This window comes from Ursus arctos, unplaced genomic scaffold, assembly GCF_023065955.2.
Source record: "Ursus arctos isolate Adak ecotype North America unplaced genomic scaffold, UrsArc2.0 scaffold_30, whole genome shotgun sequence".
NCBI lineage: Eukaryota > Metazoa > Chordata > Mammalia > Carnivora > Ursidae > Ursus > Ursus arctos.
The window spans coordinates 20,101,457-20,639,597 of NW_026622986.1; the positions used below are offsets into that span (position 1 = coordinate 20,101,457).

Genomic DNA, 538,141 nt, shown 5'->3' on the forward strand with positions numbered 1-538,141 from the left:
TCCTCTAAGGAACTCAGCTGCCTCCATGTTAATACTTTGCTAAGGGCAAGAGGCAATCTTGGCCCAACCTCGAGAATACTGTTAGTCTACTTTAACATCTAAAAATTCCTTTGGAAACTTCCTTTATCTCTAAACTCCAAGATACATGTTGGCCATCATCCCCCAAGCATATGACCCACTGATACACATTTGAAGAGTCTCATGACTGAGTTTTTACTAAACAGGAATAAAGGACCTTTTCCTAAGGATAGCTAGTTCCCTCAGGGTCCAAAATACCTTGGAGGCTTGCTATCCTAGCCCCCTCCCAACTTGCTGGTCCTCATGACCCCCACGCAACTCTTTCTGCCCATGGGTCCTGTTCCTGTGCTTTAATAAAACCACCTTTTTCCACCAAAGACATCGCAAGAATTATCTTGGCCGTTGGCTTCGAACCCTAACATCTTTTCTTACATCACTGTTGTTCCTCTTTATCTCAAACTCCGTCTTGGTGTTCTATTTTGACTCCAAAGCAGAGGTCGGTTTTTGATAACATAACCAAGAACCGAACGATGATCTGATTTCTTATTTCTACAAAGATGAAACTATAGGAGCTATCTGATTTAGACATTATCTGCCATGTGGACCGCCCAGGAAACAAGTGAAAAAGAGATGGGTAAGAGAAAGGGCTTTCCGGTTTCTCCTCAGTATCCCTGAGTCTGGGTCGCTGGTCCTAGCCTATTCCAAAAACCCAGCTGTATCCCTGATTTCCTTGGGTTCCATGAGCACCCACAACATGACCTTACTCTCTTAGTAAATTCCCATCACTTTGTTAGCTTAGGTATCACTTGGAACAGATTGTTAGAACAGATTTTTATCTTTAAAGGAAACCACTGGGTTCATGTCATATTGGAAAAGTAATTATTTATTATGACAAAAATAAAACTGTTGACTGAAAACAAATGAATGTTACACTGTATTGCACCATGATTGCAAATGAGCCAAAACCTGTCTAAAAGATGAACATTCCAGAGCAAACAGCATCCTTTTTACTTGGGTGAGTAGGCATGCAAGCAACTCATTATAACATAATTGCAGAAATAAAATCCGTGAGTACCAGCAACCTAAACTTAACATACAAAAGCATTTTATGACAGTAATGAAGCTATTAAAAAATTTAAAACATGTCTTTGAACAGCCCCACCATTAGAACATGCTTTGAACCATTTTCATGAAGTGATGATGTAAATGCACTAATTGGTTTGCTCTTTTAATTTTATTAATGCTATATATTAGACCAATAGCACACATTTCAGTTGCTTGGTTGGGGTTAAGAAGTACAATCTGTGGCATGAGAGACATTCTTGTTTTCCCTTCTATGCAATACCAAGGGACCCACGGAGAGATCCAATTCCTAATTTTGCCCGTATTAACACCATCTATTTTGACCGAGCTGATGAGCTAAGATGATTGTTACACCTTCATAGAAAGCCCGAAGCCTGATGGATAACAACAGTTTGTATTTAAACCTTAAGAAATGAACATAAATATAAATACACTTTAAAGTAGTTTTACATTCTGAGGCAAGAAGTATATTTTACAGGGCCTGCTGTTTCCTCTTTAATGCTCTAAAGCACCAATTTCTGTAAAGATGGCAATGTGTGAGTATAATCATTATATCCTGATTAGGAGAAATCCAGGGACGAGGCTGTAATTGCTTCTAGTTTTTGTTTCTTTTCTCTTTAAAAACCATGCTCTGTGCAACAGAAATAGGGTAAAATTTAAAACTATTACATAATCGGCAAAAAATCATAACCATCATTTTATAATTCACACTTTTAACTTATATAGCAGCTAAATTTTTTTTTAATCGAAATTAAGAATTTCATAACTACACTGAACAGTTTACTCCAAGAGAATAAAAGAGGGACTTGTGGAGTCCCTGAACTTCCTGAGGGAAACTATAAGAGGATTAAAATAATAGTCTCTTACGAATAGGGCCAAAATATGCAAATAAATTGTGCACAACCAAGATCAAATGATCGTCACTTGGTATCTTCCCAACACGGAATGAAATATAGTCACAGTAGAATATAATCGATCAAATTTTAGAGTTTTTCCTTGCCCTTATTTGATTTTTAATGAAATAAACTAAGTATTGACTGAGCACTTGCCTGTGTGCTTTAATGAAGACGGTACGTAAATCTGCTATACCGTGTTAGCTCTGCCAGCGGTAAACAAGAATAAAACGAAACGGAATCTCCAAGGAATGCCATCCCTTAGCTGTGAATTTTGCATATTTCAAATACAGTTTGGGTGAAGGTGGTTTTTATGGGTGTAACATCCCACAAGCTTGAGCAAAGCACCTTATGGACTGAGAAATGAGGTAACTTTTTAATTGAAATTTTACAAGTTGTGCAAGAGAACATTTCCATTCTTCTAGAAGTCTGTTACCTATTCCAAAAGATATGTACGGCACGTTTTATTATAGCTCCATTTCTAGGAGACAACGTAGATTACCAGTTTAAGAAAAAAATAAAAAAGATATGACTGACAACACTAACAAATTCTAAAAACCTGATCAGTCTTTGGTCCTCTGGCCACTTTAAAAGTAAGATATCTAGGTCTACAGTAAAAGACTGTACTTTATAGTAATTTTAAGTGCCTTAAATGCGGGAAATTCACTGTTTTCATTCATATTTTCTATTAATATCCTTTTGAAGATTTTTCTACGTCATGTTTATCTTTACTATCAACTATTTCGACATTTGTTTCTAGGTATGACTTTATACTCCCAAATTAACCTTTCCCAAACATCTTACCAAATCATATACATTTAAAACTGATTTTGGATCTGTTGAATACAATATCTTTTCTACTTTAAAAAGGAGAATTTTTTTTTTTAATTGACCTTCTGTATTTAATTTTGGCCACCTGGAACTCTTAAAAAAATACTTTTTGGGAACCTTGGATTTCAGGCTTCGCAGTAATCCTAAATGAGTAAGGATGAGACATTACTGAGGGAACTAACCTTGAATGTAAACTACTCTCAGATTTACACAGATGTCTGTAAAATATTGACAGCCTGACTGCACTATCATTTCACTACTGAAAAGTCAAACAGAATTGGGAGTTTGGGGTAGCAGCTAAAGCCAATAAACTCTGAACAAACTGACCACTTCTAATTAGTAAAAGCCAGAAGAAGAAGCAAGATATTCTCTAGAAGAGAGTATTTTAAACACAACACTGGTGTTTTACCAGCAGCTTAAAATAATTTTCTGAACAATATGGCTTATTTTCTCTTCTGCATTGTCATTAGCTCTGAGCTCAACTTAAGCTGAGTAGCAGTTACTAGTTGATACTTTGTTTTGATTGTATTTATAAACTAAACAAAATGATAATGAGGTGGGAATCAAAGAATAGATAAAAGTGAATTTAATTTCATATTACATGTCCTTTCCTAGTATTTTTAGTTTCTTGACTTTAGTGTATAAGGATTCAAGACTTTAAAACCAAAAGATACGGAGTTCTAGTTCGCTTAAGTTCCTTTGTATGGGGAAAAAACAGAAAGGCTGTGTTGAACAGTAACAGTCTAAGGTCAACTAGACAATTAATGGCCAAACTAAGACTCAAATCCACTTCTTTAGACAGCCAGCACAATATTCTACTAGATACAAGTTACCAGCCTACATCTTGAAGTGACTGTATCCCAACAAAATGTAAAAGGTCCTTTAGAATTAAATGGGATATGACATATTTTGGATCCAAAGCCACAGAGAAAAGTTTAGACTCATAAAGTTGGTCTTCAGATATAAATGTCAATGGAATTTACCCATCCATAGGCATAACACCACTACATTTTTCTACTGATAGTTTTACATAGCTAAGAATCAAATGAGGGCTAGTCACAAACAACTCCATTTCTAATTTGTCCTAAGATACTACACCAAAAAGATTTTTAAAAAATATAAAGATTTATTGTTTTCTTTAAAATTTTCTTTGCCTTGTTGACTCCCCATAGCTCTTCAGAGAATATTGTTTACAGCACTGCATGTATCACTCACTGTTTCCATAGGAAAATAATTATTTTCTCTTTTAGCTATAGAAAATAAGTTAATTTATGCTTAAACAAAATGACTTTGGCTATAAGGGTAAGTGCCCATTCAAAAATTATTTTTAACAATAAAACTTGAATTTATTATCTTTCCTCTAATGAATATAGAATAAAATAATACCTTTAAGCACACCTAACACAGAATCTAAAAGCAAAAATTATGTATTTAACCATGAGTTTTCCAATAGATTATATATATATTATTTCAGATTTTAAGGAATTAAATTATACTAATACAAATTATGTAGTATATTCCCAAAGAAAAGGGCCTGTTAATTCTAAGAGTTCCCAAATGCGCTACAATAAGAACGGTGGGTTTAAGTATGAAGAATGTAACATGTTCAAAATGAAGAAAAATGCCATATATTTGGGTGGCAGTTACATTTCAGTTCTAATAAAATATTGAAAAGATTTGTTAAACTTTCATTTCTTCATCCTCAAAATAAAAATAAAATCTAGAATAATCTCCCAAAAGTAATGTGGGTGGGTCCCTTACTTTCCACTACTTACAAGCAACTGAAGGGTTGGTGGGGAGGGTGAATCTCGAATTATTTCAGTGTCAAGTTAATCAGCTGTTAATCTGACTTCTAAAGAACAAGTATACAAAATTGAGAACTCATCTCAAAATGTGAAGAAAGGCACTAATTACAAATTTACATTTTTCATCACACAGTATCTTACAGTTGATTGACAATGAATGTCAGAATCAATGTTTTAGTATTAACATACCTGCTTGGGTCAAACAAAACATTCTCTTGGAGTAAAGGATAATCAGTTTTCTTATCACTGTAACAGGACATCTCTAAAGAGAACCTATAAAACAGCTTTAAAAAGTCTTACATGAATCTCCTATTTGAACTTTTCCCAATCATTGCCACAAAAACTAGTGGGATGTTGATTTCATTTTCAACACAGCTAACTAACATAAACCATTTCTAATCCCAAACTAACAATGCTTTTTTAAAAAATTTAGAAAATAAATTGTATTTAAAAAAATTAAATAGCAAACTTGAATCTATACTAGTAGTTGTCTGACAAAATACAATCAACTATTAAAAACACTTTCAATATAATGCTGATGTGGTAATATAAAAAAATAACCATATAATTTGATAGAAGAAAACTGAACCATTCAATCTTATTAGATCTAAGAAGATAAATTTCATAAGAAGAATGGATACAGGGGTATTAAATATGTTTTCTCAGGATGGAGCTAAGAGAATTATCCTCAGTATTTATGACTAAACTCTATAACCAAGATAGAAATTCTGGCCAAGTGTGCTTTTAGGTAAATGTTATCTTCATAATTCCTCCTCCCCCTGCCCCAAACACATACCATAAAGCATCCATATTGATTTATGTTTGCTTTTCTTTCATATTCTAGATAATGGATTTTATTAAAAACAAAATTTGCCCTTTACCTGGTATAGAATCACTAAGGAAAAGGTTCAAAACAAGGTTAATAAACCACTAGAGTTCCCAAGTCCAGAAAGCTTTCCTCTGGCCATTTTTCAGTTCTAGGGTGTGCTACCACTAAACAGAAAGAAAATGTTACCACATTCAACTAAATTAGACTAAATATAATAAATCAAGTTTACCTGAAAACAGAGCAAAAGTAAAACCAATTTACAATAAAAAATATTAAAATTAAAATAAACCACCTTTGAACAGGTATTTTGATATTCTTATGAACACTGAATCCTATTTTTGACCCAAATGAAAAAAATACTGCAAAAATGAAGTATTATTCTCTAAGTATGCATTTTAACCCTTTCATTATAGCAAAATCACACATTTGAAATAGAGGATCAAAATTACAATACTTCTCCTCCCTCTTAAGTATGCACTATTTATATTACTGTTCATATTAGACAACTGCCTTGAAAACTTTTGAATGATATGTAAACTTTTGATAGATTATGACTTTTTCTTCCTATTTTTTAATTTATAAGATGTTAGTGTTGACTTTCAGTCTCCTAGTAATACTTTAAAAGCTAGGATTAAATTCAGCAGTTTCCTGTAACCCAGCAAAAGACTTCAGAACGTCATGTTCTATAAAGATGGCAACTGTTTTAAGCCTATTACACTATAACCTCAGATAGATTGAAGGAAAAGTCATATGATTTTCTAAGTAATATACTGCTGGTGGTAGAAACACTATTCAAATTCACACACAATTTCAAATTTTTAAGAAACGAAATGTTTATACTTCTGCTTTAGTTACTGTCCAAAGCAGATGTGCTCTCCCTTGCAAATGGAATAGTTGACCTTGTTGCTGATAATAAAAGTTGCTTATAATTGATAGCAAAATATATTCCAAGTGTCTTGTTTTGATAGTAGTGCTGGTATGCTTTAATAATTTCCAATAATTAATGTGCGTGTTGAATAATACATTTTTAAAATATCAGATTTATCCAAAATATTTACTATCAAAGTTGGGCTTTCAAATATGTTTCCTTGATTAGTTTTTAGTCAAAACTAATCTGTTGGAGGCAGAAAAGGGAGTTTAATTCTTTTAAACAGCCTACTTAATTTCCATGCTAATAGTAACTTAAAATTATTCCATGACTTGTAATAATGTGGGAGAAATTAACTTAAAGGCAGTTCTCATGATGGTTAGTCTTCCTTGTACATATATCTGTCTTCTAGGCAGATTTCTTTCTCTGTAAGTTCTGTCCAAAAGATAAGTGGTTGGAAGAGGGAGCAAATACTTAGTGCTGGTTAAGTCTGCAAGCAGTACCTGATGATTTCCACTACTACTTTGTCAAACCAGTAATTATCTGGTAGGGAAAGGGGGTGGTCAAGAAATGAAAGAAACTGGTCATTAAAGTTATTACAATACTTCAGAAAACATTAAACAGATGACCAACATTTCTTACAAGGCAGTCATTGAATTAGAATCAGCAGTCAGAAGAATTAGGTTGCTGAAGACATAGTTACACGTCACGTTCATCCAACTGAAGATTTAGTGCATTAAAAAAAAGTTAAGAAAAAATCTTTTATGTTCCAGTTCAGCTGCACTTGATTCAAGTGTTGCTCATAGAGGTTTGTGTTGTTATAAATTAAACATGCTGCTGCCTTAGCAGCCGAAGTACTAGGAAAATGTTCATGTCACAGAATAAATAGAGCAGTCTCTTTCCAAGCAAGAAGTTATCTCACACCGATCCGGGACGTCATCCACTCTAGACCTTGGCATAACCTGAAACAAAAGATAGAAGTATTTTCAAAATGGAAATACTTGTAAGTGAAAGCATACTTCTTATTTTTAAGTCTTACCCAAATGTTGACACTGTGATAATGATTTATACACGTAAGTGAAATATGTAGGTAACACCATAAGAAGTGCAATTTTTTTTTTTTAAAAGATTTTATTTATTTATTCGACAGAGACAGAGACAGCCAGCGAGAGAGGGAACACAAGCAGGGGGAGTGGGAGAGGAAGAAGCAGGCTCACAGCAGAAGAGCCTGATGTGGGGCTCGATCCCACAACGCCGGGATCATGCCCTGAGCCGAAGGCAGACGCTTAACCGCTGTGCCACCCAGGCGCCCCAAGAAGTGCAATTTTTAAGTAAAAGATTCACTTAATCAAAATGATGGTAATCAGATTATAGTTGAATAATTGGGAAATGGTTTCAGTCTCATCCTGGAGATAACCGCTTTGGCAGTTTTACCATCAGGATTGCAAATACTCCTCTCCCTCTTTTAAGATGAAAACGGAAACCACTACAGAAAGGCAAAAGGAACTCTGCCCTATAATGCTAAGTGAAATAAGTCAAGCAGAGAAAGACAACTATCATATGATTTCTCTCATCTATGGAACATAAGAACTAGGATGATCAGTAGGGGAAGAAAGGGATAAAGAAAGGGGGGGTAATCAGAAGGGGGAATGAAACATGAGAGACTATGGACTATGAGAAACAAACTGAGGGCCTCAGAGGGGAGTGGGGTGGGGGAATGGGATAGACCGGTGATGGGTAGTAAGGAGGGCACATATTGCATGGTGCACTGGGTGTTATACACAACTAATGAATCATCGAGCCTTACATCGGAAACCGGGGATGTACTGTATGGTGACTAACATAATATAATAAAAAATCATTAAAAAAAAAAAAAAAAAAAGGAACTCTGCCCTACCCTCCTAAATTCTGAAGAATGGAATGCTTATAGTCTAGTCTTAGAAGGATAGGTCAAAGAAGTCCAGATCGAGCTACTGTATTACAAGCTATTTCTACTATGAGCATAACTAAGAAGGACAGGTTGATTAGAGGATAAAGAGCTCCTGGAAATCAACTGGATAAGTCATGTCTAACACCTTGGTTCTCTTTGGCCTACTCTATCCAAACTCAAGTTTTTAGGAAAGAAGAATACACTACAAGAAGCATGTATCTCAAACGTTTCCTGTCTTGAAGTATGCCCCATGAACAACTCCTGATTAGAAAGATGTACTCTTGTGGAAAGCTGAGAGCTCATGCTTAATTAAGCCTTTACAGAAAATGTGAAATTTCTCTGAAGCTTCCTCTTTAATTCAGGCAACATTACGATTGTCCCCCCCACCCCCCCCCCCCGCCGCTAGTCAATGATATAAGCAAGAAATGAACAGCAACTAAAAATCTGGATTGTGACAACTTAATCCAAATGTTTGCTACTGACTTTTTATAGTAAAACATTTTGTTTATATTAAAAGTTACCAAAAATGTGTTAATAACTCTGCTAAACTGTAACTTAACAACAGTACCGGACTAAAATTATTTCCACCTTATAAAATTGAAATACAATACAAAAACTATCTTTTAAGAACAAAAAAGGGAACAGGATCAAAGAAGAAAAGTTGATATCATTTAGCACTCACAGCACTCACCCTTCTCCTGTTAGAGCACAGCAGGACTGAATGTGCCATGGATGATCCTTAATTGAACTAAGGGTGAGGTATTTAGAGATTTCAGCTGCTGTCATGCATCCTTTCATATCCTGTTTATTTGCAAAGATAAGGACTGCAGCCTTCCGTAAATCCTGCAATGAATATGAAATATTTAATACATGAAATACCATAATTCAAATTAAACTAATGCATCAGGAAGGTCAGATATGCCCAAGTGGACAGTTATAATGAAATCCTTCTACTTTAAAATGATTAGGCCGTAATATTTAATTTAAAAAATTTTATTGAGAGGAGCCTGGCTGGCTCAGTTGGTAGAACACACAACTCTTGATCTTGGGGTTGTGAGTTCAAGCCCCATGTTGGGCCTAGAGCTTACTTAAAATATAAAAACTCAAAAATAAATAAATAAATAAATAAAAGTTGTATTGAAATGAAAATAAATTTTCTCAAATAAGTGATTTAATGATTGATTCTAACAAAGATAGGCTTATTAACATAAGCTAGATAATCAAAGGCTATTTTATATTGTTGGACCAAAGGGGTCAAACTAAAAGTAAAATAAACACGCGTCTTAAACACTGATTTAAAATTCTATAAGCAATACTCTAATGGGCAAATATGGTAATACATTACCAAATACTACAGAATTTCTCCAAATTTAAAGAAGAGGACTGAGGGTAAGGGCTGGGTAATACTTATTTTACTTATCAGTATTGGTATAGACTAACTGCATTCATTAATGTTCACTGTTGAATTGTTCACAGTACCAAAATTTAGAAATAACCTAAATGTTCATTAATAGAAGCACAGATCAAAAAAAAAAAAAAAAGAATAGATCAACTGTGGTTTAATCATACTCTAGAACTGTATATAGCTGTCAAAAAGAATGAACTAAAGCTCTATGTTCTGACATGGATAGTCACAATATTGTGCAAAAAAACCCCCAAAACTGAGTTAGGGGGAAAAAAAAATCTTTATCATTATATGAGCTTATGAACAACAAAATATAATATTTTGTACTACTGACAAATAAAAATGTAGGGAAAGTATAAAAATATACATGGGACTGGTAATCGCTACTTTTAGGATAACATAATTCTTACAGAATTCTTTGAGAGAAAGGAAGAAAATGAGATTGGGGGGTCGCCTAAGCTGTTTCATATCTTACACTGAATGGGTGGTGGACAAATGTGTTTATTATCTAAGTCTTTTGTAGATCTGAAATAGAATTAAGTGATCTCAAACTATTCACTGAAGAATTTTCAGTTAATATAAACTCTTGGGAAAAAAAAACACTTAAGTCTTCCTCTTTCTTGCTTTAATTTATCAGACTCTTTAAGGCATGAATAAGTGGTCTAAACTTTGAAAAATCTTGTCAATAACAGTAATAGTCTACAAATTAATGTATTGAGCTTTTTCAAGTTTGAAAATGTAATGAAACTTTCTGACTTTAAGACTCATCAAAATATAAAATTCTGTTAACGAAGAAATAACCAACAGCAAAGTCCATAATCTTTGTAAAAAAGCACAACCGGTATACAGATATCTTTACTCCATGGTTTGTTTGCTTTTAAAATTTACCTCATGAGCCAGCATTCTGTATAATTCTTCTTTTGTAATGGCTAGTCGTTCCCTGTCAATGCTATCAACAACAAGAATGATGAACTAGAAGACAATTAGAAAGAAAATTGAATGAAATCTTGAAGTCTTCTGCAAAACCACTCTCAAGTGAGAGTACTTTCTTCACATGACATCATCATTACCATAAATGGTCTACTGCTTTTTCATCATAAAGCGTTTATATTATACTGTAAAATCCAAATGTTAATAACACATAATTTCAACAAATAACAACTATGCCCAAAGTTTATTTTAAAAAGGTGATGTCTTAATACATAATACTCTCTAACACTAAGATTTATTTTTAAATGCAGGTAATAAAAAATAATTTTCAGAGAGAAAGTCACAGTAATTTTAATAACTTTTACTAAAACTTGAAAGTACTCTATAATCGCTCATTTAAGCAATCGGCAATTATTTAATGTTTCAGACAGTCTCCTGCCTATTAGAAAGGAGCACACAAGTTTGAAAGGAAGAGAGAAACAAATTAAAAAAAACAACTAATGAACAAGACAGTTCAACATAACAAGATCAACAATAAAAGCCCCAGAAAACCTGTGCTAAATAGAAACACACCTACTTAGCGGTTAACACGCTAGAGGGGATGCAGGTGTTGAATTAAGAGCAAGCAAAGAGGACTGGAGAAAGCTGCCGCTAAAGGTGCCTATGAAAAAAGGTGGGTCTTGTACATTAAAAATAGAAAGATCTTTGGTAAGAAAAATAAGAAGATATAATGCAAAGGGCCCCTAACTGAATATTTAAGAAGAAAAAATTACAAAGTGAGATTAAGCGATGCCAAAGGTTGGAATAGAGGAGTGACGCAGAATAAACGGAGAGAGAGGGAGGGTGACACCAGATAGTTCAGAAGACCTTAAAATTCAGCAAAGAGACAACCAGAGTGATCTGCATATAAAATGCGAAGGGCTTCAAAGGGGATAAAAGGGAAGAGACTAGAGGGAAGAAATATAAGAAACATGGCAGAATGAGCAGGGACTGAATATGGGGAAGTGACTCTAATGAAAGGAGTGTGTCAGGAATCTGCCAACAGCTGAACTCCTTGCATTGTGACGGAGACCTTCGGCTTTTTGGGGGCTCGTCAAGGTAAGGAACTTAAAAGCTGACGAGGGTGAACAAAGCCATCAGGGAAACACCACACAGACAGGATCCCTACCCGGCATCTGAGATGGCAAATGCTAGCTGCTGTGCTGGGTGTTGCAGTAGAGGACAGGGGTCTTTGTGTAGCAATTTTGAAATTCTTATAGAAAGAGTTTATTAAACAACCATTCCATGCAAATGTATGTTGGACCCATGCTAAGTCTTCTAGAGTTTCTGCGACTTCAGAAACTACCCTTTTGTAACACTACAAATACACACGGATCAGTTAGAAGCAGCCCTAACCTACTCATCACATCTGACGGCTCCTCCCTCTCGCCTGCAGGTAGCTGTGAGCTTCGCACAGGCGCGGAGGGCTGTGCTCTTACATACAAGTGCACGGCATGGGTCTGAACTGAGCAGATCCCCGTAAATGTGGTTTTTTAACTGTGTAGTCAGTGCTGTAAACGCATTTTCTCCTATGATCTTCTTAATAACATTTTTTTCTGTAGCTTACTTCATTGTCAGAATACAGTATGTAATCCGTACAACATATGAAATATGTGCTAATCCACTCTTTATGTTATCGGTAAGGCTTCTGGTCAACAGCAGGCCATCAGTCAAGTTTTTGGGAAGTCAAGTTATACGTGGGTTTTGGACTGTGCAAGTGGGTCAGTGTCCCTAACCCCTGCATTGTCCAAGGGGCAACTGCAGTCATGCTAAAAGGTTGTTTTTCTTTTACTTTCCAACATGTTTCAGTTTCGGAATGTTATTTTATGATAGAAGTATGTATTAAGCTAACCTGTAATTGTATGTGCTTACCATCCTATCTTCCCCTGCAAATAAAAAGAATTAAGCGCTACCACCACTGTTAAAGATCTGTGATAGGCCACTTCGTTCTGACAGTCACAAACTGTACTGGAATATAGATACTCATGCTATTGCAATATAAATCTCGAGGATTTACCTTAAAAAGAAACTTAGTCACCAAAACTTCTTTGCAACTCCCCACCTCCTCTGCACACTCCCTTCAAAACCCCACTCGATTTTTTTTTTTTAAAGATTTTATTTTTATTTACTTGAAGAGAGAGAGAGACAGCCTTCGAGAGAGGGAACACAAGCAGGGGGAGTGGGAGAGGAAGAAGCAGGCTCCCAGCGGAAGAACCCGACATGGGGCTCGATCCCAGAACGCCGGGATCACGCCCTGAGCCGAAGGCAGACACTCAATGACTCGCCACCCAGGCGCCCCCCCACTCGATTTTTAATAGGCTTCATTTTAGAAAAAAATAATTGGTTAGAGGTACCTGTTTGTAAGGAGAAATTATGGATGCAATTGTACATTAATATACTCAAGGATAAATCTCTCAATAGCACTGCATTGGTTTAAAAATATCTGCCTCTAACAAGAAATAAAAACAGAAATAGAAGCTGGTCCAGACTGTTTCCCAGGTTGGCTCTGAAGCAGTAAAACAATGAAACAATTGAGAATCTGGGGGGAGGGGGGACTGTAAATCCACTTTTATAAAAACTAAAATATAAGCTCACCCAAAATTCGAATATTTTGGAAATCTTGTATTCAATTATGCTTAAAATATTTTATTCCTCCCCAACCCGAGCCTCATAAAGTTGTGAGATCTTGGGACAGGTTACCTGACTGATCCCAGTCTCCACCTTCTCCAACAGTAGAGATGTGCCAGGATTACTGTGAACATGAACTTGGGGACTGCGCCAGGGTAAACCCACAATAAACAGTGCGCGTTACTCTTTCTACCTGCCTTTTCTCTTCCATTTGAAAACCTCAAATTCCTTACAGAAAACGATCTTATTGAGAAGCAAGTGTGGGTATGTCTTCATGTGCAGCCCACCTATTTTCTGGGTTGACTCTTTGGTTCTTTTTATTAAAATTCAGAAGGAAGCTTACTATACCTCTGTGTTTGAGTAATACGTGTTCCAGGATGAGCGCAGTGATTCCTGACCACCGATATCCCACATGAGAAAATGAGTGTTCTTCACAACTATTTCTTCAACGTTGCTTCCTATGGTTGGAGATGTATGAACCACTTCATTCATTAAGCTGTTGAAAGACACCATAAAAATCTTTTGTAAATCTTGAGAATCTGAAGGAAGTTTTCACTCTATGTTTTTAGTACCAATCACCCTTCCTTGTTTGCACCGATGATGGTAATCATTAGCATCAAAACTAGAACCTTTGAGAACATTTGTGGAAAAAAATTTCTAGACAAAGAACAACTCCTGAAGGAAGACCTTTTTTTTCCCCCTTCTTCTAGTGGAATAAACTAAAGGCTTGATCTGGAAAGAAAGAAACACTGTGTTGTGAGTTTGTATTTCTGTGGCCAAAATTCCAATACCACCATGCCCTGTTATCAGAGCAGAACCAGTGCCCCTTCCTGGAAGAGTGCATTTCCTGGTGACTGTGACATCAACACTTGCAAAGTAGCAACCACTGAACAGTACGCTATGTGTAATTTTGAAGACTGTCTAGGTGAGAAAATGGAGACTCAGGCCTGTTAACCTAAACTACAGCCTTAAAAAGATAAGGCTATACGCAAATGACAATTTTAATTAAAATAACTATAAATATATTTAGGACACCAGTACTCATACCATATATATTATCATAATTATTGGCTAAGATACATGAATTCATTCAACAAATACGTATTTGCCTAGAGTAAGTTGGTACTGTGTTGGAAGAAGCCTACAACTGTACGGTCTCTTGGGTTTTATGTATATTTTTGAAGCTATGTGGAAAATTATTTCAATAACTGACAGGTTTCTGAAATGTTTATATCTGACGTTTACAGGCGAAGTCATATTAAAATACATAATGGCCAATGGATGAATGTTTTAAAGTAAAACAAGCAGTTATTTGCCTCTAAACCAACAAGCCACAGGTTAGGAGCCTTTTAGCAAAGTAGCTGAAAAATACATTAGCCATTGCGTAAGTGAGGTATTTCTGGAGAGCTGTCAGCTGATACATTTAAGATGAGGTGGAAAGAGATAAGAGTCATACAACGGTGTACTGTATCTAATAACTATTTGTTAAAATGCTTGGGACACAGATCCATTTCCACTGCTTAACGTGCATCGTTTCATGAACACTGAAAGGATAACGGGAGCTACTTTGACAAGCAGATTGATGGGCTGTAAAACTTCCCGCAAGTATTAATGTATTTCTCTGGAAGTCTCAAGCCTTTCCCTGCTGCAAGCTAGAAAAGCAGTACTTTCAGGGGTGATCTTCATTTCTTTTGATTTGACAAGTCTGGCCACGTTCAACAATTCAGAGCTATTAGTCAGGAGAGTAGCAATAAGCTTTCTAGAGATACCCATCTATTCACATGAACTGCAGTGCGGGAAGAATTAAGTGAAACGCACTTTATCACTTCACTCCAGCACTATCACATGTGCTTTATTTCAGTTTAATATTAATTCTTCCAAGGCCAGAAAAAGACAAGGGTTTGTGAAGGCTTTAGCAAACATACAGCAGTTTTATTCACTTTTTAAACACATTTTGTGTTTGGTAAAATACAAAACTGTATGTTGGAGCTTTTCCGTTATATTACAATGGTACCTTATTAATCACATAAAACTAGTTCTAATAACTAAAATAATGAAAACTGTTTAAGTAAATAACTATACTTACAATTGGTAAAGAATGGTGGTTTTCCCTGCATTATCCAGTCCCACTATAATTACTTTGTGTTCTACAAAAAGAAAACAAACCATAAACATTTAACACTACTGCATACTACAATTACGTGCTTTCAACAATGATTATTAGTTAGCTTTCTAATGAGAATCATTCACTGGATACTTATTACTGGATTCTTAAAATACAGAGTAAAGAGAACTTCATGGTGTCAAGGTCACCTGCATTAAGTGAGGCAATCTGGTATGAAGTCCTCCACCTGGCTGTCTTGTACGAGACTGAGATAATGGACAGGAGGGGAGTACAAGAGAACCTGCTTACTTATATAATACTGAGCTTGGGAGGAAAAACACAAATTCTGGTCCTGACAAGGCATTATGACTTAAAATGTAAGTTTAAAAAAACAATTGTTTTGGGGCGCCTGGGTGGCTCAGTGTGTTAAGCGTCAAGAGTCACTCTTGACTTCGGCTCCGGTCCTGATCTCAGGGTCCTTAGATCCAGCCCCGCATTGGGCTCTGCACTCATTGGGGAGTCTGCTTGTCCCTTCCCCTCTGCTCCTGTGCACCCCCTCGCCCTCAAATAAATAAACAAAATCTTTAAAAAAATTGTTTTACACACGTACTTGTCATCTCTGCTAATCAAATTAACTTTTTATCAAGTTGTTTTTACACCTGGAAATTCTCCCACATATATATAACCAAGATTTTTTTCTTCCTTTCATGAAGAAATCCAATTTAAAAAATAAAATTGAGGGGCGCCTGGGTGGCATAGCGGTTAAGCGTCTGCCTTCGGCTCAGGGTGTGATCCCAGCGTTATGGGATCGAGCCCCATGTCAAGCTCCTCTGCTGTGAGCCTGCTTCTTCCTCTCCCACTCCCCCTGCTTGTGTTCCCTCTCTCGCTGGCTGTCTCTATCTCTGTCGAATAAATTAATAAAATCTTAAAAAATAAAAAAAATAAAAAAAAAAATTGAAAAGGTTTCCCTGTCACTAACAAGACACACAACATACTCTCAATCAGTTTCTTATTCCTTCCATTAATTTACAGATAAATAAGCAATTAGTCCACAATGATTTTTCAATCTGGATTTTACAACTTTTTTTTTAAAAAAGATTTTATTCATTTTGAGAGAGAGAGCATGCACAATGGGGGGGGGGCAGAGGGAGAAGCAGACTCCCCGCTAAGCAGGGAGCCCAACGTAGGGCTGGATCCCAGGACCCCGGGATCATGACCTGAGCCGAAGGCACATGCTTAACTGACTGAGCCACCCAGGCACCCCTGGATTTTACAACTCTTTTGAGCAGATACTATTCCTGCTCTTCATGCGACAGAAACGTCTTCCAACTTCTTCTGGAGCCATGCACACAGACAGTCACCCGTTTCACAGATTTTAAAGCCCATCTAATTATCCTGTTAAGTGGTACAATTCTGAAACCTCCCCTGAACACAGAGGCGAAAACACTCTAGAATCCTCTTTTCTAGATTTTACCCTTTACAGAAGATACCTCTCTTCCCCAGGGCAGAATGCTTAAAGAGCTACTGAAGAACCTCTGTAGGAGCCACAACATGATCGATTTATTTTTAGCCAATGATCTGATATATCAGAACCCTGCTCCTCTTGTTAACCTGTGATGAATGTCAAAATTCTGATTATACATCTAATCGAATTATCATATCGTATTCCTACTCTGAAGTGTTACTTTGACTGTATCAGTCAAAAAGAGGGACCACGATTCACAGACAAGTTCTTAGGTGACAAATCATGTTTGTGCCTTCTAACGACCTGAACGCTGTCAGTACTGCCAATCACACTGCAGGACAAATGACATGGTCTTCTGGAGGGGCTTTTTTCACTATGGCAGAAGCTGCTCTGCCAAAAACAAAACAGAACAAAACTTGTTTGCTTCTTATAACTCACTACAATTCTCCTTTTTTGACTCTTTTGGTGCATATTCCCTAATTTCTAACAGAGCCAATCTTTAAGTGTCGCCCTCTCTTTCTCCCTTCCGGTACAAGAATGAGAACCCTTTTATTAGTGGAAGAACAAACATTCTAAATTTTGGTGACAGCTGGAAACCACCTGCCTGGCATCTGGAGACCACGGGGTCCCTGCAGGAGTTAAGGAGGAAGCCACCAGTCTGGACGTAGGCTAAACTCGGGGGGAAGATACTTCTGCCGGGAGAGGGGAACAGAAGTAGTATCAGGTGGTTGGTTCACTGTTGAGGCAAGTGAAGGGAACCAACACCCAGGGCCACTTTCGAAGAGTCCTGCCCTCTGCTTCACATTCTGTATTATGATGATGATCACAGTACCGAAGGCACGTGATGGCAAAACTCATAATATATCATTTTGAAAGAATGGTGCCCAATTTGATCTAAGTCAGGGGTGACAAACTCTGAAGGGCGATAGAGTATGAGTTCTGTTAGTTTCAACTGCATGATTAACTTAAGGTCTTTTTCAGATTCCTTTTTCCCCACCCAGTAACAGGTAATTCTAGCAATTAAGACAAAACACACAATTTCAACTCTTACAATGAAGGTATTAACATTAATCCTTCAGTTAAACCGAGGCCTATCTTCTGATATTATCATCAACAACCTGAGTCTATATAACAAAACATCATCAACAGAAAAGAGCTAAATGTCTTTTAAAAGCATGAAGTAACAGAGTTTATTTTAAATCTTTTCTTTGAAGGAAAAAAAAAATCTCTTTAACGTCATCCGTATGGTAAGAGGGAAATCAAGTTCAAAGGGCATTTACTAAAAAGCCAAGTACAAAATAAGAGTTGTTTGTACTCTGTGGCATAACTGTAATTCCTCCGTCTTCCTTCAAATGCCTCCGTCGTCCTTCGCTGCTACTCGAGTACGCCAATGACGGAAGCCTTTAGTTCCCAAATGCTAGTTAGTAAAGTTTTTACTTATTCAAGGGACAATGACAAAAACGCGGACATTGACACATACTCTTGTTGTAAGCAGAAAAGGAAATTAATGTGTTACTTTAACTGTCCACCAGTGGTGTCCAGATTAATAAGGTATAAATCATGTGGCCGTACAGGATACTGCTTGATATTAAAAACATGACTTAAGGTGCTTGCTCTGTATCGCTGTCTTTTTGGCTGGGCAAAATCAACGGGCCACTACAAATCTTATTTTATGCACTGAAACAGAAAAATATCAACTAAACTAGGTTAGTGACTTCCTCTGGTCATGATAAAAGTTTCCTTCACCTGTCATAGTTAACAAAAGCAGATATAAAGAGATGCTTGTAAATTTGTACTATTTATATCACCCAGCAATAATTTTTATTATTTGTTTACCTACTAGGTTAAAAAAAAACTTTCAAAATATATCATTATAGTTCAACTCAGTCTCGGTTAAGGTGAGAAAGAATCTATCCTAACGGTCAGATGTTTGAACTGCTGCCAATCGGACGAGCATCAGCCATTTAACATCACTTTTACTTACAGACCCACTGAAATGTCTCAAGTTGCGAGGAGAAAACTATTCAACTGTATATTTTTACAACTTCAACCGGTCCTCAACCTTCATACATAAGCTGTAGATTCTTCTAACTCCTCCGATTACTCTCCACAAAAATGAAATATTTAGTTGATTGAGACAGTCGATTGTTGTATAATCTTAAATAGGGAAAACTGTGAACGTGGATACTACAAAATTCACTATTTAGAATGAATTTTGCAAATGTAATTATAGAAGTTTACCTTCCTTACTGGTTTTTTTGTTTGTTTGTTTGTTTCAGTAGCATTATTAAAATCAGTATGTGGTCAGAGTAGAAGCTGCCCCTGTTGGAGGCCAGAAATGTGTATGTTGGGGGGCGCCTGGGTGGCACAGCGGTTAAGCGTCTGCCTTCGGCTCAGGGCGTGATCCTGGCGTTCTGGGATCGAGCCCCACATCAGGCTCCTCCGCTATGAGCCTGCTTCTTCCTCTCCCACTCCCCCTGCTTGTGTTCCCTCTCTCGCTGGCTCTCTCTATCTCTGTCAAATAAATAAATAAAATCTTTAAAAAAAAAAAAAAAAGAAATGTGTATGTTGGGGACAGAGGGTATACAACTTAAAACTTTCGTGGATAACCAAGTAAGGTTTGGGTTAAGACACTACCATAAGTATCAGAGTTACAATGAATCCAAATGGTTTGTCCGTTTAAAGATTTTATTTTTAAGTAATCCCTACACCCAACCTAGGGCTTAAACTCACAACCCGAGGTCAAGAGCTGAACGCTCCACCGACTGGGCCAGCCAGGCAGCCCAAATCCGAATGTTCGTAAACTGTGCCCGCACACCATGAGACAGTCACCTTGCCATCATATTTCACCGGAAATCTCTTCCAGGAGACCAAGCGGCACCTCTTCCCACAACAGAGGTCTGAGAGAAGAGCACTTCTGTGTTACTAATCCATGAATCTCCAGAGTCAACACAGAGCACATTTATTTATACTAAATGAAGGTCCAAGTGCAGAGCTTTTGTTTAATTTTGATCAAGTGATTACACAAAAGTTTCCCTGCACGCTTGGCTACAGTGTTTGTTCTCTTGGATGTCCTTAAAAGTTGGCTCATACTATTTTGTAAGCAGGGCATAAAGACATAAAGCCTATACAGAAGGAGCCTTCAAAAGAAAATTAGTAAGAGCACTTGCTTGAGGACAAACACAGGCAAAGATGGCTAAAAAGAAAAATGATGGAAAAAGGAACTTCAAAAAAATAAATGGAAGAAAAATCAAAGAAAATCTTTTACCTTACCAAATGAAAAAAAATTATTAAATTCTATTTCTAGCTTTAGTATAGATACTAAGTGAAAAAAAAATTGTAGTTTTTATATAGAAAACCAAATAATTCAAATAGACAAACACAAGAGAAGAAAAATATGAGAAGCACTAAATATCAGCAGTGCTAATAAAGCGGAAAGTGTGTTAACATTTATCATGTGAAAACTGGATATTGTCAAAATGTGATAAAATGATCAACTTTTAATTTTAAAATATAAGAAAGCCCAAAGAACAGCAATGAAATAGGGATCGCTACCTTCTAGATACATGACGAGAGCCTTATATGAACACAGAGTATGTAAACAACTTTGTAACTAAACATAAAAATGCCCTTTGCCAAATTTGGGATTTCACATATAAAGAAAATGAGTTTGAATTGTTGCAAGGGGTAGGTAGTAAAAAGAAGACAGGATGTCACAATCTGAGACCTGAAGGCTGGCCTGCGCAGCAATGAGGAGCACCCAAGGAAGTCTGGCTCTTGAAAAAAATGGAAAATCAATAAAAAAACAAACTGTATCTTATACTGATTATAAAATCATAAAACTTTATAGCTTGGAACAGACTGTGGAACTTGAGATCTATTCCTTTTCTCCCACCTCTTCACCTACAAAGGACCCACCCGCAAAGGCATTTCTGAGGAACCAAGGTCTCCAAAAACACAACTACCAACCTGGGTCTTTTCTTGTTTATGTTATAGACAGGAAATTAAGGTCCTATGAAGTTATTTGTTCTAGTAAACGCTGGTAAGAGCGGCATTTGTTTTCCTGCTTTTTTTGCTATAAAGTTATTATCTCCCCTTCCAAATTCTTCAGTCTCCTCCCACTCCGACCACAGTTCCCATATTCCTAGATACCTAAATTTTGCTAAGAGCAGCTATGTAAATCGATGACTCAACAATTAACATTTATTGAGTTCATTTTATGCCTGACTTTAACATTTGTGATTAGGACGAACAAGGCAAGCTCTCTCTACCCTCAACAATCTTAAAGGCTGGTACATAAATAAGCACTTAGAGTACAGCGTTATTAGTGCAAAGCAAAAGATATGGAGGTATCATATGGGAACATTCTCAAGGATAACTGAAACGTAGAATCCAGTTCTCTGATAAGGAGATAAATGTCAAGGGTAAAAAAGAGTACCACAGAATTTCGGGCTGAGTAATTTGTGTGCACTGTGCCAGTTAATCCTCACAATCATCCCACGAGAAAGTGGTGATACTCCTCATGTTACTGAGGAGGAAATGGAGTCTTACGTTAAATAACACACTGGGAAGTCTGGCTAATGGTCTCCCAGTGTGATGCCTCCCCATCTTTATGACAAAACGAAGTCTTAGTATCTTACAATAATAAATAAGAATAGCTTATTGGATAGAACAAAAACACTTTTCTGGTAGATAAGGGATAAAATACAGATTTAGAAAAAAAGAAGAAGGAGCAAGAGGAGGAAGAAGATTAAAGAATCTAAGCAGGTAGAACACTAAGGTCCCAGGACAGAGTAAAGCGAAGACCAAAGACTCCCCCCATCCCCAACTCACTGAACAAAGGCAATGACCAGAAAGGCTTCAACAGGAAATACTGAAACTGATTTAACTCATACAGTTCTCTAGAGAATTCGAATGTTGCCCAGGGGAAGGTTACAATGGGAAGCAAATGCTAAGGGGCAGAGAGAATGCATGGTTTTCACACTTGTTGTACCATGACCGTGTTATATATATACACTATAAATATATTTTGCAATTATAAATATATTTCGCATAATGGTACCTTTACTAACTGAGATATACTGTAATAGTTTCAATTTTAGAATGTTTATTCCTTGTTTTAATGCTGGTCCTCACTAAATTGACTTTATAACTTACTAATGGGTTATATTAGGCAATTTGGGGAAAAAATTGTATTTGAGAAATACAAGTGAACTGGGTGAGTGCAAAAATGTATAAAATTTTCAAATACAAGAAACTCAGCAAACTCCGAACAGGATAAATTAAAAAAAAAAAGCAAAGCTAGGTATGTCATGGCCAATCTGCTGAAGACCAAAGATAAAGGGAAAATCTTGAAGGCAGCAAGAAAAAAATGTCAGGCTACATAAGGAGAAGTAAAGATATGAATGTTGGTTGACTTTTCACAGGAAAAAAAATGGATGCCTGAGGACCATGGAATGACAAAGTTAAAGCACTAAGTAGAAAAAAAATTGACCTAAGATTCTATATTCAGCAAAAGTATACTTCAAGAATGAAGGCAAAATAAAGACCCTTTCAGATAAAAGAAAACTAAGAGAATTCATCACCAACAGGGCTACACTACAAAAATGCTACAATTCTTTGGCTCGAAGGGAAATTATACTAGATGGAAACTTAAAACATCAAAAACAGTAATATGTGTAAATTTAAGAGAAAATTTTACTCTTGCTTAAAATACTCAGGAACATGTGATCCTTTATAGCAAAAACTATAACATTGTATCGTACAGTTTGTAACTAATATAGATACAATTCTTTTTTTAAAAAAATATTTTATTTATTTGTCAGAGAGAGAGAGAGCACGTGCACAAGCAGGGGGAGGGGCAGGCAGAGGGAGAAGCAGGCTCCCTGCTGAACAAGGAGCCCCTTGAGATGTGGGACTCGTTCCCAGGGTCCTGAGCTGAAGGCAGACGCTTAATCAACGGAGTCATCCAGGCGTTCCTATACATACAGTTCTATGGCACAATAACCTGCATGGTTATAAAGGACTTGGGGAGGGGTGGGATTACTATACAGTTTCAAGGTTCTTCCACGTTACAAGTGTTACATTACTAACTCTTAAGTAGATTGAGGAAAGGTAATGATGTATGTTGCAATCCCTAAGGACCATAAAAATTATGGAAAAAGGATCACTAAAAAAACCAGTAAATAAAATAAAGTGTAATTCTGAGAAAACAAACAAAAAACAATCCAAAGCAAAGTAGGAAAGGAGGAATAGAGAACAAAACAAATACAGATGGGGCAAATAGGAAATAATAAAATAGCATACCTTAATATGTGACTGTATCATAAATCGAACCACATCAATAAATTTGACTAAACATTACAATTAAAAGAATTTCACACTAAATTAACAAAACACAAGATCACATTGTATGCTCTCTAGCAGAGATACACATTAAGATACAGAATATCTCAACAACACTAACAACCGCCTTAACCTAGAGAGTTTAGAGGATTGCACATAATTGCAGATTACACATTTTTTCCAAGCACAAAAGGTACATGCACCAAGCAGACCATTTGGATGGAGTACAAAAAAGCCTCAATAAATCTGACCAAAGGATGGAAATCTTAGAGTATATTTCTGACCACAATGGAATTAAATTAGGAACCAATAATAAGCTATGTAGAAAAATAAATATTTGAAAACTAAACACTTATAAATGATCCATAGGTCAAAAGAAATTAAAAAAATTAAAATATTTCCAACTGAATGACAAACAACAAATCAAAATTTGTGGAATGAAGCTAACACAATTCCTATGAGGGACACTTACAGCTTTAAAATGCTACATATGAATGAAATAAGAGACAGAAACAATGACATACACCCCACCCTTAAGCAGATGGGAGAGGGGGATGTAAAGTAAACCCAAAGTACTAGATGGAAGGAAATAAACAGCAGGAATTAGTAAAATAAAAAGCAGAACACAGAGAACACTAAAATTTTTTGAAAAGATTAGCAGACATGTTGGAAGACTGACACTATTAGACTTCAAAATTTACCACGAAGTAGTACAATAATCAAGATAGTGTAGTACAGTATTGGGATGGACATACAGATCAAGGCAAGAGAAAGGTCCAGATGAGACTAAGTCTTTCAACAAAGGCTCTAAAGCAATCCATTGCGAACGGAAAGTCATCAGTAAATTATGCTAGAACAAGCAGATGTCCATGTGAAACAATAATAATAATAATGAATCCCAACCACTTACTCACATCATAATCGCAAAATAATTTGAGAAGGCTCATAGACCTAAGTATAAAAGCCAAATCTTGTAGGTGAAAAGAATAGGACACAAAAAACAACAGCCATTAAAAAAAGAAAAGTTGAAAAATCAGACTTCACCAAAACTTAAAATTTCCATTCAGCATAATCTCCATTAAGAAAATGAATAAGGAAGCCACAGACTGGGGGAAAATATTCACAAAACATATATCTGACAAAAGACTCAATTCCAGTAGACAAAAAAATAATTTAATGGGAAAAGGATATGAGCACTCTGCAAAAGAAATACAAATGGCCAGTCAGCATGTGAAAAAGTGCTTAACACCCAAAAGTCTTTAGAAAAATGCAAATTAAAACCAAAATGAGATATTGCTACTCATCTAACCAAATAACTGAAATTAAAAAGACTGGCGACATCAACTGTTGGGAGGATGTTAAAAGTAGAAGTCTCAAGGGCGCCTGGGTGGCTCGGTTGGTTAAGCAGCCTTAGCTTTAAGCAGCCGGATCTTGGTTTCTGCTCAGGTCACGATCTCATTGGTCATGGGATTGAGCCCTGTGCTGGGTTCCACACTCAGTGGGGAGTCTGCTTCTCTCCCTCTGTCCACCCTCCACCTCCCCCCGCAAATGTGTGTGTGCCCATGCTCTCTGTGAGGCAAAAGGTAAAAAAATAAATCTTTAAAAAAAAGTAGATGATTCAAACACCACTGGTGAGAGTACGAGAATGGTATAATACTCTGGAAAACAACCTAATAGTTTCTTATTAAACGAATCATATATCCAGTCTATGATCTAAAAATTGCACTTCTAGATAGTCATCTACGAGAAATGAAAACGTGTCTACAAAAAGTCTTAAAGAGTATTCACATATTACAACTCGTCATGATGCAAATGAATAAACCGTGGCATAAATATGACAGCGGAATCAAAATATTCAATAGGAAGATTAGAAGACAAAGGAAATACCCCAGAACTTAGAACTGAGGAAAAAAGACAGTAAAATGAAAAACAAATACTAGATAATCAAGTAGCACAATACAACCAATAAGATTTCCAGGAAAGTAGAGGAAAACATCCAAAGAGAAATTTAATTAAAAAAATTCTTAGAATCGAAAAACATCCAAGTTTATGTTGAAAAGGTCCATAGGGCCTAGCACAATGAAATAAAAAAGACATATTACAAGGCACACATCCTGCAAATTTAAAAATACCAGGTATAAATGTAAAATTCTAAAATCTACTAGAAAGAGAAACACTCAAGAGCAAGAATGATACTGGTCTTTTTAACAACACTGGAAGCTAGAGGACCATGACAATACCTTCAAAAGCCTGCTGAAAGAAATGTTTTCCAACTCAGAATTTTATATTCAGCCCGATAATAAATCAAAAGTAAACAGAAGAAAACAATACATTTTCAGGCATTCGGAATCGCAAAAAAATTACTGCTCTGGACACCTTTGCAGGAAATTTCTGTAGCGTGTGCTTAAAAAAAAAAAAGAGTAAAGGAATAAAGACATAAGTTCTAATAAAACAGAAAAGCAAAGGAAATTCCTGGAATGACTGCAAAGACAAGTCCGGCACAGCTGTGGAGCAGGGAGAAGGAAGCAAGCACCGTTTGGAGCAGAAGGGAATACTGAGGGAGTTGGGAGGAGGGATAAATCATCTGATTAAGTGTGATGTGGGGAAACTTTGTACAGAGTTTTGGGACAGAATGAAATGACTCAGTCAAACATACAAAGAAAACTAAGGCAATGAGATGTTGTAATTATTTACTCTAGGGGGAAAAAGTTGTAGGAAAAAGGGGAACATAATTATAGCACACTCTGGCTCAGGAGTAACTAAATTTTACAGTCACAATAATGAAAAGACAGTGTGTGTTAAACCAAAACGCTACATTGGGATGCTAAGGGATAAGGGCATAAAAGTACTAATTTCTCTTCTACCATAAGACAAATGATTAGTACACCTGAAACTAATATGTTCTGTCAATTATATCTCATAAAAGACAAATGATAATGTTTAAAATTTCCACATACGCATACTATTAAAAATATGGAAGTATGTGCTATTAACAGATACATTCATAAGGTTGTAAAGATAATCAGCTTTGAAATTATTTCCTTCATTGATAACTGCATCAAGTAATGTCTTCTAGCTTATAATTAAGCAATACAAAACTGCTGAGACTGTGTACTTTGTCATAGTTTTACTCAGACAAGCACGCTTTCGCATACTTATTCCCAGAAAGGTATCAAATTTATGAGAAGATGCTTTGTGCTGTAAAATGCTTCAGGACAAAGAGACGAGAGGCAAATACTGAAAAACAGATAAGGGAAAGGAGTTTTTAAAGTGAGACACGTAGTTTGGCTGCAAATCTGAATCATCTAGGCAGTGACACCCAGGCCACCCTGCCCCATTCTGATCTAATTGGTCTGAGATGGGGCCATGGGCTTATTATTCTAATATGTAACAAAGATTGAGTGATCTGAGTATCTCTGGATTAGCTGCATTATAGTGGTGAAAATGGAAAATGCTGAGATTGTCAGTTAATTTTGTTGATCTAGAAAGTAAAAAATACAGAACTAAAGGATCAGTCTGATGACATTATTCCCCAGCTTAAAAAAATAACATACAATGAGCAATCTCTTCAACGGGTCTGTACAGTTTAATGTCTTAGTCGGTTGACACACAAGGCCCTCTGTGATCGCGTTCCAGGGGCTACCTCTCCAACCTCAACCCCTCTAACTCCCCCCACAGGCCAACTAAGATACAGCCAAACTAAACTATTTTCAGCTTCCTTCAATGTACCCAAGTATTTGATTCCTCTTCCATTTGCATATTATTAGTCCTTCAGCCTAAAATAATATGCCCCTTTTACTCAGTCTCCTTCGCATGCCCAGTAAACTCCCACTTACAGTAAAGTACAAGTATACCTTTTTCGGTAAAGTCTTCCAGGAACCACGTGAGAAAAATTAATCACTTGCTTCTTGGTGATCATCACCACACTTTCCTACCTGTTAAAAAATTTACCATCCTGCATTTTTCCCCACCCTTCTCATTTGCTGATCTTTGAGTACTTTGGGAGTAACTATGTTACATTTTGTTTGCTTTTCATCTTTGTATCTCCTATGCCTAACTGAAGACTGGTGATGGCCTTTGATTAAATGTTAGTTGCATGAATGAGGATAAAATGATCGGATAACCACTGGCTCTAAATTTTCAACAGGAAAGTTAAAGGAAAAGAAAAATTCTAAATAGTAGGGGCGATTCAGGAGGCCTGAGCAATTATGGGACTTTAAGCAGCCCGTGAATGTTTTTCTTCATCTCCTACACCCTCTGTTCCCTTGTAGTCTGATTAAGGAAATTAAGAAAGGCTTAATAATAATAATAAAAAGAAAAAGAAGAAAATAAAACAACAGTAATAAAACTAGAGAAAAGAGGAGTTGGATAGGTAACACAAGGACAAAGACTTTGGTAATGTTTTGTTTCTTAAACTATGGGAAAAGATAAGCAGATGATAATTGTGTTAATCTTTATACTTTTTAACGTGTTAAAATACTGCTCTACATATAGTAGTGAACTCATGTAACAAGGACTAGAAAATAAAAACTGCTGAAAAAGCATGTATTAAATGTATACATATCCTCAAGAACTTAAACTGACCACTCTGAAATCACCTGACGTGTGGTATTTATGGTAATTGCATATATACATATGATTACATATACACACATATTTGTATATGTGTATACATACATCTGTATTTATAACTTTGGAAAAGACTATTTTAGCGTTCTTATCTACAGAACAAATGAACTAAAGCCATTTCATTTTCTTCACGGCTTCTCAAATCCAGGGGAAAAAATACCACACTGGCAGTTAACAATTGGTAGCATCATAAAACACTGGTTTATATTACGTCGGGTATTAAATGGAAAACGAAACTGAATTTAAAATGTAGACCTAATTACTAAGAAAGCATTCTGTTCAAAGAATGCCTAAAACTTTATCTATTGCCAGGCCCTTTTTCGTCTGTGTATTTTCTCTCTTCAGAAGACATCACATCGCATTCTCTGACTCAGAACAGGTTTTACAACTTCTTGGCCCTTTGGACTTCCAACTTCCAAATGTCTCATAACCTGTTCTAGACTAATTAAGGACACGCAATCTCCTATAGAGAACCAAAAGCATTCAGTTCTCTAATACCTAAGAAAGGAATAAAGGGTTTAGGATGCAGATTTCCGGAAACTCGTGCATCTCACAGGACAACTCATTCCCGAGTCTGAGGGAGCCGGCGAAATCAGAGAGAACGTGAAGGCGCACTGGCTTAAAGAACAGCGTAGAAAAAAAGCAGCACTAGTAATAATAATTTCAAAAAAAAAAAGTTGATAGGTTTCTGGGCGGACACTTATCTTGGGGCAAGCCACAGGATGCTTAATTAGAGACAGACCCTCAAAATACCTCCAGGTATCACTAGGTGCTTTCCGCTTTGCTTCGCTAAAATCCAAAAATTCTTAGTTTGGACTCTGGGATCCCAAATGCCTCCTCTTTCCACTCCTCGTTTCTCCCACACATCCAGTCTCTCCTGCACCTTCTCCCAGCCTAAAATACTGAGTTTCTACCCGCCCCCTCGAGAAAATCACTTCTCTGCGTCTCAGAACATTTGTGTCCACCGACAGTCCTGCCTCCGGCTGTCCGCTAAGGCAACCGGACCCTCCTCCTTGGAGTCGAGCCGTTGCGCAGCTCCATCCTTCTCACCTTGGTTACAGAAGAGGCTCCACAGTTTAGCGAAGATCAGCCCCATCATGAGCACCTGGGCGGGCCGCGGGATTCCTCAGCAGCAGGTGCCGCTGTGCCGGGCCCCCCACCACGGCGCTGGCTGTAGGGAACCGAGGAGAAGCCTACTGAGACCGCGCCGCGAGGGCTCTAGCTGGCCGAGAAGCCTCGATCGGCCGCTCAGCTACCAGTCAGAAGACACCGCGCCGAGTCCCTACCGGAGAGTCCTTTGTTTCGAGCCAACTGAGCCCAACGCCGACCCGTAGTCCCCTCGGTCTGAACCCACCTACCCACCAGCGCTTCATCCAGCCCCAAGCCCCGCCTCCGCTCCGCCTCCCCTCCCGAGTCCCGACCACCCATCGCCGGAAGGACGGGGCCTGACGTCGGCACGCTTACGTTAACCCACGCTTTCGACGTGGCGTTTCCTCCGGCTTCACTTCCGGTGGGCGGGCTCCAAATTGCTCCGCTGAGTGGGAGGTTTTGGGTACGTGGGAGTCGGGGAGTTTCCCTCCGTTAGAGTTTGTACTGGTCGCTGTTTGCAAGCGTTTGCCAGGTTCCGGTTCTCGAGTCTCTGTTGTTGGGCAGGTGCGCACCTGTCCTCTTAACGTAGGGGCAACTGCAGTTCCTCCCACCGAATAGCGGCCGTTTGCTACCCTGTTACTGCACGGAAGTAAGCGGTGTTTCTCTCTCACTACTGTCACCCCTGTCCAGGCAGGCGTGGGGTTCTGCGGTGATTCGAGATAGAATTGATCGGGAGACGATCCATGGAATGCTGGTGGCCACAGAGTTCAGTTATGTGATTAATTTAAAGCCCCCCAGTTTTGCCATGCATTTGGAATTGTCATGGAGCCCAAGTACACGAAACAAAATAACTTCCTTTAACTGAAATGGAATCCCAGTAATCTCTCCAGTTCAACAAAGTAGAGGGGAAAGCGTGCTGTACGTAGAGCAAAGAAACTGAAATTGCAAGGAAAAAGGTCGGATTAGGGAACTTTAAAAAATACGTATCTAATATTCCTTAGAAGGAACTGTTGTGAACTAAGATAATACCTGTAAGAACTGGCTGCGGCTGGAATTGATTCATTACTCAGTTAACCTTTTAAATCAAAAAGCCAATCCCCTACCTGTTTCCGTTCAACTTTATAATTTTTTAATTTTTTTGAGGATAGTTGACACAATGTTACATTGGTTTCAGGTATACAACATAGTGAGTCAACATCTCTATCTTATGCCATGCTCCCCATAAGTGTAGCTACCATCTGTCGTGGTACAATGCTATTACACAATTCCACTTTGTTCTTCATGTTAGGTTCCAACAAATTGAAAAGTTTCACAGCCTGAGATGAAGCCTAATTCCCAGTTAAGGAGAAAACTTAATTAAAAAGCTATGGACTTTGGTCAGGTGGTAGATTTTAACCCAGGTGGAGGGGACTTTTAACATGCCAAACTATTTCGTTACCTATGCAAAGAGAAGTGAAGTGTATGACTTATGAAGTACTCCCAGTATTAAGATTCAAAGACCCTTTAAGACTTCTATATGGTATAATGTGCTCCAACTTTCTGACATTAAAGAGAAGTTATAACCTCCCACATAGAGGAAAAGGTATGAACTGAGCCTATGTAAAGTAGTTTCAGGACCATGAATTGGCTCAAATATTGATGATTTTGTGTTTGTGTAAACAGAGGCTTGAAGGGACATTTCTAGTCCTAGTTTCATTATTAATAAAAAGTTATTCCATAAATAGTTATGGAATCTAAAGTTTCCATAACTTAGATTCAACTGTTAGACATATATATAAACCACATTCTACTTTTTCTGGCTTTCAGATTTCCAATGAACAGTTTCTGAAAGAAAGCAGTTTTTTACAGAGTTTTGAAGCCAAAAAATTACATATTTCTTGAATATTTTTATGATGGTGTAATGATACTTTAGAAAGTAAATTTGAAGTATTTTCCCTTTTAATTAAGTGGCATGAATATATTTGAGCAGGACTGTTTATATTTCTATTGATTCTACTCTTTCAAAATATCCAAAACATTTTTTTTTTTGAAAAAATTAATCTCTATACCCAACGTTGGGCTCTAACTCACAACTCTGATATCAAGAGTTGCATGCTCTGCCAACTGAGCTAGCCGGGTGCCCCAAAGTGTTTGAAACTTTTATGTTGAAGAATTGTTCTAATTTTTATCATCTTTTCTGTAATTTACCTGACAACGGGACTGCTGTAATATTTTTAAAATATTTTTTCACATTAGAAAGTGTTGTTTGTAGATTTAGGAATTTGAAATTTTTACTAACTGGAAGGAAAGAAAACTAGTCACAACTAAAAAAAAAGATTAACAAAATATAGTTGTGAATTACCTAAAAAGAAATCATACTAATATACCATAATTATCTCTTAGAAAAGATACACTTTAGTTCATTTTGTACATTTGTATTACACATAGTAGGAACACTTGTCAATTTAATCAAATTAGAGAATTTTGAGTAATATACTTTTTAAATATAGCACTTAAAACATAACACCTTTATTGATTTTTTTCTGAAAACCTCCCTTTAAAATTTTTTTAAAACTAATTTCAAAAGATCCAAAGAAGGAAACACTGTTCTATGAAACGTTACTATTTGAATATAAATTATTTCGAATTCGTGAAATAAGAAAAAAAGTCATAGAAAAGGTATGTAATACTGTTGTTAGGATTAGAACTTATTTTCTGAAGTATTAATTGGAAATAACTTCAATTAAAACAGAATGCTGGTAGTCTTTCTCTCCAACAAATTTTAAGACAAAGATAAAAGTACTGTACTTAGAGCAAAACAAAGAAATTAAAATTTCAAGGAAAAATGAAACATTGAACAACTAGGAAATTAAAAACAAACTATATTCTTTAGAAGGAATTCATTATGAACTAACTTCAGATAATACTTAGAAGAATTGGCAGGAATTGAATTCAGTTTACTACTCTGTTAGCTAAGATAAATTGCATGCATGGCTTGAACCAAGAGTCCAGGAGTCCAGGGATAGTATGTTCTGCCAACTAGGAATGAAATTTACTCTTTAAAAACAACTCTCCTACACACTTAAGCTTATGTCCGATTTGACTTTAGTCTCCAGATGAGCAGAGAATGATAGATTCCCAGATTTCCTAGACTTTTTTCCCTGATCCCCTCATACCTTCTTCATGAAAGTAAATATTTTGGAATATGTTTGTTTTTTGATAAGGTTAAGCTTTGGAGAACCACAGACTTAAAATTGTAAGATTAAAAAAAAACATTATAAGATTATATCTAAGATTTTTTTGCTCCCCCACATTGGGGGCCATATCACCCCACTGAGAAAATACAACCTGAATGACCCTTACATGGATGTATTCCTATAGGAATCTTTCTTTGCTTAGACAATATGCACTATGCCAACTTCAGATTCATAATATGCTTTTCTTGGACCCAACCCAGGAACACCAAGAAGCATCTTCGTCAACATAACTGTCACTACAATAGTGTCTAGACAAGAATAGTCTAATTGTGCTCAGCACTCTTCACGTGTGCTTAACTAGTGAACTAATTTCCAGCAAATACATGTTTTATCAGCATTTTCTTTCTCTAGTTCACATAGATGCCCATCCATCTATCTATCTAGTCATTTAACGTTTAAGTGCCTATTACTTGTTAAGGCAATGGGTGTTCAGTGATGAGATGAAGTCTATTCTCATGGAATTTACAATCTAGTCCAACTTGTTCCTTCTTCTCCCTTATCTCCTAAATACAGATTCCAACCATCATTGGTGCCATGGTCACAATGTTGAGGCTGCAAAAATTCCTTTGGAAATGCCTGATGTAGGCATTTTCCTAATCACTTTTATTTTTTTTTAAGATTTATCTATTTATTTGAGAGTGGGAGGGAGAGAGCCTGTGCACATGCAGAGTGGGGAGGAGCAGGGGGATAGGGAAAGGAAGTCTAAGACAGACTCTGGACTGAGGGCAGAGCCCAATGCAGGGCTCAATCTGGTCGCTGAGATGAGGACCTGAGCAGAAAGCAAGAGTCGGAGGTTTAATGGACCACGCCACCTAGGTCCCCCTGGACATTTTCTTAATCACTTTTAGATGATTTAGCTATGGAAGCATCCTATCAACTTACTGAAGAAGTAAGCTACGATGTAAAGAGTTGGTATTTAGAAGGCAGGGGCTGTGGTCTTTATTCTCACTTTCTAACGAACTATGAGGCCACAGAGTTATTTCAGCTCTGGGAGTCTTGTTTTACTCTTTCATAAAAGGGAACCACATTACAGGGTTGTTATGTGGCTGTAAGTTAAAATATCTTAAACAGAACCTGTTTGGCGTATCATAGAAAGTAATTATTACACATTTTAAACATTTCTGTGTGAGACTTAGAAAAAGACTTTAAAAATCTTTAACTATAGTTATGTGTAAATGGCCACAGCTGCAAAAACAAACAAAAATATAAGGCAAGGAGGCAATTCTTTGTAGTTTCCTATTCAATCATAAAATGTCCGACTTTCATTAGGCATCTTGTCCTTTTGAATCTTTTCCTTCATCTGTAACATATAAATTATGCCAAAGGTCTCAGAGCCTTAAAGTATAACTCAGCTGTGTTACAGGTAACCGCTAGCCTCGTTTAACTAATTATAAATACTATACGTGGGTTTTTAAGTTTTAACTGATAATTCATGGATATTAACACACCATTAACCCAGCTTTCAAAACTCTGAATAATGGCGTTCATTCACAGCTGAAGTCTGATCAGTACGCCTCCGAGAGATAAAATAATTCTGAAGTCAAAGGGTGGCTTATAGCTTCAAATAAACTCTGGCTTCCTTCTTTTGTTGGAGGACAACTAGCAGGTAACTAATTGGATCTCCAATTTATTCAGACCAGCAAAGCCTTCGATTTCACCCACACCGTTTCCTCATTTCCCCAGGCACCCACCCCAGGCGCTGGATCAGGAGGATCACCCAGGCCGCCGCCCCTTCCTCCTGAGAGGCCCAGAAAACCACCTGCACGTGGAGGAGCCGCCAAAAGAGCTCGGAAACTCCGAAGACCTGACGTACGACAATTTGCGGTTGCGGATTGGGGAACCGGGGAGGGTGGGACGCGTCGCCGGAAGTGACGCAAGCCGGAAGCGGCTTTCTGCAGAGAAATAGGGGGCGCGGTTTTGAAATGAGGTCTGAAGGCTGAATGTGAGTGAACGGAAGCCGGTCTCTTTTCCAGGCCAGTTCGCAACGGATTAGCTTGTCTTTTTTTTCCCCCCTGTATATTCTCTGCAACGTGAGGGACATGGCCTCACAGTAATTTCCGTGAGCGTCTCTAAAGGACCAAGGACGTGTGTGGTGGAGGCGAGGAAGCCGCTCTAAACTGGCCACGCTCGAGAAAGCGTGGATGTACCTCCGCAATCCCGAATATAACTTGGAAAGAGCGGCGCGTTTTTCCTGGCCATCTGGTGGTCCCGGCACGCGTGGGTGGCTGCTCATTGCCAAGACGCTGCTCACTGTTAATTCGGAAAGAGAAAAAAAGCCACCGTTTTCCAGCATTTTTCTTGAGGAGAACCAACACAGTAGGAAAAATGTCTGTTTTCCCTAAAATATCTTTGAGACTTGAGGTTGAAAAGTATCTTAAAGAGGGTTTTATGAATAAGGAGGTAGGTCAAATAAACCTGTTAGAGGATATTTGCAAAAATTCAGATGTTTACACACGCTGGAAAAATAGGGGGAAAAAAGCCTACAGCGAGACCCAATCTTTACACCGTTGTTTCTTCTCGTTTTTTCGAAAGTAAAAACTGCCAGTATCTTCCCGCGGGTATTTAATGTTTCGAGATAAGAGGTGAATGAGGTCTACGTTTCAACACTTAGGAATGTAAAAGAAGGGAAGGGAAAAGAGAGGTTATGTGCGTGGCAGTAGGCATGGCACGGAAGGGGTTACAAGAATGAATGGAAAAAGATAACCTGTTCTCGAGAATTTAAGTCCAGACACCCGCGTTCTTAGAGCGCTTGCTGTGGCATCAGGTGAAAAGGATACTATAATGCGTTAATGCCTCTTAAATGCCGTTAGTTGTGCTGGGTGATTTGCAAACCTTTACACCTTAATATTAGCAGTCTCTCTCTCTCTCTCTCTCTCTCTCTCTCTTTTTTTTTTTTTTGGTAGAGATTTCTTTTCCATTTTAATAGGTGAGAGAACTGAGGGTCCAAAAGCTGACCCAAATTGACTATCAAGTAATAGGACTGAAATCTGAAGCTGAGGAGCTCAGGTACAATGAAAAAAAAAAAAAAAAAAACAGAATTGGAGTGCCAGGTCCTTGATTTGTGTCCCTGTGCTTTGAGTAAATTATTTCATACCGTTTAACCTTAATTTCCTTTTCTGTGAAAACTGAGGATGTTAAAAATATTTACAAGGTTGCTTTAAAATATTAATCATAAGTGCAAGCAACTGGCATCGTTCTGGCACGCAAGTCCTCAACCAATATTCATTCCATGTGCTATTGGCAGCGCCTAACACAGAACTCCTCAGTGACTGTTGTCTTTGATTGCCAAGCTCGTGCTCTTTACATTTTACTGTCCTGCCTCTAGGTAACTTTGTATTTTCTAAATCTTTGCTTTTCTATTCAAAGTAAAGCCTAGGACTTAATTGTTGTTCATGAATGAGGATATTACTGAAGCTATGACTTTTTAGATTTTATTTCTGCATTTCATTTTCAAAGATTATATTAAGGGATTAGAGAGTATGGAAAGAGAAAATACCTTCTCTTGATTTCAAAGAATTAAAAATATAAGGAGCATATTAAGAGAAATAGAGGCATTCAGCAATTTTCCCCACAATTTTTAAAATGGTAAATATTGTGTTATAAAAGAAGATCCAAATGTCTGTCTTTGACACCATTTCTGCCTCAAACTCACTAAACGATTTTACAAAAAAAAAAAAAAAATAGCCATTCCTTTGTAACAGTACTGGAAGCAAAGGTATATTCAGTTTTAATAAAAACAAACCAAACTTGAGAAAGTACTAAAACTTTGAGGCTGGTGGATTACTAGGCTGGCAGGTGGTTTATGAAGATGCTGTGAGGCAGGGTACAAAGATGACAAAAATGGGAAAATATGTGTCTCATAAAGCTTCAGCTAATCACAGGGGGACTTGGTTTTTTGTCTTTAAACCTCCATTTCTGACAGGTTATCTTTGCTGCCTTTTTGGATGATATTTGTTACATTTAAAAATACCGTATTAAAAAGATGTGGATATTCTTTGGATGACAGTATCAATATTACTTATTCAAATACAGGTGTTTTAAAAGGCTGCTAATGAATTTGTTGACATGAGGCTAGCAAGTAAATAGCTCTACAAAATCACGTATTTGATACATTATAAGTAGAATAAAATCATGAATTTATATGAATAAGCATCGCAAACATTAATATGTTCAAAATGTTAATGATGCTTTGAAGTTGAGGCAATGTTTTTTTTTTTTTCAAGCCCTTTATGTTGGGCATTTTGTTAGGTGTTTATTACCACAATTAAACCCCAAAACCCTGTGAAGTATTACATTCTGCTAGTGTTATTAATAAACAATACAGCAAAATGAAATGGAACTGAACAGTTGCTGAAAGATGTTTCATTAGTCAGAACAAATGTGTGTACATAATCTGCTTAATATTTTTAGTTAGTTCTCATAGTGACATTGGAACATTAACTTGTTTTTCTCTTTTCAGATTGTATCTGCTTTTGGGAAACAAGCAGCAGAAAGGAAATTTGAAACTCTGTTAAATCACTTGTCACATCCTCCATCATTCACAACTGTCAGGGTAAATACACATCTAGCCTCAGTGCAACATGTGAAAGATCTGTTGTTTGATGAACTTCAGAAGGTATGTACAAATTTTCTATGTCACTATGTCCATAATTGCATTTCTACAATCTGTGTCATGTTGCTCCCCACTAAAATCCCATGAACTTAAAATAGTATTCCAATTTTACATATAAGGAAATAGAAGATCATGAATATTAAGTTGTTCAAGTGGTAATGGTAGAAGTAATGTTAGAACTTGAACCTAGGGGCTCCTGGGTGGCTCAGTTGTTAAGCGTCTGCCTTCGGCTCAGGGCGTGATCCCAGAGTTCTGGGATCGAGCCCCACATTGGGCTCCCTGCTCCGCTGGGAGCCTGCTTCCTCCTCTCCCACTCCCCCTGCTTGTGTTCCCTCTCTCGCTGGCTGTCTCTCTCTCTCTCTGTCAAATAAATAAAATCTTAAAAAAAAAAATTAGTAATTTAAAATTTCATCTAGCTGGTGAGGATGGGGAGAAACTGGAACCTTTATACATTACAGGTGGGAATGTCAATGGTTTGGCTTTGGAAGACAGTTTAGCAGTCTCATGGGGTACCTGGGTGGCTCAGTCATTAAGCGTCTGCCTTCGGCTCAGGGTGTGATCCCGGAGTTCTGGGATCAAGCCCCACATCAGGCTCCTCTGCTGGGAGCCTGCTTCTTCCTTTCCCACTCCCCCTGCTTGTGTTCCCTGTCTCGCTGGCTGTCTCTCTCTGTCAAATAAATAAATAAAATCTTAAAAAAAAAAAAAAAAAAAGACAGTTTGGCAGTCTCTTAAAAAGTTAAACATAAACTTATTGTACAACTCAGAAATTCCACTCCTAGGTATATACCCAAGAGAAGTGAAAACATATGTCCTTACAAATGCTTGAACATGAGTGTTCGTAGCCGCATAGTTTATAGTAGCCAAGAGAGAGATGCTGTTCCAATGTCAACTGGTGAATAGAAAAATAAAATGTATATTCATAGAGTGGAATACTGTTCAGCAATAAAAGTAATGAACTGATACATGCTGCAACATTGGTGAACCTCAAAAACACTATTATAGTAAATGAAAGAAACCAGACACGAAACACTATATATTGTATGATTCCATTTGTCTGAAGTATCTGGAAAAGGCAAATTGATAAAGAAAGGTTGCCTGGGGTTGGAGCTGGGAACAGGGATCGATTGCAGATGGACATGAGCAATCTGTGTGTGGTGCTGAAAATGGTCGAAAACTGGGTCGTGGCGATGGTTGCACAATTTCTTTAGACTTACTAGAAATCATAGAATTGTGCATTTAAAATGGGTGCATTTTATGGTATGAAAATTAAACCTCAATAAGGCAGTTTTAAACAAGGCATGGGGCAGAAACAATAAGCAGGTGATGTGGTTAATTTTTTAAACTAAAAAAGTTGCATTTTATGAAAGTTATGCATGTGGATGGTTTTATGAAAGTTTTAATTCAGTATCATTTTAACATCTAATAGAAAAGGAGAGAAGGAAACCTTGGCTTGAGAAGGATTGATCTCTGTGTAAAATATTTCTGTAGTGTAAAGGAAATAGTACCAATAAAACAAAACAAAAACAAAAGACAGAATTCATTATCCTTCTTTTGGAAGGATCAGTTTGCCACAGCCTGGATGCTGTAAGGCCATCAAACAGTGTGGGAAAGAGAAGTAAACAAGGAGTTTACACTTCAGATTTTTTTTTTTTTTTGGAAGAAAGGTCCAGCCCTTCAGTGCAGTGGGGCCACATTGCACTTTAGCTTTTCTTTTTCTTTTCTTTTCTATTTTTTTTTTTAAAGATTTTATTTATTTGAGAGAGAGAGAGCGTGCACACATGAGCAGGGTGGAGGGGCAGAGGGAGAAGGAGAAGCAGGCTCCCTGCTGAGCAGAGAACCTGATGTGGGGCTTGATCCCAGGACCCTGGGATCATGACCTGAGCCGAAGGCAGCCGCTTAACTGAGCCACCCAGGCACCCCTACATTTCGGATTTCTTAGTAGCCATCTATTAGGTAAGGTTGGTCTGAAATCTCCTTTGCCTGGAAGAAGCAAAAGTTAGGAGAGCTGTTGACTTGGTAGAAATATAGATTGCTAAAATACAAATTTTTTCTCTTATCAACTGGAAATAAATTGATTTTAAGAGTTTTTCTAGGTAGTGTGTGGATACCACAGGGCAATGGAAATACCTATTATTGTTACTATTCTTTCATGTAGTATGTGAAAATTCATGATTTAAAATCCCTAGCCTACATGGCAGAGACTTGTTCTGAAATACTTGCATGTTGCTCTCTCTCAGACTATAGTATCTTTGCTATCCATTCCACTGTTCTGCTTTTTATTCTGATGAGTGCATTGCCCAGTTATTTTCTGCCTGCAACAGTGGTGTGCTGGTACATTATCGAAAATCCCACTTTCTGGGAAAAACAACCCTTTGTAGCATTTGCTGATTTCAGTGGTGTAAATATTCCCACTGTGGTCAATTTCAGGCTAGCAGTGTGACACTGAAATTGGGCAGAGATGCGCATAATTGGTTCTTCTGAGACTGTGTGAGCTGGCCTTGCACCTATACTCCTGATTATGCACCCATTTCCAGTGTGAAAACCAAGTATGATAGAGGATACTGAAAATCCTGAACTTTTGCCAAAAAGCATTTATTTCCCTCAGAAAAACTGACAGGGCATTCAGTACTGGTGGTGTATAATAAATAGTATTTAGTAATCTCAATCCTTAATGTCCTATTCAGAACGTTTCCTTAAAAGAGTGTTATATGCAATTCTATATTAGATACATGTTTTCAAAATAAGTCACCTAAGGTAAATATGGATTGTCTTTATAAAGCCAAACTGTAAACAAAATTGAACCTTATAAAGAAATTGAGATACTTCAGGATAAAATACAGACAAAACATAGTTGTTTTGAAATCTTTGTTTTTTTATAGTATTATGTGGAATAAAGTGAGAATATCCTAAACCAAACCTCATGCTCTGCTAGGTAATGACAATGAAAAGACCTGTAAATTGAAATTTATCTGTTATATTGATGGCTTCATAATTCTGTTTATTTTTAACAGCAGTTTAATGGATTAAATGTTCCTATTCTTCAACATCCAGACCTTCAGGATGTCTTACTTATTCCTGTTATTGGACCTAGGTTTGTAACTATTATATTTTCAAATTAAATTCTTCTAAAAATTTGTCACAGGTTTTTTCTTACTATTTGGTGATAATACTAAGTTTCTCTGTTATTAGCAACTTCATATAGACAGGCAATTCACAAATTCATAAATGCAACTGCATATTCTATCATGGAAGATATTACAAAAGACTAGGAATGGGCCCAGATACCTTGAAAATAATGCATTTTAGGTCCATTGGTGCAGTGATTGGTGGCTTTTCCTCCTACTTAGTAAGAAACTTCATATGGTTACTTATATGTATTAAGAGATTCCATGGCTAATTTAAAACTTTTTTTGTGCTGCCACAAAAATATAAAACAGCATATTTCCTACTTTCATAGTTGATGTGTTTGTAAAATTTTATTCATTAATTCAGTTATTTTAAATTACTATGTATGTTCTATGAGTGTAACAGGCATTGTTCTCATTTGTGTATTTGGAAGGCATATGTTTGAAAATTGGGGGGAAAAGCTTTCATATTTAATGGGAGTTCAATTCCCAAGGAATATTTTTAAATCCCTAATTATGGTTTAATTTTTTTTATGCTGCGAAGAATTATAATAAATACAAAAATGCTCATTTTGCTAAAGCTTGAAAGTAATTTAGTGGTCATTAGTAAAGCAGTGGTTCAGTAAATTATGGTTTATTGTGCAGTGAAATATTATATGGGCTTTAATGGGAGAGAATTATATGTACCAATAAGAGAAGATAGTCACAATTAAGTATCGAAAGGAAACTGCCAGATATAGGATAATTACACTTTTTTTTGCAATTACAAAAAATACACATTTATGTATATTTACTTATATATAGAAAAAGTTCAAAGGCTATAACATACCCAACTATTAATAGAGATTAATTTTGAGTGGTTAACTCTGAAGAGGTTGGATTGGGAGAAAAGGGGTAAGAGATTTTCATTTGTAACATTTCTATGTTATTTTTACTATAAGCTTGTATTACTTTTGCAATTAAAAAAAAGATTTTGCGAGTTCCTTATTTTGTTTCTTAAGATGAAATTTGTAGACAGTGAAATGGAAAGATCTTAAGTGTACCATTTGCTGAGTTTCCTCAAATTTGTACAACTGTGTCGCCAAGACTCACCCCAATCAAGGTAGAAAGATGTCCATAATTCTCCCTGATTCTGTATAATGTATTTCATTCTTTTTATTTTGTTTGTTTGTTTATTTATTAAAAGATTTTTATTTGAGAGAGAGAGCACACGATTGGGGCGTGGGGCAGAGGGAGAGGAAGAAGCAGGCTCCCCACTGAGCCGGGAGCCAGGCTCTGGACTCAATCCCAGGCCCCTGGGATCATGACCTGAACCAAAGGCAGACACTTAACCGAATGAGCCTCCCAGGCACCCCTATTTCATTCTTTTAGATATCTGCATACTTTTAACACATTTTTTCATCCCTCTATTGATGGACATTTAATTTTTTCCTGTTTTTCATTATTACCAACAGTGAATATTCTAAGGATGTTTCTTTGTGGACCTGCGTAAACCTGTCTACAGGATGAACTGGTACAACATGGAATCATTGGTTCATTGGTCTGTGCATATTTTAGTTTGAGACATATTGCATTCTAAAAAGTTTTACCAGCTAATGTTTCTAGCAATATATGAGAGATTCTCAATCTTTCATTCTTGCTAATATTGGCCATGCTACCTCTTTTAAAGTATTTAGGTGATTTAACTTTAATTATTTTCTGAATTTAGTACCCTTTCATCCTATTCTTTGTAGTGATCTTAGACACTCATTAGAATGTTAGTGAACTATAAAACACAAATAATGGGTTATGACAGGAAGGTATTCAAAAATCATTTAGGATTATAGATTCACATACCTACCTCTCATTTCTAAAAGGAGCAAATCAATTCTTGTTTTTAAAACTCATTATCACTATTATTTTATGACTTTCCACTATGAAAAATGAGGAAGTTCTTACACTTAAATTTTATCCCGTAAAACCTCCGCCAGCCAATTTTTATTTACTGTGTTAGTTCTTTAAGCATTGCACAGGCTTATAACGTTGTTATTCTAGAAGCTTATAACGTTGTTATTCAAAAATTCAAATGGATGCTGTGCTTACTTTGAGTCCTAATGGTTCATTCCTGAGTTCTTTGTCTCGATTACTCTCTTGGTTGGTGAGTATAGTCATTTATCAGGTCTGCAGCACCTGTTTCCCCATCTCCAAAGTAAGTGTTCTCATCTCCAAACTGTTTACTTTCTTGCTTAAGAATTGCCTGTTGCCTTTATATTTAAACAATAGATTGGCTGATTATAGTACTTTCAGGTCCCATGTTATTTCCCTTAGCACTTTGTAGACATTGCTTTCACAATGTCATGGCATCAAGTGTTGTTGTGAAAAAAATCAGAGGCCAAAAATCAGAGGCCCCTGCCAGCAGCATCTTAGTTTTCGCTTGGAGATCTACAAATCCTCCATCACTGAACTTTAGAAACTGGGCTAGGATAGATCTTGATAGATAGAAAACTGGGCTAGGATAGATCTTTTTACCCTTCTCTCTTGCTTTTTAATGAAACAGTGGAACTTGTTATTTACAAGTCAGCCAATAGTTCTGTGAATATTTTCCTGTATTCTCTATAAGAACACTAGGGGGCGCCTGGGTGGCTCAGTTGGTTAAGTGTCTGCCTCCAGCTCAAGTCTGGGTTCAAGCCAGGTGAGCCCCCTGTTGGATTCCCTGCTCAGCGGGCAGTCTGCTTCTTCTCCCTTTGCTCTTCCCCCTGCTCCTGCACTCACGTGCGCTCTCTCTCTTTCTCTCTCAAATGAATAAATAAAATCTTAAAAAAATACCCCACTAGGACTATAGGTTGGATTGGTGATTGACTAGATGGACTCAAAGGACTCATCATGTAGTTGTGCTCGTGGTGAAGATTTATTACAGGAAAGGACACAAAAACAAAATCTACAAAGGGAAGGGTGCTTGGGGCAAAATCTGGAGGAAGCCAGGCACAAGCTTCCAAGGGACCTCTCCCCCACGGAGTTACTAGGACGTGCTTAATTCCTCTGGCAACGAATTGTGACAAGAGTAAAATAGTTGCCTAGGAGGGAAGCTCTTCAGAGACACAGTGGCCAAGTTTTCTATCAGATCCTGGTCATGTCGGCACCCTCTGCCCGGCATGTACCAAAATTTCAGGCTCCCAAAAGGAAAACAGGTGCTCAGAACAAAGCACATTGCTTGTACAAACATTTAGAAACAATAATCTACTCTTCTCATTACGGAAGGTTTTCAATCAGTGCTGGGAACTGTTTCCCAGTCACGTTTGCAGATGCCAGCCAAGGGCTGACCTTGCAAGCAGGCCTTTCTAAAAATAGCAGTCTCAAGCCTGTTGTGTTCTCTCTTACCTCCGAGGCTTTCTTATCGTTTATTTCCCAGTTTGCTACTTTCTGTTTTTAATCTAGTTTTTGTTATACCCCATGTTTGAGTTTTTCCTTTTTAGTTATTTTTGAAAATACAAAAACCTATTTGAAATTTTTTTCCTTGAGTTTTTGTTCGGTTGTTTTTTTTTTTGTTGTTGTTGTTTGTTTTTTGTTTTGCTACTACCTATGTAGGTCCCATGTTGAGCTAATCCTTTCTGCTTCTATAATTCACTGAATGGAAACTGTTGCATTCACATAGCTTCTTCTAGTCTGCCGTTTGCTCAAAAGTGACATAGAATGGGGTAAAGTGTGTCCCTAGACAACTAAACAGATGTGTTTTTCAAAAATGCTTTCAACAAGTTTTCCCTAATGGCACATTTCTAGTCCTGGTGAGCAGAGCTGATAAAGACTGAGGCTCTCTGAAGGGTTCCAGCTCTTAGCTCTTTTTTTGCATGGGGCTTTAATTATTATTTCTGCTTAGTTAAGTCTGGTGAGGAACACCAAACGTGGTTGCTATTTCCCTCCCCTTAGCTACCCCTAGTAAGTTTATCCAGATTTATCAGGGAAAGCGTAGATGCCTGCTTCGCCACTGCTGACAGTCCTGTTCCTCTTTCAGCTTTCTCTGCTGTGAATGGGACACTAACAAGACCTTCTCAGATTCTCATTTCTCAACCTGAACCCCCAGTCTGGGTTCTAAGTAATATTTGATTAGGCCTCCGGGAGCTTTTGCTTTTCAGAGACATTCATACCCTGTTGAAGAACTAGGTTGGATCCATATTTCTCTGTGTGAGACAATTCTTTCTCCTCAGTGGGAATATAGAGGTTTCTTAGTTTTATTATAAATGGCATGTCCTTCTCAGATCATTGTTTCTTTCTTCATTTCTGCAGACTTCAGAAAAAGAAATACACTCTTAGTCTTTTACTTATCTTTTACTGGAAACCCAATATCATATAATTATTTAAAATATCAAAATATAGGTTAAACTGAATTTGTAGATAATGAACAATTTTAAAAGTAATTTCTCACCATAAATTCTGGTTCCCTCAGTTTACTTAATATGATACTTAATATACTGATTAAATATATTTTAATGTTTAAGGTTTTATCCTTGGTAATATAATGAGATTGAACATAAGGTTGTAGTGTTGAATTTGATGGTATCAATGTCAACTGTATTGAAAAACTTAGGAGAAAATTGAGTGCCAGGCTTCTCTTGTTATGAGTGTTTTTTAACATTCTACCCAAGCGTCATTTTCTAAAGACTGAATTTACATTAGTAGAATTTTTTAGGTCAACATTCAGTTCATAATTTTTAAGGATCTCTACATTTTTTTTTTTTTTGTTAGCACACCTCCCTTTTTGGCAAAAATCTCAAAAAAATATTTTTAACAGGTCAGAAAATTTTCTTTTTTTCCTTCACAATGAATAACTAATCCAGTAGCATAACTCTTGAGATCCAAATAAGGCTGGATTCGCCTCTCTCGCCCTGCTTGATTTCCATCTTTCATAGTTGTCTTGTTAGTATCAGCACTTTAATATTTCAATTGCCGTTTGTGTATATGAAATAATATGGTAAATGCAATAGAATATTCAAGTAATTGCACAAAAATGGATGATTAAGTACAGATGGCAATCCTGAAAAAGAAATATTTGTTGGTATGCAATAATATACAACATCTTAAAATTATAATCATTATCTCCTATTTGGTATAGAGTTGGTAATATGTGCAGTTAAATGCCAAATGGAGGGGTCCCTGGGTGGTTCAGTCAGTTATGCATCTGCCTTTGGCTGGGGTCATGATCCCAGGGTTCTGAGATTGAGCTCCTTATCAGGTTCCCTGCTCAGCAGGGAGTCTGCTTCTCCCTCTCCCTCTGTCCTGCCCCTGCTTGTGCTCTCTCTCTCACGCTGTTTCAAATAAATAAATAAAATCTTGTAAACTTATCCATTTGTTTTTTTTATTTATATATATATTTTAGTGGGACATTCTCATAATCTCACTCTTTAATTCATAGACACCTGACTTTTAAACCTATTTTACTAATTTTTTCTTAATCTGAGTACCTTCATACTATTTTCCCTCCTATCTGTATTACTCTACTATCAGAAAATCCTTTCTTTAATGTTGTTGATTCACTTCTTTATTTATAAATATTGCAATAAAAAATTAAGGTTTTAGCATGTTTTGTGGCCCTGCATCAACTCTTACATTTCCTTTCATCTTCGCTGCTTCCAACTTTCCCCTTCAGCGAAGCTGAATTACACCTTGATACTTGCATATATGGCATCTTATGTTTTTATACAATTAGTCCTAGTGTTGAGGGATCCCCAAGACCACTCCCTGGCTTGATGACTCTAGGATGACTCATAGGATTCAGCATATAGTAGTACTTGTAACTATGATTTATTACAGTGAAGTGATCTGAAGCAGAATCAGCAAAGGGAGGGGGCACATGGGAAAAAGTACAGGGAAAACCAGTTGAAAGCTTACAGAATTCTCTTCCAATGGAGTCACACAGGAAACACTTAATTCCCTCAGGAACAGGTTTGACAACATGTAAGATGTTGCCAACCAGGGAAATTCTTTAGCGACTCGGTGTCCAGGATTTTTATTAGGGTCTGGTCATGTAGGCACTCCCTGCCTGGTACATGCCCACATTCTGGCCTCTCAGAAGGAAAGTCATTGTTGGCCATAAGCCATACTATTTGTACAGATGATTTAAGCATAGTGAGCTATTCTAATCAGTTAATAGTGGGTGTCCTTCTGAAATCTAAGTTCCCACATGGCAGCCAAGGACCAACCTTACAACCATGCTGTCCAAAGAAAGGATAGTAATTCAAAATTGGTATGTTAACTCTTTAGTCTGTCTTTCTGTCCTCTCCATGAAATGGTTATTCCCATAAAAACAGTCTGTTTAAAACTACAAGGTTCCATTTGCCAAGACATTTTTTGAATTGGTGCTATGTCTAAGACCCAAGGGTGTCACAAAGGTGAATGAAATGCAGTTGATTCATTTAAAAACGCGAAACCTTTGTATGAGTCAGACTGTTAGAAGTGCTACGGTGAAGGTATCAATGAAGTACCATCAGGGCACAGAATAGGAAGGACTCAGTGAAAGGAAGTTGGTAAAGATTTTCTTCAAGTAGATACTATTTCCGTTGAGCCTTGAAGGTGATTAGACATTAGGCTGCTGGGATAAAATGGTCAAGGTATGTGAGTGGAGAGAAAGCAAAAGTATGGGGGCATGAAAATGTAAGGTGGCTCGTGTCAAAGTGATCAAGTTTGGCTGCTTAGTCGCTTTTTCAGAGAAGGTGGTGAAACGTGAGGTTGAAGAAGTTGGGAGAGGCCAGCTGTGAAATGTAAGGTTTTTTTGGTTTGTTTTCTGATTTTGTTTGTTTGTTTGTTTTTTTAACTAAGAAATGTTTAATTTCTTGCTTAGAATATAGGAGCCAAAGAATACTGATAGTAGCATAAAGCTATTTTTCCAACCGTTGGCGATCATGATCCATTAGTAGGTTGTAAAATCAATTTAATGAGTCTTTTCTTTCAGCATTTTTTAAAAAGATGGGATATTTCATAATGTGTCATATTGCAGTGCACATACTGAGGGTGTTTCTTGAAACATTTGATATAAGGGTATAAATGTATGTGTATATACACATACATACATACATACATACAAACGTTTCCTGAGTTGTGATATTAAGTGCATTTCTGTGGGTTACAGTCAAAGTTTGAAAAAAAATTTAAAAGATAAATTATAAGACTGGAAACAAATTAGGAAATCATTTCAGAGTGTCTTATTTCCAACAATATGGTAACCTAGATACCTGAAAATGTTTCTGCTACATACACCTAGGAATACTAAATAAAAAATAAGGTAGGCCATAAAATGCACAACTGAGTAATTGAGAATGTAAGTGAGATATTCAGGGGTTAGAATGAAGAGTAACTGAAAACAGAGCAGTAATCATGTGAGCTGATATTTGAGGGTTGGGAGATGTGGGAGAGGAGGTGGTTGGTCTTCTAAATGTAGGGGTTTTCCTTTTAATGTAGGAAATAACAGGTTATGAACACTAGGAGGTGAGAAATATCCAGCAGTCAGTGCAAGACAATAATTAAGGAGTTGGATCTCTCATCTTTTTAAAAAATTTTATTTATTTACTAGAGAGAGATGGCATGCACAGTTGGGTGGGGGGCAGAGTCAGAGGGAGAAGCAGGCTCCCCGCTGAGCAGGGAGCCCGATGCGGGACTTGGTCCCAGGACCCCGAGAACATGACCTGAGCTGAAGGCAGCCACTTAACCCACTGAGCCATCCAGGCACCCTTGGATCTTCTTGTCTTACTCAGGGTCTGGGTTGAGGAAACAAATCTGTGAATGTGGAACTGTGGTTCCATACCTCATAAAGTTTTGGAATCTAAATTCATGCTACCCAAGTGGTCTTGAAACCTGCAATCTGGGAAATTAATATAAAAATTTGATCCCAAGCCAATTCCTGAGGTGCTTGGCAAAAGCCAGGCAAAACCACTTTTGAGAGGCACACATTCAATCCAGGCCATTCTCTTGGTTGAAAGCTGCAGGAGAATTCAAACCACCATGAGTGAGAACAGCATAGGCCACAAATTGAAGGATCAAATTTCCCCCCACACTTCAGCAGATTAGAGCTGTCTGGTAGAGACTTTAAAATCAATGTTATTAAAGTGATTAAAAACAAAAGCAGAATCTAAAGCATGAAGATCCTAAGAGGAAAAGAGTAGAATTGAAAGAATGTCTAGAAATAAAAACACCATCCTTAAAATAAAAAAAAAAAACCATTCAATGAGCTAAATTGTAAATCAGACCCAACTGATGGAGAATTATTGAAGTAAAAGGCCCATAGGAAATTATCTGGAATGCAGCAGAGATTGATAAAGAAATAAAAATGTGAGGTTGAGTCCAGTCAAAAATAGAATGAAAAGATACTTCATATTTCTAATGAGTTGCAAATGTAGAGAATAGAAATAATGAGAGACAATATTCAGAAGTGTAATGACTAAGAATTTTCCAGAATTGATGACAGATTTAAGAAGTACAGTGAGTCTGGGGGCACCTACTTGGCACAGTCCATTGAGCATCCGACTTTTGTTTTCAGCTCAGGTTGTGGTCTCGGGGTTGTGGGATCAAGCCCCGCATTGGGCTCCAAGCTCAGCACCGAGTCTGCTTGGGACTCACCCCCCCTCCTCGTGCCCCCCCCCAAATAAATAAAATCTTTTAAAAAAAGAAGTACAATGAGTCTAAAGCCAAAGGTAAAAATAATTCCATGTCTACTTCAGAATGAAACTGCGGAACACCAAAACAGTTGAAGGTAAAAAAGGCAAGAAGCTATTTCAGTAATCAAGTTAGGAGCTGATATATGCCTGATGTTGGAGGATGGGTCCAGAAGACCTGTTAGAGAATTAGAGGTGGCATGATTTGGTAACACTACGAGTGTTGAATTTGAGGGTTTAGGAGGAAGCGATGTAAAATGATGTTGAGGCTTCCAGTTTACATTATTGAGGCAGTTGACAACAGAAAGTTGTCAAGTTTACATTATTGAGGCAGATGACAACAGAAAGTTGTCAAGTTTGGCAACAGAAAGATGGAAAGATTTGGGATGTGCCAAGGATGGAGGATCAGGGAAGAGTAACATTGTTTAAGACTTGTTGAGTTTGAAGTAACCACAAGAAACCTACACACCGCTACGTGCAGGTGATTAGAAATACCAATTCAGAGTCTGGAAGGGCCGAACATGAGAATACATGGGTCATTTTTATAAGTCGTTACTGAAAGCCTGAGATTGATTGCCAAGAGTAGAATGCAAGGTGAGAAGAGATGCAGCATGTTTTGGAACATGGGGGAATGGACCTCTTTAAGAGTAGATAGGTAATGAGCGGTGAGAACCTGGGAAGCAAAGGAGTGGTATAAAACTGAGAGGCTCAGTGAGATTTGACCGTCTGGAGATTGTGGAAGAAAAAGAGGATATATTCCGTTCCCGCAGCAAGGAGTTGTGACAACACATGTGGGAGGTTGCCAACACGGACATGCATGAGAGACTCAGTGCTTAAGGTCTTTATTCAGGACTGATCACGGAGGCAACCCCTGACTTTTGAAAAAGTCTTTTCTGTGTATTAGAAGTGATATCCACATGTTAGTGGTCTGAGGAATGAACGGAAGGTGAGAAATTGGAAAACACTCACAAAAAGTTGGATAGTAAAGGAAGAGGAAAAGACATCTTCTTCTGGTTTAAAATATGAATAGTTGACCACGCAGCAATATACCATTTTAGAAACGCTTCTGAATTCCTTGTGTATTGTCTGTTTTAGTCTTTGAAGATAAGGACTTTATTTTTCTTCCCTTCTAATGCTGTTATGGAAACAGCAGTGCTCTTTAAATGATTAAGCAGTTTTTGGTGCTACTTTATTGCCTTCTACCAAATAGACCTCTTTCTTTTCTTTTCTCGAGTGTGCCCCATCTCTCTCTCTAAACTACTTCCTCTATATTTATCCTTCTTTTTTTCAGCTTGCTTTTTCTTATTTACTCATTCGTGGCATTATCTTGGAACAGTCAGGGATAGAGGTTATTTAGATCGAAACATTAAAAAGTTTGGTAGGGGTTGGAAGTGTATTACTCTGTTAAAATTGCTCATCTTACATCCCTAGGAAGAATATAAAAAAACAACATTGTGAAGCAATTGTTGGAGCACAATGTGGCCATGCAGTGTTAAGAGGAGCCCACGTCTATGTTCCAGGAATTGTGTCCGCTTCAAAGTGTAAGTATAATGTTTCAGCCTCTCTGTACAAGAAAAGATTCTTTAAAATCTGTATACATTATCAAGTGGAAAATGTATTAAGCTATCATTCAGATGTATTTCAAATTTACTTTTATCAGATATTTTCCAAGTTTTACATTTGGGATAGCCAGAAAGAGATTTATCTGATATGGTTTAACAAACTGGGCATCCAAATATGGTTTTTTGCCAGTTTTTTTCTTTCCGTAAAAGAGCGTGTTAGATGATGTTTATAGGATCATTACTGATTAATAGAGTGTAAGATGTCAGTGAAATTTTATTTTGTATTCTTAACTCCATTGCCCTCAGACTTCTGTTGTCATTTGTGAGGTAACCGTCAGAACTTGGGGTCTTAATATTGGAATAAAAGCCAATATTCTTAATTTACTCACTCAGTTGATGACATATGCTTAATAAGTTAGTCACTGTGGTTCAGTCTTAATTTATTGGGCTTGAAATCAAGACACATGGGTTTTGATCTATTGGGAGGTTGTTCAGTCTGGACTTCAGTTATGTTATCTGTGAAATAAATAATTTGACCTACATCAGGGTGTGCTGAACTACTGCCCACTGGCCAGGTCTGGCCCATGTCTGTTTTTGCGTGGCTCACAGCTGAAAATCGTTTTTCCATTTTTAAAAGGTTGTTTAAAAAAAAAATACAAAGAAGAATATGCCAAGAGACTTTGTGTGGCTCATGAAGCCTAAGGAATTCACTTGCCCTTTATAGGAACAGTTCATTGACCTCTGATCTATGTGATTTGAACAGTCCTTCTAGCTCTAGTTGATAGACTGCTCATTACTGCTATCAAGTTAATGGGCTAGAAAAATTTATGACAGGCTAGTCTAAGAACATGAAAGTGGAATCGAGTCACCCAATTATTAAAGTCGCTGGGATTGGTTACTGAAAATAATTTAATGAAATGGCTACAAAACCTAGATTTAATCAGCCATAAGAATCAACTTCATATGCTGTATAGTTACAAGGTGTTCTGAGTATATACATATATATACATAGGTACATCTATATATGTATACAAACATTCATGTATATACACACATGCACACACGTGTATATGAATGAATGTACTTATCATTAAAATCTCTGTCTTAATTGCTATAATAGGAAACCAAAGAAATAAAAACAGCGTTATGTGATTTAGAAACATTTCTTTGAGGGATTTTAGTGTACATTTTTGATGAATCTTTTTAAAGGATTCTTAGAACTTTGAGGATTGAGCCAAAGATACCAAAATTTATATGAAGTTGTTTAGGGAATGTTAGGTTTGGAAAAAATAATTTAAATAGTAGATAGCCTTCATTTTCTGCTTAGCTAAAGAGTTCCAGCTTGGATAGGATGTTTTGAAGACTTGTATTTTTTTTTCTCCTAGAAAAAAAAAGTCTCCAGTTAGATATATTGTTATGGAACATTTAAAAGTAAAACGTTGTATTTTCTGTAAGGGGATATTTTGAGGTAATGAATCAGTTTAGACCTCTTTATGCCCACTATTGATGCCGTTAAATGTCCCTAGTCTAGCTTAAAGAATTTTCACTGTTCTTCTGCCAAAATATAGTCTAATTAGTATAATCTGAATTTTCTTCTTTCTTAGTTATGAAAGCTGGAGATCTTATTTCTGTATACTCAGATATTAAAGGCAAATGTAAGAAAGGAGCCAAAGAATTTGATGGAACAAAAGTATTTCTTGGAAATGGGATTTCTGAACTAAGCCGCAAAGAAATCTTCAGTGGGCTACCTGAACTGAAGTATGTCATCAGGTGTTTTGGGGAAATATGCATTCTTTTTGGTGGTTCAAGGAAAATAAAAACAATGTAAAAAAATATATCTGGTTACATTATAAAAATTTTTTTTGGTATAAATTTGACTGAAAAATAATTGTTCAATGCATATTTCCATGTTTTTTTGAAAAATTGCTTTTGGGTAAAAGAGTAAATGCTTAGATTAAAGGGCCCACCTACATAAGTGGGTAGTCATGTTGTAATTGTCCGTTTCAGTTTTCCTTTTGAATTTTATTGATTTGAAAATTTTTGCATCTTTTGGGGAACAGTACTCATCTTGATAAAGGATGAATTATGTGACCTATCCAGAACTCTTTAAACAGTCTAATTTTGTGAAACGAAAAGCTTATGATTTTAACATAAATTAAAAAGAAAAGTTTTTATTAAAAAAAAATTTACCAGAAAGCCAGCAATCACGTGGCTACTCGTGGTCAAGAATTAATACTTGGATCTGGGGTGCCTGGGTAGCTCAGTCGGTTGAGTGTCCAACTCTTGATTTCAGCTCAGATGGTGATCTCATGGTCGTGGAATCGGTCCGATTCCACAAGCGCTCTCTCTCAAATAAATCTTAAAAAAAAAAAAAAAAAGAATTAGCATTTGGATTTACTCAAACCAAATTTAAAAAGTTTTAAATCATCTTGGGTTGCTACTGACTCTAACTAAATTAAATGAGTGGGCAAGCCAGAGTCATTTTGCTTCATATTTTCAGCCTGTTTAAGGAGTTCTGTGGACAGCTCCATTACTCCACAGTTGACAGCTGATGTAGACATGCCGAAAACTGAATTTATCAGTGCAGAGCTGGACTACCTACCTGATTCCTGGAACAGTTTTCATGTCTCAGCAATCTGGGTTTATAGTTGAAATCAATTCTTCTGAAGAAAAAGATTATTGGATTAACTCTAGATAGCAGTACTTTCCAAATGGCCAAGAGCAAGGATTTTATTCTCCTTAGAAGACTTTATAAAGATAAAGCATATATATGTTGTGTTTATCTTTGGGTCTCTAATAGAAAATTGACATTTTGATTTCCTCCTTTCGGTCTATTATTAGTGATACACTTTTCATCCTCTCTTTTTTGTGTGACTGGCTTAATTTTTTTTTTTTTTTTACTGAATTATAATTGATGTATTTCAGGTATACAACACAGTGATTCAATATTCATATGCATTAGAAAATGGTCACCACAATAAGGCATTACCATCTGTGGTTATACAGAGTTGTTACAATATTATTAACTATATTCCCTGTAGTGTACCTTACATCCCCGTGTTTTATTGATAACTTATTTCATCTAGTTTTTAACTTATTTAATCCCCATAACTGAATCCCCGTAACTCATTTATAACTGGAAAGTTAATCTTTTTCACCTTCTTCATTACCCTTACCCCCTTCTCTGGCAACCATCAGATCTCTGTGTCTATGTTTCTGTTGTTTGTTCATTTGTTTTTTAGATTCCACATACAAGTGAAATCATACAGTATTTGTCTTTATCTGTCTGACTTATTTCACTTAGCATAATACCCTCTGGGGCTATGTTGTCATGAATGGCAAGATTTCATTCTTTTTTTATGACTGAGTAATAATCCCCTGGGGGTGTGTGTGTGTGTGTGTGTGTGCACGCGCACGCATGTGTACAATATTTTTTTGTAGCTCTATACTTTCAGTCTGTGTTTGTCTTTGGATCTGAAGTGAATCTCTTGTAGTCAGCTTATAGATGGGTCTTGTTTTTTATTCATTCATTCATGCTATGTGTTTTGCTTGGATCGTTTAGTCCACTTTCATGTAAAGTAATTATTGATACGTGTGTACTTATTGCCATTTTGTTATTTGTTTTCTGATTGTTTTTGTAATTCTTTGTTCTTTTCTTAGGATTTGATTATTTTAGTGTTATGCTTGGATTACTTCCTCTTTATTTTTTATGTACCTATTATAGGTTTTCAGTTTGTGGTAACCATGAGATCTGTCTATAGATACCTATGTATGTAACAGTCTATTTCACGGTGGTAGTTGCTTAAATTTGAACACATTCCAAAACATTGCTCCCCTCCCTGTAGCATTTTATGTTCATGCCATCATATTTTACATGTTTTTATTTTCTGTATTCCTTAACTAATTATTATAGAGTTGATTTGACTACTTCTATCTTTTAACCTTCCGACTACCTTTGTAAGTGGTTGATACCTTTTTTATATACCTTTACTATATATTTGCCTTTACCAGTGAGATTTTTATCTTTCATATATTTTATTTCCAGTTATGGCCTTTTCCTTTTTGCTTATAGAAGTCTGTTTAATAGTACAAAGCTAGTTCAGGAGTGATGAACTCCATTAACTTTTGCTTCTCTGGGAAACTCTTTATCTCCCCCTTCAATTGTGAATGATAACCTTGCTGAGTATTCTGGATTGTAAGCACTCTGAACGTATCGTGCCATTCATTCTCTTCTGGCCTGCAAAGTTTGTGCTAAGAAATCAGCAGATAGCCTTATGGGGGTTCCCTTAAATGTAACTAATTTTTATTTCTGCTGTTTTTAAGAGTTTGTTTTTAATTTCTGACATTTTGATTATGATGTATCTTGGTGTGGGTCTCTTTGGGTTCATCGTTTTGGGGATTCTCTTTTTCTTTGATCTGGGCATCTGTTTCCTTTGCCAAATGAGGGAAGTTTTCATTTATTATTTCTCAGATTTTCTGCCTCGTTCTCTCTCTTTTTTCTTTCCTTCTTTCTTTCTTTTCTCTCTCTCTTTTTCCCCCCGTTGGGGACTCCTGTAAAGGGGATGTTAGTGCACCTGATGTTAGCTTACAGGTCCCCTAAACTATCCTCATTTTTAAAATTCCTTTTTCCTTTTGTTGTTCAGTTTGGGTGATTTTTACTGCCTTGTTTTCCAGATCACTGCCCTGTTCTTCTGTATTACTAATCTGCTGTTTATTCCCTGGAGTGTATTTTTATTTCTCTTATTCTTCAGCTCTGATTGGAACTTTTTTGTATTTTCTTTTTGTTGAAGTTCTCACTGTGTTTATCCATTTTTCTCCCGAGTTTGATGAGCAATGTTACGGCTATTACTTTGGACTTTTTATTGGATAAACTGTTTATTTCCATTTTGTTTAGTTCTTTTTCTGATGTTTTGTGTTCTTCTTTTGTTTGGAACGTATTCTTCTGTTTCCTTATTATGCCTGACTCTGTGTTTCTGTGTATTAGGTAGTTCATCTACATCTCCTGGTGTTGAAGGAGTGGCTTTACGTAAGACATGACCTGTAGGGCCCCGTAGTGCAATTCTGTTACCCTGGTACCCAGACACAGGTTCCTCAGGGGTGTTCCCTGAGTGGGCTATGTGTGTCCTCCTCTTGTGGCAGCCCCTTGACAGCTGCAGGTGCACTCTTGGTGAGGCTGGCTTCCCTCTCCTCCTGGTTGGCTGGAGGCCTATTCCTGATGACTACAGGTGTGCTGGTGGGTGGAGGCCTATAGACTGCAAGGCTCTGCTGAGGGGCAGGATTGTATGGGGCTCTCAGTGGGGTGTGCACCCTGGCATTAGCATTTTGGAGAGAGGATTTCAAAATGGTGTCTGTCAGCTCCAGCATCAGCAGGGCAGAACAAGATAGCAAAAATGGCTATCACCAGTGTCTTACTCCTCAGGAAGAGCCCCCCCCCCTTCAGCAGGTGCTCCAAGATTAGTAAGTAGGCCTACTTCACCTATGGTCTGTGTGCTTTTTGATCTGGCTTTTGATCTTTTTTGATCTTTTTGATGTGGTTTTTGATCTGATTTGAAACCATTTGTACTGGTTTCTGGGTTGAGTTTGTGTGCAAACCCTTTGTGAGTGGGGTTTCCATTCCTTCCAGTTTTGTAGTTTTCCTGGACATACTCCCTGTTGGTTTTTAAGGCCAGATGTTTTGGAAGCTCATCTCTTCAGGCATTATCTAACGGTTGTTGGATGTGGAGTTTGAGTCTCTTCTCAAGGAGGTAACATTCCTTTGAGGTCTGTTCTGACAGTGGAATGATGCTCCAAGGGTGTGGTTTTGTCCTTAGCAAGACTGTATCTTTGCCTCTTCTACTCGTCTTGGTGCTATCCCTTGTTGTGAGGACTCTGTTCATCCCGTTTCTAGGTCCCATTCAGTTTGTTGTTTGTGGGAGGAGGTGATCTCAGGATCTTATTATTCTGCCATCTTGAACCCTCTTCCACTCATCATTCTCTTATATTATTCAGTGTAGTAGTTCTAGTAACTTTGCTGACAGACTTTTCTGAGTAATGTTTGTTGGTAGGAGTAGCAGGCAGCCATCTTTCAGAAAACTGTTGATTTTTTTTTAACTCAGCTTTTAAACTCAGCGTTCAGTTAATGCTGCTATAATTTCTTTCTCTGCCTATGGGAGGAAAACCATGCTTCCGTAACAAATGCTATACATATATCATGTATGTTTCTTACTATAAAATTTTAGAACTGTGTCTACTAGTGGTACTTTGTTATTCAGCTAGTAAATTTGCACCCTTTGTTTTCTTGAATTACAGTGTAGTTTAGTCATAGACTTCATAGAAATAGATTAATTTATTAACCAGCCTGTTTATCTTATGAGATCTGGTTCTTTGCATTATTATATGGAGATACATATTACAAAAACAGTTTTATTTTTTATTTTTTTAAAGATTTTATTTATTTATTTATAGAGAGCACAAGCACGAGCAGGGGTAGTGGCCGGCAGAGGGAGAGGGAGAAGCAGACTCCCTGCTTAGCAGAGAGCCTGATGCAGAACTTGATCCCAGGACCCTAGGATCATGACCTGAGCTGAAGGGAGATGCTTAACTGACTACCCAGATGCCCCTACATGTTTCTTTTAAAACTGTTTTTGTGGGGTGCCTGGGTGACTTAGTCGGTCAAGTGTCAGCCTTTGGCTCAAGTCATGATCCCGGGGTCCTGGGATAGAGCCCTGCATCGGGCTCCTTGCTCAGTGGGAAGTCTGCTTCTCCCTCTCCCTCCACCTCTCCCCCTGCTCATGCTCTCTCTCAAATAAATAAAAATAAAATCTTTAAAGATAAATAAATAAAATAAAATTTGCCTAATTAAAAAAAAGTAGTCAGAAAGAAAGAAATGTAATCCCATACTGGAACATTAATTGGTTTAAATTATTCTTTGTCGAGTTGTTTTAAGTTAAATACTGTAAAGATGGACTAATTGTGCTGTGGTCAGAAGGAGACAGTCAAAGAAATAGCAGAACTTGAAGCACTAGGTAGGAACCAGATTAGAAAGGCAGGCATATAATTGTTAACATTTGAGTATTTTTCAGAGGACTATTGTCCTGCAAGTCAGAAAGTCATTTAAGTTATGAAAGAGTGAGCAGGTCATGGAATTCAAGGTGTCCAATAATGGGTCCAGACTGGGCAGGGGGTGACGTGTTGATCAAGGTCAGTGCGCCAATTGTCTCAACAAATGACTGATTTTGAGGCTGTGACTTTTCAGAAGGTTTCTTTGTATTTTTTCTGTTTGGGCAGGAACTATGTGGTAAATGGTTAGATTTGATCCTGGCTGGAGCAAGGACCAAAGACTAACTAATTAACTAACTCTGATTTAACTCTGATTAAAAGTACAGATTCAGACATATCAAGTGGTAAACAAACGAGTGAGGATAAAAGGGATGGGAGGAGGGAGACAGGAGTTAATGTTTGTTGTATGACAAAGGGTGTTAGAACCAAGTGGACACTGTAGTCATAACCACTGTGGTTGCAGTCCGCGAATATCTACAGAAATTATTTCACTCTAAAGAGCAGCGTAAACTTATCCTGTTGTGGCATAATAATAATTTGGTCTTTGGGTTTCTGGCACACAGCTCCCCAAATCCTTGGAATCTCTGCAGTGATGAGTGTCTTTTGTATGCTAATGAGGTGACTGGTAGCTGGGGGTCCTTAGATAGCTTCTAGAAGGCACTTGCCAGAGGAACCAACCTTGTAGTTAGAAGGGTGGAACTTGCAGCTCTATCCCTGGGCCTCCAGGGAGAGGAGAGGCCCTGGAAATTCAGTTCCTATCCAGTGGTCAGTGATTTAATCAATCATGCCTATGTACTGAAACCTCCGTAAAGACCCCTAGGTGGTGGGGTTCAGAGAGCTTCCTGGTTGGTGAACACATCTAGGTGCGGGGAGGGTGGTGATCCATACACCTCTCCCTTCTCCTGTGCATCTCTTCCCTTTGGCCATTTCTGAGTTGTATCCTCCATAGTAAACCAGTACTAGTTAGTGTTGTTCTGGGTTCTGTGAGTTATTCTAGTGAATTTTCAAACCTGAGGAGGGAGAGCAGTGTGGAAACCCTCAAATTTATAGCCCGTTGGTCAGAAGTACAGATGGCAACCTGGGATGTGTAGCTGGCGTCTGGAGCGACACCGGTCTTGTTGGAACCAACTGTTGAGCCTGTGGCATCTCATAATAACCCCCAGCAGGTCATGCCGGGACTGAACTGGAGTGAGGGACACCCAGCTGGTGCAAGAGAAAACCCCACCCGTTGGTGTCAGGAGTATTGTGGGTAAAATGAGCCCACCTACCTACATCAAGCCGAGTACAAACCATCCACATAGATGCTTCCCTGCCAACATGGGCTCAGCAGCTCTGAGCTTGTCTAGCTAGTGGACCTGAGGAGTGTGTTCTCGTTCTCCCTGCTTAGACTCTAGTCCTTGTACTCCTGTACCTGGTTTAAATCCAGATTCTTAATCTTGCCTTTATTATTAGAGTGCACTTTTTCTGTGCCCGTCTAATCCCTGGGACATGCTGTTGGTTTCCCTTTGTCTTGCTCTCTGTGGTGTGGCCTGATACACCAGGCCATGTTTGGCTTTCTCCAACAGTATTTGTGTGCTTTCTCTTGCCTCTGATGGCCTCTTGACAGCTTCTCTCAGAAGGCGATGTTTGTCCTGATGAATCATCGTCCACCATGTTCTCTCCTGCGGCCTGGCCCTTCCTGCTCTGATCAGTTCCACTGCCGTTTATAGCATGAGATAAAGGTAGAAAAGCTCACCTTGAGTGTTGTGTCAGTACTGGGCCATTATTCTCTAAAGAGTTGAGTGAGTTGTGTGGCAACTCTGTGGTTGCTTAGCATCAGCATGATGCTGAAGTATATTTTTATTTTTCATACAAGTACCTACCATAGTGCCTTGCAAACTGAAGCATTCAGAAAATGTTTATTGAATTAAAAGCTGTTAACAATGATCATGAATCTGTTACCAGAAAGATTAGAATGAATCAACAAAGACTCAGATGTGAGTCAGAGAAAGAGAACTACCATATGATCTCATATGTGGAATTTAAGAAACAAAACAAATGGACGAAGGAAAAAAAAGACAAACCAAAAACCAGACTCTTAACTATAGAGAATAAACAGATGGTTCCCAGAGGGGAGGTGGGTAGGGGATAGGTGAAATAAGTGAAGGGGAGTAAGAGTACGCTTATCCTGGGGCGCCTACGTAGTGTGGTCCATTAAGCATCTGACTCTTGGTTTTAGCTCAGGTTGTGATCTCAGGGTCATGAGACTGAGCCCCATATCAGGCTCCGCACTCAGTGCTGAGTCTGCTTGTGATTCTCTCCCTTTCCCTCTGACCCACCCTCTCTCATGCATGCATGCTCTCTCTCTCTAAAATAAATAAATCTTTAAACAAAAAAAGAGTGCACTTATCCTGATGAGCCCTGAGTAATAGATAGAAATATTGAATCACGATATTGTACGCCTGAAATTAATAGAACACTGTATATAAAAAACAAAACACTGCATTAAAAGTAAGAATGAATGCATTATGCTAACATAAATAGCATTTTTAATTAAATAGCTATGTTAAAAAAAAAGACTCATGTTCTTTGCCTTTCTCAGTTTGTTCAAATCTCTGAAGAAACTCCTTTGTGCAAATGAAAAATTTATGTAACTATGCTTTTTAGTTTTCCTGATGACCTTCTGCTATAAGGAGTAAGCATAGACAATTCACAGGAATATCCTAAGTATTGTGGTATTGAGTAAAAGAGGTTTTAAAAAGGCAGAACATCTTATATTTGTTATGCTATGTGGGTATGTTCCTGGAAATGGAGTCTGTATGGACTGTGGCATTTATACAGACTAATGTTAAATTTTTCTGCTTTTCAGAGGTATAGGCATAAGAATGACAGAACCGGTATATCTCAGCCCCTCATTTGACAATGTACTGCCCAGCTACTTATTTTTACAGGCAAGTGTTTGTCAGAGTAAAATATTTAATGATATTGAAACATAACTTCAATGAGTCATTTCAAATCTAAGGTTTCTATTACCATATTTTTTTGTGATTTATTTTTCTGATCTACCTTTTGTTAAGCAGTAAAGACCAAAAAACAAAAAAACCCCCCCAAAAAACAAAAAAACCACTTTGTACATATTCTCTTCTTTTTCTCAACTGATTTTAAAGTTTTTTTAAACCTTCTGTTGCCCAAAAATGGTTTAATTGCTTATTAGCCTCTACTGTTTTTTCTTGAAAAATAGTTTAGAAAATATATTACTTTAAAAAAATGCATTACTGGGGCACCTGGGTGGCTCAGTCAGTTAAGCATCTGCCACTGGCTCAGGTCGTGATTCTGGGGTCCTGGAATCAAGCCCCATGTCAGGCTCCCTGCTCTGTGGGGAGTCCGCTTCTCCCTCTTCCCCCACCTTGTGTGTGCTCTCTCTTTCTCACACATACACAAATAAATAAAGTCTTTTAAAAAAATGCTTTACTCTGGGATATTATTCTATCTTACTTAAGGCAAACTGTTATTCTAGAGTAGCAGACCTTGTATCATCAAAACTAATAACGACTTGATGGTATAATATAACTTATTGCAGTCTAACTTATTGCTGTAGATATTTGAATTGTCCAATCTCATATTTCTAGGTGCCAATCAGAAATAGTAAGATTGTTTTACATTTTACTTTTCTCCTACAGAAATGGGATAGTGGCAGGGAGATAGGAAGCCCATATGTCTTTGAGTGGCATTAGCAGCATAAAACTAGAATTCTTAAGTGGGTGTTAAATGGTGAGGCACCTGAAATTGCAAAATTTTGTACATTTTCTTAGAAAAAAATCCAAGACTTTGTTATATTTCTAAAAGGGCTTTCACCTTCAAAATATTGAGAACCACTGAATTGAGGGGGAAAAAATGTGCTTTTTTTTTTTTTTTTTTTTTTTTTTACTAAATTGAAGGGGAGATGCATTGTGCATGTGCATGTGTGTGTCTCGTGTGTGAACGCCCTATGAGATCATAGGCTACTCTAGAAAACTGTGAATTTCCTGACACTAGTATGTTTACAGAAAACCTGTTCTTGGCAAAGGATGCTATACTGGATTACGTCCAAAAATTTCTTTATGTTCTCTGATTCTGAATTTTAAAAGGATTTAGAATCATTGATAATTGATTTTTTTTTCTTTATAGAATTTGCCATCTGCTGTAGTAACTCATGTTCTGAATCCTCAACCTGGAGAGAAGATTCTAGATTTGTGTGCAGCACCTGGAGGCAAAACAACACACATTGCAGCATTAATGCGTGATCAGGTGAGACTGTCTTCACAGCAAAAACTCCTGTCAACAAATTACATGTTTCAGTGTTGAAGGTGGAACTACACATAACTTATGAAACATTATATAGACATTTATAATCTGAATTATTTCAGATTCAGCCAAAGTGAAGACTGCTCAATGATGGCATTGATCACATGTTGAGTTCAGTAGATAATTATCATTTGTGAGGACTATCTGAAGATCTTCTTGAATCCCAGATTTATTGATACATTTGTGGAGTAGAAGTCTTCTTCATAAAATTACATTTAAATACAACATTTAAGGTTTTTTGTATTCTTAATTGTAAGACTCAACACTTTTTAAACTATAAATTCTGCCACTAAAACTTAATTTAACAGCACATTACTGAAGTATCAATATATACATTGATACATATATGTACATTATGATACATATACATCAAACACATTTTCTTGAGAGTCATAAAAACCTTATAATCTGGCTTAATTATAATGCCTGTCTCATTGTCACAAAATATAGTAAGTCTTGGATAACTTTATTTCAGATTTTACTGCTTTTTCCTGCATATATGTATTTGACAATATATTTCCTTTCATTGTGGGTTAATCTGTGTTCAAAACTCAGTGTGACCTTGTAACCGTTCTGTACTGAGCCTGAGATTCTTCAGCTCAAGAAGAATAGGGCCAGTTGATGATATCTTTCTTCTTATTTCAAATTCCATAAAATTACATGGTTCCTGAAATGCTTAGACATACTAGTATCTTCACCTACTTTACTCTGGAGGCAGATTTTAACTGGTTGGTTGATTAAGCAGACAGTTAGTGCTTACATATGCCAAGTACTGGGGATGCAGCAATAAACCACTGGGACCAAAAATGTCTTCGTCATGTAGCTTCCCTTCTAGTTAAGAGGAGACAGATAATAAACTAAATGAATACAAGTTACGGCATGTAGGATTGTGGTAAGGGTGGTGGTGAGCAAGAGAGGAAAGGAAGGGGCAATCGGGGGTATTGAGGGGTGTGAGTCTGCAGTTTTAGGAGGGTGGTGAGACATGCACCCTCTGAAGGTGGTTTTTGAGGAAAGTCTTGGAGGTGATGAGCAGCATGGAAGTCTCTGGAGTGCATGTTTTCACTAGAGAAAAAGCAAGTGTGGGTGCTCTGAGGCTGGAGGGCACCTGCCCCGTTTGAGGAACCTCTGCCGTTTGCTGAGAGAGATGGAGTGAGGAGGGCAGGAGGAGGAAGAGAAACCAGAGAGAGGGAGGCCCCAGGGGAGGGTGTTTAGGTCGAGCTGTTGGCAGGGTCTGACAGGATGTTAGCTAGCTGTGCTTGAGTGATGGGAAGTCACAGAAGAGTGACATAAGCCTCTATACTATTTCAAGTATCCTTTTGGCTGCTGCCTTGAGAACAGGCTGGAAGAGGGCAAGGGTGACTGGTTTAAATTCAGGGAAGCATCGTGGAGGTGGCAGGGAGTTCTGGAGATGTGTTTAAGGTGGAGTTGTAAGGAGTTGCCAATGCACTGGATGTGGGCTATGGATATGGGAGAGTAATCCAGGGTGACTCCTACAGATTTTGGGTAGGGGTGACTGTGGGAGGAGCAAGTTCTGCAGGGAAAGGTCAGAAAGTTAGTTTTGGAGATAGTAACTGAAGTGCCCATTAGACTTGCAAAGGGTGATGTTGAGCAGGCAATTGGATATTGGAGCCTAGAGTTCAGGACAGAGGTATAGACTGGAAATAAAAATATGGATCGGAAGTGTAAATATATATAAAATAGAAATTTGCAAGTGATCAGCATATAGATAATACTTAAAGCTACAGAACTGGCGTGGGTGGCAATAGAGAGTAGAAGAGGCCGGAAAACTGAGCCGCACGGGTACTGTGTGCCAACATTCAGAGGTTGGGGAAAGGAGAAGGAATGGCCAGCGATGTCAGCGGAAAACCAGAGGAGTAGTATGACACCCCGGAAACAATGCAACGAAAGGGATTGAAAGACAGCGGAGAGATCAGATGTGTCAGATGTTCTTGGCGGTCCACGTAAAGTGAGGACTGAGAACTTCCAGTGCACTTAGCACCAGGTTGGTGATGGGCAGCCTTACCATAAACAGTTTTGGTGAGTGGAAATGCTTGCTTGCATTGAGAATGAGAGGAATCCAAGAAAGTGAATCAAGACAGCTCCTTTGGTGGTGGGAGGGGGAGGTATTTGTACAGGAATGCAGTGAAATGGGGCAGTAGTTGGAGGTGAACTCAGGGAGCACTTTATTTTAAGATGAGAGGAGTGATCATGTTTGTGTGCTAATGAGAGATCCATTAAAAGGGGAAATTGCTAACACCAGAGGGAGCAGGGAAGATTGCTGGAACAGTGTCTTTGAGGAGGTGAGATATGATACAGTTGGATGCACAAGTGGCTTTAGATGGTAGCGTGCGGCAGTTTATCCATGGAAATCGGAGGGGAGGGGGAGTACACGGGTGCAGATATTGGTGGGCTGGTCAATGTGGTAAGAGACAGGAAGTTCTCTTCTGGTTGAGTTTTCTCAGTGAAACAGGAAGCAACGCCATCCTATGAGAATGGGGATTGATTGGGAAGGAGGTGGTAAGAGCTAGGAGGTACGAAACGTTAATCTAGGAAAATGGAAGTGAGAATGGGCTATGGACACATCCTGGGAATTTCAGTTTGCACTATGGGCTCCATGAATACAATGGTCATGAGTTTAAGGTAAGATTTATTGGGATAGTGATGGGCTTTTTTTAGCTGCCTGGGGGTAGATGTGAAGTTGACGGAGAATTGGATTTAACCACAGCAACATTTTTGTCGTGCTTATATCTGAGACACAGAAGCATGTGTATAAGAGAGTAATGTGATGGAACATGGAATCTCAACTGGGTGAAGAGCGTAGCAAGGACAGTGAAAGACTGAGGGCAGTGGATCCATTCTTATTTTTCTAAGTTAGCTCAGATTTATACAGTAGTAGGAATTCTTAGGCACTTAGGAAACTCGGCAGTTGTTTTCATGGTACTCATTTATAGATGAGGAAAAATTGCCTACTTGAAGTGTAAGACTTTCTGGTGTAGAAATACACTTCTGTGAGGCTTAACAGAGCCCTTCTGCTCTGATTCACTTGATAGAAGATGTAATATCTGTGTGCTCACTCCCCAGAGTGCCAGATGTTGGACTTTACCAGATAATCGATCATTTTTTATCTATATTTGATGGTTTTTAGGATGGTCAAGTGATTTATAAGCAATCTTGGACAGAAAATAATACATTTACTGTGTCAAGGTGAAATTGTAGCTTTTCCCTTTCATTAGTGCAAATCATTTTATCCAAAGACTTCTGATGAAAATTCACATTACTTGCATATTAGTATTTGATGCTATTACAGTTTCTGAAATATTCACTATGTCACAAGCAGGGGGATAACGCGCGTGCACACAAACACATGTAAATAAATAAATAAATTTATATTTTCAATAAATATATTAAAGGGTTAAAACCTATCTCTGCACTATATGTGTATCTACATACACTATAAATAGGCAATGTATATATGTTCTGTGTGTGTGCATGTATATATGCACCCTGTATATATGCACCCTACACACACACACACATATGCACACGCACACACACACACACACACACACACACTTGTGGTAGCACTCAGTGAGTGGCTTTAAAGTAACAAAGGAAGGAAAAGATATTTGTTGTTAAGGTTTTGGGGTATTATACTCTTGGTTCATTACAGGAGATGTACTTTCCTGTTTACTTATACTCTTCTTTGTCCCAAAGGAATTTAAGGTGGTAACAGCAAAAACTGTAAGGAAAAATGCATTAAATACCACCAGTGCATAAAGCGGCAGAACACGAAATAGAAGGATTCATTTTATGAAGGTGTGGTGTTTAATGCAAGTCAGTTTTCAGTTTACCTGAAATCCTTAATTGTAAAGATTATGGTGTGCTTTGAAGAAGTGATAATAATCTGCCCTTAATTTAAGGTATATGATATTTATTGTGTTTGCTTAGAAGTATCCAGACATATTTTATTCTCTCCAGTAAGAAATCTTTCCAAAGAGAGTCTGGATATTTTAGGTGTGTCCATGTTCTGTTGTTCGGTTTCATAGTGCTGTACAAAGATGACCACAGAAAGCGTAGCAGCATTGTAATCTATGCGGGTGATGCATTTGTCATACAAGGATGGTGTCATACAGGGATGTCATACAAGGATGGTGATGTATATAAAAGAAACAAAAGCAAGAAAAGACACTGAAGAGTTAATCTCACCATCTCTGCAATATCATTTCACAGTATATTTAAAAAATCACATGAATGTCACAATGCATTCGTAAAAGAGTGGCCTCATCTTCATTGACTTTAACTTAACCAAAGAGTTGCCATATAAAATTATTTTTGAACTACTTTTTATACCAGTCTATAGCATTTTGCTGTAATATACAGGTCAATATTTTTATGTTATGCTTGTCAGAATTGGCATGAATTTTGTTTGCATATACAACTCAGAAAATATTGAGATGAGGATTGATTTTATGGGTAACAGTCATCTGTATCCCAAAGCACTAGAAAGCACACATATCTCAGAACATTAGTTCATATTCTTCCAGGTGTGAACAAAGCACATCAGTTGGTGATTTTTTTTTTTTTTAATATTTACCTCCAATAGATATTTTCAGGTTTCTTAGATGGCAAACACTATGGTTTTGAGTTTTGTTAATTAAAAATAGCTGTGTACTATAAGAAAATTAACCTGGCAAGAATGTACTTTTCTATTTTGTATTTACTTATTTTTAAAATTTTTATTTGAATTCCAGTTAGGTAACATCCAGTGTAGTAGCACTACAATTTAGTCTTCCATACATCACTCGGAGAGAGATGTATGGAAGTGCCCTCCTTAATCCCCATCACCTATTTCACCCATCCCCTCACCCTCCTCCCCTCTGGTAACCAGCAATTTGTTCTCTGTAGTGAGGAGTCTGTTTCTTGGTTTGTCTCTAAGAATTTTTTTTTTTTCAAAAGGCTGAGACTTTAAGTATTTTAGTCTAAATTTGATACACATTTGATTAATGAATTCAGCTTTAAAACTAGGGATAGGAAAGTAGGGAAGACTGTAATTTTTCATCAGTTTTCCTCATTATTAATAGTTTTTATGACTGCTTTGGAAAGTTTACACTTTATGTGTGTTTTGTTTGTTTTTTAGGGAGAAGTAATAGCACTGGATAAAATACCCAACAAAGTAGAAAAAATAAAACAGAATGCTTTATTGTTAGGGCTGAATTCCATCAAGGCGTTTTGTTTTGACGGAACAAAGGCTCTTCAACTCGATATGGTTAAGGATGCTGAAGGTGAGTTAAATTTTATCTTTACAGGCTTCTGTAATTGGCTCTTGGAAACAGATTTTGCTGTCATTGTTCTAGCCCTAAAATATCCATAAGACCTTGAAACTGGCATGGATCTGAGATATTTTGCCATAATAGATACCATTTTGCTTTTCATCTTATCCCAGAACATATATATAGTACCTATATATAGTTATGTCAGATTTTAATAACATCAAATCAAACCCCAAGACTTGGTCAGACTCTTTAGTCTTAATGTATTTGTCTTAATTTCATATTAAATCTCAGAAAGCTTATTAGCCTTTCAAGTTTATGATTCTTGAGCTAATTTTTTTTTCTTCATTTTTCTTGAGAGAATGGGGCTATGGAGCTGGGAAGGAAGGGAAAACTGCCACATATCTTGTTTTGGAGTAAAATGTTGCATTTATTAAGTCCTCTGTTGCTATCTTTGTGTAGATATGGTTTCATGAAATACTCAAGAAACTTGCATATTTTAATGAATTAATTGCCATTAGTTTCCCCAAAATGTTTATTGATTAAAGATGCTACTTGAAAAAAGATGATTTTAAAAAGGTGAGGACATGGTTTTGACTTCCCACCCTTTACAGACCATCTAGTTTTCACATATGTAAGGTCTTATTCATAAGAATGACTGGTAGCAGTGGACAGCTCAATATAATCCATTACTGTCACTTTACTGAAATTGTTGGTAGGTCACCAAGTTATATATATCATTGAATTAAGTGATCATCCTCAAAAGCATATTAGGCTGAGATTGGGGTGAGAACAATCAAGCTGTGAAGGTAGCCATCTTAGAGTTTGGTCTTCAGTGCTATAGGGAGACATTCATTAATTAACTTGGGATATTCGATCACTGATTTTTCACTCATCCATATCACTTTATTAGCTGATGGTTGTAGGTTGTCATCTTTAGCTCTTTTTTTCATTAAGACCTGTTTCATCACAGATACTTTATGGTACTTTGATTTGGAGTATTAAACCTAGAGTGTCTGGCAGTAGACCCAATCTGTTTGATGGAAAATGCATCAGTAGTAATGTCAACATCAACATATCTTTGGGACTCCTGGAAAGTGAGAAGTTATTTTGTGACACCTGCCTGATGTGTAATAAACCACATGGGAATAAACAAATAAATGAAACACATGGAAGGCTTCTTAGAAAAATATGGATTGTTCTCAGGAGCAAGTTCTGGACTATTATGTATCTTCCTATAGAGGTGGGAATAGGTCAGGTGTAATTGCCTGATTACGTGAGAACAGCACTTCATAGTCAGTTGATTGTTAACCCAGAAGAGTTAGCCAGGACTTCGCAGGAGATTTATAGTAGCGTATCAGCTAATGGGCTGTATCCGAGAGACCCAAAATACAGTGGTTTAGGAAAGATAGAAGCGTTTTTTGTTTCTTTGTTTGTTTTTGTTTATTTTGGTCCCACCTGACAGAAGTGGGCCTCCAACATGGTAGTTTCATCTCTGGGTCCAAGGCAGATGTGCCAGTTCTTTCAAGGGGAAGGAAAAGGGTATCAGAATCCTTATGAGTTCACATGCCACTGGCCAGGTTAGTCATTGATCAATTTAACTGCAAGGGGGGCTGGAAAATGTTGTCATTAGATGTGTAGCCATGTGCCCAGTTCGAAACATGACTTTAGAAAAAGACGATAATGGGTATTAAAGAACAACTAGCAGTCTGACAAAGACTTTGTATTACTGAAAGTGATGATGGTGATTGTTAAAATTTACAAGATACTTTAAATTTCTATTATTTTAGGGTAGTTGACAGTGTTATTAGTTTCAAGTGTACAGCATAACAATTCTTAAGTTCTGTATATACTCAGTGCTCACCACAGTCACCCTCTGTCACCATAAAATGTTACTATATTATTGAGTATATGCCCTCGCTGTGCTTTTTATCTCTGTGACTTACTCATTGTATAGCTAGAAGTTTGTATCTCTTAATTTCCTTCACATATTTTGCCCATCCCCTTACCTACCTCCCCTCTGGCAACCACCAGTTTGTTGTCTGTATTTATGAGTCTGTTTCTGTTTGTTTGTTCACTTATTTTGACATTTGGAGTCCACATATAAGTGAAATTCTATGGTATTTGTCTGTGTCTGACTTATTTTACTTAGCATAATACCCTCTAGGTCCATCCATGTTGTCATGAATGGCAAGATGCCATTCATTTTTGTAGCTGACTAATACTGTGTGTGTCTGTGTATGTGTTTGTGTATACATACCACATCTTCTTTATCCCATCTATCAGTAGACACTTGGGAGTGCTTCAGTATATTGGCTACTGAAAGGGGCACCTGGCTGATTCAGTCTGTAGCGTATGCAGATCTTGATCTCGGGGTTGTAAGTTTGAGCTCCACGTTAGATGATATAAAAAAAAAAAGTACTGCCTACTGAAATAATACGGCAATAGGGTTGCATATATCTTTTTTGAATTAATGTTTTCATTTTCTTTGAGTAATTATCTGGTTGTAGAATTACCAGATCATATAGTATTTTTATTTTTAATTTTTTGAGGAATCTCAAACAGATAATACCTCCAGCTTTGTTCTTCTTTTTCAAGATTGCTTTGACTGTTTGGGGTCTTTTGTGGTTTAATATAAATTTTAATACTCTTTGTTCTAGTTCTATGAAAAGCACTGTTGTTTTTTTTGGTAGTGATTGCGTTAAATCTTTAAATTGCTTGGGTAGTATGGGCATTTTAATGGTATTCTTCCCATCCATGAGCATGGTGTATCTTTCCATATGTTTGTATTGTCTTCAGTTTCTTTCCTTAATGTCTTAGAATTTTCAGAGTATAGGTCTTCCCCTCGTTTAAATTTATTCCTTTGCATTTTTTCTTTTTGGTGCATTTATAAATGGGATTGTTTTCTTAATTTCTCTTCTACTTCATTATTAGTGTACAGAAACACAACAGATTTCTGTATATTAATTTTACATTTTATAACTTTACTGAATTCACTAATTTTAATAGGTTTTTTAACGGTCTTTGGGGTTTTCTATATATAGTATCAAGTCATCTGTAAAGAGTAACAGTTTTATTTCCTCCACCAGTTTGGATGCCTTTTATTTCTTGTCTGATTGCTGTGCCTAGACTTCCAGTACTGTGTTGAATAAAAGTGGTGAGAGTGGACATCTTTGTCTTATTCCTCATCTTAGAGGAAAAGCTTTCAATTTTTCACTATTGAGTATGATATTGGTTGTGCATTGTTTCATATACGTCCTTTATTATGTCGAGGTATGTTTCTCCTAAACCCACTTTGTTGAGAGTTTTTATCATGAGTGGGTATTGTATTTTGTCAGATGGTTTTTCTGCATGTATTGAGATAATCATATGGTTTTCATCATTCTTGTTAATGCGATGTATCACATTGGTATGTGAATTTTGAACCATCCTTGCATCTGTGGAATAAATTCCACTTGTTTGTGCTGAATGTTCCTTTCATATATTGTTGAATTTGGTTTGCTAATGTTTTGTTGAGGATTTTTGCATCTGTCTATCAGGGGTAGTGGCCTGCAGTTTTCTTTTCCTGTAGTGTCTGTCTGGTTTTGTTAACAGGCTAATGCTGGCCTCTTAGAATGAATTTGGAAGTTTTTCTTCCCCTTTTATTTTTTGAAACAGTTTGAGAAGAATAGGTATTAACTCTTCTTTCAATATTTGGTAGAATTCACCTTTGAAGCCATCAGGCCCTGGACTTTTGTTTGTTGGGAGTTTTTTGATTACTGATTTAATTTCATTACTAGTAATAAGTCTGTTCAAATATTCTGTTTCTTCCCGATTCAGTTTTGAAAGATTGTACGTTTCTAGGAATTTATCCATTTCTTTTAGGTTGTCCAATTTGTTTCCATGTAATTTTTTTGTAGTGTTCTTATAATCCTTTGTATTTCTGTGCTGTTGGTTATTTCTGTTCTTTCATTTCTGATTTTATTTTTTGAGTTCTCTCTTGATAAGTCTGGCTAAAGGTTTATCAATGTTGTTCATCCTTTCAAAGAACCAGCTCTTGGTTTCATTGATCTTTTCTTTTGTTGTTTTTTTAGTCTCAATTTATTTCCACTCTAATCTTTTTATTAACTTCCTTCTACTAACTTTGGGCTTTGTTCTTTTTTCTCATTCCTTTAGGTGTAAGGTCTGATTGTTTGAGATTTTTCTTATTTCTTAAGGTAGGTCTGTATCACCATAAACTTCTGTCTTAGAACTGTTTTTGCTGTGTTCCCAAAATTTTGGACTGTTGTGTTTCCATTTTCATTTGTCTCCAGGTATTACTTGATTTCCTCTTTGATTTCATCATCGACCCATTTTTGTTTAGTTCCATGTTATATAGCTACCGGGTGTTTGTCTTTTTACCAGGTTTTTTTTTTTTTTAAATTCTAGTTTCACATTGTGGTGGTTGGAAAAGATGCTTGATATGATTTTGGTGTTCTTAAATTTGATACTTGTTTTGTGGCCTCACATGTGATCTCTCTTGGAGAATGTGCCACGTGCACTAGAAAAGAAAGTGTGTTTTGCTCGTTTTGGATGGAATGTTCGGTATCTTTTAGGTTTATTTGGTCTATGTGTCATTCAAAGTGACTGTTTCCTTGTTGATTTTCTGTCTGGATAATCTATCAGTTGATGTAATTGAAATTGAGGTGTTAAAGTCCACTACTATTGTATATCCTCCTGTTGGATTGATCCCTTTATTATTATGTAATGCCTTTATTTGTCTCTTATTAGAACTTTGTTTTTAAGTCTGTTTTGTTTGATAGAAGTGTTTCTGCCTGGCTTTGCTTTCTTGTTTGTTTTTGTTTTGTTTTTTTTGGGTTTTTTTGTTGTTGTTGATGTTGTTTTTTTTGCTTCTGTTTGCATGGAATTTCTTTCCATTCCTTCATTTTCAGTCTCTGTGTCTTTAAGTCTGAAGTGAGTCTTCTATGGACAGCATATAGGTGGGTCTTGATTTTTTATTCATGTCTTTTAAATGAAGCATTTATTTAAACTTGAAGTAATTGTTGGGGTGCCTGGGTGGCTCAGTCAGTTAAGCATCTGCCTTCACCTTAGGTCATGATGCCGGGGTCCTGTGTTGGGCTCCCTATTTGGGGAAGGGAGTCTGCTTCTCCCTCTGCCCCTCCCCCTGCTCATGCTCGCTCTCTCTTTCTCTCTCTCTGATAAATAAATATGTACTTACTGCCATTTTGTTAATTGCTTTCTGGTTATTTTTGTAGTTCTCTGTTCCTTTCTTTTTTTCTTGCTCACTTCCCTTGTGGTTTGGTTGGTTCTTTTAGTGTTATGCTTGGATTCTTTTCTCTTTTTTGTGTGTGTATCTGTTATAGGTCTTTTATTTGTGGTTATCATGGTGTTCATTTATAACATCCTCTTGTGTATAGCAGTCTGTATTAAGTTGGTGGTTGACTTAAGTTCGAACACTGAAAGCACTAAATTTTTACTCCCCTTCATTTCATGTATACGATGTCATATTTTACATCTTTTTATTTTGTGTATTCCTTAAGTTTTGCAGATATACTTGATTTCACAACCATAGTGTTTTAACCTTCATATTGGTTTTAGGAGAAATTAATCTCTATTCACTGTGTGTTTGCTTTTACCAGTGAAGTTTTTTTCTGTCGTGATTTTCTTCTAGTTATAGTCTTTTCTTTCCTCTGAAAAAATTCCCTTTAAACAGTTCTTGTAAGGTGGGTTTAGTGGTGATAAATTCCTTTAACTTTTTTTTTGTCCAGGAAACTCTATTTCTCCTTCATTTCTCCTTCAAGATAGCCTTGCTGTTGAAGGGCATCTTGGTTCCTTCCACAGTTTGGCTATTGTGGACAATGCTGCTATGAACATTGGGGTGCATATGGCCCTTCTCTTCACTACGTCTGTATCTCTGGGGTAAATACCCAGTAGTGCAATGGCTGGTCATAGGGTAGCTCTATTTTTAACTTTTTGAGGGACCTCCACACTGTTTTCCAAAGTGTTATATGCAAACAATGAATCATGGAGCACTACATCAATAACTAATGATGTACTGTATGGTGACTAACATATCATAATAAAAAAAAAAAGGAAAAAAAAAGATAGCCTTGCTGGGTAGAGTATTCTTGGTTGTACGTTTTTCCTTTCAGCACTTTGGGTGGGTTGTTTTTTTTTTGTTGTTGTTTTTTTGTTTTTTTGGTTTTGTCTTTTTTAAAAGATTTTATTTATTTGACAGAGAGAGCGAGAGAGCAGAATCAGGGAACAGCAGAGGGAGAGGGAGCCCGATGTGGGGTTCAATCCCAGGACCTGGGATCATGACCTGAGCCACAGGTAGTCCCGTAACCAACTGAGCCACCCAGGCGCCCCCCCCACCTTTCAGCACTTTGGATGTATCATTGCCACATTCCTCTGGCCTGCAAAGTTTCTGTTGAAAAATCAACTGATAGCTTAATTGTCAGAGCTCCCAGTGTTAGGCTCTGCTGATTTTCAAAGCCAGGTATCATGAGACTCATCTTCACAGTTTAAGTCCCCAGGGCTCTGGTTGCCAGCTGTGGGATCTGATCCCCTCCTTCATCTTTCCTCTTGTGCTTAGTCTTATCGGGGGTTTAGTCATTGACCTTATCTCTACCCCTCTTACCCTTTTTGATGTGTCCTTCTCTTTATGACTAGGTGTGGAAGATCTGTCAGTCTTCAGATTTTCAGAATGAGTTGTAGAAGTTGTGGTTGTTGGTTTAGTGTCTGTGGGATAAGGTGAACTCAAGATCCTTCTACTCTGCCATTTCCCCCCTCATGTTTTCTAAATTTATTCCTTTTAGTTAATAAATTGCTTCTTTCCTTTTTAAGTTGGAAGGGTTTAAAGTCCTCTGAGTGGATAAATGAGGTGTTTAGTATAAGGTGGTAAGGAGTTGATTCAGTGACTTGGTCACTGTGCACTAATGTCAAGTTGCAGGGTAGTTTTGATTTTTAAACAATTTGTTCTGGGTATGGACTGCTGTTATAACAAAGCAGCCCATCACTCAGTGACTTAAAACAACAATAAGTTTATTATTATTTCTCACAATTTTAGGGATCAGCTGGCAACTCAAGTGGTTTTTACTTTCAGTGGCTTATGCAACAGCAGTCACATGGTACCTGAAGGAAGCTTTGTCTACCACATACCTATCTGGAGGTTAATGGTGGCTCTCAGGTGGCACCTATACATGGCCTCTCCGTGTACTAGATTTTCTCAGACCATGTTGGCTGGGTTCTGAAAACAAGTGTCCCAAGAGCCCCAGGCAGAAACTGTATCACCTTTTATGACCGCATCCAAAAGTCGTGTAGCAGCAAGTCTGCTTTTGTCAAGAATAAAGGAGAAGGAACATTAGACCCTATCTGCTGTGGGAAAAGAGTCAGTGTCAAATTGAAGGGCAAGTGGGGTGGGAGGTATTGTCATAGCCATCTTTGGAAAAAAGTATAATTTTTTTCACAGTTTTAAATTATTCGTGTGCTTAGCTATAAATTTTTAACTTATATGCACAATAGATTGTTAGCTGGACACAGAAAGAATAAGTACTGACTTGGAAAATGAAAGAGCACAAAAACAATAATTCTCCCAATTTACTTCAGGGTGATTTTCACCTGTTCTGTAAATTCAGTTAATATGATAAAAAGTTTTACATAGCTTGGCAAGGTGATTTTAATACCAAAAAAACAAAAACAAACCCTAAAAAGAGAAAATATTGTTTGAATATTCAGTTTGAACTCTTTATAAAGAGTTATATTTAGTTTGACTTTCATTTATTGGGAATAAAGATTATCCATACTTTTAATGTTGTGGTTACCTATAAGGAGTAACCCAAATCCAATCTTTTCCCTCATAAATACAATTTATAAAAAGAAACCAGTTGTTTTTTAATATATTACTAGGTAAGTACTAAAAATCATTCCTGAGAGCAGTTTTTATTCTTGATGCCAAAGGAAACATTTTATGTCATATTAGAGATTTTTTGAAAGATTACCCTTTTTCTTACCTAATTTTAAATTATATCCACTGTAGTATTTGTTAAATGGGAAAGAATAGTGGTTTTTCTTCATATAGGATCAATAGTAAAGATTGCTTTAGAATGGAAATTTGTAATCTTTAATAATCTGACCTCACTTGTTCTTTTTAACATCTTTGTTGTGTATCAGTATATATTTCATGTACCACACAATTCACACATTTAAAGTATACAGTTCACTTGTTTTTTTATTCAGTTATGCAGCCATCATCACAATCTAATTTTTGAACAATTTCATTACCTTGAAAAGAAACCTCATACATTTTAAAAAATTTTTTTCTTATGTTAGTCACCATACAGTACATCATTAGCTTTTGATGTAGTGTTCCATGATTCATTGTTTGAGTACAACACCCAGTGCTCCATGCAATACGTGCCCTCCTTAATACCCATCACCAGCCTAGCCCATCCCCCCACTCCCCCTCCCCTCTGAAACCCTCAGTTTCTTTCCCAGAGTCCATAGTCTCTCGTAGTTCATTCCCCCTTCTGTTTACCCCCCTTCATTATTCCCTTCCTTCTCCTACCGATCTCCCTGCTATTCCTTATGCTCCACAAATGAGTGAAACCATATAATTGTCTTTCTCTGCTTGACTTATTTCACTTAGCATAATCTCCAGTCCCTTCCATGTTGCTGCAAATGTTGGGTAATCGTTCTTTCTGATGGCTGAGTAATATTCCATTGTATATATGGACCACATCTTCTTAATCCAGTCATCTGTTGAAGGGCATCTCGGCTCCTTCCACAGGAACCTCATACTCTTTAACATTCAACTCCTTATTGCCTTACACTTCCACCCCCCAGGCTTAGTCAACTCTTAATCTGCTTTCTGTCTCTGCAGATTGGGCTGTTCTGGATATTTCATATAAAGGAAATCCTGCAGGATGTGAGCTTTTGTGACTGGTTTCTTTCATTTACTGTACTCTTATTATGGTTTATCTATGTTATGGTATGTCTCTGTACTTCATTCCTTTTCGTGGATGGACAGTATTCCACTGCACAGATTATTATTTATCCAGTCATCATTTGGTGGACATTTGGGTTGTTTACCCTTTTTTGGCTCTTATGAATAATGTTGCTGTAAACATTTGTGTACAAGTTTCTGTGTGGACATAGATTTCATTTCTCTTGAGCATATACCTGCAAGTCGCATTTCTGGATCATATGGTAACTTGACATTTACCTTTCTGTAGAACCGCCAGTCTGTTTTACAAAGCAGCTGGATCATTTTACATTTTCAGCAGCAGTATATGAAGGTTTCAGTTTCTTCACATCCTCACCAGCATCTGTCCTTTGATTAAAGCCAGCTTAGTAGGTATGGAATTATTTTCCTGGTTTTGATTTGAGTTTCTCTGTTGCAGGTTTCCCTGATGACTAATAATGTTGAGCATGTTTTCATGTTCTCGTTGGACATGTTATATCTCCTTGTCTAGTCAGATCCTTTGCCTGTTTTTAAAATGGGTTGTCTTTTTATGTTTTGAGTTTTAAGAGTTCTTTATATATTCCAGGTACAAGTCTTTTATTAGACATAGGATTTATAAATATTTTCTCCCATTCTGTGATTTGTCCATTCACTTTTTTGATGATGTTCTCTGAAACTCAAAAGTTTTTAATTTGTTGTCCCCTTTACCTATTTTTTCTTTTGTTATTTGTTTTGGGGTGTCTATAAGAATTTTATAATTTTAGTTCTTATATCTAGGTCTAGAATCCATTGTGAAATAATTTTTGTTTATGGTGTGATGAAAGAATCAAACTTGATTTTGATTCTTCTTCCCATAGATACTCAGTTGCCCCAGCACCTTTTGCTGAAAGACTGTTTTGCTTTGTTGAATTGTCTTGGTACCCTTGTTGACCATAAATGTAAGGGTTTATTTCTGGACTCTCAGTTCTCTTCCATTGATTGATATTTTTATCTGTAAGTTAGTAAGGATTGTCTGGATTACTATAGCTTTTTAGTAAATTTTGAAATCAGGAAGTGGGTTGTCTTCCAGCTTTGTTCATCTACAAATAAAGATAGGTCTACTGTTTTCTTTCTAATTTGGATGCATTTTGTTTCATTTCTTACCTAGTTGTCCTGCTAGAACCTCTAGTACAATGTTTAAGCGGAAGTGGTAACAGAGGGCATCCATATCTTATTGCTGATCAGTCTTTCAAGTGGTTTAAAACCAGCTAAAGGTTTCTCATAGATAACCTTTATCAGGCTGAGGAATTTCCTGTTATTTCTGTTTTACTGGGTGTTTTTAATCATAAAATAGTGTTGGATTTTGTCAAATGCTTCCTCTGTGTCTATTGAGATGATCTTGTGGTGTTTGACCTTTATTTGAGTTTCAGATGCTAAACAACCTTGGATTCCTGGGATAAATCCTACTTGGTCATAGTGTGTAATTTTTTTCACATGTTGCTAGATCGGGTTTGTTTGTATTTGTGTCCATATTCATAAGAGACACTGGTCTGTAGTTTTCTTTCCTGTGCTGTGTTTGTCGGGTTTTGGTATTAGGGTAATTATGGCTTCATAGGATGAGTTGGGAAGTATTCTTTTTCCTTCTGTTTTTGAAAGAATTTATCAAGAATTATTAATTCTTTTTTAAATGTTTGATAGACTGATCAGTGAAAACATCTGGTTGGGACTTTTCTTTGTGGAAATTTTAAAAATTATTAATTTAGTCTCTTTACTTACTACAGATTTATTCAGATTTTCTTTCTTCTTAAATCATTTTCAGTAGTTTGTGTTTTGCTGGTAATTTATCCATGTCATCTAAATTATCTGTACAGCTATTCGTAGTATTCCTTTTTAATTATTTTTCTTTCTGTCAGGTCAGTAGTAATGTCCCCTTTTTAATCCCTGATATTAATATTTTGAGTCTTTTCTCTTTTTTTCTTGGTCAGTCTAGCTTAAGTTTTGTTCATTTTGTTGCTCCTTTCAGAGAATTAACTTTTGGTTTTTGTTGATCCTTTCTCTCTTTTTTTTTAATTCTCTGTTTCATTAATTTCTGCTGTAACCTTTATTATTTTCTTCTCTATTTTTTCGTTTGCTTTTCTTTTTCCATTGTCTTAAGATGGAAGGCTGGGTTGTTGATTTGAGATCTTTTTTAGAAACATAGCTGTTTACAGCTGTAATTTTCCCTCTAAGCAGTATCTCACTGTTTCCCATAAGTTTTGGTGTGTTGTGTTTTTATTCATGTCAAATCATTTTATGATTTACCTGTGATTTCTTTGACCCATGGTTATTTTGGGGCATGTTTTTTAACTTCCACATATTTGTGAATTTCCCAAATTTCCTTGTATTCCTAACATATTTTCATTCCATTTTGGTGAAGAACAAATGAATGAGTTCAGCCTTTTTAAAATTTACTGATCTGTGTTTTGTGGCCTCACTTATGTTCTCTCTTAGAGAATGATTCATGTGCACTGGAAAAGAATGTGTGTTCTACCATTGTTGAGTGGAATGTTCTATAGGTAATCTGTTAGGTCTCCTTTATGTTGAAATGTTCTATTTCCTTTTTGATCCTGTGCCTGGTTATTCTTTTTATTATGAAAGTTAGGTATGGAAGTCTCCAACTCATTGCTGAATGGTGTATTTCTCCCTTTAGTTCTCCCAGTTTTTGCTTTTTATATTTGGAGGTTCTTTTGTTAAGTTGGGGCAAGAACAGTTGGGGCTTTGGTATTCTCAGCCTGCTGTGCCTGGGCTAGAGCTGTCCATGTATGAGTGCGGGCTGGGTGGAGGAAGGCAGCCCCAGAGTGTTTTCAGCTGCTCTTAACCTGGAATCGAGCCTTTGCAACATGGGACTTGAGGGGATTAGAAATGCTGGCAGGCCTCTGACTTCCAGTGAATTAACCGTATTTCTTGCCTGGGAGGGTAGGGAGAGAGGCAGCCATGTGTTCCTGGCTGCACTCACGTGAAGTGGATCACTTTTCCCTCTGAGCCTCAGGGAAGAGGCTTTTGGGGCAAAGGAAGGAACAGACTGTGGCTCAGATACCACAGATACTCACATTTCTTATATTTTCTTTAATAAGTGTTTCTTCATTTGATGTATATCCTAGACATTTTCTAGAGACTTTAAATGGTTGTTTTTGTTTGTGTTGTAATTTTTACCAGTTCTTTCAGTGGGGAGAAGTTCTGCATGCCTTCATTCCAAAAGTTGTCTCAGTCTCGTTATTTGTATCATAAAATTGCTCCTAAATTCTACAACACCCCAAACTAACGTAGTTTTAGAAGTCACTAAAGGTAGTTGTAAGATTATATAGTAAAAGGTTTGCATAAGTAAAAAGTTGGGTACCTTATACAATGTATAAGCTTTAAATGTTCTTTCCATGGCTTTCTTGTTTCGAACAAGAGAAATTTCTCTTGGACCAGGTACATTTGGGGGTCATTTGGTGATCTTGGTCTGATTTTTGACATGTCTAGAAGATTTTGATAATTTCTCAATTTCTGTATAATTATCCACTACCTTTTATGAAAATGGTACTTATGAAGAACAGTGAGTTCAGTGATGAGGCATTATTGTCCCTACTCCGTCAGGGCCATGGCATATAGTTATGCTCTGTCCAAGGGCACCTGGCTGAGGGATATGTTGAGGGGCTGAGTTCCAACCTGTGCTCTGTTTATCATGGTGCAGGACTATGTTAATCCCGAGGTGCAGATACCTTAATCCTAGCTCACACAAAGGTATCTTGCGGGCTGGCAGATATTTTTAAGGAATTTTCAGTGCCTGGGGGGGAATTAAGACATGAACCCTAGGGCACGTGGGTGGCACAGTCATTTAAGTGTCCGACTCTTGTTTTCTGCTCAGCTCATGATCTCAGGATCGGGAGATGGAGCCCCACACTGGGCTCCATGCTCAGCATGAAATCTGCTGGAGATTCTCTCTACCTCTCCTCTTGCCCCTCCCTGCCACGTGCTCGTGCTCTCTCTCTCAAATTAATTAATTAAAAAAAATACCATACGTCCAAAAGCTACCAAGTGCTATGGGAACTCGGAAGGATTACTTCTTAGAGGGACAATGGAAAAAGCATTTAGGTGAGGAGGTGGTATTTGTTAGGCGTTGAAAGGGTAGATAGCAGTTGGACAAATGGAAGTGAGTGCAGGGGGCTTCTCAGGTGAATAGAATTAGTAGAAGCATGGAAATAGGAAAGTTCATGACATTTTTGGGTAACAAAGTGGTGATGTGGACTTGTTTGTTTTCAACATTGGTGAATATGGGGGAGTACTGAGAAATGTAGCTGGAGAACAATCTGGATGAGGCCCGATTGTTCATTGTTAATGGTCTGTATTTGTTAGTCTCAGGAGTTTATTCCAGAGATTTAGGAGCTGTGGGAATAGTTTTTGGTTTTGTTTTACTTTGTCAGGGAAATGAATAACTTGTTGAGAGCTGTGTTTTGGGAGAATTTGCCCACAGGATTAAAAAAAAGTATACAAGGTATTGCAACAGAAACAATTCATTACAAATTTGTACTAAAGAGAGACAATTTAGTATAAATAAGTAGTGTAAGGAATCTGTTAAATAGATGTTGAAGAGCTGGAAAAGCAAAAAGAGATCACTGAGGCATCCTAGATCTAATCACTACAGAGAGCATCTACTACCCTTGTAGCTCTTCTAATAAGTAAGAGAAAGGTAACAGGGGCGCCTGGTGGCTCAGTCAGTTAAGCGTCTGCCTTCGGCCCAGGTCATGATCTCTGGGTCCTGGAATCGAGCCCCTCGTCAGGGGCTCCCTACTCAGTGGGCAGTCTGTTCTCCTTCCGTCTCTCCCCCTGTCGTGCATTCTCTTTCTCTCTCAAATAAATACAATCTTTTAAAAAAGAGAGATAAAGACAACAGTCTTAGTAGGAAAAGGACAAAACAAAGAATGTGACTATATCAAGAAAAAATACAAATGGCCAATAAAAATAACCATAAAAATAATAATACTTGGATGAAGATTTTGGGAGAATAAGTAAAATCATAATGGAAATGTAAATTGGGATAGTCTTTATAGAGCATTTTTTCAGTATGTATCAAAAACCTTAAAAATAATTGTTTACTTTGAAAAGATATTCTGAGACAGCAGGTAAGAAAGCAAGGATGGTTTTGGATGGAGATGAGTTAAATTGATAAGCGCTCCTGTCTGACAGTTTTGCAATCAGAGAAATGTGGGTTATCTTGGTGTGATATTCAGAACATTGCTGTGGTTACTGTAGACAATCAAATGGGTTCCTATGAAAGCAGCAGCAGTGTCTCGCTTGCAGTTAGATAGCGTAATACATAAGCAGACTGTTCAGTTTCATGACTTTCTCCAGTAACACTTAAATTGGCTCAGAAGTTAGTGGGAAGTTATTCAAGTGAATGCAAAGGGAAACCTGTGGAAGATTGGATGCAAGGAGATACTGACTTACTCCGGAGCATAGCCTTGCTGATGGCCCAGAAGCAAGGAGAGTGAGGAACCTCAGAACCAGTGGATTTGACTAGAACCTAACAGGTACTCTTCCTTTCTGGGGCTGTCTGCAGTAGGGATTGCCAAGAGAAGTGTCAGCTCTCAGGATGGCTAGAATTAATTCCAGGGCCTAGCTCTAATAAACTGTGGCTCCTGACATTGGGGATTCAGCGTCTCATTTGATTAGGCCTTGATTTGCTCTGTGTCAACAGAATAACCCTCAATTATAATAATCACATTTTTAAACATTTTGCATATGTCGGAATTAGTTTTATCAGCTACTTGAAAGGAGAGGTGGTTTTCCTTTGTAGTCTAGATTATGATTTTAAATTCCTGATAATTGCTTCTATCTTAGGAGTTTTCTATTCCAGACCAGTAGGCAGATGGCAAATATGTTTATAATTCTCTTCATAGGAAAACCTCCATTCTTACCAGAATCTTTTGACCGAGTTCTTCTTGATGCACCATGCAGTGGGATGGGACAGAGACCAAACATGGCTTGTTCTTGGACTTTGAAAGAAGTGACATCATATCAGCCTTTACAGAGAAAACTCTTCACTGTGGTATGTGATGATACTTTGATGTGAACGAAAATTGACCTTCGTTGTTTGATGTTTCAAAGACCGAGAGTAGTGTTCATAGTAGCATTTTTCACAATAACCAAAGTGTGAAAACAGCCCATCAAGAGGTCCATCAGGAGGTGAAAGGATAAGCAAAATGTGGTGTGTACACAGAATGGAATATTATACAGCCTTACACAGGAATGAAATTCTACAACACGAATGAACTTTGGAAACATTCTGCCAAGTGATAGAAGCCAGACACAGAAAGACAAATATTGTCTGTTTCCATTTATATAATGGAACTAGAATAGGAACATTCATAGAGACAGAAAGTAGAATAGAGGTTACCAGGGCTGGAGGGACAGGAGAATGGGGAATTAGTGATAATGGGTACAGAGTTTGAGTTTGGGAAGATGAACAGTTCTAGTGATGAGTCGTAGTGGTGGTTGCATGATAGTGTGAAAGTACTTAATGCCACTGAACTGTACGCTTACAAATGGTTATAATGGCAAATTTTATATTATGTTTATTTTATCACACAAAAAAGGACAGAGAAACCTAGTTTTTAAATACAAGAAGCTTTCATTTATGTTGATCACTCTTTCATTTAAAGGCAGTAGCAGAATTTCCTCACTGAGACATTTAGTGACTTTCCCGCATTGTGCTATATCTTAAAGAAGTCACCGAGCTGTTAACATCATAGTTAAGAGCTGATGTGTAAGGAAGGGGATATAAAATAAATTACTCTTTTTTTATAGGGTTCCTGGATCGTCTTAGCATATGAGAAGTAGGAAGTCCAGGGGAGGGAAACACACTGATAAAAAAGAGAAGGGACTATTCGGTGTAGGATATAGAAGAGCCGTAAAAACTTTGCCAACTTAACTGGCGTCTAGCACGTTTCAGGAGAAGCCCGAATAGAACATTTGAGGATTTCTTTCAGGCTTGCAGAAATGATTCCGTGGATTTCACAGAATGTAGACAGCATTTGACCAAAGATGACTTCTTCATTTCCCCTCGGCCTTGTAATTATAAGTACATAAACTACAGCAATAACGGACGCACTGGAATTATTCAGTCTCCAAAGTTGTCTTTGAGTACATTTCTGCTCATCTGTCTAGTATCTCCTTTTATACACAAAGGATGCGCTGGCAGTAGATTATTTAACTTTTTCTTCTGTACAGTCTTCAAAGAACACATCCTGGAAGCAAACAGGAAAGAAAGGGAGCTTTACTTATAGCTGAAACCCACTTTGACTTGAAAGTAAAATGAGGACACTGTTTTAAGATTTATTTATTTATTTTTTTAGAGAGAGACTGAGAGATCGGGGAGCAGGGGGGAGGGGTGGAGGCAGAAGGAGAAAGAAACTCAAGCAGACTCCATGCTGAGCACAGAGTCCAGTATGGTGCTCGATTTCACAACCCTGAGAGCACAACCTGAGCTGAAACCGAGGGTTAAGATGCTTAACCAACTGCACCAGCCAGGCGCCCCAGGACAGTGTTTTAGAAGACTGGGCTTTTTGGGACACCTGGGTGACTCAGTCAGTTAAGTATCTGCCTTCGGCTCAGGTCATGATCTCAGGGTGCTGGGATCAAGTCCTGCAGGGACTCTTTGCTCAGCAGAGAGCCTGCTTCTCCCTCTGCCTGCCGCCCCCCACTGCTTGTGCTCATGCCCTCTCTCTCTCTCTCTCAAATAAATAAAATCTTTTTAAAAAATTTAAAAAGAGTGGGCTTTTCTATTTAGGTCCTAGGAGAAAGAAAATTTTAAAAGGCTACTTAGTAGTAGTTGCAGTGATGGCAACGAAGAGGAACAGCTGACTGTGTACGAGAGAGAATTTAGAATATAGCAGGTTTACCATTTAGCATTGAGAGGTGTTAATTGAGAATGTGGGCTTTATAATCAGACACATCTTGTTTGGAGCTGTGCTTTTTCCAATAAGTGACTTTAGGTACATTGGTTTCCATATATGAGAAATGGGGATTATAAGTCTACCTAATAGGTTCACCTCATTGGCATTAGTAACCATACCTCATGGTTATAAGTAAATTGAGAAAATCCATGTAAAATGCTTAAAACAATAACTGGCACACAGTAACAGTTTAAATTTAATCAGCCTACTCTAGTGAAGAAAGCACAAATGTTTACTGTATATAATAAAAATATACTGTATGTAGTAGATATGGTATACTATATATTATATAGTTTATTCCATACTTCTATATACTGTATAGCATATAGTATATATATGTGTGTCTGTATATATGTATGTGTGTATATATGTACATAGTGTGTAATAGTATACTATGTATAGTATATATTTTAAAGATTTTCTTTAAAATGTTTTTAAATATCTGGGAGTTTGAAAAGATAAACTCTTAGTTATTTGGGAAAAATTCATTTTCTTATAATACCTATTTCCTGATTCATTTATTTACTGGACAAATATTCATTGAGCACCTAACCATAATGTAATATATGCTATTCTGGGTGCTGTCAATATAATAGTGAAAAAAATAATCCCTGCCTTACTCATGGAGGGTCTGTTCTAATTGGGGAGAGAAATAAGCAAATAGATGAATAAGTTATTACATATAGTAACAGAGCAGTAATCCCATGGAGCAGACTAAAGAAGGGAGGATAGGAGTGCTGGATTTGAATGGCTGCAGTGTTACCTGGGACAGTCAGGTGCTGGAAAGGTGGCAGAGACACAACGATAAGAAGACTGTGAAGAAGCAGTGTGGAGAATTAGAGTTTCCAAGCTTGTGTGCTGCTCCTGAAGTGGGAGTGTGCCGTGTGGGTTCTGGAACAGCAGAGACCAGTGTTGCTGAAGCAGAGTGAGCAAGATGTGTGAGGTAAGGTCAGAGGGGAAGCCAGAGGCCTGCTCTGGGTAAGGCTTGGAAAGCCACTGTAAGGACTTGGGCTTTGACTCCGAGTTATAAGTCAGGGCATTTGAAGGATTTTGAGCAGAGAAGTGACAAGTTTTTAAAACACCGCTCGGGCAGCTGTATGGAGAAGAGAGGTTATGGGAGGGCAGACAAGGACGCAGAGGGATGAAGAAGGAGGCTGCAGTAATCCAGGCTAAAGACAGTGGGGCTTGGACCTGGATGATAGCAGTGGAAGGAGCCAAATTCTGGATAGATTTTAAAGGTAGAGCCAATGGAATGTGCTAATGGATGGGGAGTGTGTGTGAGAGAGAGAGGCATAAAAGATAATATCAGGCTCGGGGCCTGAAAATAGCACATCTCTAATAGGTTTCAGAGGGAAGATAGGCATTCACTTTGGGACATGTTGAATTTGATAGCAGACGTATGGAGAAGGCAAGTGAATATGGGAGTACAGAGTTCAGAAAGGAGTATGGCTTAAAAAGTGTACATGTGTGAGTTCGGGGCATAAAAAGTGGTATCTAAAGCAGTGAAACTGAATGATTATATTTAGGAAAGTCTCGGTTTAAATGGACTATAACAGCTCCAAGATAGCGAAATGCACCTTGTCTGGAACTCTCTCATTAGAGAACGAGTCTTGGTCATACAGAACATTTATCCCCAACACTTGAAAGGTATCCTGTCGATTTAAGATCCCGTCACATGTTGGTTTTGCCTTGTGGTACACAGTCTGCTCGTGTTTCTGTAGGCAGTTGAGCTGCTGAGGCCGGGGGGCGTGCTGGTGTATAGCACGTGCACCATCACGCTGGCAGAAAACGAAGAACAGGTTGCCTGGGCCCTCAGAACATTTCCTTACCTTCAGCTTCAGCCCCAGGTAAGAATAATTTCCTGTTTTCTCTGTGTAATCTGACAAATTACAGAAACTCTAGTGTGGGGATAAACACAAGGTTGTTATAGGAAGAAATATGTCAAGCAAAACTTCTGAAACAAATACTGCAGTAAACAAGAATGCTTCTCTAATGAGATCCATTGCAGACTGCCCATAGAGAATATCCACATCCTAACAAAGTTTGACCCTGTTTTGGTTCCTTGCCGTTGTGTTTAAATGCCACAGAGCTCAGGGGACTCGGGTTAACATGCTTCTTTCTCTTGTGGCTCTTATGTTACTCAGAACTTTTTCTCCTAAAAAGTTTCTTTTCCCCTCCTACTCCTAGATTTTGCTGGTATGGAGTATGTTGAGCATTTTTTCTCAAGTTGCATCAAGGCTGGGATATAAGCAAACTAGCCGGGGGGGGGGGGGGGCAAATGGTTCAGGAATATTGCTTCTTTATGGTTTCTGACATAAACTACGTAACATTTAGAAAGCTTTCTTACACTTTTTTTCACCTGTCTTGGTTTTTATCAAAAGTATATTATGACTATATTTTTAATCCATGCTGTTTGAGACGAAGTTTAAATCTGTAATAATGCTCACATTCAGTTAGATACATTGAACATCTCACTTCAGTACCCTCCTGTACAGAATTCTAGCCAAGTAATTGGAATATGTGGATAAAAAGCAATCCAGAGATGGTTTCTAGGCTCAGAAAGTAAGGTAATTGCATTGTGGAGGAAAGAAAGACTTCAGAATTCACTTGAGTTTTGTGTGTGTGTGTGTGTGTGTGTGTGTGTGTGTACATATGCATATACACTCAATATATACCAAAAAGAGATGGAAATTCCCCCTCCCATAGATTAATAAACAGTAGGTTTTTAAAGAATAAGCATTAAACATGACATTTATGCAGTGGTGACTTGATTTAGGATTATGGATCTTGTGCAGTCGTGGTTCACACATATTACTCAATTTCTTGATTCTGTATTCTAAACTGATTGACACAGCCTTAATGTATCTCTTTCTAACATTTGTTCTAATACCAATCAGATGATAAAAGATTTCTATTGTTGTTTTTGAATGTATGCATCAGAGAAAGGCACCTTTAGGTGCTGAAGGAACTCCCGTCAGCTTTGGGGAGTGTGATAAAAAAACTGAATTTTCTTTTCTTGCTGTTATTGATAATAATCCACTTACTGAGTGACCACCATATGCCAGGCAGACTGCTACCTTATTAAATAAAGTCTTAGCACTGAGTATTTTATCTGTTTTGTAGCTGAGAAAACAGAGGTGAAGTTGCTTGCTTAAAATCACACAGCGGAAACGTGGCAAAGCGGCGGTACTTGATGAGTGTGTGGGTCGTAAGAGATAGTCATCAGGTGACCACATATTACTACCCAGAAAAACTGCCTGTCCATTCCACAAAGCTATCATTTGTCTGTTTTTGGAATTGGTGGTACTTATACCTCAGTTTTGTCTTTTAACTTAAGTTGTATGCAGGCACACTTACCAACGAGAGGATGTTCACGTTTTCTCATTTTCTCCAAACAGGAACCACAGATTGGAGGAGAAGGAATGATGGGAGCTGGCCTAGCATTTGAACAATTGAAACAGCTGCAGCGATTTGATCCATCTGTTGTGCCGTTACGGGACACTGACATTGATTCTCTCAGAGATGCCAGAGTAGAAGACATGATTTGGCTGGCAAATAAGGATTGTATAGGTTTTTTTATTGCAAAATTCATAAAATGCAAAAGCACATAGAAGGATCCTTAGAAATGAAAATTCTAAACGTTCACTGTATGGTTTTCTTCTTCTTTTTTTTTTTTAACCCAACTGTTGTCAGGTCTGGTAAATGATGGCATAGTTGTTAAGGAAACAGAAAAGGCTGTCAGTGGTTGCACCAGGGACCAAGAGATTTGATCAAGAGACTCTTATTTCATGGAGGAAGTAGTTAGGGGTGGTATGAGATTATATTTTGTGTTTTTAAATAAATTTTTTCTTAAGGATTTAGCATAGTATAAAGAAAAGGAGATGCCTATAGCTATCTGGAGTGTATTTTCATTTGGGGTTTTGTGTTTTAATGTGTAAAGAATGTAAGTCATTTTTAATGTTAAAATTTGTGATTGTAAGAAATAAAATGAGCAATATTTAATTTGGTAAAAAAAAAAGTTATTTGTCCTTGAGTCATAAAGTAGTTCCCTAAGAATACAGGGTATGAGAACTATAATGTTTTCCGTGTACCCATAACCAAGCTGAGCATTTTATCAGAGTTTTTCTGTTTACTATTTGATAAATCAACTTTTTTTTTCTTTTAAGATTTATTTGAGAGAGAGAGAGACCACGGGAGGGGCAGAGGGAGAATCTCAAGCAGACTCCTTGGTGAGCGCAGAGCCGGACACTGGGCTTGATCTCACCACCCTGAGGGCACGACCTGAGCCGAAACCAAGAGTTGGATGCTTAACCAACTGGGCCACTCAAGCGCCCCTGAATCAACTCTTTCAAATGAAGTCTAGACCGTGTTTACTTTTTTTTCCATGCTTTTAAACTAAAACCTAAAACAAATATTTTCTTTACTCTGTACATGAAAATTGTGAGAATATTCCACAATTTGGGTACCTTTCATCATCCCTCAGAACACCTATTATACCAGTTAATGTGATATGACTGGGGAGACAGAAAAAACCAGCTTCTGGTAGCTGGGAACTGGCTTGGCACTTACAGCTATACCTTGGTGTTCTCCTCTTGAACATAAACAAATTCACTGAACACCAACATCAGACAAAGCAATTGTGAATATGGAGATCAAGACAAAAAAAGACCACTTCATAATCAAGTCTGGAATCCGACAAAAACACAAACATTCCCTTAACTGCAAAGGTGACCAAACATCCCACTGTTAACAGCCAATAGTGACTACTTTTATTAAAAATTAATTATAACCTTAGGCTTGCTTCATCCTGCTGCTTTTTAGATAAGACATATTAAAATACTCAATACCTAGCCCAGTTTAAAGGCTGTCTCATACAGTGTTAAATAAATTTAAATGTTTTAACTTCCATTCGGATCACCCCAGAGTTTCTCAGCCTTAGATATATAAGGTGGACAATTGGGAACATTTGCCCTAATAGTTTCTTTCTTTTCCCTCCTAGGTTTGTGTTCGGAATTTCTTCTGTTGTGTCCATCAAGATGGCAAGGTCTCTTGGATCAGGTAAGATCTTCAGCAGGCCTCTTCTTTGAAGAAGGCTTTCTTGAACATCCTTCTCTGAGGTTGGCTTAGGCATTTCTGTCTTTCCATACACCCCTAGGACCCACTTGTGCCCTCCTGGCACTTAACACACTCATTCTTAGTTTAATAGGCATGTTCCTTTCCCCTCCGTCCCCCCAGGCTTGGGAAAGTTTTGGAGGCAGGAACCCTGTCTTTTCTCCCACTGCTTTAGAGCAGATCATCAATACATGCTTATTGAATGAGGGGCAAGATATTTCAACTATGTGACTGACTTCTTCATATCCCTCATTCTGCCTTTTATCCAGTAGATGTCATTGGACTAAAGAGAAGCACTGTTTACCTGTGTAATTCCATTTCTAGGGCTCTGCACATTTCTCCAAACTTTAAGTATGTTTTAAAAAATCCATGTCTTCTCATGCTCTCCGCCAAGCCTTATGTGCTCAGCTGGGACGAAGATTGGAGACAGGGAGACCAGCAGTAGACACGTATGTAAACTGTTAATACTGACAAATAGCAAAATACAAGCAATGCAGGCAAAACAAAAGAAAAATATTTGCATATTAACAGGAGGACAAAGAATATCGTTAAAAATGTTGGCTTTGACAAAGACCTTTTCAGTGGGTTTCTTTCCTTCAAAAAATAGGGCAAATTGGAAAATAAAACACATTCAATCTTAAGGGACACAAAGTTAAAAAGTAGAATAAAAAAGGGAGAAAATCTGGGAAGCGTGGAGAAGAATATTTTAGGGTTAACTTAGATATTTCTGAGAAACAAAAAAAAATTTTTTAATTTAATAGTGAGTACATTTTACTTCAAAATCCTGTGCCACATTTTAAATAGTAAGATGAAGTACAAATACAGCCAGATTTCACTAACTGGCCAGAGTCATCTAGTTACCTATTTTCCCTGACCGTGTGACTCTTGACATACTATTATAAGAGTTTCCAAGACTAGCAGCAGTATCACTGAGCAAAGGGGGGATAAGGGTAAAGATTTAAATTTGTCATCAAGATGGATCTTCATTTTAAAAATGAAGAATTAAAAAATCTGAATCAAGAATTGCCACACATGAGAATTAAGGTGGGAGAAAGACTGTTCCTATTTAAAAGATCTTTACCTTATGTAAATGAGCATTTTATCAGACATAACGGGAACCTCACTAAAGTAACCTCAGGAATTAGCATTGCCCTTAAGAAAGATGCTCCACTGTGGGAAGCGTTGTTGAAAATTTGACTGACATATTCTCAACTATAAGAATCATTCCTAAAATGGCAATTAATACTACTAATAAACAGTGCAGAAAGCCAGCTCTTTATTTGTTTTATATGAATGACTTTAAACCATATTTGTTGAACAGTTCAGTGTAGCTGACAGTGAATGTTTAACAGGAATGCATAGCAGACCATGTTAAAAATGTGGCATTGTCCCAAAGTACAATATGACTAAGACATCCTACATTTAGCAGCACCTTTTTGTAACAGTAACTTAAAGGAGCAGTAGAGAAAGAGCATAGGAAAAACTGAAATGGGTTTGACAATAAAACACAGAACTATTAAGAACATTTCCATTTCCAGCATTTTCTAGATTGACTACAAAGATCATGATTCTACAACTGAGTAGGTTAAGGTTAAGCCTTTGCTGAGTGAAAAGACTAATTTTACATTCCACAAGTCAGTAAAATCTCCCATGGCCCGTGGGATTATGTCTTCATTTACAAATTTAGTACACACTGTTCACACACATGCCTGCTATACAGTGTTCACGTACAGGTGCTCAGTGTCAAATCCTGCAGTATAGTTTTTTGAGGAATACTCTGATTTGGACTGGTATGTTTCACAGTAAAGTGAAAAATGAAGAATCCAGGTACAAAATTTTAAAACTGGAATCTGTTAGCATGACTCTTTGAAAGGGATTAGTGGTAGCAGCAAGTAAGATAAATACCAGTTATACCTCAAGAGTTTTAAATATCCCAAAGTCATTAGTTGGGATGAAAGTTTCAGAAATATTTTATACAAGTAACTTTAACTGGAATATGGTTTCCCAATGATATGAATATTTTACATCAAAAACGTATATATTATGACTACTGTTTTTATATTCAATAAATAAATTTGTCAACAGTACAGAGCTAATTAACAAAAATTAATTCTGAGGAAAATGTTCCTTATATTAGCTGATAAAACCCTTCAAATGTAACTCATTTTAAAAACTGAGTTTCTTGCAGGGGAAGGGAAATAAGGAGTTAAACGTGAAACAGTTTTACTTAGAAAGGTCCCTGAATATTTGGCAAGAACCTGGGATAATCAAAGAAGCAAAACAAAAATAGATGAACTTATTTAACAAAATAATAATTTCATCATGTACAGATCTGAAGTTAGGCAATTATAGCTAGGCATTTTCCAGGGACAAACTTCAGGTGCTAGGTACTTGCACACTAATACTGTCTTACCTGTCCAGTCGTAACTGGACAAAAGGTACACATAAGCGACACGGAGAAGGTTGTCTTAGCCTTAGCGTGACCACACTGTGAACTGCTTACAGCTGTATCACTGAGGCATGGAGAATAGTATCTTCTGGGTTCCCCTTCAGAGTAGATGTCTAATGGAGGAAGATTTTCTTAACGTTTTGTTCACTTCAAGTCAGTCACCTCATTTTGCCCTGATTACTTCTGAAGAGCAGAAACTTTGGTTATAAGAAGCACTTCTAGGTTTTGACGGACAGCGAAACTATTGGAGCTGGTGGCGGGGAATGGAACGAAGGGGGAAACTGAAGGGAGAGAAACAACAGGAACGATAGGCAAGGTTAGAAAAGGAGGTGGGAGAAGTTAGAAAAATTTATTTTCCCACGAAATAATTCTACAAGCTGTGTAAACATTTCTTACTAAAACAAATACTCAAACACACAAAGATTGTACATTTCCAGTGAAACACTCACAGTTAAAAATTGCCTGTATTTTTACTCTCTAGGAGCAAAAACAAGGAGCCAGCAGATGAATGCCTTCCTAGTCACCTTTGGCAGCAAGCTTCCTCACATTCCCTGACTGCTCAATGGATTCTTAAAGCAACACGTCGCACAATTAAATACAAAGCCAGGTGGGTAGAATTCTAGGTATCGGTCTCGAGTCTTCAGCACTCAGCTCCATCTCAGTCACTCTTACACACTCGTACACACAGACACACTTGCATACAGAGGTCCGGCTCGTATACTCCAGTGCAGTGACATAAGACACTAGCTACTAAGAATGTGTTTGTCACGATCAGTGTGAACTGCATGGATTAGAACAACCTTTGGAGTTTGGTTATATTTACCATAATTTATGGTCAAAATTATAAACTTACAAGGATGGTAAAACATTCAGAAATCAAACCTTTTCAAGTCAGGCAATCACACGTATTTACAGTATGTACAGACTTTCTACTAGAATGGGGATAGGTGTCTAGACGATATTACAAATTTCCTGAAGGTGGGCATTTCTAGTCCCTGTAATTCATAAAGCAAATCTGCTGACTTGGCATTAAGACTCTAAAATAGTGTGATCAAACTGATATATATATATATGTATATATATATTATATATAATTATAAGAAGGTGTTTGCAGAAATAACATTTACAAACTATACAGTACACAGTACTAGTACATAGAAAATAGATTCTAACTTTATGATCCCCTTTGTGTAAGGCAAGACTGAATCTGTCCCCAAATTTAGTCAGCCAGAGGTACAAGCAAGAAACAGTGGTCCATGGTTAAATGAATATGCAAATCAGGTGCCTATGTATTAAAAATCTCGAGAATCAAGAAATTCCACTTTTTATCTGGGCCAGTTCTGGCTTGCTGGATACATTAACTACATTTTTGAAAACATCAACTATGTTTCTTAAAATACTAATGCCACCTGGATGGCAACAGATTTTGTTCAAGTGGCAGCGATCCCAACAAACAGTTTTTGAAAAGTCCAGTATACAACCGGAGGACTGCAGCCATACCAGGCGAATTTATAGAGCACTTACAAAAGAAAAAAAAAAAAAGTATATTAATACTCTCTATCAATCATGCTATTGCTATTCAAGCAACAGCAATACAAAGGATACAAGACAGATCACGTATGACTGCAATGTAGACCCCCAAGACTGAGTCTGAAGGTGGTGGTATACAAGACTTAAAAAAAAGAAACACAAAAGGGCAAAAGTCACTGGCGGATGTAAACATCCCTGTTCCACTCCCCAGCCTCGTTCCGTTTTTTGGAGATGCCTTCTCCGTCCTTGTCACAATAGCGATCCTTGGATTTATGCCGGCTCCGTTGTTTGTTGCACTCGTTGTGGTCCTGCTCTCGGTCCAGGTCCCGGGAACGGTGCCGAGACTCCCTGTGCCTGTGCTCACTGCTCCCGTGGGGCTCATCTCGGTGGTTATGGTCACGGTGGGGGGCATAGTGGTCCACGTGTTCGTGGGAGTAATCTTCCTTCGGCTCCACGTAGGCAGAGTCTCGACTCTCCTGGGTTTCCGAGTCAAATGTCTCCTGCCTGGAGAGGCCTCGACTCGTCCCGCTGCGATGGCTGTGGTGCTGGGCGGAGGAGGAGGACCGGTGCTGGGACTTCTTGATGGGTTCGGGGCAGGCTGCTTCTTCAGCTTGGGAGGCAGACCGGGCAGGAGCGGAGCGTTCAGTCCTCTGATCCCCTTGAGAACCCTGGCGGGGAAGGGAGCAAACACAGGGTGTGTAAAGAACTAACATGTCATGAAAGCAAGGCTGCCCTTTCAAGGGTTTATTCCCTTGGAAGTTTCTAAAATGAAATCTAATCTTGCTTAGTTACTTCTTTTGGATAACATCTGGTGGCGTTTACAAGGTTTGTACTATAGTATATCAGACTTTTTTTTTCCCCCTTAATGAATAAATGAAGGGGGGAGGGCATCCTTTTATATGTATGTTCTTCTGGGGTTCAAGCCAGATACAGGTCCCTAAGAGGTCTCCACACACAAGTGTACATTTCACTACCTCTACTTGAATACTGGTGGGAACATTAAAAATGCTTATGATGTTGACTTTGGCTTACGGATGAAGGGGAAGAAATAAAATGTCAGATGCTTACATAGTACTTGGTATGAGGGAAGTCCTATCCTAAGACAGTCTTCTGTATTATTTCAATAATGCAGCAGCCCTATTGCCATTAGTCTTCCTGAGGCAAGGGGCAGGTAAGCAACTTCTCAAACCTTAGATGCCTAGTAAAAGGTAGAGCTGGAACTTGAACCCAGGCAGTCTGATTCCATGGTTGTGCTGCTGACAGTGTAGAAAAATGCTGTCCTTGTCTTACAGGACATGTAGTTAGGGAGTTTATAGTATGATTGTTTACACAGTTTTTCTTATGGGTACACAACTCATGACTCAATGTTTGTCTCAGTTTGGACAGAACTGCTCTTCTGGAACAGGCGCTGTGCTGGGTAATGGCTTGGATCCCAGCCAGGTGGCCGAAGGCAGCCTAGTTTCTAGAGCTTAAGAGCGAGCGCCTCTTACCTGTGAATTAGAGGCTTGAGTGGGGCTACTGGGCAGAGTCGAAGTGGCTAAAGTGCGGCTAAGGAGAGGGTTGGGGAGACGGCTGCTGGGAGGGTGGGTGGCCTTCCAGTAGGCCTCCAGATAGTCGGCAAGGTGCTCGCAAGCATCCTCGAGCTGGTTCTCGTCCAGGATCACATCAAACAGCTCCTGCAGAGGCAAACATTTCCGATGACACACCTACACCAGCCCAGCACTGAGTGCGTTTCACCCACACTCAGAAAAAGGGACTCATGAGCTGCCCACTTTGTATTTGCTCCTGTGCTCCTGCTTTCTCCTTTTCAAACTGGCTGCATGTCCTGTTGAGTCAGATTGTGTCTGTCTACCCAGATCATTGCTGACAACCCTGGATGCTTAACCAAGAGCAATGAGCAGAAAATGAAAGGTGTAATGGTAATTGTTTAGGACATACTAGAAAAGAGAGGTAGAAAAAAGTATAATCTGAATAGTACAGGAAGAGGCCTGGTTTTGACACAGAGACTATGAAAAAAGTCTTGGAAATTACTGAGGCAAGATGAGGACATGAAATTTGGCAGAAAAAAAGCTGAAACCACTAATGATGTGACAGGGTCCAAACTTCAAAATATGCCAAGTGATAAAAAATATTGTAATTCTTACAGCTTCTGATATACCTACCTATGAAAACAAAAACCTAGCGGTTATCTACAGTCCCAGAGTGTGATATGTGGAGGAGGAATGTGTTCAGGTTTCAGAAGTGAGGTAACTGATGGTGTAGATTTTTTTCTTTTTTTACCATGGTCTCAAGTCAATTTCTCAGTTATTAAGAACCAATAACTATTAGGAGCAAATAATAAATCCCAAACAGATCCATTTTATAAACCAAATTTTTGAAACCATAATTCTGTTTCATTTAGGATACTAATTAGATATTAACAAAGCGAGGTCACCACTGAACGCCCTGGAACTTTTTGTAACCCGTGATCTAGACAAGTGCCCATGGGAAGAGGTAGTACAGGTCACTTCTTGGGAATGAAGACCATGGCTCAATGGGGAGAATTCTCTCCCCTGACACCCGTTTACCTGTCTGGTTTTTGTTTGTTTGCTTTCTAAATATAATGCCAGGTCTGATGTCTTCGGGCGGATTATACTGTACATACAGATGACTTACCGGGGGACACTGAGCCAGTTTATCAGCTGCTACCATCTGGACATTGAGGTGTTTAGCTTGAGATTTCCCTCGAGATTTTATTAACCTTTGTAAAACCTGTGAAAGATAAGATTTAACAGAAGAATATCTGCACTCAGGTGAGGAACAAGGTTTGTTATTCATTCTAGGGCCTTTTTACATATAGCACAAATGGTTTATAATAGATTAAGCTATAAAATATATAAGATTATCTGCAAAATTAACATGTTAACATAAATCTCAGTTGCAAGCTTTAAAAAAGACTTTCAAAAAAGATAACTAGCATGGAGCTTATTCTGACTCTTACCTTTTTTTTACCAAACTTGTCTCATGACTCCTTTATGTTTAAAAAAATTGAGAGCCAGAGCTTTTGTTTATGTGAAGTACAATGTTTACCATAGTAGAAACTACAACTGAAAAAATTAAATATTCATTTAAAAAAGAATGACAAACCTGTTACATTTTATTTTTGTTAAAGAATCTGCATTTTTTACAAATTTCTCTAATATGCTTGGCTTCATAAACAAAGTCTCCTAGCTACATTTACATTTAAACTGCTACAGTGTCTTGTTTTGGTTGAAATAATGTGAAGAAATCCATCCTTCTACAGATAGGTAATTCAGAAGAGGAATATTTTAGTAGCCTTTTCAGGAACTGTAGATATATTGTTCTTTGATATTACACTAAACTCAACAAGTGGTAGTTTCTTAAAGACTAGTTGCCATGTGAAAGCTTAAACCCTATTAATGAACTTTTCTTACTGCTAAATTACATTGCATTGGTTTGTCTTGAAATTTGAATGGATCTTTTATTATGCATGCTTTGTAACGTCATTCATTGATCATCTGGAAAATAATGGTTCGTTGCCACACTTCTTATGCAATATTAAAACAACATTTGCTGTTACCATTGATCTCATCAGAAAAGGCTATCTGAGAAGCTTTTAAGCTCTTAGGTGGACACAAATTTTCTGAAATTTTAATTTTTGTTTGAAAGCTTGAATTTTATCACTGGTGACAAATGAGACAATATCTGTCAAATAACCAAGTCTTAATAAACATGTCAGTTTTTCTTTCAAATAAAAATGGTATTCTGTGAAAAAAGAGGCTACTTGAGTTTATAACTTGAATAGTCACTGTGCGTCCTCAAGATGATAACTGGTAAAAATAAGTGCTTCAATTATTCAAGTTTCATTACACAGAATATTGAAAGGCTTGTATTTAAGAGTCAAAATTTAGTAACATTAATAAATGATACTACTTTGGACATGCTTCATTGAAACCAGATGGTAGTGGTGTTAACTGTGAGCACTGTCTGTTACCACAGTCTCGATTCATGGACACTAGCAGTTTTACCCACCATTGCTTTTGCACCCTCAGTGCAAATGTCAAAACAGTGAAAAAGGAGAATAACGTCTTAGTATTATTATGGAAATAATGTTGACCTCATGGACTGACTCTCTAGAAATCTCTCAGAACCTTCCCCCAGGAAACCATGGACCACACTTTGGGAATCGCTGTTCTAAGACATGAAACTAATAATCACACTTTGCTTACTTGAATCTTAAAGACTCTTGACTACTCTGTCTCTTCAAACTCTTTATGATGATAGAGATGTAGCTTGTTTTAATACATAAACAATTGTAGTGAAGTTTGATTAGAGAGCAAACAGTAACAACCCTACTTACCTTAGGAGAGGAAATCTTTACATAGACTATAATAGGGGCCAAAGAAGTTTTACTGAGTTGAGCTGGATGATTAATAGTATCCGCATCAAGGACTACCAGTTGCAGTGTTCTTGCAAGTTCAAAAATCCTTTCGATTTCACTCTGAACTTCCGCTGTAAAAGGTTAAGCAGAGTTCAATTACTTAAAGTATTTTTAAACTAAATTGAAATAAAAATGGTACAGTGTTTCTTCAACAGGAAGGGAAGTAGGGCAGCCAATAGGTCAATGTTTACAGGCAATCGAGGTGATAAAAGGTATCCTTTGGGAAGAGCTATTTCTCCACAGAACCTTAGAATTGAGGGAATTCTCTCAACCAGCTATAAAATTTGCTTCCAGTATAACACTCTTTGTGCTATAAAACTTCACTCTGTGAAATCATTTCATAAAGATGTGTAAAATAGAAAATTTAAGACTATCTTTAACATGTGTGTTTCTGACCATGCTACCATTGCAACTATCACCCCGTTTCTTTTCACTGCATCAGCTTAATCTGTGTTTATACTGTCACCTATTGGTATGCTTTCTGGATATGATAATCTAGATATACTTATTAGCAAGCTGAAATCCAACATAAAATAGGAGGGACGTTAATAGTATCTGTAACAAACTTGTCCAAAACCACACTTCCCATAGTTTCTGCCAAGAGGACGATGGTCCTGCAGTATTCATTTTTTAAAAGGGTAGTTATACATTAGAGGCAGCACTACAGAAATCCAAACTGTAAGAGTCATAGAAAACTTAACTAAAAATATGCTTGAACACCAAGAAAATTTCAGTCTATCCACTCCATGATCCCTCTAGAATCTAAAACAGGACTGTCCAATAGAATGTTCTGTGATGATGGAAACAGTCTGTATCAGTGCCGTCCAGTACGATAGCTGTGAGGCACAGCTGGGTCCAAGTACCTGAACTGTAGTTAGTGTGAGTGAGCAGCTCAATTTTTAAGCTGAAATAAAAGTTTTAAATAGCCAAAAGCTACTGTACTAGGCAGCACAGGTCTATAAAGGCCTAACACGTAGCTTGTGGCGTCCTCTACCATCATGAAGGGCAGACTCCATGAGACTCCTAGACCTAGAGAAGGACTTTTAATTCCTCTTATGCATTTAGACCCATGCAGAAAATTGCTGGAGATAATTTCAACTAGTATATTACTGCAGAAAAGACAAGTCACTAATCCTCTGCCTCACAATATGTTATGACTAGAGTCCTTTCAGTTACCGAGATGTCTTTAAAATCTGGGCTGGTAGCTTTAATATAATTATTTGGTTACATGCCGCTCATGACAGTCTTGCAGAAAGAAAAACCAAAAACAAGCTGATTAAGTTTCTGGATCTACCAGTTGAACAGACAAATACATAAACTATACCAGTATAATGCAGTTAGAAAACTTCAGACTATGGAAACCCTATGGATAAGTAACCCAGTCTCTTCAAGCAAGAAATCATAATGGGGGAAAAAAAAGACATATGGAAAACTACAGATTAAGAAATTTACAGACCTATGAACCAATCATTATGGACTTTGCATCCTGATTCAAAAAATATTAATTTATGTATACTTATAATACATAAACGAGTAAAATGATGTATATATAAAATTATATATGACAGTTGGGAAGTGATGCATGGCTGAAGAGACATCTAATGATACTAGAGATGTATTGTTAATATATGATAATGGCATTGCAGTTTAAATAGAGTCCCTAATCTTTAAAAATACATAGTGAAATATTTACAGATAAAATCATGGGATGTCTGGGATTTGCTTCAAAATAATCCAGGGACAGCTGGGGGAGAAGGGTGGGGGTGCTGAAATGAAATAAGACTGGCCACGAATGTTGAAAGTGGGTGGTGAATAGCTGAGGTTATACTTTTTACTTCCCTATATATTTGAATTTCCTTTAAACACACTTCTAAAAATAAAAATAGTATATTCTGATTTTTTCATAATAGTGTTCTAAACATTACGAATATTATTTAGATAGTCTCTGTTGATCTTTAAATTTTTATTTCAATTATCGCCTTGTGTGGCTTTGTTCCCTACTAATGCCTTCATGGCCACTGACCCCCAGCAATCAAGTTCCAATCTAAATATTATTGTAAGCATTATGAAATTAGATCAGCCCACAGCTAACATCCTACTTAATGGTGAGGCTGAAAGCTTTTTCTTGGAGATCAGAAACAAGACAAAGATACCCACTCTTGCCACTTCTATCCAACATATTATTGGAAGTCGTAGCCGGAGCAATTAGGCAAAAAACAAAAGGCGTCCAAATTGGAAAGGAAGAGGTAAAACTGCCACTATTTGCAGATGACATTATTGTAAACCCTAAAGACTCCACCCAAAACTGTTAGAATAAATAAATCCAGTAAAGTTGCAAGACAAAAAATCAGTATATAAACATACATTATTGTATTTCTACATACTAAAAATAAACTATCAGAATGAGTAAGAAAACAATCCCATTTACAACTGCACCAAAAAGAAGAACATACTGAGGATTAAATGTAACCAAGGGGGTAAAAGACCTTCACGCTGAAAACCCCAAGACAGTGATGAAAGTAACTGAAGCAAATACAAATAAATGGAGAGAGATTCCATGCTTATGGACTTGAATACTGTTAAAATTCCCCTACTACCCAAAGCAATCTAGATTCAGTGCAATCCCTGTCAAAATCCAAATGGCTTTTCCACGGAAACAGAACAATCCTAAAATTTGTGTGGAACTACAAAAGACCCTGACAAGCCAGCTTAAATCTTAAGAGAAAACAACAAAGCCGGAAGCATCATGCTTCCTGATTTCAAACTATATCAGGATACTGTAGTAAAACTGTGTGGTATTGGCATAAAAACACACACATAAATCAATGGAACAGAATAGAGAGCCCAGAAATAAACTGGTCAATTTAGGACCGGGGAGCCAAGAACTTACAGTGGGGAAAGTATAGTCTGTTGGGAAAACTAGACAGCTACGTGCAAAAGAATGAAATGGGACCACTATCTTACACCATATACAAAAATCAACTCAAAATGCGTTAAAGACTTACATGTCAGACCTGAAACCATAAAACTCCTAGAAGAAAACATAAGTGGTAAGCTACTTGACATCAATTTTGTTGATGGTTTTTTTGGATTTGACACCAAAAGCAAACACAACTAAAGCCAAAATTAACAAATGAGAGTACCTTAAACTAAAAGCTTCTGCACAGCAAAAGAGACTATCAACGAAATGAAAAGGCAGCCTACCAAATAGGAGAAAATATTTGTGAATCATATGTCTGATGTTCAAAATACAGAACTCATCAAACTGAACAGAGAAAACCGTCTGATTTAAAAAATGGGCAGAAGGTCTAAATAGACATTTTCCCAAAGAAAACATACAGGTACCCAACAGACACATGAAGAGAGAGTCAACATCAATAATCATCAGAGAAATGCAAAGGCACAATGACCTATCACTTCATACTTGTTAGAAAAGCTAGTATCGAAAAGACAAGAAATGGAGAAAAAGGAATCATTGTGTACTGTTGGTGGGAATGCACACGGGTGCAGCCTTTGTAGAGGGCAGTATGGATTTTTCCTCAAAAAATTAAAAATAAAATTTTTATTTTTGTGATCCAGTAATTCCACTACTGGGTATTTGCCCAAAGAAAACAAAAACACTAACTTGGAAAGATATATGCATCTCTGTGTTTCCTGCAGCATTATTTATGATAGCCGTAATATGGAAGCAACCCGAGTGTCCAATGACATGAATGGATAACAAAGATGTCATATATATATATGTATAGATATATAGATATATATCTATAGATATATATATATATATAGTGGACTATATAATATGGAACCAACCCGAGTGTCCAATGACATGAATGGATAACAAAGATGTCATATATATATATATATATAGATATATATATATAGATATATATATATATATATAGTGGACTATTACTCAGCCATAAAAAATGAGATCTTGCCATTTGCAACAACATGGATGGACCTAGAGGGTATAACACTAAGTAGAATAAGCAGGGAAACACAATTAACATGATTTCTTATGTGGAATTTAAGAAACAGAGGAGCAAAGAAAGAGACCCCCCCTCCCCCAAAGACTTATAAATACACAGAACAAACTGGTGGTTGCAGGGTGGGGGGGCAGGAAAGTGTGAAACAGATAAAGGGGATTAAGAGTACTGAGAAACGTACAGAACTCCTGAGTCACTATACTGTACACCCGAAACCAGTATAACCCTGTATGTTATACGTCAATAAAAAAAGGGAGAGAGGTGAGAAATATATCTGTACTAGAGATTTTCCTTTGACAGAGTCCATCATGCTCAGAATTTCTTTCAAAAAACAAATGCCAAAGACTTCCTTGGCATTCTTTCCTGAAAGTGAAAAGTGGTCTTAAAGTCAGTTTGGTCCATCAGAGTCGTCCTACCCAGTGAAAGGATGCACACTCCGCATCTTGAAGATGGGCAGGCCTTACTCGTCTGTCCACATCCTACAGTCTCCTGACCACGGAGTTAAAACGGGCACCGGTAAAATGAATAACATTTTTGTCAGTGCTTTATATCTGGTAGCTAAAAGCAATACTCAGGAACAATCATGTTTTCTCCAAGACAAGAAAGAAGAGAAAGTTAGAAGTTTCTGTAGTTAGTGTAGAAGTTTCTGTAATTGAACAATACTTGTAAAAGCAGAGTGAGGAGATTACTTTCGTTGTGTTATAGGACATCTAAGTGGCCAGTTAATAAAATTGTGATATTGTTCTAGTATCAGTTATTGAATGATAACTGCAGTACCATTTTCAGAATCACTAAGCACGAAACTCTAATTCTGACAAGTGCCTTATTTGTCCCCAAAAAGGAAATCTCTAAAGCCTTCTCTAAGCACCTTCTCCTTTCCCCAAGCCCAGTAAGTTCTGCCTCTGTGCTCCCGACTCCGTGGCACCAAACTGGCTTGGGGCAGAAATAGTCTTCATCACTTCATAGAGCTATGTGACCCTTGGGTAACATGCTTAACTTCTTAGAGCCTAAGTATTCTTTTCTGGAAAATGGAAATAAGAATTAAATGAACCAACACGCAACCATCTATTACAGTGTCTGGCCCGTGGTAAGTAATACATGTCAAGTACTGTTGACCCTGGAGCAACATGGGTTTGGACTGTGCTGGTCCCTCATACGCAGATCTTTTCCATAAGTACAGTACAGCACTGTCGCTGTATTTTCTCTAGCTCACTTTATTCTAAGAATACAGTACATAGTGTATCTAACATCCGAAATCTGCTAATCCACTGTTCATGTTATCAGTAAGGCTTAGGGTCAGCAGTAGGCTATTCATAGGTCAGTTTTTGGGGAGTTGAAAGTTATACCTGGATTTTCAGTGTGGAGGTTGGTGCCTCTAACCCCCGTCATTCAGGGGTCAACTGTATTGCTTTGTACCAACTTCTATTAACAATTATCCCACTGAATTTCAATGACAGGATCGAAAATGTTCCCAACAGGCAGTGAACCGACAGAACAATACATAATTGGTTCTATTCCTTCCCTCACCATACAGTGCCTGGTACATAGGTGGCACTCAAATTCTGTTGAAAGAATGAGTTAATTAAATAACGAACTTATCACCAAAATATATGTAGACAAAGTGAACTACCCCCTTTGGGTAGAGAGATTGCTAGAGCTGGGCCATCAGTTAAATGTTGTGGAACAAAGAGTGTGCTAATTTCTCGAGACAGCTACACCGGTAATAGGTCAAAAGGAGGAAAGAAATTAGATTCAACAGATCAACTAGTCCCATAAATTCCACGTTCATCTGCAAGGCTAATTTTATAGCCTTCTATCATCAGCCCTTCACTCTCCATTCTTCCCAAGAGAAGGCAGATGGTCAAGTAAATGCAATCAGCATCACTGCCAGATGGCACTGCCCAATGGAAAAAAAATCTGGACTGCTAGTCAAGACCCCCAGCGTCCAGTCCTCGTTTTATACCTTAGTATAAAGCTTAACTACACAGAGCTGTTCATTTCCTGTGGTTCTCAGATTTTTTTTTAAAGATTTTATTTTTTTATTTATTTGAGAGAACGCACACACACACAAACAAGGGAAGAGAGGGAGAAGCAGACTCCCCGCTTGCTCAGCCTGACATAGGCCTCGATCCTAGGACCCTGGGATCCTGACCTGAGCCGAAGGCAGCCGCTTACCTGACTGAGCCACCCAGGTGCCCCTGGTCCTCAGATTCTTTACTGTACAGTGATGGGCTTGAACAAGGTTGGTAGTCCTCACATTTTAGCATACGGCAGAATCACCCGGCGGGCTCGTTAAACTATAGGGCCCCACCTCTAGAGTTTCTGATTCAGTAGGACAGGCGGGGGTCTAAGAACTGTCATTCCTGACTAATGTCGCATGATGCTGACGCTGTTGCTTTGGAGAACACACTTCAAGAACCACTGAACTGAATGCTCTCAGGTGTGTCATCCGGTTCTAAAGTCCATGGTGCTATGACGTAAGTGATGAACTTTGCATAGTTGAAACTTTTATTGAGATAATTATAAATTCACACGCAGTCGTAAGAAGAACACAGAGATCCCTTGTACCATTTACCCAGTTTTCCCCAATGGAAACATCCTGCAAAACTACCGTGCAATAGCACAACCAAAATATTGCTATGATCCACCAATCCCATTCGGATTTCTCCAGTTTTCCTGTACTCCCAGCATGTAGGTCTATTTAGCCGTTCAGAATTTTATCCTATGTGTTGGTTCATGTATGCAGCACTACCGTTAAGAGAAGGAACAGTTCCAGCACAGGAGTAAGTGGCAAAATACATGATCCAAGCTAGCTCTTCGATTGGGTTAAAAATACTCACCAGGTTGGAAACACTGTTATCTATCCGCCCGTGTTGCTAATACACAAAGTAAAAGCCCTTCCTTACTCCCTGCTTGCCAGCAGCAGCAACGGTCGCCATGTGCACAGCTAAATCTACGTTTGCTTCCTTAACTCTCCTGTATTTGCTCAATATTTTCCCACCTTCAGCACACAGTTTTCACTCTCGTGGGGTACACACAGACATTACACTCACATACCTGTGTACAAATGTATGCAAAGATGTCCCATATTTCCCTAAATTGATTGGTCTCTGGGAACGTGGTTGGGGTAAAACCGAACCATACTTTTGAAGAAGTTGGGCAGTTTGAAGAAACCCCAAGGTGACTCCTCTTAGCAGAATATCATTATCTAAATATATTACTTTTAAAAGTTTGGACTTGGAATTGGCAAATAACTGGGTACCCACACCCATAACTATTTACATTCAAGTAATATTTTTATTTCTAAGAGTGTAATGTTATTTACATTCCCTACGTTTTTTTTTTTTTTTTAAGATTTTACTTATTTATTCAACAGAGATAGAGACAGCCAGTGAGAGAGGGAACACAAGCAGGGGGAGTGGGAGAGGAAGAAGCAGGCTCATAGCGGAGGAGCCTGATGTGGGGCTCGATCCCATAACGCCGGGATCATGCCCTGAGCCGAAGGCAGACGCTTAACCACTGTGCCACCCGGGCGCCCCTACATTCCCTACGTTTGAATAGCTCATTTGGATAATCTTAAATTGTGATGCTTGACCAGTATTACAATGGAGACATAAGGTTAGAACTTTTATGAGTCTTACGAGTACAAATAAAGCCACGTATCTGTGCAGAGAAGTCCTGTTCCACCAAAAACAGCACAGAAGATGTCGTTAAAGCTTCAAATTTTTCAGGGTATTCTTTTCCTTCCTATCATACAGCGGTCCATCAGCATAACGAACTCCAAAGGCAACATACTATACTTTTGCTTATATAACAAAGGTTTTCTAAAGCAAAGTTTTACCTATCAAATTATATCTTTACTGTACTGGACCATTCATCCTTTTGTAAAAGAAACAAATGCTGAAATTGATCTCATCTATTAGATTTGAGGTAGATCTTCTGAAATTTCACCTCTACTAAATACAGAAGAATCTTAAGGTATAGCAAATACACATATACTCTCATACCTGGAGTGTTCAAGTACTGTTAGACCAAAAACATGTTTCCTATACAACAGAGTCCACAGAACACGCATAACTTGTTACTCAACACGTTGTACTGACACAGAAGGGGCATCACCTGACCACTGTCCTGTCTGTTGTCATGGCCTGTTTCCTAGTGCTGCCATAAAAAATAAAAATCTTCCGGGGCGCCTGGGTGGCACAGTCGTTAAGCGTCTGCCTTCAGCTTAGGGCGTGATCCCAACGTTCTGGGATCGAGTCCCACATCGGGCTCCTCCGCTGGGAGCCTGCTTCTTCCTCTCCCACTCCCCTGCTCTGTTTCCTCTCTCGCTGGCTGTCTCTCTGTCACATAAATAAATAAAATCTTAAATAAATAAATAAATAAATAAATAAATAAAATAAAATAAAATAAAATAAAATAAAAATCTTCCTCCTTACAGAGGAAACTATCCCTGTCTTTCCCTGGGAGCAGACTCCATATTTGCTAGTTCAGTGTTCACGGAGACTTTAGAGAACGTAAGTGAATACTGAGAACTGACTGCATCTTAGCCCTGTCCTCTGTGCCAAGTTCCAGGGCTGTCCGTACAAGTGATTGCCTGCGGGGTATCTCGATGCGCCGTTAACACTGCAGATTCACTGCGTGCACAAATGTGACTGCCATCTTCCTTCTCCCCCTACCCTGCCCACTCCCTCCAGCTCCTCATCCTGAACCCCTTCTCCCCAGAATAACACCATCAGTGACCCAGTCCCTGAAAGCAAAACCTGAGAGAGCATGCTGGAGTTGGCTGCTTCACGTTCCACAGATTGCCAATACCTGACTCTCTCATCTCTGGCTGACTTTCATCCTCCTCATTCCCTGTGCCACTGTCTTGTTTCAGTCCTCTCTTAACCTCTACCTTCAATGATGGCAACAGCCTATGAAATGACCTCCCTGCCCAATTCTTGCCCCATCTCCACCCCACGGCTATAGGGTTTCTCCTACAGGCACCAGTTTTATTCATTTCTGCACAGAGTACAATATTTCTCCCTGAATCTGCTTCAACACAGTCTGAATTTTTCCCTGACTTGTTGGCTCTTGCCCCTTTCCATTCTCTTCTCCACAATGCTGTCAGCGATCCTCCTAAAACACAAGTCCTGTCGTGTCATATTCCTGCTTTCCTCCACCTTTCCACCACATCCACAATAAAAGCCCAATGAAGTCCTACGTGATCAGGCACAGTCTCTCTCCCCTCCTGGTCATTCCACATCGGTTACACTGGCTTCCCCGCTAGCCCTTAAACATATCATGCACATTCCTGCCACAGGGCCCTTGCACCTTCAGTTCCCTCTGCCCAAAACAGTCTTTTCACAGGTAGCTGTAAGGCTGAAGAATTCATAACAAATCATTCCGCTAAAATGTCCTGTCCTCAAAGGCTCCCATCTTCTCCATGTAAAATCACACTCTTCTCAGTTTACTCTCTACCCCTTGGCCCGCTTTTTCTTCCCAGACTCCTCATCCACTGACGCCTACATCTATTAGCTTTTGTCCATGTGTTCCCTATGAAACAAAAACTAGGAGAGAGAGGACTTTTGTGTCCATGTCCCCAGCACTTAGACAATGCCTAGCATATGGTTGGTACTCAAGTATTTGTTAAGTGGATGAATAAATGCCTAAAATCTATACATGGTTCTATAATGCCTTAAGGATAAGCCCCAAATTCCTTAGCCTCTCTCCTCTGTTTCTTTGGTGTCATCTCCCTTTACCCTCTGTTTCAGACCATACACTCACAGCTAAGGTAAAGAACCTGTTTTTTCCAGAAGCCTCTTGTTACTCAGTTTTAAGTCCCTAACACCCTCTTCACCTCTTTTCCCTTTTGTCTGGCCTAAACCCTATTGTGCTTCAAGACTCAGCTCAGGCTTAGCTCCTTGGAAGAGTCTTTCTCGGTGGCCTACACCCTCCTGCAGCGCTAGGTCTCTGGCAACCAGTTCAGTGCACGCCCACTGAGCTCACCACCTTCTATTTCAATGGGTTGTTAACTCCTCGGTCTTAGGCTACACCCAGCTGCTCGTGGGCAGTGCCTTCATCTCATTCATCTTTTTATTCCCGGGCTTCAGCAGGACACTCAGTGTCTCGTAGAGGCTCAATAAAATATATGAAGTGGAACAGTCATTTAAAAATAATATAGAGCTGGTAGTTACAAAAAGCCTTGGCCGTCTAAACAAATTAATATGCTACCGATGTAACTTACGAGTCTAAACAATCGACACTGTTGATGAGGTGAATCAATGAAATGAACATTTTGTAACAGTTTCTGTGAACCCATATAGAAGGGTCACAGATGATAAGAATAAGAAAAGAAATTATCAGCAAAATACTCAGTGAGGCTTTGCTGGGTGAGGGAAAAAACTGAGTTTTATAAGGTATTCTACACATTACTAACAGATTAAAGTTTAATTTTAAAAGTTTCTCTATGATTTATATAATATGCTCCAGAGTAAACGAAAAACTTTTATGTTAAAGACCAGTCTCCCAAAGGACTTATCTATTTAACATACAAATGGGAAAAAAAAATGAACTAAGATCAAAGATCTCGAACAACTCTCAAAAAAATTATAACAGAAACCTAACAACCCAGTAAGTTATTCTGTAACCTAAAACTCCAAGCACATGCCCCCGAGAAGGAAGAGCTGCCAAAGGGTGTCATTTGAACCAATCAATACATGTTAATAACCAGTATCCAAACACGACCCTGTAAACATGGTAACTAAAGCCTCTATATTGTTTTGACAAATAAAACAGAAATGTTGGTATCAATTAAAAATGACCAGGAATTGACTTCATTTTTTTATCTCAACACCCCCCGCCCCTTACCCACACTATCCTGAGTATGACATAATCACTGGATACAATTCTGTTCCTGAGGGTCTTTGGATAATAGCCATCCTTGATGGACAACATGCGGTGTTTAATCCTTACAATAATTCTACAGGGAAGTTACTATTATGGCTCTCTTTTGTTGTTGCTTAGATGAGGAAACGAGGCACTACAGAGGTCAGTGAGCTTGCTCCTGGTAACACCGATGCAAAGCCAGGAGTTTTTAGAGTCTGTACGCAGCAAAGCTCGCACTAATGAGAAGAAAATAACAACAACAAAACACCACAACCAGAACATTAATGCTGACAGCCAGTGGCATATTTCACTTGAAACTATCATAACAAATCTTTCCATAGCATGAAATTACAAAGACAGGAGCACCAGCCCCTGGCAGCCTGGGTCCATTTCGTCTCTGCTCCGTGACACATGGAATTACCATCTAGTGAGATCTCATGGGCAGCCTCGGGAGAGAAAGGCTTAAATAGCCTACGCCCAGGTCTACTGCACAGACTTACCTAAGCTCGACCGCGTGTTGGATCTTTCTATGATTGCATGCTTGCTGGGATTGTTTAACACTGAGCGCTTGGCGAGCGAGATGTCAGCCGTGACCCTCGTGATGGATATCCTGTTGGGGAAAAAGTAACAGAAGACCCTGAGGTTATTAGTTGAATACAAGGGGCCAGAAGTACATTCCTCAAACTCACCTAAGTTTGAAATAAATAGTGAACAGTATTTTCAAATGAAAAATATTAGGACACTGAAATCATTCATTTTTGCTTATCCCGCACCTCCTTACTTGGCATATATCGTTTGCTTACCAAGCACTAAGCATTGTAGCTGGATTATCTCAGTAAATTATCCCCAAAACTCTGGCAGAGAGGCTTCTTATAATCCTACTTTTGCTGATGAAGAAAAGGAGCCCAAGTAGGTTATTTATCCAAGGCTATAGATGTCTAAAAGGTGGAGCTGGGGCTTGAACCCAGACGCCCGAAAACCTGTATTCTTAGCCCCTGCACTGGAAGTGTGGTACTGTGACAGGCACAAAGAATGAGTAAGAACAAGACAAACATGGTCTTCCCTCAGAGAGAGAAGAGTCTAGTGGAAGAGATGGGCAATAAATAGAATTAACTGGTAAGATAACAAGCTCAAGACGGCTGTTGTGGAGAAGACAGGGTGTTGTGTCAGGTAGTAAGGAGTCAGGGGGGTCATTTTAGGTACGGCAGACATGAGAGCACCACAATTTGGAAGCTGGAAACCGTAAAATGACTTAGACCAGAGATAGCCAAATATCCAAGTAACAGGAAAAGCTGTGGGGTAAAACAGGCCTCACAATACCTTTGAAGACGGCAAAAGGGAGACCAAAAACAGGTTCGGCGAAAAGTGTTTCAGAGTTAGAGCCCTCCACCTCCCCTCTACTATATGAAGTTGGCAGGCGATGCTCCTTTCCAGGCTGATAGAAGATTGCGGGTTTATTCTCGACCATAACATGCAGGGCCTAGGACCAGGGGACCCTCGGCAGAGTGAGGACAGGGACACGAGACGGAAAAGAAAGGATTCTAAATGGTGAGCCCCCAGCCTCTTCCCCGTCTTAGAATTTTGACAGCCAGGCTTACGTCCTCCAGGGATCAGAATGGAAGCCCCTACCCTGGGACACCTGACTGCCAAAGGCAAAAAGACTCCAAAACAGTAACACCGGTGGTTTCCTAGGACGTGGTCCAGTGAGGCTGTCCTATAGGAAAGCACAAAGCTGACAAGCTCCACCTATAAGCGCAGCGTTTCCAAGCGGTTATGAGATGCCCCATTCTTAAATTAGAGCATCACCGTGTTCACTGAGCATCTCAGGAAAACCTCTGATGTGAGAGCCCAAAAATCAGAAGAGTCAACAAATCAATAATACGGCTCACTCCCGCACAACGTGGGGGTTAGAGGCACCGACGTCCTGTGTAGTCAAAAACCCACACAGAGCTTCTGGCTTATCTACAGTAGCTACTGCTGACTGGAAGCCCCGCCAATCACCTAAACAGCCTATTAACCCATGTCCTGTATGTTACATATATTATGTACTGTATTCTTACAATAATACCGAAGTTTCTCGTAATTTTTCCAGTATTTCTAGGTGGTTCACCGGCAAGACTTTTCAAATGGTCATAGTCCTCCCCCAAATTTTCTATCCTATTTATTGAAAAAAATCCTTCTAGAAAAGGAGCCGCACAGTTCAAAGCCCTGTTCAAGGGTCAGCTGTGTTCAAAGTTGAAAGCTAAGACATTATTATATCCGTGAAACCGTAACAAATTTCTATTTAGAAACTCAGAATGAGTTTTTGGGAATTAAAAAGGACAGTAGAAAGAAAAATTCAAAAGAAGAGAGCTGGGATATAGAGTTAAGAAACTCTAAAGGGTAAAACAAAAAGAGAGAAAGCAGAAGGAAAAGTATACTTCCAAATAACAAGAACTCCAAAAACAAAGAGAGTAAAGAAAAAACAAACAAACAAAAAAAACAAATAAACAAAAAAAGTCCAGAATTAAGAGTCTTTGATTTTCTGAATCGACAAAGTCCGGCACAGAGGTCAAGAGTTTTTGCCAGGACGTAGTCTTACAAATTTCATGACACAGGAGAAAAAACAAAAAGACAGGTCCCACGCCGAGGGTCAGAAATGGAAGTGTTCTGTACTTCTCAACATTGGAAGCCAGAAGAGAATGGGGCAGAAAGTTTCCAAAATCCTAAGGGGGAAGTTATTTCAGTCAGAACTTACAGCCATTTTAACTCTCAATGCAGTGGGAGGGTTGATGAAAGACACTTTTAGACATTCAGGGCCTCAAATAGTTACGTACTTTTCTAAGGGAAACTATGGAGGATGCCGTGAACGGAACTGATGGTAAAATCCTAGATCAACGGGTCTATGGAAAGGGGATCGGACCCCAGAGGAAGGCGAAAGGAATCCCCAGAATCATGGTGCAGTATGTCCCAGAATGACAAATGTGCACCCATCAAAGAGAGAAACCGTCCAGACCGGGGGTGGCCGGAACGCTCCCCAAGGTTCCAGAAGACAAAGGTGAGTGACGACAGGACGCGTGTCAGTATACCGTGAGGAGGTTCAGACAGCTGGGCAGTTCAGGGCTGAATTCGTGCCAAACACACAGGAAGTTAAACAAGCGGAAAAAGTCAGATGACCTCATGGAAGACACAGAAGACCAAGCCATGACAGTGGATAGCATGGCTCCCTTGAATATTAACCACAGAGTCATAGTACATACTAAGAAATGGAGCGGCTGAAATTAGGATGTAACTGTTGGGAGACTGGAGGCTGAGATGGGTACGGGATGGGAGAGACAGGAAGAGTATGCATAAGAGCTAACTATTCTGCGAGGTGGGAAGTCAACAGGTAAGGCCTAACACCGAAAACTCATGTCGCGAATCAAGATGTGCGTTAGAGGCAAGGAGTAAATAACCAAAGATACAGCTCAAACAGTTCAGAGCGCTTGCCGTCTGAAGAGCAGGGCATTTGGTAACGTGTGAGAAGGGACCCTGGCTTTTGCAAAGAAATCTGTTTATCTATATTCCTTAGAATTCATTCTTTCTGGGGTAGAGTTCCATGAATTCGGACCAATTCATAGAATTCTCTATCTGTAACCACAGTCATGGTAGAAAATAGTTGCATTCTCTCCCCCCTCCCCCCCGAATGCCCTTGGGCTGCCCCCTTTGTTGTCAGTCCTCCCCTCTTCCCTACCCCTGGCACCCACAGAGCTGCTTTTTGTCCCTTAAGCTTTCCCTTTTCCAGAATATTACTGCAGCCTTTTGAATGGAGCTGCTGTCACTTTTCATAATGGATTTGAGATTCATCCATATTGTTGTACAAACGTTTCCATGTCTTCTGATTGCTAGTGGGGCTGCTGCTTTTAAAAAATAAACATATGATTTTTGAGCTTTTTGTACTTGGATGAAAATTTTATTTAACACGTTAAAAGCAATAACCAGAAAAGAGACACTAAAACATCCATTTAAGTACAGTTTCATTATTATTTCAAAATGCACTGACAAGTGAAATCAGGCTTATAGGTGAAACGCCCAATGCTTGGTAATTAAGATGTTTTTCTTTAGGGGCGCCTGGGGGGCTCGGTTGGTTAAGCATCTGACTCTTGGTTTCTGCTCAGGTTGACATCTCAGAGTCCTGAGATCAAGCCCCATGTGGGGCCCCATGATCTGCACGGAGACCGCTTGGGTCTCTCTCCTTCCCTCTCCCTCTGCCCCCCGCACCCCCAAAATAAATAAATAAATATTTTAAAAAAATGTTTGTATTTATTTGGGGGTGGGCTTAGTCGCTAGGGTGGTACAGTCTGGTGGTACCACCAGCTTTAAAGGAGGTAACAGTATTGCCCTCACGTGGAACATCCGTACGACCACAGAGGGAGTCATTCATTCCACACAGATTTCTCGAGTGCCTACTAGGTGCCAGTCACTGGGGGTATTATTACAGAACTCAGATTCTTGTGGGAGAGAGGGAGAGTGGAAGGAAGCAGATAGATAGATATCTGAGGTCAGGTCGTAATAAACACCATTAAAAAATAATGCAGCGTACTGAGGACACAGAGGGAGTGCGGTGGAGGGTACATGTCTGGTGTTCAGGGAAGACCTTGCAGAAAAGTTGACCTTTGGTCAGAGGCGTGAAGGAAGTGAGGGAATGAGCCATACGGGCAGTGCTAGAGGGTGTTCCAGGCAGAGCTCACTAGAAGAGTGAGCGTCTCAGGTGCTGGGCGTTACACTGGTACAGCTAGTGGGGCCCACGTACTGCTGATGCCCCTTGGCTCTTGCTGGGAGGCAAGCTGCCCTGTGATGGGGACCATCCTGGGGAGACAATGGTGACCAGACAGACAAGACAGCAGCGTCACACAGTCAGCCCGTGGGGAACGGATTCAGCAGCAGGACAGGATTTTCTATAATAATACATCCTCCTCCCTCACACGCGTGGACCTTTCTGCACATGGTACTGCTTAGCTGGGAATGCACTGCCCTGCTTCTGGGGTTAGCTCCGAAGGTTGTGTGAAGCTGGGTCACTACTCCAACTCCTACAGTTATGCTTTCCGAATGGTCACTACTTGGGGTTCCGCCAAAAAGGAGACCCTGAAAATCCTCAGGGTGAAACTCTGAGGACAATTCAGTTTAGAGCAGTGGTTCTTAACCCTCATGGTGTATCAAGATTGCCAGATAAGCTCTTACAGGGACAGGTGGTCCTACCTTCGAGATCTGGCTTCAGCTGCCCACAGGTGGAACACAAGCCCTTGTGGTTGGGTTGCTGTTTTATTTTTAAAGTGCAGGTGATTCTAATATGCAGCCAGGCTAGATAACCAGCAGTTTAGAAGAAGTTGTCTCACTTCTAAGCAAATTACACGATGGAATAAAGCGATATAATGTTGCCCAGGATTATTGATTTCCAGTAAGATTCCCTTGCGGAAGATTCAACTGTGTACCTAGGCCTACAGTGCCGTTCCCATTCCAGACACTTGAGTGCAGACAGCTGACATTTTCAAAGTCGCTGGGGATGAAAACCAAATTCGTCACTGGTGATAGCTTTCCTTCGTGTCCTCAATTTCCTTGTTAATTTACCTGTCAGTGTCCTACAAGGTGAATCGGAAGACTGCTCTGTTTACATGACACAGTGGGTTAGGATAGATCTGATTTTATTTATTTTTAAAGATTTTATTTACTTATTTGACAGAGATAGAGACAGCCAGCAAGAGAGGGAACACAAGCAGGGGGAGTGGGAGAGGAAGAAGCAGGCTCATAGCGGAGGAGCCTGACGTGGGGCTCGATCCCATAACGCTGGGATCACACCCTGAGCCGAAGGCAGACGTGTAACCGCTGTGCCACCGAGGCGCCCCGGGATAGATCTGATTTTAAACGGGCTACTCCACTGCACACAACAGAGACAGGATAATGATTTATCATCTAGTCTTTGGCCTGACACACTTAACGCTATTGAACAGTCAGGATCACGGTTCTGACAACTCTCCAGGGCTTCAACAAATGAACTTAACTAGGTTTAAGAACAGAAAAGAGTTCCTATCAAGAATCGTTTCATCGCCAACACTTCCTTTCATTTTTTCTTCCCCTTGGGCTTCCAATTTTTAAAAATAAATTTAGTTTATTTAATAGATAATGAAAGAGTAATTCATTTTTCCCTTTTAAAATTACATGTATGTAGAAGTACCTATACTTTTGATCAGTTTCCTCCCCCTACTGCTGCCAAAAGCAAAGACATTTAATGATTTAGGTACTCTGGAGGTCTTGCCATGGGTTAAAAAATTTTTGCATGGATTTTTTAAGTCTATCTTATGGACCCTATTAATTCCTTTGAGGATCTTTAACTGGTGATCCCAAGCCTAGAATGCTGAACTTGAGCTCTATGAGTCAAATGAGCCAAGGCAGGTCCATTAATAAAGCCATGTGGAAATTACTTCCGGCCAGAAAGAGCAGCCTGACAACATTCAGATATTTTGTTCATTTGTTTCTTAAATGAAATCAATCTGGACAGGCTAATACTTTAGAACACGGGTCCAAGATATGCCCTATGGCCAGAATCTGCCTTCCATATTCAGAACTTCCTCCGTTTAAACAGTAAGGAAATGCCATCTCATTTCTCCATCTTTGGCATTTTGGAAAGGGCAGTGGGTTAACTCAGGGAAAGCAGTGTTTGTCTAGCAATTTTCTGGGTGCACATGCTCAAGGAGACAACCCCAGATTAGGATAAATGACAGAGCCAAGCGTAAAGAACTGAAAGATAATTGAGCTTGATCAGGGCTATGCCTTTTTTACTTGGCCAGTGCCAGAGAGCCTTGGACCAAGCCGAACGCCGTGTTTTCCTGGCACAAACGAAAAAATACTTCAGAAAGTTATGGAAAAAAAACAAATTAGCAACATGTGATTAGGTGGACCTTGATTATAAAGTCTTTTTTATACCTGGAAACATAGTATCTGCTTTCCTTTTCTGTCTCTTTTAGTCCTTTGCTTGTCCTGCTGTGGGTTTCCCTGTGAGTCCCTGCCTCCCCTGCTGAAAGTGGGTACAAATGACGAACGGCTGTAGGAGCAGGTGCGGTCAAGGAAGAAAGCAGTATACTAAGAAATGTAAAAGACACTGAAACGCACAGATGGTAGCTGTGACACTTGTATTGTTAGGATGTAAGCAGCACAGGGATGTAGAGCAGAGGCACCAAATCTGTCTTGTTAAAAATACAGACATACACGGCCGCCTGAGTGGCTCAGCGGGTTAAGCGTCTGCCTTTGGCTCAGGTCATGATCTCGGGGCCCTGCGATGGAGGCCTTGCCTTGGGCTCCCCGCCCAGTGGGGAGCCTGCCTGTGCCTCTCCTTCCCCTCTATGCCTCCCCCTGCTCGTGTGCGCACTCTCTCTCAAATAAATATAATCTTTAAAAAAAAATACAGAAATATAAACTACCCTGTATGTTCCCAGGTCCCCTAAAATCTACTCTTTGTTTAAATTTCAAAGTTTCCATTTCAGACTCCTATGATAGCTTTGATGCTTCAGGAACTGGCTTAACTTTGACCACAGTGTCCCCGGATTCTTTGACTCAAGGCTTCCTTCCAATCAGCTAGAAGCAGGCTCCGTGAAGCCCAGGCCCTTGTCTGACTCTGTTCCTCACAATGCCCGGCACACAGACGACGCTCAGTAAAATCTGTGGAGGCAAGCGGAGGGGGGAGGGGAAGAGAGGAAAAGGATTCCGTCCAAGCAGATTAACATGGCACACTAGATTCCGCCCTGACTCTGTCACCAGCGGCTCCTCGTCCAGAGAGGTGACTTGAAGACCTCCAAGGAACCTGTCCTCTGCATGACGCTGTGTCACACCCTGATTCCTTCACCCACTTAACACCCTCTGCTGGACAGGCCTTTCTCTTTCTAATTCGAGTGGTGAAATCTTAGCTACCGTTTAAAAGCCTTTCCTAGATGTTGACACTCCTGTCAGTGTCAGTCCCTCCTCCCCTTATGCCCGTGTACGTCAGACACGCAGGTGCTGAGCTGCCTGCTCTTTTACTCTGGAGTTTACTGCTCGAGGCTTCCATTTATGGTTGACACCTGCCATCCACAAAGACAGTGAGTGGCTTCCCCAGCTCTGCATTTCTTTAGCAGGGCATACACGGGAGACATTCATTCAACACTCACCCACGTGTTGTTCACACTGAGCACAGTTCCAGGCATTGAGAACGCAATGGTTTGCAGAATAGATTGGAAAAAAACAAAAACCAAAGCAAAAAACCTGCCCTCTTGGAGTTTATATTCTAACTGTGGGAGAATGACAACACACAAAATTAATAAATTAAATATATAAAAGAGTTAGGGAAAAAGTCAAGGAAGAGAGAGAGAGAGAGAGAGTATTTATGTGTGTATAGTGTGCATATACCAAGGACAGTATCTGAGGGGAGCATCTTCCTAGTGCAGGGAACTGCATGTGCAAAGGCCCTGAGGCGGGCATGTATCTGGCTGTCTGAACAACATGGAAGTCAGTGTGGCAGGAGCAGAATGAGCAAGTGGGAGAGTGTAAGGGATGAAGTCAAAAGTAAGGAGAGGGGCGGGAGTGTGGATGGTCAGACTGGAAATGGTCTTAAAGGCCGCTCTAGGGACTTCAAGTTTTACACTGAGTAAAAGAGAAGTCACTGGATGGATCTGAACAAAGCAGGGATGAGATCCACTCGCAGTTTAAGAGAGTTGTCCAGGCTGCTGAATTGAGAAGAGACGTCAAGGAAGCAATGACAGAAGCAAAGATACAAGTTAGGAGGCTATCCATGATGCTACTCCAGGGAAGAGGCGCCGGTGTCTTCGGCCAAAAGGAAAGCAGAAGATGTGTGAGAAGTGGTTTGATTCTCGACATGTTTTGAAGATACCACAGCATTTGGATGTGGGATATAAGAAAAAAAAGAACAGTCAAGAATGACTCAGTGATTTGGAGTGGATGGGTCTTAGGTCCAGAAGACGAAGCACGTGTACTTGAGGCACGGACTACTAGGAGAGGAGCAGGGTTTGGGGGGAGCTGGGAGGGCCAGTCTGAGAAGTCCACTCAACATCTCAGTGGTGGTCCTGAATAGGCAGTTGGATATATGAATCTGGAATTCAGAGGACAGACCAGCGAAGGCATGCTGTTTACAAGTCAAACATCAAACGAAATCACTTATAGAATGAATGTAACTAGAAGAGAGAAGACCAAAGGACTTAGCCTTGGGCGCTCCAAGATGTCTAGTCGATGAGGAAGAACCAGCCAAAGAGAAAAAGGAGACAAAGGAAGATAAAAGAAAAACCAGGAAAGTGTGCTTGCTCTGAGCAAGCACAGAAAGTATTTAAAAGAGGATGGAGCACTGCAACGTGTCAAGTAAGAGGAGCACTGAGGATTCAGCCCTGGATTTAGCAATGTGAAGGTCACTGATGATCGGACATGACTAGTTTTGGTTGAGTGAGGGATGCGTAACCAGAGTACTTTCAGTATAAGTGGAGAACAAGTATGTACTACGTGTTGAAGGAGTTTTGCTGTAAAGAAAAGGAGAAAAGTGGCATAGTTAGAGGGGAATATGGTTCAAACTTTCATCGAAGGGAGAAATAACTACATTTTTAGATGCTGATGGAGTTTCCGTTAGAATGAGAAGTAGTGATGAGAAAGGAAAGGATTCTGCAGCTGTGTGGGGATGGGGGATGGGATCTAGTGCCCAAGTGAGTGGGCTGGCCATTGCTAGGAACTCAGTGAAAGGAAAAAAAGCAGAGCATTCAGGCAAACACGCAAGTTGCGCTCGGTGTGGTGGTGGAAACTCTCAGAAGTTCTCCTCTGTTTCCTTGCCTCTATCATCTCAGTGAAGGAGGAAGCAAGTTCATTGGGGAGAGAGATGAGAAGGGGTTTGGGGAGCTGGTGAGAGAGGAGATGGTACAGAAGTCTTGAAGAGTTAGAAAAGTGAATAGAAGAGGGATATTGAGTATTATTTCTGGGGAGCCTTAAGAGCCAGTTGATCATGAATTTAGGGTGATACAGATCAACAGGGATGTGGCCAAGTTCAGCTTACAGATGCAGGTGCAGGAACAGACAGCTGGCTTATCCAGGGCTGACGATGTGCTGAGTAAATATGACAAATATTTACTGAATCTGACACTGAACTGGATGAAACTCATTGCCCATCGCCATATAGACATCAGAGGGTAGTTTTCTCTTATGATCACATGCTTTGTCCCACCCCGGTTTTGTCATCCTCAAGGAGAAATCCACAAAATCCAGGATTCTGAAGTACTCACCGCCCTTCAAATCTGTGTTTTAAAAAATCAAACAATGCTTTTTGCATCATGTCCGTGACCTGCAATTGAGCAAGCAATAAATTAGGATACAATAAAAATATTACTAATTACGACAAAACAATTTTATTCCCAAGACTGCTTAAAGATGGAGGCTTCCCATTTGGAAAGAGTAGCATGTGTGAGATTGCCACATTTTCTGGTTGCTGAATTCTGATACAATGACTGTTAAAAAGGCAAAGCTCCCCAAATTTATCCTGATGTTTTAGTGACAACACATGACGTCTCAAGTGGTTTCAGGCGCTCTGCACTTGATACTGTTTCCCCAGACTGAGTAAACTGAAGCTAGCAAAGCCTCCAGAGCAACAGCCATAAAAATGAAACAGAACAAATCAGGAAGCAATATATAACATAATAAAAAAAAAATAAAGCTACCTAGAAAATTGCAGGGAAAAAAAAGGAAGCAATATATACCACAGCTTGGAAAACAACATGCTTTGCTGCTGCAAGCTCTTTAAGCTCTAAAATCAAGAGGGAGGTGGAGTCCCAAAGCAGTTCAGCCTGTGAAGGTCAAGTGTAGTGTGCTTGAGGGCAGCCACCTACCTCGTACCCCTTCAGAGAAGGGCCCACCAAGACCACTGGTCGCATAGAAGGTACCACGTCATAAGGAGGAGTGTGCTCTGTCTGCAGAGAGAGAGGAGAGGACTTCAGATGCTTAACAGGTGGGGGAACCTGAAATAGCCTAAGTATAAATTATTCTTTCTGAACTGTGTAATAGGAGGCACCGGCTTTCCAGAACTTTCTTTTTTTTTTTACTTGCCCCTTTCCTCAAGAAACCGAATCAAAGCTTGGTGGGCTTATTTTCCTAAAGTTCTCAAGTTACTGAATTGTCTATGGTTTTCTTGCTCTCCTCAAGAAAGACCACTGACATATTAGTCCCTAAAGCAGGAAGTGCTGCCTTTTGAAAAACTAGTTGGAAGGACAGAAAACATGCCTCATGCAGAGTGGGTGCTTTAGGCTTGCCGGGGAGTTAATACTGCTTTTCAAATGCATTTGAGAGTTTTCTGAAGGCTTGACCGATCAGGCTTAATGTGGTTAATTACGGAGAAAAGAAAGGTCTTCCTAGGTTTGCATCTGAGATGTTTGTCTTACCTGGACAAACCTAACTCCCAAACATTCCAAGGTTCATTACCAAATACTTGAAAATCCCTGCTTTACTGTGAGAGTTGAAGTTTACAAGGCATGCTTGTCCCAGCAAGCAGTAATCAGGATCATGATCACAGGTTAGTGATGAATGGTTTGGATTTCTGATTTCTAGATGTTGGAACTTGAAAACTTTAAATGTAAGGTGTGTGTGTGTCTTGGAAGGAAGGCGGCTAACGTGGGATAACATACTCAAGCATGCTGCAGGGGCCTCAAAAGCTTGGTTATCAACTTGCACATCTAATATGCTTTTCAAGAGTGGTTTAGGTATTGTCTCTGTTATAGAACTAATTCATGCCTTTCCAGGATAACTTCTTTTTTGGAAGAGCAGGGGGAGGAGCTAAATTCTGGAGCAATTTCTAAGACTTTGCAAAATTTTCAGCCTTGCTGCTTCACATAAAATGACCAAAATAAAAATTTTCCAAAAAAATACCCCTCAGGTAACAGCTAATCGGTCTGAGTACATTAAAACTGGCTATTTCTGGCCGGCAGAAAATGCTACATGGACCCAAAATGATTTTTTTTTTTAATGCAGAATAGAGAGATAAGGCCTTAAAACAAGGGGGTAAGCAAATCGCTGTCATCTGAATCTTTCTGCATTCAGGAGTGTCTAAAAAAATATATTTTCAGAATCACAGAGACAAAAAAAAGGTTTTTTTTAAACTATTTTAAGAATTTGAAAAACTAACATGTGAATGTAATTTCTGCATCAGCCTGTTGCCTGAGAACATTTCATTGTTGCTTCAAATTGCCCATTACAGGGGCACCTGGCTGGCTCCGTGGGTTGAGCATCTGACTCTAGGTTTCAGCTCAGGTCATGATCTCAAGGGTTGTGAGTTCAAGCCTTGCGTGGGGCTCCGTGCTCAGTATAAATCCGGCTGAGATTCTCTCTCCCTCTGCCCCCTCTCCCCCCTTATGCTCTCTCTCTCTCAAATAAATGAATCTTTTTAAATGAATCTTTTAAAAAAAAATCGTCCATTACACACTTTCTGACTTTGATAGAATTTAACTTGCTTCCGGTGGGGGGGGGGGTGTGGAGTTAAAAAGCATTTCAGTTTCAACAACTTCCATCTGAGATTTCATCCAGGGCAGCAGACAAATAATATTTCCAGGGGGTGAAAATAATGCTGTGACTGCGCTATCAAATTTTAGTCCTTCAGTTTTACCCAGTGTTCAAAATTAATTTTAATAGACACAAGAAAGGTAGAATACATTTTCAAACAGGGAAAAAAAAAAAACAAGACAAACATAATACAATAACAGCACAAAGGCCACAAGCACCACTCTAAAAGCAACCTAAAACATGGAAAACAGTCTCATCCGTGAATCTCAGGTTGTCTCTTTGTTTTTGAGCTCTACATTCAAGGTCACCACATAATCAATAACAGAAGAATGAATACCAGTGCCGAAGGCATCATAAGCATATTTGTCATGACATCGATACCACCTGGGATCTTACTGACAATGTCTAGAAGCCAAGTCCTTAGAGCTATTCAGTAGAAGAATACCTTTTCCATTGTTGGAATTAAGAATATAAATTGCACAGCTACCAAGAATTTTTATTTCGAGTCTGTAAGTATTACGTGGCCCCGTATTTTAGAGGTCTTTGGTTCCTTCGATCTCTGGCTGCCAGCTAGCGAAGCATTACCCATGCTGGCCATCAATCAGCTTCTCATTCAATAGCGTAGCTACAGAAATTACCTTATTTGATGGAATATTGGTACTTTACGCCCTATGGATACCGACACCATCATTTTTATCTACTCTTTCGCGCTAGCCTTATTGTGTTCCAATTCTTTAGCTGAAAAATTGTAATAAACATTTTTAAAGGTTGGGAATTTAAGAGTAAGCAAACTTCCAAAAAACATGGTTTTAGTTCATGTCGTCGCTCTGGGAAATCCAGAGCATCTGAGTGATGATTTTGTAGGCATCGGCGCTATAAACTCAGTAGCTTGGCTGCAAGGTTTCGCTGCGCCGAGAAGATAGGACCAGAGAGAGGGGCCCACGGGTGCGGGTGTGCCTCAAGCTGGGGCTGTCTGTGTTAACACAAAAAAATCCAGGTCTTAATTTTTGGAGCACCGAGGTCTTGCATTATAAAAGTAACCATCATTCGTTTAAAAAACAAAAAACAAACTTCCCAGTTCAGTCTCTGACACCTCGTGGATCATTTTAGAGTTCCTCCATGTGGCAAAATGCTTGTGTGCAGGGGAAGAGAGCCAAGGACACGGAGTTTGGGGCACAGGAGGCTTTCCTCCACACCGTGTCACGGTGTCCCCATGGTTGTGTGGGGACACGGCGACAGGAGGAAGTCGGATTCCAAGACAGCACAGCTGGTGCAAAAAAGAAAGGAAGGAATGGAGATGGTGTGTGGGGGGAGGGCGAGGGGGGATGTCCTTCAAAAATAATGCTTTCAAGCTACAAAATGTGGGAAAGGAAACAGACTTGGTCTGGGGTCAGGCGAGCTCAGGAATACCCTTGGTGTCCAGTCAGGGGACGGGGAGCATCACTGTGTGGCACCTTGGCTGGCCAGTGGCAAAGGCTCTACGCGCGGCCACCGCCCCGTTATCCGACAGGTGAGATCCTGCAACCTGACTGTGATGGAGGAGGCAAGAACACCGGGAGAGTATTTAGAGATGACAATAGGAAAAACTCACAGTAAACCGCCAAAACAAGCCTGCAGTTTTCCACTGGTCTTGTTCATCTGCAGATTTTGCACCTAGTGGATTAGAAGTTTAAATACTGACTAAATTAAAAATTGAATACTTTTCTTTTTTTTTTTAGTACAAGCTATGTATCTGGATATCATAAATCAGAATCGAATAAGGGTTTTAATATGCTTGACAGAAGTTAAATTTCCGGAAAAAAGAAAGAGACAAAGACAGACAGAATAAGCATGCACAATAGAGGTGCATCATACGAGGCTGTCAGTGTTCGACATCTGGGGATGTTTAAACGAAGTCCCTCGGTGGTAGATATTATTCCATCAAAAAGGATAAGTACTGTAATAGTGCTTTAACAGGTCACTCACTGAATTTAGTCGGTTTGAAATGCACGGACTCAATTAGCTGTTTGATAGGTTCTTTTCTTAGGACAGAACTGACTGCGTTTCCTAGAACTGCGGGATTGAATGCTAATGATGCCAGTGGCAGGATACACACAGCTTATGTCAACGTCAACTTACCGATTTCTGCTTCTGCTTAGCTACAGCAGCATGGAAAAGAAACAAAGAATAACACAGCATGCACGTTATTGGCTTATCCAAGGACGCAGACAGTCAACAGGACTAGAAATGTGGCGCAGTGCAGTTGAGCAGGTGACAGATGGGAGCTTGGAAGTTAATGTTACCTTCTTAAAGAAGGGCATTCTTTTCTCTTTGGAGTGGGGTGACGTTACACTGTTTGCACTGGGTTTAGGGGAGCGGTGGTTGGCTGGAATATCATTTTCTTCTGCATCTAAGCCAGTGGCATCTATGTCTATAGCTATATACAGACAAACAATTCAAAAATCATCAGGTAGACAGGAGAGGAAAAACAGGTTATAAAAAAAAAATAAAATGAAAGCAAACAAAACGAACCACAGTAAAAGATCTATCATGAGTGCTCAGCGTAGTCAACAAATTTAAAGGTAAGGCACGTTACGAATGCAATGCAATCAAACCTAACAAAACCGAAAAGATCCCCTCGTGATACCTGTTCGCCTGAACATGTGAGTTTTAGGCTAGATCTCTTGAATAACATTTTTAGAGCAACATTTTTAATTTGGAGTTTCAAATACAGTACTGACAGTTTTCCACGTCGACTGTATTAAGTATGGCACAGAACATACGGCTTCACGTCTTATAGTATCTTCAGTCAGCTTTTCGGTAATAAGCAACTACACTGGAAACCCTCATCACAATGTGCCTCAGAGTCCTTCTTTTGCTTGGTTTTGTGTGGGGAAAAAAAAGGGGGCCATGTGGAAAGTGTCACTAAAAATGCAGTAGGCATCTGAGGGAAAGCGAGAATAGAAAAATCCCCAATTCAGGCAACACAAAGGAGTCCTACACGAGGCAAATGATACAGGGATGCTTCCTGGATGGGCAGGATCAAAACGATTTCTAGATGCTATGGACCCCCTCGGGCAGGCTGACTGAAAGCTAGTTATAAAACGCTGGACCCCACGATCTCCAAATGAAAGGAGTCAAATAAAATGACATAATAAGGGGACTGCCGCTGATGGATAGGAAGCCCTTATAGAAATGCATTAAACACGAGAGAGTAGAAAGGCATGAAGACCCCCAGAAAACATGGCATGGGTCTCCCCGTCTGGAGAACGAGAGGGTTAGGTCTGTGGTTTGACATGATTTCACTTTTAAACTCTTTTGCCTTGAAAACTGCAGCGATTAACGATTAAGTGTTAAGGGCGAGGGGGAAGACCCGTAATCTCATTTTGAGGTTTATAATAAAAATGCTTCCACCTGCAGTTCCTACAGAGTTTTATCTGCTACGGAATCAGAGCTGGAAAGTATTTTGAAGATCACTTTCAACCCTCTTGTTTTTAAGATCGAAATGATAATTCAAGGGTTTAAGGGACTCGTTCTTGGCAGAAAAAACTCCGCAGAGCCAGGACTCAGAAGCTGGGCTCCGCATCTGCGAGCCCCCACCCCATCCCTGCACCTGCAGGTGAGCACTCCCCCTCCAGGCGCCCTTCCTCCCCCAGCCCCTTGTGCTTGCCAAGGCGGGGTGGCGTCCTCACTGCCAGGATTCAGGAAGGGACCGTAGACTGGAGCCCAGGAGAAAATGATGCTATGGTTTAGTGGAGGTCACGGAAAAGAAAATCTACTCAATCTAACAAAAACCACAGTACATTCAGATCAGGAGCAAATTACCATCTGGAAATAACCGCTTGGTGTCGCAAAGCAGCTCCCATGCCTGCGACCCACAAGGAACACACCGGGTTCACACTCGGGCGTCCGCTGCTAACCTCTTCGATACGATGGCAGATCACCTGACAGCCATCACATTATTTTTCAATTTTGAGGTTATTATGCGTATGAGGTGACTCAACCTTTTGAAAACTAAGATCTCTGGCTTAATTGTTCCTTTGATTCATCTGAGGTCGAAGATGTGTGATGGAGTGATTCCCCGGCACTGTTTGCACAACGTTGCACGTACCAACGACTGCTTGCAGAAAGAGCGCGCAGGATTCTCTCTCCAGTGAAAGTACTAACAGACTGAGTTAATTCCAGCTATTTAGTTAGACTTACCTAGTAAATAAGTCTTTCTCTTTGCATCACCCACACACATCGATGCACTGAAAGGTTCACCATACAGTGTGGAGCAGAAACACAAGAAATCAATGCTGACTTTTATCCAACCCTATGATGCTCTTCCTGTTGAACCCTAACCTAGGAAGCATGTTGTGAGTGTCTTCCTGGTTACGACAGAGAGGATCTGGGCCAGTGTTTCACTATCTCTGAGACAGACTTACACCAACATCAGGTAAGTTTCCCTTCTGGTAAATTCCCATCTCCTTTTCCCTTTCTCATCTTTTCCTGGGCTTATAGAGGCCACCTTCCAGGGACAGTTCTTTCCGAGAGCGTTTCTGAAACTGAGGACACCTACACCCATGTCCCGAGTTGACAGGACACTGGCAAAGTTCATGCGTTAGATTTTACAGTTTGGCCCTTCGATCTGGTCTGCTGTGATCAGTGGGTGGATTTTTTAAAAAAAATTTTTATAGTAAGAGTGGAAATGCATAAAAAGTTTAGCTGTAATAGTGCCCAGATGTTTGGCGACCCACACATAGCCTTGGAGCCTCAGTCAGGTTTGAAATTTACCTATATTTGGACACAGGGGCTCAAAATCCCAAATTGAGAACTCTCCAATTTATTAGTTCTGACTTTTGGTTAACTTAAATTTAAAAGCACCTGGGTTTGTTCCAAAACACAGAGAATTCTAAAACATTTGGCCACTTTCAAAGCACATTAAAGAAATTTACTAAGACAGTTAAGAAGCATGTTCAACTCTTTTCATAGCTCCATATACTTTATTAGACTCAGATGGTTACCCCTTTTTTGTTTCATACTTGTATCTGCAGACCTTGGCAAACATTAGTATTTACTTGGGAAAAACTACTTCCATAAATATGAAAATAGTTTCTTTTATTGGTCCTCAATAGAATCTTTTTTTTGGTTTTTTTTTTTTTTTTTGGTGGAGAGCCTTGACAACATTTTTTGAAATCTGAATTGTAACTTCATCTTAGACATTTGGGTCCAGCTGAGTGGCACGCTGGGGTGATCCGTGTGGGCACGCACACGTAGGTATGGCGTATGTGCTATGTAACTGGCTATCACCCCATTACCCAGATGAGAAGTGGAAATTTTTCCTTTTCCACATTCTTGAGAAACTCCAAGTATATTTACTTTAGGCAAATGGTTGTATCCTTTGGTTTAGCAAAGGGTGAGGTGAATCGTAGACAGGGCCTCTGGGAGATACAGGTCAAGGTTCCAACTATAGGCCAACCCCCAGGGAGTTGGTTAGGCAGTTTACCCTGGAGGTGGGGTGGGGGGATCTTTTCTGTAGAAATTCCCTGAAATTTTCTTTTAGAAGCTGTGGGATTGATATGAAAATTATAGCAGGTCCCTTAGGCACCGACTATAAATTCAAGCTTGGCAAATGTCTCCAGTCCATTAAGCCACGAGTGTTTTCTGTTCTCTGTATTCAGAAACATTATGCCGATGTCCTGTGTCTGTATAAAACTTGCATCAAGTTTTAAATCATCTTTGCTTTATTGTAGTAAATTAAACTTTCGTTTTAGTAGTGACAAACACCTGTCTACAAAAGTGGAATGTTATTTTACAAACACACTCACTTATTCTTCGAAATGCCCATGGCCTGTTCTTATATTTCCAAAACCGTGAGAAGGCTAGAGTATGGTTTAAGGAAACGGAAGAATTTTCCTGGTCTCCAGGGGTGGCGCTGACCTCTGACCTCTGCGGATGGGGCTGCAGTTGTATTCACTATATGATGTAACATTTCCCCATTTCAGGAGCTTGGTGACAGTCCTCTGGAGTCTCGGAGATAGGTTTTAAGATCTATACAAAGGGTACAGCTTTCTGTCATCATCTCTAATTTTACATGTTTGAGAAGGAGCGGAGCTAAGCCTCTTTGCCCTGTGCCTTCAGTAAACAACCCCTCCACCGGTGGAGGGAAGATACAAGCCTCACATCATCCCTAAAAAGGTTTCAATTTTCATTTCAAACTTACTGTTTTACTTGATTTTGGGCAACTCGGAATTACTGCACGTTGTACGTACCTGGTATTTGAAATCAATATGCATCCTAAAACGATTTCTTATTTAAGTGCTCAGATTTTGCCCTTAAAAGGTTCTATCATTTTTATGAAGAAGGCTTTGGTTGGTCTCCAAAAGGCACCACCACTCAGGAACGAGGCGTGATCAGGAGTAAGAGGGGAATCCTGATTGTAAGACACGCCAGTCACAGTGCAGTCACTTCCCTAACTTGTCCATTGATGTACACACTTCCCACTTCCAGTTTCCTCGAAATCACACAAGGAATCATTTCGCTCAAAATACTGCGCTTGGTGAGTCCTTGCAATCTTACTCTGACTCAACTGCATCTCTTAGCAAACAAAGATTCTGATGATATGGGCTTTTTGCAATGCTACCAATTAGTCTCCAATGTATATACAACTCCAAGTTCTACCCAGAACGGTAGAGTTGCCAGATTTAACAAAGAAAACTACAGTCAAATTTCAATTTCAGACAATTTTTTTTTTGTTACTGTAAGTATTTCTCTTACAATACTTACATGAAAGAAATTATTCATTCATCTGAAATTCAAATTTAATGTGGTACCCTTCTCCACTGCCTTGGAAAGAAAACAGAAGCTACTCTTCCTACAAGTATTTCTGACTTTTTGCAATATTTCTACTCATCTCCTACATCTTTCACAGAGCCTTTGGGGTAAAACTCACGTGAGGTCCACCACTCCATCACCACTTTATTCTCCTTTCCTTGCCTTTTGAAAGCTTTTACTCTTCTTCTTCCTTTATTGAACATTGAGGCCAAGAACACACATGCACTGTGGCTGGTGGTGGGCATTCACCCATTTCCTGCCCATGACGATGTGCTGGGCACCACGGTGGGGGGTGTGTAGGGAGAAAAAAATTAAATACATTCATCACTTTGGTCCTCTAAACAACTTACAGTGAGCACATGGACAAATTTCCTTTTTTCAAAGCCCTGAAGAAAATTTCCCCATATTATTTCTTACTCCATGTATGCATTCTGATTTCTGATCGCTTTCAGCCCTCCCCGGGTTCACACAGGGACTCTGCATGTAGAGTCACACAGCTAGGGGAGATCGAGGAAAGCGTGAAATGCAGAATGTACCGAGCTGCACTCGTTGCCTACTTACCGGATGACGGTGGTGTAGATTTTCTGGAACTAGGTACTATGTCACCCAAACTGGATGATGAATTTCCTCCTGATTTACTGGAGTAAAGCAAAAATGTATATTACACCTGACACTTATTTCAGATATTACAACATTTGTATTGCTCAATAAACATGATTAGTCATTGTGTTTCTACTGAACTTTAAATCTGTCTTTCCTACAAGGAGGCAAATAGTAATTTCCCAGGGGAGATGCCCGGAGTGCTTGAAACAGCCATGTAATCGTCTTGGTTTCAAATTCCAGGTTTAATTTTAAAAGGCCCTGAGAGACTGGAAGAGAATAGGGTAATTTCTGCAGCCCTCAAATTCCCCGCCAGCAATCACAGAGAGAGAGCAGCAGAGCTTTCCTTTGCTTCTTAGGTTGGAGACCCTCTGAAGCAGTGAACAGAACTTTAAGGTTAACACCAAGACTTTTGGTTTTCTTCTCGTTTGGTTCGCTTCGTTGGCTTGGCTTGGTTACTCTTAGTGCATTAAGACAGAGTACTCAAGCCTTCCTGAGCAACCTATAAAAGAAAAACACTGCAATACCGAACTTGCTAACCTTTGCGAGACACACAAAGGAACAGGACAAACAGGGGTGGCACCATTTAACCCTCCGATAGCAGTCAGCATTTGGAACGTGTCTCACGCGTGACTAACGCCGAGGATTCGACCTGGGTTCACGGAGGCACGAATTGAAGAGCATGTACCGTGGAACCATCACATTCTAAAATTCGATACGTGATATGCCAGTGTCTTAGAAACTTTAGACTTAACATCGGAACGAGAGCATTTATGTTTTTTACCGGCATTCCAGCACGCCAAATACCCTGTTACTAAAAGACCCCCTTCACAGATGAAGACAGGAAGGAGTAGCGAGGGACAGGCAATTTTGGCAAGATGGTCTTACTGCCTAACATTTATTATCAGAGCCAACCCTGGGTCTAGTTGAAAGAATCCGCTACAATGTCTGTGCACCACAGGGCAGTGTTTAAGTTACATAAATATTAATACGAACATATAAATTCCACTAAAACGCCAGGAAGCAGGCTGAATTGTATCACTTTTATGCATTTTAATGCGTAAAACAGACCAACATCAAAAACTTAACGCAGCTAGCAGGAGCCTCTGTATCTTTCTGAGGTTCTTAAGAGACACGCCAGGACATTTAACAAGGATACCAGACAGGATGTACAATTAATAAAAAGTGGTATTTACAGAAGCAATTTCTGGTCGTTTTACAAGAATATACCCTTACACCAGGACCAAAACATTTTCTTCCAGAAGTTTTTTGTGTGTTTGGTTTTTGTTTTTACTTTCTTTAAAGTCCCAAGTCTAATTTCAGTTTAAGGATGGGTCTGATTTACATTCTCTTTGAATTTTAATAAAAGTCAAAGCATTATTTGGATTGTGTAAAATTTCGACAAACACCGCAAATAGTCAAAATGTTCAAAATGCAAATTTGCCCTTAACTTTTCATTCTAGACAAATGCCACATTCTTGAGCTCTGCCCCAATTTACTGCCTTTCATTTCTGTCGATTTTCATAATTTAAAAATCAGAGCTCTTACATACTTCTGAATTCTGGTTATGTCCTCAAAATAAAACTATATTTCGGATGTTAGAAGACAAATGTAAAAATCTCTAAAAGCAAGTAAAAATACCTTCCCAGACCAAGGCAAAAGCTTAGGTAAATAGACAGGACAAAAGATATTCAGTTATAGGAAAGGTAACTTAGCTCCCTAGAATAAGTTGTGGGATGTTACTCCCCAAATGTCAATTATAGTCTTTTAAGAGAAAAAAATGGAATAGCAAAACAGTGTATCTAATAGAGTAAATACTAACAGATGGCAATATTAATGATGATCTGTCTGTCCTTGCTACGCGATGCGTGGTGTAGCAGGGTAATCTGTCTGAGGTCAGGCTACAGTCAGATCGATCCAGTTTTCATCCTGATTCTACCGCTTACTAGTTGTGCCAACTTGGTCAAGTCCCTACCTTCTCTTTGCCTGCTGCCCCGTCTGGGAAGTGGAGGCTTTAATACCTATTGTTTCCCAAGTTCTAAAGCAGAGCTGATGGTTCACATCAGACCAGGGATGACCATGTGGGAGACAGAGGAAACTCTGCTTCCTTAACAATTTTGGCCAAAGTTTCTCCCTTCCTACGCTTTAGGAAGTAGTTTTCCTTTCTCGGTTTGTACATGAATAAGCAGAGAAAAATCCATCCCAAATTTTTCATAACGCATTCTACAAAACACTATTCCAAAGACATGAACCAAGAAAAATTTAAGATAATTTTAGTAAATACATGAAAAATATCCCCATCCCACTACCCAGATTCACAGTACATGCTGATGTAATAAAGGCTCAGAAAGCGGGTGCCTGGGTGGCTCAATCGGTTAAGCATCTGCCTGCGGCTCAGGTCATGATCCCAGGGTCCTGGGGTTGAGCCCCACATTGAGCTCCCTGCTCAGCGGGGAGCCCGCTTCTCCCTCTCCCTCGGCCTCTGTCTCTACGCCCTCCGTGTGCTCTCTCTCTATATATATCTCAAATAAATAAATAAAATCTAAAAAAAAAAAAAAAATCAGGAGTGCCTGGGTGGCTCAGTCGGTTAAGCATCTGCCTTCAGCTCAGGCCATGATCCCAGGGTCCTGGGATCGAGTCTCCCTCTGCTCTTCCTGTTTGTGCTCCCACACTCTCTCTCTGTCAAAGAAATAAAATCTTAAAAAATAAATAAGGCTCAGGAAAGTCCTTAAAATAATTTCCTACTACCTAGTACCACCCTAAACTTGACCAGGAACACTCTAAAAATGCTGAATGGTCCCTAACAAATCAAGCCAAAACAAGCATCCCTGTCTGAGATAACGTCAAACCTCAACGACCTATTTACCACCAAATTGAAAACAGCAATATCCATACCCTATGAAAGAAAAAAAATGTCCACATTACGAGATTTTATTAGCTAGTATTAAGATACCAGTATCAATACAGAGAATGGAAGAGTACCCAATAAAGCCAGGAGAGCACTGGAAATTGTATGCATAGAATGCCATCTTCAACATCCTACCAGTCCGATGCGCAGGCTTGGTTGATCTGCACGTGTCTACTTTTTTTTTTTTAATAAACTTTTTTAAAAAGATTTTATTTATTCGACAGAGATAGAGACAGCCAGTGAGAGAGGGAACACAAGCAGGGGGAGTGGGAGAGGAAGAAGCAGGCTCCCAGCAGAGGAGCCTGATGTGGGGCTCGATCCCATAACGCCGGGATCACGCCCTGAGCCGAAGGCAGACGCTTAACCGCTGTGCCACCCAGGCGCCCCTGCATGCGTCTACTTCTATATGACGACACGCATCTCACAGTCTGAGAGCCCCCAGTAACCCCGGGATTAATGAAAGCCAGATATGGGGTAGAGGTCTCCAAAAAGGGATGAAGTGCATTTGAACTAAAAGGACCTGACAATTACAAAATACTAAAGAAGATGGACGTTCCAAACCAAAAAGAATCTTCCATTGTACTTGTTTGCAGATGCTTGACCAAAAAAAAAAAAAAAATTCCTGCTAATGCTAAAGTATTACCATTGAATACAAAGGATTTTGCAGCATTACAGAAACAAATAAAATCTAAGCTAGAGAAAATAGAAGCCTAGTTCTTTACATCAGCGAAAAGATCTGCCCAAATCACATCCCTTCCCACAGGGAGAAGCAGGCAAGGTTCTCAGACGTGTCTGCATAGGGTTCAATTTCAAATTCACTCCAGGTCTGAGTAGCTCTTTCCAGTGATTCTTTTACGGAAGGGCACACAACTTCAAGAATCCTAGGAAGGATTACTCAGCCCCAGCGTATTACATAACTCATTTAATTGCTATCTGCAAATGCAGTTTTAACTGGTTTCATACTGGGTTTCCCTTCAAGTCCTTAGCAGTGGGTAGAACTGAAAACTGAGTTTCCCAAGTGGGGATGAAATGAACAGATCACAAAAACTGCTCTTCGCCAGTGATGTCTAAGACCGTCATGCCTAAAACGCCTCCCCACCCGGCCAGGCAGCTAGCGACCCCGGGATTAGTCACCAAGGCTGCTCAGGGCGACAGTGTTTTCAGGAAGAGATTAGGACGTGAGAACGTCCTCTGCACTGAAGCCCCAATTTAATACTCGATGGCTTTATTATTAATGAGAACAATTAATTTGATTCTGTCCCAAATACGATGAAAGTCAAACGCTGGGATGCCATCACTACACCATAGCGCCAGTCTGCTTTCAACACGTAATAAAGACCACGGGACGCAGAGAACGAGAACACGCGAATGACCGTGTAATGTGGACTTTTACACAAACGCTGTTTTTCTCATACCTGGAGTAGAATTTCCCTTGCTTGGCTCTCTGTTCATGCTGCAGCCTCATATTTTCTAGTTTCACCGGGCTTGGAATGAATCCGATTTCACAGCCTTCTTTCACCAATCGCCCTATCCACCAGTCATTGTTAAATTTCTAAACACAAAAGCAAATTTGTTTGCCATCAGTGCACAGAAGTTCACGCCTTCAGATTGTTTTTCTTCTACGCGAACGATTTTCGGTGGAGAGGCATATTATGGCAATTACAGTAAACTATGCCTCAACATCACAACTGGAGAAACTCGGAGGGCTTCATGGTCGAGCATGTATGAATCAAGTATTGTCAATGAGCCCAGCAATCCACTGGCGCTTGCCTCTTCCTCCTAGTTCCTGCTATTGCTTTGAGACTAACCTGAATTCCAACGCAGCTCCTGCAGGATCACCTCCCCTGGTTCAAAGACGAACAGCCCATCCTATCAAGAGACCATTAGAACTAGGGAGCATGACAGAGGCCTCTTCTATAATCAGATTACTTAAAAATATTAAGAGTGGGAGAGAAACACTGAAATCTACCTGAAATATCTTGTGTCAGAGCAAAATGTCCCTCTGTGCAAACAGGTTTCTAATTACCATGGTACGGTGTTCTCAGAGGGTTTTTCTCCACTTGTGTGGATGTTGACGATTTCTCTCTTGCAGACAGACTGTTTACTCTAAATCTATGATTTGGTTTTACTTCTCTCAATTGGATGGTATCTTTCCAGTCTGTTCTTGAACATTTCAAAGACTAGCTACTCTGTGTTTGTTTTTTTCCCTTCCATGGTAGAAAAGAGACCCCTCTTTAAGCAGCAGCCATCGGGAGGGGACCCTGGATTAACCGAACTCCCTGTTGTAAAGTCAGATTCCAGGCATGACATTGTTTGTGACCACTTTTTCCATCTTTCCTTCCCAGGCAGTATTTATATCTCTTTCTAAAAGTTAGTGAAACGGTAGGCTCTGAATTCTCTAGGCCTGGGCACCTGGGTGGCTCAGTCAGTTAAGGGTCTGCCTTCAGCCCAGGGTGTGATCCCAGGGTCCTGGGATCGAGCTCCACATCGGGCTCCCTGTTCAGTGGGAAGTCTGCTTCTCCCTCTGCCTCTGCCCTTCCTCCCTCCCCACTGCTGGTGCGTGCTCCCTCTCTCTCTCAAATAAATAAATAAAATCTTAAAAAAAAAATTCTCTAGGCGGTTTTATTTCTTACATATACAAAAACATTGGAGTCAGGGCTAAAACTGTGCCTCTCTACCTCTTTACTAAACAGATTTTTAGAGTACGGATTTTTTAATACATTTTTGTTATCTGAGTCTAGTCTAAGCTCTTCTAATTGGCTGTCATCACCTCCTTTAGTTATAGATTGTATCACAGGGAGTATGAAATTTACATATGTTCCTCATGACATATCACCCCTCAGATGCAAGTCGCTCCAATTCTCATTCCTGCAGCTCCAAGGAAACCTCATATTCACACCCTGAGAACATCATTCAGGGAGAATTTCTGCTCCTTTCATACCCTGTTCTGCACAGCAGGCATTTGATAAATGTTGACTCAAAATAAACCTTAATTAAGGGTGCGTTTTTCCAACGTACGGGTATGAGTCATTGCTAACTGGCAGGTGGAGACTTTGGCGTGGAGAAAAAGGGAGTGTCCTGCTCTCTGCTCCTTGCCTCCGTGGCTCCAATTCCCACCACGCTCCCTTCCACTGCCGACATTAACCACCCGAGAAGGGTCCAGGGCATCAGTGGTCTGCATTTGGGCATCGTCAGCAGAGAGGAGAGATTGTGAATTCTAGGCGTTATTATTACCCCTCCCCAGATGGCTAAACTTGCAACGTGAGGGGAAAACGACACACAGCCAAGGTTAAAAATTAAAAGAAAAAGTACAGGTGACGCATAAAAAAGGATCATCTACTCCAGTAATTCCCACTTTCTGGGTCACAGAGCCCAGGGGAGCCCTGAAGTTAGTGCAAGACTCCTGTGACTTCCTTCTTCTTTCAAAAGGTTATATTGATATCAGGAAAGGTTGAGCGGCATTGCATCCGCGCGTGGTATTCAAGTCCAGCTACACGCGACACTATGTCACGGCAGTAAGAGAGAGGAAGTGATGTCTCGAGGTGAAAAGTCATGCGGGCAGAAATTCAAATCCTTTTCCTTACTTCCTTAACATGCAGAAAATCTTTTGCTTCGAAGGAGATGGCCATGCCTGGCACTGGAACATCATCTTCGTGGGCTGCACTATAGCTGACATTTGTCCGAACAGCAAACGCAACGGGCTTTGTCTAAAGCGGGAAAAGAAAGGGAGAAGAAAGTTAAAAAGAAGCAACCGCGTTCCTCCTTTTTCTCCCTGTGATATCAACATACGCCGACTATCTGTTGTCGTTGTTGGTTTCTTCCACCTGGTTCTTTATCACAAAACAGATTATTGGTACTCACGGCACGGGGAGTCTCTGCCCTCTGCGATGCAACCCACCTGAACTAGGAAAAGGCCATTGTTCTCTTCGAAAGCACTACAAGTAATGAAGGTAAAGATGAAGTCTGGAAACATATGTTTACAACATAACAGCTTGTAGCAAATAGAAATCAGGAGACACACACAGAGCAATGAAATGCCCTTTCTTCTTCCTTCTCAGTGAAGAAGACTGAGTACCAGCCACTCCCACCCTAAAGAGCTACTTTAATAAATAATTAATGACCTAATTCTTGGAAGCACAGTGTGAAAAAAAAAAAACCAGAGAAGATATCTAATTCATGGCTGCAGGGAATTATGAAATCAATGACCTTTAATTCTTTTTTTTTTTTTAAGATTTATTTATTTAGAGAGAGAGAGAGTGCACAGTGGGGAGGGGCACAGGGAGAGGAGACAGTCTCAAGCAGACTCCTCACTGAGCACAGAGCCTGATGGCAAGGCTGGATCTCATCACCCTGAAATCATGACCTGAGCCGAAACCAAGAGTTGGATACCTAATTGGCTGAGCCACCCAGGCACCCATCAGTGACCTTTAATTCTATTCTTTTCCCTCTTGAGTTCGGTCAGCCGCTGAAGACAGTAACATGAATTAAGCCATCCTTCATTATTTGATGCTTTGCAAATTTATAGGTTAAGCATCTGTCCTCTGGGCAATTCCTATGTATCTACAAGGTGAAAAAACAGATAAGTGCAGAAATGGTGAAAAGAGGTATTGTCTTAACTGGCACTGCATTTCTTCACATTGTGGACACGTGGATTTTTTCTGAGAAGTTTCTCCCTACCGAAGGAGCTCTTCTTTGACCTGGCTTGTCAGGGAGGAAAACTGGGGATTGGGAATAAGAGACCATCTTTATTTCCAAATTTTCCACACTTGTTCTGTTCTATGGGATTGTTGTCTGGGTTGAGGACCAAGCTAAGAGCCACAAAGTCACTCAGATCCATCCACAATATGCAGACTAAGAAAGGCTACCACATTCTGGATAAGGGCACAGTAGACATAAAGTGGACGTAAGCATAGGAAAACCGATTCTTGGTATCCACTACGATCTTTAATGACATAAAAGATACTCTTCCTCAAATGGAAATAGGGACTTTAAAAAAAAAAGAAAGAAAAGTTGCCCATAATTCTACCACTGAAACACAATCTTTTTTAAAATTTTAGTTATTTTTTAAAATTTAAATTCAATTAATTAACATATAGTGTATTATTAGTTTCAGAGGTAGAGTTCAGCACTTCATCAGTCTTAATATGTTGTGTTAATTACATCACGTGCCCTCCTTAATGTCCATCACCCAGTTACCCCAACTCCCCCCCACTTCCCCTCCAGGAATCCTCAGTTTGTTTCCTATGATTCAGAGTCTTTTATGGTTTGTCTCTCTGATTTCGCCTTGTTTTATGTTTCCCTCCATTCCCCTATGATCCTCTGTTTCATCTCTTAAATTGCACGTGAGTGAGATCGTAAAATTTTCTTTCTCTGATTGACTTTTTTCGCTTAGCATAATGCCCTTTAGTTCCATCCACGTCGTTGCAAATGGCAAAGATTTCATTTTTGTTGATGGCTGAGTAGTATCTCTCCATTCATCTGTTAATGGCATCTGGGCTCTTTCCATAGTTGGGCTATTGTGGACATTGCTGCTATGAACATTGGAGTGCAGGTGCCCCTTCGGATCACTACGTTTGCATCTTTGGGGTGAATACCCAGTAGGTCAATTGCTGGGTCATACGGTAGTTCTATTTTCAGATTTTTGAGGAACCTCCATACTGTTTTCCAGAGTGGCTGCACCCGCTTGCATTCCCACCAACAGTGTAGGAGGGTTCCCCTTTCTCCACATCCTTGCCAACATCTGTTGTTTCCTGACTTGTTCATTTAGCCATTCTGACCAGTGTGAGGTGGTATCTCATTGTGGTTTTGATTTGTGTTTCCCTGATGCCGAGTGCTGTTGAGCATTTTTTTTTCATGTGTCTATTGGCCATTTGTTATGTCTTCTTTGGAGAAATGTCTATTCATGTCTTCTGACCATTTCTTGATTGTATTATTTGTTCTTTGGGTGTTGAGTTTGATAAGTTCTTTATAGATTTTGGATACTAGTCCTTTATCTGATAAGACATTTGCAAATATATCCATCCATTCTGTTAGTTGTCTTTTGGTTTTGTTGACTGTTTCCTTTGCTGTGCAAAAGCTTTTTATCTTGATGAAGTCCCAATAGTTCATTTTTGCCTTTGTTTCCCTTGCCTTTGGAGACGTGTCTAGCAAGAATTGCTGCAGCTAAAGTCAAAGAAGTTGCTGCCTGTGTCCTCCTCTAGGATTTTGATGGATTCCTGTCTCACATTTAGGTCTTTCATCCATTTTGAGCCTATTTCTGTGAAACACAATCCTTGAAAAGTGATGGTGCTTCCATTTTTTCTTGAAATTTCTTTAAATATAATAGATTTTACTCCCACAGCTACAATCATATTTCATTTTTATCCAATTTTTAAAGTAATATACTATGTCTTCATGTGATATGATGCTTTTTAAATCTACCACTTAAAAAATTATCCCAACCATTCACCTTTTTTGCTATGTAGGTTTATAATTATTTTTTCACTACGATAAATATTCTTCTTTGAAAAATCTTCATACAAAAAGTCTCTTTCTATTTAGAATTCTTTCCTTGGGACAGATTCCCAGAGGTAGCATGAGTAAGCCATGAGTTATCAAGACCTTCTTCAATTCTCTTCCAAACTACCATCCAACTGGGCTACACCATTTTAAACCGCAACCAGCAGTATAAGATGGAGCCCTTTAAAAGAAGACATAGTCTTCATCAGACTTGGTTATACTGCTAGAAATAGGATTTTCTTGAATCGATTTTTTCCATCATTCAGGAGAGTTTCTGATCACAAAAACGTAGGTCCAAGATTTTCTTTTTTTTTTAAATGTTAGCATGATTTCTCATTTCCCCCAAGGTCTTTTATTCCTTGGAGGATACAGAGTTTAAGCATTGCATATGTGTTTTCATCACTGGAAGACATAAATTTTAAATGTACAACTCCACAGAGGATCCTATGAAAAATCTCATGTCTTTTATGCATTAACTTTTCAAAGACTGGAGTCCCAGGAAGAGGAAACACCAAAAGACAGAAAAACTGAAGGTGTGGTGAAGGCTAGCATACAGTAACAGGGGCCACAGATCATCATTTTATGTTCTGACAGTCTAAGACATCAATACGGAATGTTCCTCCTTCCTCGGCTCATGTAACCAGTAATGCTAGTGTTAGAGATGGAGCTGTGTATGGGCGTCAGCTGTATATAACCTACAAGGAGGAAAGAACAGCAGAATCTTGTCCCTCGGTGTCTCTACTCCAAGAACTACATTTCTAGGAGAGGGGGGGAGGGGACTGGGCTAGGCCGGGGATGGGTACTAAGGAGGTCGCGTATTGCATGGAGCACTGGGTGTTATACGCAAATAATGAATCATGGAACATTGCATCAAAAACTAAGGATATACTGTATGGTGACTAACATAACATAATAAAAAATTATTATATAAAAAAAGAACTACATTTCTAAAATTAGAATGGACAACAGTGAAAGTGAAGAGGAGGAAAAAGGCTTTTATCAAAATAAGAGAAAAAAAAAAAACCCCAGAATGCAAACCAAAGGGGCCGAATGACGGTGTCACCTTTGGTTCCCTGAACTCACTTCAGCTCTAACTCAAGCAGCACGCCTACTACATGGAAGATATTTTCCACATCAATTCCGTGCGTAATGGGTTCAAGAACAGGGCATTTTAAATGCGCCTGGATTTGAATTCTGATTCTGCCACTGCCCAGGTGAGCAGCTGGGCATATTTCTTACCCTCACTGAGCAATGTTTCCTCATGGCTCAAATGAGAGGAATAACACCAATATGGCAGCGTGATTATGAGATTTCAGAAAATGCGTGTCACGAGTTATGGGAAGTCCTGCCATTTGCAACGACCTGCATGGACCCCAAAGGCATTATGCTAAGTGAAATGAGTTAGACAGACAAAGGCAAATCTTGTATGATCTCACTTATACGTGGAGTCTAACCACCACCACCACCCTACCTCCCTGCAAAAACCCAAACTCATAAAAACCGCATGCATAAGGCAGGCTAGTGTTCGGAATAGACACTGCTCAATAAAGTGGTATTTGCAGGGCGCGTGGGTGGCTCCATCAGTTAAGCATCTGACTCTTGGATTTGACTCCGGTCATGATCTCAGGGTCATGGGATTGAGCCCCATGTCAGGCTCTGGGCTCAGAAGGACTCTGCTTAAGATTCTTTCCCCCTCCCTCTCCCTCCCCCCCTGCTCGTCCCCCTATCCACCCACCCTCTCTCTCAAATACATAAAATAAAAGCTAAAAAAAAAGGGGGCACTGGCCATACACCATAATAAATGCCGTACCCAACTAAATGTCTGCCCATATTCACCCATCTTTTAAGGCGCTACATAAACGGCTTCCTCTGTGCTCTTCCACTGCGATGCTCCTTAGACCAAACTAGTTAAGACAGTTGAGGACCGGCCATATGCCGCGGTGCTAAATGACGATTACACTCAAGATTCTCCAGTGTGCGTTCCTTCGTACTGTCTCGGACGTGAGAAAATGGTACAGTTTCCCCGTATCTGTTTGCTTCCACTGTTCTAGCTCTTGAATTCTGATTTTCTTTGACAGTTCTCAGTCACAGAGGCTTTTATTTTTTTAACCAACTTGAAGTCCCAAGGGAACGTGGCTTAAGGAATCTTTGAATGTTTATCCCATGAAACCATTTTTTTTAAATCGAACATACCCAGCTTTCAGTGGACACCCGCATTTCTGGCCTGCTGGCTGTAGGGTCCTCCCAGGACTTCCTCCTTTCCTCATTTGGGCCTCTCGGCCTTGTTCCTGCTCACACACACGCTCTCAGCCCAGAAGGAAGCCTGCTGTGTTTTTATGGTTTTCCAGTGTCTCTTCTCTCATCAGGGCCTAGGGACGTGCTTCAGTGGCTCCCCTTCACACTCATGCGACCAGTGATAAGACTCTATGGCTACAACGGAATGTTGGGGTATTTATGTGTGGAGGTCAGCCGCTGTTTACTTTCTCTTTTTTATGCTCTCTTCCTAAGGTAAGACAAAGTCCTGAAAAGCAAGAGCGAACAGATGCCAGGAAGCCCTGGCCCTATGGAGGCCTCCTCGGAACACCAGGACAGAGGGAATGGTGGGGACACATGGAGCCAGAGCTGTCACACATGCTGGGCCCCCTCCCTGTCCTGGGCCTTGAGGGAAGCAAGGCTGGGCCAGGCCTCTCGGCCAAAAGTAATGGTGCGCTCTGAGGAGCGGGCTTTGCCCCCAGGTCGCAGGCTCCCCTTCAAGTTGTTCTTCACCCACTCTCTAACTCCAGGGCCTTATAAGATCTGCCTGAAAGACTTGGTCATGGCTGGAGGGGAAGGAGGGAAGCAAGGCAGGAAACACACATGTAAAGGTGGCCCACCGCCCTAGGTAGGGTCCTAGCAGGACTGGTGTGGAACTTAAATCCCAACTGAAACTGAGACTTGGAATCACCCTCCTCCTCAGAATCATTGGGATAATAAATTGGTTGGGAGACCACGTGATCCTTAATTCCACTTTCTTTCGACCTCAGTAATATCCTGAGAGCTTTCTTTCTCAGGCCAGTGCCATAGCTGGAGCTCAGCGTCGCTGTTTCCTTCTACCTGGATTCCTGGCTCACCTGTGTGGCTGTGGACGCCATACGAGGTGGGGGGCATACGGTCCTACCAGTCTCTGCTCCTCACTCCCGTGCCCACGTAACGGGACCTTCTGCTGGCATATGCTCCACAGTGTAAGGTGGTTGGTAGACCCCTCTCATTTTGTGGTCACCTTTTGGCACAAAGAATTAAAAGTCTGCTGCACGTCAGCTTGTGAACTAAGCTGTCTTCACTCAGTAAGCACTGATCTGTAGAAGAGGAGAGCATCTCATCATCCAGAGTGTTATGCAAAAGTGCTTTCCAAAGGCTGCGTCACCTCACCACGGTATCTCTCTCTGGGCTGTTTTCAGATATGTTTGAAAAGGGAGATGAATAAATAATACAGAGGTAAAGCAATTCTTTTCTTCTCTTCCACGTCCTTCCTCATCTTGTGCACGGCATGACTTACAATCGAATTATAAGAGCTACGACTCTGGGCTGAGCGGTGTGCTGCGTGTTATGCAGAGACTGGCGCGTTTCATTACATCTCAGCAACAACTGGTTTTCCCAGATGAGGGAAATGAGGCTCAAAAGAGTTCTCCTAGGCCACAAATAATGGAGGGGATATTCAAACCCAACGATCTCATTCTAAAGCCTGAGCTCTCTGCAGCCTTTCCTGCGGCCTTTCATCCACAGGGGCACGTGGATGGCCATTTTACAGCACTTGAATGTCTGTGTGATATTCTGAACACTTGAAAATTATATTTTACAAAACGCTCAAAAATTGGGACAGAAAGAGGTAAAAAAAAAAAAAAAAATCAGGCCCAAGTCTGCCTTATAGTGTCGTTTAGCCCATTTTTTTAAAAAACAGGTAACACTGAGCAATTTCATGTGTTAGAACTATGGGCATTCGGGGCACCTGGGTGGCTCAGTTGGTTGAGCGTCTGACTTCAGCTCAGGTCATGATCTCAGGGTCCTGGGATCGAGCCCCCCATGGGGTTCCCTGCTCGGCAGGGAGTCTGCGTCTCCCTGTCCCTCTGCCCCTCCCCTGCTTGTACTCCCTCCCTCTGTCTCTCAAATAGATAAAATCTTGAAAAAAACAAAACAGCACTATGGGCATTTATTGTAAAGGTCATGTATTTCTGCCTCTTGGCACTTGAACTGATTTGTGGTCTAATAAATCAGTAACAATGTCAAATCATGATTTTTGTTCATTTGTATACAACTTCTCTCTCTTCTCTTTTCCACAACATATAAAGCTCTATTTCATGCAAAGAGAACTGAGATATCAAAACATGTGGTTTTGTGGCTTCTAAAAGTGCCCCCAAGGAGGCTGCACGGGGAGAACTGAACAACCACAGCTACTATATTATAGTATAATATACTGTATATATGAGGAATATACTATAAAGAATGTATCCATTAAGGAATTTATAATATATATACTGTCTCTGAAAAGGGTAAGAAAAAGTCATGCCAAGTTCCTTATGAGAAAATGTTTCCTGGACCAACTTTCAGGATTTTCACTGGCCTGGCTGTCATTCTGGGAGCACTCTAACTTTGTTTTGTAAGTTTATCACTTTTGGAAAGATTCCTTTTCTAGGTCCCTTTCCCGTGGCAGCTGCTGTATCACCAAGGATTCTTTGGCTTCGATGGTGGAAGCCTGGGGAGTTTTTGTCAGTTGGTCTCAGGGTGGAATCTTCTGAGGGACGACTACACGGAGCTATGAGTACAGCTGAATGCTGAAGACCCAAACCCCCTGGTTTCACCACCACCTGCCCCAGGCCCAATCCAGCCCCAGGACAGTCCGGCCTGTTGTCCCAGAAGGATGGCCCAGCAACATCTCAGCCCTCCCAAATGTTCCGCCTCCTTTTCCTCCTCCTCCTCTGACTCACGCCCTCCCTCGAGCCTCCCTTCAGGTCGTTCATCATGCCGCCATATGCTCTACTGTGCTGAGAGATGGATGCCGGAAGCTGGTTATGCGCGGGCATGGACGGAACCCCAACTAGCAGGTGCAGGGGGGTGTTCTCACAGCTCTGGGGCCACGGGACCTGCTTTCTCACATAACCAAAGGAAGGTGTGTTAGTGCCCCAGAGGCTGGGGCCAGTGAGAGCCCACAGGTTCTTGTTAGAGATACATTTGAGGTTTACAGCAGGAGCAAATTTTTACATTTTCACAACCTTCTGGAATCACTAGACCTAAGGCTATCAGGACACAATGACTGTAGTAGGAGATAATGAACTTTAAAAATCTTTAAAAAAAATGAAAATCTTCAACTTTATTTGATTCCCTATACATACAGGCAAAAGATTCTACAGCATGTTGTTAAAAATCTTGCCTTGAGTCTTACCAATCATCGAACTTTAAAAAATATTTCCTTAATTTATTATAAACTACCAAGGAGAGTCTAGGAATTTTTTTTTTTTAAGATTTTATTTACCTATTTGAGAGAGGGAGAGAGCATGTGGGTGTGCACTAGTTGGGGGAGGGGCAGAGGGAGAAGCAGATTCCCCACTGAGCAGGGAGCTGGAAGCAGGGCTGGATCCCAGGACCCTGAGATCATGACCTGAGCGGAAGGCAGATACTTAACTGACTGAGCCACCCAGGCGCCCGTGGGAATTCTTTAGTAGCCAAATATATCAAGCCACAGTGATAAAAAGAATGTAACTAATTATGTATTCTGACCATTGAACATTGACTGAATAAGCAAATCATCAGATTTGTCACAAGACAAAATTTACATATGCAGTTAATGGATTTGAGAAATTTCAAGGTTTTTCTCTAGAACTGATTCCCTTAATGAATATTTATAAGAACATGTTTATTACCTTGAGTCCCTGCCCCCACATAGCTTAATTTGTATTCCGGTTAGAGGGGATATCCAATAACAAAGTAGAAAAAAAAAGTTATATGAATAGAGAGTAACCATGGGGGTGAAGGGTGAACAGGCAACATGAAATGGGATAGTTAGGGGAAACCTCTTTAGAGTTCTCATCCATTCATTATTTGTGTGTCAAGCACTGTTTTGGACAGTGAACAATACAAACTAAGATTCTCATGCCCTCTGGGAGCTTACATTCCAGGGCGGGAGAAACAAAGCATAAGTAACAGACAACACAAGGCAAAGTATATGTTCGAAGGAATGTTGTAGAAAAAGAAAAATCAAAACAAGGTAAGCAAAGCCCGGGTGCAAGGGGACAGGGCAGGTGGCATTTGAACAAAAGCATGAAGGAGGTCAGTGAATGCAGATAATGCGAACTCCAGGCAGAGGAAAGTGCCACGGCAGAGGCCTGACCGTGGAAGCAGGCCAGACGTGTCCAAGGAAGACCAGGTCTGGCTGGGTGGAGGGAACCAGGGAAAAGAACAAAAGAGGAGGTCAGAGCTCGCAGGTTTTATGGGGCTTTTCAGGTCACAATCAAGATGTTCAGCTTTTGCTCTAAATGAGATAAGTCACTAGAGGATTTTTCAGCCGCAGAGTGATGCGGTCTGATGTGTTAACAGTACTATGGTGGCTGTTAATTGAAAAGAGATTTTGGGAGCCAGAACAATTAGGCAAGAAAAAGAAATAAAAGGCATCCAAATTAGAAAGGAAGAAGTAAAACTGTCACTGTTTGCAGATGACATATTATATAGAGAGAACCCTAAAGACTCCACCAAAAAAACTGTTAGAACTGATAAATTCAGGGGCGCCTGGGTGGCACAGCGGTTAAGCGTCTGCCTTCGGCTCAGGGCGTGATCCCGGCGTTATGGGATCGAGCCCCACATCAGGCTCCTCCACTATGAGCCTGCTTCTTCCTCTCCCACTCCCCCTGCTTGTGTTCCCTCTCTCGCTGGCTGTCTCTATCTCTGTCGAATAAATAAATAAAATCTTAAAAAAAAAAAAAAAGAACTGATAAATTCAGTAAAGTTGCAGGATACAAAATCAATATACAAAAGTCTGTGGTGGGTCTATATGCTAATAACAAACTATCAGAAAGAGAAATTAACAATCCCATTTACAATTGCAGCAAAAAGAATAAAATACCTAGGAATAAATTTAACCAAGGAGGTAAAAGACCTGTATACTGAAAACTACAAGACACTGATGAAAGAAATTGAGGAAGACACAAATAAATGGAAAGATCTTCCATGCTCATGCAGTGGAAGGATACTGTTAAAATGTCCATACTACCCAAAGCAATCTAAGATTCAATGCAATCCCTATTAAAATTCCAATGGCATTTTTCACAATAGAAATGTGATTTAGATTTACATATCTAATCTATGAATTAGATTTGTAAATCTTAAAATTTATATGAAACCAAAGAAGACATCAATTAGCCAAAGCAATCTTGGTAAAGAACAAAGCTGGAGGCATTACGTTCCCCACTTTTAAACTATATTACAAAACTATAGTAATCAAAGAGTACGTACGATATTGGCATAAAAACATACACAGAAATCAATGGAATACAACAGTCCAGAGATAAACCCATGTATATATGGTCAATTAATTTATGATAAAGGAGCCAAGAATATACAATGGGGAGAGGACATTCTCTTCGGTAAATGGTGCTGGGAAAACTGGACACCCACATGCAAAAGAAAAAGACCACTGTCTTACACCATATACAAAACTTAAGTCAAGATGGATTAAATACTTGAATGTAAGACCTGAAACCATAACACTTCTAGAAGAAAACATAAGTGATCACCTCCTTGACACAGGTGTTGCCACTGATTTTTTGAATCTGACACCAAAAGTAGCAAAAGCAAAAATAAGTAAGTGGTTCTACACCAAACTTGAAAAGGTTCTGCACCACAGAGGAAAACATCAATGAAATAAAAAGGCAACCTACTAAAGGGGAAAATATTTGAAAAATCATATATCTGAAAAGGGGTTAATAGCCAAAATTTATAAAGAACTCATACAACTCAAGACCAATAAAATAAAATAAAAACTGTCCAATTAAAAAACAGGCAGAACACCTGAACAGACATTTTTCCAAAGCAGACATCCAGATGGCCAAGAGACACACGAAAAGATGTTCAACATCACTCATTATCAGGGAAATGCAAATCAAAACTACTATGAGATATCACCTCACCCCTGTCAGTATCAAAAAGACAAGACTATTCATCTCTTTGAAGAGAACTAGGCTGAGAACGGACTATGCGTCGGTTTTCTGCTCAGTCATGATCCCGGGGTCCTCGGACTGAGCTCCATTTCGGACTCCCTGCTCAGCGGGGAGTCCGATTCTCCCTCTCCCTCTGCCCTTCCTCCCGATTGTGCTCTCTCTCTCAAATAAATAAATAAAATCTTAAAAAAGAGAAAATAACAAGTATCGGAAAAGACTGTGGAGAAAAGGGAACCCTCATGCACTGTTGGTGGGAATGCAAACTGGTATAGCCACGGTGGAAAACAGTATGAAAGTTCCTCAAAAACTTAAAAATAGAACTACGCTATGATCCAGCAGTTACACTCCTGGGCCTCCAAGCATTTCCCATAGCAGCAGGTATACATAAATAACTGTTAAAGGACTTGATTAAGGGATTGATTTTTTTTTTTTTTTTTTTTTTTACAGAAATCAATTATCAGGTGCTTACGCTTTACCTACTCAATGCAAGGTTCGGCTACCACAGAGCTCAGGGCCTGTCAAACCCAGATGGCTAAATCATTATGGGAGCAAGGTTGGTCTGATCAGGATTTTGTTTTATATGATTAATATGCATGTGTGCACACACATACACATACAGAGAAATGCGGCACACGTCTTTCTTTCTGCGTGTCAAGAATTTGATGACTTTGGATCCGAGGTCTCCAACTAACGCATGTAAAAGATTAGCAAACACCCATGGAGAGATTTATCGAGTAAGAAATCCCACATGAAGAACAGAGACCGTATCAGCAATTTCAGTGAATTCCACTGTCATCTATGGAACGTATTCTCCTTCAAAAAGAACATACTGGCTTCTTTTCCCTAGTGAGGCTGTCTCTCCCTAGAGCAGAATCTTCAGAAGGCATAACGACTCCTCCAAGTGGGGCTAGAAGCCAACACGAGGAGAATGTGCTCGATTTTATTTATTCTGGGTTGGGAAATGTGGGTCTTGTCACCTTAGAAGGGAGATGACTTAGAAGTAATTTTCGGCTAAGCCAGTCTCTTAAGAAGAAAAAAGTGTTTATATTTAATTTTACTACTGGTTAGTTTTACCAAGCATAACAGTATTTCTCAAGTTATTTGGAAGTTAATGGTATAATTCAGAAACCATTTTTACTTTACGCTCGCCGCTTAAAAACAACAACCTGAAAAACTTGTCTTTTCTTCAGTTGTTAGGGACTGAATGTTTGTGTACCCCCCTCCACCATCCCCCCCCCCCAATTCAGATATTGAAGCCCTGGCCTCCAGTGTAACTGTACTGGGAGATAGGGTCTTTATAGAAGTTCAGTGAAATGAGGTCATAAAGGTAGGGCTCTAATCCACCGGGATTGGTGTCCTGGTAAGACAGGGAGGAGACAGCAGGCAACTCTCCTTCAAGGCTCACACAGAGGAAAGAAAGGCCAAGGGAGAACACAGCAGGAAGGGGGCCCTCTACAAGCCAAGGAGAGCATCCCTCCAGAAACAGACCTCGCCAGACCATGACTGAAGACCTTCAGCCCCCAGAACGGTGAGAACATTCATTTCTGTCGTTCAAGCCACACGGTGTATGGTATTTTGTTATGGGAGCCAAAGCAGACTCGCACGGTTGCTTGAACCAAATCTATATCATAGTTCACACTTCTAGTAAAAAGCACAACTTTAATCTACATTATTTTGACATAAACATCATTCAGAACCAAAGAGAGTTTCTTTACCCAAAATCCAGAGAAAATCAGGGAAATGTCAAGTCAAAACACAGAGATGGACAGACAGACACACGCACACTTCAACACACCTTTACTTAACATCTTTGTTTAAAATCTAGCACTGAGTGGGTCAAAAGACAGGCTGGAGCAGGATTCAGGGTCTCCTTCCTCAAGTCTGTAGAGACCCCAGCTGGGGAGCTTGGCGCCTGCACCAGACCCAAGCACGTTAGCAAGGGCAGCTGAAAAGTCTGGATTCCTGGGGGGAGGGGGCGTGTTCAAACACACTTGCTCACTTTCCCCTGCTGTTGGTCGGCTGCGCCTTTCGTGTGTGTAGTTACTGTTCCAACACCTGAATAACTACTTTCTGTTTCCACTTTCCGTTTGCTCACAGGCTACAGCGAACCTACCTAGCGGTCCCATGTCTTAGCCGGTTTTCTCCAAATTACATCATCTCCATTTTTCTTGAAATGAAAAAATTTAAACACACACACACAAAATAAAAAGTGTGGTGAGGTAGGGTCATATCAACAGGGACCAAGGCCCATCATCCTCTGAAGGGCCTCAGTCCACAAAGTGCAGCCTAGAAACATCCAGAACCCGTCACACAAGTGGTTTGACATGTTGCCATCCAGCTTCTCCTAAGTACTTTTCTTCCACTGCAAGGTCAGGAACGAAAGAATGAAGACAAACCGGCAGTCGTATCCCTTCTAAAGCACCGCTTTGCATTTAAGCCATTATGAAAAGGCCTGTCCGTACTTAGAAAATTACACACTACAAGGAATTTCCCGAGGAGCGTTCTCAACAAATTCGAGGGGAGCCTTGACAAAGTGCAGGCTGACAAACAGGGGGAGACAGAGTATTTGTTTTGTTTTCATTCTGTACACTTCCTGCTCCCACAGCCGCAGTCTTGGCTAACCAAGTCCCTCGGATCCAGCGAGCGCAAGTGACGCAAGCTTGCGTGTGTTTTGTTATTGTTTAGTTCGCACTGCGTGCTTTGTTCTTCCTAAACAGAAAACATGGAGCAAACGATCTCCGTGACCAAAACCAAATGTTTTGGCAGTGCATACATCAGTGCGGAGCGCTGTGGGCGGCAAGCTCCAGACAGGAGGCCCTGTCTGATCCTTCATGGCTGTACCACCAGCCAAAGGAACCTTCTGTGACCGCCTAGCACTGTGCTGGAGAGGGCAGGACAGGGTGCGAAGGAGGAAAGCAGAAATCGGCTCTGATGTGTGAAGAATTTTGTCATAACGACGGATGCTGAATACTGACTGGGTTGTATTTTTAGATTTTTAGGTGTGACGTTACTATTTGCACATCTACAACTAAACGCTGAGCATAACTTGTGTTAAAAGATAAACTCAGGTGTATTACAACGTTCGAGAACGTGTCTGACCAAACACGAGTCAAACCAGGCAGCACGGAACCACAAGGGTTTGGGAACCCTCCACCGACAGGAGCTGGGAGAAAGGCTTTTCTAGAGAAGACACGGAAGCCAAGGAAATGCACTGGCTACAGGTTAAGCAGTTGCCTTCTCTGCGAAAGCCTAGTTGGCTATTACCGATGGGTTTGTTTCCTGGGATACGAATGCATTTATAGGAATCGGCTCTGGCTTGGTTTCGGGGTGTTTTCATAGGTTTCCAAGACATTAGAGTCACCCCAGTCAAATGGTCTTTTGTTTAATTACTTTAACACTTGTAATGACTCTAAAGAGCTTTACTAAAGGCAACTCAAGTATCTGCTCAAACATCTTCAGTCAAGTCGGGGGCTCTTTCCCACTTCCTCATGGCCTTCTGTGAGTCAAGATTTCAGAGGAAGCGGTTGGCTACTGAGTGGGAACGTAAGGAGGAGCACTGTTGACTTACTTGGGCATGTCTGTGGTAACAGAAAGATATCTTTCCATGTCACTTTTAATGGTTGTACGTATCTATACCCACTGACTAAATAATATGTCTCACTTAACCAATTAGATAACCTCTCAGTTCCCCCAGAAAGCAGAAGCTGAGGCAGTGTTTACAGAGGAGTAAATCCAGGGAACAGAAGTGAGAGACAGTAAAGCAGAGAAGGAGAGAAGGAAACTATGAGGGCTCATTATTGACTTGGCGGCCACTCGGTATTGCTTAGTCCTTCCGGATGATTCTCTGAGAAGCCCCATAAGCCATGTCTGGGGACAGTCTACCAGGAGGAGTGTGTTACTTAACCTCTGCACTGGTCAAGGGTGTTCTGGCTTTGGTGTGACTCTCCTGTGCGTCCACGTACTCTGTGATAAGCACGGTCCTGCGCGAGAACGTCTCATGTCAACAGGGAAGACCCGAGGGGAGTGAGGTGAATAGGAAGTGAGGTGCACAAAAGAGCCCACGCAGATGGACTGCCTCAGAGATGGGTCGGACAAGAGACAGGGAAGGCTGGGACCATCTGTGGGGCTGCATCAGAAGATCGACTTTTCTTTTTCTATTTAAAATATACATTGTCTAGGTCAGTTCAGGCTGCTATACAAAGTACCATGAACTGAGTGGTTTATAAACAACAGAAATTTCTCTCTTCCTGTACTGGAAGCTGGGAGTCTGAGAGGACAGTACCAGCATGGTCAGTCTGGTGAGAGCCCCCTTCCAGTGGCGGACGGCCATCTTAGATGTTCTCATTGTATCCTTGTGTGGTAGAAAAGAGGGTGAGAGAGCTTCTGGGGTCTCTTCTATAAGGACCCTAATCCCACTCCTAAGGGCTTCATTCTCATGTCCTAATCACCTCCCAAAGGCCCTTCCCTCCTAATAACCTCATGTTGGGGGGTTAGGATTTCAACATATGAATTCTAGGGGGGACACATTCAGTTCACTGCACACATCTACAACGTGTTATCCTTAATTATTTCCTTCGGTAAATTCTCAGATCAAAAGGTGTTTCTATCCAAAAAGGTGTGATATAGATCACCAAATCTCCCTCTGGAAGGATGTGCTAATTCTCTTGCCTACTGACACAGGGGAAAAAATACCTATGTTCTCTTAGCCCGGACTATAAATCCCAAGTCTCAAGATAGGTTGGAGAAAAGCTTTGAATTCTGCTTCCTACAGCTTAACCACTTACACTTGGTAGAATTAGCTCAGTAATCAAATAATTTCCTCTTTAATTCATCAAGTATTTGTTCAGTTCCTCTGTGTGCAAGGTTCTCTCTTCAAGGGAACACAGATCAACAAGAAAAAATACGGTTTTGCTCTGGGAGATGGATATCCTAGCGGGAGAGAAATACTGACATAACAACATTATTCACTGCAGTTGTGGTAAGTTTTACAAAGGGGATGCATTGATGTGATGGTACTTACCATAACGCTTAAGTAGAGGGACGTGCCTTATTTTAGAGGTCAAGGAGAACCAGTCTTTTGGTAACCAAAGAGAAAGAAACCCCACACCTCTAATATTTTAAAGACAAATTAAAAATAAATTATGATTCTCAGATAATCTGAGTATAATTTTTAAAAATCAAGCATATGTAAACTTGTCCAAGTTAGCGTTGGCCCCTTCAAGAAGGTATTCTTGGGAAAAAAAATGCACATGTATTCCAGAGTTGTTACCATTGTTTGAAAATTATTTAAAGTTCATTTTCTGAAAGTGTCAAACAAAATTAAAAATATGATATTTTTGAATGCCCTTTATATCGATAACCCATTTCCTCTGAGGTCAAGTTAGTTTTTCTGAAACAGCCCAGAGTCATTCAAAGCCAAGTTTAATGGATAATGGTCAATCTGGGACATAAATTTTTTGCATTACAAACATTGCTTGACTGTAAAAGTAATGAGCTGTCTTCTTTCTGTACTTCATACATTGCCTCAGAGAACAGTCCTAGCAATTTGTCAACACGTTTTGAAAGAAAGTTAGTCCCTACCATGGTTCCCCAAAGTTTTCTTAATTTTTTATGCTTCCTATAAGCCATCTTCTTGGAATTTTTATTAAGAACTTCAAGTATGCCTGCAGAAATTTCTTAGCACAGGCCTGTCAGGAGACTGGATCATAAGCTCTGTGGTTATTTCTGTTTACTTGTGGCAGAAAAAAATCAAAGGGTTTCAGTAATAATTCATATGCGTTTCTATCGACCCCCACAAAATCAAGGATTTCTACTTTCGAAAAGAAGTGCTAAATACTAACCACAATTTTGAACACCCAAATAGTCACAATTTATAGGATTCCCCCTCCCCCCCCAGTGTACAACAGAAGAATTGGGAGAAGTAGTAACAAAGAAATGATCTACTTTTTTACTTCTTTCCTTTGGAGCATCTTGTTCATTCTATTTCAATTCCGGTATGCTAAGTTTTCTAGAATTGTTTCTATGCTAAGTTACTTGTAGTGTACCCGGGGAAGGAAAAGCTTTGAAGAGAGTTGTTTTTGCTCTTGTTTTCTAAATGGCTCTTTTTTTCCTCTCCAGCTTTACTGAGGTATAAATGACAAATCGAGTTGTAAGACGTTTAAAGTATACTACATGATCACACACACACACACACACACACACACACACAGTGAAAGGATCTCCCCCAAGTTAATTAACAGATCTGTAACTGCCCCCCATATTTACTTTTTTGAGAACATTTAAGTTCCACTTTCTTAGCAAATGTCAATTACACCATATTGTGTTATCAACTGTCGTCACCACGTTATACATTAGACCCTCAGACCCTACTCATCTTGTAACTGAAAGTCTGTATCCTTTTACCAACTTCTCCCCATTTCTCTCCACCCCCCAATGGCTGCCCCTAATGCGCAGGCCCTCTCTGAGCTCCAGACAGCTACAGATAGTCCAGAGGGAACTTTTAATCTGGAACTTTCTATAGACAACACAATAATTAAGAAAAACAAAACACACCCCACCCCCCCTATAGAATGAAAAATGTGCCCCAAGTGGCTTGATTACATATAAGTACATTATTAATGGAATGCGGCAGTGTTATATTAATTGCCTTCTGTTCCTTCTAAGGTTGGGCGGCTCAGAAATCCTCTCACCTGATCGAGTACAGCGCTTCCTAAGCTCACATGTCAGGGCTCCACTGGTATCTCCCAGCCCAGGATGGTGGCGTTTGTCTGTTAGGTCCCTTATTACTAATAGCAGCCTGTCTGCAGTCGCCTGAACTGGACCCTGAATGCACACTTCAGCAGATTTATACACAAAAAGGTGTTTCTTTCCTGTGTTCTCTCACAAACAAAAGAAAACAGAACAAAACAAAACAACCTCCCTGCAAATTCTCCTGACGTCAATTACTCAGAAATCGGAGAATGTCTTTCCTCTCTATCGTGTGGCCCTTCAGCTCTTTGCCTCCTGCTCTGTGCTCTTCCTGTGTTCCAGGCTCTGCCTCAAGCTTAAGAACAGCCAGATTTGCATCCATACTCTGGTGGAAAGACACGCTTCCCCACCAGGTCATACGTGGATAAAAACACGAATACCGCTATCGGCTGGGCTCCCAACTGACATCCTCCCCTGTGTTTTAACAGCCTCGGGAAGTTGACTGCTTATGCGTTTCATGCTCAGAATCCAATGGCTACACCAACGTGCCACATATTTTTCACTGTATACATTTTAAATCTAACTAGTCCTAGAGAACATCACCATTGGCCACGGTTTGGAAAAGAAAATTAAAATTGCAAAAGTCAGAAGGATCCTGAGCTCAGTAAATAGAAGTCAGTGGGTTTCCCCAGGGGCTCTGGGAGAAAGCAGAACACGGTGCAGTCGCTGAATTATTGAGAAGGCCTGGGGAGACCAGCCTTGGCCATGAACTGATTGTGCGACCCAGCGCACGTAAGCCTTTCTAAGCCTGGTTCCCATATCTTAAAGAGGTTTTTGTGAATCGTAAGTGAGCGGGAACGATACGTCGCGGTCGGCACAGAGGCACAGGGACCATCAAAACAGGAAGTGACAGAGGCCCCTTCCTAACCAGTCTTGAGTTCTGCCAGTCTGATACTCGTGGATAAACAGTAAGATCTGCTTATGGGGTGGGCACGGGGGTGGTCAGGGAGAGGATCAGTAAGGCACCTCTTGATCCAGAGAGCAATAATGACAGCCATACTCTTAGGACGTGGTCCATGGACGAGCACGCCCCCCACATTTAGCAGGCATCACCAGGCTTGTGAAGCCAACATGCAGTCTGATCTTGCAAAAGGCAAGCTGGGTGCTTCCCTGAGCTTCACGGCTACATGCTCATCTACCCGGGCCGCCTCCCCAGGGACCGTGAGCTGGTGCTGCGGAGGAGCGCATGAACGAGGCACACGGGTGGTGAGTGGACATCCTCACGTTCATGCAGCCTAGCCATCCGCACGGACTGACTCACGGCACCTCAGTTCGTGAGCTTGACTAAGCACCTGGCTTGCTGCCAGACCCTGACTCCAGAACCAGAGTCCACAGCCCGGAAAGTCACCCTGCCCCACTGTGCCTCGCTTCGTTGTATGTGAGATGACACGTCTGCGGGCCCTTGAGCGCTCACATGCTCTCCTCCTATGGGCTGACGCCAAGCTGAGATGTGCAATGCTCCCCCACCCCACCATGACAGCTCCTTCTTACCAGAAGTCTCATTATATGGTTTTAAAAGGCTCTTTTTTCTATGTGAGCAATTTCGGGGAGATATCTGGAAGCATACCGTTTCATCGTCTTGACGTTTAGAGCTCAAAGAGCCCTTCACCAGGGAATCCAGCCTTCTCATTTTAAAAATGAAAAGACACAGCCCGGCAATTCTGGGTCTCATTCAAGGTCACAGATAGTAGCGTGGCAGGGAGCCGCACCTGGGGCCCTGGGTTCCGCGTCCAGTGACACCCTGGCTCTGGTTCAGATACACGGAAAACACAATTGAAACCTCGAGAAATGATTTTCAACTTTACATGGCAGTTTTCAATTGCTATTTTACAGCCAGGAATAGAGAAGTATTTTTAAGCAGCAAGAACAACCGAAAAGTCAATCTCTCTCTCCACATCAGCTATTTAAAGCACGTTACGTTAATTCTCTGTGTGACCGTGTAACAGATAGGAGAAGGCGCCCATTGCTGGCCTGGCTTCCTCGCACACCAGGGCACCAGATGAGTACTGACTGATGGCTTCAGACACTAATAAGTCCAGAGTCTGTTCCTAGGAAAATGCTTTGCATGAGTCATTAAGGCTATTTTAGGGCTTGCTGTCTTGAATATAAACTAGCACTGGTGATTCTGAATTTCAATGTGGTTTCATTGAAGGAAGGAGAAAGCAGTGCATATCTTGTTTTCAAGGCTTGGGTAGAGGCAATATGTTTTTAAAAAAGGACTGATGGTAAATCTATAGACTTGCATTACTTTTATAAATTCTTTGAATAACAACCCCAATATTGAGTTTATGTTGAGTAACATACTAACTTAAATCAAAATACTACTACCCGAAGCATGCATTTACTTCCACTGTGGATGTATCATGTCATCGTAAGCCAAACAGAATCACCTGTGATCTTTAAAAATAAATAAATAAATAAAGGTGCTGAGCCCCACCTGCAAAGTCTTGCACTGAACTGCCAGTGGGTAGAGCCAAAACATGACTATTTTTTACCGATGGCCTTTAAAACTAGCACCACCATGGCTGACTCGCAAGCATGTCTTCGACGAGGAACACTTGACAGCACAGAACAGCAATGCAAATTCTGCCGCTGCTTTCACACCTCCCCATGTTCTTGGAGAATGGAAATCTCCATTTGAAGAGCGAATGTATTCTAGAACAGTGATGCTCAAACTTTGTTTTGCATCATAGTCAAACACTGGGGGTGGAGCCTGTTAAAAATATAAATGGCAAGTCTCACCCCCAACCTAGAACACTGCATTTTTAACAAAGCTATAAAGAATATTCAGAAGCACACAGAGTTTGAAGACTAAAACTTTCTGGAAGATTTCCCAAAAGGCTACTTGTTTTCTAAAAATTGAACTGAAAAGAGTAAACCAAGAAGTTTATTAAAGAGACGTCACTGTGTCAGACCCAACTTTAAGCCAGACCTAATTTGAATGAAGGTCCCTGCTCTTCTATCAACTCCCCACACCCTCACTCTTGGTGTTAACGTTAGGTTAAGGAGGTGGCTTACATCATGGAACCACAGAAGGCAGGGAGAGTGGAAGGATGAGTGGAATTTGAATAAATTGCAACTCCTTATCCAAAAATGGTTCAGCCGGTCAATCGTGGGGTTTAAGATGATTGAAAAGGAAGGTATGTTCCACTGATAAAAAATGGAATAAACCTAAATCTCAAAGGTGCATCTGAGATCCAAGAGCAGATGTAGGAGGCATGATGGTCGTGAAGGAGACAGAGAGGAACAACTAGTTTGGCAGAGAGATTCCGGAGTTGAACAGGTCTGGGGTGGGACATATTTGTTATTTTATATGTAGGTACCCTAGAAGCAGTTCAGCAGAAAAACAAATATGTGGTGATGTCATGGTGTTAGATGATTGGTACATGAGGTCTGTACAGGGACTTATAATTCATAAGACATACTGACCGACATTTCATCATTAACTACATACGTCCTTATACCTAGTCATCGTGTCTCCATCTCAACTGCAAACTGAAAATGTCAAGATTTCTTCTGAGTCAAACGTCAAATGCTTTCAGTAGACAAATTAAGTATTATTACTCCCATTTGCATATGAGGAAAATCAGGTGGCAGGCTCCAAACCACATGGTTATATGTGGTGGAGACTGGTCTCTAACCTGTAATTCCAACTCCACTACACCATAATTTCTCCTCCAATTTTAGGCTTTCACTAACAAGTGCTCCAGAGGAAGTGGAAAATCCAAAGGCTTATAAGGGCAGTTTAACAAGACAAGTGGCAGCGGGTTCATGAGTTCCTGTCTTGGAGAACATAGCAGTCACCGGAATGAATCATTAAAAATGTTAAAATAAATAGTTTAGTAACACGTTGTAAGGAAAAGGTAGCTCATCTTTTAATCATAAATTATAATTCCTTCATTTTAAGGACTTGCAGGAATATTCATTTGACAAATTTTCCAATGCTGACATTCCATACCTTACATTTGGTCACGCTCCATATGTGGGACTTGAAGCGTTGTCCAGCATGCCCCCAAAACTGTGTGGAGCCAGAAGAAGGGACTCTCTCATGCTTGCCTCACACATTCCTCCCCTTTCTGTCCTGCATGCCTGTCTTCTCGACCAGATTTAAGGGCAGAGGGCATTCCCTTCATCTCACTGTTCTGCCAGCACCAGCCTCCGCACGCCGGTACGCCTGTGACCCAGACGCTGATGACACCAAGCTAGACGCTTGTAAAAGTCAGTCTAAAGGAGTGAAGAGCCACAGTGCCACAGAATCAGCTGAACTATAAAATTGGGGTAAATAAACTGAAGCAGACCCGGAGAAGGAGAAAAGCCAAAGAATTTTTATCTTATCTTTTATTTTTATATATTATATTTTTATATCTTATATTTTATCTTATAATATATATATATAATATATATAATATAATAACCATATTATTGTAGCACAGCCTTGGCCATATTTGACAAGTTTGTATTAGTGGATGAAACACATACATGTAAACACACGTACATACATAATATACACAAAGAGGCAGGGATGGAGACATTTTTAAGCACATGAAACAAAAGTACTGAGCACTTATTTTTAAAAACCCAGTAAGAACTACATTCACAGCATTACTTGGCTCCTTCAGTATATCGCTGGCATTTTATCCCCAAAAGATGCTATCTTTCCCTGAAAACCTTAAGCTGCATTTTGCATTTATGTTAAGGCCATTCATAAAATTCTGAAGTTTTTCTCCTGCATACTCTTAAAAAAAAAAAAACAACCCAAAACCTGAATTCTTTTGCCTAGTACAAGCATCTGGCTTCCTTGAATAGAATGCATTTCAAACACATACTTCCAGGTAGCAATTCCTAAGTTAAAAACTTTATGTAAAATGGTCATTTATTCACATACATTCTTGATTAAAAAATGGATTTACAGCATGAGAAGGCAAAAAGAAAGAAAGAAAGAAAGAAAGAAAGAAAGAAAGAAAGAAAGAAGGAAAGAAAGAAAGAAGGAAAGAAAGAAAGAAGGAAAGAAGGAAAGAAAGAAAGAAAGAAAGAAAGAGAGAGAGAGAAAGAAAAAGAAAGAAAGAAAAAGAACAGTGAAACTATTCCATGTTTAAGTTGTGGGTTACATACAGAAATGAATAGAACCAGGTTCCTTAACCTCTACGTACTTGTGATTTGTCAGGATGGAAAAGACTGAATATAATTAAGTACACATGTGATTAAATAGGTTTTAAAATAAAGCACGGGGGAATTTAGAGAAACTGTACCAACCATTAAATTTATTCTTATCAGGAGCCAGATATTTTTGCCATGGATATAGTTCAGATTTTTTAGTGATTTCTGGCTCAAATCATGCAAATTCTATTGAACCTGGCTTGTTTGTTTATATTTTAGAGAGTGAGATTGTGGAGGGGGGATGAGTTGGGGGGTAGGGCGAGGGGCAGAGGGAGGGAGGGAGACAGAATCTCGAGCAGACCCCATGTTCAGCATGGAGCCTCTTGTGGGGCTTGATCTCATGACCCGAGCCAAAATCAAGAGTTGGACACTTAACCAATTGAGCCACTCGGGTGCCCCTGAGCCTGGTTTATTAACAATAAGTCCCCAGCTGGGAAAGTCATTAAATCTCTAGGCCTCAGTCTGCCTGAATGTAAAATAAGGGGGTTAGAACCAAACTATCTGCAATTCTTCTAAAGTAATTCTACGAATACCCCACTTAGAGGCCAGACTTCTGGGGTCACGTATGTTTTGGAAATTTGCCCGAAGTAAACAAAAGGGTACCCTGGGGCACCTTAAATAGCTTTTAATAAAGTTCCTCAAGTCCATGAGCTTCATTTTCATTCAAAATACAGTTGCTAACAAGTAGGGCTGTTGTCCTAGCCAATGGCATATTAAAAGCAACAGGTCAATGGCAAGAGAGGTAGAAATACCAGCAACAGATCAGCGGTGCCAGCAGATGGAGTAACTCATGGACTTGAAGGAAGGACAAGGATCCAATGGTGATGTCTCTGGTGCTCAGCACGAGCTCCCAAAAGCAATACCAAACTCCGCATGGTGCTTTTTGTCTAAGGAGGCAGGAGAGAGGGAGGCACCTGGGTGGCTCAGTTGGTTAAGCATCTGCCTTCAGCTCAGTTCATGGTCCCACGGTCCTGGGATTGAGCCCTGCGTCGGGCTCCCTGCTCAGTGGGGAGTCAGCCTCTCACTCTGTGTGCTCTCTCTCCCTCTCAAATAAGTAAATAAAATCTAGAAGAAGAAGAAGAAGGAGAAGGAGAAGGAGAAGGAGAAGAAGAAGAAGAAGAAGAAAGGAGAAAATTTTACATACATTTCCATCAAATTTATAATATTTGCTTGTTCACAGCAGTCAGGGCCCCATTATCTAGAAAAACAATATGGAACACCTCATTCCCCAAAATGTCAACTACACGAGATTTTAAATGATTTTCCACCTTGGCGGTATAGATCACCTACGTACGGAGCTTTTAAAAAATTCAGATGTTACTAAGCCTGAGGTGGGGGTTCAGATTATCTGCATATTTAACAGTCTTAAGTAACTCCAACACATTGACATTTTAAAACCCCTATTTATTTAATTTTATTTCTGATCATCATGTGCCTGGGTAAAGGCCTTTGTTTTTGATTTAGAAAATGTGAAGTTGCAAACTTCTCCTTCGGGGCCAACTCGCATCTTGTGAATTCATTCAATTCTTTATTCACGCAGGTAAGAACACTGTTTTGAGCGGCACTAACAACGGTCTCGGTACAAGGTTAGGCAGGTACGCAGTAGAGATGGAAAGAGGGACAAGACAAATCTACAGTCTCGAGATCTGAATCTCAAATATAAACAGACCTGCCAACAACTGCCAAGGCAACTCAGACATTTCAGTGAAGTGGAGAACAAAGGGCGGAAGTAGAGAACAAAGGGCGGAAGTGTCAGGGTCCCAGAAAAGGGACGGACCCACTGTGCCTGGGATGGGTTTCAGAAAAGCTGCACAGGGCAAAGCCCTTTGAGTTGCGTTGGAAAGTCAAAGACATTGGGATCCCAGGTTCCTGGCCACTGCTGCTACAGAGACAGCAGTAAATTATTCTCCCGTCCCTCTAGGGCGGCCCATGAGACTCTTCCCCGCCCCCAGACATCCGGTAGTATTTAATGTGTATCTACTCCATTGGCACCTGACATCCACCACTCTGTACTGCTCTGTATCTTTTATGCAGGTCTTGTCTAGCTAGACCGTAAATTCACCGAACCGTAAGCTTGTCGAGGTAGGAACTACCTCTTATTCATCACCGTTTTCCCAGGGCCTGGAAAACACTGGGCACTCAAAAAGCATTTCTTGATCTCAACATTCCCCAAGAATACAGATGGGTATTCAAGTGTGAAGCATCTCACGGTGAAGTTTGAACTCGAGGGCTAACCATGTCATCAGTGAATGTTTGATGTTTGCGACAAAAGGAGATTGTGATGTCAATTTATCATTTTGATGGAATGACTTTAGAATAGATAGTTTCATGCTCTTCAAAAAAATCAGAATGCCTTTCTGTCTCATCCCAGTCCACTTAAAACATTACTTCATTATCTGGATGTTATTTAAATTCCACACTTTGTTTAGAATTGTTTCAATCTAAGGTCCAGTTTGTTAAGCCATGTTCCTAATAGTTGTTGGTCTAGAACTTGTCCTATGACCAGGAAGCCAGGATTTTTAGATGAAGACTGAGAAATCCCATGTATGTGAGAGTCTCTGATCCTTGCTAGGACCCATAACAGATGATCAAATGAAGTGACCACAAAGGAATCTCATTTTCTTCCTTCTGCCAAAATACAAGGACAGAAACTTCCATGGAGGGTTCTCATACAATTCAAAATGAAGAGCCACGGTCAGAAGACCAAGCTCATTAGAAGTATAGGTAAAAGAGACGAAAACAGACTCCAGTTTCAGGGCCTAGATGTTCTAGTTACTTTAAGGACTAAAAGGTTTTGTTTGCTGCTTTGAGATTCTTGGCTTCCTGCACCATCACTGGAATGTCAGATAATCCATCCCTGGTAGGGAGGGTGTGACTGTACTTGTTTGTCAAGTGTTGTCACTCTCCTGCTTGGTCTAGATAATTAAGATTATTTAGTGCCAAAAACTTTATAAAGAAAGTGGGCGTATGTGCTTATCTTTGTGAATAACAAGACTGAAAGGTTCATGGGACACTGTGCTTCACTCTGCATGTATCCCAGGAAGGGAATAAGCAGGGGTAAATGTAGGTGATGTGTGGCCATGAAGATAGGAGAAGAAACAGAAGGGAGATGTAAGTACGAAGTCAACAGGAGGCTGAGAAGCAGGACTGGGACTCTCATTTACTCACCTATACAGTTTTCCCAAGTGATTACAAACACTTCCATGGCTTCAGGTATAACCTAAAATGGTTGGTTCCTAGGTCTATATATTTAGCCCCTAAGGCTTGCTTCTATATCCAACTGCCTTCAAGAATATCCAACAGACAATCCACAGCTCAACACTTCCAAGGATTAAGTCATCTAGTCAAAACGTTCATATTTTCCCCATTTTCTTTAATAGCACCTAAGCCTGGACTCCTGCCTCTTAGCTCTTTCCCATTTCCCACTGGCTCATGATAGTCTGTTCTACTTGCTAAATATATGTAGTTTTTCAATGTATCCTCTCCTTTCCCATTTCTACTTGCCCCAGGTTTAAATTTGCATGGTGTCAATTTTCTCTAATTTTACTTAACAAGTTGGAAAGGAGGAAGAGAAGAAGCAGAGCCCAGATGAGAGATGATGGTGGCTTGGACTACTCTTGTCCTGGTAAAGCTGGATACATTTTGGAGCTGGAAACATTCTGGAGATGGTCTGAATGAACACGTAAGTGGAGATGCTATATAGGCTATAAATATAAACTGAAATTCAGGGTGGAGAGTCGAGAGAAAAGAAAAGATGAGAGCTGACAGCCATGTTCTGAGTGCTGAAGAATCCTAACTTTGAGAGGTTAAGTATGGAGGAAGGAGCCTGCTTCTCCCCACCAAGGGAGGGAGGGAGGAAGGGACGAAGGAAGGAAGAGAAGGAAGAGAAGGAAGGGAAGGAAGGGAAGGAAGGGAAGGAAGGAAGGGGAAGGGAAGGGAAGGGAAGGAAGAGTAGGAAGAGGAAGGGGAGGGAAGGAGGGAAAGGAAGAGAAGGAAGGGGGAAGGAAGGAAGAAAAGGAGGGAGGGAAAGAAGGTAGGAAAGGAGAGGAGAAGGAGGGGAGGGAAGGAGGGAAAGGAAGAGAAGGAAGGAAGGAAGGAAGGGAAGGAAGGAAGGAAGGAAGGAAGGAAGAGAAGGAAGGAAGGGAGGAAAGGGGAGGGAAGGAGGGAAAGGAAGAGAAGGAAGGAAGGAAAGGAAAGGAAGAGAAGGAAGGAAGGGAAGGAAGGAAGGAAGAGAAGGAAGGGAAGGGAAGGGAAGGGAAGGGAAGGGAAGGGAAGGGAAGGGAAGGGAAGGGAAGGGAAGGAAGGAAGGAAGGAAGGAAGGAAGGAAGAGAAGGAAGAGAAGGAAGAGAAGGAAGAGAAGGAAGAGAAGGAAGAGAAGGAAGAGAAGGAAGAGAAGGAAGGAAGGAAGGGAGGGAAGGGAAGGAAGGAAGGAATTAGCAAGGGATGGCCAAAGAACATGGTATCACAGAAGCCAAGAGAAGACAACATTTCAAGCTGGAAAGAGTGGTCAACCATTCTGAATGCTGACAGCTTGAGCAAGACAAAAAAAAAAAAAAAAACAACAAAGCTTTTGACTTATTTGACAGCACAGATTGCTTCCCTTGCTCAGAACAATTTGTTGGGAGATGTTGGAATTGAGGGGATAGAGTTTGGACTGGAGAGAGGAGAGGGGAGAAGTGCAGCAACCATTCAACTGAGCAAGTCTGGCTTGGAAGGTAAGTAGAGAGAGGCAGCTGTCGCTGAAGGAGCTGGGATAGAAGGCTCTTAGGATGGGCAGCTCCACAGTATGTCATGCTGATGGAATGATCCAGTAGGGAGAGAAAGACTGGATGCTGTAGGAAAGAGAAGACGGATGAAGGCAGGAAGTACTGGGGAGGTGAGAAATAGAACAAGAGGAATCTGGCAGCAGGGGAAATGCTTCCTCTGTTCGAGGAGGAGGGAAGGAGGAAACACAGAGCACAGACGAAGACAGGTTTACAGACCGGGGGCTACATGACAGCGTTGCCATCCACAAACTTTTGTTTTCTCAGTATGAAGTGGAAAAAAAAAAAAAACTTAAAAAAACCCAAACCTAAAAGTGAAAGAATAATTAGGTTGAGGAGAGAGAAGGTAGGAAAACCATCTTGGATTAAATGAAAATGAACACTATCTATGGTTACTTAATAAATAGCTTTTGTTTGCTGTCTTATGGGCAGTGTGAGAAACTATGTCTATTTTTATACATTTTCATAAATTTTTGTGACTCTTCTGTCCCAGGATATCTGGACATTTTGCAGGGTTCTAGAGAAAGACTACACAGTCAAGGCTGCTGGGGATCTCGTGTTACTAGTTTCTGCTGGGCAAGTGGCCAAGATCGGAGCACCCACTCCCCAGAACTGAATCCACTGTCGACTGTGACGGTGGAGAGGTATCTGGTTTTGGAATAAGTGAATATCCAAAAGGCGAAAAAAATGACACCTCAGCTCCCTCTCTAGAAAGATTTCAACATTCTGAGGAAGCTGTGTCTTACCAGCTAGTAGATGAACTCCCTCCTGGGACGACAGAGTCCAAATTGGGGGCCACTGGCATTTCCCAACCATACGGAGGAGGTCCAGACTTGGGTAGAAGTACAATGGCCAAAAAATAGATTTTATCAAAATGCTAAAGACAATGGACATATCATCTGAAAACATTAATTTATGTAAATAGAATCAAGGGGAAAAATCATGGACACTGGATTCAAAGAGAACTAGAGGGGGGAGAGTGTACCAATCAAGAAAGTGAAACCACAGCGGGGTCACTCCAGACGGGAATAGGTCTATAACGACAGAATTACTCTGGACAAAAGTCAGAAGACATGGCTGGACCAGCTGAGCCCCCTGACAGTGCTGTCTAGGAGTGAGAGTAACTGAAGAAGGAACACTGGGATAGAGAAGCAGACAATAAGGAAAGTCCCCCTTTTTTTAGGAGAGGGTTCCAAACATATTGTTATCTGCTAAAAAGAAAAGTCTCCCTGGAACAACTAATGAACACAACCTCCACATCTGTATATATCAGAACTCCTACAGGGAAAAAAAAGGGTGAATAATTTGAAATATTCCTACACACATAAAAAAAATCAGATGTAAAAAAAAAATCCTACTTAAACAGCAGAGCCATGACTGCATACATCCTGCAAAGGAATGAATTCGGGAAGCCGTCCATCAGAACTTAGCCCTACTCAACCTTCGAGAGCTCACCAGTGACAGAAAGATTATAAATGTGGAAGCAAATGTCCAACATATGGGGCTCGAAGACTAGCTCTAATCTGCTTCTATGTTCATCCAACAAAAACCACAAATGGGGAGGTAAAATATGCATTAAAACACCCTAATTTCTTCCATGTCCTTCTTTCGTGTCTTATTACGGATTTCCATTATTTCATTTGTCATTTGAAAAGACGTCTCTGTGTGTGTGTATGTTTGTGTGTATACACACACATAAAAAACAATAAAATATGATTTTCTTTTAAAAAAAAATATATTTCTTTAAGTAATCTCCACACCCAGTGTGGGGCTTGAACTCACAACCCCGAGATCAAAAGACACCTGCTCCTCCGACTGAGCCAGTCAGGTGCCCCTAAAATATGATTTTCTTAAAAGAAACCCCAAATATGTCAGCACTCTACCTTCACAAAATGGTGGTAGGAACTGTCTAATTGATTACACAGTCTCTCGAATATTATGAATATTTTAAATTAGCAACCATAATACGGATAACAATATAAACGGGAGAAAAGATTATTTGCTATGCTTGGTGAATTTCTTTTCAGCATTGGTCACGCCATAGACCACCGCTCAAGTGAAAAATGTTTAGTTCCTGACTGGGCGCGCCATCGCACGGCTCTCTGCAGCCTGAAGGATTTCATTCGCCCCGCACAGACGTGATCTATGACCGGACATGCCACCATGGAGCTCTACTGGGACGGTCATAGCCCAGAAAAGTGCATGTCCAGTTGGATGGTCTTGGCCACCGCCTTCCTCCAGAGCTGTCCCAAAGGACAGTGACATTTCTGCAGAACAAACACAGCAAAGGTGGCTGGGAGGCTCAAAGGACAATGGGCCCAAGGCTCCTGGTGCCATCGGCGTATGACATGATAGCATTCACAACGACAAGTGTGAATTTAAGGCAGCAATTAGATTTCTTTTGATATACATTTTTTCTTTTATTACTTCTTTAGATTTTTTAGAAAAACTCAAACTATGTGTTTGTTTTTTTTTTTTTTTTAAAACTATACCTCAGAAAGTGAATCAATGTTGAGTTACTATCAAGGGCAAAAATTTTAGAAACGCTTTGTAAAAGTTCACCTTCTTTACTTCCTTCATACTAGCTTGCATAGGCCTTGGATTAGTTGGTCATTAAAATTAGAATAATAAATTGTGGAAAAAAAACTCGACTTTATTGATACTTTTAGGTGCTTTGCGGTTTTTTGGGAGGGGAGGGTCTATTTTCAGTCTATTAATGTCACTTTAAACCAGGAAGGAATCTACAGAGGACTTTCCAAATGATACTGTTGTAATCATTCATTTATATGCTTTCAATATCTCATGACTTCCTACTGTTTGCAATAAACAAAACAGATAAAATCCCCATCTTCATGGCGTGTACAAAAACACTTAGAATCAATACAAGTAGAAATTCACCACACACAAATCAATAGTGAAACATGGAAGTGAATTAGGATAATATTTTCACATTTTCTAGACTTACATAATATTTGATTTGCCAAATTTGTTTTCCAACTAGGACCTCTACATTTTTATGTTGAGTTGCTGCTGCATAGGAGGATAAAAATTCACCTGCAACCAAACCCTGAATAGATATCGTATATTTTTCAAACTTCAATGTTTGCATAGCTTACAACACTTGTAGTCCAAGATTGGTAATTATCTATAACAATTAGCCATGCTGAGAACAAATATATGCTACTACAAATAAGTTGATTCTTATATTTAGTTCTCCAAGCATTTTTTTCCCAATTTTCTATAAAAAGAGGTTGCTGAAAAAGATCACTATTCGACCAGGGGGAGATGGTACATATTTAAACCTAAAAGTACTATCGCCCAGCAGCATTTTTAAAACGAGGGGCTATATGGTGTAGGAGGAACTCAAGTTATGCCATATAGTCTAAGGGAACAGCATAAATTGTCTGAACATCACAGTTTCCTTTGAAAGTTCTTGGGAGGTCTATCTGTACACCCAGGTTCGCGGCAGCATTACTCACAATAGCCCAAAGCTGGAAACAACCCACGAGGCCACTGATGCATGAATGTCTAAACAAGATGTGGTGTATACATGCAATAGAATACTAGACAGCTTTTTATTTTTTTAAAGATTTATTTATTTATTTATTTATTTGGGAGAGAGTGTCAGGGCATGAGCTGGGGGGAGGCGCAGAGAGGGAGAAGCAGACTCCCTGCCGAGCAGGGAGCCCGAAGTGGGGCTCAATCCCAGGACCCTGAGATCAGGACCTGAGCCAAAGACAGGTGCTTAACTGACTGAGCCCCCCAGGCCCTCCGAGGATTACGCAGCTTTAAAAAGGAAAGGAATCGGATACGTGCTACAGGGAGGATGAACCTTGAAGACATCACGCTAAGTGAAATCAGTCGGTCACAAAAGGATGATGGGCGTATGATCCCACTTCCGTGAGGTCGTACTACTCCTACAGCAGTCAAATTCATAGAGCGAGAAAGTAGAACGGTAACTGCCAGGAGCTGGGGAGAGGGGGGTGGGCAATGAGTGTTTAATGGATCAGAGTTTTAGTTGGAGAACCTGAAGTTTTGGAGATGGACAGTTGTGATGGTTGCTCAGCAGTGTGAATGAATACCCTTAATGGCACTGAACTGGAGACTTCAAAATGATCAATTTTATGTATATTTTATCACAACAATTGGACCAAAATCCCTATATTGTGTAAAAATGAAAAAAAAAATTCTTAGAGGTCAATATCATAGTAATAATCTATGAACTTGTACACAAGGGGAAAACTTGCCTATAGGGCAAAATCTGACTATCCACTCGTCCAAACGACAGTAATCCAGTATCCTTTCTCATTTGTGAAGGGCTCAAATAACAAAATTCATGGAATGTTCACTTATTTAGTGCAACCACCAGTCCATATATACAGCATGTCAAATTACACGGTAGTAGGCCACCTGCAGGGCTGGAAGACACTGGTGGGGTGAAAAGACACAGGAGGTCTTAAATGAATTCACAAGATGAGCTTATATAATATCAAAGGAAGAGTGAACTGGGGTGATGACCACGGATCCAAACAGCGCTAGAACTCAGGAGGCGAGCACTTCGTTTCGAAGTTAGTAGGAAAGGTGCCATCATGGATAGAAGCTGTGATCTGTGCCTATCTTGTCCCCAGTAACAGAAGGCAGAAGTTAGGGGCGCTACAAGAAAGAACAGAAGGCAGGCTGTAAGCCTGAGGAGGCAGAGGATTTGAGAGGCAGCTGAAGGAAAAGAAACAGATTAAACCTTGGAGCCTTAGAAAGAATGGTGGAAAAAGAAGAGCGGTGTGGGTTCACCAGCGAATAAAGCTCAGCAACCCACGGGCGGTCCGGACTGGCAGGAAGTTTCTTAAAGGAGATGCATTAAGAAAGTGATGATTTACATTCCTCTGTCAAGAAAGTAAAAGATTACATTAAATAGATGAGAAAGAATAATAATCGGCAACAAGGAGGCTGGTTAAGTGGGAAATGAAATCAAAGGATGTAACTGTCCATAAAACTAGGAAATATCTTGTCTCTTGTGTTACTGCAAAAACTATCCTTGGTATAAATAGAAACATCAGCTTCAAAGGAACTAAATGTCACCCTCCCCGAGCATCCTTCATGGACCATCAAGCTAAGTCACGCCTCATTTCACTGCACAGCAGCAAAGCTCAATTCTACTTGGCTAATGAAAACAAATTCTGCTAAGAATACAGAATTAGAAGCCCACCATTTTCTGGGTGATGCCCTTCTTAGTTGAACAATGACGCGAGTCCATGTGTGGGGGCCAAATAACCGCGAGAAGATAAACGGAGCCTACAGAGTTAAGCCATTTCACCGACTTAGTGCTTTAACCTTCTTAAAATTCCTGAAAGATAAGCAAGTGGAACGTGTGGAGTGAGACATGATTTGCCCTCAGGCTACCTTTCTCTCGGATTAAAACTCTACCAGCATTCCCCGCACCAACTCTGCGCACTCCAGGTCCAAGGAAGAGCCACTTGGTATCCACCTGTGTTAAAGAATCTATTCCAAACAGCACTCCCCTCCAGCAACGGTGACAGCTGCGTGCACGGCAGCCGGATAACGGGCTCTTTCTGAAAATGTTTTCTTCCCTCCATGAACCTTCGACCCAGCCCTCCCAGCCCTCATTTTCTTCCAGGTAACTTTATCAGCACTCACTTTCCTAATCACTTCATTGCCCTTTCTCAACCACCTCTGAGGCAAAGCGGCCTGCCTAGGTCAGCTGCCTTTAAGACACCATCAAGTACTCAGATTCAACCAGCCCCCACATGTTCCTTCCGGAACTGTGCAATGATTTCTGTGCATTTGTCTGTCACCTTTTTTCCCCTGAAAATATAAGTTCCTCTAATGTATCTTTTCATGTTCCTCATGGAGGCAGGTGCCCATCCCATATGGGCAGACATCATTGTGCGGGAATCTCACTGCGGTTCTGATGGGGACTTTTCACTTCACTGAGCAAGTATATCACATTTAAAAAAAAGAACAATTTCATCTCTTTCTCCCTCCACGGAAACAAAGAAAAACCATTTTTTTAAAAAAAATAATACACAGTCCACTTGACATTCAAAGAGCAAGTACTACAAAGGCATATCGACTGCATTTTCTTCAAAACTTGGTCCCATGATCTATATTAAATGCTTTCATACAGGACATTTTTTTTTTTTTTTAAGAAACAGCCAGCGAGAGAGGGAACACAAGCAGGGGGAGTGGGAGAGGAAGAAGCAGGCTCCCAGCGGAGGAGCCCGATGTGGGGCTCGATCCCAGGACTCCGGGATCACGCCCTGAGCCGAAGGCAGATGCCTAACAACTGAGCCACCCAGGCACCCCACTGAGCCACCCAGATGCCCCTCATACAAGACTTTTCAACGAGAGCAACTGTACCCCCAAGGAGGCAAAAATTTGCTCTTAGAAGGTGAAAAAAACCCTTTTTCTCTTAATAAAGCATATGTCCACACAGAGTACATAACCAGATGTACAGTATAACTGTGGTGTACAATGAATGTCACTGGGAGGAGGGGATGTGATTAGGAAAAAACTGTCTAGAAAAGGATCCTCCTTAAGGAGGTGATAACAAAAAAAAAAAAGATTGAAAAATACTGCTTTGGTGTCAAAATAGTACGACATTAAATGTTTAAATGTTAATACTGTAATCTCCAATATAGTTATTTATTAGAGATCCTTGAACTCTCTAGAGCTCATTTTCTCTGGATGCTTTCTCTTATTCCCAAGTATTTGGTAATCCTAGATGCCCCTAAGGGATGACTCCTTCCCCTACCTTTGCCATCACGCTACATTATAAATGGTCATCGGATTTAATCCCTTCACTATACTGCTTACTTCAAGAGAAGACTTTTCTTCGTTCAACATTTGTTTCTCTTGAGAAAGGCATTGGGGCCAGCCCTGGAAGTCCAGTGAAAAGACAAATGAGAACGTGGGGCTCCGGGCACTTGCCTCCTACTTGTGACAAAAAAAGCTAAGAAATAGGTAAACACATGCATGACACAATCTATAAAGTAGAGGTAAGAAGAGATTCCAATGGATAGAGGAGATCCCAAGCCTAACAGATGAACAGAAAGACACTGAAGGGCAGAACTACGCAGGCCCGAGGGGCTGCAAGGGGTGAGAAGGGTGGTGTGGGGGATTGGCAGGAAACGACAACGGAATGTCGGGTCAATGGAAGCCAGTTCGTGCCCTGCTTTTTCAAACGACGGTAAGAAGTCTGGATTTATCTTACAGCTGTGGAAAGCCACGATGGGTTTTCCAGCAGGTTAGAGACAGGATCCAATTTAAATATTAAGAAAATCACCCTCGCTGTCATGGGGAGAGAAGATGGGGAGAGGCTACAGTGGAAGAAAGAGACAGTTGGGAGGGCTCTTCTGATATTCATGGTCCAGGTGAGACAAGCTCACATGGCAGCAGCGGAGATGGAGAAACATGGACACATACAAATAATCTGAGCCCAGGAGAGGGACTGAGAGAAATGGAGGAAGGGCTGAGCTTAAGCAACTAAGTGGATGATGGGGACATCTGTCAAATGGGATTTTATCTTGGTTTTATCTGTCCCTAGCCATTGCCTGACACCATAGCTAGCATTTAGTACAAATTTCTTGAGTAAATGAAGCATTACATCATATCAGCGTCATAGTATCTAGAGACAGATTATTTTTCCTGTATTAAAAATAAGGAAACTGAGGATCTAAAAATAATGTGTCTAATATCCTACAACTAGCTGGTCAGGGTCATAGCCAATTTAAACCCAGGACTGTATCACCTCACCCTGGGCTCCTGGCTGTAGCCAATCTTTCTTCTCCAGAGAAGCTAACCACTGAGGTATTTATGGTAAACCTGAGTCTCAATGGCTCTTGATGTAGTAGGTTTAGTCCCATCCTATCAGTATTCTGGGCTTCTCCATCAGCCTCTGAGCTCCTCCGAAGCAGCGACTTAACTTCTATTTGGACCATCAACGAAAGCTAACTGAACGAGTGTGATGAAACGCTCAACCATAAGTGAGAGTTTACTAGATGAATTCTTAATTTCTTACAGGTCTTAAGTTACATTTTTTACTCAGTATGGTACTAAAGTCACCTTCCTAATTCTTAATTCTAAAAGAGCACAGGTAAAAGTATCTGATTTTCTAATGATCTGAAAGTAGATTCTAAATGTAAATTTTAACTTCCCCGACAGAGAACGTGATCCTGTTAGGTACTATTCTCACAGTGACCTACCACGTAAATAGTCATTCTTATTCTGGGAAATGTTTATTATCTTTACACTAGGAACTTTCTGACAGGGAAATTCTGTCAAACTTGGTGTCTTTAAACGGTATCACTAGAAATTTGTGTATTAAATGGTTGGGATCATTTGAAATACAGCATAGCAAGTAAGCTAATTATTGGTAGAAAGATCTCAACTTCCCCCACACTCCATTAATTTCAATTCCTTACTGATTTACTACGGAAATAAGGCATCGACTAAATTTGTACGAGTCTACCTCAGAGTCAAGACGTGAGAAAATAAAATACTTTGAAATTTGAAAATTTGATTGGCTGAGGTGGTGAAGTTAAGTTGCATGAGAAGCCAAAAGTCATGCAGTGAAGATGACGAGGCCCAGAAGAAACACAGGGCAGGTATTTCAATGGAGCAGTGGCTCTCAACCATGAGCGTAGATTAAAATCCCCTGCAGGGTATGTTGAAACACAGAGGGTGGGCTCCCCTGCCATGCTGCATTCCAGATTAAGTAGATGTGGGGTAGCGCCCCAAGAATTTACATTTATAACGGCTGATGCTGATGCTACCGGTCTGGGTGCACTGCACTTTGCGGAACACCATAATGGAGCAAATATGGAGGATAAACATCTGCTAAACCACTGTTTCGATTTGATATAAAAGAGAACACTGGCAGGAAAGTAAACGTCAGTATTATAGTGTTTGAACAAAAAGCCCATATGCACATGCAAGACCCATACGGTTTCTATTTTTTCAAAAACAATTTTTAAATGTGGTCTACAATAACGGAAGGGAGGGGAAAAAAAGGATATTTCTTCTTTTTCTTAAGGTTATTTTTGTTTCACAAAAGGATATGATGGGTTTTTCCACAAAGTATGAATTTTGGTAACATCAAGGCCTGATTCTAATGTAAGTTGTGGAGAAAATAAATGTCTAACAGTCTCTGATTTAGTTTGTCTTGGCCCCTTCACTCAAGCCTGATCTCAGGAAGAAACAGGACAACCTTGATCTGCACTAAGTCATTTATACATTGGTAGGGCTCCAGCAGGTACATTCATTAAGAAATGACTAGACTTCACAAAAACAGCCAGGGTGCTGTTCACCAAAAGAGTTCCCTTTTGAAATACAAAAATACATAAATATAAATACAAAATATAAAAGTCATACTAGGTAGAAGTGCCTGGGTGGCTCAGTCGGTTAAGTGTCCAACTCTTGGTTTTGGCTCAGGTCATGCTCTCAGGGTCCTGAGATCGAGCCCCACATGGGGCTCCATGCACAGCGTGGAGTCTGCTTGTCCCAGTCCCTCTGCTCCTCCCCCTGCTCTCTTGCTCTCTCTCTTTCTCTCTGTAATAAGTACATAAAATCTTTTTTAAAAATCATACTAGGTAGACAGTACCTCTCTATTCATCAGGCCAACCTTAATAACCTCCACCATTGCAAAGATCAATGGAAGGAAAGCAGTTTTTCAATTTGATCATTGGCTAGATGATGATTCTTCTTTTTTAATGTGCTGCTAGGGCTCTGCTTATTTTTATTTGTACATACTCTGGCCTGTTCTGAAAGAATGTAAGTGCATTTACTAAGATAGGGACAACCCAGTAAGGTAAAAATTTGTATAGGGTGTTATGGACTTAGTTTTTGTCCCCCTCAAATTCCTGTGTTAGAATTCTAACCCCCAATGTTGATAGTAATTAGGAGGTTGGGCCTCTGGGAGGTGATTAGGTCCTGAGGATGAGCCCTCATGAACGAGTGTCTTTATAAAAGAACCCCCGCTCAGCTGTTTCACCCCCTGTCCGCCACGTGAGAATACAAGAAAATGGCCATTTATAACCCAGAAGACGGTCCTCATTGGAACAGACCAGGCTGGCACTGTGATTTAAGACTTCCAGCCTCCAGAACTGTAAAAAATACATTTCTGTTGTTTATAAGCCCGAACTATGGGATTCTGTTAAGGCAGCTGAATGGAATAAGACACAGGTTGGAATTGGAGCACTGGGAAAAGAAAGATGGCAGGGGTGGGGGTGGAATAAGGGCAGATGTGAAGTTGGACCACCTCTTTTAACCCCCTTGGCGACCTGAATTTAAATAGTCCTTAAAATGCTGAAATTAAAACCACAATAGATTACAAAGAACACATAAAGGTGTAATAAATTGAGCCCTATGTATATGTAGACATAACCAGCATTCTGGTTGATATATACATGCCTTCAAAGTTAAATGCAGTGAAAACACAGGTTTCATTGGTGTGTCTTTGTAGTGCTGATAACAAACGAGGTGACCACCAGTGCTTGGAGGAACAAAAGTGTTTCCCCGACAGACAGAGCTATGACACGGGAGAATACACGGGGGTAGGGGACACTGGGGTGGAGAGTCCCTACTTGTGAAAAGCCTCCTCCCTCTTTTGTGGGAGAAGAGTAACAAAGAAAACAACCAAACATTTTCTGTAGGGGGAAAATGTGTTTTAGTGGCAGAACACGGTTCTGAAGCCATTTTGTTTCTTAATCCACACCCTATCAAGAAAACTTCACACTGAACAAATTCTGCCACAATCTGGTTTAAAACAGTGCTAATCGACACAACAGATGAGATGTACTTGATGACGGAAACACTGTACTCCTGCCTGCGGGGTCTCTGCCCCAAATTTGAAACAAAGCCAGGGACAGGTGGGAGCCTGTGGGACTATCTTAGTCCAGTGAGGCTTGACCTGCTGAAATGCCTCTAGACCTTGTCAGGAATTGCAACTGATAATGTATTAGATGAAACCACCCAGACGGCTCCTCCTTGATTTCTGATGCCTCCATTAAGCATGTTGCTTTTCTCACACCGAGTGGGCTGAGAAGCGAGGTGAAATTCAAGAACCATGGAGGAAATGCTCAGATGTTTCCAAGTCCAATGCACCCTGCAAATCGCAGTGCTGCAAGAATTTCTCCCCAGATCTAATCCAGTCTACACATGATCTCTTCACCTGAACAGGTTTTTACCATACGGATGGTTAAGATCACAAAATCTGCCATCGATTCCCTGAGTATGGGAAATGTGTTCCAAGGAATATGTTGAAATACCAAGAGTCATTCTTTTTTCATTTATAAAAATGTACACTAGAGCAAAAATCCCTGCACTGTTTTCCCTTGCACTGAGATGCTCTCTTAAGAGGAAGCAAGAAGGAACACCCAGATCTTGTGGTCCCATTACTACCTACATTCTATCTTCAGCTGCTAGCCCTGGTGAGTTACCTCATCGCGTTATTTACCCCATCCTTTACTTATTCTTTCCCAATAATAACTAAAAGCACTGGTGGGGTTTTGTGTTCATTTGTTTATTTCAGTAGTCTCCACACCCAGCGCAGAGCCCAACACAGGGCTTGAACTCATGACCCTGAGACCTAGACCTGAGCTGCGATCAAGAGTCAGACGCTCAACCGACTGAGCCACCCAAGCACATCTAAAAGCACTGGTTTTTAGGTGATGGGATAAATACATCATAAGTATCTAGCAAGAAAATGAGAAAATCACTGTGGTTAAAGGATGCTTTTCTTCCTGTTGAATGGGTTTATGGGCGTGGGGAAGTAGGAAGGGTTTCCTCCAGTCAAATCTTGTGTTTCCAGTAATGATGTACTTTTATTTTTTAAAGGACAGACATAAAGAGAAATGTAGCACACAGGTATTTTACAAACCATTCATTCCTTAAGATTGTTGGAACTGTGCCTTAATAGTATAGTTTTGGGCTCCACAGACATCTTAATTTGAGAATTATACAGACCCAAGGAACAGAGAAAACAAAAACTTATGATAAACAGAATTGGTGTGACTGAGTGAATGAAATGAAATGCTCTCCTGCCTTATGCCACCTGCCTGCCTGCCCCTTCCATTCTGGAAGGATTGGGCTCCTTCACGGGCTCTGGGTCTGCACTCTGAACCATTCCACCCTGTCCAGCTTCTTGTTACAAACCCCAGCACTGAAGCGACACTCTTGAGGTTCCCCATCTCCACTCTAACTGGCCTCTGGCCTCCAATCATGTCTAGGTAACAGCAGCTCTAGAACAACCCCAGCTCCACAGGCTGGAGCACAGCCTCTGGGAGGCACACCTCCAGGCAAAGCCCCGGAGCTGGCATTCTCTTCAGGCCCTGGCAAAAGGGGGACAGGAAGTCAAAATGTGCCAAACACGCACAGTGAGATTCTATCAAGTTCCCCAGAGACTGGATTCAGTCCCATGTTTCATCATTTATCAACCGTGTGAACTTGGCAAATTACTTAACTTCTCACGACTTCATGTCTTTAACTGCGACACAGGGATCATAGTATCAACCACCAAGGGTCCTTGCGAAGATGAAAGTAGTTAGATGTAAAGCGCTAGGTAAGAGCTTGCTGTTCTCGTCAGAGCCCCCGCCCCACTGGCTCTGCCTTTGCTGAAACAGTAGCTTAGACTGATCATATCAATGTCCTCATGACCCTCTGCAGTGAAGGCCTTGTGCTCGCCTACTTTTTTTTTTTTTTAACTGAAGGTGTTTGGTAGAGCCCTTGCTGCCCGAATAGCATTTCCAGACCTAGGACCCCAACAATCGTGGCCCATTTCATATAAGGCACATTCCTTCCACTTATGTCCACTGTAGGGGACAAGATGTGCCACCCCAAAATATGCCACTTTGGCATAAGTATTCTTTTGAATGAGAATCAACAGATTGGAATCAAAAGATGCAGAAAGACACCTTCCCAGAGCTTCCTTTAAGTGACTTCTAAGTAGAAACTTTTGAAAAATGGGCACCGCCATACGTCCCTTCTTCCTGGGGACATTTACGGCTGTGAAGAGGATGGAAGAAATCTTGTGCCCAGAGGGACCTGCACAAATAAACCTCATTGCATTAGTTGCCCCATATATTCACCTTCCCACAATTTGCCCCACCAAAAACTCAAAGTTCTTTTCCTTTGTCTTGTCACATCTCTGAAAATGTATTGTTCTTTGTTAAGATGCTACGTCAGCCCGAGTACTAATGGCCCCTCGGTTGCTCTTCACTGATGTTTCTCCCACATGATGTGCGCTGAACGTGTTGGTCAACTGTCTCTCATCAATCTGTGGTGGGTCATTCTAATTTTTCGCCACCCTAGCCGAAGAACTTAGGAGAGTAGAAGGAAAAAATCATTTTCTTCCCCTACATCGCCTTTCTCAATGGTTTTAGCATGGGGCTCACAGCATTTTCCTTACTCTGTCCCTTCTTCCTTGTTGTAACTTCAATATCCACAGGGACAGCTTTCGGGATTCTAATTCCTAATTCTTCAAATCCAGTTGTGCCCTCTCCATTCTATCCCGACCTCAAGATTTTGAGGTTTCTTTTTTCACTTCTGGTCATTCTCGGACAAAGCCGTGTCTTTTCTCTCTCCCAACTTAATCATGTTCTACTTAATCATGTTAATCCCATATTCTTAAGTAAGAAAAGTCTGAATCCTCCTCTTCCTACAAAGTTTCATGAAATATTATTTTCTAAATAAGGAATATGATGTACTTTCTGTTCACGCTTTCTCTTAAAAACACTCTAAGACTCCTTAAACAGGACTCCCATCTCTATTACATTCTATTAAAGCTCTTCTTTCCAAGGCCAGTAATAACATTCTCCAAACTTTAAAGTTCTCCTCTTCCTCAATCCCTCTGCCAAACACGTCCTTGGTCTTCAAAGATCTAACCTAATTTTCTAAAAGTGGAAGATCCCAGTTCTCCTGCTCTGTGATCATTCCTTCTCAACCTCCTTAGCCAGTTCTCTTCCTACTAGCTCAAATGCTCCCCACAGTTCTCTCATTAGCTTCATGAAAGTTCTCTTTCCTACTGATCTCACCATATGGATTCAATGATCACGTCTAGACGGTAACTCCAAATTCTTCTTCCCATCTGAACCTCCTATCTAAGCTGTGGTTCCTCAGAACATGCAGCCTTTCAGATGCTTGCAGGTGCATGGTCCACGGCCCCTCAAACTTAACACATCCCAACATCAAGTATGATCTCTGGCCCAGACCAAATGCTAATTTCAATTTCCCAGTTTTTATTCAGTACACTATCTTCCTCCAAAGGTAGTAGAGCATGTCCCAAAGCAATGTTCAGGAAAATCCCAGATGATTTAGAAATTTTTTGTAAAAAAGGGTGTCTATGGACAAATAAGTTTGGGAAATGGGATCCCACCATCTTCTTCTGAGATTAGAAGCCCTGAGAAATCCTGCCCCGAAAAAAATGACACATGCCATTGCAAATTGATTTGGGCAAGGTCTCAATTTCTTTGGTAATACTAAGCACTGTCACTCAGAACATTTACCAATACAAAGTAGGACTCAACTTTTATCAACCTTCTCACCTCTGCCTCTTACCTCAATTATTTGCCCACCCTGGCTGACTTTTCCTTGCAGACATCTTCTTTCCAGTCCTCTGGTCACTTCCCTACTTCAGGCCCTGCTACTTCTTGCCCAACTTTGCAACTCACCACCTCACTTTCTTTCTCTTGAGCTTTCAATGCTTAGTTTGAAACCAGATTACTTTGCTCAAAGTTCAGCTCAGGACATTTCACTCCCTGATTTAAAATCTCCACTAGAGTAAAGAATAAACAGCATCATACAGAAAGTAACATTCAAGGTCCTTTCTATCCCAGATGAACTCCTTTTTTTTTTTTTTTTTAAGATTTTATTTATTTATGTGACAGAGAGACAGCCAGCGAGAGAGGGAACACAGCAGGGGGAGTGGGAGAGGAAGAAGCAGGCTCCCAGCGGAGGAGCCTGATGTGGGACTCGATCCCATAACGCCAGGATCACGCCCTGAGCCGAAGGCAGACGCTTTAACGACTGCGCTACCCAGGCGCCCCCCCCAGATGAACTCCTGCTTGCCATTCCTTGCCCTGGATCGATCCTTCTGTACCCTCTGTTTTAACTCAAATGGACCCATGACCCTCACTTGTCCTCACATCCATGCTCTGTTTCATGCTGTTCTCTTGCTTCATCATGAAACACCCTCCAATGACACCACAGCTTCTCAAAGATTACCTATCCTCCACAGCTCAGCTACGATACCACCACTCCAGGAAGCTTCCTGATGCCCAGGTCATAAATTGTCACTGCTCCTTTTGAAATCCCAGGCACTGTGCTCATTGCACTTGTCCTGTCTGGTCTTCCGTCTTCAGAAAGAGGCCTGGTAAGAACATTAACTACCTCTCATATATATTTACCTCCCCAGCTATACCTAACACACTGCCTTGCTCAGAAAGCTCTAGAAATAACCTGGATAATGAATAAGGATCAAACAACATCGACCTGTACATGGAAAAAGAAACCGATGTTTTTAAAATTCAGACCCCATGACATCGGAAACTCCTTTACCAAAATGTGGTCAGTACATGTGTGATGGAAAAGAAAACTCTACGTTCTTCCTTAAAGTACAAGCAGCTTTTAAATACTAAGTGCTGTAATTGTGTTAAATTGAGGCTCTGTTGGTAGCTATAAACACCCCAGTTGAAGATACACTATGAGACACAGTAATTTGTACCACTTCCTGAGGGCCAGCTGTTAGACAAGGTCCTCCCCTGTTTCTGAGACAAATCAGAGTGTTCAACTTCCCAATAACACTTCAATCCTAAACTGAAAAATAACCGAAGAGCGTTCATGTGTTAGTTATTACCCAAAACACCATGGGCAGAAGCAAAATACATGAACGATTCCTACTACCGTCCTCACTACATTAAACACTTTGGAGAAGGAAAAACTGGGACAAATTCAATCTGTCATAACAAGCGAGCCACAGACACTTCGGTAAGAAACACCACCAACAACTTGGAGTTACTGGTTAATCTTTTCAAAAACACAAAGGGTACAACTAGTCAAACATAGTAGTACCGCTGGACAAAAGGTCAACAAAGTCTGCTCTTTTCTGTTCGTTTCTCCTGATTTCATGTTTACCCTTTGCTCCCATGGTCTACAATTCCAAATGCCACGGGCTCGCACTAATATTTCAGCCAGGGTACTTAGCACATCATGCTCTCACCATACATACATATATGTAAAATGATGAAACGTAAATAGAAAAGGAACCACCTTTGCCAAGTGGCTATTATGGGACAAATCCCAGAAATCCACACTAGCACAGCAGAGTAAGTGTACTAACTCTGGGACTACACATGGGGTTCAAACCCTGCTTATTTATTACATGTGTGACCTCGCACAAGTTACTCACCAGCGGCCCCCTCCCCACCCCCACATCAAACTGGAATACCAATAGTATCTATTTCCTGGAGGTTTTACTTCATTTATTAAGTGAGGTAATACCTCTAAGTACTTAGAGCAATGCTTGGCAATCATAAGCTCTTTATATGAATACTTTTTAAATAAGCAGAAAATATGACTGATGCAGTAAGTTGCTTGAGGACACCCAGCAACACAGATGGCAGAGTCCCTGTTGTAATCCAGGCCTTTCTGGCTGTTCTCACTTCACTGTCCTCCGTGGAAGGTCCTGTTTATAAATAAACTGAGGCGAAACATGAGACCATAGTCCCCATCATCTGAGAAGATGCCTCTTACGGGCAGAATGGTGTCCCCCCCAAAACGATATGTTGAAGTCCTAACAGCTGGTACCCCAGAATGTGACCTCATTTGGAGACAGGGTCTTTCCAGAAGGAATTAAGTTAAAATGAGGTCATTAGGGTGGGCCTTCCTCCAATATGACTGGTGTCCTTAGAAAAAGGGGAAATTTAGACACAGAGACACACATGGAAAGAAGACGATGTGTGAAGAGACAGGAAGAATGCGGCCATCTACAAGCCCAAGAGAGAGGCCTGGAACAGATCCCTCCCTTGCAGGCTTCAGAAAGAGCCAGCCAGTGTGGGACTTTGTTTGGGAGCCCTAGCAAACATTGCCCCTCACAGGAACCTTTGTGCCAATTCTCAGAGGTGACCGTGTTAGGCTGTGCTTTTCAACATTTGTGGTCATGGGTTTTATCAGTGTGCTTGGGCTGCCATGACAGAATACCACAGACTTGGTGGCTTGAGTAACAAATTTATTTTCTGACATCTCTGGAGGCTGGAAGTCCAACATCAAGGTGTCGGCAAGTTGGCTTTCTTTGGAGGCCTCTCTCCTTGATTTGTAGGAGGCCACCTTTCTCGCTGTGTCCTCACATGGTTACCTCTCAGCCTTGCAGCATCTGGGCCCTAATCGCCCTTTTGTAAGTCGTGTGGGATTAGGGCCCACTCTAAGGACCTCATTTTAAATTAATTATTTTTTATTTTTAAAATTTTTAAAAAAGATTTATTTATTTTAGGAAGAGAGAGAATGAGCAAGCATGAGAGTGGGGGAAGGGCAGAAGAAGGGAATCTCAAGCAGACTCCCTGCTGAGTGCAAAGGCTGACTCAGGGCTCAATCTCATGACCCTGAGATCATCACCTGAGCCAAAACTAAGACACAGATGCTTAACTGACTGAGCCACCCAGGCACCCCTTAATTATTTCTTTTAATGGTCCTATCTCTAAATATTGTCACATTCTGAGGTACATTTTTAGGTTAGGGCTTCAACATATGAATGGGGGGGTACAATTCAGTCCTTAATACAGGCTATAGGTATAGGAGGCCTCTAAGAGATAAATATGAGTTATTCTCTCCCAGTTCTGTCCATTCTACTGAAAGATTTGTAAGCGCAATGTTTTAAGTGATTTAGCTGCTGAGCAATCAAAACTATTTTTCTCTTAAATCATATTTTGTAGTAAAGGTAAAATTCACATAGGTTTTTAAATTAAACATATTTCACAAGAGCACCCTTTCACGGGCCCATCCTGTGGGTCCAGACCCTGCTGCTCTCTGCTTGTGTACGCACATCTCAAGGACAGATCTGAGGAGCCACGGAGTGGAGGAGTGGGTGGGACCATCAAGGGCACTCAGAGTAATGAAAAGGAATCATTTTTCAGGGTCTGGGTAATACAGTGCACACATGAGTGGAACCACCTAGTAAGTTCCCTGCACCCAGATGGGGGACAGAACATCCTCTTCTAATGCTATGCTGGATTATCCAGAAAGGATTCAACGGATCTTCATTCCTTTGAGAGCAATATTTTGCTCAAATTAGTGGATGCCCTTCAAGGCTACCTTGGAATAGTAATTGGGTCACTACCTCCCCTTTAGATGTCCAGGAAACAGTCTGAAGTAACATGACAACAAACAGCAGCAGAAACCCAATCAGAGAAGCACAAAGAGGCAAAGAAGTATCCTTGGTGCTCCTGCTGCCCCGCACCTGATTCCCCCGTTTGTCAGAAGCCTCAGGGGTCACCCAGTCAACCTGACAATGAGCCTCAGGGACACTGGGTAAACAGCTGACCACCACCCTCACAGTGCCTCTCACCTGGAAATAGCTACTTCCTTCTGTTAGGACATTGGGATGTTTGCTAACTTGCCAAGGATCACACAGACTCATTGATTCACTCTAAATTTAGTACCCGTTATGACTCAGGCACTCCGTAGGGGACGCAGACCTAAACAAAACCTACCTCATACCCTCATAGACCGCACAATCGGGTTAAAGGGAGGAGAAAGTAAAATAAAAGTGGGGAGAAAAAGAACTTAGATTTGCTGAGCCCCTAATTTGCAGGAACCACACATACTTCAGGTCTTTAAGAGAAGCATTACCACCTTTACTTCTACACAGGAAACCAGGCCTCAGATTATTCTACCACAGCTAAGAAGAGCCAAATTCGAATCAGTAGTGTCCACTACGAAGGGCAAGCCCTTTCTGCTATGTCACATCGTATGCCCACCTTATTCAGAGGACTGGTTTCCCAATCATGGAATGTTCTAGAAGGAATCACAAGGGGGACTAGCTTGAAAGTACTTAGAAAACAAATTCAGAATCACTAGGAGCCAAAAAATGTTGGTGCAAAACAAACCTCATTAGGCAAGCCTTATTCTCTTTTTTTGGATGGTTATTAAATTAATGAATCAAAGAATGAGGTAAACATAGTATGTCTGGACTACTAGCTGCCTGACTGGTTTTCCTGCTTCTACACTTGTTCCTAATCCCACAGCCTTTCCCCACAAAATAGCCAGTGCTTTGCTGTGCTCTTTCTTTCCTTCTTTCTTTTCTTTCCATGTCTTGAAATTTAAGATTTAAACAAATCACATCATTTTCTTGCTCAATACCTTTACTGGATCCCCGAAGAATAGAAAGTTCACAAGAAAGTTCAAGGTCTGCATGTTCAAGGTCCCCATGGCCTGCGGTCCCCATGGCCTGCAGTCCCCACAGGATCTCTGGCTCCCCTGCCTGCCTTTTTCTGCCCTCAGACACATGGGTCTCTAGGCTGCTTCCAGAATGTGCTCTCACCTGGAAGGTTTTTTGCAGCTGTTCCCACTGCCTGGAAAATACTCTATCCTCCAAATATCCACACACATAGACACTCTCACTTTATTCAGGTCTCTCTTCAAACATCACCTCTTCAGAGAGGCCATTCTGCTCTCTAACTCCTCATTCTCTTGCTCTTCTTCATTGGGTTGTTCAGTACTTACCACCACATCAAGCTACATATGTATAAGTGTGTGTATGGTCTGCTTCCGCCAAACAGACCACAATCCCACCGAGGGCAGGGATTTTGTTTACTTCTATTCCCTGTGGTTGGCACACACGGAATGAATGAACGAACGATCTAGATTTCATCCAAGTACCAGCTAAGACCTCTTATCCTTGGGATAGAAGCCGAATGACAGAATAATGAAGATGGTTTATAACCATAAAAACAACAAAACCTCAAGGATCCTAATCCATGGTGTGTGTGATAATCTGAGGAGACATTTAGAACATAATCTTGAAGGTGGTGGTGAGAGGTAGGGGACCCAAGCCCCCGAGGAAACAGCGAATAACTGAAGTGAGGGGCAGGGGAGCAGGTATTCTGGAAGGGATATACGATATGCTACCATAAACACGCTTCTTTGGCATAAGGATTATTTTGAGCTTAGAATCAACAGACATAGCAAGCCTTCTCTGCCCTCTCCTTACTGGCCCCAAAACTGGACATCAATTTCCCTTATGAAGGTGTCTCCATCGCCAGAACCAGGAACAGGGGAGCAACTCTTGTCATCCTAGGTGGAGGAAAGCCACTGCCAAGATGGCCTGTACAAACAAATCTTACTAAAATAACCCTTCACTTCCATTAGTCTCCCCTATACATTTGCTAGTAACTTCCCCTAAGTTATCATGTTTTGGAGGCCAGACCCACTTTGCTCTGTTAAAACTGGCATATAATTCCCTGAGTCTAACAACTACTTTGAGTTCTACTTCTTCTCTGTGAACTGTGATCATAAAAATATTAACACTATACGCCTTTTCTCCTGTTCATCCGTCCTTCGTTGGTTTTATTCGCAGGTCTGGGAGAACAAACCGAACAGGGTAGAGGAAAAGTTTTTCCTCCCAACAACCTTCACCTCACCACCAATCCACGTGCCTTCCTCATCCATCCTATCTAGTGCTTGGCCAGATCACAACTAAAGTATTTAATTCAATGTGAGTCCTACTTTGTAAGAGTTGTATTTATAGCACATTCAGACAGGAGGAATTGGTAAAGAGGCATAGAAACATGTCATTTGAGGACTCAAGGATTTTTAGCCTGGAAAAGAAAAAGGCTAGAGGAGGAGGAGGTGATTATATACCCCACAAGGCCCAGAAGGGATAGAGCTCAGATCAAAGAGTTGATGTCTGCAAGGCAGCTTTTCACGGTATACAAATGAGCACGCTCTAAACGAGCTATTGGCAGAAGACGCTGGCCGCCAGCCAAGAGGAGACAAGATGGCCTTTTGGAGGGAGGCGGTGCAGGAGAGCAGGTGGGTAACTGGCCTGGATCACTACTGGTGGGACACAGTGTAAACACAAGCAGTGCACAGGTGGTCTGGGAATGCGTGGTCTCAGCTACCACCTGCTAGCTGGGGGCCCTTGACTGCCAACTGACCAATCTGTTCATCTGGGCCCTCATCATTCAAGTAAGGTGGATCAAATCAGTGCTTGGCTAATTCGGTTCCTCAGAGCCCAAGCTTTAGAGGCAATGACTCAGGGATGCTTTAGGGGAGGTTGGAGAGGGGAATCCAACTGGGCCAGGCTCTAGGTCCTTTTTCTTGAGTCTACCAGTATAGCCGTGCAATCTGGCTCACCAACTGAGGTTTGACAGAAGATTCCCCTTGGTAGGACAAAAAATAGTGTTCTACTAATAAGAAGAGTTTAAAAATGACCTGTGCCCCTTTTACTTCTGAAACTGTGTTCTTTGAGGTCATTTACTAGCTAGCAGTTTTGAAAGAATATGGAATCTAGACACTCAAACTTTGAAAATGGAATTTAAAATAATTAAGTGGGTATGCACTCTATCATTTAATTCAACTATATTGATGGAAAAGTCAGTTTTAATGAATTTCCACTTCATTTTGATGTCAATTTCTCTTGATTACATAAATTCTTTTTTAAAAATCTAATAATTTTCTAGAACTTTGGAGTTTTGAGGCAATGACTGAATATGCCTGTGATATTGTGATTTATAGTAAGAAATCTACATTTGGTTTTCCTCCAGGTTTCTGGCACAGAGCACCTAAAATCCTTGGAATTTCCTAAGTGTTGACAGCAATAAAGGTATCTTTGTTATGTTAATAAAGTGACTTTTGGCAAGCCCCAGGTAATCTGAGGATGGGGGCTGGTTGCCAGGGGAACCAACCCAATGATTAGAGTTGGAACTTTCAGTCCCACCCCCTGTCCTCTGGGAAGGTGGGGAGGGAATCCTAGAAGTTGACTCAATCACCAATGGTCCATGATTTAATTAATCATGTCTAGGAATGAAGCCCCTGTAAAAACCCAAAAGGACAGGGTTCAGAGAGCTTCTAGGTTGGTGAACACATGGATATTTGGGGACAGTGGTGCCCCCAGAGAGCATGGAATCTCCACGCCCCTTTCCTCATATGTTGATCTATGCATCTCTTCTATCTGGCTGTTCCTGAGTTATATCCTTCTATAGTAAATCAGTCATTTAATAAGTAAACTCTTCCTGAGTTCCAGGAACTGGTCTAGCAAATGAACAGAGCAAGGAAAGGGTCATGAGAACCACCTCCAATTTATAGCTGGTTGGTCAGAAGCACAGGTGACAAACTAGACTTGTGACTGGCATCTGATGTGGACAGTGGATGTGCATTCCTGTGGGACTGAGCCCTTAATCTGTGGGATCTCAGGCTATCCCCAGGAAGATACTGTCAGAATTGACCTCACATTTGACAAATGACATTTCAACCTTCTTTGGGCCAACTCTTAGGATCAGAGAAGAGAGTCAAACGCTGTGGCAGATATTCTAGAGGCTTGCTAACCCCACTTGCTTCCTCAGAATGTGGATAACTACATTTATAGCCTCCCTTGTAGTTGGGTTAGGCCTAGGTGATTGAGGTTACGCCGGCAGAATGTGAGCAGAATTAATGCCTGGCATTTCCCAGCCTGGTAGGAAAAGAACCACATGGTCTTCCATGTTCTTTATCTTTTCTTGTAGCTAAAAATGGCAGTCATGCAAAATAGAGTCTTCATCCCCATGCCACCATGTGGAGGGGAGCCACTCAACAGGCACTGGATGGCAACATACATAAGTAACTCCTCACTGTGTTACCCCAATGAGATGTCTAGCTTTGTGTGTCAGCAGGTAGCGCTAATTGTCCCAATACAAACATTCACTGAAAATTTAGTTACAAACAATACTATTTAAGTGTCACAGTATATAAACATACATGAATTTAGAAACGTCCCTCTTTCCAAACTCTTATTCAGATTTCATAAAACAACTTTCTCTGAACTGTGCACCTCTCTCAGGGACATCAACAGAGACAGAGAATCATCTAGCTCCTTTCCAGAGGAAACTTTCATCCAAGTCATTGGAAACAATACTTTTCTCATCCTTGAGTTTACCCCACTATCCAGTATTTACAGCTGTGAGGTCACATTCCCAGAAATAAATGTTAAGTCTCTATTTAAATGTTTAAGGCAAATTTATCAAGTGACTTATGTCAATCCCCCCAACATAAGATTGACTGAGATTATTCAGGCTGATACATCTTCAGCAAACAGAGCACTGTTGTTCGAAATAAAGGAAGTGAGAGAGAACGTGCTTCCTGCACCAGGAGAGAGTCTGTGAGGCATCAAATAGAAGGTGACTCACTCCTTTCTGAGGACTGATTTTTTGGGAAAAGGCCCATCTTATGTTCAGGCATATGTGGTAATCTTTGGCAAATTTATATTTCTGAGCATTTATTTTTACATATTCTCTTTCTAAGCGCATATGGAAAAAATAAACAGGATTTATTTTTGTTCGCTTGTATAAGCTCATTTGCTTTTGGCATTCTAATGGAATGGGACCTAGTACCATTTTGTATGTATAAGAATTTGATTATTTTTTCAGGTGCTTTTGTGTTTAAAAAATACCAACTATGCTTTGTAAGCAACAGTGCTTCTGATTATAAAGCCATATATGTCAAGAGGAATTAATCCACACATGTATATGGTCTAAGTGGAACTCTGAAGGACCAATTTTTACCTACAAGCCCTTTTCTAATTTTTATTTACTGATAGAGGGCAGGCAAGAGAAATGTCATAATGATTAATAGAAAGGAAATAGCATTGCTTTGATTGGGTGATTAGTTTTATTTATTGTTGGTCTCTGCTTTGTTCAAAATGAATAAATTATTCCAGAAGTTTCAAATGTAGAGTATACTGCCAAAATTCCTGGTTTAGCAAAGTATACTTGAAAAGGTTTCTAAAATTTTATTCAAATCTGAAATTAAACAGATGTTTCTAAACTTCTCCACCAAAGAGAGCAAAGCTTTTATTGGTAGACTACTGATGAACAAAAATTTTATTAATTCATTTTGTGCTTTATTCTTTCATTGCCCCCAGCTTAGGAATTTTCCTACCTAACTGAACTCAGCTTTTAAAACATTCTTCATAGAAGGTATGATATTCATTTTTATTCTGATGGTCTTTTTAAAAAATTAACTTAATTCTCTAAAAATTAACTAAAAATGCCATCGAGATTTTTAGAGTGCTTGAAAAGTCATCCTGCTCTCATGGGGCACCTGGTTGGCTCAGTTGGTAGAGCATGGAACTCTTGATATCAGGGCTGTGAGCCCCATGTTGGTTGTGGAGATAACCCAAAAATAAAAAGAAAAATCTTAAAAAAAAAAAAAAGTCATCGTGCTCTCAAGGTCTGATCTACGTGACAACTGCTAAGGTTCTGTGCTCACTGGGTTCTCCGGATAGGACTAGAATCTGTCAGGCTCTAAGAAGATCTCAACAATTTTGATGCATGTCTGCATGTGTGTATCTGCACCCACACAAATTTTCAGACTAGATTATTGAAAATTTTGGGGGAAAGTAGTCAAAGATCTATTTGGCAGTTACTTCATAGCTTTATTTCTGTGAAAGACTGAGGCAAAAGGATGATAACTGGGAAGAGCTTAGAGAAGTTGAAGGAAGAGCAAGGACCCTACCTTCATAGAAAATGTACCGTTTACGTGTATGTTATATTGTTAAATCGGGTCTTTAAACGAAATGTTGAGTTGGATTATCTGTTGCTAGTTTGGCAATAGCATCCCTCACCCCACCCAGTACTCTCCCATGGACCAGAGGGCATGGCTGCCTGGTGATGATATTTACAGAATTTCTGCCAGCAGGGAAGCAGGTTGGATTCCGCCAGTGAGAGGCACTTGTGGGAGACATTCAGAAGACATTCAGAAGACATTCAGAGGCAGAACACAGCCACTCTGCTACACCACCAACAGACAAGAGGCTTTCCAGATCCACCGGGGCCAGAAGTTCTCAAAGAATCCTTCAAAAATCTCTAGAAGTCCCTGAGACTCTTTTAAGGAGTTCACCAGGTCAAAATTATTTTCATAATCACGCTAAGACATTATTTACCTTTTATACTTTCTTTCTTCCGTGACTGTATGGTGGAATTTTCCGGAAGCCACATGACCTATGAGGATGTTATGGCTCTGACTGCTATGGGAATGTGTGCTCTTATAGTCTTGTGTTCTAAATTTTCTGTTTTACTTTCAAATGTGATAAATATCAATAGATGCAACCTATATAAACAAAAGCTCTTTGAGGTGTTCAGTAATTTTTAAGAACAGAAAGCATTCCTGAGACCAAAAAGTTTGCAAAGTGCTGTTCTAGGCTATGTCCTGAGAATCCCCTACCCAGTGCTTCAGGTAGCTAAAATGATCAGTGGTGACCTTCTCGGGTTCTGGCAACCACTTGATTCACCCCCAAAGCTACTGGCAAACCTGAAAAGTGTTCTCTGATTTTATTTCTTGAGTCCTTTTTAGGTTCTGCAAGGTTCTAATTTCCTAAATTAAATTCCTTCCTCCATGAAATATTTAAAGTGGTTTTTGTTTTCTTGAGGAAACCACAAGAGGGTTGGAGTGGCGCTCAATATGAGGTATTATAAATTTGCTTTTAATAAATCTTTGAAATCACACCATGTGGGAAACTCTTCTCTACTCCCACCTCTACAATCAAGCATGACTTAGAAGTACCTACCCTCAAACCACTTTTTTTTTTTTAAGATTTATTTACTTCAGAGAGAGAGAGAGAAAGACAGAGAGAGCAAGAGCATGAGTGGGAGGGGCAGAGAGAGAGGCAGAGAAGCTCAGGCACACTCTGCACTGAGCGCGGAGTCTAATGAGGCCCTAGTTCTCACGCCTGAGCCAAAACCAAGAGTTGGACACTTAACCGACCGAGCCACCCAGGAGCCCCAAACCAACTGCTATTCAAGTTGATGACCGAGCAAACTCTCAGTGTTCTACGTTTTGAAATGATTATTCTCCATAAATCATGCCATGTGCCTCTCAGAGGGAGCTCAAAATTAACTGATACAGCATTACATGCCTGCGACTTTGCCACAGTTCTGTTGAAATGGATATGAATACTGTAAAATGGTTTCTTCTTACACAATAACTGTATTCCAGGAAGTTCCATCCAACTAAAATAACAAACATATGATTAAAGACAATAGTTTTGATTGTGGGAAAACATATGAGGCTAGGAAGTTTCAAATTTGCTGTAGTAAATGTATTTTGCCCCCGGGGGGGTGGTATTTATATAGTTCTAAAATTTTAACCATAACTATCACTCAGGAACCCATCATCTGATTGCGTCTTTCATTTGTACAAGAAAGGGCTTTTCTTTGCTTATCAATACCAGCCAGCATCAGCACACAAGGATTCTTAGACGTTCTTACCACTCCAGGACCCACCATTCTTACCACTCTTTGACCCACCATTCTTAACCACTCTTTGACCCACCATTCTTAACCACTCTATCACCCACTGTTCTTAACCACTCCATCACCCACTGTTCTTAACCACTCCATCACCCACTATTCTTAACCACTCCATCACCCACCGTTCTTACCACTCTTTGACTCACCATTCTTAACCACTCTATCACCCACCATTCTTAACCACTCTATGACCCACCATTCTTAACCACTCTATCACTCACTGTATGAGGAACCAGTGCAAGTCACACAGAGCTGCAGAGTTGCAGAAACAACAACTATTTTCCTTACATGCTTGGTCTTGGTCACCCTCACCCCCCCCACAACCAAGAGTGGTCTGCACAGTGCAGACCATGAGGCTTACTCAATCCATAACCTGGTTTCCACTCAATCTGGGCTATGAGTAATGCTCAGATACAAAACAGACTAACTTCCCAAAAGAGAAGCTGGTTATTTGGGTCTCTAATCCAGGGATATTAAACTGCTTGCTGTTCCTAAAACAAATCTTGTTCTCTTCTGCTCTTGGGAGCATGCCCGTCCCCTTGCATGAAACGTCCTATCTTGATCATCTTTGGATCCATCCGCAGCTCTGGCAAACTGCCTAGTAACTAACAGGCTCTCAAAGAAATAAATACACACACACACATAAATATACAAACACACGCACACACATATATGTACGTGTATATACTTATATATTTAAATGAATCAACAGTATTATCTAAACAATTATACTCTAATGAGGTCAAAAAATAACAAGCTTGTCAACATGCAGCCCAAAGGGACAAGATCCTTGGGCAGGAACAACGCACTGACACGGGTCATCTATCTTTCATCTCAACGGCGCTGAAGCATTTATTGTGGCTGTTCTGCTCATTGCTTTCGAAATATGAAGCGAGTGAATTTCTTCTTCCTAAAATTCATGAACTGTTCTTGAAATTTTATTTGTATATTTTTGTTTTTAAACACTTGTACTGAGGTATAAGTGGCATACAATTACACACGCACACGCGCACAGTGCAATTTGGTTAAGCTGTTTTTGTTTTTTTAACATTTTACTTATTTATTTGAGAGAGAGGAAGGGAGGGAGGGAGAGAGCACAAGCAGGCTCTGCGCTGAGCAAGGAGCCCCATGTGGGGCTTGATCCCAGTACCCTGGAATCATGACCTGAGCCGAAGGTAGACCTTAACCAACTGAGCCACCCAGGCGTCCCCAATTTGGTTAAGTTTTAACTTATATAACTATGTAACTACCATAATCAAGGTAACAAACATATCAGGGCATCAGGATATCAGGAAAGGCAAGAAAGAAGGATGACAGAAAAGCATTTTGGGGTTGACATATATGTTCACTGCCATATTTAAAATTTTAAGTCTTACTTCAAATAGAATATATGTGGTATTTTTGCTCAAACTTTGGCTAGTTTCAGACTTAGTGGAAAATCTTAGTAGCTTGACATTTTAGATTATTAAAAAGAGATTTCAGTTTTATCCATAAGGCTTGCAATCACACATCTCTATTTCTAAAGTTAATTTATTCTTTCTTAAAAAGATAAATAATAGTCTTGTGACAGATAAATGACCAGCGGAAGGAGGTAATTATGGGGTCAACAAAAATATCCTTGGGGCTTACCCATTTTGTTTCTTGACTTTACTGAGACGAATGGACAGTAGTTTTGTGTCAGTTAATTTCCTTGCTTTACTGGCTTTTCAAAGAATAAAGATTACTATGTATTTGTAAAGCTTTTAAGCAAAGGGAAAAATGTGGTCAGCTCTTCCTTTTTCATATCATAGTTTATTAGGAATAAAGCCTATGTTGAAGTCGACATTTTCACTAACTCCACTAAAGTACATTTTTTATTTAAATAGAATATGCTTGTTCTTGTAAGCAATAACCACAGGAAAAGGCAAAATAGATTTTACAGGCACTGTTGAGAAATTTATAAAAAGAGCCCAGGACTTACTTTAGGTATTATCAGGAGAAAAACAGATTTATTCTATTCCCACAGCCAAATGTGGCAAATGGAGAAGGTAAACAAAGTGACATTTACTGTGGATTTGTTTGAAGTATTAGAAAATCTCAGAAAAGGAGACATCTGCATATAAATAAAAATACAAAAGCGTCTGATCAAACGCAAATAGAAATGATTAAGAGATGGTCTCTTTAATTAAATTATCCGTTTGGTTGACACATCAAACGCAAACGTATGAAAGCTTCTCATGTGGACGAATAAGAATCAAGTACATATGCGTTTATTTCTATCCTCCAGCTCATTTATACGTCACAATCAACTCTTAGTCTCTTCTTTTTGGAAACATGTCTCAGCAACACAAATCACAGGTCAGAACATTCATACTACCCAGTCCCTTGCTGAGACACTGAACTCTAATGAGGTACTTTTAGAAGTTGACCAGAAATCTCTAAAAATAAAAAAAAATCCCTATGTGTAACTTTAGAGAGGATACAAATGTCTCCTCTTTCTTCCCCTCCTTCCATACGTAACGAAAATACACCCGAGAGTGTGACTATTTTAGCTCCAAGACACATTTCCGTATTTAGTCAGAATGTGAATTATCATTTGAGAGGGGTCTTGATGTCTGTTGACATTGCACCTGTCCTACTTAGAAAAGTTTCTTTCTCCCCATTATTTTGGGTAATATGACCCTTTAACCTTTTATTAATGCATCTCCCAATTCTGGCAATGAGGCACACTTAACATTTTGGACCAACATTCCACCAAAGATGAAGTAAAAATGCTAGATTAGTTGTTGTTTTTGTTTTTGCTTTTTTTAACTTTTTCAGATAATGGTTCAGAATTTTCCAGGGTTGGTAAAATACTCAAATCCTTGATTCAGGAAGTGCAATCAATTCCAATCAGGATTTTAAAAGAAAAGGAATCTGTACCTTGACAGACTGTGGTGAAACCACAGAGGCAAGACCGAGGCAAGATTGTAGAGCAGCCAGGAAAATGAGAGTGCATACAAAGAACTGACAGATCCCCTGAGAACACACTCCCCAAAAGCCGAAAGCCAAAAGATGGTAAAATATCATCTTCCAAGCACTAGGGAAAAAAAATAGCTACCAACCTAAAATTGTTTTTTTTTTTTTAAAGATTTTATTTATTTATTCGACAGAGATAGAGACAGCCAGCGAGAGAGGAAACACAAGCAGGGGGAGTGGGAGAGGAAGAAGCAGGCTCGTAGCAGAGGAGCCTGATGTGGGGCTCGATCCCATAACGCCGGGATCACGCCCTGAGCCGAAGGCAGACGCTCAACTGCTGTGCCACCCAGGTGCCCCCTAAAATTGTTCTTAAGCAAAACTAACTTTCATAAATGAGTTTCTTTTCCAGACAAATAAACTTCCCCATCAATCATGAAAGAAACTGAGAAATGGTATCAATAGCAAAAATGATATCAGAAGGAATCCCTGGAACCTGAAAGAAATGGTAAGCAAAGTTAGTAGAAGTGAAATGGAAAAATCTTAAAAAAGATAAATTTACTTTAAAAAATTTAACTACTACTACTACTACTACTACTACTACTACTACCACCACCACCTCCTAATGTGTGGTATTAAAAGCAGATTAAGTGGGGCGGCTGGGTGGCTCAGTTGGTTAAGCATCTGACTCTTGATTTCAGCTCAGGTCAAGATCTCAGGGTCCTGAGATTGAGCCCCGTGGGTTCTGTGCTGGGTGTGGAACTTGCTTGAGATTCTCTCTTCCTCTGTCTCTAACCCCCCTTCCCCAACTCTCACGCATGGGCTCTCTCTCTCTCAAAAAAAATTTTTTTTTCAAAATGAAAACACTTAGCACTGAACAGTAATGAAATACCACACATTGATATTTGTGTGGAATACAGAAATAGAAAGATAAAAAGTGCATCTGATTAACAAAGAAGAGCATGAGAAATAGAGCTGAGTACTTACTTAAAAGAACAGGAAAAAAGAAATGAGAAGAAAATAACAGGGGCGCCTGGGTAAGGTTCTGTTCAGGATATGATCTCAGCATCCTGAGCTCCAGCCCCAGGTTGGACTCTGCACTCAGTGTGGGGTCTGCTGGAGATTACCTCCCTCTGCCTCTGCTCTTGCCCCTGCTCATTCTCTCAATCTCTAAAGTAAATAAATAAAATCTTAAAAAAAAAAAAAAGGAAAAAGGAAAAATTAATCAAACAGGGAGTAGAGAAAATTGCAAATTTTATTTGGAACTATTAATCAAATAGGTATCTTTGAGATAGAAACAACCGAGATTTTAAAAGATAGGAAGATTATAAATAAATCTAGATTAACGTATCTGAAAATATAGATGAAAACCAAAAGGAATAAGGGAGCTAGAACCCCAAAATGACAGGGGCGTGAAAACCCTGAAGACTTCTATAATAATCAAATAATTTTTGAATTCTTTGTTTGAAAGTCTTTCTACCAAAGTACGTATAGGAGTTCTAGAAATTATTCAAGGAATAAGTAATTAGAATAGAACAGAAACTCTTACAGGGGAAAAAAATCAAAAGGAACAAATTAGGTAAATTAAAGGCCAGTTTCTCTCCTTCCACACACACAACTCATCCAAAAAAAAAATTATTTTAAACCTTAGAAAGTCATATCTAGACACATATTTTTTTTAAGATTTTGTTTATTTATTTGAGAGAGAGAGCATTAGTGAGAGAGAGGGAGAGACAACATGAGGAGGGAGTGCTGGCAGAGGCAGAGGGAGAAGCAGAAGCAGACTCCCCGCCGAGCAGGGAGCCCAATATGGGGCTCGATCCTGGGATTCCAGGACCATGATCTGAGCCGATGGCAGATGCTTAACCAACTGAGCCACCCAGGAGCCCCAAATCCAGCCACGTATTAAAAAGGATAGAATATTGCGAAAATGTTACTTATCCAAGGATGCAGAGTCAGTTTAACATAGAAAATCTATTAATATAATTTGCCACAATAAGAAATTTCAAGAAAAAAGAATGATCATCTTAAAAGATGTAGAAAGGCATTTGACAAGATTCATTATCAATACATGATAAAGAGTATCTATAGAAAACCCACATCAATTATAAATAGTAAAATAAAACAGTAAAAAGTAAAAGCATTCTCTTTAAAAACTCAGAGACCAGGATGCGGTACCTATCAATACCCAAAACTTCCATGGAGGGTCTAACCAGTGTACTAAGAACACACTGAAAGGTTAATAGGATTGGAAAGGAAGAAATGGGATTTTCACTAGTCACATGATAGGATTATCTGATCGATGTTTGATAGAAAACCCAAGACTACAGCAAATTAACATTTAATAAGCATTTAAGAAGATGGACAAATATAAAGATTTTTATACAAAATCATGTATATTTTCGTACATCAGCAAACAAATTGTACCTTGAAAGAGAGAAAGTGGGACAGAGGGACTGACTATACGATAATAACTAAAAAAATATGTAGGATGCCCAGGAACATACCTGACAGGTATAAGCATGACCTTGATGGAAAAAATTACAAAACATTCAAGAACGAAATTAATGGAGAGCTATTTCATATTTATGGATAAGATGACTCAAGAGTACAACAAAGGCATTTTCTCCCAAGTTGATCTACAGACTTAAATGTAACACCAAATCTCAACTGGGTAGGTTTGTGTTTTTTGGGTTTTTTTTGGTCTGTTTTCATTGTGTCTGTGTGTGTGTGTGTGTGTGTGTGTGAGATGAACTTCACACATGTTATCTAAAATTTATATGAAGGACAAATATCTAAGAATGGCTCATTCTTTCCCAAGGAATACAGTGGGTTGACATATCCAGTATTTATTTTAAAACTGTAATAATTAAGTACTATGACATGGACACAGAAAAAGGGACCCACAAACAGACCTCCTCATGACATATAAAATTGATTTCTAAGTGAGTAGGCATTTCAGACCCCTGGGGAGAGAATCAGCTATTTCTTAAATAAAATTAGATCTCTATCTCACTCCATATACGAAATCAAAGAGAGATTTTAGAATTAAAGAGAGAGAGATTAAGCGGGGCGCCTGGGTGGCACAGCGGTTAAGCGTCTGCCTTCGGCTCAGGGCGTGATCCCGGCGTTATGGGATCGAGCCCCACATCAGGCTCTTCTGCTATGAGCCTGCTTCTTCCTCTCCCACTCCCCCTGCTTGTGTTCCCTCTCTCACTGGCTGTCTCTATCTCTGTCGAATAAATAAATAAAATCTTTAAAAAAAAAAAAAAAGAGAGAGATTAAGGAATTAAATATGAAAGACAAAATTTTAAAACTATTAGAGATAGAGATGGAATTTGTTATGAGCTGAGGATGGTGAAGAATTTCTTAACCAAGATTCCAGGTGCACAAACAGTAAGAGAAGAGATGGATAAATCTTACTTGATTAAAATTAAGAATGCTATAAAAATGTGAAAAGAGCAGCTACAGCTTAAGAGCTTTCAGTAACACAAATAACCAATAAAATAGTTGGATACAGAATACGTGAAGTACTCCTACAAATTAACAGAAAAGAGGATTTGATTGAAGATTAATCCAAAGCCTGGCATAGGAGAAGAAAACAAAGGTCAAAACACACATGAAAAGTGTTCAATTTCCTAAGTAGTCATGGAAATACAAATCATACCAAAAGGAGATTTTAAATTCTGCACCTGTTGGACTGCCCCCCCCCCCAAATTCAAGTCGGACAGTATTAAGGATATGGAGAATTTGGAGCAAACGGAACTCTCCTCCCATGATGGTATGAGTACAAATTAAGACAACCACTTTAAATGTTATATTATTTTTATTTTTTAGAGAGAGAGAGAAAGAGAGCATGCAAGTAAGGGGAGGAGCAGAGGGGGAGAGAGGGTCCCAAGCAGATTGCACACCCAGCGCAGAGCCTGACCCGGGGCTCAAACTCAACACCCTGAAATCATGACCTAAGCTGAAGCCAAGAGCCCAACCAACTGAGCCACCCAGGAGCCCCAAGACAACCACTATAAAAACCAGATGCCATTATCTAGTAAAAGTAAAAACACACATATCTTATGACCCAACAATTCCACTGCTGGTTACACATATCCTAGAGAAATGTTTGCACATGTGTAACCGAGAGACAAGTACAAAAATTTCCACAGCAGGACTGTGTGTCTAACTGAACTGCCCACTGTCAGGAGGACAGATCAACTGTGGCGAGTCCTAGGCTACAGTTACCATACGCTGGTAAAAGTAACAAATTACTGTGACAAAAGTCACTGTGGATGAATTTAACAAACGTACTGTCACACGAAAAAAGCAAGTTACAAAAGAACATCTTGATAGGATGTCAACAAAAACAAAGCAGTATTTTATGTGGTATATAACATATATGGTAAGACAAAACAGAATGAAAAGGAAGAAATGAGAAACATCAAATTCAGGGTAATGATCTCTGATACAGAGGATGGCAAGATCAAGGGCCACAGGGGAGCCTTTAAAGCTATTAGCAATGCTCTCTATCTTTAATCAGGGCTGGCGTGGGGGGGCACGGGTTTCACCTGTTATAATCTTAAGTAGTATTTAATTTCCTGAAAATATAATTAAGATGGCGACATCCTCTTTTCAATAAACTTCTAGTATATGATAATAGAATCAACACCTGCAGAAAAATGTCACTATTACTTATCAATCTTCAATTACAGCATATTCATCAGCACACGAGAGGCCAAACTCTTTCCAATGATGATGAAGTCATATAATCAGTTTTTTCTTCAGTTATATTACCATGTTGCAAAAGCAAATTAAAAAAAACAACGACAAAAGCAAATCAAAAGATCGGATAGTCTACACAGGAACCCGTCAGCCATTTTTATGGCTTATGTTTGAGTCCTTTACTCTCTCTCTTCTTCACTAATTGTTCCAAAAAAGAAAGCGATCAAACCTGAAAAAGACCAAGAATTCTGGAAATAGGTTTGCAGAATACACATAGGTGGATTTTACATATAGACCTCAATTTCTTTGAAAGATATCCCAATTTAAAAATCTCATCTTTACATAATAGAACAGCTCCTCAGAAACCGGGCTGGAAAGGGCTCTTGCCCATGACCGAGAACGGAAAGCCTTGCTAAGGAGTCAGGAATCTGGCCACTTGGAGGGGCACTCCTTTTTCCTGCAGAGACCACCTCTGTTCAGACATGGTTCCTACAACATCTTCCCTCACCCTGAGCCTTACACAGCACAGCACTGGGGAATGGGCAGACCCTATTCTACCGAACATAGTTTCTGAAAAGACTTCTTCAGTTATCTCCATCAAAAACTATTCAATTTTTATTTTTCACTAAAAGATGCACAAAGTCACCAAAAGCCATTCTGCCTACCACTCACTGGAACAGAAGGAGAAACAAACCGTCTATCCCGCTTCCCCTCTCCAAGGCCACACGTAGCTGTGGGGACAAGAGAACCTCCTAAAATAGTTAAGTCACGAGACGCAGATGGCAAAATGTGGTTACATCCAAAGGTTCAGAGCTCCATTCACACATCCCCTATCACTCCCTCATCACGTGATTCATTCACTCCACAAATACTTGTTACACTTCCACAAAGGAGGTAAATTGTAAATGTCAACAGGACGATCTTAGTTCAAGTTGCTTCCAGTTAACATGTTTGGGGAGAGAAACAAAACCCAACGGGGCAGGAAGGACTGTAAGAAGCATGGACACACGAACAAGTTGTTTGGGGCAGCAGGTGACGAGGAAAGAGGGAGGGTTGGTGGGACAGCAATGAGCCACAACAGACCAGAGCCCACGGCTGCTGCATGTAGTGAACCTCTCAATGGAACCCTAAATCTCTGGGCAGGAAAAAGTCCTGCTGCTGGGAACATGTAATATTTCAATTATTTTTCCAAGAAGCCAGAAAAATGGCGGGAGGTTTTGGTCTCATCTGGGGGAAAAGGACAATTAGGCAACGGGCAGCCTTCACGTTCTGTAACCTGCAGGCAGGCTCCCCTCCCAACAGCTCGTCAGTGTCCAAATCAAATAGCTAATCCAGGCGAGAATAAACACAGTCAATATGCAGATTATATTTTATGGGAGTTCACAGAAGATAAAGCAGCTCCGAAGCTCATAGACCAGGAAGCCAACCCAGGCAGGCAGCCAGGAGCAACCACAGAAAAATGAGCTCCCACTATCTGCTCGACTTGAAAGCATCTTTCGGTTTTGTTCCTTTTCATACAGGTCATTGAGAACTCTGAAAGCAAAACAAAACCCTGACGTGGCTAGCCACTGACAACTGCTTCAACTAGGACACCCTTCAGAGCTAGATAGCACATGAAAGCGTCTGGAGTCCTGTATGTTTGCCCGACCTCTGTGTCCACACTAGACTAAACACTATGGCTGAAAGGAAAACTCCAAGACGAATGCATGTGGGAATCTCAAGTATCTAGAGCAAAGGAAAACATGCCTCTTCCTTCGGGTAATGTCCCACAGTGCGGGAGGCATCCGCCATTCTAAGTGGGGGAACGCTGGGTTTTCAACAAAGGTTCTTGTGCTTTGTAAACCTTGAGGATACGTGCATTGATTTCAGGGGTCTGCGAAGACCTGGAAATAGAAGCCCAGCTGTAGGATGGAAAGGGACTACTTCTCTGGAGAAGGCTCACAGATTTTGTCATACTTTCAAAGACATTTATGATCCAGAAAAGATGAAGAAACACCATTAAGAAAAAGATGAACAATCTTTTAAAAAAGAATTCCATATTGGTGATGTTACAATGAACATTTTTCAGCCAAGGAAAGAGCATACATATTTCAGGGAAGTATAAAAAATTATTTCAAGGGTCAAGATGATAAGGTACCCTGGTTGTTTGGTTTAACTCAAATTCATAGATTTTCTTGGGCTCGAGTTTAATAAGAGCTGACTGACCTTTACTCACATCGAAACATTTTATATACATACACACTTTTAGGAAAAAAGAAATATCATTCGAACTCCTCTCTTTCATTATAAAGATGTTACATTTTACCCCAAATCTTGCCTTTATATTTTACCAAGATGTGTGGCAAAAAATATAAGACTAGAAACAAATAGTTCATGTTTTGTAAAACTAAGATATTAAAGGAGAAATTTTCAGTATCATTTTAAGGTATAAGTAAGGACTAGGTTTTTAAATTAATGCTTTTCGTTTCTTCCTCATATTTTCTGGAATTCAAATCCCTTTGGATAGAGTCAAACTCGAATGTCAAAGTACAGTATACTGGAGATGGTCATATGGATACCGGTGAAACAGCCATTAGACTCCTACTCAAAGAACACACCTTGGTTTCGTAGCAAAAGATGAGTGCCAGGGTATACATTTATTAATGTGTTACGTTTAAATGAAATATTTAAGGTTGGGCTATCTCCTTTTAGTGGACTTTCTCGATCACTTGGATAAGAGGATGCTGACACCCCTGCCACCTCTGAAATGCCATCTCTGAGGCATGTGGTCACATGGGCACGAAATAAACGGCAGTTCATAAACCTTAGTGCACATGAGAGCTGTGAAACCAGACTCCGGGTCTGCTCAATTTCCCTCTCTCATTTCAAAGGGAGGGGATGAATAAGGTGACATGGTACATGACCATATAGTTACAATTTAAATGTCCTCTTAGACTGAGTGCCTAGAGATCGGGGAGCAAGACGTACCCATTTCCTATCTTCTAGCATCATGCTCTCCACAAGAGAGGTGACCAAATGCATGCATGTTATATGAATAATGCAGTAATGTAGCATGTGAACATTATCACCTATTCAAATCATTTCTATACTCATTGTGTGCATCCATTAGAGGACCTATTACATGCTGCAGACGGCTCACACAATTCAGCAAGTGGCATATGCCAAAGATCGGCTTTAATCCTGAGCAAATGTGTGACACTGTGTTGCCTTGTAAACGAACTTGTAACATGATTTCCATCCGTAAGGAATGTAGGCTGACTCCAATGTAAGATTAAAATTGGTCCAGTAATGAATTCACTCAAGGATGACTAACGGTCCTTTAAGAAGACAAAAGGGAAAGTTAAATTGTTTAAGATCCAGGGGATGGAACCAGAAAGCATTAAAAGTCTGGAAGACTGGACTGCCTACATTTTTGCTCAGCTCCTGCCAAATACTCTTCCTCGCCCGGTCTTGAGAGAGTAGAGAAGCTCGGTGTTAGCCTCAAATCTTCAGAACTGACACTTTTATTTTTTTAAAGCAATGGGCATTCCTGCAAGTGTCAGTAGAAAGAACTATTAGCAGAGAATCACTAAAACATAAATAATTGACAGTTAATTGTGCCCTTCATCTCCCTTCTAAAGAAAGGGTTTAGGTGGTGTTGTTTTTTTTTTTAATCTTATTTCCTTTTTATTCCTTTTTCAAGTTATCTTTACATCCAGCATGGGGCTCAAACTCAGGACCCTGAGATCAAGAGCTGGATACTCTACAGACTGAGCCAGCCAGGCGCCCCCAGGGTTTAGTGTTTAGAAAGACAACAACAACACTTTTTTAAGCCACAAAAATTTCTTTTAAACCATCACTAAGGGAGTTTCCTTAAAAACATAGTCTCAACTCTCTCTAGTCAATTAGAACATTTAACTTTACATTTTTGGCTAGGATTTTAGACCATTCCTTTTTTTTTTTGGTAGTAACAGACACTTTTGAAATCTCTTTTCAAATAGTTTCATTGTAAGCTCAATCTTTTCTCCCTTGGCCTACTTAAACTGCTTCTTCAACCTCCTTCTTACAATGTATTTCCTAGATATTTGCTTATTTTTCCATTTCTCTATAGGAAGATCCTATTTAAATATTTTGAAGCACATTCCATTGAACCAAGAATAGAGTACACGCATACGTCCTCAGAGTTCCTCCCTTCAAACTGTACTCATTCCAAATCAGTGGCATTAAGGACCATAAGCAAACCTTAAAATGTGGGAATAAAGATGAATATTTTGTTTGTGAACTCCAATTGTGCTACTTACTCAATAGCAAAAAAAAAAATAATATATATATATATATATAGCAGAGGTGGCGTTTTTAATTTTAACATTGTTTCAATGGTTGTTTTTTTTTTCTTTTCTTCCTTCATTAAAGAAAAAAAAAAAAAAAAAAGAAGTGTTAGTCCTTTATGCCCTCCAGAATGTTAAGCAAAGAGACAACATGAGTGAGTTCTCTGTTTACATCTTTCTAAGAGGTGCTCACTGATTAGGTGAAAGCATGTAAGAGAATCCTACCAAAAGCCTAGGTCCTTGTCTTCATTCTGCCACTTAAGAGTTCAATGACCTTGGGCAGGAGCCTTCTATATCCACATGGATTTCCTCATTCATAAAATGGGGTAACTATACCTGCCCTCCCTTCCTTGATCCCCAAAGGATCAAGCAAAGTAAAATACACCGGAAAGCTCAGCACTGACACAGGGTAGGACATCAGCTTTATTTACTACTTCATGATGGAATAGCTTAACAAGACCATTACCAAAAAATCCAAGATTAAAACAAAACACAGCTTTATTCACAATAGCCAAGAGAGGGAAGGAGCCCAAATGTCTATTGACGGATGAATGGATTTTAAAAAAATGGTATATCTATACAATGGAATGTTATTCAGTCTTAAAAAAAAAAAGGAGGAAATTCTGTCATATGCTACAGCATGGAGGAACCTTGAGGACATCATGCTGAGTAAAATAAGGCAGTCACAAAAGGACAAATACTGTATGGTTCCATTTATATGAGGGACCTAGAGTAGCCAAAATCATGAACACAAAGTAAACTGGTGGTTGTCAAGGGCTGGGGGTAGGGAGGATAAGGAACTATTGTCCAGCAGGTATAGATTTCAGGTTTGCAAGATGAAGAAGTTCTAGAGATCTGTTATACGGCAATGGCAATACAGTTAACACTACCGAACTGTACTCTTCAAAATGGTGAAGAGGGTAAAAAAAAAAACAAAACACTTTAGTGTGGTTAGTTCAAGGTAAATTGGAATTAAGTAGGATTTAAACAAAATTAAACCAAAATAACAGCCTCTGTGGGACCCCCTGGTTAGCCATCAATCCTGCTAACTTTAGAAATGCATGCTAGGGGTTAGCAAAAGGTTCTGCCTCCAAAGAGACATTCACATAACAATGGGGGCATCTATAATCCCAACTGCCCCCCTTTGTGTCTTCCAGCCCCCACCCCCCACCAGCACTGAGGGTCACCTGCTCACCACCCTCACAGCACCTGGCTCACATCGCTGCTAGTTTAACACTTAACACATTACTCTCAGTCAGTGACACGCGTCTGGCATCATCATTAGACCATGGGTTTCTTGAGGGAGAAACCACATCTAACACATCTTTGATTTCCCTTCTCCTAGCTCCTAGCTCAACAGCATAAGCACTCGTCAAATGTTCACTAATTGAATAAATTCTACTGTTTCACAGTTTCCATCATCTTTCATTTAGCTGTTGGGGCCAAACTCAAGAGTAGAGAGAAGATGACTTTAAGCAGCCTGTAAAGGTCTTTGTGTGTTCCCCATTCAAATCGGGCAAAGAAAAAAGAGAAAAATCATGTATTTATAGCTGTGTTTATAATGATACAACAAAGATGTTCAGTTACAGCTCTCTAAGAAAAAAAAAAAAAGCTTGAGCTGCGAAGTTTATAATAATCCTTCCCAATCCATTTATGGCTTTGAAATAGCCAGAAGTCTGTATTATGTTAACAGTCCTTATAAGGGTTCTTGCACAAGAGTGTAGTTTTAAACATGGGCAAACTTCAGCCCTCTAGATCTCCCATGAATAAAACCATAGACCCACTCCAAGAGTGTTGAATTAGATAAAGTATCAGGCTGTCTTTAAAACATGTAACTCTTACCCACACTCATAGGTCGATTGCCAAGATCAATATAACCATAAAGACATGCAGACCGATATGTAATTTTATCCCTAAAATACTCAGGTGTTAGAAGAGAAGATGTGAAAAGAGCAAGAGGGCATGTTAGCTCGTTCTTGATAACAAAGGCAGGAATCTGTACCAGTGAGATGAAGCACAGAGAACACCTTTATTCTCCAGGGGTTCAAAGTCTAGTTCAGGACACAGGACATGGGTCTCGGTCATGGGGATGGAGGGGATGCCCTCTGACCTTATGCGTGAGCTGCTGTAAATACCACATGATAGAGTGAGTGCCCATCCCTCCCCACGCAGGGGGGCTACTGACCGGCCAGACAGCACTCACCGCTGCGTCAGAAATGAGTAACTTAAACACGATCGTCACCAAACAATGTATGGTGTTCATTAAAGAGAAATGGAAAGAGCGGTTTTGTAACTTCTAATACAGACTCCCCAGCGGACACTGAACTTGATGGCAGGAGCCGTGGGCTTGACATGTACCAGCTCATGCAGTGATCACCACAGCTACCACTGAGCTTCACGCACGGCTTACCAAAAGGTCAAGCAGCCTGTCCACAGCAGAGACGAATCTGAATCCAGGATTCCCAGAGCTGTGAGGCTGTGACACAGACCACAAGACCTGAGGCACCTAAAATGCTTCCTATCTGACCCTTTATAGAAAAAAATTGCCAACCCTCGGACTAACTCAGGAGGATGAAGTTAACCTTGACAGAAGTCAGAAAATGCAGAGAAGTAAGGGATTGAAAGAAAAAAGTGGGGAGCTCAATTTTAAATGGGGGGGGGCGAATGGATAAGGATGCCAGAAAGAAGACGATGTGACATTATTAACACTAGGGAGAGAGGCTGGGGCAGAGCAGCAGGCAAAAAGTGGAAGACGTGGCAAGTGCAAGACAGTAAGGGGAAAGACAGCAGTGGTTTTAAAAATCGTTGTGGAGGGGACGCCTGGGAGGCTCAGTCGGTTAAGCAGCCAACTCTTGATTTTGGCTCAGGTCATGATCTCGGTCCTGGGATTGAGCCCCGGGTCGGGCTCTGCGCCTTGCATTGGGCTCTACTCTCAGCAGGGAGTCTGCTTCAGGATTCTCTCTCCCCCTCTTCTCCTCAGCCAGCCCTCACTCTCTCGTGTGCTGTCTAAAATAGATAAATCAAATAAATAAATAAATAAATAAATAAATAAATAAAGCTCATTGTGGAGGCGAAGCTCTGTATTCAAAGTAAGACCTACCCAGGAGTCCCAGTATGTCAGATGAATGGTGGGAGCTGCTTTGGCCGAATCCAGAAGGAATGTACAGAACACAGCCCGGCCTCTGCGGCAGCTACTGGGAAACCCATCAGTTTGAAAGCCAGTGGCATGCCTGAAGCAGTGAAAGCCACAGGGTCAAGGTCTGAGCACGGAGCACGTGGCCGGATGGACTTCCATAAAAGCCGCAGCAAAAGAGACAGACAAGGAGCCAGAGAGGTGGTAGAACTAGGCTTGTGCTGTAGCCAGAAAGGGGGCTGTGGTAGGGAAGAAAACCAGGGTGAGGCTTACAGAGAAGTCCAGGGGACACCTGATTAAAGGGCAATTGGCTTGATTAGAAGGTCACTGAGGATGTTCAGTCACTATCAGTAGAGAGACAGAGACAGAAAGGAGTTTCAGAGAGTTTCAGAAGAAATGAAGAACTGGAAACAGGGGGACAAGAACCTGGGGTTAATGAAGGCTGGCACTAATAGAAAGTGAAAGATGGGATGGGAAGGAAGACAAGCGTTTTACAATAAGGAGGGATCTCTCTTTCCAAAATGGCAAGGGAGACAAAGATGGCAGACCCTGTGGAAAATGGCTGCAACCATTCGCCCACCAAATCCAGGTCCTGGGGTCATGCCCTCGCACTCGGACTCCAGGCTTAGCCACGTGGCATGCTGTCACCAATGGGGTCTCAGCAAACAGGACACAGAAGGGACTCGAATATTCCCCACAGGGGCTTGTGCTAGCTCGGTGTGCTTGTAGCCCTGAAACCAACATGAGAACGAGACAACCGGCCTGCTGAGGGAGGAGAGACCACACAGAAGAGGAGAAGGAGCCCCCAGGCTGACAGCTGCCCACCTACACACCTGCAGGAGGCCATCCCAGATCACCTGGTCACCAGGCTACCTGCCAACTGGCCAGCGAAGCACAGAAGAGAATTGGGACCTGGGGAAAAATGGTGGGGACGTTAAGGTGACAACAGCAGTTTGCTCTGTGGCAAAAGCTAACGGAGAGAACAAAGGAGAATTTGTCTGACGTCAAAGGCAGTCCAGGCACCAATCCAATGCTGGATGAACTTCACGGTCAAAACTGCACCAAAGTACTTCAAAACGCTCTGAAGACACACAGCTTTGCATTTTCCTTTTCTTTTTCTTTTTTTAAAGATTTTATTTATTTACTTGACAGAGAGACAGCGAGAGAGAGAGAGAACACAAGCAGGGGGAGTGGAAGAGGAAGAAGCAGGCTCCCAGCGGAGGAGCCTGATGTGGGGCTCGATCCCAGAACGCTGGGATCACGCCCTGAGCCAAAGGCAGATGCTTAACAGCTGAGCCACCCGGGCACCCCGCATTTTCCTTTTCTGCCTTTCCAAGTGTCTATCATGAACAGTGATTCCTGCAATAAATGTTGTCATTACTGTTATTTCTATTATTGTCACCTACCACGCAAGATCAACAGGATTGCAGTATCGGTGACCAGGGCCATAACTACCCAGTCGCACGCACGAGTTAATGTGGAAGCCCAGCACAGGTGCGGGGGCTGGCACACACCTTCTGATTTCTTACAGGTAGAAATAAAAGGCAATCTAAGCCGATGTGTATTTAAATTAACCCAGGCTACTGGAGATCAGACCTATTTAGTCGGTCTTCTAGTTCTATTTGGAAGGTAATTACTGTGAGTCAAGGAGAGCTGACAATTTTTCCAAGCAAAAATTAAAAGACAGCATTGAGATCAATGATAGGAAAATAATTTTAGCCTAAAATATTGTCCTAAGAATGTCTATGTCTATCATATTTGTGCTTTCTATGATGAGCGCTCTCTGCTGGATTTTCACCAATTACACGTTTTTGTTTTTGTTTTTTTTCCTATGAGCAGCTTTCTCATTTAATACTGCCACATGTTCTCTGGATTCTAATAGTCTCTCTGGTAGGTTTAAGAAAATATGCAATATAGGCATATACATAAACTTCTCTCCTATCTCCCACAAAATTTACTCAATCAGACACATTTTCTAAATACACGTTTATCATTTTTGGAATTAAAAGGTCATTTTCAGGCTGAAGGTTGAGTACACATATTCATGTTTTTTTCTTTCTTCTGAAAAGGCTGGTTCAGGGAATATTTCTAATTGGGTCAGATTCTCTCAATGTCTCAGGCTTTTATGGACTAAGACAATAGGAGAAAAACGTTTCCCTTTTCTATACAGCATGTTTACTGATGAATATGGGGGAATAAAACATGGTCAACTGAACATATGCTTCTTCCTAAAAATATATATATTTTTTGAGAAAGTATAAACCCACAGACAAAAAGAACAGGAAATGAGAGGAGAGTCGACAAAAATGTAGACTATAGAAAGTGACAGTGGCAATTATCAGAGTAGAAAAGAGTGAGAACATCAAGTACCAAGAGGCTGGAGACTCTAGTCTGGGAACAGGAACCAGACAAAAGGGAAGACCATCCCCTCTCCCCCAACCACCTATAAAAGACCAACAGCTAAGATGCTTTGCCAGTGCACTGGGAGCTTCCAGTGGGCTTTATACATAATTAAGAGCATGACCTTATAGACAGCCAAAAAGCACATCTTTGAAGAAAGTCTCCAGTATGTAAAAATAATACCAAATTTTAAAAGTCTGAAGTACAGAAAAATTAAAATGAATAGCTCATGGGATGTAAGTGAAAATATTACAGCCACGGAATAAGAACAGTGAAGAAGGGGAGATGAGAAGAAACCTCTTGGGAGTCAGAAATTGTCAAATATAAAAATTTCAACGGGTGGTCTGAAGATGAGGGGAGAATGACTAGATAGTAAAACAGAGAAAAAATCGGAAGAAAGCTGTAATCAGATCCGACAACCTGGCGAACCAGAAAGAGAAAAATATACAGTGGGGAAAATTATCAAAATAAAAACTGGTTGCTTTCCAGAACGGAAGAGACTGGCCCTTCACGATGAATGTTCATAGGAGAAGCCGGGCACGAGAAAGGAGAGCCATACGCGCCAAAGCAAAATTTCAAAATACCAAAGGCAGAGCAGTCCTTGATGTATGGCAGAAAGTTAAAAAAAAAAAACAAAAAAAAAACCATTAAAACCCCAATGACAGGTATTTATCACACCTGAATATTATACATAGCCAAACTATGAATTACATGCGAGGCTAGAGTTAAGACATTTTCAAGTTGGCAAGATCTCAAAAACGTAACTGTCTCCGGAAGGTTCCATGTTTTCTTGCTGCCAACCATTTCCTTATGTTGGCTTTTGCTTACGTTACTTATGAGACCACTGGCCACTTTCTATTTACCAGCTAAGCTCCATGTCCCTTCTGGAAGGACTTCCCGTTCCCACCAGCAGGGGGCAGTCTCCCCAACCCGATGCTCCAGACTCCCACATGGCATGATTTCTTGGCCAAAGACTTTTCTCCCTAGAAGCTTTCTGCAGTCCTCCTAATTCTTCTTTGTGGCCCTGGCCTCGCAGCCCATGCACTCTGCAACGGTGCCCGATACAATTTCTTTAACAAGGAGACCTTCGCTGATGAGAGAACAGTTGATTTAAAACATCATGGTAGTAAGTAAGAAGCGCACGTATTGCATGGTGCACTGGGTGTTAAACGCAACTCATGAATCATCGAACTTTACATCGGAAACCAGGGATGTACTGTATGGTGACTAACATAATATAATAAAAAAACATTTAAAAAATAATAAAATTAAAAAAAAAAAAAAACATCATGGTAATCCCTTCTACTAAGAAACTGCCCTGAACCTATTTCATGTCTGCTCCAATCCCTTCCACATCCGGACTTCCTAACTCAGAGTCTCAGCACACAGAGCAGAAGGGATCAGTTCCGGGGAGTAAGAGCAAAAAGAAAAAAGTTATTCTTTCAATTAAAAAAAAGACGGTCCAATGACCCAGCAATTTCACTCCTAGATATACACGTACGAGAAACGGAAACATGCTCATGCAAAAACTTGTACGTGAATGTTCATCACAGCATTATTCACAATAGCTCAAAGTGGAAACAATCCAGATGTCTACCGGATGATAATGGATAAATGTTATAACACACACACACTGGAATATTATTGGGCAATAAAAAGGACAGACTGACATACACTGTAGCACGATGAACACTGAAAACATCACTAAGGGAAGCAGGCAGTTGTAACAAACCACCTATTGCATGATGCCATTATATGCGAGATCTCCAGAGACAGAAAATTGGGGAGTGGTTGCCTAGGACTGGGGGTTGGGAAGAAAAAGGAGCGAGTGCTATCTCAGAACATGGGATTTCTTTAAAGGGCAAGGAAAATGTTCTAAAGTTGATCGTAATGATGGTTGCACACCTCTGTGAATATACCAAAACCCACCGAACTGTATACTTTAATTGCGTGCATTATACCTCAATAAAGCAGTCTTTTAAAAAAGATCACTATGGGAATACACTGAATCCATGTATTACTTGTCTTGAAGGCAGAAATCAAAGAGCACCAGTTTAATAAGGCAAGGTTTGCAAAGTATGGCAAAACTCAAGCATTTCGGATGAAAACACCAAGTGAAAAAAATAAAAACAGGTCAGATCACCTGATTTTTCTTTGCCTGAAAATTAATACATAATTTGTTCACTGTAGAGTTTACCAGTTGAAGAGATACCATCACAAAGTGCGAGTGAAAAGTACTGGCTTTTACTGGAAGCACAGGGCGCCTGGTTATAGTACCTTTTTTAGGTCACTTAATTTCGAAAGGCAGCCTCTCTAGTTTCACTCCTTGCCAATCACCTTATTTCACAGACCTGTTCTTGAGGGCAATTAATGGGTAATGCAGTTCACATTTAAACAGGGCCCGGATCTGAAAGTACCGCTGAGGTTTATCCCAGGCATTCTCCCAGTGATCTTACGGCACGTGATCTGTGGGGGCAGTGAGATACAGCCCCCACTGAGAAAGTCTTCCTGCTGGAGGGATGCTATCTATGATGGTTACAACAGAAATGTGGAAAACTTTGGATTCTTCCAAGATGGTCGTGCAAAGTGTTTTAAACTATCTAAAATTAAACGATGAATTCATGTATTTTTAAACTTTAAAAGCTTCGTTTTAAAATAGGGCCCACAAAGTCGTACTGACACAAAGGCATGGTGGAAGGGGAAAGAGAAAATAAGCTAATGAAGGGCACCTGGCTGGCTCAGTCGGAAAAGGACACGACTCTTGATCTTGGGGTTGTGAGTTCAAGCCCCACGCTGGGTGTGGAGATTACTTAAGAATAAAATCTTTTTTTTTTTTTTTTGAGAGATTTATTTATTTATTTGGCAGAGACAGAGAGTGAGAGCGAGCGAGCACAAGCAGGCAAAGCTGCAGGGAGAGGGAGAAGCAGACTCCCCCCCACCCCATGCAGGGCTCGATCCCAGGGTCCTGGGATCGTGACCTGAGCCAAAAGCAGATGCTTAACCGACTAAAGCACTCAGGCACCCCAAGAATAAAACCTTAAAAAAACAAAACAAACAAAAAACCCCCAATGAGCTAATAAATAAGCCATCTCCAACCCCTCTTTTGCATTCCTTCTTCATGGGTCCTGGAATTAATAAACCAGACCTACCAAGTCATGATTTTCACATACACTTAAATCCTAGTCCTTCCATAATCTTTCGGGACATATTCAAATTCTCAGTTATCCTACTGTAACTCATTTGAATATATCAAAGGCTTAAGATATGGACCTAATGGGGTGCCTGGGTGGCACAGTCTGTCAAGCGTCTGACTCTTGGTAATCTTACAGCTTAGGGTTGTGAGATCGAGCCCCACGTCCAGCTCCTCACTGAGCCTGGAGTCCGCTTGAAATTCTCTCTCCCTCTGCTCCTCCCCCCTGCTCATGCGCTCTCTGTCTCTCTAAATAAATAAATAAATAAATCTTTTAAAAAAGAAAAAGATATCAACCTAATTTTAAGGAAGAAAAGTGGATGTAAACAAACCATTTTCATTAAACAGAGGAAACATTTCAATTGTTTTGCCTTTGTTTTAAATTCTCTTCCTTTTTCCTTTCCTCTTCTATGTTATTTGTAATGATAACCTTTTCAGTCTGTATGACAAGTAACGTGAACCTGGTTTGATTTCGGAAACAGGATTTTGGTCCATGCTGGTTAAGAGATATTTAAAATTTCTACGCAGCTGTGCCACTTAACCTTACAACACACTTGGACTTACAACACACAGTTATGGACAAAAACCCCCCAATCAGATTAACTAAAGACTTTGTAAACCAAACCGATAAGACAGTGGGTTGTACAATCATGTGGTACGAATCTGAGAAACTGGTTAATTTTGGTACGTGAAAATCACATGAATAAAATAGTGCAAATAAAACACTCTTATTTCTGGAACACAGACTGTTACTTTCTTCCAGACTCTTCTTTGCACCGTGGTGCAAAATACAGAAGAATTCAGAATCTCAATCACGACATAGATTAGCTCCACTGCAAACCTGTGGCCATGAACTTCACTAGTCCTACACCCGTTGTTTCATCTTCTCCATTACTTAATTTTATGTATTTTTTTTATTGTGTAAGAACATTTCACAAGCGATCTACCCTTTTAACATAGGAAGTGCAAAGTACAGTCGTGTTCACTCCAGGCACAATGTCGTACAACCGATTTCTCGAATGGATTCCTCTTGCATAACTGCAACTTTCTGTCTGTTGATTAGCAACTCCCCATTTCCTCCTCCTCCTCCTCCTCCCAGCCCCTGGCAACCACCATTCCACTCTGTGCTTCTAGGAGTGGGACTGCTTCAGATGCCTCCTCTAAGTGGAATTCATCCCTCTGTGGTTGGTTGATTTCACTGAGCTTATTAATGTCCTCCAGCTTCACCTACAGTGTCTCATCATCAGGTTTTAAATGGGTGAAGCCTGGTAGAGCTGATGAGTTGATGGCAACCAGGCCACATCTTGCTTTATCAGCTCCCCACTCCCGCTGTTTACGACTTGTCTTGCAGTCAAGACGGTGTCAGATCTGGAAATGACTTCCCTGCCAGCTGAGGTGAGAACAGTGTTTTGATGTATGGAAAGACTGCTTTTTAAAAGTCAAGGCCTCCTGGCAGTTCCTCTGTAAACTACTATGGCAGCTGGGCTAGAGGGCCATGAATATTACATAAGGGCCGTCCATGCATTCACGCCAGAATCCCCAAGCCACAATTCCCATAGCAACACACAGAGATTTTACTCATCTCAGAGATGAAGCAGCCAGCAAAAGTGCCTAATGCCATCCTTGATTTTTTTTTTAAGCAAGATCAACACAGTACTTATTCTTTTTCCAAAGCAATTTTTTTCAAAAGAAAACCAACAACCATGTGAAATGTGTTCATTTCAAAGTTACCCAGATCGCACAAACCAAGGTACCGGAAGCTTGAACAACAACCTATGCTTTTAGAAATAGCTGCCATTCGAATGACTGCATGGGAAGAAGAATTCACATCGTTACAATTAGTGAAACAAACCACCATCTTGGCTAAATACTGTACTTACAGATTTTATATCTGATTTGCAGTGCCCTACCCATATATACACACTTTATTATAGGATGGGGAAGAACATATTCAAGGAAGGAACATTTGTAACTAATAAAATCCTTTATTGCTTTATTTTTGAGAAGCATAATGCAACCCATTTTTTCAATATAAGAAAATACTACTATAAAACACCTATGGAGTAAAATTTGGGGGAAATATTGTTCGAGCCTGAGAAAATACACATTACCTTGAAGAAAGTTGTTTTTCTAAGCAGAGAAATGGCTTACTGGAAAAATGAAGTGAAATCATTCTGTTATTAGAAGCAGATTTTTCCCCTTTGTAGATTTGGGGATCCTTTTCTGTGTGTCTAACCAGCCACCTACAGAAATGAGTCGGCTGGATTACAAAACAACATAAAAGCCAAGACCACTCTTACATATCCCACTTCCTTTCTCTGTCAAGGAAATCAAATACACTCCATTTCCTGCACTTCTTTAAAATCAGAAAATGAAATACTGTAAGAGACCAAACATAGGCTTTAAAAGAAACTTCCACAGGTGGCCCATCACAGACCCGGCAAGCCTGGCAAAGAAAGAGCTTGGCAGAGGAGAAATGGTTTTTACCTTTGCTTTTTCCAACTGGGCCTGGGCCTGTCGCTCTGCTTCTCTGCGCACTGCCTCCCGATCTTCCTCCAGAGAAACATCTGAATCGGATGGACGGCTGGTGTAGGAGTCTGCCGAACCCTTGAGAGAAAAATTTGCATTTTAAAATAGATTCCATCTATGATGTTTGCATTGGAAAAGTCTCATTGACAACAGCACTTAGCTTCCTAGATTCTGCTATAAATTCCTGAAAAGAGGAGAAATTAATCCATTTTGTGGCAAGCCATCTAGAGACACCGTGCTCTTGTTTGCAGACCATTCCCTAGGTAGGATAGTTGTGCCTACCAAATTACCATTCCTTCTCAAGGCTTATGTTCCAATGACTATCCTTTCTGGAAGCCAGGACAAGTTCCTTTATAATTAAACCAGCTCCGTGGTGCAGTGCCCGGCTGAAGGGCATAGAGGGGTTTCAAGGATGGCTTCGAGAACAGACGACATGCTAAAGCAAGTATTTACAACCGGAAAGAAGATACGTCTACTAAAAAAACATAAAAGAAAGTCTAACGAGTTATAAACTTGAATTCTCTGCCATGACTCCCATTTTAATCTTAAGCATCCTTTTGTACCTTTCCATTCACCTGATACCTTCAGTGACAAAACTGTAAGAAAACAGCAGCCAGCTTCCCTCGATCCTTAAGCAACACATTTTCAACAGCTTTAAATAGACGTTTAATAAAAGCTGCCTAAAGAAAACACCTGCCCAGGATAGCTTCTTGGGCAATAAATCACAACATAGGAAAAGGAGCTCAGAAAATTATAGGACTCTCCCTCGCTCCGTCTCTTGCAATCAGGATCATATTACTAAATCACAGGAGCCCCTGCCAGCACTCACTGTAAGGACAGCAGAAGCAGCGACAATATAGTCTCCCCCAGACGAAAGCCCTTGAGCTTACACAGATATCCGAATTCTTCAGCCTTCCTCCCTTGGCTCTTTTCAGAAGCCTGATCCAGGTGGCCTTCATTAGCCAGACAGCGCCTTTCTCATCCGCAGCTGCAGCCCCGGGCACAGATCCTCAGTGCGCGCTGAGCCCTGGAGCGCCCCGGCTCCTTTCCTATCCATGCTCTGGGCAAGCCCCTCTTCTCCGTCCCTTCCTGCCTCCGGGGCTTTCACTCCCTACCCCGGAGGACTCCGATCCAAGGAGATTCTTATTTTCCCATTCCAGGGGTGGTGGGGAGGGGGAGAAACAAACACTCGAATGCCTTATATTGCTTTAAAAATAAAGAACACTTCAAGTGCATTCAAAGACAGGCATCAACTCGTTCTAAACTTGATGCATCTTATCACTCTAAATACTCTCTTCTCTGCGCTCGGTTACAGGAAATTAGTTGTAAGAGAACCTTTTACAAAAAAAAAAAAGAAACCTAGTGCAAAACGTATGCAGTGACATTTGCAAGTGCAAAGTTCAAGCCTTATCTTCAGAGATCTGCTGGGGGAGGGCGGAGGACGCACTCACCGCACTGGGCATGCTCCATATGTAGCCTTTTTACGCAGATGCCTACATCACACTGTTAGTCTATGTCAAATTGCCATTTTGCATCCGAAGTGTAAACAGCTGGAAAGGGCTTTTCGGTTCTATAGTAACAGGCACATGGTATGTCTGTCATGTTGCTGTCTCAGTTGAAACATTCTCTCAGAGACAAAGCATGCAATCTTTTCATTTAATGATCCCTTTCCATTACCCTGCTGCGGAAAGTGTATCCTGTGCCATAAGCCAGTTCAAAGATAAACAAGATTACACACAGGTTATTGGGCAGTAGAAATCAATGAAAAATGTTCATCGGTCATAACATCAACCTGCTCTTGATTGCTTGTGACTTCCCAAACAAGATGCAGGAGACGGATTTGCCCGTTTAATTAGGACCTGAAAGTAATGACAGCTCTAAGGAGTGAGTTTAACGGAGCTCAAAATGACTTTGAACTGCTTCTCCAACTGAGAAACTATCGTTTGAAAAAAAGTCCTTAGAATAAATAACAGTACGAATTGTCAGAACAATAACTATGAAGAAATTGCAAAGCTTGGTTGATTAATTAGCTCGAGTTAAGATTTACAGAATAATTTAGCCCAAGTTCTTCTTATAAATAGGGTGATTGAAGCTTGAGAAGACGCTTATTTTCTCTACTAATAGGATGACATTGTTAAAGTTTTATGAAGAAATACACACTTCTAGATTTCTTAAAGAAAACATAAAATTCCATCACTGCATTCCAAACTACAGTTTTGTTCCCGTGGTGGGGAGGGGATTACTTTGCAGTTTCATGCAAACGAGAGGCATTTTTAAGAAAATCTTTGTTACTTTTTCTCTCTTCCTTCATTCCTCCTTCCTCCCCTCTTCCTTTCATCTGTGGACTAAGATCAATCTTCATGATGTAAATGCTAGAAAATACAGTGGAATGGAGGCTTTCGAATAAAAGTTACAGATTGAATGCACCTTAATCGTATCATAAATCAATAAACAGTCTATAGTCTTATGAAGTGAATATAAAATGCATGGGGGATACAAGATGAGCTGCAATTTTTTATTCCAATAAAATTGACAAGGGAGATAGGAATTTTCCCCACCAACACACACCCTAGGGGATCCCTAATCTTCCCAGAGGGTTTCTCATAGCGAGAGTAGCAGCGCACTACAAAACTACCAGGAAGTGCAAGTCCATCCCGCAAAGGGCCTCAGGCCCCACTGTCACACGTGTTGGCATTTTAAACCCAATCACTCTTCGGAAGGCTCAGTTCACACCTCAGTGAGGATACAAAGTTTCTGTCATTAAGAATCCCCATAATATGGAAATGAAGGGCCGAACACACATAATTGTCGCTATCCCTTTCCCTTTTGAACAAAATAAGATTGAAAAAGTCCTTTGCTAATAATCAGTTGTAGCTTCTCATTGCACAGTCATGTTGAGACCTGCTTCCAGGTTTAAATAATAAAGCACCTAAAAAAAACCTACAGTGACTTTTGGCAAAGATCTTTTGAGTATTTGCAACAATATATTAACTTTTGGCTCTTTTACAATGTGAGATGCGACTCTCCACTGATGTGTAATGTAGCTTATAGAAGGAGCCACGTTACTTTCGTCATTCTTTGTATCTGTAATCAAAATAGCAAAAGGGCAAAATCTTTTCATTATAGAAGTTACGTGACCCCCTCGCAGAGAGACACAACTAACCGTCACTTTAAATTCTCCCACCCACTACTAAAGACTAGCATGTTTTAGCCTCCAGAGTTCTTGTGCTTTTGAAAGTCACCCTCCCCACATGTGCATTGCAATTAATCTGCTTCCTTCCTGGAGTGTGGATTTATGCGGTCAGAAGTAATATATCTAATTAGGCTTTTGCCTTTGGTACCATATGGACTTTCTGGGTCATTCTGCCTCAAGCAGTCTTCAGTCGGGAACAGCTGGCAGTCCATTCGAAACTCTAGAACAGGTTCATTACCAGATGCACTCTTGATCTCTTGGGTTGCTACAGTGGGAATAGCTCGTCTTTTGTACTTTTGTCCTTGCCGGTACCTCACCTATTCAGCTACAAATATTTCCTTTTCTATACCTGAATGTTCTCATTCCTCATTGTACGGCTGCAAAATGTAACTTGCAACCTGATGTCTACCAAAACTCATTCCGATCATTCACTTTTATCCTCAGAACTCTTAAATCCAAGTATGTGTGCTTTGTTTATGGGAAAATTAGTTAAATTGGATTAACTCATGCTTTTTAAAAATGTTTATTATTATTATTGTTATTATATTAGAGGGGGAGAGAGAGAAAGAGGAGGTGGTGGGGAGGGGCAGAGAGGGAGAGAGAGAATGCGGCTGACTGCATGCCCAGCGTGGAGCCCATTGGGCTCCATCTCACAACCCTGAGCTCATGACCTGAGCCGAAATCAAGAGGCACACGCTGAACCGACTGAGCCACCCAGGTGCCCCTAACTCATGCTTTTTATCTGCTCTTCAGTTTTTGTCTTTTTCCAATCTATGCCAAATATTTGCACAAGAAGTGTCACCCTTGGGGCGCCTGGGTGGCACAGCGGTTGGGCGTCTGCCTTCGGCTCAGGGCGTGATCCCGGCGTTATGGGATCGAGCCCCACATCAGGCTCCTCTGCTATGAGCCTGCTTCTTCCTCTCCCACTCCCCCTGCTTGTGTTCCCTCTCTCGCTGGCTGTCTGTATCTCTGTCGAATAAATACAAACAAAATCTTTAAAAAAAAAAAGTGTCACCCTTTTCCTTTAACACATTTTTTTATATTTATAAAGTTCGCTTTTTCAGTGCTGCACTCTACTGTTTCAATCACATATATTTCCAGCATCATTTCTCTTGAGCATTCTTGTTCTTGTATTTTCTCTTTCAAAGTCAAAAGGGTAAGAGTCATAAGCCTATTCAGGAGTGGAATCTTAGATCCCAAAAAGGTCATCGATTTCTGTAGGAAATCTTCACATGAAGACTAAAGCAATGCTTTTGGGCAAAATCAATTTCTCATGGCATCCCAAGGCTACCCTGATTCTAGATAAATTTATGTTCCATCCCAAACCCTCAAGACTTCAAATGACCCTCCACATGTATAGGACGAGGCGAAGCCAATGGCAAGTTTGCTTTTAGCTGTTTCCTCCTGACCTGCCATGGGAGAGACGCCCCATTGCCACACTCCTCAGGCCCTTCACACTTTTAGGAAGAAGCAAAATGGGACCAAGGGCCAATGGGAAAGAGTTCTATCTTGTCTTCTTGCATTAGGTGGCAGAGATGATTCCTTTATTTCTCATATTGACACCTCTTTTCACAGGTCAGAAGAATTAATATTTTTTTTTCTGTGAAGAGATTTGGATCTCTAAGAAAACGAAATGCTAATCCCTGCATTGTTGAGGTTACAACAAAACCACTGTAACTATTTACTAATGATGACACTTCCTGACTCAAAAAATTGAAGAGTGATACAGACTATCGAGATGAAGCACGTTTACATGAATACCGGATAGTTTAGTTTGCAAATGTCATGGAATTATTACTCGTGCCCATTCAATTAATGAAATTCTCAAATGTGATTGGCTTGCCATTTGGCGTAATGTGAAAATATTAACCAAGGTGATGGTTAATAAATCCATGGGAGTTCATCCCAGTGTGGTAACTTTGATGATTATATAAAAGCTAAAAGATTAGCCTCAATTTTCTCAAGAGCACAGGGAAATTTAGAAACTTGGTGTAATTACCCTCTGTACTGACGAAAAGTCTAAACGTTACCAAAAGCAAAACCAAAATCCAACCACATGCATTTACTGCGTACTTATTACTTTGCAAAAGTGTACGTGCTCGGACTAAGTTAAATGCTGGGAATCCGACAGGAGAAAAGATGAAAGCGAAGTTTCCATCAGGGAGCCTAATAATCTAGTTGTAAAGGAAACCAATTTATTTTAAAGTAATCAGAAAAATAATCCCAACAAGAAAACACAAAACAGGCTGAGAAAGAGAATAACGGTGAGCAGAAGCTATTTTAGTTAGGGTCATGAGTCAACATTCTGAGATGCTACGTAAGCTGAAATATCCCACAAGAAAAAAAAAAAAAAAGGCAAGCTAACTTTAGGATGTATTGAGAAAAGCAATGTCCAGGAAGAGGGAACAGCATCTGCTAAGGCCTGAGGACAAAAAATACTCAGCACTTTGAGGAAGTGAAAAGAGATGAGTGTAGCTAACACGTTCCTTTTTCCAGAGTATTTATTTTCATCGCTCCCCCTTTATTCTGCCCCTTTCTCACTCTGCAGGTAGACACACACTCAAGCACACCTGCAATAGGGATTTGGGGAATCCTTCTCATTTATGTGAGATCACCTCACGGAAAAGCTCCTTATCCCTGTCTGAGTTTCTTAAGAAGTGGCATTTAAATTGTCAGTAAATTCCACATTATGAGGAAAATCATGTCTTCTGAGACTTACGCAGAGTTCTCCGATTTTCTTCCCTCTACATCCAGCGCTATCTCCCAAGAGCTAAAGTCAGTCTGTTTTTGAGAGAGTGGCATATTCAGTGAATAATTAGAGCAATCGACTTATTAAGAGTAGGCTATGTGTATGAGTGATCACCATAATAACTGCTACTTTTTCACCAATGCTTTAACACTGTGGTAGGCACTGGGCTGATTCACCAGCATTACAGAAGTTAATATTAAATCTTTACCTCCGTTGTCATTGATGAAAAAACCGAGGGACAGAGATGCTCCGCTCCGTGACCTGGCCGAGGTGACAAAGCTAAAAATCAACAGAGGTGGGAGGCAGCTTTTAAACTGAATTCAAATCTGAATTCAAGTTCCATGTACGCATCAGATCATAAAAAATAAAAGCCAGAACAAATCCCTACCTGCAACTAATGTTTCTACTGATTGAAAACACCCTTTTTCTGCCTACACACGCATGTAGGCCACTTCTAATGGTCATAAAATACCAAGATGATTTCCAAGGTCTTAGCTGCCTTTGCTAAACCTAGCATGCGTGCATGCGCTCTCTCTCTCTCTCTCTTGCTTTCTCTCTCTCACACACACACCCTGCATATACATTTTCACAGAACCTCAAATTTTATCTTCCCAAAAAGCACAATGAAGGTCCAATGAAACGGGTAATTTCTCATTCATCATTGTAATGCAGTTTTGTGCAAAGAAGGATTCAAAGAGTTGGCTGCTACCCTGAAATTCACCTCCCTTCAGAGTACCTCAAAATTGTAAAGCCTTCTTTTCATTACTTATCTACAATGGAAAGTAGATAAGTAGACGAGGAAAACAATGGAAGTCAAGAAACCAGCTATTTAAATCTCTCTCTTTTCCCTGAAAATGAACATAACTTTGGCAACATGGCCTTCGGTAGCCATTTCTGGCAGCTAATCTTGCCTGAAACTGGCTGGAATTCAGGCATTTTCTGAGTATATGTTCAGTAGGAACAGTTGCTGGTGGTCAGCACTGAAGGGGAAGTTATTAAAAACTACAAATCAGGGGGGAAAAAGATTATCTATCTTTAAGAGTAATATTTTTTTTAAAAAGAGTAATATGTTAAAACAGGTACCACCAAATTATTCCTTAAAGGAAGGGCGTGGTGGCTGTTTGTATGTTGTAGAAGAAACCCTGCCCAAAATTTGCAAAATTTGATGCCTTAGAAAGAACCATTTTAAAAAAAGTTAAAATTAGACGGCCATTTTTAACATTAGTTTGAGTTTGGGATTTTAGGCACAGGATAAATAATTTCCCCTCATAATTACAACACTGTGTGGGGAGGGTAGATGTGTGCTGAGGGAGGTTTCTAGGCCTTTCATATATATTCACTGATGGTGATCGATGACAAAAATGTTTCATGCTATATAATTTCTTACCTAAAACTTTACCTTTCAGCCAAGAAAATGGAAATGAGTAGGCAAGAAGCAGAAAAATTGCAGCCTGGGAGAGTTGACTTTTCCTAAAATATTGCTGAAAAAATTTAAACTAAATGAGGGAAAAGGAGTGAATGAATCAGACGTAGGCCATTTTTGGCATAGGAACTCATGGTGAGTATAGATACTGTCAGAAACTCTGTGTGGACATCACTACCTTTAGTCTTCCCACTGAGTCATTCCAGCCAGCACACACATGCTCTCACTCCTCTCTGCCCAAGAAAACCTTCCTTTGACTCCATTTTCTCTGCCAGCTCCCATCCCATTTCTTTGCTCTCCTCTGCAGAAAAAAAAATGCCCCAAAGATGTTGCCTATACTCCCTTCAATTCTCTTGTAGTTTTCTCTTAAACCTACTCCTTCCCTGCCATCCACCATCATGGCTCATCAAGATGGTCAGTGATAAATGGCTAAGTCCAAAGGGCAATTCTCCGTGTGCATCTCTCTTAACCTATTAGGAGCATTGAGCATGGTTGTTCAATATTACTCCTCATCCTTTATTCCCTTTCTCAACGTGGCTTCCAGAAACCACTCTCTCTCGGTCTTCCTCTTACCTGCTGGCTGCTCCTTCTAAGACTGTTTGCTGGTTACCTGCTCTTCCACCCATCTGCGGCAGCCTCCTCCCCACGCACAGCCTCCTTTTTTCTGCTCCGACCTCACTCATCACTCACAGGCACCAGGAAGGCTCTCTCCCTAGATTTCCACACTACCACTATCACCTCCTTCAAGTCTTTGTTCAGACTTCACCTCCTCCATGAGGCCTTCCACGACCATCCTGCTGAAAACTATAATCCCCAGGGTCCTCTAGTATCTCTAATTCCACTTACCCTCCTCTACCTGTGCTTGTAAATGGTGCTTTTATCTTTGAAAATACAACGTAATTTACTTATGTTTATTGTTCAGGGTGTTTCTCCCTCCAATAGAATATAACATTCACAAGGGCAGGGATTTCTTTTTCTGTTCTGTTCACTCATTTTCCCCAAATGCCTAGAACAGTACATGCACAGCATACACGCTCTACAAATACGTGCTGAATGAACGAATAAGGGTTACCAGGCAGAGAGCCTATGCTCCCTCACATCCCGTATCTCGAAGCTCTTCCGCTATGGGATCCTCCTTAGCTTTCCTAAACATTTCTAAATATTCCTAAACATTCTCATGTCACCTCCTTACTAAAAAAAAAAAAAAAAAACACCAACAGCAATCTGACCCAGATTGTGAATGGCTAATAAAACCTTGCTACAGTGAGCAAAAGACTAAAACTAAGACCTCAGCCTGAAGATATACTTGGTGTTTTATCGTAACCCTCAATAAACACCAACCTCATGAACTTAGTGTAAATGTCAACTATGATCCGTTGATTAAATAAACATGTTCCATAACAAGCAAACCACTTTTAAAAAAGTCATTATACTTAGAATTTATACTGCAACCTTCTTCCAAGAAATATAGGAGAGATTTTCTATTTTGAAAATATGATTAAAGTTTATTTTCTATGATGATCCTTTTCTCATTGATTGTACTTCTTCATTCCAGGGATTTTAACGTTCCAATCCTAAAACGGCCAACGACCCATCGTGTAGCCATAGGCAAGTCATGCAAATACTCCCTAGGCTAATGTTCCCCTCTGTAAAATGAGTATTAAAAAAAAAAAAATCAGTGCTACTAGAAAGAATATGCTTAAAATTTTTCTTACAGATGGTTGGAAAAAACACTGTAAATATGACATATTGTATGATGTTTACTGACAGTTACTTCTCATGCTCTAACCCTGCCTTTCCTATGGGATGGAGTTTAAATTCACAGCAGAAAACGTGACTATACATACGATGTCTAGTAAGACGCAGTGTTCAAAAAAATCAAGCCAGCACAGAAGGAAGATATTTCTTCAAGCAGTTCTAGGTAATATATTGAAAAGAAATGCAACTGACTAACTGAACAGATATATAAAACTCTGGAACATCTTAATGGGCTCTCTACTACTAAATAAAGGTCACATCAAAAGATGACATGTCCAGCGGCGAGCCTTTCCTTGGGCAGCAGAACAATCAAACAATAAATCGCGGCTCCTGCCTTCCAGGGGGAGTGCTCCCAGGTGGCAATGAACAATCTACCCAAAGACATTAAAGGGTAGTCATCATATGTGTTCTCTGGGGAACCACACAGCTGTCAAAAGGGATATGGCTTCAGTCCTTAAAGATGTTACCCTCCAAAATGTTCCTTGCATATACAGAAGCTATATTAATTGATAAGAAAACAGTCAGAGATCAGGAGATATAAATAGACAAAGCTTAGGAATACAAAATTCACAAAAAATCAACTAATCACAAGCATCTGGAAACACTGTTCAGCCTGCTAAATGAAACACAATACCATTTCCTCATTAAATGAGTTCTCCTTGCAAAGTACCAATTCACAACGGTGTGAGGAGACATTAAAACTGATGCTTTACCATCTTGTTGATAGTGTTTTGATTTTCATTAAACCCTATGGGAAAACAATGTTCTTTCTGTTTGTATCTAGATATGTATCCAGACTAATACTTATTTAGACTAATGATTTCACTTCTGGGACCTGTCTTAAGAAAATTCTAAAATTATGTTCCATACAACACTTAGATTATTATATAACCTTAATAATAGTTACAAAGCGTACAGAGCATTATAGGCAAATGTTAATGATCATTATATTTTGTTAAAAAGGTAAAGAAATAAAAAAACCTGTATCATTTCTTTTTTTTTTTTAAAGATTTTATTTATTTATTTGACAGAGAGAGAGAGAGCATGAGCAGGAGGAACTGCAGAGAGAGAGAGGGCGTGTAAAAATACTGGGAGGACACAGAATGAAGAGTAAAGATAAGGTTGGATTCACCGTTTTTAATTCAGGGAGCTAATTTAAATTTTTTTTCTGTAATGTTACCATTCTTGAAAAAAATTAAAAAGCTCTTAATGCAAGTGAAATATCTAACTAAACACCCTGAAAGTATTTTTTGTGTTGCAAAAAAGAGGATTTGCAGATACATATTTTCTGTAATTTGTTGATTTAACCTTAATAGCTTTTTTGCATGTGGGGAAGGGAGGCAAGCTCTGGGTCTTTTGAAGGACTCTTTATGCACATGGAAGGAAGGAAGGAAGGAAGGAAGGAAGGAAGGAAGGAAGGAAGGAAGGAAAGAAGGAAGGGAGGGAGGGAGGGAGGGAAGGAAAGGAAAGAAATATTGATGCACGAATTACATCAGCTAAGAAATAAGAATTAAAAGAAAAGTACTGGAACCTGCAATGTTAACATTTTAAAGTATTACATATTACATTTCTCTGTAGAAAATGTGTTAAAATGATTATGTTAAGTTTCCACTGAAATATTGGGATTTTCTCATATGACTGCTTAAATAATTTTTTGCTACTGGGTTAGACCCTTAAGCAGGCCAAATGACTCAGTAATTTGGTAGTAGATTATTAATATACTGCTCTAAAAGTCTAACCTTCCAGAAAGATATGACTTTGGTTCAGAGAGATTTAATATTAAAAATAGGCTACGCGATCAGGGATTTGGCTGGAGAAATGCCAGTGGTATAGAGCATTTAGTAATAAAGCACTGCGAAGTACCCTACTGACCTAAAATAGTTAATGCGTCCCTTAAGCAGCTAACCTACCTTCGGGAGGTGATTTAAGAACCAGAGACGATCTGGTTTAAACAAATCTATGTTTAGAAATATGCTGCAAATTTTAGATTGTTCGGCTGGAGATGTGTGGTTGGGTATGTTAATATGTTATTAATGTTAGAAAATCCAGACTATATTAAGAATATTTAATAAACCACTGGACATAGCCAGTTGGTAAAAAGCAATTCATGGGATATTTCCCGTCTCACAAATAAGAAAGCATTTTTATTGCAAATATTCAAAATATGGCTCCATAGACCGAGTGCTTGTGTCCGCCACCAAATGTATGTGTTGAAACCTAATCTCTAAACTGATGGTGTTAGGAGGTGGGCTTTTGGGAGGTGATTAGGTCATCACAGTGGAGGCTTGGTGAATGGAATTAATGCCCTTGGAAAAGAGACCACAGAGAGCCCCCTTGCTCCTTTAACCACGTGAGGTCCCAGCAAAAAAGAAGGTTGTCTATGAACCAGGAAGCAGGCTCTCCCTAGACACTGAATTGGCCAGGGCCTTGATCTTGGCCTTCCCAGCTTCCCAAACTATGAGAAATAAATATCTGTTGTTTTTAAGCCACTCATCTAATTATAATAATAATTCAAATGGATGAGGACACATGGAAATTCATGCTCTGATTTAAAAGTATAAGAACTTCAGTGTTGGTAAAACTCGGATCAAGTCGGGCAAAAATGGCTTGACAGTTTGGTAAGAAGACAGTTTGGTAAAGATTAGAAAAGACCTGGTCACTGCTGCTGACCATGCCTGTTAACGCTTGCACAACAGCCTGGGGACTACCGTATCAGAGTCCGCTACAGCACGTGGACGTTGTATGCCAGATGCTTCGACTGTTAAAACAGACCCCAAACGCGAGCACTCCAAACCAAAGATACACCTCCTAGGTCTTCCACTCCATCAAAACATCAATCTTTTATTTTTTTTATTTTTTATTTTTTTAAAGATTTTATTTGACAGAGATAGAGACAGCCAGCGAGAGAGGGAACACAAGCAGGGGGAGTGGGAGAGGAAGAAGCAGGCTCATAGCGGAGGAGCCTGATGTGGGGCTCGATCCCATAACGCCGGGATCACGCCCTGAGCCGAAGGCAGACGCTTAACCGCTGTGCCACCCAGGCGCCCCAAAACATCAATCTTTTAATATCGTGGATGACTAAATTTATTATTCTCTCTCCCTCTCCAACATACTCATACAGGTGAACGTACGATTCTATTTTCCTGTCCATGAGGACAGCAGAAAATGGGTGGTGTTTTTTTCACCTCTGTATCCCTAGGGAGAGCATTCGTCTGGGAAGAAGACCCGTTGGGGTTTACAGTCTAGTGAAGGAGATAGACGTTCCAGAGGTAATAACCTAAACATGTTTTTATGACAGTTTTGGTAATTATTGTACAGGAGAGGGGCAGATGCTAGGAGGGAACGTAGCAGGGAGACTAAGTAGAAGCTTCTAGAAGTTGGAAAAGCATATTTTAGGCCAGGTTTGAGGTCGAAAGGCAACAAGTTATAGAAAGAGGTAAGGGAAAAATGTTCCAAGGCAGGAGGACCAATTTGAAGAGGAGAATTCTCTTAGCTTGTTTAAGGAGCCAGAGCTTAAGGAGCAAGAGGAAACCTTTAGAGAGAGCTCATTTGGATATATGCCTTTTGGCACTGATTACTTCAGGTGTAAGTCCAATACATCCAATTAGCAAGGGAATTAAATTATGGCAACACCGTTAATTCCTCAACTTTTCTGGGATGAATACATATAATCAGCTTGAATGATCCTTCGTTATGGGCATGATTACATCCAACCATTCCTTCAACAAGTACCTACCATGCACTAGACATCGAGGATATAAGAATAGGTAAGATACATTCCCTGCCTTCAAGTAGTTTGCACTACTTGCATCAAAAATACCAATTGATATTTAAAAATTTCAAAACATAAAACCATATATTTTATTACGTAAAACTAAAAAAATTATAAGTAAAAAAAACCCAGTAATAACATTGGGAAAAAATTTACCACCGACAAAAAGTTCACGTCTTTCATATAGTGATAGATCTTGGAAACCAGTAAGAAAAAGACCAATACTATGATAGAAAAATGGGCAAAAAAAAAAGGAAGATAGTCACAGAAAAAGAAATGGTTCTCAGCATATGGAAAATGCCCAACTTCAGTGATGACATTAAAAGAGACAAAATCAAAGAAAATACTAGTTTTTATTGGCAAAGATTAAAAGCAAAGCACTTGTTAGTGTGGTATTCTCGTCTTTGCCCTCGAAGGATAAAATTTGGTTGCACTCATCAAAATTGAAAATTCCCTCACCCTGTGATGAATAATTCAAATTCCGATTCTAGGACTTTAATCTTAAAGGTATGTACAAATATATATAAAGAATGTATATATAAGAATGTTCATTAAAAAACAATAATAATTAAAAAATTAAAAAGAACATTCATTACATTATTTGTGTTAACCGATGACTACAAATAGCGTAACTGTCCAGGACCACTGGGTGGCTCAGTCTGTTAAGCAACTGCCTTTGGCTCAGGTCAGGATCCTGGGGTCCTCGGATTGAGTCTCACATCCCCTGCTGAGCAGGGAGCCTGCCTCTCCCTCTGCCTGCTGCTCCCCCTGCTTGTGCTCTCTCTCTCTTTCTGACAAAAAAATAAATAAGGTCTTAAAAAAAAAAAAAGCTCTTCATAAAAAAATAAATAAAATAAATAGTGTCCATCAGTAGGAGACTGGTTAAATAAATTATGATGCATCCATACGATGGCATAGTATGGAGACATTAAAAATAATAAGGTATAGGGGCGCCTGAGTGGCACAGCAGTTAAGCGTCTGCCTCCGGCTCAGGGCGTGATCCCGGCGTTATGGGATCGAGCCCCACATCAGGCTCTTCTGCTATGAGCCTGCTTCTTCCTCTCCCAGTCCCCCTGCTTGTGTTCCCTCTCTTGCTGGTTGTCTCTATCTCTGTCGAATAAATAAATAAAATATTAATAATAATAATAATAATAATAAGGTATATACAGCTATATATATTAACATGGAACAATTTCCAAGATATATTTTACAGGTAAAAAGCAAAAAAGCAAGAGACAAAACAGTAGATACTCTTCTCTGCTATCACCTGCACACATTGTTTTAAAGAATGCATCTATACGTTAGTATTTAGGCTATACTCTAGAACATTTAAGTGGCCGCCCATCAAATAATCTGGAGAGGATGGTAAAAATCCCTATGCTTGGGTTATAGCCCCGATAAATTCAACCAGAAACTCTGAGGGGCAGGATCAGGCATCAGTGCTTAAAGCTCTGCACGTGGTTCTGTTGCCCACCGATGGTAGAGAACTCTACTCCAGGCCCCTGAACAGTGATGGCCTCTGGGGAAGAAACCTGAGGGATCCAGGGTCAGGGTAGAAGGGACTTACTTTTCATTGTGGAACCTTCTGTAATGCTTGAAATTGTATTTAAAAAATTTTTTTTATTTACGTATTTTTTAGAGATGTATTTATTTTTGGGGGGGAGGGGCAGTGGGAGAGGGAGAGAATCCTCAAGCAGACTTTCCACTGAGCACGAAGCCCAACATGGGGCTCCATCCCAGGACCCTGAGACCACGACCTGAGCTGAGTCAGATGCTTAACTGACTGAGCCACCCAGGTGCCCCTGCATTTTTTTTTTAAACCATGATCATATTACCTTTACAAGAGACATCTAAAAATAAAATTCCTAGGTCACGTTCTATCAGGGACTTATAACAGCTTTCCCTTCTCTCAATTTTTGTGGTAAATTTTTCATATAAACAGCCATGACTTAGAATTTTGTTTTCAATTAAAGAAGAAGAGGTACGCTTTATTTTTATGATGGAACATACTGAAGTTACTCTCGAAACATGACCACTGGTAAGGAAGAAGTAAGACTTCCCCTATTTGCAGATGACATGATACTATATATAGAAAACCCTAAAGACTCCATCAAAAAATTACTAGAATTGATAAATGAATTTAGTAAAGTCATGGATAAAAATCAATATACAGAAATTTGTTCCATTTCTGTACCCTAATAATGAAGTAGCCGAAGGAGAAATTAAGAAAACAATTCCACTTACAACTGCACCAAAAATAATACCTAGGAATAAACTTAACCAAGGAGGTGAAAGACCTGTACCCTAAAAACTCTAAAACACTGATGAAAGAAATTGAAGATGACACAAACATCGAAAGATATTCCATAGTCATGGATTGGAAGAATAAATAATGTTAAAATGTCCATACTACCCAAAGCAATCTACAGGTTTCGTGCAATCCCTATCAAAATACCAACAGTATTTTTCACAGAATTAGAACAAGTAATATTAGAATTTGTATAGAATCACAAAGGAGCCTGAATAGCCAAAGCAATCTTGAAGAAGAAAAACAAAAGTGGAGGTTTCAAGCTATATTACAAAGCTGTAGTAATCAAAATAATTGGTACTGGCACAAAAGTAGACGCATAGATCAATGGAACACAGGAGAAAGCCCAGAAAGAAACCCACGATTATATGGTCAATTACTCTTTGACAAAGGCAAAAATATGCAAACAGGAAAAAGTCTCTTCAACAAATGGTGCTGGGAAAACTGGACAGCAACAGGCAGAATGAAACTGGACCACTTTCTTACACCATACACAAAAATAAACTGATAATGGATTAAAGACCTAAGTGTGAGACCTGAAGCCATAAAAATCCTAGAAGAGAGCACAGGCAGTAATTTCCTTCACATTGGCTGTAGCCACATTTTTCTAGGTCTGACTCCTAAGGTAAGGGAAAGAAAAGCAAAAATAAATTTTATTGTGACTACATCAAAACAGAAAGCTTTTTCACAGCAAAGGAAACTATCAACAAAAAGACAACCCACTGAATGGGAGAAGAGATCTGCAAATGACAAATCTGATAAGGGGTTAATATAAAAACTATATATTTACACAACTCAACACCAACAAACCACAAATAATCCAATTAAATGTGGGCAGAAGACATGAACAGACATTTTTCCAAAGAAGACATCCAGGTGGCCAACAGAGACATGAAAAGATGCTCAACATCACTCATCATCAGGGAAACAGGAATCAAAACCACGATGGGGTATCACCTCACACCTGTCAATATGGCTAAAATAAAAAACACGAGAAACAAGTGTTGGCATATATGCGGAGTGAAAGGAACCTTCATGCACTCTCGGTGGGAATGCAAACTGGTACACCCGCCCACTTTTGAAAATAGTATGGAGGTTTCTCAAAAAATTAAAAATACAATTACCATATGATCCAGTAATTCCACTACTGGGTACTTACCCAAAGAACATGAAAACACTAATTTGAGAAGATATATGTACCCTTATGTTTGCTGTAGCCTTATTTATGATAGTGAACATATGGAAACAAACCAAGCATCCATTGATAGACGAGTGGGTAAAGAAGATGTGGTATAGAACTACCATAGAATATTACTCAGCCATGAAAAAGAGTGAAATCTTGCCATTTGCAATAACACGGGTAGACCTACAAGGTAGAATAAAGTGAAATCAGAGAAAAAGAAATGCCGTATGATTTCAGTCATATGTGGAATTTAAGAAACAAAACAAAGAAAAAGAGAGACAAATCAAAAACAGACTCTTAACGATAGAGGACAAACTGATGGTTACCAGAGGGCAGGATGGGAGAAATAAGTGATGGGGATTCAGAGCACGCTTATGATGAGCGCTGAGTCATGAACAGAATTGTCTAATCACTATACTGTACACGTGAAACTAACGTGACGCTGTACGTTAACTATACTGGAATTAAAACTTCAAAAAGAAGAAAAAACAAAAAACAAAAAATGTGACCACTGATATTGGCAATGTGACTCCGAGGCAGGCAGCCGAGCCTACAGATTTTGGGGGGATCTCTGTACTGACTCCGTGGGGGACTACAGGACCCCTAGCAACCCTCATGCTTCTTTGGCCCTGTTAACTCTGCTTCTGGACACACTTTGTTCTTTTCCCCCCAAAATGTCTTTTTAAATCTCCAAAGTCAAAGGTCACAAATTTGACAAAAATGACGGTGGCATTTAAAATGGCCCTTTCTCTGCTTTGTTTCTCCATCTTCTCACCTTGCGGCACACCATGCGGGGGTTGTGGGTGTATTCAGGGTTCCACTCTCTGCACTAGGACCTCAGCTCCACGAAGACAGGGGGTTGTGTCTCTTCCGTTCACTGTCAAGTTCCCAGGACCTAGCACAGGGCCTGGTACACAGCAGGCATTAAATAAATGCTTTTTGGCTGCAAATGAAGCTGCTCTATTGTTTCGCTCTGTGCAAATATCATCATCCCCCTCCTTCCACCGCACCACCCCCACTGGAATCAGATGGCTCGAGGTATAGGGACTCCTGCCACAGCTTTCTGACTGGTCTTTCTGCTTCCGCCCCACCCCCAGCCCTTCCATGCATTTGGTCGGCTCAATCTTCTTCAAACACGCACCAGATCACATCACTCCCTCTTTAATAAAAAGAGTTCCGTTTCTTCCCATTCCACTTAAAGTAAAATCCACTTCTTGCCTATATACTTCTCCTTCGCCTGCATCTCCAAACACATCTTGCGTTACTTTTCCTTCACTACCTTCCAGTCATAAACACCGCCTTTTGGGGGTTTTTCTTGGCCCAAACTCTTCTTGCTTTAGAAGTTCTACTTCTGTTCTCCCCCCGCTTCCAGCTCTTCTTTCTCTCTTGCTACAGTTCCCTATCACATTCCCCAGCTTATCTTCTTTGGAGATTCTCTCAGATTATGAAAAGACTTATTGAGTCATTGCTTACATTTTTCTTTTTTCTTCCTTTTTTCTTCTTTTTTTTTCTTTCTCTTCTTAGAGAGAGAGAAAGAGAGAGGCCGGGGGTATGGGGAGAGGGACAGAGAGAATCTTAAGCAGGCTCCATGCCCAGCACGGAGCCCGACTTGGGCCTTGATCTTTTTTTTATTTTTTAAAGATTTTATTTATTTATTTGACAGAGAGACAGCCAGCGAGAGAGGGAACACAAGCAGGGGGAGTGGGAGAGGAAGAAGCAGGCTCCTAGCGGAGGAGCCTGATGTGGGGCTCGATCCCATAACGCCGGGATCACGCCCTGAGCCAAAGGCAGATGCTTAACCGCTATGCCACCCAGGCGCCCCTGGGCCTTGATCTCTTGACCCTGAGATCGGGACCTGAGTGGAAATGAAGAGTCTGATGCTTAACCAACGGAGCCACCCAGGGGACCCTAATCATTGTTTACTTTTTAATCATCTGCCCCACTCCGCACATCTCCCAGTTAGAGTACAAGCTCTGAAAATGCAGCTCTTAGATTTGGGGAAAGCAGTGGCTGTATACACAAGCCACCCATGCCTCTAACCCAGCACTTTTCAACAGAACTTTCTGCAGTAATATCTATATTTGTTCTGTAGCTATATATGTAATATATATATTTGTTTTATATCCAAGCTCTCCCATATGATAGCCTCTAGACAACATGTGGCTTGAAATATAGCTAGTGTGACTAAGGAATTCATTTTACTTTTTTTTTTTTTAAAAGATTTTATTTATTTATTTGAGAGAGAGACAGAGATAGCAACAGAGAGCATGGGCCGTGGAGGAGAGGGAGAAGCAGGCTCCCTACTCAGCAGGGACTCGATCCCAGCACCCTGAGATCAAGACCTGAACCGAAGGCTGACACTTAACTGACTGAGCCATCCAGCCGCCGCTAATCTTAAAATTTTATTTAATTTTAACTAATTGACATCTCGATAGCCCTCCATGGCAAGGGCTACCATGTTATACGGGGTAGCTCTAGACGGTCTGGGTACCAGACACCCTGGAATTTGCTGACCAAATGGCCATGAGCCTGGGCTTCTTTCCCAACTTCCTACTTCTCAGGATACACTTCCCTACCAGTGTGCACCTTTCTAGACCCAGGTGTGGCTAGGGGCAGCTGTATGATGAGGCAGGTATGCAGCGTTGACAGGAGCTTGAATGTATGGGGTAGGCTTCTACTCACATGCAAAAGCCCCTCAAGGACTTTGACAGACCCCCAATGGGAGGTGAGGCCTGTATGTCAGCTCTCTCTCCACTGCCGGATTTCCAGGCAGCACTTCCAAGAAGAACTATAAATTCAAACTGGCCTTCGCCATCATAAAGGCATGAATGATTTGGGCCTCCTTTGGGCCTCTTGGCCTCAGACCCAGAAAGAAGTGGGTCTGCCACCATGGCGGGGACTCCATTTTGTTCACAGCAGGATCTTCTGCTCCTAGTGGATTACCTGGCACCCAGCCTGGTGCCCAGGAGTTGCCCAGTATTTCTGGGTAAGTGAATAAAGTATATGCCTATCATATCAAACTTGGGGTGATATTTGGTGTTAAGGAAGTAAAAAGACAACTTCAGGAGCCTCACTGAGTGTTCCGTGGATTGTTTAGTAAACAATATAACATCTGTATTTCCTACCAGTGGGGCCTCCAAGCGTGAGTGAGATAGGACCTACACCATCCCATCGTCTGAGAAACGCAGGGGAAAGACACCAAGCATACTCAACAAAGAAGCTTCGGGACAGAAAAAGATAGAACTCCGGTAAACAGGAAAACTGTGCCTGGGGTGATACGCATTTTGCAAAGCTTATCAGAAGAGAAACCCTCCTGAAAAGCCTGGCAAAATCTGGACAAGACTAGAAGACAAGAGATGCGGGGCATGGTCTTTTTCTTTTCCTCTTCTCTTCTTTTTGCTATATCCAAGAGTTTTCGTCTATTTCAATAAGTTGAAAAACACAAATAATATCAGAGTCCCAATGTATATCACTTATATTTTCTTGAAATTAGGATCCTATGGCAAAAACACCTGAAAGCCTCACTGCATAATGGAGTTTCCCTTTTCAAGTTATCCTTTTGTGATTTCCACGAAGAACTACGTAAAAGAATATTGCCACGTAGAGTCCAGAGCGATGCCTGGAATGGGTGGACCCTATCAGACTATGGCAGGATTTCAGAGCTCTGGGGGGACCATGTCATGAATGCACGTCATTAGGAACCGATATTTTTCAGGACCTATTTCTGTCGATGGGAACCATGTATTTCATGAATGCAGTGCTGATTAATAGAATTCCAGCCCTCCACATTCCAACCTCGTAGGCAATTAAATCACAGTAAAATGAACCTTCTATTAGGTAGGAGAGATGGGGGCTCCTACCTGTTACTACTGACAACAGAACCAAAGGATAGCAGCCAGGAGTATAATTTCCCCAGTGGGCACTGTGTCTGAAGACTTGGTCTCAGCAGTAAGATTAACAACTCTGTTGATCCCCCTTCTTTCTACTTTCAGAAAACACTGCTGCTCACACTCTTCACAGGGGCTCCTGGGGGTGCTTAGCAGCAAGGCACCCCACTGTGAAAGGGAGGGCACCACACATGGTTTTTCTTACCCAGGGGGAATGTGCTAATTAATATAAAATTGGGATTGCATGGAGAAAAGTTCACACATTTTCTAAAAAGTAGGATCCCCCAGTTGGGACAGTGTATTTGTTTTCCTATTCACATTTTCTTTTCCGAAAAGCTAAGAAAATCCTGCTGTATCTTTCTCTAAAAATAACCTACAAAAAAATGAGTTCTCCTAATTAATCATTTCTCATTTGCTTTAGAAAGTATTTTAAAGCAGGACCATCCTCAAAATAGTTCCTTACTCCCACACAAAGACTGCACTTTGGTTCTCATAGTTAGACTGTAATACTCAAAGGTTTTCAACCAATCAAATCTTTTATTTTTGACCAAGGCAAAAACAAAATGAAAATATCATTTGGTGAGTCAGTCAACATTAAAAAAATATTTTGTTAAAGGAACTGTGAACACTGTTCTGCTTGAGGTAAAAAAAAAAAAAAACCTTCAACTTGATTGAATTAAAATTAAAAATTTTAATTTTAGAAAATTAAATATTTTTTTAAAAGCAGTTTCCTATGAACCTTTAAGATGTTATGTTAGTGAAATGAGCAAATCATATGAGGACAGATACTGCGTCATTCCACTGAGTGGTCACATCCATAGAGACAGAAAGAATGGGGCTTGCCAGGAACGGGAGTAGGGAGAGGAAATGGGGAATTAATATTTAAAACACGCACTTAGGGGTGCCTGGGTGGCTCAGCTGGTTGGGTGTCCGACTCTTTTTTTTTTTTTTAAAGATTTTATTTATTTACTCGACAGAGATAGAGACAGCCAGCGAGAGAGGGAACACAAGCAGGGGGAGTGGGAGAGGAAGAAGCAGGCTCCCAGCAGAGGAGCCTGATGTGGGGCTCGATCCCATAACGCCGGGATCACGCCCTGAGCCGAAGGCAGACGCTTAACCGCTGTGCCACCCAGGCGCCCCTGGGTGTCCGACTCTTGTTGTCAGTTCAAGTCATTGTCTCGGGGTCATGAGATCAAGCCCTGCATGGAGCCCTATGTTGGGCTCTGCCCTGGGGTGTGGAGCCTGCTTAAGATTCTCTCTCTCCCTTTGCCCCTCTCCCCCCGCCCCACCACTCACTCCTTCTCTCTCTCTCAAAAAAACTAAAACACAACAACAAAACACCATGCACTTAATGCCACAGAACTGTACACTTAAAAACAGTTTAAATGGTAAATATTGTTATGTATATTTTACCACAATAAAATTATTTTTAGACCTGCATAATTTCTGCTAGAGAAATCAGAGAATGCCTCCAAACTCAAAAAAAAAAAAAAAGAGGGGCGCCTGGGTGGCACAATGGTTAAGCGTCTGCCTTCAGCTCAGGGCGTGATCCCGGCATCATGGGATCGAGCCCCACATCAGGCTCTTCGGCTATGAGCCTGCTTCTTCCTCTCCCACTCCCCCTGCTTGTGTTCCCCCTCTCACTGGCTGTCTCTATCTCTGTCAAATAAATAAATAAAATCTTAAAAAAAAAAAAAGAAAGAAAAAGAAAAAAGAAAAAAGAGAGGGCGCACAAGACATTCTATTAGGCAAGGAAATACAGAACAAATAGCACCAGGGAAGCAAGGGCTGCGGGTGCACTGGGCTGTACTGTGCCCAAGCTCCTAGCCCTGTCCTGGACCAGGCAGCCACTCGGCCCATTTGTTCTAGGCAGTTGGGCAGTAAAGGGAGGACAGGGAGGTATTGTTTTCCCAGCGTTACTGAGATATAGTTGGCATACGGCACTGTGTAAGTTTAAGGTAAGCAGCACAGTGACCTGACTTACGTATATTATGAAATGATTCCCCCACAGACAGTTTGATTGACATCCGTCATCCCATATAGATATAAAAAAAAAAAATTTTTTTTCTTCTCTTTCCTTGAGAGAGAACTGTCAAGATTTACTTGCTTAACAACTTCCTAATATACCATCCGGCAGGGCTATCTACATTCACGGTGTATATTACATTGGGGCGAGGGGAGGTAGCTTCTGATTTTTTAGTTGAAGTTCACAATTCCAACCAGCCCTGAATTGTGAACAAGCTGATTCAGGAAGGCTTACTACCAAGTCACCATGGAGTCTAATAATTACAGTGCTGAATTATTAATTGATCTTAAGCGTGCGCCTTAAATACATTTTGTAAAAGCAATCAAATCTAGAGAAAGAAACTCTGTATGTGCTATATAATTATAAAAATCAGGGAACTTCAGGTTGTGTCAGTGTGTTAGGTAACAAATAATTTCAGCACTAAAATATCCAATTAACACTCATTCAGAATTAAAATGTTGACATATCACCAAGCATGCTGTCGGTCGTTGAGTGTAATGCGCTGGGATCCAAATGTGAAAAGTGACACATTTGAGGATTTGTATTCAGAACCTCACTCTAATTACTGGCTGGGTTTTCTCTGCCGCAGGTCCCAGCACCGCCATGTGAACTCTGGCCTAGACCATTCCTCTAAGGATAATACCTTCCGTAAGCAGCTCAAGCCTGATGTTCCTGGATTTCTAATTAGCAAAAAGAAAATGACCCTTCAAAATAGCCACAGAAAGGGTTCAAGGGATCCGTGTCTTTCATAATTATTTTCAGCCAGTTCCCAGGTCTGGGAAGAAACGAATAGAATACCTGAATTAAAGAGCAGAGGTTAATGTTTGAGTCGGCCGAGTAAAATTTTCAAAAACCTCAAATAAAATAGCTTTCTATAAAGGGGCATCTATAGCGCATTCTCAGATTTTCTACCAGGCTTGTGTAGAAAGCATTACACTTTTGCTGGTATCAAAATACCTTCAGGGCTCTAAATACACAGATAAAATCGGGGACCAGCCGGCCACAGCTCTGGGGCCAAAGTCAGCCTGTCGTCTCTTTCTGTGTCTCGTGAGCTAATGACTGCTTTTGGGTTACAGCAACAGATCTCAGGGACGGTGACAGAGAATATATGGCCTCAAAGCCAAAAAATATTTACTGTCTGGCTCTTACAGAAAAAATTTGTCAACTTCTCTATTATATGATATGCCAGGCTTGAAATTACATAGCTTGCATAATATTGATATCTAATTAGTTCAATTATTCCTTACTCCAGTTCCTCTTTTTTATAACAGTAATTGAAGGGTTTGGTTTTGGAGGTTATCTATGGGGCATGAGATATTTCTTTTCCTGGTGGCTCAGTCGGTTAAGTGTCTGCCTTTGGCCCAGGTCATGATCTCGGGGTCCTGGGATGGAGCCCCACATTGGGCTCCATGCTCCATGGGGAGTTCGCTTCTCCCTCTCCCTCTGCTCATGTGTGTGCTCTCTCTCTCTCATATAAATAAAATCTTTTTTTAAAAAAAAGATATTTCCTCTCCTTCTGATATGCTCTTTAACTGAAATTACTTATACTTAAGTTGGTATCTTAATACAGTTGGTTTTTCATCTCATGACTACCTCAACTGATAAGAAAAAGCTTTTTCTCCTCCAAATCTGTGTCGCCCGGCATTTAGAGGCACCTTCACGGTGGTTTTCAGCATATCGACAAACCAGGAAAATCAAACCATCTTTCAAACCTCGGCTTGTTCAGGCGTTGACTGTCCACCCTTCACATCCACTGATAATGGTGCCCAGGCCTATAAAACATCAAGGTCATTGCTCAGAGCATGGGCCCCTGTACATTCCCAATAAGTGTCAAGGAGAAGTGAATTTTCACTTGCTTGCTAGCTGTGTTTTGTGGCAAATACCGCCTTCCGTTTCTCAGTTTCAAGGAACTAGTTAGGGAAAAATACGTGAAAGGTCTTCATCAATTAAAAGTTGCTTTTCCTAGTTTAAATTGCCTGCCATTTCCCTCCACTGCGCAGCTCTGAAAGCTCAATGCAAAGAGTAAATACTACTTCTCCGAGGATTTACAAACCGATTAATTTAACAATGGACTTCACCCTCGTTAGCACATCGAGATTGTCTTTATCTTAATAAAGGTACATGTACCGCCCTCCTCATGGCACTGATAACAGGACAGGGAGGGTGAAATCACAGGACAAAAATAAAAGAGAACAGGACCCATCAAAGCACTCACTCAGCTCACACTCACCTTCAACCTCTAACACGGGAGAGAAGAGGAATCGTTTCTCGGGCTGTGTCTTAGCCCAGCCTTTTGCTTTTACTAAAAGGACCCCTTCTTTAGGGGGCCGTGTCACAAATACCAAACCTGACACTTCTTAGTGACCTTGGACAAGTTCTAGAACATCACAAAGGCTGAGCTGATCTGGAAAAGGGGAGGGAGATAGCACCTGGTGCGTGATGTAAGTAATCCTTGCAAAGCACAGAGCCGGTGCCAAAGTGTTGGCACAGTGCCAGTTACCGCGACTTTGTGGTTCTGCTGCTGCACAGGATACGAAAGGCTAAGTAAACCAGTTAGGACGCCAAGCACTTTATAAAGAAAACCTACCTCGGTGACAAAGGAGCTCAACGAACTATTCAGCAACTCGTGAGCTCCGACTAGTTTTGTGTTGCCTCTGTTTCATTCTGAAGGCACCTGTTCGCCTTTACTGTAAACCCGAGGAGACACTTCCTTTCTTACTAATTCACCATCAGCAACTCAAGGCGACCTTGGGATTCTATTCCCCACCCTGCCAGTTCTACCTGGCACCTCTCCAGCCACTGACCTGCCCCTAAGCCCCCTCTACCCTCCTGGAAGCCTGAGGGAACATCTCATCTCCCTCGTCTCCCGTCCTGCTCTGTCTGGTGACCTCAGCAATCCTCCCAACCTTGGAGATATCGCAGTATGTCATAACTCTCTACAGTCGCATTTTCCTCTGGCATTCTGTTTATTCTTGGTCACTGTCTCACCCTGATACGCTCTTCATTATTTAGTTTTCTCTAGATCAATGCAGGCACTACAACGCAAATGAGGCTGCGGAAAGAAGCTAATTTATTCTTACCTTCACTTCTATTCTCTACACAAGTCTTCAAGATTTTCTCTCGTACTCTGTTCTTTGTCACTACATCTTAACTTTAGTTCGGAAACGTGATCATCTCAAGGCTGCACATCACGCTGCGGAGAGAACCCATACGAGCATGTCCCAATGACACACGGACTTCCGGAGACGTCTACTGGATACTTTCCCAAAAGCAAATCCCATACCGATTGGGTTGGCAATTCTAACACCTTATTCATTAAATTAAAACAAAACAAAAACAAACTGATGAAAAATCTGAAGGAACATACAGGTTAGCCCAAAGGCTCAAGAAAGCAAACGGAGAAACCGTGAGGCTGACCTCGTGAGAGCTGCTTGGACCCTGCAATTGGGTTAGCCAACACTGAGGTTCTCGTCCCACCTCTTACTAGCCATGTGCTCTTGGGCACATTTTAACAACATTTTACAACTCCCAGAATCCCCCACGCACCTAGGTGGCTCAGCGTCTGCCTTCAGCTCAGGTCAGGATCCCGGGGTCCTAGGACTGAGCCCCAAGTCAGTCTCCCTGCTCCGTGGGGACCTGCTTCTCCCTGTCCCTCATTCCCTCCCCCACCATGGCTCTTTTTCTCTCTTTCTCTCAAATAAATAAATAAAATCTTAAAAAATAATAATAATAAAACTCCCTGAACCTCAGTTTCCTTATCTGTAAATTGTGGGTGGTAAAAAACTGTTTGGAATAATTATTCTATAGAAGTCATTTGATCTAAGTGCCCCACATAAATATCCAATAAATAATAGCTCTCATCTTCATCCTCCTCCGCCTCGTCAGTCTTGCACAGCCGGCTGCTGTCCCTTAAGGAAGTCTGTCCAGCTTTGTTTGGGACAAAGAGAAATAGGAATTAAGATACAAAAGTAGAATCAGATAAAAATCAACCTGGGTTCAGGGCGGGAGGAAGCATAGTAATGGTTCCATAATGTCTGCTGAATGAGCAAATGAGGAGAGGGGAAGGTCTTGCTTTTGCCTCCATCACCGATCATGAGAACCTTCACAAAGAAGGTTCTTTTTTTTAAAAAAAAATTTTGTTTATTTTTGCGAGAGAGAGAGACAGAGTGAGCGCGTAAGCAAGCACAGGAGAGGGTGGGGGGGGAGCAGAGGGAGAAGCAGACGCTCCGCTGAGCAGGGAGTCTGAGGCCAGACTCGAACCTGGACCCTGCGATCATGACCTGAGCCGAAGGCAGACTCCCCACCAACTGAGCCACCCAGGCGCCCACAAAGAAGGTTCTTTCTGGTCTCTCCACAGTGCAGGCTGAGGTGAGGCTGGCTGGTGAAGTGTGATTTTGCTTCATAGCAAACTTTTGCTCTCTCTCTCTTTCCCCCCAAACCACGGGATCTAGGGAGCTTCCTGCACTACCAACAGTGAAAATCCCCAGGGAGAGGTTCACACGTGTGTGGACAGGAGTCACACTACTGAGCTGATATTCAGCTGCCTGTGGCCTTGGGAGGGCATTCGGCGGCTCCCCCGCAACCCCCCACCCCCGAAAGTAACAGAAGAGGGTGAAGGTGGCCTCGCTGGTGATCTTCTCCACTCGGGAACTCTAACAAGTGGGAGGCACTGAGGAACTCTGGATTTCTGATCTGCCAGCTGCACGAAACCAAATCAGAACTGGTATAGTTTTCATTGAGCAAAATTCCTTTTGGGTTCATTGTGACATGGGGTGAGTAAAAGCACAAGTTCTCAGTCCATGAAGAGATCTGCCCCCCAACTCCGTCCCGAAAGTGGTGAGCAGTCCATACAAAGGCAACGCCCTTGAACTGTCAGGTAGGCCTTAGCCACACATGCCCCTGAAGATGGGGTTCTTGCGATCGCAGCGGCTGGCGTACAACATCTGTCATGCACAAGACTACTGTTCTAGGTGACTTACACTCAGATTAGCTACCTGAATCCCACAACAGTCCATAAGGTAAGTCCTGCCACCATCCCTATCTTACAGATGGAGTGAGCGTGCTCGCAACATGGCACAGCTACTAAGTGACAGAGCCAGGGGCTGAACTCAGGCCACGGGTCTCCAGATCTACAACCACCACCACGCTCTCTCACCTTCTAGCAAGGTGTGACCTAAAGTACAATTCAGAGGGGCGAGTGACCCTAACCCCAGCAGCAAGAAGGTAGCGGAGGACGAGAAGTTGGTCATACTCTGCACAAGCTACTTAAACTTTCAAGACCTTTGTTTCTTGTTATCTATAAAATGGGCACAATAACATCAGACTACGAATATAGGGGGAGGATGCAACTTTAATCCTTTAATCCCGAGGAGCATTCCATCCCTTTGCTCCTGGCATCCTCGGAAATAACAGGCACCAGATTCATCAGAAAGGTTCACCCTCTTCCACTTGATGCAAAGAAGTGAGAAAAGTCAATAAAGCTCTAAATCCTGGGATCTCAAAAGAAAAAAATGGACTAAAGCCATCAATCAAACATTCACCAAAGACTAATAATCAACACTGATACAACACCTACTATTCTAAGTATGTGAAATATATTAAGTAATTTGGTCTTCACACTGACCTTACAAAGTGACTAAGGATTAAAAAACAAAAACGAAAAACAAGGTACAGAGTTAAGTAACTCACCCAAGGACACATAAGTAAGGAAGAAACAACTATGGCTAAAAAATATGAAAAAAAAATTTAACCTCACCATAAAAAAATACACAGATGTTTAAAAATAAGATATTTTTGCCTATCAAATTATTTTAAAACTTTCTATTTTTATTTTTATTTATTTTTTAAATGGAGATATAATTGACATATAACATTAGTTTTAGGTGTATAAAAAATGGTTTGATATATGTATGCACTGCATGTTATCATACGATCATCACAATAAATCTAGTTCACATCCCTCACTACACAGGGTTACAAATTTGTTTTCTTGTGATAAGAACTTTTAAGATCCAGTCTTTTAGAAATTTCCAAATATACAACATAGTATTATTAACTACAGTCACCACACTGTACATTATATCCCTGGGACTCATTTACCGTATAACTGGCAGTTGGGACCTTTGAACCAATTGCATCCATTTTGGCAACTTCCCACATATATGTGGGATTATAGAGTATTTGTCTTTCTCTGTTGGTCTTATTTCACCTAGCATACTGTCCTCAAGGGCCATCTGTGTTGTTGCAAATGGCCGGACTTCCTTTCTACGGCTGAATAATATTCCACCCCCTCAAATTAACCATTTAAAAAATGATAATCATAAGGGAAAGGCTTCCAGCTTTTCCCCATTGAGAATAATATTTGATCAGGAACACGACAAGGATGCCCACTCTCGCCACTATTATTCAACATAGTACTAGAAGTCCTTGCAACAGCAATCAGACAACAAAAAGGGATCAAAGGTATTCAAATCGGCAAAGAAGAAGTCAAAATGTCTCTCTTCGCAGATGACATGATACTCTATATGGAAAACCCAAAAGAAGCCACTCCCAAACTATTAGAAGTTATAGAGCAATTCAGTAACGTGGCGGGATACAAAATCAATGCTCAGAAATCAGTTGCATTTCTGTACACGAATAACGAGAACGAAGAAAGAGAAATTAGGGAATCCATCCCATTTACAATAGCACCAAAAACCGTACGTTACCTTGGAATTAACTTAACCAGAGACGTAAAGGACCTTTATTCTAGAAACTATAAATCACTCTTAAAAGACATTGAGGAAGACGTAAAAAGATGGAAAGATATTCCATGCTCATGAATCGGAAGAATTAACATAGTTAAAATGTCCATGCTACCCAGAGCAATCTACACTTTCAATGCTATCCCGATCAAAATACCGAGAACATTTTTCAAAGAAATGGAACAAATAGTCCTTAAATTTGTATGGAACCAGAAAAGACCCCGAATCTCCAAGGAACTGTTGAAAAGGAAAAACAAAGCTGGGGGCATCACAATGCCGGATTTCGAGTTGTACTACAAAGCTGTGATCACAAAGACAGCATGGTACTGGCACAAAAACAGACACATGGACCAATGGAACAGAATAGAGAGCCCAGAAATGGACCCTCAGCTCTTTGGGCAACTAATATTTGATAAGGCAGGAAAAAACACCCGGTGGGAAAAAGACAGTCTCTTCAATAAATGGTGCTGGGAAAATTGGACAGCTACATGTAAAAGAATGAAACTTGACCACTATCTCACACCATACACAAAAATAAACTCCAAATGGATGAAAGACCTCGATGTGAGACAGGAATCCATCAAAATTCTAGAGGAGAACATAGGCAGCAACCTCTACGACATCGACCAAAGCAACCTTTTTCATGATACATCCCCAAAGGCAAGAGAAACAAAAGACAAAATGAATTTATGGGACTTCATCAAGATTAAAAGTTTCTGCACAGCCAAGGAAACAGTCAGAAAAACTAAGAGGCAGCCCACGGAATGGGAGAAGATATTTGCAAATGACACTACAGATAAAGGACTGGTATCCAAGATCTACAAAGAACTTCTCAAACTCAATACACGAGAAACAAATAAACAAATCAAAAAATGGGCAGAAGATATGAACAGACACTTTTCCAATGAAGACATACAAATGGCTAACAGACACATGAAAAAATGTTCAAAATCATTAGCCATCAAGGAAATTCAAATCAAAACCACACTGAGATACCACCTTACGCCAGTTAGAATGGCAAAAATAGACAAGGCAAGAAACAACAATTGTTGGAGAGGATGTGGAGAAAGGGGATCCCTCCTACATTGTTGGTGGGAATGCAAGTTGGTACAGCCACTCTGGAAAACCGTGTGGAGGTCCCTTAAAAAGTTAAAAATTGAGCTACCCTATGATCCAGCCATTGCACTACTGGGTGTTTACCCCAAAGATACAGACGTAGTGAAGAGAAGGGCCATATGCACCCCAATGTTCATAGCAGCAATGTCCACAATAGCTAAATCGTGGAAGGAGCCAAGATGCCCTTCAACAGATGACTGGATTAAGAAGTTGTGGTCCATATATACAATGGAATATTACTCAGCTATCAGAAAGAACGAGTTCTCAACATTTGCTACAACATGGACGGCACTGGAGGAGATAATGCTAAGTGAAATAAGTCAAGCAGAGAAAGACAACTATCATATGATTTCTCTCATCTATGGAACATAAGAACTAGAATGATCAGTAGGGGAAGAAAGGGATAAAGAAAGGGGGGGTAATCAGAAGGGGGAATGAAACATGAGAGACTATGGACTATGAGAAACAAACTGAGGGCTACAGAGGGGAGGGGGGTGGGGGAATGGGATAGACCGGTGATGGGTAGTAAGGAGGGCACATATTGCATGGTGCACTGGGTGTTATACACAACTAATGAATCATCGAGCCTTACATCGAAAACCGGGGATGTACTGTATGGTGACTAACATAATATAATAAAAAATCATTATTAAAAAAAATAAAATAAAAAATAAAAAAAATAAAAAATGATACTCAATACTACAGTGAAATGAACTCAAACACTGCTGGTAGATGTCTAACTTAATGCAACCTTTCTGAAAAGCAATTTGGAAAGGCATATTCCCCTTTTACAAGTATATACTCGGGAATTCTCTTTTCTGGAATCTACGTGAAGGAAATAAAGATGCGAAGAAATATATACAAGAATGTTCACATGGGCTGATTCACACACACATCGTCTATATGAAGGTGTGTATGTGTGTACAACGCATATGTGTATGTAGGTATAGAACAATCTAAATATCCAACAGTGGGAGAATGACTCAATTAGAAAAAGTACTTTGAAAATTATATTCTGTAAGCACGGACTACTTTTTTAGTGTCGAAAGAATGATGGGAATTTTAAGTAACGATGGGCTTTTATTTTTAACCAGGAGACTGCTCCCACCCCCACTTGGATTAGCTTCCTGATGAAGCACCATTAATAACGATGAAAACTTGTGACTAATAGTTTGAGCTCACCCTAGGTTCATTCTTTTTAAAACAGAATTCTCTGAAAAGGAAATTCTGTCTGTACTCCGAAAAAGGCCTACCAAACACACCTTGCAACGGGGAGGGCAGAACCTCACTTTGTGGTGGCCCCAACCACGAGATAGAGAGAGACGCAGAATTTTCAAGTCATTTTACAGCATCTGGGGGCCTCCGTCAACTCTAGCAGAGGAAGGGCAAGGGGAATTTAAAAGTAAAAGCCCCAAGACGCTGCAGCTATGCTTTTAGGTCTGCAATTTGAGGGCTCTTTCAGGGTTTAAAGAGGCTGGGCCACTGCTTCTCACTTTAATCCTAAAAATGGAGCACGTGACAAAAAATCCAACCACTGGACTCAGACCCTCTTTTCTTTAAGACAAGCAGCCATCATTTGAGACATAAAAAGCCCATTTAGATTTAGAAGGAAGACATAGTCTGCTAAGTTTAGTCTGCCTGTCTCATTTGAAATCAGGCACAACTTTCTGTAATAGGAGTTAACAACAACACATGTTAAACTAGTCCTCTTGGGGGTTTACTGGGTGTGTAAACACTTTGCTTACATTATGTCAGTTCATCTTCACACCACTGGGGGGGGGGGTTCCTGTTTCCTCAGCACCCCTCCCTTACACAGGGGAACCTGAGCCATAGATAGACCAGTGTGTCCTCGAGCCTTAATCGGAAACCGGGGATGTACTGTATGGTGACTAACATAATATAATAAAAAATCATTATAAAAAAAAAAAAAAAAAAGAACAGTGTGTCCAAAGTCGCTCACCGCCAACACACGGCAAAGCCGCGTTTCTACCTGCAGTCCAACCTCCACATGGATGTTCCTTGTCTCTCTATGAATCGCAAATAATCAACTTCTCTGAAATAAAAAATTATAGGCGCACTCATCTCATCAAACCATCTAGTCTACGTAAGAATGCCTATTAGGGGCGCCTGGGTGGCTCAGTGGTTAGGCGTCTGCCTTTGGCCCAGGTCATGATCCCAGAGTCCTGGGATCGAGCCCCACGTCAGGCTCCCTGCTCAGCAGGAAGCCTGCTTCTCCCTCTCCCTCTGCTTGTGTTCCCTCTGTCGCTGTCTGTCAACTAAATAAATAAAATCTTAAAAAAAAAAATGCCTATCAGACCAGCTCTGCTAAATGACGACGAACACGCCATCCACCTGGAGACCGTGCTGAAATGAGGATTCTGTTTCAGTACATGTGAAGTGGGGCCTGAGAGTCTGCATTTTTTTTAAAGATTTTATTTATGAGAGAGAGAGAGAGACAGCCAGAGAGAGAGGGAACACAAGCAGGGGGAGTGGGAGAGGAAGAAGCAGCCTCCCAGCAGAGGAGCCTGATGCGGGGCTCGATCCCAGAACGCCGGGATCACGCCCTGAGCCAAAGGCAGACGCTTAGCGACTGAGCCACCCAGGCGCCCTGAGAGTCTGCATTTCTAACAAGCTCCAAGGTGCTGCTGGAACTGCTGGTCCATGGAGCTGGTCCATGGGTAGAAAGAAGCTACCATAGGACTATTTAAATTCAATTACAAATTCAATTCTTCCGTTGCCACGTTTCAAGTGTGTAAGAGCCACATGTGGCTACCATATTGGACGCCTTAGATACAGAATATTTTAATCATCAGAAAAAGTTCTTCTGGCTAGAGCACGCCAAAAACAGGATAGTTACTTCTAAGAATGGGGAGTTGGTGGCCCATTTCCTAGTGAGTTCACTTATTAGTTTCTAAACTGAAGAGACACACACCTTCTCCCTTCTTAAGACTTCTGCTACTGGCCTCATTCCATACTCTTAACAAGACATGACAAGGAAATATACTTCCTTAAATAAGGCAGTCCTCTCAAATGTAGCATGTTTTTATATGTTTCTTACTGATATATGTTTCTTATTAAAAATAAGACCACATCAATGACAATTCTTACCTTCCCACAAAAATTAAAATTTAGATATGGATGTATTAGAAATATCAAATTTAGACTACTGTTATCTATACTATAGCAAAGTAAAGGACATTTCAAATAGTCAATAATAATGACAAAACTACAAAAATATTTGCAATACAAATAGAATATTTGACTCACAGGAAGAAAAAGAGAAAAAGGACTTTGGAGCTAAAAGAAATGGAAAATAATTTATTTTTTTAAGTGCACGTAACTGTTCTTTATGATGTCAGTAAAATTAGCCAGTTCTGGCTAGTTATAAAACCCAGAAGAATTATTAAAGTCAGTTTTCTTTTTTTTTTTTTTTCAAGATTTTTATTATTTATTCGTCAGAGAGAGAGCACAAGTCGGGGGAGCGGCAGGCAGAGGGAGAAGCAGGCTCCCTGCTGAGCAAGGAACCCAATGTGGGACTCGATCCCAGGACCCTGGGATCATGACCTGAGCTGAAGGGAGATGCTTAACCTTCTGAGCCACCCAGGCGCCCCTAAAGTCAGTGTTCTTAAACAGTCATACAGGCCTGTTCTTACAAAACAAATGCAAATCTAAGTACTCAATGAATATTTCTATCTAGTTTTCAGACTTTTCTGTTTTTTCTTTTTTCTTTTTGTTAGAGGGAGTGGAGGGGCAGAGGGAGAGGGAGAGAGAGAATCTTAAGGAGGCTCCATGCCCAGCACAGAGCACGACGTGGGTTCAATCTCACGACCCTGAGATCGTGGCCTAAAGCCAAAATCAAGAGATGGACGCTTAACCAACTGAGCCACCCAGATGTCACTCAGATTTTTAAAAAAACATTTTAATACTTAAACACAAGAAAGTTTCCAAATTTGGTCTCAATAACCAAAATGGCCTAAATTAATAAATTTACAGTGATTTTAAATTAATAGCATGCTTCAAATCCTTTAAGTTCTTGTTGTCACACTTAGGGCAGCATTTTAAAAAAGTATATATATATATATATATATATATATAGTGACTCAGACTGTAACTGTTTAACATGATTCAGACTTTAAATATTTTTCTTCATTATAGAACATATGGTTCCTTAAATTATGCAAAAAATGATAGAAATTATTCATGGAAAAATTGGCTTCTGTGCATAACCATATCCAACAGGTGTGTATTTTAAACACACGAGGGCTAATTAATGAATGTTTGTATTCCTAAAATATTCTTTGGGGTGTATTCTAAGAAACAATTTCTGCGTTCGCTTACACTCTTTATTAAAAAGTAACGAAAACCTGGAACTCATTTTCAGGAATGCTTTCTTTCCTAAAATGTTAGCATCATTCCTCAAAATACTTTTTCCTCTTTGACAGCTTCTGCTTGAGTGCAAGTCTTAAATAGCTGGAAAAGTCTGTATGAACCACATGCAGTGCAGACCGGAACAAGGGACAGTAGAACTTAAACGTTGCATGCATTTCTGCGCTATTTATTTAGTAGGAGTTTTAAGCGTCTTTTTCTGAAAACTTATAATTTTGCAACTTTAAATTCCTAGGAACAGCTGAAGGGAGCCCTATCCTTTAAAAAAATGTTTGCCCCTCTTGACAGTGACCTGAAAGCAAAGATCAAAAGACAAAAGAAGGTCTTAAAAAACATTGACCATATTCGAGAAGACCATTTTGCAATTTATGGCAAAAACCTTCAACTCTCATTCTGGAATTGTATCTATCATCGTGATCTTATGCCAATGGTTGGAATAAAGAAATCAAATTAAATAGAAAACTGTGTGATTTCAACTTGCTATGTTTAAAGTAGAAATTTCAGTTGCTTTTCGGGAAATTTCTTTCCTTCTGGCTGCATGACAAGAAGTGAAATCATCTCATTCTATGATGCCTACACACACCTAAAAAGGGAATTTGGTTTTTAGTGGAATATGACCAGAAAACTGAAATTCACTATTTAAATGAAGGTTTATTTCTTAACAGTTAAACTGTGGTATAATTTACTGAACATAGAGTTTATAAATCTTCATAAAATCAGATCAAATTATCATCTCAATTCATCGATATGAAGGAATCAGAAATGTAATTACTGAATTTGAATCAAACACAGTATTTCAAAGGAACATATGGTTTAAAATACCTTTTGACGCTTTCAAAACTGTGTCTATAATTCTTGAAGCTTAAGTTCATCTTTTATTTGCATATAAGAAACACTAACTATTCATAATGCACAATGTATGGATTAATGTAGATTTTTACATATTTTATGGATTGAGAACAATGTGGTACTCTAAATAGATACCCTTAATTTAACTATTTTTTAACGTTCAAGGAATGCATTTACTGTTTAAGGAAAGAGTGAGATTTTACTAACAGTTAACTATTTACAAATGATCCGAAGAGTGTTTTATGACATAAAAATTATCAATTCAATTACTTTCAATTATATTTAACAGGATTGCACCGGTAAATCGGGAATTTTTTGTTAAAGAATCTTAAATGCCGTCATTACACTTATTTGGACTTTTTAAGCCACCTTTCCATGGACGTCGTAACATACTGATAACCATTTCAAATGTAAGTTCAAATACAAAAATAATCTCAAATACAACAAATAATAAAATTACAAAATATGTTTGATTTCAAACTTTGTTCTGAACTATTTCAGCATTTGTGCTAGTCCTTCAGAAACGAGTGATTTGACATGTCTGTTAGTGATGCCAGGCACTTGAGAGGAAATTTAAAAAAAACAAACTTCGAAATGATGAAAAAAACTGATTAAAGATGCTAGACATCAATGACTTTAAGAAGAGTTTCTTACCACTTCAGAATGCTCACTGCCATCATCGTACATGTTTCTTTTCCGCCTCGAACTAGATTCTCAGTGTGGCCATCAAGAAGCCCCTCGCAGGAAACTAAAGTGCATTATCATAGTGATACTGTTTCCACAGCTGGGATAGAGTGCTATTAGTTTCCCACGCTTGGCAATGCTCTTAAAATAGGCTCTCAGACACCGAAAGACAAAAAATGACTATTTGCAAGCACTTCAGGAAATGATGGTCTGGCGGACAGAGTGAAAATTCCACAACCAAACAAAATCAGTTTTTGACATAATATATTAATTGATTACTAAAAGCAAAACAGACCCAAGAAAATGTTGGGCCAGGGGATATTCATTCACTCTTCTGGTAAGTGGTTTTATCACCTGACCTATACCAAGACACAAAAAGGCTCCTCGTTTTCAGTGGAGGGCTAGCAAACGTTATAGGAACCCAGGTCGACAGGGGAAAAACATACTGCTCATAGTTTGTTTCCATTTGTTTAAATAAGTAGAAAGATTTTCTAGGAATTGAAAGGGAATTTGAGCGTTAGTTTGTGTAAAATTAAAAGACTTAGTAATTCACTGGATTTTGAACCACCCACAAGCCAAACTAGCTAACATATATTTTTTTTAAAAGATTTTATTTATTTATGTGACAGAGATAGAGACAGCCAGCGAGAGAGGGAACACAAGCAGGGGGAGTGGGAGAGGAAGAAGCAGGCTCATAGCGGAAGAGCCTGATGTGGGGCTCGATCCCACAACGCCGGGATCACGCCCTGAGCCGAAGGCAGACGCTCAACCGCTGTGCCACCCAGGCGCCCCTAGCTCACATATTCTATCATTATTATTTCAACGAGTTACTTGTATACATTTCTCTCTTGGTGTGCATTTGTTTCAAATTGTGAATAATTTGTGTGGGAAGGTATACAAAGAAATCCATGAATGATTAATACTACACTGGTCCTTAAATGAAAAGTAATGTGTCTCTTTTGTTACCTTTCAGGTGATACATAAAAGAATGTCACATTGTTCTGTCTCAACATTATGACTCAAAGAAACTATTTCAACAAAATGCCTCACTTTCCCACAGTCTTTTAAAAAATGATAACAAAAATCTTGCCAAACATCCTTGTAGTACAAGGACGGGATTTCTGCCAAGGAAGCCGTGATGTTTTAATTAGAAATAATTTAACCAAATACTGGACAGGCGTACTTGGTTGTACAGATCAAAATACAGTAATGGAGCCAACGAAGATTAACCTTGAGTGGCACTGGGGGGGGGGGTAACCACAAAGGCAAACCATGTGCAAGAATCAAACTCGCCTCATACTTGTAAATAAATGGTCATCAAAGAGTTTGTTAAATGAAGGAAGATGGGGAATTATAAAGATGCCTTGCAGAGTAGCTGGTCCTCTCCTATTCTGATGAGAATCTCCAAGCCAGAGAGGTTCAATAACTTACCCAAAGTCAATCAGCTTGACTGCCTGCTGGAAACAAACTAACCCCTAGATGATGTCCTCAGCTAAACTCTAGGACGGGACACACAATACAGTGGATAGCAAAAGTACAAAGAAACAAGAGTGGGCTGAACTCCGGAAACAGTCTTAACTATCAACTCCATCGGTAATTAACCTTGAGATCCAGGGCAAGTCACTTAAAGTCCTCTGGACATTTGCTCTCATCCTTAAACCAAGTGGACAAGATTGGATGTATTTCCACCTCTCCTTCTACTTCTACCTTTCCAAAACTGCGCATATGAATAAGACAGCCCTTGCCTAAAATGCTACCATAAAAAAACAAAAACAAAAACGAATTTGTATAGACTTCGCGATTTTATGAGAACTCTTCAATCTCCGGTCAGTCTTGAAACCCTATTATACACACTAAGAAGAAAGCAAGCTAAAGAATAATGAAGAAGGAACTATTGCATGGGAAATGGGGCTTTGACATAGAGAGGAAAATCGAGAAAGGAAATACAAAGCAAGTAGAGCAAATTCTGTAGCGACACATGGGAGAAAGCTGCAGGTCCTCGGTAGCAGTATGACAAGAGGCAGGGAGAAAAGGAATAGGCTGAAGACATTGAAGAAAAGACAAGGGTAGACCAGAAGAATGAACTGAATTGAAGGTCGCATTATTTTAATAGGCATTCACAAAAATAACTGCCATGTTAACATTTTTATAGTAGTTTATGACATAGAATGTACTTCCTGCAAATTAGCTTGTTCTTCAACCAAACCAGTTTGATTGGTATTATTATCCTTATGATTTTACAAAAAAACCCAAAATTGATATTCAGAGATTTTAGGTGCCCTGGCCAAAGGTGGAGAGCTCCTAGGAGTGCATAAGGCAAGGATGTGAATTCAGACTCTCTAGCTGAAATGCAGACTTTTCTCAACCATATCACACTGCCTGTCTAGTCATAGCTTTAAAAAAGGGGGGGGGATTGCTATTAAACGCTGTATGATTAGTAACTTCCTGGACCAGGAGACAGAAGGGAAAATGAGGAACTCATAAGCTCATACTTAGCCTTCAGAGCAGATACAATCTTTAAAAACGTGAGGCAGAAATTGTCCCCAAGTAATTAGCAAGGCAAACAGAGAAGAGATTCCAGGATCAGAGGATGGGGCTCCATGGGAAACACAGAAGACCCCCCAAAAGGAACAGGATTTGAACCAGGCCTGAGAAGAAAGCTGGGGTCATTGGGTATCAGACATTCTCAAGTGAGGACAGACAGTAGCCAATCAATCAATCCATCAAAGTTTGTGTGGGAACCATAGGCATTATGTCTGAAAAGGCAAGCCTGAGCCACCCATCCTGGTGAGAGCCTTGAATGCCAGGCCGAGTTTGAAATTTATCCTATAAATAACAAGGAGCCACCTAAGATTATAAAACAGAGGGTTGAGATGTTAACATCTCTACTTGGGAAAGATTTCCTAAGTAAGCAGAACGATTTCTGCTTTTCTAGGAAGAATGGCCTATGAAGCAGAAAGACCAGAGAGGGGTGGGGCCGAGAACTTTGTGAATGTGAAGGAGAGAGGAGATGGTGGATCAAAGGTGGTCAACTCAGACAAGCAGGCTTACTCGCTGGCAAAACCAATTAGCACATATTTTATGAACTGGCTTAATGAAGAGTTCTCTTCAGAGGCTACTCTCATTTTCTATAGCAGTATTTCCTGATGGACTTTCTTTTTTATGGACTTTAAAATCAATTACTTCACAGGTAATTATTTCTAGGTTTTTTTTTTTTATTTTAAATTTAAAGAACTTTCAGGGGTGTGTAGCTGGCTTAGTTGGAAGAGCACGTGACTCTTGATCTCAGAGTCGTGAGTTTGAGCCCCATGTTGGGTGCAGCAATTACTTCAATAAAACTTTAAAGAACTTTAAGATCTTTTCTCCTAGCAACTTTCAAATAGATAACATAGTATTATTGTTTTTTAATTTATTTATTTTAGAGAGAGAGGAAAAGAGAGAGTGCAAATGGGGACAGGGGCAGAGGGAGAGGGAGAGGATCTCCAGCAGACTCCTCGTTGAGTGCAGAGCCCGATGCCCCATGTGGGGCTCGAGCTCACAACCCTGAGATTATAGAGGACTCTGAAATCAAGAGTCCGACGCTCAAACTACTGAGCCACCCGGGCACCCCTATAATATAGTATTATTAACTATAGTCACTATGCTGTACAATATAGTATTATTAACTATAGTCACTATGCTGTACAATATAGTATTATTAACTATAGTCACTATGCTGCACAATATAGTATTATTAACTATAGTCACTATGCTGTACATTATAGTATTATTAACTATAGTCACTATGCTGTACAATATAGTATTATTAACTATAGTCACTATGCTGTACAATATAGTATTATTAACTATAGTCACTATGCTGTACAATATAGTATTATTAACTATAGTCACTATGCTGTACAATATAGTATTATTAACTATAGTCACTATGCTGTACATTACATCCCAGGACTTATTTTCTATCTTGATATAAAATGTGCCTTTTGACCCCCCCAGTCCATTTCTTCACCTATTTAAAAGAGTAGATCTTAAAGTTTCTCATCACAAGAAAAAAAAAGTTGTAACTACGTGTGGTGATGGATTTAACCAGACTTATGGTGAGCATTTCGTAATATATAATTAAATTGTACACTTGAAACTGATATAATGTTATATGTCAATTATATTTCAATTTTTTAAAAAAGGATTTTAAATCAATTCACTGAAGGCTACTTCTGTGTTAAAGTCTCTGAAATGACTGCAATACTCATATAATCACTTAAAAAAAGCGAAATGTAACAAGGAGGACATAGTAATCACACAATGTAAAAAAAATAATTGGATAAAACTGGTAAAATGTCTATGAATTTTACAAGTATTTACTGCTACTCACAAAACATTTGGAAGAAACAGTCTTTAGATAAACGTCTCTTAAGTAGATATAACTAAAATAAAAATATCCACCGTGCTAATTTGGTAATTAGTTTTCTGAAATACAAATTAAGTTGGAAATGCTTTTTAAGCAGTATGTGTAAGAAGTCTTTAAAAGTCAGATGACTAAAAAGAACAGGACACCTGGATGTGTACAGAAATAACATGGAAACAAGGCTTGAAGCATGAGGTGAACCATCATGAGATAAACTGATAGTTAGCTGTCAAACACACTGACCGAGATTTGGGTAAATATATAGTAGTAATAATACGCAAGTTAGAAGTGCAGTTGAAAATTTCACCTTAAACATGGTAACGGTGGTCCAGCAACCATGGAGAAAGGCCTAACAAGCAGTTGCACTTTTCTGCCCGGATTTTTTCTTCTAAGATCTATTTAAGGATGGCTACATCAAGGGGATGGTTGAGTCCAGGAAGTAGATGAGAACTTTAAGACCCGGGTTCTCACAGTAGATAAAAGTTGGGCTCTGTCGTCAGCAGAGAGTCAGCTTGTCCTTCTGTCCCCGACGACACCCCCCCCCCCCAGGCTCGTGCTTGCTCTCTCTCTCTCTCAAATAGATAAAATCTTTTTAAAAAAAAAAACTCCAAAATGTTCCTTTTTCCATTGTGACCAGTTTTTCAGTTCTATTAGGGCATATACCAAAGCTGACCCATCATCTCCTGCTGAAGCTTCCAGAATTGCGAGCAATGAACATATAAATTCTCACAGACATATTCTGCTGGTGCCAACTTCCCTCAGTCCCCTTTGGCCCCTAGATCGTCTGCCACCTGATTGATTGCTTAAGCTGAGAATGTGGTGGTTCCAAAGCAAATGCTTTATAAATACGAAGACACTTATACTAACTGCAAAGTGCTCAAACGGGTGCCTCTTAACACTCAGGCTTACGATTCCACCTCATTTCAAGGAGGTACGTCCGCTGCCTCCAACACACCTACAGTGTCAAATGTACTGCACGGAGGAAAAGAGCCACTTACAGCCTTCTATTGTCATCATGCCTATGAGAACAACAAAACGATTTGGATTTAGGTGTTTTGGTCCATGATACCGTGTAGACAGACACAAGCAATCTACGAATAACTAAGTCATTTTCAGGCTCTCATTTCATTCAACTGTTTCTTTTTTTTTTTTTTTTTAGAAATTTTATTTATTATTTATGTGACAGAGAGACAGCCAGCGAGAGAGGGAACACAGCAGGGGAGTGTGAAAGGAAGAAGCAGGCTCCCAGCGGAGGAGCCCGATGTGGGACTCGATCCCGAAACGCCGGGATCACGCCCTGAGCTGAAGGCAGACGCTTAACGACTGCGCTACCCAGGCGCCCCCTCAACTGTTTGTTTCTTAAATGCAACTCCCCCAACCTGATTTCCTAACCCTAACCCTAACCCTCCCCAGCTTTCTCCATCATGATCAAGTGCCTTAACTCTATAAGGTGTGTATTCGGAATTGAATAAAACTCGATACACCAACATGACAGTCATCCTACATAGGAAATGTATGCACCACGGTAGTCACAAGGTAGTTTCATATACAGAGAGAGAGGAAGCTCGTTAGAACAGGGTACTTACCTCATTGACTGCTGCATTCCTAGGTCCTAGAACAGCACCCAGCACCTAGAGATTCTGCTCAGTACACACTTTTTAACTGAATAGATGAACGTGTTTCCCTGTTTCCATGTATTCGCATTCATCCATTCACTCCTTAAATATTTGTCACGCACTGATATCATAGAGATAATTCGCTAGATATCAAGACTTCCACGGTCGAGAAGGCAAACATGGGTCCTGCACCCAGTGGAGCTTGTAGCCTAGACCGGTTGTTCCAAAAAGGTGTTCCAGAAATCTGTGGCAGCATTTCCGGTTGTCTCTACAATTGTGGGACAGTACAGGCTGGCTGTGGGCGGTGGCCAGGGAAACAAACGTCCTGCCTTGTGTGCAGCGGTCTCTTGTAACAGTAAAATGGGTGTGCACGCCTCATGCCCTTGGTCCTGCTGGAATTCATGCAGGTGAAAAATCTGTTTATAAAATGATCCCAACCCAGACTCTAACCCTATTATGACAAGCACAAAGCATTTTTTGTATAGATGTCAAATGGACTGAATTTTCTACAAATGAAAGTAGTGTGTCAATGCATGGAAGACTGTGTTTTGTTTGGAACTTTACCAAGAATTGTGAAGTATTGTCACCAACAGCCACCCACCTGTGCCCCACACGACCGTTAACCTGAGTTTACAGCTGCCCCATTCGTGCTACCTGCAGACAGGGGCAGACACGTGACCTCACCATGTCTTCAGCGGGTCATACCCGCGCCATCGCAAACTGAAATACACATCACTGAAGAATTAACGAATTACTTACTGAGGTTTTACATTTTGTTTTCGTCATTCAAATTAAGATGACTTTCATTTCAGGATCATAAAGGAGGCATGCTGAAGTATTCGTAAAAGAAACCAAGTTTGCTAGAAATGTGACCTGCCATCCTAGACAAGAAGGAAGCCAAATAATTGCATTTGCAGGAAGTAAATAAACTCACTTCCGTGACAGAGACAAATGGGAGGAACCACTTTGTAGAGGGCAGTCGGCGCAACCTTTCTGAAGAATTATGGTTTAACTGAAAGCTTACAAATAAGAGGAAGGGACAGAAAGAACATTTCCAAGAAAAAAGAACAGCAAGCAAAAGGCCGTGAGGTTGGAAAGAACTTGGCTTGTTGGAGAAATAGGGAAAAAAAAATCAATGACGATGAAGTACAGCAAGTCGAAGAGACTCGATACTGCCCACGATGATGGGCTTCTCGGCAGCGCCCAAAAGGGCAGGACGCAGAGCAGATGCTGGGCTCGCTGGGTTGTATGGATAATTAGGCTTCAGCGCAGCAGGAAACAAGCTGGGTAGAGGTCCAGACTACGGTGGCATCAATGGGGTCCCCAGAGCTCTGGCCCATAAAGTGGAGGAGGTGTTAAGAAGCAGTAGAGGTTGCACGGGCTGAGAGATCTGGTCTCCCGGGATCTGCAGTCACATGTGCCAGGAGCATCTCTGTGAAAAGCTTCTAGAGAGGCACCTTTTTTTATTTTAAAGATTTTATTCATTTATTTGTCAGAGACAGAGTGCACAAGCAGGGGGAGCAGCAGGAAGAGGGAGAAGCAGACACCCCGCTGAGCAGGGAGCCCGATGCGGGGCTCGATCCCAGGACCCCAGGATCAAGACCTGAGCCGAAGGCAGATGCTTAACAGACTGAGCCACCCAGGCGTCCCTGTTGTTTGTTTTTCACATTTGACCCATGAGTTAGTTTCTTCAGACACTACACAGGAGAAAGAAAAAATCAGATCAGACACAGGGAGCCTAAGCAGCTGGGCTCCTAGCAGATAACTCTTCGATTAAATCAGAGTGGAGCTCTCGGCTTTAGCAGAAACTCTGCTGTAGCCTAAAAAGAAATAAAATAAAGGCTACATTTATTCAAAAGTTATAATCATTCGTGTGACATCATTAATCACCTTGAGAAGAAATCGTATGGAAAATCAACACCAAATGGTTAGCTATATAGGGAAACCCCTGTTTTTAAACACCTTTATTTTTTTAAATATGACTTTTCTAACTAGGTTCATACCTAGAAAGGAACAGCTACAGGTAAGATTTACAAAAGATAAGCTCTTTGTCTAGAATCCCAGAATCTAGAAAACTGAAACAAGAGATGTAGGAAGTATTAAAGCCCCTGAAACACTGTTCACATCTTCCCTTCACAAGTGACTCCTGAAGAAAGAAACCACGCGTTGTTCCAAGGGTGTGTTATATTTTAATTCTCTGAATCCTGCCAATCCCATGTACAGGATATGTAGATAATGAACCTATTTTCAGACTCAGAGGAGCTATCTCTTCCTGTTTGCTCTGCTTTCCTTCTCCTAAGTCCCCCCATTCCTCTGCTAGGAGGCCTCTGGCGTCACTGTGTCTTGAGATGCAATTTGCAAAACAAACAATACATGAAAACAACAACAAGATACATATAAACACAGTAACTCCAGCGTTCTTTGCAGCCTAGCTCCTTAGCTGCACCTGACATAGCTGACCACTCTGTGACATCAGTCAGCTCCTCTCAGGCCCAGGACAACTGTCCGGCATGGGCCACCAGCTTTCTCTCCCCAGGACTCTTCTGGCAGGCTTCGGCCCTTTTCAATGGCAGAGTAAGGCAGTGAAGGGGTAGGTAGGTTGGAGGGTGCACTGGGGGTTGGGACCAGGCACACTGAGAAGTTCTCATGGGATTGTACCAAGGAGACTGTTCCCAAGACTGGTCGGATGGCAGGCAAGCAAGGGCTCAAGTCAGGAGCAAAAAGACTCGTTAGTCCTTAACAAATGTTTGTCAAATGGTTAATCCCTTATCATATAGTGCTTTACTATTTTCAAGATTTATACATATATTTGATCCTCGAGGCCCATAGAACTCCTATCATTATTAGTCAATTGCAAAAATAAGGAAATGGGTGATGTGTTCAATGTCACTCATCTCATTAAAGCCTGTTCCAGCTTTTTAAAGAAACATCCATTCCATTTTAATACTGATCAAGTATCATTAAGCTACCAGCCACTTGCCAGTATTGAGAAATATCAAGAGTTTTCAAAACATGAACAAGAATACTTCGAGTTTGACCGACGTCTAGAAAGATGTCTTGTTTGTACTAGAAATAAGACTTTGCTCATAATATTTCATGATAACGTCTTTGGGCAAAGATATAGATAATGGATATTGTCAGAGTTAATAGACTAAACAGATCTTTTAGGATAAATATGATTAATACACAGATCTCAACTCCCAGAGAGCAGCATATGGAACTTTTTTAAAGAAAAACAAAGCAGGAAATCTAAACTCGTACTCTCAAACTAGATGCCAATGAATAAGAAATGTCAATAGTTCATTAATCCCTGGAGCATTACATTCTCTCTCTTTCCCTTCAATTAGTTTCAGATGTCTTTGCAGGTCATTTTACTTTGATGTGTACCTTACACGAAATCAACACAGATCAGTCTACTGTAAAGAAAAGAAATGGTTATACACTTTGTTCATATCATCAAATTATCCAGTTGAGAAGAGTCATGCCCTTAAGAAAGATTTTTCCAAGGACATAAAAATATAGATTTCATATACAGAATCTTACATTTTTAAATTCCAATTCTTATTTGAAAACTTAAGATAATCTAGAATTAAAATTTAAGTCATATTATTAAGAACCATATCTCTTAAAAAAATTATAAGAAGATTTTTATCTTTCATTATCCTTTTACTGAACAGATCACATTTTCCCTCTCTCAAACTTAACATTTGATGAATAAGTAAAACAACCTTACTAAAATATTACTATAATTTATAATTTTACTACAGCTAATGTATGTTTGAGATTCAAAATATGCCCCCATATACCATTCATAGATACACATTTATATATCCACTCATTTGCTCAGAAGATGAGAACAGACAGTACACTAATAATGTCACATTGTGCTGAATATTATATGTAAAACGTTCTCCCTTAAAAACAACGATGAAATGCCATGAAGAAACGGTTCTTTTCGGGATTACTTAAAACACGGTTCTGCAACTAAACCCATGTACCCTCTTGCCATTCGTATAACAATTAAGTATAGATTATTGAAAAAGGACATGTCTAATCGAGAGCAGCTCTTCCAAAGCAACCAGCAGACAGTAAAACAAAGTGAGGAAGAGTTCGTGTAACTGGAACTCTTGGAATGCTTTTAAGCAATTTACTTATCATTCGACTATTCTGGCTACTCCTCTCTTTTCACAATTTATCAATCCCACCGCTCTCTACTTTAGTACGCTCGCATGATAACGTGAGGCGCTGACCAAATTCCACAGCCTAAGAACATTCATACGGTGGTGACATGTGCTATCTTGCGATAAAGCAATTATGTTCTCTGGTGTTGTAAGAATTAACAGAACCAGATGCCATGTTTCTCCCCGGCTTCACAGAGGAGCCTGGTAATGAGACATGATATGTAAAAGGCATCTCAATTCATGCAATTTGAAAGAAAACATGAATACCAAAGAAGGAGACATTATCTTTCCAAAGGGTAAGGATGAAGTCTGATGAGATGGACTTAGTAATAACGTAGACTTTTAGGCGGAATATGCCTTCGGTGAATAAGGCCAATCGAGCTTGCTCAGCTCAGGCATTGCAGTGAATACACAGAAAAAAACAGACCTGTAGAAATATCATCTGTCAGAGCCCTATAAGCTGGTCAAACGTCCTTATTAGGAAAAACTGAACTGGCCTTGAGAAAGCAGCAGGACGACAGAGGATTTGAAATTCTGCGCGTCTATATTTGTATTTTAAGTGTCATAATTATTTTTCTTAGCTTTGCAAAAACTGTCAGCATTTCGACTCACTGGATTGATGAGCTAATCAGGAGAAAGCTCCGAATAGACTCAACAACTTTGAAAGAAACACAAGCATGGAATCTTAAATTATGTTAAAAACTTTCCTAACTCCGTAATTAAGAACTTGATTGAAGTCATTGTGTCGGCCTATTATTTTGTTTCCTTTCTTCCAGATTAAGGGCAGAGAGGAAATTATGCAAATATACTGGGCTGGAAATGATTTCTCTCAGCTGGTATAGGCCAGCTGGTTTCCCACGGTAGAAAGAAAAAGGTAGAAACTAGGAACATTGGAATAGCATGTGTTTCCAACGAGATTCTGAAAGGCACTGAAATTTCTGGATGTAGCGAGTGTCTTTAACATTCATCATTTCACCCAGTTGAAAAGCAGAGGTAGAAGGATGTAAAGAGGCAATGATCACCAGAATCAGCAAAAGTTCCCCAACCACCTTCTTCCTTGTTCTATGTAACTTCTTTTATCCCAGAATTGTCTCCCAATCTGCAATTCACCAGGACGATGGGATATACCGTATACTTGGTCCAAAGCCTCTAAGTGCAAAACAAACATATCAAAACAAAACAACAAACCCCAAAATAAACTAACAACAACAACAAAATCCTTAGTGAAATCTGGTTATCAACACAGATTCCAGCAAGAAAGAAAAAGTAAAAAAAAAAAAAAAAAGGTATAAACATAGTCTTTATGAAAATATCTTTACTTGGCTTTTACATACATTCCCTGTGGGAATGAGTCTGCTCTTGTTTTTCTGAAAAGTAGCTGGGACATAATGATAAGAAAAAAATAGCTCTTTTTTTAAATTTTTTTATTTCTGATGGACCATTCTGGAAGATTAAAACAAAACAAAACAAAACATTTGAATGAAAGTGGTTCATTTAGAGAGGGCTAAAATGATTTTCACAGCACGAGTTAATTTAGAGACCAATGGTGGTAGCAGGCCTCCTGGGTGATTTTCACGAACTCTAAGGGAGGAGGGAGCACAGGGTGGGTCTGCGAAGGTCGGCAGTGCCTGGCTGACTCCTGGAAGGACGACGGGAGTGGGGGGTGGGGGGGTTTGGGGCATGGTGGCTTCACATTCAGGGCTCAGATGTCCAGGAGGAGCCTCATGAACCCACGTCCCCATTCCTCAAGGAAATCTGCAATAGCAGCAGTGCCCTGGGCAGGAAAGCGCAGTCATCAGAGGGAAGAAAGAGAAAAAGGAAGCCGCGTGCAGGGGGTCTGTGTGTGCTCCTGAGAAGCCGCCCCCTGAACCGCACTCCCGGCTTCTGCAGCTGGCACCTGTGTAGCCCTGGACTTGGCACCTTCCTGGGTGAGCCCAGATGCCTCATCTGTAGAGGTCATGTGTCTGCCTCACTGGCTTGCTGTGAGGATTACAGAAGATAATACACACAGAGCATGTGGCCTCATTCAACATACAGGCTTACTACAAGCTTTTTCTTAAATTGCATTTTATTTAAGATTTATTTGCTTATTTTGGAAAGAGAGAGCATTTGAGCAAGGGGAGGGACAGAGGGAGAGGGAGAGAGAGAATCCCAAGCAGCCTCTGCCCTGCTGAGTGGGGAGCTGGAGGTGGGGCTCGATCTCCCAACCCCAGGATCATGACCTGAGCCGAAACCAAGAGTTGGAGGTCCAACCGACTGAGCCACCCAGGTGCCCCTTTAATTGCATTTTAAAAATTGTGGTAAAATAGATACAACATAAAATTTGCCATTTTACCTATTTTGAAGTTCAGTGGCATTAGGTATATTCACACTGTTGTGCAACCATCACCTTTATCCCCCTCCAGAACTTTCCACCATCCCAGACTGAAGCCTTGTCCCTATTAAACACACCTCCCCATTTCCTCCCCCTCCCCCCAGCTCCCAGCAACCTCCATGCTACCTTCTGGCACGAGGAGTTTGCCTGCTCCAGGTGTCTCCTGTAAGTGCTACATACAGCATTTGCCATCTCGTGGCTGGTTTATTGCACTTAGCATGATGCCTTCCATTTTCATGGCATTATGAGTGCTAGGTTTACGCTGTGAGAATGAAAAACAGTCCCAGAGAAGGCAGGCAGTCTCACTCAGCTGTAGAAATTAAACAAATACACATTTTTTCAGCCCAAAAGCAGATACTGCGTCAGCAACAGGGAACCCTTCATTATTCGCACAAACTCTCTCTTATTAGCTAAGGTAGTTCTATTAACCTGGAGCTCAGGAACAACGGTTCTTTCAGGCTCTCTTTTAACAACTTTCAACATCTCCTCCAATTAGCTGTTCCGGCTCCACATCACATCTCTCAACAGTTACACAGAAGCAGTCACGTGACAGTTCTCATGGGAACCCTGAGTCCTATCGGGACTTCTACAATGGCCTTTGAATTCCTACCCTTCATAGGAAACACACAGAAGAGAAGCAGGTTGGAGAGCTCTTTAAAATACCAACTTTTACTGAGCTCAAACTCAGCCTCATAACGATCTTGGATCTTCATAGCGAAAAACATATGTAAGTCAACTCAATCATATTCAAGAGACTGTTGACAAACCTATCTCTTATGTGCTGTTAAACTGAACTGAATTCCACAACTTCTGCACTTTCAACCAATCTTTTACCCTGAGAAGTCTCTAAATATTTATTCTGTCTATGGTAGAGAAATTCGCCGTTCTTTATGTCACAGTATTTGCACAGGCGCGTACATCTTTTTTTAATCTCGTTAACATTATCTCAATAAATGGTAATATCCTCAATGACAGAGATCTCATTTAAGTTCACCCAGGTAGCAGTCAACGCATATCATGTGCAGGTGATTAATATTTTTGGCAATATCGTGAAGTTACTTCTTCTTCCTATGGTTATATTTGAGTGCGTGTACAGAGGCTTTTTTAAAAACACCCAAACATCAATTAGCATTAATTATTCACAGTCTACCATGAAAGCCCACTGTAAAAGTTTTGGAGGCAGAGCTGTGAATGATTCACAATACCCGTCAATGTGGCACGTAGCCTTGAAAGATTTCCAAGCATGTGTTTTTACTGAACATTAAACCTTATTAAACAAAGGCATGAAAATGGTCATAAACTTGGACCCAGCAGGGCGGGATCTCAGGCTCATCAGGTTTCACGCTACAATAATATCCGTGTTGAAGCCAAGACAAGAGAGGCCCAAAAAAGAAAATAAAGAGAAAGGAAATGGAGAAAAAGAAAAAATAGGGGGGAAAATGATGTGAGGTTAGATTACTGGATTTTATACATACTGATATTGAAGGTCCATTCTTCAAGCAATCCCTAGGGCTTCAAAGGGAAGACAAAACTAGAAACAGCTATTCTGAGATGCTTTAAGTACTTTGTATCCCCGCACCCCAACCCCATGGGCCTTTACAACCTCCCATATGGAGGAATGCAGAGATGAGAGCTATTACTTTCATTTTATAGGCGATAAAACAAACCTAGAGATGTTAACTGACTTGCTTCCAAATGAAGACGCAAGAGCGAGAACCAAGAAAAAAATCTTGTTCTTCTCCTTTCAATGCAGTGAACTCTGTCCATCTAATCACATTCTCGAATCCTACCGTGTTCTCCAATCAAGGCCAGTTTCTGTTGTCTGTGAGTAACTAAGAAGATGAGGAGGCCCAGGATGGTACAAACCAGACTTTGTAAAGAGGGCATCAGGAGCAGAGGGCGTGGAACCTTCAGGACTGCGCCGCAGATCTATTTTATGTGTTGGGGGCACAGACGAGGATCTTAGGTATGGTATCAGGGGTCAGATTGTTCTCTTTCCTGACACCTAGAATGCCTCCAACCAAAATAATTGGTTATATAACTGGACCAAGGTTTAAGGACAAGTAAGGACTGGTTGTAAAGTTAATAAACAATAGTAACATCAAAATGACAGCAGGTCCCTTGCTAAGAAAGAGTACAGAAAGTTCTAGTTCTCCAACTCTATGGGAAAATTTGGGGAGACAGCCCCCCCGGAACGACCACTTAAAGGGGAGCCCCGCGGGAAATTGTAAGGGTATAGAGTCCTTTCAGAGCTCTGACAGTCCTGAATCAACAACCTGACTGTCTAGCGGCTCATGCTGTCCTCAACAGCCCAAAATCTGTGAACCTAAAGATGAGACACGGTACACTTCTCATAGTAACTACAGCTTGAGTCAGATGTGGTCTCGGTGTTATTAGGTGGGTAGTCACCTCTCTGCACAAAGTAAGTTAGATAGCTGAAAAAAGTTGAAGCTTTTCATGTCACTTTCCAAAATTAAGGCTTGATCTTTTGACTAGTTTAGTGTTGCTTTTAATCAAACCCAATATGCTATTGTCTCACACTAGTGTACCCTTTCGCGATATCAGCAGAGTGCTGCAATCTAAATGTAAGATCAGATTTACAAAAGGAAATATTTTGATGGCTGGGACTGGACAGGGGAAAACACCGCTAATAGTTTATTCTGTAATTCTGTTCATATCTAACAAAAATAACATCAGAATCTAAACCCTGGGAAACCTAATAAAATATTTACACAGAGATCCAAAGAATATACAAATATTCAGTGAAATACTCACCTTTGCTAGTAGTCCACGGAATAGAAATTAAAGCACTGTGAATTTTTCATGTTTTAAAGTAATAATTAATACCTAATGTGGGGTGTATTGTTATGAAGTTAGTATAGTATTCATATTATGTTCGCACTGGCAACTGGTATAATCATTTTTAAGCAATACAGAAAGCAAAGCCAGAGACATAAGAACATTCAAACCCACTCACTGTGCAAATAATTCCACATCTGAGACTTTATCTCAAGGAAGTTATTTAACAGAGCCAAAAACCACATGCTCAAAATTGTTATTTCAGATTTATCTATAAAAACAAAATTATAAAATGCACGAAAATTCCAACAAATAAATGACCATCTTATTTAGACAAACTATGGTAAATCCGCACCATGCTATATCATGTTATGATTTAAAAGTGATCTCCAAATACAGCTGAAGGAAAAAGGCAGAATCCAGAATAGTTTGGATACTATAGTTATGACCACAAGAATATGTAAGCTTATGGAAAAGGACTGGGATATAATTTGTCAGAACAAAAATATTTGACCCAAAGAGATGAGACAGTGGTGTTCCTATACACACACATTTCCTTTAATATTTCTTATATTTTTATTTATTTTAGAAAGAGAGAGAGAGAGCATGTGCGTACGTGAGTGGGGCTGGGGGGGGGGAGGGCAGAGGGAGAGAGAGAATCTCAAGCAGACTCCCCACTGAGTTCGGAGCCAGACTCGGGGCTGGATCTCAAGACCCCAAGATCACGACCTGAGCCAAAATCAAGAGTCAGATGCCCAACCATCTGAGCCACCCAGAAGCTCCATAATATTTGTTATATTTTTAATACGAATTACTCGTAATTAATTACTTTGATGTGTAAAGCTCTCTTTCAAGTTTTTGCAATTTTAACAATGAAAATATTTTGGCAACTCCTCTGTCGGGATCGTGCATAATTACCTTTTTCTACGAACCGGTTGTTTTATGGGGCAAGGTGAAATCAACGTTCTGACACCTCCAGGTGATAAAGCCAGCATCCCCCATATATAGATTAGCCACCAGGGCCTTTCCACATTATATTTCCACTTAAATACAAGTTATCCCTGAAAAATGATGCAGAAACCTGTAGCTTTAGACCATTTGTTTTATGATATATGGGAATTGAAGGAGATCAGAATATGCCACCCCCCAAAATTCCAAAGTGGAATAATGATTATTTTGAATTGAAGTTACTTACGAAACAGCTGGTGCAGGAAGGATACTCTGACCCTCCTCTGTCCCCCAAAGAGCAGGCAGTAAATCTCCCTCAGTTTACCAGGAGGGTAGAAGGCATCCTATGGTCAGAGATCGTAAATTCGGGGCCTTGTTACTTCTTCACTGATTTGCCCAAACCTCTTTGCTTTGCCAATTCTTCACAAATTTATTGTTCCTTGGCCTCAAGGGCATGACACCTGTCTGCTTTGGTCACTTTTGAGTCTCATATTTTTATGGGCTCCCATATGTATGAAATTAAATTGGCTTTTCTCCTGTTAATCTTATTTTGATTTAATTATTAGACTAGCCAAAGAACCCAGAAGGGAAAAGGGAAATCGTCCTCCAACACAGGGTTGGCGCCCAAAGTGGGGTTCTCTCCTGGCTACACAGTGCTCACTCCAGGGGCTCTGCAGCTACAGGATCCTGGACCCTCTTACAAGAGCCAGCAGGAGGTAAGAAGCTCTACCATGTCAGTCTCCCAGCTGGCTGCCTACAGGCTCTATTGGGAGCAAGAGTTGTGACAGTCCTTCTGTTTTTCTCAATTTAGATTAGCAAGAGAAAATGAAAGGTTCCTAGTTCCTCTCTGGGAAGAACGCTGGTCTTCTGTTGCTCCCTTTCCTCCTGCAAATGGGCATTATTTTCTTTTGTCTCTGTCTTTTGTGTCATCTGTAATAAGAAGGAAAACCAGAGTAGAGAATGAAGGCCTAGGTCTTCTAAGCCTGCTGTTTGAGCTGGCCTCATCGACTGGTACACTCATGGTTCTCACCAGCCCAGCGTCTGTTTAGATGAACTTTACTGTGGGTCCCCAGGGTAAAAATGGGATAAGGTTTTCCTTTTGTCTTGTTCTATGTCTTAAGAGCTTGGGTTATGACCAGGGAGATTATTCTCAGCCAGAAGGTACAGGTACCAGCATGCAACTTGGGGGCCAGTCATACAGAATGGGATTCTGAGACCTGAAGTCACGAGCACCATTCTCTTTGTCTTGCATGCAAGCTCTCGAGGGAATTTGTCATAAGGGGTTCCAGTCCTTAAAGGGCCTTTGTTTTCTCAACCTTCGCTGTCTTGTTAGTGCTGGAAAAATCCCATTCCAGTAGCACCTCTCCGGTGTCACAGATAAGCACGTCTCTGACTAGAGGCGGGGAAAAGCAGAGACACTGTTTTCACTATGCCATTGTTACTGCCTGTGATAATGAAGGTCTTTGCTTTCTCAGGCTAACTCTGGGAGTGAGCTTCTCGGTCTTGTAAGGGCTGCACCTTTTGTACTCTTTCAGGACACCTCTTGTATCCATGGTTAAGCCATAAAAAGGCTTATTGGCTTGAGTCGCTATTGAGATTACTATAAGATCCTACTGATCACAATGGCCCCATAAAGGATCTTGGAATTGGAAAAATGTCTGTATTTGGGGAAAACAATTGTTTTTAGAGAGCTCTCATCCTAAACAATTGTCTTATTGTATTAGCTAGATTATTTCTAAATAAGATAGAATACTAACACATTAATTACCAAACATAAGTTTTACCTTGTTTTAGCTTATTACAGACGAACTAAAGATATTTGAGTCTGTTAGTAAACATGTCTTGTACACGCTTAAAAATTAAACTATGAGGAAGCCTATGTTTCTATGAATTATAAAATGTATTCATAAGTTTGCCAATCTAAAGTATGCTGATATAAAGTTCACAATTGCTTACTTTTTAGTTTTTATTAGAAATTACGGTTTCTAAAAGTTAAGAATGAATTCTAATTAATAAACATAATTAAAATAGAAATACAATAAAGTAGAAATAATAAAGGAAATAATAGAAGAAACAAATCCTTAGCAAGAAAAGTGAAAAATGTTTTGCAGCAAGAAAAAGTGTCAGATATGGACATGCATTTTTTTTTAAGAGAGAAGACAATTATTTTGTCCTAAAATATAACTGGTTATTTCAGAATGAGAAAAAGGGAAACAAAGGACAAACTAAATGGAAATAGGCAGTTGGGAAGAGAGATAGAAAGAGAGAGAGAATTTTTTCTTGTGTAATAAATTGGCTGAAGTTGAATTAACATAAAGGTTTTAAAAATAAGCTTTAATTGGGTCCTTATGTAAAACTAAATCTTAATTTTCTTTCATCTGCAAAAGGGACAAAGTTTTGTTGGACTCTTGGTCTGCTGCTGATTTTAAGAGACTGTGAAAGATTTTTCTTTACCTTTTAGTAAATCTGCCTAGAAAACAAAGATTTTGTATCTTATCAAAATAATTTCCTGATCTTCATTTTGCTTTAATCAGGTCTTTGATTACTTAAGAAAACTGAATCTTCTCAATATTAAATGACCTAAGTTTTGCTCACAACTGTGTAACCTTCTTTATTTGTTTTTATAATCTTTTATTGTCACTTTGGTTAAATAGCAAATTAAGTCTTAAATTTTGTAATGTTCCATAATCCTATTTGGTCAAGTATCCAAAACCTTTTGATATTTTTGAAGACACTTCCTCAAATCAAATTCTAAATGAAGTCTTTTTGATGTCAAACTAAGTTTGGGATTTTCTAGAGGATCCCTAGAATATCTCAAAAGATTTATTCCCCACCCCTTATAAAAAGAGAGATATTACACTAATTAAGCTTATTTGATATGTTAAATTGTTAAATAAGGAGTGATGGGAAGCACTATCAAAGAAGTGATGCTAAACTTTCTTTAGGAAACATATATGTGGAAATTATTAATATAAGTGTTCTAGAAATTGTATGAAATTCCTAAAAATCTGATGTGTCCTGGTATAATGCTATCAGTCATAATTCTAGTTATTATTTTAAAATGTATGTTACAGAAACAACCAAATTCCCTCGTCAACTGCGTTATAATGAACTCTCATCAGCTCTTTAACCATAGTCACTTTTACGTCTTTTGTCATTTACAGAAGTTATTGCTTTACTCTGATGCTTTTGCATATATGTTTCATCTTCAGAGAGGTTCATGGAATTGTCTCTGACAAGTACTCTAGAATAGAGGTTTCTGATAACTTTAAGATCATATCACTGAACTGGGTAAGAATTTCCAGAACTAATAGAAAAACTGAATTCAAGCAGAACAAGAATTCATTACATGGGGTTAAATGAACTGTTGAGGATGATTATAATTTTCATGACTTTTTGTTGAAATACTGCTGGTTCTCTGAAGTTTTATTTCTTGAGATTTAAGAAAAACTTTTTCTTTTTCCCCCCACTGCCCCCACCCTGCCCCTCTTCAGCTACCTATGACCTAGGGCAATTTGGTAAAGTCTACCCATGAACAAAGATGAAACAATTACTCTTTCTCCATACCTGATCTCCCCATGGATTCTCTCTACCTCCCCCTCTGCCCCTCCCCCTGCTCATGCTCACGTGCTCTCTCTCAAATAAATAAATAAATAAATAAATAAATAAATAAATAAATCTTCTAAAAAATGTTTCAGCAAAGCAAACTTTGAAAAGTCCATATGGTCAACTGCTATTCTTGCTGCACTTAATGTAAATAATCAGGCCAATTTTAAGCGGACTAGACTTATTTTGCAAAAAAATTAGTCCTACTTTGATTGTCATTGATAGGAATAGGGGCAACTGTACTGAGAAAAATTTTGTTTCAATGGAAAACTATAAATAAACCCTTTTGGATATCAGATTCCAGTCCTGTTCATTGCTTTTGAGGTTATATTTTCTACTATAAACTAACGGGATCTGGATTCTTCTAGTTTTCTCCAATATCGGGCTATAATGTTCCAAAATAACCCATTTCCAATTTTCCAGAATTTCCAGTTTTCTCTCACCCTCTGACTTTAGTTCTCTGAATGAGAGCTAAACTGCTCTTTTTCTAAAGCCATGCAAACTGAAGTTGGACAACTTGATATGAACTTCCGGGAAATCACCACAACAGCTCATGTGTAAACAATCTTCATGCCTATTGCTGTGTGGCCACTCATGAAGATCACCAGAGACATCCAACCTCGAACTAGGAAATCCGTCAGATTGCTACCGCTGGTCCTCATTTTATCTGAAAACGCTTTGAGTTCAATGTAGAAATCTTGAGATATGACCTGCAGAACTCAGACTGGGTTTATAATTTGCTCTACTCATTAACTCTTATTTTTATTTTATTTCCATAGAAACACCTCTTTCTAAATACCTAATTGTGAAATCATCAACAAAATGAAAGGCAACCTACTGGATAGGAAGATATTTGCAAATGCCGTATCTGATAAGGGGTTAATAACCAAAGTATTTTTTAAAATTCATACAACTCAACACTATAAAACAACCTGATTTAAAAATGGGCAGAGGACCTAAATAGACATTTTTCCAAAGTAGACATCCAGACGGACAACAGACACATGGAAAGAGGCTCAACATCACTATCATCAGGGAAATGCAAATTAAAACCACAATGAAATATCACCTCACACCTGTCAATATGGGTAGTATTAAGAAGACAAGAAATAACAAGTGTTGGCAAGGATCTAGGGAAAAGAGAACCCTTGTGCAATGTTGGTGGGAATGTAAATTGGTACATCCACCATGGAAAACAGTATGGAGGTCCTCAAAAAATTAAAAATAGAACTACCATACAATCCAGTGATTCTACTTCTGTAGTATTTATCCAAATAAAATGAAAACACTAACTGAAAAAGAGATATTCACCCCTATGTTCATGGTAGTTGTATTTACAATAGCCAAAATATGGAAGTAACCTAAGTGTCCATCAATAGATGAATGGATAAAGACGTAGTGTGTGTGTGTGTGTGTAAATATTTGTTTTAAAAAAAGCCAAAAAAATGAAATCTTGCCATTTGCAACAACATGGATGGACTTACAGAGTATTATGCTAAGTGAAATAAGTCAGGAGGAGGAAGACAGACACGCATGATTTCACTTATATGTGGAATCTAAAAAACAAAATAAATAAACAAACAAAACCAGAGACAGACTCATGGGTACAGACAGCAAACTGGTGGTTGCCAGAGGAGAGAGGGGTGGGGCGATGGTCAGAATAGATGAAGGGGATTAAGAGGTACAAACTTCCAGTGATAAAATAAGTAAGTCACGGAGATGTGAAGCATAGCACAGGGAATACAGTCAACAATATTGTAACAACTTTGAACGGGGACAGACGGTAACTAGACTTATTATGGTGGGCATTTCAGCGCGTATATAAATGTCAAACCACTATACTCAATACCTGAAACTAACATAAGTTGTACCTCATTGATACCGCAATTACAATTTTTTTTAGCTGATTTATTTTCAAGACCAAGAAGACTAATTCAGTAAAATACTGAAGAAATCTCACCAACTCAACTTCTGAATTGTGAAAGCCCTTGGGGATTTCAAAGGCGGGCCTGGAGAGCAGAATATGCCACCCCAAAATATGCCACTTTGGCATAGTCCTTATTTTGAATTAAAGTTACTCAAGAAACAGCTGGTGCAAGAAGAACACTCTGAACCTCCTTTGTCTCCCTGAGAGAAAACAAATCTCCCATTGGAAGACACCATCCCTGGACCAGGAGGGTAGAAAGCGTCCTTACCACCATGGAGGGGGAATTCAAGGCCAAAAATGTTGTATGAGCAACTTCAAGCCCAAACCCCTGCTTTGTCAATTCTTCACAAATGTATTGTTTCTTTTCTTAAAAAAGCTGCCTGCTTTGGTCATTTCTTTGAGTCTCATATTTTTATGGGTTCCCGTATGTACAAAATTAAATTTGTTTTTTTTCCCGTTCATCTGTTTCATGTCAATTTAATTATGAGACCAGCCAAAGAACCCAGAAGGGAAGAAAGGGAAAGTTCTCCTCCCTGCAGAATACACGGACTCCCGTCAACGTCCTCTTGTTTTTCCCCTTCTCAACTGCTTTAGCAGTAGAAAGGTAAAGAGAAAGAAAGAATAATAATTCAAAAATTACTAGACTTCTTAGAATATTTAACCTCCTTCATCTTTTTTTTTTTTTTTTTTTTTTTTTTGTCTTTCAGGCTGATTGTCATTCAGGAACTCTGGTGCTTTACCGTTTGGGAGTTGAGGGCCATCGTGAGAATCTACGGAAGCTGGAAAGTGAGAATGTATACATAGACTCAAATATTTGCATATCGCTTCCGGAGGGTTTGCACTTGCCTTCTCCCGGCCCTCTGATCCCAGGTGCACAGATAGCCAATTAGGAGTCCCGCTTCACAGGACCATTATTTATTTTAATCTCTCTTTCTTCTAATATGCAAATCAAAAACAGCTCACAAATTTCCCTTGCTGCCTCTCCTAGAGATCATGGTTTGGGATCTCAGAGCTACGTTCCTTCATTATTAGCCACAGTAGGAACCGTAGACAGGCAAGTGCGTTCCCTTAATAACTGTAGGTACTGTGTTAAGCAGTCTATATGCATTGTGATTTTTAAGAAAAATTCTCACAAATACCAGAAATGCAGATACTAGTATTCTTAATTTTACAATTCAGAGATGATCAAAATTTGCCAATCACACAGTTATTATGAAGGGAATGGCTTGATAGTTAAAGTCACGTCTGACTGGATCTAAACACTTGCTCTTAACCAATCAGAAAAAACTGAAATTGCAGATAACACGCTAAATAAAGAAAAAGCCTGCTCACGTCTGACAGGTCATTTTTGTTGGAAGGAAGGGAGGCAAGGACATAGAGGGAGTGCCCATCTTGATCGAAGAATTATGGCACACAGTTTCGGTCGTAAAGAATATTCAAATTCAAGAAACTTAACAATGCAACAACACCAGAATTCATAAAAACAAAAAAAACAAAAACAAATGCACTTAACACGAGTCAGAGCTATTTCTTTTTTTTTTTTTTTTTTTGCCCCTGACAGTGAAAAAGTAATTATCAATACCAAATTTTACTGGTTTATTAATTGCACCTTACCGTAAAAGAAGAATTAAACGTATGGTTTCTAAATGTGTTTGTGTGCGTTTGGCATTTGCAGTGATTTTAAAGATGTACAACTGATATAAAAGCTGAAATCATACTTGATTAGAACAAAAATAAGGGCCGTGTAGCTTATTCAGCCTAAAAAGCTATCCCATGATACACATACATACACACGTAAACGATTACATAGATATATATGGATTTTAAAATTATCTTCCTTTATTTTCTTGTCCAAATTGAAAGAACAGCTTCTGTCATTATTGGGGAGTTTTGAGAATGACTGGATGAAGGTGTAAAATGGTAAAGAACTGTGTTTACAAGGACTTATTTTAAACTTTAACCATTAAGGCCAAAATCCATGTATTTATCAGCCGATTCAAACACCAGTATTTGTTAAAATGAGAAGTGATTAGGTCACAGGAAACAAAACTCTAGGATCGGGGGAGAGAACGTAGTTGAAAAGGATAAAATGTCCTGTGCATATCCCCTAGCATCCTTCACAGAAGTGAAATTAACTACAATAAATCATTCAACTATTCTGAAGTCGTCTTGATTGACACCCAGTTACATACCTGGGACATTTTTATGCCTGATTTCACTGCTGAAAATATTCCAAATGACCACTGGAATGTGTTGGGCCATTTGAGATACTTAGCAGTCTGGGTTCGGGCTTATACATCTCCCTAATTCATAAGGGAATTCCTTCGCAGAAACGACCGTAACAGCTATTTTGCACATGACCACATTCTTGGAAAGCAGGCAAGTTTATGGGAAAGGATGATTCCAGGTGCCCCCCAGAACAAACAGGTACTGAATAAATTTCTAAATGAAATGCGGGGGCAGCTGAGAAGCTCAGACACTTGTGTGAAGTCTCCACTGCCCAGAAATCCTTTAGAATTAGTGTGCGTGTTGCCAGAGCCTGAAGAAATATAACTGTGGCATGCCAACTTTAAGGGGGCAAACACAAGCAAGGAAAAGGGTGTGCTTAGAAAACTGTAGATGAAATATGACAAAAGGTCATTAAAAGCACATAGATTAAGCAACTCGTCTCACAGCTTCATCTGATAGAACACAGAACAAGTGAACAAGTATTTCTCAGCAAGTATTTTTTTTTTTTTTTCATTAGATGTACTTGGTGTGGATTGGAGCTGGAAACAGAAGAGGTACCTTGGAGAGAATTTCTAGGCAAGCTATATTTTATTGATTTTTTTTAAAAACGTATTTTCATCTTGCACAGATCTTGGTAACCTCAGGATTTTTCTTTTTACAGGCTCTAGATTACGTTTGGGTTTTAGAACGGTGATGATTTTTTTCTTTTTAAAGATTTTATTTGTTTATTTGAGTTAGAGCGAGTGAGAGCTAGTGAGAGAGAGCACGAGTTGGGTGGGAGTCAGAGGGAAAGGGAGAAGCAGACTCTCCACTGAGAGGGAGCACGATGTGGGGCTCGATCCCAGGACCCCAGCATCATGACCTGAGCCGAAGGCAGACACTTAACTGACTGAGCCACCCAGGGGCCCCTGATTATTTTTTTCTGAAGCCTTCCCTAGAAGGGCCCCCATAATGACGTGATCTTTACCTTCAAAGATCCATTCCAAATCAAAAAGACCCAAACACCCAATCTTTGCACGATAAAGCTCTGTGCTTACGTTTTTTAAACATTAGACTCCCGTTTCTGTATTTCATGAAATTCACAAACTTTTGAAGTGACAAGCAATGAAATCTAAATTTGCAGCCATGCAGGAAGTCAAATCATCCTGATTTACATAGAAAGGCTTCTGGAGGAAAAAAAAAAAAAAAAAAAAGCAGCTCAGTGGCCAGGCTGTCAGTATGATACACAAAGCAACAAGTGACCGACCGTCCCCAGCTGGAAAAAGCATTTCCATTTTCCAGGGTCTCCCAGTCTCCCTCTCTCTCCCCCAAGCTACTAAACTGATCTCAATGACATACAGCTTAAAGAGCTACAGCGTTACTTGCTTAAAGCACCCGGAACATTTACATAATCACATTGCAAATGACATTTCTGGCAAGATAAGCAAAACTTTTAACAAGTGAAGCAACTAAACAGTGATTTAGTTTGAGCTCACTCACAATAAAGGACTTTCCTGTTTTCTTGAAACCACACCGTGCATCTGGCCTGCCTCCCTGCCCGCCTGCTTACCCCAGGAATGATGTACTTAGTCTGAGGAGACATGAGGCGTCTGTCAAGCATGCCAGCCCCGTTCCAAGTGGACCCAGCTCTCCAGAGAGCAAGAATGTGCTTCACGGGGGCAAGAACTCAATAAAAAAGCCCAAGGCAGCCAAGTCTTGCTTTGCTGACCAGCATATCAGCTGCTTTCCTTTTCCTTGCTGGCTTGAGGTGTGCGGTCTTAGCCAGCCAGTGTGACTTTCTAAAGTTCTTCAGATTATAAAGTTCTCTCTGTTCTGGAACCACTTAGGCATCGCAGACAAGCTCATCAAAGTCAATTAACAAACGCAAGTGGGAGGGTCTTTTTCTCCTTCCAATTACGTCAGCTGGCTTGCAAGAGCAAAGCCTGCAAACTTGGGAAAGCGACTAACATTTCATCAATGTCAGATGTGTGCCTTCGGGGCGACACTGGCTACAGCGGTGCTTGAGGGTACTTTCTTTACTATAGAACAGATTGCACAATGGGACAAGCTGTCAGCGTTCCAGAAAACTACTAGACTGTGAAAAAAGTCTGGAACACAAGTGAGAACATTCTTGCGCTCACGTCCGATGAAGAAATATTTCCTCCTTCGCATACAAGAAAGTGATATCTTTCTTTTGTGGTCACTTTTCACATTCTCCGAGTGCATGAAAAATGCAATTTTTTTTTTCCACACAGCCAAATAAATACCACTTGGATAAATTTAATTTTATTTCAACTGAAACTGTCTTTTCATCAAAAGATGACTTTTAAAAAATGGGACAATAACCGCTATACTTGGAGAACATGTTTGCAAAGCATGTAACAAAGGATTACGATCCAGAAGAGAAAAAGAGCTCCTAAAAGCCAATAAATAAAAGACCCACACTATAAAAGACTAAGGAAAAGAAAAATGAATAAATAAACCGCAGAAGAGAAAATCCTCAGTGGCCAAGACACATGAAAAATACTTGACTTCATACTAGTTCGGAATACAGATGAAAATCGTGATTTACCATTTCACACCCATTTGGGTAGAAGCATTGAAGGTGTTTGAAATACCAGATCTTGGTGAGGACGTCAAGCAGGGGTTGGCACACTATGGCCTAAAGGCCGAATCTAACCAGCTACCCATTATGCATAACCTGCAAGCTAAGAATGTGCTTTACATTAGAAAATGGCTGGAAAAAAAATCAAAAGAAGACTGTATTTTGTGACACATGAAAATTAGATGAAATCCAAATGTCAGTGTCCCCAAGCAAAGGTTTACGAGAACACAGTCTTGTTCATTCATTATGTATGGCTGACGGCTGCTTTTGCGCGACCGGACCAGAGCTGGGGCGTTATGGGAGAGACCATGTAGCTTACCAACGCTTCACTACTTCTGCCCTGGTCCTTTCCAGAAAAGATCGGCCAACCCCTGATGTAGCACAAACAGACTCTCAGATGGTGCGGTGGGAGTAAAATTGGTCCAGCAAAGTTCGGGATTTTGCAAAAGGCGAAGGCAGCGACGTTGTTAACGACCATGCCCTTTGCTGGCCAACCTTTCCCTCACACAAGCACGCCGGGAGACGTAGGCACAGAATGCCTCTAGCAACACTGGGGATTTTGGTGAAAACCTGGTAACAAATTCAATGTGTATCAACAGGAAAGTAGATAAACAAGGTTTGAGACACTACAGCAAGGAGAGTAAAATGGTTTATAAGTAACTACATGGATTAAATCCCCACAAGCAAGTCAGTAGAGAAAAGCAAGCTGTAGAACCTTTAGACCTTAAGAACCCATGATGTGATTTGTATAAAGTTTGAAAATATGCAAAAATACTATATACTATCTGTAGGTGGTAAAACTATAGAAATAAATATGAAAAAAGTACTAAATGCAGGAGAGTGGTTACATCTGGATAGGAGCACATCTGGAAGGATTCCGGGAGGGCGGGGCAACTCTATTAGTGACATTTTATTTCTTAAAGTAGGAAGTACCTCAGCCATTAGCCACTGTGTTATTTTCTATGTATCTTTTGTAACTCTGAAGAATTCATCATAAATGCATTATTTATTCATAACAAAGAAATACTTTTAGGATTAGAAAAACGAGTGGAAAGAATGAGACAAAAATGCCAACTCATTATGTAGACATTACAATGTTTATAGGACACCTTCATTATATAACAAAATGCATATGATATAGGAGAGTAAGTAGAAGAAAAAGAGTAGCTTACCAATTTTTTTTTCATAATAATGACTCGACTGTTAAAAATATTTAGAGAAAAACTTGTAAGGAAACATGAATTCTATTTATAGTGGTTGCATCTGGGTAGTGGGTAGGTTTTTTTTTTTTCCTCTCCTTTTATAAATTTTAGTATTTTGGGGTGCCTGGGTGGCTCAGTCAGTTAAGCGTCCAAGTCTTGATTTCAGCTCAGATCATGATCTTAGGGTCCTGAGATCAAGCTCTGTGTCGGGCTCCTCACTCAGCAGGGAGTCTGCTTAAGATTCTCTCTCTCTTTCCCTCTGCCCCTCCCCTGGCTTGTGCACACACTCTCTCTCATTCTCTAAATAAATAAATAAAAATAAAAAATAAAAGCTAAAAAATTTAGTATTTTTCAAACATTTTATGATAGGTTTATATTATTTTTTTGACCCCCCAAAAGTTTTAAGTGTCTAAATGGCCAAGGATTATCTAATTTTCTAGGGAAATTAGAAATCTTTGTTTAAGTCACTACTTTGGATTAGGATATTTTATGTGTTTGTGAGGGTGGATAGTAACTTGTAGAAAACTGATAGAAATGCCAATGGATTTGGCCAGCAGAAACACATTTGTCTCATAAAAATGCTAACGATTTCCATTTTGTATAAAAGATAACCCCCCAAATGACGGTTTTATTACCAGGTACACAGCAGTAACCAGTTCTGTATCTGATTTAACAATCTTAGACCTATATCTTCCTTTCAACGACTATAAATACTTAGCTGTCTCCCATAATCTTTTAAACTGGTTTTACCATCCTGCCCATTTCCTCAGCAAATTAAAAAAATCTTGGACATATATTCATTGTACATTTACTCGAGATAAACGTTTTGAAATTTTTGAAAAATCACACTTGGACACCAGTTTTCAATGTTTTTGACAATGACATAAATGATGGCTGGCTTTCTAAATCTAGCCCATATTAGCATATGATGCCACTAAAATATTCTTACAATAGAAAAATGTCAGTCACTAATGTTGATTTCAGGTAAGCAAAACAACTGGGGTTTGAAAAGGAGGAGGAGAATGGAAATTCTTTTTTTTTTTTTTAAAGATTTTATTTATTTATTTGACAGAGATAGAGACAGCCAGCGAGAGAGGGAACACAAGCAGGGGGAGCGGGAGAGGAAGAAGCAGGCTCATAGCGGAGGAGCCTGATGTGGGACTCGATCCCATAACGCTGGGATCACGCCCTGAGCCAAAGGCAGGCGCTTAACTGCTGTGCCACCCAGGCGCCCCAAGAATGGAAATTCTGGAAGCCAATGTCAGTGCCTTCCCAAGCTCCTATAGATTCTTTAGTACTAATCAACAGTATGTGCCTGTTACAGGGATAGCAGTTTTTCACACACTAAATAGGATTTTTTTCTTCCTTTCAAATGGGACTGAGGCATATTTTCTTGAGGACTCCGGGAAGACAAAGAGAAACAGAGAAGAAGAGAGATCATATAATAAGAGGTACAGGTATCAGGGACAAACAGACTATTGAGAGTGTAAGCACGGAAGGAGATAATGGAAGTACATGCAGGATTTTAGATCAGTTTACCAAGCCAGAAACCAAAAGAAATAACAAATACAAGATAATTTGGTCACTTTCCAGTGTTAAGAGGGTAGGAAAGGGAAGGCGACCTTACGTTAGGTGGGTAAGTCAATATCCACTAGTGATTTTTTTTTCAAAGATTTTATTTATTTATTGGTGGAGGAGGGGCAGAGGGAGAGGGAGAGAGAGAATCTCAAGCAGATTCCTCGATGAATGAGGAGCCCAGCACAGGGCTCAGTCCCACAACCCTGAGATCATGACCTAAGCTAAAACCAAGAGTTGGACGCTCAACCAACGGAGCCATCCAGATGCCCCGTGATCATTTTTTTTTAAAGATTTATTTGAGAGAAAGAGAGAGTGCGAGTGGGGGAAGAGGCAGAGGGAGAGACTCTTCAAGCAGACGCCTTGTTGAGCAGAGCCCTACATGATGTAGGGCTCTACCCCAGGACCCTGAGATCACGACCTGAGCTGAAACCAAGAGTGGGATGCTTAACCGACTGAGCCACCCAGGTGCCCCTCCAGTAGTGATTTTTTGGTAGTTCATACGTTTGGCAAATTTTCGAGCTAAGGGTTTGTAATTCAGAGGATGTCTAAAATACATACAGTATAGAATAAAAATATTGAAATGGAATTTTTGATTAAAAATGATTTTCTGTTTTTTCTAGGTATAAAATAATTTCCCTAGTTTTATAATGGACTTTTATGGTGAAGTACTGGAAAATTAAAAAAAAAAAAAAACAGAACAAAAAGCAAATAGTAACACTTATCCTTGCCATCCCTCAGGTTCCTCATCTATGAGAAGGGGAGAAGACTTCAAAAGAGAATTGTCAGGATTACATGAAACATCTAGTACACATCTGGTCCATCAGAGATGACAAAAAACGTTAGTTTTCTTTGCTATAACTGGGTGGTTCTCAGCTGGGAATGATTTTGCCTCTAAGGGACATTTAGCAATGTCGAGGGACATTTCTGATTGCCACACTGGGACGGGTGGGTGGATTACTGGCATCCAGTGGGTAGAAGCCAAGGACGCTGCTAAACGTCCTATAAGGCACAGGCCAGTCTCCCACAACAAAGAATTTTCCAGCTCAATATGTCAATAGTGCCGAGGCTGAGAAATCTGAAGGTGCCCTTTATATCAATGCCTTCAACATGAAGCACTTGAAATGAGAACCCAAGATGACAGCCTGTGAAATTCAAACCATATCCAGATCTCCTCCAGGTTGCCTCAATGTGGGATAGAGACTTGGAGAGGCAAAGGGCAGGGACAGGGGAAGCTGACCGCTGTGAATTGGGAACGTCGCAGAGGCAGCCCCTGGGAGCTCAGCCAAGTGCCTGGTGATGCTGTGATTTTTCTGCAGGAGAAGCCCATAGAGACCAGGGGCTAGCTTGGTGTCAGATTTCGGACGGAAGGACCAGAGGTTTCTGCAGTCCCTACTGGCATTAACACCACTCATCTTTTGCTTTAGCTTGCTTCCAATTCCCTCCTACCACACCCCCACCTCCCCCAAGTTGTCTTTGCTAAACTGTGAAAAAGGCTTAAAGAAATTGACATTAGAACTAGAAAACTCCCGGAGTGCTATTTTTATAACTAAAGAAGCATGCTCACCAATCTGCCAAGAGAAGGGTTCTCTTTATTGCTATATTTGTTTCAGAATTGTTATTATCTGTCTACATAAACAGAGGGCAGGGAGGACAGCTTCAATAGTACTGAGTCCTCAGTCGGAGACAACAGTCCCATTTGTTGTTTTAAACTTTAAAACAGCAGCAGACCTTTCTGGGTGGGGGGGGGGTGGCCAAAGTATAAATATGTTATGTTGCCAAGAGACCAAAAAAAAAAAAAAAAAAAAAAGCGCAAAATTTTGGAGATCACATATTTCGAATGGCCACTCCAGACTTCAAAGGCCAGACTGTTTATCTAACCGGCAAGGATTGTGAAAAAAAAATCTCCCTTGATCACACCCTGCTTTAGAGCTCCTGCCATCAATAGTGTTGTCCTTGATTACAAAAGGTCATGATATGTGTACAAATATGGATAATTATGGCGGGCATTAGCCAGACGGTGAATCATAATAGCAAAACAAAACTGTAACGTGTGTGTACGCTCGAAACCTCATATGTGATTTTGGTAAACAACAGCCAAACACATTGTTTTTCTCAAGAAATAAAAATAGGAAACAATTCCAAATGCCATAGAAAAAACAAACAAAAAAACCGAAATGAAAACAGTCCCATCTATGACTGAATTTTCTTCCTGCCTAACTAATATTGTTGTCACTAATAAATTTATGTATTTATTTTTTTTATTTCATGCGACGACAAATTCCAACAAATGTCTACTGGTTATTGATTCAGAAGAAGATGAGAAAAAAACAAAGCAATTTTTTCCCACATCTGTACTATTTGACCCAAACGGTTGTACTGTTCAATTTCTTTCCTCATGTGTTATTTCCATAAATAGTCTGTTATCCACCTTGGCCCTGATTCATCTAGCTGCAGATGAGGGGAGAATCTTCATTTAAATTGGAGCCACTAGAAATCTCCCCTCTTTTTATTTCAGAAAAAAATCTAGTAGTGGACAGAACTCAGCTAGCTTTTTGTCCTTCTTCCCTCCTTAAGAGCTGCTCCCCCCGCTTTAAAACATATTATGCACTTTATCATTAGTTAAGAACTTTGACCAAACAACTTCCTTTCTGAGACAATGTACTAATTTCAACATATCACAACTGACCAACTACAAGAGCTGAAAGGGACTCTCTTCTCCACTGTTTGCTTTTCCTCATTATTGGCTAAGATTGACTTGAAAATATCCCTGAGTACTGTTATTAATAGAGAGCCAAGAGTTGGGCACTTAACCGACTGAGCCACCCAGGCGCCCCCAAAGTTGTCTTTTTTATTTTTTATTTTTTAAAAGATTTATTTATTTGACATAGATAGCAAGAGAGCGCAAGCAGGGGGAACAGTAGAGGGAGAGGGAGAAGCAGGCTCCCCACTGAGCAGGGAGTCTGATGCGGGGCTCGATCCCAGGACCCTGGGATCATGACCTGAGCTGAAGGCAGATGCTTAACCATCTGAGCCACCCAGGCACCCCCAAAGTTGTCTTTTTTAAAGCACGAATTCCTTTCGATCACTCCGCTGCTTAAAATCTACTAGTTTCTCAGCGCAGCTGAAATAAGCATGTGTGCAGGGCTGGTGAGAACTGGCTCCCGGCCACGTTTCTGACCTCATCTCCCCTCACTCTGCCCGTCGGCGCCACAGCGGAAGCCACACTGGCCTTCCTGATGTCCCCAGACTGCAGCGCATGCATTCCGGCGTCGGGGATCTGCAGCTGCTCTTCCAGCCAGCTGGAATGCTTGCCCCGGGAACACACACATGGCTGCCTCCTTCTCGCATCATGCAGGTAAACTCATCTGCTCAAGGAAGCCCCGACCTCTCGGGCTAAGGTGGAACTATTCTGTCACAGGACCCTGTTTGGTTTTCTCTACAGCGTATAGCAATAGTGGAAGGTCCCCAATGTATTGACTTCTAGACATATTTGCCTTGCCATTCGAATGAGCATAGAGCATCTGGCTTGACTGCCATGCTAGCTTCAGCTTTAATGTGACCACGATGAACACGCTTAGTGCTTTTGGAGGAGTACGATCTGGTCCACCATCTAGTAAAACTGGGAAGTACATTCAATAAAGTGGAAAGGACACTAGACTCAGGGGTAGTTCCAACTCTGCTGTCATTAACTAACTGGTTAAGTGACTTGACATGCCTGAAGCCTCAGAAGATTCCAATGCAAAGAGAGGTCGTTCAACTGGTCACTCTAGAGAGAGGCTAATGACTTAGACTAGTCCTACCCACTGACTGTTCTAAAATTGCTATTCCATTAAACATGCTGGAGGCAAGAGACTTTATACAAGCGTCTCAATCAGTTACAGCTTCCAGTTATTATCTCTAGGAGATTCACAACTAATTCAGGTAAAAAAAAAAAAAAAAAAAAAAAAAAAGTTTGAGCAAAATAACTGGCACTTGCTCGGTTAATCAAATTTTCACCTAATTCTTATTCATACTCAAGCTTGCTGACAGAGTGAGTCCTAAAAGGAGTATATCTGATATCCTGCTGCATTTGCAAGCTGTCATAAAAGATGGGCCTAAATAAAGTCTGCCAAACATTGTATTAAATAGTGAATATGATTTTTAGGACTTGTTTGTCTTACCTTTGAAATTCCAGCTTTAGTCAGGTGTAACTGACATATAAAACTGTAAGATATTTCAAGCGTGCACCGCGATGGTTTGATATACATGTGTATATTGTGAAAGGATCCCTCCCATCTAGATAATTAACACATTCAACATCTCACGTGGTATCTTTGTAGTGAGTGTGGGAACACCTCGTGTTGTCACCGCCGTCATCATGTTATACTTTAGATCCTCCGAGCTTACTCATCCTATAGCTAAAAGTCTGGACTCCTTTATCATCTTTTCCCTATTTCCCCCCACCACCTAGTCCTAGCAACCATTTTCCTAAGCTACAATGAACTTCTAAGTTTTATTTATTATTATTATTTATTTATTTGGTGCAAAATGGTGGTTTATTAAAGCACGGGGACAGGACCCGGGGGCAGAAAGAGCTGCCGCACCCGGGTCTTAAGGAGTGGTGATTATATACTCAGGAGTGGGGGGAAGTAAGGAAGAGGGAGGTTTCGAAGGAACTTTCGAAGGTACTTTCTTATGCTACAGAGGACTGACCTACAAGATACCTACAAGATACCAGAAGTCTTGCCATTGTCAAGTTAAGGTTGTTTTCCCCTCTTGCAAGGTATTAACATTTAGTTAGGAGATCCCTGGAAGAATGTCACACATGTCCCACCCAGGAGTGGGGGGTGGAGGAGGGTTGCAGGGTGTCAACTTTGTGCTTTGTCTTCAGCTAGCCTTCTGCTCCCTGGCCATTTCCCCTTGAACAATTTTGACTCTTAAATCTTTGAACTTCTAAGTTTTAAAAACATGAATTTATAAACTCAGTACATTAGAATAAAATTAAGTAGATAATGCTTAGTGAAATAAGTCAAGCAGAGAAAGACAACTATCATATGATTTCTCTCATCTATGGAACATAAGAACTAGAATGATCAGTAGGGGAAGAAAGGGATAAAGAAAAGGGGGGTAATCAGAAGGGGGAATGAAACATGAGAGACTATGGACTATGAGAAACAAACTGAGGGCTACAGAGGGGAGGGGGGTGGGGGAATGGGATAGACCGGTGATGGGTAGTAAGGAGGGCACATATTGCGTGGTGCACTGGGTGTTATACACAACTAATGAATCATCGAGCCTTACATCGAAAACCGGGGATGTACTGTATGGTGACTAACATAATATAATAAAAAATCATTATTTAAAAAAAAAAAAATTAAGTAGATAAAGAAAATAGGTTAAAAAATAGATCTAGGGGAAACAATGAATTAGGGATACAGAAAAGCCTACAGGACTGCTAAAAATCAGATCATGAGCTCAAATGGGATGGTTCTTACCATGTGATTTCATTTTACTAATTTCTCCGATGAAGTAGTGAAATGAATCGATTTTTCTATATGTAAATTTAGTGTAAATCACAAAAAGGTAAACATTTACTCCCGAATGTTTACTACAAACACAGACCCATTTTTAAAGCTTGTATCTCCCCCACACCACGATTTTTTATTATGGGATGACCCAGGAGTACCAACTCAAGAAAAGGATATATTCACAACCCCATTTTTAAAACAATGGCGACATGTTTCATCATTTGCTTTTACAAGAATAAAAACTTGAGGCCCCTGCTCTTCTTCTTTGAGGAATTTTGGAAAATATGACAAGTGGGACCCTTAGTCATGTTTTAAAATGAGATTAACAACCGCTTAGCACTTTATTTGGGGGAACCTTTTTTCTGAGCGTTTATGACCCTTTTGCGGAATACGGCTCTGCAACCACATCCACGTCCACGCGTTTATTCCTCCCTGGCCCAGAATGCGCACTCTCCACATGACCTCATCGTGCACCACGGCCGAGTGAAGAAAGGGTAAGGGAAACAGGCATAAAAATAAAATTCTCACAAGGGAAGGACAGAGCGTGAAGAAGAGTGGGGAATACATCTGTGAATTTTCAACCCTAACTACTTCCACTGTATACATCCCTCAGGTTGGCGGTTCTTCAAGTGTGGTCTGAGGGCCCAGAGACCATTTCAGAAGATCTCTGAGGTCAAAACTATTCTCTGTGTATTAGACGAAAAACTGGAGATATCCCCCAAATAAATGTGAAGTTTTAAAACTGTCTCCTTGGGGCGCCTGGGTGGCTCAGTCGGTTAAGCGTCTGCCTTGGGCTCAGATCAGGATCCCAGGGTCCTGGGATCGAGCCCCACGTCAGGCTCCCTGCACAGCGGGAAGCCTGCTTCTCCCTCTTCTCCCCACTCGTGCTCTCTGTCACTATTTGTCTCTCTTTCTCAAACATACAAAATCTTTAACAAATAATAAAAACTATAAAATTGTCTCCTTAGTCTCTATCTGATGAAATCATACACTACAAATCTCCAAGAGAGCCCTGCAGCTCGTTTCACCCTCGATAGTGAGTGATTCATGTCACTGAGTCCCAAATGTATGTCAATGTAAGTAGTCTCTTTAGGATAAATGTCTTCTATTCCACACTGGTCTCTGATGGTGACATAACGTGCTGTCTGTTCCAGAGGGCTCCGTCCTTGATGACAAGCACTACGAACTGAGAAGCAGAACTCCTTAAGTGTATGTGCAGCTCGACCATATAAGTGCATCTTAAAGGGCACCTGGGTGGCTCAGTCTGTTAAGCATCTGACTTTGGCTCAGGTCATGATCCCAGGGTCCTGAGATCGAGCCCCGAGTCAGGCTCCCTGCTTTTCCCTCGGTCCCTCCTCCTGCTCGTGCTCTCACTCCAGCGTGCTCTCTCTCACTCAATAAAAAAATCTTAAAAAAAAATAAGTGCACCTTAAGTATAACGATACTTAAGTATAATGTGGTTAATCTATGAATTATGATGTGTACAACACATAAGTGGTTAAATCAGGTAAACACCACCACTTGCTTGAAACCAGTGGTTCTCAGCCTTGCTGCAAAATGGAACCTCTGGGGAGCTCTAAGTTCTACTGATGCCTGAATCCTACCCCCCGAGAGTCTGACTTAATTGGTCTGGGATGCCGCTTGGGCATGTGGAGCTTTAAAAGCTCCCCAGGTGATTCTAATGTGCAGTGAAGATAGAGAACTATCGCGTTAGCGCCGTTCAATGCTCCTCTTTTCTCTGCAGGTTTCATCATTGTTCCCTGTTCAGTCTTTGAGCCTTGAATTCTTGTAGCTCTTGAATTCATACCCTGAAACCGAGCCCTTGACGTTGCCATGATACACCCTGTCTCCCGGTGTCTTGCATCCTTCCAGAGAACTGTGGGCAGAGTCTGACCACTCCACAGGCAGCTCTTTTTCATATCCAGTCCTGACTTTCTATGTGCTTCCAGCATTTGGCACTTCTGTCCTGTCCTCAATTAGCATTCTGCCTTCAGTCAGGCCTTTGACACAAGTTCCCTTTGCCCCAAAGTCTGAAAGCAGCTCTGTTGGTCCCCACTCAGTCCCCGCCTCAGAAGCCCTAGCGTGCTGAACCCTGCCCATTCATGACTGGAAGTTAGTCAGATACAGTCTTAAACTTCTGCCCTTAGCAGAGCACAGGCATGAATGTGGTCATTAAAAACACTGCTCATGCAATTTAGTATTTCCAGATGTGCATTTTTCCACAAGATAGCGTTTAAGTACATCTGATATTTTTGGAGGCTGAAGAAATGAATCAAAGAGAACTATGTTGTTTTTTATTATGAATGTGTAATGAATACACTTACAAAAAATATGTTCTTCATATAATAGGCATGTTCTTTTGTGGTCACTTGTCTTGGACTCTGAAATCCACAGGTGCTTTGGAAGAACATAAGAACATATTTCAAGGCTTTATCCAAAACAAAATGAACAAATCACGAATATTCTAGAATATTGTTTTTTAATATCATGGCAGTTGGACTTATTAATCTTCAAGGAAGGGTCGTCCAAGGAAATGCTTTGAGAAATCATTACTTTTTACTTGCTGAATTAATGTGAAGCATTAATAAAAATTTGCAGCCTATCTCATGGTTAGAGGTGTCAACTGCCATATTCCAAGGGAAAGTGAGGATATCTTAAAGCAGAGCTTCCTCCAAGTGAGCTGTGCTTATTAAGATCAAATGGGAATCTTATTTATTTTCAATTCTTAATCTAATGCAGTCAGAGGGCCGAGCAGTACTTAAAATCTGAGGAAGGAGGAATTGCCATGTTCCCCCATCTGCTCCTTTTACCTGGACTAAATCTTCGCTCTTGGCTTTTCTTGCATCAACTACCAAGAAAGAGCATAGTTGGGTCAACATCCAATGGCACTTTGGATAACCAAGACACAACAGAGTTACCTTGGAACATGATTTTGAATTCAGAGCTCTGTTTATTCTGGGGAAGGGATTTACATGACTCATTACTTATTTTAGATTTCCACATTTAACTCAAGGTGGCTATGATGAGAAGATCATATTTCATCCGTTCCTAAACTAACCATCCGATCCATTTCTTCTTTTCTCTACCGATTTTTTTTTCCTTTCCACTTCGGTATACTAGCTCAGGTTAATCATAGTTGCTCCTATCTTCTGTTACTCATTTATTTTAAAAATAGAAGGCAGAGGAGACTAGCACAGGAGTTAGGATGGTAGGAATCAGCATCCCAAAGAACCAGACTGGGGTCTTGACTCTTCTGCTTAATAGCTGTGTGATCTAGGGCATGGGACTTTCCTCCACAGGCCCCAGTTTTTGCAATTAACGGTGCAGACACTCTAGACTAGCCACATAATTTGTAGGGTGCGGTGCAAGATGGAAATGTGGTCCCCTTTGCCCAAAATTATTAAGAATTTCAAGATGGCGCTGGCAGAGCATTAACCCAAAGTTAGGGTCCTTCTAAGCACAGGTCACTATATCACCGCGGCATGTCCCAGGTCATCATGCCTGGAAAGACCGACTGTACATCTTTCACGAGGCTAGTGTGAGGAACACATGAGACAGCGTACATAAAATGCTAAGCCCGGTGTCTGGCACACAGAAGTTTCCAATAAATACAAATTATTTTTAAAGTATTATTTCCATTGCTCTGAATTCTACATTACCCACTTCCCAACTGGTTTATTTATTTCTCCTTGAGTATTTCTGTATCACTCCCATCCGTTCATTATCTGTGACGGCAATGATAGCAAAATTTCTGCTGTGGGATGGCCCCCCACCTTGGACTCCCCGGGCTGACTTCCACCCACATTTTAAGACCCAATTCAAGTTTTTCTTCCTTTTAGAGGCTTCCCCTCATCAGGGGGCTGGGCTCCCTTCATTGTCCATTCATTGCACATTCCTCTGCCATAGCACCAATAACTTTGTATCTGCGAAGAGTTCCCTAACATCCCCTCTTCCCTTAAGTCTGTAGCACTTCATGAGCAAAAATTGTGTGTACTGGTCTTAGTATCACTGTGGTCTCACACACTGATGGTGCCTAGTACTTGGTGCATGAATAAATGAATGACCTATTAATTCTCCATAAGCTAGAGTATTAGCCAAGATTCACTTGCCTCCTTTGCCATTACCTTCACTCATATGCTCAATGTGATGCTTAAAATAGGACTTTTCTATCTTTGTGTATGGTATATTGCATATTCCTTACATCGTACCATTGTGCGTAATGTTATATCTGTTGTCTATCAGCCAGGCTATAAATGCCTACAAATGACTTTAAGATAGAGAAAACTAGTTTATATTGTTTCATTTTGATACGTTTAAAGAACTGTAATCATATTGTAAGTCCTTAAAACATGCCTGAGAGAAACTCACTACTATTATTTCTGGATAGGAAAATAAAAGGGTAGGAAAATCTATTAGCAACATGCAGCTAGGAAGCCTTCTGCTTCTTAGTTCAATGTAGTTACTGGATGCGATTCTTTCATTAGGACATTCCAAGTAAGTGAGTTTTCTGGTATTGAAACTCATTCCTTTACGTGTGCAAAAATAACACGCTTAGGTGCATTCTGATATAAAAAATCTCCAATTCCATGTATTCTTTCATTGGCTGTATGGAATCCAAGCACACCTTTTCTTGATGATTCAGGTTCATAGTTACTGCACCACAATTCTATTAGTCCTCAAAAACTAGAACCAGCCCAGATGTTCATCAACAGTAGAGTGGACACATAAATTATGATCTATTCTCCAATGGAGTCTACGAACAAATATCACAGAACAATCTTAGAAACGTAATACTGAGTGGGGGGAGAGAAGCAAGCCTCCAAAGCATATGTACAAAGAGTAGTAGTGTTTCATAATGCAAAATGGGCAAAACAACTCATAGAGCTTAGGGAGATGTATAGGAGTAAGAAAGATAAAATGATAAAGAAAACCAAGGAGTTTATCACCATAAAAGTCAGGAAGGCAGGACAGTGGTTACCTCTAGGCAGGGGTGGTGTGTAGAAAGGATAAGGAGGCAGAGGGATGTTTCTGGGGGCTGCTGGGAAATGTTCTGCTTTGTACATATTTTTTTGCAGGGGTTATATGAGAGTTTGCTTGCTGTCATTTGCTTATAGATAAGATGGTGGTTTTGATTGCAATTTTTTATATGCATTTGGTTTCTAAAAATCTTTTTAGGATTTCAGGCAATTATGGGCAGAAAGTACAATTTTATATTTAATGCATTTATGACCGCTGTGCATATAAAAACATTAAAATTCTATTAATCCAAAATGACTTAGCAAGCTCTGATCTCTAATGCAAAAAGAAGACGTTTTCGAATTTATTTCTTTAATGTCCCTTTGGCAATTTGTCATCTACTTTGGGCTTTAGGCTCACAAATACAGTTATTGTTTCTTTCACATTCATTCATTTTAAAATGAGAAATTGATATAACATAAAATACTATTCCATTTTTTCTTTTTCTTTTTTTTTGTTTTCTTTTGTTTTGTTTTTAGAGAGAGAGAGAGAGAGAGAGAAAGTGCTCATGTGCACAAAAGGGAGGAGGAAGGATGGAGGGAGACTCAGGGGAGAGAGAGTTTTAGGCAGGCTCCACGCTCAGCCCAGTGCAGAGCCAAAGCAGGGCTCAATCTCAAAACCCTGAGATCATGACCTGAGTCGAAATCAAAAGTTGAATGCTTAACTCACTGAGCCACCCAGGCAACCCACTCCATTTTCTTTAGAAGAAATGAAATCATGTAGTTGGAGATATTTCATAGCCCTCAAATCACTATTTCTAATCTGCTGATTTCATCTCATCCAAGATCATTTTATAAAATTACAGAAATGTAGGATATTTCCATTGGACAAAGAAATTGTTACATATATTTACAAGTAAAACAAATAACAAAATACTGATTGAGTCAGTGAACAGCAAAGATCTTTAATAATCAACAAATACTAACCACAAAATACCTACTCACTGCCTGCTTATTTCTAAGTCACGAGGTTTTATCCCTGAAAGATGAGTCACATTCTTTCTGGGTGTCCTTTAGCTCATGTTAATGATTCCTGCCATTAGCTACGCTCTCTTAGAAAGAAGAGTTTGGTGCGCCCAAGGGACTTAAGCACCCTAGGAGGTCTCTCACTACTGACAACCCCAGTTCCCCCTCCCACCCCGCCAAATTTACAAAGATGGCGCACAGAGCAAAAGATGGCTTCATTCCGCGGGCCACCCCTCATATGAAGTCATGGCTCCTGTGGCTGTCGACTACCTGCACTATGGAGGCTATTAAAACACCCTGAAAACCAACTTCTGAGTCATTGATTTGCTGCACTCCTGGTAGCTTTGGAAGAAGTTGATTAAATCCTCAAGGTACTGTGGTATTCCTGAACGCAGGCAGAGAACTCAAACACACGCTAAAGCAATCTCTCAAAGGCTGGTTATATCGTCACATTTATATTCCAACTTGATCTAATCAATGAAAGTTGTTGGTTATGTTGGGGGGAGGGGTGGTGTTCAGAGCTCGTAGAGGCTCAAAATCAACTTCTCATTCTGCTGAAGAACTGTCCCAAAGCTTGAGGATGCATCAGAGCGCCTCGGCCTTACCCGTGAGGACTGTTCTTGCGTTCCCGATTCCCTCTGTGTCTAAGAGACACATTTGCCTCCTGCCATGCTCTTTGGGAATACTGCAGTTGGTGGTATGCGGAGTGATGAGTTCACTAATAGTCTCCTGAGAAGGAAAAATGTGGGCTCTCTGCTCCCTTTCAGTGCTGTCAACAGTAATTTTAGCCACAAATCACGTAAATGAAGTAAGGCAATCATTCTTTTAGTCAAATCCTTGGTTTCTTGGCTATGGTTAGTCTATTGTAATGAAATAGCTTTTGGGGATATTCCAAAATTTGCTAAAAATCAAGTAAGAGTTGCTAGACTCCCAAGTGAAAATCGACTATAATATGCACTACAAAGTTTTTCCGCCCACCAATCAATAAAGGATAGCCAACAGGTATAGAGTTCTGACTGCTCTTTTCTAGTAATTCACATGCCTTAATTCATTCAACCTAAAAAATACCCCTATGGGATACATACAGCTATGCTCACGCTGCAGATGAGAAAACAAAGGCATGATGGATTCATCTGTGCAAGGGTCACAGTTAGGGCACAGTCAGGCTGGGATTCTGTTCCAGAAGTCTAGATTCAGACTGTGTTCTCAAACATTCCATACTACTACCTCTGAGGATCATGTCTTTTTTTTTTTTTTTATTCAAGGACTTAATTTTAAAAGCTATCTTTGAAATACTACATACTCACACAGTCAATTAAACAAACCAAAAAACGCATTTATTTTGTACATATATGTCAAAGAACCAAAACCCAAACCAAACCAAACCAGTAAGAAAGCCTTTGCCCTTGCTCAAGATAAATAAGATAAGCTCCCTATGCGAAGAAGATTCCGCTGAGAGAAAAACTGAGGAATACATAAAGACTAAGTATAAAAGGGGCAAGAGAGTTTTGTAGGAGAATCAGAGGAAGAAATTAATTCTGACTGAGGAGTAACCAATTCATGGAGGAACTAATAGCTTCTTGGAGGTGGGAGAATATAAAGAGAAGGATCAAGGGCTGACCAAAGGGAATGGATTAGTGGAAGGTAGGTACCCTTGGAGGAGACTGAAGAGTAGGACTACAGGAGCAGAACACTGAACCTGACCCTGCCGACCTGTCTGACCTCATGTGCTGCCATCCCCATCACTGGCCTTCACACTTCTATCTGCCTGGAATGGTCTATAGCTTATATCACAGAGGGGCTTTTCCTTGCCTTTCAGGTCTCAGCTCAAAGGTCACTTCCTTAGAGAAGCCTTCACTCTTTTGCAAAACACCCACCACTCTCCTTAATTTGTTGATTTATTTGCTTTATCTATCTGCTGCCTTTCGCAGTTGAAATAGAACCCTTAAAAGACAAAGATCTCATCCGTCTTATTCATGACTGATTTCCCAATGCCCAGAGTGATGCCTGGGTCTGAGAACTCAATAAATATTTACTGAATGAATGATTAGAAGTGGGAAATTTTCAAGAAAGAATGGATGTTCATTAAAATCAAACACTGGAAAGAAATTTGGAGGGATGAAGGGTGAAAAGAGGTCACTAGATTGAGCAAGGAGAAGGTCCTTGGAGACCTTTGAGAGGGCAGGTTTAGTGAAGTGGGTTGTGATGTGGTTGGGAACAAAGAGCAGGGGTGTTTCACATTTTAAGATCAGCCAGGTACCCAACATTATCGAGAACTTAGTACATGCCAGCCTCTGTTTTAGGCACTAGACCTATAAGTGAATAAACATACACTAATACTGCAAGGAAATTACTTTGAAAATACTTGGGAAACAGATGTTGCAAGTAACTATTCATCTTTTAGAAAACTGACATATAAATGAAAAAAAAAATACTAGCTGTGTGCTCTTGGAACTGGCCCAGCTAATTTTCAAAATTACAAGAATTTTGAGAGCCAGTTCTCAAACATAGCTATTACTAAAAAGAAAACTATACAACAATGAAATAAGTTATGATTAAAAACAAAGATAATAAGTACTGAAAATTCATAATTTCCTTATTATTTTTACTGTACTTCACTGCTATCTACACTCTTGAGGTGATTTGTCTGTTGTACCTGTATGATGGAAATACCAAATAATGGTGTGCTGGTGAATGTCTTTTCCAGAACCAATTCAGTGAGGTAACACTGTAGCTTGAAATTGGCCATGATGGGGGTATTTTCACCATGGACAATGGCAAATGCTACAAATCAGAAGTTTTCTTTCTTTCCTTCCTCTCTTTCTTTTTCCTTCCTTCCTTTCTTTTTCCTCCCTCCCTCCCTCCCTCCCTCCCTCCCTTCCTTCCTGTCTGGACAGCTTTACATTAAACACTTACCAGCACACCACTGCTCTTATAGATGAATCAGAAGTTGCTTTATGCATGTCTTTATCTAACTTGTTGGGTTAGAGTCAATATGTGAATTTCCAAGGGCAAGAGTTTTTAAAAAACAAAACGAAGCGAAAAAAAAAAAAATCACTAGAATTGTAGTAGTCTTTCCCACGAGTTGTTCTGAGTTAATAAGGTTTTACTGTACAGTTTTTAATCTCTTGGTACAAATTTTAAGAAGTTTCTAAGATGAAGTCAACTTTTGTCGCACTAGAATTGCTACTGTATTAAACAAGTATATTTTCCACTGGAACTTGGAAAGCTTTCTATTCCATAGTAGTTTCTTGCTGTGTTTGTGGTAGCATGTTACTGCAGGGCTGATGTGGACTGAGAAAGGTTTTGCTCCACTTGAAAGGTAACTGAGGGCAACAGGGATGGATTGGTTCAGTGATTGTGGCTGAATGTTTAGAGAGGCTAACTTTCCCACCACGAATGTGAGAAGATGAACTGCGGAATTTCAAGTGTCTAAATGTGTTTTCACCTCTCTGCAAGTAATTTTTCAGACTTAAACACCAAGGAAAAACAGAGGGAAAAAAGACCCTATGATTTTTATTGATATAACGATTTACTGATAACGACATAGTGGGGCAGCTTGGTAGCCTTCTTGTCCAAAATGAACAATGTAATTAATATTAAAATTCACTAACAAGAGAAATAGTCCTTAAGATTATTATTATTTTTTAAGATTGTAGGTATTCATTTTAGAAAGAGAGAGAAGACGAGCAGGGAGGGGCAGAGGGAGAGGGAGAAAGAATCCGAGACAGACTCTGCACTGAACGCAGAGCTAGACACAGGGTTCGACACACAATCCTGACATCACGACCTGAGCCAAAACCAAGAGTTGGCCACTTACCCCACTGAGCCACCCAGGCGCTGCTCCTTAGGATTGTTTTTTGATAGGTTGGTCAATTAAATGTTTCTTTTTTTCTTCCCCTAAATCCCAACTTTTAACAGTGGTACATAATGGTTTTGTAACAATTCTCTCTTCTGGAAAGCTATTAACTACAATATTGGCAGTATGATAATTACATAGAGTTTCCATGTGATAAAATTCAGTGTATGTCATGCTCAATCATCCGTTCACTCAATAGTCAATATTTACCGAATATAAAAAGCTAATAACACTACGAGGTGACTATGTAATCATTTGGTATTTTACACTTCAAGTTAAAATATTTATTGATTGTCTAAGAAGCCTCTAGTAAATGGATTCCTTCCATCAAAAGCTTGTAATATTTTAATGGAGAGGAGTTAACCTTATCATAAATAGATGACCTGTAAGCCATTATTTTTGTAGTAACCACAAATAGAAACAGCTCTTTGAAACTTATTAACTAGAAGAATACAATGTCGTGCATGACTGTGGGAACATACCACTTTTCTCAATGGAATACATCTGCAATTCTCTTAACCAGCAAAAGGCAGGCTCACAAGAAGTGCTATCTTATGAGAAACATTCTCTTCCCTAATATGTTGATTATTAATTTCAATAAAGCTTTGAATTTAATCTCAATTGCATTCTCATCTTTAGACCCTGAGCTTGGGAGGGAAAAGGAGGTGATGACATAGTCTATGCTGCTGTTAGGGCAAAAGATAGAAAGCTCCAGAGATAGGAACTGAGTTCAGAGAAGGAAAGACAAAAATAATTTTTTAAAAATATGCCAATTGGTATCACTATAAAACAGTGGTTCCCACCAGGGGTGACTTTGCCTTCCCCAGAAGACATGTGCCAAAGTCTGGAGACATTTGTGGTTGTCACAACCGCAGAGAGATTGCTGCTCGTGTAGGGGTCGGGGATGTTGCCAAATCTTCTCCATGCACAGGACGGCCCTCCACAACGAGCACTTACCCAGCCTAAGATGTCAGCTGTGCTGAGGTGGAGAACCTCGGCTATAAAGCTCACTTATTACTGTAATACTAGGTTAATAAAATATCGCTCAAAAGGGAACATAGGGGGCGCCTGGGCGGCTCAGCCCTTAAGCATCTGCCTTTGGCCCAGGGCATGATCCCAGAGTCCTGGGCTCGAGCCCCGCATTGGTCTCCCTGCTCCGCTGGGAGCCTGCTTCTTCCTCTCGCACTCCCCCTGCTTGTGTTCCCTCTCTCGCTGGCTGTGTCTCTCTCTGTCAAATAGATAAATAAAATCTTAAAAAAAAAAAAGAAAGGGAATATAGGGGGGTGTACAACAGCAATCAGCTAAACACATACTTAAAATTCTCTCTCATCTAAATATGATTTTTTTATTGATATTTACCAGATAAAGCCATAATAAAAGTTAATAGTTACTGAGCCCTTATTATGTACCAGGCACTGGCTTAGGCACTTTACTTGAATTATCCCAATCCAAATTCATCACAACCCTCTGATGGGAGTGCTGTTATTAGTGCAGAAAAATGATCGTTTATGGCATCAAGCATCCTCTAGGGGTCAGCAGTCCCCTGCTCTGTCTCTCAGTCAGTAACTGTCAATGGTGTGACCTTGAACATTGTGACAAGTCCGCCAGTCAGTCCTGAGAGCTCTCTAGAACTCAGCTGGATATCCTCTGAATACCCTCCAAGAGAGCTGTATAGTTCTAAGTGTTCGAAAATACATAAAAAGGAGGCTGGGTTTCTCAATTACTTTTACAGTTAGGCAGAAAAGGCAAATACGATTCTTAAAAACTGAAGAAAGGCGAAGTATAATCCAGGAGGAGGTAGACCGAAGAGCAGAGGAGGGCTCTGGATGACTCCACCCCATCCCACATCCTGCTCACCTAAATAAATACATTTAAAGGACATTGATAAAGTGACCTGAAAGAGCCAGGCATGTCTCCCGGTGTTGATGAGGATTCATTCAGAGTCGCCCGTGTTTCTAGTCATTATGTAATCTTAACTGGCTGAGACAGGATAACATAAATTATTTCCTTGGAGGGTAAGTCTAGAAAAAATTAGAATTAAAACAGTAATGTTTTGATGATAAAACAAATATAATCAATCTGAATTTTTATGTAAAGGAGCCTTGCATAGTTTGTATTTTATGTATTTTTAACATTTAAGAGAATTTGGCCCAGGAGAAACAGATGAGCTTTTTAATTCCAACTTCAAATATATAACTGAGCAATTGGTTTAGACTTGGGATTTTCAGTTGTAAACTTAACTAAGTTTATGTACTATACTGAATATTTAGGAGAGCTTAAATTTCACCAGAGTTATAATTTATTTCATAAGGTTTATCTACTTGCAGAGTTTTTGTCAGATAACTTAAAAAAAGGCAAGGAGTATTAAATATATAAATGCAGTTTAAAAGGTGTTGGGACTGAAAAAAGAAGAAAGCTTTGAGGTAAAAATACTGACATCCTCAAAGGCATGGAAGGGGGTCTTGGTGGGAGAAGAAAAATTAGGTTTTTCCAGCAGTGAACTAAAGTACTCCACCCCTAAGGGTCAAAGCCTCCTAACTCAGGTGATTGTGGGGTTCCTGCCTGGGGGTTTCCTGATGATACACCCCAGAGGGAAAGCTAACTACCACTTATCCTATTCACCGCCCCTCACCCTCCCAGTCAGGCATGATGGGCCTATGGGGGAAACAATATCAAAAACTTCAAGGACCCCATGCCACCAGCCTATATGAACCAATGTAGGCACTCATGGGCAAGTATGAATGAATGAATAAGGAAAACCATACATTCAAAAAACAAAGAGAAAGAGCAATCTAAAAGAGAAGATCCAACAATCCCCCAAGGAAACAGAAATAAAGCAAGGAACATAAGCAAATAAAAAAAAAAAAATCCAAATTAGTATCTTCAGAGAGTCAAGAGATTATTACAAGAAGCTATGAGAAAGTAGCAATGAGGCAATGAGAATGTTCTTGGAAATTAAAATATACTTGCCAGCCTAAAAAATTCAATGGCGAGGATGATTAATAAAATGGATACACTGGAAGACCAAAGTGGAGGTCTATAAAACCAAAGGGATAAAATGATGGAAAATTTAAGAGCTTAAGAAATTTGAATAGATTCCAGCGTTTCAACATTTATCTTATGAGAATGGAGAAAATGTAAGAAACACAACTGTAGGCAGATCGACATTTTGACCCAAAGCAAAACAGAATGACGGAGAAAAAGACTCACACCTAGACGGATGTGTCCTGATGAAAATCTGGAATTCAGGGATAAAGAGAAAATATAAAAAGCTCTAGAGAGAAAAAACAGACTATTTACAAAAGAAAAGAATCAGGTTAATAGTTGGTTCTCATCAGCAATCCTGAATAACTAAAGAAACACAATGAGATTTTTATTTTTTTAAGCTTTTTAAAAAAGATTTTATTTATTTGAGAGACAGAGAGAGAGAGAGAACGCGCGAGCGAGAATTTGCAGGAGGTGGGGCAGAGGGAGAGGCAGTCTCCCCGCTGAGCAGGGAGCCCCACATGGGGCTCGATCCCAGGACCCTGGGATCATGACCTGAGCCGAAGGCAGATGCTTACCGGCTGAGCCACCCAGGTGCCCCAAGAGATTTTTAAATGTGCATCTCACACACACACACACACACACACACACACACACACACACTTAGTTACTAAAGATTTTCTAACCAAACAAAAAATAACCCAAGAATAAGAACTTCATGGGATATCAACCACACTATCAGTTGAATAGAACTGAGAAGAAGCAGATGGAAACTTTAAAGAAAATACAAGAGTCCATTGACTGGGAGAGAATGAAGAGTCACCCTTGACCAGCAACTTTTAATGGCATTAGAACCCATTTCCTTCTCTGTGGATCCAATATGCAAATGACATTGTCATAATCATCATATTGCAAATGATGCTTATTTGGGCTCCTGGGGGGCTCAGTCAGTTAGGGGCTCCTGGGGGCTCATCGGTTAGGTGACTCTTGGTTTCGTCTCAGGTCACGATCTCAGGGTCATGGGATAAAGCCCCAAGTCAGGCTCTGAGCTTGGCATGAGGTCTGCTTGGGATTCTCTCTCTCCCTCTCCTTCTGCCCCTCTCCCTGCTCACACACTGTCTCTCTCTAAAATAAGTAAATAAATAAAATCTTTTTAAAAATTATTTTTTTTCTATTGAAAGCTTTTCTTAGTTTACAATTACAGTAAACCTAATCGCTGCCATCAAAGTAGAGGAAAAAAAAACATTCTTTAAGAACTACAAAATCCAAACATAATTGGCCAATTCTAGAATTTCAAAGATGGAGCTTTAAAACACATTTCTGAAAAGACAACAGAGGGAAAAAAAAAAAGAGAAAAGCTTAACTTCTCAAAGTTGAGAATAAACTATTTGAAAATAAAGCAAATATGAGAAACCATATAACCGAATATCTACAAATAGGTTTGGAATTTGTAGCACTGCCATCATTTTGGAATAGTACCAGATGATGCGTCAAATTCTAGTTTTCTGGAACAAGCATTACCTTAACGAGAGTGGCCTCTCTGACTCCCCTTCAGAGAAATGCATCCCATGCCCTGACCTGTCATTTTTCTTCTTTTCCGGCTTCATTTTTTTTTCAACACCTGCCACACTGTATATTTATTTGTCGGTTGATTTTGTGCCTTCCCCACTCTCTGGTAGGAGGTAAGCTCTCTCTGAGAGAGCCGGCACTTTGTTTCTCGTGGATTCTTCAGCAAGGAGAGCAGGTACTCAATAGGTATCAGTTGGATGGATCAAATAAGTGTTCCTAAAATATTTCTTCATGTAACAACTGGTCTCAGAGATGTCTTTATGTTTTAATTTTTTCAAACCAGCAAATCTAATGTTGATTGTTAGATTTCTTTCCTATCTTGATTCTAATGAGTTAATCAATAAGCCATTTATTATATGCGTGTTTAAAAACACCTGCCTGCCTCATTCTCACTGAACTACTTATCAGGACATTGATTCTGAAACAAGTAGCAATTCACGGATCAAATAAAAATCAACATCTTCTTAAGGATCTACTACATGCAAGGCCTTGGGATGGATGGATGGATGGATGGATGGATGGATGGATGGGGGCAACACCATGGGGGTCTGACCCAGAAGCCCTGTCTTCCCATTCTTGGGAGAAAACACTTACTTCCTAGTCAAGTTCTGGTTTCCATACAGAGATTCTTCACAGCTTGATATTAATGTAACTGCTGGAGATGTTCTGCTGTCTTCTCTCTTTCTGGATATCCCCCTATTTTTCCCCTTTTCATAAAATCCAAGAGTAAATCTTACTTCTCCCTTTTACGCACAGAAAGCATAGATAACAGAGCTAGTCCAGAAAGTTGCCATCTGATATTTTTTAATTTGGGGAACGTGTCAGACAACAGTTTTACCTTTCTTCCAATACTGAAAATGTTAGTTTTAGCAAAGAAAAACAAAGTGGTGACAATGAGGGAAAAAATACAATCTTACCACTTAGAGGGTGTGTGTGTGTGTGTGTGTGTGTGTGTGTGTATTTTAATGTAGGCTCCACACCCAAATCCGAGGCTTGAACTCAAGACCCTGAGATCAAGACCCGAGCTGAAATTAAGAGTCAGACGCTTAACCCACTGAGCCACCCAGGCGCCCCGAGGGCAAAATTTTTTTAAAGAAATAAACATAATCCTGTAATGCTTCCAAACAAAAATGAGAATGAGAGTAGGTTTATATTCAAATATTACTCTGTTTTAAAATTACATTTTTGAAAGTGCTTCATTTTCTGGCTGACATCAGCAAATATACATCAGTGAGCTGATGACATTTTATACAAAAGGGACAACTTGTTCACCTAAAAAAGTTGTCAAGTCATACACTTTACTCATTTTGCCAGGAGCCAAAGGTGTCAAGCGTACCTTATGCCTTCCGTCACTTCGCTGGCTCCCATACTTGGCGCTCGCAGGGTTGTTACTGGCAGGCAGAGGCCTATCCAACTTACTCTTCATCATGACCCCAAAAGCCAGATCGCATGAACTACTGAAAGTGACCTTGTGGGAAAACTGAATAGCAACCCAAGAAATCACTGTGAATGCTTCCATAGGGTTACATTTTTTAAATACATTTGCTGCTTTATAGTGACCTTTCAAGAGTTATGAAAGTATAAAATTTTGGTGTACATTATTTAGTCTTAAACCCATCACATTTTTGGTCTTACAGGACTGTGCGGTGAAAAGCATACATGCTTCTCACTAAAAAAGTAATCCACCTTCTTCTTTGTCTCCTGCAGGATAACAAATGTTTGAATTAATTTTGTTTTGTTACAGTTTGGAAATTGTTATCTTTGATATTGTCATCAAGGGAGAAGCTTCATGGGGCGCCTGGGTGGCTCAGTTGGTGAAGCATCTGCCTTCGGCTCAGGTCATGATCCTGGAGTCCCCAGGATCAAGCCCCGCGTCGGGTTCCCTGCTCAGCGGGGAAACTGCTTCTCCCTCTGCCCCTCACCCCATTCATGCTCTTTCTCTCACTCTCTCTCTCTCAAATAAATAAATAAAATTAAAAAAAAAAAAGAGAGAGAGAGAGAGAGAGACAAACTTCTGCCACCATTTTGGAAATATCTCCCCCTTATTTCAATCAGTGGTCTCACGGCTTTTTAAATCCATGACATCTAATTGCAGGACCCCTGGTCACCCCTGTTGCTATTTTTTAATTTTTGTAACATATTTACTGATTATGCCTACAGTGAGCCATAAGTGTGCTGGGAATTAAGTATTATATTCAGTACTTAACAAAATAGATAAAATATGATCTTTGTCTTCAACTCAGTAGGGAGGGAAGAAAGGTATCAAAAACAAACAACTGGTACCTAATTGTAAATTACGATAAGCGCCATGATGTGAGAGTGTCTATGCACCAACTTTTGAGATATCCCTCCAGGTGTTTCAAACCCTCTTTCACCTGGTTTGATTTTCCTCTCTACTAGAGACTTGCTATCATCCAGGACATCACATGCAAAATTTTGTCCTTCCCCTTAGGTCCCTGGCTCTCCCTGACTAGAAGGGCTTTCATTTCCTCACTAGGAACCCACATACATAACTCTTACCTCTTCTGGTCTCTACCTCAAATTGTGTGTGTGTGTGTGTGTGTGTGTGTGTGTGTGTGTGTGTGTGTGTGTTTAATTAAGTAATCGCTATGCCCAATGTGGGGTTCGAACTCACAACCCCGAGACCAAGAGTCATATGCTTTACTGACCGAGCCAGCCAGGTGCCCCCAAATTGTTTTAACTAAGGACTTCAAACCCTGAAGCTTTTCTCTGGTCATATTATTTTGACCTCGTCTGCTCCTTCTCTTACAATAAACCTGCAATTAGCCTTTCCCATGACCTTGAGTCCTTTAATACCTCTGCCGTAACTTTGGGCTACTAATCTCCTCCTGGAATCACTTGCTTCTCTCCCTGACCCACTTCCCAAGGTCCAACATCAGTCCTGGGGACTGCAGTAGTACAGCCTTGAGCAACCCACAAACCTTACTCCCTAACGACCTTCCGTTCCTACCTCTTTACTTCAAAGAAAATTTTGGTCATTTTCTCCAGGGTTACTGCGAATTGCTGGAAGTTCTCAACACATATCACTTTATCCAATTTCGTCACGACTCTCAACAATGCTCACAACGATCTTATCATAGACCTTTCCCCTTCTTCCTCCTATCTCACCCTGCCCTTCTCATTTTCCAAACGCCTCACCTCTACTGTCAACTAAACAAGAGATGTCAACTAAAATGTCAATTCAAAATGTATGTCATCATCCGCACACACAAAACCTTCACATATTCATCTTCGTGTTCTGCTTCCTTTTACATTTTTAATTCTCTCAAGAGTTATTAACTCTAGACCTCTGTCTTTGGTCTCCTCTTCTGCCACTTATTCCAGAAATTTGTGCTCTGTCGACAATTATGTTCACATCTTCTCTCAACTTTCTTCTTCCAAGTGACTGTGGCATACTTCCACCTTCTGGACGGTGGAGGCTATATTCTGCCGGTTTTTACTTTCATCACCCACACACTTCTTGTAACTCACTGCATTTGTGTTTCACTGTCACCAACCCCTTGAAATTCCTCTTCTAAGATCGCAAACGCCCTTTCACTAAAGGCACTTTTGACCCAGTGGCTACCCCTTCCCTTCCTCCTGAAATCCTCTGTATCCCCAGTTACCGTGGAGTCAAGCAGGAGCCTGTCTCTTGTCCTACCTCCCTGATAACTTCTCACTTTTATCTGCAGCCTCTGCACACGTGAAAATTCCTTAGGAATCAACCCCATCAACCCCCTTCCCTTCTCCCCCTGCATCAGACGTCACGGATGGCAACCACGAGCAGATTCTGGTTTCCAGGTATGTTCCTTCTGGCCTACACAGTATTGAGGTGGTTCATTTTTACTGAAGTCGACACTTCAAAATGAGGAGATTTTACATAAAATCTGGACTGCCAGTTTGTCTTGAAAAACCAGAATTCAGACCAACTACAGAATAAGGGTAAAAGAAGAAGAACAGCAAATGGATATAAATGACAATTTGATAGCAAAGTAATAACGAAAGACTGGCTTCCTCCATCGTGCAGGAAATATCAGGGGGTATTTTTGGGTAGATTTTGAGGATTCACGCTGATAACCACAGATCTTACTATAAGCTCAGTCTATCGGTCTTCTGTTCTCACCCTTGTCAGACTTACCCACATCTTCACATCAGTGTCCCAGTTATTTGTTCTATCTTACGTTATTCCCCAATCTTATCTTGAAAAAGATCTGATTCAAGAGTCCTTTAGTTTACTTGCCTCTGAATATTGAACTTACCTAATAAAACCTGAACTCTGAAACAAGTGAGATCATAAAATAATGAACAATGTATACTGTCAACTTCAAATCCTGCCTGCAGTCACATTGTCTATGTTGCCCGTGAAGTAGATGATATTCACTTTCTTTAATCCAAAGGCTGTCCTCATCCTTCATTTTAGAGGTGATCAAGTTTCCACGGGGAAGAATACAAGAAAAGAAAGCATATAAAGGTGGAAAGGTAGAAACATCTGCATCAGAAAAGTCATTTTAATTCATTCTTCTTTGTACTCTCTCGTATATGGCACAAAAATATGTTTGGCAGTAATTAATCCTAAACTTCTATTTCCCAGTGTTGACACTTCCATTTCCATTACATCTTATTCCAAGAATAACGTATACATCTTCCCGCAGAGGAAATAAAAAGTGAGAGTGAACAGTGTAAGATGACCTACAAGGGGAAAAAACCCAACACTACCCCGTTTTAATTAAAGAGCAGAGAGAGATTTCTCCTCCTTACTTATTTAACTACCTTGAAATGTTACCTAATACACCATCATTTTTAAACTCCTCATAGCCTTGAGCTAACATTTGGAAAGATTTATTTATATTTTGAAAATAAAAACCCATACACAACACATGGGGAATGAATTTCTGTCCAACGGCGGCGGCATAAATCACGGTTTTGTTAGCTGCATTTCATTTCTTGCTTTGGTGCCTTGCGAGCCCACTAAGCCCGGTTGCCAGGCAACCATGTCAGCTTTGCTGAATATAGATATTAACAGGTTTAGGTTACATGGGGAAAAAAAGTGGAGTGAAAATGAGCACGGATTTATCCTTCACCTGGAAATTTGGGGAAACAAGCACTCTTTTCAACTCCGTCTTTGAAACAAACGTACCTAATACCTTTGGTTACGCTCCACTCTCTTAAACGGAAGGGGGGGTTCATTTCCTCCTTGGAAGTAATGCACTTGCTCACTGCCATTATGACTTGCAATTCTGGTCTTAGAACACGGATAGTTTTTCTAGAAATCAAATGAATCTCCATCTCATTTTATAAAATCCCCCATTTATACTGTTTGATAGTGGAAGACTCCCACAGAGACGTGTTTGCTCTCTACTGTTTGAGGTGAGTAGGGCAGATCGAACGCTTGCCATCGACCAGACGTGAAAATGGTCTTCACGAAGATAAGGTAGTGGTACGCAACTGGGCAAGGGCAGAGCTGGGATGGGCACCTACATGCAGAGCCTGCCTCAACCGACAGCCGGTACCCGGAATCTGTACGGTACTTTTACGAGAGGACTGAGAAAGTGGCAGAAAGTGAAGACACTGCTGTGAGCTGTCACGGCACCCAAGACTTCAGTATTGACTTGTGCAAAGAAGCAAGCGTCTCATCGGAGACACGTGCCATGGAGATGGGTTTCTTCTTTTTCTTCTCCCTCTCTCAAACATTTCTCACGTCCCTGCTTTTCTGCCTGTGCTCCCGCACAGACTTTACAACACAACAAAAACAAAAATAAACTCTCTCCGATCCTTTATCTCCGGAGGCAACGCCGGTGGCCCCAACAAGGCTCTAACCTGAATCCCTTCATAGTGAATTCCCCTTCGGGACGAATGACCCCAAAGAGACACCACAAAGCTTTCGAGTTGAAAGGACCCGTGCTCACAGGTATGAACCCAGAAGAGAGCTCTAGAAGAAAGCAGGCTGGTTATGCTGAGCCCGGATTGCACAAGTCTGCAATCTGCTGTGAGTCTAGAAGAGCCCACCCCCCACCTGACTGTCGCTCACATTTTAAAATGCGTGCTGTCACCGCGGCTGCTGTTCCCAGGTGTCAGCAGCTAAGATGGCTGCAACCCTACTGAGCTCCTCAGACCGCTGCCAGATACCTTCTGAGGGTCCCCGTGACAGGACCTCAGAATTCCTACTCTCAGATGAGTGATTCCAATTTGATTTCCCTTGTGTCAAGCTGGGGTGCCTGATGATGGCAATTTTGAGAAGCCTATGGCAATGCTATTTCTTCCTTCTGCGTTGATAGGTTGGTCACATTTCCACTCCCAGCCTTTCTTGGGGCTAGGCTAATTAAATAGAATGCATCCCTTGGGTTATTTTTTGGGGACTCCAGGAAGTGGGAGATTTTCACATCCTTCCTATACATTAGTTGGAGGCGCAGGGAATTTACCTTGTGAAGTTGGCTCAACCAGGGGGGATAGAGGGAAGAACCCTGTCATCCGCCTTTGGGTGCTTTCCTCCATGCTACCAAAGACAGCTAAGTCAGCTCCTTTCACTCTCCTGGTTTGACTTGGGAAGTTAATAAGATCATAAATTTAAGACCTAAGAGCTAGCAAACTGTGCCAAGATAAAAATATCAAACTTTCACGGTGAGAGGAATACTGATATGCTTGCACTCCAGCATATGAGTCTCTGTTTGTTTTTTTTAAGATTATTTATTTGTCAGAGAGAGAGTGCACAAGCAGGGGAGCAGGGGGAGGGGCAGCAGGCAGAGGGAGAAGCAGGCTCCCCGCTGAGCAGGGAGCTATACTGGGACTAGATCCCAGGGTCCTGGGATCATGACCTGAGCCGCAAGCAGACACTTAACTGACTGAGCCACCCCCAGGAGCCTCATGAGTCTCTGTTTTTGAAAGCAGTGGGGGCTCCCTCCACATTTTGATAGTTTCCTTCTCACCTTCATTTTTGGTAAAATGCAAATTAAAATAGTGCTCTTTCCTGCCTTATACTGTCTTACGTGCTTGGATTAGCTTTAGTCCTTAAGAGAAACCCTGTCTTTCCCTCCTCTGCCAAGTATTCTGAATGGACTGTTTTTTTTCCCCAGAAGTCACTGTATCACTGTTGATGATAAAAACTAACATATTTTGACTACATTTTAAACGTGTTCGTTATCAAAGACATAATAAACACCTAGAGTTTTGACATTTATTACAGTGCGTGCTGTTAGTTTTAATGACATAAATGCAAACTTATTTCTACACGAGGGCTACACGAATATGCGGTGAGGGTAATCCTAACGGTCTCCTTTCTTTCACATGAGCTTTGCTAATAAGACTTGGTTTTGAACTTGGTTCAGAAGTAGCAGTGAATAATTTCAGGGGTGTGGGTGTCAACTTGTTAACCATGCAGTGGGAACAGAAGCACAGGGGTACAGATTTTATTTATTTATTTGAGAGAGAGAGAGAGTGAGAGAGCACGTGAGAGAGAGCCAAAGCAGAGGGAGGGGCAGAAGGAGAGGGAGAAGCAGACTCCCCTCTGAGCAGGGAGCCCGATGTAGGGCTCGATCCCAGGACCCTGGGATCATGACCTGAGCCGAAGGCAGATGCTTAACCGACTGAGCCACCCAGGCGCCCTTCAGAGAGGTAGAGGTTCGAACTGTGGGGATGGCTGGGAACCAGGCCAGAACCTTAGACTGAGGCTGGATGTTGACACTCTCCCAGGTCGGGAGAAATCTAGATTGGCAGCAGAGGTAATTTGAAGTAGCCCAGCTTGTCTCACTGTTCTTAGGACATCTCTTGTCTCCAGTACCTACGCTCCTTGGATTCTCACGCTCTATCCTTACGACCGCCCTATGAAGTGGGTATAATGATCCCCATCTTGCAGGTATAGAAAGAGATCGTTGAAGAGATCAATTAATTTTCCCGAAATCACAGAGCTGATGCCCCCCTGCCTAATGCCACAGACGTGTGCACGCCCCCCCCCCCATCTCCTTGAGTGTCAGAGCACTCAGAGCAGAGCTTTTTCTGGGGATAGCTCAGACCTTCCCAGCCCTTCTCCCACTGCTCTCCACTTTCATCATCCATTCATACTTCATTGTACGTTGAGAGTGACCACGTAATTTATTGTCCAAACCAGAACACTTTCAAGAGTGAAAATCACTATTAATAATTGTCGCAAGACAACAGGTACGATATGGGACTTCTGGTCACCCTAGCTTGGCTGACTCCCTGAGACAGGATTAACATTTATTTAGTAACTTAATTTGAAATTGTTCACGGTGGCATCTCTCCAACCTTTTCCTCAAAGGTAGCATCCCTCAATATGTCACCATCTAATTGCTGAAAGGAGACACCCCCCACCCCATACAGCCCACACAGCTTTCTCAGGTTGGAAGTAACCAACCCATCCTTATTTTACTTCTGCTTTACCTTCTGTCTCTCTATGAGGAAGGCTGCCATACTTGTTCTGCTTGCCAAGCAGTGGAACTGTAGGGCTGTGGTGTGTTTTCCCTGAAAGCTTCGCTGGCCCTGCTGATCAAGGCAGCTGATGCCCACTGGGGCTGTCACAAACAGCAGAAGGAACAAAATCTCCAACTGGGCACAGACTCAGATTCCTTTGAACCACTGGGCCTTGGTAACCCATTGCAAATGGTATCATCACTTGATTTTAGGGAACGATTCACCATTGGTCCTCCCATTCCTGGGCTCCTGATGCCTCCGATGTGGGATCTAAGACGAACGATGACATAGACCAACATCTGCCCTCAGAAATGTCACACTTATTTAGTCTGGATTTGGAGCTCTCGAGTTTAGATTTCAAATGATATCTTTCATGCATCTGCTTGAGCTCTCTCTTTTTTTTAAACCTTCACCAAAGAGAAAAAGGGGAAAGAGTTCAGCAGACCACTAAATGATTTGAGGATAATTATTAGATTTTCCATCCCCCTTCCTTAGCCACATTCCACCTGCCAGCAGGCCATGATCTTCAGTCCTGGGAACATGCAGGCAGAAAGCCAGCCCCACGGGGAAACCTTGGGAAGCATCTGCATGCCGTCGAGTTGACCGTCTCCCTCACTGTCAGATATGTGCTCAGTAGGAACCCCGAGAAGAGAAGTCCCACTAGCTGGCTGCTCAGCGGTCTAAGACCGTGGCTCAAACCCAAGAGAAAGAAGCCACAGGGGTGAAGAGAGGACCTTTGGCTCCCAGCCTGCCTCCAATTCTAGAGCCCTCGGTTGTCTTCTCGGTGAAGGGAATCAACTGGGCTTAAGAACATTTAACTTTATCTATGGATGATGAGGAATCTGTAAAGAATTTGATCTGCTGGAGAACTGATGAAAATCTGGGTTTAAGGGAACTTACTGAAGGGCAGAAATATCTGGAATGAGTTGGAGAGGAGAAAGTTTGGAAGCCTCAGTACCGAGGCTGCTACAGAGTCCAGTAGAAACAAGACAAGAGATCCCTGAATCCACGCTACAGCCATGGGATTGGAAAGGAAAAGACAAAGGGAACAAACTGGAATTTAACAAAGTACCTGTGACTGCTAGCACTATGATAAGCAATCCATATACACTCTTTCAAAAATATTCCTACAGAAAAAGTTTTACTATCCCCATTTGACAGATGAATAAACCTCAGGGTTAATAAGGTCAAGGTCCTACAGCTGGTGGATGACTCAAGCTTTAAACTCAGAATTTGCTTCTGAAATCCACATATTCCCCACTATAGCCCATATAGTCCCCATTTCAAAGCACTGTCAACAATGCTTTGAGTTTGGGTATATGAGAGAATAACGTCACCCAGAAGAGAAAGGGGAAACAGGAAGGCAGGGGAAAAGCATTAGTTTGGAGACAGGAGATGATGATTTGCTCCCTTTTAAATGTACAAGTACCCGATAAGTTAGAACTATGATTATTTTTAAAAGGTGCACATTTTAATATTTAAAAACATAATTAATAATAGCAGCCTTCATACAAGTACACATTTCTTAATGCTTTATGGCTGGCCTATATAAAGCTATATAAATGCATATTTACTAAAGCCACATGATATAATCTCTCAGGTTTCCAAGCCTAGATATTGAGTCTACCTATTTAGTAAAAAGAAAATTTTATATATTATATGAAGAAGGTAAAAACTGTCTCCGTGTGTGAGTGTCTGAAAGAATCTTAACAACTATAAGCAAAAGCAAAGAATTTATCTGTATCACTAGACACACTTTGATTTCCTGTCAATTGTGAGTGAAGTTGAAAAAACGAAAACCTGCACAGGTGTTTGAAATAAGTGTAATAAATCTAATGTAATCCAACAAGGAATGAGAAGGGAGAAAATAACAATAGGGAAATATACATATATATATAATTTGTGTGTGTGTGTAGCTAGCAGGGTGGGAGGGGCAGAGGGAGAGGGAGAGAGAATCCCAAGCAGACTCCATGGTCAACGTGGAGACTGACGCAGGGCTCAATCCCACGACCCTGAGACCATGACCTGAGCTGAGATCAAGAGCCCACACTTAAGCGACTGAGCCAGCCAAGCACCAATAGGGAAATATTTCTGATGACAGTGGCATATGTTCAGAGCATAAAAAAGGAAAATACAAAATTGGATATTTTCAGAAACTGTCATTGACTGAAAGACCAGTAATCGCGATACTGCGGTGAAACTTAGATATCTAATGAAGCAAAACCGACAAGAGGTAAATCTCTGGCAAAGTCATAACTTAAAACCATTGAGTTTTAAGTTCATCAAGACAGACACAAATAGCTATCAGAGAAGTTTAAAAAAAAAAACTCAGAAGATTAGTGAATTCTTGACAATTTGAGTAAGATATTTATATGGCAATAAGATGAGAGAGACAGTGACCAAGGAGAAGGGATAGATGCTTTGGCTGGAGTACGGCTTTTCTATTTCAGAAACCTGTTAGTGCCCCATCCTAGATGGACTGTGTTTTATTTTCATGTTAGTCTTTTAGCTTATTTCCAGTAACATGTACTTTATAATATAACACGTGCGTACTTAATGCATCTGCTAGGGGCATCCCTATCTAGGAATAGCAGGTAGCCCCCAAGGTTCTGAGTTCTTACTTACGCTCTAGCACTCTGTTAGGAGAATGGGATTCATTTATGTCCTTTATAGCCTGCCTTCATTTTCTTACATAAACTTTATTAGCTTTTTATGGTACGAAGTAAAAAAAAAAAATAGAGAAGCGGCTAATGAAATATACTACACACTATCCAGAAATAATAATTTTAAAGAGGACCGCATATGTGGAATATCAGAAACTTCAGTGTGATTGATATCAGCTCTTGAGAATTAAAAGAACAGCAAGGCAGTTTGCTCAGTGACAGAATCCTCAGTGGGATCTTTTATTTCTGTATTTTCAGGGCAGAGAGACTTCTCCACAAAGTCTGACGTCAGTCTGGCATCAGGTCAGATCTATAGCCTTAAGGGGTCCATACAGCTTTAACGAACAAATGCCCACATGACCACGTCTCAAAACGCAGACTTCTGGAAGAGACTTTTAGAGTCCAGGAATCTATAGAGATGCCACCATAAAGTTCTGCGTTATGTACTTAGCCATATCCTAACAAAAAGTGAAATTTGTTATTGAGAAAGTTGTATTTCATAGATCTGGATGCTATCCCTAAATATTCTTTCTCAATACTATCTTTAACATTACTTTAAAATTTATTCTAATTTTGGTTACTCCAAAAACATCATTATGCTTACTTGCAAAACTGCCTCAACAACATTAAAAAATAAACAAACTTCTCAACTCTCAAGGGCCATAACACTTTCTACAAAGCATGAATGTGTCATGGTAATCAGTTCTCTCCCCTTCCTTTGGGCCGTCTGTAAACTTCATCTGGCAAGCGTGGTGTGTACCATCCTAGGAAGCCTCTACACACCGTGGGTCTCAGAGATTTGAATAAAGACATTTAGATATGCCTTGGAATCCCCAATGAAACAATCACCAAAGATACGCAAGCACATTCAGGAGACGCAAAGGAATTTTAAGAATGTCCCTGTAGTCGAGCCATGCTAGTCTCACATACTTCAGGCATGCTCCTGCCTCAGGACCTTTGCACCTCAACATTCCTTTGCTGGGAATGCTTGATTCTTACATTTCCACATGGCTGGTTCTGTGACCTCCTTGAAGTATTTACTCAAATAGCTGGACCAACCAATTTGCAACACCCCCTCTCCAATCGTGGCACTTCCTAACCCATTCCCTGCTTTATTTTATTCACCATATTATATACGACTATGTGTTTGCTTTTTGTCTGTCTCCTTTCACTAAAATATGAGCTGGATGCAGATGGGGATTTTCAAGTATCTTATTCACGGCTGTTTCCTCAGTGCTGAGAATATCACAGAAGAGGCTTTCAATAAACATTTGTTGATTGACTGTTGAACCCTTACAGTAAGATGACTTGTTAATCCTCACCACATCTGAGAGAAGCAGGTAGTTGCTATTCTCATTCATTTTACGGGCAGGGAAACGCTCGGGCACGATATAAGCAGGTGCCCAGATACCAAGCTGCCAGAGTGTGCACCATGAAAAGAAAGTGGTGTTTCACCCTCGACTATGATTCACCAATAGGTGTTCGTGTTTATCACATGGGGCAAAGTGTATCTAAGGAATACTCCAGACAAACCAGGGATAGAGCGATAGAAGACCCACTCTCTCCACTGGGAGGTCTGCTGTGTGGTTTGAGATGAGATGAATCATTTTATTCTCTTCTTGAATTTAAATCTAAATAAATGCTCAAATGGAAACTGGCCAATGGCAAAGGCAGGACTACTGGATACATTTCACTCCAAATAGCCACAAAACTCAGAGAAATGTCATTCAATGCCTAAAACCAGCACAACTGATTAAATTCGAAGCAATGGTCAACAGTTGAAAGTGTCTGTCTGTACCCTATATTTAAAAGAAGACCTTTTATAATACTAACGAACAGTCATTATTGGCTCATTGCAGGATCAGCACACCGACCGAATTACTGTATTTTCTGTGATGTAACAGTAATTAAACTCCTAAACTTTGCTTTTGACAAGCACTGGTACAGAGACATTTATACAGTGATGTTTATAGATTTATATAGAATATACAGTCAAAATTATAACCTCAGAAAATACAAGTATTCTGACTCTATTAAAGTAACTGTTCCTAAATTTTTAGCCAACAACTTGAACGTTTACAAAAATATTGGCATCATTGAGTCTTAAGTAAACCAAACCCGATGGTGGTCTAAGTTTATAAAATGTTTCAAGTTTTGCCCTCATGGCAGAAACACTCCATTACGCAGACACTGCTCTGGGAGAATTAATCTTTTAGAAGGGATTAATCGGATGAAGGAGGGGATATACTTTTGGAACTACTCCTTTCCTTGGTGTTTATGTACGGGGAGAAAGTGGCAGAAACCCAAGTGGGAATCCGAATTAGCTGCTGGAGCCATCCATCCAGACAGGGAATGAAACTCACTGGACAGGCCACGGGTCTGTGGATCATACATCTTGGTTACAGTGGGATGGGATGAAAAATCAACAGAAGTGAGAATATCAAGACCAAAAAAAAAAAAAAATCGGTATAATTTTTGACAATGAATACCTTGAAAAAAAATTTTGTCAGTTGTTTGAAATAATTTTGGGAATTGTGTTTTAAACAAAGATACATCTCTTTTTACTAAGGACTCTAAAGCAAAACCGTCAATAACACAAAAGGATCAGTCACCATTTTCAAATATGTATCGTGCTATTTCACCTAAAGTCAGAATAACCTAATTAGTAAATTTCAAATTAAGGTAGTAAAACTAGAATCCTTTCTTTTTCCTGAGTTATTTTAAGAAGACTACAATCATAAATCTAATAAATTCTGCACTGAGTTTGGTTGGGTTGCATGTGCGCGTGCTGGCTGAACACATTGCTGTTGGAGACCCAACTTTATATGGAGAGTCGAAGGGAATCCATATTAATTTTAAGGTACCAAGCTCACTAAACATGATAGCAGGGAACTAAAGCCATTTGTTCCTTTAAGAGTTTACAGATTGTTCTCATTATTTCGAGCTCCATCTAACATATTTTGTATATTTGGTAGGAATCTAACTTGAAACAACATTAAAGAGTCAAACTCAATTAGGACGAGAATGTCCTTGTTATTCCTCGAATGTTAAACTTCCACTGTACGTGTCTATTATGGATTGACAGAATTTAATTAGACTTGTAAAATTGAAAAATACCTATCGCTATCTTGCTTCCAAGAAAAAAAAAATACGGGGGAACAGATGCCCAAATAATGAAAACTCTGCACATCCTACCTGTAAAATTGGACTTAATACTCCCCAAAGCAATCTACACTATCTTTACTGAACACAAACAGTTAAAAACACCTTAAAATCATAACCTGGGCTTTGTATTGATGCATTTTAAATTCCGCGTGCACATGTAAATCCGAAGCAACTTCAGAGGGGTGAAACAAGCCTAGAGTTCACGTGTCTTATAGCTCTATTTTAGCAGCCACACCACCAGGCTTTTGCCCAAGGATTTCTAACACTAATAAAGACATTTCTATGCTTTTCTAAGGCAAAGCCTTTCTGAAAGTCTCCCAAACACTTCTACTATCATGAAACCACCAGATGTCTTTAAGTCCTCAAATTCTGTGTTTCTGCTTAAAAAAAAAAAAAAATTTAAGAGATATAAAATCTCGGTCTACTTACCCAGGAGACATTTTTACCCTTAGGTGTTTTTAGCATGGCAACCTGCAGTACGAAAGTGGCCAACAACAGTCTGACCAACATGGAAAATCCAATGGAGTATATTCCGAATGTCTTTGTTACCCAAATGCAAAAAGTTCCCTGGTTTGCCAGACACAGATGTCGTAAGTAACAATGAAGATAACCTTCCGATAACCCATTTTTCTTCTCAGTACTAAGCCTGCGAACACACACATAACAGATCACTACTCTAATCACTCGTCTATGGAGGCAGAAGCTGCAACATGTGTTTCTTCTCTCTATCCGCAAAATCCAGAGTGGAGTATTCCCTTAGAAAAGAGAACTTGCATCCATGTGCAAACGTCCAAAATCACAGAGGAATTCCTCCCTCGGCTGCTGAAGTGCAAGTCCCAATTACTCCCCAAGCTTTAATGAAGAGCTCGCTGGCGAGAGCTTACAATCACTTAGTAAGAGGGACCGTTGAAAGCAAAGCACTCAGCAGACTTTGCAGGTTAGCGGCCGGTGGCAGCCATGTTAGGTCTGACTCCAGGGCTGCCCAGAGGAGAAAGAGAATGCAGAGCTCAGTTTCAATAAATAATACATAGTCTCAGGTACGACGTGCACCTGGAAGTACGTTCTGCGCAGCCTCGCGTAGGTATTGCTCTCTCCGCAGTCCCCGAGACTCACAGTGCACCTGTTGTTGATGAAACTGCTCCGTGAAAAGGCTGGTCTCCTAACAACCAGTAACATTTGTTTATAAGGTAAGAAAAATAGAAGCCCCAGAGGGGAGCAATTTAGAAGCCCCAGAGGGAAGAGCAAGGCTGGAAATCAGTGTTGGCTCTCCTCCCTTTGTTTCTGTGTCCTTGTGTCCCTTTTACCTCCTGTCAATCTAGATTAACGAAGCAGATCCAGGCTAAATTTTGCTACTATCAGTAGTGATTAGTGTGAGTTGATGAAATCGGATTATACAGGCAGACCTCTGCCTTCCCCCTCGGCAAGCAACACCATGGGATTGGAAGAACACCATGCTGTTGTCCTTCTCTTCACCAGACGGAAGTGTTCTGGAAGGTTCTGCAGGAGGGAATCTGCTAGCAAGGGAAATCCTGGCCCCCTGAAGCTGCACAGATACAAATAGAGGGGGAGCAAACCATCTATTTCACGTTTTACTTGGTTTTTCTTCTATATTCTAATGTTCTCTCAGATTGAAAGTTAAATCACTATAAAAAAATGCATAGCATTTTTTCCATGCATCAAAAATTTTCTTCCTAGCAGGGTGACCACATTGAGCAAGAGTTTTAGGTCGTGGGAGACTACAGCAGGGGCTGGGAATTGGAAGCTAGTTTTCCTGAACATCTAGTACATGCCCAACATGCCACAGGGAATTAACATATACTCAGGTCCAAGCAATCCTGGAAGTAGGTATTAATATCAGTACTTTAAGATGAGGAATTAGGGTTTAGAGGGATTCGGTACCTTTCAGTGAAGACCTACTGAGCCAAAGCAATGCCTTCTAGACTCTTCCCTCTCTGAAATCAAATGGCATCTAGATTTTTTCCTTTGGGTTATTTCCAATCTCAAAGAATTTATATATATATATGTATATATATATATTTATATTTATATATATATATTTATATAAATATATATTTATATATATTTATATTTATATATTTTTTCCCCTTAAAGACCATATGTTTCCCTTAAGTGTCTTAGAATTCTGTGGAATTATGGTTCCTACTTATTTTGAAAATAATACTGTTCCAACAGTTGTCCCTTGAACAACACGGCTTTGAACTGATCAGGTCTACTTATATGTGGATTTCTTTCTCAATAAACACAGTATAGTACTGTAAATGTCATTTCTCTTCCTCACAATTTTCTTAATGGTATTTCCTTTTCTCGAGCTTGCTTTATTGTAAGAATACAGTTTATAATACATAGAACATACAAAATATAGGCTAGTTGACTATGTTAACTGGAAGGTTTTCTGTCAACAGTATGTGATTAGCAATTAAGTTCTGGGGGAATCAAAAGTTACATGTGGATTTTCAACAGTGTGGATGGTTGGCTCCCCCAACCCCCACGTTGTTCAAAGGTCAACTGTATTTTGGGTTGCATTTTTGTAAACTATAAAGCAACTATGATGGAGCTCAGGAAACCACATAATTATCAGAACTACAGGCAAAGGGCCTAAATGACTGGTGATTCTGTGCTATACATTCAACAGATATAGTTAATAATAATAGCCAACATTTATTAAAATGTTCTATGAGGTTAAGTATTTTGCCATTTTTATCTTACTTACTCGAAGCAATAACAATGTCATGAAGTTGATTTCTAATGATTTTGGATGATTTTTGTAGAGGCAGTATTATTCAATATTGAATTAAAAAAAGAAAACCCAGTATAATTAAAATTACAAATATGAACTGAATTTTCAACCAATTCAAAATCAGAAAAAATTTTAGATCAACATGAAAGTGGAGATAAAAAAGGATTTTAAAATTAAAAAATTCCTTTATTTTGAGTATCCTGTGAGTCTGTGTGTGTGTGTGTGTGTGTGTGTGCGCGCGCGCACGGGAGTAAATCTTATCTGCCTCATTATGCTATAAACCCCTTAAGGACATGGCTCATGTCTACTATATATTTTGTTTTTCTTTAGGGAATACAGAATTCACCATTGCACAATAACCACTGTTGACTAATCAGGTACAGTTCCACTATGAATTTTAAAACAGTTCTTTGAACATAATTTTCTGTTAAAATTTTCTGCAGTGTAATACTGTTGAAAAACAGAAAAGCAATCTGGAACCTGATGTTTTCACTAAAACTCATATGAATGCTAAGGATCACTTAGATTCGTATTTTTATATTTTAAATGTTTTAAAACTCATGAAGGGGGGGCGCCTGGGTGGCAAAGCGGTTAAGCATCTGCCTTCGGCTCAGGGCGTGATCCCGGCGTTACGGGATCGAGCCCCACATCAGGCTCCTCTGCTATGAGCCTGCTTCTTCCTCTCCCACTCCCCATGCTTATGTTCCCTCTCTCGCTGGCTGTCTCTATCTCTGTCGAATAAATAAATAAAATCTTAAAAAAAAAAAAAAAACTCATGAAGGGATATCCAACACAAATTTACTATTCTAGAAGGCAGTTGTTTAAAAGACCAGACTATGTAACTCCAGTCATATTTAATCTCAGATCCTTCTAGAAATATTTGGTTTCAAACTACAACTAAACCTTTGTTCCTTTGAATTATAATGGTCGGCTGTTGTTATCAGTTGAATTATGTCCATCCCCCCCCCCAAAATGTATGTTTAAATTCTAACCCCGAGTAGTACCTCACGATGTGACTTTATTTGGAAATAAGGTCTTTACAGAGGTAATCAAGTTAAAATGAGGTCATCAGGTTGGGCCCTCACCCAGTATGACCGGTATCCTTACAAGAAGGGGCAATGTGAGCGTAGAGACATGCACAGAGGGGAGATGTGTAGACATACAGGAGAAGAGGTCCGTGCCAAGGATTGCCAGCAAACACCAGAACACCTACCAAACTAATACAGATGTCAGTTCAATAATCCTTCCTTTCCTTTTCTTTTCAATGACCCCTTGGAGTACTCTAAGCTTCTTTCATTAATTTCACTATAGAACCTTAAAGGTAAAAATGTCAGAATTTATTTTTAAAACTTGAGTTTTAAAATATACCTATATTATTAAATCTTAAATTAATTCATGGACTATCTGCACATTTCACATATCAGGTCTCTTAACATGGGGCTCTTGGAACCCAAGAAATCTGTGAACAAAATCTAGGGAGCTCATGAACTTGAATGGAAAAGCACTGCCTCTTATTTTCAGTAACTTCTGACTGAAATCCAGCATTCCTCTCAGTTATGGGTGTTAGGAACAAACCACAGTAGTATCGGCAGTGCCTGTGATGTCAGCAAGAGAAATCACACACAGGTTCATGTCAGATTATCATTGTTTCAGGTATCTTGAAATATGTCCATCTTGTGGTTTATGATATACATGCTGAATTATTTAGAGGAAATCTGCAATTTGCTTTGCAATTTACATGGACATGCATAAAAACATTAGGATGGTTGGATGATGCGTAGACAGATGAAAAGATGTTTAGATGGACAGATGTGATTAAAGTATATTAAAAAAAAGAAAGTATATCAAATGTTAAAGGGAGAATCTAGGAAGTGAGGGTGCTCTCTGTAAGACTCACTCAGGATTGTTAGTATAGGAGGTGCTGGGTGGCTCAGTTGGTTAAGCGTCTGCCTTCAATTCTGGTCATGATCCCAGGGTCCTGGGATCTACCCTGCATCAGGCTCCCTGGGAAAGTCTGCTTCTCCCTCTCCCCCTACCACTCCCCCTGCTTGTGCACTTTCACTATCTCTCTCTGTCAAATAAATAAATAGAATATTTTAAAAATACACTAATAAAAGTGCATGTATTACTGTATCACAAATTTGGCTTCTAAAATATTTTGAAAACTATGTCATCATATGATTCGTTTCCTCTGTAGCTCTACAAATTTCATGTTATGTACTCAAAAATATTGTTCTAAGAAAGACTCCTTTGGGCTTTACCAGCCTACAAAAGGATTCACAGCACAATAAATCTAAGAATTTCATCTATAATATTATCAGGAGAAAACTGATAAGCAGCAATATTATTCCATAAAGCTATTTCAAAAGGATTGACTTTATGGTAAGTAAAAAGTAAAAAATTGAGTCTTTAAAATGTCAGGTAGCAACTGTGTACCAAAGTAAAACCTTGCTGATATCTAAGAAATAATTGATTTATATCCTGTGCCATTTAACGACTGATGCGTAACAAACTGTCCAAAAGCTTAATGGCTTAAAACAATAATTTAATACGTCTCATGGTTCTGTGGGTTCCCTGGGCTCAGCTGGGTAGTTTCCATCAGGGGACCCTGATGTGTTATGGTCAGATAGATGTTGGGGCTGAATCATCTGGAGGCTTGACTACGCTGGACACCCAACATGCTGTTCACATGGCTAGCAGTTGATACGGGCTGTCATTTGGGAGCTCAGGGGGGTTGGGAACCACAGCAAAACACGTGACCTCTCCATGCGCCTGGAGCCTCTCTCAGTATGCCACCTGGATTCCAAGAGACAGTATCCCAAGATCAAGCATTCCAAGAAACCCTGCGGGGAGCTGCAAGGATTCTTACCCAACCTTGAAAAATCACACAGCATTACTTCCACCATACTCTACTTGTCAAAGTAAGAGCACCAGAGGACCTGCCCAGATTCAGAAGGAATGAATACTATATAAGGGCATGAACACCGGACATGTGGTTCATGGTGAGGGGTGAGGGGCATCCACGGAGACCCAGAGAGCTTAAGTGACCAGGGCAACATGCGGCTTTGACCCTCTAGGGTCTGATGCCTATATCTGCTCGCTTGGTTGGTCTTTCAGTTATAACAAGAACAGCTGACCAGTGCTGCCACTCGTGGAAGGGACCGAAACAGGTTCCCATCCTCTCAACCCACCTCTGATTTCAGCCACAGCTGCAGGTTACTCTGGGTCTTACTTTAAGCCAGGCCATGCAACTTTCCCTTCTCTGCCCCAGAGTCTTAGATCCTGCAAACATCCGCTCAGGCAGCCAGCAAACCCAGAAGTGTGGGGGAGTCTCTGTCCCTAGAGTCTCCCTAGAGATAGAACAGGACACAAACGCTCCCGACTGCTATCCTCAGAGTGGACAATTCTGGGAGGTTTCGGTACACTTCCCAGGGGAACCTGGTGCACTCTAGCCCCCTTGCCCACAACCTTGATAATGTTCTTCTGTATTGGTTTTTCTCTTTCCCTGTCTCCCAGATACCACCGGCCCAATAAACTGCCTGCACTGAGTCCTTGTCTCAGGCTCTGCATTTGGGGAACAAGATCTATTATTAGTAGATGCATCCACTCTATTCAGTGGAGCAAATGGAGTTCCAAGTCTGTGAGGTTCCAAATCTGTGAGTGTTTCTTCTGTGAATCCACTAAGGGAGCCCCTACTGAAAGAGGTCCTTGGAGATCACTGAGTAGCTGAAGTTTTCACATCCAGGCCCTTTAGTTATCTCACTAACTAGACTGTGATCCCCTGGAGGATAAGTGCTTCTACTTTCAGCACTGTGGCTCACGTTACAACTAAATAGCCGCCTGGTATTTAACAGGTGCTCAATTAGTGCATCCTGATTAAGTGGTTTTCCCTCTTGAAAGTATTACCTCCTTATGTTCTAACCTATTAAAATCGTGAGCAGTATCTTCCCTAGTGTGTTCCCTGTAGGCTATTTTGTCTAAGCAGTGCTTTATCTTAAACTCCAACTACCCAACACTAATGAGTGTTATTTTGTATGGACATGTCTACACCTAATGATCAGATATACTCAAGTAGGGGCGTCTCGGTGGCGCAGTCGTTAAGCGTCTGCCTTCGGCTCAGGGCATGATCCCGGCGTTCTGGGATCAGGCCCCGCATCAGGCTCTTCCGCTGGGAGCCTGCCTCTTCCTCTCCCACTTCCCCTGCTTGTGTTCCCTCTCTCGTTGGCTGTCCCTCTTTCTGTGTCAAATAAATAAATAAAATCTTTAATAATAATAATAATAATAATAATAATAAAGATATACTCAAGTAGAGATGGCATAAGCATGGCCGAAAGAGCACAGATTTGGAGTCAAACGGACCAACACTGAATTCTGACTCCTCCATTTACAGAATATGGAACCTAGGGCAAGGTGATTAGCTTTGTCGATTCCTCATCCACAGGAAAGACTCTAGTGACAACCAGCCCACAGAGCTTTTGTGAGCATGTAGATAGTAAAGCACGCAGTGGCTCAGTACCTGGGATTGCTCTGCTCCTGGCTTCCTGCTTACTCTTCGTGAGGTACTTGCTGTGTGATCAACGTATAAGCCTGTGTGAGTCTTAGATTTCTCTTTTGTGAAGGAAGGATAATTAACTTTTACATTTCCTTAATATGGCCGAAGCCAAACTCAAATAAAATCATGCATGTGAAAGTTACTTGAGATTTGCAAAGTGCTGATAGGTAGGGGAGGAGGTGAAGATGAGGCTGCCATGAACTGCTGTGCATTCTGCGCACTGCACAAATGCCCTGGCCAAAAGGGTAAGTGAGGGGTGAAATCAACAGAGGCTGTATCTGCCCAATCAGGGTGGCATTTTTCTAATTTGTCCACTCAGAGACAGTCCTTTGTCTAAGGCCACAGGATGGCTGGGATCAAAAAGAATAGACTCCTCATATTCAAATCCTGGTTCTGGCATTTACTAGTTGTACAACTCTGGCCACAGACAGTCCCTCTGTGCCTCAGTTTGTTCATGTAAAAAGAAAAGAGTTTTCTAGCCCTCCCAGGTGATGAGGGTTAAATGAGCATGTACAAAGCAGTTGGAAGCGTGCCTAGCGTATAGTATGCACTCAATAAATGCTCACTGTTAATTATTATTCTGATTCTCTAAATGTCACTTACATTATAATCCAAATGAAGATGTGCCAATTGTGAAGAAATGACACACAGTATTATTCATTCAAAATAGAATTTAAGTCTATTCAAAACCAAACTGTGTGTACACATGTTTTTGAATGAGGCCAATTAGCAATGTATACATTTGTTTTTCTTAATTTTTGATGGATATAATGGAGAAACTGGTGGACTACTGAAACATACAGGTTAATAAAAACTTAGCTCCGATGATTTGAAATAGCTGTCAGGATTTGTCCTCTTACACAGGAAATCATTTAGCTCAAGCCAGGGCTATGAGAAGCTGTGACTTTGAAGAGCTCTATGCTTAGTTTAGATCAATCTGAATATTTCTCTCTCTCATTTTTTTTTCCAATTTTTACTTGTTTCTTTAAATTGAGGTTTTGTCACTTACAAATAAACACCCAACTATTACACAAGAATCTCAGTTACATTCATATTCTGCGTATCAGGGCCAACATCATTTGGGAAGGAAATAAAATCCACCCAGAATTATTAATTCATACACCCAGCATATATGGAGCATCTTTTTTATGCCAGGGACAATGCCTTTCCAATACTAATATTTCTAATAGATTGCCTAAAATTCTGTCAATAAGTCATGATCCTTCCTATGACAATTTATCATCTTAGGATGGGCTATCAACTAAATGCTGATCCTTGTTAGATTAACGATTCTTCAAGGGCAAGAACCACATTCATCATTTTAGTATATACTACTACGACACATTATACACAAGACAATGTTGGCTGAAATGATAATGTAAGTGTTTGCCAAGTGAACTTCAAAGACACATCCCAGTAGAGCACACTGCAGTAATCTAACCCAGAGAGGACAAGGACATGGAAAAAGGCATAAAACAATGACTTCTTAAACAAGGGTCTAACCACAGCATCCTGTCCCTGGGAGGGAGTCATCGACAATGACTTGTCACTGAATAATAGTCACAAAGCCATTTTCTGGCTCTTTCTTACTGTACATGGGGAGAGGAGGGGAGAGAGGGAAATGAGGGAGGTCATGGCGGGGGGGGGGGGGCTATCTGAACTTCTTCCAGAAAGAACAGAACCATTTGTTTTTTTTACCAGTTCTGGGACAGCTTTCAAAAACACAGCCAAAGCCATTCAGATTTCATTAATTTGGCCAACCAGCTAAATTAAAATGTCCTTGATAAGAAAAGGGTGAAGGGATGGTGTGGTAAGGATTCATGAGATTTGCAAGTATCCTCAATTTTAACCAACACTTACTAGAAAACTATTTTCAGGGGGTGATTAACCCAAAATATGTTGGGAAAAGCAGAATGACTCTCTTTGGCCATCTTAGCCATTTTCTAGCTCTAGTTCCCTTGGGACAAATAAAATGTTTGTCTAAATAAATAATGTTTTGTGACTAAAAATAGGAAAAATTAGAATCACCATATTTATAGTCCATTGTCTTTTGTGTCTCTCAACAGCCCCCATCACTGAGATTCTCATCCTTTTATCACCTCATCTGGAGAATATAGGAGAGTGTGGTCTTCCTGAACTTCCCCACTGGAGTCCAACTACTTAAGCTGCCAAGAGCTTCCACGTAGACTTATGATCATGAATATGGCGTCTTACTTCTCACCACATCAAATCTCAGTACAAATCCTGTACCTCTTCCGTTTCAATGCGTGGATAGCCCTTGTATGATTAGGCTTCAATTTCAGCTATGTAGTAACAGCACTAATAGGAGTAGTCACTTCCTGGGGCACCTGGTTGTCTCAGTCGGTTAAACATCTGACTCTTGATTTGGGCTCAGGTCATGATCTCAGGGTCATGAGATCGAAGGGCTCCTGGGGCTCTGTGCGCCGGAGGGAGTCTGCTTCTGTCCCTCTCTCTTTGCCCCTCTCCCAGCTCGCATGTGCCTGTGCTCTCTCCCTCTCTCTCAAATAAATATATAAATCTGGGGGGAAAAAAGTAGTCATTTCCTTCTAATTAGACATACTGGTACACAAATTTTTATATGTTTTCAAGAAAAGATCCATTTCTGGGCAGGATGAAAGCTACTCATTTAAATCTAAGATTTGAGCTGAAATTTACAGGCAAATAGCCACATTGTAACTGGTTATAGGAAACTGGTTCCCAGACAAATTCCCATCGATGATCTGCCTAAGTGACGAGAACAGTTTGAGAATTCAAAAGCAGTATGCTGTTTTAAAGATGAAAGATATTGTTTTATTCTAGGCACATACTATAAGTTCCTGGAGAAAAGGGACTATTGATTCATCTTTTTTTTTTTTCAGATTTTATTTATTTATTCGACAGAGAGATAGCCAGCGAGAGAGGGAACACAAGCAGGGGGAGTGGGAGAGGAAGAAGCAGGCTCATAGCGGAGGAGCCTGATGTGGGGCTCGATCCCTAACGCCGGGATCACGCCCTGAGCCGAAGGCAGACGCTTAACCGCTGTGCCACCCAGGCGCCCCTATTGATTCATCTTTATGTCTCTCTAGAATAATAGAGTATCTAAAATGTGCCAGGCACTAAAAACATTAAATAAATGAATAAACCTAAACATCATTAGGCTAAAAATTAAATATGTTTCACTTTACAGAGCATGAGAAATTGTGTTTTAATTATCATTCTTATTTTATGAATCTCTGCATGTTTCTCTAATCTCTACCTTATACTGCTGTGTCATGTATAACATTTGAATTTATGCTAACATTTGGTATTCACTCTTGTCTCCTCTGTGAACATGTTTTTTCCTTGTTTCATCCGAGTTTGGACCACTTGGTTCAAAAGCACCGAAGTCACTAAAGTTCCCACAGACGGCAGGACCTTATTTAAAGGATACCCATTTGCAGGAATACAGAAAAAGTGAACAATCGGACTTCAGAAAGGCCTGGAACCATTTTAACATCTTCGCTCCCATCTCTGCCATTCACAGACCCTACTAACCTGAGTGCCGTCTTCAGAGGCCATGCTTCCTGAAAGCTCCCTTTCCCGCCCCCTCAGCCACTTGGGTGATTCTCTCCTTTTCTGATGTATACTCTTTACCACGTAGCTTCTGCTTCCTCGCGTATTTTTTTTTAAGTTTTTTTTTTTTTTAAAGATTTTATTTACTTATTTGACAGAGAGTGAGACAGCCAGCGAGAGAGGGAACACAAGCAGGGAGAGTGGGAGAGGAAGAAGCAGAGGAGCCTGATGCGGGGCTCGATCCCAGTACGCCGGGATCACGCCCTGAGCCGAAGGCAGACGCTTAACCGCTGTGCCACCCAGATGCCCCTATTCCTCGCATATTTTTACTCAAAACTTGTGCTTGCTGCGACTCCCTGTGACTCCACCTCTCATCCATGACAAGTTTTCAGATTCTGCTTCTGGAGCTAAAGGATTCTATGAATCCCTCATCTAAATTCCCCGGTCAAAGCGCTTCCCCTGATGGAACACATTTTGGCCGCCTGCGGGGTGCTGGGGTTAGTGCAGTCTCTGTAATTCACATGGGGCTGCCCTTTGGCGGTAACGATGCGTTCGGCAAGTTCCCATAACATAAGGCTACAGGCTGGCAAGTACATGATTGGCATTTCTAATAAGGTTGGCATAATTATTCACTTCTTTATGTTTTTGCTTCTATCGATTTCACTCTTTGTTTCTATGTTTAATTTATTATGAAACTGAGATCATTGCTTTTCCCCCAAAGTTTGCAACAGTTCTGCTCTTTTATATTATGGGAAGCTGAAAACGATGCATGGTACATTGATGTTCTGAGTTGACTGATTAGTTATTGTTTAAAATTGCTATAAAATACATTTTCGTACTTTCATGGAAACTTAGGAAGGATTGGCAAAGAATGAAGAAAAGCTGAACCACGAGTTCCGTATTTAATCTAAACAAAGTTTCAGCATTCTGGTTGCAATTAAGTTGCATAGTTTGAAAACAGAGAAATAGGTTCACATTACTAATAAAAACTGAGGGTGCAAATTTACTCTGAAGTTTAAAAATCTTGAGCTTAGTTAGACTACATGGTAATTTAGAAGCCATCAGTAAGAACATTTATTGTGTTAGTGTGCGCTTTACAAAAAACAGAGCCATGGGGCTCCTGGGTGGCACAGCGGTTAAGCGTCTGCCTTCGACTCAGGGCGTGATCCCAGCGTTATAGGATCAAGCCCCACATCAGGCTCCTCTGCTATGAGCCTGCTTCTTCCTCTCCCACTCCCCCTGCTTGTGTTCCCTCTCTCGCTGGCTGTCTCTATCTCAGTCGGATAAATAAATAAAATCTTTAAAAAAAAAACAAAACAGAGCCATTATTTAAAATAAACTTTAAAAGCCATTCTCGCATGGGAGAACAGGAACGGACTTTATTTTCTTCATGCAGCAATTCATTTACAATGAGAATAATTCTCTGTGCATACCCTTCCTCAGATCCTAGAAGCTGATCTTCAAAAATACATATATCTAAGGGCGCCTGGGTGGTTCAGTGCGTTAAGCGTCCAACTCTGGAATTTGGCTCAGGGCATGATCTCAGGGTTGGGAGATCAAACCCCAGGTCAGGCTCTGTGCTCAGCGGGGGAGCCTGCTTCTCCCTCTGCCTCTTCCCCCTCCCCTCTCCCTGTTCTCTCTCTTTCTTTTTCTTTGAAATAAATAAATAAGTAAATTAAAAAAAAATGTGTCTGCGGTCTCTGGCACCTATTTCTTTATTAGGAGACTAACCTTTCCCCTGTATGAAGAAGTACTAGCGTTAACAGGATAATGTTGGGGGAGTGAATTCTGATAGCTAGTACTCAGATAACACATCAGTCCTTATATCAGACCCATCGGAGGTCTAGCAGTTAACAAGCCTATAGCCTAAAATCTAATCATAGATGAAACTGTAAAACTCCAGATGATTGCCATTTTCTCCAGAGAGTAATGGAGCAGAGTTGTCAGAGAGAAATCCTCACGGCCTTAACAACTTTAAAAAATGCCATGGAGAAGTGCATGTCTCATCAAGGGTTTAAAAAGGTAAACACAGAACATTCAATCAACTCAGAAAAAAAGTCAGATTATCATCTCATTTTTCATGGAGCTGTAGGGTGAAAAGAACCCAAATCAGTATCTTTTAAGTTTATTCTTTAATCTGACTCTACTGTCAATCACAGTTCAAGAGTCAAGTTCAATGAAAGATACAGCGCCATAAGGAATCATACAGGGAAAAAATGAAAAATCAGAAAAGTACTTTCCAGCAGTGATGGCTTTTCCCTCTGAAGTACAGATTCATTTCAAAATCTAAAGTGCTCTTTGGTCTGTAGAAATAAGAATTCTATTATTTTAAACAGTAATGAGCACACTATAATTACGGTTCAGAAATGAAAATCTATGAAATTGGTTGTTTCAAGAGGGATTGGGCAAGAGTTTTTAAAAAGAATACATTTTTAAAACCAGAAGAATTTAACTAAAGTAGAGGTCTGCACTGTATGAAAAAAAAAATACACAGATTTCTCTTCTGAAATATTTGGGACCCCAAAGAAAGAGAAGATGGGATTGGCGGAAGCTCTGATCTCTCCTCCGTCCCAATCAGACAAAAATGAACAGGAAAACCTTGCTGAAAGCCCTTAAATATAAGATTACGAACTCTAGGGTCTGTCTGTGTCGCTTTATTCAAACTTGAGGGGTACACACTTGGGAACTGTTTCAGGAAACTTCTTGCGTGTAATTAAATCACTTTTACAGGTATTTCCAGTGTTCTTTCAAGAAAAAAAAAAAGGTACTGAGGGGCTGATACTTTGAAACAAGTTTGTAAAAATCTCCTTCTTATCCTTTTCTACTTCAGGTACTTTCTTTCCCTTCTCTACTTTTCTGGAACGGAAATTTAGTTCATTACCATCAGGAGACAAGTCCATTTATTTCAACCAAATTAACCTTGCTGTAAGGAAAGCTGCCAATAGATCTTATAGGGGTGGCCTATCCACACACTATCTCTTTCTGTGGCATCCACAATGACCGAACACTTAGAGGTTAGTTAAAACTGTTAAGGAGTAGAACTTTCTAGAAATCCACAGTATATCTTTCATGCTAGACGTTTATCAAAACTGTGTCTGCTCGGACCCATGGTTCCCAGAAGATCAGTGTTGCTCAAGGAGAAATACCTGGTATGAGTCAGATCTAGCAACAAAAGTCGTACCTTGCAAGGAGTAAAAGACAATACGGTATTTTATTTTAGCTCTTTTATCGATGGACTCTTCACAGTGTTCCTTAGCTGATTCTATAATAATTCGATATTATCATTCAATAGGTTGCCAATATTTACAGAATGCCTGAATAAAATATTTACTGTCATTATTAGTTACTTAAATCAACTCAAATATTGTATTTACTCTCATCAAGTTTTTACCAGGCACTAATTCTACCGGAAAGGGGATTCTGGATTTTTCCTACAAACTCCATCTTCCATAATCCCCATTTATGTAACCAAGGAACATCAGCACCGATAAGCTTAAAGATGTTAATGCTTCACTTCCTAAGCTTTAGCCATGGGAGAGCAGGGTTCACTTAAAAATTCCTATCATTATGCTCTATGTCGGTGCAAAGATCATCTGTGGTTTCTGCTGCTCAAGTTCTAATCCCCCCGCCCTCTTTTTTTTTCTCCCCTAGAAAAAACACTTCGCTTTTCCTTTGGGAAATTCTTCTTCTCCATTGTCAGTCAAGTAGTCCTCCCCTGTCCTGGCCGGAAAAAGACCAAGCTGGGCCACTCAGATCCTCTCTAAGGAATTTGAACCTTGAGTAACCTGATACAAGTTGACTTGAGGTGAGCTGACTCACCTTAGAAGAAGGACAACGAAGAGCCTAGCCACAATTCCTGACACCCGGATTCTCAAAATTCCTGACACACCCACCCTGACTTTCAAATTTCCTTTGATTCTCTGAGATCTCCTCAAGTAACAGTGTGCACAAAAATCACACCGAGAGGTTATTAAAAATTAAATGATGAAGATCCGTCCCTGAGAGGCAGATTCTGTGGGTCTGGGATTGTTCCCAGGGATGTGCATTTCTTTTCACAAACACTCCTAAAAATTCTCATGCGAGTGACCCAAGGAACACATTGAGAACACGCTGTCGTAAGCAACCAATGAATTTCATGTGAATGAATTTCATGTGCGAAATTAGAAAGAGGTGATTTCTCTTGTCTACCACCAAATTACCTTATCTCACCCACCCTTTATAAAGCTTGGCAAAGTGATGATTGATAAAGAGGTAGGTCCCTTGGGGAGAGAGAAGACAGATTTCAGATCTTGCAAGTGGATTTTGTTAACCTCCCCTTCCCCTCCACCCTGTTCTCTTCCCCTTCAACTACATCCCCTGGAAATTATGAGTGTGTCCCAACAATCCACGTAGAAAAACGGTTGCAAACCACCCCTTTGAATACGTACCACTTTGTTTCATAGTCTGATACCTGCTCAAAGGAGCAACCTGGTTTTCCCAATAATAAAAGGACCAAAGAGAAGTCAATGACTTCTGTGGGGAAGCTTCACAGGCTCACTGATACTCTCACCCTCCCCCCGCAGTCCCCCAAAATGGTGAGAGACAAGAAGTACAGAAACTCCCACATACCCAGTGCTTTAGTCACAGCCCTGAGAGAAGCCACTTTGCCCCTTACTCCCTTTTCTCTGTGTTGCTGTTTGGAAATCAGAGTGGATTATATAAATTATTTACTCGCCTTTGGTGATGGGGAGGAGAACGGTGATATGCTCATCACAAAAGTGCAAGGGAAAAAAAAAAACCCAGTAAACAATAAATGGAGCCACTTTTGATGATTCAAACAGAAGAGAATTGGCTGTTATCTCAATGTAATACCAAGAAAGAGAACAAACAGAGGAGTCTGGCTCAATGGGAAGCAGATCTATTCAGCAGAAAGGTCATCTGGCAAGAGAAGGCCTCTAAGCCAACAATACAAAAGGCTGCATCAGAGCAGTGCTCCAGGCCTGAGCTCTGATGGGGGGACAGAAATCGGGGCTGCTGGCTTAATGCAGGGAAGATGGGGCAGCTTTTCATACACATGGCTGGTAAATAAAGCCTTTAATTCAAGGCCTCAACAGACTAATCCGGTGGTGTTTTTATTTTTAAATGGCCGTGCTTAAAGATCCTTTAAAATAGGTGTTTAAATAAAGCCCACTACATTTACCTATTTCATAACCACTTTTTAAATGAAGTTAGTTTATGGATCTTGGTGAATGTCCTCATTTAAATCAAACTAAGATCTCCTCTGCACTGAGAGCAGGTCCCTGCCATGGGTAAATAGTGGGCTCTGGTCTTCAGATCCCTAAAAGAAATGGACAGAATATAATCTAAACAATGAAAAGAGGCCTAAAGAGTAAATAATTACATAGTTTCAAAGCCTAGCAACAAAATTTATCTTCTACTTTATAAATACTGAAAAGACCAACAATTTAGCTTGTATCACCACAAAGCTCTGTGTGTGTGTGTGTGTTTGCACACACATATACCCATGTACATAATGAATTTATATAAATATAAAATAAAAATTGCATTTTACAATGATCAGTAGGAACACACAAAAAATAACAATGTAAACATATTTGTCCAGCACTATTTAATTATTCATTCAACAAATATGTCTTGACCATCTGCCACAGGCAAGAAAGGCTTGCTGGACAATCAGGGTACAACCAGGAAAAGGGAACTTATAGTTCAAAGACGCACGATGAGAGGAGTAATTATGATAAGGTATAGTAAGTGCTATTGTGGGAAAAGAGAAAGGACACCTACCCCAGACTTGAGAACAAGCTCTACTGAGGAGGAGAGGCAATAAAGAACACTGGGGACTGTGGATAATGAATGGCATTCCATGCTGCTGGGACCTGAGTGGGTCTGTGCTAAGGGCTAAGGCCCAGGAGGCAAACAGGGCTTGATCAGGAAGGGCCTCGTCACATGCTGATCAGACTATACTTACATTCTCAGAGAATGGGAACCCACTGGGGGTATGGAGCAGGGAGATAACATGATCACCTTTGAGAGGAATCACAGTGGCTGTTACAATGTGCTGAAAGGATTGTTCAGGGATTGTAACGAAGCCAGGGAGCCCAGTCAGTGGGTTGCTGCAGTGACTGGGGAAGGACCTAACTGGGGCCTTCACTAAGGTTGAGACAGATGGGACGGAGGAGAGAAGATTCTGGAACTCCTGAGGGAGAAGTGATTGAATGTGATGACTGACTGGGTCGGAGAGTGAAGGGAAGGGAAAATGATTCATTTCTGGCTTGGACAACCAGGAGGATCCCAGTGCCTTCCAATGTGGCGGATGAGGTGGGAGGAGAGGCAGGCGTTGGTGGGACAGCGGGAAGGAGGCGCAGGGATAAGCAGGAGCAGGATGGAGCCGATGGGGTCAGCTGTGTGCAGGCTGTGTTTACAGCGTCTGAGGAGTTCCCAAAGAGAGGCCTGGAGCTTGTTTGATGTATTATATGGTTGTGAAACTTGGGGGAAAGATCTGAGTTGGGTCTAGAGATTTAGTCACCATTAGCATATACAAAGAAGAGTTTTCCTTCGGTTCTTTCAGCCATTCCTTTTTCAGTCTACTTTTTATTTTTTAGGTTTTCCTTCTTTAAAGCATTTTTCAAATGTATTTTGGTCTTCATCAACTTCTCTAGGAATGTAATACAGATGTATGGCTGCCTGAAGGAACACCCATATAGATGAGAAGAGAAAGATAGAGCACGCGTGTGAGAAGGCACAGGGAAAGAATGGAAGCAGGTGCTTGAGGTATCAGAGAAGTGGAGGGGAAGCTGTTTCAGGACAGTGGGATGGGACCATGGCCAATGCTTGGACCATCTGACCATCCCAACCAGTGGGTGTCCTCAGTGAGAAAGACGCACTGGGGCAGCGTCAACTAATGGAAGTATCCTTTAAGACGGTCTATGCTCTCTACTTAGATCTCATATATTCATTCCTTCTGATTTTCATTTGCTTAGGAAATATGCCAACAATAAAAGCATGTCAGAGTGCAAACAAATTTAATAAGATTTGACCACCCTTCACAAAACAAGTTCTTAGCACGCAACAGGAAGAACTTGATCCTGGCCCACAGCTGAACGCATCTACACATAAACACCCCATGAAGCTTAAACAACCAGCTAGACCTTGCCCTTCTCATTTCAAAAATCGTTCTGTGAGTACCTATGACAATTTCTCAGTTAACAGATTCCTCCATTTTTGGATTGTTTCCACTCAATGCATTTCAAGTGGAGTGTTTTCTGATGAGCTAAAATGTGTATTATATATACTAAGTTACATTTTATAAGCCTTTCTGGAAGAAGGTAAGGGATCAGTTAATTTAAAGGTATTCATCTTATTAAATATTTATTATGGAAATTAAGTATGCTTATTGTCAAATGTCAAATGACATCAACAGTAAAATCCCACCTGTCCCTCTGTAATCCCACTTCCGCGAGCTCGGCACACATTGGTATCGCCTTGTAGACCTCTTCTCCTGAAGACAAACGCATGCAGAGTACATGTGATCAACTTAATTTTTGTGTAACATATTTTCAGAACATAGACCTCCTTCCATGTCAGTCTGTACAAACCTAGTTTTCTCTTTCATGCCTGTGTGGTATTCTCTGCTATAGGCCGTAGACCATTTGTTGTGTCCTATTGCTGGATACTCCAGTCGCCCCAAACATGTTAATGTTCCATAAACTTGCGTATCTCCACCAGTAAGCCAGGCCTTCCTGCAGGCAGCGTTTAGGGGTTCAGTTCCTCTCTGTACTTTGAACCTTCAGGAGAGCTGTGGGCAAGGAGCAGGTGCTGAGTAAGCCCTTCGCAAAAGAACAGGTGGATGAAGACAGCTGTAGCTCTCCGTGACTACCTCACCTCTACAAAAGCTTTCTTTAAGACAATGAATTCATCCTTCCGAAAGTGATGCCTCTTTCTCAGCAACCTTCTTACTACAGGAGAAGTGGTGCTCAGATGCCGAGGAAGGTGGGAATTACAAAAACTTAAACAGTTCAGACTTAACTGAGTACTTCCTATGTGCCAAGTCTTTTCATAGTTTAACACATGCAATGTTCACAGCAAGCCCATGAGGAAGGTGCTATTGTTATTCATTTAACAGAAAGGGAAATTGAGGGAGAGAGTGATGGACTGACTTGCCCAAGGGTCTACAAAGTACAAATTTTAGGGCTCTGCTCCAGAGTCTGTCATTTACATATGAAATTGTCTCTCGGGGCGCCTGGGTGGCTTCATGGGTTACGTGTCTGACTCTTGATTTCAGCTCAGGTCATGATCTCGGTGTCCTGAGATGGAGCCTTATGCTGGGCTGCCCTGGGCATGGAGTCTGCTTAAGATTCTTAAGATTCTCTCTCTCTCCCTCCCTCCCCCCAATTCCCTTCCCTTCTCTAATAATAATAATAATAACAATAACAATAACAATAATAATAATAATAAAAAATTGCCTTTCTACATTCCCATGTTCACTGTGACATTATTTGCAGTGCCCCGGATACTGAAACTCCATAAGTGTCCATCATCAGAGGACTGGAGAAAGAAGATGTGATACACACACACACACATACACACACACACATACACTTACACAATGGAATAAAGAAGAGGTTAGATACACACACAAAATGGAACATCATTCAGCCATGAGAAAGAAGGAAGTCCTGCCATTTGTGAGAACACGGATGGAGCGTCAGAGCACTGTGCGAAGTATAAAAGCCAGACAAAGACAGATATTACATGGTATCACTTATATGTGGAAACTAAAAAAAAAAAAAAAAAATCCAAGTCATAGAGACAGGAAGTAGAAAAGTGGTTGGCGTGAGCTGGGGAGTGGGGAAAATAGAAAGAGGTTGCTGATAGGATACACACTTTTAGCAATAAGATAAATAAGGTCTGAGGATGTAATGTATAACACAGTGACTAGAGCTGATAACACTGAATTGTGTAACTGAAATCTGCTAACAGTGGAACTTAAATGCTCTCTCTCTCTCACACACACACATACACATACACACACACACAAGATACATATGTGAGGTGAAGGACGTGTTAATTAACTAGACGGGAGGAACCTTTTCACAATGTATATGTATATCAAATCATCATTTTGCACACTTTAAGGAGCTTACAATTTTATTTGTCACTTATACCTCAATAGAGCTGAAAAAAATGTGATTTTCCTAAAACTAAACAAACAAACGAAACCAAACTTGCTCTCCAATGGGAAGGGAAAGCAGTGAGTGACAACCAGAAATGTGCTAAGAAGGCTTTAAAGCAACTGGAGATCCCATGCCTCTGACAATTCATCAACAAGCTCATTCCCTCTACACGCCCGGAGGACGCAAACTGCTAACTTAATTTCTCTTCCCCCCTGCGCTCCTTAACACGTACAGGCATGTTCTTCCATCTAGTTTTCTATTAATAAGATGTCCTTGGGCACCTGGGTGGCTCAGTGGGTTAAGCACCCCATCCTTGGTTTTGGCGCCGGTCATGATCTTGGGGTTGTGAGATCAAGCCGGGTTCCCGGCTCAGCACTGAGTCTGCCTGAGATTCTCTCTCTCTCTGCTTCTCTCCCCGCTCCCTCCCTCTCTCTCTAAAATAAATAAATAAAATCTTAAAAAAAAAAAAAGATTTCCTTATGCACTGAAGCTTATAATTAAAGCAAAACGTAAAGCTCTAAAAAATTAAATCATCAAGTAGTATTTGTATTGTGAAATACTTTAAACATTTTTGGTTGCCATTTCTGAAGCTGGGGTCTATTGCTCTGATGCAAACATATGTCTTCTGAAGGATACTGTCACATCCTAGAGAGATGAGCGTTAGCTAAAAAAAAAAAAAAATTTTTTTTTAAGGATTAATAGCACCTTAAATTTGAAAGGTCAAATTAAGGATTTTAATATGGCCAATATTAAAAGCTATGCAGTCCCAAAACCAAAAAGTCAGCAATCTCTTGAGAAAATAACCTTAAGAGCAGACTAGACAATATATATCTATAAATTTGACTTTAAAAGACACATCGGTTGTAAACACCAAATATCATTCTTCAAGAACATCTTAAATAAGACAGGGACACCTGGGTGGCGCAGTCAGTTAAGCGTCTGACTCTTGGTTTCAGCTCAGGTCGTGATGTCAGGATTGTGACATTGATCCCTGAGTCAGACTCCCCGCTACGCGTCAAGTCTGTTTAAGATTCCCTCTCCCTCTGCCCCTCTCCCCACCACCCTCTCTCTCTCTCTAAAATAAATAAACAAATCTTTAAAAAAAAAAAAAAAAGAACATCTTAAGACATAGCTGGAAAAGCTCCAAGTAATTTTAGGTATGTGAGTATATATACACACATATACATACATACATACGTACATACGTACATATATACATATATATATTACTATGCACATGAATCTTATTCTTTTATCTGTGAAGGGATAGAATTGATGCCACCAAAAACTCTTTAATAAGTCCTTTTACATGAAAAACATATTTTTCCAAGGCATATATAAAAAGTGTGTAGCTTGAACTTATTTTAACTGTTAAGACAATTCTGATAATTGGATAAAGTATAAATTGTGAGAGAAAACTCTAAGTCGAAAAGGTACCTTACCTACAATGCTACCACCAAGAAATCTCATTAATGTGCACTTTAGCATTTCTTAAGTTCAATGATACTTGATTTTTTTAAAAAAGATTTTATTTATTTATTTGACAGAGAGAGCAAGAGAGCACAAGCAGGGGGAACAGCAGAGGGAGAGGGAGAAGCAGGCTCCCGCTGAGCAGGGAGCCCGATGCAGGGCTCGACATGGGGCTCGACATGGGGCTCGACATGGGGCTCGACATGGGGCTCGATCCCAGAACCCTGGGATCATGACCTGAGCCGAAGGCAGATGCTTAACCATCTGAGCCACCCAGGCGCCCCACAATGATACTTGATTTCTACACTCAGAAGCACCACAAAATTTTAGCATTAATTAAATTTAATTTTAATCCCATTATTGAAACTTAGAAATACATTTCAAACAAGATGCAGAAAACATCGTATATGGATAAGAATACATTTTACTTTAAATCTCAGGTTGGCCACTCCTGGATTCTACGGCCTGTGGCAATCGTTACCCTCATTTGAAGTTTCTTGATCTATAGAATGGTGAGATTATCACTTGCCTTGCCTTAAATTCTGCTTTAACATCAAATGAAATAATGGGCATAAAAGTATTTTGTAAACTCTATAAAAGACTATATGATCGTCCGTCGAATAACTATAACAATCAGAATTTATCTAGAGTAATGAACTGCTCATATGTTATGTAATACTATTGACCCCTGAACAACATGGGGGTTGGGATGTTGACTGCCATCCCTACCGCAATGTAGTTGAAAATCCGCGTATAACTTTTGACTTCCCCAAAACTTAACTACTAATAGCCTTCTGTTGGCTGGAACCCTTACTGATTAACACATATTTTGTCTGCTAGAGGTATTATATACTGCATACTAACAATAAAGTGAGCTAGAGTTCTTGAGAAAGTCATAAGGAAAACATACTTATAGTTCTCTACTGCATTTATTGAAAAAACCCTGTATTTATTGAAAGGGGACCCACTCAGTTCAAACTTTTGTTGTTCAAGGGTCGACCATACAAAAGTAACATCATTTGGTGATCTCACTCCTTTTACATGCTCCCAAAGGTCAGCAGTGACCCTACACCAAGGACAGAGTGCTCTTTTTAGAGACCGGTCATAGACTAGGTCATTCTCCACCATCTAACCCATTTGTCAAAGCTTTTCAAGACTTTGAGTAACTAACACAGGCGTAAGCAGCCAGTTGAGAGCCGTTACCCACCATGTCCTCCCTACCATCCCCTACTGCTCTCTCACTGTAGTCGCTTTGTCTTAGGATCTCACTGCACAGTAGCTCCAGTTTGGGAAAAACAACTGTTTATCAGGCAATATACTAGGTGCTGATGAACATTCCAACTCTCAAAATAACCCTGCAAGCTTTTCCTATTTTCCCAATTATATAGATCAGAAACGTGGGGGCCAGAGAGAAAAGAAGCCCCTTACTATCACAAAGTAAATAAGTGAGAACATCAACAATCACACCCAGGTTAGCCTGAGTCCTCATCTATATAATAACCCTTTGTCTCCATTTTGTTATGCTAATCACCAGTTGTTTTTCTTCTTTCTGGTTCTTTTTTTTTTTTTAAGATTTTTTTTTTTAAAGTAATCTCTACAGCAGGTGTGGAGCTCAAACCCACAACTCCAAGATCAAGAGTTGCACATTCCACTGACTGAGCCGGCCAGGTGTCCCGCTGCTTGTTCTTTCCTGAACAACAAAAGTCTCAAAAAACAAATACCCTAATAGAAAAAGAGACGAGGACTTGAACAAATACCTCCCGAAAGAGAATGTCCAAATGGTCAATAAATATCTGAGAAGACGCTTGATTCCATTAGTCATCAGAGAAATGCCCAGTAATACTATCATGGACTATTTGTACACATCACCAGGCTGGCTAAAATGTAAGAGATGACACCAAGCTTTGCTGAGGCACTCCTGTGAACTGTCAATTGATTAAACCACGCTGGGAAGTGGTTTACCAGTATCGCCTCAAGCTGAATATATATACACCCTACGACTTGGCAATTTCATCACTAGTTTTGTATTTGACAGAAATGCATATGTAAGCATCTGCAAAATGGCATGTCACAAATGATTCTGGAGGCAGTATTTATAACAGCCCCAACCTGGAAATGCCCCAAATGCCTAGCAACAGTCAGATGGAGAATTAGATTATGGTACAGCCACGTGATGGAATACTATACAGCAATGAGAATGGACAGGCTATAAGCTGCAACCTCCAGCCACACGTAAATCTAATGATGAACAACACAAGGTGAACAAAAAAAGTATCTATTGTATATAAGTCCATTTATATACAATTCAGAAACAGGAACAACTAATCCACGATGTTAGAAGCCAGATTAGTGGGTACCTGGATGCAGGGGGAGGTGATCAGGGAGTGGAAGGGAGGATGAGGGTCCTGACATTGTTTGGTTTCTTGGTTTCAGTGTTGGTGACATGGGCTCATTCACCTTGTGAACTTTTGACAAGATCAACACTTCTGGGGCACCTAGGTGGCTCAGACGGTTGGTTAAGCGTCGGACTCTTGATTTCAGCTAGGGTCATGACCTCAGGGTCCTGAGATGGAGTCACAGGTAGGGCTCAGCGGGGAGTCTACTGGAGATTCTCTCCCCCAGCCCCTCCCCCTCTGCTCTCTCTCTCACTCAATCTCTCTCAAAATAAATAAATCTTAAAAAAAAAAAAAAAAAAAAAGACCAACACATGACTTTTGCACTTCTCGGCAGGAAAGCTATACTTCAATAGCAACTTTACCGGAAAGAGTTGGTATCAATCTCTGCTCCCCAAGGCATGCAAATGTCACTGTTCTAGAAGTGGTTCACAGGGGTGCACACAGGGCTTACTATGCTTATATATCCCTTTAAGCTTAAGAGTATTTATTCAGCTGACAGGTTTTCATGTCATTCAATATGATAAAAATAGCAAGACAGTTTAGATAAAAATAGGAATTTCTTCTGACAAATGAAGCGGGGCTCAAAAAAAATGATCATTAGGTGTAAACCAAGTAATGAAGACTAGATCTTGCATTCAAAGAAGAATAACAGAGAGAGAGGCTTATGCACTGAGTCTTACAGAAAAAGAAAGGGGCCACAGCCCGACAGGGTGGGTGCCACTCACAGAATATTTTTGAATATGGAGGCGGCATTATGCAAATTAGGGGAGGGACTCTAATAAAGGGGACAGCTGCAGAAGATAAAAACCTAGAAATGAGGAGCTATGGCATATGTACATAACTTTATTCAAAACCCACGTAACTTTCATACTCTTTCTGAGACAATGTTAGAGTAGGAGGAATCCTTAAGAGAGCTGTCATACTAAAAAAAAGATTAGAAGAACTAGTAGAACTCACACGCACACACACACACACACACATACACACACGCATCAACTGATTTGTATGTTATAGCTAATATATATATTTTTATTTATACACACTTTAAATTCCCAAGTTTCAGTTGGGAATTTAGTACTGTTTTAAGTCATCAACCTCTGAAATAGACAATGACTGAAGAAAGGACACTAGGACATAATGGACACGTAATGGACAAGGCCCCATCACTGGTACTCTAACCATGCTTGGCTGCCCTTTGCCCTGTTGTCCCCCTGATCATTCAGTGAGCAGCTTCCAGACTCCACGTAACATCTGCTCTACAGGCACATTAGAGACCTCACAGGCAGATACATCCATAAGAAGTTTCTTTTCCTTCAAGGAAATGAAATATGTTTCAGATTTTACATGCCTGGAGCTTTGGGCGGGCTATCTCTAAAGCAAATTGCAATCTCTCATGTAGCTGAAGCTAAGAGGCTAAAACAGCAGCAGGTGGGTGACAGGTGAGAGTTCCCAAGAGATACATGTTCTAAAATAAAGGAAAATTTATTCCTAGCAACCAAGGTGCAAATTTCTTTTATCTTTAAGATATAGTTGTGCTGTATGTTTCGTGGTCCCTTAACCAATAGGCAAGGGGGAAAAAAGCCTGAGAATGAGCAAATGAGTCAAATCTCCTAAACTCAAAGTTAACGCTCCAAAAAATACCGATCGTGTTGTCTCTTCTATTCATTTACATGTTCAATGTCAGGAAAAGGGCAAAAATAAGTAGGGTAAAGATTATTACTTTGTTTGAGGCCTTATTTAAGAATTCTTCCACTGAAAAGGCCACATAACCACAGATTTCTTCTAATTCATTATACAAACAGAATACACACAGCTATGGAACTGTCAGCCTTCATGAGTCTATAAACATACGGGTTTTTAATTTCAAATTACTTAATTTAAGATTTTCTCTATGTGGATAATTTTATACTTTAAAAACTTTCTAACACTTTCCCCCCAATTCCTATTAAAAAGCAATTGATTTTTCTATTGGGAAAGAAAAAAAGCCACATCTATTTTTGCAGATGTCGTCTTTAAAAATCTTAGCTGGCTCCCTTGCTACTACTCTACTCCTTATGTGTCAACTGTTGCATTCAAAAGACAAACGACACCGAATATATAACAATTACAAAACTGTCTAAATTACAGCGGCTTCTTATGCTCTTACCTATTTCATAACATTGAACATTACCTTTAAGATCTGATGGGAACGTAGCTATCCCTTCCCCTCCCTCCAACTCCCAGTCCTCAACTTTATTATTTAGATCATATCTGATTTTGACCTTGTTTGTCCTGGAAGCGGCACACAGATCTTTCCTAGTGGCCAATTTTCCAAGGTCACAGGTTTCTTTACATTATCTATCCCCTGAAGTACTGATTAGCTCCCTTTGTAGAATTTCCCTGTGTTTTGCAGTCGGGAATCTCAAACCGGCGTTCAGCGTTTCAGCACTGCAGTTTGGCCAGCCTGCGTAAACCTCTCGTTCCCTTTCGCATCAGCCCCTGAAAAGGAAGCCTCCGCATGCAAAAGGAGTAGGAAAATAGAGGCAGCGCTTCCTCGGAGCTTGCGGGCTCGCGGGCAGCCCAGCAGATGTCAATTAGCATCCAATCGTTTTAAGTAGTGATACTTCAGTGTGTGTGGCAGCCTGCCTTGTAGAATTTAATACTCAGACAGCCATTTTGCAAAACACAGCAGGTCGGTGAAATAAGGGCTATTTCAGTGAAAGAGTCACAGGGCGGTAAAGCTGCTTGCTGTAAATGCTGGCGTTACTGCAACAGCTGTGTCATCCATCAAGCGATTATCATCTACTCTTTCTCTGAAGCCGTTCAAAATAGGATTTAATAGTAGCCTCTGTGGCTATCTTTCGTTCCACCAACCCCCTGGTATTTCCCTCTCAAAGAGATTCTTTTCCTGCCATCATTCAAATATGAAAACAGGACTCCTTTAGGTAAAAGAGACTATCAACTGGTCGGAACTGATACAGATCTCTGAGACAATGGACTTCCCAAACAATCCCCGTGCAAGTGATTTCCAATCTTATCAAAGTAACACGGCACTAGAGATTAAAAAAAAAAAAAGATCTCCGGAAAAAAAAATCTCAGAATCTCATAGACCTCAGGTGCCTCGAAAACTCGTAGGACAAATGATTGCTTCTCTGGCTGATCTTCAGCCCAGGGATGGCAAACATCTGAAAGAGGAAACATGCACCAGACAGACACGAATCGTATTTTCAGCCCCTCGCTGCAATTCTACAGCAATAGAAACTTACATAGGACACCCGTACTCGCCGCCGATTCACCAGCCCACAGCACTGCATGAAGAGCGGTGCAGAACGCAGTCAGCGTGTGGCTTCACCGAGCTGCACTGTGCCTTCTCTTCTCATCAGAGCCACCGTCCATTGCTTCCCACCTTGCACTCCCAGGTAAGAGGCATGGGCAAACGGACACTTAGCTTCTGCCTCCTAGGTAGTTTCTAAAAAACACCACCGGGTCCTGCCAGCATGCCAAAACTTTGTTTTCCCTTTTTTTTTTTTTTTTCTTTTTCGGGTAATTTGAGATCTTCTTCAGGGAAGTTGTCTACAGACCAGAAATCTACCAAGAGTAGAATTTATTTTCCTGAGATAACTAGTACTAGCACACCGTGGTGACTGTCCGGATCAGGAGAGTTTCTTGGCAACATTTTTACAGTAGCCATTCTCAACGCGGGAGATGGGCACACATCAGAGAATTTCGCCTTTCAGGAGCCTGCAGTACCCTGCTTTTTACAAGAGGAGGCCTACTCCTGATGCTGTTGATGTCCCTGCTTCTGAGCACGCTGCTCCCCCCCTCCGCCCCCGCCCCCCCCCCCCCCCCGCCCGCTTGGGGCATATCTGATCTGCACTTTCTCCCTCCTCCCTTGCTCCTGAAAAATCACAGAGTCTAGACTTTAATTCACTCTGGATTCCTGGGACTACAGAGCCACCCTCCAAACTGTCAGACACTTTGTCTTGCAGTACGTGTCTCTCGTGAATTGTAGGGAAGATTGCCGGAGTGGCCTCGGGACCGGACTCACTCAACCACTGCAGCTAAACAGGTTCGGTTCTCTCGTTTGCTCGCCGCCAAATATTCATTTCCTACGTGAAAAGCACATTAACTAAACAGAACCCCGGTGAGCAAATCTGATCAGAGTCAGGTAGAATTAATTAGATAATATAATTAATTACAGGATGTCTCACCTATGATTTAGATACGAGAAATTAAATGAGGCTGCTTTCAAAGCCCGAGAGCTTGCAAATGAAGGGTCCTCGCAAGCTATAATTTGCATCCTTCTCTAAAGACACGGTTTGCAGAGGCTGAGCTAATCATCACATTCTTCCTAAAAGGCCTTTGTGCAAGTCACACCTGAAAAGATGAATTATTAATAGGCATTTGGGGATAAAACTATTAATTTGTATGGGATCCACCATTCTAGTAAGCAATGATTCTTATAGGCTTTTAGTGTGCCTCGGCTATTGATCCAAACGTGCCCCCACATCCAAGTCGCTCCAGATACTGCTGCTGCTTGAGGAGCCAGGTTAACTATTTCATGCCACGGATGAAGATCGCCCCCCATAATGCTCTTGAGGCCCACAGAAAGTGCCAGCCTATGAGCAGGTCAACACTTCACCAGTATTTCCTGAAAACCTATCATTTATAGTAACAAATCTTTATTATTATGAATAGTCTAGGAGGCTATTAGAGATGAAAAAAAAACCCTGCCTTAGTTCAATGTTCTCATTTCACTAATAAAGTAACTAGGGCGCCACACGGTCAAGTGTTTTGTCTATAAGTAACTTAAGCAATGATATTATTATACCTAGTAATTTTTGTAATTTAAATAGTCAATGAAAATTCTCTGGCTTTGTCATATACTAATTAATCCTCCATGTATTTGAAGGTCCAAAAGGGAAATGATGAATAAACTACAGATCGACAATAAGGTTACTTTTGGAATTATATCAGAAACCTAGAATAAGGGGCGCCTGGGTGGCATAGCGGTTAAGCGTCTGCCTTCGGCTCAGGGCGTGATCCCGGTGTTACGGGATCGAGCCCCACGTCAGGCTCCTCTGCTATGAGCCTGCTTCTCCCTCTCCCACTCCCCCTGCTTGTGTTCCCTCTCTCGCTGGCTGTCTCTATCTCTGTCGAATAAATAAATAAAATCTTTAAGAAAAAAAAAAGAAACCTAGAATAAAATAAAATTTCTAAATTACATTGCAAATTTGCTTGTAAAGGAAGAACTGGGAAAACAAAACAAAACAAAAAAACACCTCAATGTCTCCTGGACCATCCAAGATACATTTCCAGTAGGCAGGATATCAATTTGATTTTTTGAGGAAACTTTAGCGAGAAATACAGTAAGTGATATAAAAGAACATATAATTCAAATTTAGGCTTTTTCTTGAAGACCCTTCATCAATCTCATCGAGGGACACGTTTACTAGAATAACTGAATAAGAATGAAGAATTAAAATTAACTCTAAGAATAAGATGAAAATGTTGGAGATATGATCTCCTCTATGATTCTGAATTTGATTTGGAATTCACTTAACTTTTTATTAACTCTGATATTATTATACACAAAATGAGAGAGATCCTCTGTTCATTAGAGATTCCACCCACCTTGCCTTTCAAGACTCCATGAAAGGATGCCAAGCACCAGTCTGATTCAGCAAACATTTATCGAGCACCTTCTATTTGCTTAACACTATGTTAGGTGCTCGAAAGAGGAAATGAATAAAATATAGTTGCTACCTATCTCTAGGGACTTATAACAAAACAGAGGGAAAAGAACACAGAATGTGAGTGCTGTCCTACCAGGACTTGTATCATTGGTATTCCCACAGCACTCACATTCTGTGTTCTTTTCCCTCTGGGAACATTCCCTTAGGAATGTTCTGTGAAAGGCTTCATGAACATGGGAACTTGGGCTAGTCTTTGCAGAATGGGTAGGTAGAATTGCATCCAGTGGAAAACTGGGGCAGAAAGCATCCAGGCAATGGGATAGGAGATGCAAAGGCACAAAAAGTTACATGCAGAACATATACAAAATAAATTGTTTATATAGAATGTAAAGAAAAGGTAAATAGATTCACGATATATTCAGAGAACAGGGATATACCCAAAGTCTCTCCACCTAAACTGGGTTCTCCCCCAAAGCCAGGCCTCACTCATCTCTATATCCCTGGCATTTAGTGCAGTGATGGACTCGTAGTAGGTGTGGCAAACATTCACAGTTGTTCCTTCATTATCTATTCTCTACTTCATTAAGAGTAACAGAAATGGACATGTGGCTGCTGGGCCAGGAGAGATATCCCAGGCTCCCTTGCAACGTGGTATGGCCATGTGACCAGATTCCGTTCCACAGAATAGGAGGAAGTGACACATGCCGACATCGCAGTCCTGTCCTTAGAGGGAATGGAGCATGCCTTTCCCGTTCTCTTTTCCCTTTCTTGCTGCTCTGACTGTAGACATAGTGCTGACAGCTAGAACCATTTAAAAGCCATTTAAATTGAGGAGGAAGCTGAATATTTGGGAGAACAGAGCAACAAGACAGAAAGCTCCTCAGTCTGTTGCTTACATTCAGACTGTAACGTGAAAGAGAAATAAGTTCCTGTATTACTTAAGGCACTTATAATTTGACCTCAGTTATAAAAGCCAAGTGTGGTTTTTGTTTGTTTGTTTGTTTTTTGTTTTTTCTTTGAGAGAGAGAAAGAGAGCGCACGTGTGACAGTGCGCACGATGAGGGAGGAGGGCCAGCGGGAGAGGGAGAGAGACAGTCTTAAGCAGACTTCATGCCTAGCATGGGGCTCGATCCCACAACCCTGAGATCATGACCTGAGCCAAAATCAAGAGTTGGCTTAATCAAATGAGCCACCCAGGCCCCCCACCAAGTGTGCATTTTAAAAGTACCTCAAATGTTTCTGGAAGGACTGATTAATTCACAAAAGCTAAGACTGGGGAGGAGGTGGGGGGATGGTCTGAGAGCAGGACAGGACTAGACTGTGAAGTACTTTGAACCCCCCAGCAAGGACTTTAGACTTCATCTTATAGGACATACAGAATTAGCAGTCTTTATATGTGAAGGTATCTGTTGTTTTATTTAAAAAGTAGCAAAAGGGGTGCCTGGGTGGCTCAGTCGGTTAAGCGTCTGCCTTCAGCTCAGGTCATGATCCCAGGGTTCTGGGATCGAGCCCCGCATGGGGCTCCCTGCTCCCCAGGGAGCCTGCTTCTCCTTCTCCCTCTGCCGTTACCCCCCTCCATGCTCTCTGGCTCTATCTTTCTGTCAAATAAATAAATTAAACCTTAAAAAATTAAAAAAAAAATAAGAAGTAGGGAAAGAAAATCTCCAGACTGTTTAGTTATAAAAACTAGTCGGAAGTTCAATATTAGTAAGAAATCTGTAGCTTTTGAACTTGTGTCGTTGTCTGCAAAAACTGTCGATCTATTAAAAAATCAAATCCGATAAGGTCAATAAAACTAGCTGGTTCATGCAGCTAATTCACAAATCTAATGAACTGTTAGATCAGCTATTTTGTTATCATGCAAGACGTATTCAAATAAACGATTAAGAGGTGGGTGACAACGAGAGGCAGAATGACAAAAGCAACAAATTAAAAAATAATTGTGGATAAATAATGTCGAGGCCAGGTATTTTTTTAAAAGTCCAAGAGATCTGTATCCGGGAAGTCTTTACAAAGTTTGAGAATTCATCTTAATCTCCTCTTCCCTTTCTATGTTACTATTAATTTGGAGGGGAAAAAAAGTACACAGTGGATGTTAAACACACACAAAAGGAGAGGAAATGCTTCTCTTGAGAAGAAAGCTCTTTGAAACCAAAGAATAAAACCAGCTCCAGAGAAGCCTTCTGTAGGAGAGCTGAAGGCTCCTTATCGAGGATGCTTCTGGCTTGAATGTTTGTGGCTTTTTTCGTGGCCCTGGTTCCCCTCCCCTCACAGACACTGCAGCCCACAGATCCACTGAACTCCTCCTTCACAGTATGCTGTTGTAAAGGCAGCTGTTCAGTACCTAGTGTTCTGAAGGGCACCAGAAAGTTCTCCACTGATTTCAGTAAAAGCCAGACAAAAGGACCAAATGTCTATATTCCTAAACAACATCATTCGGTCAACAATATCAATTGAGTGCTACTTACCACGTGCATGTATCTCCTGGGCACTAGGGATAAAAGAACAAGTACAATCGCCACGGTCCTTGACTACAGAGAGACTAAAACCCAGGGGGAAAGACGAGGTGAATCAAATAGTCACACAGACATAGAATTGCAACCTTCCTAGTTCTTGGACAGAAAGTATAGACTATTATGATACTATAGAGCAGTAAACAACTTCTAGAATTAGAGGTGGCAGAAAAGGCTTCCCTGAGGCAGTGGCATTGAGTTGAGGTGGGGAGTTAACCAAACAAAGGGGCGACGAGGCAGGGAGAGGGACCATGGTAGCCGTATTCCAGATGGAGGAACATTACTTATGAAGGTCTTCGTGGTAGAAGAGAGAACGCGGAGTCGCAGCAGCTGAAGGATAAAGGAAGAGGGAGAGTGGGACAAGAACAGGATGGAAAGGCAGATAGTTGCCAGATCATGAGGACTGTGCTAAGGACTTTTATCTTTATACTAACAGCCGTGGGACTCCATCCATCCAGTTCAGAGGCATGATCGACTTTGTATCACTTAAAACACGCTTTGGTAGGAGAGCTGAAACAGAGTGGGAGACGGCCAGAGACGAGGCAGTGAGACCATCTCAGAAGCTGCTGTGACTATCCAGGTAAAATATGGCGGTATCTTGTACTAAGAAGGCGGAAGGGAAGAGAAGTGGATAAATCCATGAGATATTTAGGAAATAAAAGCGGGATAAGCACAAAGACAGAAAACAGAAAAAGAAATCCAGTGGAAAAGATACATGTTCCTACAATCTCTCAATTCTGGATGTTTCCATCCACTAGAGAAGTTCAGTCTCCAGTAGCACAATCCATGATAAATCTTTATTTTCATGTCCGTTTCATTTTGCTTCCGTTCTCGGTCAATCCTCATGTCTCTTAGAATCCTGAACAGGGTCTCTCTTTGGCCCTCTGTCTCTTCCATTGACCTTAACTTATTTAGCCACCGAAAAGCACCCCTCTATTTTGTTTCAGCTTCTATGGACTGCACATCTCTCTCTCTCTCTTGCTCTCACTCTCTCTCCTTTTTTTTTTTTTTTTTTCTCATCAGGGTGTCCAGATTCTCTTTCTACCCACTGGTTGCTTTGTTTTGTTTGTTTGTTTTTCAGACCGACAACCAGGCGTTTCTTCTCAGTGAGGAGAGTGGCCTTACTCGTTCATTTGCTGCTTACGTACACAGGGCAGCAGCAGGAAACAAAACAGTTCCGAGCAATGTGATTGGGGGGGAAGAAGTCATGCTCGCAAAATGAATAATAATCAGGAAATGTGTACGGCCTTTACTAAGTCTAGAACGGATCTTGTGTTCTAGAGTCAGAATACACGTTACCCTCAAAATCATGTCAAAACGATGCGACTCCGGGAAATCCCGGGTCTCTCTCAGCCTAGTCATATTGAAAGAAATGCCATCCAACAAAAAGCGACGGAAAATCAAGTGCTGATCTTTAATTATATAGAACTCAAAGAAAACAACAGAGAATCCTCTAACTCAGCAGCACTGCCCAAGAATTTCCTTTCCTTTTCTCCCTAATTCTTTTTCTTAAAGATCTTATTTATTTATTTATCCATTCATTCATTTGTTTATTTATTTAGAGAGCACGACCTCAAGGAGGGGTAGAGGAAGAGAGAGAATCTCAAGCAGATTCTGCACTGAGCGTGTAGAGGTCATAGGGCTCGATCTCACGACCCAGAGATCATGACCTGAGCCCAAATCAAGAGTCTGACCCTCAACCGACTGAGCCACCCAGGCGCTCCTCTCCCTAATTCTCTCTTATCTAAAGCCACTTGTAAGCCTGCCCTCACTTTTCAACACAAGCAAAAACATTAAAATACTCCTCCCAGGCATTCGGTCTGATTCTCTCTCCATCACTATACATCTGTAGCCTTATATTTGGTACGTCTGCTTAATTCCTCTTGTTTTTTTATTTTCTTTCAATTTTCCCCACTTTGCCATTACTCCGATTCTGAACAGAGAGAGCCAGCAAACAAAAATGCTACCTCTTCTGTGCGACATCTCCAGCACTTTCTCTCTCTACTCAGACTTTAGGTCTTGTACCACAGGGTGGCTGGTGGTGAGGGAGCATGGAAGAAGGGCTGATGAAGAAGAAACAACGAATAGGCATTTATTATGGAAGCCAGAGGAAGTGAGGAAGGAGAGGGGAAAAGCCGAGAACATTTACGGGTTTAAAATTTTTCCATGCCGCACTAATTTTTTCAGAGAATAGATTTGATCAGTTCATTTCATTCGTGATAGGTACAAGGAAATGCAACACGGATATAAGAAAGAAAACATTGACACTTTGGTGAAAAAAGGCAAAGCCCACTGTTCATAGTATAACATTTCATGAGCACGTCTACGCTGATAACAGGATAAGATGCGTCACAGCAGCTATTTTGATTTCCTGTTTGTCTGGAAAGACCAAGAAAGAGAAACACATTTTTTTCTAACATGCCCAGATTTTATTTATTTATTTGTTAGAGAGAGAGAGAGAGCACAAGCAGGGGGAACAGCAGGCAGAGGGAGAAGCAGGCTCCCCACTGAGCAAGGGGTTTGACATGGAACTCGATCCCAGGACCCCGGGGTCATGACCTGAGCCGCAGGCAGATGCTTAACCGACTGAGCCACCCAGGCGTCCCCCAGGAAAGACTCCTGATAGATTCTGGAATTCTGTGACGTATGTATAAACCATATATTTTTTTCTTTCTTTTTTTTTAAATTAGAATCCTTATTTGTCATGAAGATTGCCACCAGTATCAGTCCCATCACTAGGTGACTGACCCTTCTATGCAACTCATTGCAAAACTGACAATTGGCATCTTTTTCCAAGTTCATGGGCTCACGTGCAAAAGGTGAAGACGAAGAAGAACAGGTGAGAGGCGCGGACTCCTACCAAGTGTCAGTCACTGCTCTAAACACGTCACACAGATTGCCTTTGATTCTCCTGCGAACCCTATGAGGTAAGTACTGCTTTATATCCCCTTTCTAAATGAAGAAATGGAGGCACAACGAAGTTAAGTAAATTGCCCAAGGAAATGGCAAAGCCAGGGTTTCTGTCAAGGAATCTGACGCCTGAGCCCATCGTCTTCCTCTGCTCTCCATCAAAGGCCAAAATTCTGACCCGGGGCAGAATACAATGATTCCTCAATTAATTAAATCAATCACACAACAGACACCTTTTGAGCTCAGTGCTTCCCCTTCGACTGGTTTTCGAAATCACCCTCGCTTTTCTGCAAAACATTCACCCTCTTGAACTTACTTTCTTGCTCCTGCAACGTCTGAAATTTTACTCATTGGAAAATTCATCTTACATAACAAGTATCTTCTTATAAAAATTACACTTCTCTTCGATATTGCAGCTATAAGTTGTTTGCACAGGTTAATTTATTTAAAACCTTATTTTACCTGTCTATAATGATCTATCTATCCCCCACCTTGCTTCAGAAATAACTTAATTTACAAGAATACATTTCCAAATAACATTTGGGTAGCATGAAAGAAAAGAAAAAAAGAAGAATAACATGAGGACATAAAATGGAGGCAGAAGTGAGGCTTGAAATGCACCCCGTAAAGATTGATGTACTTCCTACGGATGAGGCATGCATTTGGCTCTAAGCTTTCTAGCAGCCAACTCAAGAAGGGAAACTTGGTCAGTTATATAATTTACTGTCCATAAGCTTAAAATAACTCAAATGCTCAGAAGAACGACTCTGCCTGGCACCGAATTCTCCTGGAGGTCCCCATAAAAAGGAACATCGTGTAAAGTGATAAACAGCACTCCTGACGGTGTCCTTGTGGTAAACGCCACGGTGGGTTTTAAAGGCCGCGCCTCGGTCTGATCTTCACTGGCAAGTACAAGTCTCAAGCCATACCATGTTCAGTAAAACCATGGGGCGGGGGGCGCACGGGGAGGAGGGGCTGGACGGGACACCAGACTCCTCACAGATGTGGCCCGACGCACGAGTAACAGAGACAATGACAATAAGAAAAGGAGCTAACAGTTCCTGGTGCTGGCACTGAGTAAACACTGCTCCTTCAATCCTCACCCCAGCTCTGAGGGAGGCATGGTTATGACTTGTCCCCGGGTGGCGAATGAGGGAACAGACTTCAGACTTCGGCACCTCGGCGCAGGCCACACACAACTCGGAAGCAGCAGACGCAGGATTTGAACCCAGGTCCGTTGAACTCCAAAGCTCCTGCTCCCAACTACTTGGACTGAAGAGCTTTACATAGTGATGGACTCGGTGCCCTTCCAATAATTCCACTGAAATATTGCTTCTCATTGATGAGCTTCTGATAAAGATTGAGGTGATAGTGACCTTCAGACTGATTTGTGTGTGTGTGTGTGTGTGTGTGTGTGGTTCCCTCAACACATATCCAGTAGTTAAGCTGGAAGTACAATGAAAGATAAGAATAGGACAAGGCCACCCCATCTCGGCTCGCAGCACAGGAAATGGCTTTTCTTCCCAACACCCCACTACCACGGAGACGTTTCAGAGAACGGGAGGAGGAGATAGGTAGCTTCCGTGAATGCACACCTGGGGCCAAAGAACAGACCTGGGAGGGACGGAAGCTTAAACCTGAGGGGTACTGGGTTTTCAGCCAGCAGCAGTGGGGGAAATGTTCGCAGAGGAAGCCAACGATAAAGGTCGTCCGGATCAAAAGCCGTTTGCCTTGGGTGTTTTCGTTCCGCACTAAACCACGGGGCAGTTCTCTGGGAGCCCCGTGTATCTGCATATCCCACACCTTAAATCTGCAGTTTGTCCAAAAAGTAAAAAAACTTCCTCGTATCGCCACTGTTTGCTGAAGAGCCTTCATATTTTAGAATGGACAACTTCAGAAAACAAAACCAAAAAAAGGGAGACTATAGCCAGGGGAGGCCGACCGGCCTGAGGAACCGTAGAGGCCGCTCCTAGGCAACAAGCCCGAGCAGTGGGAACTTGAAAAGGTGAAAGGGCCCAGGGCGACCACTGACCACCGAGCTGACCGCAAACAGGCTCCTTAAGCCAGCCACCTGGAAATACCCATAGGCCCTAACTGACTGATGACAACCAGGCACGGTTCCTAAGATTACCAAAATGGGAAAATTCCATGCATTCCCGTACTCCCGCCCTTCTAGAAGTGTGGTCCCTCGCCACCTCCTCCTGGCACAGTCCTCTGTCCACTGCTCCCTTGCAGCATTTGATACACTTTTCTCTCTTTTGTTCTGCCTTGGGTGAATTCTTTCACTGCCCCCGTGGCCAGCCTCCACTGCATTGGAACACCCACACTGGGTGCACTCCCCCATCCAATCAAGACACCCCGCAGGAACTAGTAAGAAAAGACGGCTCAAAATAGTCCAACACTAACTGCCTTGGGGCATGCATCGCATTGGCCGTTTTCACATTGCTTTGCGGAGGATCAGACAGGAGCAGAAGCTGAAAAAGGGACAGCAAAGTGTCCGTCTGTATGCATTTTGGGAGATACGGAATTACACCAAAAATTAACTACATCTCTAAATTAGAATAGATGCTCAAAACCACTTTGCAAACTCTCTAAAAATAGACTACTAGATCAGGTATTAATATCACCTCGTGTTCATCTTACGTTTTACAGTTTTAACGAGCTTTTTTATTTTATCGTATCCTCAAAGGAAAGCATGCAGTGTTATTCTTTTCTATCCTAATATGAAACTGAGTATTTCCAGATTAACGTGATTACTTCAGAAGATGAAAGGAGCGCTCTGGTCGGCCCCGTTCAATTCAAGACGATTAGCGGGTATGTCCTATGGATGGGGCACTGTAATGGGTGTTAGCCAAGAAGAGATCAAAGTGGCCAACGGGGGAGCAAAGACTCTGTATATATTCTCGAAAGGAAGACTTTAGATACGTGCACAAAACTGAAAAATTTCCATTTAGAAACGAAGTAAGAAAATATCACTGGAGCCAAATGTTGTGTAGACTCTGTTCAATCTCTGTTGAGACTCTCATGGAAACATCCTCCCAGATTACCGAACTTTCTGTTACCTACTAAGCTCAAGTCTAAAAACAAATTGATGTTTTTACTACCACTGAGTTCTTTTCAGATAATGCTCTTATTACCTAATACAGTTTTAATATCGGCAGTTTGGTTAAATAAATGAATGTATACCCTTAACTATCCCTTGACATTGAAAACACCAGGCCAAAGTCTTAGCATCAAGAGGAATATACAAAACAAATACAGTGAGATAAGAATCCCCTTAGAGAAAAATAGACGCAAAAAAGAAGAAGAAAAGGTAAAGAATAGTGTTTACATTTAAAAATAGAGAATGGGCAGAAATGAGCTGGTAACGAGAACTTAAACAAAATTTTGATATGTTAGTTTAAAAAAAAAATCCATTAAGATATTTGTTAGGTATTTGTCTAATGCTATTTCCTGCTTTAAGCAAAATATATATAAATTAAAATTAAAATATATAAATATAAAAATATACATTATATATTTATAACAAAATATTACTTAACACTGGAAATGGAAACAAATATTAAAAGTATCAACATGGAATTTTTCTGCATTGGGTGAAGTGGTGGGGGAGGGGGGAGTGAAGACAGAAGTTTCTGTTATATATAAATTGATCAGCCTCTTAGAAAGATGAACTCTGAGCAGAATAAAGGAGGGGAGGAAACAAGTGATCATCTGGGGATAGAAAAATCCAGACAAACGCATGGAGAGAGAACACACTTGGCCCATGAGAAGAATGGGAAGAAGCCGCCTGTGTTGGAGCACAGGGAGTGGCCGGCCAGGGGCTTGATCATTTAGGGTCTTTAAGTCTATTGTCATTGTGAAGGGAGATCCTTGGAACATTGTGTAAAGGACACAGCAATTTGATTTACACCTTCAAAGTCGTGCGCTGTCTGCTGTGTGGAGGATGCAAGGAGCTGGTGTGGGCACAGAGAGATCGTTTTAGAGACAATTGCAACAGCCCAGGTAAGAGAGAGAGGTCTTTCTCCAAGGCACTTAGTGGGAGAAAATCTTGAGAAGGGTTTGGGTTGTGGATGTGTTTTAAAGGCAGAGGGGACAGAATTGATTGATGTTGTGTTGAAGAAAAAGGAAAGTGCCAGGAATGAGCTCAATTTGGGAAGAAGGGCAGACAAGGGCTGAGCAAATGTCTGAATGGCCAAGCCAGTTATCGAGAAGAGGAATGCTTAAGGAGAGGCAGGTTTGGGGGAGAAAACAAAAAAGCACTTTTGGGGGGATTTTAATTTGGAGAAGCTTATAGGACATCAATGTAGAGATGTCAAGTAGGTAATCTTGCATAGGATTCCAAAGTTGAGAAAAGAGGGTTGGGTTGAGATATTAACTTGCAAGTCAGCATAGATATATATAGAGAGATGATCTTTAGAACCATGACTTTTAGCGAAATTCCCTAGAGATGTGTGGACAGAAACGAGATTTGGAAACCGATTCCTTGGGCTTGCACCATTCAGAGGTGGGAAAAGGAGGCGCAACCCAGTGACTCTGGGAGGAATCTAAGAGTGTGGCGTTCTGCAAGACAGAGGAAGGGATTCTTCTGGTCTACTGCCAGTGCAAGGTCAAGCAAGATGCAGACTGAGAAAGGATCATCAGATATAATTGGGGGAGGCCGCTGATGACTGTGACTAGAGTGAATTCAATGGAGGGGCTGGATCAAAAGTCTGCTGAACAAAATAAATTCAATCAAGAGAGGGAGGCAAACAACCTGATACACTGAGTAGAGAGAACTTTTTCAAGGAGACTTTTTAAAAGATTTTATTAATTTATTTGAGAGAGACAGAGAGAGAGACAGAGCACAAGCAGGGGGGAGAGGCAGAGGGAGAGGGAGAAGCAGACTCACCGCTGAGCTGGGAGCCCGATGCAGGGCTCAGTCCCAGGACCCTGGAGATCATGGCCTGAGCCAAAGGCAGACACTTAACCATCTGAGCCACCCAGGTGCCCCATCAAGGGGCCTCTTTCTGTAGTAAAGAGTAGAAAAGTGAAAACACAGCTGCAATAAAATGTGGGAATAAGGCGAATATTTCCTTGAATGGAAGATATCAAAGGTAAGGGGTGGGGGAAAGCTGTTTCAAGAGCAACCCTGGATAATTGTAGGAGCCAAGTCCTTGGCTTCACCAGAAGGAATGGGACACTGTGCGCAAGCAGAGCTGAGAGGGACTCTCAGTTGCTCCACCCACTGCAACAGAAAGGAGGGCAGAGGATTTGGGGACCAGTGGGTATACTTAATGGTGGTAGTAGGACAAAGGTATATTTGGAGAGTTGCTCTTCCCTCAGAAGAAATTAGAAGAAAGGTCATTAACTGAAAGTAAAAAGGAAGAAAATGTTGGAGACTGAGGACAAGGAAGACGGTGTGAAAGAATTATCTCAAAAGTGGCTGAGTGGCTTGATCAGGGAAATAGGACTCATAGGCAGTACTGAGGACAGGTTGACATTTGTGGTCATGAACTTAAAGGAAAACAGTTGTGGTTCTTCCCTGTCATGTTTATCCGCTCAAATTCAACAGCAGAGTCAGTGAGAGTTGGATTTTGCATGGCTTGGGATTTCCCAAGAGCACTGGACAGAGGGAGAAGGAAGCAGAGAAGAGAATGTATACATGGATCATGGAACCTAGACAGAGTAAAGAGGAAAGTGAGGATACGGGGAAGGGGGCTCAATGGGCTACGAAAAGATGTTGGCTATTGGGGAGCTTGGGTGGCTCAGTCGGTTGAGCGTCTGACTCTTGCTTTCAGCTCACGTCATGATCTCAGAGTCTGGGATCGAACCCAGGTAGGTCTCCACGCTCGGTGCAGAGCCCGCTTGAGATTCTCTCTCTCCCTCTGCCTCTCCCCCTACTCTCTCTCTAATACATAAATAAAATCTTAAAAAAAAAGATGTTGGCTACAAAGATACAAAATTATAGAATAACAAGAAGAGCTTTGGGAGAGTAATATCAGACGTGTCGGATGGGATCACAGACATTGTTTTCCAAGGCGTCTTCAGAAGTTCACCTTCTTATAACACCATACTAGCAGTGGGGGAACATGGAGGCAAAGGAATGGACAAGATAATCTCAATTTTTCTTTCTGTTTGATTTAATTAGTTGAGAATGCTATAAGAATTATAAATGTAAGAGGAAAACAGTCTTCTTAAAGGTAAGATCAAAAGAGTGGAATTTGGGGAGAGTCATCTTGTTAGGGATAAACAACATCTTAAAAAAGTGTATTTGCCCATTTTTTTTTATTACAGACGACAGAAGTATTTTAATATTCTCACTTGTGAACCAGATAGATTCCAAGGAGAAATAATTGAACTATGAATTTTCCTTTTTTGAAAGATCCAACTTGTTATGTTTGATATAAACATTTTTCCTCCTTCATAAAGAGCAGTTCATTTGGGTCCTAACTCAACTTAATTGGCTCCGGAGAAGTGAGGCTTTCCTACTGAATTTCTAAGCTTAGGGTTTATACATTTGAATTTCATTTTTCTCGTTTGGTAGATTTATTTTGGAAAGTACCAACAGATGTGCCTAAAATCTTAGTGTGATTTTTTTTTAAGGTGTGATGGAAAGAATGTAATAATTTGAGATCTTTGGCATTCCTGACAATCTTCCTATATCCAACACTTCATGTCCCAAATTGGGCAACTGTATGGAAAACTAAGACATTTACATTTCTGTCCCTTGATTCTATTTAGCTTATTATGAGGGGGAGAAGCAAAAATGTGCTTGAATGTTCCTTTACCAGGAGTTGGTGTTAGTTGGAAAAGAGAATGCGGGGGTCTGAGGGATCTGGGGGATGATCAAGGAAAAAGATAAGACTCTGAGGTGGCCATGACACACAGAAGTTTTATTGAGTGACTGACAGATTTGCCTTTGGCAGGGGGGAGTTTCCTCACAGTAGGGGCCTGTCCAGAGGCTACGGCACACAGGGGGTGCTACTCAGAAGGAGAGGAGGACAAGGGAGCCAGGGACTGGGAGAAGGGCTTAAGTGATGTCACTCTACATCGCCCGGTCAGAGATCTCCAAAGGTCTGAAGTAGGTTGAGGCCCTTATGGCTTGTACACGTGGGTAAAATTCGTGGGCTAAGCAAAGCAGGCAGGCTCTGAAGTTCTAAAAATCTGCTTTGGGGCTATGTTTAAAACAACTGGACATGTAAGAATTTGCATTTGGCACCTTCTGGCTTTGGCGCTAACAGGTTTCAGCCCCCTGAAGAAATAAACAACTCATGGGCCAATATACACAGGGCTCCTTTGGCTCATTTACGTAACAGAGGAGGCAGGGATAATATTGTAATATAATAAGGATAATAATAAATTAAAGAAATAGAGAAATTGGAGCCTATGGGTTCCCCCTTTAAAAATTCTGATGTTCCCTAAGGTTATAGTAATGATCATGATAGCTTAACATTGATGGAGCGCTTACTCTGTGCTAAGCTCTTTGTATTTTTCTTTGAAGTTTCACATCAATCCTTTAAGCTAGTATTTTTGTACCCATTTACCACATGGGAAAACTGAGCATAGAGAGGTGACCTCACGGGCTTCAGCTCGCAGAGCCAGGGGTGGGGGGCTGGGCTTCAGTTCTGGGAGGGTCTGAAAGAGAAGGTTGTATTCGACCACCGAACACCCAGCCTTTCAACTAAAGGAATTTTCCCCAGGGACTCGGGGAGGCGCTGCGGTTTTAGACCTAGAGCTGCTCTCTGGACTCGTGGAATGAAATAGCCAACAGAGGGTCCCTTCTGAACATTTCCTCCCAGTGCCAGAGTGTACGATTGCTCTTCATATCTCCTCCCCAGCACCCACCTACCCCACGATGCCCATGGGCTGCTTCCCAGCTGCTGATTAATACGAGAACTATGCATAGATGAAAGCAAGAACACTTCCAGCCCCATCCCTTCACCTCCCAGGATTTTCTCTCTTAAATGAAAATGCTCCACTCTGCTTTAGAAAGCACTCCGCTGGGAAGGTTAGTGCCTGGCAGCCGCTGACTCTCTCACCTCTTGGTGGAGGAGAGGTAGTCACATGGCTCACCCAAGAGATGAAACACATCCGGTGTTGTTTTGGCGAAAAGAAAGACGAGCACAGGCGACAACACTGCCGTTGGTTCCTCCCAACTTCACCGCGACGCACCCAACAGGCCCACCGGGGGCAACGTTACACACCACGTGCTTATGTTTGGGCTCCACGGCCGCTGTGACCAATTACCACCAACCCAGTGGCTTAAAACAACACTAAATTATTATCTTACAGTTCTGGAGGTCAAAGGTGCTAAAAGAAGTGTCACGAAGAGAAAAAGGTGTCCGCGGTGCTGTGTTCCTTCGGGAGACTCTTGGGGAGAGCCTGTTTCCTTGCCTTCTGCAGCTTCTAGAAGCTGCCATGTTCCTTGGCTCCTGGCCCCTTTTCCATTTCAAAGCCAGCAATCACATCCCTCCGACCCCCGCTTCTGGGGTCACCAACTCCTCTGTTGCCCACGCTCTTGTCTCCTTCTCTTGTAAGGAACCTGGCGATTACGCTGGGCCTCCTGGGATGATCCAGGATAATCCTTCCCAGCTCAAGATCCTTAACGAAATCACATCCATGTGCAAAGTCCCTTTCGCCGTGTCACGTAACATATTCACGGGTTCCAGGGATTAGGACATAGTCCTCTTTGGGGGGAACATGTGTCAGCCCCCATGCCTGTGAGTGCTGGGTAGGGGACACACACCCGCCTCCAAAAATGCTTCACCACGGTACCCTCACAAGCCTCAACTCCTCCTGCGTAAGGCTGACAAAAGAATCAGGAAGACTGTTCAGATACTTGAAATTCACAGCTGACATGCAAACTCCCAGGCAAAATTTCCAAGGTGCACTTAACAGATGTCTCTGCTGTGGGCAAGAGTCAGTGTTAGGTTTCACCTGATAGGCATTAGCAATTTTTTTTTCTTAAATGGGAGATGAGGTTGCACATTAGAAAATGTCATACCCTACAGGGACCTCCATCATCATAGGCATGTGGGGGCTGGGAAATGGTTTAATCATTCTACTTTTAGTCTTTAAATGTTTTTTGTTCAAAGGTTACGTTCTGATGTCAGAAATTCATTGCTGAGCTCAGTGGTCTTATTCTATATGGATCTCAGCAAAGAAACCAGACATCTGTGGTTCCAAACAGACTCTTCTGTGATGGGGTTTTGATGAGGTAATAGTCTTGCAGCCAAGGTCACTGCAGCAGATAGCAAGGACACTGGACTCGGGAGAAGCCAGTTGGCTCCTGTTAAGTGAGTGCTTTTCAAAAAGTCCATGACAAGAGCCAGCACCTTCTCCCTTCTGTTCACGGCATCCTGTAACTCTCCCCAGAAATGGAGCGCCAGTGAACGGTAGCTCAGGGTGACCACTGAGGAAACGGGTTCCCAGGTGACGTGACACATCCAAGGACACTTGGTGAGTGCCAGAGCAGGGATTTCAGCTCAAAGCCCTTGGAGACCAAAAGCCCTGCACTTTAAACTTTGCCAGCCTGTCTTGGGTGGTGGGCTCTTCCAACTTTCTTCCAGGTCCCACACTGTCCAGCATGATCCCAGGAGGGGGGCTGAGCAGCCCCACCCTCGAACACAAAATTCCCCACCTAGTTGTGCAGGAGTCTTCTGAATCACCGGTTGTTTCTTAACTTCAATACATGTCCTAATAGGAACTTTCTGCTTATTTTTTGTCATATTTAATACAACGGTGAGTCGAGATTGCTGTTGACATTGAGGGATTTTGTCCTAGGGGTTCTGGGAGCTCTAAAATAGTTTCCTTTCATATCTACCAGAATGTTTGATGCATTTGTTCCAATTTGATTGACAATATAACAATATTTCTGCTTTAGAAAGTGAAAAATATAGGTTCTTATCTCAATGTGTGAACTTGAAGGTTTTTTTGCATAATTTCTTTAAAAATTTAGCTATTTTTACTTCATTGCACTTACGATACAGATACTTTTAAATTCAATTTCCTTATTGCTGTACCCTTACCAATTTGTAGAAACTAGGCGGTATTTTGACTCTTCATTTATGCACTTGCTTCAAATATTTTCCTGGCTTCTCTTTTCATCTTATTTGTCTTCTTGTTATGCAGTTTAATATTTTAAAATAACAGTACATTGTTCTTTGTGAGGTTTTTCTATCATATCAAAACCAAACCTTTTTTTCCCCCTTTCTCCTTGTCCTGATAAAGCAACACTCTTTTATTGTAACCATGATTTGTTTTATATTATACTCTTTACCCAAGGACGTGTTCTATTTAACTCCTTAACTGATTTAGACAGTAAGGTGTGGATCTAATTTTTTTAAGCAGCTAACTACTTATCCCAATACAATTTTTTAAAAGATTTTATTTATTTATTTTAGAGACAGTGAGTGTGCATACTCGTGAGAGAGAGAGAAGGAGCGTAGGGAGGGGGGAGAAGCAGACTCCCCACTGAACAGGGACCCCGAGGTGGGGCTTGTTCCTGGGACTCCGAAATCATGACCTGAGCAGAAGGCAGCTGCTTAACCGACTGAGACACCTGGGCGCCCCCCCCCATACAATTTTTAATATAACTTGTTACATATTCTTACTTCATTGTTTTCTTGTGGTTTTTTCAATATATATTGCATAAATTGAAGGCCAGTTGGGAGTTTTCTTAAATGTCCTCTTGGTATATTATTTTTTGAATGCATTTCTCTTTTTTGTTGATTGCTACTTGAATATACTATAACAACCGAAAAGTTTAAACTGCTTGCTTACCACTTTCCCCTTTCAAAATATTACACAACAGGGAAGCTCATTTTAGTGATTATTACCATTTGCATAAACATTCCAAAAGTCATTTCTCTGACTTTTCAGTGAAATGCACCTAGAAAAGTTTAAAGTCAGAAAAGTTGTGACAAATAAAAACAATGAAGACATCACCTAAATTGCTCAGGTTAACTGCCAAATCTAGTTTGCTACGGAAAATGTACCAGGTAGAACGTGGGACATATCCCCTTCGTGTTCTGGCTAGGGGAGAGGATCTCTATTGCCAAATACTTGTAACAGCCCTCTAATTCAGGTGCTATGTTATGTTGCGAAACCTGTACTGCCCGTCCAACCTCCCGAAACTCCACTGCTCCAGACGAGAGGGGCTTATGCACCAATCGTGCCCACTAATTAAGTGGTTAAACAAATTAGAAAGCATGAATGAGTCACTTCCTACTCCACCCCATTTACAGTCTCATTCCACTAAACATTTTAATGTTTAAAGATTACTTTTTTTTTTACTTTATGAAGAATACCTTTATGATTTTGGGAGGGATAAAGATATCATAGATATAAATCAACAGCTATGAAATCTACTTGGGTGAAATATGGTAAATCTTTATATTTAGTATTGTCATCTAGGTTCTTACAATCCTTCTCAATTTACCTAAAACTACATGGAAGTACTGCATTTAAAAATATTTTATCTTTGCAATGAAGTAAAAAGAATAAGGTGGGAATTAACCATGATTCTATTAATCACTTAACATCTGATAACATCCTGGCGTATCTATTTCCAGTCTTTTTTTTAAAAAGTAGAATTAACTCTATTGCTTTTGTAAAAATGATATCGACCCATAAAATAACAATTCTAAAGTGTAGAAAAGTATGAGAGATTTTAATTTTTTTATTTTTTAAAAGATTTATTTATTTATTTGAGAGACAGAGAGAGTGCAAATGAGTGGGGAAGGGGCAGAGGGAGAGAAAGAATCCTCCAGCAGACGCCCCTCTGAGTGTGGAGTTCACAGGGCTCAACTGCAGGACCCTGAGATCAGGACCTGAGCTGAAGCAAGAGCCGGCCATTCAAATGACTGAGCCACCCAGGCGCCCCCAAAATGAGAGATTTTTAAAACTGCTCTAAACACCAGCACCCATAAATGACCACAGCATTCATTTTAGACAACTTTCCTTTCAACTATATTGATAAAAATGCTTGCATAAAAGTAAAATCAACCTATCAAAACTAGTTCTTTAAGAGATTTTACTCATTTGATGGAGAGAGAGCACAAGCAGGCAGAACAGCAGGCAGAGGGAGAAGCAGACTCCCCACTGAGCAGGGAGATGGATGCGGGACTCGATCTCAGGACCCTGGGATCATGACTGGACCCAAAGGCAGACGCTTAACCAGCTGAGCCACCCAGGTGTCCCTCAAAACTATTTTTAATAGGAAGTTTTAAATTTTACTTGTTTCTATACATTGAGAAAAAAAGAGAAGTATAAATAAACAAGTTGTTGAACCTCAAATAATGATTGTTTTACACAATAGACAGTATTTCCTAAATGATACCACTATAGTTAAGAAGGGGAATAGGAGAGGGGCACCTGGGTGGCTCGGTCGGTTAAGCATCTGACTCTTGGTTTCGGCTCAGGTCATGATCTCAGAGTCATGAGATCAAGCCCTAAGTCAGGCTCCACGCTCAGTGCAGAGTCTGCTTGAGATTCTCTCCCTTTCCCTCTGCCCCTCCCCCCACTCTTTCTCTCTCTCCCTCTCTCTCTAAAAGAAAATAAATACAATCTTAGAAAAAGAAGGGGAGTAGGAGAAAAGTCAGACATTTGAGTCATTATTATTGCATTTGGTTATTTTCTTTCTTCTTTTTTTTTTTTTTTTGGTAACTACAGTTCTCACTTCCAGAGCTCAGAGACAATCTCCTTGCCATACCAGCTGAGTCAATTAGCGTTCCTACACTTCCGCTCAGTTTCCCATTCTTCCTTTCCCATTTTTTTATACTATGATTTTTATATCCTAATGTTCAGAAACATACTTTCTGTTATGTAACATACTTCTACTTGGTATCAGTTCCATATTAAAATGGATTTGATGCTTATTATAGATCTTTTCCCATAGTACCTTTCTTCTTGAGCTCTCTCTCTCTTGATCTGAGCATTAAATGGTTGGATTTCATTGGAAAGGAAGGTTCTCAAAACAGGCTCATGGATTAAATATTCTCTGAGGTTTCTCATGTTTGCCATTATATTGGACAGATATTTCAGATGAGAACAATATCCTCACATCACATGCTCTGTTTGAGAACTTTGTAGAAAATGTCCCATTATTCTCTGGAATTAAGAGGTATATGGAGAAACTGGAAGAAACTTGATTTCTCCCTCATCTGAATAATTCTTTTTTTTAAAAAAAAATCCTTGCAGTTCAATAGATATTTTGTATAGTACTTTTACGGAATACAGTGAGCTCTTGCAATCTCCTTATTTTTTCTTCATTTCAAAGAATACATCTTGCGTGTTATTGAGTTTTTCCTCCTCGCCCGCTAAATATCAATTATCCTTATGTTGGCTCATCTTTGTCTGCCTTCTATATCTATTAGTTTTTCTCTCGTTGCTTTTAATACTAGCCTTTTTCATTTATAGTCACTATGATTACCCCAAGCCTTTCCTCTGTGTCAGTAATTCAGTTATCCATGGTTTATAGTCTTTTTCTTGATGTTTCTGATTGATACAGAGTTTTGGAAATAATACTATTTTGATCCTCTATTTCTTTATGATTGCTATCTCCTTTTTAAAATTCTATTTTTTTCCATGCTTTCCATTACTTTATTACTTTATTAAATCCATGTTCTTATCAATCACACCATGCAGGAAGCAACTGTGAGAAATTTCTTCCTGCGCATTGGTGTTTCTTTGGGGGTATGGTTTTTCTATTGCTGTTTTGTTTTGTTTTGCATTGTATGCTCCTTTTAAAAGTAGTTTTTGATGTAGCATTTTATTTGGTCTTTTGTTTTTGGTTTTGGCTCATGCTTAGGCATGGTTAGGCAGCTCTGCCCTGTCATTTTGTTATAGGGTGAGAAAATTCTTCCCATGATTCCCCAGATCAGTGTGTTTCCACGTCTGAGCTACAGTTCAAGGGGTATATTTGTCATATTCTATTTTTATGAAATGAGAGCATGTGAGTGTGTATATGTGTGTATAGTGGGATGGAGGTGTGGGAACAAGGGACTCGACTGAGTAGCAGGAAGTCTCTGTTATAATACCTGGGCTTTGGTCTTTCTTCTGAGATTTTGTTAATTGTCAAATGATGGAGTGAACCTTTTGCTTTGGAAAATTTCAATTCATTATGGAGGTTTGAAGTTTTCCTTTCTGCAGAAAGTGTTGGTCCTGCCATTTACTTCGTTTCACCTATTTTTACTAGTTTCCACGATTCCTTACTTTTAGAAGGAAAATATAAAGGTATGTGTAGGAATTCTCAAGACTGCTAACTCATTAGAATTGAACCGTGGACATGCCTCTACCCCACAATCTTCTGTTCCCTTAGATGCCAGTTTTTGAAAATGATTTCTTTAGATAATGCCCCGTTCCTTATTTGGTTGCTGTTAATAAAAATTTGTTTGCCTTTTTAATGAACCTTTGCTTATTTCTCTAGGCATCAGGGAAGTGATCTTTGGTGATGCAGTTTTAATTCACCATCTTAGTCCCCATTAGAGTCCACTTATTTTCCTTACACACACAGTAGCTGGAAAGACAGCTTTGGGAATTTCAAGTACATCTTGATTTTTGCCTTTATTTTCCCTTGTCTCATTTTTATGCCTATTGTTAAGTAATTTTTAATTTCTGTTTTCCATATACTTTTTTACAGGTCACTTGTATATTTAATGGGACAAAGTAGAGAACACACTAAAAAAAGCATACATTTTCTGTTATTACTCTAAAAGAAGTCTCTTCAATGCAATCTTAAAACTCCGTTACATCAGTATCTTATGTATTTTTTCTTATCTACCTTTGTTGAAATGTTTTATTCTGAATGCCTTTTACTTGATGTGTTTGATTTTTTTTAGTTTTATATGAGAGGATCATCCATTTCTCTCCAGCATTCATTTTTATTTATAATTCCTGTTTTGTTCCATTGTCATGAATTTTACAATTAATATTAAAAATAAGGATGATTAACCCAGTTCCAGTACAAATGTAAAAAAAAAAAAATCACTACTTTTAACTCATAAGATTATAGGTCAAAATAAAATGGCTCAACACCTGTCATAAGGATGAACTTTCACACTTGCTAAGACACAGTGTAATACCTGTATTAATTTCATTCCCTAGAAACTTCAGAGATCTGCTTTAATTTGCTCCATGAATTCCGATATGTTCTGTTGTTATTCACCATGTTTTCTAAACCAGAATATTCCAAATGTATAATTCTGTAGTGAATCTGTGAGAGAAGGGCAACAAAGGTGTACCTTACAGGGGAACTGTCCCAACATTTTATTCAACCTACATACTGGTTAGCATTGTTGATGGGAGTGTGCCCAGCGTATCTGCTCTGTTGATGTTTGCTACAAGAAAAACGTAGCCAACTGTTGGTCAAAATAGTCCAGACAGTAAAACGTTAGTTTCCTCCTCAAGCAAATTAGGACTTATCCAAGAGTTCTACAAATTTCTATTTGGTTTGGATTACGTGACCATTTTGAGTTTAGCAAATTGTAATAAGAGAATGTGTCTTATACATTTATCTGCCTCATGAGCCCCTGGAACATTCAGTGTGAGCCTGGCGCTGCACAGGGAGCTGGCGAGTCACGGGGGAGAAGATGCAGGCCGAGCTCCTCCTCAGTATGCTTACTGTAAAATCACAACTACAACAAATGACTCAGAGAACAAATGTACGAGCTGGAGGAGCTGACCACAGAGTTCCTGTTTCACCTGGTCCAAGATTTCCCTGAGGAAATGAGACAAAATCTGAGATCCGAAAGATGATAATGTTAACTAGGAGAAAGGGAGAAAAGAACAGCCACCCAGGGAGAAGGTCCTGTAGGAGGAAGCATCGCCAGCGTGGGGACATTAAAGGGGAATGCAGTTCTACTGAGACTGGAGAGGAAAGCCATGCCAGACCATGCAAGGCCTGCAGGCAATTTTAACGGGTTTTGTATTTGTCATAAACATGCTGAAGAGTTAATGAGGGGTTTTAGCAAGAGGGATCTATGACTTGACTTTCATTTAGGAAATATCAAACTGGTTATATGCAGCATGGGAAATGAATGGGAGGGAGGACAGAATGGAGATCAGCTGACCACTGCAGTGGTCCAGGCAGAAGATAAGGAGAGCAGGTGCAGCTGGCGGGGGCGGGGGGGAGATGACAGGATCTGTTCAGGATACTTGCATGGTGAAACCAAAAGAACTGGTGGTATTAGAAGTAATACATCAATTCAGTAAAGTTGCAGGATACAAAATTAATTTAGAGAAATCTGTTGGGGGGGGTCTATACACTAATAATGAAATAGCAGAAACAGAAGTTAAGTGAACAATCCCATTTACAACTGCATCACAAGAAGAAAATACCTAGGAATAAACTTAACCATGGAGGTGGAAGACCTGCACCCTTAAAAACTATAAAACATTGATGAAAGAAATTGAAGATGACACATATGGAAGCACATACCATGCTCATGAATTGGAAGAATGAAGGCACACCTGGGTGGCTCAGTTGGTTGTGCTCAGGGAGCCTTTAGCTCAGGTCATGATCCCAGGGTCCTGGGACCAAGCCCCGCATCAGGATCCCTGCTCAGTGGGGAGTTTGCTTCTCCCGCTCCCTCTGCACCTCCCCCCTGCTCATGCACATTCTCTCTCTCTCTCTCTCAAATGAATGAATTTTTTTTAAAAAAGGAAGAATGAATATTATTGAAATGCTTATACTACGCAAAGCAATTTACAGATTCAATGTAGTTCCTATCAAAAGGCCAATAGCATTTTTCACAGAACTAGAACAAATAATCCTAAAATGTGTCTAGAACTGCAAAAGACCCCAAACAGGCAAAGTAATCTTGAGAAAGAAGAATAAAGCTGGAGCATCACAGTCTCAGATTTCAAGATATACTACAAAACTATAATTATCAGAAGAGTGTGCTACTGGCACAAAAATAGACACATAGATCAACTGGCATTGGCTGTAGCAGCATTTTTTAGTTATGTCTCCTCAGGCAAAAGAAACAAAAGCAAAATAAACAATTGGAACTACACCAAAATAAAGAGCTTTTGCATGGTGGAAAAAAAAAATCAACAACACAAAAAGACAACCTACTAATGGGAAAAGATATTTACAAAAGATATATCTGATAAGGGATTAATATCCAAGATAAAGAACTTAAGCAAGTCAACACCAAAAACCAAATAATCCAATTAAAAATAGGCAGAGGACCTGAATAGACATTTTCCAAAGAAGACATGCAGATGGCCAACAAACACTTGTAAAGATGCTCAACATCACTCCTCATCAGGGAAATGCAAATCAAAACCACAGTGAGATATCACCTCACACCTGTCAGAATATAGGCTAGGATCAAAAGGACAAGAAATAACAAGTGTTGCTGAGGATGTGGAGAAGAAGGAGGCCTCCTGCACTGTTGCTGGGAAGGTAAATTGGTGCAGCCACTGTGGACAAGAGTATGGAGATTCCCCCAAAATTAAAAACAGAATTACCATATGACCCAGTAATTCCACTACTGGGTATTTATCCAAAGAAAATAGAAACACTAATTTGAAAAGATAAATGTGGGCGCCTGGGTGGCTCAGTCAGTTAAGAGTCTGCCTTTGGTTCAGGTCATGATCCCAGGGTCCTGAGATCGAGCCCCTGTCTGGCTCCCTGCTCAGTGCGGAGTCTGCTTCTTCCTCTCCCTCTGCTCCTACCCCGTGCTCATATGCACACACACACTCTCTCTCTCAAATAAATAAATAAAAGCTTTTTTAAAAAAGAGAAGATATATGCTATGTTTATTACAGGATTATTTACAACAGCAAAATACGGATGGACCCTAAGCATCCACTGATAGATGAATAAAGAAGCTATGGTACACAGAGGCAATGGGACAGTACTCAGCTATAACAGAACAACAAAAATGGACCTAGAGTGAATTCAGTCAAAGACAAATACCATGTGATTTCACTTATATGTGGTATCTAACAAAACAAACAAACAACAACAACAAGAAGCAGAAACAGACCCATAAATGCAGAGAAAAAAACCGGTGGTTCCCAGAGGGGAGGGAGTGTAAAGGGATGGGCAAAATGGATGAAGGGGAGTTGGAGGCACAGGCTTCCAAGTTATGGAAAGAATAAGTCACAGGCATGGAAGATACAACATAGGGAATATAGTCGATACTGTAATGGTGTTGTATGGTGACAGGTGCCACACTTGTGGTGAGCACAGCCTAACATATAGAGTTGTTGAGTCACTATGTTGTATACCTGAAACTAATGTACCAGTGTGTATCAACTATACATCAATTAAAAAAAAAAGGAATTTGTGATAGACTGGTTACTGGGTCTGAGGGAGAGGGCGAAAAGACTGGAAATGAGCCAGATCTGAGGGGGGGGGGGGTGCAGTGGTGGGGGGGTAGGCAAGACCACAAGTTCAGTTTTGGACCTACTGAGTGTGCAGTGTCTTTGAAAAGACTAAGGAATGTCAAGAAGGCAGCTGGATTTGCTCCCCAGATAAAAGATTAATAATGAATTACCTGATTGTACCCTCCGTTATCTCATTATCTCACTGTGGGCAAATTACCAAAATGCAGAGCCGTGCGGGACTCCTTCTGAGTGCAAATCAATTCTCTGTAAAGACGTTTAATAGAATTTTTGGTTACGTTTTATAAATGCAGGCAAAGATGTTTAGTTATCTGAGTCACAGCAAATCTTTTGCAACATGTTTTTCTGGACTGTAGACTAATATTGTCCAAGAGAAGGTCCAAGTGGAACCAAGCAAAATGTCAAGCAGAAGATGTTTTTAGGCATTTGTCTAATGTCAATAGAATAAGCATAGTTTTTGTTTTGCTAGTTCAGAGCGTGACCTATTCCTATCATTCCAGTCATTCAATATTTTTATGAAGATAATACTTAACCTCTCATGCTTAAGATTTTCAATTTTTTTTTTAAATACGAGGTTATTCAAAGGTCATGTGAAGTTCCTGCAGCCGATAAGGCAGCTGTGTACGTGAGACTCCAGAGGAATCCACAAAGCTAAGACAGTGTCCGCAGGTGCTGATGTAAGACTTAGGGCTCAGACCCCACAACTCTTCCTTTGAGACAAATAAAAGCATTTAAGGGCTTCATATAAGATTAAGGGGTAGGGGTGGGGTGGTGCTGGAGGGTCTAGAAACAAAACAAAATCCAGAACAGTTAAGACTCAAAATTACCTGGTATTTAGAATAATTTCCTACTTTCAAGGTAGACTTGATTTTTAAAAAACTTAATATAATTATTGCATTCAGTGGCCGATGAGACTTCATAAAGGAGCCTTCTTTTGTTCCGCTGTTTAAAGCCAAACGCTGTTGCAGTCTTTGTAGCCACTAGGTGGCAAACTTTGCTAAAGAATACGGCCTTCATTGAAAAGCTCAGTGAAAGTATTTGGGTTACAGCTGCCATCAAATGCTAAAATACTTCCTCAGAGTTCACATGGCTTCTGTAGTCAAAAAAGAAACTCGTAATTGCACAATTGCAGATTTTAGAAACAATCTAACTGGGCCCCTTTTCATTGTCTGTAACTCTGAGACCAAAAATAATTGAACAGTTTTCTGTTGCGTTAGTTAATGGCGGAGATGGGGCTCAAACTCAGGCCTCTGAGTACTCCTTGAGTACTTTTCCACTCTGTTTTTAAAATTATAGCACTGTAACAGTTACTATCGTCTGAATGAAGCTATTCTGGCAAATACGAAGTCCCTTTTCTAGACGATCGCGAGGAAATTTTGAATCACTACCACCCCATACCCCTTGGCAGCCAATTCACTCGTGTTACACTATATAAAGCAACTCAGAAATGTAAAAGATTTAAAGCGGTCCTTTAAGAAAGTATAGCAAATAGTTTCTTATGTTTAATTTAGATTTTTTTATTGTTGTTCACATTAGGTTGAAAACATACGAGTCAGAAGGTTTGGAAATATCATTAACGAGATAGCGAGAAAAATGAAAAGATTGAAGTGGGTTTGTGATAAGAAAATACGAACTGAAAATCTGAACCAAGGCAGACCAAAGCCTCTGGCTTGCAACAGGGCAGAATACGTGCACCCATGTGGGGGCCATCTTGGAATACTAGCTATCAGAAGTTCTGGTTTTGTTAAGTGAGGACCAGACTAGAATTGGAAGAATTTCATGAAATGGTGCCAAGAATCTGAAAAACAAAACAGACTTTAGTCGTGGTTTGAATCCAAGCTCACTACATGCCAGTCATAAAGCTGTGTCTGGGAGCTACAGAAGACCAAATGCGAGGAGGAGAGATATGTCAGAAAACGGTCTCCATACTTCCAGTCCTAAAGTCAGTCTACACGCAGCCCAACCTTCCATCTGGAAGAACGCCAGAGGGCAAGACAACATCCAAACGCGGATACACTCTAAGCTACGGAGAACAGAGCGTGTGAGGCTGTAAGTGCCTTTTTATGATCAAGCAGCTATGACACCTCCGTGAATACAGTTCAGACCCCTCTCAGAGCAGAAATGCCCTGTCCGGGCTGATTACTGCCTATCTTTCTGCCATCATTCCCTGTCACAGCTTGACTCTGCCCTTGGTATGCTAGGGTACACCAGTGTGCCCCAGTATCCCTGCATCCCAGTGGGGCACCCCCCTTTCTGAATGGCTCTTGTTTTTCTTCTGCTCCATCTTTTTGTTTTGCTTCTCTACTTGCAGAACTGCTCCTTCTGAAGGCTGTAGGGGAGGATCTGTTCCATGCCTTTCTCTTAGCTTCTGGCGTTGGCAGCGGTCCTTGGCATTCCTTGGCTCGTAGATGCCTCAATCCACTTTCTGCCTCCGTCTTCACATGGCCATCTCTATGTGGGTCTGTACCTCAGTTTCTCTTCTTGTAAGGACATGAGTCATGCTGGATTAGGGCCCACCCTAGTTGAGTAGGACCCCATCTTAATTTGATCACATCTAACAAAGATGCTATTTTTAAATAATGTTACAGTCACAGGTGCTGGGGCTTAGGACTTCAACACAACTTTTTGGTGCACACACAACCAACCCACACGGCACCTTTCCCCCTGCCTACCCCCCGTCTCTCTCCCCAAGAGTTAGTTGCTACCTCTTTGCCCTTGGCCTTTATCTTACCTCGGTAACAGCACTAACCACACTGGAGGCAAGTGCTACGTGTACGTAGACTCCTCAGCCTGTCAGATCCCCAGGTGAGCAACGGCCTCCTTCCTTTCCATTTTCCATTCTTGTGCTTGCCTTGCTTGGCACTGTGCCTGGTGCGTAGTATTCTGGGCCCATGAATGAGTATAATTCTCTGCAGTTTGGCTCTGGACTATCTCCAGCTCCCTGGCATTTTCCCTATAGATACGCTACAATGTCAGCTTGAAACAATCTCCCAGAGGAGACCTTGGCTGAAGGGAGGCTCGGGCTGCAAAGTTCTGGATAAAACAAGGGTGGGGGTAGGGACATAAATCTCTGGATCACTGAAGACGATATTTCCAAGGGTGTTGATGGCTTTACAGAGTAGCAGGGAGTGGCGGAGCATGGATAGGCTGTGGACTGAACCTGCCACTTTGTGAGTACGAGTTTTTTTAGGACACAAGTGCATATTTCCTAGGAGAATATGTTTTTCTGCAACAGCTTGATCCAGAACTAGTACATTTCATTCTTTTGATCCACTTTGACTGATTCTGACACTTGGCCTTTAAGCTTCTGCAGAAGGTGGCCCCTTGCTCTTGGGGAGACCAAGTGAGACGGCTCTGGAAGTAGAGACAGCACGAAGGATTGTCCAGGGAGTGACATGGGAAGCTCTAACGCATCTGCAGAGCCCCCCTCCCTTTTTCTCTGGGCCCCATCTTTTCCTCACGGATTCATGACACAAAAGTGTCTATGACTTGTGCTCACACTCTCTTCCCCCCCATTTCAGAGATCTAGGAACCAGGCTTGGAAAGCATGACCCGGGATTAGAGTCCTGAGTTCAGGCTGCGGCCAACCTGGAACCACAGGATGAGAAACCCCGGCCAACTACTGTCTCACCAACCAAAATCTCGTCGCCCCTCTTGCTGTCTGAATCAGTCACAGCAAGACCACCTGAGGTCTGGGGCAGCTCCAGGGCAGAACCCAGCAGGAGCACTTGCTGCAGCTGACGTGCCTTCTGCTGTCGGCAAATCCAGAGCAGCAAGCCCCTCACCTGAACGGAAGTCCGCTGTCAACCATCTTGTATTACGTCCTTCTAGTTTCATCAAATAGATCCCTCCTTCCTTCTGGAAGAAGAGCCTGCATTTTTTTAAAAAAATATTGTGGTACCATATTCACAAAATAATATTTTACCACGTCAACCATTTTTAAGGGTACAGTTTTGTGGCATTAAGGCCATTCACGTTGTGGTGTGCACCACCATCCATGTCCAGAACATTTCCACCCACCCCGCTGGAAACTCCATACTCAGGAAACACGAGCTCCCTCCTCTCCTCTCTCTCCAGCCCCCAGCCATCTACCTACCATTCAATTTTCTTTCTCTTTGAGTTTGGTGGCTGTAGGCACCTCACCTAAATGGAATCACAGTACTTGTCCTTCTGTGAGTGACTCAGTTCCCTCCGCATTGTGTTCTCAAGGTTCATCCATGTTGCAGCAGGTGTCAGAATTTCTTTTAAGGCTGAAGAATATTCTACATATCTACCATAATCTACCACATTTTGTTTCCACATTCATCCACTGATGGACACCTGGGTTGCTCTCATGCTCTGGCTGTTGAGAATGCGGGTGCTGTGAACATGGTTGTGTGAGTATCTCTTCCAGTCCCTGCTTTCATTCCTTCGTGTGTCTACCTGGAGGCGGAATTGTTGGAAGAGAACGCAATTCTCGGTTTAATTTGTTGAAGCACCTCCATGCTGTTTTCCACAGTGGCTGCGCCATCTTAGAATCTCATCGAGGCTGCATTCTTTATTCTCATTTGAAGACAGATTGAAGAGAAGACGTGACCACAGACACCTCCATTCAGTGCACAGCACATCAGAAGACAAGACCCCAACCACGTCCCCTGGCAACCTCAGGCCAGGGTGGGAGAACACGTGTCTCTCTTAGATCACGTGTCTCAGTCCTGAACTGGCCTCTGAGGGCAGGATCGAACACTGCAGCCTGAGCTCCACAGCCAAGTTCTGCCTGCCTCGGGTCCTCGATGGGATCTAGAGCCAGGAAACAGGAATTACTGTTCTCTCCTTTTGGTCTGCGGCCTTATGCTCACATTAGCAGGGGCCTCCTAAGCTCTGAGCCGGAACATATTTGTTGCGGGCGATTTGCGGGATTTCAGCCAGTCTACTCCTGGTCAGTGGGCACTCAGTGACAGCAGTCCTCTCCACAGGACACAGACACTGGTTGATTCTCCAAAGCTCAGTCATCAACAAGCACTTGCTTGCTATGTGTGTGTGTGTGTTTTACGATTTTACTTATTTATTTATTTGAGAGAGAGAGAGAGAGAGAGAGAGAGGGTGCACGCAAGTACGGGGGAGGAGCAGAGGGAGAGGGACTAGCAGACTCCATGTGGAATGCGGAGCCCAACATGGGGCTCGGTCTCAGGACCCCGAGATCATGACCTGAGCCAAAATCAAATGTCAGACGTTTAACCCACTGAGCCACCCAGGCACCCCTGCTTCCTTGCTATGTTTAACACAGGGGTGGAGACGGGGCAGGGGACATAATGTGCTTTTAACCAAAGTTACTACTAAAATGAATTTTCAAATAAGATATGTTCTAATACAGGTGGCCCCCTGTATTCACGAATAAAGTCTTGGGAGAGAGGACCTCCTTTTCTTTCAGAGCCCCAAGGGAATCTAGGGCAGTACTTCTTTCATAAAGAGTGGGAGCTCAAAAGATACCTGCTGATCAAGACAATATGCACAAGGACTTAGCTCTCAACAATTAAATCTCAACCATGGCTTGGCTCCTTTAACAGGGACACCCAGAGAGCTGACTTTCCTACTTTCCTTCCTCGGAGTCACTGTTCTGCCAGAGCCTGAGATCAAACCCCAATCCTCAACTCCCAGTGCACTGCCTTTTTTCTTTCTTTTTTGGGACATTATCCCTTTTTTAACCTAACAACAAGAAACCTAGCTAGTCATAGTAATAGAAACAAACAGATGTTTCCACTAGAGAGTAGCTCCCAAGCCTCAAGTGCTTACGAGTCTCTAAAGCAACACACAAAAATTACAAGTTAAGGTCACTAAACACATAAAAGTAGCAATATCGCTAATAAATTGAGAGACGGCGCGAGTGCTCCATCCTCCAGCGTTACGGGAAGTTGCTTGGGTGACTTCAGTGTTCTCTGGAATGATGGTCATTTTTGGAACATAAGGGTCCACGCTAGTATGATGCCCGGGGGTAGCTGCTGGGCCAGACTCTTGCCAATTTCATGTCAAAAGCACATGTGAGGAACATATCTTTGTGTTTTCCCAAGCTCTACAAACTATTTGAGATACTGGGAAACTTAGGCTTATGCTTTTAATGAGCACACAAAAGAATTTTTTTTAAGTTTCCAAAAATTGCAATGGCTCTACGGAGAGCAGTGCAAATAGACAAAGCTGACGGCAAGACTCAGCCTTGTCATCTGAAGACACAAATTCGCTGTTGGGCCAGCAACTCAAAATCAGTATAATTTTGACCCCCTAGTACAGTGCTTAAGCAGGCGGTAATGTAAAGTCAGCCGTGGGCTCAAATCTGCACCAAGTAACCGTGGAAAGTTACTCAAGCTCCTTCTGTTTCTAAGCTTCTGTAAAATGAGAAGGGTGATAATATAATTAGTTGCATGGATTGGTCATCAGAATTCAAGGAGCGATGACATGTAAAGTGCCATGGGCAGTATTAGTGATAGCATTCTATCTTGTCTGGAGGCAAATTCTTCTGAGGAGGCTTTTATTATTAAATCCAAAAGAAAATAAAATCATCAAATATCGTTATCTTCAAAAGAAAGCTTGAAATGTTTTGTATAAATACCTTTGTGGTCATTTTTATGTGTTTGGAGAAGGAAGAGAAAATAAAACCAGTAGAGGAAAACTTCCAAAATAAGGCATTAGAATATTTTATATGGGGGTTTGGTCCATTCCAAATATGTATTTACGCAGATATTATCACTACCATTGCTAGGACTTTTACAAAAGAAAAGAAATAGGTCTTGTTGCTTACAAGGCGGTTTAGGCTTAGGAGGCATGGAGGGCTGTACTCCTAGTTTAAACCTTGAATGAAAGACACAGAATGTAATCAGAACTCTCAGAGAGAATATGGAGAAAGAAAGAAGGAAAATATTTGATTTAGAAAGGTATGTCTTTATCATACTTAACCTTTGAATCCCATAGATAAAGAAACATAAAGTTTCAATTTTAAGGTACAGTTATCAATCAGCAACTAATTGTACCATCAAGTTTCTGTGAAGTGCCATAAAAGGCACCAGTCAAGGTGAATAAGACACAGACTACAGTATGTGTCATGTGCCCTAAAAAGGATGGCGGTCTAGTTGAGGAGAGAATGTTGGTGATTCTTTAAGAATGGCAGGTTTCGCTTCAGACATCATTTGTAGATTTTTCCAAGACAAAACTAGTTTCTCCCCCCCCAATTGCATTCTCTGTCTCTTACCACTGTTTAGCACTATATATCTTGAAAATGGTTTTTAAAATCTTTATTTACTTATTTAATTTTACATTTTAAAATTTTTGAGTATAGTTGAAACATAATGTTACATTAGTTTCAGGTGAAAAATGTTTTTTGGTTTTAAGATTTATTTATTTATTTGAGAGAGAGAGAAAGAGAGAATGAGTCGGGGGAGGGACAGAGAGAGAGAGAATTTCAAGCAGACTCCCCGTTGAGTACAGAGCCTGACACAGGGCTTGATCTCACGACCCTGAGACCATGACCTGAGCCAAAACCAGGAGTCAGATGCTGAACCGACTTAGCCACCCAGGTGCCCCAGGTGAGAAATGTTTTTAAAATCTCAAGAAACTAGCCTATGAAACTATATAGTATACACGAATGCTATTGGATTTCCTATCTATTGGAAATAGTTCCTATCATGCCATAGTTGATAAACTCTGCATATTACGTCCATTTGTTTGTTGAATAATCATATGAAAAAAAGATGGGGACAACAGATGAGTGTGACAAAGGATGGTCCCTCCACAAGATGGAGCTCATTCTTTTTGCTTTTATTCTCTAACAGCAAGGAAATTTTACACTGATCACAGAAACCTACGTTGTCAATTTGAGAGGTCTTTGACAGTTCTATCATTTTTCCCCTAACCATTCCATTCTGGAGGGTACTTTCTGTGTCAGGGAATGAGGGAGTTGGGGATGCTCTGTCCCTCTCCTGCTTCCCCTCTAATAAGAAATTGGCCCTTTTGAACCTACTGTGTAAAATATCATGCCAGTAATTTCCTCTGCTAGGTATCACAACGAATGTTCCTGGAACGTGATCAGTGAACTAAATGTTGGTCATTGAGTGGTTCACATTAAAATAACTGCTGGTGCCTGGATTCACATACTCCAGGAAGATGCGAGGCTGAATTAGAGAGGAAGCAATCATGAGATTCTCCTTTTAACTCTTTCTTTCTTTTTTTGTTTTGTTGTTGTTGGTGGTGGTTTGTTTGTTTTCGCTTTGAAAGGGGGTCCCTGGTTTCGATAAGGACTACATGCTGTAACTCAGTTTTCTAAATGGTAGGACAAATGCTATATCTCATTTGTTCTTACCAAGCCTTAATTTGAATTTATTCAACTATATTAAAATGAAAGAACTCAATCCTAAACACCCTTCTAAAAAGTGCTCGTCATTGCCACACATAAATACAAACTACATCACAAATGATGAGATGTGTTGCTAAGAATTAGAAACTTCTATCTCTTTTGATGTAACAAATATGATACCTAGTAAAGAAATCCCTTTACAGAAAAACTCTCATTTTGTTAATATTTTAATATTTAATAATTTTTCATGATGCCAAATACTTCAAGTATCATCGTAAAAACATAAATACATTCCTTAAATGATTTTGATATCTCACCAAATAAAACCGAAAAAAAATGTTTGAAAGTACATTTTCTATTTGCTTTGTACAGTGCTCCTTTCAACTATTTAACTCCATGAACTTTAAAATCCCACATTAAATTTGGCTGGGTACATATCTGTGGTCTTATAAGACTAATTTTAGATCTCTGCTATTTTCCCAAGCAGAAATACAACTCAAGTTTTGAACTTCTGCCTCAACCCCTGAATATGGGAATGATCATTCTTGTTTTCTAAGAATAAATAAATAAAATCATGTAACTCAATTCGTGGATCTCGTCTTCAGATTGGCAACGCACTGGTCTTCTTTGCTTCACTAACGTGCCAAAATCACCCATACAAACGATACTAGTGATACTAATAACTCACGCTAATTACACTAACATTACTCACACGACTCCATAAGAGCCAACGACTGAGATATTTTATCTTCCATATGTATATTCACTATAAACATGCTTTTTAAAACTGCAAAGAAATCTATTACATGAAGAAAGAAAGCAGGAAAAGGATGAAAGTTTGGTACTTTACTTAAGGCACACCCGGCACAGGACTTGACTACAGTCACAGACTAATCTCTGTCCCCAGGCCCTCCTCCAAGTGTTGTGCCCACCCCGTGTGACAGACCCAAGGTCGCACGGCAAGGAGATGGCAGAGCTGGGATTCCATTACAGGGAGTGTGTCTCCAGGAGCCACACCCATCACTACGGCTCTGAGCTGTGTTGCAGGATGAAGGAGATGCTTTCCATCTCTGCCTGAAACAACGTATTATTTTTAAAATAAGTCATCAAATAATCAAACCTTTTGATTGTGAGGGTTTCGTTTGTATATAAAATGATACGCAGTGTTGAGTTGTCTTCCTACTTGAAGGAATATAAAAATGGTAACTGTTACTTTTTCTCTTTTCAGAAGATACACTGAAGGACCCGCTTGTTCCCTCTCACTCTTCCGATAAGCACATATATTATGATGGAGTTAAGTACTGAATGGAAAACGTTAGTATCCCATCTCTGGGCTTTCCTCCTCTATCAGCTCATTATTCTCATTCACCTCTCTGATGCTATAACCTCTGGCAAAGAAGTTCCCAGGAGCTTTAGCCTACACCTAGTTCTTCCTTCCCGCGCAGCCAGGACTCACCATTCCCGAACCTTCCATTCTCTGTCATACCCCTGGATGTGTGTTCCTATCCTGTCTCTCAGTAACGAAGGTCTTGCCTCTTATCCTCCTTTGGCTTTGGATAAATTCACTCACCAAGACCCATTTCCAATGGCATCATTTCCGTGAAGTTCTGATGAAGTCCCATTATGTAATCGAACATAAAATTCTTACTCTAATTTCAGGAAATGCGGTATCACTATAGTCTTTACAGATGGAAGGTTTCCTTCTCAGCCACTGACCGGGGCTGCTAATGCCATCCTTAGAAGCTACCAGAGAAGAAAGGGTTTCATAAGTGGCCATTCTCCTTGTTTCAAAATTGCAGCTACTAAGTAATCCTTTCTTCCTTCCCCCCTCTTTCTTTCTTATTCCCTGGCATCCAAAAGAAACCCAGTAACACAGAAGCTACATAGAATCACAAAACTTGGAGTTAAAAGATAGGGGTGTCCGACTCCATGAAGGCCCTGTTCTGCATGAGAAGGAGAATTAGCTGTAATGTCCCCTGGCCTGCCTCTTTCATCCGTTTCTGGGATTTAAATGAGATTATAGCTGTAAAAAACTCTGTAAATTGTAAAGCCACACAACATTACAGAATGTAAGACACAGAACAGACAGTCAATCAAAGTTGCAGTAATTCATTAATGATCATTTGACGACATATTCATGAATCTTAAGAAGTGCTGGCAAGACGGGACGCCTGGGTGGCTCAGTCGGTTAAGTGGCTGCCTTCGGCTCAGGTCCTGACGAGCACCGCATCGGGCTCCCTGCTCAGTGGGGGTCTGCTTCTCCCTCTCCCTCTGCTCCTCCCCCCTGCTTGTGCTCTCTCTCTCTGTGTCAAATAAATAAATAAAAACTTAAAATAAAAGTGCTGGCAGATGCTAGAAGCAAAGGACACAGGGAAGATCAGGTTTTAAATCCTTTCTCTACCACTGGCCGTGTAGCCAAGCATCACAGCAAACTAGGGAGTGGAAAGCAGAGGACTGGTCTATAAGGGGCACTAAAACATTGCTAGAATACTTTGGGAAAAGATCTCAGATCTCTAGGTAACTCTTACGAAACTGACAAAAATGGGCCCAATTCCTGACGCAGTGGCCAGTGCCAGTGAATGGAAATATAACAGCATCCCTCATCATCACTGCCAGCCTGCTCCCCCACTAAGAAAATGTTTTGCATATTTGGATATTATTTGAATGAGGATCGGAGGATAGCCTGCCTGTAGTGTCCAGATATCCATGTTCAGTCCTGACTCTGGTCCTGTTTCTTAGAACCCTGGTTTCCTGTTTGGTAAAATGAGGGACAGAATATTTATTGTGAAAGACTACTATAATATTTTGAGATGACATACAAAATGTTTGCAGCGAGTAGAGATTTAACACAGTGGAAATGCTGTTAAGCTACTCAGCGATGTTTCTACTTTCTCCACCCTCACCCTGCCAGGGAATTTATATTTAGTATTAAAAGGTCCCAATTGACTCCTCCCAACATGGAAGAATACATTTTTTGGAAGTTTTTCTATAGAAAGCCAGAAAACTGAGAAACGGTAGTCATTTATAAGGAAGGAAATGAAATGTCTGGTAAACAGTCAGGTGCCCTTGACCTTGAACAAAAAGAAGTCCAGCTGACAGAAGAGCAATTACCTTAGAGAAGATGAGAGAAACGCGCAAACGTGTTTTGGTGTCCATGCTAAGCTAATCTGGAGAAAGGCAGTGAGAGGTTGGGGTACAGATAAACATTCGGGTCAAGATGCAGATGGCCAAGGTGAGGCCATTTAACTGATTTCTGCTCCTATGATCAGGGACTTGGCTTGACTTCAATTTGGCTCTGTAGACCAGGGAAGCCTGTGATAAAGTTTATACCTTGGAAGAGTGAGCCAACAGCACAATGAACTCCAAGAAACACTTGGTTGGTCATGGTTGTGGGACATATGCCTCCTGTCCCCAGGCATAGCGCTATGATGCAAGGAACTGTGGGTAATGGCCTGGTTCGTGTTCAGCTCTGTCCAACACAAGCTCTTTAGCCTGATCTAACTTGCACCAACTGCCTAGGTCTCATGAAAATAAGATTAACATCTGCTCCGTCCCCTCCTGGGTTAGAGAAAGAAAGCGTACAGAAAATGTAAAGCAGCTATGAGGACTGCAAGGAGTCGAGCAATCTTATCAAATGAGATGGAATTTCTTTAATTTAAAGACAACTCACTTCTCACAATTGGTGTCCTCTCTAGTTGTGTAAACCTGTTTCCTATTCACACGCAGAGCTCAGAGCCAGAAAGGAAGTAGAAATTTCTTTTGAAAGGAGAAACTGATAGAGGGAGGAAGAAAAAGGAAAGAGGGCATAAAGGAAGTAGATCTTCACCGTGCTTAGGGCCAAAAGGATGGAGTTCAAAAGTTTAGCTGTGTTTAAAGTAAAAGATAGGGGCGCCTGCGTGGCTCAGTGGTTAAGCGTCTGCCTTCAGCTCAGGGCATGATCCCGGGGTCCTGGGATCGAGCCCCGCTTCGGGCTCCATGCTCTGCTGGGAGCCTGCTTCTTCCTCTCCCACTTGCCCTGCTTGTGTTCCCTCTCTCGCTGGCTGTCTCTCTGTCAAATGAATAAATAAAATATTTAAAAATAAATAAAGTAAAAGATAGTGAAAATTTAGAAAATGCAAATAAAAAGTTTTAAAACCCGAGAAAAATTTTAAAAATAAAAAATACTAGTTTACATTAAAAAAAAAATAAAGTAAAAGATATCCGATTACTCGCTCCAGGTTCTAGCAGCCAATGAAATGCAAGGAGACAAAATACAATAGCGTTGATCAAGAGCAGTGTAGGGGAGGAAAGCATTGTGAAGGCACAATATTTTATTTCTTTATTTTATATCTTGGTAGAACTTGTTTTGTTACTAATTTCCAGGTCCATCTAAAAATAGTACCCATCAAACTAAACCTCGCCATTTCTAGAAATTCAAACAGCCATTGTGCGCAGGGCAAAGAAATAAATATAAATATTAGAAAATTTAAAAATAGCCCCCTCTCTTTTTAAGATGTAGTGATGTGTTACTGGAAAGTGTTGACTGTGCTTCTTTGCTATTTTTTTCTCCATACTTCACTGGATAGAAGAGTTCCCATTTTCTAAAAAGCTGAGAAGTTCCTGTTTTATTAGAGAAAAAAATAATACCAAGCGGAAATGTAAAAGAAAACATTTATGCAACGCAATACTGTCTCTAAAATTGAAGGCAAGAGCACTTCTTAATATGATTACAGCTTTATTTTTAAAAAGACTAAATAGAAATAAAAATGTTCATGGTGGTTGTGTCTGGTAATGAAATAAAAACTTTTTCGGTACTTTCGGAGTTTTCATTAGTGACTATGTAATAATGTACAAAGAAAAAACTCTTTTTAAAATAAAAGGAAGTTCCTTAAAGTAAAAAAAAAGAAAAGAAATATAGAAGCATTTCTGTTTTATGTGATTTTCTACATGTCTATTAAGTAGTATATTTTTATTATAATGATTACTGTTAAAATCTTGTAAAATATGTTAGTCGGTAATTACTGAACAAGAAGAATATGTTAGGGGTATAAAATTCTTTTCTTTTTGCAAAGAAACTAACATAGTAAATGAAATTTCATTTATTCAACAAATATTGGCTGCATACCTGTTGCTGGCTAGCTTTTTAAATGATATAATATTCTACTGTGCTGTGCAGTTGAGATGCTTTACAACAATAATCAATACTCGGGGGCACCTGAGTGGTTCAGTCCGTTAAGCGTCTGCCTTTTGCTCGGGTCGTGATCCTGGAAGGCCTGCGTCAGGCTCTCCAGACTCAGAGGGGAGCCTGCTTCTCCCCCTGCCCCTTCTCCCCACCATCCTGCTCCCGCCCTCCCTCGCTCTCTCCCCTTCTCTCTCAAATAAATAATTAAAATCTTTTTAAAAATAATTAATATTCCGTATTATATAAGTAAAAGTTTGGGGTATAGGATTTAAACCACAGTTCACATTTGAAGACCATACATGTAAGGATTAAGCAAAAAAGTATCAAAATCAAACAATTATTTCTGAAGCGAAATTAGTAATTTTCAGAATCCTATGTAAGTGGTCTCGTTGGTCTGTGTGTCATGCCTGTAACATACGTACGTGAATGACAGCAACACATCAAGGGTGAGCAAGCTGTGTCAGATGGGGTTTGTGGGTCATTTATGTAGAGAACAATAAAAAAAAGCAAGCTACCAGTGGAATGAAAGCATAATTTTGAGACAAGTTTCCTATAATTTACCAATGTGCTTTTTATTTTCAATACTATTGTTTTCATTTCATTCATGAATCTTGCAGCACGTCTCTCTAAAAGATTGGTACTACTTTAAAAGAACCCAGTAAGAACTGATGGCAAGCTAACAAATTAACAGTAATTCTGTAATAGTAGTAAACATTCGGTCTATTAACATTCCCCCTATTGTCCTAGAGCACCTGCTTTTTGTTGGTGTTGGTGGTGGTGTTTTTTGTTTGTGTGTTTGTTTTGCTTTTTGTTTTTTCCCCTTTGCTTACAGCAGGATCTAAATAAGGGCTGCACATTGTAAGTAGTTGCTCGGTCTCAACTTTTATTAACCTGCAGCTCCTCTCCCACCCTTTCCCATTGTTCCCCTTGCAATTCGGTTGTGGAAGAAAACTGGTCACTTGTCCGGTAGAGTTTTACACATTCTGGATTTTGAACTCCTGTCTTGTCATTGCACACGTGCCAGTGTAGACTGCTAGCTAAATCTAGAGGTATAATCAGATTTCTACCTGAACGTGGCAAGGACACTTTACAGAAGGAACCTATGCCAGGCTCTTGCTTTCTTTCTGGGGTCAGCAACTGTGATACCACTGCCTACAGCCAATTGACCGTGAGGACTGCAGAATGGTGAAACTATAACTTTTTGAGCCCTTCTTCATTTATTAGCTGGAATACGTCTATAAAGAGAAACTGCCTCAACAATAACTTAGTCCATCCTACTTTCAAAAAGTAATCACTGCAGTTTTTGATAAAGATACAATGCAAAATGCATTCTAAGATTCTGGATTGGCTTTGGTGAGTGACAGGAAAACTGTACCAGGTGAGAAAGAGATATCCTTTTCAAATATGTTACTTCTCTTTAATGGATGGATGGATGGATATATATATATAAAGGTCTTTTTTAAAAAATAATTTTTATTTTGTTTTATTAGTCACCATACAGTGCATCCCCAGTTTTTGATGCAATGTTCCATGATTCATTACTTGCGTATAACACCCAGTGCACCATGCAATACGTGCCCTCCTTAATAAAGGTCTTTTTAAATGGTTGGACAGGGCTCACAAGCACATACTTTTCTCTAATTGAACCTTGCGAGATATCTAGTGAATTCTGATGGGAAGAAGCAATAGTTCCACGCATGAGCAGATGTGCATGTGGCATGAGAAACAGTAAGTTCTTAATTTCCATATGGCTCCATGACACAATCAATATTATTGCTACTTGGCCTTAGAATGGGTTTATATACTTGCCCAGGCACCAAGTTCTGAAAATTCTTGAGACTTGAGGAAAAGGACTAAGACCTCCCCTCCCCTCCTCTCCTCTTTCTTTCTCTCTCTCTCACTTCCCTCTGCTCCCCTCAGCTGAGCCCCTCTCTCACTAGAACAAAACAGCCGGCCAAGCAGAATTGCTCCATCCCTCCTCCAGGTTAATTTCTCTGCATCACAAGGGAGACTGTATTTTCCTTTAAAGGGGAAAAATTCAAACTTTATCCTTTAGGGTCCTCTAGACTATAGAAATAGAGACACTGATATCCAACAAGTAGTTAATTAAGAAGACGAGCTAAGACTAAAAGTAAAATTTGTCAGAGATAAGATGAATAATAGAAGCTACTGAGCTTTAGGGAAATGTAAATGTAGAAAATGGATTTCCCCAAGTTTTCATATGCCAAAGGATGAGCCAGCTGGCTACTGAATCTGTAAGTGACATATAGAGCCGGACAGAACTCCTAATATGTCTTCTGTGCTAGTCCACTTGTCCTTGACAATTTGTTCCAGGGCTGTATGCATTAAGAAGACAAGGCAAAAGGATTAGGAAAAACATGTTTTAGTAACTATATTTAAAGTTAACAATATCTAGGCCTCAGAGGCTGACCTTTCTGGGAAGGTCAAATGTCTCTGCCCATAGCACCTGGAAACTGAATTATCAAGTCACATGACTGTCCTATTTTTCACCACCAGCTCAAATCAGGCACTTCCCCACCCTCAGAGAACAATGGCTGCTGAGTCATTTTATATTTGAGGCAAAAAAAGGAACAAGTTATAACCAGCAAATCTCTGAAATTCACTTGTCTTCTTGTAAGAACCAGAGTGGAAAAATACCGTTCTGAACTCCGGAGGTGGAGGAATTTTCAAGAAGAGATAAATTTGAGACACATACACAGCGGATTGAAGGCTGTGCTAACCTCAGAAAAATCTCTCTGGCCCTCTATTTTCTCTCCTCTGGGATGAAAAAGTGACACCAGAGCCTAATGTTCCTTGAGGTCTAAAATTTAAAGAATCTGGGGGCTCCTGGGTGGCTCCGTCGGTTAAGTGTCTGCCTTCAGCTCAGGTCATGATCTCAGGGTCCTGGGATCGAGTCCCACGTCAGGCTCCCTGTTCAGTGGGGAGCCTGCTTCTCCCTCTCCCCCATGCTTCTGCTCTCTCTCTCTTGCTCAAGCTCTCCTCTCAAACAAAATAAATAAAATCTTATAAATAAATAAATAAAATTTAAAGAATCTGTACTTGCATCATTTCAAATTCATTGCACTGAATTAGATTCAATGGGGATTAATATGGTGGGAATGCAAATCAGTTTGTCTCTGTGACTTAATCGATGGGTGGTTTAGTTGAACTGGTTAGTCAGCATGGCATATCATCATCCCATTAATGGCAAAAATAACTTCAGAGTTTAGTAAGACAAACTCGGACCACGGATTTCCATTTGTTATGGATTAGTCAAACAGGAAATGGTTCTGTTAAAATGGTAATGCCATATTAGATAAAAGCGTCCGCCTGTGCCTTTCCCATCACAGCCCCAGTGTGTATAGTGTGTGAGACTTCAGTTATCCCCCAAACCTTTAGAATATCCTCCAAAATGTGATACAGGGCTAAAATGGCCCATCCATCATGACGTAGAACGATACCACAAATAAAGGGGCTCTTCGTAAGGGTGTGAGACTCCTTCGAAAAACCTAGAATATACACAACTATGTCCAGCAAGGAAAGACTATAAAGGTGATTCAGGGGCAGGCATGTCCTGGGGAGCAGACAGCATAGCAAAACATGTTTCAGCATATGTATGTGCTGGCCTGGTTCCCTTTCTCGCCTCCTGCCCTGCATGCCGTCTCCCCTCCCTCTCTCTGCCCCAGCCACGCTGGTCTCCTTGGTGTTTCTGAACACACTAGACATACTTCCCTCTGGGGCGACTGCCATCATTCCGCCCTCTGTCTCAGTGCTCTCCTCCTAGATATCCATGAGACCTATTCCTCACATCTAGTTTTGCTCAAATTGACACTCTCTCGGTGAGGCCTGTCCTGACCTCCCCATCAAAGATGGAAACACACTCTCCCACCCTCCCTTATCCTGATTTCCATTTTCTTTTTTTTTTTTTCTGTAACATTTATAAGCTTTTGCCATAGTAAACAATATGGTTATTTATTAGGTTTCTTGTTTATAGCTGTATTCACCCCATAAAATGAAACCCATGTGGGCAGGGAATTTCCTGGAGTTGGACATAGGATAATAAGAAATATTTGTTCCCTGATACGTCCCACACGCCTGGCTCACAGTACCTACTAAGTAAATATTTGTTCAATAAATGTATAAAAAGATGAATGACTATGAAGCTTCCGTTTATAATCCAGGAAGGATAGCTGGGTTATCTGGTTAACTTGGCCCAATAAATGTGCTGGTTAAAGAAATGCACTTATAGTGCCTCCATCCCAACTAGGCTGTGCATCTATGCTGTCACTGCCCATGCCCTGGTGGCCACCTATGACCCGATGCATTTATTTATGCTTGCTTTTAACAGACTTTTCATGAGACCTCTGTTTTGGAACGTGGGGAGATCACGGAACGGCTGTTTCACTTAATAGATTGTCTTAAAACCCAAGAAGTACTTTGTACTTTGTGAGAAAAGGGAAGGGACCAGCAGGTGGCGCTTCTGCCTTCTTCCCCCATTCCCAGTGAGATCAGCATTTGCGTTCTGTACAAGCTTTCACTTAAAATTGTCTACAACAATTAAATGCTCTTAAACCACTGAGACAGGAACAGTCTAGCACTGAATTACTGCATCACTCATCAAGTCGGGTGCTAATAATGGCGCACAAAGTTGTAATCCCAAGACACGCCTACCAGTGATGAAATAACCATGTGTTTTTTTGTTTTTGCTTAAAACTGAAGGGGCCAGAGGGGCCTCTGGAAAAGGTCTTCTGATACACTGTACGAGAGAGGTTCATACTCAAGAATTTCAGGGAAGACAAAAACTTGTTTTCCATTAAAATAAAAGGAGAATTATAGAATGATAATAACTGGGAATTTCAAAGGTACAGATGACCACAAGCCTGTTTGCAGCCCAGCAAGAAAAGCACTGAGAATTGATCTAAATAAGAAACAATAAAAGCACCTGCTTGCCACCAACATTAGACAAACAAACAAACAAACCAGAAACCACAGGGACTCTTAAATATAACATGATGTCCGCAGTGGGCAATAGAAGGCTAAGGATTTTTTTCCTTTCTCAAACTCAATTTCTCACTGCTGTGAGGAAAATATTCATGAAATCCCAAGCATTAAAAAAAGAGAGAGAGAGAGAGAGAAAGAACAGCAAAAGTGAGAACATGTATAGCCCTAGAAGATTTTGATGAGTTTTCATTTTTATTTCTTTTTTTAAGATTTTATTTATTTATTTGACAGAGAGAGAGAGACAGCCAGCGAGACAGGGAACCCAAGCAGGGGGAGTGGGAGAGGAAGAAGCAGGCTCCCAGAGGAGGAGCCTGATGTAGGGGTTGATCCCATAATGTCAGGATCACGCCCTGAGCCGAAGGCAGACGCTTAACGACTGAGCCACCCAGGCGCCCCATCGTCTTTATTTCTTAAGACCTTCCCAATCACACCTAATTCAAAATGACCATTTTGGTCAAAATGCACTAGGGGAAAAGGCTAGGTTTGAGTCTGTGCCCTCTTTTTATTAAAAGAAGTTTTGTACTCACTTAAAATTTGTTGCAAATCCTCAGATTGGTCCCAGAAATGCCTTATTCCCAGGGGGCCTTTGAGCCGAGTACGGTGTGGAGCTGGGCCAAGATACAAGAAAACGTCTGGCCTCCCAGCCAGACCTGCCCCAGTGCTTATGAAAATCTGGAACAAACCAGTCCCATGACTTTAGATTAATGTGACATGCTTCAAAAATGGTGAGCGTCGGGCCCTGAAAGAAGTCATCAAGTCTGAAGGCTACTTCTGAAACAAACGGGATCTCTTAGCTCAGAGTCACTGCTGTCTTGGGAGGGAACACTAGATGTCACTGCTCCCATGAAATGCCATCCCAGGAGCTGGAAAGGAAAGTGAGGGAACACTCCATATACTTTTGAAAACTCCAACTGTCATAATTTGGGCCCCTGTGAGGTTAGCATTTCACAGCCAATAAGCCCAAAGATTTTTCTCCATTTTGTTTTCCCTAAAAACTCAAGCCATGTCAGTAATAAGTTATTACTTATAGTGATCATAAGCATTAGATCCCTACCAGAGTCTGGGCAAATTCCCATGGAGGGGATGACTCGGGGACACACCACTGACACAGCCATACCGTGTGCTGCCGTCCTGGAACTCTCGCTTACTCGTTCATAGAGAGTCACCGCTCAGGTTTGCAAAAGCCCTCAACACATCACTGTCCCAAACACGTCCCCAGGATCCAACAATCACAGGGGTTACATGCCATCTCCGCGAGGTTATGGTGGGCGCTCTCCCCGACAGGCCGCTGCTGCTCGGGACGGTTGTGAAATACATCTATTTCTTGGGAGGTAAATATTTCGTACATCGCCCTGTGTAAGGTAAAAATGGATGCAGAAGTAGAGGTCCTCTGGTTTTCATCGAATGCAGGCAGAAACACCTGTTTTCAAGCCAGCTCCAGGACCCTCTGCAGCTTTTCGAATAATGAATTTGAAATACAGTCAGGGACCTGAAAGAAATGTGGGTACCTTCCAGAAGAAGGCTGAGTGCGCTTCCACAGAAATAACCACAAGATACAGGTGTGAAATAAAAGTTTAGTTACATGAAGAATAGTATAAATAAGAACAATGGGATAAACAGTGGAAGCAAAAGTGTTTCCCATTTCTGTGATTCCTGAGTGTGTGTGCAGTAGGCATGACAGACAACGTCTCGGTCTAGTCTAGTCCTGCAAGTCACTGATTTCGGTGGCTCACCCATTTTAAAGTTTTTAAAATTAAAAGTTGTAAGCAGCCAAGAGGCTGTAAGGACATTTATACGTGCATACAATTTTACTTCGTTTATCTGAAAACGAAATGAACAATTTCTTATTTGAACTTGTCCCTATACGCCGGGAATAGAAGGGAGGAGGTGAGTTGCAATGTAAGAGCAAACACATAGCAGGAGAAATAAAAAGGATTAGCGCTATTTTATGAAAGTCATGTATTTTCAAGTTCAATGTGGAGTTTGGAAAATAATCCACCTTATCATTAATTAATTCTTCTATGTGTTCCCAGGTTGCCAACCTCCAATCGGAGAATGATACGACACGAGTAATGGATGAGCGTAGGTTTTACTGCATTTGTGGGAATTATATTTTGATTAATAGAAATTCAGAGAATATTTCTTGCTCAGAAAAGAACATTTATGATAATCTGAGGAAATGATCAGGACTTAATCTTTTATTTAAAAATATTTCGCGGGTATCTTTATGTATCTTCAGGCAGAGTACTAGGAGGAATTTTTTATAAAAATGTCATTTAAAAAAGAGCTTAGAACAAGGATGACTGCATGGAAAAAGACATTCAAATTTCATGGCAAAGAATTTATATTCACTTGCTAGATAAATCTAATACAAAATTTACTGTTTCATAAAATATGAAATTATTACCTGCCAAGGTTGTTTGCATATGCAAATGAGTCAGAGTTGACCTACATGGCATTCTACTAATTTGATATTCTACTAATGGAGGCTGAAAATCAAGAAAGCTTGTGTAATAGATTTTTTTCCTTCAGTATCAGAACTCTTGGCTTTTGTTTGATCTGGGGCTGCAAACTGAATTTCACAGCTACTTTCTTTTCCTATATAATCACAGGGGCCTTCGCCAGATGCCTATGAAGAGTCTTACCTGTCTACCCTGTTACCTGGGGCAGAGGAGGCAGGGCTGTGAGAAGCATAATAAAGGATTTTATAACATTATTTTGTCTATAAGAGATGGAACTTCCTTTATAACACAGAAGTGAAAAGTTTATCTTTTAGACACTGAACTTCCAAAAATATTTTTGGATTACATACATACAAAAGTAGGTGAATAGTAGAAAAAGACTTTTCTAAACTTTTTTATCTTTACAGTTTTTCACCATATGAAAATGGTAAAAGGATGAATCACTTTTTAAGGGTTAAGTCTGACCTAGATCATATGAGTGCATTAGGAAAATAATGTCAACTCTGTGTACAGAAATTAAAAGTTTTGGGAAATAAATTGGGAAAAGCCTGTAGTCAGAGGGTAAAGAATTCAGCCTAAGTTGGAGCTTGTGCAATGATTTTTAATAAATAAAAATAAAAATTTTAGAAATACATCCATAATAATATTAGTAGGTAGCACATATTGGTCAGTTATTATGTGAACTAACAATTAGTATTTGACATGCATTAGCTTATTAAAACTTCAGGGCCATGTGAATTAATTACTCCTACTATCTGTATTTCACAGAAAAAAAAAATAGTTCAAGGCTTAGAGAAGCTGACTAACGTCTTCAGGGTCATCTTCCCATCTCTTGACCACTGGAACTCTGATCCGACTCCAGAGATGGTTCTCCTAGCCATTATGTTATATTTCTTTGCAAGTAGCCTACAAGAGGTATCTTTGGGTGTGTACGACCACAGTGCTGGAGGTCAAAGAATAATTTCCCACCCCCGAGTCTACAGCAATTTCACTCACACAGGGGCTCTCAAAATTTGATGTGCATCACTGAGAACACATCAATAAAACTGACATCTCTTCCAGTGGAGAATTTTAATAATGTACTTTTGTTTGTAGGATAATCTACATTATGGAATGAAGTGGGGAAATTATTCAACACATAGTATTTTTGTGCTCTCCAAAATTAAGTTGACATTTATTTCAAATATGATAGTCAGGCATTATAAAATGAAGCGTCACCCATCTTTGAAAGAGTAAAGATAAGGCCATCTAGCAGATTCTGAAAGCCACTGGCCAGTTCTCTGGTTCTACAGTGACTGATTTACGGTCATGCATAGTTAGTTATATACCCTATACTCTCGAAAACCGAAAGCATGAGAAATAACCTGTTCCATGTTCCTCGTTTAAGAGATGGGGAAACCAAGATCAAAGAGGTTAGGGACTCACTTTACTGAGCTAAGTTCCTGCCACCCCCAAGGGTCTACCACAAGCTACCTGCCTTATGAGGAAAGCAGCCCCAGGGGGTTCCCTCTGTACCCAGGCTTTGAGTCATGTGACCAGCTACCGAGGGCTACAGGTGAACAAACCAGGAATGAGTTTTGACTATGTTGCCCCCACAAGTGACATTCTAGCCGCATGGAGTAATCATTTGTAGGGTAGGGTCTTCTATTCCCTTTCTTCCTCTGTGCTTTGCCACAAAGTCCTAAGGTAGAAGAACTTGAACTTATACTCAAAGCCAAAAAAGTCTAACACTTTGGACTCAGATCATATAGACTGTTTATATTATTGGCTAGTACTGGGGCTCCTGCTCTATCTGCTTCAGAACCCACATCTTCTTATTTCCAATCTTAATTTCCATTTGAATTTCAAAAGGATGAAGCACAGTTCTACCCTACAGTTCTATTTTCAAAATCTAAAAATATCAAACTTAAAATTAAAATCAGAACAGGTGCTTGGTATTCTGACAAAGCTGTCCTTGCCAATCTGTAGGAGAAAAAAGACTATTTAATAAGTGGCCCTGGAATAATTTATTATCCAAACAGAAAACATAAAATTAGATTCCTACCTCATATCATAAAAACAAATAAGAATTTTTAAAAAGTTTTAGAAGTAAACATTAAAGAATATTTTCATGCCCTTATCACTACGGGAAGATGGTCAGGGCTGACAACATCACAATTTAGAACTTATACTCACCAAAAAAACAAACACAAAAGCAATTGGAAAAACAACTGATAGCCTGGGAGTAGATCTTTGCAACCTTGTAACTGACAAAGAGTTACTATAAAATATATATATATATATATATATATATGTCTTATACAGCCCCATATAAAAAGGTAGCAGCACAACAGATAGACGGCAAAAGATATAAAGGCAAGGTATAAAAGAAAAAGAGGGTCAGACAGACAAAAGTGTGAAAAAGTCCAATGTTTCCAAGTGTTGATAGGATGCAGAAGAATGAGAACCCATATACTGCTGCTGGGGATGCAGACATAACACAGCTGTTCTGGAGAACAATTTGACCATAATAAAGGCAAAAATCTGCACACTCGACAACGGAGGCATTCCAGTCCAAGGTGTACCTAGGCAGTGCGTCTCAATCGAGCCACTGAAGCAAATGAGTTCCAGTTGTGGCTGAGGTCTCAATCCACTCAGCTGTAGGAGCAGCTGAGGCCTGGGGTGGGGGGTGGGGGGATAGGGCTAACTGCTGCAGCGGTGAATGGCCTGCAAAAATACTATTTTCTATATACGCCATAACTCAGAAAGGATCGTGAAAAACTTGCCCAGAAAAACTCCTGCACATTTGTAGCAGGACTCATGCGCCCGCGTTGTCATGGCATCATTGTAGGTCACAGCCACCCCCCCCACCCACACAAAAAAGGAAACTACCTAAATATTCACTAACAGAAAAAGCAGTAAATGAATCGTACTATGGTCACACAATAGACTGCTTTACTGCATGAAAGTGAGTGAACCATCCTTATGTGTAACATTATGGGTGAATTATAACCATATGCTTAGCGGACAAAGAGTGTTAGAGGCATACTCTAGTATTCCGTTCTTTATATAAAGCTGAAACACGTAAATAAAACTTATGGGAAAACACGTAAGAATACTCAGTACTATACACTGCTTAAAGACATATTCATACATAACGAAGATACGAGAAATTCATGGGACTAATTTAAGGCTTAAGGTGATGGTTTCTGCCATTAGGAGAGTGAGGGAGTGCTACCCAAAGGGCATTAAGTGTGTTGGCCATAAAAATGAACCCAGTCAATATTTTATTATTCTTTGTACCTTTTTGTACGTCTTTCAAGTTGCATGATACATTTGTTTTTTTTAGAGAGAGAGGGAGAGAGATCAAGCAGGGGAGGGGCAGAGGCAGAGGGAGAGAACCTTAAGCAGGCTCCATGCTGAGCATGGAAGCTGACATGGGGCTCGATCTCAAGACCCCGAGATCATGACCTGAGCCCAAACCAAGAGTCAGATGCTAAACCGACTGAGCCACCCAGGTGCCCCTCAAGTTGCATGATACATTTTTAAAAATGGAACCAATCAAGTTATTTGCTAATAAATGTTTATATAAAGAATGGAGAATCATGCATTCCAAAGACTAGAGTATCCGAGATAAGAACGTCTAAGGAGAAAGTCACATGGACATCTACCCACCCATTCGAAACCAGCAGAGTCCCCCGCCTGCCCGTTCCCATTCTGTCGGCATCCTTGTTTCTATCTTCCTCTTTCTCTGCTCTTCTGTTTCTCCTCTCCTGTCTCTCAGCTTCAAACCCATTTACTAGACCCTTCTCCCCAGTCTCTTTAAAATATCCACAACAATAAGAATAGCTCATATTTATGGAGGCCCTACCATGAGCCAGGCCTCATTCTCAGGGCTTCAGACTCTAGCTTGTTCAATCTTCAAACCAATTCTGCAAAGCAGTGACTACAATGAAGCCGGTTCACAGTGGGGGAAAGAGGAACTTACGAAGGCTGAGAAACGTGTCCATGGACACAGAAGGAAAATAGAGGACTTCTGATCCCAACCCATACACTAAATGCCATACGGCTATCAACTCTGTTATTCTACTTTCTGTAATAAGCATGCAAAATATCATAAATATTGTAAATTTACTTTAAAAGCATGTAAGTTCCTCAGTTAAGATGAGATAGGTAGGTTGAGGGGAAAACTTGAGGCTACCTTTAAATTTTGGATCCACAACAATAATATATTAATGTTACATTTGATGAGAATAACTCTACAAGGAAGAATCCTTTATAATAATCAATTTTCAGACAAGGACACTGAGGTTTAGAAGAGGTAAGTAAGTATAACCCAGAGTTACAGAGCTGGCAAGCAGCACAACAAACATGCAAACCCAGCTCTTCTCTAGAACCAGAAGCCTAGGTTCTTAATGACAATGACATTCCATTTATTGGCTCTATGGAGTCACCCCCAATGCCTGCCAACTCTCAAGGTCTATGGAGAAAAAAAAATCACCTTTTATCAGGAGGGTTCTATAAGGAGTGCATATGTGTATGTTTCTATTTCCCTCTATTCTAGAGCTGCGTTATCCCTTTGACATACTTACCCTGGCTTAAAATTGGCTACACTCACCAAATTGAATATATTTCAAGACAGTCTAAAAGTCTGAGCCCTTGCGTGGTGGGTCCCAACCCTGTCATGCTGCCAAATGCAATCACCAGAAACGTGGCCAAAGTAAGAACAGTTCACTTTTGAACTGAGGAATAGAACATTCTCTCCTTCCATAAACCTACAAGGGATTTTTTTTCCATCAACTTTAGCAAAGCTTCTCTGAGAGATTAGCTTTAAGTGTATGATAGCATAAAGAAAGACATTCTTTCTTTCTTTCCTTTTTGTTTTTTGCTTCTATCCATGTTATCATTTTTATTTTTAGAGAGAGAGAGAATGTGCACGTGCAAGCGGGGGGGGGGGAGAGGAGGGGGAGAGGGAAAGGGAGAGAGAGAATCTTCAGCATGGAGCCTCATGCGGGGCTCAATCTCACAACCCTGAAATCATGACCTGAACTGAAATCAACAGTCAGACACTGAATGACTGAGCCACTCAGGAGCCCCTGTGTGTATCCCAAACCTAGACATTCATAAAGAGTTTTCGATAGTTTGCCAATGACAAAATACTGTCTTCTTTTTTGAATATCCAAACTAATTTAATATTTTTATCTTCACAAAAAATATAGATTGAGAAAAAGGGTTTTTTTTTTTTTGACTATATGGGGTTTATCCTATTAAATGTGTTCAGAGTAATAGTCACCGCATAAATAGCTCAAGAAAATTGACAACTTTGGAAATACTAACTCCTAAGGTCAAAAAAGACTATGTCACGTTGCCCTTAAAACCAAGCTCTTGGCACTTATTATAATGATATAATGTTCAAAACATCAAGTTTGATATGCTATATATAAATACACATCAATAATGAATATATACCAATTCTTCCCAATTCAATAAAACATACATAAGTAAAAAGACTGCAACATTTTTACAAATTTGCAAATAGATCTATCAGTTCAGTACAGATCAAAATTAGGTAACAACTTATAAAGCCACCCAGTTAATGAAAAGCAAGATGGAAACATCTGGAAAAGCACATCCTCACTTCATTTTCCTGTTGTAAAAGTCGAAAATAGGTTGACATTGAGAGTTAAAAGAAGACCTTCCTCGAAAATTTAATAACCATTTGTAAGTTAAAGCAGAAAGCCCCTGGAGAAACACAACAATCTATCAAAGAAATTTTTAGTGCTCTGTGAAGTTGAGCTTGCCATGAAACTGTTTCTTGCCTAAGGCACATGATTTAAAAAAAAAAAAGAAAAAACAGCCACATTTTTGTGTGTGTGATGAAAAGTCATTTTTAAGGCAGATCTTCCTCAAAGCACTAATAAGGTATTCTATTTACGTTATTTTTCACATGTACTCAAGCCCGTGACCGCAGCAGGGGATGGTAACAGCTCCGCAGGTAATGGGGAATGGCAGCTAATCTGGAAAAGATTATATTAGTTTTGCATTGACTAGATTTAGTTTCCATTAAATATGAGCATTCTCCGGCTGAGATGCAGTGATCTCACCACCATCAAGCAAAACAGTGGCTCACAACACGGGGTCCCACCCGGGAGAGGCTCAGTATCACCCCACCTCATACACAGACGTGTGTTTACCAATTCTTTAGGATCCTTTAGAATTCCTCTTTGCTTGAGGGTTTTCTTTCTCTAAACAGAAAGTTGCTCAGACTGTCTCTAAAATACTAAGTTTGAGTGGCGCCTGGGTGGCTCAGTCAATTAAGCGTCTGCCTTCTGCTCGTCCTGGGATTGAGTCCTGGGATCGAGTCCTGCGTTGGACTCCCGACTCAGTGGGGAGTCTGCTTCTCCCTCTGCCTCTGCCCCCCAACGCGTGCTCTCTCTCCCTCTCAAATAAATAAATAAATAAATAAAATCTTTAAAATAAATAAATAAAATACTAATTTTAAGAGTTGCTTTTCCAGTCCCTGAGTTGACTGTAGAGAAAGACCTTCTTCAGGCTGAGTGCCAGTCTGACTGCTGATGAAAATTTAACAGACGAGGGGCTCAAGCCAGAAGGAATAAGGAACGGCAGCAGAGCCACTGAAGAGAACTGCTATTAGAGTAGCCTTTTTGGAGCTCCTCACTGCGGTTAAGGAAAGGGCTCATCGGGGGCGCCTGGGTGGCTCAGTCCGGTAAGCGTCTGCCTTGGGCTCCCGTCAGGATCCCGGGGTCCTGGCATCAAACTCTGCATTGCGCTCCTTGCTCAGCGGGGAGCCTGCTTCTCCCTCTGCCTGCTGCTCCCGCTGCTTGCGCTCTCTCTCTCTCTCTCTCTCACTAGCTCTCTCTGTGTCAAATAAATAAATAGATTCTTTAAAAAAAAGAAAAGAAAGAAAAGAAAGAAAAGGGCTGACCAGCCCACGGACATGTTTATATGCTTGGGTCTTAGTATCTGTGTTCAACCTTTACCGATACACCTCATATTTGTATCTTCTTAAAATTCAGGGTTTTAAAAAGAACCTTGAAATTAAAAAAAAAAAAAGCAGCACACACAAAATATGCATACGTCCACTTGCACGATGCAGAATTCCACACCAAAACTCTATGGATTTTTTTTTTTTGTTCCTGCTGGTACGACGATAAATCTGTTTCAGAGTCATTATTCCTAAGTAACAGAGGAGGCTCCTTTTGTACGCCATGCAACACAATACCTCATGTTTATTAGAATGTACATGTTAAATATATTTGAAAAGAGAGAACAATGAAGGATCGAACGGTAAATGAATGTACCCAAGTGATTTTCTAAGCTTGATGTTACTGTAGGTGCTTACCTTATAGATTCAAGTACTGTACGGCTTCTCTATATATTGTGAACTTTAATTTGTGGTAAATGATAACTACGTGTGTTGTACTGCTCTAGGATATGACGTTTATTAACTAAGATATAGCAGTCTCTGCTCCATAGAGGACTTAAAAATTTGATGTATCTGTGTATGTGAGGACATCCTACTTTACCCGCCAGTAAGAAAAGGGCACCGGCGTCTTCATCCTGGCCTTTGCTTGCCCAGTCTTAGCCCCAGCAGGAAGGGGCTCTGCCTCACCCAGAGCTCCCTTTGGAGAGGGTCTGAGCATGCTGGGGAGTTCCTGAGAGAGTGTGGATGTGGCTCCTGGGGTTTGGGGGAAGTGCATGAACACAGCTGTGTCCTCTGTCTCCATTTCCTTAAATAAGTCCTTCCAAAAGGAGGAAGGCTTGCTGGGGTCACAGTCGCCAACAGCGAGGAGGGAAGATGGCATAGCATATGGGGGGAGGGGAATAGGCAAATGGGGCTGCAGGAAGTCATGGTGTCTGGGGCTCCACGGGGCAGCTGCTGGGGGGATGCCCCCCATAGTAGCCCAAGAAAGAGGTGCTCCACTTGGGGAGGAAGTCAGGGGAGACGGCGGATGGCAAGAGTCAAAACGAGAGATGGTTGTCCTTTTTGGAGAATCCTCATTGAGGGAGGGGGCCGGGGGAAACTGTAACCAGGCATACCCTCTCCCTGGGGCCCATCCACAGACAGCAACAGAGGGAACCAGAGCAGGACCAGAGCAGGAACAAAGACATCGTCCCATGTCTGGCAGGTTATATAGAATCTTTGATGCCATCAGTTCTCATCTCAGCCACTGCATCAAATGTGTTAGGTCTGATGAGGGGTGGGGAAGAGTCAAACACCACCCCCTGCCCCCAAGTCCAGGTTGCCGGAGTAGAAGGCAGGACTGGTGAACAAACCAAGCCCATCCAACTGCAAGACTCAGGAGTCTGGCTTGGCGGTCATAGAGATCAGATCTGAAGCATATCTGTGATTGGGATTCTCAACTGCACAGGGTTTTTTTTTTTTTTTTTAATATCTCAAAATGACTGGTAGGTTATAGAACATGCCTAATGTTATTAAGAGAGCCCTACTCAGTAGAAAAGTGAGAGCTGGCACTGAAGTTAGAGGCACTGGAGAGAAACATAAAGTAAATCAACCCACAGATTTTTGACTTTCCAACTAACTAGACGCAAGCACATCCTCTCTGTATGCACAGAGAACAACAGCCACCATTCAGGAAGCCCTCCCTCTGCTAACCGCTGTGCTCAGTACTTAATGAACCCGTTTAATTCTCATAATAACTATATGAGGTAGGTATTGTTATTCCCATTATATAGATGAGAAAACTGAGTCTAGCAATGGGAAGTAGCCTTCTCAATGGTACAGACGTAGTATATCTACAGTTGAGTCGGCCTGAGTCAAAGGCTCATGCCTCTAAGCATTGGATAGCCAAGGATCTTGTTAATAACGTACCTTGAAAGGAATGATCAGAAAATTTATATTCAAGGATGCATACCTTAAGCTGTGAACAACAACAACAACAAAAAAACATTTGAGATCCACAGATGAGTAAAAATTAGGGAATTTAGAACACAGAATCCCAGGAATGAAAGCCAAATTTTTTTTTTTGTAAAGTGTAAGGAATCAAACAAGAAGTGAAGCATTTCACCACTACTAGCAATTCTATGAATATTTGTTGAATTAAAAAGAAATGAAGGCTACCCTTGAAACTGACAACACAGAAACTAAAATATGAGCTGCCCGTGTGATCAGAAACAACATGTGGATTCGTTCAATCAAAAGTACCACTGAGTGCTTCCTATGTTCCAGGCTCTTTTTCTAGGCACTTACCAGGATCTGAAGGCACAAGAGTGAACAAAACAGGTGTGTACCAATCCTCATGGAGCTTACCATATATAACTCTATCGTGCCACTGTTTCATTATCTCATGACAATGAATCCAGAGGTTAATTACAGAGGTTAATGATTTGCCTAAAGCCACACATCAAATGTCAGAGCAAAAATCACAATACGGGATTTCTGAATCCTGTTACAGATTTAACTTCTAGGAGATCTCCAATATTACAAGACAAAGGATCCCTTTCAAGAAGAAAAGGTTCTACTTCTGTCGATTCGAGCAAGTTGTTTTTTTTTTTTCTTAATCACATTAATGTTTCAAATAGCCTGGTTAGCAAATGCACAGCACATGTCTACAAATAATTTCAGGCCCGCCTGTTCTACTCAGTAACTGATGGTTAGTGGTAATGCATCATTTCATGCTATACTTTGTTGGTTAATGCGTAATTGATATGCTTCATTATAAGGTCAGTCATGAAAAACATAAATGACACTTAATACAAAAGTTTACGTGCAGCAACCCCAAACACACCATAGCAACAGAGAGAGATTGATGAAAAAGGTTTGGTTTCTATAGCAACTATCGCATGGACCATCTGTAAGCCGAACCATAGCGGTGGAAGCAAAATGAGCACTTGAAAAGTCTGCAGTAGGTCCCTTTGTCTATTTCAACATAATGTTAAAATTTAATATTTTTCTTCTATAAGGATAGGCTCCCCTTTTATTTGCCATTTTGCAAACTGATTGCTTTTTTTGTTTGAATGAGCCTGTTTTTACGGAGGCTTATAAATTTAACATTTACAAAAACAACTGTATTTTCCTACTGAAACTTCCATGCATAAATGAATGAGCGCAAACACAATGGGTAATTGGCATAAGCAGAGAAACATGGATTGTGAACATTTTTATTGTATTTCAAAAGACAGATTCTATAAAATGCTCTTATAAAATGACAGTTCTTTGTTTATTTAGTGTTTTGTATTCCAACAACCTGCTTTTCATAATCGCTGCCAACAACAACAACAAAAAAAGCAGAGTAGGGACATTAGAGCACAATCATCGTTCTTTCCTCATTACCATACATTTAACTGTGCTGCTCACTCTCCAGACTCTGCTAAGTAATCGACAGCCATTCACAGGTAACTCTTAAATCTCTGTCTTTATCTACACACACACAGGTGCACGTGTATTATGTATATGCATACATATGTGGGTGTTGGTTGATTTATTTAAACTTTCTCCCACATTAAATCATCTTTTTCTTGAGGAAAGAACGGAACGGAATATAGGAAAAATGGAATATAGGAAATGAAATATATGGGATATAGGAAAATAACAAAACATTTTAATTCTGAATAAAATCACTACCTTTATAATGAAAGCTTTCAAACTAGGAAAAATGGCTATTGTGACAACATGGATGGACCTTGCGAACGCTGGGCTAAGTGAGATAAGTCAGAGAAAGACAAATACTGTATGATATCGCATAAAGGGCCTCAAAAAAAAGCAAATTTGAAAAACCAAAGAATGGAATGGTAGTTACCAAGGGCTGGGGGGGTTGGGGAACCAAGGAGATGCTGTTTAAGGGTACACACTCACAACCAGTAGACTTAATACATAGTGCGGTCATTCTAGACGACTGAACTGCATTATGCACATTAAACATGCTGAGACTAGATCTTCACTGTTCCTAACACCGGAAGAAATGATAGTTATGTGATGCAAGAGAGGTGTCAGCTAAGGCTTTCATGGCAATCATATTGCAATATAAATATATCAAATCCATGGGCTGTACGCTTTAAACCTACATAATGCTCTGCGTCCATGCCATGTTAAAGTAAAGACGGCTAATTACCAGCCTTGGTGCAAGCCCCTTCCATGGTCAGGGGTTCACAATTCACACCATCCACACCAGTCTGCCTGGCCCTCCACCACAGCCTGCCCACTGGTCAACTCTGGGATGCCGCTGGATTACGATTCCTCGCTCCCTAGCGCCGGCCTGATTGTGTCTACTTCCATGTGGTGGCGTGGGATACGGAAGGAACCACGTCTTCCCTGAGGATGGGATCTGGATGCTAGGGCGAGAGGGCAGACACTCATTCTCTTGTGTGTCCTTCGTACCCCCAGGGAACTGCCCGTCCTAGAGCTACACGGTCCGGCATTTCCAAAGGGGTGTGACGGAAGCTGAAAGCATCGGTCAGGGCAATGTTTACGGACGGCTCAGCTAAGGGGGACCCTGTGAACAGTTTCCCAAACAAGGACCATTTCGTCTAACCTAATAGCAGAGACAACAGGAAACTGACCTAACTCCACAGTGTCAGTGTCTATGTTGAGAAAGCGAGCTCCGATGTGAAACCGCCAGATTACAGAGTGAATTCTTCCTGAGACAGACAGAGCAAGGGCAAAGAAGCCGCTGTTTCTAGGAGCTACAACGTTTCTGATGGAGGTTACCACACAGGCATAACACAGATGGATAACCGTCCCAAAATAGCAGCTGAGAGCGATTCTGGAAATGGGGACCCTGTTACAACCTTCTCAGTTCATTCCCTTTGGCTGCCATTCAAGGAGCAGGCACTACACTAAATCCTTAATCTATATCATCTCGAATCTTCCTAAGTCCTTAGAGAATGCGTATCATTATCCTCACTGTGTAGATGAGGAGATGAAGGCTCAGAGGAGTTAAGAAATGATGTGAAGTAAATGGCAGAGCTGACTTTTGGACCCACGTCTCTCAGATTCTAAAGAGACTCTCGACATTATAAAGTTTGGTGTTGTCTTATTCTGTTCGGGCTGTCACAAAATTCCAGTGGCTAGGCGGCTTATAAACAACAAGAATTTATTTCTCATGGCTCTGGGGGTTGGGAAGTCCAAGAGCAGGGTGCCAGGATGGCCAGGTAAGGGCCCTCTTTCTGGTTCCTAGACACATCTTTTCACTGTGTCCTCACGGGGAGAAAGGGGCGAGGGAACTCTGTGGGGTCCCCTTTATTAGAGCACTAATCCCATTCATGGGGGCCCCACTCTCATGCCCCAACCACCTCCTAAAAGCCCCACCCACTAATGCCATCCCTTCGGGGGGTTGGGATTTCAGCGTAAGAATTTTAAGGGGATGCATTCAGACCATATCCGATGCTTCATTCGAGGGCTTGGGAAACTGAGGCCCAGAGAAGAGGGTTAAATGGACTCGATCACAGCCAGGGAAGAGACAAGAAATCAGATCTATTATCTTGCGAACACGTGTCTTCCAAATCACGCAGGATGACCTTCCTCACCGGCTCTGTTTGACCTCACCCAAAGGAGTCAATAGGGTTATCCCAGGCAACATTGTGAGGCTGTCCACAGTCACCTTGGCTTGTCTTTCCAGGTAACTTTTTCACTGATCTTTCACCCAAAAAAAGGTCAATTTTGCCTTCTATTTCAGGAGTCTAAAACACGTGCTCTTCCTTCTCCAATCTATCTACCACTAAAATAGGGAGCTGTCTATGAGCAGTGCACTGGTAAAATTTTGGTTGAAGAGCCCTGTAACCAAAATCTGTATTTTAATCATTTGGGGACATTTGGGTGGCTTTTATCTGGGACACTTAAGTGTCCGACTCTTGATTTCAGCTCAGGTCATGATCTCAGGGTCATGAGATCCAGCCCCACATCGGGCTCCATGCTGGACACGGAGCCTGCTTGAGATTCTCTCTCTCCCTTCTCTCTGCCCTTCCCCAAGCTCGTGCACACTCTCTCTCCCTTAAAAAAATAATAATTTTCTATTTAGCTACATAATGAAAAATTTTGCCATGTAATTAAAGAAAATCTGATAAAGCAGATAAGAAGATACAGAGGAGCAAAGCTGTAAATTCTACCCGTTCTGTTGTACTGGGCCCTCTGCCCGTACGAGAGGTTTAAAAATTATACTGGGCCCTTTTATAAGGCAGTGGGTAAGAACTCTAATGGGATTACTGTCTTGCAATTTCTAGTGAGTAAACAACCACAGTGGCCAGAGAAAGACAGTGCTTAATATATTTCTATTGAAAGAATGAATAAAATAGGAATGCATCCATAAATTGCTCCAAGTAGTAAGTCATTAAGTAATAAGTAAGCAAAGAGTAACTTTCCTAGAGGGACATCAAAAAATTAGCATCCAAGAGATTTAGTTTGATGGTAACATCAAATGAACATCAGCCCTATAATCCTGCTGAAACCAGATTCTTCCCTATTGTTTAGAGTCAATATGAATGCCACAGAGGTGAATTTCAGTGCAAAAAATATATGTAGTGGAAAAACCTGTTTTAGAAGCAAGGTGTTCTACAAAGAGGCTATCTCAGGTGTGGGGGCCTTAGAAAACAAGTTCTAATGGCAATTACTCATTTTCCTATCTCTTAAATTGTCTTGACTTAAGAAATGGGAGCAAATAATTGCCACCTGACAATTATAAAATTATTGTAAAAATTAACGAATTTGATGAAGTTCTGAGTGTCTCAGAAAAATCTGGTATAAGAATATTAAAATCTTCAGAAGGAGCAATTTGTCAAGGGAAAAAAAATGAACCAATTCATTAAAAAAGATAAAACAATAACCAAATACTACAGAAAACATGCCTGAAAGTTTTTAAAACAAAGTATTATTTTAATGTTTTAAAGTTTATTATTTTAAAGTATTTATGCTTGTTCTTATGCACTAATTCTAGCAAATTTCCCCTTCTTTTTATCAGTGGAAAGGAGATGTATTCAAATTTCAGGCAAGTCACCTGATATACCAAAGATTATACCAAACTGGGTCAATTTTAAAAGTAAGTACAAGATACAGATTACAGAAATCAAAATAGTCTCAAGTTAATCGTGTCTCCCACAACGAAGATTTTCAACACAGCAAAATTTTGAAAATATAATTAACGCCATGTCTACAAAAAGATGGCTAAAACAGATTTCGGAATGGTGATGTCATAAATGCAAATGATCACTCCAAGTGCCTTTTGATTTTTATCATTTTGTCATTCATTTAGTACTTTTAAATAATCTTGGAACTTTTTAGCACTTCTTAGAAGCCATAGTTTAAAAAGTCCACTGTTGAAAGATGTCTGTGATTTTTCTAAAACTCTAACTAAATCAAGCATTCTACTTGGAAAGCCACTATCACGTGACTTCCTTCCACTTTATCCACCTTTGTTTCTCATCGTACACAAACACGCACCACACAGCTGTTTCATCAGCAAATCCTGCTTGCTCCCATCTTCAACTCTAGACAGAATGCAACCACTCGGCCCCAACTCCACCAGCAACATTCCAGACCTCCTTCACCTCTATTTCCACAACACCTCGTCTCTGGGCTTCCTCAACTATCTCTTCTCCACGCAGAAGACTAAATGATTTTCTTAAAATGTATATCAGGCCAGGCCACTATCCTGATCAAAGTCCTTCGAAGGCATTCTCTGTCACTTAAAAGTGAACTTCTGGAATGGCCTACAAACGGCACATTATGCAAACTCTGGCTCCCTTGACCTTCCCGTGTCCCAGCACTCCTGCTCCGTCAGCACCCCTGACCACGCCAGCCTTCTCGCTGGCTCTCAAGTATGCCAAGCGGCCTTTCTGCTCAAAGCTTGTGCCCTAGGGGGTTCCTCTCTGTGACATATCATCTCTTGGCGCTCCATTCAGGGCTTTGGTCAGAAGCCTTCCTGTTTACCTTCAAAATATCCTATCTTCCTTTTCCGTTAGCAGCTGGTACTGACATTTTACTACGTATTAATTTGTTTGGGCATCTCTCCACCAGAAATATAAGCTCTCTGAGGGAAGGGACCTGGTTATTCCTTGCTGTCAGTTCTAGAACCTTGAACTAGCTGATGCATAGGAAGTTACCAGTAAGTATTTGTACTACTCATTTTCAAAAAGCTGGCTGGAACCTTCCCATTTTCAGTGGTTCAACTACACTTCTTGGCTACCACTCTCCTCAGCTGTGTATTGACTATCTATCTGTTGCAAGAAAGTGAGATATTAGGAGAATCACGAATGCATAGAAATCTTTAATTTTACCTTTAGGGAGACTAGGAAAAGATAAACTTAATTTAAATGGAAAAGTATCCAACGTTGCGAAGCAACATCATGTTGAGTCCCACGCTATTTTAATAAAGGCTATAATATTTAGAGTAGAGGCACATTGATTCAAAGGAGAATGATAATGAAATGCTTCAGAGCGAACCACCTGTTTGCTCCAGTTTTACTGACATATATCACGGTGTAAGTTTACGGTATACCCCGTGATAGTTTGGTTTACACATACCGTGAAATCATTACCATGATGGGTTCGGCTGACAGTCATCTTCTCCTACAGATACAGTAAAAAGAAAGAAAAAAAAAGAAAAAAAAAATGGTTTCCTTGTACTGAGAACTCTTAGGACTTACTCGCTTAACTACTTCCCTGATGTACCCTATTGCGGTGTTAGCTATAATCACCAGGGTGCACATTCCATCCCTAGTACTGATAGATCGTAGAGCTGGACGTTTGTACACTTTCACCGCCTTCATCTAACTCCCTCCCTCCCCCCTCCACTTCTGGAAATCACACAGCTGATCTCTTTCTCTATGAATTTGGTTTTTTAGATTCCACATGTGAGATCATACAGTATTTTCTTTCCCTGTCTGACTTCCTTCACTCAGCATGAGGCCTTCAAGGTCCACCCATGTTGTCAAATATGGTAGATGGTAGGATCCCTTTGTTCTTTGTGGCTGAACAATATTCTATTTTATATGTTCCTGAATGGACACTCAGGTGGTTTCCATGTCTTTGCTTTGGCAAATAATGCTGCCATAAAAAAAAAAAAAAACATTTTTTAAAGATTTTATTTATTTATCTGACAGAGAAAGAGAGCACAAGCAGTGGGAGCAGCAGGCAGAGGGAGAAGCAGGCTCCCCACCACACAGAGAGCCCGAGGCAGAACTTGATCCCAGGCCCCCGGGATCATGACCTCAGCGGGAGGCAGACGCTTCCTGGACTGAGCCACCCAGGCATCCTGGGGTATATGTATCTTTTCGAGGTAGTGTTTTTGTTTCTTTAGGATACATTTCCAGAAGTGGAATTGCCGAGTCACATAGTAGCTCTATTTCTAATTTCTTAAGGACCCTCCACACTGCTTCCACAATGGCTACACCAATTCACAATTCCACCAACAGTGCACAAGGGGCCCCTTTTCTCCACAACCACGCCAACATCTGTAATCCCTTGCCTTTTTGATGGTGGCCATTGCATCAGGTGTGAGGTGATATCTCACCGTAGTTTTATTTTGCATTTGTCTAATGACCAGTGATGCTAAGTATCTTTTCATGTACCACTCAGCTTTTCGTAGCTTTTCTTTGGAGAAATGCCTATTCAGGTCTTTTGCCTCTTGTCTACTTGGGTTATTTGGGTTTTTTGCTCTTGAGTTGTATGGGTTCTTTATATGTGTTGGATATTAACTCTTTACCAGACATAAAGTTTGCAAATACTTTTTCTCATTCTGTAGGTTTTCTTTACACTCTGCTGATGGTTTCTTTAGCTGTGCAGAAGCTTTTTTTTTTTTTTTAAAGATTTTATTTATTTATTTGAGAGAGAGAGCGAGAGAGCACAAGCAAGTGGAGTGGCAGGCAGAGGGAGAAGCAGGCTCCTCCCTGAGCAGGGAGCCCGATGCGGGGCTGTATCCCAGGACCCTCGGATCATGACCTGAGCTGAAGACAGATGCTAAACCAACTGAGCCACCCAGGTGACCCTGTGCAGAAGCTTCTAGGTTATATGTGGTCCCACTGTTCACTTTTTATTTTGTTGCTTGTGCTTTTAGGTGTCAGATCTAAAAACTCATGACTGAGATTCATGTCAAGGAGCTTTGCCCCTGTGTTTTCTTCTATGAGTTTCATGGTTTCAGGTCTTACATATAAGCCTTTAATCCACTCTGATTTAATTTTTGTGGGTGGTATATAAGATATGGATCCAGTTTCATTCTTTTACAAGTGGTGTCTATTTTGATCCTTCTTTTTTCATTTATAAGTTTGTTGATTTGGATCCTTTTCTTTTTTCCTTGGTTAGTCGAGCTGAGGGTTTGTCAGTTTTATCTTTTCTTTTTTTAAATTTTATTTTTTTAATTTAATTAACATATAGTGTATTATTAGTTTCAGAGGTAGAGTTTAGTGATTCATCAGTGGCATAAAACACCCAGTGCTCATTACATCATGTGCCCTCCTTAATGCCCATCATCCAGTTACCCCATCCCCCTACCCACCTCCCCTCCAGAAACCCTGTTTATTTCCTAGAGTTAAGAGTCTTTTATGGTTTGTACCCTCTTTGACTTCATCTTATTTTATTTTTCCCTCCCTTCCCCTAGGATTCTCTATTTTGTTTCTTAAATTCCACATGTGAGTGAAATCATATGATAATTGTCTTTCTCTGATTAACTTATTTCACTTAGCATAATACCCTTTAGTTCCATCCATGTCAGTGCAAATGGTAAGATTTCATTTTTGATGGCTGCATAATACTCCATTGTAGAGATATACCACCTCTTCTTTTTCCATTCATCTGTCAATGGCATCTGGGCTCTTTCCATAGTTTGGCTATTGTGGACATTGCTGCTATAAACACTGGGGTGCAGATGCCCCTTCAGATCACTATGTTTGTATCCTTTGGGTACATACCTAGTAGTGTAATTGCTGGGTCATAGGGTAGCTCTATTTTCAACTTTTTGAGGAACCTCCACACTGTTTTCCAGGGTGGCTGCACCAGCTAACATTCCCACCAACAATGTAGAGGGTTCCCCTTTCTCCGCATCCTCGCCAACATTTGTTGTTTCCTGACTTATTAATTTTAGCCATTCTGACTTGAGCGTTTTATTTTTTCAAAGAAACAACTCTTAGTTTGCTTAACCTTTTCTTTTCTAATTTTCTGCTCACTATTTCATTTATTTCTGCTCTAATCTTTATCATTTCCTTTATCTCTGCTAAATTTGGGCTCAATTTGTTCCTTTTTTTCTAGGTCCTTAAGGCAGAGTTAGGTTGTTCATACAGGCTCTTTCTTGTTTTTTAATGTAGGTGTTTACTGCTATGAACCTCACCTCTTAGAACTGCTTTTGCTGTACCCCACAAGTTCTGGCATATTCTATTTTCACGTTCCAGGAAACTTTTAAATTCCCCTTTTAATTTCTTCTTTGATCCACTGGTTGTTCAGGACAGCATCATTTAATTTTGATGTATTTATGAATTTTCTAGTTTTCCTCTTATTCTTGATTTCTAGTTTTGAGGTATTGTGGTCAGAGAAGATACTTGGTATGATTTCAGTGTTCTTGATTGTGCTAAGACTTGTGTGGCCTAACATATGGTCTGTCCTAGAAAATGTTCTATGTGCAGTTGAGAAAACTATATTCTGCTGTTACTGGATAGAATGTTCTGTAAATGTCTTTTAGGTCCATTTGGTCTGTAGAGTTGTTCAAATCAGCTGTTTCCTTATTGAATCTCTGCCTGGGTGATTTATCCATTGTAGAGAATGGAATATTAACGTCCCCAACTATTGTTGTATTACCATTCATTTCCCCTTTTAGCTCTGTTCTTGTCTCAGTTGTTCTATCTTCTTGATATGTGATTCCTTTATCATTATACAGTTATTATCTTTGTTTCTTTCTACCATTTTTAAAGTCGATTTTGTCTAAGTATAGTTACCTCTGCTTGTCTGTGCTTACCATTTGCTTGAAATATCTTTTTCTATCCTTTCAGTCTCAGTCTATGTGTGTCTTTAAGACTAAAGTGAATATCTTATAGGCTGCATATGGCTGGATCTTGTTCTTATTTTTACTTTTTTAATCCATTCATTCTGTGTCTTTCATTGAAGAATTTAATCCATTTACGTTTAAAGTAATCATTGATAGGTAAAGACTTACCATTGCCATTTTGTTAATTGTTTTCTGGTTGTTTTGTAGATTCGTTGTTCCTTGTTTCTTATACTGCTGTCTTTTCTTGTTTTGACCTGTTTTAGTATCAGTATGCTTCGACTTCTTTATCATATTCTTTGGTATAATTACTGTAAGATTTTCCCATATGCTTACCACAAGGCTTACATAAAATATCTTAAACGTATAGCACCCAGTTTTAAACTGATAATAACTTAACATCAATAAAATTCATAAACTTTACACTTTTACTTCTCCTCCTCCTCCTATCTTAGATGACTGCTATTATAATTTACAGGTTTTTTTAATATTGTGTAACTAATAACAGATATTTTAGCTATGGTTACTTTTACCTACAACATTCATTTTTTCCTAACTTTTAAACTAAAGTTGTAAGTGAATTATGCATCACTGTTACCACATTGCAGACCCTAACTGTGACTATATACTTACTATTATCAGTGAGATTTACCCTATCTCTTTGTGTTTTTATGTTGTTAATTAGTTTCCATTCCAAGAACTCCCTTTTGCATTTCTTGTAAGGTAGATCTGTAAGTAAGGAACTCTGGCAGCTCTTGTTTGTTCAGAAAAGCAGAAAAATGTTTATCCCTCCTTTGTTTCTGAAGGACAGCCTTGCTGGGTATAGAATTATTGGTTGAAAGTTGTTTTCCTTCAATGTTTTGAATATGTCATCTCATTCTCTCCTGGCCTGAAACATTTCTGTTTGAGAAATCCACAGTCTTTTTTTTTTTTTAAAGATTTATTTATTTATTTATTTATTTATTTATTTGACAGAGCAAGAGAGACAGCCAGGGAGAGAGGGAACACAGGCAGGGGGAGTGGGAGAGGAAGAAGCAGGCTCCCAGCAGAGGAGCCTGATGTGGGGCTCGATCCCAGGACTCTGGGATCACGACCTGAGCCAAAGGCAGACGCTTAATGACTGAGCCACCCAGGCACCCCGAGAAATCCACAGATAGTCTTATGAGAGGTCCCTTGTATGCAACTTCTCTCTTTTCTCTTGCTGCTTTTAAAATTCTTTGTCTTTGATTTTTGACAATTTAATTATAATGTGTCTCAGTGCATCTCTATTTAAGTTCAACTTATTTGGGACCCTCCGGGCCTCATAGATCTAAATGTTCATTTCTCTCCCAGGTTTGGGAGGTTTTCAGCCATTACTGCTTTACATATACCTTCTGTCTTTTTCTCTTTCCCTTCTTTGGTGGATCTTGAAATCAAGGTTAGGACTTTGATATTCACAGAGAAGGAAAGCAGTCATTCTAGGTGGAGGAAATGAAAATGCAGAAGCAAAGGTATAAACCCACATTATCAGAGAATGATTAGTAAACCAATCTGGCCAACGCCCAGCTGTCTTACTCCATTCCAGCTGCAACAAATTGTCATAGACTGAGTAGCCTACAAGCCACAGAGATTTATTTCTCACAGTTCTGGAGGCTGAAAGTCTGAGATCAGCCTGGTTGGGATCTGGTGATGGCCTTCTTCCAGAAAGCAGATGGGCACCTTCTCTTTATATTCTCACATGCTAGAAAGAAGACTAGAGAGCTCTCTGGGGTGCCTTTTATTAGGACACTAATCGCACTCACAAGGGCTCCACCCTCATGACCTAATTGTCTCCAAAAGGCCCCATCTCCTAATACCATCACATTGAGCGTTAGGAGCTCAACACACAAATTCGTGGGTCACACAAACATTCGGTCAAGAATACCAGTTTTAGTACGGAAGAGAACTGGAAGATGAATCTGCAAGAATAAAACGGGACTGTCTTAAATAACAGCTTGAATCTCAGAATATTTTTCAATAGGCAACAAGGAGTCAGTTAGCATTTTTTCATTAGTGTTGTATCATAAACATCATGTTTCAGAGAGATTAACCTAGTGGCTCTGTGTATGGAAAGAGGGCGTGTCCACAGACAGAAACACCAATTAGGAAGTTTTATAGAGTGAGCCATCACTTTGATGGCTACTGTCCCCAAGTTCAGTTCCCCTTCCCAACAGTACCTTACATTTTAGTCAGCTTTCCACCCACCCTCCGTAAGAGGCCACATGCTTGAAGAAGTTGACCCAACTCTATTTTTAACTCCAAGTAATTCCTTCCTTCGTGCCACTGCCTATTTCACAAATCCAGCTGTAGACTGATCAGAATATGGCAATCCTCAGGCTACAAGAACTGGTTCAAGAACAGATACATGACCCAAATCAAGCCAATGAAACACAAAGTGATATTTTCTAGAAATTTCCAGGACAAGTATACTCTTAAGATACAGGTTGGCCAAATCTGGGGTCAAATCGAAGGATCTGAACTCCTGTAACCACCACACTGTTAGCCAAAAGAGGACAGGGCCAAGAGAATCACAAAGAAACACTGGAGTGCTTGGATTAAGTCCATGTGGAGGCCTGCTTTATCTCTGGACTTCCAGTTCTGTCAGCCAGTAAAATTCCTTATTGCTTAAGCCAGGTTGAGTTGTCTTTGCTGTTACGTGCAGGCAAAAACATTCTGATATACCTTAGGCATGAAATAATAATGAGCGTCTGGAGTAGGTTATTGGCAGAGGAAAAGAAGGAATGGGAAGGAAGAGATTTGCTCATTCAGTAAACATTTACTGAGTGCTCCCTATGTGCCAGGCCCCAATGCTGGGTGCTAGAAGAACAAGAAGATGAATAGGACACAGTTCCTGCCATCAAAGAGCTCTGAAAATTGTTGGCTAATGTCACGATCATTGTAACAGAGCAATGGCCACGTAGCTGAGAGGCATAATGGAGTGTCCTATAGAGAATGAAAGAGAGAGAGAGCAAGAGAGAGGAGGGGAGAAAGGGAAGCATCAGAGAGCATCCTAAATTTGGGAATAGCAAGAAAAACTCAGGATTAGATGGAATCTAAAGGTAAAATCAGGAAAATAGAGAAATTGACCATGTAAGTTTTGTTGCCTGGAAGACAACCGTTTCAAAGCCTTCCTAAATTATTTTTAGAATCAAGTGGGGCGCACGTACGAAGGCATTTCATCCATGGTGTTGGCATTTTAAAAAAAGATAAGGTACCTCTCTGTTAGGGAGGAGTTTGTTTTAGACACCAATGAGATTAAACGACATAATAAAAGCAACGACTTGCTTTAATGATTGACTGGCACTTAAGGCAAACTCAGCAACATGTTGTTACTGCTGCTGCTGTATTAAATAGCTTCACGCAGTGGGTTAAAGTACAGCCGCACTAAGAATAGCTTCCTTTCGATAGGGTTAGTTTGAGGATGAAATGAGTTAATATACGTAAAATGTGCAAAGCAAAGCCTGGAGCACAGTGAGGGCTCAGGAAGTGTTCGCTATAGCTGATGTCACTACTGCTACCCTTCCACGGTAAACGAGAGGAGCTAGAAACCAGGAATTTTTTAAAGGCCTTGCAGAGATCCAGATTGAAGCCTTTTAAGAGTGCAAATGCTTTTTGATCAACGGAACAGTGACTAAGATACTCTGTACCAAACGAGCGGCTCTCATGATAAATTCAAGTTCAAAGACGTTACCCGGAAATCCACAGCAGCTTCTCCTCCTTTTTTTCCTCTCTCCACAGCACCTCGGGGAGGAGCTGGCCAGTATCAGAGCCAGCCACCATATTTAGGCGTGACTTCCAAAGCTGACCACCGAAGGCAGGTGTCACCTTGAGCAAGAGCCATCTTCGCCACGCTAGGCACCGACAGTCGGAACAGAGAACATTCCTGGGATGCCTGGTGGAGGGTTGCTGAGTGTCCCCCTGGCAATGAGCCAGCAGCTCATAATCTACAGTCTCTTGAAGAGCGGAATGCATTTATGAGACATTTAGCAGGGTCTGAGACACGATCGGTAACTGCAGAACAAAGAGTCTAGCTGACCCACGTGGCACTGGCACGGGGATCTGGCCTCTGGGTCCCAACTCGCTAACCACAACCTCCTTAACTGCTGGGGTGAGTCAACCTGTGTCTGGCCTTGTACTTGTAAGCATTTCCTCAATTGGAATGAGGTAGAGTGCCGGGCGCTTCCGTGTAAAGCACTGAGTCTGTTCTCCTCTGTTTACACTGGAACTTCTGTGGCATTTAAAGCCTCAAAATATGCAGTTTTATATAAACTTACTAAACTGGCTAACAACTGTTTAATGACTGCCTAAAATAACTGAAGTGAAAAAGAGCAAACCCCATTTCATTTTGGAAAAGTATTCCAGAGATCTTGAACTCTCCTCTGCAATACCTGGATATTTAAAGCAACGTCTTATCTTCATTATACTTAGTCATATATTTTGAAATTCAAACAAAAAAAAATAAAATTCAGAGACTGTAAACTTACTAGTAGCCAGCCTATGTACGTTTCTCTAAATGCTGAATCTAGAGCTAGAAGTTTGAAATCGGAAGCAAATTTTATTTTTGAAACAAATCATCTTCGGACAAACTCGAAATCAGCACTCACTGTAAAGTGAACACACATTATGTTGTCTGTGTTGTATTCTCCTACTTCACGTGACTGGGTCTGCTGAGAGCGTGATTATAGGTATGTTTGCCTTCATAAAACAGAAACATCAGCCTAGAACAGTGAGAGGTCTGCAAAAATAAGATCGAATATGGATATGGTCTCAGAGTCAAAATGATTCTGATTCTCCTCTTCTAACTGCCAGCCTTCCGATGGAGACACTCCACAGTCTAACTCCCTCACACTTGCCCACGCCTCACTGTGGTCTCTTGTCTCAAAAGAAACAGTTCCATGTAAGGAGGAAATTTCAAGAGGAACCTGGCCAGCTCAAAGCCTTTCTTGGGTGCCCTTAGGGCAAAACACCAGAGGCACAGCGGGGTCTGAGAATTACAAATTTTCTGAACTCTAAGCTATAAGGATGTCCAAAATCTTCTAGGAGTCCCTTCTAGAAAACAGACTAAAAACAAAGACATAGAACCCGTGTACACCCAGCTAGGCCTACAAGCCTCTGCAACGTTGAGTCTCTACGTCAGCTGCATTGGGGAGATTCTGGTCACTCGCATCTGGCTTCCTGCCTCCCAGGGGCCCAGACTTGCCCAAGGCCCTGAGGCACCTAATTTTCCCTGTCACTAACCAGACAGTCATAACTGGAAAGGCCTGCTTGTGTACTGAGCAAAGTGAGGTAGACAGATAAAGACGACTAAGAAAATGAACACCTGAATAGGTGAGGGCTAAGAGGACAGTAAGCAAACCACAGCTGTGACGTCAGCACTGCCCTGAGGGTCTCGGGCTGTCTGGGTAAAGCTATTTGATTCAGAGGATCTCTCTATGCCCAAGTCTTCCCAGGCTGAGCTCAATTCCCAGCTTCCCCAAACTACCTACCCATTATCCTACGTAATACTTCACACCGTCCCATCCCAGCACCCCAGAACCTTCCTATCACGCATAGTAGCACTTGCCATCTTCCAACATACTGTATAATTTATTTGTTCTGTTTTTGTTCAATTGCCATCTGCCCGCATCAGAATGAAAGCTCGTGAAAGCAAGGACTTTATCTGTTTCCATTACTGCTGTAGCACGGGCATCCAGACGAGTGCCGGGCACATAGAAGACACCTTATTAATATTTATCAGATAAATGAATGAGTCTATGACTTTATCTGTCCATCTTTATACGTGGCTTCCTTCCCACAAACCCTCCTCCATAGCTTGCCTGCTCATCCCACCTTCAAAAAGAGAGGACAGGAGTGAGACCCTCCCTCCAAGGTAAAGTATCTATCAACCCTCCATGCTAGCCTGGGAAGATCATGGGGCCAGGCCAAGCGATCAAAGCCTTGAGTTCCAGAAAGACACCCCCTCTTTGGGGGTCCTTCTAGGAACGATGTCCTTGGAGATTTCTTTTCCTCCCAAGATAGCTGGCAAAATAAGGTTGGTCTGTTTCCCTTCTACTTTACGGGGGCTTTCTCCTCTGGGGGAAACCAGGAATGGCCTCATAAAGAGAAGCCATTTATGCTTCACATCCACTAGGATGGCTAAGACAAAAAATAACGAAACCAAAACAGAAAATGACAAGTGTTGGCATGGATGGGGAGAAAACGAAACACTTGTACTCTTGCACTTGCTGGTGGAAATGTATAACGGTTCATCAGCATAAAAAACAATTTGATAGTGCCTCAAAAGTTGCTCATAGATCACCATCTGACCCCAGAATTCTTTTTTTTTTTTTTAAGATTTTATTTATTTATTTGACAGAGATAGAGACAGCCAGCGAGACAGGGAACACAAGCAGGGGGAGTGGGAGAGGAAGAAGCAGGCTCACAGCAGAGGAGCCTGATGCGGGGCTCGATCCCACAACGCCGGGATCACGCCCTGAGCCGAAGGCAGACGCCCAACCGCTGTGCCACCCAGGCGCCCCTGACCCCAGAATTCTATTCCTAGGTATATACCCAGAAGAATTGAGAACAGGTACTTGAGAAAGTACAGGAGGATGCACGTTCACAGCAACACTACTCATGACCGTCAAAAGGTGGAAACAGTAGTCTAAATGTCCATCAACAGATGAATGGGTAAACAAACTGTGGTACGCTCACACGATGGAATATCATTCAACCAGCTAAAGCAATGAAGTACCAATACACCCTACGGAGTGGAGGACCCTGGAAAACGTTATACTAAACGAAAGAAGCCAGACACAAAAGGTTACACGTTGTCTCATTCTATTTACATGAAATACCCAGAATAGATACCTCGATAGAGACAGAAGTGCAGACAGAACCATCAGATTGGTGGTTGCCAGGGGCTGGGGGCAGGAGAGGATGGGGAGAAACTACTTAAGAGGGAAGGGGTTTTACTCTGGGGTGATGGAAATATGTTGGAACTAACCACAGACAGTGGTTGCACAGTACTATGAACGTGTTAAATGCCACTGAATTGTTCACTCGAAATGCTTAATTCTATGTTATGTGAATTTCACCTCAATGACTTATGATTTTAAGCAACAATTTTTAAAAAGAAGCCACTTAGGTCCACTAGGTATAGACAAAGAATCCTTAAAGGTTCGAGCTGTCCAGTGCACTGGAGTTTGGGTCCAAAGCCAGCTAAGTAATGTAGTGTGCCTTCGGCCCTGTTCTCTTGGCCTCCGTGTGCACCCACCAGAGGTCAGAGGAAGTAGTCTGGGGGTGGGGGAGGTGGCCGCCCAGCATTCAGGTGTTCATCCTAGACCCTGGCCTCAAGACTCTTTATTTCATTTGTACCTTGGATTTATATCAGAGAATACTCTAGTCCTTTTTACTGCAGTGGAGATCAAGAAAACCAGCTCTGGAGGTATTTCATTTTCCCTGACCTTCCCCGATCATGGGAACAAGCAAAGGATTGTAAAAGAAGCAATACAATGGCACAACGGGTCTCCAGGTCTGGTTTCTTTACCAGCTTTGTGTCACTGGACAATTCAGTTAACTTCTAAGAACCTCCGTTTCTTCACTCATGAAAAAAAGATAAGAATTCCCATCCTACTTATCTACTGGGTTAGTTCAACTGTCAAATGAGAAAAGGAATGTAAGTACTTTGCAAATACCCATTATCCCTCCTCCTCCTATTCTGCAAATCCGTATATTTCTTTCCACGTTCACTTCCACTCCCTCCCTCCGGGACATTATCACCACCGTCTTGCACCTGGTTTGCTCTAACCAGCTAAGGAAGGCGATGGTTACTTCCAGCCTGCATTCTTCCCATATGTTCTCCACTCTGCTATCAGATGATCTTTCAAAACCAAATCTAATGATTCCACCCCCCTGTCTGACACCCTTCAACAGTTCCCCACGGCCCTCACAGCAAACTCCTTAACATGGCTTCAAGACCTTTTTTGATACAACCCCATCTGCTCTTTCCGGCTCTTCTCTCATTAACACTTCATTTTCAGTTCCTTGAACACACCATGCTGCCTAAAAGAGTTTTCCCACTGTTCTACCTCCTTCAGATTCCCTCCCTTCTCACTACTACCACTTCCTTAAGCCCTCTGCCTGGGTAAATTCTATCAAATTCTATCATAAGTTTTCAATAAGACATTGCTTCTTCCAGGAAGTCTTCCACGATACCCCCCAAGATTGGATTAAGTGCCCTTGCTACAGGGGAGGATCACTCAGATGGTTAGATCTCAGGGGGCAGACAGGGAAAAAACGGCATGTGACTGCTGGGTCCTCTCTTATTGCATGAATAGCTGGAGGGGATATACTTGAGGGATAGGAAGCGGTTCCCACACCATCATATTCTTGACCCTCCGTATTGGAGGAAACCTATGTGATTACGTCTATATTAGCACATGGACCTTCCTGCTCCTGGGCCATATGTCCGAAGCCAGTGTGAATGTCCTTTCCTGAGCAGCATTTGCTGAGAGGCTACAAATCTGAAGAGTGTGGAGGATACAAACGTGGGTGAAACAGGCTGGGTCCCCAAGGAGCTCCAACAATGAAGGGACTCAGATGGTAAGGAAGTCAGCCTAGAGCTTCTCTATGTGCGAGTTACCACTCCCCTCTTTGGCCTGAGCTTTATGAGAGCCTTACACTCGTGCACACGCACGTACATACTCACACTCATAGGCACATATCAGCACCCTCGATACATGTACACACACACCCCACACACTTAAAATTGTCTTCAACAAGGGTTTCGGAACAGGGCTATGGCCCGCTTACACGATGGCTTTCTGCAAATAAACAAAGTTGATTTCCTCTAGGTGGACTAATTAGTAAAGGCAACCCTTCTCCTAAACTCCAGCCGGAGGAGGCACAGGCCAAATTTCAAGTCCCACTTGCAGGACCCTCGCAGTACCTTATAGGGGCCAGCTGGCACCAACGGCACAACCACGTGCAGTAGACAAGCCCGTCCGCCCGCGTCCCTTTGTCATCTATGGCCACTGACCCCAAATCCCACATGAAGAGAGAGAATGTGTGGTGCTCACGGTTTTCAACCCATAGTAGAAGGAAGAGTCAGTCCCCGCCGCCCCCAGGCGAGGAGTGTTTTAAATTCTTGTAAGAAACCACCTCGCTTTACAGACTCATTAATGCTAGAGACATGGGCTCCATGTGGAAGCTGCAAGTCCTTCTGTCTCTTTTTATTTGTTTTGTATTTATACATATTGGGGATGCCTTCTGCCCCTGCTCAACAAATGTCAATTCTTGGAGTTTAACCAATGAGATGAAACTCATTATCTCCATATCTAGGGTCAATGGTTTTTTCTTCATTTGTACAGGTCACAAGAGCACTTATCCAGGGAGGACTGGTGCTGATTGCAGCAGGCCCTGGAATATGTGGCCCCAACCACTTGTTGCCCCACCGATGAAACATGCCTCTACCAAGGTCACAGCCATTCCTGGGTGGTCCCCACTGGATGACTTATCTATGAGGGTAACACAACATGAACAGATACTCAATGTCCCCGATCATCAGGGACATGCGAATCAAAACTACAATGACACATCTCCTCACACCTGTCAGAATGGGTCAAATCAACAACATGAGAAACAACAGGTGTTTGTGAGGATGTGGGGAAAGGGGAACCCTTCTGCAAGGGTGGGAATGCAAGCTGGTGAAGCCACTCTGGAAAACAGTATGGAGTTCCTCCAAAAGTTAAAAACAGAACTACCCTAGGATCCAGCAGTTGCACTACTAGAACACAAAAATCCTGATTCAAAGGGATACGTGCACCCGCATGTTTACAGCAGCAGTATCTGCAACAGTCAAATTATGGAAACAGCCCACGTATCCATTGGCTGATGAATGGATAAAGAAGGTGTGGTGTATATACACAATGGAATACTACTCGGCCATCAAAAAAAGAATGAACTCTTGCCATTTGCAGCAACATGGATGGAGCAAGAGGGTATCATGCTAAGTGAAATGAATCAGTCAGAGAAGGACAAATACCATATGATTCCGTTCATATGGGCATTTAAGAAACAAAACGAATGAGCAAAGGGGGGAAAAAAGAGAGATAGAAAGGCAAACCAAGAAACGGACTCTTAACTATAGAGAACAAACTGCTGGTTACCAGAGGGGAGTCGGGGTGGGGGCAGGTGATGGGGATCAAGGAGCGCACTTGTGATGAGTAGCACGTGTTGCATGGAAGCGTTGACTCACTCTACTGTATACCTGGAGCTAATAATACACTGTCTGTTAACTGGAACATAAATAAAAATAAAATCCAATGTACGGAAATAAAAAAAGAATGAAAGATAAGATAAAATCTAGTCATTTCAGCCCGACCTGAGACAAGTCAGACTGGTCATTTTAGCTCCACAGCTCCCTGTGTGGTGGCTGAGGCCGCCGTGAGCCCTGCATTCCATCCCAACTTCTCTCTCTGCATAGCCCGCTTCCCTTCCTACTCCTACACCCTTCCAATCATGTGGATTCCTGCGTGCTACCTGCCTCAGAGTCCGCCTCCCAAAGAACCCAACCTATGACACCAACCATGACCCCATTTCATCAACCCATCAGCTTGTCTGGGAAGAGAACCCTACCCAGTACTGTAAGGCCAAAGGTTCAAAACCCATGTGAATCACTGATCTCACATAAAGAAAAGCCTTATTCAAGGAACAGAAATGGAAACCCCATTCACAGAAGGATAGCTCTCCTCCAGCCACCTCCTCCTGCAGGCAGATACACATGTCTTCAGGCACTGGCTCATACACATAGAGGCACGGAGGGCCGCAGGCAGTGCTGGGAAATACGGGAAAAATAAGTGGAATCTCTGACTGCTAAGAATTATGCACACATAAAAACGTAATTCCTAGGGGAAAAAAAGTGGGGGAAGACCCAAAGAAGAGCAAAATATTTAAAATGTGATGGTGTCAATAAAGCATATTTTCGTAAGGGTCTTCTTCATACCCCACTCCCTAGTCCCAACTCCATCATCACCTAAGAGGTTTTTTCCAGCTTCTTCAATTGTATTGACCTAAAGATTGTGCCCAACTCGGGCACATTTGTATGGAGTAGGGGGGGAACTGACATCCTCCTTTGTGGCTTTACATGTTCAGCTAGAAGAGGTAAAGACAAGGCATAAGACGAATGGACACAGTTTTCCTGGGGTTCTCTGATTACCTCTGACCTCAAGCAAGACATTTTATCTCTCTATGTCTTAGATTCCAAATATGTGAAGACTGGACATGATATCCTAAAGCTCTTCTAGTTAGAGGATTCCATGTTCCTTAAATATTAGCAAAAATTAAATTTTGGAAATGGAGAAAAATTACATTAATACTTAACTTGAATTTTGGGGGCAAATCATAGAATCTCCCAACACTCAGATCATCACTACTAAATTTATATGGAATAGAAGTTTAGAAACTGGGTAGTGCAATTGTTTGCTGTGTATGATGGGAACACATCCTCACAAAGAAGAAGTTTCCAGTTGAATGTCATGTATACTCATCCTGACGAATTAAATTCGAATTAAGTTCTGAATTTCCAAAACTTCCTGTCCCCTTCTCTACTATCAAAATCTGAAATCAACCGTCATTTTGTTTGCTACAAGGGCTCGAGGTCAGCATCTGAGTGCTGAGGTTTAACCAGATACACCTAAAAGTTTTCTATGAATACTGTGAACGGAATTGTATAAAAAAATATGATATGGAAGAGACCAGGGCATAGGGAAGCTAAAGCCGATAGATACTTTTCTTTGCTTAGTAGGCAGGCAAGAATTTAAAAGAATGATCATATTCACTGCTGATGAAGATGTGAAGAAAATGTGCTGGTCCAGAAAGATAAGTTGGCAATAGGTGGCCAAAACTTTCAAAATAGCCATATCCTCAATGCTAAAAAATTCTAATTCTAGAAATCCACCTTCAAGCAATAATTTAATTAATTCAAGGTTTCCAATTGTGCTGTTTTTAATAATGGAAAAAAACGGAGACAACCCAAATGTTTTATAATAAAAAACTGTTTCAACTACAATATTACCATAAAATCCCATACTATACAGCCACCAGAAATACTAATAGAAAATTCTGTTGAGTGAAATAGAAAAATGTTCATATTGTTCAAGTTAATGAGGAAAATAAGCTACAGAATAATGCGAATAATATGAGATAATTTTGTGTAAACACACACACACACACACACCCACATACACGCATACACACACAGGCACATATCCAAAAAAGTATGGAAGGATATAGAAGTACAATATCTGGGAAGTTATTTGATACATGTTTACCTCCTTTTTTTGCTATATTTGTTTTTGAATCCCTGTTCAATTAATATGAATTATTGGCTAACTGATTTAGTAACTTTTTTTAAAGATTTTATTTATTTATTTGACAGAGAGCGAGACAGCCAGTGAGAGAGGGAACACAAGCAGGGGGAGTGGGAGAGGAAGAAGCAAGCTCCTAGCGGAGGAGCCTGATGTGGGGCTCGATCCCAGAACACCGGGATCATGCCCTGAGCCGAAGGCAGATGCTTAACCGCTGTGCCACCCAGGCGCCCCTAGTAACTATTTTTAATGGCCTTTCATAAACATTAAGTTCACATTCAAAATAAGGCCTTCAAAGCCACAACCAAGATTAATGAAATTAGCCATCAGAAAATATGATGGATAATACTAGAATATTTGAAAATATTGAAAATACTGGAAAATATCAGAATATTATCAAAATGTGAAAGCCCACGATTTTCGAGAAGCTACTTTGAAGAAATTTTCTTTATAGATATACAATCTTTTAAAGTACCTCCCTTAACCCTTTCTGAGAGTAATCTGAATTCAAGTTTTATAATATGAAATGCACACACATATCCCTTAACCCTGAGACTAACTTGAATTCAAGTTTTATAATATGAAACGCACACATGTACACACAGCAGAAATGGTCCAAATCCTAACAGCGGTTTTCTCACTATATATTGTCTTTCTTTCTGAAGTATGTATATATTATTTCTATAATCATAAAAATCTACTTGCATTTAAAATATCACTTTCACATGCTATGAGGAGATGATTAATGATGAGATAAAATATTTGTCTCCTACTTTCCTGTACTTCCTGAATTTTCCAAATAAAGCTTAGAATACTGCTTTCATAATTTTAAAAAAAATTAGAAATATACAAACAAAATAGTCCCAAGTTTCAAAGTTTGATCAAAATTTTGAAGCTTTGGAAAGAATTTAAATGACCATTGGAATTTTGGGTGATATGTTTGTGGTTGCTTTAACTATCAGAAATACAAATCTTAGTGCCCAGTTGTCACCAAACAGGAGCTGCTGGATACCCGCGCATGCGTGGAAGGGTCACAATCCAAACGTGAGTGCGGCAGCCCGAGACACCTGCACCACTGCCATCACGCCAGCATTAACCACCACCACTGCTGTAAGCCCTTCATTTAATACTACTCCACATACACATCTTGATTTTCCTAAAAAGGCAGAAACATTTTAAAAGCCAGAGATTAGGCATTTTTGCCTCCTTAGCAAAAAGCATTGTTCAGTCTTTATAAAGTCATTGGGCTCTGGGCACGTCGTATCAAAACACTCTTAAAAGATGATGCACAACATTAAGTGACTGAATGTACTAGAGGAAAAGCTTTAAACAAAGATAATTCATTTTCTTAGATTAAAAAACATTCCCGGAGGGCTGTTTTGCCTCTAAGAACCACACTTACTGCATAATACAATTACACGTCTCCTCTAAAATATCACTTCGTGATATGAAAAAAACAAGAAAACTACAAGAACCTTCCACGTCTTGAGTTTAAAAATTGTCTTCATGAAAAGAATCTATTCTTTTATTAACGCAATCATTTTGAAAACACTGTCATGCGATCTCTTTCTTCTAATTTTTGGCTATTCGAACAAATGCATCAGAAATTTGATGTGTCGTAGCACATTCTAGTTGATGTTTGCAAAACTTGACGTACATTCTAAATTCCAAACGTGCTGGGGTGCCTGGGTGCCCCAGTCGGTTACGTATCTGCCTTCAGCTCAGATCCTGATTCCAGGGTCCTGGGATGGAGCCCTCTGCTCAGTGAGGAGTCCGCTTCTCCCTTTCCCTCTGCCCCTCCCCCCCGGCTTATGCTCGCTCTCTTTCTTGCTCACTCTCTCTCTCTCAAATAAATAAATAAAATCTTTAAAGAATAAATAAATAAATTCCAAAAATGTCTAGGCAAGTCAACTGGATGGTCTTTTTCAGGTAAACTTATTCTCATTTAGTACCATTTACCAGGCACTTAGAAGAAGAAGAATACCCATTTGCGAGAATGTGATAGCGCCAACTGATTTAGAACTTCCTCTCACTGTTTGTGTGACTGACGTGCTCCTAGCTACCGGCCCCACCACGTTCCTCCCACAGTTCTCCCTGGCTCCTGGTGCCCAAGCTCTCCAGCCTTCCTCCTGAGTCCTAATCACTTCTGTTCATTCCACCTTCTCTGCTGACTTCCAGATCAAATGTCCCTCTTCAAGGAAGCCTTCCCTGACCACCCAGAGGAGACTGCTCCCTCTCCTCCCCTCTTATGGCCCACAGCCTCCTGTGCCCCCTTCCCAGTACTTTTACACTGCCAGGCCTTGTCACTAAGAACTTATTTTCAATTGATTAACCCTGTTCCCACCCAAGGCAGGGAGTTCCTTGGAAGCAGGAACTGGGTATCTAATGACCATTAAATCCCTAGAATGTAGCAGCGGTAGACTTGTGACAGTGGGAGAACACTACCCCATTAATTTTTGGCGATTTTGACTGAATGAACTTCATTCCAAAGAGAATTTGCATGTTGCAGACACACTTTGAGTCAAATACATATATTTGTGTCTCTGCTGAAATGTCAACTCAGAGAGGTCTTTCTAGAACACCTCCCATCCACCATTGTGTATCACCTGACCACATTTTATGCTTTTTCAAACTCCTTATCAACCCCCCCGCAACATGCATTTATCTGTTTCTGTCTGTCTACACTGCCAGCATCAAAGCTCCGTGACAGCATGGCCTTGTTGGCTTTGTTCTTTGCTGTATCCCAAGGACTAAGAGCAGTTTTTGGCACATGGCAGGCACTGAGTAAAGATTTGTTGAATGAATGAATGAATGAATGAATGAAGGAGCTGGGTATGCAGGGACAGCTGCATAAACAGGAATCCCACTCCCACACCCTGATTTCTACTTTCTGATAATCTCTGCCCATCTGTTGCTAGCTTTTCAAGGTAAAAGATGTATTTCCATTTTCCTTTCTGTTTTCCAAATGCAAGCTACTCTGACATCAGTACTATTTCAGTTAGTATATAAAAACAAGTACCCTGCTAGAAACTGTGTCCAAAACAGTCCAAGATGCCAGAACAAATTCATTCCTTTCAACATTTCCAGGGCAACAGCGAACCCAAGATGACCTTCTGGTTCCCTTTTGCCAAAATGCATTATAACCCTGTTCAAATAAACGCTCGCCAGAAGCAGCTGAGCTCACCATATAAATGGAATTTAAATAACACACTTCCTATCCGGAAGCACGTTATATACAATTTAAGAAATCTGGTTTTATTAATAAAATTTAGTTTAGCAAAATGAAGCCACCAAAGAACTATTTTAAAGTTAGTTTGCTGTACACGTTTTTAGAAAAGGGGGAATTTTGTGGTATGTAAATGATCTTTCGATTAAAAGTCCCACTTGAGGAACATTCTATGAAGTACCTGATCAGTGTTCCTCAAAACTGTCAAGGAAATGAAATAAAAGGAAAGTCTAAGGAATTATCACAGCCAAGATGAGCCTAAGGTGACATAAAGACTAATACCGTAAGATATCCTGGATAAGATTCTGGACCAGAAAAGGAACAACAAGGGAAAACTGAGAACTATCTGAATGAGGCGTGGACACCAGTTGGTATTGGCTCATTAACTGTAACCAATATACCATAGTAACACGAGACGCTAATAAACAGGTGAAATGGTGTTGACCATATGAGAACTCTCTGGACCCGATCTGGGATGATTCTGCACCTCGAAAACTATCTTAAAATACAAAGGTAATAAAGAAGAAGACTTTCAGTTTCCTTTCATTTTATACACTTAAGTGCTTACTACTTCCAATGAACCCAAAGCTTCAGCAATAAACTCTCAGGTGTGCCATCATCTTAAGAAGTCCTGACTTTTCTTGCAATTTTCAACCCAATGCAATGACACTGAAGAAGTGTAAACTGAACACCTGCTCTGGGCCCCGGCACGGGGTACGTTTAGAGTGAACATAAAGATGGGTAAGATAAAATCCATGCTCTGGATGGGTGATATGACGAATATGAACCCCCAAATCACTACCCCAACGCAGATGCTCTGGGTGGTGACAGCTACTGCAGGCCGAGCACTGTCTTCAGTATTTGTCATGGGATAACCCTTTCAACCCTATAGACAACCCTACAAGGTACGTGCTGTACTTACGCTTTTTCCGCAGAGGAGCACTTGGTGTCCTGGAGGAATGAAGTAGCCCTCCCGAGAATGCTGAGCTAGCGAATGACAGAGCTGGCCTTGAGCCCAGGGACTTCTAACCACGACACCGCAGAGTCTTCCAGAAGCACCGATCGGTGCACATATAGAAGAATGCCTGCCACCTGGAGAGTTTCCACAGATGGGGCAACATTTGAGTTGCACCTTAAATGGCCTGTAGGATTTTTAAAAAGGGTTAGCAGGACAGGGTTGAGGGAGGGGACAGATGATGCCACAGGGGCAGGAGAGCCTGCCTATAGCTGTTGGTTTGGCCACTGTTTGGAGAACGTGGACTCGATGCTGGCATCACCCTAAGCACTTTACAGATAACATCTCACTGACTCCTCAGGGCTCCATGGTGTATGGGATGATACTCATATCTGCATGTCACAGTGGAGGAAAGGGAGGCCTGAAGTGACTTCCACCATCAAATACTTTGCTGCAAAGCAGGACTCAAACGAGGGCTGTCCAAACGCACGATCTCTCTACCGCATTGCTCCTCCATCTCTTACTAATGAAAACAAGACAAGGATATTAAAATTCGAATTGCGTACTGTTTTTTCAAGTATTACGAATGTATGTAATGATTACATAAATGTGCGTGTGTGAGTGAGAGATGAGATGAAAGGATTTGGGCAGAAAAACCCCAGGATATTAATAATGGTTACAATTTTCAGTGGAGGGAATTACAAGCGATTTTTTTTCCTCTTAAAAGTTTTTTCTACTTTTTTCACATTTTCTCTTATGAGCGTACATTACTTTTATGTTTCGAAAAAAGCAACAGAGCAAATTATGATTGAACTCCCTGAAAGTTTAAAATTATGCTGCCATAAAATGTTATCTGATTTCTGACTTTTTCATATTTTGACTTCTTCCGCCTACTTTTCGAAAATGGTAAACAGGCATCCCAGACACAGTGGGCTAAAGGGCAGGCTGTTCCCCCCATCACCCAGCAGACCCCTATCCGTTTCTTACCTTCTGCCATCCTCCCCCATATCTGCTCTTTGATACCAAAATCAGCCAGCACAACGAAGGCAAACAAAATGCTTTAAGCATGCCCACAGGGGTCACTAGGTTCTTAAGATTCTTAGGATTCATCTGGCTGCTGTTTAAGGTCAACCTCAAATTTCAAAACTCTGACTACCAGCCATTAAAAAAGGCAAAAGAAAGGGGCATCTGGATGGCTCCGTTGGTTAAGAGTCTGCTTTCGGCTCAGGTCATGATCCCAGGGTCCTGGGATCAAGTCCCAAGTTAGTCTGCTTCTCCCTCTCTGTCTACTCCTCCTCCCCACTCAGGTGCGCTCTCTCCTCTCTCTCTCTCCGCTCTCTCTAGCTCTCTCTCTCAAATAAATAAATAAACTCTTTTCTTAAAAAAAGGCAAAAGCGTACCGCAACTAGGCTCTTTTCTCTGAAGGCTAAACCTCAGCTAAGTGCCATCAGCGAAGGTACCAAGTGCCAAAAAGGGGAAGAGGTTTAAGTAAAGCTGTGGGCTCCCCCGTACTCACTGTCAGGTTAAGCTCACTGACTGTGAGAATGTCTCCAAGTCTCAGCTTTGCTTTGGCCAGGAGGGAAGTTCTACGGGAAGAAGGAAGAGACAGGTGAGGTCATTTGGGTCCAGGCATTTACTCAAATGGAGAATTCTAGAGGGCAACGTGACCATGGGTCAATGGATGCCAAGAGCCGAGACAGAAGAAATGAGAAATGGATCTCAAAGATATGTTTGATCTCTTTGCTTCATCTGGGCTAAAAGCCTTACTGTGGATTCTTGAGGGAAAGATGGCCCACAGTCCATTTACTTTTCTTTCTTTCCCTGAGTTTTCGGGATTTGATCAGCGCCTGCTGCATGCCAGACGTTCACTTGTGGCTGACATTATCCTTACTCCTCAAAGGAAGGATACGATCTGAGGAAAGGATAGGATCTCCCCGTCTTATAGAGGGGGACACTGGAGACTAGGGAGGTTGACCTTCATAACGTGACCCGACTCGTAGGTGACTGCAGGACCCAAGATGAAAAGCTGGTCTTATCTGGCCCAAGTTCCCTGCACTACATACCCTTGCCTGTCCTGGCATCGTGAGGGGGAATCACTGGCTTCAGTGAGAAGCGTCAATGCCCTGGGTAATCAGAGGAAATTTGAGGTATTGCCCACCTATGAAAGGAAGTGAAGATTGAATCTAGCGCAAGGGAGAGCAGCCCCCTCGTCCAGGACGATGCCCCTGTCACTCATCCTTGGGACAATTCTTCTCCACGTGTAGACTCTTTCTCAAGCCTCGCGCCTGCGCCCCTGTGGTTTCAGAGACGCCAAAGGGATGTATCTTGTCACTCCATCCTGTTACATTTCTATGTTGGCAAAATACGATATCATTCTTCTCCTTCCAGAGAGCAAAAGGCAAATGAGGCTAGTAGGTTTCTAAACTACAGTCTTATATGGCCTCAGAGTTCTCCCTCGCATAAATACATGCTGATACGCTAACTCGGAAGCCAAGAAAAGAAACTATAAATAGCCCCAGTTCCAGCCAGCAGAGGAAGCGGATCCCGTAGCCATGCCAACTTGTACATATAAGCATAAGGATGGATTCTTCAGGACACATCTTTTCCTAAAGCCTCATCTATCTATATGCAAGGAGAACACCGTGAAGAACAACGCCTTTGTCAACAACGAACAGAAAGTCCTTTCATGAAATTATGCAAGTCAGAGAAAGGTAAAATTCATGAGTGAGACTCCTGGGGGGAAATTAAGTGTGGGTGACTTGTCTGACCGAAAAGAGTTTTAATGTCATTCTTTCATGGGGAAGTACAATTTAAACACAGGCATGCCTATGTTTACTAATAAGCAAAAGAAAATAACCAGAATGCAATGAGGCATACAAAGAAATTTAAATACCAAACTAAAACACAAGCTGCGAAACTAAAATACCTAGAAAAAACCTTGAGTTCCATCTTTAAAATCTGATTTGAGCTTATCTTTACCCAGAGATCCTAAAAAGATTTAATAAAAAGATGTCAACATGCCTATCTCACTACAGCCCATTCAAAATAACTAGATTACAAAAACAAAAACAAAAAACCTATCTCTGACCACCAAAGTCCAAGTTTTATTTAACAATGACCAGGTATGTTATAGACAAAACGGAAAGAAGGTGGTGTTGGGGGGTGGGGTGCAGGGTGGGAAGGAAGACCGGCCACCGATGAGCTCATTTGATCACGCTCCCTTTTACCCAGGGGCATGGAGGACCCTTATTAATAGTCATGGTATAAATATCGACTCTCTACAATGATTCACTAGATAGCAAGGGCTGCTAACGTGACTACAGATGAGCTCCTTCTCTCTCCAGAACTCACAACACGATCTTCATGTTCCCTGATATTCTCCTGAAAGGAGGCGGGGCAGGGCGGGGGAGTTACTGATACTCATTTCATGGTATTAAGTTTCCATTGCAATGGAAGTGTCTGTAGTTCCTCAACTGGTAGAAAAACCATTCTACAGTAAACCCTAGAAAGTTATGATTTGTTCCTGTGCATGTCTCAACTGGAACACAGAGTTGCCAGGTCTTGGTGTCTCCGTCTGTCTCTCTCTCTAAAATGGCAGACTGAAGAGCTCCATGCCACTCTGTATTGGGGCCCTTCCCCCCCCCCCCCCCATCCCGGGAAGGGCTTGGCAAGCAGGGCTTGGCAGCTGAAATATACAAGGATTCTCCCAGGGCTCCACGACCAAGCTAATTCAAGTGTCACTTTGCAGTGGCTCAGAGGGTCTCCGTTTCAAACAGACTTGCTAATGGTAGCTCCTTCTAAGTCCCCGTCCCCATGGCAACACCAAGGCCAGACCCGACAGACTTCAGAGCAGAACGCAGCAGAAGCGGAAACAGTGATTCCGATTTCACTGATTTTTGCTCGCGCTTACATACCAAGTATATATGCACCCAATATTCTTACTTCCAGCCAAAGATGCCTCTATCATCCACGCTAAATGAAACAAGAAAAAGGAAAAGGAACCCCCACCAAATCACTGTCTTCTTTGTGACCCCCGAAGAAATAAATAAGAATAAAATGAATCGAAAAAGAAGAGATTGCATTGGGCAATCAGATCCTCAAGGTCGTGACCGCTGTCGGATTGATCTCCAGGACTCTCAGCATCTGGCAGGTATGTGAATGATGACAGACAGGCACAAATCAGACATTTAATAAACGTTTCCTGTAGGAGAATGAACCTGAGAAGTTTTCTTACTATCTGGGCTCTAACAAAGACGAATAAGGTAGAGTGAGGGCTTCAAGTACGATTTTAAATGACTTAAAACTCACTGTGAGGATCACTGACAACAAATACCACACACATACACACGCCAAGGATCACACGCACTGATTATGAAGGTAAAGTCCTCCATCCCGACAGACTTAGTACAGTGACGTCATCTCTATATAATCCCCTAGTTCAACTCTACATCCTCAATAACAACCACCAAAAAAAGGAGAGGGAGGATCTGGGATGTGCATCGATGTGAACTTATCGTCACTAACCACTCCCCACAACAACTGATACTTTTTCTTTCCTAACCCTGTTTGTAAGCCAAATGTACGTACGCTCATGTGATTGCTTAGTAAACACCGTGGGATCAGGACTGGATGCATGATTTTCCTTGGCATCTAAAAATGACTCCAACGAAGACGTAAAAGGTGTTCTCATCTACGATATGCTGGATTCAGAATTCAATCCAGTCTCAACCCTCTGAGAGCGTCTCAGGAAGCACGGCAGTAAGGATTTACCCCCACACCACATCCCCTACCGCCCCACGCAGGTTTCTACTGTAAAAGCAAAAAGGGGGCTTTCTTTCTACTGGACGCCATAATAATCCGGCTGATAGAGAGTGGTAATTTTGTTCTTAAAAAGGCAGAAGCCTGGAGCCCCTCTCCCCTGGCAGTGCCCCCGGGCATGTGTGTGAGTGGGTGTGGTGTAAGCTGCGTGTGAGTGTGGACTTTCTGAAGACTTAATGAATAAGGAACCTGTTACCTTTAATAAAATGAATGTTCCTCATAGAACATTTTTTTTTAAAGATTTTATTTATTTATTTGACAGAGAGAGAGGCAGCCAGCGAGAGAGGGAACACAGCAGGGGAGTGGGAGAGGAAGAAGCAGGCTCCCAGCGCAGGAGCCCGATGTGGGGCTCGATCCCTGAACGCCAGGATCACGCCCTGAGCCGAAGGCAGACGCTTAACCGCTGTGCCACCCAGGCGCCCCCCTCATAGAACATTTGGATCTGAACGTTGATTCAGTATCTCAGTAGTTCTAACCTGCTCTCCATACAGTTTAACTCTGACCCAACCTGCACATCGTTTCACTCTCATCCATCTTGTTTATTTACTACGTAACCAACGATATGCTTGAGAGGACAGATCTTTCAAGTTTCTGCTACTTTGAGGCCAGCAGCAAAAGGAGATGCCCCTGTATCAAACTAATGTTGCTGCAGAACGTGACAGCAACAGTGACGTTCTGTATTTCAAACAACATTGCATAAATTTGGACACTGACCCACATAATTACATTGTGTGCAATATTAAGAAATATGGAATATGGAATATTTTACAGATTAATTTTAAAGGATTTAAAAATAAGACCCTAAAATGATGTAGAGTCTTATCAGCCAGATGAAATGGTTTTACCCAGTCTCTAGTTGAAGGTGGTTAATACAACAGGTTTATTTTATATTTTTTAACATTTTATTTATTTATTATTTGAGAGAGAGAGAGGTTGAGAGAACAAGTGGCAAGAGGGGCAGAGGGAGAAGCAGACTCCCCGTGGAGAAGGGAGCCCGACATGGGACTCGATCCCAGGCCCCTGGGATCATGACCTGAGCTCAAGGCAGATATTTAACCAACTGAGCCACCCCAGGCCCCCAACGGGAACAGGCTTAAAGGTTATTTCATTTACATATTAAATGTTAATATTTTATATGTAAATAATTGTTATTTCACTGATGCTGTCACACTCTTCACTATGATTTGCGTGTCTTAATTTATATCTTTATATTTTAGGTCTTGAAACCAAAATAAAAAGTCTCAATTCTTTAAAACAAATTTATTTTTTAAACATTTGTATTAGGCAAGGGAAAAGATTGAAGTCCATGCTCGACAAATCTAAATTGTATTTAAATCTGAACCAATGTCAGAAAGAACCGATATCCGGGGCACATACTCCTCCGCAGTGACTGAATCACGCAAAACGATAAAGCGAATCTGAAGTCAGAAGCAAAGGTGTCTCAAATTCCCACCCTCAACGGTACTCAGCGGCACTTGTCTTGAGCAATGATAAGATTAAACCAATTTTTAAGTATTCAAAAGGTAAACTGTTATAGGGATGCCTGGGTGGCTCAGTTGGTTAAGTGTCTGCCTTTGGCTCAGGTCATGATCCCAGGGTGCTGGGATCGAGCCCCGAGTTGTGTTGTGTCTGTCGGGCTTCCTGCTCAGGGGGAGTCTGCCTCTCCTCCCTCTGCCCCTCACCCAGCTGGTGCTCGCTCGCTTTCTCTCTATTAAATAAATAAATCTTTTTTTAAAAAGTAAACTGTTTGAGCAGAGTTTCTATTCAGTTAGTATTATAGACTAGAGTCTCTTTTTCATTCTCCAGAAGTTTCTATTACTAGGTTTTTACTAATAAAAGTACTCATTTAATAAAGGCCACTTGAGACTCACCAACTACAGCTTTCTTTTGGCAAACTGCTTCTGCTACCACCAGTCCCCCTGAGTTTACTAATTTGCAAATATATTTGCGGTACTTTTATAGAAATGTAAAATCTAAACATTAAAAAGTCTCAGTGAATTGCCAAGCATTTTCAAAACCTACAAAAATGTAACAAGACACAGCCCTACCACTGGATACAAATTTATAAATATCAACAAAACATACAATGTCCTTGCTTTCCCTGTTAAGAAAACATGCCATGTTCAGTAGTCAAAATGTATGTTTCCCCACATTCAAAACCCCTAATTATTCATTATATAATGCTAATTGCAAAGGCAGAAAATATTAAACCATGGACTTGATAGTGTAAGGAACCCTAAACCCACCCAGAAAAGTTAAAACCAAACTCAAAGTTCCTATGACCTACAGCTCCTAGGCACTTCTTCCTTAATATGTTCCAGAATCTTCCGATCATGAATACATCTCTTACCTGTGGGTCTCCTGTAAGGATATACACGCTGTCCTAGAATAAGCCACTAGCCTAAATGTTTTATTAACACCCTTCGAGCCAGTATTTATAGAGTTTACCAAGTACCAGGCAGGGTGCTAATATAAACCTTAGGATTTGATGAAATATCTTTACTTCACCTACATCATTTTTTTTCCATTTCTCACAATAGCTTTATAAGGTAAGCCCTATTATTTCCCCTATTTGAAGATAAACTGAAACTCAGAAGGGTTACATAACTCGTGCAAAGTCAGACGACTAGGGAGGTTTGGGAGCATAGACTTGAACACAGACAGTCTGCCTCCACAGTCTGGGCTTGGAAGAGCTCAGCAATTGTGCCACGAATGGCCGACACTGACCTGCTAGTCTCATGCTTGTCAATTAAGTAGGACACACACTTGGGTAAAGTAAAATATCTGTAGGCTTTTAGCAGTGGATGCTGATGACCCTAGTAGTAAAATAAAATTGTGATAACAAAGCCTAGCGTGGTGTAGTGGGCTCAGGACATCGGGGTTAAAATCCTGCCTCTGCTATCTCCTAGCTGCTGGACCTTGGGCCTAATTTCTGTGAACTTCTGTTTCCACTCCCTCAGAAGCTACCGTATCATTGGAAAGAAAGGATGTACGAGAAAAATGCATGAAAAACTAGAAAGCATTGTGCAAATGGCATCTAAGGGGAACAGTGAAAATTCAAGGTAAACGTATTTTCAATCAAGCACTAAGACGGAAGTGCGAGCTCTTTACACCTTGAAAGATGTCACTCTTGTCATTCCCCAGGATAAGAGATCTTTTACCCTCCCACCTTGCCCTACCCTTCATAAGGGTGCCGGAGAGGACCCATTAATTCATTAGAAAAACACAGGGTATGATAAAGGATCCATGATCTCCATGAGTGTCTGCTTCCTTCTGCACATTGGGCAGGGGACAAAGAGACACTCGTATAAGCATCATGTACAACGGAAGAGTCCAGTATTCCCACTGACAATTGGCTTGCCCAGCATCCTTTTCAATGTTGTCTGCTAACATCCCCCACCCTCCTTCTTTGGTTGACTTGCATGTCTCCTGATCTAATCATGCCATCAGCCTGCCCTTGTGCACACACATTTGACCAAGCTGGTCCTTCATGAGTACTTCATCCTTGTCCACAGAGATTGGTCCAAAAGTTGGTACTTCAACTAAGCGGGTCAAGTCAGAGTCCTACTCTGAGGTTCACGGAACTAGAATTAGAAACAGTGGAAAGGAAACAGCAGCCTTTTATTCTCTGTTCTCAAAGCCGGCAGGAAAGGAGCCTCGAACTTGCGGTTGCCATGTCCCTGCCTAGGTGGGGACATCTTGTCTGCTTACAGAGAATCCGACACTGATGCAGGGAGACGCAGTCCTGCCAGTATCTTGTCATCTCCGATAATATCCATGCCTTTTACATGGATGCGTGGCAACAAATCCCCTTTCGCTTATGCAAGTTGGAGATGGGATTCTGACACTCACACCAAAAAATCCTCACTTGTCACAATCCCCTTTCTAAAGGTCAGCCCTTACATTTCCTGGATGGAGAAACTAAGTGAAACATACGCCAGAAGGAATCCAAATTCTCAGCAGATGACAAGACTGTATGTCCTTAACAGGTCTACCCAATTCCACTTGCCAAATGCCCTGTGCTGTTAAGTATAAAGGGTGGTTATCACTGCAAAGGTCTGAAGACAAGAACAACAACATTGTTGGGATGTGTGCCAAGCACGCTTTCAGTGACAAAGCCAGTGGTACTGAACAGAACATACGCAATGTCGAACATCTCACAAATTGGCAAGTGAGTCTTTCCAATGAATTAAGATTCCAAGCAAAAGTTATCATTATTACTTGAAAAATACAAGCTAAATCTCAATATGTTAATTTCCCCCAATTAGTAAGATTTTCAAACATCTCATTAAATTTCCTGAAGGTATCCAGTGTTGTGGTAAAACCTGGCAATACTATGTTCAAGCCAAAAATAACCAATGTCAAGAACATGACTTACGGCTTATAAAAATCATTGTATGCTTAACTCGTTGGGAAAAAAAAAGAACGTAAGTTATTGGTTTCTAAAACTGGTGTAACTCTCTGTTCTGCCTCTAGCATACTGGTGTTGCTCAAATGTTATTAAGGCCATAATAACTAGATTTAGCTAGTCTTCTTGTCCCCACAAGGGCTTTTTTTCAGTAAACATATAACACCCATACAACACATTTATACCATCAACCTGGGCTGGCTTCACATAAAAACTATGGTTTGATCATTTAAAAAATATACAGGCAACACATATGGCCATCAACACACTTATATGGATATATTTACATATACATTTCCAGGTCAACAGGCTTCATACACCCCCTAAAGTGACCTCATTCTCTTTTCCACCCTCTACCTGGCAACAAACAGCCTTCTGATATTTCTTCTGGGAAGTCACCACTTTTGTCTCTCTTAGTCCACAGGCTGTATGTCAAGTTGACTCTCCTCCCACCTTCAGAGAGAGCACATAGCTTAGGTCCGGCCCATCAGTGGATCACAGGCCACTTGAGTGATTAGCTCATGGCCACACAGTCATTCCATCAGAGTCAATGAGATATGACTCAACTTGGAAGGATGTAGGCCCAAAGCTGTTGGGAACCATCTTGCCACCACCTAGAGCAGAGAACAAAGCAAACATGGGAGAAAGTAGAGACGAGAGATGGAAAGGAATCAAGTGCCCAATGACACATGAGCCACTCCAATTAGTGACACCTGGGCTTCGCAGTGAAGTGGGCCCCCGAATTACCTTTTTGCTAAGCCATCCTTAGTCATGTTTGCAGTCTCCTGAAATGGACCATTCTAACTGATGTACCCTCTTGTCGTGGTTCTTTTTCAGATCAGCACTGGGAAATTGGAGGAAGGATGTGAACAAGTGAAAAAACTGGTACCATAAATATAAGTGATCAGCAGGGAGGCAAATACCATCACCAAGTAGAATTTTCTAATAAAAAAGTTATTAAGGAGGGCACGTGCATGGAGCACTGGGTGTTACACGCAAACAACGAATCATGGAACACAACATCAAAAACTAATGATGTACTGTATGGTGACTAACATAGCATAATAAAAAAAAAAAGTTAAACTATACTACCTAGTATAAAATATCCACCTTCCATTACATAAACATTTGGACAAAAACCTAAAGTTGAGCAAAATACTCTGAAGTTGAACTCAATCAGAGGACTTTACTCAGAGGACAGTATTTTTACCATACGATTATGCTTTTATTATGCTTTTATCCTCACTCTCTACATTGTACTTTAAAATGTAAATAGATCTGGGTAGAGGAAGCATGATCTAATCTCTAAGTGAGCATATATTAATTTTATGATTGGAAAAAAAACCTATTTTGAGCATAAAACAAGGGTAGAGGAATCATGAGCTAATTTTTAAGTGAGCATATATTAATTTTATGATCAGAGGAAAAAACTATTTTAAGCATAAAACAAGAATGAAAGTAGCAGATATTTTAATTGGAACCCCTCAGTAAACACGTAGATGTCCTGAACAAAAGGACCACTCATTGCATACAAGACTTTTCTAGCTGGACCAAGACACTCGTCACACTATCTACTCCTGACCATCTTTAAATCAAACTTACTTCCTTTTCCAATACATGTTGGATACACCAAACTGGAAGAATTGATTTCTTTTAAATTGCTGCAAAGGCAACAGTATTATCACTACCAATTCTCTTTGAAATTTTATACTATTGTAGCTAATGATTGGTATAATAGGGTTATTCAAGCTAGTCCGGGCACCTACTCACCATTCCTTATGTATAGTTAAGATGGTGATTATGAATGACCTAAATAGAAGAAAATAGTTGTTTTTTGAATTTCTGGGCTGTGAAGAGACTGTAGAAAAGAAAGGGGTCTCCAGATTAAGCACATTTCATAAGGTCTTTTCAGGGAAACTCAAGCCTCAACCAATTTAACATCATTGGTTTATGTAAATCATTCACCAGGAGCTTCTATCTGGGGAAAATAATATGTGTTTGTTTTCCAAAATGGATTTCTATAGTCCATCTTATCGTCCACTAAGTCACCGAGGCCAATCTCCCACAGTCACACAGCACCGGACGTGCCCTGGTGAAAGAGAACCTGGAGGTTGTATTCCAATGTTGGAGTGACGTTGGAAAGCTGAGCAGACAAAAAGGATCTTTTAGCTCCTGAGGTCAGAGAATGAAAAAAAATGGCAGTATAAAGTGATTGATGTATTCTAAATATAGCTTCAGGAAACAAACAAAAAAAAAGAGGTGGGTGAGAAGGACTCCAATCTAGACCGAGATATCAAGAAATCACATTTTTGCTGAATGAAGGTCCTTTTGAGTAAGCTCTGCTCAAAACCAATTTCTAGGGAAACCAAACAAGTGAATTATCTGTTGATTAAGGCTTCTTCTCGTAACTCGATTATTCTGCAGCAGTACCTTTCAGCCTCGATCAACAGCCTCCCCAGCTCTCCTTTGCAAAAGAAGCAAATAGCAAATCCCAACAAACAACAGCAACGATGACGATCCATCTGCACGGAACATGAAACACCTGCAGGGTTAGCTTTAAGGTGTGGAGGAAGGGGGCGCCTGGGTGGCACAGCGGTTGGGCATCTGCCTTCGGCTCAGGGCGTGATCCCGGCGTTATGGGATCGAGCCCCACATCAGGCTCCTCTGCTATGAGCTTGCTTCTTCCTCTCCCACTCCCCCTGCTTGTGTTCCCTCTCTCGCTGGCTGTCTCTATCTCTGTTGAATAAATAAATAAAATCTTTAAAAATAAAAAAAAGATGTGGAGGAAGGGCAATGGCTCCTCCAACATTTCCAACCCAGAGAGATGTAGAGGCAAAATCTAGAGGTACGGTGCCCCAAAGGGCAGGTGGCCTGGGGGAAACTCGCCGAGAAGATGCATTTGTTTGGTAAGCATGTAGCTTTCACTGGGGTCTTCCATTTGTTGCTATGACACCTGTCTTCAAGGCACACTCACGTAGGGAATGTGCTGTTTTCCCCTGGATCGTCGATTTGTATGACAGAGATTACGAGCAAGTGGAGGTGCCCCCCCCCCCCCGAGCAGCTACCCTGCTGTGCCGTTCTGTATCATTACCCTTACTTTCCAGGGGAGCTGGGGGTTCACGTAACTTCCCCAGGTCACCCAGGTACTGAGTAGCAGAGCCTCAAATAAAATAATTACTATTTCCCACAGTCAGTTCAAGCATCTCTGAGTTGAGCTGCAGGGCTGAGAAGCCTAATGAGAAGGAAAATGATGCCTGTGCTCCCCCCCTCACCGTCCGCAGCACCCCCACCTGATCTGTACTGGTTTTCCCTTAGGAAGCTGAGAGCTCTTCTAAACAACTTGACCTTTACGAACGGGGTGGGGGTGACCTAGTCGGGTAGGGTGGAGTGGTGGCTGCAGGCTCTAGAGACTTTCCAGTTTCATTCTCAGTAATTGGGAAGGAAAATGGGAAGAACTGGGATCCAGAAGTTTTAGAGACCTCAAAGTACTTCCGGAGCTTTGCTCACTTCTCTTCTCTCCGCTACTCCAGAGAGAGCTGAGGGCCCTCAACACCTTTTCTTCCTTGTCAGTCTGAACTACACCTCATAAACCAAAAGAATTAGTACACAAATAAAATAGCCCCCAAATAATAAAGTGTTTATAATCTCTCAAACATATATCCAGCAAGATTTATAAGTGTGGAGATAAAAACAAAGGAACACCCCTGGGGCGCCTGTGGGGCTCAGTCGGTTGAGTTTCTGACTCTTGATTTCGGCTCAGGACATGATCTCAGGGTCGTGAGATCGAGCCCTGCATTGGGCCCCCACTCTGAGTCTGGAGCCTGCTGAAGATTCTCTCTCTCTCTCTGCTCCTCCCCCCAACTTGTGTGCGTGCTCTCTCTCTCAAAAAATAAAAAAATAAAAATAAAAACGAAGGAACTCCTAAATACATGTGGTGTCAATTAATTCAGATCTGAACTGCCGTGATTTTTAAGATTTGTCACTGTTAACTTATAATGGAAATACTTAGGACCTTAATAACAACAGTAGGTTACATTAATCATGTAATCCCTAAAATAATCTGTCAAAAGAAATGTGCATACATTTATACATATATAGGTGCATATATACTCATACCTATTCTGGATATAGGATCAATTTATATTTAAAGCTTGCTATTTAAAGCTTGCTTTTTAAATTATATAACTTTCTCAGTAGACTCCTTTCGCTCTAAAATCTAAAATAAAGCACAGTATGTCTGACCCAGAAACCTCCAACTCCTTGAACCACAGAAATATAAACATCTATGGTCAACCTGATGTCAGTCTGAAGGGAAATAAGAAGGCCTATGGCTTTTGTTAATAAATATACTGCCCTTTAAAATGCCCCACACTAACAGACAGCCATGAGCGTAAACCCTTATATGGTGTTTGCTGAGAGACAGAAGGTCTTGAGCAGTTCACTCAGAGCGATGTATGTGAATAAGGCACTGGAGAGATACGTCAACACCTCCCCTGCTACAGCAGTGGTCGTGATGCGAAGAGCCAGGGGACAGCACAGGTGTCCTACGTGGGGGACATAGTACAGTGATAATGTTCTCCATGTTTCAGACTCCTAGACCTTCGTGGCCTCACCTCCCACCCACCCAGCCACCAGCCCTAGCAGATGGAACATGCCATTTTCTCCCTCTCTTCCTGCCTTGGCACATGAGCTCTTTCAGCCTGCCATATTCCTTCCCACGTTCATCTCCTAGGACATGCCACCTCATCCTTCAATATCCAGCTCAAACACGACCTCCTTGCGACATTCTCTTCATTTTCCGCTGGGAGAATTAATCGGTCCCTTCCCTCCGTATCTGCCACATTTTGACCTCACCTCTGTTACAGAATTCGTAACAATGGACTTTAAAGCACTAACACATTTAATACTTTAATATTCTAATCTAGAAACCTTGTTATTTTTATTGAGATATAATGGATATATAACACTGTATTAGTTTCAGGTGCCCAACATAATGATTTGATATATGTATCAAAGATCACCACAATAAACTAAGGTAATTAACATCATCACCACACAAAGCTAGATTTTTTTTCCCCGTCATGATGAGGATGTTTACTCTGTTGGCAGCTTTCAAACATACAATACAGTATTATTAACTACAGTCACGAGGCCCTACGGTATATCCTCAGGACTTATTTATTTCATAATTGGAAAGAACTTGGTTCTTTTATTTTCTTTCTGGCCCAGTGCCTGGCAAAGACACTCCACATGGGTTGTGAATAAACAAATAAATGAATGGATACATACATGAGTAAATGAGGACCGGTAAAGAGCACGGAGAACAAATAAAGTCTAGCAGAGTCAGAAAGTACATGCACGCTTGGCCTCTTTCCAGGGTACTTTCCACATTGACATGAACAAATGCTCAGAGACACTGTTTCACAATAAAGTGGAGATACCTTCAAATCCTGAATCCACAGTCACTTTTCTGCTTTGAATAAATAAGACTAAACACTAACATTTGGGTCTGTTCCGAAACAACCGCATTTGAAAATCAGGCTATGTGCAATCTTTTTTTTTTTTTTAAATCATTAAAACACAGTATATTGCATTCACAGTACTTATCACATCTTCAGAATGCTGATGCTTCGTGCATTAACTGCAATAGAGAGAAACCATGGAAAACGATAGTAAACTGTTCTGATCTGTTTTACAGGAAGACTGTAAACATCTCCCCAAAGACCATTAGCACGCGGAGTTGTCTGACAAATACTAAGCAATTCTTCTTCCAAAAGAGGGTAATTAGACAGGGTAAAGGGCAGTGTCTCTTGGTAACCAAATAACCCAATTTTCTCAAACAACTGCTCTCCCACAAACAAATGGCCTGAGGCAGAAAGAGAATGGCTGATTTTCAACTTATATGACCACTAATGACTACTTCCACTCCGGGGAAAATGGCTGTTAGTCAGCACCCCCCTTCAAAGGGGTGTGCGCAAAGTCACTGAAGGAGCCACCATACGATATTAAGATAAGCAGCTGTTTGGGGCCATAAACTCCCTAACATTTTTCAACGTGACATCTGTGAGGAAAACCTATTGGCATTGTATTTGTACATGGTTTATTTTATCTGTTGAAAAAATCTTTAAAAAAAGAGGGAAAGTCTTAAAAGAGTTCTTTAATGCTAAATTCTGGAATAAAGTTGCCAGTAGAAAACATCAACCTCTGCCTCCCAGCTCTGTTTAATTAGGCACTTTGGCCCCAGAAACATCTTCTGAAGAGGCAGGCAGGCAGGCAGGATGCCGCGGAGGGAATCTCTGGGAGAGACATCACTCCTGCTCTGTGTGCCTCGGTCCAGCGAACACAGCTCTCCCACCCCTGCCTCGGGTTCTGGGCTCTCCCAGAGCTTCTGCCTTTCGCTCACTCAGCACTCTGCCCGCTCCCTCCCATCCCACTGCTCCCCTATAGAAAAATTAAAAGTATGGTATGATGACTATAGCCTCCGCTTAGATTCACTTGAACAGCTCTCTTCCTTCATATATACTCAATACTAAAGAGGTGACCCTCCTAATTCCTTGATGGAGCTGGAGCTCGGCTTCGGGCCACCTCAGCTCCTGGGACCCAAAAGGTAGCCCTGTTCTTGGCAGAGTCATGGCTCCGATGGCTGGACCTCAGGCCTTCCATGCACAGTCATAATGGCTGGCTTTGGCCTGATGACCTAGAAACTACCACGTCACTTCCTCCCAGATTTTGAGTGTAGGGCCTGAGTATGGCCTGGAGTCTCTCACTGCCCAAGCAAACACCTAAACATTCCCAAGGTACACCGATTTGATCTAATAATTACTATGTACTTGTAAGTGTATGAACTTGGGCAAATTAATTAACCTAAGGCCTTAGTTCATCACCTGTTAAATGGGAATGCTGATAGCACCCCCTCAGTGAGTTGTGCTAATGATTAAATAGAGGGTTTAGCAGAGCGCCTGGCACACCATCGGTATTCAATAAAAGTTAGCGATTACTCTCATCTTTATCAATTATGTTCTTTGACAGGGATTGGTTTCCAATGAGCCGACCCATCAGTGCATGCTTTCGAACCTTCTCTTAGCCCAGATGCTGCAGCATAACCCGTGGCACAGAAGCCCCGTGATTGGTGCCCTCCAACACCCCCAAGCTCATCCCGCATTCAGCGCTCCATACACCCAGGTTCCACAAACATGGGTACTTACCATCCCCCAAACACCCTGTGTGCTTAACATTTTACATTTTAAATTATCTTTAATTTTAAATATTGATTTAAGTTTTTTATTTAAAACTAAATTTTTAAAAATTGAAATGAAAAATTTGAATATACAATTATTCCTGGAATAAATGCTCAAATACCTTCTCTTCTCCCTATTCAGAATAAAATGCCATTTCCTCAAGGCTCAGGCGAGCCTCTCGTTTGCCCCTCTGCACCAACACACTCCTCCTCTAAGCTCACGAACGGCTATGTACATGTCAGTAAGTCATGCACTGGTTTACTTTCCCGGGGGCTGCTACCTACCTAATTTTTTTCCTTATGACCCAGTCTCATCCTTTGATCCCTTCCAGGTAATAGTGCTTGATCATGAGCAAACATTAGGATCCCTTGGGAATTGTTTCCAAAATGCACCTGCCCGGTGCTCCGATACTAACGACACATGTGACTATGAATTCTTTAGTAGAAGTTTCTAGACTGGATCCCTTAAACGCATTCTGCTTAGTAAAGGAACCTTACTTGAAAGAAGACCTTGAAAAGAGTAAACAGTGCTCTTCAGCGTGCTCCTCACCTTGGTGAACCGGTAAGCATCAGCTAATAAATCAGCAAGAGATGACATATGACCTTTGATATTTTCCCCCCCATAAGTCGCTAAGACGTAACAGGGAATTCTGACCCACCATGTGGTTTTTCTCATTGCTACAGCTCTCCCTGTAATCGTCTGAGAGAAAGATTAAGTGAGGAACTTAATTCCTCATTCTTCTCGGTATTAAATGCCTATAAGCTAGAAGTCATAACTGCAAGAACTCAACAGAGTTAATAATTCACTGCGAGAAATCCAAGTATAAAGATGATTTTTAAATAGCTCGAATCTTGATGCATATGAACGATACTAACTTAGGCCATATAATTAATTACATTTTAAAATACAGCCCTGTTTTTAAATGTGAGAGGGAAAGGGTACAAGGAAAACCATAAACGTCACAAATACATACTCACGCACACACGTAGCATCAATGCTTGTGTGTGTGCTGACACTGTCATGAAGCTAAGGGCTAAGAATCTATCTATTGCAGATAGGCAAGAGTTCATATGTATTTCACCCATCAAATTCTACTAAAGAGTGAACCAGATTCTGGGTTATACTAATGAATTTAATCTCCAAAAGCCCCAAGCCTTTTGAACATTTTATAAATCCCTGACATGCGCTTAGGTGCAAGTTATCAAGGACTTAGGGAGAGGTTTTATACTTTGGAAGAAATGGAATAATCTAAATGAAAATTCGTATGATGAAGAAAATTGAAGTAAGTTTAATAATTAACATATTAGTTGAGTTTATTTGATTGATTATAAAAAAGAATGACATTTTCCTGTATGACTTCATCCACAGGACCATATATGTATCATGTTGACACACATGGGGGAAATGCACCTTTTTGCTCCTTTAATAGTCTAGCAAAAGATGTTTTTATGATACATGCCGGCTTTTTAGTGTAAATCTATCTTCATATTAAACACTTGAGCTGTAAGAAAACAAAAAGTTTATATATGAAGCTAATTATAACAGGGTCACCATCTACTATGGGTTGAATTGTGACCCCCCCTTTCCCCCCAAATTCATACGTTGACGTCTTAACCCCCAGTAGCTCAGGATGTGACTTTATTTGGAGGTCGGGTCTTTATAGAGGTAATTAAGATAAAAGGAAGTCATTAAGATGAACTCTAATTCAACACGACTGATGTGCTTATAAAAAGGGGAAATGTGGAGACAGACCCACAACAGGGAGAAACCAACCACGAACATGAAGAGAGGCACCTACAAGTCAGGGAGAGGGACCTAGAATAGACCCTTGCTTCACAGCCTCTGAAGGAAGCATCCCCTCCAACACCTCCATTTCATAATCTTCACCTCCATTACCCTGAGACTATAAACTTCTGTTATCGAAGCCATTGTTCATGGCACTTTGTCACAGCAACTCAGCAAAGGAATACACCATCTGCATTACTTTTCTTTCAAAGGAACAGTGAGCTTGTTTGTCTCGGTTGGGGGAAGGGGCTGTTGGGTTTTTTTTTTTTTAAGGTGGTTGGCCATTTCCAACTTTCAGATACATGCCCTGATCAAAGAGAAATCACACATCTTTCCATGGGAGCGAGACCTCTACAGGGGAGTAAACCCTCACGGTTCCACCTCTGAGAAAAGGAAGACCCCCGAGAGAAAATATTACTTTCCAGGAAAGAAAAACGGGGGAGGTCACAACACCCAGACTCTCAGACAGGATGCAGAAGAGAAAGCAGAGTTCAGGCAAAGTGTCCTTGTCAGAAGCCCAAACCTTGTCAAAAGCGGTCCCCTGGGTTACCTGTTGCCAGGTATAAAATGGAAGAAGGAATGGGTGTTGGAACTTTTCTACAGACACCAACGACATAAGGAAATCATGAAGGGAGATGTGAGGCCCTGATTCAGGATAATTCTTTAAAACTTGATGATAGTTTTGGAGGGATGGCACAGAATGTGAGATGGTGGCAGGGGACAGGGACTTCCTGACGACCTTCAACTACATTTTCCTAATTATGCATCCGCAGAAAATTTCTCCCCTCCTCCTGTGACCACTTTCTTGTTTTTTCCCCTTCCTTTATGGTCAAACTCTAAAATAAGCAGATGATGAAAGGAAGCATGGTAAGATCTGAGGAAGGGGCTTTTCTCCACCTCGGGTCTTTGCAATAAACACACACGCCTGGTCATGAATGTGGAATAATGATGAGATAGAATTGGAATACTTGCTTGTTGAACTGAACCATAGCAAATATTTTTAAGACATAAGTTAAAATCTCAAAAAGGACTTCCTTAGCATCTGATAATCATCAGACATGAAGATTTCCAGAAACAAATCAATAGGGAGAGAAGCTGACAATATTTCCATCTATAAAAGACAATTCCTTGGTTGGACCAGACCACTTACTATCTTGGGTACAGAGCCTGTGAAGACCTAAGACACATGAATAATCAACCTTAAGCTAAGTGAGTGATCTTCAGTGGTACACCTAAAAGTTTAGGGGTCAACTGAAACATACATTTTTTTGGTAAATTCAGTATTTAATGAAACTCCATTTGCTTAGTTATACCAGCTACTCCATATCAGATCACTTGCAAATTCTCAATCTTGTGGGGCGACTTCAGTCTATAACTTCTAAGAATGCACAGATTGGCCAAGCAGAAGATGAACAATAATAGCCAAAAATGGGGTGTAAGTGGAAAGTATACTGTAATTTGAAACATCCGAGAGTCAATGAAACTAAAAACACCTGCAGAAATAATTCTGGGTTTTCAAATTACGTATTTATATCAATGGGGGGGGGGAAGACATGCAAAGATAAAAATGCCCCGATCCACAAAATTATTTTAATAATGAGAGATCCTAATTGAACCTCATTCATAGAGCAGGCATTCCAAATACACAAAAACAGTCTGAGAATGAGGCAGCTTTCATATCTAATCATGCCCTTGTTCTCCCACAAAAACTATGCGAAAAAAGACATTTTAAAGCTAATTATATGAAGTGCAAGAATCTAAATTTTGTTTTAATACTTTCTAAAATATGTATGTCTCCTAAAAGAAGAAAGTAAAACATTCATGGCAGTATGGAGATTTACACTGCAGAAAGAACAAGGGAATTCATTACTGAAAAGCTCAATATTTTTCTATTGATATATTTAAGAAGAGGTCTTAAGAGGTCTCAGAACATGTTTTGCCATTCACAAAACCTAGGTGAATGCCTAATAAGATAGAAAGCCATTTACAGGAAGTCACAGGGGCAATAAATCTACCACATTATTATTTATAGTTGTGTTTGTGACGAATACAGCATAACAAGGCAACAAGCCAGTATTTAAGGGCTGAAAGATTTATCCAACCTTAAACATATCAGTCTACGCAGGCCTGGAGTCTGTAATCATTATCACAATTTAATCTGCCTTTGCAAAACAAAACTAAAAAATAGACTGTGTGTCTCTGCGATTAATCATTCGTATTTAAAGCCAATCTGAACTAATAAAAGGTCCAAAAAAGCAGCACCAAGAACATGGTACTGGAAGAGGATGGAATTTGTTTAGAATACCATGTTCCGAAAGTGTCATGCAACCTTCTGTTAAATATTTGGTTCATTCCATTTTGTCATCCTGATTTGTATTCTGGAAGCTTTTAGAAGCTACAGGATTATTTCGTTACAACCACAACATATGTTGGCGAGCACAATCCCAGATCAGTTGCAGCGTTCTCCCTGTGAGCCCCAAAGAATCATGGCACTTGAAAATTCCAAAAAGAGCTGCTGATTTCTAGGGCTGAAGTCTCTGCACAAAAGACACCAGTTGGCACCACAAGGTGACCTGTGAAAATGATCAGTGGAGACAGTTTGTGAGTCCTGGCCATACACGACAGAGCACAGAGCAGAGCTCAGACGACGGTGTAGTCTGAATGAAAGTTGCCATGCTGGCGAGGCGTCCAAATAAAGCAAACTGGCAAGCATCCGCGTAGCATTTGGTGTTCATCTTAGGAACGCTGCCAGGTACATAAATGTAGCCAGGGAGAACACATGTCTTTAAGAAAATGAAGAAATGAAAAAAAAAAAAAAAAAACAGAAGAAAAAAGAGAGAGAACCGCCGAGAGCTGAGCGGGCTGAGAAGCAGTTACTAACACCAGCCTCTCTGCCCCCATGAGCTGCTTTAACTCTGATGACCAGCACTCATTTGCAGATGGACATGGTTTCCCCCGACCTTGGCAGTATCAAGGAATTTATACAGTTAGCAGTTCTTGCACAATCTCTTGAAAAGAACAGCACAAATGTTCTATCCTTCAATGCCAGGCAGGCCTTGTTACTTCTCGCCACCTATTTTTCTTCCAGTAAATTAATTTACTCGCTTAGGTTCTGGTGCTAAAATAAACTACTAGTTCTTCTCCTTTTCTCCTCCGTCAACAACAGACCTCTGGGACCAATCTTTCTCTCTCTCTCTTTCTTTCTTTTTGTGATAAAGTTGGGAGGGAAGAGCTACGTGATCTGAAAACTTCATTATCTTAATAGGCTATAACTTTATGCAAGGCACTACATGCAAAAAAATTTTAAGAATGGTAGCTTTTCCAGCCTTATTACGATGATAAATGAAGTTCTTTTATCGACGAATCTGTTTGCAACACTGAGCCAGAGTACAAAGAGTTTTTCCCTGAGTCGAAGACAACCTCGGTATCTTAATGATCTTAATAAATCCAAGATAACCACAGCTTTATGTATTAAATACCGTTTGGTACATAAACAGTTTGAACGATCATCTTCATTAATTCTCATTAGGGTGCCTAGAAGTCATGTTTAACACTTTCTGCCTCTTACTGAGTTAAAACTAAAATGCCTATTTACGAAGCAACAGTCCTAAAGAACTACCAAACATTTCTAACGGGCCAACTGTATGCTAAGTGCTGTATAGGCAGCTAGCGTTACCCAGATTCACAGTACGGGTGATTCATGGGCTGCGTCGGCCTCAGCTTGACCTCAAAACGGACCGGCGTGGTGCTGCAGGTGATTCGGACTTGAGTCCACGTCCACGTTTATTAAAAAGAAGGAAGAGAAAAAGAGGGCTTTCAGGATTCTAAGAAGTGTGTGTTCCAGTGACTTCTGCGGGAGGAAGGGGAAAACAGACATTTCCATTGCTACTTCTCTACTTGTCATTACCGACACGGGAGGTGCAGTGGGTTGAACGGTGGCACAAACTGGGCCTTGGAGCAATTTCTGATGAAAGAAGTAAGGGAATAACAAGGTTTGTTGTTTTGTGTTTTAAATCATGATGCCCAGGGGATGCTGACAAGGCTGAAGACGTCCTCACCTTCCGATGGGGAAGGAAGTTGAAAGAAGACTACTTTGGTATGCGTTCATCCTAAAAACACAGGTAGAAATCTTCCTACAGGTTTTCCTTGGCTGAAAGAATAAAACACTTGTCATTGATTTTATGTATTCACAGCTTTTGTTACAAGGAGAAGTAGCATTTCCAATCAAAGCAAGAATCTGGGGTCAGCCAGACTCCAAGCGTACTTGCAGTGTGACTGTGGACAAGTTACTCGACCTCTCTGTGCCTCAATTTTCTTATCTGTAAAATGGAGATGCAGACAATATACAGTAAACACTTAAACAACAGCTTATGATTATTTCCTCTGCCATGGTCTGCCTCTTACTCAGGTTTGTTTTCCTTTTGTTTTTTTTTTGAGAGAGAGAGAGAGTGGGAGGGACAGAGGGAGATGGAGAGAGAGAATCTTAAGCAGATTCCCCGCTGAGCACCAAGCCCGACACAGAGCTCCATCTCAGGACCCAGGGATCACGACCTGAGCCGAAATCAAGAATCGTACACTCAACTGACTGAGCTACCCAGGCTCCCCTTATTCGGGTTTTCACCGATATTCTCAATGGGCCATGATACTTATAAACAATAATAATAAATTCTTCAATAGTACTTCCCAGATGCCAGGTACAGTTCTAAGCAATTTACAAGTTTGAACTCATGTAATCCTTTCAACTAACTTTGGAGGTACGCACTTTTCCCCAGAGAAAAACGCAGGGGTATAGAAAGATTAAGCTACTAGTCCAAAGGCTAACTAGTCAGAGCCAGAATTCAGACCGAGTGGCCTGGCTTCAGAGTCCAGTCCCTTAACCACCACCCCTAACTACTAACCTCCTTCTTGAGAAGAAACCATTTTAAATAAGTCTCCTAACATCATAACTTACACAAAAGAGAACTATGGAAATTTTAAGTTCAGTATATTGAAAACATATATTGCATACAGGTAACGTTTCAACTGCAACATAAAGCAGTAAGACTTTAAAAAAAATACCACAATTAACTTTCCCTCCAATTATTGGTTTTAGGAAACCCTGGGAGAGACAAGTTCTTCTTTGAAATGCTTGATACATAAGGTGAGCGAGGCCATCGCTTAACAACAAGCTTACATAGAGTAGAAGCCACAGCGGCCTCGTTTCCCACAGCCCCTGGAAAGCCCTGCCAATAACACACCTCACGTAGCCAACCACCCCTGTGGGTGGCGGCCACACTGCAGCACAGATCGAGACTCTGGCCCTCCCCTGAGGCCCAGCACAACACCAATGTCCTGGGGGAAATTAAGTACACTCAGGTGGGAAGTCATCCTCTAATAATACTCACTTTGTTTTTTCAATTTAAATTCGATTAGCTGACATATTGTATGTCATTAGTTTCAGATGTAGAGTTTAGTAATTCATCAGTTGCATGTAACACCCAGTGCTCATCACATCACCCAATCACCCCATGCCCTCCCTCCTCCCCTCCAGCACCCTCAGTTTGCTTCCCATAGTTAAGAGTCCCTCATGGTTTGTCTCCCTCTCTGATGACTTCCCATTCAGTTTTCCCTCCCTTCCCCTGTGATCCTCTGCACTGGTTCTTATATTCCAATATGAGTGAAACCATACGATAATTATCCTTTTCTGATTGACTTATTTCGCTCAGCATAATACCCTCCAGGTCCATCCACATCGATGTAAATGATAGGGGATTCATCCTTTCTCTCCAATCCCCACTTTTGAAATATCATGACATCAAATAGGTTGATGATGTGAAAGACCAGAAGACTGTTCGCTTGGTTAACTTAGGGTGAACTGGTCAGCTAACAAAATGGAATCTTGATCTATGATTACAAAAATTCTCTCATGGCACCTGTTACCCTGCTTCAGGACCGAAAGCAGAAACATATCGATAAGCAAATTTCCTTAAGACTAATGATTCTTCTTACAAAATAACTTTAGTTAGAACACCACAAACAAATGATGGCTAAAAAAATACACAACGAAAAGTATGGAGAAAACCAAAACCATGAGAAAAAAATGCCTCTCACCCTTTTACTTTATAGCCTTCCTGTTCATGCTCTCATGTATTCCGATATGTTTCAACATATTCTAACAAATGGTTATAACTGTCGTCAACTAGCCATAGGGCTAAAATCCAGCACAGGTAAATTGTGACTCAGTTGTCAGGGAAATGGATATTAATACCACAATGGGCTATTACTGCACTGTCACAACAACGACTGAAATGAGAAACACTGACAATACCAAGCGTTGGCAAAGATTCAAAACAGTTGAGACTCTTCCCGCTGCTTGTGGGAATGCATACTGGTTCAACCACTCTGAAAAACCGTCCTGTGGTGTTTACTCAAGTTACACATATGCATACATAGGACCCAGCATTCCACTCTATTCGTAGAAAAAAAATGCATAAAACCATACCAACAACGCATACCAAAGGTAGATGCAAGAATATGTATGCAGTATTACTCTCAATAACCCCAACTGGAAATAACCCCATGTCTAGCAACAGTAGGGTAGATAAACAATTGTATATTCATATAATGGAATGCTGTACAGCAAAGAACATTTGCCAATTACTGCAACATACACAACAATGTAGATAAATATAACAATCATAAGGTTGAGTGAAAGAATTCAGACACAAAATGATTCTATTTATATAAAACTCCAAAAACAGTCCAAATGAATTTATGGTATGAGAAGACAAATGATTGAGAAGGGTCAAAAGGGGAAGTCTCAGGTGCTGGTGATACTGGTTTCTTGATCTGGGTGGTAGTTACATGGGTGCTTACTTTATGAAATCTCATCAGACTGAACACTTATGACTTGTGCATTTCGGGGCATATATGTTACACATCAGTAAGAATGTTTACTTTAAAAGTGAAAAAATAGGGGCGCCTGGGTGGCACAGCGGTTAAGCGTCTGCCTTCGGCTTAGGGCGTGATCCCGGCGTTCTGGGATCGAGCCCCACATCAGGCTCTTCCGCTATGAGCCTGCTTCTTCCTCTCCCACTCCCCCTGCTTGTGTTCCCTCTCTCGCTGGCTGTCTCTATCTCTGTCAAATAAATAAAATAAAAATCTTTAAAAAAATAAATAAATAAAAGTGAAAAAATAAATAAAAAGAGGCCTGTTTTCAAGCTCAATTATATACACACACACACACACACACACACACACACCCACCCCTGTATTAGTCTATTACGGCTGCCAAAACAAAACCACAGATTTGGTGGCTTATCCAATAGAAATTTATTTTCTGACTGCTCCGGAGGCTGGAAGTTCATGATCACAGTGCTAGCAGGGGGGGTTTCCGCTGAGACCTCTCTCCTTGGCTTGCAGACGGCTCTCTGCTCAGTGAGGCTACGTCCTCCCATGGCTATTGTGCTGTGTGTCCATATTCCTTCCCTCTCCCTCTTATAAGGATACCAGTCCTACAGGGAATATGGCCCCACTCTTATGAGCTTATTTAGCCTTGTTGCCTCCATACAGACCCTCCAAATACAATCAACATAGGAACTTGGGGGAGCTAAAACTCTGTTCCTAACAAGCGCTATGATATTCTGTCAGTTATTTATTTGTGAAATTCTTAATTATTTTTATATGAAATGCTCACATTTTCAACCTCTGAAGCTTTTCTAAAGTACCGAGTGGTTCCCAAATAGTCTTAAAGTCTTTACAAATAATATGCTTGTAAAAATATAATTCTAAAATTTCAAAGTTATACAGAAATTATTTTTAATTCCAGGGCAGGCATATAATCTAACTGTAAGATGTTTTTAAATAGATTCCACGTACAGTGACTACTTTTCCCATATCAATTGTACATATGCGCCAGCCACAGACAAGTAACATATACTGACACAGTCACTTGTCTAAGAAAATGTCTACTTATGACAAAAAGAAAATACTTCAAAGATGTTCTTCCAGATTATTCAATAATCTAACATATGCTTACTGTTACTATCCACCATACATTTCTTGAAACACTCTGACGAAACCATTTCTATTACATATCTAGCTATGTCAAGGAAGCTTTTATTTTCAAATAGCAGCAAAATATGAAAGCTGCTTTAAACAGAATAGAGATTAAATTATCAAAGGAAAACTATGGTTTTCAACTCAGCATTCCTGCCAAAGACACTGGTTTTCCTTCTGTGATGGAATGAAGCTGGCACTTTGGGGTTCTCAATGCCTGTGTAATCATGACCCCCATCCATGCCACAGCAAGCTCCTTATTCTGCTGCGATTCAAGGAGATGGGCTTTATTCCAAGGAGATGGACCTTTAGGATAGATTTTTTTTTTTTTTGTCTTCTTAAATGCTCACATATGTTTTGGCAATATATACTAAATTTACAGTAAGTAGTTTAACAGCTCTCTTTATTATTTTTTTATTAAAGACTTTTTAAATTTTACTCATTTGAGAGAGAGCCCAAGAGAGAGAGCATGAGCAGGGGTGAGGAGCAGGGGGAGAGGGAAAAGCAGGCTTCCCCCTGAGTGGGGAGCCTGACCCAGCTCCATCCGAGAACCCGGGGATCATGACTTGAGCCGAAGGCAGATGCTTAACTGACTAAGCCACCCGGCACCCTTCTCTTTATGATTTATAACTGTGTTTCAAGCACACAATCTCACACACATCACCCAGAACATAAAGTCAAAAGGAAGTTATCATGACAGAAAGCAAATTCCAGGTCACTTATATGTAGTATGGCCATCACTCCTCAATGAATGAACTTCATTAAGTTCTTAAAACGCCACGAAAGGGGAATTCACAGCCAGAGACGTCTGGAAAATGAAGTCCAGCGATTGTTTTGAAATGACATTTTTACAGCTAAAAGGAGCAATAATGGGCTCTGTACATTAATTTCTAGTCACCGTGTCTTGCTCCCTTGAAACATCAGTTTTTCTTTCTCCGTAATCTCGACAAGCTGCCTGTCGTTCTGTGTGACTTTGCCACAACTACTCTGGGTCCTAAGAAGCTTAATCTTTTCTGCTTCAGGTCCTCCAGTGTTCGGCACTGAGATGATGACTCACGGTTGTGGATTCTCACTCCTCTGGTTCAATCTTCTTGTCCCAGAGGCAGAATAAATATGGATGCTTGAAACGAAAAGGCCTTGGGTAACTTTCCTTTAACTGACTCACCGAAGCTAAGTAACTATTTCTCAAGACCCTTCATTCATTCTCAGGACCATGATGCCTGCATTTTGCCCACGATGACATCAGGCCAACGCACACACCTTTGGCTCCTCTTGTACCCTCCCCAGCTCCTTCTGACACCACTAAAACATAGCTCCAGGGCTGGGCCTCGCTTGGCTCCCCATCTTCCTTTCTCTTTCTAAATATTTCTTAGCAAAATAGCCCCATTCTTTCTTAACCAACTTTTTTTCTAACTTCCTGTCACTGGAACAATTCTTAATTGGCATGGACCAGAACCAAGATTTTTCCGGCTGCGTGTCAGCTACTCAGGCATGCTTGACATCGCAAGGTGGGGACGGGTGGCCGAGGAGGGACCATTCTTTGTCGGTGTCCGGACCGCGGAAGGAGGCGCAACCAGCCAAGAACAGAATCCCCACCCGTGCAGCAGGTGAATGCGTTTACGCTCAGGGGCTGCAAAGCAACTGTGGGGGAGAGGTGTGGGAGCAGGGACGCCAGAAGAGACCGGGAGGGTGGGGACCAAAAAGAAGGGAGCAGCTCTTGCGGTTGACCACCGTTTGGGGGAAGGAGCGGTCACCGCCAAATCACTTCTGAGCACAAGAGCCAGAAACCGGGGGTCCCTTCAGCCGTGGAACCAAGTTCTGTCCTGCGCAAGTCCTTCCCCACCGAGAGGTGTTGGGCGAAGATACACACCTACACCTGACCGGACTTCAGTCTAGACGCATAACCTTTAGTCCTCAGGGATCGGGCTGCCTGTGTTCTTGCTCTGGCAATTCAGGTCCTTTCTGTGAGCACCTAGGAATGTCCCTATGTGGAAAATGCTCACGCTGACCGTTCGGGGGACAGCTGCAAACTGCTGTGCAGGGATACACCGCGCGTTACCTGGCATAAAGGCTACGTCCCCAAAGGCCATCTAAATTATTCCGCAAAGACAGCACGCGCTTTACTTAACCTTAGTAGCCTCAAACGCTCCAAGACCAAACACGATTTCCTCTTTTACCATCCAAACCCCGAGAGGGAAGAAGAAAACTCAAGCTAGAAGAACACCGGTATTTCGATTTCAGAGCTGGCGATGCGCATAACCACTGAGAGCTATTCTTCCCCAGCCGGGGGGGAAAAAAAAAAAAACAACCAAAAACCAAAAACCCAAATCTGTAATCATTTCTGCTGGAGTTCACTCATTCTGTTATGAAGAAATCCTTTTTCCTGGCAATCCCAACTTGCCAGGAAAGGGTGTAATTATTGCACGGTCTCACTTAAAATTTAACTATTTTAATTATCACATGGAACCGCACACTTTTCCCTTCAACTAAAAGTAAGTACAATGATACCATATAGGTCTTAAGAAGACCGGTATAAACTCACCTTAAAAAAAAAAAACAACAACTAAATTCATTTGAATATACTTCTCCAAACCAGAAATTTAAAAGCTCTCTTACCTGACGAACAAAACTATTTGAGGTAGTGTCAGAGGAAGTGCTCCCATCGGATCCTTTAAATCTGTTTTTCCTTCTAGCTCCTTTTCCATATGACTACAAAAAAGAAAAAGAAGAAGAAAAAAAAAAAGACAATGAGAACTCAAAAACCAAAACAAAATATAAATTGCCATCATATGGGCATCATTTGAAAATTATTACTGGAATCACAAATATTTATTTCAAAACAGTGAGTTTAGAGGGAGAAGAGGTTTCTAGACAAAGCATTTAATAACTCTTGAATTAAAACAAGTAATGCTATCTGTGAGCATATCAGTCGTCAAGAGGCAAAGCCACCAAAGACATAACATCTAAAAGCAAGCATTTCAGGGCAGGAGAGCACAGAGCTGCAGCAATAAGGTGAGCGAATAGGTAATGTGTCAAAGCCTTTGGGACAGCATGAATGCAACAGATTCGCGCGTCATGAAAGGCTGTTTCCAGTGCCACTGGGCCTCCATTTTTGCTTTTTTTCATGTTTTAATTTCTAATCCCACAGGTACTTGTAAGAACAATATGGTAGCTGAAGAATACTGTATAATATGAATTCTGATTTCCTTGAAATACACACACACACACACACACACACACACACACACAGAGGTCTACATGGAACACGAATGAAAACATGGTGCCAATTCCTCACATGATTGTATGAGTCTAGAGACTGCTTTCAGAAGTGGTGGAAGAGCTCTGTAAGCGGTAGTGAACTAGACGAAATGAAAATGCCTCCTAAAAATATCTGGTCCATTGTTGTAAAGTTTGAATGTGATATGAAAATCTGGCTTTTTAAGCACTTACTCATTTTGCTGAGATTGCGAGAGAAATAAATTTTATGGAATAATAACAAGACAAGCATTTAAGAACAGGATGTTAAAAGTAAGACCATTTGCTTCAATAACAGAATTGAGCCAAGCATGAATGTATGCAAATGAACTTGCTTTTTCTATTATATCTACAGTTTACACTCAGAGCACTAAAAATAAAGTATGCATCAATCTCTGTTTAATTCCAGGCATAGGTAGAGTTGTTGCAAATATTGGACATTAACATATAATTGACAAAGAGCTCAAAACCGAGCTTTACAGTTCAATGCATATTGGCTGGAATCCTGCCATAGCAGACCGTGAGCAAGTCTCTTAACTCCTCCAAACACCAGTCTTCTCATCCTTCAAATGGGGATATTGCTACTTACCTCGCAGGGTTAAGTATTAAATGCGATAACAGACTTACAGCATTTAGAATAAGACCTAGTATACGATAAGGGCTCAGAATAATCTTTTTAAAAGTAATATCCACATACAGATCGGAAGAGGGGGGTAAAGTTGGGGTGAGGTACGTAACATGTTGAGAATGCCTAGGCTCGAAGAGACTTCATGAGATTATCAGCATTCACAAAAGTTACTTTTTTTAAATTACTGTATTCAGGTTTTGAAAATACTGTTATATTTGATATACACAGATGGTTTTCATTAAAAAAAAGAAGTATCTTATAAACCATGGTATATGGGGCACTTAGGCAAACTAAGATCTATTACAAACATTTGTGTTATGAGTAACTTAGATGGCTTTGCAATCAGTGAGAGGGTAGTATAATCTTAAAGCAAAAATTTTTCTTGACCATGTTTGTTCTCTTTCAAGTATCTACGGGATTTATATAATACAAATGTGTTTCCATGGCATTTAATTAACTCTCAACTTCATAAAAGGAAAGACAACCTAGGCTGGGCTTTCACAGTGGATCATACAAGGTTCTCCTCACTTAGCAGCTTATTCTTCTTACTTATGTAAACATTATTCAGTAAACTGTTGAAAAATAACATTCTTTCAAGAGCGTTCTTCCTTTTCCAATTATTATATAAAGGTTTGGACAGAAGTGTCTTCCAAAGCTTAAGAACATGAAAATAAAGCATGAAAAGTTCTTCAAAATTAAAAATATTTTTTATATTACTGCACACGGAAAAAGACTTATTACCTTTGAAAGCGCTTGTTTAAGGCCTAAAATGTTTCTTGGTGGGGGAGGGGCAAGCTTATATGTTAAACACACTATTTTTCTTTTTTCTTTCTTTTTTAAACACACTATTTTTCTTCATGAGAAACCTAAATTGTCTTTGAGAACAAAGACAAAATATAATCTTACTCCATCGCGATGCGTCTTTCCGGTACCATTCTGAAATGGGTGGAAAGAGAATCTGAAATGCTATCGTCGTCATTTGCTTCAGATTTTTCGTGATAAATATGTTTTATTATTCAGCTGCTTTGGTGTGTAAGCTTTTTCGCGGGTGCTTACAAATGTACAACAGGCACTGTGAAAACCACACAATATTTAAGACATTCGGTCCTAGAGGAGGAGACAGGGCTCTGCAAGAAATTAGACACATTTAAAAAGTGCTTAATTTTAAATGTATGTTAATTTTTCCAGGCCCCTAGGAATACTATTCATAAACACTACTTCGGGTGCACTCAGTTACGTGTAAAACACCTACCTACGTATATATGTTAGATTATCAGAGTTTTCAGCTGCACTAAGGCACAGTTCGCACAGGAAAGAAAAAAAAGCAAAAAACACAAACAAACAAACAAAACTATGGCTGAATCCCATGCAAACTGGTGATAATTTTGAAAAAAATATGCTGTGCTTTAATTACTTAAATTTATAGGGAATGCTTATTTCAAAGTATTAACTTGTTCCTGTCTAAATAGTGTGGTAGCAAATTCCTTATTAATTATGTATTATATTTATTAAGAGCTAAAATAAATAGATATGCTGAATGACACCTCTATTCTGTTCTTTCTAATTTCCACAGTCATCTCTCTTCCATGGTCTCCTTTTTAATTTTTAACGTTTTTTATAACAATATCCAAGATCAAGGGGAAAAAATTTAAAGCATCTTTTGGAAAGCTAATACAGTCCATTTCAATGTACTTTAAAAAATGTTAGTGAAAATTTATACTACCATTACAAAACAAAGTTTCCTTTGATCCAATGCATATTTAAAATTAAGTCCATCTTGCTGGAATTACTTGTTCTTTAGTTACTTTAAATCCTTGAAAACCAAGGACTAGTGTGTTTCATCTGCAGGAAGGAAGGCAGGAAGGAAGGAAGGAAGAAAAGTAAAGGCCAAATCTTCCCCAAATGGAAAAAGACAGAAAAGATTAATTATTCAAATATTTACTTGACTCAATTTGGAAAAGAAGTATAGTTTCCATAGTTTAGGGGCTACTTCAAATGCAGCTTCTTTTAGGACCAGTGGTTTTTCTAAATATTTTTTTAGCAACACTAAATATATGAACACCCAATATATGAAACGGTTCACAATCAGAGTCACCCAGATTTCAGGAAGTAAAAGGCAGAGGAGAAAGGGACTTTGGGTTTGGCCAGCGTGCAAAGTGTAACCCGTAATACTCTCCCTGACACATGCAGACCCCAAGTCTGTCTTGGAGCACAGTCCGAAAAGCCACTAATTTCTACTCCTTTCGTATTAGTTCTACGAAGCTTCATGAAAACAAATTATGTCACCATAGCGAAAAGGAGAAAAAGAAAAACGTAAACTGAAATTCTTTTACTTCTCCTAAAACGTCAACCAAGCTAAGTCAGATTTCAGAAACTAGAGAAAAAAAATTTAAGAAATTTCCACAAATACATAAGTGACTTATTAAAATGATATCCGACATTCCCCATGAGGTTAAATATTAGCTCCGTGTAGATGAATGTCTTCCTTGATACTAAATGTTTTGAAACTGGACTGCAGTTTTAAAATCAGCACATAAATGTTTATATTTCACAGGTAATTGAAATCTAATTTCTGTAGAGTTGAAATGGACAATAGTAGTTAATTTTAGAAGTTGCCAGTCAGCTGGAGATTTGAGTCCAGCCATGCACACAGGGTTGGCTTGGCAGACTCTGGGGACAGCTTGAAGAATGATGCTGTTTCCATGCTTGATAGATAGGGTGACAGTTCTCCTCCCTACAAATTGCTCCCCATGAGCATAATGCTGATACCTGAAATTAGTTTCCATCCCTCTCGATTAGCATTCATTGATATTTATCCCTTTGAATTGCGGACAAACGCAGCCAGAACAATCCAGAGAGAAATCAGACATTAAATCTCCTATTTACTGATAGCTCAGTATGAACGGGGTTGTCAGATCCTTTACTTGGAGTGAAGTAATTGAGATTCCCTCCGTAGAAAAAGGGAGGTAGGGCATAAGTTCTTTTCAATATGGATCAGTTTACACAAAAGCAGAAAGGAATCAAGAGGCAGCATAAATAGAACTCTTTGGGCGGGGGGAGGGGTTTGGAGGTAGAGAAGGAAAGAGGGACAAGGCCAGGAAGCAGAGAAATGTCTAGTGGGAAATTCCAAGGGCATGGAGGGCAGGAGAAGGCCTGGGACCAACTTTGCTCTTTTCGTAAGCTACCCAGGGCAGGCCTGGAAAGAACCCTGAGACAGACTTAGTGATTTGTGGTGGTGTCTTAACGAATCCTAACTCCCTGTCACTGTGAAATTAAAGAGTGCCATCACCCCCTACAGGGTTAACACATTTTGCTCAGCTTTTCTTGAAAGGACCAAAGCTACATAATTGTATAATTCAATGGAATTAAATCCAGCAACAGGTAGACTAAGTCTTCCCACTAAAGGAAAGACAAAAAGGAAAGAGACATAAAATCTACAAGACCAACCGAACCTCGCATCGCTCAATCAGATATTACATTTCACATTTTAAAACACACTCGGAAATTCTGATTGGCATGTTTTAAAATTTCTCCCATGCAACACCAGAACAAAAAAACCATTCAAGAGGAAAGGGACGGGGGTTCTAGTGAAGGCTCTAGCAAAACATAAAACACAAGATCCGTGATCATGATGTTTGGCGACTGCAAAAGATGTTTGGAGCTGTACCTCGGACCTACAAGTTGTTTCTGGAAAACTGTACTGATGTGGCTCAAAAGCCATGGGAGAACCGCTGCTGCTCTTTTTAGATAAAGATCCTTGCTGCAATGATTCAGGATGTTGCCATTACCAGGCTGTATTACTACGACATGCTTGAGAAGCATCTGGCAAACTCAGCTGGGGTGGGACCAGCTGGGTTCTGTTGCTAGGAGCAAAACAAACAGGACCTCTGGTTACTGTCTGTTCATTTTCAGGTGTGGCTAGAGGTGCTGGGTACAGTCTCTTTGAGGCCTAACGTGCTGAGATACAGCTCTTGTTTCTTGTCCATCCCCACCTGTGTCTCCATCCTACTCTCAATCCCTCCCACCTGCTTCCTATCCACGCAGCCTCCATACACCATCAATGCCACTCCCCAGAGATTTACCATCTTAGACAAATGCTGTCCAACAGAAATATAATGCAAGCCACGTGTCACTGAAATTTTCTAGTAGCCATATTAAAAAGGGAAACAGCAACAAGTGAAACTAATTGCAACGATATATTTTACTGACTTCAATATATCCAAAATGTGATCATGGCAACCTGTCTTCAATGTAAGGATGATTAATGAGATGTTGTATATTCTTGATTTCATATTGAGTCTGAAATCTGGTGTGTATTTTGTATGTACAGCACATCTCAGTTCAGGCTACGGATGGCTCGTGGCGCCAGTAGTGGGCAACGCAGATCTGGAGCTCTCGAGGGAGAATATGAAATTAGCACCCTGACTTTGGAGGTAGACTGTGTCCGAATTTGCGCTGCAGCTGTTCTGCAGGTCGCCGAAAAAGCAATGCAATCTGCTTCAATCAGAACTTACAAGAATTTGTGCTGAGGTTGCCAACTCGCCTCTCACACATCAGAAATAATATTCATGTTGTTTATGACAGTGTGCTGGAGGGAAAGGGCTGAATGGAGGAGGGTGCCCCATCCCTAGGCAGGATTAATTAACATAAAAAAGGAAAATGGGCAGTCTGTGAATCTACATCTTTTGCTTTGTTCAAAGGGAACTTGTAATGAAATCCAGAGGTAAAACAGAAAGAATTCTTAAAACCAAAGATTGCTTAGAGACACCATTTGCAAGTGAAATTTCCATTTCGAAGTATTACTCAGTATCACAAAAAAAGGGGGATGCTCCTGAGACGGCCCCCCTTTACAGGCGGTCTTACTGCTGTCCTGTCCCGCCCAGAGAGATGGAATAGATGCCTTCGCCAAGTTCTCACAGCCCTGTGATGCCATGATTTATTAGATATAAAATAAACATGGCAATGTTTCCCTCAAATAATCGAGGTGATATAAACACAATTCAAGGAAAACTGCTTTCATTTTTGGAAGGTAGAGAAAGCAAGGACATGGAGGGGGATGCAGCTGAATATTTATAACTCTAACCTGCTTATAACAGCCTTTCCTCCCTTTTTCCTGTCTCTCGTGTATTTATGCCCTCACTTGCCAATTTCTGCATTGAGTCTTTGAAATGTCCCATGCATGGGCCTGTCATATCCATTATCTTTCCTCTCCTTTCAGTTTAGGCCTTATTTTCTCTTGTCCAAACTGTTAGACCAATCTCCCGTCTGGCAGCTCCACCTCTGGCCTCCTGAAATTCTAAAATACCTTCCAGAACATTCCCAGGTGAATCTTTTGAATGAGCTGTTATGCAACTCCTTGGTTGAACCCCTTCCATGGTTCTCCATCATTCCTTACACTGCTGGTTCCAACACCTCCAAGATGTGGCCTCAAATTGCCTTGTCAGTCTTATGTCTAACTATGCCCAATCTGTACCTTTCCGTACTCTCTTCAAGCTACACATGAGAAATATGTTAGAAGACTTATAAGTTCTTTGACTCTACTTCCTGTATGGCTCCTACCATCTCTCTGACAATCTCTGGTCAAATCTCACCCATCCTTTGAATCTCTTCTCAAAAGCCACCTCTTCTATGAAGTCCTTACAGATTATGCCGCATAGAATGTCTGTGATCTTTACTGCTTAGAAACCATGTGAGATTCAGTACTTCTCTTACCTCTGCCAGACAATTGTCATACAGGTGTCACACTGGCAGCTACTGGAATATCAGTTCGTTGAAGACAGCAGTGGTGTCTCCTCACATCTGAATCATTTCCACATTGCAGTTAACAACAAATATTTGTTGACTTAATAAATTGCTAAGTGAATTTAGTATTTCTTATCTAAATGCAGTCATGCTTTCGTCAGCCTTAACTTTGATCTCCAGGAATTCAGGAACTCTTTTTATCATAAGAATAAAAGCTTAAAAAAAAAATCCCTGAAGGAAGATCAAAGGGGAAAAGGGGGGTCTAAGAGTCCTTTCTTCTACCAAGACCTTCGCCCTGGAATAAGAGAGTTCTCTGAGTACATTTCTTACTCTCATCTAACCTGATTAAGTGTCTAGATAAAATCAGGAGTCTAGAACAAATGTGACATGTGTTGGTAAGAATTCAGGTCCCCTGGCAGAAACTAGATGGAAATGTAGGTGATTAGTTACATGTCCCCCCTCTGGTTCAGCAGCTGAACAGCCCAAGGGCGACTAAAATCTACCTGTCCTAACCCTATGAAAGAAACGGGTTTCTGATTACACAACTTCTTGGTTTCTACATTTTTCCTCCATCTCAAATCAAAGTGAATTATGTGTTTTTAGTTAGCAAGGTTATTTCCTAGTGGTTAAAGAATGTTCACTAAAGCTCCATGATAATGCCAATGGAACGACCATTATTAACAGTATCAAAATATGTGGAGCAGTTTCCATCCCCTATCAAAACAACAACGGCAACAAAACATTTGTAACCTTTATTACGGTGTCCTACTCCTGCCCCCTTTGCTACAGGAAATATTACTCTAACATGCTATCTCTCTCTCTAAATATAAAATATATAAATAACACATTTATAAGTTTTTTGTAAATATAGAAATATGTCATCACCACATTTACAATCTAGCAAATGTAGGCTTGAAATCAACAAGCCCATATCGCTAAGCATAGAGATATTTCTCCAAAATGATGCTTGAAATATAACCCTAACCTCTTCACAGCACTTGCCAAGCAGCCCCACAGCTAGGAGTCGTAAGTCATTTCCCTGCTACGATAAAAGTTGAGAGACTCCTTACCGCTGAGACCTGGAGGTGTCTGTAATCCAAACTGTACCTGCCAAAGCCTTACGTAAAAGCCACCACCTTATCATTGCCCAACGCCTACAACTGGCATCTCCTATTTCACAACCGAGCAGCAAACCGGAATTTTTCCAGAAACCGCTAATCCTCGTCGGAGAGGAAGGTGGTCCTGAAGCTCCCTGGAATGGCTAACATTTCAGGGGAAATGGAAAAATAAAAACTTTCGCGTCCCCAACTCGCTCTCTTAAGAGAAAGGAACGAGCGGTGCCGGCAAACGGTGGCAAGTGGCGCGAGGGGAGCTGAGCTGTCAAGGCGGCACAACTACCCAGGTGTGGAGGGGGGGGGGCAGGGCTGCGCCCGGAGACCCGGGCCGAAGGCCCCCACCCACGCCCCTCTGCCCACCCCTACCCTCTCCCACGCCCCCTTCCCACCCCAGCTCCGAGCTCGCCCGGAAGGGTCGGCTTCGGAGCCAGAGCCGCGGGGAGCCGAGCCCCTCCCGCCCACCCGGACTCACGATCTTGAGCAGGTCCAGTCCACTCGCCTGGTTCATGTCTCTCCATGTGTCTCTCCCGAGAAGGGGCGAGGAGGGCTGACCGAGCAGCCCGGGGGCAGCCTCTGAAGACCGGGAGGTCTCCCCCGCCCCTTCCCACTTGCTTTTCGGAAGCAGAGAAAAATGGAAGCCGCAAAAGAGCCAGGGACAGGCGAAAAGGGGCAGGGTCCCCGGCGCCAGGAGAGGAGAAGTGGGTGGCAAAAGGCGAGGGGAGAGAAGGTGGCGGAGGAGACCCAGGCAGGAGGGAGCGGCAGAGGCGGGGGATCCTAGCGGAGGAGGCGCCGGGAGAGCCGGAGGTCGGCGCCCCGGCTGCTCACAAAGAAAGGAGAAGGCGCGGCGCTCTCGCTACCTGTGCGGCCGCTCCGAGCGCCCCCGCGGGAGCCGCGGTCTCCAGCAGTTCCATCTGGATCTCCTGCGCCACCGCCGCCGCCGCTGTGGGAGGCGACTTGGACATGTCGCTTTGGACCATTGGCGAAAAGTCGGCTCGAAGCTAGCAGCCAGCCCCTCGCGGCGGGTCCCCTCCTCCCCTCCCCCGCCCCCCGCTCCGCGCTGCCTGCTCCCCGCTCCGGGGGCCGCCCGGGGCTCGGCGCCGCGCTCGCCGCTCTCAGGGCGCGGGACGGGGCCGGGCCATTTTGAAAAGCGAGACGCGGGGCAGCGGGGCGGCGGCAGCGGCGCGGGCTCGCGGCCGGCCGGCGGGGTAGGGCGAGCGCAGAGCGGCGGCGGGGACGGGAGCCGCGGGCGCCGGGGAAGGTCCTCGCCGGGAGGGAGGGAGGGAGCTCGGGGAGCGCGAGCCCAGGGGGAGGCGCGTCGGAAAGCGAGAGTGACAAGGCAGCCGAGCGCCGAAAAGTTCCCCGCGGGAGGCGCGGGCCGCGTGGGCTCCGGCCCAGCCGCTGCGCGTCGCCGTGGCACGCGCGCTGGAAAGTTTTCAAAGCCACGAAAGCGAGGCCTTGCGCCCGGGAGCGTCCTCGCTCGGGCTGCCTGGCTCGGCTCCCCCTGCTCCCCAAACACCTCGCGGGAAGCCTGGCAGCCCGCGGGCGGGAGCGAGGCGGGAGCGGCGGAGATCGCCCGGGCTCCGTTCCTAAACTGCACGTCTGAAATCTGTGGAGGCCTCCGGCGGCCCCCGGGACCGGGCGTCTGCCGGGCACATCCCGGCAGCCGTGGAAGGCACTTGATGGTGGCAGTAATGGGGAGAAAGAGTAGACGTGGGGCTGCGGACCTGAGCGTGGCGGTCCCGCCCGAATCTGCAGCTGGCCTCCTCTGCGAGGTCCAAAAGCACCCCTTCCCAACCCCAGTCCGAAGTTTTTCTTTCCTGACTCTTGCTCTTTGCTAAACAGCACTGCTTTCCTCGCGGAGTGCGCTTTTTCTACAAAGTGGAGAAGTCTTTTTGTCACCTTTTGGGCAAAATAAGCCCTTCTTTACTATCCTGCGTTCTTGGTAAAGAGAGTAGTGGACATAGCAGGAACATTTCACTTAGCCCTCCGTTTAGATATTCCTATGAAGATTCATTTTTCTATTAGAGGGTGCCTCTTATTTCAACGACTGTTACTACAGGGAAACTCCGTAGAACCAGTCTTCCAGGCATCAGTGTTGTTTTGTAACAATAGGACGTCTACGGTTTTGTGTGCTGAAATATACATACAGAAATTTACACCAATAGGGCTTCAACTGCCTTTTATATTTTGCCATGGTATATGAAGTTACTGTGGGACACAGTCCTTGTTCTTCTCAAAGATCAGCAGCTTAAACCTATCTCCACCATATGCTACTTTTAGGCTGAAAGAACAGGTTTGGGTAAGGTTAAAAATTTAGGCATATCCATTGTGTCACTGATTTTCCTAATCTTTGATGTTAAAATGGTCATTTTATTTAAGATTTTATTTATTTATGTGACAGAGAGACAGCCAGCAAGAGAGGAAACACAGCAGGGGGAGTGGGAGAGGAAGAAGCAGGCTCCCAGCGGAGGAGCCCGATGTGGGGCTCGATCCCAGAACGCCAGGATCACGCCCTGAGCCGAAGGCAGACGCTTTAACGACTGTGCTACCCAGGCGCCCCTAAAATGGTCATTTTTACTTAAATTTTAGTGAACGTCAAGTGGAAGCACTGAAGTATTGGATGATGATGATGATGATGATGATGATGATGATGATGATAATAATAATGTGACATTTTGAAAAACAACAGACTGGGAAGCTGGGAGGCTATTGGTTAGGATGTGGGTAAGCGGCCAGGTGACAAGGGAGAGGGCATGCTTTGCTTTGTAGCCATGGCTGGAAGCCTCCCCAAAACCCTGGCTAAGAATTGGGGGGGGGGGCAGCAATGTTTTTATATGTGTTCATGTATATATGCATGCATGTATATACAAAAATTGCAAAAGATATTGTATTTGACATTTTGGATTTATTGTCTATTTTAACTTCATGATCTTCAGATGGTATCACCCTCCTCCTGGGTCTGTTCATTTAACAAAACTGTTTTCTTGAGGAGGTGTTCAAATTTCAGGGATAACATTAAGTCTAGTTCTCTATTAGACTGGAAGCTCTGTGTGAGTAGGAGCCACTCATATTCATTTGGGCACATTCAGAATTTGGCAAGCTGCCCTGCATTCTTTCAATAGTCAGTCAATAAAGTGTATCTCAAGCTTTCATTGTGTGCCACTGGAAGAATACAGACAACAAAAACCATGTCTCTGGGGGCTTACAGTCTAGCTAATAAGCACTTAGAAACCAATCAATACACACTGTTGAAGGGAGGGAGGGAGGGATGGAAGGAGGAAGGATGGATTCTAACATGGTTTTTAAAAACATCCAGTTTGATGAAACTTAGTGTTTTCCCAAGACATCTGTGTGATTTCTTAGAGTATACTTAATTATATGTGCATTCATTTTCAATTATGACCATCTGGGAAATAGAATTTTATCTTTCATCACATTTTTAAAGAGATCACAACATAGCAAAACAACCTTGAAAATAATTTTTAATAATACTTAGAGCCAAAGGGCAAGTAAAATTTGAACTAAATGTTCATGTGTGATCCAGTATATAATTTATGATACCAAACTCTGTTTTTATGTTTCTTTCCTCCACTTCATAGTTTCTTGAGAACAACCAATTGTGTCTTACTCATTTTAGTATCCCTAGCATTGAGCGTGGTGTCGGGCACTTAGAGGAAGCCTGAAAACATAAGTTGCATAAATGAATGAATGAATGATCTGTCTTCACGTGTCTTAAAACATAGCATACAACTTTACAAGTTCTAACATAGGAAGACATTTACCTAATCATGATTCCCTTGAAAGTATATTAATATTAATTCTTTATAACCTGTGCCACTTTAATTAGTGTATTGAACAGTAATAGACTCTAGTCTGCTTTTTAAAGGTTTCAAATAAAATGTAAGGCAATGTTAGCCCTACCTGAAAAAGGAAACAAATGTCAGAATAAATATAGATAGAAAAAGGTTTGAGAGGGACACCTGGGTGGCTCAGTCGGTTGTGTCTGCCAGGGTCCTGGGAGGAAGCCCCACCTGTGTCAGGCTCTCTGCTTAGCGGGGAGTCTACTTCTGCTTCTCACTCTCCCTCTGTGCCCTACCCCCCCCTGGCAAAATAAGTAAATAAAATCTTTTATAAAAAGGGTTTGAGAAGCTTATTATGGATACCTTTTATCATGGTCAGTGTTGTTTTTAACATACCTTGACTTTTGCAGTTTTTTAAAAGCCACAGATGAATGCTAAAATTTGATAAGTAAAGCCTAACTCTTTTCCAAGTTAACAGCTCTGCAGACGCACTCTAGCAATAATGGATGTGCAATCATCAGTGGAGGCATTCACATGCAGATGACTAATTTGTTCAAGCTGTATGTAAACTTCACCGTGCTCCTTAGACCTCGGAATGGACCAGCATATTATGGACATTACTAATGTTCTGAAAGGACAATGGGGGCCAGTAAGAAACACTGGCCAAAGAAGCCAGAAGTTTAAGAGTTGGGTTTTTTTCCCCTCCGAGTGGGAGAAACAGTGATTACAATTACTTTACTCTTCTCTCGCTTGCAGATTTGTGACTATGTTTAAAACCTTGGAGTAAGAGCTCTCTGGGACAGATAAGCACCATGTGTGATTTTTTTCATTTTACTTAGTAAATCATTTTTTACTGCATTACGGTTCTGGATCTCTGTCCTTATTTAGAGCATTTTCATAAGGATATACCTGTATTGGCCACTGACTGAACTTTAGGTATGATGCACTCCACTAAGGTAACATCAGCTTTTTGTAAACTTACACTATAAAATGAATGTCGTGAATTACAAATTGTTATTTAATAGCACAGAAAGATGCAAGCAAACCCAGTATGAGGGTGTGTGTGTGTGTGTGTGTGTGTGTGTGTGTGTAGTGAAAGATTACTACAATAGGCAAAAGGTCGGGGAAACCTTAATTTCATTTCCAAAGAAAAGGCTTCATGGAAGTAATAAGATTTCATGAGTTCTTAGAACTACCTAGGAGACAGAACTTTGGAGTATCTAATATTCTATAGCACTTTTTTAGTTTATAAAGCACATTCATTTGTTATTTCTCATCTAAACCCTGTTACAAAAACTGGTACTTCTGTTTACATACAAGGTGCCAGGTTTTGTTCTAAGAATTTATATGCTTCATCTCATCTATGAATTAGATATTACTATTCCCTATGTTCCTTAGGATAAGTCCAACTGCTGTAACAAGTACATTTTTTTTTAGGATTTTGTTTGTCAGAGAGAGAGAAAGAGCACAAGCAGGGTGGGGAGGGGCTGAGGCAGAGGGAGAAGCAGGCTCCCCACTGAGTGAGGAGCCCGATGCGGGACTAGATCCCAGGACCCTGGCATCATGACCTGAGCCAAAGGCAGACACTTAACCTATTGAGCCACCCAGGCGTCCCTGTAACAAGTACATCTTAAATATTTTGTGGATCAGAGAACAAAAAATGTATCCCCTTTGATACTGGGGTGGTCGTTCACCATCTGAAGGAGTTCTGCTTCATGATGACATTTAGGAACCAAGTCTTGAGTGACTGTCTATCCTATTCAGAATGTGGCTCCCAATGTCACCACGGTTGTTCCCATCTGTGCTGGTCAGAAGGAAGAAAACGGAGGGTGCAGGATCTGCCGTGGAGCTTGGATGTTTTTACTGGCCCTCCACAAAGATGGCCGACATCACTTCCATTTAGATTTTATTGTCTAGAACTCTGTCATGTGAAAAATCTATTAGACAAGTTGAGAAACACAGCCCAGTCATGTGCCTTAGAAAGAAAAGAGTGGATTCTGAGTAACAGTGAGCAGAGACTGACTTAACCAAGCTTGAATAGCTCATGAGTGACAAGACTTCACCACACAACTCCAAAACCCCACCTCTGAGACTCGTTTTTAGTTCAACAAGTTGTCTGTCTGGTGTACTTCAAAGGCGACACAGGTTAAGGCTGGATTTTTGGTTAGAGAAACAGACTTATGTATTTCTTTTGCTTGCACGTTCTAACTATAATAACGTACTTACTAGAAATAAACTTGATCTCACGAATGGGTATGAATAGCACAAGTGTCATTACGCCAGGCTGTGTGTGTGTGTGTGTGTGTGTGTCTGTGTGTCTGTGTGCGCACAAGCACTTGGTCTAACCCAGAGCAATAAGGATGATAGCATTGAACAAGATATGGCTTCTCTACTTACGGAACTACAGTGGCATCGGCAAGATCCAGATAAACTATGAGGCACTTGAGTGCAAAATATTATGGGAGAGAATTTAAAAGATCAGGAAAAAAATGTTCCAGGCAAAACAAACAGAAAATACAAAGCCAGAAGGTGAAGAAATTCAGTACAGTAGACGGTAGAGTTGGACGGTAAGGGGATGGGCAGACCATTCATAATGAAAAATATCCAACTTGTTTGCTCTCCTATGGCCTCATTCTTTTGTTAGGAATGTCCCATTTATAGGCAAAGCCTTTGGCCCTTCATGCTTTTTCTTTCCAAATCACTGTAACTCTTTCATGGGAGATACACGCTTACAGGTACACTCAGGCGTCAGAGGACTATAGACTAATGAGACCTGTATTATCAAGAAACCCATGTGAATTTCCATATTCAAAGCAGTCAGCGTATTCGTAGCTGAGATTCCTAGCTGTCCGTGCCTCTTTTTTATGGAACCCGTGTGTTCAGCTGGACACCCGGGGAGCTAGAATAAAAGACTACATGCTTCCCAGTCTCCGTTGCGGCTGGATGTAGCTATGTGGCTACATTCTGCAGACCGTAAGCAAAGTGTGGTGAAGTACTTCTGAGAAGTAGCCATAAAAGGGAGAGAAAGCCTCTTACTCCTCTTCTTCCTTCCAGCTGATGACCAGATTGTGGATGTATTAGCTAAGCTGTGAGTGGACATTTCAGACAATGAAGACGCATAAAAGCCACATGCTGAAATTCAACGGCGGGGGGGGGGAAGGTACTTGGGTCGTTGATGGCTCCACAGAGCCACCATACCAGCTCTGAACTGCTTACTTTCAGACTTATAAGTGAGGCAGAAATAAGCATTTAGATTGCTTAAACTTCTCTTACTTTAGGTCTTCTGATAAATCAAACCAACCTTAACCAGCCTAGTGATCCTTTCATTACTCAAAACATATTTTTTTCTTTTAAAATTAACTTTCGGGATTCCTGGGTGGCTCAGTTGGTTAAGCATCTGCCCTCAGCTTAGGTCATGATCCCTGGGTCCTGGGATCGAGTCCTACATCAGGCTCCTTGTTTGGCAAGGAGCCTGCTTCTGCCTCTGCCTGCTGCTCCCCCTGCTTGTGCTCTGACAAATAAATAAAATCTTAAAAAAATTAACTTTCTTAAGGTGTAATTTACCTTATCTTGGTTTATATATCAGGGGAGTGCTGGCCTCATAAAGTGAGGGCCAGCATTGGGAAATGTTTCTTCCTGTTCTATAGTCTGAGAGCTTGTATAGACTTGGTGATACTTCTTTCGTGCATATTTGGAAGAATTCACTAGTGGATCCGGAGTTTTCTGTGTTTTTAATATTAATTCAATTCCTTTAATTGATGTGGGGCTAGTCAGGTTATCTCTTTCTTCTTGATCCTTGATAGTTCATGTTTTTCAAAGAATTTGTACATTTCATCTTAGTTTATCAGTTTTATTGGCATAAAGATGGTATTCTTATTATCCTTTGAATGTTTATGGGTTCTACGGTGACATTTTCCTTTTTCTTCCCAAAAATAATCTGCATTCTTTCCTCTTGTTTAGTCTGGCTAAGGGCTTATCAATTGTATCAATCTTCTCAAGTAAGTTTTAGGTTTCATTGATTTTCTTTTTCTCTTTTCTATTTTTTAAAATTTCTGCTCTTATATTATTTTCTTCCTTCCTTTTTTCCCCAAGATTTATTTATTTATTTGAGAGAGAGAGTACACAAGTGGGAGGGGCAGAGAGGGAGCGAGAAAATGCCACATGGACTCTCCAGAACTTTCTTCATCTTCCCAAACTAAAATCTTATACCCATGAAACAATCACTCCTCATTCTCCCTCATCCCCCTCCCCCAGCAACCACTCTTCTACCTTCTGTCCCTATGAATTTGACTATTCCAGGTGTCTCCATAAATGTATAGTCATGCAGGGTTTGTCCTTTTGGTGACTGACTTCTTTCACTTAGCATAATGCCTTCCGAGTTCATCCATGTTGTATCACGCATCAGGATGTCCTTCCCTTTCAAGGCTGAATAGTACTGCATCATATGTACCTACTACATTTTGTTCATCCATCTGTCAATGGATACGTGGGTTGCTTCCATATTTTAGCAATTGTGAATAATGCTGCATGAACATAGGTGTACAAATTCAGGACCCTGCTTTCAATTTTGGGGGGTAATTGCTATGGTCTGAATGTCTGTGCCTCCCCAAAATCCGTATGTTGAAATCCTAATGCCCCATGTGATAGTATTAGGAGGCGGGGCCTTAGGACATCAGGGCAGAACTCTCACGAATGGATTTGTGCTGTTCTGAAAGAGAGTTTGCTTGCCCCTCTGCCACGTGAGGATATAGCAAGAAGTCGGCAGTCGGCTACCCAGAAGAGAGCTTTCATCAGAACCAGACCATGCTGGCTCCCTAATGTGGCTCTTCCATCTTTCAGAATTGTGAGAAATAAATTTCTGTGGTTTATAAACCACCCAGCCTGTGACATTTTGTGAAAGACACCTGAGTGGTCTGAAACAGGTATGTGTGCAGAAATAGAATTGCTAGCTCATATGGTAATTCTATTTTTAATTTTTTGGAGAACCAGCACACTTTTTCGCAGTGGCTCCATCATTTTTCATTCCCACAAACAGCGCACAAAGTTTCCAATTTCTGTATATCCTCATCAACAATTCTGAGTGCTGAGTTCCATGGGCAGGGTGTTCTCTTCTCCACGTATAAGTTGGCTCTGGTAGCCCTATGGACACTGGCAGAAGGATATGAAACTTCTGTCGTAAAGCCTTGATAAGCATGGGCTCAAATTCCAAAATTAAAAACACACAAGAAAATAAGCCACCATGAGAATCAGCAAAACAACAAAAAGTACAATTTGACTCCCAAGAACTTCCTAAAATAGGGGCAGAATCGTTTAGTAACAGGTTGAAGTATTCCATCTGAAGTGAACTTTTATTTAAAAAAAAAAATGTAGAATTTCATCATTCACCTCTCGTCTATGTATTTTGTGGACAAGGAAGCATATGGATGCTTCCTCGACGTTTTACCTTTATGATGATCTTCAATAATGAATCCAAAAAACTTCAATCAGGTAAGACTTCAGGAAGACTCTATAGCAAAAACAGCCTTCTTTCCCTCATATTTGGGAGCAGCCTAATATTTTCTTAGCAGTCATAATGGAAACTGAGAAATGGGACCAAAAAAAAAGATCCTTCCCCAACCTAACGCTATCATAGTTGTCTTTGTGTTATGATTTTACTATGTAATTTTCATAAAGTTTTGTATAGTGCTCGTAGCAAACTGGGGTGAGAAATAGAACTTCCTATACAGGTAGATATATTTGTTGCCCTTTTGTTTAACTACTCCTAGGAGAATATAACATATTCCATTTTTGAAATCCTGTACGCACATGACAGTATTAGTTCTGCACTTAAAACACACATTTAGGGGCGCGTGGGTGGCTCATTTGGTTGCATGTCCAACTTTTGGGTTTGGCTCAGGATCATGAGATTGAGCCCCGTGTTGGGCTCCGTGCTCAGTGTGGAGTCAGCTTGAGATTCTTTCTCTCCCTCTCCCTCTGCCTCTCCTCCCGTTTGCTCTCTCTCAAAAATAAATAAGTATATATTTACATATATATATATATATATATATATATTTCAAGATTTTATGTATTTATTTGACAGAGAGAGAGACAGCCAGCGAGAGAGGGAACACTAGCAGGGGGAGTGGGAGAGGAAGAAGCAGGCTCCCAGCGGAGCAGGGAGCCCAATGGGGGACTCGATCCCAGGACCCTGGGATCACGCCCTGAGCCAAAGGCAGACGCTTAACGACTGAGCCACCCAGGTGCCCCAAAATATATATATATTTTTAAAAACGTCCAGAGGCGCCTGGGTGGCTCAGTCAGTTAAGGGTCTGCCTTCAGCTCAGGGCACGGTCCCGGAGTCCAGGGATCGAGCCCCACATCAGGCTCCCCGCTCAGGGAGGGTCTGCTTCTCCCTCTGCCCCTCTCCCGCTCGTGCTCCTGCTCTCTCTCTCTCTCAAATAACTAAAAGCTTTAAAAAAAAGTTCCAAGATAAAATCATATTTTTCTCCCAAACACAGATGCCTCTTTGTAAATTTCTCTCTCACCACCACCTTCCCCGCCTCCCCTGCTACTATGATACTTCTCTTTTCCCTTCACCTTCTCCTTGATCACTCTATGCCTCCCCAGCCAGAAATGAACAAAACATCCCAGAGAGCAAAACGAACTCTCTTTGCTCTAGTTTCCCTTTTGGTGCACAAACAGGCACTCTCTGGATCTCTGCACTTAGTAGCCAGTTGTAACCTAGCTAGATTGTGATGGTATCAAACTGAGCAAGGTCTTTCAAAGGAGGTTCTCCCCCAGTTGGTGAACTGGAAGATAAGTTGTGCCTGTCTTGTCTCAGCTACTACTTCTCAGCTCAGCGGATTAACGGCTCTGGGGGAAAAGCAAACACACTAGAGCTTTGCGACCCAACTCAGTAGCCGCTAGCCTCCTGAGCACTTGAAATGTAGCTAGTGCCACATTTAAATGTTTTTAAACCAAAGTAATGTCCAAGACTAAACCTATCTCATTAAGAATGTTATATTGACTGTATGTTGAAATTATATATTTTGAATATGTAGGGTTAAATAAAATGTTATTTAAATTATTCGAATTATTAAAATTAATTTCCCGTTTCTTTTTACTTTTTAAATATAGCTACTGGTGGCACCTGGGTGGTTCAGTCGGTGAAGCGTCTGCCTTCAGCTCAGGTCATGATCTCAGGATCCTGGCATCGAACCCCTGCATCGGACTCCCTGCTCAGAGGGGAGTCTGCTTCTCCCTCTCCCTCTGCTCCTCCCCACCATTCGTGCTCTCTCTAGCTCTCTCCCTCTCTTAAATAAATAAATAAAATCTTTAAAAATAAATACATGAATATGGCGACTAAAACCTTTTAAATCTCTTATGTCATCACATGTGTAGTTTGCATCATATCTGGGCTGCCCAGGGCTGTTCAAGAGGATCGTAGACTACCTGCTTGGATTCCTAAGAAAAGCAAATATATGTGAACTCGAAGTTAGAGTCTATTACTGTCGTTCCTTTTCTTCACCGTGATGAGTCTGCTAGCGTACAGATGCAGTGTTTTTAAAACATATGCCAAAATACACACACCCTGAAGTTGACCATTTTGACTATTTTGAAGTATACACGTCAGTGGCATTAAATACATTGGTACTTGTGCAATCCTCGTCACCATCCATCACCAGAACTTGTTTCATCCTCCCAGACTGAAGCTCCACGCTCATTAAACACCAGCTCACCGTTGCTCCCTACTCCTTGGGAACCACCACCCTACCTTCCGTCTTTACGAAGTTGACTGCCCCAGGTGCCTTGGGCATTTGTCCTTTCGCGACTGGCTTATTTCACTTAACATAATGTCTTCAAGGCTCATCCATGTCATAGCATGTGTCCGAATTTCCTTTCTTTTTAATGCTGAATAAAACCCTATTATGTTTACATACTGATTTATCCATTTAGCCGCCAATGAACACTTGGGCTGCTTTCGCCTTGTGGCTATTGTGACGAATGCAGCTGCGAGCAGCGGTGTGAGTCCTTGCTTTCAATGCTTGTGTGTATATATCCAGAAGTGGCATTGCTGGATCCTCTGATAATTCTATTTTTAATTATTTGGGGAAACTGCCATACTGTTTACCATAGTGGCCGTAACCATCTTACATTCTTACCCACAGTGCGCAAGGGCTCCAATTTCTCCACAACCTCACAAACATTTGCTGCTTTCTGTTTTGTTTTTAGTACCATCCTAATGGATGTGATGTGCTGTCTCGTTGTGATTTTCATTTGTATTTCTCTAATGATCAGTGATACCGGTGATCCTTTCATGTGCTTATAGACCATTGGTCTAGCTTCCTGGAGAAACGTCTATTCAAGACTTTTGTCCATTTTTTTGAGTTGCTTTTTGTTGTTGTCATGGGCTATAGGAATACTTAATGTATTTTGGATATTAATGCCTTACCAGGTAGATGATTTGCAAATATTTTCTCCCATTCCATGGGTTCCTTTTTCACGCTGTTGCTAGTTTCTTTTGATGCACTCAAGTTTTTAATTTTGATCAAGTCCATGTATTTTTTATTTCCTATTTCCAAATCCAATGCTGAGAAACATTTGCCCTATTTTCTTCTTTTATACTTTTAGGTCTTACCTCTAGGTCTTTGAAACATTTTGAGTTAGTTTCGTTCATGATACAAGGTAAGAGTCCAAGTTTTGTATTCCCAGCTTCAGTACTGTATCTTCTTAGATATTAAATAAGAAAATAATATCCATGAGAAAGAGCAATAGATACGTGCTTATTCAGAGATGACCCTTTATGATAATGTTGAACTGTATAAAGAATTTTATCTGGAGTAGCCCATTTCTTAAAGCATAGAAAAGCTTCAGGCTGATCTTGAAAGCTTCATGATACTTTTCCTTAGAGACGCCTAAGCATCCGACTCTTGGTTTCGGTTCAGGTCATGGTCTGGGGGATTGTGGGATTGAGCCCCACGTCAGACTCCACGCTCAGCTCAGAGTCTGCCTCATATTCTCTCCCTCTGCCTCTCCCCCCTCTCCAATAAATAAAGAAAATCTTTTTTTTTTTAAGACTCCCATTTAAAAAAATTTAGCAAGTTCTCCTCTCACTCCTCCCTGGGAAAGACCCTAAAACAGTGTAAATATTAAACAAAAACCTCACTGAGCTTTAGTTAGAGAAGGTTTTCCTTGAAATGCAAAACTAATGTTTAATCATTGCTTTCTCTGCACCAGGCTCTCTGCTTTACATACATGGTCTCGTCCTGCTCCCCACACGTGGAGAGGAGGGTATTGTCATCCCCATCTTACAGCTGAGAAAACTGAGACTGAGAGAAGTTATATCATGCAGGATCCAAGCTCTCCACAAGCTCAGATTCATGGCTCAGCCAATACACGTTGTCTCCAACTATTTGTGAATAACCAGTAAATGTTATTCTGGTAAAATTCAGCAAAATATGAATCCCTACTTCAATAAGGCTGGAATAAACACTAGTGTAAACAATGAAAAGAATTTATCTTTATAATTCAACCTCAATCTTATTACAGACGTGCCCCTAGCATTTGCTCTGATTCCTTCATCGGCTCTATTTTTAACTGTTCCCACATTTCCGTTGGCAAGCAGATACGCAGTAAAATGCCACTCAAGTGATCAGAGTCCCAGTCTGCATTTTTCTGTTATGTTTGTACTTTGCTGTTCTCAAACTTTTAGTTGATTAGTCTTCGCTTACCTAAAGCTTTGTCTTTATCAGGGGATGTGAGAACGAACGCTTACTTTCGAATTTAGATTTTGAATTTAGAACATTCTAAATCTCTAACACATATTTAGAACAGAGGTTTTCCAGAAATCCCTGCAATATTTAGTGATGTATTTGTAAACCTCCCTTTTTTCATTTTAGGCTAGCACATAATTTGATATTTTAATTTCCCCTTTCACATGCAGATAAAATCCATGTAACAAAAGCAACCATTTTAAGGGGTATGATTCAGTGGCAGGTAGTACAGTCATGGCGCCGTGTACCTATCATCTTCATTTAGTTCTGAAACATTTTCAGTACTGCAACTGGGAACTCTGAACCAGTGCATGGTAGCTTGCCATCTCTCCTGCCCTTTGGCCCCTGCTAGCCACTGATCTATTTTCTATCTCCATGAATTTGCCTATTTTAGATATTTTGATGTAAGTGGGATCATACGCTATTCATCCCTTTTTGTCTGACTTATTTCACTTAAGATGACGCTTCCAAGGTTCGACCATGTTATAGTATATGTCGGAACTTCATTTCTTTTTTTTTTCTTTTTTAAGATTTTTATTCATTTGAGAGAGAGAGAGAGAGAGAGAGCACAAGCTGGGGGAAGGGCAGAGGGAGAGGAAGAAGCAGACTCCCTGCTGAGGAGGGAGCCAGACACAGGGCTCTGTCCCAGGACCCTGACTCAGGACTTGAGCTGAAGGCAGACGTTTAACCGAGTCACCCAGTTGCCCCAGAACTTTACTCTTTTTGTGCTTCAATAATAAATCCATGGCATGGATATATCACATGTTGCTTATCCAGCCATCCATCATGGACATTTGGGTTGTTTCTACTTTTTGGCTATTGCGAATAGTGCTTCTGTGAACATTCATGTACAAGTTTTTGTTTGAATAATTATTTAACATTCTTTTGGGTAGAGAATTCTTCTCAGTTCTTTACTTGGGGTGGATTGCTGGGTCCTATGGTAATTCTGTTTAACTTTTTGAGGAACCACCAAAATGTTTTCCACAGTAGCTGCATTATTTTACTTACCCAACAGCAATGCATCCGGGCTCCAATTTCTCCACATCCCCACCAACATGCGCTATATTCCATTGTTTTGATTGTAGCTTCCTTGCGGGTTTGAAGTTGGTATCTCACTGTGGTTTACATTTGCATTTCCCTAATGACTAGTGATGTTTAACAGTTACACCTGTTTGTTGGCTATTTATAGATCTTCTTAGGAGAAATGTTAATTCATTTGTTCATTTTCATTGGATCTGTTTGTCTTTTTGTTGATTTGTGAGGATTCTTTATATATGTTGGATATAAATATTTTTTCCCATTCTGTGGGTTGTCTTTTTACATTCTTGATAGTGTCCTTGGATGCACAAAAGTTTTTCATTTTTGATAATGTTCAATTTATCTATTTTATGCTTAGCCAATTGTGCTTTTGGTGTCACATCCAAGAATCTATTGCCAGATGGATGTGACCTGTGTTTATGTGGCCTATGTTTGTAATTTCACAGAAAGGAATTATTTATGATCATTTAAGAAAAGTGAAAAATAGTTAAGTTAGGATTATCGAACAGACTTCAGTTGGCAACATTACAAGGCATTTTGCTTTTTATATCTCTTTATACCTTTTATCTTTTTCAAAATTCAGATGTGAAATTTTGAAAAAATTTAAAATGCTATTATCAAGAACCTCTATTAACCCAGACATCTTAGGGTATATGACATTTTGGTTTATTGAATTCAGAGAAATACTGAGGAGCCTTATTGAAGACTCTTCCAAAATATTTTAATTTAGGAAAATATTTTATGACTGTGAAGTCCTACAGAGTATCAGCATGAACAATTATCATGGTAAATCCAGACTAAATCTAGATAATTTTCTGTATTTTTGTTATTTTTTTAATTTTAAAGATTTATTTGTTTGAGAGAGAGAGAGAGAAGTATGTGGAACGGCAGAGTCTCGGAGAGGGGGAGAGAGGGAGTCCCGAGCAGACTCCCCACTGAGCACGGAGCCACCTTGAGGCTTGATCTTATGACCCTGAGATCACAATCTGAGCCAAAACCAAGAGTCAGACGCTTAACCCATTGTGCCACTCAGGTGCCCCCGTATTTTTATTATTTTAAATAAATGTCCTGAACTGATTCTCTCACTTCCCACTCCTTTCTGCCTTTTCCTAAAGATGTGGAAAACTCTTTCGAGTTAGCTGAGACCTCTAGGTCCTGGAAGCTGAAAAGTGATAACACATGACAGGCAGCTTCCCATGGTAACCTGGGTAGTGTTTTTAACACGATAGTACTGATTTTTGTGGTTCAAAAAAATGTAAGAACAAGTCCTAGATGTAAACACTCATGACCTCTGCTGCCTTTAACTTCAATTTCTGTCATTTAAAAAAGGAAGTCAGAGTAAATTCTTATTACTTTCCAAGATTCCTCTCAGCTCTGAAATCCTAAGATTTGAGGAAGATAAGTTGAAAGCAAGTGAAATACTGTCTCATAGCTACCTCTTCTACTTGTTGTCTCGTTTGGCGATAACCCCTTCAAAGGAAACATGGAATTTTTCCAGAAGATTCCAGATGATTCAATATCTTTATACACTATGCCAAATAAAGTAGCAAAGAGAATCTAAAGACTGCCTTGCACATTCAGTAAGAAAGTATAGGCTGATGGATTTGAGAATATAACATTTTCTTGAGCCTAACTTCTCTTACTACGTATTGTAATGACTGAACTTCAGCAAATTTATAAGTATCTTATGCTCTTCTAATAAGCCACCCTGATGCCAGAATTACTAGCTCTCTGAATCACGTATTTAAGGAAAACGTCTCAATCATACTTGAAGGAGCATCTCAAAGGGCTTTACAATTAAAGTACTAATAATCGTATTTTCTACCAATTACAGTACACTAAGTTCAAGGGTCCCAAGGAACTTTATAAATTAACGAAACCTCACAATATTTTGGCAAACAGAGTTTACGCTGCACATTGAAGACTTTGGGAGGAATGACGTACTGTTGTCACATAAACCACAGACATAAAACAGATACAAAATGACTTATGGCAACGATACGATAGAAAGCACCTTTCCTTCCGCCTAAAAGAGCTCAAAGAGTTTGTGGAAGGGTAAATGAATACCCTTAAGCACAGCCTCATGTAAAGAGATCAGAGGTGTGCCTTTGATCCCAATTTGGAAGTGTTGCTTGCTTGAACGCAACAACACATTCCACAACAGGAAGGTAAAGATGGGCTTGGAATACGAAGACGTAATAGTTTACCAAAAAAGTAGGCACGTTAAACCCTAAGCAACAGAAATGTAATATTTCAATGAGCTATACGCATAGTTTGAGCTTTTTGCATATACTATGTGTTGAATATATACCAGGTGCTGGGCAAGTGCTTCACACATTAATCCTCACAACAGTTCTGTGAGGTAGGTCCCGTTATTATCCCCACTGTATAATGAGGATAAAGATGCTTAGCAAGGAGAAACATCTTGCCTCGGGCTGAGCAGATAATTGATTTCATATACACATTCATATATGCACACACATCTCTATCTACATATGTGTATATATGTCTACGCGTGTATAGATGTGTGTATATGCATATATGTGTGTGTGTGTATATATGTACATACGTATCTATATTTAGATTGGAATGTCCTCCTTTCTACTTTTGGTATTAGAGCTCCGTCTTGGAATCATTTAATTATAAAATCGATACATAAATTAGCAATTCGACATGGTGAAATCTTGTCACCATCCTGCAGTGTACTTGTATTTTAATCCATGAAATAAAGGAAAGGTTCTCAAAGGAAGGAAAGAGGAAAGAGGGAAGGAGAGCAGAAGGAAGGAAGGAGGAAAGGAGAAAGAATACTCTGCTGACATCTTGGATCAAGGCTGTTATGCAATGAACTTCATCATCGAGTCTGGCTCTATACGGGCCAGAAAGCCCGGGTCCTCTCGTCTGCATAAAACTCTATCGTTTGCAAAATGGCTTCAAGCCGCGGGCCACTGACTGAGGTCCCTGTACCCACAAATACCATCCTGCTCTGTGAGGCCTTGGGGAAATCCTTCTACTTCTCAGAAGAAGGCTTCTTATCCATAAATTAGGAACAAAAATCTCTATTTCTCAAAGTTGTGGGGGCTAGATGTAGTAATAAGCATGAGGAGATTTAGCAAATGGTAACCGGTCCATACATAGTAATCCGTCTCCTCCTCTCTTCTGTTGGCAGAGAGAGAATGAGTGGTCATCCCCCTAAGTTTGATTCACTTTCTCTTATACATGGCGACAGTAAAGAGGCAGTGGACGGGAAAAAGTCTCACAGCTGAGAAGCTTATATTGATAATTGGGTTGTGATGACTTCCTTCAGTATCTTCTCTGAAAGCATTAGCTGGTTGTGAATCCTTCAAAGGCTGGGTTCTTTCTACGGTGATTCTGATGCCTGTTTGCAAGTGTCTGTGGAGTAAGGGCATTCATTGCTTCTTCCTTTGTGCCAAGTGATGAATGGGATGACCCAAATCTCTCTCTGTCTCCCTATATCTGTCTCTGGCTCTCTCACACACACATTCACCCGCACTCACCACACACTCACCACTCACACACCATCCTAAGGAATGAGAAAAGAAGGGATAAAGGAGATCCGTAAAAAGTAGAGGATTGATACTCTTCAGCGTTTGTGATCGGCCCCACAGCTATCACGCTCAACCAACCATCAGATACTTGCGAATAAACATTGATTTTCATTAAAATATTTTCACAGGAGCTCTAAATGCAGAATATAAAATATCGCATTTCAGTCTTCTTGCTGATGAACAAATTCAGCTCTGACATTAGCGTAATCAAAACAAAACAAAGTCAAAAAAACCCCGGAACATATCTAAGAGAAGATCTTGTTACCAAATCTCTTGACTTCCTCTTCCACAATTGCAATTCTGTTCTCCTAATCGCTTCAGCGGGAGCCCTCCCTGGTATCTTTCTTCTCCTTTGTCTCTCCATCCAATCAGATAGGACGTTCTGTTAGTTCTCCCTTACAAATACCTTTCAAAGCAATTCTATTTTTCTCTTCCGTCTGTCATCATCCCAGTCAGCAATACCAAATCTAGATTTCTCACTTTACATCTGGAAATCTCTGCAGTGTGGCGTCCAGGGCCCTCGCTCTCTCCATTCACATCTAAACACTGCCAGCAGATTCATTTAAAAAGCAAAACACTGCCTGTGACAAGCATCTCTGGTATGCAGAAAACTTTCTACCGAGTTCTCTGGGCTAAGGCCTTGCTGTGGTGTCAAACCCTGCAGGTCCCAGTGGAGGCCCTTGGCCACTCTCCTCTCCTTCTCCCCACACTCTTCGGCCCCTCAGCCCTGGAATCTTCACTCTGCCCATGCTCTCCTTTCTGCTTATTTGTGTCCAACATTGATTGTATCTACCATCTACAGTCACACATCTAGGTGGGTGTGTGAACCAATGAATTAGCCCACCGTTCAGACCATCCGAATTGAAAGAGGAAAACGGCTTTGAACTTTGTCTCAAGACACAAAAGCAAACCCTCCACACAGTCACCTCATATATTTTTGTGTGTCCATGCTTTCACTCCATAAGTGTGAATTTGGGGGACAAGACTACAGTGACTTACAAATGTTTTGGGGGGGTAAATTATTTTATCACCTTAATAAATGATGTGCTCTTTTCCAGGGAATTGTAAATGGAGATGCATAGAATTTAAATGCGTTTCTCATACAGCTGGTACTTCAGAAGCGTCCGTTATTATTAATCATCGCTGAGACAGGTGAGCCAAAGTAAACAAGTACATCGAATTTCGTGAATAAAGAACAAGTTGAACCTTATGAAGAACACGTGATGGGGCTCAGAGACCTCAGAAATGTATCTATTACTATCATGGCACGTTTGACTCATGGTTCGAAGTCCTTAACACAGATGCTTGCATTTGTAATAGTATGTGGAACACTAGATTTTCAAGGACAAGTTTTAAAGATTGCATAAGCCTGGATAGACCTATTCGGGGCATCTCACATCAATTCCAAAGCGAACTTTAAAAAAAATGCTTTTATTACCTCACATAAATTATCCATCTTTTGCTGTAACATGCAGCCTAGTAAAAATTACTCCAGCACGACTCTTTTTACGTGATAATTTGCACATTTAAGTGGAAAAATATTTAATTTTGATTTAAAAATCTTCCCTAACCCTTTTAAGAAATCAGAATTAGAACCACGTAGGAACAATCTCCCAACCCTGCCCCCACTAAAGCCCCGAAGTCGAGAACATCAAAGCAGTGTTAGAAGTCTTCCTGTTTCTTTAACATTATGTAATAAAATAATGAATTCTGGCCTCAACAAATAAGGATTTTTTGAACAGAGTCAATTAATATGAGCTTCTTTAAAGTTATTATAGACAATTCTGTATGCTATACTTTGACAAGGTTGGGTTAACTTTCTGCATTTTCACCTTCACTTAACGTAATATTAAATGGCAAGTGAGTCAGAACACAAGTGGGCAAGTACTATGAGTAATCCATCTTTTTTTAAGTTTTGCAGAGCAGGTTTTGAGAGAATGGTGGTTACTTTCAATAACTTTTTTTACTTAAAAATTATTTTTTACCTTCTTTTTAACATAAGGCGCCGTCACTTTACATATTACATTTGCTATGTTTACTTGGCGGATTGATGGTTGATAATGTAATCTGTAATGCTCCTGTAAGGAAATGACCCACATGCAACACTGGGGTAGGGACCGTGTGCAGAGGTCAAGGACTGTAAAACTTCACCCAATCATTGAGAAGATTCCATAGAACGACACCCATCAAGAACGAAGATTGCTTTGAACGCAACAAGCCATCAGTAAAGGTTAGTTATTATTACTATGATTTTAGTTATTATTACTAATGGTACGTCAGGCTTTGTGAAGTCTTAGTTCCAGACAATCTGGAATTAAACAAATTTCTCATTTTTTATCTTAATGAACATAATCTGAATCAGTATAATTCTCTCTATAATGTACAGCAGCATTTCAAAAAAATAAGAAAAATTACAGAGTATGCCAGAAGACATAAACATTAAAGCACTTCACTTTCAAGCAATTTTAGTACTATGATTGTTTTTTCTTTCTTTCTTTCTCTTTCTTTCTTTTTCTTTTCTCTCTCCTTCCTTCCTTCCTTCCTTCCTTCCTTCCTTCCTTCCTTTCTCTCCTCTCCTCCCCTCTCCTCTCCTCCCCTCTCCTCCCCTCTCCTCCCTACTCCTCCCCTCCCCTCTCCTCTCCTTTCCCCTTTCCCCTTTCCCCTTTTCCCTTTCCCCTTTCCTTTCCTTTCCTGTAGGCTCCATGCCCAGCACAGAGCCCAGTACAGGGCTTGAACTCACAACCCTGAGTTGAGATCATGAGTCAGATGGTCAACCGAACGAGCCACCCAGGTGCCCCACTATGATTGGTTTCTTGACGAAGATTTTGAACTATACCCTCTAAACCCACTGAACTCTAAATTATGTTCAGTTTAATCTTAAATGAGATTATTATTAGATAGAATTGTTACCATGAGGTAATACGGTATGCTAAGTAAAAGACCTCAGAGTTGTGATTTTCTTAGTCTTTTAACTGAAACACAGCATACATATAGGAAAGTGCACAAATCATGAGCCTATAGTCTATAAGATAATGCATTTTTCATAATGACACACATTTGCGTCACCATTAGTCAAATCAAGAAAACACTATTGGCACCTTAGAAGAATCCCAGAATCCTCCCTGACTTTCACAAACCACCATCAAAAATACCCCCGAAACAAACAAACAAAAACACTATCATGATTCTTGCACTATATATTAGCTTTCTTCTTTCTGAATATAGTGGGATAGGTCTTTTTTTTTGTATGTTGCTCCTTCCCGTGATGTGATGTGTGGAGGCTTCCTCCGAGTTGCTGTGTGTAATTGCAGTCTGTTCGTTTTCATTTCTGTATAGTATCTCATTGTATGAATATGCAACAATTTATATTTCTTTCCTGTTGTTGATGGACTTTTGGGTTGTTTTGTACTGGGGTAATTATGAGGAGTGCATCTATGAACACTCTTTGCATGTCTTTTGGAAACATATGGACATATTTCTAGCGGGTGTAGACCTAGGAGATGAATGTACTGAGTCATAAGACATGATATTCAGCTTTAGTAGACACTGTCAAACAGTTTTCCAGAGTGGAGTGCCAATGTCTATTCCCAACAAAAGGGAGAGTTCTAACTGCTTCACATCCTTCCCAACCCTTGGTTTCATTAACCTTCTTATTTTTAGCCATTCTAGAGGCTGTGCAGTGTCAGGTGTCAAGGACTGTAAATATCTGAGATTTTTATCCTATAGTCAAAGTAGTTCATTTACTCTACCTTCAGGGACCTTGAAAAGAGATTCGATAGTCCTGGGTCAGAGATGAAGGACAGTTTATTTCACAGCAATTATAGTAACGAGAATATCCACATTTCTTCATGGGTTCTCTGAGCCCCCGATCCTGCAGAGCAATGCAAAGAAAGCCAGATGGCACCTGCATGAGTAGTGAGTTGCATTACAGGCGAGGAATCCTGTATTAGGGAACCTAAATCTTTTATAGTGGGCAGTAAGCAGGCCTGCTTTGCTCCAAAGAGAAATACTATTTCTATCTCCCAAGTCTGTACACTACGCAAACATCTTTGAAAAGTAGTCTGGAGCAAAAAACAGATTCTCAAAGCAGAGTATTACCTTTGTTTGCAAGACATGCACACCCACGAGAGACTTATGGAGAATCATCTTTCAGTGGCAGTGCAATACGGTTTTAATGCACACTTCACGGATAATGAAGATCAACACCTTTTCATAGTTTTTGGCAATTCGTATATTCTCTTTTTAAAAATTGCATATCCAATTCATTTTCTTCAGGACCTTTGACTAGCTGGGATCTTCCCCACAAATCTGGGAGAGTCTCTAGTGGTTTTATGTTTGTAATTTTATATCTTTTTCTTATATAAGACAAATAGAATTGTGTAATCAGCAGGCCCTGAACACCTGGGTCTGCCTTCAGTTGCCAGTTAACCCTTTTATCTCCTAGGCAGAATGTTTCTCTTTTGTGGGTTAAGAGTCTTCTTTCTACCAGCTGATATCCTATGATTACCCATAGTTTCTGCTTCCTCATGAACTCAGCTCTCATGCCCATGATGGAGTCCCTGACCGCTCTTGCTTTCATCATGACTTCAGACTTTCCCACATAGTAAGTAGTAAAACTAATTACCTAATTCATATTCCCAGTAAAACTACAAGAGTAGAATAAGGATTGGCTCATCTTGTCCTTTTATACCAAACCCTGCTGTAAATCACTGATCAGCCTCTGAGATGATCGCCCTGTGTAGGTGTCTAAGCCAGATTTAGCAGGGTCCCCCAGGGCACAGCACCACTGCCGGCTTCAACAGGAGCTCTGTCTGCCATTTCTAACACACACATAGGGTCAAAAGTTAATTCAAAAGACAACCTCAGCTTCTGGGTAAAAGTTCAAAGACTGAAATATAGCACCTGCAAGCCTCATTGCAGATATTAGATGGAGGTATGGCAAGAATCCATAACTTTCAAATATGGAAGAGAAAATTCCAGATCCATAGACGTCTGGCATTAGCTTGTAGTCTCTGAGCCAATTGCTGGTCTCAGAATCTCTGAACTAGGGAAATCTTAAAATAGCTCTGGATCAACTCTTCTGCGAAATCCATGGCTAATCCTGTATTCCTGAAATGGAGGGACCAGGAGGAATGACGGCTTTTCCCAGAACAGTCAGATTTACAGGGCGTGCCATTCATTACCGGGCCCAGAGTCATCAAACAGGTGAGACATACCAATTTTTTTACTAAATTAGTCCTATGGTAGTTTAGCGGTGGTCTGATTTGCTTCATTATTAGAGATTTTTTTTTTTTAATTTTGATCATGAGAATACTTAATTGCTAGATAATATTAGGAGAGGAGTTTAGAATGCCTTTCTACACTAAGTCAGTTCTCACCGGTGTTTAGAACAGGCTCTTTAGACATGGAACAGAAAGAGAACTAATATAGCAACACAAACTACATTAAAGTTTTATAAGGAAAATAAAAAGTTTGTCCCACAGAGGAAATCACTCCCTGTGTGTGGGGGTGGAAAGACAGTTGGGAACGTAGGGACAGAGCCAAAGAGCGGAAAACACTGCAGCATCAGAAGAGAGGGAGAAAAAGTGGGCTGGGAAACAGCCCCCTCCATTAGCAACGAAGCCACCAGAGACAGAGGACTTTGGTTGATTCACAACTAGGTACCCTGAGAACTGCCCGGCTGCGTGTAAGGCTGGGACAGGCAACAGAGCATTCTTTTTACCTCTTGGCTTTCATTTGTCAGATAACTGAAAGTTAACATTCCACGTCGTTTCACAGGTCTCTCTCTGTCTCTGTCTCTGTCTCTCCCTGCCTGCCCCACCCCCCCACTACGCTTCCCTACCCACCACCATGCTATCTCTCTTCTTTCCTTATGAACATGTTGAATGAACTAATAGGATGGACTATAGTACGTTACAGATAGAAGAGAGAGGAAAGAAGATATAAGACAGTATGCATTTTTTTTCCCTCTCTATGTTAGTGAAAGAACGAACAGTTACATACACATTCATTGGATATTAACCATGGGCAAAACATGGCGCTAGTTCAGGACAATAAAGCTCAACCTCGATCTTGTTAATATGCATGAACTAATAAAGCTGGTGCTTATGTGTTAGAGCCTCTATCTTCTCCCCTTCTCAAAGATGGTGATCCAGGAATCTCCTGCATTTCTCTCCCATTTCATCTACCTCCAGCCCTCCTTTTGGAGCATTCCCCTCAGCATACAAATGTAATTTCATCTTAAAACAAATGAGGAAACAAACAAAAACCAACAAATTCTTCTCAACCTACTTCCTCCAACTCCAGTTTCCAAGCAATTTCTCTGCTTCCCTTAGTAAACTTCCTTCAAAGGTCTGTTGACATTCATCATTGTCAATTCCTCTCCTTCCATTCTCTCTTCAGCCCATTTCAGTCAGGTCTTTTCTCTCTCCATTCTATGGAAATAGCTCTTGTGTGTCAGTCATCTTATGATCACAGTTAATCACCACGCTTGACTTCCAGGATGCTCTCTTGGGTTTCTCCATACTTTGCTGGTGCCTCCTCAGTGTCCTCTGTTCATTGGTCCTTGTGTCCTGACCAGTTAATGGAAGGCATATCAGATCCTCTCTTTTTCACTCTTTACACTCACTCCCTCATGGCTGTGTCATCTACGTACTAAAGATGTCCAATTTTTTTTTCCAATTCAGACTTCTCTCCCATACTGATTCAAATACTCAAATGTCTACTTGATGTATCTCTTGGATGTTGAAGAGCTATCTCTAACTCATTATGTCCAAAACCGAGATAACGATAACACTCACTCCATCCAAAGTATTTCTTACATCAGTTCATAGAAAGTTTGCCCTTCCAGTAGCTCAGACCAAAATCCTGACAGTCCTTTCTCAAATTCCTGCCGACTTTGAATTCCTTTAATTATGAAATCCAATATCTGGTCCCAGCAACTACCATCGCATCTCAGTTCTTGCGATAGCCTCGTAACAGGCTGTCCTGCTCCTTATCTGTGTATCCTTATAGTCAGTGCTCCGCAGAACAGCCTGAGCAATCCTTCCAAAACGTGTCAGATGGCGTCAGTCTGTTGCTGAATACCCTGAAGTGGCTTCGCATTTCACGTAAGAGCCAAAGCCTTGTTGACTTCCAGGCATTATATGAAATGGTTCCCATCACTTCTGCAACCTTCTCTCTAGCTACTTTTCCCTCATTTTCTCTATAGTGGCCAAACCAACCTTCTTGCTCTTCTTCCAAAATTCCAGCAAGATCCAGCCTTGGGGCTTTTACCATGACGTGATTGTGTCATCTTTCTGTATGCTCTTTCCCTAGGTATATCCAGGGCGATCTCCTCCATCTCTTCCCATTTTCCCTTGAATCTCACCTTCTCGACCTTGTTTATGCAATTTGAAATTGCCATCTGCCCCTCCACGCACTCCAGATCCCTCTACATTTCCATTTTTCTTTAACTCACAACCTTCTTACCTAGTCTGATTACTCATTTAGAATGCTATTGTTTATTATCTGTATCTTACCCAGAATGCAAGCTCCCTAATCGGCAGAACTTTCTGTTTTGTTCACCAATAACTCCCAAGCACTTTGAACACAGCCTAGCACGTAGTCAAAGTTCAAACATCATTCACTGAACTAGAGATTCCCATTTGCGAGGGGCTTATGTTCCAGTGGGAGAGATACACAGGCACAATTAGTGTGTTCAAGGTTATTTGAGAATACAGAAAAAAGAGCAATTTACTGTGTTAGTTGTGGGGGGCTGGTGAGCACTTCGGAAAAATGCAAAAAGTACCTTTGAACTAAATCTCAAGGGATGACTAGGTAAAGTTGAAAAGTTGGACTAGAAGCCCAGGGAAAGGGCAGAGCACTCAAAGTAGGGAATTCATCATGTGTGAATTTGTAACGTATATTGGTATGAGAGAGGCCAAAAAATGAAGCTAAAGAACGTATAGCCTCTGTTATCTTTATTTATTACTTTTACTCCCCCACAACACTGCCTTCTATCATCGTTTTTGTTTCTCTGTGTTTTCTTCTGCTTAGACACTGAACTCGATTGTGGTGACTATTTAAAACTATAATTCCTTGACTGAAGAAGTACAGAGAGGTCAAAATTTACTGCACGCGATAAGACCAGGAAGACACCCAGAGGGAAAGATCCAGGAACGTGGATGAGGCTGGGGGTGATGGTAGGGTTAGAGCCAAAAAGAGGAAAAGGGAGAAGCTGGTGAAACTTTGAGCAGCTGCCATGAAGACTGAAACTATAGAAAGAAAATATTTCTCTGAGATGTGCAAAGTGTTCCCTTTCTCCATCAGAAAACTTCAGTAAAGAACAACATGGCGTCCATGCTTTTTGGAGTTAATTTGTGTTGGTTTTCATTGAAATGCCCCTAAGCACTCCTACGAAGAAATGACAGTTGACTGGTAGGTAGACCATTTGAGGGAAATGCCCAATGAGCCACTGGAATAAATTTCTAATTCTCAGGAGAGCTGGAAGTAGAGAGTTGGGTGCCCTCACCAGACATGTGAGGGCGGAAACCATGGGCATGGACGTGATCATCTAGGGACAGTGTGGAGAGAGAAACAAGAGATCCAAGGACTGACCAAAGGAGGGTGGGCAGGGAAAATGGAGCCAGCAAAAAGAGCAGTGTAAAAATTAAAGGATACCTAGAAATTGTGCCACGGAAAAAAGAGAGGTTTCAAGATTATTTCTGTCTCTGTCTTTTACACACACACACACACACACACACACACACACACACACACACACACTCCCCTCCTTTTATGATCAAATGAGGTCCAGAGTCTAAGCTGTGAACTGCTGAGAAAGAACACTGCCCACTTTCACCTCCTCACACAATGCCTTCTTAACATTTTAGCTAACTCCAGAACACTAGATCCTTAGCCAGGAGCAAGGAAATAATAACAATAAAATCCAACCTTTGTTAAGGACCTGTTCCTGAACTAAGATTTGACATAGATTATCTCCACTAATCCTCATGACAACTCTATGTGAGCTTTAAAATTTCTACTAAACGTGCGAAAGTGTAGACGCAAACACTTCAATCATGTCCAAAGGTCAAAGATCTGAGCAAGTGGCCAAGCTGGGATTTAAATCTGAACAGAACATCTGGGCTGGTCCCTGCTTTGCATTCCACCTCAATGAGTCGCTGCATTTTGAGTATTGCACTGGATGAAGAATTGCACTGAATTATTTTCTTTACAAGAAAGCTACAAGATCTAAAACAACATTTTGAAATCCACAGTGACAGAAGAAGGCCGTGCCGGCAATTACGAATAAACCTGAGGGTAATGAAAGAGACTTTTAAAACATGAGCAGATGAGGAAGGGGTCACAATAACATAAATAATCCCAAGCGTTGGGGAATATTTATTTGTTTTATTAGAGACACATAGATACAAACATTTGAAATCACTCACAAAAGAAGGCTGGTCTTCGTTCCTATCCCGCAGATCATTTCTGACCAGCTTCCTCTCTTCCCCTTGTTAAACTCCTAATCCAGATAAATGTTTAGTCATTTTTACTTTATCAGAGAACGTCCAAGTACCTGCACTTAAGCCTTCACTTCATGCCCAAAAAAGGATCACATTTCCCGTGTTACGCTGGCTATTTCTGATAGCGGAATCTTCAGATACGTTCTTTACGGGTCCCATGATCTAAGTCTGTTTTTAGAAGAACATTTTTCAGCTTAAATAAATGAAGAGCAATTTAACTTCATTTGTTATTAAAGATTCTGAGGGTTTTTTTTTTTTTTTTCAGGACCCAAACCGCACTCTATTTATAAGGTTTTACCTTTCAAGACTAAATTGAGTTAGTGGATTTATGGGTATCCTTAAATTTGTGACTGAATATCGCCATCCCGATGGGGTGAAACACAGCGAGCAGTGGGAAGGCCAGAAATTATAAAATCCTCTATTTTCCAGATCACAAGATGTCTAAAAATGGCTCGACTTTTTATGGTGTAGAAAATATGGTACGATAATATTTCAGTTTCTTGTCAAATGCAAACCCATCTAAGAAACAGATTGAGGTAGTTTGGCTAATTTTCAAATGTCTGACTCTCTGAACGTCAACCTTTTCCACTCTTTACTTTCTTCCAAAACCATTACAGATAACAACAACTTTGAAAGGTCCACTTTGAAAAATCCAAAGGAAGAATGGAGAAGAGGCCACTCCCCCACCCTTGCTCTCTATCAGTCAACTCTGACTATGAGAGCAGATAAAAGGAGGGCTGAGTGACATCTGGTCCTTGTCAATGCAGGTGGGTGGTAGAATGTGGGGCACATTTGCTGGAAGACAAGGAATTGGGCTTCGTTTCTGGACTTGTTCAAGTCCAGGAATAGCCCTTGGTTACACAAGGCACAGAAAGAGATTTATTTATCCATTTAACCACTCCCTCAACAAACATTCACCCGCTATACTGTAAGGACGTTACTAGAAGTCGGTGATGTTTGGGTTGGCTGCTGGTAGGCCTCTATCCAAGCACAACTTCTCCTGCACAGAGTAAGCCTTATTTCTCTGTCTCAGCCCCCCCTGCGATGGCAGATTCCCCCCAGCATCCAAGCTCGATTGCTGAGAAATAGCAAAGGGAGTGCTACTGCATCCCAGTGGAAACCTTTCTCTAATAATAAAAATAAATAATGAAATGAATACCTGAGGTTACCACAAGTGCATTTTTTCCTACAATCTCTGCTTTCCCTGACAGTGTTAGTTACTTATCTTCTAGAGGAGGGAGGACAAAAATGGATGTCACAGAGAACATGACAAAATTTTAGAAGTCCAAGGACTAATTATGAGTGTTAAGCAGGCACATCAGTAGCTCCTCTCATTAAGCTGGAAGCTACTGAGTTTTTAACTTAAGTAAAATCCAGAACGAGAGGAAAGATTTCAATGTAAAATTCTTATGAAAAGATAGCTACAGAGATCTTGAAGCCATGGACTCACTAACACAAGACAGAGCCAAAACACAAAGCCAGGGTGAGTGAGGTGGCCATATTCTCCTCAAGGATGAAAGAGAACTAGGTCGAACTAAGCAATGGTTAGTGCAAGCTGATTATTAGTGAGAAGAGACACCTAAGCAACTACATTCTTTCAGGCTTGTTTTACATTGCTTAATAAATAGTTTATAGTTTATTAATTGAAAAGAATTGTAAGATTTATTTATTTAAGAGAGAGGCAGAGAGAGAGCAGGGGGAGAGGGAGAGGAAGACAAGCAGACGCCCCAGTGAACACAGAGCCTGACGTGGGGCTCGATCCCAGGACCCGGAGATCATGACATGAGCTGAAGTCAAGAGCTGGATGCTCAACTGACTGAGCCACCCAGGTGCCCTGAAAAAACATTTTTTAACTGAATTCTATTATCATAGAACAAGCACAACGGAGTGGGAAATTGTGGAATTTCTTTGACTCGGATACCTTTGGACCAAGCTCCAAATGGCAGTTACCCTAACCACAGAAGTGAAATAACCAGCCCCCTGGGATAATGATCTTGCAGTTCCGAACCTGCAAATGTAGCTGAAGATGAAGTCTCCTCTCTCAGTGACCATCTCAAATCTTTGCTTACTTTCAGAGTCTCGACCCTGACTCTGACCCCACATCGATCACCTGTATTTTTTTTTTAAGATTTTATTTATTTATTCGACAGAGACAGAGACAGAGACAGCCAGCGAGAGAGGGAACACAAGCAGGGGGAGTGGGAGAGGAAGAAGCAGGCTCATAGCAGAGGAGCCTGATGTGGGGCTCGATCCCAGAACGCTGGGATCATGCCCTGAGCCGAAGGCAGACGCTTAACCGCTGTGCCACCCAGGCGCCCCCGATCACCTGTATTCTTAGATTCACCTCAAAAGCCTCTGAGTTAAATTATGGACGTGCTTTTCCTGTAATTGCAAATGACTAGATTGTTCTTCTTTAAGCTTTACCAACCAAATCATATTTCTAGTGTGGCTTGTTCACTGAGGGGTATTGGTCAGAAGGTACAGAATACCAAATGTATTAGAAATTGGGTTGCTGTTCTAGATATGTCTCAATGATTTAGAATGTCTCTGTAACCGTGGACTAAAACATCGGGCCTAACCACGCACTGCTTTTTATCTACACGTCCAAATTGTTGGACAGGCGTCCTTAAGCATTAATCTTGCAGTCAAACAATGAACAGGCCTGCACCCAAAGGAAATACGGAGTGTCAGAAATCTACAATGCCAAATATTTGTGGTAAGTACATCAAGACTGGGATATGGTCTTATACCAGCAGAATGAGTATGATCTATAGTCACCGTTGGGAAGACCTCCAGCACTGTCATTACCCACATGTGGTCATTTTCACCTCTGACCATAATTACTAGTTTACCAGACCATCTTTAGAGCAGAGTCCATGATTTGTTCATTGTTATATTCTCAGAGCCTATATTGCCTGGCAAAGAGTAAGCGTTCCTTGAGTGTTATAGAAGTGGCATTTTTTTGGATGGACTTATGGGTGACATTGGAAGAGCTATAATCAGTGGTCAGAGCCAGAGAAGGATGCTGAAGTTTCCCTTCCAAAAATCTTGTTTTTCATTTTCTGTATCAACAAGTACCAGCCAGGCCAGCAGAGGGCAGTGTGACAAACTATGGAACTAGTTTCATGGGGGAGGTGATGATAAAAGACCCTGAGAGAGCAAGAGGTTGGTGGTGTCTGAAACCTTCAGGTTATTGTCATCTGCCTGGTGCAGAATATTATCATCACTCATTTTCCTTTAAATAGTTTGACACAGGGTGCTAGGATGCTTTTGTAGAACCAGGAAGATGTTCAAGAAAGAGAGAACCCCAGTTTCTGGCTGAATGCCCAAGTCAAGGGGAGGGCACCCCTTTCTCAAAGTGACGTGGTTCCTTCAAGACCGTGAGAGGCACATACAAATAGCCATGACCGATCAACGTATTGTAATATGGCTTTTTAACAGAAAGCATTCCCCAGGTTCTAAAGAGAGATTTCACGCTCGTGAAAACAGAACCAAAAATAGAAGAAGTTACTTCAAACAATCCTGAATGATTTAGTGTGTTTCTGACAAGGGGAAAGACAAAGGGCATTTATTTTTCCTGCCACGAACACCAGAAGGCACTAACATTATTTTTGGCAACGAGGAAAAAAATGCAAATCACTGTCATAGTTCATCCTCAAACCCTGCATGCCCATTCATTTTCTAGAACACGTGGAAGTATTTTGACCATTCTTTTTGGAATTAAGTACCAAAGGTCATTCTGAAAGCAACATTTTAATAATTCTGAAATCTCATTTTAATAATTATGCAAATATTTAAAATGTGGTTTGTTGGAGACAAAGTACCTTTGAGAACACTCCTTAACATCCCTCATACTATAAACATTTATTTCTTATCTAGAGTGTGTGATGTACTCAGCTAGTCTCATGTGTTACTGTCTTCAAGGAGTTCTATTTTCTTAACACCTAGACTGAGTGTACAGAAAATGGAAGTTTACCTGATGGAGTCCACTGTCACCTTCTTCCTCCCTCAAGCTTTGATTGCCCCTGGCACTTAAAAAAAGTAATTTCAACAACATTTATTGATCCCTTACTAAGGGTCTAGCATCGGGAAGTGCGTAGAAGAAGCTTAGAACTTATTCAGGCTTAGGGAAGTTCTGCAAAGTTGGGGGCTAAGAATTAGGAAGCATAGTCTAAAGATGTTCCACCACAATGGGGAGAGTACACCATGGTGAATTTTATATGTCAACTTGACTGGACCACATGGATTTGGTCAAACGTTATTCTGGGTGTGTCTGTGAGGCTGTTTCTGGATGAGACTAACATTTGACTCTGTACGGAGTAAAGAAGATTGCCCTCCCTAACGTGGGTGGGCCTCGTCAAATCAGTTGAAGGCCTGAATAGAACAAAAAAGGCTGACTCTCCCCTGAATAAGAGGGAACTCCTCCTGCCTGAGTGCCTTTAAGCTGGGACATCATTTTTTTTTTCCTTTCTTTCTTCTGTCTTTGGGCTTACACTGAAATATTGGCTCTTTTTGAGTCTCAACCCTGCTGACTTTTGGACTAGAATTACATACACTATTAACTTTCCTAGGTTTTGAGCTTGCTCACTCACCTTGCATATTTGGGGACCTAACTGTCTTCATAATCACATGAGCCAATTCCGTACGATAAATACCACGTTCCTCTATGTATGCAAGTATACATACATGCTATTGGTTCTGTTTCTCTGGAAAACCCTAGTACATAGACCTATGCCCAGACTGGAAGGGTCAGCCCATTCACTACCTACCTGAGGAACTCAGCATTCAGTGTCAGATGGAAACTGATCAAGGGAATGACTTGGGGAAAATAAGATGAAGTTTTCTTCCCATAATCACCATAATGAACCTACATTAATAATTGAGAATGCCATGTACCAAAAACCCAAATCTATCTCCAGGGTTCATCAATAAAATATAAAGGAGATTTTTCTCTATTAAAAACTCACCGGATTTGAAAGGAAGTCAATCTGGCTTTAGCAGTTTGTTTCATTTTGGTTTTTAAACCAACACAGATTTTTAACAGGTTGACAGTCTTATCTTTTCGTCTAGTGTAGAGAGGATTGGATCTTAGCTCAAGCAATGGAGTGGGAAAATTGGCAGAGTGAATGGATTCCACAAAATTTGCTTATGTTCCCAGACTTGACTATGCCCCACCCCCACGTCAGTTCTACTGCCCACATCAGGTGCCTGAAACAGAACTTTGGCTTGACATCTAAAGGACTGTGTGTGTGTGTGTGTGTGTGTGTGTGTGTGTGAATGTGTATGTTGAAGCAAAGGTATGCGGGGATTTTTCTTTTCTTTTTCAGTCAGCTGTGTCTCTAAAGAATCACTAAAGACACAGAATTATCTTAGCACTTACACTCACCTGCTTATTACTGAAAAGGACACGATGTTATTCCAGTTCTTAATATTTATTTTATGTTCTTCTAAAAGAGAAAAATCTTTATTATTATAAAAAAATTCATCCCTTCTTCTGAGACTTTCTAGCTTTCTAAACTTTTCTGGTAAAGGCAAAGTACTCCAGCAAAAATTTCGGATACTAGAATACTCTCCAACAATTTCTAACCTTGAGGACTAGATGAACAGAAAGGAGGCCATATAGGTGGTGAAAAGATGAGTCCTGGCATTAGACAGACCTGGATTTCAACTCTGTTGTTTACTGTGTGCACTTGAGCAGATTTCTTAATGTCTGTGAGCCTCGGTTTCCTCTTCTACACAATGGGTTTATAATTGTACATACCTCATGAGTTGTCATAAGAAAGAATTGAAGTAACGTAGCTATGTGTTCAGTATAAAAAATGGACAGGTAGTAAGTTTTCAGAAGTGTTCGTGAAGAGAACAGTCATGTTTACAAAATAAAACTTAAATACAGTGAGAATTAGACATTATAAAATATAATCTGTCATTGTATATGTGTTCCTCAACATCTCCTTAACTTCAGAAGCCACACGTTGTATTTCCAACGCTAAGGTCATATATTCAACGTCTGTGATTGACAAAGAAATTTAGCTTTGTCATAAACAATAGTATTTGTGAAATCACAGATTTAATGTGCTAGTTAGATTTTCTCTAACAAGCAACAGAAAACTGAAACTGTTAAAAACTTTGTCTGTACGTCACTTAGAACCATCTCGTATCTCCCCAGTGGTCCACATATCACATTTTAGGAATGAAGGGATAACAAATAAGTGGGTGTAAGGACAAACAGGAAAGGATAAATTGAGGAAGGCTTTGTGGAGGAGGAAGATTGGAGCAGGGGCTTGAGGATAAATCAAATCAGAAGACTCAGACAAGAAACAATTGTTGAGTGAACTAATCGAGGTATCACGTCGTCCGTTAGAACTTCATGTATCAGTGAGGCGGGGTAGGAGAACACAAATGCCTGTTGAATTCGTGACTTAATTTGTGGCCCCGTGGCTGACCAGAGACAACATATGCAGAAAACCTACAGACATTTTACTCTATCCTTTTATGCAGGGTCATTTCCTTCATCTGGGAAATAGAGATAATACTTGCTTCACAGATTACTGGCAGGGTTAAATGAGATAATGCGTGTGAAGTCTTTTTCATGGTGCTGCCAAGTTCTCAAGAAATGGTGGCTACTAATATTATTACAATTATTATATGTAATGATAATGATTGATCACAAGAGTACCCAGAAGTTTTGACAACTAAGTACCAAGAAAAGTAACAGGGATTCTATATCTGGCAAAGGAGATATTCCTACTGACTCCATGTAGGTCCGTGTGGTTAAATCTAAGCAAACTTAGTTACCTCTAAGAAAAGCACACAACGGTTAATCTTCATACTTCTGATGATCCATGAAACATGAGATCCTGTTCACACTCTCCTTTCTAAAGGACCCTGAGCACTTTCAATGGAATTCTGGTAGAACGTAAGAGATGGTGCAATAGAGTATGTCCGTATGTGTTTGCACCCTGGAGATTCACTTAGTTCCTATAACAGAAACGCTATTCATTCGAGAAAGAAACAAGGCATAGTTCTCTGGAACCTCTAAGGAACTAAGAAATCCGTGAGAAATACAGGTGACTTACGTGAGTTCATGGAACACGTTCTAGCAAACTCAAGTACCCTATCTGTTTCCATTTGTTAGCTGCAGTAAAAGAGCAATCATATTCATGACTTGGCTTTGCTAGTTTTGATTTTCACAAACTACCATAAACATGAAAATTCACTTCAAGGAAATTGACTGGAACCAAGAAAGGAAGGCCTTAAAGTCTGAGAAAATCCACATGTGCAAATATGGTTTAATAGAAAGAGTATTTTACTAATATGTTTTAAAAAATAACAATTTCTTCGTATTTCCAGAAGAACTCAAAGTATTTTACAAAAAAATATATACTTTTAATATGCCTGCAAGGCAGATATGAGGACAGTAATCCTATTTTGCGAAGGAAAGCAATGAGGTGATTTTCTGTCATCTTTACCTCCCTCCCGAGTTTAATAGTTTGAGCAATATGTTGCCTATAGCAACTGCTTAAATCCAAGCAGTTTGAAATATTATCAGCAGGGCACGGACTGAAGACTGCCAGCTCTTTAAACAGGGTCAGAACAACTTCTGTCATCTGTCTTCCAAAGCCAGAAAGCACTCAGTCTTGGGCTTTGACTCACATTGTTGGTACCTCCTCCCACAAAGATCTGACTTCACATTCCATTTTCTTCTTTCTTTTTTAAAAACAACCTATTCAGCATACGCCCATGACCACAAATCACTCATTTATACCCAGATGAATGAATAGTACAAGGAGTCAAATACTATCACTGTTTCAAGGTGTTTGCAGTATTGACAATCAGGAGTGGGCTGAGTTGCTTTATACCCTCCCAAAGCAAGAGGTAGAGTGGCCTTGCAGGAAGTGTTGCAGTGAAGGATGAATGGAATTGAAATACTGCGTGCTCTTGGTCATGCCTGAGAATCCTTTTAAAATGTGACCTTCTCATCGAACATTCTGGAAATTCTTTTCCAGGCCTTGGCTTTGATGCCACTCTCTGAAAGAGCAATGTGTTTACAGATAGTACCGTGAAGAGAGAAGGAACGTTACCAGGGCCATAGCGTTAGGCTAGATATGTCAAAATTACAGGAAAATAATCAGGGACAAAGAGCTCACACTGAGTCATCCTCACTGATTAGGAGGAGGCATTATTCCCACCTACAGGCAGTTTTGTGGGTAGGAGTCAACCAGATGACTAGTTGTGGGAGTGACGGAGTCTTGAGGCTGAGTCTACCTGCCACGAACGAATCCGGAATGGACCGGTATTGAAGAGTGAACACACAAAACAGCCCGTACTCCACGTCTGTTTGTGATTCTTTTACGTAGATGCTCAACGGTTACACTTCCAGCAGCCTGGCATCTTCGCAGAGAGTTGATCAATAACCAAAGGAGAACAGACTACTGATGGATCTGGATCCTTTAATCACTGCAATAGGGCTGAAAGAGGTTAGAGAACAAGAAACCAAATCTATTGCCCCTGAGAACCAACCATACATCTGTCCCTCGACGGGTACAAACCTAATTAAAGAAAGATGGAAGAACCCGAGCCCCAAATCCTTTATCATCTCCATGATGTCCCTAAAACAAATTGTTTGGAAGTCTCATCTTTTTCTAAAATTTTTTTGTAACCTCTCAGATCTAGTTCATTCTCTGGAGCTGGCTGTCTCAGGGACAGGGGAAATCACACTGAATATCCATTTGCCAATTTCTAGGAATTATCTTTGTTTACCTGCCTACCTGCCGATCAATAGCCTGTAAGGTGAGCATTGGTATCTCAGCATTTCATTTCTGAGAAATCTCTAGGGAAGTTAAGAATTTACTACCGTTTGAAGAATGTGGAGCTAGGATGAAAGGTGAAGTCCGTGTGATCTCATGCTTCTTATTTTTATCCAACTATGAGGGCACCTCTGATTTTGGTATTTGTGGTTGAGATTCTTCTCCTAAGGGCTTCATACATTTGCCCCTAGGGCAAAGCCGATTTGGAGTGGTAATTCCCAGGGAGGATTGAGGGAAGGCTGCACAAAGAAAAGGAGATGATAATGAAGAGTCAGAAAAAAAACCCCTGAGGTTCTCCTGTGCAGATCAACTCCTTAACCTCTACCTCTCTAGCGCTGCCTCAAGGAGACTCCTCAGAGGGCTGAAGCTCCTTGGAGAATCATACCACCCTTGCCTCCCTTTCTGGATATCTTTCCTCCCTTTCTTCCCAGAGGCATGACATTGTTAATTTATTTCAAAAAGAAATTTTTGGGGGGCCCTGGGGTGGCTCAGTTGGCTGGGCATCTGACTCTTGGTTTTGGCTCAGATCATGATCTCAGTGTCATGGGATGGAGCCCCACATCAGGCTTCCCGCTCAGCGTGGGGTCTGCTTGAGATTCTCTCTCTCTCTCCCCCTCTGCCCCTCCCCCTGCTTACATGCTCTCTCTCTCAAATGAATAAATACATCTTAAAAAAAAAAAGAAACTTTTCATATTAGACAAGTAAAGGATTCTCAGTTACTCTGACAATGTTGGACTCTGCCTGGAAAGCCATGAGTGGTCTGCCCATCTATATATGGCAGGACTTATTCTGATAAGAAGGGTCCAGAAGAAAAGATAGAAAGATGGATTGATGGGTGGATGGATAGATGGATGGATGGATGGATGGATGGATCGATGGATCGATGGATCGATGGTTGGGTGGATGGACAGATGTAGATGGATATTGGTATTTTTTATTTTATTTCAGAAAATTTGGTTAACTTTCAGATACTAATAGAAATCTAAATAAAAACATGAGGGGTGCTTGGGTGACTCAGTTGGTTAAGGGTCTGTCTTCAGCTCAGGTCATGATTCCAGGGTCCTGGGATTGAGTCCTGTGTTGGGCTCTCTGATCAGTGGGGAGCCTTCTTCTCCCTCTCCTTCTGCCTCTCCCCCCCTCTGGTGCTCTCTCTTTCTCATTCTCTCTCTTTCTCTCATGCTTGCTCTCTCTCTCTCTCTCTGATAAATAAATATTAGAAAAAAGAAATCTAAATAAAAACTTGAATGACATAATCAGCAGATTTAGGGGTCCTTACTATGATTCCATGAAATTTATAAATGTTTCTAATCTCACAATTATCCCACTGTGTTATAATTACCTGTTTATCTGTGTTATATGGTAGCATGCAGTTCTACCTTTCTGGGATTACTCTTTATTTTAATATTCCAATAAACTATCTTAAGACACAATCTCTTTGTAAAAACTCTAACATATACTCCCAAGAATTCTGTGGAACCTCTGAATGAATTTTGGTTGTTTCATGATCACATTCTTTCTTATGAATTCTAACCCCTGATACATTCTCTTTTTAAAATCTTTTTTCTTTTTTCTTTATTTGTTTAGTAATCTCTACACCCAATGTGGGGCTTAAACTCACAACCTCGATATCAAGGGTCACATGCTCTACCACTGAGCCAGCCAGGCATCCTCTGATATAGTCTCAATCCTTACTTATTTACCTTTCTTCGTTGCTCTTTGTTGCCTATACAGATTTTTCTCAAAGTCTGGCCTCTATCTTCCTTCTTATGTTCCTTCTCCTCCCAACTTCTCCTTTGTTAAAGGATAATTCTACATCTAACTAAAAAGCTTTTGCACAATGAAGGAAACCATCGACAAAATGAAAAGGCAATTTATAGAGTGGGAGAAGATATTGGAAAACAATCTATCTGATAAGGAGTTAAGACCCAAAATACATAAAGAATTCATACAGCGGAGCACCAAAAAAACCCAATCTGATTGAAAAACGGGCAGAGGACCTGAATGGCCATTTTTCCCAAGAAGACATACATATATATATATATATATGGCCAACAGACACATGAAAAAAAGGTCAACATCACTAATTATTGGGGAAATGAAAATCAAAACCACAAGGAGATGTCATCTCACACCAGTTAGAATGGTATTATCAGAAAGATACGAAATAGTATCTGTTGGTGAGGAGGGGTAAAAAGAAACCTGGTGCACTACTGGTGAGAATGTAAATTGGTGCAGCCACTACGGAAAACAGTGTGGAGGTTCCTTGGGGCGTCTGGGTGGCTCAGTTCATTACACATCTGCCTCTGGCTCAGGTCATGATCCCGGGGTCCAGGGATTAAGCCCTGAGTCAGGCTCCTTGCTCAGCAGGAAGTCTGCTTCTCCCTCTGCCTCTGCCTGCTGCTCCCCCTGCTTGTGCTCGCTCTGTCAAATAGATAAATAAAATCTTAAAAAAAAAAAAAAGAAGAGAAAAGAAAAGGAAAGGAAAACAGTGTGGAGGTTCCTCTAAAACTTATAAATATGAAATGCCACACAATCCAGTAATTCTGGGTATTTACCAGAAGAAAACAAAAACACCGACCTGAAAAGGTATACACATCCCTATGTTCGTTGTAGCATTATTTAAAATAGCCAAGACATGGAAGCAACTTAAATGTCCATCCGTAGACGAATGGATAAAATAGATGTGAGGTATCTATATCGATCTCTATCTCTAATGGACTATTATTCAGCTATAACAAAGTATGACATCTTGCCATTCAGGACAATATGGATGGACTTAGAGTGAATTAATTAATCACTTAATTCACTTAAGTGAATTAAGTCAGAGAAAAGCAAATACCACATGATTTCACTTACATGTGAAATCTAAAAAACAAAACAAACCAAACCAAACAGAAACAGACTCATAAATACAGAGAACAAACTAGTAGTGGCCAGAGAGGAGGTTGTAGGGGATGAGAGGACTAAAGGGGATTAAGAGTTACAAACTTCCAGTTATAAAATAAATAAGTCAAGGGATAAAAGCCACAGCATAGGGAATAGAGTCAATGATACGTAATACCTCTGTCTGATGACAGATGGTAACTACACTTACGGTGAGCATTTCATAATATATATAGATGTTGAAGCACCACCATGTTATACACCTGAAATGAATATAATGTTATATGTCCACTATACTTAAATTAAAACTTAAAATTTAAAAATTTGGGGGCACCTGGGTGGCTCAGCTGGTTAAGTGTCTGCCATCGGCTCAGATCATGATCCCAGGGTCCTGGGATTGAGTCCCACATCGGGCTTCCTGTTCAGCGCAAAAATAAATAATCTTTAAAAAATTAAAAATTTTAAAAATTTAAATTGTGATGGTTGTACAAATGTGTGATAACACTTGCCAAAGATTTAATTTATTCATGATGAGGGACCCAGTAAGATGTTACCACTGCTTCAAATAAGAATGTTTAAAAATATACAGGTATATGCTGAAAGAAATGTACAGATCAAAGGAAAAGTGGTCAATATTATATGGCAACGATCAACAGCACCTCTACATAATTTGCATTTAAAAATAGTTTATGTATTTATTTGAGAGAGAGAGTGCTCAGGTGCATGCCAGCAGGGGGAGGGGGAGAGCGGAGAGAGAGAAGGAGAGAGAATCTTGAGCAGAGTCCCCACTGAGCATGGAGCCCAACACAGGGCTCAATCTCACAACCCTGAGATCGTGACCCTGAGATCACAACCTGAGCTGAAACCAAGAGTCTGCCGCTTGACCCACCGAGCCGCCCAGGTGCCCCTACAGAATTTGCATTCTTATGAACAGAAAGATTTGCATCACTACTGCTTTCTACCTTCTAGAGTTGTAGAATAGCCCAAAAGACAATGAAAGCTGCAGGTCACACAGAAGGGTACTCTGGACATTGAGCGATTTTTTTTTTTCCATTACAAAATCTTTCACAATTGTTCTTGATATCTTTTCCTCCTGCATTCTCCAAAGAACGTTATTTTAAACAGATATTTATTGTAGTTTAGGCTTATTAAAAACTGGGACAATAATGGACAACAGCACAACGTAGAAAAACGGGAGATAACTTGGAATTGAATATTGGGTGTCACTGTTACTCCCCAAGTCATTTGTAACATTGCCATTCTTGGTGACAGCCTTCTCATCGGAGAAAGGTCATCCTCACCAACCCCTGCTCCTCTGTCTACCCAGATACTTCCCTGTCTTATCTCCTAGGAGGCCAGCCTCTCTCCTTCTCTCATCTGGACTGGCTCTGACATTTATTTGTAGACTCTAAGGGCCTGTTAGGTGTTCTCCCATATAAAGACCATTTTCCCACTTAAGCAGTGTTCTGTCCTTCTAGGGCAGTCTGTCCAAAACTCTGCCAGCTTTGACAATAAGAGCATTTTTCTCCCACTTACACAAGCACTTAGGCTCTTTGGGAACATCCTTGGAATTTTCAACACTTAGCACACAGTGAGTCTTCAATAAAAGTCTGCTCTTTTACAATTTAGGTAGACTGAACCAAAAGAGTTGACACTCGACCAGAGCCCTTCCCTCCTTACACTCTGGATACTCAGCTTTGCACATCAAAATCTGATCCGGCTCGTGACTCGGAGTCTTATGGAGGGTGTGTTATTCTTAGCAAGGAGAACGTATTCTTGATTAATGTGAAAAAAGACATCTCCTCCCATCTCAAAGACCCTTTCAGCGCTCTGTCTTCCTTGCCCAGCCTGAGGGTGGGGAAGGGTTACACATGAAACGTGGCTGATAATTTGAAATAATCAGAAGGCTAAAAAATGAATCAAACACAATGTTTGTTTCTTGTTCTTTATATCATTGCTATTTGGTGTATTTCCAGAATGTAATAAGCTTAACACTCAACTCTGTTGTTGCAGAAGTTATGCTTTCTATTTTTGTATTAAAAAAAAAAAAAAGCACCCACTTAGGGAAAGATGAGTTCATTTACAAGATCGTTGCAGCAAATACAGAGACATTCTTGATAGGGAAGGCCAAACCAAGGCCTGGTAAGAAGACCCACTGGGAACCAAGGATGATATTTGCTTCTAGGTTACAAAAGTATGTGTCTCTCTCATTCATTCATTCATTCATTCATTCATTCATTCATTCATTCATTTAGGTTGCACTCTAATATCTATTGGGGTAGAGGGACAGGCAAAAAAATGAAGTATGTAAAGTTGAGGATATTGTGAGGGATAAATAAAGCCCTGGGATAAATGGCATTGCGAGGTGAGGGGCAAGTGTGTCCTGTAAAGTCTACAGCTGGTATTTGGCAAATCTACGGTCTGCAACTTGGGACCGAATGTGCCAGGTGCTCTCCAGATTTTCACGAGCTTTCTAAAAGAAGAAAAGGAAATGGGGGTCCTATACGCTAGGAATCCTCACCTACCTTTAATCTTCCCAACTGTTTTAGGGAACATTCTAATCCTCAATTTGGAGATGGTGAAAAGTTCACGAACTTGCCCAAGGTCACACCACTCAGAGCCCAGGCTGGAATACAGGCTCCTGTGATTTGACACCGTATACCCTCATTCTATTTTCTATTAGACGCTACAGCTAGAAGATTGGTTAAGAAGGATATAATCTTCAATGTACTCAGGAATTCAGAAAACATTATGTTTAAGAATATTTAGAGCATAAAATTGTAGGGAGAAGGAAAAAAACAAGAAATAATGAACAGTTCTGACATTCAGTCAATATAAAGGATTTCCTATTTAGTTTCCTTTCATGTATTTCAATGACCCAAGCTACTCTCCATTCTTATTGTTAACACCCTCGCCCAAGCCCTCATCACCACAGGCCTGAAATGTTGTAGGAACTTCTCCCTGGGCTCCAGGAGTCAACCAACACCACCTAAGCCTTCATACCTCACCAATGCACACACCCTAGTTGCCTCTGAGGACTGGGCTATCCTCCCCAAGGCTCTGCTTTTGCTCTCCTTCCAATTCCTCCTTCTACCCTGCCTAAGCTCCAGCTCCCCAGAAACCTTCTCAGATTGGCCCATCCCTCACAGTCGCCCCTCTTCCCTGATTTCCGGTGGTACCTTGTTCTCTGCCATGTTAGTTCTATTTCCTTACTTAGATGATAATCCCTTTGAAGTGGCCAAGTCTCAAGACTGAGCATGTAGCAAGGTTTTGGCAGGGGCCAGCACAGTGCTGACCTCACAGCAAGTGATGGGTACATGCCGATGGACTCATTCATTAGTATCAGAATAGTGACAGAGGCCAGCAAGGCTTTGAAAAGTAAATAAGTGCCTTGTGTGAGGAATACATGAGAAGGAAAAGAAACCTAAAAGGTGTTCCCAGTGTTGATCAAATGCAACAATATGTGAAAATGATTTTGGAACCTCTGACCAAATCTCAAGGATGTCAGTAAAAAACATCTTAATAAACTCGCTTTTATAATATTACTTCTCACAACAGTTAGTCAGAGGCTCTTCAGAGTTACTCTGCACCCTCCCAGCCCCATTGTCCTCCTCACGGTTCCCTCTCACAAGGGCTGGGTAGGGTCTGGCACCACACGCCTTTCCATGTACAGAACTCAGTAGACCCCAGTTACCACCAACCCACTAAGTCTGGATGATGATGGGCCTGAATCAGTCACACGTATCGTAAACAACAGATGACAAATGAAGTGTGCAGACCTGAACTTGTTTGTCACTGCTTCCATGAGCGACTCATCCAAAGTGGCAGATGGGACATTTGGGCAGCAATCAAGCACCTGCTGGATGGAGGCCCATCCCAGGCTGCCCGAGTTAAGGTCTTCTTGGAAGAGTTCAGACAGTCACCATATGAAAAGGGCAGGAGAGAATGCAAATTGCAAACCTGCCCAGGCTCATTTCTCAGGGCTTCCAGGGGAACCCTGAGCTAGGACCTTGAAACTCAAAGAGGTGTTGGCCTAACCCCTCATGTGCATTCCCATGTGTGTTTGGCAGGGGCACGCTGTAAAATCACACTCACCTTATCCTGGTAGCCTTTACTTAGGAACTCTTGATATTTACCCAACTGTCAGAAGATCCCGTGTGACCACTCCCAACCTACCCAATGTCCCATTTCTTGGGTGGCCTAAATGGGCTTTGACTCAAACTATATCACGTTCCATCTCTCCCCTATGCACAACCAGTTCTAACTGCTCAGAGGTTTTTACCAGTTTCTCCATAAGTGACTTATCTATCTGAACTTCCTAAACATACAGACTTTCCACTATTATTTGAAAATATTGTAAGGATTTCATCTTACAAGCCCCCAAAGATTACACTTTCTAAAAAATGAATCCCCACTGTTTATTTAGTCCTTTGTTCATTCATTCACTCATTCATTCATTCATTCAACACACACTCACTGAGCACTTACAACCTGCCAAGCACTGTGCTGGACTCCAGGGAAACCATTCAATAAGACATGGTAATTTTCCTCAAGGAGCTAATGCAATATCTATCGAAGGACAAGTTTTTGATTGTCTTATTATATTCCTTAATCCTTATTGATACACAAAGAATCATTCTGATTCCCTCAAATACTACCCCAAAGTAGCTCATAAGTTTAAAGCCCAACACTTAGTGATAATAGGTAATTAATGATTATATTTTGCTTATCTTTGAAGAACAGTGTCAAGGTAAGGGAATCTCTTCAGCTATCAAGCTCAAATCTGAAGGCAGGAATTTTAGTCTGCCCCCTCCCAATATTTCAAAACCAGTCGTCCGATCTGAAATCTGCATATGCACCAAGTTGGAATCCTATCATTTAGGGAAAATCACATTACGGGAATTTATATACAACTGCTCCTTTCTACATAAAGCCTTTGTTCTGACTACTCTGTAATTTCTAAAGCTATGATATTTTGTGAAACCCACCCCCAAAATACAGCTTGGGTAAAGCTGCTGATTAAAGGCAAACAGACAGGAATATACTAGGTACAGGGAGAGCGGCACATTCTGAAATATTTGGACATCAGGCCACGAAGCGAAGCACCCTAGTCTTTTCTAAAATGATGACGGCCTTTTATCTACTGGTACTCGGAATCTGTTCAAAAAGGGAGCTTTGAACTTTGTGTTGGGCATGCTTCCCAGGAGTTCCGCAAATCTTCCTCTGGCTACCGGCCAACTGAGGACAGCTCGAGGAGGCTGGGCTGTGGTTGTCTGAAGTGCTCTGAGCATTCTGGCTTCTTATTCTGGGGGTGTCCATTGTGTGATGAGCTCTCTTTTCAGCCAATTGGAGGCCTTTCTTCTGCAAACAGTTTTGGCCCGTGAACCAGGGTTCGGGTTCCAGTTCTCCCACTTTACCTTCCTTAACAGTTACTAAGATTTCCAGAGAAAGTAACAGCTGGGTTTCCATGTAAAATTAAGTGCCTGTGATAAGTTGTCCTGCTTCATGGTCAAACATTTCCTTTAAAAACAGAACACATCCTTAAGGTCATGATCACCAAGTATTACCCTGTGAAATTAATGAGAAGTTTCAGCCAAAAATAATGCAGGACTAGGGCCCCTGCTCAAATGCTGTAGTATTGGTTTTACCAAAAAAAAAAAAAAGACAACTTGAAAAAAATAAACGTGAAATGCCAAATTGAATGATATTAGCTAGGGCATATTGCTATTAAAATCTCAGTATAGCAATCACTTACGTTTTTTGGAAACTTTAAAAACAATTGCTCACATATCAGGATTTGATCAACTCTAGAAAGCAAGGCATCTATTTGCTGCTGTTTTATCCCAGGGTCAGACTATATCCCCAAAGGAGGCCCAGGTCCCCACAGGATTGTTCCTAGTCAAAAATAGCTTCCCTATATCATCTACCAATTCACTATTGGAATTAATACGCTCAGCTTTTAAGACGCAAGCAACCTGGGCGGAGAATAAACAGAGCAGACTTTTTACCTACAGCGCCCACAGATTTCGTACACCCCACAATTTCAGCTCTGAGGAAAAGGAGGTTTCGATGGGAGGGTGGGAGCGGGAAAGAGCAAAATGGGAAGGCACTTTTGGAAACGGAATGTCAGAAGGTCGGGGGCCGAGTGTTGAGGCTTTGACCAGCATCAGCACGCTGGCTTCCTTTCTTCTGGGAAGGGAGAAAGGGGGCATTCAGAGGCAGAAGGGGAGATGAGCCATTCCAGGGCAAGGCCTGTCTGAAATTTTCCGAAGCCCCTGGTAGCTGTCATCTCTTCCAGTAACACAGCAAGAAGATGTCCTCTCAAATGGTTTTCTCTCCGCAGAGAACTTCATGCTCCAAATTCTGTTGACTAATAGAGAGCTTCCTAAAGTTCACTGAGAAGGTAACCTTTGAGCAAAGGAGGGTGAGGGAGTATGAACTAGGTGCTTCCCGGGTGTGGGCTTTCCCAGCAAAGGAAGGAGGGCAGAGGCTCTGGAGGGAGCAAGCTGGGCAGGTTTGGGGGACGTGAGGAATGGAGGGATCAGGCTGGAGAGGGTAGGTCAGATCTCGGAGAGGCCTGGATGTGATGGTCAAGGCTTGGGTTTTTGGTTTTTTTTTTTTTTTTAAAGATTTTATTTATTTATTTATTTACTTGAGAGAGAGACAGCCAGCGAGAGAGGGAACACAAGCAGGGGGAGTGGGAGAGGAAGAAGCAGGCTCCCAGCAGAGGAGCCTGATGTGGGGCTCGATCCCATAACGCCGGGATCACGCCCTGAGCCGAAGGCAGACGCTTAACCGCTGTGCCACCCAGGCGCCCCCAGGGCTTGGGTTTTTATTCCCTGTGAGGTGGGAAGTGATAGAGAGTTTGAGCAGAGGAGTGTCAGGATCTGACATAGATTTTAAAAGGTTCTGGCTGCTGTGCTGTCCAGAGTCTTTCCTTAGCAACTACTCCTTGTGAGCAGTTGATTCACTCCAGTAAATCCTAGGTCAGCAAACGGTCCACACGTACCATGTTCTTCGGCAACTCCAAAAGCATTCCAGACTAGGTATTGCATTTGAGTAGCTATTCTTATACCAGTTGACTAAAGTGTAGAAACATTAAATACCTATCATTTACAAATACCTCAGAAAACCTGGTTTGGCATTATAGAAGCCTGGACAATGAACGGACCTTGGTTTCCCTATCTATCAATGAAGCATTTGAACTAGTACATTCATTCATTTTATAAAATCTTTACTAATAAATATTTCTTTTTTTAAAAAAAGATTTCATTTATTTATTTGAAAGAGAAAGAGAGAGGGAGAGGGAGTGCACGTGAGCGCGTGAGTAGGGGGAGGGACAGCGAGACAAGCAGACTCCCTGCTGATTGGGGAGCCTGCCTCAGGGCTCGCTCCCAGGACCCCTAGATCATGACCCGAGCCAAAGTCAGGTGCTTAACCAACTGAGCCACCCAGGTGCCCCATATTAATAAATATTTCTAACAAGAGCAGGGATTATGCTGAGGAAATACCCACTTTCTTTTCAAGGAGTTTGTATCCTACCGGTGAGAGACCAAAAGCAGTCTAAAGAAGGAGGTTATATTTTTTGTTTTGTTTTGATGGGTTGAACTAAGTATTTTTTACTTCTGAGGAAAAGGAGCTATAGATAGAAAGATGTGGAAGATTCAGGAAAGCAGGAAGAAAATCTGTAGACTGTGCTCTCTGAGAAGAAGGGGAGTTGGCCCCCAGAGGCCAGAGGGAGGGGGTCAGGTGCTCCTTCATGATAAAACATTTACTAAAGAGCACAGGTTCCCAGGTTGGAAGGTGAGAGAATTATCACTGAAAAGGCTTCAATTTTCCCTCTGAAGTAGCAGGCGAGGTCACCTGTTGAGCATGAGGAGGGCACGAGACGGTAGAAGAGTTGAGAAAAGCAGTGAAGTCTTGAAATGGCCACTGTGGAGAACGGGACAGTGAGTGCCCAGATATTCATGCCTCCTGGTGCCAACCTGTGCTCTCGGTGATTTTATTTCTGAAGAGTACAAATGAATGGAGAACACAAACAATTCCATTGGCTCAAGGTTGGGGAATCGCTCCACAGCACGATGTGAAGACCATGGCTAGACGACAGCGGTAAAAACTAGTTGACGTGAAGAAGCATCTGTTCTGGCTGGATGGGAAGGGAAGGGGAGGTGGGAGGAGATGAAGGCAGGAGGGAAACTGGGGGTGAAGGGACTGGATACCTCACTGAGACAATGGCAGGTGTGGTGGGAATGCCTGAGAGCTAGAATGAAGGGAAGGCATATTCAGAGAGTGCAAGGTTTGGATTTAAGGTTTTACAAAGGAGCCAGTTGGAGGGGTGTGATATCTGGGGTCTGGCAAGGAGAGTGGAGAGTGAGAGAAGGAGGTTCTCGGGGCTCAGGTGGCCCAAGAACAGGGCAGTGGGAGTGTGGGGAGTAAGTCTGCTGACAGGCAGTTTGAAGGCAGCTGGAATTGCAGCGGGCTCTTGGGCAGAGAGGATCATGGTCCCTTGTAGCTTTAACGCCATATTATTTGGATTTATAAAAGTAACCAATAACTAAGAAAATGGTGATTTTTAGTGAAGGTCAGTGAGCGATACTGGATACCAATTCGTTAAGAATTCCTTTATTCTACTAAAGAAACTCAATGTTCATCTCCAACCAAATATTATTGTGTGTCATGTCACAGTGGAAATGGGGTAAATTTTGATGCAGAAGTCGATCTGACCACCATTTATCACTTTGTGTGGCTCAATGTCTCCAAGAATCTTTCATTATTTGTCAAATGGGAATAACAATATTGACTTCCTGTGATCACTGAGGTTTTCATATGCTCTGCTATATATGAAATGGATCCCTAAGATGATTTGCTTAGAAGACCCTCCTTTCTTCCTACCCCCTGCAGGTCCTTCCCTGGGGCCATATGGGAGCTGCTGCATTAAGGAGACATGCCTGTCCCTAGACCCAGTCGATTGGTTCCAGGGTGGGCACCTGGCCCAGGTGAAGCCAACACGTCACCCTCCAGTATTTTGCACTCCAACCAGAATCAGTATGGTTTATCTCCCTCCCACAGCTGAAATCCTGGGATGCAAAATGCAAAAGGAATTAGGTGTTTTGTTTTTGTTTTTGAGAGAGAGAAATGGAACTGGTCTGTAGATAAGAGCCAAGGTACGCCCTCTTTTGCCTGAACGGCAGAGGTGGATTTCTTCAAAGTGTCTCGGACACAGTGTGTGAAAGTTACTATCAGAGGACCTGACCCGGTTCACATGTTGTACAATTGCTTTCATTTTTTCCCCAAGGCGTTGTCATGTAGGAGAGGAAGAAGGAGTCAAATGTAATCTACATGATTTATCGGACAGTACAAACACACGCATGCGCGTGACAGAGACAGAGAGACAGAGACAGAGACAGGAGAGGAGGTATTGGAAGGCAGGCAAAGGCAAGAGGGAAGAGTAGGAGAAATCACAAATGAGAAGGCTTTGCCAGCTACCGGATAAACAAGTGAATACCCCCCCCCCCCAAAGAACCAAACATGCTCCCTGTCCCTACCCTCTCCATCAAGCCCAACTTTGCAACGCTCCTGGGAAGGAAGACACAAAGGCATCAGATACCTTAAACGCGGAAGGAAATGAGAGAGGAAACAGTGATCTGGTGCTGAAACAGCCATGAGGAGCTGGCAAATGGGTGATCGCTCTGCTGAAAAGTGCACCTGACAGCTCGAAAAACTCAGTCACCAGACTCTGAGAACAGATAACAGCGTGGGAAGCTGGGCTGAGGCTCAGCAGTGGGGAAACATCTCATAAAACTCTGCAGCCCTGAGGCGCTGAGCACACAGCTCTGAAACTCCCAGCCTGTGTTGCCAGAATACCAGCTAGCGGGAGGCAGCAGAGAGATCCGTGCTGTATTGTGAAATGCAAATATGACTAACGCCCATCCGATTGAGGCTTTAACGGCAGAGACAATTCCAAAAGAATCATCTACCATGGAGCATGATTATATTAAGTCCTTGAAAAATTTGTAAAATATGCCTCGATTTTGAAAATGCCACTTTGGGTCGAAATGGCCTTTCTTAAAAACCTGCTTCACTATTTCACTCAGTCTAAAGTCCCTCACAGTTCTCACCCCAAGTTAAAGAAAAATTGCATTAATTGTTTTTGACCAGCCCTGTAGGGCACAAGTAAACACAGAGACCAATACGGATGGTGAAATTGTCAACCCTAGGTTACAGACTCCCAGATGATTCAATACTGATTCTAATTTTAGATCTTGTCATCAGCATAATGACACAAATTGTTTCATTGTTTAGAGAGAAAGTAAGAGATCCCTGAGAGGGTGTCACCAAACCCCTCCAAGACCATGGATTCCTGTTTAGGGATGGGGAGCCTGGGAGTCAACACGGTTGGGTTATTTCTTGCTTGGCTCTGGGTAGGATGACCCAGTTGGGTGAGGGGGAGAACTGGAGGCAGCTCTACTTCAGGGGCCGTTCCAATGGCTCTGGAGGAAGGTGAATGGGCTGAAGGACTAGCAGGGAAGGGGTGGAAGGATGGGAGGATTTTGAGAGAAGGAAGGAAGGCTCATTGTCTCCTCATGGCTCACTAGAGGTGGAGGCTGAGGGGGAAGGAAATAGTGTTCTTAAATGTCAACCAAATAATACATATATATTTAGGTTTCAAGAATCCTCTTCAGAACTATGTAATGTGGCAACAAGTTTCTGGGTACAGCTGATTAAACAAAACGCTCCAGAAGGTATACTTAGGCCCACTTCAAGTGGGATTTGTAATTAGAACCCCTGGGCCCTCTTCTCAACTCTGCCAATTCTGGGCACTTGAAGCCATCAGGGCTTGTTTCCCGGTCTGCAAAATGGCAGGTGTGTGGGAGAGAGGACGCAAGGCTCAAAGAGAATCACAGAGCAGCCTGACAGAAACACCCACTGAGAAAAAGTGGCGCCAGACAAAAATTCATTCTGGAAATCCTTTTGTAACTTGCACAGGCTAACATGAACTTAGCCTTTAAAAAGAGAAACACATGAAGCCAGAGATAAGATTTTGAGAAGTAATTTCAAATAATTGCTGCGTTCTCCGCAAACAGGAGTGAGAGGTTTGGCTTTCTGAATAAATGGCCATTTACAGCTGTCATCGCCTAATAGGGCCACCTGCACACCGCCCAGACTGCCCCCCCACACACCAGGATGGTCAAAGACACAGAAAGAATTTTCACACAAAAGAATCTTTCTTCTGGTATTAGTAGCCATTGAGTCGGATTGTGATTGAAGATCAACACATTTAATATTATTGTCACACCAAGGTTTGATTTTTGTACTGGCACAAAGAATGGAAAATTACCCCTTTTTACTTCAAAGAGTCATGCTGATTTCCTCGAAATAAGTAACACTCTAGTGTTGCCCAGGGCAACTGATTTAATTCAAAGAGATCCTGCCTGTTGATTGACAGCTGAAGAAAGGTAGAGTTTATTGGTAATAGATTGGAGAATGGGTTATAATAGGTATGCCGAGAGATAGCAAGCAGCTAGGAAAACAATAGCAGACTTCAGATAAGTTTAGCTAGCTGAAGAGCCCATTATGTAAGCTGGAGTTCTTGTGAGAATTTGCACGCAAGCTATTGGTAACTTCTAAGAAAAAGATTAACTGGAGGCATAGAAATCAGTAAACAAATCTGGCTAATGCGTTTTCACACAGGGAACAGATGTCGCTACATAAAATTCAATTCAAATACATTTTCTCCAAAGTTCCCCAGACTGGGTTAGAAGTCAGACAGGTATTTGGGATATAGGGTAGTGGAACTGACGGTAGAAAGCAGATTTTGGAAATGCCACTGGATCCCTAAGCCCCCAGCTGCATATATTTTTACGGTAATATATGACTGGATATGAATACAATTAACTATCATTTTGTTGGTTTACTTTCCTTTGAAGAAAATAAGCAACTAGTAAAACGTTCAAAGACATGCATTTTCAACCAAAGGAACATCTGAGAATGAACTGTTTATTGAACATGGCTTCCGGTGAATTCTAATTTGCTAGCGAAGTCTGCCGCTTGACAATAGTCATTACTGAGTCACAGAGTGACTGATTTCAGATTGCACTCAGGGCTTGTCGGAAGCTATGGAAAATAACTGCAATATTCATCTTTTCCTGTATTGGTTGATATGTTTTCCTCAGACCAAAAGAGACCATTTATCCTATTGTATGCCTTTCATATCATGTACTTATATTGCAGTACGTATGGCATGTGGTTCACTTAATTTTCTTCCGTATCTGTCGCCCGCTTGTGTGAAAGCCTTAAAGAGCAAAGAATATCACCCTTCTATTTTTAGCTCCTGGCCAAATGCTTGGCACAGCAGTTGCCCTCCATAAAAACGTATTGAATGAATGCATAAGTGAATGGATAATTGTTTTCTTCAATTTTTATTAACCTTCACACATCTAAACCTAACACAGTTTTAGAAAGCCATCAAAGGGAATCAAAATATGTTATCCTGAAATATGTCACTTTGGCACAAAGATTATTTTGAGCTAAGACGATTCAGAATCAACAGATGCAGGAAGAGTTCTCTGTCCTTCCTTTCTCTGCCTGAAAGTGTGAAGGTGTCTCCTCCTCCCCTCCTCTCTCCCCTCTCTCTTCCCCACCCTGCCCAGAAAGAGAAGAACAACTCACATCCTCAGAGACAGGGGAGTCAATATCAAGATTACTTTGCATAAACAGATCTTACTAAAATAGCCTTTCTTTTCCATTGGTTCTCCCACATATTTCCTATTACTTCCCCAATATGTCTCATATCTTGAAGCCCAGCGCCTTCTGTTTTTTTTTTTTTAAAGATTTTATTTATTTATTCGACAGAGATAGAGACAGCCAGCGAGAGAGGGAACACAAGCAGGGGGAGTGGGAGAGGAAGAAGCAGGCTCATAGTGGAGGAGCCTGATGTGGGGCTCGATCCCATAACGCCGGGATCACGCCCTGAGCCGAAGGCAGACGCTTAACCGCTGTGCCACCCAGGCGCCCCCCCCTTCTGTTTTAAGAGTGTACATAACCCCTGAGTCTAACCACATTTTCGAATTTTACTTCTTTTTGTGAACTCCCGTGCCAGGAAATATTAATAAAAATAGTGTGCTTTTTCTCTTGTGAATCTGTCTTGTCTTTGTTTAGTTGGCAGCACCCGGGGCTCTCAGTATAAGAGGGTAGAGGTTAGACTTTCTTTCCTCCCTGACACCATTGTATTTATTCCTATTTCTTTTTATACCCGTCAAAGAAATCTCTGTTCTGGTTATATTCTCTTTATTTCTTATCACTTCTTGCCTCTTTTAGCATTTCAAAATATAAAAGTAACACACAAACAAAATAAAAAAACTTCTATCTTGACCACATGGGGTTCTTTTAAAACACTTGCTTCCTGTTAACATCTCAAACAAAAAAATAAACTCAAAAGTTCTCCACTTTTTAGCCCCTGCCCTTATTACTTACTCTCAGTTCTTAAACTTCATTAATTTTCTTCCTTCCAAAGGCCACATCAAATTCTCACCTTTGTTCAGATTAATGAACTCCCTCCTTGAGCAAACTTGAACCCGGCTGTTCTGGACCCGCTTCTCAATTAGGCCTCAAACTTTGGACTTCCAGGTCCATCTGTACATTGCCTGATTTTAGCAAAAACCCTGCTAAGTCAGGACAGAGGAATTCTCACATCTGGGTAACTGATTACTTTGATGTTTGATCAAATTCTTGATCTCCCAACTTCCCCAGGTGATGTCTAATGACACAGCCCATCTTCAGCAAAATTCTGTCAAGTTGAGTTAGCCAGAATCCCCTTTATCCCTCTGTTTCCTTAGTAATGTTCCATCCAGTGACCCCCACCTTGCTCCTGGGCCATAAATCTCCACTTGTACATGCACACACGCTGTCTTCAGAAGAGAGCCCAGACCTATTGCGATCATTCTTGAACAAAATCTCTTTTTCTCATTTTACTGTTAGGTTCTGATTTTTTCTTTTTTTAAAATATTTATTTATTTATTTATTTGAAAGAGAGTGAGGGGATGAGGGAGAAAGGGAGAGAGAGAGAAAGAGAGAGAATCTCCACAGACTCCCTGCTAAGCACAGAGACCCATCCCAGGGCTCAATCTTATGACCCTGAGATCATGACCTGAGCTGAAATCAAGAGTCAGATGCTTAACCGACTGAACCACCCAGGCACCCCTCTGATTTTCTTTAAAAACATGTACAGGGACAAGTATCTCAAAAAGGATCTCTAGCAAAGGAGTATCTCTTTGTCACTCACTTTGCCCTGCTGGAGTATAATTTTAAAAAATTATAAAACATGGCTCTCATTGCTCTTCGTCATCCATCTGATAAGAATCACCAAATAGCCCATAAAACTAAATCCCTCATCATTGCTGCAACCATTGGGAAGTGACACGGTGGCCAAGCATGAACTAGAATCAGAAACAACATACACACACTCCGAAAACCAAAAGCATCAGAGGACAAAAGAACCTAAAGAACAGAGTCAGCAAAGTTAAAGTTCTGCTGCTATTTGTTATTCACTCTGGGAGCCAAGAAAAGACGAGGCTGGGCTTCCACAGCCCCCAAGGTGTACTTTCCAAGTGGAGCATTTTACCAGGCGTCCATGTGGAGCCCACTTGAGCATGGCACTAGAGCCTCCAAAATTCATAGGGTGTAATCTTTTAAATGTTAAAAACATGCATCTCATGCATATCTGAACATGGGGCGCCCGGCTGGCTCGGTCAGTGGAACAGGTGACTCTTGATCTTGGTTGTGAGTTTAAGCCCCGCACTGAGTGTAGAGATGACTTAAAAATAAAATCTTAAAAGACAAAAAAAAAAAAAAAAAGAGTATGTCCAACATTTTAACCAACTCAATAATCAGTGAAGGAACCAGTTAAGATACTAAGGCTATTTGCAGAGAAACTGAAGAACTGAGAGGTACACCGTCAGTTACCAATGCTGACATAAAGTTGTTAATAGAAGTACAACGTGTTCATATCTGATGCGGCTATCAGATGTAATGCTTGAGATTGTCTTTCGTACCAGGAGGAAGTGAATTGCTTCTCTAAGGAAACCACAGTTCTTTGCATTGTCGTGGGCAAGAACCATCAGTTTTCAGCAAGCTAATGTCTTCCCTCGCAGAGATGTAGAATTGCCTAGATAATAAAAAGTCAATCAGAGGTACACAGCTGCTACAGAACCCAATAACCTCCAAAGGAGTTGCCAGCCCTTCACAGAAAGGACCCTTGGTAAGGTCTTTTCCCCCCTCCTAAGTCTTGGATCCTTTCTCCTGACATCCTTTTGGAATTTTATTTCTCTTCCACACCTTCCTCCCTGCGTCCTTCCCATCGTTTTCTTTCTTTCTTTTGTCCTCAGATATTTATCGACCACTTACCGTGGTCTAGATCTGCGCTGACCACTGGAACTCTCTACGATAATGGAAATACCGTCTGTCCTCGCTCTCCAGTATGGGAGCCACGAACCACACATGACTATTGAACAGTCGCAACGACGGTCAGGGGTGAACTTAGACTTGACAACTCTGACTCTGACCATAAAAAAGAGTAAAAAATATTCTAGTTTCTACCCCCAGCTCTGTGAATCTCTACAGGAGATAGGAACAGGACTTCGATGATATATACAGGGTCAACCCTGGACATACATAACTACCATGTAGTTATTGATCATTTATTATGCACCTGGCCCTTCATTAGCATCTTTAAATATTAGTTTCTTATGGCTGCGATAAATCACCACTGATTTGGTGGCTTGAAAGAACACAAATTATTATTCTACACTTCTGAAGATTAGAAACCTGACGTTCTCACGGGGCTAAAATCAAGGTGTCAGCAGGGCTGTGTTTCTTTCTGGAGGCTCTAGACGAGAATCTGTTTTCTTGACTTATCCACCTTCCGGAGGCTGCCGGTATTCCTTGGCTTGGGCCATTTCCTCCACTTCAAAGACGGCAATGGTGGGTCAAGTTCTTTTCATCCCTCTGACCTTCTCTTCTGCCTCCCTCTCCCACTTTTAAGTGTCCTTCTGATGACTTTTGGACCCAGATAATTCAGGATAATTTCCCTATTTTAAGGCAGTTGATTTATACCTTTAATTCCACCTGCAATCAATCTTTCTTTCTTTCTTTCTTTCTTTCCTTTCTTTCTTTCTTTCTTAGCTAGAGCAAGAAAGAGAGAAAGAGAAATCACAAGCAGGGGGAGCAGCAGAGGCAGAGGGAGAAGCAGGCTCCCCAACGAGCAGGGAGCCTCCCGCAGTGCTCGATTCCAGGATCATGACCTGAGCTGAGGGCAGATGCTTAACTGACTGAGCCACCCAGGTGCCCCTTCCACCTGTATCTTAATTCCCCGTTGCCATTTTCCCACCCCAAGTTCCTCAATTATAATCAACCACAAAGTCCCTTTTGACATAAAAGGTAACATATTCATAGGTTCCTGGGATCAGGGTATGGGCATCTTGGGATTATTATTGGGAAGGGGCATTATTCTGCCTACTACAACTGTATTATCTCATTTAATTCCCACCGCATTCTTACTATGATTATTTCCATTTTACGGAGCCTCAGGACTCTGGGACTCGGTTGTAGATAGTGAAAGGAAAGCTGAATTCAATGACCCAGTGGGATATTTTGAGCTTGAGGCTTTCTCAGCACTTCTGGGGCATTGATATTTGTCTACTTTGCTTCTGCAGGGAGAGCCTGGATCCCGGCAAGGCTTGGAGGACAGGGGTGACAAGACGTTGAGAGTGTTGTTATCTCAGAGTAAAGTGGGATGGCGCCCTGCTGCGCTTTCCTGGGAGCCGTCCACTGGCAGTATCAAAAGTCAAACTGACCACATCCATTCAAAATGAGCTCCCACTTACTACAACATTAAGCTTATTTTTAAACTGAGAGAGAAGCAAAAAAGCCAGTAGGAATTGTATACCAAATACGTGCACGGAGATCAGACGTGCTCATTTCGGAAATTCGGAAATATCGGGCACATTCAGTGGGAACTCATCTTTGAAAAGCTACGGTCTTGTTTTAAAGCAACAAAACATGTTATACTATGGTCCATCTGTTTGTTTTCTTGCCCTGGCCTCCTTCATCTGCTAAAAGTACAGCAAATCCAGCCGGCCAAGTCTTCTGATTTCTTGATTTGAGTGCTGGTTGTATAGACGTGTCCACCCTGTGCAAATTCATTGAGCTGCACACTTAACGATTTGTGTGCTTTCGATATACATGCTACACTAATAAATTTAACAAGACACTAAATACAGAGAGTGAGTGTGAGGGAATGGTCTCGATAGAGGAAGCAGGAATGCTGGGTAGCGGAGGGCGACTAATCCTGAAGCGAACGCTCTAGGGCCCCTCACCCCTCTGGGTTCCCATGAGTGCGAGAAGCTGTTAAGGAGCAGTTGAGTGTTCTGGGTGGGGAAGGGAAGCCAGACTCCGATCAGGAACCGCCTACAGAGAAAAAAGAACCAAGGAACTGATCTCGAAGGACTCAGTGATTCCATTTCTCATTCAAAATACATATTCATGTTTTGATTCTAAAAAAGCAAGCAAACAAAAACAAATGAGCCATGAACTTAGCCTTGTGGAAGTCACAGAAGTCACAGTGCTAGGAGGGAAGCAGCGCAGGCCAGTGGGACGGGAAAGACCACACCCAAATCCCCACCAAGCAGGAAGGATGGACACTTGGAGTTGCTGCTGTACTGAGCTCCACAGAGAAAACGTTCACAACGTCCAGGGGGTGGGGAGGGGTTCTTGTGCCTCTTAATGTCTTTTGAATCCCTGCCTTCGAGGAATTTTCATTCTAAAGTGGGGATGGAGAGAGACTGACAGAAACAAAAACAAGCTCCACATACAGTTATTAGAAGGGGACAAGTGCTATGGAAAATAAACCAGGAAACAGGAAAGGGAGGGCCATGGCAGGAGTGCGGAGGACAAGGTGTGATTTTTACATAAAGGAAACAGGGACGTCCTCACTGAGAGATGGCATTGAAGCAAACATCTGAAAAATCAGAATCCTGGGGTCACCTGTGGAAACACATCACAGTAAGAGGAACAGCACGTGCAAAGGCCCAGAGGTGAGAGACTACAAGGGGTCAGTGTGGCTGGGGCAGAGCTGAGTGAGGGGTGAGCGGCAGGAAAAGTGTTCACGGGGAGGGGCAGAACTTGCAGGGGTCCTAAGCCACTGCGAGGAGTTTGACTTTTACGCTTAGTGATTTGAGGAGGATTTGATCACAGGCGTGATACAATCTGAGTTAGGCTGTAACTGGATCATTCTGGTATGGTACTGAGAAGAGACAATTTGAGGGTTGGTGTAGAAACAGGGAAAAGAGCTAGGACCCTAAGAAATGATCCAGGTAAAGACAGGAGCGCTGCTGGAAGTAAGAATGGAAATGGTGAGAACGGGTCAGAGTCTGTTCACACTTCCAAGGCAGAGCAATAGGACCGCCTTACAGATTGGATGTAGAGTGAAAGACAAGGAGAAGAGTCAAGAATGATTCTAAATTTTTTGAACGGAACAGTGAAAACATATAGTAGCCTCTAACAGACATGGGAACACTCCAAAGGACCCATAAAGGAAGTGAAAACACAGACCACAGAATGGAAGAGAATATTCACAACTTAGATCTGGCAAGGTCTAGTACCCAGAATATAGAAAGAACTCTTACAGTTCATCAGTAAAAAGATAAGTAACATAATTAAGAAACGGACAAAGGATTAGCATAGACATTTTTTAAAGAAGTTATACAAATGGCCAACAAGCGCATGGAAACGTGCCCAACATCATTAGTCATTAGAAACATGGAAATCAAAACCAAATGAGGTAATATTTCATATTCAGTACAATAGCTACGATCAAAAAGATTGACAGTAAACAAGAATGTGGAGAAATTGGAACCCCCAGACATTGCTGGTGGGAATGTAAAATTGTGCAGCTGCTTTGGAAAACAGTTCGGGAATTCCTCAAAAAGTTACACATAGAGTTGCCATATGACCCAGTAATTTGACTCCTTGGTATACATCCAAGGGAGCTGAAAACTATGTTCACTCAGAAACATGTACGTGAATGTTCATAGCAGCATGATTTATAATAGTAAAAAGCAGACAGCACTCAAATATCCATCAGCTGATGAATGGGGTAACAAATGTGGTGTATCCATACAGTGGACTATTGGCAACAAAAATACTCAATACTACTGATACGTAGTACATGGATGAACCCTGAAAAGTTACGGAAAGTGAGAGAAGCTAGTCATAAAAGATCACGTATTATATGATTCCATTTAAGTAAAATGTTCAGAATAGATCTGCGGAGATGGAAAGTAGGTTAGAAGTTAGGGAAGAATGAAGGGGGGTGAACAGAAGGGGGAATGAACCACAAGAGACTATGGACTCTGGGAAACAAACTGAGTGCTTCAGAGGGGAGTGGGATGGGGGAATGGGATAGGCCGGTGATGGGTATTAAGGGGGGCACGTATTGCGTGGTGCACTGGGTGTTATACACAACTAATGAATCATGGAACACTACATCAAAAACTAAGGATATACTGTATGGTGACTAACATAATAAAAAATGATTAAAAAATAAAAATAAATAAAAGATACTCTGACAAAAAAAAAAAGAGTGCACTTGTTGTAAAAAAAAAAAAAAAAAAAAAAAAAAAAAAGAAGTTACCAGGGGACTGGGGAAGGGGAAATATGGTCACTGCTAGTGGGTACAAAGTTTCTTTTTAGGGTGAGAAAAAGGTTCTGATTAGAGTAGAGTGGAGGGTTACAAACACCCTAAAAACCACTGGATTATACACCTTAAAAGGGTACATTTTTCCATAGGTGAATTATACGTCAAATTAAAAAAAGAATGAAGGTTTTTGAGAGTTAAGTTACTCTTAAAAGAAAAACTATGAGCAGGACATGTATCAATTATTAAGACTTACCATAGTCATGGAAATAAAAACAGTATACTCTGGCATCAAAGTAGACCGATGAAACAAAACAGAGGTCAGAGGCAGATCCACGTGTATAGGGAAATTTAACAGTCAAGTGGCATCAAAAATCAATGGAGAAAGATTAGATTATTTAGTAGCTAGTATTAGGAAAATGGACGACTATCAGAAGCAAATAAACCTGAATTACTAACTAGCACCAGATAGACGGATTCCAAATGGGTTAAAGACCTAAAGTTACTTGAAAATGTAGAGGAATAATTTTGTGACTCTCAAGGGGGAAAATTCTTGTTTTAATTTAAATTCGCTTTCAGATGTAGAGTTCAGTAATTCATCAGTTGCATATCACACCCAGCACTCATCACATCACGTGCCCTCCTTAGTGCCTATAACCCAGTTACCCCATCCCCCCACCCCCTTCCCCTCCAGCAACCCTCAGTTTGTTCCCTCTAATTAAGAGTCTCTTATGGTTTTCTCCCTCCCTGATTTCTTCTCATTCAGTTGGGGAACGAGGAAAATTTTTTAAATGAAACCTCAAACAATAAAGCTCGAACTTGACGAGTTCAATTATGTGGAACTTAAAAATGTCTGTTCAGTGAAGAACATTGTGGACAAAATTAATAGACTCGCAGAATGGAAAAGTGATCTGTGATGGCTAAAGTCAGCACACGGTTAACATCTGACAATACAAGAGACATTTTCACATCAACAAAGGAGAATTGCAATAGGCAAGTCAACAAAGGACATGCAGAGGCAATCTACAGCAGAGGAAAGTCACATGGCTCTAAGGCATAAGAAACAATGGTGTGAGAGGTGAGCAGAGGGAGGACGTACCACCTCGTAAATTGGCAAAATTAGAAAAGCTGGAAAATGACAAACTTGACAGGGATCTGGGGATGTATGAAGCCTCCTGCACTGCTGGGGGAAATGGAGACTGGTGCGGTCATTCCAGACAGTGATCAAGCTCTTATGCCTACCCTATAACCCGGGAATCCTGTTGCAGGCATACTGTCAAAGAAGTCCTCACACGGGTCCGTAAGGAGAAGTATTTGGGTCTAATTGTTGCAATATTGTTTTGGGCATCAGGAAGTTACAGGAAGGGGCGCCTGGGTGGCTCAGTCAGTGAAGCGTCTGCCTTCGGCTCAGGTCATGATCTCAGGGTCTTGGGATCGAGCCCCCGCATCGGGCTCCCTGCTCAGTGGGGAGCCTGCTTCTCCCTCTCCCTCTGCCTGCTGTTCCCCCTGCTTCTCTCTCTGTCAAATAAATAAACAAAATCTTAGGAAAAAAAAGAAAAGGAAGCTACGGGGAATCTTGCTATGTATCACTTGGGAGTAGATAAATAAAATGTAGACTTTCTAAAATTCGCACGCCCCAATGTGCGCGCGCACACACACACATACATACACACATACAAATGCTCACTAGCCTTAGGAATAACTAAATCTTTGTCTCTGCAAATCTGATTGGCCTGAGCCTATTCCTAGTTCTAACCATAGAGAACCTCATACTTTTCTTGAGTCCCTGCTTACCTACCCCACACAAAGCTCACCCTACCAGGTTGGGATAACATGATTTCTAAAATCTACGGGGTGCCTGGGTGGCACAGCGGTTAAGCGTCTGCCTTCGGCTCAGGGCATGATCCCGGTGTTATGCGATCGAGTCCCACATCAGGCTCCTCCGCTGGGAGCCTGCTTCTTCCTCTCCCACTCCCCCTGCTCGTGTTCCCTCTTTAGCTGGCTATCTCCGTCGAATAAATAAATAAAATCTTAAAAATAAATAAATAAATAAATAAATAAATAAATAAAACCTACACTCTCCTAACACACTCAGGCCAAGAAATGATGCTTTCGCTGTTTTCCACATTCTGAATTCCCAGTGCACACATAGACTGGTTCTCCTGGTTATCCTGTGAACCCTGAAGACACACTTGATTCTTCTCGGTTTTCCTTCCAAGAGACTAGCTCTTCTTTTAAATCTGAGCCTAAGCAGGATCTCTGGTTCTACTGACAGATTCCTCACGACGGCTGTCCACGTACACTTCAGAGCATCAGCCATCTGGACCCCTGCCTCCTTTCTTTCCATGTGAACCCTTTGTAATTCAGCTAAGACCTCCCATGAGCTCTTGACTTGATCGGGATATGAGCTTGTTGAGTTCTGTTCGACCCTGAATTGGCCCTAGTACAATGAAGCCTCGCTGGCACCTGGGCCCATTCTTTAGTACCCTGCCATAGGTAGCTCACCTGTCGTCATGCCCTGGCCACCCCTATCTGCCTTTTCTTCTTACTTGAAGGGTGGACCACAATGGCTGATGCAGGAGGCTGAATAATAGTCCCTGAGTGGAGTCGTCCTCCTCCTCCCTGGGACCTGTGAATGTTGCCTTCTATGGCAAAAAGACTTCGCAGATGTGATTAACTGAAAGATCTTTAGAAGAGGGAGATTATCCTCGGTTACCCAATGGACCCAATGTAATCACAACAGTCCTTAAAGAGCAGTGATGAAGGAGTTAGAGTAAGAGGAGAAGGTGAGCTGAAGTGGAAACAGGGACTGGAGTGATCTGCTTTGATGATCAGGAAGGGGCCACAAGCCACGAGAAGCTGGCAAATGCAAGAAAACACCAGAGACTTCGAAAGGAACCAGTCCAGCTGACACCTTGACTTTGACCCAGTGACACTGATTCTGGACTTCTGACCTCCAGAACTGTAAGAGAATAAATCTGCCTTAATTTAAGGCACTGCCTTTGTGGTAACTTGTAACAACGGCAATGGGAAGCAAATACATGCAATAAACACGCTGGACGTGTTATATGGGAAGATCTCCTAGGCATAAAACCCGGTGGTCTTTTCCTTTTCCCCTTCCTCCTTAGCCTCTCTTGGGAGGCTGCCAGATGTAGCCACAGGAAAAATGTGGGTTTTGAGGGGCAAAAACCCAGATCTGGTTCTAATTAGTGTTTCCATGCAAGACTTCTTTTTTGTCATTTCTCAGAAAATTTATATGCTTTTCTACATCCTGAGAAAAAAATCAGTTGAGAAATTGGGGAAAGGGGAAAATGTAATTCTCTAGCAAAAATGAAAGCTTAGCCATCCACCTGGAAGGGGCATATTTATGATCTAATCAGTCCGTCTTACTTGTAGCTGTTTATAAAGTGTGTGCTTCTGCCTCATCCTGCTGCTAATCTGAGTCATTCTGGCACATAAAATAAATATTAATAAGTTTATACACATTGTATGCTTGACTTAAATCCTGTGGATGATGTTTTAAGAAATAACAAGACTTGGAGGCAAAGAAATCCTTAAATTGGCAATTTCTACACAAGATTTTTTTGTAGTTAATCTTGTGAGGAGCTCTAAATATTACATTATTTGAATACTAACCCATGCTGTTTGCTGGCTTTTTCCAATGTTTGAACATTCGTCATACTTTGTAAATATTGTGAAACTTAGTAGTTCTTATTTATTAAACACAAAATTTTAGATATCCATAATAATGAGTAAAGTGCATAAAGAATGCTGGAAGTATTTGAAGAAGAACTTACAATTTGGGGGAAGTCCTGAGAAGTCTTGTAAATGATGATATCTCATTCCTGAACCCCCAAACTAGTATCTATTAGGAATTTGGAAGCACTTTTCAAATTCCTGCTGTATCATTTTACTAGTTGCACAATCTTGGGCAAATTATTATTTTAAGCTTAAGTGTCTTCATCAATCAAAAGGGGACAATAATACCACATAAGTTTGCTACAAGGACTCAGTAAGATTATATGTGGGAGTTGCCTAGGTCTTCCAAAAAAAGTGCAAGACAACATGGGGTAAATTTTCATAATCTTGGATTTGGCTATGGACTCTGAGATATGACACCAAAAACACAGGCAACTAAAGGTAAAGTAGATCTATTGGACTTCAGCAAAATTAAAAACTTTTGTGCATCACGGACATTGTCAAGAAAGTGAAAAGACAACTGATAGAATGGGAGAGGGGGCGCCTGGGTGGCACAGTGGTTAAGCGTCTGCCTTCGGCTCAGGGCGTGATCCCGGCGTTGTGGGATCGAGCCCCACATCAGGCTCCTCCGCTGGGAGCCTGCTTCTTCCTCTCCCACTCCCCCTGCTTGTGTTCCCTCTCTCGCTGGCTGTCTCTCTCTCTGTCAAATAAATAAATAAAAAATCTTTAAAAAAAAAAAAAGAATGGGAGAAAATATTTGCAAAGTATATATCTGGTATATACCTGATCATATTTCCAGAATATATAAAGAGATCCTAAATCTCCACCACAAAAACACAACGCGATTTCGAAAAGACACAAGATGTGAGTAGATAGTTCTACAAAGAAGATAGGAAAATAACCAATAAGTACACGAAAAGATGGTAAGCATCTTTAGTCACTAGAGAAATGTGAATGGAAACCATGATGAGATTTACACCTTCTAAGATGGCAATAATAATAATGATAATGTAATAATAATAATAATAATAATAAAATGGAAGACGGTAAGTGCTGGCCAGGATGTGGAGAAGCTAAAACCCTCTCATTGCTGGTGGGAATGTAAAATGGTACAACTACTGTGGAAAACAGTTTGATGGTTCTTCAAGAAACGTTAACATAGAATTCCCAAATGACTCAGCAATTCCACTCCTAGGTGTATGCCCACGACAACTGAAAGTAGGGACTCGAACACACACTTGTGTACTATTCACTGTGCATCACATACAATAGGTAAAATGTAGAAGCAACCTGAGTGTCCACCATCAGGTGGGTGGATGAACAAAGTACAATATATCCATACAATGGAATATTATTTCATCACAGAAAGAAATAGATGAAGGGGACAAAAGAGATCCAGGGGATCCAGAGCACACTTATCATCATGGGCCCTGAGAAATGCGTAGAGTCATTGTGAATCATGATATTGCACCCCTGAAACTAATATCACGCGGTATGTTAATTATATTTCAATTAAAAAAAAAGGACTGGAGTTCTTACACCTGCTAACTTGGATGAACCTTGAAAACATACGCTGAGTGAAATAAGCCAGAGACGAAAAGACAAATATTGTATAATTATATGAAGTATCTAGACCAGGCAAGTCAACGAGACAGAAGGTAGCCTGGGGCTTCCCCGGGCTGTGGCAGGCATGGGGAGTCACTGCTTGACCGCCATAGAGGTTCTGGTGGTGGAAGAAGTGAGACGAGTCAGTAAGGACAGCAGCACATACTGTGAGTGTCGCTATGCCTCTGCATCAGTCGCCTAAAAATGGTGCAAATGGCAAATTTTGTATTAAATATATTTCCCACCCCCGTCCCCCCAAATGCTCATCCTCATGGGGCTTCCTCATGAGATTGTGCTGGAGGAAACGTTTCGGTGGCTGGGAGACTGAGAAGCCACTCCCCTGCCCCCCGGGGGGTGCTGTCCCTGGAGGACTAAGTGTCCTCTATCTTCACCAGGACCACAAACCTCAGGTATGGAGCCCGGCGAGGTGACTTGTGACCCTCTGAATGGCCGACTGTCCTTTTAGCTTTTCCTTACACTGGATTCATTGCAACACGAGACCCTGCGCCAGTATCTGTCCCTGTAAGACGCGCACACGAGGCCGGGCGACTGCGGACTGAACCTTATCTGAAAGGCATTATGTGATCAAGGGGGATTTGGCAAGCGCGCGCGCACCCGGCTCCGCAGAGGGGGCTGAGTGCTGATTTTCGCTTCTCCAGCTCATTTCGACTCAGCTAAATGAAGGAATAGCAAACACAGCGTCAGTGTGATGACTGAAAGGACACAAACCAGACACAGGCTTGCTAAGTTAAGTACATTCAAAGGAGAAATATTTATATTTTACATTTTAAATAGTCCCTGAGGGGAGCGCAATATGTTTTTCATCTCGCTTGTGTTTAAGAACTTATCGTACTTGAAAAGCAGAGGAGGCCCCCGCAAGCTATGGAGTCAAATGACAGTGATTGTCTTATCGTGCAGATCAAAATAACAGACTTGGATACAAACGAGGCTTTCTGTGCGAACACGTGTGGTATAGGTTATGCAGAAGAAAAGGTAAAAATGACTGTTCGAACCACACGCGTCCATTCCGTCCCAGGGCTGGCTGCCTGGACCCAGGCACCTAGCAGGTACCATGTCCCCGCGCTTCTTGGGCTAAGGATATAGAGATTCGTGCAAAAGGGGAATTAGGAACATTCTAGAAAAACTCAGAAGGGGACACAAAGGCATATGGATCTCTGCTCTGGGTTGACCCGCAAGATACAGTGTGGATAGAAAAGGCGCTGTTTTAAAACTGTCAGTCTCTTAAGAGAGTGGTGACTTTTCCTGGTCCCTATGTGAGCAGAGTCTCTTAAGAGAGTGGTGACTTTTCCTGGTCCCTATGTGAGCAGAGTCTCTTAAGAGAGTGGTGACTTTTCCTGGTCCCTGTGAGCAAAAAGAGGAAAGGGATCTGCATGGTTGAGCTGTTTTCTGAGAGACAAAGGACCACCCAAGCAGATGAAGACAGAGGGAGAACTGGATGTTAGGGGCTTGGAAGAAAATCATTATCTAAGGAAATGAGGGGAAGAGGTAACATGAAGACAACTGCACCAGTTTATGGAAGATAACCCTCCTCTCCATCATGGGCTACAACCTTCTACTCTGTGGGAAATAGCAGTACGATGTGATGCTTCAGCGTGAGGGATACAGGAATGGGCTTGCCAGGATTTGGGTCCCAGCTTCAGCTCTTGCTGTGTGATGTTGGCCAAGTCACACGCTCTGTGAGTCAGTATCCCTAATTGATAAATGAGGAAAATGATAGTACTTATCTTTTTTGTTTTAATAAACACACAGCTTGTTGTATGCCAGTTACTATGCTAACTACTTACAAGTATTTACTCCTTGATTCTCATACCTTGAGGTAGTAAAGGTCGTTGTGAGGATTAAATGAGATAATACAGGTCATTATTTATGAAACAGTGCCCAAAATGTAGAAAGTGCTTGGCATATGGTGCTAATGTCACTATTCCTATTGCCTTTGAATGAACTCAATGTAATCTGTACTCATTTTCTTATAACTGGGTTGACCAAAAGTATTCTGAACAGAAGCAGCAGTGTAATGAGAGCGATCATTTACGGACTGCTTATTCTATGCCGGGGACTACGTTATGCTGCTCACCCGTACCGCAGCAGCCCTGCATGGCAGCAAGTGTTACATCTGCCTCAGATGGGAACCGAGGTTCAGAGTAGTTACGGAATTTGCTCAAGTTAACACAACAAATAAGTGTCAGGGGCAGACTTCAGAGCCCATGCTCTTTCAATATGCCAGGCTATGGAAGCCAGAACTAATAAACACATTTCACGATCGCTGAACAGACCACAGAAAGAAGTAAATTCATTTGAACTGCCGAATGATACCCATATGTGGCTATGGTATGTCCTCTAAACATCAGTGAACTCACATAGGAATAACTACCTCCAAGTAGTAGCTACCCTCCCCATGCCTGGTACATGTTGGTGCTTCACAAAAGAAGGTGGGTGGTCCTAGGGCTGGCAGTGGTACGGAGGGGGTGCAGCTATTCCCATTATGTGATAGGATGAAGATACAGCATGATCCCCCAAACCTCTCACTCTTTCAGTTACAGGGTGACATCAGTAATATTGTTAATCCTTTTGGAAGGAAAGTTCTTGGTGAAGGAAGAGACAGTGGAGGTCCCAGAAAGAAGACCACAGCAGAACACAGACTCAAAACAGACAGGCAGTGTGGAGGAGAGTGGACAAGTCAGGGGAGCTGGGTTCTGGGCTCAGTTCTGCCACTCATCCACTGTAACACCTTAGCCAGGATCCGTGTGACTCCCCATCCTCCATTTCCTGGATTCCTTAACCCTCTGATGAGCCAGTAGTTGAGTGAGACCTGGGGGTGGTGTTGAAATTCAGACACACCGGTCTAACCCTGAGATACAGTGATCCGTCCATCATCCTGGTCAGAGCCTCCAACCCCAGCCCACCTGACTCTGCTGTCCGGATTCTTTGATTCTTTGACGCTAAATGAAAAGAAGGCTTCTGGAATTATGATTGAGGCTGTGACACCCCTTCCAACATCGTGTCTGGACAGCTTTTTCTCCCTCTCCCAACAACTTGTCCCCAGTGCCAAATCAGTTTCTCCAAACCTCTTCCTTGAGATGAAGATCACCCTTTGTCATCCAGAACCTAGGTTTCCCCAACATAGTTCTGATCACACTACATTGTACCAGCCTCCTGGTATTTTAAGTACCACCTTTGTAAAATAAAGGATTGAGCTGGAAGCTGTCGAAGTTTCCCTCCCGGCCAAGCATTCTCTGATTCTGTATGTGAAGTTGTATATATTCATATCACATGTCTATTTCAGAGAAGAATTCTGTTTAACCTTTAAGGTACTGACTTACCAGATTCAACACTAGTCTTGAGGCAGGACATATTTGGACAATCAGACAAGTATTATGACATGAGCTCAAATTTGAGTATGTCTCGTCTTTAAATAAATTGTCCAGAATGAAATAATCTACTCTTTGTTCAGATATTAACTGTTTGCAAATACTCTCAAATGCCCTTTCTCCTATACTTTTTGCACTAACGCTAAAAGATAGATGTTAACCCTCCATCAATTTCTTACAAACATCAGTGTTCTCATCTAAGAATAACTATCTCAATGTGTACTAAGGGTTAAAGGAGATGATACTTACAGTACCTAGGACGGTGCCTGGTACACAGTCAGTGCTTAATCAATGAAGATGGTGGTCATGGCATGGCAGTGGGTGAGGGGTATTCTCATTATGTCATATGATAGAGATGTGGAATGTTCTCCCAATCCTTATCTCTAGAATCACTATCTTCTAAAAAAAAAAAAAAAAGGCACTTAAATGGAGATCCTACCATGTTTTACCTATCTTTTCTCATATTAGTCAGAATAGAAATTCCGAACAGTGGTATGCCAACTGTTGAGTTCTGGAGCTAGTGGTAGCCTCTGAGTTTGACGGAAGAACCTATCGGTAACTCACTAGCATCACCTTTGCTGAAAACCAAAGTGTCTTAGTATGTTCGGGCTGCTATAACAAAAGACCTTAAACTGGGTAGCTATACATACCAGAATTTTATTTCTCACAGTTCTGGAGGCTGTGAAATCCTAAATCAAGTCCCAGGCAGATTTAGTGTCTGGTGAAGGCCTGCTTCCTGCGTCACAGCTGGCTGTCTTCTTACCGTGTACGGACATGGTGGTGGTGAGGGGAGCTCTCTGGGGTCCGTTTTATAAAGACACAAATCCCATTCATGAGGGCTCCACTCTCATGACCTAATCACCTCCCAATGGCCACATCTACAAATACTGTCTTTGGGGGTTAGAATCTCAACATATGAATTTTGGGGGGACGCAAAAATTAAGTCGATAGCACAAGGCAGTTTTATCCACCTTGTGACACTATTAAAATAATAACTAAAAGACTTTTTAAATAATTTACAAAAAAACAAAACAAAACAAAAAAAGGCCCGACACTTGGTTTTGGCTCTGGTCATGATCTCGGGATCATGCGGTCAAAACCCCACGTCCGCGCTCAGCACAGAGTCTGCTTGGGATTCTCTCTCCTTCTCCCTCTGCACCTCCCACTCATGCTCTCTCTACCTCTAGAATAAATAAATCTTTAAAAAATAATAGTAATTTACAAAAACACCAGACTAATACTTGTACCACTATGGGTAAATACTTTGAATATCCTACTTGTGACCCCATCCAAAAGATCAGGCTGGCATTTCATTAGACTGATCTCATCTTTTCTACTCAACAGGTTTTAGATATGGAGGGTGATTTATAAATTTTATCCCATGAGAAGAATTTAAGAGATAAGCATAATCTCTTGATAATCAAAGCCTCCTAAAAGCCGTGCATTAAAACAACACTGAAAAAATAATTATATGCCATTATATATATTTTTTAAAAACCCCACAACTTGTACAAAGTAATTCTTTGTAGCTTAAAGATTTGCACAACTCTACCAGTGATTAACATTGGTCACCATAAATAGCTATGTATAACAAAGTAATGCCATATTTCTAGACACATCTCAGCTAACTTATGAATCTATGAAGTAACCAGATAATCAGCTCCTATGAAGCAAATGGGGATGGTTTCTCCCTTTCAGGCCATTTAGGTAAATTAGATCTGCTTCATATTCGTGAAGACAAAGCAATTTGGCATCTCTGTGAGGTTTTCCGTTTGTTTTCAAATAGACTTTGAAAACATTTTAAAAACTGAAATATTTGTTGAATTTTCAATTGCTAGAACACTTTGATTGATTTATTCAGTTATTCATCAGATAGTTAATAAATGTCTTCTATGGGCCAGGGAAAAATCATGGCTCTGTAAATATCAGGATAAACAAAACGGAGTATCTGTTCTCAAGAGATTGCCTTCTGGTGGGAAAGAACATTGTCTAAACAGTGATATACCAGAGCCATGGGTACCATGATGGGGATTCAATGGAAGGAGAAAAGATGGTGATAGAATCCCTCTGGGTTTGGTGAGATCTAGGAGGAAGAATGAGGGAAGAACTTCTGAAGGAAGTCACGCCCAAGGCATGCCAGACAGAGGGAACCACACTGCAAACTTATGGAGGTGAGAAACAGCAATACTACGAGGAAAATATACAACCAGTCTGATTTTGTTGGAACATAAAACACAAAGAAGGAGGGAATGAAAATCCAGCAGGTGAAGGAGAAAGAGGGCAAATCATGGATTTGTTAAGTTATTCCATGTTAAGTAACTTGGACATTCTCCTGAAGGCAATAAGGAGAAACAAAATATTTTGAATAGGGGAATGACATGCTCTGGTTTGTTTTTCAGACAGTTCATTTTAACGAATTTTTATTTAGCACCTTTGGGGCAGTATGCTAGGTTCTAAGAGTATAAACACGAATAAGAGAGATCATTTTACCCTAGAAGAACTAAACGTCTAGTGGAAAACGCGGGCAAGGAAAGGGTTCCCTTCAAAATTTTGGGTGAGTGCTATGATAGTGACCTGGATATTTGAAAAAAGAACCCTCAGATATAGTTGGCAAACCTAAAATAGCTCCAAAAATAGCTGGGAAAGTGCTTCTCTTCCTTGAGTTGTTTGAAGTTTGAGTCTCTGTAGCACAAATATGTTGTCAATTTTCATTCCCTCCAACGAAATGCCCTTGCGTGGCTGTCAGCTCCCAGTCTGGTGGTGGTGGTGGTGGTGGTGGCGGTGGTGGTGGTGGTGGTGGTGGTGGTTGGGGGTGGTTAGAGGTCGTCTAGCTCCACATCTCCTTAATGATAGCCTTTCCCAACTGGGGAAACCCCTCCATGCCAAGGCCGCTTGTTCCACTGTTGGAAGTAGACGTGTAAGAAAGGGGATTCCCACACAGCACTTCAGAATGACCTCTTCGAGTGCTGTCTTTTGAGTTTCTCGTCCGAGGCAGTGTGTGTAATGGGAAAGACCCGAGACCATGGAATCACAGTAGCTCTGCCATTTATGAGCTGTGTGGTCTTCGTTAAGCTACTTAAACTTTCTGACTCAAGTCCCTCATTTCCAAAAATGGTTTAATATGGGACTTAAATGACAAGAGAAATATTACAGGCAAAGCAATGAGCAAGTACCTTGTATAAAGCAGTTCCATAAATAATAGCTATTACTATTATTATTAAAGTAGAATTCTGGATATGCCCTCTGCCCTCACTTCATTAAAAAAGAAAACGAACTCTAAGTGTTGGTCTCAATATCGCACTCATTACCTGGGTTCATCACACATAATACTATCATACAATACTCTCTCTCTTGAGCAGAAAAAATATGTAGGGAATTTCTGACCTCTATTCCTATCTATTCATTTATTGTGACTGCTGATCTGGGTAACTTAGTGTCCAAAGAGCATCTAGCTTTTCCAGGTTGGCCTGAGAGCCAGGTATTTCTCTCTGCATTTTTTTAAGGGCAATGCACTTAAAACTCTAAATGAGACCAGTTTTTTAATCATAGTAAACACGTTAGGTGACCTTGCATATATAACATTTTGTAATTGTTTACTCTATTGCTCCCAATCACAAGATAAATAAACAGCTTCTGGTTCAAGATCCTGAGCTTACCTCTCCCCACAGACAAATCTACAGCTACATAAGGAATAATTTCTTCTGAAAACAAAGCCCCCAAACTAGCTGTGTGACTCCTCTATATGGGGTAAATGAGAAAAAACCCGCATTGAGGTGGGATGGAGAGGCTGAGACACAATTTTACCACAAACCTCGCCCCTAGCATGACAACCTATAATGGAAAGGGAACTCAAAATCCCAACCTTTTTCCTGAGGAGTGAAGGGTTTGAACCTCACCTCTGGCATCTCAACTTCAAGAGCTCTATCTGAGGGATGAACCCCAAAACATCTATTTTTGAAAGTTAATGGGGCTTGCCCCCCCCATTCCCCCGGCCCGCAAGACTACCATGAGCTAAGAAACAGTTCTTAAATAGCTTACACAGAGCCTCACCCATGCCAGGGCCCAGGGCAGAGGAAGCTGAATGAAAAGTGCCCAGACTTTTTGTGAAAGAGACTTATTTGCTTATTTTAAAGCATCAGCCTGAGGGGCAGGCTTCCAATTTAACACACAGCTAGGGGCCTAGTGAAATATTCTTCAAAGACAGAGGCTGGCAGGCACCATCTTAGCTCTCTCCCTCTGCCTCATTCCAGTGCCTGTATCTCCCAGGAAGGAGTTTCTATATTTATCTGGCACCCTGATTTTTACAGCCTCTGCCCAGGACAAACCTCTAGATTTCCTGGCTCTGGTAGCCAGTGAGGCTTATGCTGTGGGTCCCACAGGACAGTAACAGAAAAAGGGTTCTTAACCAGCTCCCATGCACAGAGCACAGCTGGGAGGCAACAGGCTGAGGCAACTAGTCTTGCTGTTCAAGAAACCTATTAGCTTGTCTTCATAGCTGTGGCCTGAGGGCAGGCTTCCAATTAAACACACACATAAGGATTGACAGTAATCCTCTTCAGAGACTTCCGAGCACGAGTGATATCTTTGTGTTTTCCCTCTGCTGTGCTCCGGAGCACTGGGATATCCCAGAGGGGAGCTTGTGTATACATCTGGAGCCCCAGTTTTTATGTTTGGCACCCCAGATTTTGTTTCTGCCACACAGAGGACACATCCTTTGGTAGTCTAACTATGATGGCCAGTGTGGCCTGTGTCCATGGGTTCAATGGGATGGCGGCACAAAACCAAATGGTTCTCACATCAGAGCTCAGTGTAAAGGGAGCAGACAGAAGCACCTTCCAGCCTTCCTTTGAAAAGATAAATTTGCATATTTTAGAAGTTACTACCCGAGGATCTGGCTTCCAATCAGCCCTGAATCTAGGTGTTGACTGAGATCCTCCCCTTGGGGACAGTGACAGGTATGGCACACTCAACTTTTGGGAGCCACTAAAGTATAAAGAAGGCTGCTTGGGCAATCACAAAAGTTTGAGAGACAACCAAGAGCTAGGGCAGGGTTGGACAATAAAGTTCATCTCTTGCATGAGTACACGCCTTCACGACTGGGAGAGATGACTGTTTTATCTAATGCACAGAAACCAACATAGTGAGTCAAAGAAAAAGAAGAAATAGAGGAATATGTTCCAAATGAAAGAACAAGATAAAAAAAACCCAGGGAAAGGCTTTAATAAAACAGAGATAAGTGATTTACCTGAAAAAGAGTTCAAAATAATGGTCAAAAAGATGTTCACTGAGCTTGGGAATAGAGTGGATGAACAAACTGAGAACTTAAACAAACATAGAGAAAATATAAGAAAGTACCAAATAGAAGTCGCAGAGCTGAAGAATATAATAATTGAACTGAAAAAGACAGCACATCAGATGAAGCAGAAGAAAGGATCAGTGAACTCAAATACAGGACAGTGGAACTAACCCACTCAAAGCATCAAAAGAAAAAAGAACGAATATAGTTTAACAGACTTATGGGATACCATCAAGCAGACCAACAAACCAACATTTGCATTATGGGGGTCCACGAAGGAGAAGAGAAAGTGAAATGATCAGAAATTTTATTTGAAGAAATCAGGACTGAAAACTTCCCTAACTGGGAAAGGACACATACGTACAGATTCAGGAATCCCAGAGAAATCCAAATGAGAGAAACTGAAAGAAACCCACACTGAGAGACACATTATAATTAAAGTGTCAAATTCAAAGACAAGGAAAAAAATCTTCAAAGCAACAAGAGAAAAATAAGTTGTCAAGAACAAGGGAATCCCCCATAAGATAATGAGCAGATTTTTCAGCAGAAACTTTGTAGGCCAGAAGAATGTGGCACCATATATTCAAAGTGCTGAAAGAAAAAAACTGCCAATCAAGAATACTCCACTGGGCAAAACTTTCTTTCAGAATTGAAGGACAGATAAAGAGTTCCAGACAAATAAAAACTAAGGAAGCTTATTATCCACTGACAGGCCTTACGAGAAACGATCAAGGGACTTCTTTAAGCTGAAACAAAATGGCAGTAATTAGTGAAGGGAAAACATGTGGAAGTATAAATTTCACTGGTAAAGTTAAATGTATAGTAAAATTAGAATAATCTAATGTAAAGGTGATAGATTAATCACTTATAAAGGCATATGAAAGTCAAAGACAAATACAAGTAAAAATTACTAAAACTGCAATAATCTGTTAATGGATGCATGAGCTAAAAAGATATAAGTTGTGATATCAAAAATAAAATATTGGGAGGGAATGTAAAAATGTGGAGATTTAGATTCATTCACACTTAAGCTGTTACAAATTTAAAACAAATTATATTATTTTTAATATATTAAAATTATATTATTTATATTATATATAAATATAAGTGGGTTTTCTTTTATGTAAGCCTCATGGTAACAGAAAACAAAAACTTATGGTAGATACAAAAAAGAGAAAGAGAAAGAGAAAGGAATCAAAGATCTCTACAGAAAATCATCAAATCACCAAGAAAGAAAGCAAGAGAAGAAAAAAAGGAATTACAAAACAGCCAGAAAACAATTAACACAATGGCAATAAGTATATACCTATCAATAATTACTTTAAATGTAGATAGACTAAATGTTCCAATTGGTAGACATAGAATGGGTGCATAGGGGAAGGAAGGAAGGAAGGAAGGAAGGAAGGAAGGAAGGGAGGGAGGAAGGAAGGAAAAATCCCCAGTTATATGTTGCCTACAAGAGACTCACTTCAGAAGGAAGGACACACAGAGACTGAAAGTAAAGTGATGGAAAAAGATATTCCATACAGATGGAAACCAAAACCGAGCTAGGGTAGCTATACTCACAACAGACAAAACCGACTTTAAGATAAAAATTTAACAAGAGACAGAAAAGGTCATTATATAAGGAAAAAGGGGTCCATCCAAGAAAAGGACATAACACTTGTAAATATTTAGCCACACAACATAGCAGCACATAAATATACTAAGCAAATACTAACAGACCTAAACAGGGAAACATACAGCAACACAATACACAAAAATCTGTTGCATTTCTATACACTAGTAATGAACTATCAGAAAGGTAAACTAAAAAAACAATCCATTTCCAATTGCACCAAAAAGAATAAAATACTTAGGAATGAATTTAACCAAAGAGATGAAAGGCCTGTACACTGAAAACTATGACACTGATGAAAGAAATTGAAGACACAAATAAGTTGAAAGATTTTCCATGCTCATGGAACATTGTTAAAATGTCCGTGTTACTCAAAGCAATCTACAGATTCAATGCTATCCCCATGAAAATTCCAGTGGCATTTTTCACAGAAATAGAACAAACAATCCTAACATGTGTATGAAACCACAAAGACCCCAAACAGCCGAAGCCATCCTGAGGAAGAAGAACAAAGCTGGAGGCATCACGCTCCCTGATTTCAAACCCTTTTACAAAGGTAGATTAACCAAACAGTATAGTATTGGCATAAAAACAGATAAATAGATCAAAAGAACAGAACAGAAGGCCAGAAACATCCCCATGTCTGGTCAATTAATTTATGACAAAGGAGGCAAGAATACACAATGGGGAAAAGACAGTCTCTTCAATAGTCTTGAGAAAACAACAGCTACACGCAGAAGATTGAAACTGGACCACTGTCTCATACCAGACAGAAAAACAGAAAATAAGACCTGACATCTTAAAGCTCTTAGAAGAAAACATAGGTAGGAAGCTCCCTGACATTAATCTTGGTGAGGACTTTTTAGATTTGACACCAAAGCCCAGATAAAAATATCACAAATGAACAAGTGGAACTTTATAAAACTAAGAATCTCTGCACAGCAAAGGAAACCATGAGCAAAATGAAAAGGGAGCCTAGCAAATGGGAGAAAATACTTGCAAATCAGGTATCTGTTAAGACGTTAATATCCAAAGCAGGTGAGGAACTCATGTAACTCAATGGCAACACAAACAAACAGAGAAACCTTGTAAAAAATCTAATCAAGTAATGCGCAGAGGACCTGAAGAGACATCTCTCCAAGGGAGACTTCCAAATGGCCGACAGGTCTATGAAAAGATGCTCAACATCACTCATCATCAAGGAAATACAAATCGAAACTGCAATGAGCTATCACTGCATACGTGTCAGAATGGCTGGTATCAAAGAGACAAGGAGCCCTGTGCCCTGCTGGTGGGAATGTAATTGGTGCAGCCACTGTGGAAAACAGTATGAAGAGCCCCCAAAAGTTAAAAATAGAATTCCCTTATGATCCAGCAATTCCACTTCTGCGTATTTATCTGAGGAAAGGAAAACACTAACTCAAAAAGATCTCTGCACCCCCATTTTTGTTGCAGCGTTATTTATAATAGCCAAGATATGGAAACCTAAGTGTCCATCAATGGATGAATGAATAAAGAACATTGGAGCTTTCTATGTATATTTATACATATACATGGTGATATATATGTAGTGATAGATATACCTCCAACATATATGTATGGAGGCATACAAATATTAATCTATATGGAGTATAGATCTGTATTCCTTTATATATATATGTAATATATATTCTACATATACATTAATATTCCATATAATATTCCATTATACATACACAATATGAAATACCATACAGCCATAAACAGAAAGAAATCCTGCCATTTTTGACATGGATGGATCTCGAGGACATTAAGTGAAAAAGGTCAGACAGAGAAAGATAAATACTGTATGATCTCACTGATAAGTGGAATCTTAAAAACAAAAAACAAACAGAATCCCCAAACAAACATACAGGTTGCCAGAGGCAGGGGGCTGGGGGTGGGAGACACACATGAAGGTTGTCAAAAGGCATAAACTTCGGGTTATGGAATCAGTAAGTCGTGGGATGCGTAACGCACGGCATGGTGACTATAGTCAATAATACCGTGTCGTGGGGCGCCTGGGTAGCGCAGTCGTTAAAGCGTCTGCCTTCGGCTCAGGGCGTGATCCCGGCGTACCGGGATCGAGTCCCACATCGGGCTCCTCCTGGGAGCCTGCTACTTCCTCTCCCACTCCCCCTGCTGTGTTCCCTCTCTCGCTGGCTGTCTCTCTGTCACATAAATAAATAAAATCTTTAAAAAAAAAAAAAAATAATAATAATACCGTGTCGTAGATTTGAAAGCTGCTGAGTGTAGGTCGTAAAAGTTGTCCTCACAAGAAAACAAATTTCTAACTATGCTGGTGATGGATGTGAACTAGACCTACTGGGGTAAATATTTCATGTGTATACAAATATCGAGTCATTTTGTTGTACGTCTGAAATACAATGTTATATGTCACTTATACCTCCATTAAAAAGAAAACTTGCTGCTTAGACTCTAAATCCTCACGGGGAGAAATTAACCTGAATTGGGTAGTAAACACAACCTCAAATGACTGAGGTCTTGCAGGCGAAGAGTTTGATTGGGCAGGACCAGGAAGGGCTGGAGACTGTGAAGGTGGCTGGACTAGAGTCAGAGATCTGAATTAAGTCCTATGTCAACTCCTTTACCGGGAGAGAAGAGCTCAGGCAATCATTTAGACTCTCCAAACCTCAGTTTCCCCTCTGTAGGGATTAAGACCACAGATTCTGGAGCCAGGCTACCTTAGCTCTGCAAGCTTGGGCAAGTTAACTGACTTCTCTGGGCCTCAGTTCGTTCATCTGTAAAAGGGGACACGAAAATAGTATCAGGCCCACATTCTCAGGGTTCTTAAGAGAATTCCATGACTCTCCTAAAGCACTTTTAATAGTGTCACAGTGCTATAAATGTGTTTGCTATTATGACACTACTATAAAAACCAAAGAGTTGAATTAAATGCTTGACTTCGGTTCCAGCACCTTTCCAAAATTTTGAGTGAAGCCAAGCGTACAGATGGGAATCGGTGGGAGCCCAGGTGGGTCACAGCTGGACAAAGCGTCTTTCTCTGTGGGCAGAGGAAGAGGGACATTTTCTGCTGTTGTTCAATATGATTGGGGATGTGGAGGGAGTTATACGATGAAAGAGAAACTTCTGAGAAACAAGAGGCTGTGCAAAGCAGGTGAAGGAGTGTGTGTATTGGGGGTGGGGCGTTGAGGAGTGTGCAAGGGGAAGGTCTATATGACAAATATCTACCTCTAAGATGTGGATATTGTGGGCAGGGCAGGGTGGCTGGGTGGGTGCAGTCAGGTTATGCAAATACATTTCATAGTAGGCCCTTCAAAGAAGCAATAGGTGTGGGGTAAGATCACGTGGGATTTGGGAATGTCTCGTAGGTCCTCAAATTCCCTACAGTTTCAGTGGGTTTTGCCTGTGTAAGTAAAAGTATGAGAATGACGGGTGTTATGACACTAGGGGTCTGCGCAGCATCTGGGGGAGATGGAACACCACTACCCGTGGGGTCCTTGGGCCCCAGCATAGGCTGTGCGTGCTGCCAGCCAGAGGGCATCTGGCTGTGTAGACAGGCGAGGCCTCTAGCAGGCAGACGCCTCACTTACCCTGATGGGGCCAGACTCTTTTCAGAGCTGGTTTCATTCCCTCGGCAGGTGCACGGGCAACAGGGGCCATCCGCTGAACTACTTTTTGCTCTCCCAGAGTTGAAATCGAGTTGTAACAGTAACCATGACCTCAGACAGGTTTTTCACCATCAGACTCCATGATTCAACCTCCATATCCTTAAAAGTGTGAGTGGAATAGAATATAATTTCCTTTTTTTTTACGAGAGATAACGAGTAAGAGAGAGAAGGGCTCACACTGAGCGCAAGCATTATGACCCGTGGACGAAGGCTTCCCAGGGAGATGGGCGGAGTGGGGTCGACCAGAGAGGGCCCCCTCTGTCTCCGGAGGTGAGTAAAGGGGAAACAACCCGCGGGCAGCTTTGAAGGACCGGTGGGGCCTGGCTTGGAGGCATCACTAGAGGGCTGCAGACATTACATAAGAAGCCTTGATCGCCATTCTCCTTCACCCAAAGTACAGCTCGAAGAGGTGAACCGTGAAACTGACGGCACAGGGGGCACTGATGGCAATCGCATCTTTACGGAGCCATTTCTGCTTTCCAGGCACCGTGCTAAGTGCTTCACGAGCCGTGCTAAGTGCTTCACACGGACCTCACCACCATCCTAGCAGTCAGGTTCCATTTCCAGCCTTATTTTACACGAGAAGAAATAGTGTTCAAAGAAGTTAAAAGCTAATAAATGGCAGCACTAGGATTTGAACCAAGATTCCAGTATAAAGCCTGATTTTTTAATGATTACGCAAGAGCCCCAACCTGGTTAGTCCAGTCTACCCTAGTGATGAGCAGCCTCGGGATATAACCCTTCCCCTCCGGCTTCGAAGGAGAAAGGAGAGGGTAAAGGCGCCGTGGCCTGACAGGTGTGTCTTACAGAAAGAGGCGCAGTCTCACCCCCCAAAGTGTGGGTTCTGGGAGGAGTGGTATAGCCACAGTTTATAGGCGCATACACAGAACACGCTCTTCCGGGTAAGCACCCAGCACTGGACCCATTTCCCAAGCCCCGCACTTAGCATCACAGCGACCTGGGGCCAATCCCCTCCCCCTAAAGATGGCTGTCAGCGGGTGATGGCTGTTCGAGTAAGATCTCTGGGTGATTTGCTCTTTGATTTGCTCGTGGACCATTTCTAGCTCAGTGACTACAAAACAAATCAATCACCAAGTAGAAACACAGTGGAATCCTAAATTTAGGCCTGGCAAACAGAAACGCGCTAACATTATTGAGAAATCTGGCTTCAAGGAAAACACCAATTACGCCACATCTCCATGAATAACACATAATTTAGACGACTTACCAGGATGACAAATTTCAGCCACCCCAAATTTAGGCTCTGTCCATATTTAGAAGGCAAATAGTTGTCATAATAGTTCTATCATTTCCACTCAATTTTGAGGAAAAAGAGAATTTCTAGCAATTCTAAGATTGTTTGTGGCTGGAGGTCCATCTCGGGCTGTTGGGTTACCCCATGGAGTAGAAAAAGAGCCAGCTAAGGTAGCAGAAGGAAGGAGTGGTGAGCCTAGAAAGGTGCCCTCAGGAGCCATTACACCACACTATTAGGGTCACCCCTCCAGGGGACCTCTGAT

General features: G+C 40.8%; 3 protein-coding genes across 11 annotated transcripts; 1 reads left to right on the forward strand and 2 right to left on the reverse strand.

Moving 5' to 3' along the window:
* Nucleotides 1–883: 883 nt before the first annotated feature.
* ARL5B (ADP ribosylation factor like GTPase 5B) lies at nt 884–29,242 on the reverse strand. Of its 3 annotated transcripts, none has more exons than XM_026478979.4 (6): nt 28,853–29,242; nt 15,346–15,406; nt 13,608–13,755; nt 10,551–10,634; nt 8,949–9,100; nt 884–7,289 (listed from the first exon to the last, which is right to left on the reverse strand). In XM_026478979.4, the coding sequence occupies exons 1-6, from the start codon at nt 28,899–28,901 to the stop codon at nt 7,241–7,243; spliced, it is 543 nt and encodes a 180-aa protein (XP_026334764.1). In that variant the 5' UTR covers nt 28,902–29,242; the 3' UTR covers nt 884–7,240. The 3 variants fall into 3 exon arrangements, with proteins under 3 accessions (XP_026334764.1, XP_057160562.1, XP_026334766.1); XM_057304579.1 differs by lacking the exon at nt 28,853–29,242 and adding an exon at nt 19,661–20,004; XM_026478981.4 differs by lacking the exon at nt 15,346–15,406 and having other exon boundaries at nt 28,853–29,187.
* A 4,774-nt stretch (nt 29,243–34,016) lies between these two features.
* On the forward strand, nt 34,017–99,450 carry NSUN6 (NOP2/Sun RNA methyltransferase 6). Of its 3 annotated transcripts, XM_026478975.4 has the most exons (15): nt 34,017–34,527; nt 36,587–36,742; nt 39,751–39,830; nt 49,914–50,023; nt 51,649–51,802; nt 59,931–60,012; nt 61,229–61,348; nt 66,543–66,687; nt 81,517–81,665; nt 85,293–85,418; nt 86,970–87,800; nt 88,571–88,629; nt 89,008–89,132; nt 91,614–91,739; nt 95,272–99,450. In XM_026478975.4, exons 1-11 carry the CDS (start codon nt 34,453–34,455, stop codon nt 87,180–87,182), a joined length of 1,410 nt encoding a protein of 469 aa, XP_026334760.1. In that variant the 5' UTR covers nt 34,017–34,452; the 3' UTR covers nt 87,183–87,800; nt 88,571–88,629; nt 89,008–89,132; nt 91,614–91,739; nt 95,272–99,450. The 3 variants fall into 3 exon arrangements, with proteins under 3 accessions (XP_026334760.1, XP_048075367.1, XP_026334758.1); XM_048219410.2 differs by having other exon boundaries at nt 86,970–88,629; XM_026478973.4 differs by having other exon boundaries at nt 34,017–34,454; nt 86,970–88,629.
* On the reverse strand, nt 91,728–459,321 carry CACNB2 (calcium voltage-gated channel auxiliary subunit beta 2). 5 transcript variants are annotated; one of them, XM_057304584.1, is made up of 14 exons: nt 459,159–459,321; nt 450,178–450,270; nt 211,807–211,926; nt 134,375–134,497; nt 132,206–132,342; nt 127,844–127,920; nt 122,079–122,140; nt 118,825–118,905; nt 118,225–118,283; nt 108,463–108,572; nt 97,023–97,174; nt 95,318–95,413; nt 94,153–94,338; nt 91,728–93,330 (listed from the first exon to the last, which is right to left on the reverse strand). In XM_057304584.1, exons 1-14 carry the CDS (start codon nt 459,276–459,278, stop codon nt 92,836–92,838), a joined length of 1,911 nt encoding a protein of 636 aa, XP_057160567.1. In that variant the 5' UTR covers nt 459,279–459,321; the 3' UTR covers nt 91,728–92,835. The 5 variants fall into 5 exon arrangements, with proteins under 5 accessions (XP_057160567.1, XP_057160563.1, XP_057160564.1 ...); XM_057304580.1 differs by lacking the exon at nt 122,079–122,140 and adding an exon at nt 122,770–122,903; XM_057304581.1 differs by lacking the exons at nt 122,079–122,140; nt 459,159–459,321 and adding exons at nt 122,770–122,903; nt 458,774–459,149.
* Nucleotides 459,322–538,141: the final 78,820 nt, after the last annotated feature.

Coding starts and splice junctions, on each gene's coding strand:
- ARL5B (XM_026478979.4), bottom strand. CDS start 28,901: ATGATGGGGCTGATCTTCGCTAAACTGTGGAGCCTCTTCTGTAACCAA. Junction 9,101..10,550: donor ACAGAATGCTGGCTCATGAG/GTAAATTTTAAA, acceptor TATTCATTGCAG/GATTTACGGAAGGCTGCAGT. Junction 7,290..8,948: donor TGTGCTCTAACAGGAGAAGG/GTGAGTGCTGTG, acceptor CTTTTGTTTCAG/GTTATGCCAAGGTCTAGAGT.
- NSUN6 (XM_026478973.4), top strand. CDS start 34,269: ATGTACCTCCGCAATCCCGAATATAACTTGGAAAGAGCGGCGCGTTTT. Junction 51,803..59,930: donor AGTGGGCTACCTGAACTGAA/GTATGTCATCAG, acceptor TCTGCTTTTCAG/AGGTATAGGCATAAGAATGA. Junction 81,666..85,292: donor AGAGAAAACTCTTCACTGTG/GTATGTGATGAT, acceptor GTGTTTCTGTAG/GCAGTTGAGCTGCTGAGGCC.
- CACNB2 (XM_057304580.1), bottom strand. CDS start 459,278: ATGGTCCAAAGCGACATGTCCAAGTCGCCTCCCACAGCGGCGGCGGCG. Junction 118,284..118,824: donor CTTCTCTGAAGGGGTACGAG/GTAGGTGGCTGC, acceptor GCTCAATTGCAG/GTCACGGACATGATGCAAAA. Junction 93,331..94,152: donor CTCAAGCCTCTAATTCACAG/GTAAGAGGCGCT, acceptor CTTCCCCGCCAG/GGTTCTCAAGGGGATCAGAG.